Genomic DNA, 542,015 nt, shown 5'->3' on the forward strand with positions numbered 1-542,015 from the left:
GTTGCACCTTGTAAATATGGATCTGGGCAACAAGTTCTGTTCCGTTACACTCAGAGTGTCTCACATGTAATTCACCACATCTCATTCATGAGCAAGTGTTTAGTGAGTCAACACAGAATGCACTATGCCATTGTATCATGTGGGTGTTGCCTTTGTCTTGTGATTTGCATTTAAATAGCTAAAGATTCAAACTATTTTTCTGTTTGGGTAAAAGATTAGTTTTCCATTTAATGTTTGTATAGTTCCAAAGGAGGACAGTTGGAAAAATAAATAATTAATAGGAAAGTTTTACCACCAGCAACTTTCTTTTGTGGGAAAAATACTGAGTGATATTATTACAGTACGGTTATTTCTTATGAGCATGAAAACTGTTACTATCCAGCAGCACAAAGACACAGGGGCTTATTGGGAAACAGCAGCTGCCTGTACTACAAGACAAGTTCAACATATTCAGAATATCTGTTCATTATCTTGTTTCACTGAACCTTACATTGTATTCTGAAGCTGGTTGTCATCTGTCTCAGTTCATTTTACCCTGTGTTTTCTTATTCAGCTACGAGCACGTTCATGTGGAAGAGGCGGAGTCGCGTGAATAGATTATGAGAGGATTGTTGGTGTCAGACGGGCTGGTTGGAGAAATGTTTTGAAACTGCTCATCTCCTGAGATTTTTAAACAAAACAGTCTGGAGCGAGTAACGAAACATCCAGTGAGCCGACTAGAACAGCAAAAGACGATCAGAGTGTGAATGATGTGTGATAGAGCATTTGGGCATATAGAAGGGCTGTGTGAATGATTGGGGTTATGAGTAAATGTGATTTGTAGTGTAAAGCCAAGTTCACACTAGTTTACAGCAGGTTGGAATGAGCCTGTGGTGCATCTGAGTCTCTGAGCATCTCTAATGACTTTCTGAAGAGTTCCCAAAGAGCGACTGGCGACTACCTTCTCTCTCTCTCCTGCACTGACAATCAGACGTGCACACAGACTGACCTGCTACAGTTTAAAGGTTAATTTATTTGTAATCACCGCCACAATATCAACACTGATCACCACATAATGATCAATGCTTTTCTTAAATTTGTAAAGTCTTTCTGCTTAGCTGTGCATTCATTCATCTATTCAGCTCCTCCTGACTCCGCTCGCTCTCTTCCCCTCTCTCTCATGCCAACACACAGACGCATACCGACACACACGCTCACACACACACACACACCGTGTCATCAGAAACATCTGTAAACTCAGACGGGATAAAAACAACGTGTTTTTCTCTTCACCAACACATGTCATGTTTTGCACACAGACCAGTGAAGTGAGATCTGATCTCAAAGTGCAAGAAAGTTTTGGTTGGTCTTGATGGTCACGATAATCCCGCCCCCAGCCTCTGACTGAGGCGGTACTTTCTTCTTGACCAGCAACTAGTTGGTGCCACCCTGGAACCAGTTTTTCTGACTAAGAGCAAGTTCTTTGGTTGCTGAAACACAAAGAACTGCCGACAGAACAGGCATTGGCTCCGAATTCTTTTGTGCCACGGCAAGAGACACAGGCATGCAATCCAGTGCGGTGGCATTGACTATATGTGAAACAGCAGCGAGGAGTCCCTGATGCACTGTTACTCTGCATGAAAGGAGCTGACCTCCCACCAGCCACCACTGGCACCAGCTCACATCTCTGGAGCCTCAGGCATACTGAAATGATCTGCAAATTATTTTGTCCATTTACATCACAAAATAGTTTAAAAGCAATAAATGTGTATTTTATGGACTAAATAAGTCTGTAGGACATGACAATACATTTGCCATGAGGCCGTGCTTAACGGGCTGAGCTGCATGCAAACCAGAGCCCGATGCAGGGAGTTAAGTTGGGGATAAATTTATGAGCTTTATAAATATTAGTTGACGATCCAGAACCCTGGGCACTTTCCCATTTCATGCAGTGAGATTTCTCTTGATCTTTATTGTAACACACTTTATAATGTGGCCCAGTGCAGAAAACTCCAATGGTACCATGGGGATAGCTAAATGACTCAGAGCTTTTTCAGAGGTTAGGTAAAAAGTAGTCTGTTCTGTTTTCTCATACATATGCTCGTTCTGGGCACTCCTTCTGTATTTTCATCCCGCTCACAACTTTCCCATGTCTCGACTCTGCTTACAAAACCCATTACCTTCAATTCCATTATTTATCTTTTACACTGAACACGATTTATTCCAATAATTACGCTGCAGAGATGATGTCTGGGTCTTGACCAGAGTCTGGAATCACCTCCATCATGAAGCGATTTGGGAGAGCTTTTTTTTTAGAGTTAATGAACTCTGAACTTCTATTTGAGCAGTTTAGTTTCAAATTTTTCACAAATAAGTCACAACACATGCTTTCTGATCTGGTGCCTGTGTCGACTGGGCGACATTGTCACTGGCTTTAAAATCAAATGTCAACTGCTCTGATCAAGGTTGTGTTCTGTTAGATCCAAACCCAACTTGTTCAGAAAAGATCATGGTACTTTGTCATCGTGATTAAAATGTTGACAGCTTGGTCCTGACTGTGCAAGTATTGGGTGACAAAACCAGTTCAGTTCAGTTGTTTAAAACAGGAAGCAGCAAACAAATGAGTTCCTTTAGTGATTAATTACAAATTACTGGATGGAACTGTCGCCTCGCTGTCTGAGCTAAATGCTAATGCTCTGTAGTTATATAGCGCTCTTCTAGTCTTGCTGACCACTCAAAGCGCTTTACAGTACAGTTTATTGCCATTCACCCTTTCACACATATATTCATACACTGCATCTTTGGGCAGCACTTTTACTATGAGGGGCAGGTCGGGGTTCAGTATCTTGCCCAAGGGCACTCCGACATGCGGATGGAAAAGACTGGGACTGCTCTACCCCCTCGATCTAAATGACAAAAGTAATGTTGTGTTTCTAACACATGACGCTAGTCCACTGGTCAATAATATTACAGCACAGGAAGTAAAAAGTAACGCTGTTGACAATCTCACCTCACACTCAAAATAGATTAAATAACAAAACATTGTTTTATAATTTTAATTTAGAAATGATATTTCACAAAAAATAACACAGTATACCACATATTACAAAATGTTATAGTCAGCAGTTTATATAAAATATTTTTCAATAGTTAGCAAATAGGAACATAGGAATGACTCCATTTTCAAACTCAGAGATATACAACCAAGTCCCACATTGTCTTTTTACAACTGAGCAAACTAAATCTATGAAATGGCTTTATGTATTATAGTTGACAGCTAGCAAGTGGAAAGTGATTTGGGAATTCAGTGGTGACTGTAAGAAACAGGACGTTTAACATTTCTCCCATGTCCAACTCGTGTTCTTTCTTGAGTCACCCATCCACCCTGTCCACCTCCATACAAGGTTTTGAGGCTCAACTTTTGAGGGATGTGTGTGTGTGTGTGTCTGTGTGTTTGCGTCTATGCTTGTTATTTTGGAATACAATCTAATTTTGGAAAGGATATCATTCAAACATCTATGGACAGTATATGCAAGGCGTTGGATCCACAATAAGTCTTTCCTTGAACTCCTGCTGCAGCCAGAGCCAGTAAGTATGAACGGGGCTGACCATGTGAACTCTTCTGAGAAATAAAAGTCATATCTAATTCAGATGACGACTTGCAAGAGCCAGTTTCAACAAATGAACCAGTCCAGCGTGCTGGCAGTGGTGAAGGTGGACATTTTGTGATACTTATGTAACATAAAGTACTTTTGGTTCATTCTAGCCAAATCAAAATGGCTTCAATGGATTTCACTTGGACACATGATATCCCTGCACAAGGGCAATCTTTTCATTAGGTCTAAATAGTTTAACGCCACTTAACACAGGACCTATAGTTGGTTTGTCCATCCAACAGGGGATGAATCCATGTGATTTTGATCACCTTATGACTTTTACTATTGCACCGCCAAAAGAAAAAAACTAAAGTGTGCACGAATAAACAGTCAGCCAAGAAATTCACAGAGTACGTTTGTGACCTCCAGGAATCACTCTTTTTTTAGAGATTGGGCCAATTTCTGAAGTTTGCTCAAGTGAAAACTGTCAAATTTAAACAGACAATCCAAACTCCAAACAAGATCGAGTTCAGGTTTGCTGACAGGGTTGTTAAAATGTTTAAACTCATTCCCATTGTATTTAAACAACCATGTCATATGACAGCATCACATCTGACACGTTATACTGTCAAGATTTGTTTCAGTGTCTTGAATACAATACAATAAATTAATTACACATTAAAAGTACACACGTTTAATTACTGCCATGCACCTATACTACTACAATTCATTATTCACCTGTCTAGATGTAGCACCAGTTGTCCGTCTACAGTTGGTACAGACTGCAGCAGTAAGACTTACAAGCACCATACGTAGAGAACACATCACGCCAGGCCTAGTCAAACTACACTGGCTCCTCGTCCACTACAGATTTCAGTTTAAGATTCTATCACTACATGGTCTGTAGTTTTTTATATTTTACTTTATCGTTTCAATCTTCTTTTATTGTTGTCTGCATGAGTATGATTAGGTTTTGCTAACTTTGCACTTTAATTTTGTGAAGCACCTTGTAACTCTGGTTTTAAAAGGTGCTATAGAAATAAAGTTTGAGTGAATATTAACACGTCTGATTAAATGGTTGTGGTGGTCATAGCCACAGTAACCAAGGTGACACCGATATTATACTACAATATTGTAAAATGAGGGCCCTCACATGGGTTACATCGTATGGTTAAAGGTCCAGTGTGTAGGATTTAGGTGAAATGGATTTATTGGCAAAATCTAATATAAAATAAACCTAGTGATGTTTTCACTTGTACAAACTGTTGTTTTTTTACTCTAGAGTGGGCCCTTTACATTAATTACTTTATATTTACAGTATATCAGGAGTGGGTCCTCTCTACGGAGGCTGCCATGCTTTTTACAGTAGCCCAGACTGGACAAACTAAACACCTTTTGAGTTTCTATGACAACTGAAGGCTACCACAGGTTCTCTTTCATGTTCGGAAGGCAGGGTGAGGTGAGGGGTATTCAGCTGCAACATACAACTTCACCACTAGATGTCCCTAAATGTTACACACTGAACCTTTAAGTCATCCGAGTAATTAAATAATCCTGACTCTGCATGACAAGTCCTCCCACTGAATAACGTATTTAGGGCAGATAATCTGCATCATGCCTGCATGCTCCAATGGAAACGTCAAACTTCCAATCATCCAATACTACTAAAATATTGGAATAAATGACATGAGCATCGAATGTTGCTGCAAAAGTGTAAATTAGAATGAATTGAAAACACTGCATGTCAATATTTAGACACCAGTGGGTTTGAGAAACACGTTGGTATTTTACAACCTGGTAATATACAAGAGATATTCAAGGGCAATGTGAAAACGTGGTTAATCAGGCTAACATGACGGGTACAAACACCACATTGTCTTGACAGACAACTTCCGATTGTGAAGTATAGAGGGTTTAGATGGTGTGCTGTCGCTACTATCATTACTTATATTTATTATAAGTCTAAGCTAAAAATGTACTTTTTTGGAAGGCATATTTACTATGGGTGCTGGTTTATTATTGTTATTTTATATCTATTATTATTGTTATTAACATTATTATATGTGTACTCACTTCTGTATTTGTACCATTTGTTTTATTGTTGTGCTGCAGTTTGTGTTAAAAAGTGCTGTATGAATTAAGTTATTATTACTGTCCATGTGGTGGATTCAGGTCTGTGTGGTATTCTCTGTGCGGAGATTTGAGTGTGCCTGGGTCTTACAGTTCATGAAAAGGTGGCCTGGGTATGTATCTGTACACAGCTCAAGGAAGGAAGCTGTTGCAGAACCTGGTAATGGAGGCCCTGATGGTCTGGCACTTCCTTCCAGATGGAGTGAAGAGACATTGGCTGGGGTTGATGGGGTCCTTCAGGAGCATTGTGCTTCAGAGCTGGGTTCCACTTGTCCAGGTCAACGAGGTCCCCATTAGAAACTGCCTCTTTGAAAAAGCTCAAATCAGATTTTTCAAAAACTGGTGAGGATCTGACATTACCAACCCCACTGATCCCTGGGTAACAGATACATTGCTAACATGTTAAGATGTTGCTGTTGTATCATTGTCATTATCACTTATTCAATCCAAAAGTGGTTGCCACGGCCCCCAGTAGAGACAGCTGTTACAAGTTTGAACCAGCTACGAAACAGCTATGCACCAGCACTAGCACTCTGTTCACTTTGGTGAAAGGAGGAATATGAGCCATCATGGCTGTGTAACCTTACTGTAGTAGGGTGAAGAGGCCATCAACCACGTGGAAGTGATTTTCATCAAGACCTGGCTTCACCTTCCTGGCCTGCTCTGATCCTGCTCTATAATTGTTAGATGGTAGGGAGGGGGACTTTTCCTCCCTCACTGGAGGAAGCCTGGGGGGGAACCACAGGTCCCTGTCGGCTCTGTATCTGTCAGTTCACTGTGCGTCCATCCTGCCACCCTCCGACTCACCCTGCCGGTTGGAAACAATAAATGTGTCAGTGGCCCAGAGGAACGTCTACTGTGTGAATCCCAGCCTTACCCGCTTCATGCACTCTGCCAGCCCTTCCTAAATCATTCAGTTAGGACAGTAGCAGTGAATGACATTTCCCCCAGGCCCAGCCCAGAGGACAAAGAGGTAAAGCCAAGGCCAGGGGGGAAAGTCATTCCCCTCACTGTTCTGATAGCTAATACAGTAAACAGCCACTCCAGTGGTAGGTACTTGCTATAGTTCATCCAGTGTATGTGGAGAAAATGTGGAAATTGTCTTCTTTTTAAATTCAAACTAAATCACAACAGTGGTTTGCAATGTGTTCGGCCAGTGGTGGTAAAACCACTCATTAGCTCAATGTCATAATTCAAATGGCTCTTCTCTACCAGTAATAAATAGGGTGCTATGCTGATAGAACACAAGTCACAACCAATGACTGTAAATAAAGATGGAGCTCCACCTAAATATCCCACAAACGGGCATTGCCATCTTGTATTGTGGCGTCATTTGTAGCCAGAGTCTGAACTTCAGTGATTGTGGAGTGGAGCTGCGATATTGAGGTCCTGCTGATACACACGCCCGACCAACTGCGAGTCAGTCTCATCAGCTCGTTTTATGGCATCAAATAACAGCTGTGTTCTGTGGCAGTAATGAGGGTGCACGTGCACGTGCACGTATACAAAGGTCACACAACAAATTCAGAGGGAAGGACAAGTTAAGAGAAGTGCATTGCATGCTACTTGCAGGTACATGCACCACTGCAGCTAAAAGTCTGAGGTCTGACAGTCTGCGAGGACAGTGTAAATGGGTTAGGGGGTTAGGGTTAGGGTTAGGGTCCACAGGGCAAATGAAACGAAAGAGCCGAGCCATACATGTGCAAGACCCAGACAAAGATGTCAAGAGAGTTTGTGGTGATACAAAACCATGTGATCTCTGCAGCAGAATTGATACGTTGCATCCTCCCTCGGCCCGCTGCACCATCCCTCACCCGAATCCTGCAGAGGTTTGTTGTTGCTGTGAACGCATCTGAGCGGAGAATCTCCCGCTTTGTTGTTCATGTGTGAAAAGAAAACTGCGGAGAAAGTATGTATGAGCATGCTGCTGTGGCTGTTCATTATTTTAAAACACACACGTGGCATCAACACAGTCAATCAAATAATCACACTTATTGATTTCATATCGACTTTGTGTTGTCTGCAGATTAATATTTAGAAAGGATAATGATGCATTATCACGTGAGTGTCCTGCACTCTTGTGGAATGAAAGATGCTCAACACCCAACACTCTGAACACTTGATTTAGGGTTCTAGACGCTGAGTACAGCAAAGAAAGTAACACTCAAACCCCCCGGCACCAGTGTTCACACATACACACACAAAGGGGCAGGTTGTCTCTTGTTGTGTTTGTGCTCAGCACATAATTTACATACTCAGCTAAACTCTGTTATTTTGTCACGTTGTCTAGAAATCAACAAACTTCTTTTTGTCTTTTGTTCTAATTCAAATCCCAGTTGTCAACTTCCCCACATCACACCGCTCTGCAGCAGTGGAGGTGCGGTGTCTCCTCCGTGGCCCTGACACGTTGTTGTACTTCTCCAAAATCATCCCACCCACGTTACACAGCAGTCAGCCAGGAGGTGTGAAAGTAAAGACAGGATTTCAACTTGTGTTTCATTTGTTATACAAATACTTTTTTCTTGTACAACTGAGAGCAACAGCATTCATTTCTACAGAGCATGACCTTAAGTGTTCTCTATAATTGTATGTGTGTAGTTTATTACGTCTCCCCACATGGTTGGATGATACTTCAGATCAAGCCTGTAGGGACTTAAAAGGAGAGATTCACATTTTCCTGAATAGGCCTTAAAACAACACTCATGGTGCCGTATACACACAATGCAGGTCACAACCTTTCTTGGAGCAATTTTACTGTAGACAATTCACAGTCCTGTGAACTTTGAAGTTCAGTCAACACTGATTCGAGGCTTCGGCTGTCCAAGTGAGTCAAGTGGAAATCTTTAAATATCACAGTCTCTTTCAAACTTAAGTCCCTCTTTGTATTACTACTACACAAAAAAGGAACTTTGTGCTAAAAGGATGTAATAATGGAGTTTATCTGACAAACTTAAGCTGTTTTCACATATAAACTCAGAAGAATCTGGCCCAAACGTTGTTGCTCTCATGCTCTACATGCAGCACATAACGTGTGAGACGTTTTCTTGCCTACTGAAAATGTTTCCTTTTGTTTTAGGAGAGGGGTACTGCCTGTGTTTTCTGGGAAATCCACAGACAACGACAGGTTAGGACATCACGTGGACTTGGCACCAGGGAGCTGCCATTTATTGTTCACTTCCGCTGATTCACGTACACACCTCCGGGTGATGTGATGTCTTCAGAGTTGCAGTGCATGTATGGAAAGAGAAACACACACAGGCGCATGTGAGTATTGTCATAAGACAGACTTAATAAAGAGTGAACATATCCCTCCAAATAATTATGACAGATTTACTGTTTGCATTGCATGTGTGTGTGTGTGTGTGTGTGTGTGTGTGTGTGTGTGTGTGTGTGTGGGTGTGGGTGTGGGTGTGTGTGTGTGTATGTGTGCTTTACCCCCGAAAAACTAAAATATACCTACACTTGCTTAGTCCGAGGTCCATGCATTTAAATGAGTGAGCTGTTGCCCACCCGGCGCTTTGGCTTCTGCAGACTGAAGGAGAACTCCATACTTGTTCTACCGGTGTGTGGTAGCAGTGCTTTTGTTACTTACTGTTTCCATACTGTAGTTTAACTCTGTAATCTTGCCAACTGCCCGAGGACAGGAGGCCAAGGAGCAGGAGTAGCATCCCCTCTGCCACAAACTGGACAAGACTTATGTCACGTACACCATCTCAAGCTGCCCAGCTGTGTTTGTGTGTGTGTGTGTGTGTGTGTGTAGGTGTGTTTGTGTGTGTGTGTGTGTGTGTGTGTATATGGCCCTGGCTGCTCAGAGAGTTGATGACAGACTGATGAGTTCCTGACTATAAGAGAAACGGTGAACAACAGGCCGACCATCCGCTCAGCTCTCCTTCTTCCCCTGGACCAGAAGCCTTCTTCCTGCATGATGCACTAAAATTGCCAACACACTCGCACACACACACACACACACACACACACACACACACACACACACACACACACACACACACACACACACACACACACACACACACGTGTACATTTCCGCTTTCATTAAATGAGCATTGGCTCGTAGGAAAGATGAGACAACCTTTTCTTAAAATCTCTAAGTCCACCTGTACTGTGAGTGTAAATAAGAAATGAGATGCTGTAGATTCTCAGAAACCACAAACTGTTATTACCTCTGCCAAGAAGGTTATGCTTGTGTTTCAGTTTGTTTGTCTGTTAGTGAGCAGGGCTATGCAAACAATTGATTGAGAATGGATTACCACAACACTTGGGGAGAAGATGTGGTGTCAGTCAAAAAATAACCCATTAACGTTGGGTGAGGATCCAGATCAGGGGGCAGATCTTTTTTTTTTGGTACTTTCTTTATTGCAAGATAAGGTGTTTTTAAAAAAATGTTATTGATTTCTCTGAGAGTAATTCATTATCTGTCCAAGCTTCAAGGACTGACTTGTTTGTACACTCAGATACAAGAGACATAAGACAGAATTGATGCACAACATCACTGAGATGTGTTTGATATCTCCTGTCTTAGCTTCTGTAAAATTCATAATAGAATTCAATATCCTGCTCCTCACATACAGTACAAAGCCCTTAACTTACAGCCCTTCACTAACAGACAACCATTCACTGACATTTGCAGTATTTTGAAAAAATAAAGTGCACATGGAAAGAAAAGAGGGGGTGACGTTCGACCTGTCTAATATAAACATATCAACGGAGAGACACAATCTTTCTTCAACTTGCAAATCAGCAGCATGTACAGACCCTCCACTCTGATCAGAGCTTGTGTTGTAGGCATGAAAAGAGTTGGTTTCCATGTGACAGGAGTGGGGTGGGGAAATATATCTAAAATAACAGGGATTTGATGTGCCACATTGCATTGTACCAAATGGTAGTTGTTTGTTTAGGAGGGATACTTGTTCAGTTTCTGACATGAAGCTCATTCAAGTTTGGGGGCTCTTTTACTTTATTTCTGAACATCCCAAATACAAAACATGTGTTTGTTTTACTTCACTTTATGTGTGTGTGGATATGATTAGATTAAATATCTTTTAAGGTTTCTTCCTCAAAATTAGCTTGTTCTCTTATTCTGAGTCAGAGATCTGCACTTCCCTATCACTTGTATACACAGCACCTTCCAGTGTTATTTGTGTCTCTGAAGGATTTTACTGGAGGGTTCGTTCATACGTCATCCACAGCCTGTTTTTTAGAACATTTTATTTCTAACAACGTGGTAAAAAAAAACTCTGATATTCCATAGAAATTATGCAAATTCAGTCACCATTAGTGGAGCTTTGATGCAGCAGCATGACTTTGTGGTTACAGTGTCGGCTGGTCAGTCCACCTCTTTAGTCCAGAGTCAAAAACCTCAACATCCATTTGATAGATTGACATCCACAGCACCCAGAGAATCCTACAGACTCAGGTGAACCCCTGACTTTACATCTAGCACCACCATGAGGTTGACATCTTTATTGAAAAATCTCAGCAACCATTGCATGGTTTGCTGTGAAGTTGTGAAATAATTGTCTCCTTCTGGTCAGAATTTGAATTCATCCAATTCTTTGGGTTATGTCCAAGTGCCTGATTAAATCAGCTTCAGTTGTAATTAGTGCTAATTAAAAAATGTTAGCATGATTACACACTAAAATAAAAAAGGGAGTATTTTACCTGCTAACGCATGCAAATGTAATCATTGTAAGTATGTTAGCATGCTAATGTTAGCATTTAGCCTAAGTGCTTCATTCTTCCCTTAAAATATTGAAATCTTATTGAGATTCAACAAGTGGAAAAAAAAGTTTCAATTTAGATTTAAAAGTTAGTGAAGAATAAGTGGTCTTTTTACCTCATCACGCAGATCCTCCTCATCGGCACTACTTTGCTCATGATGAGTTTTAACTGAAATTGTGTGGTGACTGATGACCACCTGATGTACATTTTGACCTCATGTGATAAACCTTCACTCAGACAAACCAGTTACAGTAAAATATTTTATTTAGAAATGATTATTCATTCTGAAAATAAGTTTAAGAAATCCAGTGATATATGTAAATAATCAATAATCAGGTTAAAGTGCAAAAATACATTTTGATATAATGCATCTGTACAAAAATATCATTGGAATGTGATATTGAAAAGGATGAAAATGTGTCTATACGAACATGGCTTTGATCATTCTCAGTTTTTGTAAAAAAAAATTACATGAGAGTTGTGTCCCTTTTTTATAAAGTCTTTGGATTATAAGCTTCTGAGCAAATTATTTGCACTGAGCAGCCACAGGTTTTTTTTCAGGTCGATTTCACATTCCACACATCCACTGGGTTCTCTGCCAAGTCAGGCTTTGATAACTAAGCATACACTTATCCACAAAGGCTTATTGCAGTATTATGTCTTTAAGAATTGTCTGGTAAAATATTTCATCCTTGACGAGTGTGAACACAGAAGCCGAGGGATCTCTTTCTACTGCTGAAAGTAAAAAAAAGTCTTTGGTTGTTCTTTGCCTGTTGTCGTCTTTGGTCATGGTTTTTCCAGTGTCCCTGTCCTTCCCCTGCTGGCAGAGTCGATCACTTGATCTTGGCTGGCTTCAGTTCCTTGACCTGCATGTGTAATGTTTTGTGGACAGCCAGAGTCCTGGACTGACAGAAGCCCTTCCCGCACTCCTGACATTTGAAGGGCTTTTCTTTGGAATGAATGTACCTGCGAACGAGAACACAACAGAGCAGCTCATATTAATACCTAGAGCATATCCGATTTCAGAGCGTCATCATTTGTACAGAATTGGCAAACATTTGTCAAGATTTATGATCCTCCCAAACCAAACAATAAGCACATGATTTCAGAGGCAATTGGAATGAGCATGTCCGCTTTGATACTAATGTGTGGTTAGGTTCGGGAACAAACACTATTTGACAAATCCAAGAGGACTTTTGAGTATTCATGTTGGGGGTAGGTTCTGTTGGAGCGTTATCTAACCTCTTGCTGTGAGAGATTAACATACTCCAGACCTCATTAAAAACAAAACAAACATTACTAAACATTCTTGATCATTGTCTCTGCCATCGTTCAGTTTCCTATCCCTTGTTTTATACTTTTCTGTGCAGTCAGCGGCTATAGCACACGTTTCAATCGTGGTTTATTTTGTAAGTTACTATTGATCTAACACACAAGCGGGCACAAATTAAAAAAAAGTGCTTGCCATGCGTCTTAGCTATGTGATGAGGCTGAGCACAAGGACATGTTTCCATAGACATATAGAGTGTGCTCATGATTGCCTACAATTAACATCTGTACAGCTGCTGGTTGTTTGGGACAAATCACAAACTGCACATGAAAGCAAATAATGTGGAGCAAAAACTTTCTTGCATTCACCTTTAAACCGTTTTCAGCTTTCAATGCAAGAGATAACATCCCAACTCTCCCTGCAATATTCTTGTTGATCTTTTGTTTTTGGTCAATTAGTAATTCTAATATTTTCTACACCATCTGAAGACAGTTTAAAAAGCTGCAGTACCAAATATTTGGTAACGTTAAGGCAATGACTAGTGCCAGTTTTAAAGACTTGAAATCACTACATAGATTCATGTTGGTGGACTGCTAAACTATCTGTCACCCACACTACACACTTCATGTGTGGCTGCACAGTCACATGGAAACATTTGACATCGCGTATCCTCTTGTTAGACTGACAGAATTTAATGGAAAGACCCAAAGTAGCAAACTCCTACATGTAAAATATGTAGCTCCTTACTAACCCTGTCACACCCTAAAAAAGAACCACTCAAATCAATTCATCATCTTCTGGAGAGTGACATCATCCAGTGTGTACATGGTTTTCTGTCTGGATGCTGAATCTTTATTATTTACAATAATAGTTTAATGTCACAACTTAACCTGTCTCCATTAAGACTGACAGCTTGTCCACACAGGAGGTGTTTCAGCAGCGTCTTTCAGTTGTCGGACTTGTGTGCCTCTGACCCAATAAGCATGTAGTGTATTTTAAACAGGCTGTTAACAGCCTGAGGAATGGCTCACTTTTCGCTAAACATGAATCAGAGCCTATTTTTGCACTTCAACTCTGTTTCCTTCCAATTTCAGTTACTGCAATGACGTGTGTGATGGGCATTGCTAAAGACAAAATGACCTGCACTCTGTACCGTGCCGGAACGCATCCTGCACACAACCAGGCAGAGAACTACAGCCACTCCTCACACTTTGCTTCCTGTGCAGACATGGTGTCACATGTTTGAAGAACACAAATAAAGTCTTGAGTTCAGTTAGAAACAATATATGCAAGCTAAATTGCTAAGTATCCTTCAAAAGTTAGCGCTGGAAATTTGGATGAAACGTTGAGTGTTGGGGAGCACACTTTTAGACCGTTTCTCCTGGATGGCTGCACCATGGTGCTACATTCAGATAAATCATGACTCTGTGTATGAAAGTAGTTGTATGGAAACTGAAAGAGAGAGGAGGAACTCTCCCCCTAGCACACCTAGCTAATCGCTAGGGAGCATGCTTGTCAGATTGACAATTTCAGAAAGTAATGTAGCAAATACAATGTTCTGTTCTGTAATTTATTGGACATAATGACCATGGTTCTCACCTGTGGTCCCGAAGGTGGTCCTGTCTTCTGAAGGCCTTGTGGCAGATATCACAGGTATATGGTCTCTCGTCCGTGTGCGTCCTCTCGTGGATCAAAAGATTGTAGGATTTGGTAAAATGGCGGCCGCAGAACTTGCAGACAAATTCTTTCTTGGTCTTGGAGGGCAGTCGGCCTCGGCTGGACTTGCGTTCCGGTGAGGAGAGTTTGGTCACATCCAGGAGGCATCCAAGGCCAACTGAGGTCGCGTGGTGAGGTGACGCCTGTGCTGCTGCAGAAGCACCCGTCATGCTCAGGTCCTCTGCCTTCAGATGGTCGTCCTGGGTGGCTGCTGCCGCCAGGTTGGCAAAGTCAAAGCGGGGCTTGTTCTTGGAGCTCTGCAGCAGCCCTGCGGCACCCTGCTTGGGTTGCAAGAGGTGGGGGAATATGGGGATGGAGGCCATGGAGGAAAACTGAGCTGGCAGCTTGGAAATGGTGCAGCGGGGCAGATTCAAAGGCGGGTAGCCGAGGGTCCACTGATGGAGATGGATGGCGTGTAAGGCACTGAAGCTGTAGATGCTGTGAAAATGGTCTGCTGGCAGCTGGAGGCCGGTGGAGCTCTGGAGGAGGGAGTAGTTGGCCAGCTGGAGGGATGGGTGGAGAGGCACGGGTGCTGGCAGAGTCTTGCTGCCCATGGCTGCTACACAAAGTCCAGCAGGTCTTCTGGTAGAGACAAAACATTAGAAGATGAAAATATGCAACAATGTTCAACATTCAATGTGACTTCTTATAATTTTATAAAATCTTCGAATGTTTACAACGAGACAATTATTTGGAGACTAACACGTGAGAAAACCTCCTGGTCATCACTGACTCCAGCCCTGGAGTAAATATTCATAATATCATCTCACCAGCACATGGACTACATACTTTGTGAAAGTAATACTTAATAACTTAAATACTGATAGCATCATTGTTGATATCTATGTATTTTTTATACATAAATGGAAAACATGAAACCGAATGCTGGCGACAGCAGGATAGGTTGTATACAGTTGTATATAGATTTTTTTGGCTGAGAGGTCTCAGGTGTTTTGAAGGTCGGTGCTTCTTGGTTATTTGGTGAGAAAACTTTGATTTAGTTTTTTTGTCTGATGTGAAGCGACTGAAGTTATATTCAGGTAAAATATTTTTCATCAAACGATGAAATCCATTAACCTCTTTGATATGTTAATTACTGGTGCAACCCACTCACCACCCCCATCTACACAGAACCCCAGTGCTTCACCACACCCCATACAACAACACACACACTTCTGTCAGGAGTCAATACACATCCAGTCTGGCTGATAAAGCTGATGAAGGGGGGGCTGATTGTCGGCTTATTGAGGCTGTGCATGTGAAAGGCCCTTGCTGTTGGATCCACACTGTCGAAAGCTTTTAGAGTTATAGGAAGTCTTTGTCCAATGCCAATTTATACTATCACTTTGTAAAATATATAAAGTATGGTTATGAGTTTATAATAATTGATTTGGTTTGAAAAGAGTTTATTTGAAAACGGAGCCTCTGGTATGATCCTTTAAAGTTGTTGTTAATTGTCGTATGAGAAAAGGGATTATAATTACAGTGGGGGTGGAGATTAGAGATCTAACCACTGCTGATGGTCCCCATATAAAGACTAATGTGTGAATGTGTGGCAAATGTGTACACAAACAACTGGCTGCATCAACACATGCTAGAAGACGGGTTAGACAAAGTGTGTGTGTGTGTGTGTGTGTGTGTGTGTGTGTGTGTGGGGGGGAGGGGGGGTTCCTGTTCCTCAGAAACATAACATGCCCAGGGCTGTTGAGGGCAGAGACACAGAACGACAGTGTTCAGCCAGAGAAATACCTGTGAGCTGTTAAATCAGGTTTGATAAGCCGGAATAACAATAGACAATAATGTATCTTTGTCTGAGGCAGACGCTGATGGACAGGGGCCACGGCAGCTCCATGTCCCACAGGCCACTCCTCATCATCTCCCACAGCAGACCTCTCTACTCACCCTGCACCGCAGCACACTCACACACAACTGTTACTCAGGTGCTGCATTTCAGAACAGTTTGGATTTTCACTTTTCATTCTTCGAAAAAAGTTACCGTGACAGATTTCCATTTGAAATGACTTCATTATTTTCTCTACTACAGTTTTACAGTGTATGAATCTGATAAAATACTAGAATATTTAATATAATAATGTATTATTTTATATTAGAAAATAAAACAAAAAATGATGCATTGTTCCAGATTAAACTGCCAGTTCAACAACATCAATATGCCGCTGACTTATTATTGCAGCAGTAAATCCAGTAATATGATATTTGGTAATTTAACAGTTTTGGTTCAACTCTACTGCACATGGCTATTTTTAGCTTTAATCCTTTAACATTGCTGTTTTATGTCTTCTACCACTGTGGCTATTGTTTCAGATGAGGACTGACAAATGAGGGGAAAATATGAAATTCTAAGATTCAAAACATATGACAAACTTGTGGTAAAACAAGTGGTATGTGTGACCCCAAAATACTGTTCACATGCCAAGTATCAGTTCTAATGTCACATAAACATGTCATTGTTTAATTTGTGTACATACATTTACTTTAAGTCCGAACTTTATCTATTTATCACTTTTTTTTAAATTAATTTAGCCTTTTTTTTCTCACTGTGGCGTTTCTGGGAAAGGACGTCATTGTTTCTTCCACCGTGTAGTTACAGCGCAACTCAGTCAAACAAACACATCTGTAATCGTAACCTGGGAAAACACAGATACATTTTTCCTCCGTTTTTTTGACTCACTTGTTACCAGATCCATAATTTATGATAATGGCCTTATGAGTTGTGACAAGTTAAAACCATTTACTGAGCATGTGTCAGGCTTCTTTTTTGTTTTTGTTAAAATGAAAATACACCTCTTCACACTTTTTAACCCGTGGAGCCGACACCGTACAAGCTCACATTGTTCAGACACCTATCCCTGCTTGTTTTGGTAATAATAGTAATAATAACGATAATATTGCATTGACTTAACTAGTAGCTGGGGGGGGAAATTAGTATCTCCCAAGCATATCACAACCTAAAAAAACTACAAGTTGTTTTAAGTTTAAGCGGAATGCTTAACGTTGTAAATCCCTTCTCAACTGTACGCATCAAATAGCTGTGGTTTCATTACCACCTGTACAGCACGGGACAGTGCTGCTCAAACAGAGACAATAAATGGAATTCAAGTCAGGTGAGGGTGCTTTGTAGTGATTTCGTCTTTGCAGTAGGTTGTTATAATGTCGTCCTGCAGTGAGGGATCATCTGCATCTGATTATAATACAGGCACAGAGCGCAGAGTTTACATTTTTGTAGCTTTATACATGCTGTAATAAATGTAGTAAATGGGGGAATTAGAAAGGCCTTAACCTCGAGCCTGAGGCCACGCGGCTCGTCCAATAAACTCCAGCGAAGTAGTTGTAATGAGGAGCACTGGAGCTCAAACAGCCCCCTGTGGTCTGTTCCTTTCTGATCATGACGCAGAAGTAATTGACTTTTACTTAGGAGGTCATTAGAGGAGATAAGTGGTGTGCTGCTGAGCCTCTCCTCACCTTTAACCCTTTGAAGTCTGCATACCACGGACCTCCAGAGCCAAGCAGCCATGTGGGGCTCTGCTCCGGTCCAGACTGAGATCTGTATTGTGAAGAGTGAGCTGCTGCTTCTCACCTCCATGTCAACGTAATCAGGCTGGGTGTAGTACACACACAGACCCAGAAATTATTAATGCTAATCGCTAAAACTATGGAAAACACTGAGGTCACCTGACATGTCCCCAAATCTCTTCTATATGCTTTTGGATATGTTGGGTTATAGCAACCGTACCCACACTGACACAGGGTGGGCGTTGTGTAATCTGATTCCAGTAATTTGATATATTAAAATTTTACCCAAATGCTGCAGTGACATTGAACAAATAGCAGAATGATACCAGTTGTCCACCACTATTTTTTCCCAGTAAAGATTTACGAGTAGTAAAATATAAATAGTAGAAATCTTATAATATAACGTCTCATGGCTAAATCCAGTAGTTAACTGCCTTTTGCACTTGTCATGGCCTTGTGGATGTGAGTTGTGAGCAGGTCGACCAGAGTGAATGTCTCCCACTCAGATTGTTTGAGTTGACAGACTAAATCAAATAATTCAGTCTTTCACAAAAAAAGAAAGAAAAACAAGAATTAAAGAAAGTCAGAAAAATGAATTGGCAGCAGTAAGTATATGTGACGTGAGCTTTTTTTTTTTCTCTAAAAATTGTTGGCACTGTTTTATCTCAGGAGCCCTCAGGACCACTGCTGTGACCATGGTTTTATAAGCATAACAGAATAATAAATTACTAATAACTATCAAATGAAACAGTAGATGTCTAAAGTCATGAGAAGTGCCCACGCCTTAGGTACAGGAATAATCAAACATACGAAGGATTATTAAGGTCAACAAAGTTCAGTTTTGTGGCAAAATCGGTTCTTCATTATCAATTTTAAAATTTGACTTTCACATGAATCTTGCTGATTTCTGCTCGATCTGTGTTACCCCTAAAAAAACGACACCAAGTCAAGCACGTTCCGGGCGCCTCCGGCTGAGCCACACCTCGCCGCCTGTTTCTATTTTATTTGGACAAACAGTAAATGTTCACTTATTTATATCTGCGGCTGTTTAGAAAAAAAACAGGCGGGATGTAGTTAGAAATCCTGGGCCTTTTGACAGCAGCCTCTTTGAGGCCTTAAACATTCAACACGTACAGTCTCAGATTGTTCTTGTCTCATGTAGGAGCATTACATTATTTACACAACGTGTGAGCCAACAACGCCAGATCATTTTTTTTATCAATTCAATAAAGATATATCAAGTCATGGAAAGCATCACCATCCTGATTTGTCACTTCAAAATACTGCCTATACTCATGTCCCACATTTATACCTAAAATAACACAAATTCCCTGACATCTGAAAAGTTTGATTTCTATTGTAAAGGAGCTGAGTGCAGCTGTTTTTATCTGAGTGAAACATCTGGATACCTGTTTCACATTGACTAACATTGTGGCAGGAGATGATGATGATGATGCCCCCCACCCTCATCTCTGTCCTCACTGACACTTCAACCATGACCTGATCTCCATGATCTGAGGTGTCGAGGCCTTTGACCCCGACCCCCTCAGACCCACACCTGCCTCTCGGCCCTCTTGTGATGCATATGCGCTGCGTTTGATCCGAGGCTTCATCCAGCGGAGCAGCATCATTCATTAAAGGTGAAACACGGAGAGACAGCGTGGAGGTGTCAGAGAGCAGAGGCTGGTGTTGTTTGGACGATGTTTACTCAGACTGCTGCATTTAGCTGTTAAAGTCTTATTTGAAACGCTTGTGTGCAGATGAGGATGAATGAGCCACATGAGATGAATATGCATCTGGATTAAAGGTGCAGTTTTATCAGACTGTTTTCTGTAGAGAGACGATCAGAGGCCTAATGTGCCACTAACAACAAAGTGCTGTTAATTGTGTTTGGAGTCTTGCTTGTGTGCACCGAAAGAGCAGAGCAGCTTCTAAACTATATTTTCCCTGAGCGACCTGAGATCTCACATTTACACATCTGCTGAGAAATAAATAAAAACTTTGCTTTGTTTTTTTTTTTTACTAAACTTAGATACAAACAATGAGGTTTTAGTGGATAAAGTGATGTGTTTTAGCTAAAACATCACTGTTGTCTCTTTACTTATCTGCCATGTGATTCAAAATATAAATCTAAATTTTGCCATTAAGTACGATTGAACGCAAATTTAAAAAATCTATATTAATATTGATTTATGGTAATCATTTGAAAGAATTGAATGTCACCTGCTGCTCAATCCCTTACTGCTTATAGGTTGAAGTCATAATTAAAATACTTACATTTGATTGTTACGTTGACAACTATTTCATACTTGAAAAAGGTGTAAAACTTTCTTAGGTACAACTTTGTTTGTCTTCGAGGATTTTGTTGGAGTTTAGGAAATTAAAGTGAAGACTTACCCGATATAAAATATATATATATATGTTCAAATGCTCCCTCTGCAGCGCGGAGGTCCTGCCGGGGGATCGAGGTGTGTGGGTCCGCAGAGCAGCCTTCTGGCGGTGGGATGAGTCAATGGGACGGCCGGAGCGGCAGCATGTTCCCGCTGCTGCTGCTGCTGCGTCTTCCCTGCGAGGTGAGGCTGAGCTGCTCCGGCTCTGCGCTGGTGTGTGCTGCTGGTGTGTGCTGGTGGTGTGTGCTGTTGGTGTGTGCTGGTGGTGTGTGCTGTTGGTGTGTGCTGGTGCCGCAGCTGTACGCCTCTCCTCTCCAATGGTATGCGCTCCCAGCTGCCGCCGCCTCTTTATTGCAGCGCAGAGTCCGACTCCTACTGGCGCGTCATTCAGCCAACCCATATACTAAAGAAAATAACACAACAGGACACAGAACATCTTTCTGCTGTGTGATCCAATGGCGTCCGGCAGGAACAAAACTCTGGTTATGTGTTAATGTTTCATTCGGCTCCGTGGAGCACGCTCGACAGGAGTGGCGATATGGAGCGGTGCGCACACGCGCCTGGGAACCAAACAGAAAATGTATCCAAATAGAATTTATATAGACATTTTGTATTAAACAGTAAAGAGGAATAGCCAAGAATTTGTCTTGACACTTAACTGTAAACGAGTAAATTAAAGAGCGCACGGAGGCCATGTCTGCGCGTCTCTAACTGTGCGTGTTAACGTGCCGCATGTCTGATATTTGATGATTACAATTCTGGTTTAGAACGTTTGTCTGGCAAAAATCCAGAGTCAGTCAGAGGAGGTGAGAGTTTGTGACTTCACAGCACCGCGCGTAAAACCTCTCTCTGCTCCCGCAGCCTGCGCGCTGCCTTCACAGGGACGCTCTCCTGCTGGGGATGACATTTATAGACTGCTGCTGTTAATGCTGAGAGACCTAATGGACTCATGTGGGTCAGAGCGTGTGATGCTGCCCATGGGCACTGAAACCTGCGGGCCTCAGAAACCAGTGAGACAGTGAGGGAGAGAGTGAAGACGGTCACCGACCCATCACCTTATTCAATGGATCTTATCTTGTCCCAACAAGGATTTATGTCGAATATTGATTGCACAAATTCACTTTTCATTTTAAGGTACAAGTTAGATATGAATTTAAAGCAGAATAATTATATAGTCTGTGTAAAACTGAACTATAAGCTCATTTACCACACAGCAGTCCTGTGGTGATGGCCACCATTCGACTTTACTTGACTGCTGTGATATCGGTACAGAAAAGCACATGGATCCATCAAGTGCCAAGCACATGTGTGAGCTTCGTGTGACAAATATGAATTATAACAATCCTTTTTAATCACATTGTTTTAGAAAGAGGTCATCTAAAGAAATAATGGAATTCAGTACCCACCGGTTAAACACGACCAGACTCTTGTTAAATCTAGGACACACTCAGTTGTATTAAGTTTGTATTGGTTAGGGTTATTATAAATTCACTTTCAGAAAAAAAAGGATGTGAACCACGTGTACAGCAGTGCTACTTTAACAAATTCAACAAACTGAACTCAAGTCAGCCACGAGCATTTTCAGGTTAACAAATAGGTTGTTGTACATTCTAGGTTGTTACAGTGGGATTTGCTTGACCTTGATGCAAAAATGGGGCTCGAATCTTAGTTATTAATTTCCCGCCGTTAACTGTCAAATTAATAATAATTTTAATTTAAATAATATTATTTATTATACTTTACTAACAAATAATAACCTGTTCATTATCGACCCTAACACAATAACCCGCTGTGTGTGTGTGAGTGTGTGTGTGAGAGTGTGTGTGTGTGTGTGTGTGTGTGTGTGTGTGTGTGTGTGTGTGTGTGTGTGTGTGTGTGTGTGTGTGTGCGCGTGTGTGCGTGCGTGCGTGTGCAGGCTAGGAAACATTCATATAAAGACAAGTGTGTCAGTGTGAAGGATCGTTCTGACACTCCAAGTGTGTGTGGGGTAGTTACTGGCGTCATAGCGCTGTCGAAGTGAAGCAGCCTCTAGTGAAGAAAATCTGCCACCTGCTGGACAATCTGCGACTTCATCTTGACTCCTGATCCATGTGCTTCGGTCCTAACACTTACTGCTGAAGCATTGTGTCTCACCGTGCTCCACAAAGCAAACTCCACTGTGTGTGTGAGAAGGATGAAGGAAACCAACTTGACCGAAAATGGATTATTTTGGCTTCATGTGCCCTGCTGATATTTTAAGAGAAACCTGGCAGGACTGGTTCATATTGCATACCAGTGCCAAGTTTACGAGTGCAACCATAGCAATCAATCAGAGGTGGTGGCACAGGAGCCTCGCTCACCTTCCATCTATGAGCAATGAAACACAGTGGCCAGACATCATTCACATTGCGTGAGGCAGCAGAGGAATACAAACTGTAAAGAACGGCCCTGGTGTAAGTGTCCACAGTGGGGTGGGATACTTTAACTGAGCAGAAACACACAGCATGCACATGCACACAGAGCAGCTCATCAAGGCTCACTGACCCTCCTACAGATCACATACACATACATACACATGTTTCAGATGAAATCCAAACACTGCAGGCAAAAGAAATGGCTAAAATCACTCAAAATACACCCGACCCTCAGCTCCCATAGGTCTAACAGTATAAGTGTGTTTTTGGAAAATATTCTGTATTTTAAGTTTATACTAAAATGTGCAGGGTAAACAATCATTTTCAATTTCTTTCTTTCATTTCTTCTATTGTTTGATGCACATGGAGTTCATGAGGAGTATAAACAGTAAAACAAAACATGCACCATCCACTAATGAAGACTGTGAGCTACAGTTAAAAGTTTCCCTTACGCTGAACAGACAGAATATTAAAACAGGTCACAGCTTTTGATGTCCTACATTAATCTTCTATACATTATTCTCTTTTTTGGGGGGGGGGGGGGTCCCTTAAGGCCGATGCAGTACATCTCAAGCCACTGTACAGTTGTCTGCAAAAATGTGTACAAGCTTGACAGAGCACCATCATATTTAATACTGAAAACTAAATGAGGCTGTCCGGGTGTTTCAATCAGTGGTCGTGACGTGTTCCTCAGACGTTTGCCGTTCTTTTGATACTTCAGTGCTGCGGGACAAAGTGGATTAAACCCGTCACTCCCACGCAGCTCACCGGTTTCAACACGTTTCACATCAACCAACGTGATTTGCCAGAGATAAAGGGGGCGAGCAACTGCCAGATTAGGCTTCAGTGGCCAGGAATATGGCGGAGACAGCAATGTAGCTGTTAGTCTATCTAAATTAAGAAGTTTTACTTTGGAAGTGGAGGGATTTGTTTGAATTCAACTGTGTTTGTGTAATTACTCTCACTGGCAGAAAGGGGAGTCAACAGTTCCATACTTAAAGAAGAAGAAGCCACTGTCCTTCTCCTGTTATCACCTTAGCCAAGGAGGTTACATTTTTGTTTTGTCAGTCTGTCTGTGAAGCGTTTTTCCGACATGCACGGAGCCACCTGGCCCCTTCGCGTGAAGTCTGCTGAAAGTGCGTAGGAGACAATGTGCGAAAACAGCAGGAGATCCTCTGCAGGATTCACCTGGAGTGAATGGGTGAGTTAATGAGGCTTCTAACACGCGTCAGACGCACAAATCAAAAACAAAAAAACGAAAGAAAAACACATTTTCTCAGAATGAAAAAGAGCTGCCATACACGTAGAAGACAATGTGTCAATGTGCTGTAAACAAAAACACATAACCTCCGCAGTGGAATTAATAGGTTACATTCTGCCTGCTGCACCATCCCTCGAGTCCTGCAGAGGATTTGTTGCTGTTGTATAAACGTCTGAGCAGAGAACGTCATGCAAGAAAGTCCGGACCCAACTCTTTGGTTCCTCTGGAGGCCATGTCTGCACAGAGCTTTGGTTAACAGGATAACACAAAAGCTACCGGACAGATTACCTTGAAACTGCATGGGTCAGGACAGAAGGTACACAGACTAAAGAGAGAAAGACAAGATCTCACACAAGTGAACGGCACAACTGCTGCTGAAACTGTGAAGTCTGCCGTCTGTATGGACGCTAGTGCTGCACACAGCTGTACAATATAATGGAGCAAAACACAAAGTTAGAGATATCTTTTGTTATCATGAGTGTAAAGGTGTAAAAAAAATGTATTCTTTATCAAACTGTGGCAGAACAAATACAAACACTGTTTTGACATGGTTAGATAGAGCATTAGCATTGGTGGAGTCCATGTGCTCTCAGAGTGCCCTTAGTTACTTAAAACATCTTAAACTCCCCCCCCCCCCCCCCCCCCCCCCCCCCCCCCCCCCCCCCCCCCCCCCCCCCCCCCCCCCCCCCCCCCCCCCCCCGACCTGCTAGAGTGGTCCAGTCACCATAAACTTGCATCTTGCAACACACAGATTTCATCTTTAAAGACTGGTCCAGATTTTATTGTCTATTTTAACACAATACTCACGTATTCATATATGCCAATAAGGAGTTATTGGTGTGTGTAGTAATTCCTTCCCTCCATAATGGGTGTGAAGTCATCCCGTCCCAACATGACCACACTGGGAGAAGGGGGACATGATCCAATCTGTTCTGTTGGAAAAAAGCACTGGAAGGTTATCCTAAGGTTTATGAGGCTTCAGCTGCCTGAGCTTCACAAAGCAAACGTGTATCTTCCACAGTTAGTCGATCGGAAACGGGAGTGTTTTGATCTGTTTTTGTTCAGCAGCAGCAGCAGCAGAGGGACATTGAAGATCACATATTATGACACACAGAGTGTTCTGTCATAAAACTTTGGTCGACACCCACATGTCTCCAACATACTGTTGAAACCTCATGAGAGCTTCAGCTAAACTAGAAAAATAAAATGTGTGGCTTTTGCCCTCATTTCATTCACTAGAGTTAACAGGGTCACCAAGTGTGGACATAAGTTCAGGCTGCTACTCTACACTCAGTGTTACTGATACTGAGAGCTGGGGTGCTGTGGCTAAAGTTGTGTTTAACCAGATCACTATAATGATATGACTATAATGCTTTTCATCCTCAAATTCTGTCAGGTTGGGGAAGGTCTGAAATTCACGTGGTGCATTCAATTTAAGGTGGAATGTAAAAGACAAACGATTTTTATTGTTGGTTTACTCTTTGAGTATTTATACATTTCATCTTTATTGCCTCCGTCAAGGAGGTCATGTTTTCATCTGCAATTGTTTGTTTTGTTTGTTACCTAGCAAAGGCTACCAGACGGATTACCACAAAACTTAGTGGAACGATGCGGTATGGGTCAGGAAAGATTTTGGTGCGGATCTGGTTGAGGGGGTGGGTCAGGGATTTTGTTTTCACTTGCTTTTCCATTGGGAGATGGGGTGTTTTTGAACATTGATATGTTACTTTCTCAGAAAGAATTCATGGGTCGTGATGACAAAAAACAGGAATGTTTATGGGACTGATACTTATGAGTGTGTGCAATTTGGTGCAGATCCAAATATAAATCCAGATCTGGTGTCTAGACCAGTCTCATTTGTGACTTAGACTCAGTTGTGTATTTGAGCAGCTTCTGCAGCACTGATAATCCACAATCAACATTATCAGCTTCGCAAGTTTCTTTGTCCCTCCATGTTTTACCTTAGTCATCATCTTAACCACCTTAGGAACATATCCATTTCACTAATATGACGGGGACTCTATTTTTGAAAAATAGTCTCTTCAGTGCCTGGACAGTCACTGGCTGCGCTGGTGTTTCAACCAAAATGACATGTCATTTTAATCTTAGGGGAATAATGCAGGAAATACACCGGCATTAACTGATACAGAAACACTGCAATAATGGAAAGTGTAATATAGATTTCAGCTCATCACGTTCAGCACGTTCATCAAACTTGTGACAAACATTCATTTAAACAGATTCAAGTTAATCAAAGAACAAATATACAAATATCAGTCAGTAGTAATATTGTCAGAAAACCCATCATAGCATAAAATACAGTTTAAAACATCATTTTACTATGAAGTCCGAGTGATGACAAATGAGAAAAGAGTAGTAGAAAATCAACTTCTGCCCAACTCCACATTATTCAACACCCGGTCAATATGAAAACAGAAAAGAAACCACGATCAGCAGATTAAAACCTTGAAAGAGTTCATCCAATGGGCTGTTTTAATTTCAGTCACATTACTTGAACCTATCCCTGGGAAATATAAGTCACACTGAATTGTGCCAATATGTGTTTCATGCGTGCGTTTTCAGACTTGACTGAGTTATGACTTCATGCAGTATCTTTGCCTCGTGTCTTTCCCTCCGCGGCTCTCCGTCAACTCTCACACGCCCCCCTGGGGTGGTTTCTGGCCTCTCTCTCTCTTCATCTCTTGGCTTTGTCCTGTGGAATGTCCTTGTCCATTACAGACCCTATCCTGTAATTTCCTGATGGTTAAAGTGCCATCTGGAGTGACGAGTTAAATTAGTGAGGAGCACGCTGGATATTCATTCCACACCTCCACCTGTAATGGTAATCCCGACGGAATGGGGCTTTATTTATATTGCAAGTGTTTTCTTTTCATTGCCATTAAAATTCTGCTGTTGCAGTGACTCAGTGTAGCCACAGGCGTCAATTAAATTTTATCTCATCTAATCTTATTTGTTGTTTGGGGTCCTAGTTAGTTTGAGCTAAGCTAAAACAGCAGGACATGATTAGAGTTGAGCAGAGAGCGAACGCAGTGAGGCCAGAGCTCTCTCTCTCTCTCCCTCTCTCTGTCTCTCTCTCTCTCCCTCTCTCTGTCTCTCTCTCTCTCCCCATCTGTCTCTCTCTCTCTCTCTCTCTCCATCTGTCTCTTTCCCTCCTACTGATTATTTCTTTTGTTTTCCACGCTAAGTGCATGTAATGCTCTTCACCTCCTGACAATATACTTGATGTATTTTAGCACTTGCATCTGGGACAGGGCTGGTGGACTATAAAGGAATATGTAATTTTATTATCATATGAAACCACAGAGGGTGGTTGTTCGCAGAAACCATCACACTGTTGACTCATACTGGAACTATTTGAGGTTGGAGCTGTTTTTGATTTAGACAAATTTAGGACTATGTGCAGGTGCGCTACATGTGCACAGTAACGCACGAACACCACACACACACACACACACACACACACACACACACACACACACACACACACACACACACACACCACACTTCACTTAATGCATAAACTGCAGCTACCATTGGCTCCAGTTATAAGCCTCTATGACTTCAGCATTCCTGTCCTAACTGCTGCTGCTGCAGAGGTTTGCTTCAAAACAAGTTTACATTGTTGTCTGTATTACAGCGTTGACTGAAGAACCCATATCAAACTCTAGTCCAGAGCTACAGATTCGACAGCAATTGCCGAGATCTCTGTGAATCTGCTGTTTTTGGCGATTATTAATGCAGTCGTCATTGTCTCAGTGAAAGTCACTGGGCCTTGCCTTACACTAAAGCCATTTCCGGAGATGCACTCCAGAGAATGTCTGGACTAGTGGGTTCGCCTTTAACACATGAACAAAGCTGCATGAGATTCTCGGGTCAGACGTGTTCACAACAGCAAAGAAATCTGGAGTCCGTACAGGCGAAGGCCGGGGCACCAGGCAGGGGAAGTCTGCAGAGATCCCCTGTTTCTGTTTACAGCGCATCTACACCGTCGGCAGCTCATATCAACAAAAGCTCTCTTGACAACATCGTCTGTGTCTTCTACGTGCATGGAACTGCTTTTTCATCCTGAGACATTTGGATTCCTTTTTGTTTTGTGTCTGTCTCTTGTTAGAAACGTCTTCGACACACGCTTGCTCACACAATCCTCCGGGGTATCTCCTGCTGTGTTCTCACATGGACTCGCTCTGACATTATCTGGAGTTCTTACTCTGGGGCTGGCAGAAGAAAGGCTGGAGAGAGTCTGCAGCCTCTCCGGAAGATCTCCAGAGTTCAGAGCATGTCTGAAAAGCAGTTTATAGATCGCCAAGTGTGATGGAAGTGTCTTTGCTAGTTGCGGTTACAGTTGTCATTTTCCCGTCAAGCACCTATGTTGTTTAGATAGCAACCAATGTGAGCATCTTTGGGCAAACTGGGTCTAAAAATGAGGTGCAGTCAGACACAGTGTTGCTAGGAGGTTAGGGTTAGTGATTGTACTTTTGACAAACAAAAGCCTGGTCTTAAGTCAGCAGTTATTTTACGAGCACATTATCAAGATAGCTGTTTTGAGCTTAGACTCAGATTGCCACACACACACAGATGTTTGTGCTGTTGTGCTTTATCTCCACTCACTCACAATAATTGTTCCGTCTTCCTTAATACCCAATTATAAAAAAGAATAAGAAAATGGGAAAGAGCTGTTCTGTGGAATTGAAGCCATCTTTTAAGACTATTCAGAGATTAAGAAAAAAGAAACTAGTGGACCACCACAATTCACAACAACAGCTGGAATCCAGGCACTGAAACTCAGGTATGTGGAAATTTTGGATACAATTATAATTTTAGTTACTCTATATCCTGTGCTGACCTCCCATCAAATACATTTTAAGCATCCTTCAAAATTCTGTGTACCTATAAGGCCTGTGATACACGGGTTGTTTTCTTTTTGGCAGCCCTGTTAGCAGGTTAGCTCGATCACACTGCCTGTGTGTAAGGCACATTTCAAGAAACTCCCTTTCAACCTTAGACTAAAAAACAGTGTGGGGGAAGAGTCCACATGAAGCCCCACATTCGAAATGATCATCTGCAGAGCCCCAGAGTGGCCATCAAGAGAAACTAATACATTGAGTTTTATTACGTCAAGTGATATTTATGCTTTCATTATCCCACTTCTTGATGAATTCATTCCCATGTTTTGGTTCACTTGTGCACACAAGATTAATTGTACACAGAGAGTCAGCACAATAGACCAGCCTTTCTCCCAGAGGCTTTGTGGTCGAGCAGCCGCCCCTAAACTTGGAGTGCACCCATATTCTGACCTCTCCGATGAATGCACTGAAAAGGAACAGAGTGACGTGACATGCGCGGTTGGTGACTTCATTGTGTCACTTTTCTCACTTTCCAGAGAAACGGGCTGCAGTATGAAAGTTAGAAAGCAATGAAATCTTAGTTTAGTAGCGTAAGGATAAGCAACATATTCCATAGAGAGTATGAAGACTAAAGACTTTGACTAGGCGTCTCACTGATCTTTAAAAGGCAACATCACATCACCCCGATCCTTGCTTCTCTCCATTGGCTCCTGTCCATTTGAGAACTGATTTTAAGATTTCACTCATCATCATTAAAGCACGCTAGGGTCTGGCCCCAAGCTACATCACAGAATTGTTGACCTCTTACGTATCTGCACGCAGCCTTAGATCCTCAGGTGGAGCCCTGCTGGCTGTTCCAAAGTCAAGGTTGAAAACTACAGGTGACCGTGCTTTTGCCATCAGGGCCCGTCGGCTTTGGAACGGCCTACCTGAGGAGATAATCACTTCTTAAAACCTATTTTTATAGACTTGGCTTCATGTGGTGTGTTTTTAGAGTGTTTTTATCGTTTTCTTTTCACCTTCTATTTTATTTGTTAATTTATCTCTATTGTCATATAAGTGCTTTTTTGTGTAGAAGTTTTCACGTGACACAGCTCTATATTTATTTATTTAATTTGAGCACCAGCCTGTTTCCGACCACCTAAATGTGGTTGTCTGGCCTCCTTGTCACATTCTGCTGATTTTTATTTCTCTTGTATTTACTTTTCTTGCTTTGCCGTCAAAGCACTTTGTTATCTCTTTTTAAAAAGTGCTATATAAATAAAGTTTATTATTATTATTATTGTCCTCCTGTCATACTGTTACTCAGCTGTGCAACTTTAGCTTCAAATCTTCTCTTCGGAATAGTAGAATTTACTATACACAATAGAGTACAACAGAATAAGACAATAGTATTTCAGTATTAAGTATAAGTTATTAAAGGAGTAAGTAAAAGCGGTAATATTGCACATGATATTATGCTTAACATTAACATTAACACATGTGGAAAAAGTAAAGTAATATTGCACTTAGTGTTGTTATTATAATTTTTCTCAGGTTATCAGAGGTTTTATGAGAGGTTCTATAATTCCCCAGCCCCATCCTTTATATCAGCTAACAACAACTTTGAAACTTAATAATATACTAATCTTAATGAAAAAATTATACTTTTGCTGACTCTGGGTAGCACATGACTTTCACATCTGATTCAGGGGCCTGGTTGTCATTGGTCAGCACCAAACCTGGAAGCAGTTATCCTGGCACATCTCTATGTGAATACATCCTCATGAAGCCTGCTCCTTCTTCTGTTCAGCGTACTTACACTGAGCATCTGTGATCAACAAATCCTCAAAGACCTAATCACATTTGTCAAGTAGTTTACGGCAGGTCAAACCAACATTCTCAGCTTCATAAAGCTGCCCTAATGGTGCAGGGTAGCCATCCTTCAAAGCCATATGGACAAAGTCTTGTTCTTATCCAGACGGTGTGGAATTTCATGTTCTGTAGGTTGAGGTGTAGCATCACAGGGGCCGGATTCACTGACCACATTCTTATTCACTGGATTCAAAACCTTTCTACTCTGCATTGTGGGAAAGGTCCTATCTATAGAAGACATTCAGAGCATCACGTTATTTTTGTTTGTGTTGGCTAAAGCCACTGACATTGAAATTAATCGCATGATGTCATCGCACATCCTCACTCCGTACATAACTGCAAACACCTGTTGAATGGGTTAGGGTTAGGTACTTCTTTCTTTTACTCTGACAACGTCCACTATCACAGGCAGCCATAATACAGTATGTGCTACTTTTAGACATCAACTCTGGAAAATGTCCGGACACTGGGGTCTGGAGTTTGCCTTTTATACATGAGGAATGTAGCAGGACATTCTCCGGCAGGCACATTCACAACAACAGAAAACCCCCTGGAGTGTTATTGCAATGGGTGGCACAGCATGCAGAACATAACATAGTAATTCTGCTGTGGAAATCACATGGTATTGTTTACAGCACATCAACGTCGCCGTCACCAAAAGGAAGAGTCTCTTCTATCTCAGGATCATGTCTTCTGCTTTCTCTTAAGAGATTAGTATTCTTTTTTTTTTAAGTTTTGCATCTGTCGTGTGTTAGAAACATCATTAATGCAATGACTTGTTCGCAGTGAATCCTACATGGGCTCTTTTGGAGATTATCCAAAGTTTTTAACGGAGGCTGGGAGGGAAATCTCTTTAGATTGTCCAGAATCTCTGACTAAGACATTGTGTTCAATTCAATTCACATCTGATCCTACATCATTTCCAGACTGTGCTGACAAAATGTGACTGGTCATCCCTGACCAGGTTCTCAAACAAAAGTTTTTTGTGTCTTTATCACTATTTAAAATGTTTACACAAACTTTTAAAATAGATTTTTGCCTTTGGTCAATCAAAATTGAAATTGTGCTAAGACAAAAAAAAAACAACCATGTACTGTATGTAATATTAAGCTTTCATGCTGAGGAAGACTTAAATCTGTTGTTTGTGCATTACCCTCTAAGTGTTCTCACTACATTTCATGTAAGCCTGATACCCCAAACATACATACATACATACATACATACATACATACATACATACATACATACATACATACATACATACATGCACAATCCCTCAGACACACATCACACAGTGTAAAAACCCACATAAAAAGCTCTGAAATCCTTATGAGTAATGCCTGAAGATGTACTGTACATGATCAAATGAATTGTGTAGACACCACGTGAAAGTACTTTCGCACAGAGGCAGAATAATAAATGAACACTGTTTGGCTGGAGCAGGCCTTATAAATCAAGCGCTGGGATGAACCGTGTCTTGTTACCAGAGCACAAGTATGGATTTCAGTGATACATCAAATTTGACCAGGAGCCGGTCTTCAAGCTTCAATTGCCCACCTTCCTCCAATGCAGGACGCTCCCCCTCCCTCTGAATGCCCAGCATGGAGGCTGCAGTATAATTTACCAAAGAGAAAATCTGGCTTTGATGGAGAATGTGTAGTACCTGTGTATCACAGTCATATTTCCAGTACAGTAATTAGAGCCATATGGAGGGAGGACTGTAGCCTGCAGTAGCCAGGCCTGTGTCGGGACACCTAACATGCTCCAGCAATAACGTAGACTAATTACAGTGAATGTGGGTGTCATATGTGTGTGTGTGTGTAGCTCATATCCATGTGTGTAGTTGTGTTTGTATGTAAAATGTGTCAGTGTTGATCTATTAACATAACTTCACTGTCTATCACTTTCTGTAATGCACTGATTTGTCACTACAACATGGCATAATGCTTAATGGCCTGTGTTTATGTGTTGCTTTTATAGTCTTGATGACCACTCAAAGCACTTCACAGCACAGCGTAATCACCAATAGCTCAAAAAAGAAAATGAAAGTTAAACCGACACCTATTCAGCACTTTGGTCAGTGGTGGTTGCTGCGAAACCTGATCAGTTCTGTCCAGTTTACAGCCTTGTCCTAATTCAGCCCTTAACCTTAAGGGCCCGACCCCTTTGTTCTGTGCGTGGCCGTGAAGGGTTAGTGTTTCTCCATGGGATCTAGGGGTGGTGGCCATCTAGCCCTTAAAACATTCATGCAACAGTAGTGTATTAAGGACCCCCCTAAAACGAAGGGGTAACCCGAATGCTTTAAGAACGGACAAAGCGAATCAAGATGGTGAACTTCCCCACTCATGTTATTTTTCGTTTTCAGTGCGGGGAAGAAGTTTCTATGGACAGGACTAATGTTACATTGATATAACAGATGTAAACACGCTGACTGACTGTGTATTGATCAATAGATCAATCTGTCCCGTCTATCCTGCAGTTGTCAGATGTGTCAATATTATAATGGTTGTTAATATAATAAAGTTAGTTATTGGTTTTTTTATGTATTTTTTGGGGGGGGTGGGTTGGAGAGGACATAGAGCAAGCTGTGAAGGGGGGCAGACAGAGAGGGGGGAAGACATGCAGCTCCACCAGGTGAGCCATATGCCACGCCCACATTGATATTGTTTGTCACTGTAGTAACATTGGTTGGCTGCTGATGACATAGCAAGGTATTCTAGTCCTCCCCCTTGTGGCTCTGTTTAGAAGGGGACACTAAAAGCAAAGGGCACTTCATATCTTATTTTTATATTAATTCTTTAGTTTTTTATGTTATATATTTTTATTTAGTTTTTATTTTATATATTTTTATTTAGTTTTTATATTCTATTTTTTATTTTATTTTAGTTTGCTGGTGTAATATTTTTTAGCACAGACTGCTGTATGTAATTTAAATGAGAAATAAAGTCTTGAATCTCCAAGGGAGAGGAATTGGACAGGGCGTAATTCTGCAGTATTAGCTACATATCTAAATGCATTCATACGATATTATGTGCTCTAAAATGGTCCAGCTGACATCCTGGTCCCACCCTGACTACTCTGGTGGAAGACGTACTTCAGTATTTAGGTTCATTGTCCAGCTGCATCACCCAGCTTATACCGCGCTTCAGCTGACGGGGCAGTCACCACGACATCATCCTGTGAAGTGGTTTAATAGACGCACACAACCGAGAGCTGGTCCACGTGAGATGTGTTCTCACCTGCTGGAAATACTGCCAGTGGTTGAGGCGAGGGCCGAGGCCTGGAAGCCCACCTGGGAGGCAGGATAGAAAACGTCACCTGAGCACCCACTGTGAATTCTCTGGAATATTACCTGCTCGATTCACACAGGGGCTCAATCTGACATCACAGGGGCATCACGTGAAAGGAGCAGGCGGAGTAAAGCCCGTTTAATGTCCGCTTCAACAGAATCAGACATTCGTGTTCACACAAACAGAAAGGTTCAGGGACGTAGTGCATGTGTGAAAGTAGCTTTAGATCACATGATAAATGTCACACTCTGCCTCGCCTGCAGTCGCTCTCCCTGTGTGTGTGTGTGTGTGTGATTGTCTGAGTGGAGACAGGTGTGCTGGAGTCAGAGCAGAGCCCCACCAGCAGCATTCCATCCTGTAATCAAGACTCGTGCAGATGCCCAGCTCCGCCACCACCACGCTGCCAGGTCCTGGTTCCTTCTCCGTCTGCACTTCAAACCATTTGAAGATATTTTTGGCGTGTTGTCTAACCTGTTCTACTCCTCCTGCAGTCCTGTCTCCTCAGCTCGGCTCAGCGACTCCCTGGACTCCAGGGTTAGCCTGCTTGGCTCAGCCCCCCCCTTCCCCCCTCTGACCGCCAGCCCAGTACCCCACACTCACAGCCATCCCCTCTGGTCTGTTTCCTTCTGGGTCATATCCATCCGTTAACCAGTGGTGGAGGAAGTACTCAAGTACACATAAATCCACAAAACTGTACTCAAGTAAAAGTTAAAGTACCACACTAACCTTTAAACTTGAGCAAAAGTAAATACAATACTTCCTTTCAAATATGCTTAGAGGGAGAGTATTAAAAGTACTTGCAGAGTGTAGTCTATTACAAATACTACAGGATCTCGGCAGTGTTTCTTCAACAGTGATGCTGCTGCAGACACCGCTTTGCTTTGGTTGTTGGAGGCGGGGGACCAATTCCTCTGTCGTTATTGATTACTTTTAAGAAAGTGCAGATATTTGCTGATATATGAAATGGAGTATACCTGCAAATGAATCAACTTCCATGATAAATGTACTTAAGCTCATTGACTAAGTGAATGTACTTTGTTACATTGCACCACTGCCCTAAACATCTATTCAACTCCAGTCTTCTCAACACCTTTGCAACTGGTTCACTTGCTTAGGCTCAACTACACACTAAATTATGGCAAGTTTAAGTTTCCCAGGTCCTACGGCAGCAGAGTAGCTCCAGATAATGATGTTCCCTCCACTCTGCAGTGATCTTGTTCCGTAATGCAGCATGTTCATCCTAAACAATTTAGAAATGAGTTTAATTAGTCCACAAAATATTTTACCATCCCATGAAGTTTGTCACCTGCAAACTCCAGGTGCTAAATTAAAAATATAGTCATAAAGAGATATCTAAAAAGTAAATTAACTAGAATAAAATAAAAACAAGGTGTAAGTAGCATCGACTATAAGTTAATTAAATAACTATGGAGACACATCCCACAAATAGACCTCAGCCATAAGCCAGAGACATCACTTCAACTCCAGGAGAGAGTGGAGGTCTACTTCCAGAATCAAAGTGCAGCAGGAGCAGAATCAGCCACATGAAATGAGAAACATTCTTCACTGGAGTTTAAAAATGGCTACATTTGGAACATATCTGAGGTCTTCTGTCCAAATGTATGCAGCATAACAACTAAATGTGGCTGCACCATGTTTAGTTTGGACTCTGCACTAGCTGACCTGATTCCATTAATCTGAGAACCCTACTTGGTTTGCATTCTTTGAGCACGTCAAAGATGTATTCTGGGCCTAAACCATTTGGTGATGAATAGACAAGTAGCACTTTAACATCTATTCTGTAACCAACTGGGAGAAGTTCAAAGATTTCAGAAGTGTAGTAATGTGTTCAGTTTTCTTGGTCCAGCATTGGGAATGAGCAGCAGCTGTTTAGTGAGAAGACCATTACAGTAGTTCTGCCTTCTGGGAATAAAAGCATGGATTAAGGCTGCTGCACACTAGAGGATAATCAGGCTGATTTTAGACCTGATTTGCCCCTTCCAACAATGGCGGGGGGGGCGTTCCAGACTGGAGGTCACTTGGTGACGATTATCTGCCCAAATAAGAAGTGTGGGGGGTTTACAAAATAATCTTAATGCTACCAATGGAGTCGGAGCCTCCCCGATCTCGATTCGTAAATATCAAACGTGTTCTCAGATATGACTACATCCAAAATTATTATTATTTTCGCTGCAAAACAGAACACACTGGTTTTTCTTCTGAAGTTCAGAAAGTGGCGGTAGTGAGCCTAAAAGTATTTTGCCAACCACCAAGAAGAAGAAGAAGAAGAAGAAGAAGAAGAAGAACGTAGAAAAGTAAAAACGCTTTGAGTGGTCATTAAGACTAGAAAAGCTCTATAGTAATGCAGACAGGAAATACAGACACAAAGATTATAAAATAAAAAATCAAATCTGTCATTATGTCTGTGGTCTCCCACGTTTTAAAAAGAGTTGAACATCCTCTAATGTGCAGCAACCCATTCCAGTTGTTGTAATTCAAATATTTTTAGTGATTGCTTTCATATACTTATACATGGTCAAAGTAAGACTTGAGTCTATTAAACTGCAGCAACTTCCCACTTTCCACATTTTCTCTGATTTCACAGAGAATAATTCATGGATAAGGATGAAAAAAATCTGATATATTTATGGACCCGAGCTTCCAGCTTCCAGTCATTCAAGTGAATAAAGGCAGCAAGGAGTCCAAGGGCACAGATAACAGAAACAAAGTTAGGAACAAAACAGGAAATCCAATGCAGACGGGAAATCCACAGGGAAATGACAGGGAACTAATACAGTCGAGCTGACAGGGAGTGAAGGGAACACAGAGAGTTATAGTAAATACACAAGGGAGGGAGGGTAGAGTGGGAACAGGTGAAACATATCAGGGCGGGGCAGAGAAGCGGAGGAGCGGGGGAAACAAACCCAGGGAGTCGGCATGAACAAGAGACACAGTGTAGTAATTTCAAAGTAAAACAGGAAAGTCAAGAGTCCATATACAGTAGAGATGTGACACTAGCGCTGCATGTACCTGTCTCACTGGTCCTGTTCCCCTGTGTGTTTGTGACACAGCAGAAAGACGTGTTCGCTATGGGAGAGGATTCAAAAGTCAGAAATAGAGACAGAATGTGGGTGGAGGCTCCTCTGGACCCATTAGTTTTATCCAGTGATGCGTTGCTCCTCAGGAATGTGTTCAGTATGAATATGGTCCTCCTGGGCTGCTGCATAAACCAAGAATGTCTCCACGCATTTTTGGAGCCATCTGTCATCACTTGAGGGCCTGAGTAGGATCACACTGTTAGTGAGCAGCTACTTATTGCCCTGGAATTACAAGTGAATTTCACTTCACACGCAGTAAATAATGGTCCTGTGAGGTTCTTATCGTTTTCATGTTTCTGGACATCCAGCGCACACTGTCACCAGAGGAGTAAGTATGGAAATAAAGAGAGTTGAATCTGAAGACCTACACCCGGGTATTGAAGGCATCAAGATATATTAACGTTTATTCTACGTAGTTCGACAGTCGTAACTTTAAATGAGATGTTTTGTTAAAGGTGTTGAAAAGGTCATTTATATTCATTCTACATTAACAGGGGTGATGTATCTACATGGGAATACATGTTATGTTAACAGGAACTTAACAGGAGCTGTGCAATAACATTACAGAGTCAAAAGCAGTAGAAGATTGAGAGCTCTTAATAAGGTCCTGTTGACTGTCCCTGGGTAAAGCTGAAGACCAAGGGTGACAGGGCCTTTGCTGTCAGGGCCCCAAACCTCTGGAATACATTACCTGATGAACTCAGACGAAAAACGTCACTGTCTGTTTTTAAATTGTCCCTCAAAACTCACTTTCACCTACATCTGGATTCAGGTCTGGTGACTAGAGAGGCCACTGAAGTTCACTGAACTGTTCATGGAATCTTGTTGAGATGACTTCAGGTTTGTGAGGAGGTGCATCTAAATGTGTGACATGACCAGTGGGGGCCAGTTGGTAAATTAAAATATAACCAAATCCTGTCATCAGAACAGCAAACACATCTTTCAAACTACAAACGCTCTAGATGAACTTCTTTGTTCTTCTTTTAGAGAAAATACAGTTTGTTTAAGATTAAACAGCCTTCTGCACAATGGCAGCAGCCATCTCTGTTGTTAACGGAACTGCTTCAGCGGAGATCATCTTAAACCACCCCATTTGAGATAAATGGTTGTGACACATGGTTGTGAGACCTGTCTCAGGATGGAAATCTGTCTGAGCGTGGGGGTCAGACCCATCTGAGAGAGTGCAGGAGCACGAGCTCGCTGATTGGTCTGGCCCTTTAATATATATGTGTGTGTGTGTGTGTGTGTGTGTGTGTGTGTGTGTGTGTGTGTGTGTGTGTGTGTGTGTGTGGTGTGTGTGTGTGTGTGTGTGTGTGTGTGTGTGTGTAGAGAGAGAGAGCGAGAGAGAGAGAGAGACAGACGGTAGCTCACCAACACGAATGAGTGAATAATGGCAGTTCTTTAAATTATTCCATTAATTAACTCCATCCTTTGGGCTTGGAAACCAAACCATCTGACAAACAAGCAGCTCTTACTAAATGTTAACTTTGCCCTCTGCCTCCACATTGATCCCATTTTGGGCTAAACTAGGACTGCTTTGAATCACAATGATGAAGGGAATAAGATATTTTCAAATGTTCTTTTTGGTGTTTCTATTGTTTCATGACAAACAGGCTTACTTATCAAGAGGAACTGCTGAACGGCATCAGGGACTTCAGGGTGGCTTCAGGCTTCTCTTTCTGCCAAAGGGAAACAAAGGGGCCACAGATGAAGAAAACACATTTTTATGCATCGGTGCAAGCAGTGCTGCCAGTGGGTGACATGAAATGTTTTTGGTAATTACACAACAATGTTATCGGGCAGGCAATTTGAAAAGTTCCCACAGCTGTAGAAAATGTTTTATTTTAGTTGCACAACACCACTTGTCAAATTCTGTGCCCTTGCCCTTTTTTCTGGCATCACACCTGAGGAAATAATTCATGAGCAAGATGAACGGTTGAATTTACAATTCCATAATCTAAACCTTCTTTCACTCCACATCTTCACTGTCAGCCACAGGAGCCTTGAAACACATGCTTCTGACCCATTGTTCAACAAGCATCTGCTCCATGGCAACAGGTTTAATCAGCAAAAAATCTACAGTTCACCTTTCTTGCACAAACTTAAACTTAACAACAGTGTTTACAAGAGGGATCTGTGGTCAAGTCTACTGACTCAACTGACTAAAAACAAAACGAAAAAAAGTTGATGGCTCCACAAAATGAAGCCTAAGCCTCTCTATCACCACCTGGTGGCTGGCTGCAGTATAGGTCATAAACCTGCCTCCCATATGTTAATAGGTGGGACATAGACCAAAATAAAAAGTCAATGTACATGTCAAACTAAATTTTCTCAACGATAGTTTCTGTCATTGCAGTAGCTCTTATAAAGCTGATGTATGTTTAAATTAAAAAAAATTCAAACACCATGATTGACAGCTCAGACTTGCGGTCAAGTCTGTGTTTTGACGGGACATCGCTACCATGGCTCCGTCCCCCTGATCCAAGTGCACAAGTTGGCAGTGTTTGCATCAGAGATACATTATCTTCAGTGGATAGTGGGCGGAAGTGTCTGTTCTCAGTGTAAATGTCTAAAACACATTTCCACCAAAATACCACGAACTTTGCCTCATGTGAATGAACCTCCCACTTGTTGGTGCCTCTGCTCCCACCTGTGGACCGTATTTCAGGGTCAGGAAAATACCCAACTGTCAGAGAGCTGCTTGTGTTGGTTGTAGTTTGATCTGCCTGAACAGGAATGTAATGTATCTTACAGGGATTTATAAGTAACTGATCTACAATGCAAACAACTAACATCAGTTTGCTTCTATTTAATGGGCTCCAGCCTTCCTCCATCCCCACAAACACACACACACACACACACACACACACACACACACACACACACACGCACACGCACACGCGCGCACACACACACACACACATTCTAGAGCTGTGTTGACGATTATCTCCCTGGCCTGCATTGCATTTTTTTTGCTCTTCCATAACATGTGTTAGGGTCCATAACTGTTTTCTAAGGCCAAGTCTTGTAATATCATCTTGACATGGGAAAAGCTGGGGACTCAGAGGTTCACCGCATGATTCATATTTGTTTTTCTTTTTTTGTAAAAACAAAATGGCAAAAAGATGAAGATGTGTATTTCTGGTGGGAAAAGAGAAAGATGGAATTCATTTTTCATTGCTATTCTTGTCCAGCACTTTTTTTGGAGGAATTTCTGTCACTCCCTTTACTTCTGTTCTCTCGACATAGAGCTGCTCTTAAGCAACAGGTCATTCAATGTTTGACTTTTGTCAAACCACACGAATCAATTGCAGCTTCAGATCTGAGAGTAATGTTTTTTTCTGTGAGAGAAGACAGATTTTTGACTAGTAAATACCAAATGAGCAGCAGCCGTTCCAGGTTATGGCTGCCTTATACCGCCAAAAAAAAAAGCTCTGTTTAGACCTGGCATTAACATCTGTGATCCAATCATAAGTGGACAGATCTATGTGCAGGTGTGAACAGCTGGAGGACTGGGATACATGTTCACTGTGTGAATACAAACGTGTCCTGAGTATTCAATTCAATTTGCTTTGTATAGCACCAAATTACAACATGCATCATCTCAAGGCACTTTACATAAAGTCAGGACCTAACCATATTATAGAGACGCACCAGTTCCCATAACAAGCATGGCATGCTCTTTCAGAGCAATGTTGTTATAATGAAAAGTAGAATTACCGCACTGCGGTTGTATTTATCCACCAACCAGTGAAGTTTCTGTGTACTTGTTTTTATCCAGATTCATATAAGGTCACTGACCTTTGACCACTGAAATGTAATCACTTTATCTTTGAGTCCAAGTGACAACTAATGACGGCGTTTCAGAAATATCACCTTCACAAGGTAAATAATGTGCTTTGTGTGGTCACCATGACCTTGACCTTTGACCACCAAAATCGGTTAATCCTTATGTCCAAATGAATATCTCGACCAAATTTGGCACAATTCCCTTCACAAGAATGGGATGGACGAACAACCTGAAAATATAATGCCTCCGGTCACTGGCCGTCACTGGCGCAGAGGAATCATCAAGTGATACTTACAGATGTAATGATGTTATTAATGATAGCAGCACCAGTTAATAATAATAATAATAATAATAATAATAATAGTGTCAGATCTGGATCCTGCAGCTGTAGAGTCAGAGATAGGATACCTGCAGAAAGAGGTGTCATTCAGTTGGACTTTTACCTACTTGAAATGAGTTACTGTTTAGGTGTGAGAAGGTCTCAGCTTTAGTCCTTTTGGCTACTGTATGTCCTGGAGACAGTACATAGTACTTAGCTAGATAATACAAGAGGCAATTGTGAATATGATTTAGGTGAAGTGACCCTTTACACAATGCAAGTATTGGGTTGCACTTAACACATGACAAGTTTAACAAATGCTTTAAGGATCTGGGGTGTATGTAGAACATATTTCAAAAAGTAGTTGTTTCTTTATTTATGAGCCTATCTTGGTGGATCCATATGTTTTCAGTTGCACTTGGCACAGAAGTGGTGGAATCCTCTGGTAATGGAAATTACAGTACCATGGCTTATGTAAACCAAATTTTGTGGAATGGACTGGTTTAGTTTATTTTTATATTAGGTAGAAAATGGGGGAGGCAGGCGTGGAGTGACCGGGTGGAGTGCAGCGGGATTCATCCTCTAGGGACCATGAATATGATCAGTGAATTTCAACACCATCTGCCCATTCTCACGTGTCCTACTCTACCATTATTACAGAGTTCACTTTCTTTACATGGACTTTCTTACTTTTTTTTTTATATGAGAAAATAAATAAAATAAAATATAATGTCCACGTTGGCATTTTTTAAGGGGTTAGCGGTGTGACATTGTTACAGTCAATCATTCAGGCTTCAGCCATCAACATTTAAGCCTAACAAATTAGAAATGTTTTTTCATTATGGTATTTTACTGGATAGTAGATTTTAACTTTCAGGGTTACTTTATTTTTTTACATTCGGACATGAAAATTGTCACATTTACCTCAAACAGGATTTTCATTTTACATTTCACTTGACAATAATTGTACTGATATCCCTTAAATATCAACCCTCATTTCCTTTTACATATGAAGGACAAAAAAATCCTACTAACTTTAAATAATTGCATAAATAATTAATCAAATGCATTAATGAAAAATAAATCCAATTTGGTGATGATAAAGACATTTCAGTATTTCTGTGTTCATTTGTTTATTTATTTGTTTCAGTATTCCAACATTTATTTATTGATGCATTTATTTCTTTGTTTCTACCTTTAAGAAATCATTTTAAATGTATTTCTATATTAATTCATTCATTTTTTGCAGAATTTAAAACATTAGCTTTCAAATGTGCTGTTTCAGAACGGTCTCTTATTTAGACAAAGCTCGTTGACCGGGTCGTTTTTACATTCAAATACTCTCAGATTGCTATTTTGTCCCATTCATATTGACTACATTATTTAATGCATCAATTTAATACATCATTTTATGCATCTGATGTTGGAAAAACCTGTTGAAATTTTGAATGTGCAATAAAGGTATTTATGAGGCTTGACCTGAGTTTGTTGATGTTAATGGAGCAAATCTGGTATGAACTTTAACAGCAGCAACATGCACAGCATTGCAATCATATAGAAACGCATTGAGGGAGGTGTTGCCAGAATTAAGTACAAGTATGTTTTTATTTTAGCATTAATAAACCACAGAAATAATAAACATTTTTACCGTATATGTACTTGAACATTGAGAATGAACGATCAAACCATTTTTTTACTAATTGTTATTACTATTTTACTTCATTTTTCTGACTTGGTACTGTTAAATCATGATCGCTTTATTTTAAAATTCAGTATAACAGTGAAAAATAATGATCCAAATTACAAAAGGTACATTGAACATGTTACATAAAATATAGTTACCAATAAAACTAATGTACATGAGCTGTACACCACTGATAACAACTTTTATGGTGAGTAATTTATGGTAATTCATCTATTACAAGTGCTAACACCACATTGCGACACACTAGCCAAGTGTGCTCGGATTAGTTCTACACAGATTGCACAGTCTGCATCGGTGGTTATTGGATCCCAGCTAACTTTGTCTGCCACATTTAAGCTGAGGCTTCTATGACCATGATGTGACAGATGCCTTTAATCATGTTGATTTCATGTCGGGATCATTACGTCTTTGCTAACTGAGCAACCGCAAAATCTTTGTGTAGCAAAATTATAAGAAACTTACAAAACTTACATTAACTTCAGGAAATTACCTGGTCCCATACTCAACATGTTATTTTGCGTCATATTGTAAAAATTCATTATACAGAGTATTGACTCCACTCATGAAATTGTTATGAACAAAGAAAGACCACCGGCACAATTCCCAGCTTCCACTCCTTGTTGACCCCTTGAACCTAAAGTTTATTGAACCTTTCTCCACGTCAGTGAACTTAACTGTTTTACAGGTAGTTTTACATCTTCAAAACTACGTTCAAATAACTACAAGCTTGTGTTCACTCCACTAGATCATTCAATATAATACTGAACTGTGATTAAATTGCATAAACTAAAGGAATTAAGTACAGCTGAATTAATAGCGTATTTGACTAAAGAGGTTTCTTTTTAAGAATAGGGTTAGGTAACATAACCTAAACTTCATTCATCCATTCAGTCTTGCAGCCCTGACCCTGACTGAAAACAAATATCTTCTTTTACAGCAGTGACTCTATCATTTAGACACACTGGTGGGTACCTCTCAGCAGTTCTACATCCACAGACCGAACTGAGTGTCAGTTTCCTTCAAATGATGAGTACTGGTTGTCTCGCGGCAGTATCCGATTTCACTGTGTTCAACTGAGTGACTTAGCACTGCACCCTATGTCACATTTCATTTACCAGATGAGTGCAGTCTCCTCCTCTGGGCTCCAGCTCCTGTGCTCTTTACCGTGTGAGCCAGGTGTCTAAGCTAACATTTGATTCCAACGGGTAATTTCCCGCATTACTGTAATCAATGAGCTAATAATTGACATGGGCATAGAGATTTGTTCCTCCTCTGAATAACTTTAATCACTGACAGCAGCTCAATTTAGCACAATTAGACATATTGTCCTAAGTTGAGGCAGATGGGGATAGGCTCAGATGACAGAGGCCACTTTCTCACTGAGGGGATGGAAGACTTTTTTTTGTGGAAACAAGCCAGAGCTGTCAATCCACTCTCGAAAATAAATTACACAGTATCCTAAGGTAATGGAGGAATTCATGTAGTTTGTGAATCTATTTCAGGAACATACTAGAGTATTTATTTATTAATTTAACAGAATAATAACACACCAAGTGTTGTGGCAACAGCTGTATTTTTCCTCCTCATGCAGTGATCCACCCGGGTAGAAAAAGTCACCAGGGGAAGCTATTTACAAAAGAGAAACACAATGTCTTGTTTCATGATGCTACGCCATCAACAGTTGAAATGATTTACCTACACCTCCTGGTTCTTTGACAGCTCTGGTCCACGAGTACACAGACAGAGGTATCTGAGACCTTCAAAAACATGTTTTTGGTTGTTTTGACTAACAAAGGAAAAAAGAGAGAGGGGAAAGAAGACACACGTGTGGAACTCGGAGACAATATGACATAGGTATCTGAGGTATCATTCTCTGTAGCTCAGTCAACTGTTGACTCTACATGCAGTAGTCTCCTTGGTTCATGCATCTGCTTTCCTGGTGCAGCTCTCTCACCAGCCCCTTCAGCTTCATTTTCATTCTGCCCACCAGCTTTTTCACTCCTGGTCTCATAATTCTGGATGTGGTAAGCTGATTGAAACTCTCCACTCATTGATTTTCGGTGATCTTTGATGACCAGCTATCCTTCTCTAACTATGTTGCATCTGTCTCCCATTCTTGCCGCTTTCCACTATACAACATAAGGAAAACCAGTGCTTACCTGATCTAGCATGCCACCCCATGATACAGGCTGTTATGTCTCGCCTGGATGATGATGCAATGGCGTGGAAACCTTACAGATGGTCCAGAATGTGGCAGCACGTCTGGTCTTCAATCAGCCTAAAATGACACATGTCACGACACTGCTCATTGACCTCCATGGACGCCCACCCAATGATACTTGTCTGCTGAGAGACTTCTGGTTCTGCACCCAAATGCCTGAACTCAATCATACGGGTTCATGCTCCTTCTCAGCAGCACCATTCCTCCAAGTAATGTCATCTGGCCATGCCATTCCTGCACACAAGGCAATCACAGTCCAGACTTTTCTCATTTGTTGTTCTCCCCCGGTAGAAAAATCTACCAAACGCCATCATAGCAGGGGCGTCCCTCTCTATCTTCAAGAACCTTGTGATGGCCTAACTCTTCTGAGAGCACCAATAATCCATCTGTCCATTATCTATACCACTTATCCTTTGAGGGACACAGGGGGAGTTGAAGCCAATCCCAGCAGACATTGAGTATCACAGGGCAAACATACAGAGACAAACAACCATTCACAACAGTATGGAGTCTCCAATTAACCTAACCCTGCATCTATTTGGGAGGAAGCTGAAGTCCCTGCAGAAAACCCATGCAGATGGGGAGAACATGTAAAGTCCATACAGAAAGACCCCAGACGAACCAGGATTCTAAGCATCTTGCTGTGAGGTAACCACTGTCCCTTCTGAGAGCACCTTGTCTCCTAGCTCCTCTAACACCTTCACTTGACTAACCAGCACTTACCGTGCACTACTGGTACACTTATGTACCCGATCTCCTACTCTTTGTCTTATTTAACAGATGTAGCACTTTGTACAGAGCTAGAGCTTTAGCTTAAAACGTACTTTGTTTGGTCTGTACCTTCTGGCTTTTCAGTTTAGTCTGAACCAAAGATAACCAGTATAAAAGAGGACGTGGGCCAAAATCCAAATGCAGTCCAACCAAAAGAGGTGGTCTAAGTGTGAAAAGAGTGTTGAGACAGCATCAAACAATAGGAAAAGAAATGGCTTGTAGGACTGTTTGTAGTCGTAGTAGACGTAGTAGACGTAGTAGATGTAGATGATGACAACATATCGTACATAAATCTTTATTGCGCTCCCTAAAGTACAGTATGAAACCTAAACTAACCAGATCAAATCTTAACAGTGTAACAAAGAAATGAACCTTGTTTCGGACCATGGTCAGGTGTGACCACGTCCTTAGACATCTCCCTCAGTTGTAAGTTATTTTGGTAGCTGAACTGAGAGGCAGCTTTTTTCCTCCTAAATCCCAACGTAATTCCAAATGCTCTGTGGATACATCATGTGACTAATATGACAAAAGTCTACTGCAATTTCTTTCCTGGTTTACACCATTTGATCGGAGTGGAACCACTGGGATGGGGGGGGGGGGGGGGGGGGTATGATGGGCTGAGCAGGCCAGGGAGTAGAAACCAGATCCCATTTTACAGCCATTCGCAAAAAAAACGTCTCTTTATAATATAATGCAGTGTTGATCAGAACCCCACTGAGCCAGCAAGCTACAGAGGCATTTTTAATTGTTGCAGGTGGTCTGGCTCAGGGAACATAGCTGTGATACTCAGGGATCTGCAAATAAAACTCCAAAGCGTGCATGTGTGAACGGGTACACAAACAAGAGAGCTGCGTCCAAGACAGCTGTGTCTGGGATCGCTGTGCTAAGGTTCAAGGCCTGAGGTAACAACATGGCCTCATTTTGCCTCATGTCACTGGTTCAGTCTGTTGCATTACCATTAGGTCTTTTGAGATTCCACAGGAGGGTTCTTCATTGTTTTGACTCACAGTGTTAGGATTTTAAGAAGTTTTCTATAAACATTTAACATATTTTTTTCCTGTCTTTCTCTGAAATTGCCTAATTGAGAAATTGATAATGTTTCTTTAAGTAAAAGACTGTCACTCTTCGTCAACACAGTAGCCTTATTTAAAGAGATTGAATATATACGTGCAGCTGTAATGTTTTTGAAACTTTGCGGTTTGATTAAAACAAGACTGTAAACTCTTCAAGTGGCCCTTGGAGACGGCAGTGTTCATAAAACCCCACAACAGAGACGTTTCATTATTAGCTTGCCATGAGGTCATTCAAGTCTAAAAGGATTATTTGCTTGTGAGCATGAGTATGCTCCATAAATGTCAGCACTAAGACAACTGAAAGAGTTTTTTTTATAAAAACATGTTACTCACTAGGTAGACTTCCTTGCAAGCTATTATCCATATCTCAGTGCCTTCATTAGTGGATGGCGTTTACCCATGCATCATGTTATCTGGCAATTTAGGTACGGAACTTGGAAATTGTATGTCACGATGCCCTGGAGGAGAGAGGGGGAAGAAGACATTTTAGAATGGTGATTCAAACACCTTGTGAACTCTTAAAGGTCTTGTTTGGGTTGTATTAGTCTTGGGTTGTATTACTATGTAAAGTGCCTTGAGATAATGTATGTTATGATCTGGCGCTACAATTTTAAGTTTAGGTTTTTGATGTGAAGATTGAAATATAGTATTCAATCTGGTAAGTGTGATCACTAGAATTTTTAGTAGCTTTTGAAATATGTATTGAAGAAAACAATGGCTCGACCCACAGAGAGATGTTTATATATCGATATATATACCTGAATTGAAAATGTTCAACTTCTTCTTCAAACGAAACATATTATACCTCTCTTCCACAATTTGACATAGTTTCTGTGATATCCTTTGGATAAAATGCCAAAAGGATGAGGTACCACAACAGGGTTTTGAGGGTGAGTTTCCTGTGTGAAGTAGGACTCAGGTCGTGACAGTGGGGATTTGGCAGTGCCTTTGTCTGCTCTTCAACCAGATGATGAGGCACTCCTCCCGCTGATGAAGACACCTCGTCACTTGGCTGAAGAGCAGACAAAGGGACTCCCACATGTCCACACACCATCAGATCTTTCCAGACTGTAACTCTTGTGTCCTCTGAGGCTCGATGTAAAGATGCATAGTCCTCTGTGCAGCAAAGAACATCGGAGCATTTTCTTCTCTTCATTTTCTTGAGGAAAGAAGCTGATAGTTGGCAAAGATAGTTCTGGATTTGTGGGCGGAGCCTTGGATTCTGAGATAAGTGGCGCTCTAATTCAATAAAATCCACTATGTGACATCATTTGGTTCTCCAAATCTTAACAGCTCACTGGTTCACATGCTTTCAGATGTAGGTAGCCACTAAACAAAGGGACCTGCTGTGACGTTTTGGCCTTTCGGCTTTGGTAGCCACATCAGAGAACCAAATTTAAAAGTAGCTACTGCAAATTCACATTTTCATAATCTGTTTCCTTTAACCGCGAGGATGGCACAAAATCAGCAGCATGAAGTTAAAACATTTAACAGCGGTTAGACCGTGAAACTACATTTCATTATTCTGACAGATGACATTTGATCATCATCATTTTAGCATAACATATTTTTTCTATGCTTCTTCCTGAATTGTTCTCCCATACTTACTATATGCTTGAACAATGCTTTTGTACATGTAGTGTAGACTGAATTAATGCATACTCATTTGTACTGTGCTTTGAGAACAGATTAGCCCGTGCAGTATCATCAGGAGAGCTCATTTCTGTGACAATTCATTCAAACACTTTTTTTAAATGGGCGCACACATGAAAGCATTTGTTGTGAATGTTGTGTTGTGTGTGCTGATGTAAAAAATAGAATTAAGTTGAAAATGTTAAACTTTAATAATAATCTAAATTCACATGTGACATTTATTGTGGTCTCTGAATGTAGCACACTTCCCAGAGTGCATGAGGGATGTGGCTTTTTTTTTCTTGACAACACACTGCATGGAAATCATTTGAAAGAGCTTAACCAAATGGATTAGTTCCACTGTGCATGTCCCATACTGATGCTACAAACTCACATGTGCATAAGAGCTCAACATGTCAACAGATTCTTCTCTGTGAAAGGGGGAGAAAAATAGTGTTTCCACTCTATATAGATTCCGTGTCTATCCAAACACTAACCAGTGAAACAAATTCATCATTTTCAGGATGTGTGTTCACTATTTTCAACCCTAAAAACACAAACTGGCTGAAGGACTGAATTCTGTTTGGACATTTAGCAGGATTTAGATCAAAACTTCACAACATTTGTTGTATCATATAGGTAGGTGACATAGGTAGTTTCTGGGGGTGCATCAGAATAACAAACTGAACTGGTCAGACAACACTGAGGCCCTCAGAGCAGGAAGTTCTTTCTGAAGAGGCTCAGGTCTTTTAACATGTGCAGAAGGCTGTTACGGATATTTTACCAGTCTGTAGTGGCCAGTGTCATCTTCTTTGCTGTGGTGTGCTGGGGAGGTGGCATAGGGGGCAGTGGCACCAACAAACTGAACAAGCTGGAGAGGAAGGCCAGCTCTGTGGTGGAGATGGAACTGGACAGTGTTGAGGCTGAGAAGAGGAAGAGAGGGAAACTACAAGTCATTATGGAGAACCCCTCTCATCCTCTCTGCTGAACTGAGGCTGCTCAGGAGCACATTTAGTCACAGACTCATCCAGCCATGTGTCTCAAACTGCTTGTGGGGCTCCTTTGTGCCATCAGCCATTAAACTACACAACGCACAGCACCTACAGTCAAACACTGAAAACTATATCTCAGGGAAGAACATTTTGTACTCAGTATATGACAAAGAATGGACAAATTGAACATGAACACAACTCTATATTGTGTATGAATAGCATTATTTTCCCTTTTTTGTTTATAATAATTCCACTTTTATTCTTACTATCTTTTCCCTTTTCACTGCTACTTTCTGGTGCTGCTGTGTCATTTTGTGATCTTATCTTATCTTAAACTAACATGTGCTCCTACATGCTTTTCCTCATGTTGGGCACGGGGACGATCATGTCACCTACCTTGGTGCAGGCCCATAAGCAGTCATCAACCTGCTGCTTTCTAACCCTAAACTTGCACTGGCTCACCCTCTAGTCCCACCTTCCCTCCACATCACCACCTCCTACAAGCATTCCCATAAGTGCGGAACAGATTCTATTGCGCTAACAAATGGAATGCAGAAATGTACTTGCTAAACAACAAAATCCTTCTCAACTTCAATGCAAAAAGAAGCCATTTTAAGCTCAATGAAAGGATTCTTCAGGCCCTGTGTATAAGACAAGAAAAGCACTATTTTGCCACTTGTCATTTAGGTGAGGTTCAAGGGTCTGGCCTGCAGTAGGAGCATGGCGGCTATTGCTGGTGAAATGCATGCTGCGTGATGAACAACTTCCCTTTCCTGCCGTTCTGCAGCTGTAGCAGGGCCCGCAGCCTTCAGGGCTGTAAATCAGAGCCTTTGTACTCCAGAAGGATCCTATCAGCCACAGGTGTGGGCTCTGCCTGGGGAGTAGACAGCCCAGCGCTGGAAATACTAAAAACTGGAGAGCACCAGCTATAGCCCCCGCCAAACACAGGAGGAGAGGAGGATAGTGAGACAACTGAGGAAAGAGTGCAAAATGCAACGGAAGAAAAGTGCCAAGTATGTTCGGCAGACTGGTGTGATAGTTACACAAACAGTTCTCAGAGACAGAGTGCTCAGGAGACAAACAAAACCCTGTTCACTTTGTATGGAACCAACGAACAACTGATTTTATTACTGTGGTCAAACAAGGTCTTTTACCAAAACAATAAAACAGGTTGTCAGTTTGTGAATGATGGGGAAAAAAGACCAGATTTTTTTCCGTTCATTCTCTAAAACTACTTAGGGGACGATCGCTGTCATGGTGAGTCATTGTGAGTTTCATGTTCATGTTCTGTTTAACTGGGAAATGTACTGTATTGTATGTAGTAGTGCTACTACATGCCATGCTTCCTCTATCACTCACACCAGCATACTTCAATATCTTGGCCAAGGACACTTTTGCATGCGGACTGGAGGAGCCGGGGATTGAACCACGAGCCTTGAGTGGACAACCTGCTCATACCCCTGAGCCACAAGCAAAAGGAAAGAAAAATAGTGCTAACATCATGTATCTTTGATGGACAGCAGAAACAACATGATACACAGTATACTGGTACTATCAGACTGGTTAAAGTGATTTCAGTAACCTTAAATTATTCATTTTTTTAAATTAAAGGTAAATTGTGCATCCAATTTTATGTATTATTTTCAGTTGCACTGTTGCATTAAGTGGAAAAACAGTAAGCAAATGCATCACGAGAGCTCAGGATGAACTCAGGATCATCGTGGCATCATCCACTGGGAAGAGGTCACTGATGAGGAGCCAGTAGACGGCCAGAGAGAGAGCAAAGAGGACACCAGACCATGACCTTTGCTGGTGATGTTAAGTGGTTAAGAATCTTCATCCTCAGGTCAGGTGATGACAATTCTATTTCTGATGGAGACTGTGCGATGCAGTTTTAAAAACCCTTGCCTATATGGACCTTGAGATTAGAAACTAAACTAATGTTCCCAAGTTCAAGAATTCCCTTAAGGCAGAAAAAAAGAAAATTTCATTAGAATGGTCATATTCGTCATTTTTGAAGGTATTGACACACAAAACGATTGTTGCGATTTGTTGCATTGTTCTCGATATTTTACTTATGAGGACACACACCTAGAAACCCCCGCGTAACACCACTCTCCCACGCAGATGCACATGCACACGCACACAGCAAATTCTGACGAGGCCCCTCACCTTTGTTTAACGATCTTAATATGCTGTTTTATGATGTGGGGAGGCTGTTGCTTAACCTGATACCACCAAGGTAACATGAATTGCAGAGCTTTGTAGAGATTTAATGCTGGATTAGCTATTGTTGAAATGGAAAATAAAATGTTATTGGCAGTTATGGTCTTTAATGTTTTGAGAAGTGTTAGCGATTATAATACAAGTCGAAAAAACAAACCTGTTTATAAGGACACGGCAAGTCTCTACTGAGGTTTAACACATGAACATATACCATTATATCTGCCAACAAAGCAGCCCCACCACCAACAAATGTTAAAGTAAAATTTGAATCTGCACAGCATACAGTGAGGGGATGGTGAGGGTCTGAAGCAGGGTGGGGGTTTCAGGGACCATGCGTAGCCAAGCCTTCTTTTTGGACACCAGCGAGGGGAAAATTCACTGATGAAATGTGGCACAGGCCCATGGAATGCAATTTCAAGCTTCCACATCTGCAGGAAAGATGAAACCAGGTTCCTAATTTTACAATGATGATGTCAGTGAGAATACATGACAGCACTGGGTCAGGGTGCCAAGTCTCCCTCCTCATGTTCCCTCCCTCTATTTTCCTTTTTTCCCCCCAATATATTTATGTATGTATTCGACCAAGAGCGGTTGCTGGGGAAATATTACAACATGCAATATTTTCTATCTCTTGAGTGAAAGAGCAGCAATAATAACAGATAGGATTATATCCAATTAGTAAATCTTGGATCTTGCTACATCTGTATTGGAAAAAAAACTTTCAGCTAATACCATGTTTTCTTTTGTTTCTTTTAACATATATTAAAAGAACCAATAGCAAGACACAGTATATGCAGTGTTAATATACGTGGATGTGTTAACAAATGTTATCACCCAGGGAAAGATATGTTTTCTCTTGCATCCTCTGTATTGATGGTCTCCATGGTGATGATGTTTTGTTACCACTAACAATGTGGGTAGTGTAATGAGTCTTGTGCGATGCCGCCCTTCTAAAAACAGACATCTTTGTCTGTTTGTAACATTATTTGTTTAACACCATCATGAGGTTCAAAATTATCAAACGCAGATACATAATATGATATACATATAATTTGTAGGATTCAAAATTGGAATGAATTTAGTAATGAGACGTGGACCTTGACAGTACTTAAGCTAGCTCTCAACCGTGTCTTTACTGCAGCCATTGGAACACCCACTCCAACACTTGTGGCTTTGAAGTTGTTTCCCATAACAGTTTTATCCTCTTTTGAAAAACTGAGCACGATGCACAACAGCTGCTGTGTCATCATAGTTTCTATTTTTATGGCTGGATGTGGCTCAGGAAGTAGAGGGGTCTACTAACCAGAAGGTCGGCGGTTCGATCCCTGTCTCCCATGTTCTGCATGCCATGAGTCCCTGGACAAGACGCTGAACCCCAAATTGCCCCTGACAGTAACATGATGTGTGATAAAGAAAGTTCTGCACATAGATGCACTGTTTGAATGTGAGTGTTAACGGGGGAATGGCAAAACTGTAATGTAAAGAGCTTTGAGTGGTTATGAAGACTAGAGAAGCTCTATATTAATACACACCATTAACCATTTCCTTATACAAAAAGGGAGGAAAGTTACAATTTCAGATCCAGTTTATATTAATTATGGTTGAAAAGCTTCTTCACTGATGATGTGAAAGTGAATGACTGTATTTCAAACTCCTTGTTCTCTGACCGGCAGTTTAAACATATCCACTCTGATTTGTGTAATAATATAAAATATAAAAGATTCCTTTGGACAAATCACACTAATCTGAGTGAACATTCCATAGCTTTCGTGGAGGAATCAGCATGTTTCCATTTTACCAGCTGTGACGGAGGGACTTGTCTTAATTTCACTTTGTGAATTTGTGTGTGTGCATCCATGCATGTGTAATGTGGTGAATATGTGGTCCTGTACTTTGGCAAGAGTTATGTCTGTCTGATTGTGGATATGTGTGTAGCTGAGATCAAAATGAAGGCTGAGTTTCAACCCATACATCAACGTACATTGAGGGGGGTGTTACGGCAGGTGTGAACCTATTGCAAGATGGTCTCTAGTTTCCCCCCTTGGGTGTGTCACTCAGCATTTTTGCTTTATTAAGATCAGCTTGTCCTTGATCAAATATAATTTTCAACCAAGAGGAATGAACCAATTGACTGGTGCTGTACACAACTGCTATTTGTCCTATTATCGTGCTAAATGCAGGTGACTGGGGCAAGAGGGAAAGTCCGATGATGTCTGGTGGATGGCTGAGGAGTGGCAGTTGATACATCTCCCATATAACCCAGAGGCCTGAGGGAGTGACTCCGTGGATCACAGGGAGTGAACTGGGTGTCTGATAGAAAAGGACAGTGCTAATGCTTAAATAAACAGAGGACAGTGGCTCCTCCTGTAGAATGAACAGATGATTTATTAATAATAATGATTATAATAATAACTTTATTTGTATAGCACGTCACAAAAATCCATGGCAGAAAGATGAATGAACTAAAATAAATGGTATTTAATTCAGTTCATTTTTAAGTGCCAAATCATCTCTTATTTTCCATTTGAACTAAAACAAGTCGTTCTTTGGCAATGATACAAAGTAACAAAAGATGATGGAACAATCGATTTTAACGCCTACCTTTGATTTTGACTTTGACACAGGACATAGAAACATGCAACCAATGCTGCATATTTGTGTGGCTGCAGGTTTCTGGTTTCTTCTCTAGCCTCAGGTTGAGAGCACTGTGACTGATTTGTTTTACTGTTGTGATTTTGTGCAACACACGTTTAAAAATAATTATTTTGGCTTTTCATTAAAAGCTTAATACTTAGTGATTGGTTTGTTGTGTTCATAAAACTCCTTGGTGATGGTATGCTTGAAAATCTGCACTGAAAATCAGATCATCATTTTGAGCCATATGGTATTTCTAAGTCTGTAAACCTGCATATATGAAATGTCTTCATATGGTGCAATATACTCACCTTCAGCACCACTTGTGTTATTTATCTCACTCACTTCCAATGTGGTCTGGCTCATGTTGACAAAACAGTTTTGTACACTTCCATTAACAGACATCACAGCGAAAATCAGCACTGGTAATGAACACAGTCCAATCCACCCAGCAAGCAGCTGGGCCATGCCATCAGCACTCCGAGGTCTATTGGCATAGGTAAAGTGAAATGTCTTCGAGATTGAGTAATATTGAGAAAAGACATACTCAAATATGATAAATGATAGATTTATACATTAAATGTGATGTCATTTAAATTGTGAATTTTACATAAACTGAAGCCAAATTACTTTGCAGTCAGGAGCATTGAGTTTTATTTTATTTTATTTAGGTTCAATACAGGTGGTGGCATGTGGCTCAGAGCATAGAGAGGGTCATTCACAAACCCGAAGGTTCGATCCCCAGTTCCTGCAGTCTGCATTGGAAAGTGTCCTCGGGTAACTTACTGAACCGTTCATACCAGTGTAAATGGTATTTAGGAAAAAGAGCTGCATTTAGAAGCGTTGCATTAAAGTGTGCGTGAATGAGACTTGCGAAGCGCTTTAAGTAGTCGATATGACCGGAAAAGTGCTATAAAAATACAGTCCACTATTTTGGGAGAAAAAAATTCAATGTTTCCATGGAGAAGATCCTTTTAGATTATTTCCTTTGTTTTTGTATATTTTATCAAGTTGAAATCAATTATAGATTTCTTTAAAGAGCTAGATTACATTGCACATACTGTACCATGCCCTTTTCTAGGTGTTTTTACCATTCATTGAGAGCATCGGAGTTTTCTCTTTAAATTTTAATAGAATAAGGCAATAAAACCACCAAGCACATATGGTGAGAAGCTCCGAGATGACTGCATTGTTGTTCCATGGTGTATCATTACACACAACAAATTAGAACAAGATGGCCAACAACAATCTATAACAATACAACACAGAGGCAAATGAGTCATAGCTCGAGCAAACAAACAGGTGTGATACCATAAAATCTCTTCTTGAATACAAACAGCAGCAGGACCACAAGCCGAGACCTTCAGTGAAGTTAGACCATGACCTCAGACAAAGAAACGTTTCACACACTGAGTCACCTCACTGCTATGTCGATGCTATAGACACAAACACAGGGTTCGAGTAGACAAACCACATGTTTACCATGGAGTTAGTTATCCAAGAAGTGAGGAATTATCCATGATGTCACTAATTAGGTTGTTTTACAACAAAAATAAAATACTGGTCTTTGTAATTATTACAGTATTTGGTTCTGGTAACTTAATTATGGCCCCAATAAGGCTGTCACATTAAAATATATGAAAAAAGCAGATTTAAACAATAGCTGCCCCCCAAGGACAACACACATACAAGTGTGAAAGCAAAAAAATATTATAGATTTTGTGGAGAATACACTCCAAATCCAATTCCAACTAATACCAAACCGCATATAAATAGGTATAGCACATCTGTCATTACATTTACTTATGTGTCCATGATGCTTTTTTGTACTACAAGTGCTACATGTAAGTGCCATGTAAGTGCAACTAAAGTAAATTTATTATACATTTATTTATTTTATATATAAACACCAGAGTTGACAGTGGTTTATTCGACATCATCTTCTTAACCAAGTTTAGTCGAAAGAGATTGTGTCTTTAGTCTGCGGCAGAAGATGTGTAGACTTTCTGCTGTCCTGGTGGGGGGAGCTCGTCCCACCATCCAGTTGGGTGTCATTTGCGTAGCTGTGGTAGGAAAAGCCATGTGAGTGAATGACAGAGCCGATAGAGTTGGTGTACAGAGAGAAGAGGAGGGGACCCAGGACAGAACCTTGAGGGACCCCAGTAGTGAGAGGACAAGGTTCAGACACAGATCCTCTCCAAGTTACCCGGTAAGTGCGGCCGTTGAGGTAGGATGAGAGCAGGGAGAGAGCAGATGCTCCTTTCTGATGCTCGCATAGTGGCTCTGTCGGCGCTTACCGAGTCAACCACGGAGCTGGGGGGGACTTGCGGACCTGTCATGGACTAGATGAAGGGAGGGCTGATAAAACAGAAGAGGCCAGAGAGGAGGGAGAGAGGGAGAAAATGTTGCGATGGACAGGTACAGAGTCTGTTGATGTGGTAGGGTTGTCAGATTGAGAGAGTGGGAGAGAGTAAGAGAAAAAGAAGTGGTCAGAGACATGAAGTGGGGTTACAGTGAGGTTAGATGTAGAGCAGTTTCTGGTGAAAATAAGGTCAAGGTGGTTACCAGCTTTTTGAGTAGGAGGGGAGGGACTGAGTGAGAGAGCAAAGGAAGAAAGTAAAAGTAGTAGGTCAGATGACTTCTCTGTCTGGATGTTGAAGTCACCCAGAAGGACAAGTGGAGGGCCATTTTCTGGGATGTTCGAGAGGAGGACGTCTAATTCCTCCAAGAAAGTAACTATTTAGGTTTTAAGTATGTGGTCATTTCATCAAAAATAATGCCTTCTTATAAATTTACTCTGAATAGTGGGACAGAGTGAAGAGTCTTATTTCAGTCTTACATGTAAATGCATTGAAGTGCAATCACCAGAGCCTGGCCAGTGAACACAACACCAGAGCTATTTACATCTCGGACTAAATTAGAGACGTGGGCAGCCATTCAGAAGTCTGAAACTAAGGAAATACTGTCAGAGTTGTTGCTTTTTTTTGACCAAGTACTACTTGGAGTCAGCACCAGTCAAACATTTTCAGTTATAGTTGTCAGCTCTGAAGTTTCACATCTGGATGTGCAGCACAATCCATCAAGGGTCAAAGCTTTGTAAGCTCCAACTCTACATTCGACCTGCCCTAGAGCACTGAACGAGTCACAGAATATTTGGCCTCATCCAACTTTAAGAGGTAGTGTTTTTTTCTATAGTCTTTCTGTTTATACCACTTGTACATGGAGTTAGTAGAAATCCCCCCTGTGTTTGCTACCCCATAAAGCATTCCTCCCTCTCACTGTTCGTTACCACCACATGACTTGAAAACAGATGCAGTCATAAAGGCATTTATTAGGGAGGCCTTGGTCTCTCTTTAATGTGAAGGTTGCACCTGCTAGCCTAATATGATCCCTGCTCTGCTTGGCAGGAGAGGGCTCCTGGTGTTTTAACACCTTCTGGGAGTCCCAGGTGCATGCTCCAGCACTTTGCCCAATTTTTTCCTTCAAACTTATTTTTCTCTTTCATTTGAAAACTGCAAATAATAACAAGAGAGTGGTGGAGTGAAAGAAACAGCTACATGAACACAGGTCCTATGTTAGAAAATGACAAAATGCTTCTCAGTTGTCATAACGTTTTTGTTCCTTTACTACAAGATGGTAAATGCAGTATGCCTGAGTACATTACATGCATTTGTTTCATCTTCAACACTCCAGAAACCTTTTTAAAACAGCAATGTTCATGAAAAACAAAAAAATAAAAAAGAATAACTTAAACTCCAAGTATGAAATAGATCAGAGCAAAAACACACAATGGATTTCATTTTTCTTGGAACCCAAATGATGTTGGAACTAAACATGTAAAGTATGCCAGTGTGGAATAAGAGTTTGGTTTATAGAGTGTTCAAATCAGTGGAGTTCATCCCCTGGGGATCACAACTAATCACCACATTTCATAACAATCTCAATTTTGAGTGTAAATATCTGTCCATTGGTGGTGTTAAGGGAAACCAAGTCTGTAAGTGACATATACTGAACCCCTGGGTGTAGTTATGAGACATTGTTGGAATTTGTGTCCCCATGACATTTCAAAAATGGTTGTATGCATAGTTGGCACATGTGACAAAGTCAACTAAATTTTGGCTGTGGCTGAGGGGTAGAGCGGTCGTTCTCCAACCAGAAGGTCGGCAGTTTGATGCCAGTCTTCCCCATCTGCAAGCCGAAGTGTCCTTGGGCAAGATACTGAACCCCTAAAATGCCCCCTCATAGATGTTGAATGCACTAATTGTAAGTCGCTTTGGATAAAAAAGAGTCGTATGTAATGTAAAAAACGTTTTTCTTTTTGTTACAAAAGGTATGTTTCAACCCATTTAACTATTTTATTGCTTTACTAACCTGCTCTCACCACATTTCTTGAACTGATTAAAAAAGTTAAGGAAATATCTAGGTGACATATATATGTTAAAATATGTAGAAGAACTGAAGAAGAACTGATAACAGAAGATGTTGCTGATAATGCAAAGATTTTCCCTTCACTGTTTTTGTTTCTTAGGTTTTGTGCACTATGTACATGTGTTCTACATCAGCCAGTTTCCTCCACTTTACTACAGTTGCTCAGTTTTCTAGGGGCCTCCAGACTTATTTATTTTTATTCAGTTTGCACATTTTTCAGTTGTACAAGAAATCTGGTAAACAATTTGGATGTTAAAACTAACCAGTAAAGTTATCATTTTGATGTTGTTGTGAAAATGCAATTAAAAAAACAAATCTGTCACTAAACATAAAACTGTCAAGCAAAGTTATCATCATAATAAAATATGTACACTGCTCATAAAAATTAAAGGAACATTTAAATCACACATAGGATCTCAATGAACAAAATGTTCATGTTGAAAATCTTAACTGATGTACATTGTGTAATTCATTGAGAACAAAATAAGGTAAGAAGGGTCAATGGAAAGCAAAAACATGAACCCCTTGATGGCTGTATTCAAAATCACACCGAAATGAAAGTGAAAATCACAGAAATCACAGGCTGATCCAACTTGTGGGAATTTTCATCACAGCAACTAATAATGTGACTCAGCAGTCTGTATGGCCTCCACATGCCTGTATGCAATCCCAACATTGTCTGGGCATGATCCTGATGAGACAGCGGATGGTGTCCTGGGGGATCTCCTCCAGGACCTGGATCAGGGCATCAGCGAGCTCCTGGACAGTCTGTGGTGGTACTTGGCGGCGAAGGATACACGATACATAATGTCCCATACATTCTCAATCGGATTCAGGTATCAATGGCTTCGTCATCCAGGAATTGTCTACACACTGGCCACATGAAGCTGGGCATTGTCCTGCACCAGGAGGAACCTAGGGCCCACTACACCACTGCAAAGTCTGACAATCACTCTCAGGATTTCATTCCGGCACCTAACAGCAGTCAGGGTACCGATGACTATGACATGGAGGTCTGTGCGACCCTCCAAGGATATGCCACCCCAGACCATCAATGACCCACCGCCAAACCAGTCATGCTGGATGATGTCGCAGGCAGCATAACATTCACCACAGCGTCTCCAGACTCTTTCACGTCTATCACATGTGGTCAGTGAGAACCTGACAATTCAAGTGTTCTCTGCCTATCGAGCCACACCGTGCTGGGCTGTGACCACAGGTCCCACTTCCACTCATGGAGTCTGTTTCTGAGTTTGGTCAGAAACATGCACACCAGTAGCCTTTTGGAGGTCATTTTGTAGGGCTTGAGTCTTCCCTTAATTGTAGTGTATATGGTTACTATAAATCCCTAATGCGACTTGCAAATGTAAATGCAAATGTGTTCCACGTGGTCCATTTGGTCACACTATTGTCCTTTAAGGAGAAATGGTCTGTGAGGGTCATTCCATCTGTTTTCTACCACATGGATCGCTGTGCTACCAGGCTTAGCAAACTACATGAGGAATCCCTGTCTCTAGCAGCTTTGTCCAGCTCATCCAGGGGGATGCCAAGGCAAACCCAGGCCAGATGAGATATATAATTTGTCCCACGTTCTCTAGACCTGCCTCAGGGTCTCTTTACAGTTGGAAGTGCTCCAGTGCCCCTACTTCCAAATCTCCAAAACATATATATTAGCTCCTTTAATGAGCAGTTGTATTCCAACCTTGTCCAAAATTCCCAAACTCTTCATACTGGCTTTTAGGTTGATCCAATATACCCTGCCAAGAAAAATCATGCTAGGAGAAAGTTCACCACTGATGAGAAAAAGTACCTACATCTATTGGTAATCAAGAGCTTTGCCTTGATCCTCTATTAATTAGATGCTGACGAAAATGTGCCAGAAGCTAAAAGAGCTAGCACAGAATATTGGGATCACTACTGAGTGTCCCTCTGTGGGTCACAGAACGTATGTTGTTATGTCAAGTGCTCTGTGGGTACAAAAGTAAATGGACTGAACTTTTCTAGTCCTAAATCAACACTGTGCAACTTTCTTTTACCTTAAAACATTAGCTTCATTAAAATGAGTTTGATGGTTCACTTACTTGGAATAATAAGAATTGAGCATCTTTCATTCTCACTCTGAACACTGTTCTTGCTCTATGTTACTTTGGTGAGCGAGTACGATCTCCTGTGACAAGTGTGGAACTGACTGATAGTCACAGCTTCAACTGTCAGAATTAGGTCTAGCAAGTTCAAGAGTAATGCTGAATTGTAAGTCAGTTAAAAAAAACATCAAAAATCAATACTGAGCCAGAAAACTTCATAATATTAAGATTTGATGTATTTGGTGTACACAGTCTGAGCTGCACTTTTCAAATTGATAGGCTTTGTTTTTTTTCTCTTGATGAAAACCACTTCATTGCTCGAATACAGAGTCCAGAATTAATCAACATGTGTGGCTGCAGAGGGCGCTGTTGCTCAGTAAATGTTACATAGTGTTCCTTTCATGACCATTCAAACTGCTTTGCATTACAGTTCACATTCACCCTTTCACACACACACACACACACACACACACACACACACACACACACACACACACACACACACACACACACACACACACACACACACACACACACACACACACACACACACACATACGTTAAGAGCAATTTCAGAGTATTGCCCAAGGACACTTCAACATGCAGACTGAAGGACCACTGACCTTCTGATTAGTGGACGACACACTCAACCTCCAGAGCTTCAACCTCCGACAGGGGTCAACTGGATCGAATTTAACAATGCAGAGAGAACCTGATGCCTACTGGGCTACCCAGTCACATATGAGCAACGTTGTGGCATTCTAATCCCGTATCACCACATCAGTGTCCATTTCCACACGAAAGTGCTTTATGGGTATTATAATGATGTGCACCGTGCCTGATGAATGGGCAGAGAAACCAAACAAGCAAGCAAGCAGGAGAAAGGGTGTTAGATAAGAATTTAATAGCAACTGATATAGTGGAAACTAGCGGCTCTTGGCTATGGTTTAAGGACGGTATTTAGTCCTCTCACACCTGTTTCCTGCAACGTAAACAATGCTGTTTCCATTTTATGAGGCTGACTCATAGCTAACTTGAAAAGCTTTCACTGCACATAAATTCATAACTTTATCAGGGGCCATCTGGGGTGATTTGATGCTCATCATCTTTTAAATGGTGACAGACAGTACACTTTCCTGTGGTGCAAAGAGGCAAACTGGGAAACACTTCTTGTACAACATTAAAGAGACAATTAGTGAATGGGAGGAATATGTGAAAGCATAGAAAGCAAATCTGGTTGATGTTGACAGATCTGTCAAATGGACATTGATGCTGCAAATGAACAATTGTGCCACTTTTTTTTTTAGCTCTAAGTACGCTAAACGGATTGACATGAATATGTGAAACTTTTGCTTTGACATTGTGCATTATCATACTGGACATGGCTAAGAGAGAGTGTTAAAGTGTGGCCATAAGGAGAGTCACATGATCAGCAAAAATACAAAGACCAAACCATTGTTAATTGGTATTCAGGGCCCAAAGGGTGTCATGAAAACATTCCCCACACCACTAACAGCAGCATGGAGCCAACATGCTCTTTGGGTCCATGGATTTGTGTTGCTGACACCAAATTGTGACTCTGCCTTCTGCAGCCTCAGTAGAAAAGAGGATCCATAATAATAATAATAATAGCTTGAACTTATATAGCGCCTTTCAAGAGACCCAAGGATGCTTTACATTTGTCCGTGGGGACAAAAGAGAAAAAAGAAAAATGTAAATAGCACAGAACAGCATAGAAATAAAAAGCACTAATGGCAGGTTGGTTCATCCGACCAGGCTACATTTTCTGAGTCCAATGCAGCCTCATACGTTCCCCTCTGACAGGAGTGGAACCTGATGTGGTATTGTAGCCCCCCCCAAGGCTTGATGTTTGTTCTGAGATGTCTTCTTGCTCACTACCGGTGTTAGGAGTGTTTATCTGAGTTACCATCTAGCCTTTGTGTCAGATTCAACAACAACTGGCTATTCTCCTCTGACCTCTCTCAATAACAAAACATTTGATGTTTGTTCGTAGAAATGCTGGATGTTTTGGTTTTTCACACCATTTAGTGACGGTTGTGCATGTAAAAATGAAAAACAGAGATCAGCAGTTTGCTGTACACGTGATCCTAATACAGTGCTTGGTGAGTGTAGGTTTGCCATATAAGGGACTGTACAATATTTACTATAAGGAGGGGACTACATAAGGACTCGGGATTTACCTAAAAATAAATATTGCCCTCCCCAGCATCATATTTTATTCCCTTTAATCCCTTCCACTGAGCTGCAGAGAGCTGTGTGTACAGCATACACTCAACAGTGCTATCACTTGTCCTGGTCACAGTTCAACTAACTGGAGGAACTGTGTGTTGCTTGCTTGCAGAAGAACTCAATCATTCCAGGCATTACATATGCTCCAAACTGTCCAAGCTTTAGACACAGTGAACATGTCAATTCAACAATTAATAAAACAAGTTGTCGCCACAGTAATTACCTAGTTCAGGCATTCAAGTCAGAGAAGTCCACATAACACACTCCCACTGAAGTATAAACTGTTTCCATTACAGTGTTTTATCAAAATAATTAACTTATGAGTTTAGTACTCTACTCACTGGCTGTCATACCTGACGCCACACAACATTTCTGGAGGCTTTACTTTCTTTTACTGCTGTTGCTGCTGCTATGGCCAATATTAATGCAGCCTTTTAAGCCTCACGTCAGAGTGACAATATACAGATTGTGCATAGTTACACAAATACTTTAAATCTGCTGCTTAATATCAAGCACAGCTCTCTTTTTAATTTGATTCCCATCGTCATGAGGAGTTCTCCTCTGAATGTCCATATTACATTTTATGGTAATATGATGCCACCTAGTGAGAAAGATGAAGTAATGCATCCCCCACTGACAGCCTCACTGGTAACTTTGTCCCAGGTCTTTACCAAATGTGGCTTTTGAAGATTATATAGTCAGGAATATTTGTTAATGGCAGTAAATCGTAAACAAATATTCCCAATTGTTTGGCACTAAACACATATCTTTATATAATTGCAGAATATGCTCATTAAGAAAGTTTTACCAGTTCATCATTTTACTTCAATTCATCATCATAAGCTGCTCTTGATGAACAATATATTGTCCACGTGCTCACATTGAGCAGCAGTATTGGGATGTAACTAGGTACAATAAACCCATGAACTAAGAAATTGGAGATTTGGGTCCAATTCAGAGGTCTGGGGCAGGCGATGTTTAATCCCATGTTTATATAGAATAACTAAAGCAGCATTGTATTAAGTAGTTTAAATGAACTCCACTTTGTCTGAATACAATATTAAAATGCTGCGTACAAAGCCATAACAGCCAAATATGATTATTGATTGTATAGTATTGAAAGATACTATTCTGTTAAAGTATGGATACTTATAATTTTGATGTTTTAAAGTAATCTTTGGTGGTAGTAGTGGTACTTTAAGTAGTACTCAAATTGTTTGAAGTACTTAAAGAAGTATAGGAAGTAGTAGTAGGAGGAGGACAGGTTTAAGCACTAGTAGTTGTAACAGCAGCGGTAGTAGATATTGTACTAGTAGTAGCAGGGTTCACAGACGGGCACATTTAGTTCAGAAAAATGCAACTTGAATTTTTTCCCTTTATGATGAATTTCTTGTTTCGCCATTATATCTGAAGTCTGTTTTTGCTGACATTTATAAAGATGCCCAAAGAATCCTGCAGTGATAGTTAAAAGACACAACTGATCCAGTCAGAACAGGAGTTTGTTGGTCGACCAAGACAAAAGTTAAAGTATTGTTGTTTAAATTGACATACAATAACACACGTGATAAAATGTAGACTTAGACCCATCATGCTATCTGATTCTTTGTTTCAGCCGAAACACCGTGTACAGTACAGTCATGATGTTGAGCACTTAGGTTTAAAAGAAAAAAGATAATTTTTGCTACAAGGTATCTACAATTCGTTTGTTAATTTGTTTTTAATTTTAGCCGCAGCCCTTTAGGCTTTGGGCCTCACTGGCTCCTTAAATGGAGATAAATAAGAAAAGCTGTTTAATGGGAACAGATTGACCGGTCTCAGTCCAATTTGTACTCGATCGGAGACAGGGGTGAGGTCCACACAGTGGGTGGGCGTTGATTAAAGTTCTTTCAGAGCTGAACGGTCACGCAAGGGATATATCATTAGCGATAGCCTTAAAGGGCTGCGACTATACATATAGAATCTGGAGTTAAAATACGGAACTATCGTTTTACAGCATAAGTCTCTACCTGGTATGTTCAGTTGCTTGATTTAGGCTGTAGGTTGCACTTAACCATAAACCGTTACGCTTGTTAGCACAACCACTGGGTTTCCATTGCGTTTGTGTGTGTGAGTGTTTAGAGGTTTCTAAGAGGAGGTGGAAAGTTCTCAGGGACATTAACCTCAAGGAGAGGAAGTAGGAGATGGAGAGAGGGAGTGGGGAGAGCCAAATGGTGGAAGTATTCTGCAGTCCTGTCTTTCCTCGACCCCTCCCATGTCACTGAGGAGGACTAACTCCCTTTTAGGAAAATCTCTCTTATAAAAACATCAGGTTTAGTATAATTATAGAATCATAAATTGTAGCTTGAGTCGATTTGCCTTATATAAGTAAGTATGCTATAATGAGTGTAATCATTGATACAATTTTCAGGATACATCTGATGATACATTGTTAACATTGCATGTCTGTCAAGCTCATCCAAGAAAATCTGTTTCTGCTGACACCAAAACACTGTGCTTCACATAACATTGTCCTCCCAAACTACTGGGAAAAACTCAGCACCATATTCACATGTCCATGGCATATGAAGCTGTTGACTCTGCTGATATTGCCTCATAATTTGGACTTCAATTGTCCTATTGCTGTTATTAAAGTTTCCCAGTATTCCATTAAAACAACACTCAACACTTTTATCCAAAGCGACTTACAATAAGTGCATTTAACTATGAGGTTACAAACCCAGAACAGCAAGAATCATGTAATTACATTAACTTAACACCAGAAAGAATAAACTGGTCCTCAGTCACATACTCATCCTATATAAATGTAAAGTACAATTTAAAAACTGTTATAACCGCTGCTTCAAAAGTGAAAAGGTCATATGTGAAGTTTTACTCTGACAACTAGGGTTGCAAAGGGCCGGAAATTTCCCCTAGTTGTCAAACCTTTCCATGTGAAGTTAAGCTCAGGAATTTTTGAAATTTTGACACTCTTTGCAAAAGTTAGCCTATAACAGGGAACTTAAATGTAGTTGAAAACGAGACTCTATGGAAAGTGCCATCAAGAGAATCCTGCTGGACAAAGAAGAAATCCAATCCTTGCCCACTTCCCTGGGGGAATGAAAGAATCCATTAAAGTTCTACTCACAAATGGATTAAGTCAAAAATATCATTTTTAAAATTTGTATTAGAAATGTTTGCATGCATGTCTGCTTATGACAAAACAAAATGTTTATATTTATGTCTGTATATGACAAGGTAAATACAGTTAGTATAAATTAGCCCCAAATTTCCAGTTTATTCCCATTAATTGGAAAGTTTCCAACTTTGAATATTCCCAGAATTTTGCAACCCTACTGACAACATCACACTCAGCTCGTGAATTCGTCCATTCCTGAAGATGCCACGTCAGTCGTTAACGTCATCACATTAGAGGGCTCGTCCAATCACAGCCTCGTGAATGAAGCGTTCATTAGATCATTTTTCGGTTACATGTATAGTTGTATGTTGTCATTGAACTGTGCTGATTGTACTGATTGTGTTTACAGCTGATTGAAGCGGGACAGATGACATGGATCCATCCTTCCACAGCCAGGAGCTCACCGACCTGTGTGCCACACTTCAAATAAGACTAGAAGCTACACTGAATCTCACAGCTACACAACATAGACGTCTACACACTTGAGCAGATTCGGACAGAGTCCCACAAAGAACTTATGACCCAGAGGCTTCACCTGATTAGTTTTTCACTGGCTAGGCCAGTTGTGTTTTTACAATATTTGTGCTGTATGTAAAGCATCTATCGCACTCCTGTCCATCCTGGGAGAGGGATTCCTCACATGTGGCTCTCTCTGAGGTTTCTACGTTTTTTCCCCGTTAAAAAGGGTTTTTAGTAGTTTTTCCTCACTCTTGTTGAGGGTTAAGGGAAGAGGATGTCACACCATGTTAAGCCCTATGAGACAAATCGTGTTTTGTGAATATGGGTTATACAAGCAAAAAATGTGATTGAATAATATGTATGTGCTTTGCTGCCTAATGCTATTGTCAGAGATGGGCAGTATTTCTATTACTTGTATTTGAAATACGTATTTCAATTACTTTTGAGTATTTTGTAATTTGTATTTGATAGGGCCGATAAAAAATCTAACGTAATTTGTAACAAAATTTTGTATTTAAAATACTCAAAATACTTTCTCCACGAATCAAAAAACAGTTCACGAGTTCAGTCTTCAGATCTTCAAGTTCAACGGATTGTCTGTCAAGGTAAATATTTTATCTGAGTGTGACAGATGTCAACTAGCTTGATGTATAATTTATGTCTGGGTCTGGCTACATAGCCTATTGTATATACATGGTGATAATATCAAGCTAGCGATCGATGCTAACATGCTAATGACGCTAGCATGCTGTCTAGGCTAGTGCATAGCCAGTGTTTAGCAAGTTAACTTATCAGTCGAGTAGCTAGCTATAGGAAGAGGGAGATTGGGAGCTTGTATGTTCATGATAACCTTATCAAGAGACGTCTGACCATCTAATCTTGCACTGTATTACAAGTTTTGCTGTATCTTCTCAATGTGAATGTCATAATGCCATATCAATTACTGGCAGATAATATAGTTCACAGTTAGCCAGGCTATGACAGTTGATGTCCATTTGTTAAAAAAAAACAAAAAAAAAAACATTAAATATCCAATTTATTTTATTTAAAAGGCATATTATGAAAGTATTCTTAGTTTTATTATTTCATACATTCTACAGTTGGCCAGGTGGACAACATGTCTCAGCAAGATGATGTTCAAGAAGGACCATCAACAAGCACAGATGGAACCACAGATGGAACCAAGCCTGTGTCTGCAATCTTGGATGGGAAGTTCTTCAGTATTGTCTCTCAAACACCAGATGTGAAGGTCCAGGCGGAGTGTAAACTCTGCACCAAAAAGAAAGCAGTAATATCTGGAACTCTTTTAGCTACATCAAATTTCAAAACTCACCTGAAGAGACTTCACCCTGACAGTCTTGATGATTTTGAAAAGCACAAGACAGTGTAGGCCTAATTATAGTGGCAAAAAGACAAACACCCCCTATAGGCAGACCCGCCTTTTTGAACACACAGGGTAAACTTGATTCTCTCATTACTTCGTACATAGTGAAGGGAATGCATCCTTTGTCTACAGTTGAACAAACTGAATTTGTTGAATTGATTCATGGATTAAACCCCAATCTGACAGTGATTTCCAGACATACACTGCCAAGGAAAATAGAAGCAGATTTCAATGCCAAAAAAAGTGATCTGAAAGAGAAACTGAAGACGGTGCAATATGTTTGCACCACTGCTGACATCTGGTCCACTAGTAAGACGAGCTTCATGGGCGTAACAGCTCACTGGATCAAGCCAGATTCAACTGAACGTGAATCAGTCGTTCTCGCATGCAGACATTTCCCAAGTCCACACAACTACAACCGCATTGCTGAGATATTGGAGGAAATCCACTCAGAATTTGGCCTGTCAAATGAAAACATCATTGCAACAGTGACTGACAATGGGTCAAATTTTGTAAAGGCCTTTAAGGAGTTCAACATATCTGTTGTTGCAGATGAAGACGAGAATGATGACACAGAAGAGGATGGACTATCCTTTGTAACCATCAATGCTTCAGAAGAAGAAGTGTCTGAAGGTGCAATCATCCTACCACCTCATGTGAGATGTGCCACTCATACACTGAGCTTAGTGTGTACCACTGATGCGAAGCAGGCGATGAAGGACTCTCCCACACTCTCCCGTCTGAACCACACAGCCATGGGAAAGTGCTCAGCTTTGTGGAATGCATCAAAAAGACCCAAGACGGCAGAGCTCCTGTCAGAAGTGACAAAAGAACAGTTGAAAACACCATGCCCAACACGTTGGAATTCTATGTATGACAGTTTGAATCAGCTGGCCACTTTAAGAGACAAACTACCTGAAATGATGGAAAAACTTCAGCTCCCTCCATTCAAAGAGGTGGAGCGTGACTACCTGGCAGAGTACTGCAAAATCCTGAGACCTATTGCAGTAGCCATAGATCGGTTACAGGGTCAGATATCCTGCTACTATGGTGAACCTATCCCTACCCTTTTTGCTGTGCAATCCAAACTCCATGACCTACAAGCCTCCAACCTAAGGCACACTTCTCCCCTTTTACATCTTGGTAGGTTTTGAGAAAAGGTTCAGTAGTTATCTGGAGTTGAAGACGGATGTGAACGAAGCCATCTTGGCAACAGTCACTCACCCATTCTTCAAAATGCGCTGGCTACCACCACGATTGTCAGGAGAAAGGAGGCGAATCCACCAGCTTATGCTCCACTCAGCTGAAGATCTTGGCCTGGTGGCAGAGAGTGAAACGGCTTCCTCCAACCTCCAAGATGATGAGGAAGATGACTTCTTTGTTTTCTCAGCTGAAGAAACTCAAGTCCAGGAAAGACAGGAGATCACAAGCCACAGCAAAGCTGAGTTAGAGACCCTTCGTTTTCTGGAGGACACCAGAAAAGACCTGCTTTCTCTTCAGCAGTACCCACTTATCAAGCTCCTTTTTGTTCGATTTAACACAACCCTCCCCTCTTCAGCTCCGGTTGAGAGACTGTTCTCGTTTGCAGGAATAATATTCCATCCGCACAGGAGGCGGTTAACACCAGAAATATTTGAAAAGTTAGTTGTTCTTAAAGGCAACTAAACTGGCTACTTAGTGGTTGGGTCTCAAGAACCAAAATGGAAGGATTATTATGTCATAAAGATGTCAGTGTGAACCTGTATGAGACACTTAACACTGTAATATAGAACTATGTGGCCTACCATGCCACTGGCCAATGTAAGAGAGAAATAAGTAGGCTACCATGCCAGTGGCCAATGTGTAGTGGTCAAAAGTTTAGTGCGACAGTTGAATGCCAATCGGGTTCACCACATATATCCAGAATAAACGGGACGGGAGGCTGATGATTCCAGAAATAGACAATTTATTCAAGTTGGACAAAGGATTTAAAAAGACTGATCAAACAGCACAGGATCATGTGCAATGTAGGGAGTACTGGCCTATACTTGATATAAATAACAGATTAACAAGAGAGAAGTTAAAGGCTCCAGACCCAATTTAACAAAGCTAAAATATCATGCATAAAACAAACACAGCACACTTTAAGAATCCCAACACTGTTGTGATTGCACCAGTGGATTATCACTGCAAGCGATATTATACACTGAAATAACAGAAGAGGGTCTCTAGTTTACGGAGCCAATAACTCACCAATATTCAAGCCATTAAACCAGGATTGCACAGTACCCGTCAACCATATTGCACATTACCCATAGAACAAAGAACAAAATAAAATGAACAAAGAAACCAGAAATCAAACCAATTAATCAGAAAGAAACTAAATCTAAACAAGGCCAAATAATCTAAATGAAATCTAAATGTGGGAAAAAACAGTGACGTAAATATTCTGCCTGAAGGCAGCCCTATGAAACAAACATGTCATATTAGGTCACACAATTATTAAACAAGTTTATCAAAATGTTTAAAAACATTTACAAATATAAAACACATCGTTATGCCATACCTTCAATTCATTAAAATAAAGCAGAGACCCACGCCGTCCTTATTGTCTTGATGACAAGTACTAAAACAGGAAAGGACAATTACACTTAATGTCACAGACACAATAGTATAGACTCTGGATAAATGTTCCAGCGCATTACTTACAAGTATCGTTCCCATTAGTTTGTGTGTACACGCTGACTGGAGATTATTACAGCGTGCCTGTATGGCGACGCTGATGCCGTCTCTCACACACACGGGCGCGCGCACACACACACACACACAGCTGTACGCTGGGCTCGCAACAAACAATTGGCGTCCACACCTGCTGCGCCCACGCTACACTTCCTCACAGGACCGGCAGTGCAGAGAGAGGGAGAGGGAGACTACGGGGTCCCTAAATAAACTTCGCCAACTCCCCTCATCCTATAGGCATCGCCGTCCTGTCAGGTTAATTAGAGCTGTGATTTTATATCTACAATGACATGTAAGCATAACTGGTAAAGTAACACTGCTAAAACTATCCTGTTTTAGCTAAAGCTTTTTATTAAGGATTGACCCCATTACAAATGTAAGAGAGAAATAAGTAGGCGCCCATGCCACTGGCCAAGGTACAGTAAAAGAGAAGTAAGTAGTGTAGTATAGCAATGCTCTGCTATACCAAATTGTGAGAAAATGGAAAATCCAGAAAAAGTATTTCCTATATTTTAAATACAAAATACATGTATTGTATTTTGTTACATTTTCTGGCACCAGTATTTTGTATTTTATTTTAATACATTTATTTGAGGGGTATTTTGTATCAAAATACATTTTGATGTATTTTTGCCCATCTCTGGCTATTGTTGCATATCAGGTGGTTTGCTGGGTTTAAAGTGTTAAATTTTGATCTGGGTTTATTTGTTGCCCATGTGCTCGCACTGCGGCGGTGAATGGCGCCCACATAGCAGTCTCAATAGGTAGCATATTCTCCTGCAGGCCACTGCGCCTACAGAGCCTGATTAAGTCGGAGCCTAGATGCCAAACACTAGCCTTTTCTACTGTTGCAATAAACGCTTGAACGTGAGTTGTCTGACTGAAATGGAGCAGCGGCTGCGAGCTAGTTCAGGCAGCCAACTTGATCTACCTCACTCTCCACAATCATATATAATACACATCCACCTTATTAGGGGGTCTATTTAAGCAGAGAAAATGTCCCATCACCCCCTTTGCTTTTCCCGCTGCTGCGTCAGTATTGATGCCAGTTGCTGCAGACCCTCCACCACCCCAGCATCCACCTGTAGGCAGGGACATGCAGACATTTTGGGGGGCAGGGGCTCAAGTGAGAAAAAGGGCACTTCTCATAATAATTTATAAAAAAAATGTTTTAAAACAAATAGTTGAATATAGTAGAACTTCTGCCTTATATACAATTGTTTTATTACCCTCACACTCACGCAATTGTTAAATACTCACGCCAGTTCACACAGAGAAAATGGTCTTCTTTGGTATTCACTAGGTTTATCACAAGAGCATCAACAACAAAGGAAACAACAATGCATCTTGATGTATTTCAGTGTATCACATCCACAATTTCCTATATTACTGCACATGACTGCTTTTTCATCAGTTAATAACAGTTAATAAAATCGTAAAACTTGTTTAATGGTTGGGGTTAGCACATTTTAATGTTGGGAAAGTTGTAGTTAAGGTTAGAGTAAGTCACCTAGAAATGAATGCAAGTCAAAGATATCCTCATAATGATCATCTGAAGTCATAGAGACGCTACTGTGTGTGTGTGTGTGTGTGTGTGTGTGGAGGGGGTTTTCAAGGTCACATGCGTTTGCCAAATACTCAGCAGACGTTGTGTGTGTGTGTGTCATGTTACTTTGGCACTTCCAGAAGAGATCAGGCAGACAGACAGCAGCAGATGTTGTAAGCAATTGACATCACTGCCAGAGAGCCTTTCCATACAAAAAACAGTTGTCTCAAATTGTTCTTGTGTTTGTTAGGGCTGTAAATATGCCTCCATGCAGGCGACAGCCAGTTGCAGAGGCAGTATGTTTTGGGGTTGACCATCTGTTCCTCCCAGTATGTGTTACTGTTCTCGTGAACAGGATATCTCAACAACACCGAGAGGGAATTTCTTCAAATCTGGTACAAATATTCACTTGGACACAAAGATGGATTGATTCGATTTTTCTCCCCTCCGTTTTCCAGAAACGTATGGTTGCTTTTTAAGTTGAGGTTACTGAAGAGGCTTGGTTGGTTTTGTAGGTGGACTACAAACAGGGGTGTTTGGTTTACATTGAGGATGGAGAAACAACAGCCCCCAAGAATATTTGATCTGACCCTTAAAACAAAGTTGATTAATGCTTGTACTGACTGCATATCATCACTGTAAAGTCTCATGGTGACTGTAAAGAGAAGAAATGTATGCAGACGCTGAGTTAAACTTAACGACAGTGCAGAGTTGACCCGCCACCACATCTTCTAATGAGTTATTTCCAGGTTGTAATAAATATGCGTTTATAGTAATGAAGGAACATGTCAACAACTGCAACAGTGAGGCTCAATGTCATGTTTAAAAGTTCTTGGACATCAATGGAACTTTATGGCACAGAGGAATTAGATATAGTAGGCTGTGATTCATACACAATTCTTATTAGGATACACTTGGTTTTGGTCTTTTAGCAGCAATTGTTAAGAAGGCAAACTGCTGAGAAAGTCCGGACTCATTTCTCTGGAGATCCTCCACAGGACATTTCTGAAAAGGGCTTTTGACACTATTCTATGGTAACATTCATCCTCCCCGCTGTGATTTTCAGTGGATTGTTAGAACATGTAGTGGAAAAGTAGGGTTTCAGATTTCCACTCCACTGCTTTTTAAAACGATAGATCAGGGTGTTGTCGTTGGCATCAGAGAAAGTGAGACACCCTCTCTCCCAGTCAAGCTGAACTCTGACTCTGCGTGGCCTTCTTCTCAGCTTGAGTGGGGTGCTGTGGCCAGGGGAGGCCCAGTACTCCCCAGAGGAGAGGGACACAGTCCACAGGCCGCGACCTGGGTCTGTGTCTGAGTCGAAGGCAGGACTGGGGTTTAGAGCAGAGTTGGACCAGTCTTTTCTTTGGACTGTCTCTCTGGCCACGCCCAGAGCCCAGTGGCTGTTATCTCCCACCTCCACCTCCCAGTTGTGCCTCCCTGAGCTGAAGACTTCCGAGCCCAGGATGCTCTGTCGGCTCACAAACCTCTCTGGATTGTCTGGAAGAGGCTGCTCCTCACACACAAACACACTGGAAAGGTCAGGAGACACACTTAAACACACCGAGCCTGTGTTAGGGTCCATGGTCACTGGAACTGAGGAATAGAATGTGTCAGTGAAACACAAAGAAAAAGGCACATATCAATACTAAAAGTCAACACACTGCATACACTCAATGTACAGAAACACTCACAATTTTACCATGTTCACAATTTTCTTTATTTCTATAACCTATAGCCCATATGTACCAATTGACATGTATAAAATCACAACCCATTCAGCAATTGTGTGACAGTTAGTGCTCTCTACACACAATCAGCTGTATGATATATGAAGCATCGTGTTAGTTCATGCAGGAGACAGAGTCCTGTGCTCAGCTGTCACAAGCTGTCAGCTACTGATCATGGGTGCTCGTCAGTCACTCACCAATCACAGCCCATCCTCTCAACAAAGGAGGCCATTTAAATATGACCTTCTCCTCACTGATCCCTACTCAGCTACACTGTCACTCATGCTCTGCTGCCGAAAACTTGCTTCCACCACCCCAGCCTCCACCTTTTAGCACTGAGTCCAAACATGGTTGTGGTAAATGGTATTTGTCTTGAACAAATGTATCTTGCCTGCTACCCCAACTAGGGGGCTTTGCATGTGTTCCCTGCTTCATCTTAGCATGCGGCTTGGCTAATCCAATGAACATCCAAATGACGCCATCAGAGCCAAGCAAAACTGTTTTCCCATTTGTGGTAGATAAATAGTTAATTCATGACTAAGTGTTCCTGACTGAAATGTATTTGCTACAACATGGGGCTGCGATGCACTGGCTGCCTGTCCAGGATGTACCTCGCCTCTCACCCCATGTCTGCTGGGATTGACTCAACTCCCCCGAAGACCCTTAAAGAATCATCAGTATAGATAATTGATGGGGTGCCAGATTGGGTGTAGAGCCCAGTGCCCAGAGAATGTACGGACTGGGACTAAAAAACAGCCCTAAAACGTAACCCCAGTTTGTGCTTCTCTTATGTAATTATTGTTTTATTTTGTGCATACATGAGCAACACATACTGGGACTAGGTTGAAAGGGAGCAACCTGATGTTGTGTTGACTGTGTTCCATACAGTATTTACCACTTGCCCTGTACTTTCCTGTGGAACGTCCACCAGCTCAGCTCTCTAACCCTCACATAGGTCCCTCACCATCGTGAAAGGTGACCATAGCAGGCTTTGGCTGCACATTCGCTTCTTCACTCAAATGGTGCTGCTGGACTTTATGTATACTACTGTAACTGCTGCTAATTCACAACATTTCAACGCATCACTCTCAAGGGATTCAAGCCTTCTCTTGCTTACATTTTCCACCCCACCCTTTTCTTTCTGTTTTCTTTGATTTTATCCATAATGTTTACTCTGGCACTGTCTCATTAATTGTAACCATGGTAACTGATGTCAACTGTTTCCATCCGAAGCTCACACTGCTCACACTCATGCTTTGTATTTCTGGTCTTACTTCTTCTTGGGTGTTAACTTGGCATGCAATAACCAAATGTTTGCATTAGAGCCCTCTGTTGCATATGTGCAACTATCTGAAATTATGATGTTAAAAAAACAACAACAAATACCTATTCTCCAGAATGTGCAGATGGCCAGTCCACCCCTTGGTGCCGAGCCAAGTGCAGCATAGGTTAATGCAAGCATACCAGTAAGAAAACCAACACCAAATAATGATCCTAGCAAACATAGCTTTTGAAAAATGCATTTAAGCCTTACAACTAAATAAAAGCATTGGCAAATATTCCCCTTGTCAGAAAAGAGCACAGCCCAACAATTAAGAATGAGGCTGAAGGAAACACAAGTGCCAATAATACACATTACACTTTGATTCACCTCTTGTAGAATTTACAACAAAGGGGTTGCGGTATTTTGGGTTTTGGTAAGCTGTCCTTCTAATGTGTTTATGATAACTAAATCTAAGTGGCGTGCAACAAGAAGCACTGTCAGCAGATTCAGCATCATCACTCCCTCCATAGGAAAACATGAGATACATGTAGTTCTACTGCTGATAATGTGTAGGAGGATAAAAAGCAACACAAACCAGTGGCAGTGTAATTCCACAGTGTGTTGACAAGCATATTTACAAGATAACATTCTTCAGCACATCAGGATGCCACTGCCCGGTTTCCAAATACACTCTCTTGGAAGTAGCAGATTTTTTTCCAATGACAGTCACATTATGGCAACTGTTGGCGGACAACCTTTGTCCGAAGAGTGCTACATGCACCTTACATGATATGGTTAATGTCGTTGCATAAAACCTATGTTTGGAACTTCAAATTATCTTACAGGAGGGTAATCCCCTCATTAAAAACAGTAACACTGGTTGCATCAGTGGAACAGGTGAAATGCACTGAATCACTGTTGGTGCCATGCAACACAAGGTTCACAGAAACATGCAATCTTATTAGCATTAGCCAGCCAACCAAGAAGGCTCGACAAAAAATTAGCTGGTCAAGGGGCAGACACCAAAAAGAGGAGAGCAGAGATAAAGACAAACAATAGTGAGCGACATTCTGTTGAGATTGTGAAGGACAATAATTAGCATTCATCCCTGAGATATTTTGGTTGAGTTTCCCAATGGTTCACTTGTTAACTTGTTAATGAAGCAACAACAGATCCAGTGCATTGCTGTCTACACTGGAAAGGATTGGGGAGGGGGCAATCGTGTAAAGAGTGGAAGCTTGTCAAGTTCACCATGGTTCAGGTGAGGTGTGTATCCTTTTTTATTACTGGTATCGAATGACATTTAGCATATGGTCATGAGAGGTTCAACTGAAAGGTGGTAGGTGGTAAATAATTAGTGGTAATTAAAAAATGCTCAATATTTTTTACCAGTTTTATCTAGTTCATGACACCAGTGAGTCAATTATAGCAGAATATGCTCACAGTACTGGATGATCTTTAGCATCTTGTCCCAGACACGGTGCTGCACACAGCCCTGGTGTTTGGCCACATCAAGCAGAGCTTCTGATTCTTCCTCTGGCTCTGGCTCCTCTACACTGCACCGAGCCCTGGGACAAACAGTGCAGATGAGCTACCATACTACAACATCTGCATGGTCTGCATTGTGTGTGTGCAACATTTGCAGGTCTGCATGGCTTTTGTTAAGTACGTGGTGGGTAGGGATGCCACAGTGTAGACATTTTTCTACTGGGTAACAGAGGTGTTTCGATATCCCGGTATTGATGAGAAATGTAACATTTAAAAAAGGCATTATTGATATCATGTTAATAATTTTATTAAGATTCTTTGGGCCACAATATTTTATGAATGAAAATTTTGTGAATCGCTGCACTTTGCACAGCTCTGCTTTTAAATAAGATTTAACCCATTTGAAAAAGAATCTGAAACACTCAGAAGTGTAAAAATAAGTAGGTTCTTTATGAAACTGCAGGTCAGAAGATGTTCTTTAATGTGGCCCAGGACAAGTTGACACTGCTAAGAGAATGTGACCAACTGCATCTAACATCACCTCCAAATGGGGTCTGACTGATCATGTGTGAAATACATCCTCTATGTATCTTGTGCTCACACAAATACTTAGATCTGTTGACAAGTGGACAGTTCTAGAAGTGGGATAGAAAGTGAGAGAGAGGCCCTTATGATCGGATCACCCAAGATGCTTGTTACCAGGTCTGAACAGGACTTCTGTCTCTCCATAGTTTATCTAGCCATTGGTAGCACTGTGAAAAGTCCCCTAAACAGTTTAACTGTTCTTAGCAGGTAGACAGACCCCAACATAACACCTGTCCTCTCAGTGTACCTGCGTCCAGAAGCTGCCACCTTCATCAAAGTTTGCAGATTGTCTCATTAATATTATGGAGTTTTAAATTATTAAAATGTGATATATATATATATGTATATTTATGTACAATAAAAGTAATTTAGTCTAGTTTAATTTTTAAGAAAACTGCCTTTTTATTAGCATGAGGGGCTTACCTTTCAGAGCTCTTCTTATAATTCTGTGGGGACAAAACATTTTAAGTTTCAGGGTTTTTTGTCATTTCATCACATGCTTGACATTAAAATAAAATAACTCCAGAGAGCCCTAGTTCTGTGGATTGAAACACGTTGCTGATGAGAGAGGCCAGGGGATAATGGTCAGATCAGTTGGAGCTGACAGAAATACTAGAGTGACTCAGATAACCACTGAAAACTGTGGTTACCATCGAAGAATCCGAGTGAACAGCACCTCGTACATAAGGTTCCACTCTTGTCAGCCAAGAACAGAAATGTGCATGAGTCAAAACTACCTAATACCAGGATGCTGCTGCTGGTGGTTTAATGGTGTGAGGAAGGTTTTCTTGACACCCCTGGGGCCCTTCATACCAATCATGGTTTGAATGAGCCAGTCTGAGAATTGTCGCGGACCATGTTCATCCCTTTATGTCCACAGTTGACCATATACTAATGAATACTTCCAGCAGGGTAAGGTTCCATGTCATGAACCGAAAGTCGTCTCAAACCGGTTCCATAAGTATAACAGTATTTTCAATGAACCTCAATGTCCTCCCTGTCATCAGTTGTAAATCCAGTCGAAAATCTTGTGTAATTCGTGCCTCAAAGAAAGAGGCTGTATTGAGAGCAAACCAAGAGCATACTCATGGTATATAGTGTTTGATAATGTAGTGTGTGAGTGTTTAAATGCAAATAATATCTGTGAGGATAGACAACCAGAAACTACTTCCTGTAGAAACTACCTTAAGAAAGAGGAGGTTGTCGAAGCCCATGGCGTCTTCTGTCTCTCCCATACTGTTGGTCAACACTTGTATGTCATCGTTGATCCTGTCAATCTTTTCTTTCATCCTGTGACTCTTTTCCTCTTCCTCTTGGTTCAGCTGTGACATCAGAGTAGCCTCCTCATCATGGAGGTACTGGTGCATCTTCTCAAACTCATCCCTCAAAATCTGGGCTGTTTTTACTGATTGACTCTGACAATGGGGTAATAAGACATCATGTTAGAAGATTTGTTCGAAACACTTTATATTCAAATAAATTCCTCACTTGTCATTACAAAGCACTTATTAATGTTGTATACTACATGACCATGTTATACAACCACTAGTCCATTAACTATGGCTGCTGTCACCCCTGAAAGTGCCTCTCTCCCCCTCTCTATCTTTTCCACCTAGCTCTCCTGTCCTCCTCATTTTCTCTCTCACCCCAACCGGTTGAGGCAGATGGTTCTAGAGGCTTCTCCCAGTTAATGAGGGAGTTTTTTCTCTCCACAGTCACCAAAGTGCCGGACATTGTGGGAACCGCTGGGTTTCTGAATCATTTTTAAGGTCTTGACCTTATATGTAAAGTGCCTTGAGATAATGTATATTATGATTTGGCGCTATACAAATAAAATCGAATTTAAAGTCCGAACTAGGATTTACATTGTTGTGACATTTGACATTGGGCGTGCATCTGATGTTGGCATGTTATCAATTCAGCTATTGCATTCACTAATCTTTTTGAATAAAGTGCATAGAAAAGAGTATTCTTTCCATTTGAGTGGAGAAAATGTATGAGCCGGTTTATTTAATTAATTTCATTGCCACTGTAATATGATTGTGGTATTACTCCCAGCCATAGGAACATCTTCATCATTGAAACATATCATTGGAGGTAAAGACTACATGCAATCCTGTGAGCCACTTCTGTCTCTTTTTCTTCCTCTATGATTTAATGCTATCGCTATTGGTCCGAACTATCCATGTTAATAACAATAATGTTATCACACTACAAACAAACCTAACCACCTTTACACCTGTTATTTTGATCCAGACTAAACTGAAAAGTCAGAAGGTCTGGACCAAACAAGGTAAGTGTAAGAGCCCACGAGTTTTCCCTCAATAATATTCGTATTACTGCTTATTGGTAGTAAGTGAGGAAGTTGTTGTACATGTTTTTCAATCTCCATATGCTTTGCTCAATGTGGGCCTTATAAGGTATTAGTACCACAAAAATATTCTATTTCCCTTAATAAATATGGTATATTCTTCTTTAACACAACACAAAAAAATGTGTACATTACTAACACATGAATAATAAAGTTTAAATAATATAACAATATGTTATTTCCTTGCTTGTAGCTTGGCTTAGTTCAGGAGCCAAACTACTTATTTGTAAAGTACGTTAGCAGTATGAATCACACTTCTTCTGTCAAACAGCTGTAATTTCCTTATAACGATTTTTCATGCATCCTTTATGCAGTACCTCGATATGAGTGGCAGTATCCTTCCAGGTTTGTCTGATGGAGGTTAATCTGTCCAGCTGCACCTGGAGGCTTCTGATAGCAGATCGCAACTCTCTCTACAGACAGAATATCAAACATTAATCTACACAACTGGTCAGTTCCAGAACTGAAGAAGATGAGAGGGGACAACTCTTCAAGAAACACAAGCAAGTTCAGTTGCCTATGAACAACTTCTGAAGATACCATGACCTGGATAACTGAGAATCTTAACAGACACATTACATAGAGTACTGTTAAAATGTATTTAAAATAAACCACTGTTAGAATTAAATGAAATAAAACACTTACATTTTAAATGAACCATAAAATACATTCAAATAAACCACTGTTGTAATTGTAGAGTAGGGTTCGGGTTCATTATCTGTACACTTATCCTTTGAGGGTCACATCTTCGCCATACACAGACGAAGATGTGAAGTGAGTTTTTGTTGATGAGAGCCAATGCTGTCAATGTGATGTAAACAAAAACACGTGACCTCTGCAGCAGAATTAATATGTTACATCCTGCCTCTGCTGGCTGCACCAAGTTCACCTGAATCATGTAGAGGATTTATTGTTGTGAATGAGTCTGAACAGAGAATCTCCTGGTGAGTTGTTCATGTTGTTTATGTGTGAAAGGAAAGCTCTGGAGAAAGTCCAGACCCAATTCTCAGGAGTTCCTCCGGAGGTCGTGTCTGAAAACGGCTTATGACATTATCATGGATATTTCATCTCAACAAAGCTTCCACAGTAGGTATCATATAACTGTTTTCACATTCTGAGCAGCACTTCTCTTAGTAAACTGATCTTAATGTGTGAAATAGGCGCAGGATCCCTTTAATACTTGTTGTTGCAACACGACCCAACTATTCAGGTCAGTGAAGTTTGTGTGCTGTCTCTGTGTTCTTGTGTCTGACCTTACAGTTGTGAACAGCCTCCTGAATAGAGCAGCACTGGTGCTCTTCATGCCCCTCTGTCTGACACTGCTGGCAGAGCAGCTTCTCCTCTTGCAGACAAAACACAGTGAGCGTTTCACCATGCTGACCACACAGCTCTTCTTTCTCTACCACGTTATATCCATCCTCTGCTCCTCTGACACTGTCCTCTGCAGCTCCAGGCACGACTCCGTGTCTCCTGGGCAGATCATGAAACAGGGCTTCCAGCAAAGTGTGGAGGACCGAGTCCATCAGCTGTGATCTGTAGCAGATCGTGCAGCCGTCCGGGCCCAGCTCTCCCTGACTCAGCTCGATACACGAGGGACACAGTTTGTGGCCACAGGGCAATGTCAGGACGCCCAGTGACTGGCAGCCTGGACACTCGTACTCTTCTTCAGGTTGGGTTGGAAGCTGATCCTCAGATTCTCTGTCCCCAACAGTGGTGGTGTCTTCATTTTGATTACCAGGAGTGTCTATATCTCTGTCTTGTACCAACCTCTCTCCTTCTTCTTGGTCAGCCATGACAGTGCGACAGACAGCTGTTTAATTTTAGCACAGTGTAACTGCTATTTAGCTGAACAAGATTTAGATGTTGCCCCTGACTGTGCCTCCCAAAGTCTGAGCTTTGCAACAGGTTGCAAAATCATTTATGCTCTCTGTCACTATAAACTCCTCCCCTCAGCTGCTATACGCCCCCTCCCTGCTGAGAGATGGGAGCCAAATAATGACATGTTAAAAATACTTTGTTAAAAACAAGTTGCGTCATTCAAAAAGTGATGCACAGAAGAAATGAGGCCTGTACTACGAAGCAAGTTCAACAAAATCAACTCCAACATTGACCTACAAAGGTGGTTATTAGCCGTTTCTTATCCAGCTTCAAGTGAAGAAGAGACAGAATTGTTAATTACAATCAACATCATCAGCAACTATATATAATATACTGCTATTTAGTATACTACACAAATTAATACCCATTTATTTATGTATATATATATATATATATATATATATATATATATGGATATTTCTATTTCAAACAATATTTCATATTAAAAGGGGGATATTATATTCAACATTTTTTGTATGTTTTGTTTCATTTTGTTCTATCGCCTTTTTCATTCTCTTGTCTGTCAGATTTTGTGGAAGCAGGTGCACCCAAAAATGCAGTGCAAAAAGGTAGTGAAACAAAAGGTGCCCTTTAATGAAAGGCAAAGTTCTTACAGAGAAAAAACTAAATCCAAAAATCCATGAACTCAAAGAGGGTAACAGCAAAAACAAGTTAAACACTAGGAGACACTAGAAATACAAATACAACCCTAAACACAGGAAAAGACCATGAACAAAAGAGTCCACAAACTGAAACAAAACAACAAAATACTAAATAGTCAGAGTCCAGAGCCATGACAATGTCTACCTCATTCGGACTTGTATGCTGCTGTAACAAGTGAATATCCCCAGTATGGGATCAATAAGTTTTATCTTATCTTAGCATTTCTTATCTTATCCTAGAACCTTATCTGAAATGAGAAGAAACATCCAGAAGAAGTACAAAAGTTGAAATAATTGAGGAAAAATTGGGCCGATGTGATTAGAAAATAATTTAACAAATTAAAAAACGCACACATTTCCCTCATTGGACCTTAAAGGGATAGTTCATCCAAAAATGAAAATTCACTCTACTCACATAGGCATAAGGATGAGTGTCTACTCATCTGTCGACGACTTAATTAATTGAATTCATTATTTGTGATTGGTTTTCTTTTGATGCCTCGGCCTACCAGAGTCTTTTTCCCTTATGTTTGTGCGTTTATTCTACAAAGGAACTGCAATACAACAAGAGATTCCATTTGATATCTATGAAAATGACTACAGAGCTGCTGTACAGAGCATCACACAGACCTGGGGCCTAATTAATGAAACAGTGCGCAGGATTCATTCTAAAAGTGTATGTGCGCACAAAAGCTAAAAATGGCCAACACAAAAAACTAAATCAGATTTATTTTGCGCATGCACACCTGAACGCAATTTCCCCTAAATAAATCACAGTCCACCTGGAAACATGCGTACTCGGAGCACAAGAAGCGGAGGCAGGTGGATGCCTCCGCTGATGTTGCCGGAGACAGTTTCTCCGCTCCGGGGTACTATCGCCTGGACGAGGCGATACATTTTATTCAACAAACATGGACCGGAGTCTGACGACTTCGCTCCAGCTGCTCGAGACTCTGCGGACGACGGCCTACAGGCTACTCGAGCCAGATGATCACAAGACTGTTGGACCATTCACATCAGTGTGCCGTCTATTCTTCAGCAGCACCATGGCCATAGAACCGGACCTCCTGCCGCCCGACCGAGCGGAGGAGTTAGCAAAGGCCTCCAGCACGCTGCTATCCCTGAGCGTGTCATGGTTTTATCTTCGGACTGTTTATTTTTCGTGTCTTTATGAAGAGTGTTTTCAGTTTGATTATTACCTCCTTTTCATGTGTTTCATGTATATCCCTGTGTTTATGTTTGTATATGACCTGTTCCTGTGTCTCATGTTTTGCTCTCCCTGTGTTGTTTCCTGTTTTGTTTTGTAGTTTCTGCTCCTTGGGTGTTTTCTATCTTCACTTCCTGTCTTTGTCCTGTTTCCCGCCCTTGTGATTGTCTGCACGAGTCCTCATGTGTTCCACCTGTGTTCAATTGCCCCTGCCTTCCCTGTGTATGTAAGTCTCTGTGCTTCCCCTTGTCGGTTTGTTGTCATTCATGCCTCGTCTCTTGTGCTTGTCGTCCTCTGCATCATCTCCGTCTCTTGTAAGTTCCTAGTGTTTGCGCCTGTGTGCTCTTTGTTTTTTCAGTTTAGACTTTTTGAGTTCTCTCTGTTAGACTGTTAGACTAATTTTTCCATTAAAAGGAAACCTCTGCCTCTGCATCTTGGGTCCACCTGCTCAACAAAACCCTGACAGAGCGCCTCCATCGCTGTCGCCTCTGCCTGCGTTACCGCCTGGCAGACTATGATCCACAGGAGCATCTGGCTGGGTCTCTCTTCCTTGTCAGACTCACTCAGGTAAGAGCTGCTGGAAGCCCCCATCAGCCCTGACGGACTGTTCGGGCCCGTCTTCAGACGGCATTGGACCACATGCAAATCACTGCAGATGAGGCGGACAAGATCCGAAGCCACATGTCCCGGTCCCCAACGACTACAGGATCACCGGCGAGACCGCCGGGATCCTCAGCAACAGCGAGCGAGACGTCCCGCGACAGCGGCTCGCCCTCCAGCTTCCTTCCCTCCTCCTCATCAGTCTTTGCTCCCGACTGCATGGCAGGCACTGCGAATCAAAGCCCTAAGTCAGTACATCTCCTCTGTCACACATGCAGTGTGTCCCTCCTCACGTGTTTCTGTCGACAACAAGTGTGATCATGTGCCCACTGTAATGGTTGTCTTTTGAGTGTTTATTTTCCGCCTCTTTATGAAGAGTGTTTTCAGTTTAATTATTACCTCCTTGTGTTTATGTTTGTATATGAGTTGTTTCTGTGTCTCATGTTTTCCCACTCCGTGTTCTGTTTCCTGTTTTATTTTGTAGGCTCTGTTCCTAGTGTTTTCTTTCTTTACTTCCTGTCTTTGATTGTCTGCACCAGTCCTCATGTGTTCCACCTGTGTTCAATTGCCCCTGCCTTCCCTGTGTGTGTGTGTATATAAGTCTCTGTGCTTCCCTTTGTCCTGGTTGGTTCGTTGTCGTCAATACCTTGTCTCCTGTCCTGTCGTAAATGCCTTGTCTCCTGTGCTCTTAATTGTTTTTCAGATTTGACTTTTTGAGATTCCTCTATTTGCTGTTTTTCTCTGTTGGACATTTTTCCATTAAAAGGACACCTTTTGTTTAAAGCTCTGCTTCTGGGTCCACCTGCTTAACCCAACCCTGACACCCACGAGAGCCATCACTACGCAGTGTTTCCCCTACCATTATATTAGGGGGGCGCCGCACCCCCCCTGGGAGGTCAAGTTAATTTTTTTTTTTTAATATAGCGCCAGATCTCAACATAAGTCATTTAAGGTTACCTTTCCTATAAAACAGGTCTATAGCTTGCTGTTTTATTAAACAAACTAAATGGCCTTATGTTATTTATCTTATTTACACGACGGCATGTCATTTCTGTCTCTACATGGTCGCGCGTTTAGATTTCTCCTCTGCTCTGTGTACCGCGCACGGCGGAGTTCCATCCCGATGCGCACACACACGTGCGCGCACACACACACACACACACACACTGACACGTGCACGCACACACAGGTGAGCACACTCCCACCAGCGGACAGAGAGCATCCATCGGAAAACATGTCGCATCAACCACCTGAAAAGCAGATAAAAATATCCACGTTTTTTAAAGGCTCCCAGGGTGGTGAAGATGGCAACACTCACTCTCCTGCGAGTAGCAGCCGGAGTGGCTCTCCTGCTCCGGGTCCAAGTACAGAAAAGAGCCCAAGTCTTGCACGCCCTGCCCCAGACAAGCATCAGTCCAGTCACCACCGGATGACAGGTTTTGACCCAGCTTGGCTGTCAGAGGGGAAATACTCCCCCTGGCTGTACAAGACTGATCTTGGTAAGTAAGTAAGGGCCCGTCCACACGTAACCTGGATTGCCTGAATCTGGAAAGAAATGTTGTCGGATCTGCCTTCCCTCCACACGAACCCGCCAGCGGATCCGTGTTCGCACATTTTCTAACCCGATGACGTGAACGCACCACGCCTCGCCTCGCAACCTCAGCCTGAACCCTTATTAACCCCGCTGCGTCACTTCATAACAGCAACAACATAAACCAAATCGATCTTGTTAAGAAGCTGGTTAGGAAAGGGATGACATTACCAAGCAACACTTTAATCTATCACTGTTTAATCTATTTTCATCGGACCATTGTTCAAAACCGGCCAATCTGACGTGAAAAGATTTTTATTACAGACGGAAGTTTCAAAACGGTAACTTAACACAAACGAGGGTTATGGCGAAGTGCGTGATTCTAACTAGTCCTGTTTGATTGCTGTGGTAACAGTGATTTCCGGTGGTAGAGAAGTCGTTAAGCAATGGGAAGATTGCTAGTAGGATCTCGACTTTTGTCTTCTTTCACTTTATGCGCATGCTCCATAACGTCTTTACAGCGATTTCAACCACTCCGCTCCAGCATTTCCGTGTTTTCTTGACAGGGCTTCGTGTAGACGGATAAACAAAAGTACCGGATCCAAAAATGTTTCCAGATTCAGGCAATCCAGGTTAGGTATGGAAGTCAGTAAATACATACATTACATACATACATACATAGATAGATAGATCGATAAAATACAGTTCATAGAGAATGAATAGGGGATTATTTCAGTTTTCTTTTTGGTTTTAGGAATGTTCTGTCGAATATGTAGACAGCATAAACAGGCAGTTGTGAGAGGAAACCAGACCTGGCCATTTATAGAGTCTCCCTGCCAGTCCTACAGAAAGGACAAACTGAACAAACACATGACGTCTGAGCATCACTGAATAGCCTGTCAGCGCCAGTCACGTTTGACAGCAGGTAAAAATGGTTTATTCTATTATGATTTGATCAATAACATGTTTGGCTCTTCAATGCTGATGATGCATGTCATTTCAGGCAACACTGTCCTTGCATCATTTGAGCCCACAGTTGTCCTGGAGCATGAGGCTGTGGTGGGGGCATTCAAGTGCTTGTACTGGCTAATAAAGCATGAAATAGCCCACCACACCAACTATTCAGCCTTGCTGCAACTAGCTCATCTTTTGGGCTGCACCTATTTTGACTAGCTCAATGTAAGCTTCTTTTGTAAAGGTTTACCATATTTTTGTTTTGTCTTATGCGATGGCTATATTGACAATGAATTGGATTATTCTTGCATAAAATTAAAGAATTCATATACTGCATTTAATTGTCAAGCGTCTTTGAATGTTAACCTTTCCAACATTTTTTTAGAATGTTCTCCTTTGCACTTGTGTCCGTCCTGGGAGAGGGATCCCTCACATGTGGCTCTCTCTGAGGTTTCTACCTTCTTTTTACCCTGTTAAAGGTTTTTTTAGTAGTTTGTCCTTACTCTTGTTGAGGGTTAAGGGCAGAGGATGTCACACCTTGTTAAAGCCCTATGAGACAAATTGTTACTTGTGAATATGGGCTATACAAATAAAATTTGATTGAGTAATTTAGTTCAAAATTTAAATTAACTATGAACTTGAACTAGTTCATCTTCACTTGCATGAACTGAACTTTGAACTAGTTCATTTTAAGTGTGAACTGGCACAACATTGGGTTGCGGCTGGGATTGTAGGGAGTCAAGAACTGCGAAATGAAAACTTTGGCTCAACTTTGGCCACAACATAAAGTAAAGATGCCAACCGAGCACTTAGTTTCAACAAAAGGACACATTACATTAAAAAAATTGGAAAAGTAATCTACCAAAACTATAGGAGTCTGGAGGTCTGGCCGAAAATAACAACAGATGAGGAAGTCTGGGCCAGCCCACAGGGACCGTAGGACCCAGAGCTTCCTCCCCTAAACTACTACACCCAAAAGTCTGCCTAAACTAGAAATAAAGCCTGAAAACTAGTATTGTACCAGACCTCCATCCTCAAACAGTAAGAAACCCAAAGAACCAGAACCACATTCTCTAACATCATCAAGCTGCTGCTGCTGTCGCTGCTACTGCTGCAAGAGTGAGTGAACCTCTTTTGCACCCTCCCTTAAATACTGGGCAGGGCCACAATCAGCTGATCCGTCACACCTGTGAGGAGAGACAAGCAGAGCAAAGGGGGGAGGGGAAACACAGGAAGGTGGGAGCGCATAACAGAGCCCATGTTGAGCTTTGAAAGTTATGAAAATAATCTTAAAATCAATCCAGAATTTAATTGGCAACCAGTGAATGAGATGGTGTGATATGAGACCTACGGTTTGTTTTAGTTAAAATACGAGCAGCAGCATTTTGAACAACCTGCAAACGAGTTAGTAAGGTTTGACTAAGGCATGTATACAGTGCATTGCAATAGTCCAGACATGAAAAGTAAGGCATGTATTAGCTTTTCTAGGTCAGGGAGAGATAGAACTGATTTAATTTAGGAAATATTTCAGAGATGGAAGTAGCAGGATTTAGTGATTTCATTAACGTGTGTTTTGAAATTCAGATTAGAATATAATATGACACCTAGATTTTTAGCTGTTGTTTTAATGTTGGTTGCCAGGGGACCGAGAAATTATAAGAGTTTGCCTGCTAGATGGTTGGGAGTGAGGGTTATTATTTCAGTTTTGTTTGAATTTAGCTGAAGGCAGTTAAGTGACATCCATTCCTTAATGGCAGTTACGCCGGGTTTACACCGGACGTGGAAGCGCAGCACCATTCTTAAGCGCGCAGCCGCTTGGCTGTTCACACCAGAAGCGCATTTCTCCGCGCCGGTCATCCTGCGATTCCGCTCCGTACTTTATAACCTGGATAACCACTGTAGTAAATGTATGTCCACTTCTTTACAGTAGAGATATTACAACCGTAGTAATGTTTGTTTTATTTCCTAATTCGATTTGTAGAAAGGAGAGCCCTTGCTCTTTTTCTCTTGCTCCGACGGCAGAGAAGAATGTGGGTCCACCCAATCAATCAGAGAAGAAAAGAACATGGTGTCTTTTATCATCTTGTTGCTGAATTACTCCTCGACAGAGATCGCCATATGAAGTACTTCAGAATGGAAGCTGAGAAGATGGAGAAGCCATCGAACCAAAACAACGGCTTGCTGTAACACTGAGGTAATTTTTATTACTTATTCTCAAACACAAAACCAGGACACTGTTATTAGCATAGTGTATTGAAGCAAACATGTATTAACTATGAAGTAATAAACAAAATGTTGATATTTACAATCACACACTTAAAATATGAATTAAATATAAAGCTGTAATAACAAAATAAGCAATACAGAAATACACAGAAATATAAAATAGACAGCAATACAGGTATATATACATATGTTGGTGACCTTTTTACTTTGTTTTTTTATCAATCAACATGAAAGAATGTTGTTGGAGAAGAGGGGTCCTCCAGCTCTTCAAGTATGGACCTGGGCCTTTTCACACCTCCAAGCTGTTGTTGTGGCATTGGGGGATGGGCTTGTCCTTGCTGGGGTTGGTGTATTGTTGGGGGTTGTGAAGGACCTTGATATGTTGTCAGGGGTGGAGTGTGACCTTGTTGGTTGTGTGAAAAAGACGGATAGGCCTGAAAAGCTGAAGTTTGTGGCTGGCTTGTATTATGTTGCTGCCAATGTTGGGTTGCTGATGAATAAGTAGAAGGTGGATTTTGGGTGCGTTGGTCCTCTTTTTCTGCTAATTCTGTGAGGTACTGGAGGATATGTATTTGTGCCCGTGCCTGGGTCCTAACAGGCAATCGTTTCAGCTTTGGGAACAGGCTGAGGGCGAAAAAGTACATTTCCTCCTCATCGTTAGGTACATGGGGTGGCAAAGGGACTTTTTCTGCAGTATGTCTATGAGCTGCTGCTCAGTAGCCACGGCAGATGAAGATCCCCGCCTTTTCTCCCTTCTGCTAGGCTGACTGGTGTTAGTGGCTGACCCCGATGACAAGGCTTGCACTCGGGGGTGATGTGGGGTGGAAGCAGTCATCTGCTCAACCTCTGTGAGATACGGAGAGGAGGGTCGGGATATCAGTGTGGGGGTGAGTGGTGTGGCAGGCCTTGATGCCAGTGTTGATGGTCCTGCCTCCTCCTCATCTTCCTCACAGCCGAAGTCCAGGGGGCTGTCTTGCCGAGTCTGGAGACTACTTCTTGAGCTAAAAATAAATATAAAATGATCGCAGTTATATAAACATATAAATGCATACCTAAACATTTTGAATAACAGCATTAAGTACAGATGTTTTTAATATGGAATTGTGATTGTTGAAAAGCTATATGTTGCATTGTTATTTTCAACTCCATATATAACAATGAACATGCTAGACAAAGGTGTTCCTTTACAAAAATAACAACTAACCTTCTGGACTGCAAGTGTTGATGTTAAAATGACATAATAGTCATATACTTCCATTCCCGGACTGTCCCACCGGCGGAGCCACTTGGGACATTTTTATTTTTCACGTAGCTGTCCCACAATTGCTTCCACCTCCTCTTGCAATCTTCCACTGTGACAGAGTCATTAACACAGAGTACAATTAACAATTTTGTTCCTTATTTCCACAGATTCCTTGACACAGGAGAAACCTTTGCCAGCCTGGCATTCCAGTATCGACTAGGAAGGAGCACTGTATCCCAGTCGGTACACATGACTTGCCGGGCTATAGAGAGGCGGATGATGGCAACACAGTTCCCCACGCCAACAGAGCAAATGTGGAGAGACACAGCATCAGCTTTCTGGAGCAAGTGGAATTTCCCAAACTGCCTAGGGGCCATTGACGGGAAGCATGTTACGATAACAGCACCACACAAGTCTGGCAGTTTGTTTGTGCTGGAGTACTTTCCACACCGTGAGGAGCTCCAGCGCATTGATGTGGAGGGACATGTGAGCTGGCCACTGTTCTCCCACCACTTGTGACAGACACGTTCCTCCCCATCCCGAGAGAGGTGCGTCTGTGAACACTGAAATGTGTGATGCAACTCTGCCCAGCGGCACTCCCGCTGACAGTGTGCGGGGATTCTTCCAGTAGACTAGATCTGCGTCCACTGAGAGAGGAACGGCAACCATGCGTCTTTGCTGACGCACAGGATCGACGTGCAGATGAATGAACCATCTTTGCAGACGTCTCATGTATTGCCATTTTTCTCAAAAGTTCCTGTAGCTCTGATTGGAGAGCGAGAGAGTGTTCCAGAGAAGACAGGATTGTTTCCACTATCCCGTTGAACCGCGGGGGGGAAGCAAACTGCAGAGTGTAACCTCGGTTGATAATCCTGTCCATCCATTTGTCCATCAAACATACGCACTGCCACTCTGAGTAATGCTATCGACACACATATCCCCCCCCACAAGTCATTGGCGTCTTCCCTGCTTCTTTGGGGGTTCCTCCGGGGGTTGGACCAGGAGCAGGCCACCCGCCGACTCTTATTTCCCCATCGCGGTGCCTGCCGTGCAGCCGGGAGCGAAGGTTGATGAAGAGGATGGAGTTGAGCAGGAGGAGCAGGGGGATGATACGCTGACGCAGGACGTCTCGTCCACTGATGCTGAGGATCCCGGCAGTCTCGCCGGTGATCCTGTGATCGGTTGGACCGGGAGATGTGCCTCCTGATCTTGTCCGCCTCATCCACAGTCTTCTGCATATGCTCCAATGCAGTCTGGAGACAAGGCCCGAACAGTCCGTGAGGACTAATAGGGGCTTGCAGCAGCTCCTTCCGTAGTGACTTCGTCAGGTTGGAGAGGCTCAGCCAGATGCTCCTGTGGATCATTGTCTGCCAGGCGGTAATGCGGGCAGACGCGACAGCGACGGAGGCACTCAGTGATAACAGTGTGCTGGAGTTCCTTTGCCAGCTCCTCTGCTCAATCTGGCAGGAGGTCAGGCTCGATGGCCATCGAGTTCATCCAGTGGGCTAGAAGCGCCACGTTGTTTGCCGCTGCTGAGGACTGGACGGCACGCTGATGCGAGCGGTCTGCCAGCCTCGCGATCATCTGGCTCGAGGGGGAGGGCTGTGTAGGCCGCCGTCCCCCGAGGGGGTTCACCCTGACACCGAACACGGAAGCCAGGCTTGGCTCCAGCGGAGGTACTGGAGGGAGACCACGATCCACAGTAGGTGGGCGTGGACTAAAGTTTTCAGTGCTGCGCATGCACGTGAGGGATAAACCCACTAGCGATAGCATTATACGATATAGAATTTGGTTTATTAGACCCCTTAGTGATGTCATCAGGATTAAGAGGGGGTGGATCAGAACGTAGTTCAGGAATTCCCCCCAAAAAAAGAAAAGGGGAAGAAAGTGGATGACTTTGGAGAAGTGAAATTTATAAATGATTCTTACCTTGTAAATGTAGTATTCTAGGTAATGACACAATAAATACTTCATACATTAGTAAGAATAGACAATAATTAGAACTCAATGGAATATACATATTTATCAGATGGATGTATTGAGGCGATATAGCTCTTGTTAGAAAGCAGCTGCAGCCCAAGTGATACAGAAGACATACAAGATAAAGGTCTGGGAAACCAAATGAAGTTGAGATCAAAATTGTAAGAAATTGAGGTGAGCAGAGAACTAAACAAAGGTGTTTGCAAACAGAATAGGTGCATGAGTGATATGGGGTCTAAAATGTAGAACATAACAAAAGGTCAGCAAAGACTAAACTAAAATTAAAGGTTATTTGACTGAACGCATATTAAGGTCCGACGATCAAATCATGTAAAATGCCAACAGAAATTATAAATTGGTATAGCGACCGCAACAGAAATTAAGTCTGCTTGACAAACCGAAATTACCGTGCTGAGCGCAAGATCTAAATGTAGAAATTAATAAAAGGTCAGCAAGGAGCGAACTTAAATAAAAGGTCAATAGACTGAACAGAAATTATGGTCCAAGACCTAATAACATAGAATGCCAACAGAAATTATAAAATGGTACAGCGACCACAACAGAAATTAAGTCAGCTCGACGAACAGAAATTAGGGTCCTTACGACCGAAAGTAAAATACCATATGAAACACATATGTCGCGAAGACTGTATGGGGTCTGAAGACCAAGCAAGGTCACAAAGACCGTGTATGCAATGAGTGAGGGGAGTGACCAAGTGGGAAGTTCTGAAGAAAGAAAATGAGAAGTTGCTATCATTGCTAACACAACCAAACCAGTGAGTGATATAGTGCAAGTTGAATGAGGGATGTATAATGTAGAAAGAATTAAAAGGTCAGGAAGGGACCAAACTTAAACTCAGTAACATGGTGGTAACCTTTCTTAATTCCTAATTTGCTTAGTTTGTTTCTCTTTGCACACCCACCCACATCACAGATAAATAACTGGACACATAGATTTTGGGTTAATCAAGTTTTCTTTGAGTTACCAGTTCCTTGGGGTTGCTGCTGGAGTCATCTGGCCATTCATCCAAAGGAGGCCCAGCTGCAGCAGACAACCTTAAATGGCTTTGAGCATTAATTGGACTGCACCATGTCCCTTGTAATCATGGGGAGGGATATTGTTTCCTTATTTTGATTTTTTGTTGTTAATCTTTGACTACTTTTTGATATTTATGTTTAATTATTGTTCCTAAGTTAATATTATACGGCCTTATACTGGGGTGTTATGTTGTGGCTGTAGTTTGTTTTCAATATTATTATGTCTAATTCTACCCCCCTTTTGTGTTTTGAGTGGCTTGATCAGCCACTATATATGTTCCCCTGTGTAAGTTGAGAGGCAGTTTTGTGGTGATGTTAACTTGGCTTCACTGGGTACCGGAGGCTAGTTTGGTTGGTTGACCTTTTGCTGGCCCAGATTTGTGAAGTTTGACCGTTTGCATTTTTGTTAATGAAAACCAAATTAAAATACTATTTTTTCAAAGAAAACTATCTGTGACTCTCTGGTCTTCATGCTCGGTCCCTGACAGGGTCCAAAGATCATGGGGTCGTGAAGACTTTGCACTGCACAAAAAGCAGAATTTCCGTGCCTGCAAACTCCCCTAATTCCTGGCAGTTAGTGCCTGTTTACAGACTGTGAAGTCCACGTTTGCACGTGATATAAATTGACGGAAATGTACTCCTGGTAGCGCAGTGGGGGGGCTGGGGAGGGGGGAGTGCTGCAGGGGAGTCGCGGAGCGAAGGTGCAATCTAATTAGCATATGAATCGCATATTCATATTCAAAAAACATTTACAAGCTACATGTTGAGTCAAAGCTTTATTTACATACAGAACAAATATTGTAAAAACACAACTGGCCTAGCCAGTGAAAAACTAATCAGGTGAAGCTTGAAATGTCTCTTTGCTGCCTCTGGGTCATAAGTTCTTGGTGAAAACACAATGATGAAATGGATCAGACAAAGTACACTTAGAAAATGTATTTTATACAGCACAGCGCATCTCTTTAATCTTACCCTTGCTACGGTTCATGGCGCCTGCTATTTGCCTCAGAGGTATGAAGACGATGGACAGTTTCCTATAAATCGGACAAAAAGTCATGTTTATGAAAAAACTTAACGAAAACAAACTTAAGTTTAAGAAGTTCGTACATATTTAAACATGCACTAATTCTGCTCAAGCACTAGATGCTCTCTTCTTCTTTTAGCAACTTTCTCGCTAATCCCACAGTTGTTAACACGCTATTCAGATCTAAGAGATACTTAGTTAGCTTAGCAGTTAGCAATGGCTTCTCTCTTTAGCTTAGCTCTTACCGTAATTTTGGGATTGTGCGGCCGTCTTTTCCGCTTCGACTCCTCCACACTGGGCCCGCGGCTTTACTTTCCAACACAGTCATCCTCTCCTCCAGGGAAAACAGTGTGGTGTTGACTTCAGCAAGTTTTTTACACCGAAATCAGTCACTCATCGAACCACGCAAAACAACAGCCAGGAGTTTCTTGTTTGTGGGAGACAGACGCTTCATTCACGAGGCTGTGATTGGACGAGCCCTCTAACGGTTATGATGTTAACGACTGACGTGGTATCTTCAGGAAAGGACGTATTCACGAGCTGAGTGTGATGTTTTCAGAGTAAAATCATGTAATAACATGATTCTTGCTGTTCTGGGTTTGTACCCTCATAGTTGAATGCACTTATTGTAAGTCGCTTTGGATAAAAGTGTTGAGGTTTTTAATGGAATACTGGGAAACTTTAATAACATCAATAGGACAATTGAAGTCCAAATTATGAGGCAATTTCAGTCAACAGCTTAGTATGCCATGGACATGTGAATATGGTGCTGAGTTTTTCCCAGTAGTTTGGGAGGACAAATGTTTGGGACTTTGTCATGCGATGACACAGCTGATATGCTTTATGTGAAGCACAGTGTTTTGGTGTCAGCAGAAAGACTTCTCTTAGAAAACTGTACAGTGGTGCCACTCTCTCCATTCCAACAGATTTTCTTGGATGAGCTTGACAGACATGCAATGTTAACAATGTATCATCAGATGTACCCTGAAAATTGTATCAATGATTACACTCATTATAGCATACTTACTTATATACGGCAAATCGATTCAAGCTACATTTTATGATTCTATAATTATACTAAGCCTGATGTATTTATAGGAGAGATTTTCTTAAAAGGGAGTTAGTACCTTTTGGAAAAGGGTGTAACCTCTGCACCACTGAGTGAAACTATCCTGATTCGCATTTGTAAAGATCACAGTTTTGTCATTTACATGTGCAAGCCTCCCCCTAGACCAGGAGCAGGGGGGTCAACTGCCAAGCTTCTCAGGCTTGTAAAACTGCCTGAAACTGGAACCCCACGTCAATTCCCGACAGTTTTATGTGCTGCCTGCAGATTCCTGTGAACTGTCGTTAACCTGAACTTCCACAGAAATCTACAGGGGCATTAACTGACAAAAATTATTCTTTTCATGCAGTGGTGTATGCAACCAGTGTAGAAAATAACCAAAGTGAAAATCTGAAGAAGTGCATTTTTGGAAAGTGTAAAAGTTCCTTATATTACTAGCACTACCAGAGCCAGTGAGCAGATAATATAGTAAACCACCACCAGTTATATGCATGACTCAGGGTTTCAGAAATCTTTGATTTGAGCGGACAGTGTTAATGTTGGGGGCATATAGGAGGTGAAGACGGAAGAAATTCATAAACCAATACTGACACTGCATCGGGGAGAGGATGCTATTTCAGAGAACTGATAATTTAACTGCCGGATTGGAATATAAACTGGGGCACAGACTGTTTATGTGAATGGGTTTTTTAAGAGGTGTTTAAATAGAGTAAGTGTGCTCCAGGCAAATCATGGTTTTTTTGAGTACAAGCTGATAATCCTTTCCTCATGTAAGCCCTGGCTGATTCAAATATTTAATCGGGGCTAGAGCATGGAAAGGAGGAACTGGATCTATAGGGGGCAGGCTTAAGGACAGATGTGTTGAAATGCCTGGAAATTAAAATGGCTCAGCTAGAGTGTTGTAATGCCTTGGCATTTGACGCGCTATAATAATGAAGTTGTGAGTAATGCTGACCAGGTTATGCTTGTCATGAACGGCATGGTAGTCCTCACATGAGAACACTCCTTATTAATGATATTAACTACAGCTTGGATGTTGCAAAGGACAGAGAGCGTTCGCTTTTCCGGTGCTGGCCCCAGACATAGCATGACACGCGATGAGATGATATCGAACAGAGCCAGTTGCAACTTTGGAATAGGGGGGCCAGCGGCTTGCGAGCCATTGTCCTTGACAAAAAACTCCAAAACTCACAGATGCAGCAGCATCCGTAAATCACTGTCCGGGAATAACAGACTGTCCGGGATTGACCTTCTTGTGGCTTTTAAAGAACTGGTAGTTAGTATGTACGCGCTTTCAGGTTAAAATTATTTCAAATTGGAAGCAGGATTGATGCACCTGGCGACCTGTGGGTGCGCTGAGGACACAGAGAGGGGATCTGGTTTGAGACCTGAATTGAATTTAGGGACCGAGATATGTGATCTGCCGCAGGAATTACAGGAGATGGTTTGAGAGCCTCCGCGATCATCGCAAGTAATTCAGGTTAATTCAGGTGTGTATTGAATTGTGCTATATACGGAGCAGCTTTGCTCGAAAAGGCTTTGTGATACTAATAGAATACGTTTCTTCCAATTCTCAGATTTAGATCGCCGATAGTGTCCAGTTCTTGTGTTCTTTTGGGGTACACGATGCAAATTGTGTCAGAGTTAATGCTGTAGCAGCGAGGAACTGCCGATCTATGGTCTCTGTTTGGACCTGGATCTGCAGATCTGAGCGCGGCAGTGATGAAATCGCGTAGTGATACTTTATCACACTCGGGGATGGCAGAATGAGACTGACTAGATTAATGTAGATCTGCCTCCAAATCCGCCCTCCACAAGCCCACTTTCAACCACAAATGGTCAATGCAAAGCACGGCATGAATGCTGAAGCATATAAATTAACCTGCTGATCGATGGATTTGTACGGAGAATCATGGAGGGTAAAGTATTACAGAGAAAAACTAAGAAACGCAATTTTACTGACGCTGAAATAGAGATGCTTGTGAGTGAGGTGGAGGTACGAAAATACATTTTGTTTGGAAGCCACAGCACCGGTATCACTAACAAAAGAAAAAGCACAGAGTGGCACTGTGTAACTGCTCCGGTAAATGCAGTTAGTTCCACGGACAGGACGGTGGCTGAAATAAAAAAAAATTGGTCTGACTTGAAAGTGGAGACAAAGCGGAGAATCGCTTCACACCGCCTGAGTGTGACTGCTACTGGTGGGGGCCAGGGCACACCCGAGCTTTCACCGGTGGAGCTAAGGATGGCCTCGATTCTCGGGGAAACCAGTTTGAGTGGCATTGTGTCAGAAAAGGAGGGTGACACCGACATGGCTGAGATCTCAGACAACACAGGTAAAGCACAATTCGATTTTTGTATTAAATGAGGAATTACACTTGTGTTAAAGTACGATAATTATGTTTCTGTTCCTCCAGAGTCGATGGGGGCAGTAGGTGGAGAGGATGCCCTCAGCTTGGAAGCCCCCAGGGAGGAGGCAGCTGCAGAGCGGCAGCCAGTCCCCGGCAACAGTGCGTCCCGTGCGCATGGCAGCTCTGGGCGCGTGCTGACCGATGCTGTGCTGCAGACACAGAGAGAGACCATTAATGCAATTAATTGTGTAACAGACGAGCTGAAAGAGATCAAAATGGTGTTGTGTGACATTTCAACATTAAAAGAACTTGTAAAAAAGTGAACCTTTGCATTTGTTTGTATTTTCACAAACGCCGCATCACATCCTCTCGTATCCTCGCTCCCAAGTGGTAGGCTTCCTGTCGGGGAGGGGGCAGTGGGACAGGGTCATCATTTGGTGGGGGGGGGGGGGGGTGAGGTCAGGAGTAAGGGGAGGACCAACTATTTTGGATATGTTGTGCAGAACTGCACATGCCCTGATTATGTTGCACAGTTTGGGGGGGGGGGTGCCACCTGAGGCATCAAGGCACCGCCATCGGCACTTCAGGAGTCCGATGGCACGCGCCACAACTGAATGCGCTCGCGTGTGTGCCTCATTGTAGGGCGTTTCCTCTGCGCTCTGAGGATTTTGAAAGGGAGTGAGGAGCCAGCGCCTGAGGGGATAGCCACTGTCACCTGCAGGTAATAGTTGAGAATCATTATACAACAGGGTTAAAAGGTAACATTTAATACAAAACGTTGTTAACTTACCAAGAAGCCAGCCATCACGCATGTGCGTATGTGCCAGGATAAATGAATCATGTGTAGAGCCAAACCATCGTGCCACCACATTCATCAGGACCAAGTTTGAGTCACATATCATTTGAATGCTTATTGTGTGCACGTGTTTTCTGTTAACATACACATACTCGTTCTCTGATGGAGCCCTTATAGCAATATGAGTGCAGTCAATTGCGCCGATTACATTTGGGAAACCGGACAGTGCTGTAAATTGCCTTTTAATGTTTGCCTGTTCTCCCACAGTGTAAGGGAACTTGATGTATTGAGCAGTTCATTTAATAATGCCATCCAAAACTGCAGACATCACAACACTCAGGGATGACTGTGATATCCCCGACCTATAGAATTTAACATAATTATATTATTCTCAAAAGGGGCTTTGGCGGAAAGGAAAATATTATATATTTTCTATCATATCAAACACATACCTGTCGGCTAATTCCCGCTGATAAGAGCCGGTTGCCAGAAACCCCAGAGTGGTTAATAGTTGCGTTGGCACCGGGATAGCACGGTTACGTCGGGTCGGTCTCTCTAATGCTGGACCCAGCTCAGCACATAGATCCAAGAGCACAGCTCTCGGGAATCTAAATCGGTTGATTAGCCAGTCATCATCTTGGGCCAAGAGATCTGTGTGGTCCCTAAACACACGTTCCCTCCTAATTCGCCTGTTAGCATAGTCCTCCAATAGAGCCAGTGCATCCATCATCCATCATCACGCACGACTGTGACTGCAGTATTTATAGGTTTACAACAATCTGACAAATTGATCACACCTTGCCAAGTTCGTCTGTGCGCTCCGTGCGCCTGAGAAAACAGCCATGTTCACTTCAGCGATTTTATACACAAAAAAATATTAGTTTTTATAAATCCCAACGTTTGCGTGAGAAGTGGCGTACGCACGTTTCAGGCCCCGTTTTGTCTGTACGCAACGGTTATAAATGAGACCCCTGGGTCGGCTGAGGTACTTGTGCCTGGCTAGTTGCATATAGGAGGCTGATTATTGCTGGGCATGAAGTGGAGGCTGCAGCGTTTTCAAGTTTTTAGACGAGTGTCAATGTTCTGCATGGTGAGGACCAAGGACTGCAGAGTGGTCATCAGAATATTATCTAAAGCTGAAGTGAGTGCAGGGGTACTGGAGAGGGACGATCTGTTACTTATCTTTGGTGGGGGCTTTGGAGAAGCTGCTTTGTTGGTCCTTTGCGGCCGCGAACAGACGCAGTGGGGGAGCCGGCTGGGGTCGCTGAATGACGGCTGACTGCGGAAGAGAAGAGAAGGGATTTAAAGTTTGACAGCAGCCGCATGATTGGCTAGAAGAGACTGTGTCAAAATCTGATTGGCCACTGTGGTGTATTTAGTTAACATGGATCATTTTGACACGTGTGTAAAACATAATGACAGGTTTAAAGCTAGCGGCGCCTGATTTCTGGACTCTCAGACTTCCTAAGTATTATTACATATGTTACTTGTTAGTTCTCTCCTTCTGAGAATGCTCTTTGACCTGTTAGATGGAGAGGTTCCCATCTTCAAGTAGGAAGCATGTTTTGAATTAGATGCCCCTATGTGTGATGTCATTTTATCTCAAGTTTTGGGCGTAAACAAGTTCCCTATATGAAGGCTTGTCCGACACCGGCGACTCAGACTTCTGAATTGGCCGAGAACGTCTCCGGGTGTGCCGGTACCCGTCCTGACCTGTAACTTCTGTGTAATAAACCTTATTATACAAGCAAGAACGGTGTCCGCGGAGATTCCTTTATCATCATCTTCAACATCACTGCTGCTTAAATATACGACACCACCATTTAGAAACGCCCACAATCAGCTGATCAATGAGCCGTCAAAGTTTTCCTGACTGAATTTACGCTGAATAATAGTCATTACTATTACCACCTTGTTTTTAGCCAGTTAAGACAACAAATTGAATTACACGGTGCAGATGTGTTATTATAAGACAGTTAAGATATAATTATAATATCGTGCTCGCTTGTGGACCTCATTGTACCGTGTTTCCTCGGAGGGTTTGGAAACGGGGTGAGGAGCCAGCACCTGGGGGGATAGCCACTATACATCAGGGTTGAATGGCCATCATACCACCACATTCATCAGGACCAAGCAATATGAGTGATTTCAATTTGGGAAACAGAGCTGCAAATTGCCTTTTGATGTTGGCCTGCTATCCCACAGTGTAAGGGACCTCTTTGATATGCTCGACCTGTAGAATTTAACATAATTATATTATTGATAAAAGGGGCTTTCAGGCAGAAAGGAAAATATCATATATTTTTAGTCATATCAAAAACATACCTGTTGGCTAATTCCCACTGGTAAGAACCGGTTGCCAGAAACCCCAGAGTGGTTATAAATTGTGTCGGCACCGGGATGGCACGGTTACGTCGGGTCGGTCTCTGTAATACTGGACCCAGTTCAGCACATAGATCCAAGAGCACACCTTTCAGGAATCTAAATCGGCTGATTAGCCAGTCTTCATCATGGGCCAGGAGATCTGCGTGGTCCCTGAACACCTGTTCTCTCCTAATTCGCCTATTGGCAAAGTCCTCTAACAGCGCCAATGCGTCCATCATTCATCATTACGCACGACTGTCACTGCAGTATTTATAGGTTTATAGGTTCACCTTGCCAAGTTCGTCAGTGCACTCTGTGCACCCGAGAGCAGTCATGTTCACTTCAGCGGTTTTGTATCCAAAATATATGAAACTACAATCCTACTAAACCAGTGTTGTCAAACTCGATCACAGAGAGGGCCAAAATTAAAAACTGGGAATACGCCGAGGGCCAAACAGGGTCAACATTTATTAAACAGGATAGATAGGATATTGGATAAAGTTCAAAAAGAAAACCTATTTAAGTAGGCTACATTCTTCTTTTATGTACATGTGCCAGAGCCAGATGTTTGGCATCTTTTCTTGGCTGCCAGTTCATTAATGTTTGGGGTTAGGCTCTGTGCTGTGGAAACGCTCACGATGGAGTGAAGGTGTGCATCAGTGAGACGACTCCTGTGTGGGTTTGTGTTCATCCTCATCACAGAGAAAAGCTCCTCACACAGGTATTCATTTTTGTGCAAGTTCACACTTAAAACTAGTTCACGTTCATAGTTCCTTTTTTTTAATTTTGAACTAAGTTCACGGTTCCAAAAATGAACTAGTTCACATTAATTTGTTCCATTTTTTATTCAGATGACTTAGATGACAAACTTACGATCATGTGTTTAGTTATGAATCGATGGTGTCGGATCATGTATGTGTAAGCTATTTTATATAGTTGCTTTATTGTGGAAGGTTTGTGTGTGTTTCCTGTTATAAGCAGTGTGGCTGTTGGGACTTTTGCTGTGAAGGGTTTCTAACAGAAGTGGTTCAGTGCTGCGTGGTGGTTTGTTGACGAGTGGAGGAAATTAAATGGGCGAGTTGTCCCGAGTTAATACCACATCTTCCGTGTCTTTCTTCTACTGATACCTTGCAGTATAAGCGAAGTAAACCTTCGGCTACATATGCGTGTCGCCCCAGTCACTTTAACACTGACTAGTGAGTCCTGACTGTGCGTCACGTCTCATGTTGTACTGAGCACAAAATGTTGACGAGTCATTTTTCATGATGTTTGTGCGCACGTACACTTTTAGTATGAATCCTACGCACTGTTTTATAAATGAGACCCCTGATCAATGGACCACTCAGTTAGAAAATGGCTAACTCTGGGATGAGATAACACCTATGGATGTGTTGGGGATCTGTTCAGAGACACCAGATGGCAGAATAGGAGCAGTTTCTCTTTCAGACACTGGGATCTGGAGTTATTGGAAGAAATTAGTTAGTAGCACTTACATGTAGCAGTTTGTAGTTTGGCTTTTTTGAAGCTAATGTACTTACATGATTCTTGCTGTTCTGGGTTTGTACCCTCATGGTAGAATGCACTTATTATAAGTCACTTTGGGTAAAAGTGTCAGCTAAATGATATGTAATGTGATGCTAAAGAGAACAAGGAATATGCTCTGACTTTGCTAAATAACAAACATTTTTTATATAATAATTCAAACCCTTCTGCTGTGAGGGCGAGCTTCACAAAGATCTGACTTGACTGTTTTGGAGTGACAGCTGGAAGATCTGATCTGTGTTTGATGAATAAATTATTGATTGTAGTAAATATTTATAAAGTAAATAAATTATTTGTTTAATTTGTTCAGTTACTTTTTTATGGATGTACATACTGTGTGTTGAATTATTGTTAAAAATATCCTAATTGCTGATGATGGGGATCAGTGTGAGGCTATTGCGTAGCTTTACATTAGTTATTAGTGCCAAGGTGGACTGTCACACAAGCTGTTTCAGTATTTATGGCACAAATTGCATAAGCTGTGAATCAGCATAGAATTCATAATATCAGAATGGAAACCCTCACTGGGGTCTGTTGTTGGCAGAACACAACTGAACACACTGTGACCTGGAAGAGGCCTCGAATTACAGCAAAGAGAACCACCATGACCTTCACATCACCGATAGGTGCAAGAGGGAGACACAGACAACATCTGGCTGAGGCTGAGTTACATCTGCACTGTGGATTTGCGGTTTTGGGTCAGTGGTGAACAAGTCTGTTATGACAACTGGGCCCCAGAGCCAAATGCTGAGGGGTGTTACACAGCTGTAGCCATGGACACTGGAGGGTAACATATGTGCCGCAAAAAATAATAATGAGATGAAAAAGAAGATTTAAAACCCACCCTAGTACAGTGGGGACACATTTTATGTATTTTCTTGTCTGCACTTTGACACAACTACATATGTAGAATCTGCTTTAGTGAACAGCAACATGACAGATGTAGAAATACATCTTAAAAAAAAATTTAAAAAATTTAAAAAACAGACTGGTTAACAAGTTAAGAATGTAAATCTTCACTGTTTTGCTTATGTTAAAAAAATATATAATTTATGGTAAACATCTGGTGATTGTGATAACATATGAATTTCAATATTTTTTTCTGTTAACATCTCTGGAGTTTAATGTCGGTTAATAAAGATTTTTGTAAAGTTGTGTTTAAGCATTACCTTCCCTTTCCTTGGCTTGATGGCAATTTAACATTTACATGAGTGGTGCTCCCTCTGACAGATAAAACATACCATACACATCATAATGTGCAAAAGGATTTATTTTAATATCTAAATATTATATGGAATTTAACAATCAAGTTAGTTATTTACTGCTTATCCAAACATCTTTGATTATACTGATATAAAGCAATTTATTGTTTTTAAATGCAAATAGATGAAACTGACTGTTTTGTGGCCATTTGGGTTTTATTTAGAAGTCTTTTTTTATTTTCTTGGTGACGTGATACCAATCAGCACTACCGTTATGTGTGCTATGAAAGGCGTTCATCATAATATGTCCTGAAATACATTTCAATATGAACGTTCTTTACTCTGAATAGAAAGAAGATCACTTCAGTTAATTATGACTGTAGGTGTGTAAACAGTGGTATAAAAAGTACTCACTACTTCAGTAAAGAAAATTATATTTAATATTAGGGTCTTATATAATTACGCTGATAATGATGTTATTAACTAATTATGCTATTTGATATTAATGATAATAATAATGCATTTTACTGTTGCATCTACAGTAATAAAAGCAAATTCTATCATTTAAAAAAAATCAAGCTTAGTAAAGTGCAATTAATGAAAAGTGCTGTCATACATGTAAAGGTGTATCTTGTAGAATATTCAACTGTTTTACTATTTGGACATGTTTAGATTACTGCTAGTTTCTACTGAGATCATGCAATCATTTGACAACCCAAACAGAAAGAATAGCCTGCAAAGTAAAGAAATATTAAAGTCTAGACAGCACAATCTCGAAATTGTGAGAGCAGAATTCAAGCAGTCTAACAATAGTGAAGGAGGTCATGGAGTGAGTACAGCAGTTACAAAATAAGAAGCATCGGAGGGACGTTCTGTTTGACGTCCTGCAATGTGCAAAAATTACATTTCACAAAGTATCTGTTTCTTATATATGTATTTGTTGATATTGGTGTTTGACCAATCAGCTCCAAAGTAGATACCCTCCCAAGTGATATGATGTCTGTCCATGTTTTGTTGAATAATGTTGTCCATACACACACACACACACATCTTACTGTAGCAGGTATAAGCATGGTAACGATAACAGATTTTTAAAGTGGCGTAAATAAAATGTTTAATAAAAACATGAATTACTTGTTTTCCTTTTAGGGTCCATTTTGAAATGTATGAATTTCTCAAAGTGTCTATTAAGATAGCTTATTCCCTAACAAACTCATAAAAATAGAAACCCTTGACTTCCTCATCCTGATCTACGTCTGACAGTGAATACCTTTGTCTTCAGCTCCTCAACGTGATACTGAAACGATGGGAGAAGGAATCCTGCACTGTGCTGCTTTCTGAGCCCAAACGGTTCCACATGAAATCTGCATGTGGACCCCTCAGATAGTCTCTTCACAGTTTGTGCTAATGGACATTTGGGCTTCCTGGCAAGCCCCTTGAGTTTGAACGACACAATTTCATATTTCAAAGCACTGAATGAGTCCAGAACACTTCTGACATCCTGTGCAAGATGCAAGAGTTGGTGCATATTGTATGAGAGGCACAGTGGCACATGACACAGTTTTCCACACACAGGCCCTCCTGTGCCCACTGCCCACAGTTTTGATAATGTCGGAGTGATACATACAGCGAATAAACACGCTACTGTATTAACACGTGGACTCAATGAGGTCGTCGATTTATGGTGTTTTCAGTTGGACTGACTGGTCTGACTCCAAGAAGCTCATCACACTGCAGGTATGAAAAATACCACAAGATGGTGATATAATAGTCAAATTAAAGAGGGTGACGATACAGGTGACTGGTTGTGGCTTGATTGTGAATATTATTCTGCACAATGCTTTGTATATGTTGATCAAATGTGTGTGAAGTGTTTCGACATCTGTCTGATCCTGATGATGGTGTTATCAGAAAACAGTGGGAATAATGCTGCGTTGAGTTAAATAGAACTATGCTTAAATGTGGAGCGCTAAAAATGACATGTTGTTATGATATAAAATAAAATAAAGCTGTTGCTCATTTCAAATAAACATGATGGAGCTGTTGTGTATATAAACTGATAAAACCACCAGAGAAACTGAAATGGGGAACAGTTGCTTCATGCCTGTATTTTTACCTTGTCTCCTAGTGGTCTCCGTCCTGCCCAGTTTATCATCACACTGACAGCCAGGAAAGGTTGAATATGTCCCATCTCATGTTATTTTAATTATAGTTTTTGGCCAGACAACCCTTTTAAAAGCTTTCATTTCCGAGTGTAGAAGTTTGAGAGCAAAGTTGATGAGAAAATATTTTATAATTTCATATTTTTTCTCGATATTTGATTTCATTCAGTGTATTTTTTGTGATGCATAAATGAAGAATGTATATAGCATGAGGCAAAGACTGAAATTATCATTTGTTTAAGTGGTGGTAGCAGTGGTTTTGATATGTCAGATCAGAAAAGTAATTAAAATTAGGATGAATTGCCCTAAAGCAAATTTGACTGTCTGTTGTAGTGTAACATGTTCCAAAACTGGTTTGTTGTTTCAAATGAATACGAAAGTCATGAATTGTGTGCTGCTGCACTGCATTAAATATGACAGAATATCTCAACAACTCAAATCTGACTGACTCCAAGAATGAGTCTCACAACATACTGTAAAGAGTCTTGATTTAACAAATGTGTCTGTTGTTTAGTCAAACTAAGAAGAACCTGCTTTGACAGTTAATGCCGCAGTTATTCAAAAAGTAACAGTCAACTACATTTCATACACTAAAGCACATGATGATCATGTATTAGACCTGGAATGAGGAAATATGAGGTTTTAATTATAAATAAGCTCTTATGATGTCACAGTATAAATTAATTATTTGTTCTAGCACTAAGTAAGCAGGTTGTATGTTCAGTGACGTCATATTACTGGAGTGGAAAAACATAATCATAGCACATAGCACACTTTATTACTTGCCAGAGTCACGTTTGCATTCAGCTTTTATTATTAAAACAACATTTGTATTTCAAAGTAAATGCTAGAATTTTCCAAATACACAATATTCAGCATACAGTGGAATGAACTGTTTATACAATAAAAGCATATTCTATCTTCAAAAAACTCAAGTTAATTGATAGTTGTTTTGATTAGTGTAATCATTTGAGATTGACAGAACGTGCGTAATGAAAAGAGCTATCGCAAACTTTTCATGAAAGGTGAGAAAGAGCCAGGCATAAATAGTTGGATTTTACCTACTTTATTAAACTCAATTCTTCATAGCCAATGTGTTCTTGTGATTTTTGCAAGCAAAGTAACTTCCTCCAGTTATTTTTAACAAAATATTCACTGTGAAGCCTGAAATGAAAACGCAGAGGATCTTAAATGGCTCTCTGCTGGCCGCAGTGTGCCGTTCTCACAGCACATTGAAATCAAGAGTGAGCGAGAAAGAATGAAGTGGCAGTGAAAAGTACATCTGGAGGAGCAGGAGGCACAGAGGAGAAATGATTGGGCTGCTCCATTAAACGTGTGCGTCATGATGGGGTCTAAAGTGCAACACAGGGGGTACACAAATACAACTTCAAGCTGTATAGTTTGTGTGATGATTCATTAGCTATCAGGTTGACCACATCATAAAAGCTAATAAAAAGGTTTTCTCCATTGAAGATTGACAAACCTGGCTGACACATGACTCATCAAGGTGCGCTGAGGCCTCAGTTTGATATTTTCCTTATAATACAGAAAAACGAGCTGTATCACCTCTGTACTAAACATTTTAATGTTGGTTGTAGGTGCTGCCCTCATCCTGTGTTTCTGTGTTTTATAGCTTTGTGTTATGCCATTCAGGATGTGGGAACGCTTTAACGGGATTGGCTCCAGCTGCTGGAGGTGTGACCTGACCACATTACCACTTCCTGTCTAAAGGATCCTGAGCAGGGCAGCAACCGGGCGCAGCCCTCCATCATGCATAGGCTCACTAGCGTGTCTCGTGTTTTACCAAAGGCCACTTTTCCCCTTTAGTTAACCTCATTTCTTTGTTTGAATAAATGTATCGGATTTCTTTAAAATAAATAAGTTTCGTTTTAGCAGAAACATCTGGTTTGATGTCGCCTCCCTTTTCCCCTTATGGGCTTTATATACAACCAAAAGAACAGTGGAAATTCCTGCTACATTCATTAAGATTCTTTGAATTATGTAACTGTAGGACTCTACAAAAGTGATCAGGTATCTGTAAATACTATATGTATGGCAAATACACAAAGTCATCACATTACTTTTAATGAAAGACAGATGTTTTCACACGATGTCAGAGGTGATGCTGTTTCCAATGTAAGTCAGACGAATGTTCCTCTATTTTGGCAGTGTCGTTTCTATTTCTTTTTTTTAAATATGCTTTAAAATGTCAGCTGCAGGTTGTATGCGGTGGTCTGTTTTTTATCAAAGTGGGGAGTTGAATGGATTCCATCTGGAGAGTGAAGGCATGCCGGTACTTATCAGAAGGAGTGGCTGCTGTAACTACCTCCAGTTTCCAATTTAAAGCAGTTGTAAACGAAAAGAGAATACGTCTACTGCTCAGGAAATGATCTGCCATCAAAACAAGTCTTACCATTTCACCATGGTAACCTCAGAAACTATACTAGGGCAAAAAGGAAAGGTGCAAACTTTAATGGCTCTCTTCAGCAGCAATGGATTACCATGAAGAGAAATGGCTTGGAACATGGGGAAAGTGGATGTCTGAAGCCTGTGGTGTGAGGCACTGGAAATGTGTTAGAGCCCCTTTTCCATTTCTCAAAAGAAACACTAAAATCTGCCTAATGTCAGCGATGGGAATTGATACAGCTATTATTGACTTTCCCAGCTCTAAACGACTGTAGTACAAACTACTATTTATAGTAAATAGACATTACATTTGTATTTTTCATTCCTTTTTATTTGTCCTTTTATTCACTTTATAGTCACTGGTAGGACAAAAAATAGGTAGTGTTAGTATTATCTCCTCTAATTACTAATTGTGCTGGTGGGCTGTAAACTAACCAAATCAGTCATTACTAAATCTTTTACAAATATGGACAAATAAAACAAAATGATGAGTACATGCTAGTGTTAGGTCTTGTGATGATATTGTAATGTAATGAAACTGCTGTAACATGAACGGCAGCAAAGGGCACATCATTCAATTTGATACAATAAGACAAAGCCTAGTTTTTATTGGCCCCGGCTCCAACCACCTTGTCTTGTTAAAGGGGACATAGCATGCCCATTTTACCACAAGTTGATATGGTTCCTTGGGGTCTTAATGAAATGTCTGTAACATACTTTGGTCAAAATACCACAAGGATCATATAAAACAGCACCCTTTTTACCCTGTATAAAACAGCCCTCCACAGAGTGACCTGTTTTGAGTGCCTGTTCCTTTAAATGCTAATGAGCCAGCTCCCCCCTCCCCCCTCTCCCCCCATGATTTTAAACGATATAAATTACATATTTTATATGATATAAATTATCAAATATGCATCCCATACTTTGTATTCCCCTTCTGTTGTCCTGGAGTTTTAATTTTCCCAATCACATAATTAAATGTCCCCCTCTGCCCATCCACTACAAGCACACAAGCAGACAGACAGAGAGAGAAAGAGAGGTGGGGGGGGGGCTATGAAGACCATCATTTACCCCCGAACCCCGACATTCAACGGGTACAACAACAAGCGGAGAAAGCAGAATCGCGGGCTGACCTTATATATACAGTCTATGGGGCTGACCAGCGGAGAAATGCTCGTCCCGTGTGAACAGCCAGGCGGCTGCGTGCTGGAGAACGGCGCTGCGCTGCCTCGCAGCGGCGCTTCCGCGTCCGGTGTACCCCGGCGTAACTACTGTAACCCGGCGTAACTACTGTAACCCGGCGTAACTACTGTAACCCGGCGTACAGTAGAGCTGAACACTGCGGAAGTCTTCCACACAGCTGGCAGTGTGGAAGACCGCTGCGAGGCAGCGCAGCGCCGTTCTCAAGCGCGCAGCCGCCTGGCTGTTCACACGGGACGAGCATTTCTCCGAGCTGGTCAGCCCCATAGACTGTATATATAAGGTCAGCCCGCGATTCTGCTTTCTCCGCTTGTTGTTGTACCCGTTGAATGTCGGGGTTCGGGGGTTACAGTAGCGCTGAACACTGCGGGACACTGCAAGACCATGTAGGGAGACTTCCAGTTCCTTGTTACGACACAAAACCCAGGAAGCGCAATCGAGTCGCTCAAGCATGACGTTTCTGACTTAGAGGAACTATAACAAAACGCGCGATTGTTTTTTCCCCAGAGTTTTTGGGTTGGTAGACATGCCAGATACCCACATTAACCTGTAGAAGCACTAACAAAGTGGAATTTGCATGCTATGTCCCCTTTAAGTCACCTTGTTTCACTAATAAAAAATAAATTAAAAAAAGAGAGCCAAGCTTACAATGTAATATACAGTATGTATGTATATGTATACATATGCAGCTCTATTGGTTAACTCAGAGAACCAAGGTTACAACGTAACTGGGCATTTTAGAGCATCTTCACAATTTTAAGATCAGACACAGAGAATAGAAATGACTGGGCTACATTTTCCTCTACTGTTGTTCAGTCACTGTAAAACTGTAACTGACACCAGTATCAAGAGCACGGACGTGCACTATGCTGTTTAGTTTGACAGTGTGAACATTTGTCACTTCAGAGCAAGTGAAAACTAAAATTTGTGTCAGAACCAGGAACTAAAAGTCTCATTATCTCCTCTGTTTGACAAGGTCACTGGCAGAGAGTATGAAAGGAGTATTGACCTGTCTGAAAGGACAGACAGACAGCAAACATCCAAATAAACACAGGGACCAGGCAGATCTACTGCAGACAGGAAATCAGCGGGATAGATAAATCCAGTTATTTATTTTGTGTGAATGAAATTTATTTGATTTAAAGTCTGGTCACTTTGTCCTTCCAAGGTTATCTTTTGCAATGGCCTGCTGTGCCGGCCCAGTGACGGGCAAATACGGCCAAAATATCAAGGAATGTTGTGTGCATGTGCCTTTTTGTCGTAATGCAAAATAATGAAATGCACAAAATCATGTTTTTTGTATTTTTTGTATTTGGCAAAATAAAACTGGAATGTTTCTATTACCCTTAAGGGATCGTATTCAAGGAGATTCATCAAGATTAATTCAGGATTAGTACCCATAATAGAATGTAGCATTCCACACACATTTGTGTTTTCTTAATAAATGACTTTGGAGGCCAAGACAAAGCATGTACCCTACAATGTGTGTGTATGGTCTGCTGGTTTGAACCACAGATGTTATCTTCACCTCTAGTATCCCTGGTGGTCATGAAACTGGTGGAGCCATACATCGTAAAAACATGAGAAATGTCACCACGGACGACTTTTTCATGTACCATATTGTCGCCAATAACCTGCAGAAGAAGTACACCAGCCTGGTTGGCAACATCAACAAGACCTGACCGGAGCTTCCTCCTTCAGACCGGCAGCACAGAGGGGAGCTGTTCCCCACTAAGGTGCTGAAGCATCAGCCAGCCACTCTTACAGGTTACCAGTGCAAACTAAGAAAAGGCCTTGCACTCCTCCACACAGGTCATCTGACTGTATCCACTGGGAGTGACCAGCTGAGAAAGCCACTGCCACCAAGGTACACCTTATGATGGTTTTATTATAGGAATCATTATTTTTGACATGCAGAGGTGGTAGTAAGTCACAAAAGTACAAACCTCAAGAAAGTCTCCAGTCGTAACCCTCAAGTCTCAAGCAAGGCCCAAGTCACTACTAAGAATATCGAGGAAGAAGCCTCCTTTGGAATCACTGAGTTAATAGTAAATAGACATTACATTTGTATTTTTCATTCCTTTTTATTTGTCCTTTTATTCACTTTATAGTCACTGGTAGGACTAAAAATAGCTAGTGTTAGTATTATCTCCTCTAATTACTAATTGTGCTGGTGGGCTGTAAACTAACCAAATCAGACATTACTAAATATTTTACAAATATGGACAAATAAAACAAAATGATGAGTACATGCTAGTGTTAGGTCTTGTGATGATACTGTAATGTAATGATACTGCTGTAGCATCAACGGCAGCAAAGGGCACATCATTCAATTTGATACAATAAGACAAAGCCTAGTTACTTATTTTACAGGAGTGATATAATAGTGCACCCTCAGAAGTCGCCATCTTGTATTCTCTTTATACAATTACTCTCCATGTACAACGTCTCAACTAGAACTTGTTCTACAACAGCGCCACTTCGCTGTTAGCTTAGAATTAGCATATATAAGAATGTCAGAACACAACAATGGTGTCATAAAAAGACACACACACACACACACCAGGAGAGAAGGAGCTACCATGTCAAGAGAAGGCTAAAGTTACACCTGTAACCACTTAATCTTTTCATGAACATGCAGCTGTGCAGGCTAGTAACGTATCCACTAGTGATGCGCGGATTGAAATTATACTCACAAACTCACGGTGGATCCGCAGGTCAGGTTGGTAGGGTCGTAAAATGTTAATTTCTGATTAATAGAGGAGAGGTTTGGGTGAAATAGGCCATTGAAAGAGTCATCAGAGGACAATATGCTTTCTTTTTGGGAGAAACAAGGCGGCTCATTCCCACGGCTGCAGCACCTTGCAAAGCAAATCTTGTGCATTATTAACAACAATAATAATAATAATAATAATAATACATTTAATTTAATGTCGCCTTTCATGACACTCAAGGTCACCTTACATTGGATAACATCAACAGCAATAAATCATACAATCAACAGTAAAATGTATTAAACAAATAACAGTGCAAAAGAGCAGAAGTTGGACATAAATTTAAATCCATATTTGTAGCAAACAGAAATATAAACAAGGTGCATTGAAAAGGAGTTAGAGTCAGCACATAAGTTAAAACAGATTTTTGGTAATGGAGTCCAGTGTGCAGATGTGGTGGGGAAGGGAGTTCCAGAGTTTGGGTGCAGCATGAGAGAAGGCCAAGGCACCCATTGTGCTGAGGTTAACGGTTGTAACCGTCAATAGATCTACTGATGAAGACGGGAGGGGACGAGAAGGAGTGTAAGTGTGTAGGAGGTCTGTGAGGTAAACGGGTGATAAATTATGAGGAGCTATAAAAGAGAACAAAAGGATTTTGAAGTTGATGCGTCGTGATACAGGGAGCCAGTGTAACTGAATAAGCAGAGAAGTGACATGTTCAGTGGATCTTGTACGTGTAGGTGGCGGTGAGGTCAAGAAGGATGAGGAGGGCGAGTTGACCAGAATCAGCTGCACAGATGAGGTCGTTGGTGATCTTAACCAGGGCAGTTCCAATGCTTTGTATTAGAGACACAATTATTGATTCAGCACTTGAATCAGTTCCAACCCAAAGAGAGACTTGTTCCCACAGTCCAAAGACATGCAGCTTAGTTTAATTGGAGACTCTAAATTGAACGTAGGTGTGAATGTGAGTGTGAATGGTTGTTTGTGTCTAAATGTCACCCCTATGATAGACAGGTAACCTTCAGCTGTGATTTGCTCCAGTCCCTATGCAAACCTCGAAGAATAAGGATAGCTAACGGATGGTTGAAAGATGCAAAGGAACTGTGAGCAGATCACATGTCCGCCAAGGCCAGTCTGTCGGTACACATGGAGCCACAACCAGTTAAATGTCAAAAGCCACTGCAAACAAAACAAGACCTTGATTTCCTCTGAGAGATATGCAACATAGAGACCTTTTAGGCCTAAACTGAAATATATTACATAATATATCACATTCAAACAGTGGTGGCCAGTTATATGTCCAACATTTATGCACAATTCCTCATTCAGCAGGGTTCTTTTTTAAGTCATTCCTTGTTTACTGTCCACTCTTAGCTCTTTGTGCAAAGCCACACATCATTAAATATATCATTTATTCAAGCAAAGTATGGACTTCCAAAAATCTTAGAAAATAAAATTTGTCATATTTATCTTGAGTACTTTTACTAGGTGTCAAGTTTATTAAATAATAAAAGACTACTGAAAGGACAGGGGCATTTAAGAGACCAGTCAGATTTCATCTGGGGCCCGTGACTCCTTGGACCCACCCCTGGATCAGCCCCTATGTTCAAAATGGGCAGACACCAGCAGCATTAACCTTTTTTTTCCCTTAAAACACACAATATAAACTGTATAGTTGGCTGGTTAGTTAGTTGTATTTTAGCATTGCAAACCAAATTGGTCCATTGAGATGGGAGCAACAGTTAATACCTTTTGTGAAACATTAAGTTACATGTTAAACCAAAATGGTATAAAGCAGAGGAAGTTCCCAGTCAGCAACTTGAATTATGACCCTGACCCTATTTTGTCTTTACAAAATATTTCAGCCATTCATGCCATGACACTTATACTGCCACTGTAACCATTGAGTATGACTGCAGGATGCTACCCAAGGCAAACGCTACGATCTAGGAACATGGCAATGGGGCAACAAACACTAGCAGCCGGATGACCAGAAAACAAACCCCAAGGTTAGTCCTATTTACTTTGAAGAGAAGAAAAAGGCAAATTGAAAATGACGATACAAACCCTCTGTTGTAAACCACACCAGATAGACGTCCGAGTTACTTCGTCTTTAAACTGGACCCTCCCATTGATGTGTTTTATACACTCATTATTTTCTTGGGCACTAAAGGGATATAACACGCAATTTATAATCTTTTCTTTTTATAATCTTTTTACCTTTACTTGCCATTGGTATTTCAATTTCAGAAAAAATGCTCACAAAAACAAACTGTCTCAGTCAAAGTTTAGCCGATGAGTGTATTTGAGGACATAGATGGGACAATACAAATGGAAGCTGTTTCAAACTTATTAGAATGTCTATGCTTGTTTGACTGAGCTGGAGGTTCTGCACATAATATGCAGTAACTTTGTATAACAGTGCAGTCAAATCTCTGAGAGACAATACACTGCTAAGGCCAAACTGCAACCAAACACACTGCAGCCCTCACACAGATGAACTCTTTCAATCCTCTTTCGTAACATTATATAAGGTTATGCCATCTGCACAGACTTACTCGTTGTTACATATTTGCCCAGCGGAGGGTTAGGGTGATGGGGGTGGTAATAGAGTCCAACACACTGTGTCACATTTATTGATTCTGTCTCTTCCAAGTACAACCCCCTATATACACATGGACACTCTGCCCCTCGTCCCACATGCCTTCCTGTTGTGCAGTGAACAAAACAACAGAAATAATATTTAGTGATTTGCCATGCGATAAAATGTCACATTTAATTAATATAAACTGTATACATTGCTAATATATATATATATGTACTGGAACACTTTCACACGAAATGAGTCAGATTCAACTTCATGGTAGTTTTTAGTGGTGGGTTTGATAAAACTACATTCTGAACTAAATATATTCAAATTGAAACAATTTAATACAATTTTAAGTGAAAATTATCTTTAAAAATGATTGGATTGAATCAACACGTCTTGGTGTTCAAGGATAACTTCATCTAACATTGCATATTTACACTCTGTCAACAACCTCACTCCACATCAGTTCACTTGCCATGTTTCGCTCGATTTCTGCAAGGCCTGTGCAATCTCTATTATGTAATTTGATCCCATCAACACAGTAGATTAAATATAGTTTATAGTTGCTGTTTGTGCATATTTCAGACTGCAACTTCTCTATCTCACACATTCAGGTTTTTCTATAGTTTGGAGCCCCCCTGAGGAAGGACCACCTCCAACTTTGAAAACCTCTGCCATAAACCCATTGCTTTACAAAATGTTACAAAGGAAACATTTTTCACAATATGTGAACTCATGGTGCTCAGAGTAAAAGTCGGTTAAGATGTTGGCACGCTGTGCTAATCTTCTTGGTGATGGCACCTGATACATCAGCACACTGAGCCGGTGTCTGTTTTTGGACTGATATGACATGTTTACTGAGTACACATCTGGGATTCGTATGGAAGCTTGTGCTGTGGAACTTTCCAGTAAATACATCCACAGAATATATGGCATACTGGGAAGTTGAGCCATACCTGGAATGGAAAATTGGCACAAAATAAAAGGATTTTCATCTTTGATATGGGGTGAATTCAAGAACATGCTACGAGCAGGAGTTCATGACGGTGGTCTGTGACTTTAAGGTTTGATTCCTAAAATACTTCTGGGAAAGATTCATAGGTGGAATCTTATCTTCCTTTGTAGCTGCGAAGCTGAAGTTTATATCAATACAAATAAAATGCCACGAGAAGTAAAGTCCAGAGTCTGAGTTTAAATATCAGATACATTGAAGTGCCAATTTCTTTGTCAAGTCTCAGCTTTATTCAGATTATGATAAAATCAGCAAAGAAGGAGCTGTATTCGAGATATAGCCCTTTCAACACACAGTGCTCAAAGTTCAGGGGCTTAAAAGTAATCAGACTTACACACACAAAGTCAAACAAACCCAGTATATGTTATTGGTATTAGTTTGGCAATCTCTAAGTTGCTGTTCAGTTGGCCTAAAAACAGGACTGACACGGCCATTCGAGGATATCCATCCTCTTCACCCTGAAAGCTCTTTGGCTGTTTGGGTCGTATTTATGTTTTGGGTCGTTGTCCTGCATTTGGCTGAATCTGAGGACACAGACCGCTAATGTATACATCTACCTTCATGCTGTTGATTCTGTCAGCAGTGAAATCATCAATAAGTACCAGAGTGTCAGTTCCACTGGTAGCCAGACGTGTCCAAGCCACAACAGAACCAGCTTGGACACATAAAGTGGTGGCTTCAACAGCTTTGAGCTGTTTGCTCATATTTTATACACACTGTACTCTATTTCATCAAACCTTTGTTTCCTTGTGTGTGTTTTTGTGAACTGCAGCCTGGCCCTTATGTTTTTGAGGTTTACCCGTAGATTGTTTCTCGAGGTGAGTCCTCTGAGGTTCTGGTCATGAGTTCTTCTCTTTATCATTGACGAGGAAACATGTCAGCCAACATCATGAAGAGCATTTTTGACTTCTTTAAATTTTCTTTAATAGCAATTTTTTCCCCATCTACAAGAATTGTCCTCCACGGCCTCCTGTACACACTTGCTTTTTTGATAATGTGCCCAACTGTTGAACTGGATTTACAGCTGGTTTTCACTTGTTTGGTAACTCTTTTACTCTTAGACATATTTACTATAACTTCAATTCAATTGGAATCCCAAAACCCTGTCCTGCTTCTGACCTCAATTTTGCATGACATAACAAAGAAACTTATTGTCTGTACTGTATATTAGAACACAATAATTGGCAGATATGGTAAAAAAAATCAAAAAAACTATCAGCAGGTTCTAGCAGCCTGGGATGATGTGAAGTCTCAATAGTGGCAAATCATAAAGTATAATGTTAGTTGCATATTTTTTGCGAAACATTACTCCTGGTTTATTGTCAAGACAACAGCAGTATATACATCTGAAGGAAATATTCACATAACTTATATTTAGTCTGAAAGGGTTTATAGATTGTTAGTCCATTGTATTTGTGAAGCTTCAAAAACAGATCTCAGAAGTATTTTTGATTTGACTTTGACTGCCAAATAAATGCATGTGAGAGTCTACATTACCAGTTTGTAACACAGGCTTCCTGCTATGTTAGGTATCTTTTCTCAGAATCAACAAAGTTATCAGTCTGCTTCTATTGAGTCTGGAGGAAAGGCTGAGTAGTGTAAACTGAAGGACAACTAAACTCCACTGAGCATAGCTGGTGGATAGTTCAAGGCTTAGAGAAGAAATAATGTTTGAGAGATTCATATACTTTTTAAACATTTAATATTCATTTCATTTCATTTTTTTTTTTGCTGACGCTTTTATCCAAAGCAACTTACAGTAAGTGCATTCAACCATGAGGGTGCAAACCCAGAACAACAAGAATCAAGAAAGTACAATTTTTTTCAAGAAAGCCAAACTACAAAATGCTATAGGTAAGTTTATTTTATTTTATTTTATTTTTTTATTTTTTTATTTACGGTATAGTCAGAAGAGATGTGCTTTTAGTTTGCGGCGGAAGATGTGCAGACTTTCTGCTGTCCTGATGACGTTGGGGAGCTCGTTCCACCGTTTAGGAGCCAGGACAACAAACAGTAGTGATTTTGTTGAGTGTTTAGCTCGCAGTGAGGGAGCAACAAGCTGATTGGCAGAGGCAGAGCAGAGTAAACATATCATTAACTTACTTTCAAGTCATCCATCTCATGTAAATGAAGGACTGCTTCTATTTTAATTGATACAACACCTCCTGTATAGACTCTGCTGCAGCTGTTCTGCCTTAGTTCACTATATATATATATATATATATATATATATATATATATATATATATTAATGGATTCTGACACTGCTATTGAATGTTATTTTCTTATTTCTCTTAGGGTTAAACATGTGCGTCCTTTTCCATCATTATAGTTGAGGCCTTCACCTTAAGTCCGTTTTTTACATCACATGGATCTTCAACATTTGACCCTGACAGAGTCAGTTTTCATTGGTCAGTAGCAGTTTCTGTTTGCACTATAACCATCGATGTACAGACGACTCTTGATTACCTTTGATACTAAAGAAAACTGAAGAGCAATGACCACAAGGGCAGATCACATTGACAAATGTCACTGCACACGTCCCAGAGGTGCAGCGGCCTGGTTGGTAACCAGTTTATTCCAGTAAGTTTCTACATTTGAAACAGAGATAATATCCTGAAATAATACTACGGTGCTCATTGTTCGGTTATGCAGAAAAACAGTGAACATAACGGATAATGAAGAGTTACTATTGATTAAATCTTTTAACCATCATATTTAGACTATATATTATATATAATATATATATATATATTATATATTATATATACTATATACTGTAAATCACATGAAAATGGAAAAAACATATTCTCTCAATTGTTACTTTGAATTTCACAGATTTTTTTGGTCTAAAAGATCATGTCTGTCAACAGTGTAATTTAACCAAGTTGTTCACATCATCATCATGCTTAGACAAAACAGAGGTTGTGGTAATGTTGGTGCAAAACAATTCTTACTGTTCACCAAGGTCAGCAGAAATGTGACGCTCCATTTTAGCACTGGACAAATTGGATTGGACAGAAGTTTACAGACTGATAGGATTATGCGATGTTAGCAGAGCCTCATGTAGATTTGCTTTAGCTCATTTGCTGAAATACAGAAATGCTAACTCAATGCATATGTTTTTCTACGTTTCTGTACATTTACTCATCAGCTCAGCTCATCAGACAGTTTACAGTCAGCCTGTATCAGTGTTCATAGAATCTAAACTTGTGCATATGATGCCCCAAAGCGACATTTAGCAACCTTATTTACACTTCAGGCCTCAGAAGTAAACCTGAAAAGACCGTAATTAAATGAACAAGTTCCATATGTTGAGAGTAAAGGATGTTTACCACTTATATTGTATGTAATAGCAAGCCAAGAAAGTCTGTGGCACATCTGTAACCAATCAGATGTATCTACCTGGCCAACAGTGAGATAACACAACATGCTAGCTAGTAAACACTGCATGATCAAAGATTTAGAGCGAACCGGCCCCAAATGTTCACTCTGAATTACTATCAGAGCAAACTAGTAAATAATACAGTTTACTGTGCTCATTTTAAGGACTGCCTGTAAGTGTTGGCAGGACTACTTAGTGCAGGACTGTTTCTGAGGGGACTCATTACGGAAACGGCAGCAGCAAGAACACACAGATATTCCCTTTTAGAAATAATCAGTAATATACAATAGATGAGCAAATGTAGGAAGCAAAGAGGGGAGCAGCTAGACGATTATAAGATGTCAGAAATTGAAAACACCAACAATATTATGCACACAGTAAAGGAAAGTGGGAAAGTGGACTGAGCACATTGACTCAGTACAGCAGCAATGTTGCCTGGAATACTCAAAACTGTCTCAATTTAAATTGTTTCTAAACTAAACAGACTCAGTATCCTACAACCCAATATGCACTTTCCGAGGACTACACTACCACACAGAAGAGTTTTGTGGACCCTCAGTCTCCCTTGCTGTGGACTGCTCACTGGGACCTACAGCAGTCTATTGTAAGGCTACATTCGTTCTACTAGAAATGCATCAGCTCTCCTACGGATACACCTGGCGTCAACACGACACTAAAGCCATTAAAACAGAGAAGTTTGGAAATGCTGCTGTCCCCCTGTAGTTTGGAGATGCATGGAAATGATAACAAAGACACTCACAACTGCTTGCTCATTGGGTCTTTTTTGTCACAATGTAGCCGTTGCTGATTCAGAGGAGGCGAGAAGCCTTCACCTTCATATAAGACATCTGTCTTATCCCCTTCTCCCAGCAAGGCATTTTTTTAAGAGATGAGGTTACACTTCTAAATTCTCTATAATGAACCGGTCTACTAAGTTTGTAATTCAAAGTTACTGTATCATAAACATTCATTTACATGTGCATTTAAATGTATCCCAGTGGTGGACATGGCCTATAATGGAAAGTGTCATAATTTATCTTGGTTGCTTCATTTCCTTACAGGATCTTCAGATCACAGAAGTATGTGAAAGTGTTGTATATGTATGACGGCAGAGTGCCAGCGGTGGGGTGTTCAGTCAGTGTAACAGATGGGTTCATGTGGAGGAGGGATTACATCAAGGACTGGATCTGAGCCTGTTTGGTATTTTCATGGAAGAGATTAAAAGGTTAGTGGACAAGATGAGACAGGAATATCTGTGGACTATGATGTTCACACATGACATAGTGATCTATGGAAAGAGTGAGGAGCAGGTTTAAGAGAATGGAGAGTTGGAGATACACACTGGAGGGAAGAGGAATGAAAGGAGAACAATGGAATACATGTGTGTCTGAATGCTGAAATGATGGAAAGACAGAATATTCCTTCAGAGGTTTTGGATTTAAAAAGAAGATGCCCAGATGGATGTAAAGTTGTCTTGCAAGACTGCAGGAGGCTCATATTTTTTTACTTTGTGTTGTTACTTGAAAATTCTTACAGATAACACATCACATTCCACATACTGTCCATTGCTGCAGCTCGTCTTTAAGCCTCTGTCGGAAATGCATATGTGATGTCAAGTGACATCAATTATTTCCAGACGACCAAAGAGGCGTTTCAGGACCTTCAGGAGCAGTGTTTTCTGTGGGGGTCGGAGTTCCTTTAACTGTGTTCTTCGGGCTTTTTAAATATGCAGATCTTTTACTTACACATAAAACCTACATAGTACATTAGTCAAAAGAAAACATTAAAAAGCATTTTATGTCTCCTTTAAATCATGGACATATGTAACAAGTCCAAATATCTATCTAACACTCTGCAACAGTCACAACTGAATAAGCAAATGAAGACTCACTGAAGTGTGTGAGCTGGCCCAAGAGATAGCAGCGTACACTACTGTGATGTCTTGTAACAATGCCTGGGAAGTAACAAGTAATTCTGGTGCAGTTTGAGTCCGGTCGACACATTTTGATAGGGCTTTGAGAGAACAGAAAACTAAATATTCAACCTCTCTAATTTTCTAACTGAAAAAGTGGAGGGCAAGTGTTCAGTGACGATAGACTTAAATCTGGCTGTAATAATATTAGTTTGAAAATCAGGATTTGGCCTCAGTTGCTCAATCAGGATTGGTGCATTGACAAAGCTGCCAAATTTCAGACTTGCTTTCCTATAACTAGTGCCACAATATGGCTGTTTTTAGTGATATCCATGAAAGGAAATAATGAGCGATTGAGAGTGTGCAACTAGCAAACACCTTACTAATAACCCTGATGAAACTGAAGTGAACACAGTGCAAGTGCATTTAGGGTGCGTCCAATCAACTATTGCTACTTTGAAAGAAAAGGAAATGGTGCTGTGCCAGACGCACAGTTCAAAAGCTTTGTACTCAAGGGTGTGTTTTGGGAGTACCATGCAGTAAACCAGAGTGCCAGCTCCCATTCCTGTATAACAGTCAGGTAAAGTTGACCTTTAGCAGATTATAAGGTTTGTATTTGCCAGGTAGGGAGTCACTCTCATGGCCAAGTCTAGACTTGGCCATAACAGGAAGGGGCAGAAAGGGCAACTGCTTTAACCCTAACCCTTTCAGTGGTGTTGCCTGGAGGCAGAAAAAGGCACTGGCACAAACTCAAATTTGGAAATAAAGTAAAACTGAAAAGCTTTCATGACAATATTCCATTCACTTTTGAGATGGTTTTTAACTTCAGTTCAGTGTGAGGTAAAAATAACATCATCATTCAAGATTTATCCTTCGCTGCACGACAGATCTATTATTGAGTAAACCTTGTAGAATATCTGACTTCAAACATCTGTGCCTCCGCCTTTTTTGCCTTTCAAAAACTTATTACACTCACATGAATTAATTCAGACCTAAAAAAAATGCAGCCAGAATTCTGCTGTACATCATAGTGAAACTAAATTAAATTTTTAAATTTGAATAAAAAATTTATAATGGTAATGGCTTTTGCCAAAAAAGATGGAGAGAAGGACGGAAAGCCCCCTGCTGTTTCCCACTTTAGTCTGGTGTTGTTTTTGGAGAAGGACAGAAGAGAGTAAGACACACAGACAGACTGATAATATGAAGAGAGAGAAATGGTGTTTTAAAGATTGCTGCTTAGTTGTATTTGAATAAGTTTATGTGTGCAGTGGTACAGACAACTGTATAGTTATTTTACATTTGATTATTGTGCATCATAGAGGATCACCATGCAAGCACAGTGCCATTTTCAAATAATGAGTGGCAGATGGAACCCAAGTCTTTCCTTCTGTCTTTTGATTTTAATAAACTGTATGTAAAACATTGAATGCAAGTGCATTAGTTGCTATAAGAATCACTCGTTAATCCTTTTAGTTTTTTCTGTGTAATCCTGGATGATCGAGTTTTTTATAATAGTTTGACATCATTCAGCATTATTTTGAATGAATGGCTATCATACAATCAAGTGGGTATCACACGTGAGTGGTTTATTGACATTGTTTTCCTCTGGCAAACATCAGAATGTTATCTGAGGGACTTTGTAGCATGACTGTTGGTTTGAGTATGTCGGAAACTAATGATCTCCTGTGATTTTACAAAAACATCTAATGAGTTCTTGATGAGAGAGGTCAGAGGAGAATGGCCTCAGCTGTCAGAATTGAGAGGAAGACTACAGTAACTCGGATAACCACTCTTTACAAGTGTGTTGAGCAGCATCTGAGAATGTACACCTTGTGGTGGATTGTGTTACAACAGCAGAGACTACGTCAGAGTCCAGCTCCTGTCAGGCAAGAACAGAAATTGGATTGTGCAGTGACACAGACTCATCGACACTGACCGATGAAAACTGAAAAACTGATGGATCTCAGTTTTTGCTGAGGCACACATATGGTATGTAAGGTTTAGAATTGTATGTCTCCTTGACACTTGGGTTCCCTTAATGCTGGGTTGACTGAATGTCATTAGGAATCAAGAGCTAACACCCTCCGACCCCATATGAGAGTCAACCCACACCTATGAAAATATACTTTATCCATCGGCCCGTATCCAACCAGACCTACAATCCACCAGCTTTCTATCTCTCTCTCTCTCTTTCACTCCAACCTCACCTCTCAAATACCTCCACACAGTGATCTATAATGTCCTTGTTAGCCTGGCCTAATGCATCATTAACTAGAATAGCACCCAGTTGAACACATTATCCCGCCAAACAGGCTCAACAGTCCCCTTAAATTCAACCAAGCTCCTGAAAATGTCACACACTCATAGATATAAATTCCCTGAATGGGCCTGATTTTTCTTATTAAGATCCATAAATTATTCCCTGGAAAATCGACCAAATCCGTTGTTTATGTGTGATCTTGCTTACAAATTGTAAAATTGCGTACAGAAAGATGATTGATGGATGTTGGTAACTTTTTTATTGTCATCATATCCTGGTGCCTTTATAACCACAATTCACACATCCCCAGGGGGGTTGGGTTCCGTAATCTGGTGCCATTCAGGTTCTGATATATGGCCGATACCTAAGGGACAGAATCACAACGCAGACTTCGGTGCCGGAGCTACAGACTGAAATAGTTGCTCTGATACATACAGCATAGACATCACTGCATGTGTCTAATTACCATTATACTTAACTCTGGTGGCAAAGCACTCTCTACATGGCTCTGGCAGCACAATACATTAGCCTACAGTTTGCCAGCAGCAACCTCGAACCCAAGTCGTAACAACAACAAAATGGTCAAAAGTACGCAGAAGTATTCCAACACCAGGACATGCAGCAAATGTCCGAGCAATAGCTGAGAGCAGGGAGCCAAGCGCTGGGACCAGCTGCTGCTGCTGCTGCCGCCGAGCCCCCGGAGCAACAGCTCGTAGCGTTAGTGGCGATATGCACCTTGTTGTTAGTGATGCTCCAATAAACCACAAGAAGAAAAAGAAGGAAGGTATAGGAACATGACACATTTAATGAAGCACAGGGGTGCTCTGTGTTTGACTGCTAACGTGACTCCATGACAAGCACATCAGTCGGCTGTGTGGGGGTCCCTGACGCCAGCCGTGAGGAGACAATTAATGATGAGTTAGAAGCTGCAACACTTTGCGGTATTAAGCATTGTGACTCCTATTTAATATTGACGTACTGTAGTTGGGTTAGGTTTTATTTTTTACGTGGTCTTCTTATGTAAATTTGAGTTTGGCACTTATTATATATTTAAATGAAGTATTCCTGAATCTGTTAAAATGTTAAGGTGTTACATTTCTACTTCCAATTTCCAAGTTCTCTGTCATTTTCTGCTTTTTTAAAGAAAAAACGTTCTGTCAAAGTTTAGGTACTAGAACCTTTAAAAAAATAGTGTTATGGCACTGGTATTGGAAAAACCCCAAACGATACTCAACCCTTGTTTCCAGTCCCAGATGTGAAAGCAGAGGAACACCTGTGGGATGTGGTGGAACAAGAGATGGCAGCCTCATGACTCATGTCAACATGGAGCAGAGTCCCAGAGGTAAGTTTCCAATATCGTGTCACAAATCATTGAAGCTGTTTTGATATCAATTTACTCTTCAACATATTTCTGTTACAGGGAGTAGGAGGGAATCAGGGAGTGATTTCAGACTTAGTCTCAACATGCTGTATATGCACTGTATGTCAATGAGGTGTGTGCTGTGAATCACCCAAATACTTCTAATTATCAAACAAGCAGAACACATGTTGATTGGATGCTTCTGGTAGATCCTAATGCAACATTTAGAACAAAAGCAGATACATTATTCTGGGGAAATGAGGGGGATGCTTATTCCATTGTCTCAAATAGAATCACCTCAGCCCTGCCCTCTTATAGAGTTTGTTTGTTTTAGGTTAATTAACATGAGTCATATCCAGTAGCAGTTCATAGCAGTGTCTTCAGACCACTTGACTTCTGCACACGTTGTACTTGGTAGAAGCTCCTTTGGCAGCAATTACACCTCCAGTCTTTTGGGGCAGGCCTATACAGGCACTGCACACCTGGAATTTGGCGGTTCATCTCATTATTCCTGGCGGATCCTCTCAGGCTCTGTCAGACTGGATGGGAAGTCTCTATGAACTGCCAGGTCTCCCTGCAGCTGTTATATCAGGTTTAATTCTGGACTTTGGCTGATTCGCTCAAGGACATCAGTGTTTTCTTGACTGCCTGCTTCAGGTCATTGTTATGCAGAAAAACGTAGCCCCTGAGTATTTGGCGCTGTTCAGACCTAGTATAAACATCATCTCTAAGAGAGAGAGGGAGAGAGAGAAGGGTTGAGGGAATGTGCCAAACGCAGCTTTACAATCAGTCAGGTGATTAGCCTGTTGTTTTGTGGAGTTTAAATTTGTGTCTGATCAAATAAAGTTTTTCCTCGTGCTCTCTGTTCTATTAATGTCATCTGACAAATTCCAAGCAGGCTGTCATATGCCTTTTTCCCCTTCTTGCCCAGTTCTTGCCAAAACTGATCAAAACTACACCACTCTCTAATATTTGTAAAAATAAAACAATCCACTGTTTTCATGCTCTGCCATGTTTTGTATAATACTCTCCCCTTGATGATCTGGTTTGTCTTATTTTAACATGAGCTGTGAAATCAAATGGTTTCAGGGGTGGAGCAGACTCATAGTATCTTATGAACAGACACAGGTTGGTCTTAAATAAAACCTTTTCAGTGTTCAATACATTGTATTTTTAAATAATATTGCAACAGTGGTATGAGCAACATTGTGCCTCTCTGTAGATTCATTCATTGAACATTTCCATATTTGATGTAAAAAAATGATTTATATATTTTGGTTGGTGTATTTTTTATTATTTTTCAAATCAAGTGAATCAGACATTTGGCAATTGTAATTGGGTTGTTGATTGAACTGTATTTTTATTTTTATTTTTACTTTGACCATGTCTCAAGTACAGTATACAGTCAGTAAAATACATTTAAACACTATAACACTATAAAGACATGGGACTGACACCTGTAAAACATGACAAGAAAAACTGGTTCTTTCCAAGTGCTCTGGAACACTTTGATGCTCTAGAAACCTTCTGATTCCCCCTGAAGAACCCTGCATTTTTTGGTTGGGGAATTAAATTTAAAAAAAATTGTTTTTCAAGACACAGAACTTTGAATAACCTTTTGGAACCATTTCTCAAACGTTTATTTTTAAGAGTGTCAGCTATTATCTGCTGCAGATCATAACATGTCTAACGCGCATGAATCTATAGGACCAGGCTAAATCATGGTGTTTTTCTGTCATTCTTACCTCAGAATAATTCAATGAAAAATACGTGATAGAACTGAAAAAGAAGGAGGGAAAAGAAGAGGGTGGTGGGGGAGTCACTGAGCACGGGGCTGGGGGAGGAGAGGGGGGAGGAAGGAGGGGACACAGGCGCTGCTCCACATCTGACGTCAGGGTCTTGCTCCAAAGATAAAGCTTCATATGAAGTACAATGTTCGGTCGAGAAGAGCGGCGGACCTGGAGCGGTCCGGCGGCGCTGAGCACCTGAGGACGCACCTGATCCTCCTCCGTCTCCCGCACAAACTCTGGAACAGCCGGCGGAGCGCAGAGGGAACCATGGGCGCAGCGTGCCTATAAACACGGAGTTTCTCTCGGGGGGAGATAGAGGGGAAAAATGGGAATGGCGAGTGAGGATCTGCTCGTGACTCTGCAGATACTACCTGGTTTCTTTTCGAACTGTCTCTTCCTCGTCCTGTACGACTCCGTGGTGCTGGTGAAGCGCGTCGTGGCGCTGCTCAGCAGCTCCAGGTCCGGCGGCTCCGGAGAGTGGCGCCGCATGTTGACCTCCGCGGGACTCCGCTCCATCTGGAACAGCTTCCTCCTGGACGCATACAAGCAGGTGAGCTTGTGTCTGTTGTTAATGCTGCTCACTGTGACTTTATATAACCTCACGTCTGAGCTCCCGTCGGTATGACCTTACGACCTTTAGGACCACGTCTTCAGGAAAGCCGTGCTTCTAGTTGTTTGGAGAACTCCAGGTTTATTTGTTTCTGCGCATAAATTCTATAAAGACCAGCAGTCACGAGGTTGGTTTTATCTACTTCAGATATATTGTGCCAGATGTCCAAAATAATATTATATAAATTGACCCCCCCTAGCTCACACACACTTAAAGAGTCTGACCTCAGGAAGTTGACTGTGACATCATAGTTCATCCGTCGGTGTCTCTGTGATGTCACTGTGTCTGAGTTGCTCTAGCTGCTGACATTCAAGGACTCACAATTGCTGATATTCCCAAACAAGCTGTGGTTACTTTGCTGTATAAATATTGCAGTAATACCTCAGCTCTTGATCCACTGATTACATTACATTACATGTCATCTGGCAGACGCTTTTATCCAAAGCGACTTAGATTTAGTGCATTGAAGGGGGAAAGGAGGCATATACAAAATAAATATATATTTGAAAGAAAACCAATGTTTGGATAGATGACAGATCACCAGCTAAGCACAGATCTTACTTTCACCTCATTCCCTCTTTAAAAAGGACCTGATGTCTGGGAGGTATTTTTATTAAATTACATCACATTACATATCATTTAGCTGACGCTTTTATCCAAAGCGACTTCCAATAAGTGCATTCAACCATGAGGGTACAAACACTTCAAAAAACTACAAAGTGCTACATGTAAGTGCTACATATACAGTAAGTGCAACTTGACTTAGACCATCTTCTTAGCCAAGGTGTAGTCGAGTATTCTCACCACAAATTGTTAAATATTTATAGTTCAACAGTTTCTAATGTCACATCATTGAAAAGATCCTTTCTAGACAAACTTAATACCTCCAAAATTTAGATTTTGGAAGTATTAAGTTTGTAAAATTTTGTATCCAAAATTTAGATTTTGGAAGTATTAAGTTTGTCTAGAAAGGATCTTTTCAATGATGTGACATTAGAAACTGTTGAACTATAAATATTTAACATTTCAGATCCACCACCATTCATCACCTGCTCCTCCACTACACCATGTATGGTGTAGTCTGATGTTAAGGGTTGCCAGATCCTAGTTCAGTATCCCCCTCTCTTAATCAGGATATCCAGCATTTTGCAGAAATCAAATGGAAAATATATTGGTATTGGAACAATTAAAAAAAACCTTGATATTAACATTGGTTCTGACAAATCTATGCCCATGATCACAAACATCCTCAGACAACAACAAAAACAGCTTTATGTGTTATGTCAGTTTTTCGTTCACCCAGTTTCCTCATCAGTATTTTTGTCTCCTGTATGTCCCTTGTGAGGCTCCAGGAAATAAAAGTCTTACTGGTAAATCATCGGTTGCACTTATCTGGCTTGGCACTTGGCAACTAGTATTAAACAATGGTGGCAACATGCCAGCATCTTTATGCATGAGATACTGAATCATTCAACTGTTGCCAAGTTTGAAGTCATAAATTGAAATACTTGAAACAATGAGGATATAGCTGCATTGCTTTGGCAGGAAGCGCAAGTTCTTCGTCAGACATATTGATTTTAATGTTTTAAACTGAATAAATCAAGAGTAAAGTTACACTTTCAAAGTGCAAATTTATTTTAGTTAAAATGCCCTGACTTACTTTTCCTTATCACCTCTGTCAGTTCAGTTGAAGTGAGTTCCTTTTATGATTCTGATAAGCTGATGGAGTTTGGCGCTGTCAGTCCCAGCCACCAGTTGGGAAGAATAGAAAAAAAATGTTGTGTTCATACATCCTTCCAAGATGGTAGCTCCACTGCTAACCTTGTAGCTGTGCTCCTTTTTAATGAGTTAAATCACCTTGTGTTAATATTGGATTTTTTTGGGGGGGGATGAAACTGTATTATTGAGTAGGCTGAAAAAGACTGGCCCAATCTACTTCAAAAGGAGGCTAAAGGGCATTGGCCTTGGCTCCTCAGTCCCTCTACAGGTGTGTGGTGGCTGCAGGGAGGGACACGATTTTGGGGCCTTCTTGTTTGCATTGTCTTTTTAATTGTATCTGCTTTATATCCATATAACTGTTAGTAGAGATTAGCCAAAGTCTTGCTTGGATCTAAAACAACTTCAAAAAAGTCTTACAGAGTGTGCTTTGTGTGGAGAATCGTTTGACTTGTGTCTTATCTCTCCATTTCAACTGCATGTCTCATGTTGCTAGTCAGACTGAATGGCAAACGGATGCGTCTTGGCCTGGATATCCGCTGTCTACACCAGAATTCCCCAAATTATTGGCCATTGCCCCCAGAGGCTTATTCTTTGTCAGATGATAGCCAACAACCCCTTGATGCTATGACACTGGACTTTCTCCATCTCACTGAACAGTTAGCTGCAATGATTGCTTTTGTTTCGTATCAGGGCATTGCCACAACTTCGGCCAACTTGGCTTCCTTTTTTATCATTCAGATATGTGCAGTCGTATTCTTATCACTACACCCTGGTCACGTACACATTTGTCTAATAATTAACTTTGTTAATTGTGCTTTAATGTGGTTTTTTGATTGTATTATTGCTATTGACATGAACCAGAGCTGAGAACCAAATTTTGTTCCCTGTCACTTATCCATGTTCTGGAATGACAATATAAACATCCTTGTCTGAAATAACTTTATCCATCAATATCCTTAGATCTGCTTGATGTGTGCATTGTGTGAGGTAACATTAATTCCAATATATGTCTCTATAGGTGAAACTTGGCTGCGAGGCACCAAACTCCAAGGTGGTGAAGGTGCCAGATGGCCTTCGGTGTAGCAACATCAGTAATGTGACCAATGTGCCAACTGGTGCCAGGATGCGAAAGGGGGACGACTGCCGCCTTCTGGATTTTGGCTCATCAGATCGCCCTCTGGTGGTCAACTTTGGCTCAGCCACCTGACCCCCCTTCATCAGTCACCTGCCAGCTTTTCGACAGTTGGTGGAGGACTTTAGTGATGTGGCGGACTTCCTGTTGGTGTACATTGACGAAGCTCACCCATCTGATGGCTGGGTGGCCCCTCCTATGGGCTCCCCCTCTTTCAATGTACGGAAGCACCAGAACTTGGAGGAGAGACTTGGAGCAGCGCGCAATCTCACTGAGCACTTCTCACTGCCACCACAGTGTCACCTGGTGGCAGACTGCATGGACAATAATGCTAATGAGGCTTACGGTGTGTCCAATGAACGAGTGTGCATAGTGCAACAGAGAAAGATTGCCTACTTGGGTGGTAAGGGGCCTTTTTTTTACAATCTGAAGGATGTGCGGCAATGGCTGGAACAGAGCTATGGTAAACGGTAGGTGTAACCAAGGACAAGTACAGACGAGGATATTTCCCTTTTTTTGAGTTGGGAAATAAGATGTCATTCGGTTTTATCCAAGCACAAAAAGGCTTGAATTTGCCTTTTTTTTTACTTTTGAAATAAGGCCAACTTTTCCCACACCAGTTTGTTCAAACTGATATGAACGTGTTAAAACTTGTGCCACCTTGCATTGAACTAGGGAGCGTATTGATTGGAAGCCTCATGAGAAGATGCTTCATCTGTATTTATGCCTGCTTTTGTTGGTTAATCATATTTTACATGATTTTCACTGGAAGTATAAACCAAATAACTGAAGTAGGGAAGAACTCAAAGTTCATATTTTATAAATATGCTTGTCAAAAGAATAGGTTTTTAATTAATTGATGGATGTTTTAATATTTGAATATCTTTTTCGCTGTGGTCTATGTTCTTATGCACTATTTCAACATCTTAATTGTATGTCTAATCTTTATCTAACCTCCTTACTCTCTGGATAAATGTTAATTCATACAGTATGACTTGTCCATCTGACAGCTCTTTTTTTATAGTGCCTATAAAAAGTGTTTGCCCCACAGAGGTTTTTATTTGTGCAATACTGAATCATTGTTGATTAAATGTGCTTTTTGTGATACAAAAAACAGATAAAACGTGAAAATGGATCAATTCAATTTAAAGCAAGTATTCACACTCTCTATGTCTAGCTATTGGTAGGCTCAGTCTCACTGGACACTGCTCAAGCTCTGTCAGTTTGTATGAGATCACTTGAAAGCAGTCCTGTTTCAAGTCAAGCTACAAAGTCCCAGCTGCTTTGAGATTTGGTTTAGCACTGCCCGCTCACAGCAAAGAGGTGCCCAGCTCCAATGGTTTGGCCAGGGGCATTCCTGTCATGATTTCCCCATGTCGACATAGGTTTCGCTGGGTATTCCGGCTTCCTCCCACAGTCTAAACACATGCAGAATGGAGTTAGGTTGATAGGAGACTGAATGGTTTGTCTCTGTATGTTGGCCCTCAAGAGGATTAGCAATATACAGGAGATAATAAATAGATGAAAGTTATTCTCTGTGTAGGTTTGTGAACATGCTTGGGTGTTATTGACTGCAAGCAAAGAAAAGTTTAACTTTTCTGTAGGCTGCATCAGGTTTTCCTCTAGACCTGAACGCTCTGGATTTTTAAAGCAAGCATGTGCTGGCTACTGTCCTGCCTCCTCTTCTCTTTCTACATTTCTCAATGATTTGGTCCTAGATGTGGTCTCTCTCTCTCTCTCTCTCTCTCTCTCTCTCTCTCTCTCTCTCTCTCTCTCTCTCTCTCTCTATATCTATCTATCTATCTATCTATCTATCTATCTATCTATCTATCTATATATATATCTCTCTCTCTCTCTCTCTCTCTCTCTCTCTCTCTCTCTCTCTCTCTCCCCCCCCCCCCCCCCCCCCCCCCCCCCCCCCCCCCCCCATCCTCCATCCTCCCCAGTGTTTGACTAACCAGAATTTGGTTGTAGTAAGTAAGGTAAAACCCCCTGACTATATTCAGTTGATTCCATTTCTCTGATTCTGTAGCTTCTAAAACCAGTAGGCTGCACCTCTCATGTTTTAGTTATGTCCTATTAAAGAGTATGAATACTTGTATGTATGTATTTTGGTTTTTCTTTCATTGTAATTAATTCAGATAATTTTTTGATGGTTTTTTCTGTGCCACCTCAGTCAGTGTCAAAAAAGTCACATTAAACCTACTATGATTCAGTGTTGTGAAACAATAAAACAAAAACCCTATAAAGTATTCTTCCCAGGCACACTGAATTAGTCCACACTAATGTTTGGTAACATCATGTCCCGAACATTGAAGTGAAGAAATCCTTTTACTTTGCATGTAATGATGGAAGACTTTACCTTCATGTATTGACTGAATTGGATTTAGAAGTTAACACTTTTTCTGCCTGGTTTGTTTTCTGGAAAACTCTTTTCCAGCCCAGGAAGTTTTCCTGTCTGGTCCAGCAAAGACGTGGTAGGAAGGACTGACACCAGTCAACAGGGTTTCATTCTGCGTGTGGTTAGGTTAAGGTTGCGAGACGCTTTGGTTAAGGTGAGGGAAAGATGATGATTTTGTTTAAATATTGAGAAAACAATCTCCATCAAACCGGCATTGACCCTCCCCACCAGAAATTTCCCCCCAAAAAAGCATAATTCACAATAATTGATCAGCACTGTCAGCTGCTTGTCGATCCACCACAGACACATGTCCAAACTCTACTTGAACCGACCCGGCACACATATATTTTCCAAGCTTCACCCAAGCCAACATGGGCCGTTCTGTATCATGAAACTGGTTATCAACTGGCTCTGTTATCGTGACAACCGAAAGTGATATTCAACAAGGTGAAATGACTAGAATAGCATTAGAGGCTTTAGAGGCTTTAGAAAACCGATAAATAAATGCAAAAATTTATGGTTGCATGTCTGTAACATAATGTGAGTCGAATGATGGAGGAGATTTATCTTGATATGTGATGCGAGAGGCTTGACCGTTATTCACTGGAAATATACAGTGTGCATACTATTTTCCTCACAAAAGACAACAGAGGGTTTTGTTTCCATTTGTCATCTGTTTCCTTGCCTTGGTCTGAGCTGCTGTGATAGAATAAGAAAGTAAAAGCATCAACACTGTCAGGGAATCTGTGAGGTGTGAAAGAGTCTTTGCACAATTAAAATGAAGCTATAATCATTATTTCATAGTTATTCAATTGGGTAAACTGTCCGTCCATTTGTTACAAGCTCAATTTTAAAACCACAGTGGACTCAGAAAGCCTAGAACAGCAAAACAATTACACTGCTCTATGAACACGTCTAATGCTCTTTCTCACTGTCACTTTACTGGTAACTCTTTTGTCCCTGTCAGGACCCTGTAGTAAAGGTGACTGGGGTTTTTTCTGGTTTGGATCTGACTGGACCATAGTTGGGCTGTGAACAGGTTTTGATCTGAGCCTCTGAAGTTGCTGCTCCACAGTAGATTAGCAGTGCAGCACAGGTTACCATGGTGATTCACAGTCAAAAGCAGCTTCGTGATACTGGAAAATCCAGAGATTAGAAGAGTAGCCCAGAGAGGGATAACCTTAATCCTGCTTTGTGATGCAGGCCCCTAGTCCAAAAATGACTTAAGCACAAATATAGACAGAAGGCAAATTCGGGTGGTAGCTTGATGGTTCAACAATTGAGAGTTGAAATGTAAAATGATGTTGTAGAAACTCATCTTAAAAATAATTAAGTAGAATTTCATCACATGGGCAAAGATCACCTCAATTTTGTATTCACTTCACTGTCTGAACTTGCCTTAGAGACACACAGATCAGGACCCCGAGCTGGTTACTATGTTGTTAGAAACTGAGTGGACCTGTCAACACCTGTATGATACACTTTCAAATGTCTTTTATGTCTTAAAACTGAACAAACGTTTTATGTGGTCTTCTGCACAGATTTGAATTATTTGGATTTTGATGACATCAAAGCGCTTCATGTTCTTAAATATTGAAATATTCTCAACATGTTAAGATTGACTGTTGGAGGTCTGTTAAGTGTGCGTGGTTATGTATGGTTGAGATGGGTACAGAATGTGTGAAGCTCTGTCAGTCAGTGTGTAGCATTGAAGCTCCATTGGAAGCACAGATGCTTTGTTCTGGTCTCAGAGACAAAGGTGTGCAAATGAAAACCTTTGGCGAAAGAGTCGACGACTCAGCCTCTGGTCGGATGTGAACTGCACCTGGTCAATGAGACACAGAACCATTACATCTGCTTTCACTGTCAGTGCGCTACAGTATAGACCTACATCTCTGTAAGTGATACACACAGAACTGAAAACTTCTGTTCTTTTGGGCTTTTTTCATTCCTGCTTAGTGCAATGTTTTGTTTTTTCTAGAATGTCAAAGGAGAGAAATAAAAGGAGAGTGTTTGCTGCCAAAACGGTTTCATATGTTGTCTTTTTATACAAAAGAGATCTTACATGTCAGAAGCAAACGGAGAAGCTTCCAGGGCAAAATTGAGAAAACATTTCTCCAGCAAATCATAAAAGTTTTTAGTGGCCACATATGAGTTTTTTATCATAGTGCAAGGAACCAAGGATGCTTCACATATTTAAGGGACATTGACATATCTAAGACGAAGGCAAGGTAGTGCACAAAAGTGTAGTGTTTTTAGAAGGATTGCATTCATTCAGGTCATATGCAGTTTTAAAAAGATGAGTTTTGAGTAGTTTTATGAATTTCCAGATGGATGTGGAATTGCAAATCTCTGTGGGCAGAGCATTCCAGCGGGTGGGGGCTGCCGCACTGGAAGCTCTATCCCCAGAAGTCCACAATCTGGTGTTGGAGTTAGTGAGCAGACTCCGTTCAGAGGATCGTAGATTCCTGGACGGGGTGTAAGGTTAAACGAAATAGGTTGAACATAAGCATAACCAAGGGAGATATCACTACCTTAGCGTTGGATGCACGTCCCCTTCCCTTTTCTTTATCCTGTACTTATAAAGTTCCAATGCCCCTGATCATTGTATAGCATTACTGTCCTTTCACCATGTACCAGTCAAGAGATGATAAAGTTGTGAATATTTCCTTCTGAATCTCCTTCAGTTATGATCCATGCACTCAATGTTATGAGTTTAAGCAGCAGGGAGGAATTTGCAGACTTATTTGAGCGTCTACGCACAGTCTGACCTTTTTTCTCTCCTAAAATATATTTGAACAGAACATCAAAATGATACAGTAAAGCAGAGAGCCCTTTGTAGTTTTTTTTGTACAGTACCTTTATTGTGGAAAGTATTATAGCCCAGTAACCAGAAGTATTTGGACATTTTTTTGTTGTTTATGGTCTGGGATTCAGCATACATATATACTACACTTTACTACACTAAAGTGCCAAGTCTCAGCTTTAGGTTTGCATCAGTATTGAAATAACTATGTGGGAAATATAGAACTGTAAAGACAGCCTACAAATAGAAGTGATCAGAGTTTATTAATTCTAAAGTAACTCAACAGAAATTGAATTTGATTTATTTGTCCCAAAAATGCAGACTCTCTTCTGATTCATGATCAATAAGAATTTTTCAATATCTGACTTGCCACTGCAAAAAATATGATATGTGTGGACAGAAAAACCTCCCTCCTATCAGGAATACCTGCCCACCTTCGGTTCCACTGCCCCTGAGCAGTCATATTTATCGTGGTGAACATAGTGGTCTGCTGGTGAAAATGAAATCCTGTCTGGCACTGTCACCTGGTACCAAATCCCCATGGTATTTTGGCTGATTATGGATCGGGTATATAGTTTTGCACTCGGTTGCTACGGAGGTTCTGAGGAGGTGGCATAGGGGGCAGTGGCGCCAACAGACTGAAAAAGCGGGAGAGGAAGGCCAGCTCTGTGGTGGAGATGGAACTGGACAGTGTTGAGGCTGAAAAGAGGCAGAGAGGGAAACTACAAGTCATTATGGAAAACCCACCTCGTCCCCTCTCTGCTGAACTGAGGCTGCTCAGGAGCACGTTTAGCCACAGACTCGTCCAGCCATGTGTCTCAAAGCGTTTGGGTGCTCTTTTGTGCCATCAGCCATTAAACTGCACAACTCCACAGCAACCCACCGTTGAACACTAAATCTATATTTCAAGAAAGAACTGCTGCACATCTTGTACAATGTATACTTCAGGAATGGCCAGTTTCGCAAAATAACACAACCTTGATCCCTATCTCTACATTGCACTTTTTTGAAAAACATTTTTGTTCTATAGTATTTATATTCCTACAATATTCTTCCCTTGCACTGCTGTGTTATCTGTTAATTTCCTCTACAGAGGATCAATAAAAGTACATCTTATCTTTCTTACCTAGCTTTACTTAAGAGTATAGTCTTTCATTTTAAGAGCAGGATTTATTTCCCCTAAAGGTTTCCCCTTAAAGCCTTCTCCCTATTATAGGCCCTGGTCATGCGTAAATTTACTCTGCTCCTGCTCTAAACTCTGTGTCCTCTCTCAGATTTACTGCTGCTGCTGCTGCACAAATGTCCCGTGCCTCTGTCTCCTCAGGCTTGCTCTGTGCACTCGCCAGACTTCTGCTCTCAGATTCCTCTTGTCTTGCTGTTAGATTGTTGTGAAATAACCTGGTCAGGATTTCCCAACCAATAGATTGCCTGCTGTGACGCTGACACTGCCTTATTGAGGGTGTGCTGGATTGAGTTGAGTATATGTCTTGTTTGGTCAGGTTCACCTCATAGAATTGATTGCCAAAGTCAAGCACCTAAAACAAGTATTTAAATAGTGCTATTGCTTTTTTTTTCTTTTCTTTTTTAATTGGTTGAGTCATATTAGCAGCATGATAATACTTTGATGATAATATGCTTCACCTTCAAGATAAAATTACACCCGTAGGGGCCATATCTCACATCCAACAGACAGTGGCGGTTGGTGTCTCTGCTAGTCCAACCATTCAGTATTTATACCGCTTTTCCTTTAAGGGTGGTAGGCCCTGGAGCCCATTCCAGCTGACATTAGCTGAGAGGCGAGGTGCACCCTGGACAGGTCACCAGCGTATACCCAGAGAAAACCTACGAAGACATGGGGAGAACATGTAAACTAAAGCGGGGTTTCAACAAGAATCTTCTTCCATCCAGCACCTATGTTGTCTAATGCTGTGTTCAAATCAAAACATGAAGCAAATGTTTGTGTTGCATTGTGTTACGCACGTGATTCTCGCTGCAGGATGATTTGTGTTGTGTTGCGCTACCAGTGCGAGTAACACAATTAAACTGAATAATCGCCTTCTCTTTATGAGAAAGAGAAGAGGATGACCACTGCCTCAAGTGACTACAGTTGCTGTGATGTAGCTGTTGTGGAGAAGCCAGAGAAGCCAACGTAGTTGTGTGTGTTCACATGACCATCTGTAGGCACACACAGCTCAGGGAATTTCACCATCTTCTCCAAGAGCTGCATGTGGCCAACTGGTGTTTCCACCGCTATCTGAGGCTGAGCAGTGGCAAGATTGATGATCTGCTAGCTTGGGTCAGTACCATAGATGGGAAGGACAAAACATTTCGCATTTCTCGCGTAGCACCATTCACGTTGCATGGCATGAGAGACATAAAATTCTTGTCTTTGCATTGACTTTGTACGTAATATCATAACATTTAGTTTGAACACAGCATAAGAAATGTGTTGGTCTTATATGAGGTTTGGTCAGGCACATGCAATGGTGCTTTTGACCAACACAAATCTGGTCTGTTATTCTTAGGCCACACTCTTGTGGTAGTAACATGCGCCTACACATGTGGGTCCACAAAACAAATACACTGTCTTTGTTACACACAGAGATGGTCTGCTCTCTGCGTTTCACTCCTTGCAGAGAGGAGTTTTCTCTCTCTATCAAACAAGCGCACCTAGCTTTTAAAACAAGTGGGAGGTGGCACTTTTAATGGTTTATTGCATGTTACTCTCAAACCACACCAGGATCAAGTTGAGAATTTTGGAGAATTTGAACCGTGCACTTGGCACAGTGACCATTTTCCTGCTGTTAAACTAACATAAGTGGATTTGAATGTGCCCTAAATGCACTTGCACCATGGGCTTAGAATAGAGTTAAAATAGAGCTGGTGATGTCACAGGAGGGGGAGGATGACATGCCACTGAGATACCACCATAATCCTGCTCTTGAGAGGCAAACCTGTTACGGCCCATAGAGAAATCTATGTAAATATCATCAAGTAGACCTGAGCTAAAGTGGTCTCCTTTGTATGTGATGTGTATTTTATTCATTTATCACAGGTACCTCTCTTTCTCCATGACCATTTACAAACCCTTATTTTAATCAAAAACACATTATTACATTTTATTAAAAGCCTCATTTATTGTGACCTAACATCTAAAAACCAGGGTAATAATTTACAGAGCAGAGATTAAGATATCACATGAAAAATGGAAGTTAGTGCCTTCACTCTACATAGATTCAGTTTTCATTTCAATATTATTTGTATCGTATATTATTTCAAGGCACTTTCCATAGTTAACTAATGGAAAGCAATATTGCAAAGGGTTGAATTAACCTGTTCAAATGCAGTGAATTGTGTTTCTCTGGTTCACGTTTAGCAGTCATTTCAACTAGGTCTTCTCCAAGGTAAAAGAAGAGCCCACACTGCTCCTCTATGGAGTCTCTGCCTTGGCTTCCAGTCAGTCAGAGCATATATTTTATGATCCTAATATTTCTTTATGTCATGCACTTTCCCCCAGGCTTTGTAGTTGGTATGCTGCCAAGATATATTTCATATGTTTCTCATATAGAGACTTGCTGCTCACCATGACAACACATGCTTATAATAAATGGAGAAATCTTTCTTTCTCTGCTCATATTGTATCCGTCACTCATTCGATCAACTTTAAACTTCTTGTGTGTATTGTTGTGGACCCAAACAGGTGCAGCATTTTACTACGTTTTCTTATAACGTTAGCAGTTCTTTTAAAACACAAACCCGGCATTAACAAGCTTCAGCTACAAAACAGTGCACAGGATCATCGTTTCGTTTAACTGCCATGTATGATTGAGAAAATGCATTCAACTAACATAAGTCTGCTGTTGCAGTCTGTAAATTGTTTCTAAAATGTTCTTCCATTATACTCAACAACTGCAAGTAATCCTCCTTTAGTAGAGGATTAAAATGAGGATTAAAATGTTCAGTTTTTATGAATTTGAGTTAAAGGATGTTTATTTGTTTTAATATTCATGTTGACTGAATTCTCCTGGGTTATACTAAGATGTGTTCCTCATTTTTCATCAACTCTAATTCATAGAAAATGGGAAATATAAAAGTACAAGGAACACCTCTCTGTATAAGTCTGTAAGTATCCCTTTAACATCTCAAATCATTTTCCATATAACTGTTGTATCATTATAACTGAAAGTTGTAGTCAGGCGCTCATTACCCCCCACACTTACTGAACCACCTCTGGGAGATGTGCGATCTGCAACGCACAGATACTGACGCTTGGGTTTTCCGGTTTTATATATACTGAAACTCTTCTATCAGTGTTTCACTCTTTTACATTAACAGCTGCAGCAACAGCTGTGTTTTTATGAGAAGCCAAGCACTTGAGAGTGAAAAGCTGAAGATGCCATAGATGACTCCACAGAGGAGTTGGACTCTGACCAGTTTTCATGTCTACATTGCACGCATGTGTTCAGGAGATTTAAACCAAAACAAAAAAACTTCAGTTGAAGCAGAGATAACATAACTTTGAAACTGCACCATAATGTGTATTAATGTAAGACATGCCACTCCAAAACTGAACATGAATTTCAAATGCAACTTTAACTTCACTGTTGTTGTGAGAAAGAACATGAAAACCTTTCCTCATATATGCTCGGAGATACAGTTGAATGTAAATCTGCCATATGATGCCATCTCTAACTATGTTTCACATGATTCATTGTTTTGAACAAGTTGAGTAATCTAATGTTCTAGAAAACGTGGGAGGCGTTTCACTTTCATGCTGTCGTCGTGCTGAGATTGCAAATGTCGCTGCAAACTGCTTGTTGAACCTCCAGCACATTGGATCACTGGTTCACAGAGCACACATAGTTCCATGCTGAGCTGTTGGCAGACAGTATGGTGTAGGCTCAATACATTGGCTAACTAAAGCAATTTTCACATCTGGTCTTTATATGCAGTGGGAAAGGGTACAATTGGCATTCATTCCAGTCACATATATTTTTTGGCTCCAGCTCTGCTCGGCACATATTGAAACATGACACCCAGGTATAGTTTTTCCCACACTCCTGAAATAAGTTTTAATGACACACCTTCACTAACCCAAACATCTCACATGGAGGCTGACAGGAGCACCAACCTGTGATTGTCCTTTGATGTCCCATGTAATAATATAAACACATTCGAAAATTCCAGTAATGGAATTCTGATAACTGTTTTGTTTTGTGTGTCAAGAATAAGCAAGGATTTCATATAAATCAAATTCAATTGTTCCTTCTGAATGTAGCCATGGAAGTTTTTGCATCTTTGGTAGAATTACATATTTGTAGGTAGTGGTGCCTTTATGCTTCCCTCTGAAAGGTTGTGTAATTGTTATACAATTACAGGTCAAAATATACAAACATCTGCCCCACCCTACAGAACCAAAGTGAACTCAGTGGCAGGGTTCAGTCATAACCTTGCATCTGTACCTGAGCCAAATGAATGGGGCAGACTTCAAACAGTTTGTCAGGATGTTGATTGATCTGCATAATACCATAATCAGGAGCTTTAAAGCAGACAGATGTTGTGCAACATGCTATTGTCTATTGACCTGCATACAATGTTTGGGAGTAATAGTGTTAGGTACAGGTAAAACCTCTGCACAAAAAGCTTTCACTCAACCCTGCTCAAATTAAAAACCACAGACCAGTCTTGTCACTTCTATTTTAATTCAAAGCCATCGATAAGATGGTTTTCAATAGGTCACAGAATTCCTCTCAGAACACCCTCCTTGATCTGAAACTTTGGGCTTAAAGAGCTGCCACCCACGGCTCTGCTATCTGTGATAGGAACCCTAAGGGTAGCAGAGCTGCTGCCCAGTCTTTAGTTATTTGCTTAGACTCTGTTAATTGTTTGTGCTTGTCTTCAGTTCAGAGCATGCAAGGTTTGTGGCTTTATCAGAATCAAATGTTCCCAACAAGGCAGTTGAATGGAGTTCTAATTTATTAGGTTACTGTGGAAGACCTAATCCTCTACCAATGCATTACTATTCTGCACCATGCTTCCCAAATTGGGTGTTTTCCTAGGAACCTCTTCAGTGGTGAGCAGTATTTCAGGAATGGATCAATAAAATATTTCCTTTTCTAACTGGTGATCAATCAGTAATATTAATCCCCCAAGGAAGAGCATGGGGGTTTTTGATTGTTTGCATGAGAGATTTGATTTGTTAAATCAAAGTAATGGACTTCCGTTCCAACAAATCTAGTTCCAACAAATGTGTGTGAAGTGAATGTTGGATGCAATGTTTTTGAGGAATTGAACAAGAGACACTTTATTTGGCGAGCCAGCCAGCAGGGGGACAGTACAAGTGCTGGTTTCCACAGGCAGAGCGTGAGAATGCAGCACAAGTGAAGCCAAATTCATACCAAGGCAAGCAGAAACTTTTGGTTAACTTACTGTAACTCATTATACACTGCAGCATCTATCTGGCTCATCCTTCAGTGCCAATGATGATGCCCTAGAGCAAATTCAAACCTAGACACGTACAAACATTTAAAAACCCAAATGGTGATCAGCTGTGGAATTGCTGGAGTCCTCTTAGTATTGTATAGTATATAACTATAAATCTGAAAATATCTTATAGATCGGTTCCATTACTATTTCTGCTTGTGGGCTTGTGAGTTTTATGTTGTATAATGCTGCCAAGAGCATGGGAAGGCATGAATACTTTGTAGATGTCGTAAAAGGGCCGAAGGGGTTTGACAATTAAATCTTCTCTTGTGATGGGAAGTCTGCCAAAAGAGAGCACCCATGTGTTTAGATGTCCTTGAAGAGGAGAAGGGTCCACGGCCCAAACACGCTGTGGGTCCTGAATTGAATATTTAACATCCTTTTAGTTAGTTTAGTTAATCCTTTTGTTTGACTCTTAATTGGAATTCTGTGTTGGCTGATGATGTGTTATACATTTGCTGGGGGGGTTGATACATTTAACCTTAATATATATTAGTTTACATTTAATTTAGCAAATTTAAGAAAATCATAGGACTCAGTTGAGAAAAAGATAAGGAGGGGGAGACAGACTGAGAGAAACAGGATCCAAATGAATAATTTATTGACAATAAAAAGGCTTAGTCGAAGGAAAGGGATGAGTAAGTGGGAAAAGAGAATGAGACAATGAAGGTGGTTTGTTAGAGTGACCATGTCCTTTGAATAGTAATGTGTATTTTGAGCTTGTGTTTTAGGAGTGAATGTGATGTGGATTAATAAATCAAAGGGAAGGACAGAGGAGAGCATATGTCTGCAGTTAGCATGGCCATTTTTTGAGGGACAGGTTTACAGTGGATTCTGAAGAATGAGATACTCTATATCACTTTGGACGACATACATGGAAGGTTGTGGAGTGAAAAGGTGTTTGTGAACTTATATGAAGGTTACCCTGATGTATTATCTGGTCCTCTATCAAGCAAAGTAATCAAAGCAATCAGATAAAATGAAAAACACAAAGTTACATTTGATTTTGTTATACATGAGCTATGAGCATACATTGCCTGGCAGACTATAACGATTCAGAAACTGCTGAAAGCTTTTTACATTTTCCACAGCCCTTGTGGGGAAGATGTCCAGCCACTATATAGACTGACATCATAGCTCAGAGACTATAAAAAGGCCCCCCGAGCTATTAGAACAAGTGAAAATTCCCCTGTACTCACCCCACGTACCTCTGGCCACAGCATAAAGATGGTGAATAAAGATTACCATGAAATATACTTTATTGTTGTAATAATGATAATTTTCCTATTTTTGCATTTATGTTTAATAATATTCTGTCTTTACAGAGATTTGTTTGAAAAAAATTCAATTCAATTGTATTTGTATAGCTCCAAGTCATAATATAAATGATATATTGGCACTGAGCTCTTATTGAGTTCACTTTTTAAGGTCTTGACCTCAATAAGAGCTCAGTGCCACCCGGCTGCATACATATAAAGGCTACCCAAACCTTTTTACAAGTACACTGACATAATTTTGAAATGGTGTGGTCAAAATATGAATCTCTCGCTGGAGAACACAAACACACAAACAAACACACACACACACAGTTTGAAACAGTTTAAGTTAATAACAACGGTCCGTGCATTACATTTTTTTCGATTGCATAAACACTAAAATTAAAAGTATGACACAATTATCAAAACCTTACACTCAAGGAGCAAAACATTGGCCCAGATTTGCACCACTATGAGCACAATGTCAGCCTCACACTTTTTGCAAAACAATTGTTGGACAATTGATACATTAAACGTGACACCAATAAATGGTGTGCATTTCGGCATTTAATAAATTTGGTTATCAGAACAAATATTGAATATTCATATTAAAAATATGAATATTAAATAATAACTTTAATTGATTAAAGTTACCTTGGGGCACCACCCTTCAAAGGAAGGGAAAAGATAGCCAATTTATGAATAAAGTCTCATGAAAGTACTAACTACAAATTTGTAACTCTGATTAACAATTAAATTAATAACCATAACCAAAATTACCATATAGATAGTTAGCAAAGTTGAAGGATATAGAGTGCTTGACAGTGTAGAGGTTGGCAAAATTCACACTTATGCAACATTAATGAAAACATTTGTGAAAGAAAAACATTTATTATGAAGATAATAAAGTATAAAAACACCACCTGTAAAGCCTTTAACATTCACCCAAAGTTGCAAATTAAGTAGTCAAATAAATGATTTGAGGAATATATAATTATACACATGCATGAATCCCCATTGTGACTAACTCAGTCTTCCATTGTTCACGCTCATTGGCAATTTACTCAATGAGTTGTGGGAAAAGAGTCAGAAATAGAATTATATTTTATCATTGTATGTTCATTATTGTGGCCATGGGTTTATTTAGTTTAGGTTTAGTTTAAATTGCCTGCTGCAGCCAACTCACCTCACAACCTGAAACTTACTTTAAAGTCCAGCTGTCTCTCTTTCAGTCTCTCAATTTCCTTGTTAAATTTTCCTTGTTCAAGTTGTAGAATGAAGCATGCTGACTCTGTGTTGCATTGGATGTGCAATATCCCACTAAAGTGACATTTTTCAGTATACAACATGGACATATATTTTTACAGGGACCCACAAATCAACACAAGGACACACATGTATGTTACTGCCATGAATTGTCATTTGGATTTGGTATTTTGGTAAGTATTCAAATGCATGCATTTCAGTACCTTAGGAAATGAACAGCAATAGCCAACATGTGACATGTGCCTATGCCCATAATTTATGCCTATGGTGCTTAAAGTCAGCAAATTATAGCTTCACTTGTTCCAACTGTTTCACAAGACATAAATAGAACAGGTAATTGTACATCCACAGTTTAACTGAGGAAACTCCATGAAACACACATTTAGTAAAAAGGCCACAAACATGAGCCTCATTTTTTAACTATTGTCCATTTTGGCCTGGAGAATGTATTGATATGTTTTAAAGACAATGTATTCTCAATGTTTAGGTGAACAACAGTTTTCAACACTTTTACCAAAGTCTTTCAAATCAATTTCTTGAATGCCACAATCAAGAGGTTTCCAATTTCATGAATAAATTGAAACGATTACGGCACAGTTTTGTTGAAATGTGTTGGAAATAACAAACAGCTCGGTTCCAACAACGTTCCTCCATCTAACTACCGGCTACAAACCTCTGCACAACATGGAAGCTCCTTTCAGGCTTCATAGCGAGTAAGATAAGTAGGCACATGTCTGTATACAAGAGCTGGGCCTAAAAAAGGTGTTGGCGCTTACATCATAAGGGTAGGAATCCCAGGCCCATCTACACTTATTACATGGAGGAAAAAACTCACACATTCATCATTTGTGTTTACTTGAACCGGAAGAGATCCTCTTTATTGTGCATGCTCAATAGTCTTTAACATTAAAGGTATTGACTTCAGTGCAGGAGCACACACTAACAAAGGCTTATCTTATAACTTAACACCCCCACTTGCTCTTATACTGTACATGTTACAGTCAACACAACTTAATGAATACTTTGTGCACTTACACAATAACACATTCACAGTGTTAAAAGGTCTTTGGTTCTTCACATTCCAAACATATAACTCCTAAATTTCCCCCCCATTGAACTTTGTTGAAGGCTTAGTCAAAATATCTGCAACCATATCCCATGTTGGACAATGTTGATGGTGCAATTGCACCCTGGTTATCCTCAAAGATTTGCAATGGTGCATATTGGCACTCACTATCCATACCTTCCATTAACTGTACCAGATACAAACTTTCTTGTGTAGTTGCAGCTAGTGCCATGTATTCTGCTTCACATGTGGACAACGCTACAGTTTGTTGTTTCTTGTACTTCCATGAAATAACAGGTCCATCGTTAGTCAGACTAAAACAGTACCCTGTTAAGCTACGTCTGTCACTTTGATCTGCTGCCCAGTCAGCATCACTGTATGCTACAAGTTTTAGTTTTTGTTGATGACTATTGTAACAAAACTCCTTGTTCATTGTACCTTTTAAGTACTTTAGGCATGTTCGGTAGTGATCCAGTGTTGTTCTTTTGGCTCTGATACTGTGACAGTTTGCTGACCACCCAACTCAGATCTGGTCACGTACATGTTCTTACATATATCAAGCTGCCTACCACTTCGCGATATCTTGTTGGATCAGCAGGTTCACCATCAAAGTTTTTTTTCTGCTAACATTGGGGACGACCTTGGTTTACAGTCAGACTTCATCTTGAATTTTGTACTTAACATTTCTTTCACACCATTGATTGAGTCATTATGATTTTGTTTCAGTGTGGGCCTCCTGTGTCTCTTTTGGACTTGGATCCGTCACCTTATCTTTTGGCATGGGGGATGCAAATCGCTTCCCATGAAGATCATCATCACTTGTCTGCAGATCTGTCTGAGTCTGTCGCTTGTCTACACCTTTTCTAACAAACTTCATCAGCCTTTGTTTCAGAACTCTCCCTGTGTCTTGATTGTAGACTAGGTATGACCGACTGTTTTTGTTATAATCCACAAAAATCCCCTTTTCACACCATGAGTCTAACTGTTTCTTGTTCTGTTTGTATGTATAACATACAGAGCCAAATATCTTTATCTTTGAAAAATTAGGCTTTGTCCCTGTCAGCATGTAATGTGGAGTCTGTCCACACGTCTGTTAGAGCATCTGTTGCGTAGTACAATGTCAAATTTGGTACAATTCTTTTGTATGAGCTGGTTACATCCTTGATGAAATTACACTGCAGCTCCTTTAGCTGTCGCCGCTTTGACAGAGAAAATGTCTTGTGGATATGATGCTATGTAGAGCGGCTCGTTCTCGTTCCGTCAGCCAACTCCACAAAGTGTTCTTTCAGCTGGAAAGTCTCATCAAACTTCTTAAACTTCTCAATGTCCGTGATTATGTGTGACGTTGCTCCAGTGTCTATCTTCAGCCCTTTCTTTGTAACTCCACGTGCCGGACAGTTTCATATTTTGTACGCAAATGTGTGGTCAAATCAAATCGAATCAAATCAAATATACTTTATTGTCCCTATGGGGAAATTTGTCTTGGGCCAAGATGCTACAGCAGCTGCAGAGCAGTACATTGTACAACAACAAAGAAAAAACTGTACACAAGGACATATCATGTAAGACCCAGAATGCAGAATAAAAGTTAGTTGAATATTGCACCTGCCCTGAAAACCCTTAATATGATAAAACACTAAAATGATATAACTGATTAAGATAAAAATAAAAAAAAAACTGGAAGTAAAACTTAAAAAACAAATTGTAAAATGTGCCAGACAAAGTGCAAGGGTTATTAAGATACATGGCCGAAGCAAGATGTTTAGTTTTTTGTAGTGTGATAGACGTTCCGATGAATGAGAGCTTGAGGCAGTTGGTCTTACACTTATAGGCTCTGTAACGTCTGCCTAAAGGTAAGCGGTCAAATTCAGAGAGCAGTATGTGTGATGGGTCATTAAGGATCCTGGGTGCAAGTCTGACCACAGAACCTTCGTATATGGTCTGAAGGAAAGGATAGTCCTTTTTGCCCATCACCTTCATAGCCGTTTTTACTATGTTCTAAATTGTTGATTTTAGCTGGACTGTGAGAGTGCCAAACCATCAATCAATCAATCAATCAAATTTTATTTGTATAGCCCATATTCACAAATCACAATTTGTCTCATAGGGCTTTAACAAGGTGTGACATCCTCTGCCCTTAACCCTCAACAAGAGTAAGGAAAAACTACTTAAAAACCCTTTTAACAGGGTAAAAAGAAGGTAGAAACCTCAGAGAGAGCCACATGTGAGGGATCCCTCTCCCAGGACGGACAGAAGTGCAATGGATGTCAAGTGTAAAGGAGAACATCAAGATAAAGGTTTTAGCAACATTGATAAGGGTAAACATTTTGAAGTATAACTGAAGGTCAGTGAATTGGTGGATTAATGTCATTAATGGTCAAGTGTCTGAGGAGAAATACTATGTATCGAGCAGTCCTGCTGCAATCATAGTCCATGGTCAGCAGCCAGCAAGATCATGATCCACCATCAAGATCGGATGCCACTATAGTCCACAGTCATTGTCCACTGCCGCCATTAGGATCCATCATCAGCTGCCACCTCGGTCGTGGTCCACCACCATTATCCGATGCCAACACGATACAGGATCTGCCTTGCTGCCATTCTGTATCTAGTTATGCTTTCTGGCACAGCAGCGTAAAATGTTGGCATGATGTCGGTGCTCACACAGAACAGTCTAAGTCTGCGTAGTAAGTGCAGCCTTTGAGCTAACTTCCCACACAGAAAGTCTACATGGGCACTCCATTTCAGATTGCAGTCTAGCTGTATGTCACTGATTACCACTGGGTCATGGACTCTCACCTCTCTGTGGAAGAATATCATCTCCTTCGTCTTTTTAATGTTAAAAATTAGATGATGATTGTCACACCAGTCTTTAAAGGTGTTAATCTCATCCAGGTACATTGTTGGACAGTCATCCCTGTGCAACAAGCTTAAAGTCCCTGTATCATCAGAACATTTGATGATGTAATTATTAGTCTACAGCATTTAGAGGAAAGGAGAGCTCACACAGCCTTGTTGGTTAATAAAGAATTAAACCAATTAATGATAAAATGAATTACATGCATGTCGTTTAACATCTGGACCAGTAGGTATGGTTGGATAGTGTTAAAAGCTGAAGAGAAATCTACAAATATGACCTGAGCGTAAGGGTTAGGGTTCTCTAGATGCTTGCTGATTAGATGTGTCACACTTGCGACCACATCTTCTGTACTTGGCCCCTGTCTATAGGCATATCGGGGAGGGGGGTCCAATCTTGAATCCAGCCACCTTTCCCCTTTACAGCGTAATGTTCCCTCAATATCTTGAGACTATATAAGACTTTTCTCCCGTTGTCTACTGTCTCTCTTATTATCAGAGAAAGACTTTTATCATCCAAAAACTGTATCAACTCGGCGTAAGCCTCTTTGTTTTTCTCAGCATCATCGCTACCTTCGTCTTCCTCACCTGACTCATCTAAGATGGCTGCTTTTAGTCCTAGTAGCCGCAGGTGGCCTAAAAAAAGTTCCCTCCTGGGCCCATAACCTGTTGGCTCTGACATCATAAGGGTAGGAAAACCACACACACTCATCATCGCTCTTTACTTGAACCGGAAGAGATTCTCTTTATTGCACATGCCCAATAGTCTTTCACATTATTGACTCCAGTGTAAGAGCACTTAACAAAGGGTATTTGTAGTAACTCTCTCTCTCTCATATTCTGCAGATATCTCTGACTGCAGGGCTGCAGGATCCAGAACTGACACTACTCAATTATTATTATGAATAATCAGTGTTGTGCCACTTCACACTTAAAATGAACTTGTTCAAACAAACACTAAGTAAGCTTCATGTACTGATCAGGTCCTAATAACTTGTCATGAGTGTTGTTGTTTATTATTGGTAGTGAGTGCAGGTCAGCAGGAGAGTACAGGAAGGACACAGGAAACTCCAGCATGGTACAAGCCAACCTTCTGATCACATTAACGGGCTCTTGTACTCTTATCTCACTGTGTGTGTCGCTCTATATGAGTGAGTGGGGGGCAAAGCCCAAGGGCCTGTGTGTCCGCTCGCTCCAGGTATTTCACGTGATGATTCAAATAAAATGGTCTAATTTTAATAATTTGTAGTATTAACTGGTGCTGCTATCATTAATGACATCTTTACATCTATAAATATCACATTTATTATTTTCATTGTAACAACCAGTCTGACTGAGCTTAAATATGACAGTTACCTAACTGTACCTCTCTCTCTCTTCCCTCCCGTCTTTTCCACCCATCTCTCCTCTCTTCCCAATTTGTCCCCGCTCACCCCAAGCGGTGGAGGCACATTGAGTCTGGTTCAGTTAGAGGTTTCTTCCTGTTAATTAGGGAGTTTAGGGCTCATTGTGGGAACTGTATATATTTAAAGTCTCGACCATACTATGTCTAGTGCCTTGAGATGATGTATGAAATGATTTGGCGCTATAGAAATACAATTGAATTGAATTAAAAACGAGGAATGTTAAGACAGTTTGCTTTGAGATCAAGAAGTCGAATGAAAGCCTTTATTAAATGGGCTTAGTGCCTAAGATTTTCAACAGACAGTCTCCATCAGGGCATGTAAAAACAAGTGGCAGCCCACAAGTAAAGCTGGTGTCAGTTATCAGGTAATCAGAGTAGCACCAGCTGCAGTCAGGAAAGTGCGTAAGTGTATCATAAGGTGAATTCCAACAAGGTATTGATATCTTAGAGGTTAGCAGTGTCATCACTTACAATCAGGAACCTAAGATGTACACCAATAGACGTATAGGAAAAATTACAAAAAACAACATATCACTCTAACGTAAAATACAATCCCTCAACAAATTTCCTCATGGAAGAGAATTGCAACAAGTAGTGGTGCTTATACTGAGGAATTACCGATATATATTCTTTGTATTAGGGTTAACAAATTTGCTAACGTTAAAGGGATTGATGCTCCTTGACAACTGCAATGCCCTCATGTTAAGCACAGTGCAACCCCATAAACCAGAATGTAGCAGTGCATCTGGTTTTCAATCAGCCTGAAAAAGCACATTAGTCCGCTGCGCATCAATCTCCCCTAGCTACCCATGGCTGATTGAATCAAATTCACGCTACTAATGCTTACTTACAGAGTGACGTCAGGGTCTGCACCTCCGTAATTGAATACCACCATGGGCTCACACTCCCTTGCAACCACTGCGTTGCTCCAAGGATCGCTGTCTGGCATTGCCATCACTGCACCCAAGGCAATCAAAGTCCAGTTCACGTTTATTCTTGCCTAATGGTGGCAAATGTGCTTTAGTTTGCACAGGCAGAAACAGACCTGCACTCACTCACATCTGCTTGCTCGGAAACTTGACTAACAGGGTTGTATGCAATGCACTGCTAACTCTTACTGTCAGTGACAGTTCCACTTTGGCCACAAAATAATACAGCCAAAAAGTTCAAGACAGTGGTTGAGGGGAAATGATAAGAGTGTCACCGATCTGTCGTGCAGTGTGCAGTCCACTAAGATTTTTTGAAAGTAAGTGAAGTGACTTAGGTAACTGACTGAAATGTTATCACGTGAGCAGTACAGCCCAGCCCTGCGTGCTGTCAGTGGCTTGTTCTGGAATATAATGTTAAAAGACATTGACACTGGGTTTGCAGACTTGTTAAATACTCTAATGGAGATTGGAACTTCAGAAAAAAACACACTTCCTCTCTGCACCTCGGGTTTTGTAAGGACATGGAAGCCTCAGGGCTCATGTGAAGTAGAAGCCTTCCAAAGTCTGCCCTGGCTGACCCTGTTCATCTAGGCTGGACCTTTGTTCACTCAGATTTACCGATTAATCCAAGGAGAAAAAGCATGGCTGAAGGAGGACAAAGGTTAGTAAAGAACACATAAAAGGAAGGAAGGAAGAGGGATGAGTGCATTTGGTACACATGCCTCTGCTTTTCACACAACCATCTCCTCCCTGTATCAGGGATGTGCACGTATATTTTGTGGGGCTGTTGCTGTCATCTGAAAATAGGGCACCAACGCTTTAATGTTCATGAATGTTGCAAACCATTGTCCACAGTATTTTCCACTCAAAGCTGCTTGGGCATGGTTGTACTACTTAAAATAGAAAGTACCTTGTATATACTTTGTATGTTCAACATATCCTACACAGCAAAATCACGATACCCAATTTGATTTCAACTTTTTCGAATTGTCTATATAGGTCCACAGCACAAAGTGTTAATTTAACTCTTTCTGAACAGTTAGTACTGTAACACTAATTAAGTGTAATTATTGACTCTTTTTGGAGTTAAAATTTAACATTTCTTCATTCTAACCAGAGTTAGTTTTTTTCCAACACTCGTATGTAGTGTTAGACGTTAACTCCCTCATGGGATCATTGTTAACGACACGACAGTGTTGCCCCCACATTAAGTCTCATAGGTGTAAAGATAGTTTTTCTTAATTACTAAAATTAATGGAAAAATTAAGTTTGCTAAAATAAAGAGGCCATGTTCTAACCGAACATGGCCTCGAGCAAACACGTTTATTTTTTAAACATGCACCAAATTGACATTTTAAAACATGATTTAGAACATATAACAATAAGGAACAATATATGAACATAAACATATATATATATACATATATATATATATATATATGTATATATATATATATGTATTTTTGGACTACATACACATACACCAGCATTTTCTGTGAAAAGATGAGTGAGGTTAGCTTTCTGTACAATTTATCTTTACAAGTACTAAATTAAGAAATAATCAGATCCAATATCAAGTAATGCTCCTGCAAATATTTCACAATAAAAAAAACGTTTTAAACAAAAGAATGGATACGGTCAACAGAAACGCTGGAGTGCTTTTATTTTGAAATGCCTACAGAAAGTGACATGAATCAGATACACATTCAAACTCAGGTGAAAGATAATTTGTACTGTTTATTCTGCAGTGAACCACAATATTTATTTGTCTCAGTCACTAACGTATTAACAACACTTCCCGAACCCGTTTCAAAGTAAAAACACTCCAGTGTTTCACTTTCTGAATCCATTCATTTGTTCTAACGGGTCTTTGATTGTTATCACAAGACCGGAAGATGCTCGTCTTCATACAGTAGAGTCCCGGTATATAGTTTAGTACATAGTCCGAATTGTATTCAAGCAAATGCAGTAGATAAACCAGCAGCTCCACCGCCAGTAGCGGACACACAGCCTGTCTGAACAACAGATACACAGCTGATGGGGGCGGGATTCATTTACTGAAATTCGCTCCTGAGGTGTCACAGACAGGTTCAGAGTTTAGAGTGGAAAGTAAAGAGTTTATACATTTACACTTACAGATTTGATTTAAAGACACTTCATTTTGACACCAACTATTTGCCAACTGAGAGTTAACTAAAGTATTTGCTGTGTACAACCTAACATTGACCGGATAATAATAATAATAATAACATATTTGTATTGCACTTTTCAATACAATTAACAAGCTCTTTACAACAAAAAATATAAAATTCGAAAATAGAGTTAAAAAAAACAAGAATAAAGATGCAGATCATAAAAATCATAGACATCATGCGATAAAAGGTTTTTTATAGAGATGTGTCTTTAAAAGAGAGATGAAACAGGCAACTGATTCTGCTTGTCTAATCTCTTGTCAGATTGTTCCAAAGTGTAGGGACCCTCACGGCAAAGGCTCTATCTCCTTTGGTTTTCAGCCTAGATTTTGGAATGGCTACCAGAGGATAATCTCGACTACAAAGCTGGTCATCAACTGTCTCACTTAACCCTGGGTTTTCTTACATGGCTAGGAGCAAGTTCAAGAGGCTGAGTTGTTCATAACAAGCAACGTTGTTAGAACCATGAATACATAACTTAATATATGGGAAGAAATACTGATATCTTCTGGTAGGGTTGGAATTAGCGTCATCCAAAACTTACAGTCATTCATTGCTGTGACAGTATTGCTGCCAGTTGCTTCAGCATCCCAGTGTTGTTGCTGATCGTTGTGCCTTCTGGCTCCGCAGGTCGCAGGTCACTCACTCCGAGTATGAATCAGACGTCCAGCGTCTGTGCCATAGTCATTTCTGGAAGAGCTGTGCACCCGCATCATTCATTTATTGGATCTTAACCATGAGGAACTCTTCAATTATTTGAATTCAAACACTAGTAACAGCGTTACCGACAGGGCTCCTGAAACTGAAGCTCTGTCAAGGAAGCACTCACTGCTTCACTAACTTCTCCCATACCTGCAGATATTGTCCCCTCAAAAACAATTTGACAAAACTCTATCAATACTGGCTCAACCAGAATTATATAGTGTGCTATAGAAAAATAGAACAACAACAAAAAATGCAGCACTACAAGGTTTTTGTTTTGACATTTAAGCTAGTATTTAGTGCTGGACAATAAAACACATGAGGATGAACAGATCTCATGAAAAGAATAATGCAATGCGTTATAACATTCTTGGTTGTCTCTTTGTAGAGGTTCTGGCATTTAGTGCCACATATCCACGCAAGTCCTTAACATTTTAACACAACAGTTTATTAATGTACCTGCCCAAAGAGTCAACCACCACACTGAAGGAAACCAGGGAGGGGATGGGGCAACCATGCTGGGATGACTCTGGGATCCATCTTGTGGTACCTGAAATGTAAAGACAAAGAGGCACAGCTTGAGGTTATTTTAGCATGGCTCAAATACATGAAAAATACATATATGTAACAATTCTTTTTTTTTTTACTATCAATTATGTTGTTTTAAAAGTTGATTTTTTTTTCTGACAGACCATAACTCTAGCAGACACTCAAACACCATAACTTAATTCTTAGTCTCTCCACACAGCCACCAGAGTAACATTTGGTGCCAAAAGGTCAAGCTAAACCCCTTTAAAGTAGAATTTTAGCGAAATTCTGAGCCAACTCCAAAAATAACGTTAAAAAACGTTTTGTATTTACCATCTTTCTCCTCATTAACAAAGCCCTGTACACTGACGCTGCCTCACAAAACATGTATTTTATGATTTATTAAATCACACAATACAGTTATTAAGTATTTTAGCAGGCTAACCAGCATTAGCAAGCTCAAGGCTATAATGTTAGATTACGTTAGCTGCCTCGCTATATTTCCTCACTCTAAAATAATCATTGGCTCTATAAATGTTGAAAAGCTGTAAGGTTATTTTTACCAATTGTCTTATGAAAAGTTGAAGCTATGTTTCTAATCAGCACAACATAATTATGCTGAACAGCAATTAAGAAAGGAGAAAACGTTGAAAAGAAGGCCACTTCGGGGTCACAGCAGCACAAAAATGGCATTGTTTACCTTACAAGTGATGAAGATCCAACAAAATGCAAAAAAAGTGAGCAGTCCTCTTCATTAGAGGAGCTCCTAAAGTGGTCAGAAGAAAAAATTGCTTATTGGATGTATGTGGATTTCAACCTCTTGCTTTTAACAGTGCTTCACCTCCCGCTACTGCCACTCATTAAATCAAATCCTTATAACAACAGTAGAACTACTGCCAATATTTTAACATTAAATTACCACAATTTCAAAAATTACAGTTAGATACTGTATTTTGCATAGCATTATGCAAAATACAGTATCTAACTGTGTAGTGGTTTTACGGTTGATGGTGTTATTTTATTGTAAAAAAATACAGCAGAGACTAACGGTGTAGGATTGCAACATGGCAACATGAGGATATCTGTGCTCATTGGTATTCCACCATGCAAGGGGCTTGGAATCCAGTGAGGTGGAGTCCGCTACCCTGTATAAAGTTACTTCCTTCATTCACCAGCTGCAAAGATGGTCTGTTTCCCATCTCAGTCGTGAAGAGCTCACCAAACAGTTCTGCCATGGCTGACTTCTTGACAGGAGGAGATGCTGTGGAACCAGTTATTGAGGAGTTGAAAATAGTTAATAAGATCCTTTAGAAGGTGTAAGTACATGGTTAACAAACTATTTACTTCTACATTTGTACTTGCATTTATACATGTAATGAGTTAGACATGCACCAATGATTAGTGAGTTTGTTAATAGATCTTTTGTAAATACTTGTTAATACTGTAGTTCGTGATTAATTCAGGTTGGTTACTAGTTGTTAGTTAAGTATTTTGTATGACCTCATCTGAAGTGATGACTATCTAGGCCTTAGATAGCATTTACACTCACAAAAGTCTCAGTTATCTTCTCAAAAGAAAAAGGAAACAGACAATAGAAAGTGATATAGAACATATACCTATTTATTATAATACGCAATATTTGACACAGAAAAATGACATACACTCAACAAAAAAATGAAACAGAGGTTTTACAAAATACTTAACTAACAACTAGTAACCACCTGAATTAATAATTATTTACAAAAGATCTATTTATGAACTCACTAATCATTTGTGCATGTCTAACTCATTACCTTTATAAATGCATGTTAAAATGTAGAAGGAAATAATTTCTTGATAATAATAACTTTATTAGTATAGCACTATATAACACAAGGTTACAAAGTGCTTCAAACAAAAAATCCATGGCAAAATGAGGAATGAAATATAATAAAAGGTATTCAGTTCAGTTCAATTTTAAGGGCCATATCATAACATAATAAGGTCAAGACCTTAAAGTTATAGAGAAAACCAATAGTTCCCACAATGAGCAGCACTTTGGTGACTGTGGAGAGAAAAAACTCCCCTCATTAACTGGAAGTAACCTCTAGAACCAGACTCAGTGTGGGCGGCCATCTGCCTCGAGCGGTTGGGGTGAGCGGAGAAAAATGGGGAGGAGAGTGTTTATGAATTACTTACTCCTGTCTACTAATGTAGGAACAGTGCTTTATAAATGATGAATTCACTAGTTACTAATACTTAACTAATGCTTCATAGTGTGCAGTTATTATAAAGTGCTACCATAAATATTGACCAAGCTCACCCATTTTCATATGCCCCAGGCCAGTCATAAATGAAATGGAATGGCAGCCACAGTTTTCTCCATCCCACAATGGCCTCCATACTCACTCAGAATTCAGTGTTCTCCAGTCTACATTGTACACAAAGGTGTATGACCATTTCCGTGGCCTCACTGGCCTGAATTTGCTTTTGCAGATTTTTGCAAAAACAAGTATGTCATTGTGCTCCTCTGTAAGAATTTCCCTTCTTGGGTTGCAAATGAGCCCTGGTGTACTAAGCACAAGGTGAGCTTAGGTGTTCTCATTTGGCTTCCACTATGTTAGAGGGTACGGTTCAGCACTCGGCTCAGGCATGGTTTCATACAATGTCAACTCATTCCTGATCTTGTGTTCTGGATCCTCACCTATTGGTGCTGGTATTTCATGTTGTTTCTTTCTGTTCCCCTGAATGTTTAACAACAGTCCCTTTAGATCCAGTCTTGTTTTCTTTGCAGAGTGGTTTATACACAAAGTGTTTGCTGACTTGGGACTCTTGTTTGTAACAAAACTATCCTTTAAACAGGGGTCAAGAAAAGTGGCTGTCTTCAATACCAGCTGCATGTGCCTGTCCTTTTTTTTTATTTCTCCTGTCGTTTTAGGTTGCTGTCATTGTCCTCAACTGTTAAAGCTGAATATATCTTCCGGGTTAGGGGTTGGACAGAGGAGAGAGTGGTATGCTTTTCTCCACTAAGAACATCAGTGAATGAGCTTACTGGGCTCACTACCTCTTTTACGGTCTCAACAATAATAATGTTGAAATCTTTTGGCATGAAGTGCCATTTCTTTCTATCATCTGCTAAAACTGCACAGACTGCTTGTTGTTGTTGTTCGAAAAACATTTCCCCCATTTTAAAAGCTGAGTCCCAGCGTGTAGGCTCATCATGGAAAAGTCTGTGTCCTGCCAACTGCAATTCTTAAAATGTTTTCTTTAGATGTCGGATCATCTTTGTTGACCTGCTGAAAGCTGCCACTGTCTTTCTTAATCAAGATCATGCTCCAGAGACACAGTCTATATCCAGACCCTTGTTAATGGCCAAATGCAGGTTGTGACCAAAGCAGGGGACCCATGTGAAATCCTGATCAATTGCTTTCTTATTATTTAAGCATTGTCTGTAGCAATGCCTGCCATATTGTTTATGCCCAGCTTCCATGTTTCCTGTCAAATCTCATCTAAAGCCTCCCTCAAGCTGTCCCTGTATGCTCAGAGTGGATCCCAACACAGGCCAAACACCAGGTCTGCATGTCCCACGACTCAGTTATAAATTGCAGGGTTACTGCCATGAAAGGGGGCGGCTGTGGCTGAGGGGTAGAGCGGTCGTCCTCCAACCTGAAGGTCGGCAGTTCGATCCCCAGTCTTCCCCATCTGCATGCCGAAGTGTCCTTGGGCAAGATGCTGAACCCCGAATTGCCCCTCATAGAACAACGAAGTGCTGCTTATAGATGCACTGTATGAATGTGTGTGTGAATGGGTGAATGTAAAACTGTACTGTAAAGAGCTTTGAGTGGTCATCAAGAATAGAAAAGCGCTAGATAAATACGAAACCAAAGAAGCCGTGCCTCTACTGGTCCAAAGGTCAGTGATGCATGAGAAGTAAGATTTCCTTCCAAGCTGCTCCATGATTGTTTGTTTTGTTGTGTTGTATAGAGCAGGGATTGTGGTGTACATAAAGGAAGGTCATACCTTGGATTCACTGGTTGAATAAGTTGTCAGAAGCCAGGTTTCTCCACAGTGTAAACAGGGATCTGGTCCATGTAAATGTTTTCAGCTACAGCCCTGCTTATTTCCTGTGCTTCTGGTGACTTGGCACCATATTTTCGTTTAATTGACACAAACAATTGTTTAATCCTGTTAAATGAACCCCGCCTATTAACGTTACAGACTGGCAGGACTGATAATGGTTGCTGCCTAGCTCCCACATTAAAGTTAATCATTAAAGTTTTAGAAATAAAACTTTCTCCAAAATGTCTGGAAGAGGCAAAACAGGCGGGAAGGCCAGAGCGAAGGCAAAGACTCGCTCGTCCCGCGCTGGGCTCCAGTTCCCTGTCGGTCGAGTTCACAGGCTGCTGCGTAAAGGCAACTACGCCTTTACGCAACGCGCTGTGGTGGTGATGTAAATAACGTGCAGGGGAGAACAAAGTAAGATGAGCCTCATTTAAAATTTGATGATAATACTGCAAAACAGAAGTGTATTTTTTTTCCAAACAGTAACAATAATACCTACTGCTGTAAGAAGTGATGGAGGAACGTTACGCACTGGAACAGTCCAGCAAAGACGGAGTATGAAAAACTCAAGGAGCTCTCCACAGACCGACAGATGGGAAGGGGAGTGCAGTACAGAGACATCCAAAAATCCATCACTCTGACAAAAGTACAGACTCAGTACAGAGTGAGTCATGGACAAACGGGAAACATCCCGCAGATAAAAACGGATGAAAGAGCAGGGGGAGGACCAGGAGGCTGCAGTGCAGATGTCCTCCACTGTCATTCGTCTGTGCAGAGCTGCAGAGGAAGACATTCCTCTGGTGGAATGTGCTCTGATGCTCTGTGGGGGGTCCATCCCTGAGGGGAGATAAACCTGTGAAACAGCCTCACAGAGCCAGTGAGACAGGCGCTCTGCAGACAGGGGAAGCCCCTGAGGATGTTTTCTGTAGTGCACAAACAGGCTCTGTGAACGTTGCAGGACAATTCGCGCACTGGGCAGAGGAGATGACATGTGGCCTCTTCCTCTGAGTTATGAGGAGGGGGGGAAAACTCCTCCAAGGTGATCACTCTCGATCTGAAAGAGCTTGTAAAAGCCGGATTAGGGCGTAAAATAGCCGAGCTGCCATCTCCTTGGATCTGGAGACATGAAGGAGCCACAGAGAGAGCAGACAAATCACTGACTCTCTTTGCAGATGTCAGAACCAACAGCAGAGGTTTTTTGACTGACAGAAACTTAAGTGGGATCTGATCCAATGGTTCAAAAGGAGCTTTCACCAGTGTGTGTAAAACCAGCGCAAAGCGTAAAGGAGCCGATGCGCTAACGCGTCCAGTGGAGGCAAACAGATCCACAAATCTGGGTCACCAATTCGGGATGGAGGCTCCAGTCCCCATGACGAGGACCTCCATTCGACATAATGTCCGCTCCCATGTTCAACACGCCGGGAATATACACTGCTCGGACTCATCCCTGGCGATTTATGTAGGCTACTGTCACCTTGTTGTCTGTGCGGATCAAAATGTGCAGAGAAGTAAAATGCTGGAGTACTTTCCACACCGCGAGGTGGCCACTGTCCTCCCAAAACCTGTGACAGACACGTTCCTCCCCATCCCGAGAGAGATGCGTCTGTGAACACTGATATGTGTGATGCAACTCTGCCCAGCGGCACTCCCACTGACAGCATGCAGGGATTCTTCCAGTAGGCTAGATCTGCGCATACTGAGGGAGAAATGGAAACCATGCGTCTCCGCTGACGCACAGGATCGACATGCAGACGAATGAACCATCTCTGCAGACGTCTCATGTGTAACAGGCCCAGGGGCACTACCACGTGACCTGCTGACATCATGCCCAGCAGCTGCATGACAGAGAGAGCTGTCACCACATTGGGGGGCGTGACGCAGGGGAGAAGAGCTGTCAAAGCCTCCACTCTCTGCTGTGAGAGCGGCGCTCTCATGCTGACTGAGTCTAGCTCCACTCCCAGATAAGTCACGATCTTAAGCCCAGGCTCGACAGATGAGAGACCAGTGTTTTTGTCTGTAACGCAGCTTCCTCCCTGGAGCGAGCTAATAATAGCAGATCGTCCAGGTAGAATAGCACTCTCAACCCCGTCCTGAGTAACGGCTCCAGAGCCGTTTTCACACACTTGGAAAAAGTGCATGGAGCCAGAGAATAACCGAACGGCAGGCGGTTGTACTGATATTGTATCCCCTGGATTGAGAAGTGCAGGAATTTCCTGTGTTTCGGGATGATGGACACGTGGAAATATGCGTCCTTCAGATCTATGGAGGTGAACCAGTCTCCCTGGTGAACACACACCAACACTTGTCTGATCGTGAGCATGTGAAAATGTCTCTCCATAATCGATTTGTTGAACAGAGACAAATCGAGGATGGGTCTCACTCCCTGGTTCTCCTCTCCCTGAGGAAATTTTTAAATTGTATTTTTCCTTGAACAGTTCCTGGAGCTCTGTTGAGCCGCAGGGGGGTAAGCAAACTGCAGAGTGTATCCTCTGTCAATTATCCTGTCCATCCATTTGTCCATCAAACATACACGCTGCCACTCTTAGTAATGCTCTGAGAGTGGGCGCACATTCATTTGACGCGCTGTGGTTGTCATGGTGACGAGCCAAGCCGGAGCCCTGACCGCTGTTGTTCGTATCGGAGCACTCTCCGGAACAACCCATGGGGGGCTCGGGCCTAAAGGGCAGGACAGATGCCCCCCGGAGAAAGCACTACGCACGGGCTCGCAGCCGGGTGCTGATGCCAGGACGACACGCGATGATCGGAGGAATCAACGTCAGGAAGTCGCTGTTTAGGATGCCTTTTCTTTGGAGAAGGCCCCTGAACGTGACTTTTATGAGTGGTCAAACTCTCACTCTTCGAAAAAAGGGGGAGGGAGATGCTAAGCGGAGACAGAGGAGTGTGTGCGCTGTCCACACAAGGCGTAATGACGGCTGTCATGGGCTCATGATCATACTTGTTGTCGACAGAAACGTGTGTGGAGGGACACTCTGCATGTGTGACAGAGGAGATGTACTGACTTAGTGCCGTGAGTCTGTGCTGCTGGTTAACTGAGAGGTTAACGGCTGCTGGTTCACACGGTGTGGGGGATGTGTGTAACAGTTGCAGCAGTCAGCAGACTTGGGGACAGACAGTTTTTTAAGGGATAACCTGATGTACAGGCACATAAACTGTCACATAATAAGGAGTCCCATTAAACAAATCACAGCCGGCTTTTCAGTACTTCTACCGTTGAAAGCCACATGTTCACCTCTTTAGCCCCATTAATACGGGCTGTTGATCGTTCCATATAAACAACATCGAGAAAAGTTAAAATCCACTGCTTGATTTTCAAATTATGTGGAGGCTCCCAGCGCACTGCCACCATTTTCTTAGTGGCTGTTAGACCAGCAAGCACCATCCATTTTTGACATTTAGGGATCTGAAGTGACGAAACATCATTCAACAGCAGAACTGGTATGGTCGCGGGTACTATCTCGGACACGAATGCTGTCAGCTCTAAGGCAACACTCCGCCAGAACTGTGCAACAGGGTGGCACCCCCAGAACATGTGAAGGAACGTGCCTGGGGTCCTTAATGAACAAAGGGTACAACTGGCATCACCAATAACACTCATAAAGTACAATCTGTGAGGAGTCAGGTAAGTCCTGTGAACAAAATTATAATGAATTTGTTGGTGGTCAGGATTTCTAGAGGCCAATTTAATATTCATCCACACCTTGCTCCAATCAAAACCAGGGACGAGTCCCGGGAAATCCCCCCTCCACACCCGGTCCAGCAGGAGTGTTTTGTAGGAGGCTTCCATAATATATTGATATAGGGTGGACCTTCGAATCTCCTTTAGTCATGAACAGCTCGTGAAGCGGATGTGTAGGCAATGGGTGATGCCAAGGTACGCCGTGTGCTTTAATAGCTGCTCTAAACTGAAGATAGAAGAAAAAAGATGTGCCTGGCAAATTAAATTCGTGCATGATGTCCTGAAAAGAGCGCAATTCATGTCGATCAACGATATCGCCTAAGAAATGAATACCTCCCCTGTCCCACTGAGAGAAGGTAATTGGTCTACCTCCTATCAACAATTCTTTATTATTGAAAATAGGAGATTGAAGATGCCATCTGCAGGAAGAATTACAATACTTTTCTACTGAGCGCTATACCTGAAACAAGTGGGATACAATCAGACCAAATTGTAGTTGACATTGCCTCACAGAGGTGTTCGAAAATAGCACATCTGTCAAAGACCAAGGTGGCACCATTCCCTCTTCCATTGCTCGCCAAGAAACTGCTGCCTGTAACCAGGGGTCGAAAGGTGAAAGACCAGTAGTACACTCTAAAGTTGGGTACTGCTAAGCCCCCATCTAGTTTGCCGCACTGAGCAGTGGAAGCTTTCAAGCGGGGACATTTCCCAATCCAAATTAATTTGGAAACAGCTGCATGAAGCGTATCCCATGAGCCAACAGGGGGAGAAAGAGGGATCATGGAACTGACCAAATTTATTCTGGGCAACACATTCATTTTAATAATTGAAATTCGTGCTTGTGAATTAGGTAAACTCGACCATCTTTCTAGATCAGTGGTTCCCGAAGTGGGAGACACAGAGGGGGGGGTTGCGAGATGCTGTCCAAAAAACAAATACAACTTCTAAATAATTTAGATGGCATATTTAACACATTATTGGTGAAATATATACATAAATATGAGTTGAAATTACAATAAAATTGAACAAATAAAAACATTTCCATCTGTTTTTTCCTTTTTTTTTTGTTGACCCATGAGGTTATTACGACAAGGATTAGCGACAGCATCTGGTCAATTTACAGCAGCACAGGTCACACAGCGGCATTTGCACGAAGGCAGCTGGCTATACTCTTCTGCAAACCAGCTGAAAAGTTAGCTATTGAAAGTCACAATGAAACGTTGGTTAATACCAACCAAAGTGAGGAGGCCACCAGAACAGGACAGGCTAGCGGAGCAGGAGAGGCTACCTGAGCAGGAGAAGCTAGCGGAGCAGGAGAGGTTACCTGAGCTTGAGAGCAGGCAAGCATCACCGTCAGCAAGTGCGTCGACCTCCGGTAGAGGTGGAGACCTCTGTGGTAGCATCCATCACCAGTCTGAGCAGCACGCCAAGGGTCGAAAATATCGAGAGGAATTTATCCAGTATGGATTTGCATGTGTCATTGTCAACGAACGTCAACATCCCCAATGTGTGATATGCACTGAGGTACTTGCACATGAGAGCCTCAAGCCTACAAAAATGCTCCGACACTTGAACACTAAGCATCCCTCTCTCGCTGCTAAACCATTCGATTTTTTCCGCAGAAAGGAGTGAGAGTTGCAAGGCCTAAAGAAAGTCCTTACTAACCAAACAACAATCCCAGCCAAAGCTCAAAGGGCATGATATGAGGTGGCATATTTAATTGCACAGGCAAAAAAGCCACACACATGGTATGTGTGGTATACTGTACCATCAAACCCAGGCGATTTGCCCCTCTGCATGCTAAGAACAGCAGCCTTGAGCTCTTCAAGTGAGATAGGTCTGGCTAAATCGTCATCTTCCGCAAGACCGGGCATATTTAATTGGGCCAATAGGTCATCACATTTACTCTTGTCAAAAGAAACATCCAACTTGTAAAGGTTGGTGTTAAAACTACGAAAAGTGTCACTAATCTGTGCAGAGTCAGTAGTAATAGCTCCGGTCTGTAAGGGGCGGCGGCTGTGGCTAAGGGTAGAGCGATCGTCCTCCAACCTGAAGGTCGGCAGTTCGATCCCCAGTCTTCCCCATCTGCATGCCGAAGTGTCCTTGGGCAAGATGCTGAACCCTGAATTGCCCCTCATAGAACAGCAAAGTGCTGCTAATAGATGCACTGTGTGAATGTGTGTGTGAATGGGTGAATGTAAAACTGTACTGTAAAGAGCTTTGAGTGGTCATCAAGACTAGAAAAGCTCTATATAAATACAAAACCATTTACCATTTAATCAAGGAAATGTCTGGAAAATGTTCATTTGATCTAATTTTCATGGCTTAAAGGTGGCTGGGTCTTGATCCATGAAAATAATATCATTGCCTAGTCCTGTGAATCAAAAACTCAGAAGTTGCTTGAGAATGATGTTGATTTCTTTTTTGACCACTGTCTTCCGAGTAATTGGCAGATAAAGTGGATTCTAAATTGGCAAAAGTGTTTTCTAGTTCTTGTAATTTAGATTGTCGTGCTTTATGCTGATTGGAAGCAAATAATGTAGTATTACACCTAATGAAACCCTTAATTGAATCCCAAAGTATTCTAGGATCATCAACCGAACCGACATTTAAATCCCAAAACTCTCTGAGTTTTTCCACAAACTGTATCTTAAATTCCTCCTGCTTCAGCAGAGTGACATTGAAACGCCACCTCTGCGCTCGTGAGGAAATACTGTTAAACACCATCGCGCAGAGCACCCCTTTATGATCTGAAAGAGCAATGGGAAGCAAAGCAACATCGAGTAATTCTCGGAAAAATTTTGGGGATGCAAATATATAATCAATTCTACAAGAGCACTTGTGTCTGGCGGAGAAAAAGGAATAGTCTTTCACAGATGGATTAGTCACAAATCTGTGGGCCCCGTACCATTTGCCCAAGCCCGTAAAACTGCGGACGTTAGAACCTGATCCCTAGTCTCAGACCTGCTAGTCCTTTCATAGTGTGGCCGGTAGTTCAGCCATTAGAAAATCCTGTGCGCCCACATGATCTCCAGGTGTTTTCGATCCGGAGAGACGAGAGCCACTTGGATAGTGACTTTGTTAAATATTGCACAGCATTCGACACCTCGGCCCCCTCCTTCAGTCCGATAACATGGATGTTGCAGCGTCTGTTGCGATGTCCGCAATCTTAAGTTCCAGGTTCTTCAAAGCCTCTGCATGGTCATCAACAGCCCTCGAGTTGTCCTCTACAGTGTCCCTTAAAGTCGACATTTCAACTTTGATTAGACCAATACTACCTGAGAGTGATGCTAATTCAGTCTGAATGGCCTCTAGCTTGTTTTCCGTGCAATTGCCCATCTCGTATTATTTTCAGATTGACCACCAGATCCCTGATAAGAAGGAGGATATCTAGCGAATGAGACCATAATCCCTGGTGGGAATTTTTTTTTTACAGAGTATTTCATTGGAGAAATTTACGTTTTTGAATGGCAGTCTATGGAGCCAGAGTTTTCTTGGAGCCAGTTGAGCCAGCCCGGCTATGCAGAGTGTAACCTTCCAGCTGACTATCCTGTCCATCCAGCTGTCCATCAAACATACGCACTGCCACTCTGAGTAATGCTCTGATAGTGTGGTTATACATAATGATGATTTACCCCAGTAATAAGTGAATCAGATTCACAGGACTGAAATCCCCAGAGTTGTACCTGAAGTTACCTCGATAACCACAAATCCTACTTTGTAGTATAGTCCACTGCAGCTCTCACACAATGATAGCTAGTGTCACATGTCACGTGATGCAGGGCATTACTTTTTGTCAGGTCATCTTTCTGGCCTCCCCAATCTCTGTTACTTTTATATTTGCTATCATAGCTGAATATACAACAATTTTGATTATTTTACTCTAGTGGGCAGTTTAGCCAGAGAAGCAGCTGAGGCAACTTTAGCCTGGCCTTGTGCACGTCCTGGCCCTGTGTCTGTACATTTTTTCATGTAACCAATTCTCATCCACCACCTGTAAATTCCTCTCTTGGAATTTCAACTTCCTTCTCTCATTTTGTCCAATCGACACACACATTCACCCATTTCTTGTTTTTTGGCAACAAATGAACAGTTCATTTAGCCTTTTACATCATGTGACACTTTCGAGGTACAATCTAGCCAATCAAACAGTGTCATAGTGTTTGTAAAAAGAAATTCACCCTGTGCACTTTTTAAGCATAAGCGGACACATGAATACACAGACACTTAGTAATGCTGAAGAGTGCAACAGTATACAAAGCTGGACGGGAAAGGACCAATTGGCTACACATGTTCAGGTGCCAAAGAGAAGAAAAGAGGAGCTGCTTTGTGTGTGTGGAAGAAAAAAAAGAGAGTCATAAAGGGGAACCCTTTTCTCATGTACTTAGAGCTTCCTTTGCCTTGCAATGACCTAATTTAACTCGAACACACATGCTCTGATGAGAAATGAACTGAAAGGAAGTTTTCAGTCTAGTAAAATGAATGGTGCAGAAATCTCACCACTTCAAAGGATCATCAAAACATCCAAGGTTTTAGCATCCTCTGCAGGCAGACCAAACTCAGCACAATACCACGACAGGTAAGCAGTCACTATAGTGCTTATGAGAGTAAAATATTGTCCACTTGACAATTACAATAATTACCATTATAAATGTGTCAGGCCTACAGTCCTCAGCATAGCAGACGGCTTTTATTTTATTTTTTATTTTTTTCAGAAACAGCAACATGTGGTTATGATGGTGGCAGATAGTACCGATGTACCAAGGGTAATATCAAGTATATATCACGATCATGAAATTTCTACACCTCTACTTTGAGAACCTCAGTTGTATAGTGAAAGATTGTGTCAGCAGGGTGCATGGGGACAAGTAGACACTTTTTTTTTTTTTTATCCCAACTGCTTTATTTTTTCTTTATTATTATCTGAAGAACCTTCATGAAATACCAGGAGCGGGCGAGTGAGTGTGTGTGTGTGTGTGTGTGCTCCCAGATAGCGCACACACACACACACAGGCCCCGGGGCTCCCCCTCCCACACAGTGAGATCAGAGCTTGTTCACTTGAAGCAACCGGCTGCTTCTTAACAGTGGAAACAGTGAAAACACAGAGTTTCTCTGGTCACAGCTGCTCAGAGATCAGCGCCGCAGCTTCTTGATCAGAGTAGAACCTGCAGTTGGTTTGTAAGAGTTTGGTGTTTTCCTTTGTTGTAAAAATAGCAATAAAATGTCAACAGTTTTCTGTATTGTTGTTCTATAATTTCATAAATGCAACAAACTATAGTTTTTATATATATATATATATATATTTATAAAACTTTATAAGCTGAGTTATCCAATATGTTTTTATATTTTATTTGGGGGAAGAGGGGGCAAAATGGCTCTTTTGATAATAAAGGTTGCCTACCCATGTCCTAAATGGAGCTGAGAAAAGCAGGACGTTTTCAGTCATTTGACCTTCTCATGGTCCATTCATGCTCAAGTGTGACACTTTGGCTGTGCTACAAAGGAATGGGGTTCAACTGTTTTCATTTGTTCTCTGGATGGCCAATTCCTTTGCAATCTGATTCAGTCCGCTTTACGTTTTGCCTCTCAGACTTTCTATTCTTTCTTTGTGCTTTCAGAATTTTTCAGATTCCCTTTTGTCAGCTTCAACTTTATTTATATTTTGTGCATTTTCCTGCACAACTTTGCTGTCTCTCTGTCATTTATTGTCATTGCTTGCTTCTCTGTTTAATGTTAAGGATGCTCTGCGTTGCCTTACATTTACACTGACAATCTTATCAGCACCAATTTTGGGAGGGTTAGGTTGAAGCTGTGCTAGGAGTTCTATGGGAGTTGTGTCCATTGACTCAGATTAGAAATTCTACGTTTTTTCTGTGGTTCTTACCCTTTGGCTGTGCTCTCTCTGATCTTGCTTCCACTGTTGCCTCACTTTTTCCTTTCTTTTCTGGACAGCTGCGGCTTTCACATTTGTTCCGTCTCTCTCCCTCCTCTGATAACTATGAAACATGAGAACTAATAAACTGGCATATTCCCATTTAAAAATCTCAAAGGTCTGACTGCTATGTGAAAGTAATAAGCCTCTCAGCAAGATAAACTTGTCCAGACTTGCAGTGAATCAAAATACATTACATTCTTTTCATTTTTGCAAGATATGCTTCTCTTCCAGCTCTATCCTTTTTAATTTTCCTTCAATCTATAGTAGTATCTAAAATAAAAATACAAAAATGCTGAAATTTTGTACCTTTTTTCTAACCTAAAACTGGTCAACTTAAAATAACATTATTTATTTCATATAGTGACATTCCTTGCAGTTGCTTCTCCTGAAATACTTTTTCATCCACACAACTAATTCTTATTAGGCTAAGATGCTACCATTAGTTTACATTACAAAATACATTATATTTTTAAATAGAAAACAGAATTTTATAATAAAATTATATTTTATTATAAAATTCTGTTTTACATTAGTTGTACCACCTTATATGCAGCAGCAGCAGAGTTTGGTCAGTGGATGTCGTCAAAAGTTATTTAGGTTTTCCCCTGGGAGCAGATTTTCTGCAAAGGTCATATAATAACAAGTAATTGGCGTCCTGAACTCATTGGACTTCAGACACTGGTTGATGTCGTTACCAAGGACAATCTTTGATAAGGTGATGGCTGTAATAAGGCTTGAGGAAGTGATACTCTCAGGTACAGTGAGCTGACACTGCTGCAGAATGCGATTGTGGAGGACGGTAGGAACAGGAGGAAGATTGCTTCAACACATTCTAACACATTCTAGCGGCCCATTGCATAGGTGACATAAGCGGTTACCAAGGGTGCAAAATTCAGGGGGCATTGCATGATAGGCCAAAGTTTGCCGTTTTTTTTGGCTTTCTTTTGTTTTTGTCACAAGCGTATCCTGCCATGAGCAAAATGTTATAAGTCATGGTCACAGTAACAACATTATCAACAAAACAGCCCTCTGATTACAATAATAAACTTACAATACCCCCTAAACGGTCAGGTTTATCGAAATGGATTGAAAAGCACGAAGGGCAAATGCATACCCTGCATGCATGTTATATGTACACTATAGGCCATATCATAGTATGATATATATGGTGAAACCTTTGTGTGAACAATAGGTATAAAGAATTTCGTTACTGACCTGCACCACCAAAGCTCAGAACCGGACCCAACCCACAATTATCTCCAAGTCAAATCCGGGCTCGCTCAGAACCATTTATGTATGACTCGCAACCCGACCCTTCATCTGTGAATAAACAGACATTCTAAATACATTGTCACTCAATTCTGTTCTTGGAAAAATATCTATCAGGTTTTGCAGCACCCGTGTTCCTGCTGCTTCAATGTGTTTTGAGAGTAACAACATGCCTAGCTTGCAGCTATAAAAAGATTCATTGGCACCTTTTAAAGAAGGAAAGCCACTGTATTCACCACTTGCTATTTATGTCTGTATGTGATCCATTTTGATGTACTAGCTAGTTCAGTGTCGGTTGTGGCAGGTATTTGAGCAGAAGTGAAAGGGTCAAAGGCTTTCACAATAAAACAAAAATAAGCTGATTTAGATATTAGAAATTCTGCTCTGTCATTTTTTCAGACTTCAATTCTCACACACCATCCCTCTGTGTTTAATAATGTTTTCCCCGTAACCATGACTTTAAATATATTTCTTTGTTAACACAACTTATTTGCAGATACCCTCTAGTCATTTCTGTTTATTTGGTCGTAAATCTAAACATACTGCAGGACGCACTTCTGTCCGCCCTGGGAGAGGGATCCCTCACATGTGGCTCTCTCTGAGGTTTCTACCTTCTTTTTACCCTGTTAAAAGGGTTTTTAGTAGTTCTCCCTTACTCTTGTTGAGGGTTAAGGGCAGAGGATGTCACACCTTGTTAAAGCCCTATGAGACAAATTGTGATTTGTGAATATGGGCTATACAAATAAAATTTGATTGATTGATTGATTGATGTATTTGTCACTTTATGGCAGATTTGTGGAAATTGGTTGATGGTTTAGTTAAATTGATCAGTCTCAGATAATAAAGCTGTGAATTCAGATTCAATGGATCTCAATTCTCTATTTCAAAGGAGCACACAGGCAATAATTAGGTCAGAATAAAGTCAATCATAATACTCATGCATTACTCGCAGGCTCTACCTTTTACACAATATGTTTTTTTTGTTGATGCTGCCTAAAGTAAAGAAAGTTATTCAAAATATGCTGTGAATGAAAAGAATAAAGGACACAGACAACACAAAGTCATTCTGGAGCGACACCTAAAGGTTCAGTGTGTAGAGTTTAGTGACATCTAGTGGTGAAGTTGCATGTTGCAGCTGAATACCCCTCACCTCACCCTCCCCTTCAAACATGAAAGAGAACCTGTGGTAGCCTTCAGTTGTCATAAAAACTCAAAAGGTTTAGTTTGTCCAGTTTGGGCTACTGTAAAAAACATGGTGGCCTCCGTAGAGATGACCCGCCCCTGATGTAAATATAAAGTATTGATTATAAAGGGCCATTCTGTATCATTTACAAATCCTTAATGTAGCAGCTGAATGGTTAATCAGGATAATGAACAATGCTTAAGACTATCAGTGAATGATGAGGAGTTGCCAGTGAAGTAAAGAAAAAACTCAACTTAGAGTATCTGACATCTATCTTCTTATGTGAAGAAGGTTTTATAGTGATTAGAGGGCAGGTGATAGCTATGACCTCGCAATTTGTCTTTCATATTTCCAGAGGCCTTAAATGTCCAATTATTTACAAAGAGCTGAGGAGTGATGCTGTCTTTCTCACAGACTGGTTGAACATTAGTGTCACGTTGTTGTTTATTGTGAAGAAGAGCGACGGATTGCTATGCACTGTAATTCCAAGCATCAGTGAAGTGTCCACCCACTGGATAGTGAGAGGGGAGGAATGTAATGTTGAAGTCCTGTGCTCCATAGTGTGACCGGAAGGATTCCCAATATAGTAATAATTGCTATTTACCCATGGGATTTCCCCTGGAGGCTGTAGCAACATTAATGAGAGAGGAGCCTTACTTTGTCATTGACTTTAGTTTGAGTTTTGAGGGTAGCTGCCATTTCACGAATCCCTTGCTTAGTCATATATCTTTCTTGACATGTCAAAGGGATGTCCACCTCTCAGTTGAGGGTGTCAGAGAGGTGTGGAACCAGACTCCTGGGATGCAGGAGACACCTGTTATACAGCTGGATGATGACGATGATGATGATGATGATGTTAATGATAAAAGGAATCAAATGGAATTGATTATGAATTGATCCGTAGATATAGGATCTTCAGTTTTCATACTTTAGAAAGGGTGCATAATTTGATTATTTGATTTGAATTTACTGATTAATTTGAATATTAATTGTAGTCAGTGTAATGCACTAGACGTTGTTAGCATGATATCAATGTTAACATAATGTAAATAATATTAGGTTATGGTAGTGCAATGTTTGGAACATGTGGAATTTTCCTGCAGATTGATGGCAACTGCATCTGCACATCTGGTTAGACATTTACATCAGCTCCTTCCTGTAGACATTATTAGAGTTGTTGCATTTGAACATTATGGTCAGCTACGACAACAACGTTAGGAAGGATACACTCCTGTGTCATATAATGTGCGTTGCATAATCTGCAATTTCATTGTTTTAATCAATTCAACCCTTCACCCCCATATTACTCCATCTGAGTATTGTGTATATGTATAACTGTATTATGTAGTACAGTACAAGAACCACAAGATGGTGCTAGCAACATTTGAAGTACAGCAGTGGACCAGTGCAGGTCACTTTAATAATATACCTCACAATAAAACCCCTATTAAGAAATAAAGGGATTATGTTACCTGATGTGCTTTTAATTAGAAATCGATACAGAAAGATTTAATAGTTAATGGACATATAAGACTAATTACAATATTACAGGTCAAACAGGAACAGATATTAAAGCAAGGAGGCCTTGTACCTTAATATAATCAAATATACTGATCAAAGGTGGGAACTAGAAATAAAGGCCTGGCACTAATATACGCCTGCTTCAAAATAAATGTCTGACTTGAGAGAGACTATGATTATAAGAACAAATACAAAGCAAATCAAACACCTACAACAGGTCATGATGAGCTTCAGCCACACAAATCTGAAATCAATGCAGACAGATGAAAGCTGACAGTAAATGTTTCAACCTGATGAAAATCTCCATTAATGGTAAAATCTAGCCTTGGTAAATGTTGATAGATAACATCATGTTCTTATGAGCATTTTTGTGATGTCATATCGCCTTATTTGCAATCTGCCTTGTGTCAAAAGGTCTCAGCCTCTTACGTCTTTGGTTTTTGAATACAGCTGAATTCACTACAAACCAGGTCTCAGTTACATGTTTTTAAGTGTCTGTTGTCAGACAATGGGAAGAGTGATGTTCAGTTTACAGTCAGGGTTGATTTGGCCTAACCCTTCCCCCTAGTGGATAACTTAATCCTCGAAATACAGATGTCATTTCTTAAGATTTAAAAGTGTACAATCAACATTTCCACAACAATGTTGACACTGCAGTTGCAGGTGAATGCAGTGGCACTGATATCAACTTAAAAGTCTCTCAACAAGGCCTCTTATGGGTTAATGCTGCATCCCGGGGTTTGCTTTCACCTCAGCCCAGAATGCCATGATGTTTGTTGTTTCCTACAACTTCTGATGCACAGCAGACCTCTGCTGATGAATCATTTTGTCAACTGCGGCTGGACAACATCCTATAAGGCTTGTACGTACCAGGCTCTCCCCCACATCTAGCACATCTCCTTCGTACGCAGTCGTCCTCAGGAGAGACGTTCAGCTGTGGTGCCTTCGACTCAAGTGTGGAGAATAGTTGAGGTATGACTTGGGAGAGATGTGTCCGTCTATTGGCTCTTAAAAAACGCATCCATTTTTGCCCTTGGGTTAATGACTCTGTCGCAGACAGACTTTATAAGCCTCATTAAACAGTCAAGCAGCTTGAGCGGATCCATCTGTTCCCTCTCAAAAGCCTTAACAGCAGACTGCACCTCGCTAATTATAGATTTTTAAAAAGTGATGAGGAGGTTCTGCGGGTCACTGTACATGGAATGTTCAACCTCTGCCATGAAGCAATGTTCACTCGCTATGATGAAGCTTGAACGTAATTTTAATTCCACCCACTGATCTAGGATTCTGGAGTCGGCAGACTACAGAAACTCACGGTGAGGCACAGAACTTAGTTATGGTCAAAGGCATCCAACAATTCATTGTCTCCTAGACAACTTCCTATTTCTCCCTGCAATGATATAGTGAATCAATTATAGGTTTCTCTAACAAGGAAGTCCCAAATACAAGTGTGGTGCCTCTAGTTTTAACCAATGGGAGTAACCAAGATGCTGACATCTACCTGGTCTTCAATGAAACATCAGAGTAGTTAAAATGACAACATGAATCCATGGAGCCTACCTCCCTTGTGTCAACAGTCCAGGCTGCTGTTGGTGTAATGATTCAATTCAATTTTAGTTGTATAGCATCAGATCATAACATACATTATCTCAAGGCACTCTGTATGGTCAGGTCACCACCTTCAAAATAAGAGTGAAACCCTACAGTTCCCGGGGGGCTGCTATCAATTCATAATATAATATAAGTTAATATAATAATAATAATATACTACTACTACTGATTATAATACTAATTATTAAGTAGAGTCAAATCTGGATCCTACAGAGATACCTGCAGAGAGAGAGAGAGACTAAATGATGTGAGTAATGTTTTTGACGCATTTTGGGCCCATTAATAACAATCACTCATGGTTTGAGTTGCATATCCACACTCCATTGATGAAGCATTGATTGTGATCAGACAGCTGCTAACAGGGCCAGACTCCCATCGTCATGTAAAGACAAATTGTTTGAGCAAGGTTACAGACATGGGGTCACACCTGTTCACCATTGTAACCCACTAGAAGGAATATTTTGTACACAGACTTAATAAGGCAATCTAGCATGTTGATCATTGCTTCATCATTAATAATTAAAGTTATAGAGAAATTGGGCTTTAAATGGTAAAAGTGGCTTTAAATCTGCCTCATTTTCTCTCTCCTCCTCATAAGCTGTGTCTTAATTTATTCATTTTAAGACAAATTGTGTCACAGTGGTACAACTACACTGTTGCATTTCGAAGGCTCCTTCAAATGCAGCAGACATAAGTGTCCCTCCATCCCCGAGAAACGAACGGTGGATCCTTCCCAGGCCAACCTATCCCAGGATACATTCTGCTGTGGTGACGAACCAAAAAACCAAGTTGCATTAACATTTTCCCGTCATGTCTACCTGCAGCTCTGTTGCTAGACGACAGCAGTAAAGGCAGGACCAGCTGGTGACACCAATCAAGGAAATCCTCTGTAGACCAGATTGTCTAAGCCTAAAAATATTGATTGCCCCCTAGTGGCTGGCTGCAGTATTAGTCATATATTAGTCATTTACAGGTAAAACAGGGTGAAGTGTCATGACTGACATCTGACATCTGACACTGACCTGTGATTTATTGAGTGCACGTATCACGCTACACCGCAGCTCCACTTCACAATCCCTACTGCGCAGACTCTGGCTCCAAATGATATCAGCGGGGCAAGATGGCAGCGCCCATATCCGAGATATTTTGGCTTCACTTTTGTTACGTTGTTGGAAGTTGACACACATCTTCCAGCTTTATATACAGTCTTTATGATTCTGTGTGGGAATCAGGGCAAATGTCAAAGTGGCAGTGTATCGCCATGAGGAACCACAGATTTCAGATTATCCAAGGACTACCGTGTGATTTATGAGAAAAAAAGAATGTTTTATTTGCTATGAAACTGATGAAAAAAGGGTTATGGAATGTAACAATTGTAACATAAAAATGTAAATCCCTGACAAAAGGCTCACACTCACATCTTTTAATGAAAATGGCTTAAAATGGAAACAGAAAGGGGCGATAGAAATGTGTCAAAACAAGATGTTGCGATAAAGAAGTGACAAGACAATGATTTGAGGTGAGCAGTCACACCTAAAAGACACCATTTTAGCTTTTTATTAAAAAGAATTGTAAAGCCCCATCCATTATAGCCTCTGTCTCTCTGTCTTTGTCATAACTCTGACTTTATTCTTTATTCAAAAATAAATGACACTAGTGGAACCCAGAACAAGAAAGCCATAATACAGAAGGAAGGGCACCTTGTATTTGTTGGACAACTGCAAGTAGTTAAATATTCATGCAACTTTAGAAACATCTCTGGTTAGATCTCTAGGCTAACAATACATTTTTATTCTTTATGAATATCAATATGATTCTCCACATTCTGATTAAAGTCTTTCTCCATGTAAAGTAACAGTTAATAGATTTCATCATGTCAAATACGCTGATAAACCATATGTTCAGTCTGTACAATAGAGGTACTAAAAAATTACAACTGTCATGGTATATGTACAATTTCCTACCTACAAAGTACAACAGCTAGTGTGTAATAAAATATGTAAACAAATTTCTTGTGTTTTTTTGACACAGCTGACTGTGACAGCAGATAGAGTTCACACTTTCAACATTAGATTTATTTTTGTATACACATCTGTTAACAGTTGTTGTAGTACTGCATTTGTCTTCCTCCTGACACCTCCATAGAAAAACGATATAGGCAATGAACCAACATACAATTTGTCAAAAAGATAAAACTACCACTTGGTTGTGCACCAATAATAGACCTTTTCTTTAAGAGATGTTTTTTTTTCTTTTTTCATGGTTAGCAGTTTGAAGGGTTCTGAAAGAGGGGAATTGGGCTGAGAGCTCTGATTTGATGACAAAGTGTTTTGGCATTAAAGAGAATGTGGTCCAAGTCGAACACTGTATACTGGACTTTTACCATACTGTACTTTACTTTAGAAGTAGGATGGCATGCATCTCACAATAACTTGCTTTTTACCAACAGAACTTTCCACTTCTCTCCACAGAGCTGACAGTCGCTCTGTCCGGCAGACAATGAGAATAGTTGTGGTGAATCAGATGCCAGAGCAGAACAGATTCTGAGTTCTGCCCACGGCAATTTACTCACTTGGTTTCATTTTATACACAGAAACAGGTTTTTTTCCTTGTTGTTCTTTTTGTCATTTTTTCCATTTTGCTTGAAGCAAAAAATAAGTAAGACACCACACTTGTATTATGTATAAACCATATAAATTTGTCATATTCTGGTACAGCAGTCCTTTTTTTTACTTTTACAGTGATCATGTGCCTGACCCCTCGTTTTAAAGCACTACATGTTGCTTACATGCTGAAAATGTAGAAGATTATGAGCCTTTTGCCATTAAGAATTTTACAAAAAGGTTTTTTTTGTTTAATGCCAAGGATCACATAGCTCTAAAAGTCACTTAGGAGAATGGTGTAGCTGTGAAATATTTCTATACTGACAACGTCTCTGACCAGATAGAAGTATGAGATCTCTAAAGTTGCTATTTAGCCTTGTCGTTATGCTTACAATAGTAAGTGTGCTTTATATTACAGTACATTTCATCAGTTCATCTACTCAGCACAGTATAAGTTTATTCAAGTTCCATGTTAATACCATCATTTGTCATAGCTCCTCACAAGGAAACTGATAAGTAAATGTTCTCTTAGTGCTTTCTTCCTTCATTCTCTTGTGTTCATCAAAGTCTCACAGTCACACATAATACTCCTTATCCTTATTTTTCTGTTTCTTGTTGCTGCCTTTCAAGCTCTGCTGTTTGTCCTTCATCACAGCGCCATTGCTTTGTACAGCTGAGTTGGTTATGTAGTTCCTGCTCTCGTCCACCTGGTAGGAGCCTTCATCCCTGTTCCTGTACTTATACATGGCATACAGGAGGATGAGGATGCACAGGGCAGCGGCCGCCACTATTCCGATGACCATCCCGGTGGTGCTGCTAGATTCACGGACCACTTCCGAGGGCCCTGGAACTCGCCTGACGCCCGGCTCTGTGGGGTGTGCTGTGGGTATATTACGGAACATTGGGGAGGTTATTAATGGGCCCCTCAGCTTGGTGCTGTCTACCTCAAAGGATGTGGGCAATGGAAGCAACACTAGGTCGGGCTGGGGTTTTAGCTCGCGGTTATTCATTTTGCCGGCCGGCTGTTTGGCCGGAGCATTGTGGAGGGTTGCGGTGGAGGCAGATGTGGCGGTGGTGCGGCTCTGGTCGGCGGTTAGTAGTATGGCGGTAGAGGTAGTCCTACTGCGTCTGGAGACTGAAGGTTTGTTAGGTCTAAAAGTCTTGGGTGTGTGAGCTTTGTAGCCACCTTCAAAGCCTGACGTGGACAAGGTCTTATCTGTTACCAAGGAGAAGGTCGAGTAAAAATCTTCATCATCAGTAGGGGGCAGGTTAGACTTGAATGCTTCCCCAGAGCCATACCCCGATATCACCAAGCCATCATCATCACAATCATCGCTGCCTCGGTCCGACAAGCAAGGTACCCCCGCCTCAGTGGCCTTGGACAGGGACTCTTTGGTGGTCTCAATAATGGTGAGGAGTGGGTGGTGGGTTGAGGGTGTGGGAATGAAGGGTGCACGAGGAGCTACAGAGGGTTGCGCTAATGGATCCTCAAGTACTGGGATGACTAACTCAGCTCCTAAGGTTAGAGACAGACAGGTTAGAAGGCAGCATGGGAGTTTTGTGAAATATGCAATATTAGACGTATCTGGACAAAAAAACAAAACAGGCAACGACTAAAACAAAAATCAAGTCAAAAAACTTTGACTTGATATATCAAAAGTAAAGTGACATATTTCTAGTATAAATTTCAAAAGGTTTAAGAGTTCTGCGAGGATGAGCCAGAAAGACAGAGCAAAGTTTTCTTTATGGTCAACAGGCTCACTCTGGTTATATCTCATTCTTTCTCTGGTATATGTTCACAACAATATGTTTTCATTTAAAAGAGTGTTCTATATCAGAAATGATCTCTGTCTACACTATGACATGCCTGTCATATCACATGACCATTCATGTACACTAGACATGTATGTAAACAGGAAGCAGGTTGTTAATTCTGCTGTAGGTTGCTTATTTACAGGAAATATTTAAGCTAAACTCAAAGGGTTTAAAAAGTGTCCAGAGTGGTTTTAGTCAATAGATAGTGTTGTCAATGCTATTTCCCATCATTTAATAATGAAATAAAAAGCAAGGACTAATATTAAGAAAAAACTCTCATTTGAAAGAATGATCTACACCACTAATTTAGATCAATGTATTGTTAAAACAGATATGAGTTATATCATAATAGAAATGACAGACTCAGCAGTGTCACTTCTCAGTGGCTCTCACATCATCTTAAACCTTTTGTTTTTTCCACAGGTCAGACCACTGCAGTTATAGTTCAACAAACATTTCTCAGATACAGAGCTGTTCTTTGGTTGTGTGGCCACCTCACCTCAGATTGTATGTGAAAAAAAGGTAACCCCTGCATCTTGATACAGATCTCTGATTTCATTTGGGGCTGATTTAAAAAAGGGATGCACATCATTAAATAAATTAAGCACCCAATGATTATATACAGAGTCAACAGCCCTTATAGCCATGTGCAAATTATCTGAATTTAGAAATGAAAACAAATTATTCATAATCATGACCTAAAATTCACCACAAAACACAATTCTGCATAATAGTTTAATTGTAAGTCAGTTTCAAATCTGCAAATTTCAGGAATCTGGCCATATTAGTTCATGTACGCATCATTCCAGATGGTGAAAGGTCAATGAACTAGCTAACGGAACACTGGTCATCACATATTCTGGTTTCATCCTTTCTCCTCAGTTGCTTTTTTCACTAAGAGCAGCTCTGTGACCAAGAAAAACCTGTTTAACTATAACTTTACCTTTAGGTTTAGAGTACGTCACCTGAATGCTCACTCCTTATGAACTACTGGACTTACAGTTAGAAGATCAAATTACCTTAAAAATCAATTTCAAATATGTACCTGCACTTACTTCATACTACATGTTTTTTCAGTTCAAAAATATGAAATCATAAATATTGAAACTTGAATCTGAACTCTACAATGTGTCTGCGACAGTGGCGGTCTCCTTAGATCCGACTACAGAGCAACCAACCTGACAGTTCAAAGTCTGATGAAAATCTCTTTGTGCTCACATTACATCTAAATTGCAGGATTTTGGACATCACAACTACTTTAGAAGCCAATCCTGGTCAAATAAGGGAATTACACAATAGTGATGTGGAAAATGGAAGCCTGCATTGTATGTACAGTGCATTGTTGGTAATTTCTAACAAATAGCAATTGTCCACCCAATTGGTGCGTTGGTATTTGTAACTTAATTAAATTACAGCAGCGTGTAAAATAAATGAACTGAATTACTCAGTACTCTTGCTTCATGTGGTCACTGTGGCAAAGCTAATTACTTCTAGTATATAGATTGACTTCATGCTAAATAATGATTGATCATTGTCTTCTATGAAAACCACATGATGGCTCATCAGGCGTGGCTGCTACAAAGTGGTCAGAATGGACTAATACCTTCAATCGTGGCTTTATAAATCAGCAACAACAAAAAGTCTTGAAAAGACCAACATTTTAACACTGTAATTAAGTTGCACTGTAACACTGCATATTTTTTTGATTCCATTTAGCAGTGATCCATTTTTCTCCTCAGTCTTTGCAGATCTTGTATTAAGTGTTGAATGTGCAAATAGTGTGTTTTCTTTGACCACAGCATGGCTACGTTCAGTGCCAGCTGGGTGCAACTCTTGTTTCCAACGTGACACAAGGATTAAAAGACACTGAAACCCATGTTGAAGTGAAACGTTTGATTGACTTATCACGGAGGTGCCATTGGAGTGAACATTCATTTTAACATTGACAAGAAAAATATCTACTGCCATCAAGCATGTGCATACTGAATCTTTGATGCACATTTCAAACTCCATGCCAACAAAAGGAATATTTAACTAACATATTATCACACAAAGACAACACATACATTCACAAGCACACAAATCTGTAGATAAAACAAATGCCATTTTATTCTATAATTTCAAACAATAAAACACAATGTAAGATTCAGTTGTCAGTGTTCACAGCTTGATCGCAGATGCAGTTTGAAATATCAGAAAATCCTGTAATTGTACCACAGGATTTCATTGAGTGGAATCATATGTTAGAATTTGTTTTGCTGATTTTAAATATGAGGAAGAGTTAGTTTGCAGGATGAGTAACCGTAACAACCGTGGCTGAGGGCAACTTCAAAATAAAAAAATAGATAAGTGACTTGATGAATCAATCAATGTGTCATTAAATATAATTACAAATACATACTTCTGTAATTATTTATTATTTACCTTTATTAAGTCCCTGAAATAATGACTTTAACATTCAATCTTCCATTTTTATAAACATAAAGAAATAAATACGTTTAAAAAAGAATTAACTGTATTTAAAAAAAAAAAATTCAATGGGAAAGTTAATAAATAGGGTTTTGATACAAAAGTAGTTTTTGTGCATTTAATGCCATAGTAATTTATTCATTAAGTGGTTTGTTCAATTCTTAAATTTATTTCTGTATAGCAGTCTATACAGTGTCCATTACACACTTGGCTTTAAGTGTGAGATACATGAGAATGAACATTTAGATTTTCTCCCACTTCTCACAATTTACAAACTGCATCTTTAAAACAAAGTAAAAAACAACAACAATTAAACAAGAAGAGAAACATATGTACTGTAGATTTTCAACTTACATCAACAAATTGCCCGCATGATTTAGGCATGAAGAAAAGAATTTACAAAGGAAAGGTTGTGTAAGACTGTTGGATAGCCACTTGGTACCGTTAAATATCATTTTTATCCATTGTAGAGTGTGTTCTATCTTAAAACATGACGGTACAGGGAGGCAACAACACATACATCCACACCACATAACATAAAAAATAAACACCATAATTCTGTTTTTTTTTCTGTGTTTTTCTTTTTCCTGGTAAATAATTTCCTTTTACAAAAAAATGTGTATCTACATTTTTTTTCCATTGCAATAGACTTCAATATTATCTAAAATCTATTCATGTTACAGTTTTTGCTTAAATTGTCATTTGTTCTTTAGTGTAGAATGGATAGATGACTTTCATATTTTCATATCTCTAAAGACAAGGGAGAAGGTGAAGAAGGGGTGGGACCTATGAACACACTACATAGGAAATGAGGGTGATGAGGGTGACAGTGTAAGTCAGTTGCCATGTCCATGTAAAGGCAGTACGAAGCGGTCGGGCGGCATTAGAGCTTTTGGCTGTAAGGAAGGGATGGGGATATACAAACAATGAGCAATATACATGCCCATCTACAGAAAAGAACAGAAGAAATCTAACACTGACAAGTCTGACAAACCCTAAACTGCAACTTCTTAGCCATGCAATTCATTTGTTTTTTGTCTTACAGTCAAAATATTATTCAGCAAAGATTAATTTGTTTCGTAAAGATAGATTAAAAAAATCTGAAAGAAATGGAAGGTATGTGAGAAGTAGATCTGGAACTGCTTCATATACCAATTTGTGGGCTTGGGCTTACAATTAAAAAAACAGCAGTGGTTGAGATGACAGCGCATATGTTTGACCTTTTCCTATTTTTTTTTAATTCAATATTTGCCAAGAAATAATACTGAAGGGAATAAAACACACAAGTTAGTCACTGAAGTAGTTCCAAATCACAAAGTCAAATTATATCAAAAAATATTCCACACTGTCATTTGAATATTATCTGATTGACAAAAAAACAAACCAAACATACTTAATAAGCCAAAAACCATAATCAGAACCAAAATGCCAGCGATCAATTGGATAAATGCAAAAGGTATGACCAGTTAAAACTACTAAATGATATGTGTTAAGATGAAAGAACAAAGCCATTTAAAATTTTGCACACACTACAACCAGATGCACACAATAGGAAACAGACACGGTGAGAGAGGCACTCGACTCGAGGACGGGCTCCTCTCTCATGCCTTTCTGGAGGACAAATCTGTAATGTTAGTCTTTAAACATGAACCGGCCGTGCAGTCTGGGTGTACATTAGAGGGAGACGGTACTGGCTGAGAATGGGTTACCATTATTCATTTTTGGTTTCGTTTTAGTCGTACTGCAGGATGTTGATGCATGCTTAAAGTAAGTTGCATTTAGGGAGAGTAGAAAAGAAACAACACAGCAAACTGAGGGCAGGTAAGGCAGACTGATGTTAGAAAAATAGGAGACGGACACTGTGTCCCAATCCCAATACTATGAAAACCAATTGATCACTGAGGTCATGTGAAAGTTTGAACTGGCAAGAACTGTCATGTGATTCAACATGCATGCAGGCTGTCCAACTGCAACTTTGTGAAGCTACGGTCAGTATTCTACTTGGACACTATAGTATCCATTATCACTGCACTTGTTATGTGAATCCAGTTTGTTACTGTACCAGTGTGAACGCACTGCTTACCCAAACCCCCCCCACCCAGAAAACCCAAGTCAAATTTTAAGTGCAGTATGCAATTGGGACACAGCTCAGGATTAACTCATAGCAGTGGGGTAAACTGAAGAGAAAAAAAACACAAAACAAACATATATTGGTAATACTGTGTTATGTACTAGATGTGGAATGCAGTTTCTTCAGGATTCGAAGTAGGATTAAAGAGTCAAACGACAAGCTTAATGCTGATATCCATAAACACTGTGCAGCAGTGGAGGGCGTGCTCCAAACGTGGCAGCTTGTAGTTTATCAGAACCTGCCAAAGCTAAAACCTGTTCCCACCAGGGAACCTGGTTCCAAATCAGGGAGTTGATGGGAGTGTTGATTTGATGCATGAAAATACAAACACTGAACATGTAGTGCTTCAATTACTGCCATCCTCCAACCATGAAAGGTGAGAAGCAACATGTCAGTTCATGACTATTTCTGAATAGCAGTTTATAGTTGGTCCAACTTTTTACCAAGTGAGGTAGCCAGAAGTAGGGTATTGTTTTCACTCTGCTGTGTGTGTTTGTACAAAATAGTTTAACAATTTAGGGACAGATTATTACCAAACTTGGTGGGAATGTTACTGTGGAGGGTATCTACAGATTAGGTTTTGGAGCTAATCAGTTAGAGGTCAAAGTACAAGGACAAAAAAAATAACATGGTCTAACAACACATTCTTCAAGATACACTATATGGACAAAGGTATTGGGACTCCTACACATTACACCTACAGCATCTTTTATGACATCCCATTCTAAATCCATAGGCATTAATATGGAGTTGGTCGCCCCTTTGCAGCAATAACAGCTTCCACTCTTCTGGGAAGGCTTTCTGCAAGATTTTGGGGAATGTTAGTGGGAATTTTTGCCCATTCATCCAGAAGATTATTTGTGAGGTCAGACACTGATGTTGGACATGAGGACATAGCTCGCAATCTCCGTTCTAGTTCCTCCCAAATGTGTTTGATGGGGTTGAGTTCAGGGCTCTGTGCGGGCCACTCAGGTTCTTCCACAGCAAACTCACCCAACCATGCTTTTATGGACCTTGCTTTGTGCACTGAGTACAGGCATGCTGGAACAGAAAAGGGCCTTCCCCAATCTGTTCCCACAAAGTTGGAAGCATCGAATTGTTCAAAATGTCTTTGTAAGCTGAAGCATTAAAATCTCCCTTCACTGGAACTAAGGGGCCCAGTCCAACCAATGGCAATGTAACTGAATGAAACCCCTGAATTTGATGATTAAGAGGTGTGTCCCAATACTTTTGTCCATAAAGTGTATCTCTGCAAACATAGATCTAGGGAGGCAATCTAAAGCCTTTATCATTATATGATTATATGATCAGTAAATCATTCCCTGTCCCATATGTTGGTGTCATGAAAAAGTCACAAAGAAGTCAAAATAGGACATTATGGAAATATCTAAAGCTCTTTATGCAGGTACGTCTGCATACAATAGGATTAAACACGACCAAGACTTTAGACAGGTCATGATGATGTCATTATATAATGGCATTTTTACAACATAGAAAATATATAAAGCACATGCAGAGGGCATGGAAACACTGCACGGATGTACCATCAGAAGAACAGTAAACCAGTATCAGAGCAGCAGCACTCCTCTGGGACAATCAGCACTCGCGGTTTGTTCAGTGGTTTAGTTTAAGGATTACTACACAATTTAGAAAGATACATAAACATTCATTGAAGAATATTATGGATACCAGCTTAAACTTCTATAGTGTCCTTTGACATATAATTTAAATATTTTGTCAAATGCAACCTACATGTGTTTTTTCCACGTAGGTAGAAATGAGAATCAGAGAGGAATTCCATAAGATGGCACATGTCTGACACCTCTATGCTCAAGTGAAAACGAGTAGAGTCTAGTGATGGAACAGTAGGCAGGAAATGTATTAAAAGCCTTGTGGTGGGTTTTAGGGAATGGTCAGTACTTGTGGATGTCTCACTTGTGATTTATTAATAGAACCGGTTCACCAACACAATTTGTGTCCAAGACAGATTCTATTGCTATTAAGTGGGTAATTAAATGATTGATTAATGAACTACTAAGAAAACCACTTGCTATTGATAAAGGTGCTTTCAGTTGTCTGTTCATGAATGACTCGTTTGTCATCGTTGTCAATGTTGCTGGTTCAAGGTAAGTGGTCTGTATTTATATACTGTACTGTATTTATATGCAAAGTAGGCCCTTCACTACCAAACAGGTACTGTAGGGCAGGCCTGTAGGAATGAGCTGTTTGCTTGTCCTGTGGTAGCTACTTCAGAATCATTCCTTGTCATTACTGAGTCCTCCTCAAACTCACTTTTTTATTGTCTCTATGCTTGTCGTTGTTTGCTGAACTTTTTGTATACAGTCTATGTTGCAGAGTGAAGTTAGAAGCTGCTGTTATTTTTTCATACGATACATGTAAGCTATTTCATCGGTCTGTTAAGCAATCTTCAGACCCAAGCTCTGTAGTTCAGCTCATTGTAAAGCACAGCAGCAACAAAACGAGTGTGTTCCTCATACAGACAGACAGATGTTTGTGGAATTAGTAGGTCGATGTTCCTCACTGTAATGAACTCATTGGCCTGATATTTACCTGAGGTAACACAATGTCTTGGATGCTAAGGGACTCAAGACTGAGTTAGAGTGACTGTGCCACTGATAACGAAACACTTTATTTTGTAATGACATTGGCAGAGAAGCTGTAATAAATGTCTAAGCTATCTAATTGTATTTCATGGCCTTATCATGGTAATAAGGTCATAATACTGATCCACTGTGTGTGCACCTTATCACAATCAGTCATTATGTTGCATTATTATTAATTTAGCGTTGTGTTTGTGGTCCGCCTGATAAATAGAAAACCAATATTCAGTCTATTTTATCGCAGTGTTTGGTCTCAGTGCATACTCCTGACAGAACTACCTGGCTCTTTAACTGCTAACGCTCCAGTGTCTGTTCCTGCCTCTAGGGGAGCCGAGGGAAGCTCAGTGATAATCCACTGCAGGGTCCTCACTATGAGTGTGTGGCTGTAGTGTTACCTCTCTGTTGTTTTGGTCTTACTGAAAATATTGTCTTCACGTATTGGCTGGGAATATTAAAATTTTATTCGAGGTGAATGGGGGATCAAAAGCAAATATAATCTGAATATAATCCCTGATGAGGTTGATTATAACTAAGAGGGCACCCTATACATAGCACAGTGGTTTTATTTCTGTTAACATAGGTCTAAAGTAGGTGTCTTTTTTTATTGCTCCGATTTTTTTTTGCGCAAACAAAAATTGTTTGTTATCACAATTATTGTTGCTAAAAAATGAAGTGAAAAGGTTAAACTGTAGTTTCAGGCATTACCTGAAGATGCACACTTTTGGGATCGAACATTTTTGCTCCTGCTTTTTAAAGCATTTCCGTTCTTTTAGAGAAATCATCGAAAGGGAATTATAGACACACTTTTATAATTTATCAGGTTTAGTGCAGACATAATGTTAGGATTTGTGAATATGTTTTATTTGAAACTGCATTTTAAAACAGTATCTTATTAAATAGGTTTGTTATATTTGTCAGTGACTGTTTGAGCATGTGTTTGTTATTGGCCATGGGGTGTTTCTCTACTGAGGTCATGTTGTATGAATTTGAACCAGTATACTTGTTCGTCATTCAAACAGTTTAGGGTTCAGTGCCATCTTATGAAATAAATTGAGAGAAGACGACAGATTCACAACAGAGCACAGAATCACTTGATAACTTCTCCAAACAGACGACAGCCACACGGACTAAATAAAGAAAGTGTGGGTGAGACAACATTCCAAGACATTCGATGACGCTACGACCGCCCCAAAAAAAAAGAAAAAGGAAAAAAAATATTTCCAACTTAAACACGAGCGCAGACAAAGCAACCAAGTTTGTCTAAATGTTAGGGGGTGGGGGTGTGCAGGGGTGACTAGGTGGTGTCAAGCCTCAAACAGCATGCAAAGAAGTGACCCTTAAGAAAGTGATCTTAAGAGTTCACAAAATCATAGTACCAATGAAAATTTAAGTGGAAAGACAAGAATTTGTGGCAAAAATAATCTTTTTTTGCCATCCACATTGGAATATGCTCAAATGAAGTAAAAGAGAGTAAGTTAGGGAGGGATTAAAGAATTAGGAGCGTACATCACTTTTCATCTATAGCTGTTTGTCATTTAGGAAGTTTTCATGTTCCAGACAAAAAACGTTGATGGCAAGAAAACATTTTTTTGCGTTTTTATTTGCTTTGGAAAAAAAAGATGTTATTATTAAAAGCTGCATGGTACAAAGCCACATGGTACTCCAGAGTATATGTGGAAACAGATAACACCCACCAAAACATCATGCCACACATGATGAGGCCAAAATACACAAATGTGTTTCTGGATGAGTGGCGAATAGACGGCAATCATGTCTCAAAAAAAAAAAAAAGAGAGAGAAATAGAAAACCTAAACAGGATATAGCAGTGACTCCCAAAAAGAACAAAGGAAACTTGAAATCAAAGCATGCCACTGTCAACGTCAACGTGATGTTAGGTGTTAGAATGGTGTGAATTTCTGTGTAAACACATGACTGGATGACTGGGGCCCTGTCTTTGTCTTTCTTCACAAATCCCAGTGTGAATCTCAGGCTACACAGCACAGCTCTGAATCCGTCGACACCACAACCTTTGAGCGCTTTGAAAAAATTTGGGAATGGCCTTCGTCAACGAGAACCGAGCAAACAGCACTAAGACTCTCAGCCAGTAGGGGTCAAAATGTTATGATTAAGAATTGAGACGAATACTTTCAGGGAAATAACAATCTGACATTGATCCCTAAAATAAAGCAAACATTCTTCTTTACCTGTGGAGTGTCATGGAGGGGCATTCCCTCACACTTATTCCATCTAGCTTTGTTAACACAGGTCAATCAAATTAAAAGAAAAATATTCCTGAGCTAAATGTCTGAGAAATAGAATGTACTATTATAATTTTATATGATATTAAATCTGTGTCCTTTACTGTTTTAATTGTGATTTGACATATTACTAGAGAGACTGACAAAATCTTGACACTTGGTGCATGGTTGAGTTAAACTACCCAGGTGGATTTTATGTAAAAAACTTACGAGAGCAATCAAATAATTTTTTTTTCTTAAAACTATGTTTGTTTGTTTTAAAACAGGCTTTCAAAGTAAAACATGTAGAAAGAAAGAACATATCTTTTTTAAATTATTATTATTCGGTATGGAAGTGACAACATGGCTGTTTGCTGTTTCCTACTGTAATTAAATTTACTAAAATATGGAAATTCCCAAATTCTTTCAAATTGTTTGAGGTATCATAATTCTGGAACGTTTTAGAATTTTCCTCAAATATTTTGATACAAAAAAGACAGAATAACAAGTACACCTAAAAAAGCAAAAGTATGACCCGAAAAGAAAGGAAGCTTGTACACAGAAATTCAATGATATCTGTTCTCTATTACATGTACCAACACAAGCCTCTTAATATGGAAAAAAAACACAAATGAAAATGAAAAGTAAAAATGTATCAATGTGGTCGAGACAACACGCTGAATATTTAGCTGAAAAGGATTTTAGATTTTTAAAGACACTGTCAAATGTGTGTTATTTTAAAGATGAACGTTTGCAGAGCAGTGAATGGACTCAAACACGTGTTGCAGCATCAGTGCAGAGAACATGGTTCACCATCATTCAGATTTTGCACTTTAATGATGACATGTGCTAACCCTCATTATTCCTCTTAGCAGACAAAATCTGTATGTGCACTGGTGACCATGTTAACTACTTTGGAAGACCCCATGTGCAAGTGTAGCTCATGATATTAATTAATTACCTTCTCTGTTACTTACTCAACTAGCAACATATTAACTGGACTGTTATTTGAATTTGCACCTTGCATTCAATCATCCAGCTTTCCTTGGATTAGTTAAGGTACAGTGCAGCTTTCTTACCAATGCTTACGATTACCACACTGGCTGTTTTGATGAAGTTACACTTTGTCTAACCATGGGGGTTTGATGCTTCTGAGGATGTCTTCATCCTCTGGTGCAGAGATGAGTGAAAGCACAAAGAAAGCAAGCAAATGCAAACTAACCTAGCCCACCTGCATGGCTAGTTTCGCACTCCTCCAGGTCTTCGTCATCGCTCGAACACTCTGCGGATGACACTATGTCATCTGATGGGTGCTTCGCGGCCACAACATAGGTCGTCAAGAGGTCACAGCCGCAGCAAAGATACCCAAACACAAAGAGCAAACAAAAAGGAGACACGGAAAGACGAGGGGAAATGTACAAGGGAAGTTAGAAGGTGAGAAGGACTTTGACCTTGGAAACAATTGTGTGACAAAAAGATCTTAACTCAAGGTTCACTTTTTTTCTCTTAACTGTTCCCCTTAGTTTATATGGGTTTGTTCAGTTGCCATGGAGATGGCTCATATGATATCACATGACCTTAATGGGGCCATATAAGAGGAAGGTACCCTATATCTATCTGTCAAAAGTATCTGTAGGTGACGCTTGACTTTTTATTAGAAACACTGAAGAGAGCAGACGGAAACCAATATTAATGTTGCCTACAAATTCACAGCACCTCACAGATACATTAGCTTACTTTTTTAATGTCTTTGTGCTGCCTGCATGCTTTCATAAATTGTCTCAATTGTTTTGTTGCTTCCTCTCATTGAATTCTCAGTAGATGAATATAATCCATCTGTTTATTCCAAGGACAGGCAGCATCCTATAACATTACTGACAGACACAGGACTTTGGGAGGTGTTTGCTATTAACAGCAGAGCAACATGTCAAGCAGCTGAATCATCTTCTGGACAACAGAGGGAAACTGTTTGAAGAATCAGGAGCTAGAGTGACTCAATGGTTGCCGGCTGTTGAATAAGACTTTGGGTTAAAACAAGTCCCTCACACGATCCTTCAGCTTTTGATCCTTTGAGAAATATTTTATAAATGTTGTCATATTTCTTGTTTTCGTCATAGTTCTCTTGTGACACCTCTGTGACTTCCAGATACTAACAATAACGTTAGCAGAATAGCGTCTACTGGCTTTGCCTAATGGTGCTTGAGTTTACCTCTTGAATGCCAAGCGACATGTATATGACTTTCCATTTTGTAAACAAGAGCTCCACGTGAAGGCAACAATAGCAACAACACACATGGCTGATTGCTGTTCATTGGTCAAAGTCAACTTGAAGCATGCTGAGAATGTCTCCTGTCATATGTCTGATCCCTTTTTGCAAAGTTATAATATGAACGTTTGCCAATACCTGTACAGTTGAGGAGGACCTGTGTTTCCGTGTGGTCGTGGTTGACATCATGGTAGTTGTCTCAATGAAGGTTGTGGACATCTCTGGGGGCACGGCCGTGGTCCTGGCTGAGCCTGCCCCACTGGGCACATCACCTACCAACCTCACGCTGCCGTTGATCTTGATGTTAGGGTTACCCTCAGCAGCCATGTTCAACACCTTGAGGCCATTATAGTAAAGGCCAGACAGTTGACCCTGAAAGGGCCGGCCGCGGTCACTACCTCCAATTGCGACTGATGCTTGAGTGTTGAAAATTGTCAACTGCCGCCCTACAGGAGAAATCCACATGTAATATGTATTCAACTGAGGAAATACAATTTTAATATACCTTTTTGTAGTTACACAGTTCATTTGCAACAAGACTAATAGGCTTTATTTTCATGGAGGCAGCAGTGCTCTGCAGCAGTATTTTTCTGAACTTTGAACTAATTGTCTCTGTCTGTGTGGAAGATGGATGTAAATATGCATATAAAATGTTACTTAATTTTATTAAAGCATTCTGCATTGGTTTGCTGACTCATATGGGCGATTATTACAATGTCCATTGTCCACAGCTATGTAAAGATGGCAGGACAGATACAATGGTAAAGCTAAGAAGTGCCAAAGTGCTGTGACATCCAGTCCACAGTATTAACTGTGATTAAATCACCAGGCTGCTACAAAATAACATATGTACCTGTGGTCATACCAGGATGCTTAGTTACAACTCAGTAGCCTGTTGTAACAGTTGTTTTGTGTATTTCTGTTTTGTCACATCATCAGCAATTACGTATTTTTGTGATAACTCAATGAATCAGTGATGTCATACTTCACTGTGATTGGCTCAGATGTTTCAATTATAAAACCACACATTTAGCCTTTGTGCACTTGGCATTCTTGGATATACGTGAACCATGTTGGCAGCTTAGTGTTAAGATGCCCACACAGTGTGTAGCCAGGACCTACCACCTTGCACTGGTTGTTGCACTTACACAATAAGAGTCCGACTTTGTGAGAGATTTCTTCTCAATTTGTTTTTAAAATGGATTCATTTCTATTACATAATGAGTTATTTTACAATTTATTCATTCATTGATTTACACTTATTTAGTATCTTAGTTAGATATGTAAATATCCGCCCACAGGATTCCCATTTCCATTTAAACAATTAAACTAAGTTTAATAGTATTTTGTTTGTATGAAGTCATAAGTTCCATCGATGTGGCATCTTCTGTGTTGAAGTGAGCATCACAAAACAACTCAAATCAAACATTATATAAGTGCAGATGATATTTTCAACATTATACCAGTATCGTAACACATAAATAAAAATACATATTTGTTTGAAATTACCTTTCTCTTGTAGCCACTCTTCTACTGGTCTGGCGTATTTGAAAGGAATTTTCTTATTGGCCATTTGATAGCGTTCAATGTCGCTGTTCCCTTCAAAGTTTAAGAAGAAATTTATAAAAACATTTATTGATCATCAGAATTATGTCACCATGTCACTTTCCCCTCTAACATTTACAAAATGTTTAAACAATTTTATCCGAGGATTATTTTTTTTAATAAGCTTGCTTTAGTTACAGTATGGATCTTTAGGCAAATTTCATTTAACAGATCAGGGGAAGAAGGATCCCTGAGCTGAACGTTTATAAAAATGTAAAAAGAAAATAACACAATATAAAAAAACTATCAGACAAAAGGATTTGCTATTGTACTGTAGTTTGCATGCAACACAAGAGTTAATCATCAACCACATTTTTCTGGGCCTTGATTATCATGATATGGCAGAGGCATAAAAGGACATGTCACCATACAATGCCCCTCACATGAGGGTATAATGTAAGTTACATGTCACTGGACAGCATATGCATTCATGGACCTGACTGATGATATGTTTGATAAGTGAGTACTAACAGCAGTGCCTTAAACAGGGAATTGGTCATTTACCTATGAAAAGAAAATTGCTACAGCAGGTGGAGGACCAGTTGAAGTTTGATGCGAAAGTAAAGTCAATTTTAGAATCAGAATCTCTCTTGATTTCTAACAGATGCTGCAGTGTGTGTATGTGTGCTGGAATATTTTCCTAGGGTGACGTGCAGGAAGACCCGCCACAGATTTCGGGAGACAGGTAAACAGACATAAGAGTAAGAGATACGTTTTTCTTTGAGAGACTGCATGGCACAACTGCAGCTGAAACGGTCTGACTGTCTTCATGTAAAAAAAACACGTTAGCTCAGATTAAAGTGAGCATGTGGCAACCATGGTTGGATGTTGGCATGGTCTCTCTATACTATTCAAATGTGTGAATACTGCCTATTCACACATTTGGCTTCTTCTTAAACAGTCTGTTGGAGCATCAGCAGTGCTTTTTTGTTACTCCTGTAGCATTGAAGACTACAGTGATGCTTTTTTTAAAGAAGTTTAATTTGCTGGCTCAGCAACATGTCTTTTAAGATGTAATATTTTGGTCACTAGAGGTCTGGAGTTGAGAAGCCGATGTCAAAACTTTACTTCTCTAGAGGACCTGACCTTGCTTATAGGCTTGAGATTGGATTGATGAAACTTCAGGTAAAGTTTCCACAAGGCCTTGTTAATGGAAAATAAAGAATTGTGGGACAGCAATTGAAAAGTCGAAAATTTATATGAAATGGGTCTTTCTAATTTGTTTTTACAGAGTGATAGGAAGGAAGAGTGATGGTAGAGAACATAAAACAAGGATATAAATAGAGATAGTAAACGAAAACTGTAGGGAAGACTGAGTAACATTTCACTTGGGCATAAAGACCCTGCACAGTGAGCAGGGATTTACTGCACCACCCAATACCCCAAAAGGACAAATACAATTACCACTATCAGACACAATCTTGAAGACATATTAAACCTTTGGGGAGTTGTGGCTCAGCGCTGTGTGTGTGAGGGAGGCTGATAAGAAGCTCACTGAGACTTTGCCATCTAATCCCACGCGATTAAATGAAAACACTGTCGCTAGTTTACTACAGTCATATTTCCATCATGCTGACACAGCACAGACCCCTCCCAGTGTCAGTGGGAAAGAGAGTGTAGACAGAAGAAAAGAGGGGGAAACAGGAGGGCATGTCCTTGAACCACGATGATAATCCAACAGTATTGAGACACTGGCTGATGTGTGTTAAAATTAAGTCATTTAAAGTCTATGAGCAGCGGTTGCAGGGTTTTCAGCAGCTCCATCCTGCCAGTTTCACAAGACTCATTTTATTACAATGAGGATTTAAGATTATCCCATGTGTTAAGGAAATCTATCTATCACAATTATTACTTATTAAAGGACGATCTCTTCCCTCAAGTTCTGCATGTTCCTCTGTGTGTTTAACGTTTGCTTTATACTTAGGATCTAGTTCTCTCCATCACTTCAACTAACCCACACTTTCAAATCTTTCCAATCACAATACTGTCATCACCATGATTGACTGATGTTCTTCAAGCCAATCAGTCACTGGATAATATCTTTGCAATTCTGCCTGTGTTACAGACCTAATATTGCACAATTGTGCTATAGCACAAACATCATTGTTTTCTGTCATCACCTTTGCAGTTGTTTCCACTTTTGACAGTGTTTTGTGGATGACACAGTGATCACTGAGGGAGATCCAGTTTATTTATGTATTGACAGCAGGTATCTACAGGCAAAGCTGTTACATTGCCCTTCGACAACTCTGGAAGGTCATGTTGTTTATTGGTAGGTAAGGTATCTTGTAAAAAAAACTATAGTAACTATTGAGAAACAACTATTTACTCTAGACTGCAACATTTGTAAATTTAGATTCTCTGTAAAGGTCTGAAGCATCAGTCATTGTGAGTTCAGACTGACGACAGTAGGTCACACACTACACAATCTTTCACCAGGAGAAATCCCCAACTAGTATGTCTGTTCTCCAACTACATTTGGTCACAGAATCTAAAGTGAGAAGAGACACGGTGAGTCTCAGAGATCTTTCCTATCATCCTGTTCTCAGAATGACACATCAGGCTGGAGGAGAAGTGAAATGCTTCAGTGGACATCACAGTAGTTTGGAGTCGAGCACGATCAGGCTGAATGTTTCCTGTCAGAACCTGCCCAAGCCCAAGAGAAAACCAACTAAGCCCAACCCAGACCCAACAGCTTTTTCTGTCCCTGAGTTTGTTGCTAAAAATGTGTAATTATGAGATTTTATGCCAACTTAAAAAGGAGCCTACATCAACAACCTGTGCTGACAGTGCCAAATGAGTAATATGACAATATGATTTATATTATATATTGTGTAGTTTGTTTATAAAGAGACCAAGAACGTCAATAGGGTCTGATGCCAATTACTGACTGAGGTTGGCATCATCAGGGAGATCATATTTCAATAGAGGGAGGGGAGAAGAGGCACACAGTGGAGAAAGTTCCTTGATATTGTGGCGCGGACGAGAGGAGACATGGCTGACTTAGTCCCAGAGAAAAATGTAACTGTGCCAACACAGCAACATTTCAGTTGAATGGTCGTTGTGAGAATTAAATCACAATGCATCATTGCAGTGCCAATTCACTCTCTAAACACATTGGCAGTCAGCTTAAAGGGGCATTACTGCCAACCAGTGGACTGCAGTCTCTATGCTCTCATTGATTAGTTCTAAGTCTCATAATGTTTCACTTGGGAGCATTTGCTGTCTCAAGTGAGACACCTAGATGCAACATTTGATATACCAGTCTAGTCCACTGGTCCAATTCTAGTTAAAACATTTGATCTTGATAAAAGCTCAGTTATTTGCTTCCTTTTTATTTTTTAAGCCACAATTGGACAATATACTTATTTTTACTGATTACAGTGAAGAATTTGTTGTATGAAATTGTATGTATAGCAGGCTATTTTGAATAATGACTTCCCTGCTATGAGTAACGTGTCTCATAGCACAGAAAAAGAAGAGTGACTGTACAACAGAGTTTGGGCCACTGACAGATATACTCCATCAGGTGCTCACACAAAGTAGATGCTCATGCACAAGTTAAATACAAGATAAGGACAAAAACAGTTGAATTATGTTGTGGATGCACATCCTGTCCAGTGACCTTCTCAACTAACTCATAATGACATGATCCTGTTGCCATATCAAATCTTGTTGATAGTAATCATTATAATTTAGTTTTCATCATTAACTGACACTCTTTTGTATATATTTACTTAGGTGCTTAGTTTTAGATTAGTTTGATGAATTAGTGTTATACCTGTTGGAAAGTGTTCATTGATGGACCAGTTGTCCACCTGCAGCGTAGCATTCCCACCATTCCTGGTAAAACGGACAACATGATACTTCCCATCATTCACCGGGGTACTGCTTTCTTGCACACTGATATCCACGGTGCCAATGTTGAACGTCACTCCAATTTTCCCTTGTTGCTGAAATGGCAAAACACAATTGTTTATTTTAAACAGTGAAACATGTGTGTAAGGTTTTGGGGTGTAGGGTTATTTATTCCTCATCACTAGTAATCATCCTAGACATAAATTTGACACACAATTTGATATGTGTTCTCTGAGAACGATGGAAAAATGAAAATGCCCAACTGCGAGTGGTCACAAAAACACGTGGAACACAGTTCTGAAGATATTCCAAAGAAAAGCCAAACTTAATGGCTAACACCCACTGCCTTCTCTGTTCCTTGACCACTTGGTTCATCCTAATAAGGCAATCTGCATCTGCTTCAGTCCTGTGGCCACATTCTAACATGTGCAACTCTACAAAACACACCCCCAGATCTCAAACACAAAGTGATTAGTACAGGGCTCCCTAAATAAAACGTTTATTTTTTGTTTTTTAAACTAGCTTAGTCGAGGGGATGATTTCCTTATCCCTCACGCTATATTTTATAGTTTTTTTTTCTTGTGAAATAATACTTAATAACTGCTGCACCCAGCATATTTCACATCTGTACATATTGGCTGTGATTGCGTTTAGACAACTGAATAAGAGGAGCTGGAGATGCTGACTGTATGAGCTATTCCTCCATGGAAACAACAACATCAACATAATGCAAGGACACAGTCAGTGTGTTTGAGGCCTCATTGCTGGAACAAGCAAGATCCAATTTACATGTTAACTTCCCAGTCAGACACACTGGCCCATTAATATTCATATCACTTTCCCTGGTTGAAGAACCGGCAGGGTGTCGTTATTTTATTATTCAACACAGATCATCACATAGAACACCAGAGGTCATCATCTAGTTAGATGCCAGCAAAGGCATCAAAAGAATGTGCAACAAGCTGAACTGGACTGTTGTGTACAATCTGTATTCATACAGAAATGTATGTATAAAAGTATTGATTAATTAACACATTTCTCTGGAATTAGCAGGGTGTTTATAACTGATGTGTTTGGTCAGTCATATTATATTTGTGTTACAAAACGTCTTATTTCAAGCTCTTTCTTTCTTTTTTGAAGTTTTAAAATATGTCATGAATTGTTTTTTTACTTGAACACAGATCATGTCAAAGTTGAATTCTATTAAATTTGCCCCTCAGGCAGTGCCAGCACAAGGGTGAATTCCGTTTGAAATAAATTATGTCCTGGCACCAAAGAAAAGTGTTCTATCAGTGTGAGCACTGAACAGCACAACGTCTCAAAATGATCCATCCTATATGTACCAAACAAGATGTTGGTATAAATGTTTTAAATACATGAGAGGTCACTTTTTTAATCTCAGGGCCAGAATAATTTATAGGTCCAGTTTGCAAATCTGGACGAGCAGCAGACCAGCAAAACTCAACCCGAGCAGATTTTTTGTTTAATCTGCTGCAGTTTTTTCTAAATCAATACTGGACCATTTCTAAAGAACCCTAACTAACTGAATATACTGTAGGTGTAGAGCTGCGACTGGACTGTGAAGGCAAAAGGACCAAACCGAAGCTGCAAATCACTGCACGACAGTAACAGGCCACCGATGATAAATAAAAACGCACTAATAGAAAGAAAAACATCACATTCACTTAAGTGTATTTGTTTTCCCTCTGCTCAGAACCAACTCCAAGGCACAGACGCACAATCACATCTCTTCAAAGTCCTGCTTACTTTAGGCAGTGTAAGCGCAGCATAGACACCCTCATGAATTATTTATACTGAGAGTCTGTTTTACTTTTTCTGTTGAATAAGTAACACACTTTGAAAAAATAAATGTTTTCATGTCTATTGGACAAGAAGAAGAAAAACAACTGCAAGTATAAATTAATTGGCCTGTAGCTTAAAGGTTTGCTCGATTATCCCTTAACGCCTATATTCCTGCTGCATTAGTATTCATAAATTTGGGCAATATTTACAAATATCTGGGGTGTTATGTTTTATTATTATTTGTCTTCAGGGACCATTGCTACAAACCAAGATTTGTGATTATCCAGGTAACTTCAGGTTTTGAGGGTCATGACGGTGAATAACTTCTCACTGGGCTACGTTGTCATGGTAACCCTGCACTCCTAACCTAATCTGGAGCTTATGATGATTATTTAATCTATTTAGATCTGAACATAGCCAACTGTACATGCATTGGCTTGTACAGGCTACCCGCCAATAGCTCTTTTAGAATTTCACTTTAAGCATGCAAGGGACTTGACCAGCTCAGCCCGCTCCCACGACTGCTCAGCTCCAGTACCAGCGGATAAGAACACCACCATTCCATGGTCCTGCTCTGTCCAGACAGAGCAGGGCAGCCCCCCTAAACCTCTGGGGGCCGACCCTGATCAGGCTACTGATCACTGGATCGTCTTGGGAATTAAACCCAAGGCCTCAGCCAGCTCTACTCCGCGTGTTGAGCCCACTGAAGGTTGGTCGGTGGTGTGCAGGAGTAAGCACAGCAGCCGGCGGGTTTGCAGCTCAAAACAGCATCTGGAAATCCAACTCGAAAATAAATTTGACCTCCTGGATTTTCAGGAATTCCCCCCTTTGGCCTGTCAGTCCCCCGTAACCACGCAAGACGTGCTGGTAGTGCATCGCCGCCCGGTGGACGTCTTCTCTCCTTCATCTCCGCACCTGAGGCCAGATCCCTCCTACACCATCCACCTTAGGAGGGGGGCTACTCTGCCAACTGCACCCTGGCTCCAGCTCTACCGCGAGCAGAGACGCTACCGGCTGCAGGTCAAGCTCCTCCTCTGGCAGCGGTGCTCCTGGCTTAGGCCCTGGTGATGCAGCTCCCTCGCGGAGTCGGGGAAAACAGTCAGTGGGGACCCAGGTACAAAATACCAGGCTGTTGCAAATGACACTCCTTCGCAACACCCCCATAAGCCTCCCACGACTTTGATAATCGGTGACTCCCTATTTAGAAATGCAAGGGTCTTACTCTCTGTTTCCCCGGTGCCAAAGTGTGTGATATCAAAAACAAAGTTCCAGAAGTAATAAAATCCCACCCCAGAGTTATCGTTCATGTCATCACAAATGACATTCCCAAGCAGCAATCTGAACTCTTAAAACGGGACTTTGTCCACCTGTTTAATATCCTCAGTTCCCTAAAACGTAAGATCCTCATCTCTGGACCGATTCCCACACATGGCCGGGGATTGGGGCGTTTCAGCAGACTGATTAGCCTGAACACCTGGCTGTCCTTTGCCTGTGATGCTCGTGGTGTGCCTCTCGTGGACAATTTGAATTCCTGGAAACGGGTGGAACTTTTTGGTCCAGATGGTCTTCATCCAAACAGAGCGGGAGCTCGGATGCTGTCTGCTAATTTGGCAAATGGACTCATCTGCTTGAACACACCACATGGAATTACAAGATCATGCCACCTCTCAACTGTAGTGACCGGAAATGACCAGATGTCCATCAGGTCCCTGTCCCTATCTGATTAGATCCACATTGAATATAGGTAACTTTTCTTCTGGACATGGACCAAACAGATAAATCAAAAATTCCCGTAATAATCTCTGCTAGCTGCCAAAGGGACTTTGATATAAAACAAAATCTGATCTCTATTAATACACTCCCTTCAACTCTTATAATCACCATCATTACCCCTCACAGACCCCCTGCAGCACACTCACAATCACAGCCCTCTGGTGCAATTCATAACAATTTCAAGTACCTTGACAACATCTTTTACCCCCCTCTTTTAGTTCCACCAATTTGGTCTTTTAAATATCACATCCCTTAATATGCCATGATTAACTTTTAATAATTTAGACTTTTTTTATCATCACAGAAACTTGGCTTTCCCAAGGACACTACAGTCCTGTTATTGAAGCAATCCTCCTGATTTTACACACCTCCATCAACCCTGGCTGTCAGGCAGAGGAGGAGGAGATGCCTTGCTTGCTAAAAGTCAACAATAAATAAACAGCAACAGCTGTTGCTATAAAATTTCATATGTCATTTTTTTATGTAATCCCATTTTTCAAAAACCCAGCACTAATTTTAATATCCATAGACCGTCCAAGCCTGACAGTGTTTTTATTGAAGAGTTTGCGGAGCTTTTATCCTCATCTTGGGCGATTTTAACATACAGGTCTGCTGTCCTTAGAGTTTTATTACAGATTTTATAGTGACACTGGAATCATTTAACCTCACTCATTCAAAGGGTCACACTCTTGATCTTGTCCTTTTTAACGGTCTCAGCCCTAAGAACATTGAAATTAAGGATATCTGTGTGTCTGACCACAAAGCAGATTTATTTAATGTGGTTTTATCCCATTTACCTTTCAATCATGATGCACCTGTTCACTGACACATTTTTTATCCTAAATGTGTTAGTACGTTTTGTGAGCTTTTTACTTCTGCCTCTTTAACTGCTTCTAATACAAATTTCAACACAGAGGAGCTGGCTTCCCTTTTTATCACACCTGCCAGACAGTCCTGGACTCTGTAGCCCTATACTGTGATAAAAAAAAATCCAAGAATGCACCCCCGCCCTGGCTAAATGAAACCACCGAAGCATAAGAGACTGTAGGAGAAAGGAAAGAAAATGGAAAAAACTGGTTGACATGTATCCTATGACATCTGGAAAGCTGAAATGATAACCTAGCAAACAGCAGTTAAAGATGCAAAAGCATCCTTCTTTTCTAACATTTTAATGAATTACACTAATCCCGGAATTTTATTTAAGGTAATAGATTTTGTTTTTATTAGTAATCATAACCCACATGAAACCAACTACATGCAGCCTTGATATCATTCCCACTAAATTTCTTAAAGAGGTTATTGACACAGTTGGGCCCAGTATTTTAATGATTCTTGATAGATCCCTAACAGAGGAAATATTTCCTTCCATTTATAAACATGCTGCAGTCCAACCTCTTTAAAGAAACCTAACCTTGATCCCTCTGTTCTTAACAATTTTAGGCCGATCTCTAAACTTTCATTTTTATCAAATGTTTTGGCTAAATCATTCAATGTCACAACGTCTCCTTCCACTGCAGATGACACACAGATATGGATGGCGCAAAACTACTTGCAACTCAACAACTCAAAGTCAGAAATAATACCACTCAATCCACCTAACCCCATCACTCAGATTGAACGTAGCCTTGGTACCTGGTCCATTAATGTCAAGGCCGTTGCCAGAAACGTAGAAGTTCTGTTTGAACAAACACTCACTTTCAAACCACAAATAAAAAAGTAGTCCAGTCCTGCTTCCTACAAATCAGAACTATCTCCAAAATGAAACCCGTACTTTCACACCCAGACTTGCAAATAGTAATTCATACACTCTTCTCTAGACTTGACTACTGTAACTCCCTTCTCTCTGGCATAAGCCCAAAATCACTCTCCCGCCTGCAACTAGTTCAGAACCCAGCAGCTAGGCTTCACACTGGTCTTAAAAGGCATCATCACATCACCACTTTTCTCTGCTGCTGTTTAGAATGGCTGACACTCCATCTTCTCAGTTTAACACAGCAAATGCCTTGCAGGGCATGGAGTCCCCCCCCCCCCCCCCCCCCCCCCCTGCACACACACTAGGTGCACCAAACAGTAACAGGACAGAAGTTGGAAAATAAAACAAAGGAAAGGTGAGAGTGCCAGACACAAATGATACAAGCAGAATGTGTGAGAACTTACTATGTGCAGCATGAGATAATCCCCCAGACCAGGAGCGCTGTCAATCCGAACCAGGATGCCGTCTTTCAGGGAGCTGCTGAATCCAACAGTCAGCCTGTCGGTCCTGGTGCTCGGTCTCTCATTGGCCGGCCACCTGAATGTAATGAGGCCTCCTCCTTTGCCGAAGATGTACGTTGTCCCAGCTGAACAGAAAAAAAAGAGGAGGACGTGTGGATTTTAAAACAAAGAAAACTCAACTCAACTGAGTGCACAGTACACACGACACAGCTAGCAAGGCAAGTCACTGTGATGATGCATGGACTGGTTTTGAGCTTCCACAGGTTAAATAAAATATTAGGAACAAACAGGTTCATGACATTGTAACAATGATAATAATAACTAGACTTACAAGTTAGTGTAAAAGTGTCTGAGCACATAAATTACTGATCATCTAATGATTGGTTGTTGAGCTGCAAAAATAAATAGAGCTGCCTGTCTCCCAATCACATTATTGGAGGACCAAGTAAAAACGATGTTAGGTTTGTTTGTACAACATACACAGAAATAATAAAAAATAAACACCGTTTTCCAATTACAAAATCCCAGACACATACATTACAACAGAGTGGTAATGGATTAGTCATTTAAAGTAAAGATAAAGTTAAAGAATTTTTTTTTTTTTAAAGTCACCATAGTAGAGCTTAAATAATGTCTTTGCTTTGATCTTTGGGTAGAATTCAAAGACACCACCTGAGGTTCTGGGAAATATTAATAGGTATTTTTCTATACCCTTTTTTCTTTTATGGATAGATGGATTGGCAAAGTGATCAGTAATGAAAACAATTGGTAGTTGCAGACCTACATCTTTAAAAAGGCACACAAACGGTTGAATGCTTGTAAAACACATACAAACTGTGCCCTGCATTGATGATAAATAAAGACGGAGTTAATGTGAACCTTTTGTCTGAATTAACCCAGTTTAGTAGGGGCCTAAATATCACTATTAAAAAGTTCCATAGACACTGTAGATATGGCAGGTGAATATTACAAGGTGTCATGTTGGTTTGGCTGAAACAAACAACAATCTGTGAACATTATGCTGATACTCATTATCAAAGGAGTTGCAACCTGCCAAAATATGTGATTTCACAACATAACCTCATTAATGTTGATGGAAAACATGATCTGGTCACATCTATGAAGTGTTTTCGCTGTTGCAGTTCAGTTTTACAGAAGCTTCCTTTTTAGAGACAGTGCTGCTGCCACCCACACACCTTTCAGTCTGAAGCAGTATCAACATGACTCCCCATATGGGAACAACAGGACACTGTGGTAACAGGACCCAGCTCTGCACCACAACAATATTTGCTTCTGCCTGTTTCAGTCCATCGACCCGGATCAGCAGCAGAAAGCAGAGTGGAAATGTTTCTAGTATTTTGTACAGCTTTGAATGAGAATATGGTGTCAGGACCGTTACCGAGTTATTGACAATTATTGGTAATAGAAATGATGAGCGTGGACATCCGCTGAACTTCGCAGGAGAGGACATTTATTCTGTTCACCTGTCTCTATGGGTTATTTAAACTCTATCTCATACAGAAAATACACAACAATAAAACACTATAATTTCCACTTAAAGTTATTATTATACACATGATGCTACACTATTTGTGGTCTGATATTAATGTTAATAACCCCCTGTATTAAAGAAGTGTGTTTGCTACATTGTTTGAGTATTTCTTGGGACTTACTTCAGATAATTAACTTTTAGAGGTGATGAGAGAAACAAGCTACATTTTGTATTGATCAGAGAATGATTCTCCATCACTCGATGTCATATGATAAGTGACGTCATGAGGACGTCTCACAGAAGTCTGAAAATGTTCAAAAATGCTTCTGTTTAGCTCATCCAGTATCCTTTAAGACTTGACATTAACTAAAGAATACATAAAATGAAAAATAAATCATGATCGAGCGGTAGGGATTACAACATTTTGACATCACTGTGAAGTCTGAATAGGATGTCATATTGTGTTGTAATGCATTAAATTTGGCCAGTAAGGCACAATCCACAGCTTATTTAGATTAAACAACCATTTATCAACTTATGGTATAAATAACGTTACTATGAAACTGCACTTTTACTCAATAAAATTGCTGATTGGGTAAATAGAGCAAGAACAGGGTGAGTGTCGTCCCTCTGACGCTTTTCATTTGGAAGTCTCTTTCAGTCTCTCACACCGAAGTGGAGAGATATTTAAGAAAAGTATTTTTATTTTTAGATTGGCCCCGTCCAACAATTGCAGGGACTGGAAGCCAGTCGGTGCCGATTATCTGCCCAAATAATCCTGAGGTGTGAGGATTTTACAAAATAATCTTAATAGTACTGTTTGAGTCGGAGCCTCCCTGAACTCCCTGAAGCATCACCGACCTGATGTTGCGTCCTTGCGCAGCTGCGACCAAACACTACCTTTTCAACTCACCTCCAGCTTGCGCTGCAAAATGCATAAGCCAATTCTGCTAACCACCATTAAAAAACAGAAGAAGAAGAATCGTGCAATTTCTGTGAGATCCAAAGTCTCTGGAATCACCACTGCCGCTTACAAACAGGAAGTGTGTGGTCTTATATTCTGGCCAAATCATTTAGTGTGTATATTCTACATTATGAAATCTGTCACTCTGTCTGTGGTCTGTCACGTTTTTAAAATCAGTTAAGAGTTGAAAATCCTCTAGTGTACACCAGGGGTTAAATGAAATGTCTTTTAACCTCAGTTGCATGTCGAGTTTGATGCTTCTGTGTTTGCATTTGAACATTAAATGATGAATTCTCCACATATTCATAATTGGGCATATTTATTACAAATTATTAGTTTTGTTCGTCCTTCCACAGAATAAAACGGAATGTGTGTCTTTGCCTGTTTCCACTGAACGTGACTTTGGACCAACCAGACCCACATGATATGTATGTATTCTGCACAGTCTATTGTTTGTATAAAAATCAAGTTTTTGATATGAATTTCTGTAATGCATATATTTAATAAAGCAAAGCAAGTGTTTATTTAGGAAACAAGTGCATTCAAATATATCATCACATATATGTTATTAGCTTGTATTTCATCTTTCCGCTGATAAAAAGTGTATGAGAGGACTATTTATTATATGTTAAATGTATAACCCTATTAAATATATTAAATTACAATAATAAAACACGTTTTTATTTGTAGACCTTCACACATCGCAGCAAATTCAAAAGAAAAATCAAGTTACAGAGCACCGCAACATTGTAACACAAATTCACAAGATTAAGGAAAAAAAGAAACTTTAATTGACAGCTATAGGCTAAAAATCTTACGCCATATTCATGTTATGCTTGTCAACCAGCTGATTATGTCATTGCTGCCAGTCAGAGAAAATGTTGATTATTGATTGATAATTATTCTATATAGCGCAGGCCTTTCTTTTTCTCTGAGGACTGAGTCTGGACGTGAGAGTAATAATAAAAAATGTCCCGATAAAGGGAGTTCAGGTTTCCATAGAACACCCACAAATGATATTACAGTTAAACCTGGAATGTGTGAGTAATAGATTTCCACTTTAATGCATGTAAAAAGACTTCAACATACATTAACTAATGCAAATATGTTTGGTGTTCTGCTTTGGCCTGTAGTACAACAGAGGCCAAAATGTGGACATGTTGTATAACACGTTTATTTAACCATTTATTTAAGTGAAATACTTCAATGCTTCATTTCCACACAGGGCTGAGTGAGTGTATCATTCTGTATTTTGGACACAACATGTTTTCTGTCTTGCCATATGCTGCCCCATATGACTGCTGCTACGCTGGGAGGCAGCGAGTGTGTGTGTGTGTGGATGTGCAAGTATGTGTGTTGGGGTACATGTGAGTGTGCGTTGTTATACTGTACCTCCCATGATTTCACCAGAAGCCCACGCAACCAGTGCTTGTGCACAAACACACACACACACACACACACACACACACACACACACACACACACACACAGACAAGCTAATGCTAATAAGCAGGCCCTGGCGGATGTCCACGCTGTTTTCTGCGGGCAGATAACACCAGGCACAATGGCACTCAGTTTCCTCTTTACACCAAGCTGCTTTAGCCTGTACAAATTAGGGCCTTTATGAAAACATAGCATCCCCCTTGTGACTGCTGGAAAACTGTTTACACATCTCTACAATATGCTAATACTGCGTGGGCGTAACAGTTTTTGTTGCATGCTCCAAAACTCGCCCACCCCTCCAACTGTTCTCCATGTGGCTAACAGCATGCAAAAGCAGAAAGATAAACGTGGACGTCAGCTGATGACTCTGCCCCTTCGGAAGTGGAGTACGATGCAGAACTGTGTGTCGTGATTGTGTTGTCGTACTGCAGTCAGGGTCTGACGTCACGTTGTAAATGCAGCGGATGTGATGCTCATCAGAACCACAGTGGCAAGGTCAGTGGTACAGGTTGCTCTGCACACTGAGCTACACTCTCTGTTTAAACAGAGATGCTGAAAGTGTGAATGGATCCACTGAGCTGGAAGAGAGCAGGATCAAGGGTTTGCTTGTGATGCAGAGTTTTTAACAAAAGATTCCCAGCAACTATTTGTTTAAATTCTATCTCTTCAACATACACAGTTTACGTAGACACATCGTCCACATCTTGAGGGGAGGGATTCCATATGGTTCTTCCTTTTATTAAACTATTGTAGCTCTGTGATCAGGTCCATCATGCTATGACATTTGTATTTTATTGGGTCACTCTGTCTGTGCACCCATAATTTCTATCTATCTTCTATCTGGCCCCAAACATAGATGGGAGATACCCACTCTTTCACTATTATTCTGAACTCAGGTGCACCGCAAGGAGGATGCCTTGGTCCTCTGTTTTCATGATGTTGTCACTTGTGAACCTTCTATGTTTCCTATTTGATTTTAAAACCCATTTCTGTTTCTCCTTAGTGTAGCTCCCAGAGTATTTGCTTTCGGTGGTGTTTCCTCTTTTGTGTTGCCAGAACCAAATATTTGTCTTTACTCTTCAGAGTGTTAACATGTGTTTCATGTTAAGGCTATTGCAAGTTGCCTACAAAAATGTTTTCTTCCATCGCCATTTCTTTTACTAGGTTGTTTAAAGTTCCAGCATCACTCCATAGTTTAGGATTTAGGTGTTGGTGCCTGCTTTGGAGATGTTGGGCCTCCATTGCCTGTAAGGGTTTTCACTGAAGGGCCATTCAAAACGTTTGAAGGGAGGGGTAACGTCAGCTCTATGTCCACATAAACTGATACAATCTACAAAATATCCACAACAACTTCAACAAAAAAAATGTCAGTTAGTGTATACAACTAATGCTCAGTGGTACTTTGTGCAAAGATTTTAACTGCAGCACTGTGACAGGGGTGATGGTGCCGACGCACACTTGTTGCCCCATAATTAATCAAATTCTAATATTTTCTGGAGGGACCACAGTAGCTAACAAAGGACAGACAGGGCAGTCAAATACAGTAACACACACCGACACAGCGACAGGTTGTCAGTGAAACCAAAGAAGCTTAACTTCGTGTATATACAGCCTGGACATTTTAACAGCTTGTGGATTTCATTTCTTGGTAAATTGGTGGTTGTTTCACTGCAAACTTCAAAGTCTGCGAGAAGGAGAGCCAGCCATCTGTCCCTCTCCTCTCTCCCGCCAGCAGTCCTGTATGTTTTCTATAGACTGCTGTTGCAACAGCATATAACAATGTCAAGCCACGATCACAGAGCTTCCCTCTACTTCAAAGCACAGTATTTTAAAATTTAAATTCAGTGATAGAAGCAATGTGCAGCTGTGTTTTGCCCATTAACGCTGTGGTAATGAATGTTACTGAGGGAGAATCAAAACTATGTTACTGCTGGAGAGACAAAGCGGCCACTGTAATGATTATAACTATATAACTGTGGTAAAACAGCATGCTGTTTGAATACAGTGATTAAATATAGTTTTCCTCAACATTTCAGCTGCGCACTTGGTCATTTACACAACATTTTGAATCTGCAATGAAGTGTACTGTGCAGTGCAGCAGAATATGACATCACAACCCTTGCCAGAGAGTGCATTAGCCGCTTTACCTGTGTGTATTACTAACATAGCTACTGACATACTGTATGTGATATAACACATTATCCATGGATGTACCACAAACTGCAATCACAGCAAAGGTGAGGCTCTCTCAGGTGTTACGTGTGATGTCATTTGAGTGGGTGGAGTCCCTGCTGAGCAGGCTCAGAAACACACACAAACACACACACACACACACACACACACACACACACACACACACAGTATTGCTTAGATGGGTGTGAGAGACTCTTGGGAGGCCACACAGACTGAACAGTCACCATTTACATTGTATAATAAAGTGAAAAATACATATAAGCCAACTGTTGAGTAGCTATGATAAAATATATAACCCAACATAGGGTGGCTGTGAGTAAGAGGTAGTCGTCAATAACCTTTGAGTGGTCATCAAGAAAGGCTCTATATAAAATACAGACCATTTACATTATAAATTAAACAAAAGGCAAGAAATATGGGAGCGCATGAAAATATGATGATATTGAATGAACACTCCATGTGTTCCAAGTCGCTGTATGAACATGAATATTCTGAACTTGAAATAATTAACTTGTAAAAAATGGGGTCCAGATTTTTTTCTCTTGACCCTTTTTTTATGTCTCGTGAAACATAAGCTATTCATAGGTAAAATGAAACATTTCCCTATGACACATGCACACACAAACAGGAGTACTAAAAGAACAGCATGTGCAATTCTGAGTACATTTCTCACCCCCCATTCACACATACCTGACCAGTCTACCAGCTGTTGTCTGGAAAACAATTATGGCTACAAAGATTACATCAATAGGTGTCCCATTAAAATCACCGACACATAAACATAAAAGGCAGAACGAAAGCAGATAAAACACTCAGCACTAGAAAACCAACCAGAGACATTTCCAATCCATTCCAAACTGGCCAGATATTGGTTGAAACCCTCATTCTGTGATGTTTGCCAAAATGAGAATGAGTTTGGGCAGGACAGCATGAAAAATCCTCCCAGCAAATAGATAAAAAGGCCCTTTAGGTAGATAAAACCGGTTTCAAACGTTTAGAAAGAGTTGGACTGTGACCACAAGCATAATAAGCTTAAAATCACTACAACACCCAAACAAAATCAGTAGAAAAAAATCTAAATCTACTACTTCACATTAGCTGCAATGATTCCCCAGCGACCTTTCAACAATCATCTATCAGATCTGTCAATAATTTCCGTGCTGTAACACTGTATAAAGGACATCGGTTGCCTCCATTGCAACTCCATTGACACCACGTGGTTAATTGGATGTAGGGAGCATCCTGCTGTATTGTGTAAGATGTACAAGCCCATAGTCGTATCAAACTGATGGTTTAGTTGGGCCAATTGTATCATCATCACTAATTATCTTTACTATCACATCATTTACATGTAGTCTGGGATGCAGACAACTGGATGGTGTTGGCCTGTCGCAGGTCCGATCCCTGTCATAAACACCCTTCATGACAGAATCTATTCTTCGCGGGATTGGCAGATGTGTGCAGATGAAACTGAACTGCACTGCTCATGTCTCAGAAGTGGTTCAGCTTCTGAGGCAGATGGAGGGGGAACATATGATGCTGTTACCCAAGATATTTGCGCATGCAACGTTTGTCCACAAGGTTTGATGGTGGAGCAGAGCCAGGTTCAATGAATGAATCATCTGTGACAAGTGGCAAGTGAATGCCCGTCCAAGGTTCAGATTGTATCAACCTCCGTCTTTGCCTTCTTTGCCTCCTTTGCCTCCTCTGACAATGGAGCTCTTCTTCTTTTTTCAGGTAGCGTTTCTATAATTACAGTTAATCCACCATTTCTGAAACCTGGGGAAAGCAACCAATAGCTTCTGTGGAGCACAATCGCACTAAACTCAGACCCACTTCTTTTGTGGAGATTGCCCAGTGGCAGACAGAACGACTTCCTCTCAACACTGATGATGTCATCAGTGCAATCAATGTTTGTGAACTGAAGGCAAAAAACTTGTCTATTGACACTTTAAAATGAAAATCTTTGACACTGTGGCTTTATCTATTCAATAAAAGCATGTGTCCTGCAGCAGCCCAGGCAGCATGTAATTATATCTCAAAAAAACATCTAAAGCCAATGTTATAATTTCCTGTAACATTGTTATCCATGTGTTAGACTTGAAACACAGAGAGAGAATTTTCAAGCTTCACATATCTGTAAACTTAAAGGGTGCTCAGACCACTTTAGTTTACCCCTTGAGACTACACATTTGTTGGTCTGAATTTCCTTGATTGTCCACCCTGGGCCAATGTAACCGCAAGTACCATAGACTGTATGATGAACGACACATCTCCACTTTATCCCACAATCAAGAAATGAAGTTATCTTACACATTTGGATCCATAGTCTGTGCAGTAGCAATTTGAGGTTTCCTGTCATTTCCACACAGATGATGTACATACAGGGAAACAAGTGGATGTATTAGAAGAGTATTGTATTTTATGTCTTGCTACGTTATCAAACAGCTAATCATGGGTTTTTAACATTAGTAGCAGGCTTCACTATGATACTCTTCATGAGGTGTCCCCCCCCCCCCCCCACCCACCTCCATAAAAAAAAAAACCCAAAAAGAAACATGAATAGATGGGACAGGATTGGAGCTTCCTTTTGACACTGTCATTTATTCACTGCAGTTCCAAGGTGGACATTGCCAGGTATGGTGTTGACTGCTTATTTTTGTCATGATATGTCTTATATCACATTAAAACGCAATATGGACATGTAAGGGAGACAAAAGTTATTTGTTGGCTATGTGATATCATATGTAAAAAGAAATTCACTTTATCATGTATTATGGTCTCTAGATAAACGGAGAGGCTCTAAACGATGTACTACAGCTGCTTGCAGCCATTCACCTACTTCAAAATTAAAAAACATGCACAATGTGAAACTTTAATCTAAATTCATGAACAAATCCTCTAAAATCATACATGAACTTGATGTATTTCTATTTTCCAGATCCTGGCTTGAGTTAATGTATTAGTGCTGAGACCTTCTGCCACCTCATCCAGCTCACCATTCACTCTCATTGAATACATACAGTATACCCCTTCACTTCCCTGGTGGGATACAGCTATTTTACTGTCAGGAACATAATTTGCTTTGAAAAAGAAAATTGCACAATTAAACACAATTAACATTGGTGAACAAATTAAACAGGACAAAAATAAAAGTGAGCTGGCAAAAGAATGAATGCATGTATTCCCCACCTCTCTCTCAAACTGTTAGTTTATTAATTGGAGCAGAGAGCTTGAAAAATCGACCTGAAACTCACCATGACCACTCTTTAGTGACGCCGAAGGCCTGTACATGGAGATGGGTGGCGAGGAGCGGTGCCTCATCACATGCAGGTGATGTGGCTCAGCACGAGCATACGAAGCTGCTGCCACCCGTGATCTGCTGGTCACAGAGTTCTCTGACCTCCACGACAGGGACACGCCCTGCTTTGCAGACATGGCAATACATCCCAGAATCAGCCATACCACCCAGGTTTTCTGATAGAGGGCAATGGAACCAGGGGCTTGGCAGCCAGGGGTCCCTTTCATGGGACCCCGTAAATGTAGAGCACCCATGGGGCGCATGGCAGAAGGCAGAGCAATTCAAACAGACACGGAGTACAACAAAGTGTTCTACAGACCAACGGCCTCATGATTGAGATAACCCCATAATAATAAAGACCAGCAGCCAGTCAGCACCTGGTGTTTCCAGACATGTCAATCTCACACCACTCAGAGAGGCGGCAAACTGAGTTTAGACAACCACAGACAAAGAAAGAAAAACTGACCACGAGAGAAAATCTCACAATTGTCTAACATACATTCTTTCCTGAAGATGACTAGAACTACAGAGAGAGGGTGAATGGGCACCTCTTGCCTGCTGCTCTGCATAGGACATATGGCTCAGCCTTTGCATCCATTTGTTAGCTCACTGCTGTCCCTCATGCACTCCACTCTACTCACAGTCCTACATCTCTGCCTATCATCACTTCTCCGATTCTCTCATCAAATCTCTCCGGGCAATTTCACGAAACACGATGAGAGCCACAGAGAGAGGACGAAATCCTCACTGTCTGATCCCTGCGCAAGTTGCAAAGTGACTTTACATAGAGAAAAGTCGCGAAACAGAGTAATCCACCTCTCCGTCCACTTCGGAATGCTCCACTTGTTTGTCTTTCAACTTCACTTTCTGAAGACTTTACAGGCATCCATTAAAAAAATCACGGTTTGTCAGGAGTAAGAGATGAAAAAAAAAATGTCTTTGCTTTGCCTTTGGTGTCCGAGACTTCTTTTGAAGTATACGCTCAATCTCGCCACACGCACTTCAACAGTGAAACGACAGACGATCTGGAAGCCAGAAGAGCTGCAGCAAGAGTGAGGGAGCAAGAGAGAGAGAGAGAGAGGGAGAGAGAGAGGGAGAGGGAGGGACAGCACTGGTGGTGGGGACAGGGGAATGTTGAGGCAAATAGAAATTGAGAAGTGAGCAGTCTGATGCAAATGTTGACAGAGACAGTAAAGATAGAGAACAGGATACAGAGATGACTTAAATGAGGGGAGACACAATACTCCAAAATGCAGTGCATCATCGAGAGGAAGAATATAAATGAGAGACAAAAATAAAATAAGAGTGAAAGGGGGACCACACAGAGGATAGAGAGAGAGTTCATATATGCAGGCAGTATCTCAGCACTATGAGCGACCAGAAGCTGAGAGACGAACTAAATACAGACTGAACAACAACAGTCTGAGGCTTCTGAAATCAGTGGACACACAACCCGTGAGAAACACACAACTCGTAGCTTAAGCTGTTTACAGGCATGTACTCCAGATAAATGTCCTTATAATTGTGTCCGGACTTTCTCCAGAATTTGCCTTTCACACAGGAGCAATGCAGCAGGACATTCTCCATTCATACGTGTTCACAGCAACAACAAAAAAGTCTCCAGAGCGTTCAGCCGAGGGGTAGCACAGCACGCAGGGGCAGGATGCAATGTATGAATTCCGCTGCAGGGATCATTGTTTCACAGCGCATTGACAGCGGAGTTGGTCTGTATCACCAAAAGGTCTCGAATTTCGTTGTCGTTCTGAGTTGACATCTTCCTCTGTGTCTGACACCTCTTTTTCATCCTTTTTAGTTTTGTGTCTGCCGCGTGTTTGAAACATCATCAACTCGCCCACTCGCTCACGGCGAATCCTCTGGAGGATCACCTGATGTATTCTCATATTGTTGAGGGATTTTTTTGACCATCCTCACACATTTCTGTATCTGCCACTGTATATAGTGTATATAACATTATATCTGTACACCATTAAGAGAATAGTGTCTGTTAAATACTCCCTTCTCTCTCTAAGCAGTACCCAAGGTCAGGTTATAGATAAAGGGCCAACCAACAGTACATTGTAGTGTCTATGCTGAGGGACTTTCATATCTAACTCAGATGCACCAGACAGAGAGGCACCATCTCTAACTCTTTTGCGTATTTCACCAGTGGCAAGCAACAGGACACAACGTGACTTAGGAATGCATACTGGAGAGTTAACTATCCAATAGGATGCAAACACCTACACCTCTGTTTGTATATTGTTCCACCTTCTGGTCTCCTTGGTGCATCAAGTCTACATTAAAACCTTCTGCATAAGACATCAGCTGCTGCCTGAGTTCTCCTTTCACCAGCTTCCAGGAAACTTCCATAACACATATGACAGGAGAACCTCCGGAGAATGACTCAGACATTTGCTTTCTCACTTGCAACCCTTGTGGATAATTTCAGGAGATTATCCAGAGTTAAGTGCATGTCTGAAAGCAGCTTTAAAGTTATAGACAACACCTACTGCAACCACGTAGAAAGCCATTCAGGTATTGAATTAATCAAAATATAATACCAGGAATTTTAATCCAGATGTGCTCAAGCTTTCTAATGAAGACGTGAAGTGATATTTTCTTCCAGTGGTCATTTCCTGGTAAAGAATTTGTCTAAGGGCTGTTTCAGACTGTGTTAGTATAAACAAGAACAAGTCAAATGGCAACTGAATGTAGACAGCCTACTTTGCGAAAGCTAGTAAATTTAATTTTCAATTTGAAATTGACAAGTACGTAGAGATGAGAGAGGTGAACATGGAAATGATCTGATGAAAGTAAGAGAAATCAGCTAACAGTGACATCCAGGGACAAAAGGAGCAGCAGGGAAACGACAGCAGAATGACGGGACAGGAACGCCCTTTGTTTCTGCTGCTTTTACTGAAGTCTACCTGCCATCACAGCAGTCAAATCATGTTGTGCCTGTGGACACCAACTAATGTCTCAGAGCCTCCCAAAATAGTAAATTACCAAAGCTAAGAAGCCTGAGGGCTGTTGATACTCATGCCAGTAATAGAATAATGGCTGAAAATTAAATCAGGCCAGTGTTCCTGTTGCTATTTCGAGTAAAGCTTGTGCACAGTAACTCTTACCAGCAGGAGAGCAGCCACCACAAAATCAGGCAGAGAAGAATTAATGGTCCTTTCAGTTCGGAAATATTCAACCATGATGTGTTATTCAAAGTCGGCGTTCTCTGATTTTGTGCTTGTGATTACATACTATTATTTTTTAGGAAAAAAACATACTGACTGATTATAGAGTGGATGTGTGATTAGTCTGTGTTTTAATGGATCAGTGACATGTATCTATTTTTCCCCCACATTCAGAATTGCCAGGTGAAGTATCACAGTTCAGGTAGGCAGATGTTTTTCTTCCCTGCCATTAATTCTGATGATAAGAATAATGTATGCAGTTCCACAACATGAGGACAGGGAGAAGCAAAGAATAGGTACCATTTCAAAAAGAGTGGAAAGCCAATAACTTTTGAAGTTAAGTATCTTGAAAACAACCCAGCAGAGTGAGACAAGTTCATGTTCTTTATTAAAACACTGGGATTCTGACACAGAGGGCTCTGCTCTGCAGTATAAAGATCAAATGAAATCATTTATTTAAGTCTAGTTACAAAATTTGTTCCAATGAAAAAATATACATTATTATGAAGCTAAGCCAAAGTTCAGTCAGGACGGCTCGTCTTGCACATGCCCTCTAAGTCACATGCACAGTTCCTGCTTATAGCCTTCACCGGCTCATTCTCTCTTTTCATCCAATCACAGCCTGACACTGGCCCTGAGCCAATCACCTGTAAGCTTTTAAAGTTGAAAATGTTCTCTCCTCCTGCTTCATCAGACGTCCCATCTCCACGCTCCATTCATCATCTAATCAGCCCCTAATCAGTAGGAAGCTTCAGTCGTGTCCTACTTCCTGCTGGGGTCCAAGTGCCAACGACTATATGTCAGTTTATGATCAATTTGATTTTATACAAACTTACTCACTCTCATTTGTTTCTGTTTAAGCCTCTCCTCTTTGAAATGTGATATCAGATCATCTGATTCACTCATGTGCATTAACCATAGACTCTGTATGGTTGCTGCCATTTTGGTCTAGTGACATCCTCTGGAGCCAGAGTTTGTGCAGCAGTGAACGTGGAGTGAAGCTGCGGTATCGAGGTCCTCCCATTACATGTGCTTGACCAATCCTGAGTCAGTCCCAACGTACATCAGTGTGGTTCGAACTACCTAAACTGAAAACATATTTGGAATAAATGTATTTAGCCTTCACTTTGACTGTTTAGTTTGGTCCATGTCCCATCTGGAATGAAGACCATGATTTCTGATTTATATTCTCACTGGTCTTTTTTTAGTATCCATGTTGATATGTAACTTTAATAATGTTGTCACTATTCCATCAGCTCACAGTACACTTTGACGACAGTGTACTGCAGCAGCAGCCCACAGTACTTTCACAATGTCTACGCAGTGGATAACATTGACCTTCACCTTTGACCTTCACATGGAGGTATAATCCCGTCAGTGATGTGACCCCACAGCTAAATCCATTATGACTACTGTGGTGGGGGAGAATTTTGAATTTCAACAGTATTGGCTCCAGCTTGTGCTCTTCTTCAGGTCGTTAGGGTAAAGTGTATAGTGTCAACACCAATTAGCCATGATGCTCCTAACCCAGGGAACCAAAACGCAGAGAGACTTAAAGACTATGAAGACAGGCCGCAACTTTACTGGGAAATGATGTCAGTGCTAGAGTAATCCTATTAGCCCTCTTCGTATTGTTGCTCAGTCACTGGATTTACTACTTTGCCCTTGAAAAAAATCATTCTCCTCCAGAACAGAACCACCCGGATACAAGTCTTCCATGTTGCAGTTTTTGCCTTATCATTATTGTGTGATTTATTAACATATTTAATTTGAATGTTGGGAGTTCTATGGTTTCTTTTGTTGGACTGCAAGGCACAGTCTTTACAGCTTTATTTTTCATCATTTGGGTGAATCCTTTAGGGTCCTCCACAGGGCACGGCTGCAGGCAGGGAATTTGAATAAAGGTAACATATACAAACAAAAAAGGATTGAGAGTGAATGTGCCACAGAACATATTAAACATGAACATGAGAAGGACTTTGTCCAGCCAAGACAAAAAGACCTTGTACCTAAAGAGGAGCTTTCTGTTGCATGGATGTAGACTGGATATAAACACTAGGACACAGACCATAAAACTGTAGATTGACTGGTCCCCAAAACACCAATAACCTCTTTCACTGCTGATGCAATAAACATCAAACTGTATGGCGAGAGGCACTAAAGTACAGTGGAGCAGTTCAAAACAAACCCCTGATTCAGATGTTACAAGAAGCTTTTGTAAAAAACTATTTAAAACTAGTTCTTCTATAATTCTTGATATGGAACTATTCAAACCTATTAACCAATTTCATATTTTATGTTGTAACTTTATACAAAAGATTATATATTTTCTCCGGTCTATACACTCATTTATATACACTTATTTACCCCATAATGACAAAAGTATTTCAGAAATGGAAAAATCTGAAATATCGCAGTATGAATGTGTATGTTTATTTACAAAAACGGTGATGTACAATATGATGTAGCTTTACGGTGAACGGGCACTTAAAAACATCACAGTTCCAATCTTTAAAAATATAATGGAATACCATGTAAAATCTCACCTGTATACAAGTGGGCTCTTCAGTTTTGTGAAGGATTCTTAAGCAGACCTCAAGAAGCTAAATTCCATCCACTATAATTAAGGTCTTAGTTAAAGGGAATGTAAATGTTAAGTCACAACAAAGCATAATCAACTTTTAAGTATGAGCGTCAAACTAGTAATGTGAACAGTTTGTTAAACTGCTTTTGCATTAACTGTGTCCGAGATCAACAACCGACTGAGACACCACGATGCCAATGTGTCCCACAGTCCAGACTGGGTCACTCAAACAAGACAAACCACCCTACTCCTATCCCACAGTGCAGATTCCATCTCATCAAGATGAATAAAATGCAATCACTAACATCTTCTTCTGAAGCAGAGAGTGTTGTATTTCTCTGCTCTTGGTGCCTTCACAGTACCCACATGTGCTGTGCTGAGAATCTCTCAATTCATCACCACAGTTTCTCTGGCAATCAGAGGCTGCAGAGAAGCACAGGGTTATCCAGGCAAGTGCTGCGGAAAATCGATCGGGCCACTGAACCGTGGAGGCCTGCCTCTGCCTCTGGCTCTGCCTCGCTGTGAGCCCGGGGAGTAGAGTGGAGTGATTCAAGATAAAACCTCCGAGCAGAAGACTAACTGCATTAAGACTGTGTTGCTCAAAAGACCACAGAAGAGTCAGTGAAGTTGTCTGCTTTGTGCTCTGTATTAAGAATTCCCTCAATGCTCACTTGCTCACAACTTTTTAAAGTTTAAGTGAGTGACAGGGGGAAAATAAGGGAGTTGGAATACAGGAGGTTTTATATGGTTGAGACAGATCCACAGGGCGGAGGGTGGAAGTAACTAACATTCACTTTACAGAAAGGAAAAACAGCAGCAAATCCTCACGCTATTCAGCTTTTTAGAAAATAAACACTTATTATCAAACTATTGAAACATTTTCTGTCAATTAACTTATTGACTAATTGATTAATTTCCCACTAAATCTAAAAAAAACATTGTACAGCCAGAGGAGGAGGCGGCTACTCAGGACAACACAGAACACTGACATTTCAGCCATGAAATAAAGAGAGGCATGAGGAAAGATTTGGTTTCTTTGCCACTTGTGTCAATTTAAGGGTAAATGTGCACTGGGAGCTATATCAGCCTCATGGCCCAATGTACAATGCTTCAAGTCCCCATCTCAGGCGCTTTTCATCTTTTGAGGGGTTCAAGTGGTTGGCTGGGCATCTGGGCTTGAAAGAAAGTTCGGGCTTTCAGGGGAACAAGTGCAAACTGTGATATAATCAGTTCAGTAAAATTATGAAAAATTAAGAAAAGATTGATTTTAAAAACTACACCTGGTGAGAACAAACCTGGTACATTGAGCTGGCTTCTAATTACAGTAGTTTTTGTCAGGGACCTAGTACAACCAAAAATATGCATCTCATGCAAACTACACCAGATTCAGCTACCAGCTCATTCCAATCTGTAGCCCCTGGGCAGGTAGAATAATTCAGTTTCCTGTTTTCATTGCAGTGAAAAAGGGATTCTTGAAAAAAGAGGGCAAAATCCCACCTTTGCTGTCAAAACTCTTCCACATGTTGAGACTACACTCTTTGTCTTTGAGGATCAAAGTAGGCTCCTGTGGAATGTCCTTGGTTTTGTCTCCACCCGTAAGAAATAATCAGAGGACGTCCTCTTGCTATAAAAAACAAGTTAATTCAGGACGGGTCTAAATCTCTCAGGTGGCTGTTGATACCAACACAACAGTTCCATTAAAGTAAAATTAAGTGCCACAAAGACGGTGCCTCAGCAGAAATATACAGCGAAGCCTGTCACATTAACATAAAGCATGCCCTTCAGAAATTATTATACTTCCTAATCTCAGGAACGCTCAAATGCAGCAGAGCACAAATGACCTGTCCAGTGTGATGCATGGATGTTTTTTTTCCACCCACTGACGAATTCCAGCTTCCCCTGTCCTCCCCTCTTACTCTTTATTTCTTGCTCTCCTCCTTCTTCGTCTCTTGTGGAAGAACAGTGAGGTGTGAAGCCAAGGCAGCAGCCAAGGCAAATGAAGGTCACCAAACCCATAATCCTGCAGTTATCAAAAGTGAAATAACATGCAGACGTTCCTCCTCTTCTTACACTTCAAAGAGAAAAAACAGAGCACATCAGCCTCTCCGTTTCTAACCTCACCTTTCTGCACCATCCAGGGAGGGGGTGGGAAACACACCAAGAACAATATAATGACACAAAGCTTCATCTCTAGCCTGTTATCAAACTACTGCCATGCTGCCACCCTGAGACCCTTCCCATTACAAACTGCCAGGGTGGATTGAGAGCTAGTCCAGGATTAAAGTTGCGTGCACATAGCTATGACATACGCTTGCACTGCAAAAACTGTATTTGAAAGAACACATCTGTCAGGGACCTCCAGTATGTCTTCACACTGGACTCTGACACTTATTCCACATTTTAGTATTGTGATTATCTTATGACAAAGTTTTAATGTATAGACTTTTGTTTTTACTCTTTCCAATTTGTTCTTCAATTTTCTATTCAATACGATACAAATCTTGTTGTCAATCTACTGTTCACTTAGATCAGGGGTCGGCAACCTTTTTGACAATAAGTGCCAATGTGAAATTTTCTTGTTAATTAGTATGCCATATTATTGACATTATTGAACCACATTAATATTTCCAACAGACATGTAATTTTATTCCATCCATATTGGCTATATATAGAACAACACTTTAAAGAAACATGTTTATCTCATTATGATTGCAATAATAAGTTTGTCATTAACCCCACCAACCACACTCATATTCAGAATTGCGAAAGCTTGCTTCAGTCGCATGGTTTTTGGCAGTGGCAAAGACTTTGAGAGAGTTGTGGCGCTTAACACTGGACGTTCGGCACACAACATTTTCAAAACATAACGTTCACACAGCACGGTCCTTATGAAAAACAAAGCCACAGTCTTCTGCCCATGAGGGCTGAAATGCCCGTGCCTTCGGTTTTTAAACTAGCAGGGTTGCCATCATCAATACACCTGAGCGGCTGCACCTCACGGAGATTCATGTGGGAAAATGCGAGCAGCGCCGGCTGAAAGGCTTCTTATTATTATTATTTAATGGCGATCAGCATCCAGCCTATAGATGCATTACTGGCACCTAGTGGCTGGGTGGTGTTAACATCAATCAAGCTAAATAATACAGGCTGCGTGACGTCAAAACCTTTGAACATTTCTTTAATAAGAAATTGCCTGAGTGCCAATGATTATGGCGCCGCGTGCCGACCCCTGACTTAGATAAGGTATTACAACTGAAAAAATCATGCAGACACAAGATTTGAAGTAATTCCATCATTAAAATGACATTATCCATTGTTATTAAATTCATAGTTTACAGCTATGCAAGTGGTTCTGTGAGCCTGTACAGTAGGCTAGTGCTTAACATGCTACATATCAATAGCACTTCACAAACATTCTAATGAATGCTGAAGAGCAAATTTGGAAATTTGGTATTTGTTCTTAAACTTAAATGTTGGACACATACATGTTATGACATGATGACGGCTCAAGATTAAAAACAATAGGCTTAGTTATGATTAAGTTATTATTATAATTACTATTAATTTTGATTGGATTATAATTGGAAATGTGTCCCAGTCCTTCTAGTAGATGACATGTTACCAAATAAGTAAATAACATCTGGTGGCACTAGGCTTAGGGTATGGTAAAGGTCATTAAGATTGTCTGTACCAAATTTTAACCCAATGCAGACATTGACTATGTTCACATAGACAGCAATATTCCAATAAAAACTGTAAACAGTAGCAGCGTTTTCTGATTACCATAACCTAAATATGGTCATACTCGGAATAAGCAATAATACTATATTAATTCAGTGTTCAATTTAGTGACATCTAGTGGTGAAGTTGCATGTTGCAGCTGAATGCCCCTCACCCCACCCTCCCCTTCCAAACATGAAAGAGAACCTGTGGTAACCTTCAGTTGTCATAAAAACTCAAAAGGTGTTAAAGCTAACACAGGAAAAGTCAACAGTTTATTAAAGTAATTAAGATTCATCATTTGCTGAACACGAGTATGTTCACACAATTTCATAGCTATCGATGCAACGGTGAGTGAAACACTAAACACATCAAAATCATCAACCTCATGGTGGCAGGGATCATCAAAGTCAGAGCCATCTTCTGGGGACCATGAATGTACAGTATGTGGAAAATTACATGACAGAAACAATAGCATAGTTGGTGAGATATTATTGAGGAAAACTAAATTAGTGGACACACTGACATTGCTATCACTAGAGACACAGTACCAGTCATTAGCATGAAATAAAGTTAAGTTTTGTTATCTACAACCGCCGTAATTTAATTTAAAGCCATTTGATCTAGATTGTTGGACATCCTGACTCCTTTTCAGAAATTCAAAGTAAAAAAAGCAAACATGAACATTGCTTAAATCCTTGGCATCCCAATGAGCTGTTTTGCTCTTCAAAGCCCATATCGGAATTGTTTTCACTTAAATTTGATAGGGTATGTTTACAGTGCAGTGCTGATGGTCAGGGTAAGGATGTGGAGACTGTTGGATCGATTGGAATGATCTAGCACAGAGCCGGACAATTATAAAGACCAGTGAAAGGGAAAATAGACTCCCTGTCATCCTGCTGATTGCTGTTATCGTCTGCCAGACCACTCGCTTGTGACCAGCCCACCCCAATCAATGCCCAGCGAAGAAAATCCGGAAAGACCCCCGCCCCCGCCCCCGTCTCACTCACACACACACACACACACACACACACACACACACACACACACACACACACCTACCACGCCAAATGTTCATACCAACACTGAATTCCAGCAAAGATAGTATTTGATGGAATTCACTTGTAAAGATGTCAAGGATTGGTGTGATGAGTGATCTGGTTAACAGCTATAGTGCAAAACTAATTTCAGCTGTTTTGTGTGACAAAAGCTACTTGATATTCAAGATTTGATTCTTCTACCAATGCCTGGAATTTAGGGCTGGTAGCTTTTTTGTTACTTTACACTCTCTAAGGAGGGACACTTTATGTTGCTGTTGCTGTCACAACTTCACTGCCTGCATCATTCATACTGTAATATTTCCATGTAAGTAGTTTGAAATTCTTGTACTTTTGGTTCCAAACCAGTGTTTAAGACATACTAAAATATTGGTAGAATCTTGGATGCAGTCACTGGCTGAATGATGGCTGATGGTGGTAAAAATGCAAAGCTAATGACAGTACCATTAATAACACTTCAATACCCTGTTCATATCTTGTAAATATGAATAGTGAAAGAAAATACTTTCAGTAATACTTTCATACGAATGCATCGGTACGAGTGATGTAGAGACATCTCATGGTTAAACGCCGAAATGGGCAGAAAATTGGGCAAATGTATTTTCTACTCTATTATTTATTGGCAATGGTTGTTGTGGCCTGAGAGGATAAAATATATTTAATATGGGCATATAAATAACTGCAAAACATATTCCCACATGCTCTTTCCACATCTCACTCGCTCTATCTTTGTTTTTAACTCTGGCAGCCTCCATTTAACGGGGGTACATTGAACAAACAGAAACTGAAAAAAAGTTCCATAAATTGAAAGATTCTGATTTGCATTTTTTTAATTTGGGTGAGTCCATTACTATCTCTACAAATCAGATAGCTTGTTGTTGTCCCTTGAACCTGTTGCTGTCTATTAGTTGTAAGTGGGTACTAAGTCAAAGTTGTATTAAAAAAACCTGGCTACATACATCATGTCACACCTCAAAGATATGGATATGGACTGAAAGATCAAATGTAATTTTTTTTAATTAAAAATGATTTATCTTTTAGGCTACATACAGCAGTTAAACTGTATGTTCTATTCATTTTGACGTATAGGTTGCATGGGTCTAAAAGATGTGGGAGATTCCCTGAAGACCGTTCTCAGCGTTCACTTTTTAATAATGTTTACTGAGTGAAACTACTAGTTAGTAAAATCAAAGTGCCATGAATAGACAATGGACATTTTATCCTGTGTCCATTTGCAATGATATAAACTGATAAGAAGGGACATAATGGATGATACACAGTAGACATGTTAGTCATGGAGCAATATATGTTTTCTTCCTGAATAACAACAAGTAATTTTGGGGAGAAGGAATTTGCTTCCATTACATTATCTGTGCTTTTGCAGGTAGCAGATTTGGATCAAGGTGCATCCCTTATAGACACGCAAATGTAACACACACTACTGCATTGACAGAGAGGGCTCTAGAGTAAATCCAAATAAACAGAAATGCTGACCATGTCTTTTCATCAACATTGAGAGAATTCCTGCAACTGATATATGTGCACTGATGTAAAGACTGCATCCACAGTTAGTTTGGACGTGCTTAATGGGACATCTGCAGACACATCTGTTTCTACTAAGCTACTTCAAACATTATCTGTAGGATGGTGTTTACCTGCATCATCATCATCACTACACTGACTGTCTTCACTGACTAAGTCAGGTACTGCACACACTTTATGGTTCTTTCCCCAGTGCACACAGTGCTTACTTTCCCCCTGCCTCAGTATTTTAATTGAATTTAATTGAATTCAGTCATATAAATCAATTGGGCCATAAATCTCGATTGGCAATACCTCTTTCCCCCTGCATATCCATGATTGATCCTCCCATTCACTTTCTGTTCAGAAAGACCAACACAAAAAATAATAAACGATTTCATTCTAGTCCCACGTGACTGCGCCCCACAACACTCTTAGCTGAGTTCACCCTGCTGTATTTCCTGTGCTGCGTTCACATCCATATTTCAGCGGCTGCTGGTCTGACCTGGGAGGTCGTTTACTCTCTTATTGCACCTCTTCATCTTTTGTCAAACTCCTCATCATAAGCTCTGCGACAGACTTATGATGGATGGAAGCTCCAGCTCCAAGAGGTGTCCACCTCAGGTGGATCATGTTGCATGCATTATTCACAGAAGAAAAGGTCAGCCACACTGACCAGAGTCGCACACACAAGATTCAATGTATTTCTTATATCATTCATTGCAGTGTTAGGAATGCTAATGGTTATTTACCCGTTTTCTGAGACCACAACTAACTCAAAAACTTTTGGTGCTTCTATGGGAGGTCCAGTCCCTTTTAATGGAGCATGCCTGTCTGCAGTGCATCTTGGTTTTCTCCCTCAAACATAAGAATCCCTCCTGCTCTATATGTCCCACAACATCAGCATTAAAGTACAACTTTTGTTTGCACTTAGTGGGCCATGAGTGAGGCATCCTGACAAACCACAGACACTACAACCAGCAGCCTAGACTGAACAGAACATCCATCTTCAAACAAGTTTATGCTGGACAGGGAATTTTTCTCCTGACCCCTGTCCTGCACTAATCCAGATACCCTCAACAAAGCTTGGTATCAGAACCAACCATTTACATTAAATAGTGAGAACACCAAACTAATGTAGTCCACTGATTTTATTGTAAAGAAAAAAGGTTCAAGGCTTGTAGAATGATGAGACTGGCAAGATTTGGAACCAGAGAAAGCAGTCCAAACCAGCAATCGAATCGAGTCCAAAGTCCAGAAAACAGGCCAAAGAGTCAAAAACACAGGTAGAGCACAGTGAAGCTGTGTCTCAATTCAGCGGCGACATCCTGTGGAGGACCCAGTCTATGCAGCCGATGTCGGCTGCATCAATCAGATTGATGTATGTAGGACTGAGATGTATTAGCATTCATTTGGACTGCTACTGTACAGGCTTTATATTTGATTTAACCACTCACATTTACATTTAGCATAATAGTCATAATTAATTTGTGTGCTATGTGGAATAAAAGAGACTGTCCTCCGGTAAAAAAATTACCCCTATAGATCGTCTGTGAGAGCAAAGTATTACAATGCTTACTTAGATTTTATTGTTAGGTGACTTTTAATGACTTTAGTGAATAAAATGGGAGCAAAGGAGGAAGTCAGGTGAAGAAATATAAAGTGCACCAAAATTTATTTGGAGGATGCTTGGAATGGAGGGATGAGTTGCCAAAAACAGGGGAGATCAGTGTTATAATTTTGGCTTTTCCTAAACCTAGCCAAGTAGTTCTTGTAGCTAAAAAGGCTTCACGATCGTGATCAAATATGTTTACCTTGTTACCATGATAACAAAGGTCTGGTACACCTATTGCCCATATAGTTCTGATTCTGACCCTGTTTAGAAGACATTCAGTTCACAATAGGGCTGTCACTTTTTATTCAAAATTTAAACATTCAACAGAATATGAGGGGAAAAGTTTGTATTCTACCTGTAATGACCCATTCAAATTCAAACTATAAAGTCTAGAAGAGCATCAGACCCTCTGAAGCAGTTTGTCTCCGGATCCAGTAGAGGGCGGTTACTGTCGGCTTCGCCTATTTCATTCCCTCTTGATCTACCAGGAAAGTACGTCAGTAGTGTTACATTGTTTTGTTATGAAAAAAAAACAAGCAAAACTGTCCTGAGCAGAAAATCAACGTTTGTCGACTTTTTCACAAACTGCCTTATTACAAATCTGTGGGCTCACATGTTAGCAGCAGTAGAGGAGGCACCACACACGAGCAGAGCAACGTCAAGTGTTCAACCTTATCTGACTCCATGTGCAGAGGAGTTTGATCACATTCCACCACAATAGCTATGCTCTCTGCCTTTATTCTAGCTGATCTCTAATGTTTCCAATGAAATAACTAATACTTTGTTTCCCTGCACCCAGGATCTCCATGCCAGTCACAATGCACTGCAGCCTGCTCACCAGTTCCCTACAGCCACCAGCCACCAGCCATTCACTCTGCACTGCACTGACCTGCCTGCTCCCCTGCTCTGTCTGCCTCCCTTCACCTGATAAACATGGTAACCCAGCCAGAGTATGTCTGTGTCTGCTCCTGGGTCCACTATAAAAAACTTGAACGTAACATCATCTTCACTGAGTTAACGACCTTTGGTTTTTACAAAAGTTATCAAATCAATATGTTCAAATTGTCCCATTTTCTTCATGTGACTACTTGCGGGCAGGTGGCTGTAGGTTTATCAGATCTGTATCCACCTGCTGCTCCTGGAATGATATGACCACTGAGACTTAACCGTCCTGTAAAAGTGCTCTGTTCAAAACCATGAGCTAAAACCAACCACTTCTACGGCTGACATCAAGAGAGTGTGAGGGGACATTTTCTATTTTCCTGACTGTTGAACAGACTGTCTTTTCCCCAGCCTCTTTAAATATCCTGCATTCATCTGAAGTGAGATCATTGACCCGGCAATGGGCCTGCTAATGAGACATTTATTGGTATAGTTAATCAAGTAACCCAGGATGGTGTTAGTTTACTGAAGAGGCTGAGACACAGTGCTGCTTTTCAGATGTATCTCAGTTGGTAGAACACTGTCACTGCTGCTGCCAAGGTCGAATGCTCAACAGCTGAAGGCTGATATTTACAACACTGTGGCCTTAGTGGAAATACAGTTCACTGTTCAGGAAGTGGATGAGAAGGCAAAATGAGTAAACCTGAAACACTTTAAAAACTGAAATCAATTTCGGTTCTGCAGTCTATAGGAGGTTTTGGAAGGATTGATGCATGCCTTGTGGCAGTAACACAACGCATGTATTCCAGACACACACACACACACACACACACACACACACACACACACACACACACACACACACACACACACACACACACACACACACACACACACACACACACACACACACACACACACACACACACACACACACACACACAGAGACAGACCCACTTAGATCTCCCTTTGAAACAGGCAGCTGTCTGTTGACACAGGGTTTCATCATTGCTGTGGCCCAGATGGCGTGTGTGTGTGTGTGTGTGTGTGTGTGTGTGTGTGTGTGTGTGTGTGTGTGTGTGTGTGTGTGTGTGTGTGTGTGTGTGTGTGTGTGTGTGTGTGTGTGTGTGTGTGTGAGAGTATACAGGGTGTATGTGTGTGTGTGTGTGTGTGTGAGAGTATACAGGGTGTATGTGTGTGTGTGTGTGTGTGTCTTGCAGAACCTTTGGCCAAGAAAAAGTTGATCTTCAAGTCAATTTACAGAAACGTGACTGCTCTGTGGATGGCTGTGATAGTTTCATCCCAACCACTCAAAGCCTTCACATACATTGATGACCTATTGGTAGTTAACCTGAGGGCTAATCACATGTTTCAAGAAATAGAAACTTCCTAACATCACCTAACCATCCTGTGATATTTAATATGGCAACAAGAGGTCGCCTAACAGTAAAACATATGTACAGGTCATAAAAAGCTGCTGTGTTGACGACCTACAGGTTTGTTCTTTACAGAGGACAGTGTTGATTAACTGGATACAGGCTAAAAACTTCTCACAACTACTTTTACAAACATCAATTTACTGTATTCCTACATGCCCACAGTTATTTGCAAAGTGTGGCCCTCACATTTTATGTGCACCTACAACCAACTCACCCAGTCACCAGTTCCTCATGGGAAGAAAGTAGAGCTACAGCTGCTTCAGGTGGATGTGTGTTTGAGATGCTGGTGCAGGTCTTGGGGACTAATGGTATGAGATCAGGGGCTCAGAGCTGAATCTTTAAAGCCCTTTGGATGGACCAAAGCTTTAAACAATTACTTTTTTATAATGGTACAGACTCTACTCCAACATTTTCAACCTAAAATCCAGACTCTACCTGAAAAAATAGGCATAAATAGAAGAAATATGTGTACACGCATTATGCATTTTCCTTGGGTTTTCGATGAAACAGGGTGCAAGTCCTCAGCATTGTCACTCTGCAGTAACTATAACTGTCACTATAATGCTTTTTATATTGGACGAATACACACAGTGTGGAATCAGTTTTATCAACAAACGTGCAATAGGCCTTATTTAACATTAGTTCAGTCAGACAACTCACGTTTGAATGTTTGTTTATTCAACAGTAGAACAGGTTTAGTGTTTGGCGTCTAGGCTCCGACTTAATCACTCCCCCATATGATACACAGGAATGATGGGAGTGATGAGCAAATACTGTAACCCCCGTCGGAGCCTACAGGTGGATGCTGGGGTGGTGGAGGGGCTGAGACAATTGTCTGTGATACTGCGTAGTAGTTAGGAAGCAGAGAGAGGGATGGGAATTCCCTCTGCTTAAATAGACCGCCTAATGAGGTGGATGAGTACTGTAGATGGTAGTGGTGAGTGAAGTATGTCACATGATGTATGTCACATGATGTATGTCACATGAAGTGTGTCACATGATGTATGTCACATGAAGTGTGTCACACGATTGAAACAGTGCAGCTCGAGTTGCCTGCCAGAACTAGCTCGCCGGCGTCGCTCCATTTGTGTGATGCTTATAATGTCCAGTTACCGTTTGTGCTCATAGAAGTATTATGCTTTAGCTTGTGGTGCTATTTTATTTATGCATCATCACAATATACAATAAAATGTGTTCATCATAATTATGTTTTCTTTTGTCCAAACTATTTTCTCAATTGTTATGTGGGTCAAAGTATAGCACTTGGCACAGGCCCACAGTCAGTCAGTCTGCACAGCACAGTGCACAATGCACAGAGATAGGCCACATGAGGAGGAAACTAGACAACACCATCCCATCTCCTTTTGTCAGTTGTGCTGATGTGACTTTATGGTGATTTTTCAATTTTCAGCACATTTTTAAATGACATGGAGACAGAGATGTGAGAGCAGAAGAAGCCGAGTTTTAACATGACTTCAGGATGATACTGAGAAAGTGCATATATACACCTGCATCAGTAGAATAATACTCTGTGTTTGAAAGCCCACTTTTCCAGTAAAAATGGTAAATTGTCTGTATTTATGTTTTACTTTTCCAGTCTCGATGACGACTCAAAGTGCTTTACAGTACAGTTTTGTCTATGGGCGGCAATTATTTTCTATGAGGGGCCATTCAGGCTTCAGTATCTTGCCCAAGGACACTTCGGAATGCAGATGAGGAAGACTGGGATCAAGCCGCCGACCTTCTGGTCAGAGGACAACCGCTCTACCCCTAAGCCAAAGCCACCAGTTTAAAGACTACATCCATGATAATGTATGACCAGTCCAGAAGAGGATCCAAATGAAATAGTCTCAATTAATAATAAAAAATAGCAACACTGCCAGCCCGAATACACAACTATGTAGAGTTCCAAGAATCTTTTTTATTTTTTCTCTGATACAGAACAAGGGGTCTCTTCCTCATAGGATAGAACATGTGCAGTTAATCAACACATAGTGTATCTGTCTATGTTAACATTGACAGCAATATTCTGACAATTGGCCTTATTCTGAATGAGACTTTATTTTGATTAGGATACTTACATGAGCTACGACCTTATAATCCAAGCAACATGCATATATGTCTGCATATTGCGACTGAAGTCAAAATACTCCACATTTCTTCATTCCACTATTGCTTATTCCAAGTATGACCTTATTTGAGTTAAACATTTACATTTACATGGCAGTGTCTGTCAGACTATTGTCTTAATTGGATTAACATCAGAATATTGATGTCCATGTGAACATGTCTTCTGACCGCCAATCATGACAGCAGATGGATTTGATTGGCACGGGTGTGTCAGGCACTATCCAATCCATCGTAATGCTGCTAAGGTTCAATCTGATGTACGACATGATGACCACAACCACGGTCTCTGCCAAAAGAAGCATCAAGGAAACGGAAAGAAGGAGTCGAGATTCAGATGTAATTAGAGTAACTGTTACAAATATCCTTTTTTAATTCACAGGTGAATATTATATTTACCAATGTGGTTCAGAAGCCATTAGGCTGCGGCTGAACCTTAAAACTAACATGTCAATGTGACACACAGTAGCTGCTTCCAAAGCATTCAAACACACAGTTGTTCTGTGTTTTTTTGTAGTGACAGAGAAGTGTGTGTGTCTGCATGCATGTTTGCTTTTAAAAATGTTTGAGAAAGGTGTGTGTGTGTGTTTGCGTGTATGTGAGTATTTGTGTGCATCTGTGTGTGCGTTCATCAGATGTGGGTACCGCACTTTGACCTGGCTCCAATTTGTTAATGCTGTTTTTATAAAGAGGAAATGACAAGTGCTCTCCCCAACATGAGAGTTTACAATGTAATGTCCTCAGAATCCAACTCACACTGAGGACTGTAGGTGTGGTCATGAATGCACAATGACACTGCTCCTTAGCAGCAGGATGAGAGAAATAAAGTGAACAGAGCAGCCACACAAGCAGCCGTTAAAGACGCTTTAAGAAACTCCTTCATAACAAACTCCTTCATAACAAACTCTCTCCCCAGACACTTGGATCGTTTCCTTACTTCTTCTTTCGCCTCTCTTACACACACTCACAGATACACACACTCTCTCAAAAACAGTCAGATAGAAAGCTTTAAGGAAACCAGGAGACTGCCAAGTTTTTAAAGATGAATTTTTCCACCATTTTTTAAAGATGTTTTGAAATGTTTTTATTTTCCTCTTATCTTTCGCCGTAAATTTTGACATTATGTTTTGGATTTAATTTTGCCACATAGAAATCTGATCACAGCATTGCAGCTAATGTAGTGTCTAACTGGAATCTTTTGTTATTATTTGTCTCATTTGGCCACATCTTTCTCATATATTATATTTAGGTATTTACAGGATATTGTTGTGTCTGGCATTTAAAGGACACTGGAAACGTCTTTATTAGTATATGTAATATAGTTTACAGTTTTTTAGCTCCAGGCACATTAAGCAGGGGCCTAAAAGAAAATATATCAGGGCCACCATTTGTGCAGAACCCTGGTAGAATAAATATATTAAAAAAGTGCTAATTCTGGTGCAATTTAGACATGTGATACGTTCAATATTTATAAAAATGTAGTAAACAGGCGACCTGGTTCAGTTGTGTGATGTGTGGACATATGTCAGGTCTAGTGTTTCTGTCCGTCACACAGTGAGAGAAAACATCACAAACCTAGACTCTGCACACGAGAAGAAAAAAGATCTAACTGACTGACCATGTTGTCACCAGGAAAGAATTATTGTTATTCAAAACGTCTTTAAACTACATTTTCTGAATGAATCCAAGCAGCTATGATTAGTGTGTGACTAGAAGCTAGTTTTTCAAAAAGAAACTCTGTGAAGTATAATCAATGTTTGACTGCAGGAACTTTAATATATTAATAGATTTAATACAGACAAGGGTAATACTCTCTGTGACAAGGTGCTACTAGTGTTAGCTAACATTGTTTGAGATTCATTTCCTGGTTGTGTCAAATATGGTTTCACAATCAGTTCATTTCCTCCCAGCTCACTGTGGGTGTCTTGAATTTCAACTGTGCATGAAGCTGTCGGCGTACAGGCGAACACACACACAGGGCAGGCCACAGAAGAGAATCAAGTCGTTGACACGTTTAATGCAAAGTGACTTTTTGTCATGTTGAATTTGTGCATGCTGGAGTGGTTGTGCGGTCTGTGTGCCTTTGCATCTGTAGCTATACTCCTGGGTGTGGTGTCAGCAACTCAAGCACACATGTGTCACTACTTACGATCGTTGCACTGTGTGCCAGTGTAGGAGGTCATGGAGCAGTCACAGGTGTAGTTCTCCCACTGCTGGATACAAATGCCCATGTTGGCACAGGAGTCCTCCTGACAGGTGGTGCTGGGACCTGTGGGAGTCCAGCCATCGCCACAACCACACAACACAAACACACACAGATCTGGTTATAATATTTTACAAATTACCTGGAGGGTTAACTATAATAAGTGCATCAGTAAAGCCAGCTCAGAGACGTTGCGTTAAAACTCTTACTAGCTCTTGTTTTGGCCCTGCCAACCATATCTGACACATTCATAGTCAAAAATCGAAATAAAACATAACATTAGTGCTTTGACCTAGCGACTGTGAGGTTAGCATGGATTTGCAAAAAAAAATGTTCAGCCAAATATATGAATGTGTTCAAAGCTACGCATCTTCTCTTGTTGCTGGTTGTGTCTAATCATACAAACAGTTGGGGCTTTCATTAAATCACCACTTTGAATTAAAGTGTCAGTTTTTTTTTACTTTCCTTTTTTCTCCATTTGTCGTTTGTGAAAAAATGGGTCTTCACACAGGATTTGTTTTTCACTGCTATTCATCTGTTCATCTCTGCTTTAAACCTCTAGAACAAGCCTCAAGCCTCGTCTTTGGAAACTTTGTTCAAATGCTTGTGAAGCTGAGATTACTATGACAAATATACTGTTTTCAACTATTATCTTGGCTAAAATGTCACAGCTTGGCCAGACTGAAAAGTAAGGCAGGGCTGGGGAGATTAATGGTTATTATTGATTATTGTGAATATTGTGTTGATAGTGTCATATTTTTTATATTATTTTATAATATTATATTATCTTTAAAAAATGTACTTCTCCGTTATACATAATATAATATATAACTGTAGCTTTCAACCTAAGGTGTGTTTTTTGTGTAGTGTCTCTTCAGGACGCTATGATACCAGGATAATATATTGATATTTGAATGATACAAAATGAGGAATTTCCCTTCTAAATTGTACATAGATCAATCTACCTGGCTCATCTAACTTAAATCAGGTAAATGTGTGAAGTGGAGACTTACCTGGTGATATGAGGCAAGCTGCTATGTGAAAGGAGCAGTTCATGTGATCTGATGATGAGTTGGAGGAAGGAATGGAGTTGCAGAACTTACAGTGACAAATTAAAATGTTGGAATATCTCCGTCATTATTGGCAACTCGTATTTTTTGGGATTGAATTCACTGATCTGAAATAGGAGCAGCAAGGCAGTATCACCACCTAGTGGTGAAGAAATGTATTGCCACAACCTGAGCTGCAGACTCAGTAATCAATAATGGGCTTTGATTGGGCGAAATGTAAATCGATTCTATTTGATGAAAGTTCTGTCATTAAATACAGGCAGTGCATAGCAATACAGCTTTAATGAATAATCAACTGATCATGATACACAGTGGAAAAAGACACACAAAAAAGCAAAGGAACACATGAGACATTAGAATGCTATGGACAACAACAAACTGATTGATGAAATTTTATTTTGAAAATTAAATGAATCAACCATTACTTTCTTGTAGTACATACAGTAGAGGGAATAACATTGTTATCAACCCCATTCAGATTGTCACAGCGAGGACGACATACAGTAGATAAGAGCTTATCTTCTGTTGTGATTAAAATGAAATGTCAGCACATTCATTTGTCTAACATGGGGCTCTTTATGTTATTGATAAAACAAAATTCAAAGCATACAATAAAGTCAATGCCCAACTGAATGATATGGCAGACATATGAACAAAAAAACACAACTACACAGAAAATGACTTCCATGCAAACAAGAGCAGGTTGTGGAAGCTGAACCTGAACCTTAAAAAGATGACAGAAAATAAAAATGCATGACTCCCACAGGAGGATATGACACAACAGGGACACCTGCTGATCATAAGGAATGTTTCACCAGCCCGTTTTGATGAAGTTTCATAAAATGCATGAACAACTGGAAATTTGGCAAGTGTTGCTTTGAGAACAAACCGTTTGGTCTGGAGTTCAGGTATGGACTGATACAGACTTCTAATGCAGCTGTGATGTACTGGCTTTTTTTCACAGCTGCCATTTTGATAGGAAACAGTAAGTAAACACAGGTAGTACTAATTAAAACTCCCTAATACAACAAAACCTTCATTGATGTGATCAGCAACTGTTTCATTTCAAAATGGCTGCCGTGAGGTAGGTCTCTTCATAGACCTTTTAAATTATGCTTTATACATATACATATATATATTTATATACAGAGTGCCTGGCTCAATGACCACTAGAATATATTTTATTTTATCTTTGTGCACCTGTATTTGACCATTTTCTAAACCCCAACCCTAAATAGCGATAGCTTAACATAAGTAAGCACAGCTTTCCGCGTGACAGGTCAGCTCAGGTATATAGACATTGTGTTAGCTAGCTACATTATTTTGTGGGATTAAAGGGTCATGTTGGAAAAAGATGGTTCAGAATTGACACATCCACCAAATGAAAGGCGGTGTAAAACCAGGCAGTCCCTGATGAAAACAAATCAGAGTTTAGGCTAACATTAGCAGCTAAGTCCTACTGGGGTCGAGGAAGTTTACCTGAGACTTACAGGTGAGTCCTCTTCTACAAACTCTTCTGATATGTCAGTGTGAAACATACTGCCTCAAAATTCTTGATGTATCAAACTAAAGTAAGCAGTTATGTAAGCAAACTGGCAGCGGCCAGAGGTTCCATCGCATGTCTTCATGTCTTCCCCGTTCTCTCAGTACATTTCACCCCTACACTTTTCTGTCAATAAAGGGCAGAAGCCCAAAAATATCTTAAGAAATGTAGTGCAACTGTAAACATCAAAATATTCAAGATTTGAATCTTTAATTTCAAAATGATCCAATATTTCCATGTCATCATAAATCACTAACTGGTGAAGATGCAGGAAGGACATTCCTAAAATCTGCCACTGACAGGTGTCATTTGACCAGAAAAACTTGTATAAATGTATTTCCCGGCTCAATGACTCTGAATATGAACTTAATGCACTACATGCTCCCAGCTGTGGAAGCATTGGTATACTTGTCCTTAAGGTTAGACATATGTATATATTTTTTGTAAGTTGTATGTATTTTATTCTTTGTTGGGTTGTATTTTATCTTGAACCTGAGTCTGAATGATAAACATTAAAATAGTCAGTCGAAATAAAAAGCTGTTGATATCTACCCCTGGCGAGGATCCACTGTTTCTAAATTCACAACAAATCTCTGGTGCCAACGTTATCACTGTGAACTATATATGCACAGTGCTAGAGTGGAAACTTGACAGGCAAAGCAACCATTACTAAGGGGGCAGGGCTTAGTCAAGAGTCAAGTACATATGCCATAGATTTGCCATAAAAGGATTTTTAAAGTGCAAAATCTCGCTCTTAATGTTTATATATCTTTGTACAATCAATTGAATTCACATATCTTTGTATCAACACACCTGAACTTGTCAGAAGCTCTGCAGTAGATTCTGAAATTATAATATTATTTAAGGATCTAAAAATTCACAAAATTCTGAAAAAAAAGAGACAAAACTGCACAAAGCATGAGAAATAAAAATGAAGCACTTGGCAGTATTTAATGTTACTACACTGGCAAAAACTGCTCTGTTGTTGGGTGTGACGGCACTGTTAGCAGGCGACCAATGTGGCCGATAACGTGTGGTGGTGTGGGTGAGGAGGTATTTGATATTTGGCCTGACTCTAACAGTGGGTAAGTGAAGCAACAAGCACAGTTAATAGGAGGGAGGGACTTCCGTATGGATGCAGGGCTGTGGAGCTACTGTTTGCATTGAGCAAGAAGAAAGGGCTGCCGGAGCTTGAGTTGCCATTTGTGTAGTAGTAGTCTAAATCAGGCTGCGATTTGAGGGACGGTGTACCTTCGCATCCACGCTCAATCTGCCCGCTGCGGAACAAGGCGTCACTGAGGAGGTCCGGCAGGCGACCGTTGAGGTCCACTGATGCCAAACAGCCCTGGAAGCCTTCTCTGGAGGCCACAAGTTTGGGCAGGCTGCCGTACATGCCTGGACCCAGTCCTGCGATGAACAGATCACCTGGGGCAAAAGACAGATTATAGAGATATCTTATATTAATGTCAATGTTATACATTGTTTCTGTAAGTGTCAATGTCTTACAGATCTGTGCAGTTTTTATTTGTCAGGGTAAAATACATTTTGATGTATTTCTTTGAGTAAATTGTAAATGTATTTAGATATGTGAAATAACTGTAACTCCCACTTCTTGAACAAATTATTTGTGAATAATAATCATCAAATGTTGGAAGTTACACAGTAAAATGTAAGACAATTGCAGAACAATATATTTGTGATTTACGTATATTAACAGCATTTATCATTATGTTTATAAAAAACAAACCTTTCGCAATTACTTTGCTGTTGCAGTTTAGTTGCATATAATATTTAAGTCCAACAGGCTTTTCTCATACTCAAGAAAGAAGAAATTCTGAAATGACCTAAATTTTTGCAATTAAACAACTTAAACCAATGTGGCTGATTGAAAGCAGTGCATATAGTGAGATATAAACATGTGGACGGTTTAATGGCCTTTGATACCTTTGAGGTCCAGGTTCTTGGCCCCATTGATGCTTTGACTCGTGGCTGTAGCATCTACTTTCAGTGTGTGGGTGTTGCTGTTGTCTCGGGTAATAGCCACATTGTGCCACTGGTTGTCGTTCAGTGCCCTGTCACTCTTGCCCTTGATGAGGTTCGGCCCGTTTCCGAGGTCAAAGACATAGTGGATGTATCTGCAAAACAGAAAAGTTGTTGAGTTGTTATATTTGCTGTGTAAAAAAACGTCCAGCCTTCTAACTTCTTACTTGTGATGTTCATAAACCTGCAGCCCTGGAATTGTGTTTGATCCTGGGGGATGCACTGGCCACATGTGATTTCACATCATATAAACTTTTCATAAATGTTGTAACTTAGAATAGTCAGTAACAGCATGTAACAGATATTATGCAGAACACTGGCATGACTAAGCTCAAGCAGTGCTCATTGTGATGGTACTCTTAGAATAGAGCACCTAAAAACATCATCCATTTATTATTATTTATTATTCCTTTTGACCACATGGGGGCAGTAGAAACAAGTTGATATCGTGAACTTATTTACTCATCCAGCAGTTACAGAGCGACATTATCATTCACTTGGAGTTTCTCTGTCCACAAGATGAATGTAAGTCCAATATTCACTCTCTGTTCCCACTGCTGTAGTCTTTCTAATGTGTCTACTGTGGCTTGAACAAAGGGATTGGGCTGGAAAGCTGAGCGTAAACGTACAAAAAAAAGCTCTGCTAAGTTTATGGCAGCTGCTGCTTCAATTCTAGGTTTTCTCTTACTTCAACACTACAAATGATTCCTTTTATACAGTCATTTTGTTTTTAAATTATCACTTCATACATTGTAATAAAAATACTGGAGATAGACACTTTAAGACAATAAATCAAGTATATCAAAATTTCAACAGACAAAAGCTTAAATAGTTCAAAAGTAAAATGTAAACTTACCCTTTAACCAGTTCTACAGCGATAAAATCATTGCCATCTCCAGAGTTGAAAATAATGAAGCCGTCTGGCGAGGTCGTTTTGAACTGGAAGAAGAGATGCATGGACGTGTAGGCCTGCAGGGTGGCCAGGCTCAGGTAGCTGCTCTTGGATTTGAAGGTGACAGGGTCAGCAATAATGGAACGAACCCCAAAGCGGGCGTTGAGCTCGCAATAATCGATGTCACCATTCTTGCATAGGTCGATGTAGAGCATGCCGTTAAATCTGTGGAAAGGAAAGGAACAGGTTTAAAATTACTCTCCTATATATAAGGTTCTAAAGATCTTGTTCATGGATAATAGAAAGTAAAGAAATGTTTGGATAAGGACCCTTTGGTAAGATACTCTCCACAGAGTCTTTGAGCCATTTGGGGCCAGAAGAGTTCCACACCAAGCTAGCAAACACACTGCCTAATGCATCATATGTCTGTCAAATGTTATGTTCAATAAATGTTTAAACATTTGACTTTACATATTCAGGAGGCATAGTGCAACATTAGTATTCATCTTGTATGAATGCACGTTCACTATTAACTCTGCACTCTGGTTTCCCCATTAACTAAGAAAAAATATATATATTATTTTCTTATTTTCTACATCAGCTACTCAATAAATGTGTCTTCTGTTCATAGACAGAATTCTGGGACTGGACCAAAGAGCAAATGTGCTGTAAAACCAAAAAGATTACCCAAAAGGGGCAAAAGAATCCTGGAGAGCAACACAATGTGGGTGGCAGTTCTCTGTGGATTTGTTAGCTTGTCATCTAATTGCAATCAGAATCATTAATTGTAAAACTTAAGAACGTACCTGAGGCTCTGCAGGTGACCAATGAAGCTGGATGGGATGCTGGAAACAAATCGACGCTCTGTCATGATGCCCGTTTCAATGTTGTGGAACTCCAGACGAGTGTGGTCGCCCACCATTTGGCCTGGAGACGGGGAGGGTGAAGGGGATGGGTTGAAAAGAAAGACAAAAAAACGAAAAGAAAAGAGAACACTGTCTGACACTAACACAAAAGGGCTGATTCAAGGAAAAGATTACATTGGCAGAATTAGATGGATGCAAACTGTCACTAATGGCTACATATAGAGCCCAACTGATGTGGATCTATCCATCTATCTATCTATCTATCTATCTATCTATCTATCTATCTATCTATCTCTATCTATCTATCTATCTATCTATCTATCTATCTATCTATCTATCTATCTATCTATCTATCTATCTATCCATCCATCCATCCATCCATCCTTCCCTGTCTGTCTGTCTCTCTCTCTATCTATCTATTGTTTGATGTGTATGTGTGTGTGTGCATGTAAAAAATGTCTACAGATTCAGAAGATGTTTTTGGCTTGGTATTCTATTGTTTAACCATACACATTTTATAAATATGAACAGAAATAACAACTGAATATAAATTAATTAATAAAATAAAATAAAATAAATATTTGGAATCTAAAATGTAAACATAAGTGCACATCTTTTCTGCTTATTCCTTGAAAAAAGGATTTCATATTGGCAAACGTATCTGTGAAGATTCTCAGCCATCCACGTCATGGTAACTTCAGGAGTTCAACAAGTGTACGTAGGCAACTAGACTTTCTTGCCTGGTTTCCAATTTACACTTGCACAACTCCTGAAGATACCGATATGTCTGTGAAAGGCTCATATCAGCTGACTTTTATGGACAAATTCACAAATCGGTCGGGCTCTAGTTACATGTCTACATGTTTTCCTTGTAGCAGTTACATACTAATACTGGCGGTCTCTAGGGCAACACACCACAGTATGATGCAATACCTATTTGAAAGAAAAAAATAAGTACAATTCGTCAAGCACAATCCGAGTTGATGTAGTTAAGTACCTTCTGCTACATCATCGTCAACCATTAGCTTGTAGGTTTTTCCGCGTCGCACCACACGCACTGTATGCCATTCATTATCATTGAGCTTTTGCCCGGCATACAGGGTCTCCGGTCCCTTGCCTGAGAACAATGGTCAATCACAGAGTTAAAGACACAGGACATGAGGCTAAAACCAAACCTTTGTTTCCTCACCAGTCAGCCTGGAATCAATGGCAGAATTTAAACACCCAGCTTTTTAGATTTGCAAACTAGTTTTCTAACTAGTTCTTACGCCTTCAGGAAACAGAGGTTTGGTTTAGTCAGTGAAATATACAGTTAAAATATACAAACTACTTGACACCCCTGACATAAAGTCATTCTCATAAAATAAACCTGACCACTACGCTGCAGAACAGAGTAATGGCTCTTTAATAGTTTGAAAGGAAAGGTAGGAAAAATTACATTTACTTATGAAAGACTTTATTTTAATGTTACTTCCCTTCCTTCCATCTTTTTTTCTCGTTATATTAAATGTAGCCACTCAGACACATGCTCAATTTTTAAATCTTTTAGTCTTAGCCATTCCCAAATGTTTTTGATCTATTATCTAATGTTACCTTAAATAGGTTTGCTGACAGGAAATACAGAAATGTGTAGATTGTTTAAAAAGCCCTCAGGTTAGATACTAGCTACTAAATAACCATTTTTCAGTGTTTCAAAATCCTGATTGATTTGGAAAGACTTTTCACTAATCTCATTTTTAGTGTTTCCTAATGAGAAGTTCAGTTGGCAGGAGGATATGTTTGTCGAGCCTTTCAAATCCATTACAAATAACCATTTCAAAAAACGATATGAAAGTTTCTGGTGTTGGATTTGTTGCCATTGGGGCCAATTATACAGCCACTTTTTGCCTCTTTCACATTGTTCTACAATTTCACAAGTATTACAAACCTGATTGTATTGTCTGTCAAATATCGGCATTAATAAATGCAGAAACTATAATGATTCTAATGTGAGTCTTTCCAATTGTCTTTCACTTGCTGAATGTAATCCGTAAAAAAGGTTCAGTAATCCTTTTCTTTCCTTTGACTGTAGGCACCACACAGCAATAGGGACAATTTAGATAAGTGATGTGCACATGTCTGCACAGATGGAACAGCATTGTTGACTGAAATCTCTTGACTTTTTCCCTACAAAGCTCACATGTAACTACATTAGGATTGTAAGTTTATCCAATCGAAATGTTGGGGTTTCTTTGTTTCACTACATGTACTGCATCATACATAAGAATCCTTGTCATTTCTGTGTATGAGAGTTCATATTATGAACTAAACTGTGTAATCCTTTGATCTCTTCTACTCTAGATCCACAAGGTTGTATTGATTGTACGTGCATTTCAAGTGGTAAAATTAACTAAATTACTCTTATATATCAACTGAAAGTTTCAGCCTCTTGATCTGTAATTACTGATTATTTATTATTAAAATTAAAATTAAAAGGTGCAGTGTGTAGAATTTAGTGACATCTAGTGTTGAAGTGTCAGGTTGCAGCTGAACACCCCTCACCTAACCCTCCTCTTGCAAACATGAAAGACAATCTGTGGTAACCTTCCGTTGTAAAAAAAACTCAAAAGGTGTTTAGTTTGTCCAGTTTGGGCTACTGTAAAAAACATGGTGGCCTCCATAGAGAGGACCCGCTCCTGATGTAAATCTAAAGTATTTAAATATAAAGGGCCCATTCTAGGGTAAAGAAAACAACAATTTGTACAATTTAGATGAAACACACTATTGAAAACATTACTACTAAATCTTACACACTGGACCTTTAGGAGTAAAAAAAAGTGTGATTATTTGGATGAGTTTTTGGTCTGAGAATATGAATGCACATATCTGGTGTGCATCATCTCTTAATCATCCAATGTTTTATCTCTTAAACAATTAAGTTTACCTTGAGTTTCTAACTGTATGAGATTCCTACATGTGTGATGTCTTATTGCATAAGACACATTAAGTACACTGATAGTTTAAATTGTATTCATCAAGGGGGAAATGCTGTACTGTTTGCTCCTATGTGCTTTGGCTAAGTTGGTAAAGTTTATAACAAATATCTTTCAATTATTACCCTCATTCTGGACTGCTGTTTTACCAGATTTTTTTTAAAACTGTATGTCACCTTTTCATCTTTAGTCTTCTAAACAAATACTGCTCCATGCTGATGTAGATGTTTTGGGCTCTTGAAACATAACAAAGTAGCGTCTCATCTACTTATTACTGGTGCATTAAAATAATTTATACTAATTATTAATGAACTATAACCGACATTAATAGGTAGAAGGACACTAGTACTAAAATCGTCAATACACTATTCAAATTAAGTGTCTCAGATATTGGCACCAAATGTATTAGAGTAGCAAAGACATACAATGCCATTTTCTCTCTAAATATCATTGAATTAAACAATTTGCAAAAACCTGCTTCTCAGATTTGAATCACTTAATGTCATCTCGTGTAAATACAATTGATTTCCTTGAGCAAAATAAAATATATAGTGTATTTTGTTACTATACAGTGCATAATGATGTAAGAATGGCTCTGTTTTTTTTAGAATAAATAGTAAATGGGACATCAGAACTATTGGTAGAAAATAAAGTGCCTGATTTTAAAAGAAAGACGTCAAGATACAACTAATTATTAAAGTAAGTCACCATTCCTTCCATTTGACTGAGGCTTTTTCTGCTAACGGTACTCAAACCAACTCATACTCATCCTCCACACGATAGGCTTAAGAGAAGGTAGAGAGTGGTGACTCACATTTCAAGAAAAAAAAAGAAAAGAAACAAAAAACACATATTTCCTTCGTAAAAAAACATCAACAGATCATAAACATAGAAAGCAAAATGAAACTTGAGTGTTAACTTACTGGAGTTACAGTTTATCCTGATACAGTCTAGATGGGGAAGAATAAATGACAGATGAAATTGCATCCTTCAAGGTTACTGCTGCAGACATCCAAAAACAAAAAGTCCACCCTTCCGGGGACGTACACATGCAGAAAGGTGGCCATTTTGATACGTATATTTAAATCAATGCCATATTATTATGAAATAGATTGTACATATTACATTTTCCAAAACAAGCATTTAATAGTGCATACAATAATTGCTGGATTTGTCATAGAATTGTGCTAGATGCTTTTTTAGAGCTTGTACCAGACTTCAAATGTATGAATTGTTTAGGGACAGTATTTACACTAAAATGGCCACTTGTAGTACCAGCTACATGAATTTTCCAACCCAGCACTGACTGTTGGATTTAGTTTTTAAATATTTGGCTCCAAAGCCTCTGCACCAACAAGGTGGCAGCCGCAATTCTTTTTAGACCCATGGATCTTTGATTAGCAAATCCAAATCATATTAGTAAATCTTTCAGCAACAATTTGAATTTGTAAGACAATAGTGTGACCATGACATATTTGGGCCAGAATAACAGCTGTATGTAGCTATAATGACAGTGAGGGTTGGTCGCCATGTGGCTGGTGGTTTCATGTGTCGTCAACCGCAACAGAAAAGTGGGAGCAAACAGCCACGATCCAATCAGCACCAGCACCATGCAGAGGCACAGGAACCCCAACCACTGCATCTGGAGTACTATGCTATGCTAACAAGTGTAACCCTATGGATGGATCAGAGGCTAAATCTGTGTTTACACATTAAGAAGGTTGTTTAGAACATCACGCAGATTAACCTTGGCTAAGAAATTATAAAGGCACAGACCAATTTGAGCTGCAAACACTTTGAATTAATCTAGGGTATGATTTACATGAATTAATATAGTCAGATTAGAATTTATCTAGCCATGTTTTGGCAAACAAGCTAACGTCTGCTAACATCGGTATCATTCTTACATTTTGTGATATTTACTGGATATATTTTTTACACAAAATATAAAGTAACTACATTTTCATTGTATTATTCTTTACATATTATGACTGGAAGTATTTGGGGTCACAGCCAGCTGTAGGTTTTGCTGGGCTCTGTTCTCGGGCTGTTCACCTGACGGGCCGCAGGCTTAAGGCCTTTGAAGGGGTGAATACCATCTTTTGACAAAGCATGATGGAAAATGAAGTTCGCAGGGGGAAAACGTAAAAACATAACACTGGAAAAAAAAAGCATAGACTTTCATAATAGACACCATTGCCAGCAAAGAAAACAACCACCCAGAAAAAACAGGAGGATGAAAGAGAAATTACTTCATGTCAGACTGAAAAATGAGGTTAGTGAGAAAGACAAGAATGGTTTCTCCAAATGTCCTGTAGAATGATGGACTGAAGACCAGAGGGCATACTTGGTGGAGGTCACCTCTTAGAAAGTCTCAGCACACTTTGTTCTTTGAAAAGACTTTATTAGAGATTAGACTTTAAAGCCCATTATCTCTACATCACAACATGTATTCTGATTATTGTGCTGTGACTGTCTCAAAAGTTCTGTAAATAAGAACATGGATATGACTATGGTTTGTCTTTTTCAAAGATGGGCCATACTTGTTAACCACTGAAATAATATAAGTTATGATGGTATAGCCCAAGCTGTTGTCCAGTATATAGTTGTATTCAGGAAGCAGTCCGTGGTTATCTGTGAGCACAAAACGCATTAACACCCATGCAATAGATAAAAACTCTCTTATCTATGTTCTAAAGCTGGTAGGAACCTTTAAGGGAACATAGGGATGAATAAGTGATGAAAAGACGAGATAGAAGATAGACAGAAAGAGAGTGAGAGGAGTGAAAGGACAGAGAGGTCACTGCTCAACAGTAGACCATCTCATGGTGAAGGATGTGGGTGTGGAGGCAGATGGTTTGGGTGGGGTGGGGGTCATACGATACCTAGGTTGACCGTGAGTTTGACGCGACCCCCATCCAACTCCAGCCTGAGTGTGTCGGCTGAGTCTTGGGAGTTGGTGGCCATGAGAAGGCCATAGGCTCGCTGGGAACGAAAACGCATGGAGACGTCCTCCGCCTCGGTGTGCATGATGATTGGCATCACCACCTTCATGTACATGCTGCCATCATAGGAGAGGATGGAAGCCTCTGTGGAAGAAATCCCGGTGCATAAAGAGATGTTAGCCATATTTCAAGTAAGGTTAAAGTCAGTCCCTGTGACAACATGATACTTTGTGCCAATATTCATATATCAGTCATGCCAGCGGTCTCAAGGCTGGCAACGTGGATAGCTTCGTCCACTGCTTTGGTACAGACCATGACTGGATTAACCTGCCGAGGCTCCAGGGGCACTCTGCAATGAGTAGAGCTTTACTTATGTTGGGATACCTTGTCCTAGGTTTAGCTTGCAATTTAGACACTTAATTGAGGAATATGCAACACATGAGCACAAAACTGAGAAATGTAAAAAAAATTCAAGTCTAGACCTCATTGAATAATTCCAACAAATGTTCAATTATATGAGCATAAACCATCTTGAGAGCCTGGAGCTGTCCTTTCTAGACAAAAATATACTGACTTTGAGGGAGGAATTATTGGTGTTGCGTGCAATGGCACTACCAAAGGTTTATTTAAGGAATCATTGTCATCCCTATCATCTGACATCAGTCACCTCACCAAAGAGAAGCAGATAAAGCAATTGGATCAGGGCTTGGTGTGATATATGAGTTAGATAATTTTGTGTGGCTCTTGAAGGATGTTCTAAAAATGTTGATGACCAATGAGAGAGAAAAAGTCCCCAATCTCTGACACTTGGCATTATTTACATTTTATGATATTTTTGATATGAATTACTATAATAAAGGACTAATTGGTTCGCTGCTGTGATCATGTCTGGTGAGACTACTTCTACATCTACAGATGACAAACACAAAGTGAAAGAAGGAAAAGGTTCGATAAAAACGTCAGTCTTACTCTAAATATTCATAACAAATGTGCAAATGAAGCGAACCCTGCGAGCTAGTTCAGGCAGCCAACTCGAGCTGCGCTGCTCTAATCATGTGACATACATCATGTGACATACCTCACTCTCCACAATCATCTATTATACCATCACCCCCTTTGCTCGCACTGCTGCTGGAGTATTGCTACCAGTTGCTTCAGCCCCTCCACCACCCCAGCATCCACCTGTAGGCTCCGACGGGGGGTTACAAGTATTTGCTCATCACTCCCATCATATCTGTGTTATCATATCGGGGGGGGGGGGTGATTAAGTCGTAGCCTAGACGCCAAACACTAAACCTGTTCTACTGTTGCAATAAACGTTTGAACGTGAGTTGTCTGACTGTAATGTTTCAACCGGAACTAGTCTTAACTAAAAACATTAAAAACATTCCAGTGTGGCAGGTCAATGTTAAAGGTACCCTGAAGGTACCATGGAGCAGTGTACTTATATGAGTGGGTATAGGTTTTGTTTGTCTCAAGCTTGTGCATAAGGACTGATCAACAGGTGGAGGTAACAGGCAGCAACATACCAACAATGGCAAGGGAGAAGAAGACATGAGGGAACATGGATGCTAAACACCAGTGATTTAAACCAGGAAGTTGATTCCAAAGAGGCGATTTGGTGTGTAACACTCACTGTGAGCAGAATTTTCATTGCTTACAAAAAACTCCAAAGGCCACCTTTAATGAAATAATGGGATGGAGAGGATATTAGGAGTGGGGTTACACGAGGAAGTAGAACATATAGCTATTTGCAACACACATATAAACACACACACACACACACACACACACACACACACACACACACTGTTTAATTGATTAACTGATGCTTGTGAACGTAATTCCTTTTCAACAAACTCCCATTGGATCCTTTTTTAACGTCTCTGTATATATAAATATAAATATATATATAATAATATATATTATTATGTACAATGACATGGTTTCACATGTTACACATCCTCTCCCTGCCCCCTGGCTAAAGTTCAGAAGATTCTTCCAGAGTCTGCATGTCAGACTGAAGGGCTGTGCAAGTCCTTGTCACTGTAGTACAGCACAGACAGGAAGAAGGACACTAGTCCAAAAATCCTTGAAGCTTAACCAATTTTGGTATACATGTATTCTTGAGATTTATTATTCTCAATATCACCATTGTCTGATGCGTTGATCACTGAGTACTTGGGAGCTCAGACACCGATAGATAATATAGCACCCACCCAGGGAAATCATATTGCATGTGACCTTTCTGGATAAATTGACATTGAAGATAATAAAAAAAATGAAGATTAACCAATCCAAGCCACTATGTGTCACTCAACTGAGCCAAACCTGTGTCATTCCTCTATTTCCCCTATTTGATTGCCTCAAACTGTCCGTGGTACTACCAACCACACAGTGGATACACACAGTGACACCTGAGAGCCAAATGCTTGACCTAAACAGCCCCACAACAAATGAGTATAACAACTGTTAACAACCACACCCTTGTGCCGGAATGTCAGCTTACGGCAGCAGACCCAGAAAGTTGTTGAATCTATGGTACATTTTTTGATTATTTTGTCGCTTCAATGCTTTTAATTGTTTTGCTGTTGTCAAGGTCAGTGCTCTGTTTTTGTGATGCTGCTACATTGGAATCCAGCAGACTGGTGTTTTCCTGAGATCCACCTTGGCCGTCTGAGGTGTTACAGAGCTCACAGTGGTCACAAATGGCAACTGTGACCATGACAATACAGATTGTACATGTTATCTGACCAATTACTTCACCCTCTGTGGATACAACAACAACAGTCACAGCTACCGCCACCCCTAACCCTAACCCAGTAAAGACTGAAATGAATTTGTTGTCTTATGTTGAGAACAAGCTGTTTTAATAATTAAGCCAATAGATATTACTGTCACTTGGGCTCGTTGCAGTTAGCCATGTTGATTCCTTGTCTTACAGTGTGTAGACTCATGAAAACAAGCCTCTTTTCTCCCTTATCCCATCTCCCAGCCCCCTTTTCATCTTGGTCTTTCATATCCAGTGGCTGCATTTTGTTTGTTCACAGAACTTTTGGCTTTTCAAGTTTTCAAGTGCAATGAGAACACAGCTTAAATCTGTATCTGCTGCTATTTTAAGACTTTATTCCTCACCAGCAGAGAAGAGGAAGTAGAACGAGGCGGGGAAAAACCCCAATGTGTTTCGGCAACTTTAAGCTCTCTTTTTCTTTAATGAAAGCTCACAGCCAGGATCCAACAGAATCAGCAGCTAGACACCACAGGCTGGTGTTTTTATTGCTGTTATTTCCCTGTTACTGCCCACTCTCTGTTCCACTTCATCTTACATTCATCCAAGCAGTGCTGGTTGCTGTTTTCCTGCACTCAACTGGCATCAATCTGAGGCGATTATTTGTCCTGTCACATTAACTTAATATGATAAATGAACCAATAATATGCTGAGACATTACGTGTCCTCTAAACGCCCTTTGTTCAATTTTGCTGCATGACGAGAAGGATGAAGTTTCATCAAGTGGCCAGAGGGTGGAGACACAGTCCGTCTATCTGCCTGGAAATTCTGCAGCCAGCAAAGCAGGAGGGGAAGAAAATAGGAGGTGAGGAAGTAGAAATGATGGATGGAACCCAGAGTAGGAGAAAATAAAAACAAGCTATCACTTGACTAGTGATGAGCCTAATAACTGACATATTGAAAATGGAGGTTTATAGAAACAAGAGATCTGAGAAAGACAGGGGAAAATGGAGAGTGAAAAACAAAAAGTGCCAGTACATGGACTTCAAGGACATAAACATGCAGAAAAGGGTGAAGATTAAACTATACCAGGGAGTGATATAGTTTAACTTCAAACGTCTGGAGCGTGCATTTAGAATAACAGCTTAAATAGTTTTGTTATGAGCAAATTTAAAGGTGCTATAAACTGACAATTCAAATTGTCATGTATAGTGCATTCATAACAACTATAACATTACATTTGCCTGTTAATAATTTTATTACCTTATGCTGTCTGAAGTTCTCTCAATACAACAAAACAAAATACACGACAACATTTCACGAAATGGAAAAGGATGATACATCCATGGTCAGTACATCTGATGGACTTTACTCCTAGATAGTATTACTGACCAAGGTTAGTTCAATTAAATTGACTTGACTTAATCAACAAACATAATGTTTTCTTGTGTTTTTTAAACAAAAAAAAAGTTGTGTTGTTGGGTTGTTGATGTGTAATCTAACATGTAGATAGGGAAAGATATGCAAAGATATGTTCCTGTTAGATGTCTTAAACCCTGTGAGAACCCATGAGTCTTCTTGTCATATTTGTGTCATAATTTAGGAATCTCCACTTAGAATTCCTTTTGTATGGTCTAACATGTCAAACTTCAAACATATAGTGACAGATGTATACTGTCTATACTATATGTTTACCTACTTTTTAGACTGTCACAACTTTGGCACCACACTAGGGGTTGAGTGAAAATTGGAACTTTGATGAGCTCAGAAACCTGACAGGCTCAGTAGGGTCTGCTGTACAGTTGTAACTCATTTTCTGGACAGACAGGCCCAGAATAAACCAACACACACACAGAAATACACAGATCTAAAATGCATCCCTGCATATGGATATGTAAACACTGACTGCCGACTGTAGTGAGGATTCTCAGGCCTGCAGACAGTTCCACAGCAGGAAACATCTGGACCAGCTCTTCAAAACTGGCTGCAGGCTCATTAATGAAACAGCATATTTCTGTATTGACTTTCCTATTACAGCTTGACAACATTGTCACAGGCTTCCAAATTGTTGGTTAACATTAGCGAACGTTTATGGTTATGATTTAAAATGTATGGAAAATGAACAGTGGTCTTCATGTGTCTAAATGACAAATAAACCTCTTTCCAAACAGGGCTAATTTACTGTAAGAGAGTATAAGTCAAAGTGCCAGATATCACTTTGTTGTAGTTCTGTTCTCTGTAAAGTCGCTGTCGTCTGCAGAGTTCGCTTCATAATGTGGACAGTCTGTCAAAGTCCAAACCTGCTGGTGGACTGAACACACACATGTAAGGCCCACTCAACTGAGGCGGACATTCATTGGTCCTTCTGCTGAGGTTTCCTTTTTACTGCAACTTCATTATGCTTAAATGCCCCGACTGTATATACCTTTGGAAGCATTGTGCCACTGCTAACTGTTGCATTGCCCTACATTTCTTTTAGATATGTTGTTAAACACAAACTGTAAAGGATATTTAACTGAAGACAGCCTTCAAAGGTATAAAGGGAAATCATTTAATGGTTATTATTTTTGGGCCTTTTACTTAACTGTACTATCAGGGTATCACTTACATTGTGGATATAAAGTTTGTATAACTACAGAAGAATGATGGCAGTTGTGCAGATGTTATTTGGTGGCAACCCCAGTAAAGGGGAGCTGATAAGTAGATGAAGTATCTATAGCAGACAAAAACTGCATCATACAGAATCATATGAACCACATTGCAAGATTATTTTGATATTTCATGTTCATACCTTTATCCTAAGGTTAGAGATAACAAGCTCTCCCTGAGTGATTATTTTTGTTCAGCCAGACAGAAATAAACACAGCATCAAATCAACAGCAATCATATTTTTTGATACTACGGTACTGTAGTGTTTTGGCTTGTATATAATTTTGTCCTCATGCTGTGTTTTTTTGCTCATGCAAAATAAAAAGGAATACATATCTTTTGGTCTTAACTGGTTGTAAATGTACCTTAAAATCTTCATATGAACAATGAGGTGATGATAAATATCACTCTGCTCTCTGTTCACCTGTTTGTTCACATGTACGTGTGCCCGGGTTCATCCTCAACTGCACACGAAATTAATGGCCATGTTTGGACACACGGACATCTGGGAGTGATGTCTGTTTGACAAGGTGTCAGATGATGGCCCAGTGTAATATATACAATTTAATTCTCATTACAGCTCTGAGCCGAGCTGTCAGATTAACTCTGACATGTCATATTTCTTGGTTGTTATTTTGCGTGTGTGTGTGTGTTTGTGCGTGTGTCTGTAATGACGTGCATGTGCGATGTCCCTATAGAGTGTGACCAACGGATTGATACACTTTTAACTGACTGACCTTGACCAGCTAAACCCAATGACCATTTAATACATGTGAGTTGTACAGAGGGTGAGATATATGAGGAAACTGTTGTCATAAAACCTGTGCTGCTTGGTCCTTATGAACCAAAAACTGAATGAGTCTCAGCTCACTAACGTTGCTGAGAAGAGTTAGGCCTGGTGCACACTAGAGGATTTTCAACTAGGCTCTTATAATCGTCATAACGCACACACTGGACGATTTGGCCAGAATTTAAGACCGGACATTGTTGTTTGGAGGAAACAATTTCACTGAAGGGATTCCAGAGATCTTGCAAAAAATTGCATTATAAAACGAGATTTCAGAGGAAAGGCAAACATGGAGGGTCGATGTTGTCAGCTTGCTGCACTTGCATGTGTTCTGTTTTGCAGTGAAAAACAAAAAAGAGAATGAAATCTATGGATGAAGTCATGGCTGAGAGGGTGGAATAAGCTTTTGTAGCGGGAGCTAGAGGTGAGTTGGAAATGCTTTGTTGTTTTTAGTCGTAGCTGTACAAGTACGCAACATAGGTAACACTTCCCGGTCAGCTCGCTCTTAGTGGCAATTGTGCGTATGCTCGGTATTTCGTTGGAGCAGATTGTTGTAAATATCAAACATGTTTGATATTTACAACAATCTGCTTTGATATTTACATGTTTGATATTTACAGTTTGAGATCATGAAGGCTCTGACAGAATCAGTAGCATTAAGATTATTTTGTAAACCCCTCACACTTTCGGATTATTAGTGCAGATAATTTGCTCCAACTGGCTTATAATCGGTTCCTAACACATAGTCGAATCGGGTCTAATCGGGTCTATAATCTGCCCAATTACCCTCAAGTGTGCATCATCCTTTAAGGAAACATAGCAAGTAGCTGAAGGGACAAATTTTGATAAAGGCTTACCAGCTGAGTGAGACCTGGGCTGTGTCCGAAATCACTCACTAATCACCATATAGTCCACTATTTCTCCATTTTGTAGTGCCATTGACATTTTTATATCCGATATAGTGCATATTGTTTCCCACAATGCTTTGTTAAAATAGTGTACAACTAAATGCATTTCTTCTAAGTATAAAATAAACATTCAAAGTTAATTGTTGTCCGTCATGATCCTGCAAAAATGACATAATTACCGGCGCAGTGAAAATGAGCCGAGAAGGGTCCGAAAATGTTTTTTTATTTTGTTGATGAGTTCGCTATATAATCCTCTACATAGGAGACCCTGTATAGTTAAGTAGGGGTTTGTGAATGAGTGGGTAATTTCATCTGCTCTAGTTTTGATTAGTTGTAAATTCAAACTCAACACTTCCTCCATGATTACCTGCTGTCTCACAAAAAACCTCAGCATTGTGTACATTTTCACAGCACTGATTGCATCAGTACAGTGACAGAGATATGTTGCATTCATCACTCTGATGCTGGGTTAATTTAATTTCCGTAATTAGCTCTATTTTGCTGTTTTTGTATTCGGTGTGAAGCTTCTGTCAATCATACTCAACGCTTCCTGCACAGATGTTTCAGATTAAAAGACCTTCGGCAGTTCTGGGGGCATGATTTTCTGTCAAAAAAAAGAAACAAAAGATGACATGAATTCACTCTGATATGCATCGTGATGGATGAATGTAATGATCATGTGATTTATGTGTAGTAACCATCGTTTTTCACCCAGCCTTTATTTAACATAGTTCTTCATATGTTGGTGATCATAAATCACACTGACACAACCATTCTTTGGAACCTTCTACAGACTGAAATACATGATCAGATCAGAATAGCATAATCTTTTAGCGTCACCCAGCTGAATCCCCTCGCTCAGGTGTGTAAACATTCTCATTTACAAGCACCTGCAAACTCTTCTCTTACTGGTCCCTTCGTGGTTCTGTTACATGCGTCACAAGCGTCTATTGCACTTCTGTCTGTCCTTGGAGAGGGATCCCTCACATGTGGCTCTCTCTGAGGTTCCTATGTTTTTCTTGGTGTTTTTTCCTTACTCATGTCGAGGGTTAAGGCCAGAGGATGTTGCACCTTGATGTTGTTTTGTATATATTTCGAAATACAATTTGATTAATTAATTGATGGTGGAACCAGTTTTCCGAGATCAACCGAAGTCCAATGTCTTCAGAGTCTACCTCACTCTCTCTATCAATCAGTCTCTTGAAAAAACATGCCACACACTTAAATGTTACACTACATTATCCACCAAGCCTTGTTTCAGCCTGGTTTTTCTCAAGACTCTTTGATCTACTGTGCCTTTGATTGAATCACATTTGCACATCACTTTGCGCAAAAGCTTCTGCCAAATGAATAAATGTCAAAGTCTGTAGTTCAACAGCGGCAGTCAGTCCACTTGAAAGTGCCATGTAAATATCAAACTAAAGATAAGGGAAACTTATACCACACAGGAAATTAAAGCTCTCCACTGAAAATTGTTACTTGTTGTCACGACACGTCCTTGACCTTGATCTATGGTATCATTAGGATTCCTACCTGTACAGATTTCTTAACACCTCTGTTGTTTGAGCCAAAGATGTGTTAGCATTTATAAGAAATCCATAATCTTCTGATTAAACTAATGTTAATTAGACCAAGATGTGCCTCTGCCCAAGAGTAAGAGCTGTGATGTATTATATATATAATAAATCCAGTGGATGATATAATGTTTTCATTTGGATACTGTTAAAAGAATGACCTAAATATATCATAATAGAACGATGTTCATACATGAATATCTATTAGAGGTGATAGTGTTAATAAAAAAGACATAATGAAATCTTCGGCTCCTGGTAATCATATTGCAATATTTCAATAAAATCTCTTGCAAAATGATTTAAGTCGAAATATCAGATTGATCCACTGATGCCCCATAACTTTTCCTTTCAAGAATAAAATGAGATTCAGGGGAAATAATTATCCAGCAGCCCACTGGATGAAGAGAGAGAAAAACCTGCTATAGGTAGAGAGATATGATCGGAAAGCAGTTATTTGATATGCTAAAAAGCAACAGGAGCAATTTGTGTGGGCTGGGGATGTGTTAATTAGTTTTCAACTCTGACCAGTCTTTATTAAAGTCTGGATGCTGTGGCAGAAAAGGGACGTATAAGGATACTGGTGAGTTTTAAAAACCACTGTGGGGTCCTTAGGCCTAAAACAATACAGTCCTAATACTGATGCTGTCAAGACAATAACCAATATTGATTCTTAAATATATGATGAAACATCAGTTTTGAGACGTAACAGTCAGATGCAATATTGTTTTAAAATTGTTTTACTGTCATGTAAACTGTCTGCTTGTCTGGACCTTGACCATAATGAATATGCAATGAAGCGAATGATGGGAAGAAGGACAGGCTTCAACAGTGGGTGGAGATTCGGCACTAGTCTTGAAATCTTTGAATATATACAGTAGTATTAAAAACTACATGGATAAACTATTATTACTAAGTACTTTAAAAAACCCTGTTAACCATTAAAAGCACAGCTTTTGCCCTTTGACACACATCACTATGGTAGACATACGGAATTGTTCCGATGCAACAGAACTGCCAGAGATTGTATTATTGAGATCTTAGTTAGCTGTGGTCTTGTCATAGACTACATTATATTGAAATGTCTTTTGGATTTTTTTGCCCCCTAGTGTGAGTTAATGGAGTCAGCATCATTGCAAAAACCTCTTAGTATAATTAAGTCCAGTTCACCACTAATGCATAGCTGAACATCATCATCTTTTTTAAAAGGTAAAATTAACCATAGAGCTGCCGTATTGTTCTGCATTCGATGTTGTGTATATGGAACTAAGTAAAACAATGCTGCTATGTATTCTAAATGGTGCATAACAAACTCACTGTAATGTGACTAAAATGTATTTTTATTTGACTTTTGTAAAATACTTAGGGTGGTGTACTTTATGGAACAATAAATTCAATAGAGAAAATGCTTCATGCCGTTTTGAGCAAATACTCCGGTCACTTTTAAGTTAGAGCTAATAAATGAATGGCTATAACAAGCTGCAACTGAGTAAACAAACTGGTTCAGACTTTTGTTATAGAGTTGCACCAGCATGTTGATAGGGATCCAGGGGTTGGATGGGGGGATTCAGGTGGTCAGCAGGTTGGAGTCAAACAGGACAGAGTGTTTGTGGCTGGCAGCAACTTTAGCACTTCTGTATCATCATTCTCATCATCAGGGACAAGGCAGTGTCTGTTGCTTTGTTCAGCTGTTTTATAAGCTGTTTGCTTGCTCTTTGAGTGTTCATGTTCCTACACAGTGCGTTGCCAACTGCAGTACCATACTGAGCACTTTTTAAACCTTTAACAACTTGGCCATGTTCATTTAACTTACTGTAACTTGTCAGCCTGACTGTCGAGACTTATAAGCTGACTACTGGGAACTCTACTGGTTGTTTCTCCCAACACCAGTATTGGCTCTTCACTCCAAACATTCAGTTTAAAAGACACTGGGTCCTAAGTGCCATGAGTTATATGATCTTGGTTAAGTAAAAAAGCCATGCACACTGCCTTCCAAACAAAATAAGAAGTCAGTTTACCTTAGGAGGTTTTCAGAGATTAAAACCGTGGACTTGCAGTAACTCTGGGTTCTAGATTCAACTCGTCTTCAGTTGTCATCAGAATGAGTAAATTCTTACATCACATTGAAAGCATCTTACATACGAAGACAATTGCGTCTCTGTTTGATTGGGGCACAGTGGCTGCCTCATCTCTTGACTACTCTTAAAGTCTCACCACTCAAGACTGTGCTCCTGTCTAAATGAATTGAGAAAGACCAACACCTGCACTTTCAATAGTCACAATGAGATCAAATCTACATGACACAACAATTTTTTTTCCCGCTAACAGGCTGAATGCTGAGGTTTAAAATGTTTACATGATATTGTTAACTTAAGTCTCATTTATGCTAAAAGTTGGACACATTTACAGAAACGGACAAGGCCTTCTGTCTACGCTCATTTTGTCTGTATTTGTGCATGTTTTCTAAAAGCTACGGAAGAGACAAACGAAAAAGAGCAGTGCCATGGGATATCATGGGGTGAAGTGCAGCTAACAGTTGAAACAAGAGACTTTGTGTGTTGGTAAGAAACAACTTACCTTGGGCACAAGGACAAACAACCACTTTTACCTTTTTCTAATGCTAGTTAGACGTTCCAGACCTTTGCTGAAGGAAATGTTCTCTGTCCGGATCTCTCCGAATCAGTGAATAACGAACAAAACACACCCTGATAGATCTTTTTTTCATTATTGGTGACGTCGGTCATGTGGATTTGGTTAATTTGCAACATTAGATACATTTACATGAGATGTGTGGGTTTTTTGTAGGTCTATAATTTGCTATAAGGTCAACGAGTAAAAAGATTTGTGAAGCTCTTTGTTCTTTGAAGCATTCTAGCTTTGGGGATATATATATTCCATAATAATCAATGTAAGACATTAACAGCTATTTACTGCATATGAAATGTATGTGTGAAAATAAATCATGCATATAAGCACGAATTAGAAGTTGTTTTCAAGGTCAATCACTGTGAGATGAGCAGTAAACACACAGCCTGCAGTTATACAAAGAAAGAGGTGGGATAATATTATGTCACTAAATCTAAAATGTTCTGTTTATATGTCACAACTCTATAGTGTATCAGTTATTTTCTATTAATATTTGTAACCTGGTTTTATAATGAACATGCTGGTCTGACCCACGATATGAAACATTCAGGACCAGTCACTCAAGAACTATCTCACAATGTTATTTGACATGCTCCCTTGGTTGTTTAGTTTTGTCTTATTGAGCATTCGCTACAAAAAACTAATCTGCAGGTATGCTCGAGCCAAGTTCTAGTCCTGGCTGGTGGTCACAATAGTAATTGTTGAGCAGAGTTTTTTTTCTTATTGACCTATATTTGCTCTTCCAAATAAACACTGCCAACCTGGTTTATTTACAGCCTGACTCTTCATGCTGCTTACCCAGATATATTTCCATCAGTGATGTCATCCACATTGTGCTCAGCAATCAACTTGCTGAGTACAATGTTGTCATTACTGTTGGGAAGGATGGCCAACATTATACTATAAGACCAAGATTGGATCAAACCAAAATTTATATACTGATATTTTATACTGATAAATACTTTTATAATCCTTGTTTACTTTGAAGGTATAGATGGAATAAATTGACCATTTAAGTGGAATACCACACCTACTTGTAATCTCACAGGAAATGACAATGTCCCATGTGAATCCAACTAAAAGGTCAAAACCCACAACTCAAACCCAAATAAAACAACAGACACATACAGCTACATTTAGCTGTTAAGATAGAAGCTGTGTTCATTTGCATGGTAGACCACTGTTCCTGGTCTCTCTCTCCTCTCTCTCTCCCTCTCCTCCTCCTGCTCCCTATATCTCTCTCTTCTCTCCCATCTTTTCCATCCATCTCTCCTCTCTTCCCCATTTTCCTCTGCTCCCCCCAACCGGTCGAGGCAGATGACGAGCAGTCTGGTTCTAGAGGTTTCTTCCAGTGTTTTCTCTCCACAGACGCCAAAGTGTTGCTCATTGTGGGAACTGTTTTAGTTTTTAAGGTCTTGACCTTCTATTTAAAGTGCCTTGAGATAATGTATATTATGATTTGGCACTATACAAATAAAATCGAATTGAAATGAAAAAATTGAAGGCAACCAAATATGGTTGAGGGAAGAGGCCTATGCCTTTCTTAATCTGGAAGACACTAATACTATGTTCTAAAAAAACCTCTCTTAGCATTACATAATCTACAGCATGCCAGCTGTTTATTTGTTTCTCCCTTTTGTGTTGCGCTCACAATGACATGAGAATAAGGTTCAGCCTATTAACCCATCTTCTTTAAAGAAACCTATTCTTTCAGTGGGTCACAGTTTTAATCTGTCTTCTATTACAGCATTCGATAAAGCCTTTGATCAAGACTTCTTTTATAAAAGTTACAATGACAGGTCAAATCTGTTTTTGCAGCATTAGGGCACCATTGCATCGTCTCAGAAGTGTGTTCTTAAAATGATGTAAGAGAACTTGACATGCAAACGTTTACCTCTCTCACAGGTGCGTGACCAGAAGCCAGTCCCAGTGCAGTCACAAATGAATCGGTTCCAGCCTTCCTTGCAGACGCCTCGGTTCTTGCACGGGTAGCTCTCACACTGCTTGCCTGGCTGCTTGATGCATGACGGTTTAATGCCAGCACCATTTTGTGCCTCAGCTATTTGACGGATGTCCTTACTTCGACCGTCAATGAAAAGGTCGCGTATACAGCCAACATAGCCATAGTTGAGCATCGCCGTCCAGAGCTCAGTGGGCAGTATGAGGTTGGTGCGATCGTTGGGAAGCCCCCCTAAATACATATCGCCCTCCAGGTCTAGAATCTCACTCTCACCGCTGGCTGTGAATGGGGTCCTTCTGCTGTTTACAGAAATTGTACCTGTGGTAGGTATGGAGGGAGATTAGATTAGTGACAGTGCAGGAGGCACTGATGTCAACCGTGGTACAAGATTGAACCGTGATTTCAGGAAGAAATCATTCTACAAACATTAAGGGGAAAATTTAACAGTATCAAGATCATATCACAAAAAAACATTTGGTGCAATTTTTATTAGACAAGGAACCATTCACTCACATTTCCACCTGCGGAGTCTCCAATCAACCTAACCCCAATCTGCATGTCTTTCGACTGTGTGTTTACATTTTTCTATTTCAACAATAGAGCCCAACTAATTTGCAACCACTTTTCCATTCATGTGAATTGGAAAAACAGTTTGATTTAATTTTTAAAAAGCTATTTTCAAAAACAAATCTGGTCCTGAATTATATGGAAAATTCATTAATTCACCGACTTCGCCATCACAACTGACCTGAGCGTCCATCTCTCTGGATGTCCACGTGATACCAGGCACCATCATTGACCTTTGTCTGGGTGGCCTTCACTTTGATAGTCCCAGAGCCCATGTCCAACAGCAGGTATAGGCTGCCATCCAGCAGCTCTACAGCAAAGAAATCCACCTGGACAAAGGCAAAAGAAATCATGATCAGAGTTTACCTCTCAGTCCCAATAATACCATTACATTTTGCTAAGCCCCAAACACAAATTGTTTATCTTGATTGCAGCACATAAATACAATATATTTATGTGAATATTTATTAAAAGTATTCAAATATAAACTGAGGGAGGAACATTGGAAACATCCTTGGTTTAAATGCTTATAAGTCATAGATGTATGCAACCTGTTATGAAGTGTAATGAGTAAACATTTCTTCACTTCAATTGGCCAAAATGTTATATATGATCTCTGTGATTCTTGGTCTTCCATGTTATATATAGTTTTTAGGTAAAATGCAACTGGCTTTGCTGTTTTGTCTGAAGCCCATTTTACCAGTCGTCAAGAGGATTCATAAGTCCCTCTGCCTGAATATTGGCACATATGTTTAAGATGGTATTTCTTTGAGCAGAAGGGAAATCAAACATCAATGAAATCTTGATGACTATGGTCTGACCTTGGTGTTCTTCTGGCTGCGGGCAGCATCTTTGCGCTCCTGGGGTTTGCCGTGGGTGAAGAGGATTAGGCCATTGGGCTCAGTCGTGCGGAAATCGAAAGATATGGATCCCATCCGCTTGGTGTTCCACTTGGGGAGGCTGATGTAGGCCTCGGGAGTCTCAAAAGAAATGGGGTCCAAGGTGGCCACATTCTCACACTTGTAGGACACCTCACCCTGGATTTTCATCTTAGGGTCCACGATTCGAGCCAGGCGGGACAACTCGAGTCGGATGTCATTGTTCTTATATACCACCTGTGATAGAGAAATGATAGCATTACAATCACACATCTGCTTAGGTGTGTTCAAACATGGATATTGAAACTTGGATTAATCAACCAAGTACTTAATGGTAAAATTCCAATAATTAACATTGTCAATAAAGCAAGCTGCAATTTTTCTTGTTAAACCTGAAAATAACATAAAGGTGATCAGTTATTGGAATCCAGAGTGGGCAGAAAGCTTGTGGTAGCCTCTGCAGGTCTACTAGCTGCTCCCAGCTCACTCACATTCTCTCCGTAAGTGATTCCTCCACACAAATTATAGAAACAGGCGTAAAAGAGATGTGCATCTTTTTCCTTATAATATTAGAGGCACCATGGTCTAATAAAGGCTCTTTCTTTCCCTCCCTGAGGCTATTATAAGTTCTGACAGGTTTTACATTGAAAACACCAAAACACTGATGTGACCGAAGAATAAGCTTCCACTGAACTTTAATCAAACCTTCATGTGTATGCAGGCTATGCTTTCTGATCCATACCCTACTCCGCCCACTCTAAAGTGAAGAGAACCTTCCAGTATCCCCGTCTTCACACAAAATGTGTTCACCAGCTCATCACAAAATGTGCCCATCTGCTGTTTGGTGCTGAGCATATACTGAGTGCACAGTTTCTGAAAACAGCCGCCTGCTGTAGCAGAAAATGAAACTCACCATAGTGTTCATATAAAGCTCTACATGTTGATCAGTGTGAGACACATCTTTCATATTGTTACATTGTTTTCATCAAATTGATCAAATTTACAAATAAACAACAAATGAGCTGAACTGCTCTATATTGGAAACTGGGGTCAAGATTACACCCTTAAATCCTGACCTTTATTCAATTGAAGATCCTGCATCCTGAAATGCAATATTATGAATGTCCCACCCGTAGACTGTATATAAAGATAGACAGTATGACATCCCCCCAAAAGTGAATCCAAATCATCTTGATCACACATTGGTAGCTGGCTGCAGAAAAGTAAACCCCTTCTCATCTTCTCCCATGCCTGGGATGTTTTAGCTTCATGTTTGCACAAGGGGAGACACGTCTTTACATCAGTGGTCCTCATCAAAAAGATGAACCACCCTGTGTTAATATGCTTCAAGTGAATACCAACATAAGAGGAGACTGGGAAGTGATTCTTTGTCACATGACATGGTCTGCTCTGCCTCACACTGACTAATGACTTGACAAAAGAAACAATCTCTCTCTCTCTCTCTCACACTCATTCACACACACGCACACACACACACACACACACACACACACACACACACACACACACACACACACACACACACACACACACACAGACTCAGCTGATGCGTGGCTTCCCTCAGCTAATTCAAGAGCCTGACTTGAGGCTCTGGCAAAAGATCTGTCAACCATAATGTGTACACACACACACACACACACACACACACGCACACACACGCACACACACACACACACACACACACACACACACACACACACACACACACACACTCAGTCACTTTAGCAGTTGTGCAATAGTGCTACAGAGCACAACTCACCAGTAGGGTGCATTATTCTCACCCATCAATGGGTAAAATGACTATACTTATCTGAAAAACATAATAAATGTTTATGATTTGCTTGTGGATAACCAGTGGTATAGCAGAAGAACCAGTAAAGTATATTGCCAACTACATGATATTTACTCATGCACATTTATTACCCTGTCTACATAAAAAATAGATTTAACAAAACATCTTATCTGGTACTTGAGGGGCAGAGCTGCATTCATATTGGGAGAGCAGCAAGGGAGGGGGGGGCATGTGAAAAGGGTGGACATTGATGCAGGACTAAAGCAGTGGCTGCCCAGCCTCCACCAGCTGTTCCTGAAGATGAAGATAAAGTACGGCAATAAAAATCCCAATAACACTCACTAAAGTCCTGAAAATGATAGTAAACAGCTGTCTGCCCTTTACATATGTATCTTTTGTAATTTGCGATATTCAAATGGTATTATGCTTCTGAGGGAGAATTATAAAAAAATTGTTCAGCTGTTTGGAATTAAGAGTGTTATTTATCATAATTATGATTTTTATTTAATGGAAGTAGTTATTGTTTGTGAGGTACAGATCTTTTTAAGATTAAATTATTCAAGCACAAGAAAACACAAGTGTACTTTTAGATACATTCATCTTCTAATGTTACTCTCCCCCTTTCAGAGAGCCAATCACAACCATTTATCTACAGCGTCTGATATGACAGAGTTGCGCCGCTGAAGCATTTTCGTAAACTAACATTATGGCTAGTGCAGATGTGGACAAGTTCAATTCACTATCGTAAATTGGACGTTTCATTACTGTTACTGATCTATCCAAATGCATCCAGGGGCATTTTAGTCTGCGACCTTTGATAACGCCCCCTGGATTTTGATTCTGGAATTAAACAGAGAAAGCAAGCGGGATCTCAGATCATCCTTCAGCCTGTAGCACTGTGAAACAGACAGATGTGTTAATACCAAAAGGAACACATTGATAACAGCTTTTGATGACATGCGACGACCAGTTCCAGAAATCTGCTGCTGACACCATGAAGTACAGTGCTGTGCAGGATAATGCCCTTTTGAGATAGTTTACAAATAATCAAAAAGTCCTCAAACTTAATTTTGCATGACCAACTGAAACTATATTGATTGATTAACAAAGTGGTGATTATTTATCTTCTGTTGACTAATTGAGTTGCATTAGCAAAAAATTTAAGAAGTGTTAAGGTTGCATTTACAGAGCAGATTAGAAAATATTTAGGGATTTTTGTTATAAACAAAATGTTAACATAAGCCTGCTTCTAGTAATGCCCGGATGTCTTTGCAGTCTATTAGGAGTACAAAAAATTGTAGAAAATGAAAAATCTGCATCAGTGATTTGTAGTGCACAGTACCAGCCTCCACCTTCATGCTCACACAGTTCACACTGAATTAACCCCACAGACAAGCTACAGACCCTCCTGTGCTGCATTCGTACCCAGACACACGGTTTACGTTGCTCGCCATGAAGCTCATTTTTAACCCATACAGCTTCCTGTATGAGCAAGTGTCTTTTCAATGATGGAAAGTTAATGAAAAACACTAAGTGGCCAATCTTTTATCACAGCAGCACTAAATGATGTCAATAACAACGGGAGGATGCTGTCACGGAAGGGGTTGTGTGCGTAAATTGAAATCTGCTCAAGTAGAAAATTGAGGGCCTTTTTTCCCTCTAATTCTCTAGGCAGAGAAACACCCTCTGTCTGGCTATATTTTGGGGCACATACATACACAAAACAAACACAGCCTCTTTTCCATTTCCCTCTCTTTTATATTAATGTCTCTGCTCCTGCTCTTCGCCCAGGGTTCTCTCGAAAAGAGGCCAGCGATGGCTGAGTGGGTAGATTGAGGGGATTGGCTGAGATTATCGATATTCCACCGCAGATTTGACAGTAAATCAACTTATCCCTTAAGGTGCTTGGGGACTGGATGGAAGATTGTCTTTTTCCTCTTCTCTCCTCACTTTATTGCCTTTCCTTCTCTTTCTGTTCCATCCATTCTGCTCTCTCTCCTTCCAGATCCATCTATCTCATTCCCCCACCTCCCTACAAGAAACGACCATTATGTCTGCTGCTCTGACTGAACATAAGTAACCTGAGCCCCTTCAGCGGCTCCATCGCTTTCTCTTCCAAAACAAAAGCCTAAATAAGAATGACAGTCTCTTCAGACCCACCGCCAGCACAGAAGGGATAGCAAACAACCGGCTTAGTAGAGAACATTAATAATAATAGAATCCACATTTCTGTCTCTATTGTTAACTGCTATGATGTTATAATAGTGAGTTATGATGTATTTGTTGTGCTCATCTTTACTCTATAAAGATCTGCATCTGGATTCTGCAGCACCAAGGATCCATACTCTCTGCCAATAAATTCCACAGATATTTTGACACCGATTTCCACAACAACCAGTAGCAAGGAAATCTGCATCATGTACAAATGGCAGATAAAAGGTAAAAGGGCTTCTGTCCATAAGGATAATGCAAAGCTCCAACCTGCAACCACTGCTTCTGCAGCTGGGGTGAACCTGGGTTATGGATGGTACTCTGAACCTGCTCATTTTATCAAAATGTGACAGAGGGGTTTCAAAAAGCTATTAAAGAGCAGTGAATTTAGCTGCCCCTCAGGACATAATACAGGTTGAAATGAATCTTCAGGATAACCCTCCTCATGGTAAGATGTGAAGCTGCCAGAGATTCAGGAGAATTTTTTTACAGAGATTGGTGAAATCTGCTTGTGTACATTTATAAGGATTTTAGGGTGCAACATCATCGTGACAATAAAATGTCATCATGAGAGTAATGCAGCTTCAACATGTCAACCTCGATGTCCGAGCGACACTGGCTGCATGAGCGTCGCATGTGCGAAGCAGAACGTCTCACTTTTCATTGTAGTGATCATACCAGCAGACACGCTGCCTGTGCAGACAACAGAGGCCTGCGACACGCTGCAGGTCAGGGCTTAGCCGTCATACACTGCTCATACAGCCAGTGGCGTGGGCGTTAGGGTATAGAGGTTTAAGATGTGCATCCAGCCTCTTACCTGTTAAGGAGGAACATTCTGAAACATTCAGACATTATGTGGTTAATTTTCATTTTTACAAAGGGGGAGGCTACTAAAATATGTAATTTGGAAGCAATGTTAGTGACACCCATGAGACATAATTCCTCTTCTACCTAATCAGTTGAATTCTCAGATCCGCCCATAAGAAGAAGTTGGAATTATTGAGACTCAGCACTAAAATGTGCACTTTACTTAACCTGGACCATTGTGGACATTGATGGAATTTCTGGCCATTCGTCTCTATAAAAGAGTCCTGCAGATAATTGGTTCTTTGTTGTTCCCTGTGAATAGTAAAGTCCTCAGACTGAGTAGCAAAGGACTGTCTGATTAACCAATCTCACAGAGTCACATTTGCAATTTTTTCTATGGCAGCAAATCGAGCATGTCCAAACCATCAGGGTTAGCAATTGTTAAAAAAAGCATTATTAAGATTCAAGTAATTTTTTTACCAGCCATGAAATATAAAAAAATCAATGAGCTGTCTGTAGTATGACGTACTTCCCATTTCCGCAATGCCCGTCGGTTACCTTCCTGTCGACGCCAGACTGTTACTCTGGCAACTAACTTGATCTCCACACAGTGTTTCTCGTGCTTCGATATTTTTGTCACTCTCACAGTTAACTTTGTATATATTGTAAATAGTATCTACTATTCGTTTTTTGTATATAGAGTTCGATGTGAGCATTTTTGTTAGTTTTTTTGTGTGTCCAAAAGCATCCTGTCTGTGTTGAAAACACTCTGAGAGCATCTGAGTCATGTCAGATGTCTGTCTGAGTCACTGTCATCCAGTGACAAGCTGAGGGGAGATGACAACTATTGATCTGTGAAGCCAACGTTTCTTTGTTGTGGCTTGTAAGTGTTTTATAGTTCAAAAATAGCCAGTAGGGTGTTTGAAAGAGCTCAAAATGGAATGCACGAGAATCCAGAAATCTCTCTCTGTCTGTCTGTTCTTCACATTTCCACCAATCGAGTTGAAACTATAGGCGGGGGAAATTCTGACAAGCCTGAGGGAGGTGCAGTGTCGACTGAAGTGTTTTGGATGAGCGGTTATTGAGGCAACACTTACGGTGATGTCACTGTGATATCGCCCCACTGTCATAAGCTGCTCTCAGACATGCACTGAACTCTGGAGACCCTTCGGACTTTCTCCACAGGGGCTGTATGTGTTCCTGTGTTCCCTCCAAAAACGTGGGATCTTCGCAGCACAATCAATAAATGACATCCTGCCTCTGCCCGGCTGCACCACCCTCACCCGAATCCTTTGGAGGATTTGTTGCTGTTGTGAAGGTGTCTGAGCGGAGAATCTCCTGCTGCGTTGTTCATGTGTGAAAGGCAAACTCTGGAGAAAGTCTGGACCCATTTCTCTGGAGATCCTCTAGTGGTCATGTCGGAAAACGGCTTCATAGTCTCTTAGGTCTTGATCTACTTAAGGTTTGCGCGTGTAAAAACGCGTGCAAACTTGATTTCACGCGCAAAAAAAATATGAAAGCTGATCTACTTACGGTGCACACGAAGGATTGCGTGCAGAATAACACGAGTAGATGCTAATAATTTAATTTAGCACACGCATTGTGATTTACAAAGCCTGAAAATAATTGCGGTGATCAAGCACAGCGTTGTTCACAGATGGCTGCAGTTATTGTGGTGAGGAGGAGACGGCAGGAAGAAGACGGAGAGAACAGGATTTTTCAGAAAGTGAACTGCACCTGCTGCTCAATATTGGTCAGAGGCATCTCTTCCACCGGCCCCCCCATCTGTTTTATTTGCAGATGTTTTATTATGAGCTATTTTTTCTTTTGTTCTTCTTCTTATGTCCTGCCAGCTTCTCTTAATTTCGGAGGTTGTTCTTTTTGTTTTACCCACAGCATTTACTTTCTCGCAGATACTCTCCCATATTGTGTTTCTTTGCATCATATTAATATTTCAAACAACATGTCTGTTTGCCTCTTCCACTAACACCTCCAATTCCATGGCATTAAATTTCACTTTGCTCTTGCGGTCACTCTGCTCTCCGTAATGCTCCATGGCGGAAACCATTTAAATACTACTGCCTCTACCATGTTTGCACCTGTTATCATTTACGCAATTATTTCTAGTAGATTACCCCCAAAATGCCCACAAGCCAAATGTGCAATCTGTTATAATGCACACGCAATTTAGCACTCTTTATTTGGGACCTCAGTAGATCAGGCCCTTAGACTTCAATCCTTAATATGTCAGAACATTGAAACCTTTTCTCCATGGTTCTGCATCACAGCTTCCTGTAATTATGCATAGTTAGCACCATACTATCTGATCCCAAATGTTTTAATTAATTAATATGGATGACAGTATGTAAGGCTTATGAGCACAATATATGAATGCTTGATTGGGAAATTATAAATGCATCTATCATATATATATATATATCAGAGTGAATTATCCTTACACACAAAAGCCGAGCCTATCAAGAAGCAGAGGCTACAGAGCTAGACAGAGGCATGCAGAATATACAATTTTCAGAATGTTATGACAAATGCAGAATGTGCAAAAGGTGGTGTGTCAGCAACAATCTTATAATGTTAATGTGCATTTGTGCATTTTATGTTTGATGGTTTACATCCTGCAGAACAATGATACATATCACAAAACATCTGTTATATTATGATGACTCCTGGGAACATGTGTTACTTAGCTATATGAGGGGAGGCTACATGCACAATGCCTTAAGCCTGCATGAACTACATTCAACTGGTAATAACTACAATCCCTAAAGAACTCTAATGGCACCTCAACACAAAATGATCGTACAACGGCCGCATAAAGGACAACAAAAGACAGGATGCAGGCAGTCGATTGTGTACAGATCCTGTCTGCACATAGAACAGAAGCTATAGAAATATGTCACCTCAGCAAACATGAGATCTGCAGCTGAGTTCAAAAGGGAGGAAACACAATACTACTATCACTGGCTGAAATGTCAAATCAATTTAGATGACTGTATTTAGACATTTGTAAAGAGAAATGTAAAATACTGACATTAGTTTGAGTTGGCATGAGTTGTTCAGCTTGTTCATGGATTGGACAAGACATTTGTGATTACTATAAATCACTCACATCTCAGACACTCATATCTTGGTTTTATTTGTGGAACATGAAGCACAACGTTGTCTTCGATTCTGAAAATGTTTCCTCGCATGACAAGGATTTTATAAATGTAGTCTTGTCACCAAGTTCAGGATGGTTCTCTTGCTCTCTCTCTCTCTCTCTCTCCCTCTCTCTCACACACACAAACACGCACGCACACACACACACGCACGCACGCACGCACGCACGCACGCACGCACGCGCGCACACACACACACACACACACACACACACACACACACACACACACACACACACACACACACACACACACACACACACATTTCCCCCTGTTACCCTGCTTGCTGATAAAATACACCATAATTCATATAAAATGTGGCTCTGGACTAGAGGGGGAAGGAGGGTATAGGAGGAGGGAATGGAGGGTGTAGCTGACAATTTGACAAGTCACTTTAAGGTCCCTGCCACCGCTAAACAATCATAGCAAAGGGGCCTTTCAACATGCAAAGGGAGCTTTATCAGCACGCTGCAGATGCAGGCTGCAGGTTAACATGAGAATAAGGTATTAACAGAGACTGATAGCAGACTGAGGGATATCCAACACACACACACACACACACACACACACACACACACACACACACACACACACACACACACACACAAACAGACACGCACCTACACAACATACAGTTAGTATACATATATGCAAACAAATATAATAAAAATATGTACAGTATAATATACCCAAATACTATATACTCAACAGGCACTTAACCTGGAACACCTGTACACCTACTCAATCATGCATTTATATTAAGTGCGATGCATTAAATCCTGCAGACACTATAATAATGGATGGAGCCAGAGTGGTGTAGTGGTTAGCAGTTCTACGACCTTCCTCCAACAGTCCAAGGACAGTCAGGTGAACTGGCAACTCCATATTTTCTGTAGCTGTGAAAAACACACGTTCACAGTCATAGTCTCTATATGTTGCCCCTGTGAAAGAATGGCCTCCTGCACAGTTTTAACCGATCTCAGTGGCTTTGACTGTGGTGTGAGTTTAGGTTCCAGTTATTGCCAATTTCTTGGTAAAAGGATGTCTTGCCAACATCTAAACAAAGCATGTTTGTAAATACTAAACACCATTAAAAAATGCATAATGTTTCAAACAAATGCACAAGAATATTCTAATACATTATGATTTTGATAGAAAATCAACAGGACGACAATAATTTGGCACAATCACTCCACCATGATTGTGCTGAGTAGTTACGCTCAAATGACTTGATTAAGTTGCCCTCCATGACAGCAGGTGGTGCTGTAAATAGATTTATTAAGTGTTGATTTATTTATACTGTACTTATATATTGTATATTGTTGTAAGTACAGAGAGACTATGTTTGTTTGTACAGAGAGAGAGAAGTATGTTTGTACAGAGAGAGAGAGAGAGAGAGAGAGAGAGAGAGAGAGAGAGAGAGAGAGAGAGAGAGTCAGAGTTTGGTGCAACAGAAAGCTATTGAAAATGTCTGACAATGGCCAAATGATAGAAATCCATCATGCATTATCTTTTGCAGCAGACCTCCACACACACAAACACACACACACACACACATACACACACACACACACACACACACACACACACACACACACACACACACACACACACACACACTTTTTCAGTGTGTGAAAATATAATATTATTCTTAATAATAATATAATAATAATAGTAACATTAATAATAATATAATAATAATAACCTGCATTATCTGCACTTATCCACACAAGGTTACTAAATGCCTTACAAAATACGTGGCATCTTCTTCTTTGTCTGGTTTATTAACGGGTGGCAACCAACGTCAAGGTGCATTACCGCCATCTACTACTTTATTTCTCTTTGCCAGATCGCCCCTAGATCAGACATCTTGATCAGAGTCAAAAGCTGTCCCATTTAAGAAACTACATCAAATGCAGTTGCAATAAAAGTAAGATGAAAAGGAATAAAGGGAGTTAAAACAATAGCACCAGAATTACAAATTGCATGTTAAAAATGCTTTCCTATAAAATTTTATTTTGAGCAGTGATATAGCTAGATAGTTAGTCAGTTGGGAGTTCCAGAGCTTCAGGGCCCTGAAAGAGAAAGCCAGGACACCCTGAGTAGCCAGCCCTGAGTGGCTGATCTCAGGTTTATAGGGAATGTAGGGAGTCAAAAGCTCCGAAATGCAAATAGTTGAAAGTTATTAAAAGAATCTTAAATCAAGTTTAACTGGCAACAAGTGTAGGGATGCAAGGATTGGCGTGATATGAGACCTACAGATTGTTTAAGTTAAAATACAAGCAGCAGCATTTTGAACAAGCTGCAAATTAGTTACTGAAGTTTGACTAAGGCATGTATAAAGGGCATTGCAATAGTCCAGACGGGAAAAGACAAAGGCCTGTAGGAGCTTTTCTAAGTCAGGGAGAGATAGAACTGATTGAATTTTGGATATATTTTGTAGATGGAAGTAGCAGGATTTTTTTTCATTGACATGTGTTTTAAAATTCAGTTGGGAAATTGAATGTGACACATAGATTTTTAGCTACTGTTTTTATATTGGTTGCCAGGGGAACTGTAACTCTGTTAGGAAACTCACACGGCTGACGTTGTCTGGCTTGAAAGACAAGTAGATTTGGTTGTCATCAGCAAAGGAATGATAGGATATCCCATTAAAATACCTGATGATGGTTCCTAATGGCAGCATGTACAGGGAAAATATGATGGGACCAAGAATAGAACCTTGTGGTCCCCCCTGCACATCAGTGGAGCCAAGGATGAGACATTATTTCCAATAGAAACAGAAAATTATCTGTCTCAGAGATAAGACTGGAACTATCTGAGGGCAGTTCCGCATATACCAACACACTGTTTTAGTCTATTGATGACAATGTTATAATTGATGGTGTCAAATGCGGCACTCAGGTCAAGTAGCAGTAAGACAGAGCCATCACCATAGACTGGCCATCACCAGCATCAACAGACATCAATAAATCATTTTTACTCTTAAGGAGAGCTGTTTCGGTATTGTGTCATGTGCAAAATCTAGACTGGAAGATATCAAAATAGTATCATTGCCACACACAGCTAAAACACCAGCTGAACAAGGGTTGTATTCAATTTTGTAGATTGCAGCCAAAGCAACATTTCATTGTTAGCATCCAAAACTTCCACAAGAGAGAAAGAAACTGATGTGGCCACATACAATAAAGCATGGGACATCAAACCTTACAAGTACAATGGCTGTAATGCAAAATACAGGGGAAGGTTTTATAATGATCTGCCTTTGAATATCAGTGTTTATGTTGGGATTGTGCCTGGAGCTGACATTTTGTCCTGAGGCTAGTGTTTGACTAAAGATTATGAGAGAGTTATAGGAGGGCTTCCTCTCAAACACAATTTCTCACCGTGTTCTGCCTCACTGGATTTTGATACATTTCTTGTGATTTTCAGAGTAGCGATTCCACCACACAGTTTGTGTGAAGCATTTAATTAGGAGATTAATAAACAACACATTCTCAACAGTGAATTTGTTTTGAAGATAATGTAATGATAACTTAATTCTGTCTTTTAGTGAAAGAATACAAAATCTGGCATGTGGCAAGTCCCTTTTTTATGGTTTTGTATAGTCATTGGTTCTTCTCAGTACGGATTAGGGAAATACATTAGCTTGATTTTTCCATAACCTTAACCAAAGTGCTTCGGTTTTCTAAACCCGACCACAGACAAGTCTGAGGTTGTGAGCTCCAGTCTCATGTGTGCGTTGCTCCACCTTGACCACCTCCACCCACACCATGTGTATGATTCTGGTGTGGTACATGAATGTAGCGCTTCATTCACTCACAAGACCATTGCCTCTGAGCATCAATACAGCCAGTGATTACACTGTACTGCACAATGAAAAGTACATAAAAAGAATGTACAGGAGACACGGTAGGAATACAGGGCATCGTAATCCTGCCTCTTCTGCATCCCACAACAACAGAGAAAAGGGGGGTGGCTCTCTCAGTCAGACACAAGGAACAGCGTCCATCACCATCTCAGTCTCCTGCTGCATCCAAAAACATCACACAACTCTAATATAAAGTGTGCATTTACCTCTGCATCATGCGTAATTTTTGTACTACCATTTAGCATGAATCCTACAATCCTGCTATAACGGGTAAGTCAACATCATACACAAGAGATAGAGAGAGGGATGTCTGTGTTTGTGTGTGTGTGAGAGCACTGGGAGACAGAAACATTTATCATCCCCATATGTCTGCGGCTGCCTTGCCCATGAATCCCCTCCCTACTGACAGCGTGTAGCGTGTGTGGCACATGTGTATGTGTTGCACATACGGCTCTGCAGAAATGACAATTGCCCAGGTCACAAAGAACTACCCGCTAACTTCTCAACATTATACAAGAATGCCATCAGCTGCCACTAACACCACATACTGTGTGTGTGCAAGTGGGAGTTTTCAATTTACTCTGTCAGTGCACGTGTATATTTCATGCATGTAATAAGAAGAGATTTTTAATTCAATAAAGTAGAAGGCTGGTAATAGTGCTATAGAAAAAAATGTCTTATCCTACATATACATGTTGCTGTAGCCTCATGTAGACACACCAGCAAAAAGCACTTAACATTCAGTGTTAGTACTGTAGTATTATCAGTCACATGGTCTCGCCATGAGTGTTTTGCCAGATCAGAGCTTTTGCAGTATGTGGTATTGCCCACAGGGTGGCATCATTTCCTTTGCTGAGCATCCAATCTGAGCTGGATCCTCCTTAGTCTGATGAAATATAGAAATAGATCCTCAGACTGTGGCTGGTGGTGCTTTTATACATTGGTTTGATTCATTAGATGAAGTCAAACCTTTCTTACCACTTCAGGACATCTTCAAGCATAAACCCTGACCTTTTCTGGATCAGTTGACTTAATGAGGACCAAAGCTGGCTCCTAATGAGGCAAAATGTAATTTAGTTGAGGCTAGGGTCAAGTTACGTAAAGGTTTGGGTTAGGCATGAATTGGTCATGGGTAAGGTTAGGGATAAGGTTTTGGGCTTTCCACAATGAATGAAGTCAATGCAAAATCCCCAAAGGATAGCTTCGCAAATATGTGTGGGTGTGTGTGCTTGCAGTTGGAGGGTATTTTGGAGAAAAACATATTTATGACAATGACTTCATAGTTATTGGCCTATGTATGAAGGAAATGAACCATTGAAAATTAATTATAAAGTACGGATATTCAGGCCCAGTCTTATAATTTTATTTCCATATAATCTTTTAAATACACCAAGTCGTCCAAGCTGAATGATCATATAGGTCGTCTGTCCCTTCTGATACAACCTATGGGGGCAGGCATACAACCGTCTTCATGGTAACAATAATAAAAACATGGTTTAGGTTGTGGAACAATCATGGGTTAAAGAAACAACACAGATTATTGGTTTCACAAAGGAAACCAACATACTGTATCTCCTTGAAATGGCCCACACAGGGTCCAAAGAACCAATCTAGCACACAGACAAATTAAAAGGCTTCCTTTTCAACATAATGGAGCATTATGCAGCTGAAGAGCCACATGTTTTTCTTCAGGATTTGGTGGAAACCAAACCAATGCTTAAATAGTGACATTTGCATTGAAGACTGTAATGAACAAATGTTGCTCTCTATCTTTGTCCACAGGAATGTTGGTCAGCAGTGGTCAGCACTGTCACCTCGCAGCAAGAAGGTTCTCAGTCTGAATGCCAGCTCAGTCAAGGCTTGTCTGTGTCAAGCTTGGATGTTCTCCCCAAGTTTCCATGGGTTTTCTCCCACAGTCCACCCTGGGGTAGGGTTAAAATAACAATCGACCATAGCTCATGTAGCAGCCCTCTCCCCCAATGTTAAAGGATAAGCGGAAAAGATAAGGGATGGATCTCAGGGTTTTGAAAGTGCCAAGTGGAAAAGAAGCAAATTCAATAATGTAGTTTTTAGTAAAACTGCATAAGAACTGACATATCAGAAGTAAACCTACTCATTATGCAGCAGAATGACCCTTGTTTTGTGTTATTATGAGTCATGACTGTGTGCACAGCTTTTAACCTTGTGGTTAATATTACACATGATTGAACAAAATCAAATGATGTGTATTTTTGACATTATTAAAATGTAAATTTATATTGAAAGTGTAAATTAAAACATACAAAGATTTACTATAGCTGTAAAATAAATACAGTGGTGTACTGTCACACTCACCTGAACGCGTTGGAAGCTTCAACAGAAATGATTCTAATTCATTCTATTGCTTCGCTTTGTTTTGCGTTGCGTTGTGTTGTAAAGGTGAAGCTGAGAAAAGCTCAACTCTTGAGATGCAGGGGCAGCTGGGACACCAAGCTAACCTTGCCACAAAGTCGGCCATGAAAGACACATTTCTACAGACGGCTGTGTTGCAGTCGTACATATGTGTTCTGTAAGAAGTACATTGAATAGAAATATAGAGCAAGAACCAAGTACAGTACTTGAGTAAATTACCAGTATTTGGTTAAATTCCACCACTGTTTGTTTGGTTCCACAGGGATATGAGTAAAACATCTGTGACTCCCTCTTGACAATATGGAGAACTAAACTTAATAACAGGTCATGACACTGAACTGCTTTTGGTCTAATTTAGTTTTGTTTTTAAATCTCATTTTGCCAAAATGTTTTTAATGCAGTAGAGTAATATACTTAAGAGTGGTCAAAATGCTATGAAAATATTTTTTATTACAGTAGCAAGCTCTGTTACTACAGGAAGAAAGTGAGAATAACAGTCGTTGTGTTTGCTCATCCTTCGTGCACTGTCTGTGAACCAGTCCTTTGTGCTTCTTTGCTGGCTACAGTATACAGGCACAGTCAGAGGCCTCCATGTGAGTGGATGATGGAGGTGTAATGACAATGACAATTATAGCAATTATGTGTTATTGTAGGCCATTATGTATTTTGTAGGTTTGGAGATGTAGGCTTTCTCTGTAATTGCTGGCTTATGAAAGGCATAACAATCATGCGCCAGCCAACCACAGGGGCTACCAAGGGCGACCAGTACCTGGTGCCATGGTAACAAAACATTTATCCATAATGCCGCTCTGTGATGGCGAGGACAAGAGCATTGGCAGCAGGCAAATTAGCCTTAATGGCAAGGAGTGGAGGACGCGAGGGTGCTGGACAGCAGAGGCAGAGCTGGTGGGTTCTGCAGATGTGTGGGTGAGTAGCATGTGTGCGACTGTATAAGAGAGAGGGTATGAGGACAATCTTTCAGACAGGGTGTGTTTGTGTGTGAGACCATTGAGCATAGATTCATGTGAGTTATAGTGTAACATCTGATGCCATGCAGGAGAACAATAGTTCTCATTAGTAGTCTTAATAGTTTCATCTAACTAACTGTCCATTGGACGTCTGATGAATGTGATGGGAGTGAAATTCTAATTTCTTGGAATTTAACTGCTGGTTGCTGATGTCTTTAGATTGACTAAATTTATAATTATTGCTCATGACAACAAACATCACCTGTGATAACTGATTAATCACTTAAGTCATTTGTGGTGAGAAAACGTATTTTCAATCACGTATGAATCTTTTTCCTTTATTTTTACACACTTACACTATTGTACATATGTAGCAAATATACTGTAAGTGAAAGGCTGGTACTGAAAAATATAAACCCACAAACACACATTATGATTTGAAGATAGTAGTAAACAGTGTGTGATCAGAAATTTATGAATTTGTGTGTGATTTATGATGTTGCACTGTTTTCATATCCCTGTTTCATAAATCAACACTGAAACACAAGTGTGATGCTCATGCACAGTTTTTAGGTTGGATATTACTGAATATATGAGTGTGTGTGTGTGTCCGCACCAGCCCACATGAAAAGGTCTTTGTGTCTCATAATTGTAAAGTGACAACAACATTATCCTTGTGAGAACTCAAACCTAATGGGCATGTTTGGGTGTTCGTGTCTCTATTTGCATGTGGACGTGTGTGTGTGTGTGTGTGTGTGTGTGTGTGTGTGTGTGTGTGTGTGTGTGTGTGTGTGTGTGTGTGTGTGTGAGGGGTGGGGGGTACAGAGAATTGCAAACCTGCCCAGCATGGCACAGAGCAGGAAGTAGGCCAGAGGGGGATTAAAGGGCTACTGCACCATGTCCTCCCTCTCCCTGCAGCATGTATGACGCTGTGTACTCTGTGTGTGTGTGTGTGTGTGTATACATGTGTGTTTGTACGTGTGTGTGTACGTGTGTGTGTGACGGAGAAAGCTGGGTCCCTGCTGCCATGCTGCAGCAACTGGCTCCAGTCAAGTACTATGGTATGACATCATCAGCTTGAGAGAACAATATATTTGTGTGTGTGTGTGTGTTTGTGTGCATGTGGCCTACGTGTGTGTGTTTTTGGTTTAGCTCAGTGTGGTAACTGTTAGTATAACACAAGCAACTTCAACATAACTTTCATCAGGCCCAGTGCTGCTGAGACTCCACTGACATTTAAACGGTAAATGTATTTATTTATGTATTTATATAGCACTCTTTCTAGTCTTGATGACAACTCAAACTGCTTTAAAGTACAGTTTATTTCCATTCACCCATACATTCATACAGTGCATCCATGGTGCATTTACAGTGCATTTACTATGAGGGGCAAATCAGGGTTCAGTATCTTGCCCAAGGACACTTCGGCATGCAGACGGGGAGGACTGGGAATTGAACTGCCAACCTTCTGGTTAGAGGTCGACCGCCTTATACCAGTATTTCTATATGTAAAACTTAATAAAACTTTGCAAATTACAAAAAATCTTGTCAACCTTTATCCGTTCTCAGTTTTCTGTCTTTTCTGCAAACTGTTATTTTTAGCTGCAATATGTGCACATTTTATGTAAGTTTATAGTAGAGGTCTTACATGTAGAAATTTGAATTCTAATATTGAAATGTCCTTTCTGAAGATAGTTTAATTGGGAATGTCTTGTTTGTGTCTGAAGAATGAATTGGAGCAGTTGAACAACCGATTCAATTTGAACGCTGAAGAGAGAGTCCGTTCAGCTGAAAACAGCTGAAGTGTCATTTGAAGTTTTAGTGACGAATAAGATGTAAGTACTGAAAACAGATAAGGTGTGAGCACTGGAGGCAGCTGAAATGTCAATTGGGATGTGAGCACCGATCCCGGTTGAACTCACTCAGCTGGAGTGTCAGAAGAACAAGATCTGGAAGTTTAAGTTTAATTCACACAGATATTTAACTCATAACCATTTTTGAAGTTTTATGAAAGATTTAGATATATTTCTAGAGGGAAAAACCCATTGTATCTCGATAACAGCATGACCCAGTAGATGTGTGTGTATTTATCTGCGCAGACCCTGTCCTTTGTCTGTACTTTCTTATTTTCCACTTATTGTTCAGGAAATTTCTACAACACAAATGTTGTGGGTGTGTAGCCACCAACCAATAACAGGGTACAGGGTCTTAGGAGGTGGGACGACATCACTCTCTCTCTCTCGCTCTGCTTTGCTATGATGTGTAAAGAGCTTCAGGTCTGTGCCTTCACCTTAGACTGTATATACAGACATACATATTGACCGCCCCCTAGTGTCGGGCTGCAGTATAGGTCATAAACTTTGCCCCCTTGATTTTTTAACAGACGGGCCATGAAAATACATGCAATACTTCTTTTTTCCAAAGATGATTTCTTTCATGTAAGGCACCAGTGCAGTGGCCGCCCTAAACATGTCTGTTTGGAATGGGCTGTTCTCTTGGCCTGTGGTTATGCACCGGAGCTACTTCAGAACTATTCTTTGACATTTGAGAGTCCTCCTCAAACAGTCCCACGACACACTTGTTTGCTGGACGTTGTGTGCTTAGCTTTTTATATCCAGTCTATGGTGCAGAGTGAAGAAATAAAACATTGTTTCCTACCTGGTTTATCTGCAGTGAAGACTTTCAATGTTTTGAAATGAAACTGTGAATGATTTACTGAACTGCTGTTATTTTTCCATACATTGCATGTCAGATATTTCAGAGGTTTGTTGAGCAGTTGACATTCAGACCCAAGTTCTCTACTTTTCAAAATAAAAGCTTATACTTTAAAGTTAAAGCGATTAAATAATGATGCTGCAATGAAAGAGAGAAGGCTACCAGTTGCCGACCAGTGCTGTAGTTTATCCAAAGACGTAGAAGAAGACATGTTGAACTCGGTCCACAGACTGTTACCATTTGAATGGTCCGTTGTGTAGGATTTTGGTGGATCAACTGTCAGAAATGTAATATATTGTTCATAGTTGTGTCGTGTATAAACACCTCAAACTAAGAATTTAGTTTTCATCATCCTCACAATGAAGTATCAAGGATTGGGTCATCTTCCACAGAGTCAGCCATGTTGCACGGTCATGTTTCTTCAGTAGCCCTGAACAGACAAACTAAACGCTCTTGGGGGCCTTTTGATTGTTTGCCTTTATTACTTGGAACGTGTGGCAACAGGTTTTCAGTTGCTCTGTATCTTTAAGGTCTGCACCACGTTTTAAATGAACGCGCTGACTCTAGCCTATAGGAACTGTTTCAAAAGAGCTAACACAGCACAATATGTTTGAACTGAAACAAACAGATTGAAGTTGAAAGCCTCCTTACATTTAACAGAAAGGCTACAGATTTAGAAACACTATTGTTCTTTAGAACACAGTGATTGGCTCAGTATGATACACTTTAGAAGCATGGTCATTTTCACTGCAGCCACAGCAGGGAATAATTGCACTGGACCTATAGCTCAGTCCTACATGGCATGCTCACAAAGAGTTACTGTCTAACTCTTCACGTCTGCAGGGTCTTAAGGCCACTTCTATCGCACTGTTCTGGTTTTATGGCACTTAGGGTATTATATGGTTGAATCCTCATACCACTTCCATTTTTAAGATCTGATAAACCCACAGAACACAACCAGCCCAGCACCAAACAGCTGACAGGCTAAGTTAGACTCGAATGAAAAGGTATATTTTAAACAGAAAAAGACAATGTTCAGATTGACTACAACAACTTTTATCCAGTGAACTGAAGCAAAACACCAGTATGAAGATAATTACTCTCAGTATGTTTCTCTTTCTTTTCCCAATTTGTAATTTAAAGCCTCTTTGTCCCAGTTTCCAAATCCAGCCTGAAAAGTAATACTAAAAATTTATAATACATTTAAAAGATATACAACAAAACAGCTCTCACTACACCAGCATCACGTTCACTCCCACAAACAAAATATCAGGTACTTTACCTCCTTGAGACAGCCCATGAAGTTGTTGCTGACTGGAGAACCGGGCAGGTCAGCGGTGCTGGGGCTTCCACCCACATAAAAGAAGTCATCTGATCCCAGCATGGTGTAGTCCTCCTGGGTGTAACCTGTGGTCGTCAGAATCCCGTCCACTGATATTGTCACCTGATAATGAGGAGTGAACAGTGAGGGTGGAAATACAAGTTTTTTTCCCCCCATTTGACTGTAAGGATAGATATAATCACTCTGAGCTATGCGAATTTTAAATCTCAGACACTGTGATGTTTTATCTCTGTTACGGATCGAACGCTGCCAGGCCAAAATAGTTTTTTGGCGAATTAGTCTAAGTTAAAACTCTTGATGGGCATGCAAGGTTAGTAAAACAAAACAAAACGTTGACTGGGTAAACTTAGCTTTAGACACTGACAAACATGGATTCATATTTATCTTCATTCCACAAACCATGTGGTGTTTATCATTCTATGTGAACTTCTTTTGTGTCTGAATATAAGTGAGGGAGAAAAGAAACCAAGAAAGACACTGACATGCAGGAAAAAAAAACACAAAAAAGACAAACCATTAAAGGAGGGGGGAGTTAGTGTCACAGCACATAAAACCAAACACAAACATGCAGGACAGGACACAGAGAATGGAATATGTGACAATATTTCTGCCATAACCGAACGTCTGACCAGCAGATGTGGAAGGAAGCTCAGCAGTTCATCACCTGAGGAATTCATGTTGTTCTTCTGTATAGTTTATTAGTTCACCGCTATATCTATATGACAGCTACATTTACCATTTACAGGTTGAGACTTCAAAACATAGGCTATGAGTAGTTTATGAGCTGTAACATATTGTTATAGTTAAACTACCATTGTATATAAAGCATTGAAAGTTTCTTCAAAGTCAATTAGACTCAACGATTAAATGTTGCTTACATAACAGTAATAATAACACTCCAATATTGTATAACACATTCACATTTAGTCCATTCTGCATAAAAACAAAGTAACTTTCAACACTAGGCCTATTTATAAGTTAACTCCTAGCTGAACATGCTTTCTTGCTTTGAGCAGGTGGTGGTGATGGTCACTCGCCAAGCGCTTGAGCCATCGTTGTGTTTACAAGACAAGACCTTATAATGCTCCCCCTGAGCAGTAGATATATTATTAAGTGACAGTTTTCATCGACAGAAACATTTGCTTTGAAAGATAAATCTGTGATCCTACAGTTATGCTTTGTTAGCATCCGCTTTCATATTCTCCTAGAATGTTGAATCCATTTATACGCCAGCCAAAATGCTTATAGTGTTAGTAGTATTGGTAGTTAATCAGTTTTCTCCAACAGTATTGGTTGCCACATATTTTCAGGAGCATGAATGAAGATGAAAGTCAAGTGTGAGGAGGATTTGGTCCATGCACTTGTGTTGTACAGTTCCAGTGATTGTTTCTCTCTTTTGGTACTTCTGACAGCTTAGACAATAATATCGCCCCAAAAACATTTACCAGCAGAATCTGGAATGAAACAAATTCCGTAAAACCCTCGAGGGTAAAACCCAAGCAAACACCTAGAAGAAAAAGTGATGGGTGACCGAAAAAAGGAAACGATTAAAAACAGAAAGGTACAAAAACAATGTGAGAGGATGAACCAGGTAAAGGACGGAGGGACAAGGAAAGTAAAGTAATCATGAAAACACATTAGGGAATAATTTCTTGATGTAGAGAAGACTAATAAAGCAAAGGAAAAAGTACACAGCAAACCAAAAGATGACAATAAGAATGATATCTACCATACAGTGGAGTTTGTTTACCATAGCGTATCCAATGCCTGTTTGCTTTGCAGGAAGGTGGGGTAGGCAAGTGTGTTAATACATAAAAACAAATCAAATGAAAAATGTATGATGAAAAATGAGAGTTATTACAAGTGTTAGTACAAAAATGGTTAATTTCACCAAGTGCATTAAAGGGGAGCTGTATCAGGACAGACTTTAACAGAAGTGAGAGTGAAAAGACTGGAAAAGAAATCGGGGCCTTGTTTCCCAAAAGGTAAAGATGTGTCTAAACTGTCATCTACAGTTCTTACATTTGTGGTGTCTTTCTTAAAAGCATTTGGTAGAACAGTACCAAGTCAATCGAGGCATGTTTAATGGATTTGTGTAAAAACTCAACAAATTTAAAGGATTGGGGCCATCTATAGTCAGGTGATATTCTATATTTGATCTTATTGTCAATACATTCAAAAGCCTAATCAACAATGAATGTATACTACGAACAAGTATTGTTTGTTTATCCAAAGTCAGATATATCCTTTTTATTGTTTGAAAGACCTTCAAAAGCTCACATCATTGAGCCACATGAACCTACACATTGACTGTTAAACAGGCTGAGTTCAATATTCTTAAGATTGTAATACAGCTGATTGCCCTTAATATCCTGAAAGCTGATGTACTGGAAATAACAATTTAAGTTTAATACGCTTAAAGCAAAATCAAACATTTAAGTTGAGAGGACTCAAAGTGTCTTGTTCATTATTAATACTAAATCAATAGGCATTTGGTTGGCTAGGAAACAATTTTAAAAAGCTTCTCTCAGAAGCCATCATTAATCAAGACTTTCCCTGAAAAGGAGCGGAATCCAAAAGTCAAAAGTGGCTACACGTTAATGGCAATTCTAAAATATGTTGACATTAACTGTGAAATGGCTCATATTAAAATTCACAAACATTTATATTTTCTAGCTACATCTTAATTCTGTCAACTATTTGAAGCGATATAGAAGCCTCCAACTTTTTTGCAGTCAGTGATCAAACTGGTTCATACTCGTCCAGTGATGGTGAAAAAAACCCCCAAATGGCCGTGTGTTTGACTGCGGATTACTCAAACGTATCCACAGCTGAGGAGAGGGCATCTTTATGAGTCACAGGCCGACCGTGTCACAAACGGTGGTGAGAAGGTGGCGTGTTGTTGTCGTTAAATGAGCCCTGATCGTGCCCAGACAAGGTGAGTGAATTAGACGATTAGAAGCTGGCAAAGTGCTGCAGTGCTGATGAGGGGGGTGTGGTCCAGGCTGAAAACTGATGCATTGACATCTGTTCGGCTCAAAAACACACGCACACAAAACAATGACCCCTTCTTATTATAACAATATTCCGAGTATGATTAAGTAATGAAATCTGTATTTTTAAATAATATCAACTTAAATTAGTAAATTGTCCTAGTACAATCTACTTCACGTTAACAGCATTGTTTGGTTAGGTCTGGTTTATTTAAGGGTCCCGATTAGAAGCACATGGGTATGCCTCTAGTAGCATTGTAGTCATGTCTTCACAGTCAGTAGATAAGTTTGAGTAATGACAAAAATGCTCAGCTATTTTAGAAAGTTCTGAATGGTTTTTGAAACAATATACTGTATATGTGAGCTGTTTTAAAAGATTTACATCTTGGTTAGGAATGAATTAACTTGGGGCTGGCTCAGTGCCAAAGACAGGGTGGAGGTATCATGATGTATTTAGAGATGGGCATTGTTGAGTTCCGTCTTTTTACAGGATTTGTTGACAATAAGAAAGCAGTCCTGTTCTTCTGAGAAATGTAGTTTAAAAATTGAAATTGTGTTCTTGGCACTATTTATGGTTGCCAACTTTTATACAAGTCATTTGATTATTTACATTTTCAAATTACATGGCTGCTTTACAGTTGTAGAGTGTAATTCTTTGCAGGACTGAAACTGTCCACCTAAAGTTGGAGGATTGACAAGAAACAGTACGTAATCCACTATTCCTTTCTGGAATTTGATCTCACTGAAATTAGGACCATATTAGAGCTGGATTCAGCTATTTCTCATGCAAACCGACAGTCCCTACTGCTCGACTGTTTCACATTAAAAGCACTCACCTAGCAATACATAGGGTGGCTTTTATTGTGAAACAGTCACATATGTCATAGTGCGGACAACAATCATGATTTGTCAGTAAATCAGTTTGAAATATCGCTGGGAGCACAGGCCTTATGGAAGACGCAGGGTACACTCAGTGAGCTGTTAGATGAAGAAGCGCAGGCAACAAAGCTGCTTGCCTCCACATAAAAAACCTTCGCATTATGCACAGCATGTAGTCAGGCTTTAGTTGCAATTATTTTTCAAAAATGTATTTTTTTTAAACAAGGTGGGTTTCCTTGGATACACTGTGAACCGATACACCAGTAGGTCCTCTGTTGTATTCCTGTCAAATTAGTTGCGACTCTGTCTGAGTCTATTTACATATTAAGACATACAGCCTGGAAAGTTTTATTAATGATTGCAGATCAGTTTTGGATAATCAGTCTTGGGTGACTACATCCTATCTCCCTGATCACCCCACAGATAGATAAGACGAAAGAAATAAGGAGGAAGGAAGAGAGAATGGAAGGAAATGGAGGCCGGAACCTGTGCTCTAAAACTATGAAATGTGAATTGGATGTATGGATGTATGGATGCAGAGGTGAGAGTGGTGGAAGGACAGATGGATTGATGGATAGATGGATATACTGATGGGTTGTGTGGTATGTAGGTAAGTAGGTAGTTTGGTAGGTTGGTAGATAGATAGAACTCAAATGCTAACTACTCGTATCAATAATAAGATGTGTTTTAAGGAAGCTTCTAACCTAATTACGACATACACATTTTCAAATTATGCACCAACTCTGGGCCTTACCTGTCTGAGGTTGCGGGTCACTTTGACATCATGCCACGAGTTGTCATTGAACTTCCCATGGACGGGCTCCACGATGGCCTCAAAGGCTCCAGAGCCGAGGTTGATAACAAGGGAGACCGCGCCGTCCTTCAGAGCCAGGTTGACGTAGTCAGCTGACTTGCCGGTGTGAAGGATAAGGCCATTGCGCTGCCACGTCTTGAAGGAAAGAGTGATCTCATCGCTGCTGCTCTGGATGGGGTTCTGGGAGAGATCGTAGCAGAAGTACTCTGAGCCACGGAAAGTGGCCACATTCTCTTCCCTTGCTGTGGTGAGAAGAAAAAAGAGTGAAGAGGTTGAGAATAGTATATTTTCAGTCCTCAGATGAAGGTTTGCATTGTGCAGCCAGCGTTGGTTAACTGTTCAACAATATTAATTTGGTAGAGTGATAAAAAATAGCTTTTTCAAGACTATTTTCAAACTTGTCCTCAGCATCATGGATTTATTAAAATGCAGAAACCAAATCTCTTTTCAAAGCCTATTGCTGCAGGTCCAGATGACTTAAATCCTGTCACAGCAAGTCTCAAAACAAGTCTCAAATCCTTAAGGAAAGGTCAAAGTCAAGTTACAAGTCTTTTAAAACTGTGAATGCTTGACAATATATATTTAAACAGTTCAAATTAGTCATTTCAGTCTATAGGCATAATAATTGAATAATAAATAACATAATATTAAAATTATTATTATTATTTTTTTTTTATTGTTCTTGAATTGTATTAAGTAATCAAAGTATATTGAAACAATTATAGCACTAATAGTGTGCAGTTGTTATCATGACAAAAAACATTGTTCAGGTGGTGCTGAGTTCCATGTATTCACCACCATCACCCCTCCATCTCCATTCACACGAGGGACCAAACACTACTTCTTGTAGGTTGTTCCCTTGTTCCATTTATGTGATGGACTGCTGACCTCTCCACCCCATCCTTTCTATGTGGGAGAGTCTCCAGCAGCTCATCAAGCATCAATAGGATAATTGGTATACATAAAGCACGTGTCTGGACAACATCTGGTGATCCGATCACAAGTGGACAGCTCTGAGTTTAACTGTTTACATCTGGCATTCAAGTGCATCTCCAAAATATAGAAAATCTAAATGTTGCAGTCAGTTTAAACATATATCAATCAACGTGTGCAAAACTGAGAAAAGTAAAATACTTGAAGTTCATTATGAAACTGTAGCGGGTCAGTTTGCATCTACACTGCTAAAAGAATGGGGCCACATGTGCCTCAAACCACCTCCTAATGTGGTCTGAGTGATTAGTGTGGGATCCAGTAACAGCAGACAAAAATTAAATCACACAAAAATATCTTATTATATTAAAAGGACCTTGTAGAAATGAGAAAAATGTCTCATTATAACTGAGAAAGCGGATTTTTTTTTGTTATGACAGCAATACCCCTGTCTGCTGTATAGTGTCATTTCTTTTTCGAAATTTGAAGCTATTGTGTAGCTTCAAAGAAAATAATAAATTAGGTTTGTAAGGTTAAATCTGACCAATTACCATTATAACCTTTAATATGTACTTTTAGGCAACTAAAAATGAGCAACAATTAAATAATAATCACCGTATAATTAAAATCCTTCCTGACTGACTAATAGACAGAGTCACCTAGTCCAGAAAAAAATAACCTTCAGAAATGCTAGACACGTGTCAGAGAGGGATGCAGACAATGGGACAAGTACAGGGAGACTGCAGATGCCTATCATCTGACAACATCAAAGGCCTCACCTTCCCACTAAAATTGGCATTTCCTGTCAAACAGATTGCTTGTGACACAGTGGTTATGCCTGTGATCAGACAGAGAGAAGCAAAGATGGGAGGGAAGCCACATAGAAAAGCCAGCGTAGTGTGCACTGACTGTATTTGTGGCAGTGGCAGAAGAAAGAGAGGGAAAAACACTGAAAGAGATCGGAAAGGGCATCGGAGAGCGGAGGGATAACAAAGAAAAATGGTCCAGTCAGGAGTCGTTATCTGTGAGATCATCTTCAATTAGCTCGCAGTCGTTTAAGCAAAAAATACTGGATTGTGGGCCCGGCCGCGGCACTAGCACAATCTAGCAGCCGCCAAGACACTGTGAGGATCTGCTTGAGCTCTGCAACTAAACCTCGACTGAAAAAAGGAGAAAAACACTGTGAAACAAAATACAAAATGGCCACAGCTTTCATCTCCTTAACACAGACACCTCAGGCACCGCTTCCACAGAGAAGACTCATCTACACACAATGCTCTTGCACAATGTGGTGAGAGAAAGCAGTGCAGGCTTCACTGAGTCATTTGAACATCTCTGAAAGATAGAGTTGAACATGAATCCATGATTATTTCTGTAAGACCTAATTAGAGTCAGAGCGCTTACCTGCACTGCCCCTTTCATTTTATTACTCACATTGATTGCATATAAGCAAAAGAAAGTAAAAGTGTAACCTATGTGGTGGAAATATTTAATCAGGATCAGAAATACGAAATTACTCCCAGGGTACAATAGGTGGCCATGGTCATGGAGGTCTAAAGCTACTGCCAAGTTCAGTCCAAAGCTTCTGGTAAAACTACTAAAGCCTTCCCAAGCTGCATTTTGGGATTTACCTTGATTAAACAGTTGTATACAAAATGTAGATTTCGATCACAAGCCATAAAGTGTTATTATGTAAATAGCTTAAAAGCCTTGAGCATCTGAGTGGCATTAGTTGGGTAACAGCCAAGAGTTGGCCGTCAGCTTTGGAGGTAAGCTACTGGTGGAGAAAGACATGGTACATCGGCTATGTATGTTGATACAGACGTTTTGTCCTGTTTCTCATCAAATCCATGTAGCAATAAAGCTCTCCACAACTAGCGACAAAACTGTCCTTCTACAGCATTCAATGAGTGGAGGTCTTACCATGCTGGTCATTTCACATTCAGTTCAGAAAGTGGGCAATTACTGTGGACACAGTGTTGTGTTTGTCACATGGTATAGAAAAGAAGATTTTTTTGTGAGCTTGAATCAATATCTAGTGCTAAGCGGGAATGTTTTCAATGGCTAAAAAATAAATGTTGTCTAAAACTATAGATTTGCTAGTAACAGAGTAGGAGCTGTGGAATTTTTCCAACTGGCAACCAACACCCAATCTACTATTTAACTTTATGTTGCCATTCTTTGGTTCCAGATGTGGTGATGCAAATGGCCAGACTGGGTACTTAAATAGAGTCATTTAAAACCATTGACACACATTTGTGATTGGTGATTGTGGCTTATATGAATGTGTTGCGGTCACAGATGGGGTGTAGCAACAGGAATAAATCTGGCTCTTTGGAGAGCAGAAATAATACATTGTAGGGTCATATTGAGAATTCACATCCACTGCATCATACGATATAAATATATATATGCTGCAGAAAAGGAAATGCATGTTTCCCTTATCCAAGTAAAGTATTCCAGTTTCCTCTCATCTACCTTTTGGGCTGGCAAAGTCAAACTGCATTTCATCTCCAACATCGCTCCCCAAAGGTGAGAGAGCATCCCTGCCTCTTTCTCCATCTACAACCCACTGCGAGGGGGAGAACAGCTTTATCTGAGTACAAGAGGAACCATGCTAGTTTAGCCATGAGGACTTGTACCTGCAGGGTTGGAATAAGAACAGTGGCCTGCTTCATATTGCAGACATGCAAAAAAAAAAAAAAGAAGATCAGTGGCACAAAAAACTGATCAATATTGTCAAGTTACAAAAATGCCTTTGTTATGCTCTGTAAACTGCAAGATCTAAGTATACCATATGTGCACAATACTTGTGTTTTCTGGTAACTGGTGAGATATGAGAAATTTATCAGCCCGAGGTAGTGATAGCCATCTTGCTGCAATATAAAATACTAATGAACTGAGAACGCACAGAGCTTCCTTCTCACCGAAATGAGGGTGACGTGAGGAAATTGTTATCAGCTCGTAATGGTTTTAATGGCATCCGTACGCAGTTCCATTCGGAGGCTTCATTTGATGGATGAGCTTGTTTGAGTCCTGCGAGGGGTCATCCATAAAAATGTCAGAGGGAGGGGTGGCAGAAGGAAAAAATATGGCCACAGTAAATTTCCCTCATATTTAGGAAGGATGCTCTGGGTGGCAAAGAACTGAATTCGAGCCTGTTTTGGTGTTAGGGTTACTTTTCAGCAGCATGTGCTATAAATTATCACGTAATGTTTGCTCAACACTTTGCAATTGTTATTTATATTTTATTTTATCTTAATATTCCCATAGAGTCTTTTCATGGTGTCCTGTCAGTGACTAATGACACTTTATTGGCAGATCGGTGACTTCGTGCTATTTGAAATAATAAATCTAAATCAGCTCAGATATTAGTATGAAGTCAGAGCCACATGTGTTTGGACTCTGACCACTTTAAGTGACTGCTAAGTATATGGCTGAGATAAATAACTGAAAAGCACTGATAAATGAATAATGTGGATTGTTTTCTGTGAATCATTAATGTTACAACTTGTCTCAGTGGCACCGGGGTAATGAATCAAATAAATCTGTCTCTCATTCATAATTGAGTGATATCATGATTTATGATGTGTGTGTGTGTTTTCCTGCATATTCCGCATGACTGGCCGTGACAAATCAGTGTGTGGAGAGGCCATTTTGTATCTCTAATGTTGTAGATTAGTGAATCCCTGCTCACAGTGCGACAGGCGGGTGAATACAAGTTTTAGAAAGAAGAATGGAGCAACTTAGATCCAAAAAATGTATTACTTTGGACATGGAGAAATGACAGTGGCATTCTGGGTACAAAATTATCCACTGATAGTCTGTGGTTAGTAAACCTAAAATTAAATTACTCTCATGGCCGACAATGATTGAATTAAGCTTAATAACATTCATGTGAGTATTGAAGTTACATTATGTTACGTTCATTTTATATAATCTAATTATATATATACATATACATATACATATACATATACATATACATATATTTAAATATATATAAACTACTGCTAATGATATTTCTTTCTTTCATAAAACCAAATCCATCCATTATCTATCTATTATCTCCATTCACTCTGAGGGTCGTGGGGGGAGCTGGAGACAATCCCAGCTGATATTGGATACCCTGGACAGGTAGCAGCATATCACAGGGCCAACATATAGAGAGAAGTCCCCCATTAAACTCGAACTGTATGTCTTGAGACTGTGGGAGGAAGCCAACGTACCCGAAGAAAACCAAACCCAACACAGGGAGAACAAACTCCACACAGAAAGACCCCACAGAACTGCGATTCAAACCAAAATGCCGATGAGATATATATTTAAAATCGGTAATCCTGCTAATTTACTAACAAACGCAGATGAAAACATAACCTCCTTGGCGGAGGTAATAACAAGGCTTTAAGAGTTTTTAAGAACTTAAATAACATCAAGCTCAATGCCACAGTATGAACACAACTTCAGTTTTTCTTCAAACAGATAAGGATTCCATCTAGATGTCCAGATATCCCAATCATTAATGAATAATGATCTCAAAATCATTACCAAGGATTTAACAATCAGGCCTGAGACTGTGATTTCATCAATAATCCATCACGGCCAAACCAGTTTTATCTGAGAAACACCTCCATCAAATAATATGCACAGATTATTTAGTCTCATCAAGCCCCACATGCTAAACAGAGAGTTATAACCATCATACACACTGTAGATGCACAGACGATGAGTCAAGTGGAAATTTCTATTTAGGACATTTGGCTTTCAGCCACGGCCACAGTCTCACGAATGTTGGGCCATGACAAAATGTCCCTCTAGACATTAGTGAAAGACAGAATACCCACTCTCTCTCTATTTAAAGTTTCCACCCTACAATGAGCTTAGAAGCCCAGGTGTGGGTTGTCACATATCACTGCTGCAGGCTAACTTTTAAATTAGTCTAGAATCTAGGCTCAGGTGAAAGATAATTTTCTTTCTGCTGTGAACAACAATGTGTATCTGTCTATGTCACAAATGTACTGTACGCATTTCCAACACTTATCAACACTAATCCCTTTCAAAGTAAAAGCACTCCAGCGTTTCACTTTCTGAATCCATCGCATTAGCTAACTTGGTTGTGAGTGGTCAGTGAGCCTAGACCCACAACATGCCAAAGCACGCTGACATGCAGTTTTATGGACAGTCTACCAGCCTCACACTGATCAGCAATGAACTGTTTATCTCCTACTTCTCCAAACATACTCTTCATGACCCATGTTCAGTCCTTAAAGCTGTGTGTACCATTGTAGCTCCTGAAACTTGAGATGAGAAATCAGATTTGTCTTCAGACTTGAGAGAGAGCTGTACCCCCCCCTTGCCTGGTCTTTTTCTGCTGAGGTGTTTTCACTGACCAGTTCATGTTTGGACCCACTGGCTGACTGATCAACCAACACTGCCCATTCTAAAACTACCATGTATGTTCTTATTCATCCAGTTCAATTTATAACTGCACCTCTTTCTATCCAACTCTTTTCTAAAATGGCGTCCAGTGGACGTGGATCTGAAAATGGTGGCTTGGTGTTTCACTATGAAAAAGTTAAACCTATACTTTCCATAAGAATTACCTATGTGAACTTAGTGCCTCACACAATATTTCTGTGATTATACATATTAAATGCTAGTATATCCAAACAGACAGCAGAGTGTTTCTCATCAATCTGGTTCTCATGATGACTTTGCTAGACGTTGTTGCGATCGTAATATTTTATCACTGCAGTGAAGCAGGGTTTGCAATAGTGTTTATGGGCTGTGATTAAATCACTGTTTCATATAGTTCAATCGTCTGACAAGAAAAATAGAAAAGCATATAAGAACAATTACAATTTAATTTGGCTTCGTTGGAACATAGGTGTCAACAGAGGGCGGGAGGACACTGAACTGAGCTGTAACAGGCTGGAGTAACCATTCATGTGTGTGTGTGTGTGTGTGTGTGTCGCGTAAATGTAACTGTGTGACAGCAAAGTTAAGAACTCTGTCATAATTTGTTTGATTTATAATTTTGTGATCATGTGTTTTAAACGTTGATATAAATGATCTCACAGCTGAGTTTTTCATTAATCTGTATTTGTGTTGATTTCGTTTGACAACATCTTGATGTGAACAAATACTGATGTGGTTGTAATGTGCAGTTTATATATTTATATATTTGATATGGACTGATACTACGTATTTAGAAAAAGTGTTTCTGGCAGATGCTAATTTACAGCACATGTCCCTAGAAGGGCTTTAATGAAAAGATTAGAGTAAACAGAGAGATAAAAGATAGAGAGAGATAAAACAGGGAAATAAAAAGGTGACAATATGCAATAAAGCACACATACAAACATTACATATTTGACATGGGTAGAAGTTTGTTGCTGAATTAGCCAGGATTTGGTGCCAAAGTGAAAAAGAGTGGCATAGAGATAAAACAATTGATGATTTTTTATCAACCATCAATTTTTTTTCTCTATGTCCCTTCCCAGGCTCTGTAATTTGGTGAAGTGGTGAAGATTGCATTACATTTGAAGTGATCAGGACTTTGCTCATTTCACTTCAGACATTACTTTCCCGGAAGCAGCATGGGTCATTTGTTCAAGCAGGGGATGACCTGAGTTTCTCCTTGTGTTGTCCATTACCTCTCCATCTTTCCTTCTCTGAGCCACTCACCCCTCATTAGACAGTCTACCGCTCACTGAGCTTGACCGCTCAAGACACCTCTTCATCTCCACCCACTCGTCTTCAACATTAGCAACGGAAAAAACAACGTTATGTTTCATCACTATATGTTAGGAAATATGTGTATAGCATATTCTGAATCATCTTTACTGTGGACCACAGTTCTTTTTAATTTGTATTAAGAAAACTCTCAAGTAAAGAATTTTTTAAAAAAGGTCACATTATGGTTCACTGTACAGACCACTGCCAACATTAAGCTCCACTCAAACATTGCACAGCATCTTGACAGGATCATTGATTGTATTTATCTATTTATCTATGCAGTCAGCAGGAATTCAATAAAGCTTCAGTTTAATAATTTACAGGTTATAAATATGTTTCATCTCCAGACTAATGTGAAGAAGACACAAGAACGTAGAGAGAGTAAAGCTATAGTGACAGGACATAAGGTCAAAGGAAGCAGGAAACGGGTCAATAAACTAAGATGGGTGTTTACAGCAAATAATTTTAACTGTCAGACTGTGTTATGATGTAACCATGTTCTCAGATCTCAGCTATCTTCGTGATGTGCATGAGGTTACAATACAAGATGAGAATAATGGTAAGGCTACCAAAACTGGACTCAAGGTCCATTAAACCAAGTTCAAACTTTGAAAGTTGTCATATCGCTGTGCAGGTCAAACTACATACTACAACTTGCTGTCTTGTGAGCGGGAGTCCGCAAATTGTTGTTGTTGAATATAAGTTTTAATTAATATGCACTGTTCCATTAAAATAAACACATTTGAATTATCCCCAAAGTCCTAAATATGACAAGTTTAAAAATGTTTAAGAAGCATGAAGGTGCATACAATGGCCTTTACAATCTTCTCATACACTTGACATTGTCATATAAATGTAAACCACTGAAAATGCTCTCTATAATACGATTCTTGGATTCTCCCTCTTAGGGTGGAGACTGTTTATCAGAATTGAGTGAGACACGTGGGGGTGGGGGCAAAGTGAAACAGCATGTATGCCCTTGGCTGCACATCACCAGCATATCCAATAGAGGGGTTCGCCCACACCATCAGAGGAGAGTGGGCTCAAGTATAAGTGGTGGACACAGTAGAAAAGGCACAAAATGGCTGCTTTGTCCAATCATTTATGGCTCACATTGGTTGCATAAACACATATGAGGAAGATTTTTACATTGAAATTAAATGAGCTTTCAATTCGAGGTTGATGTCTCTACCTAGAGCAGGGGTCTTCAACGTTTTTCAGGCCAAGGACCCCCAAACTGATGGAGAGATGGAGCAGGGACCCCCTACTATATATATTGAATAAAATTGTGTTTTATATTAAACTGGGCCTAGTGCCATGTATAAACATAGCTACCCTGTTATTGTGCATTCAATACTAAGCTATTCAAATAATACACAGGTTCATATATTCATGTTTTTATTATTGTGTGTCGCTGAATGTGTGCATTGCTGAATGAAAGATAACGTCTTCTGCCTCCATTTATCCCTTCGCTACAATATGTTGGATTCATGTTAATGTGTATTTAAAAACATTTAAATTTGTGGAAAAAAAATTGGTTGGGAAATAAAATTAAAAATTAAAAAAATATAAAAAATTGTCTAATCAACCCAAAACAGCGGAACCCCTGTTGAAGACCTCTGACCTAGAGAACCACACTGTGTTTCTAAAATACTGTTCATAAAACACAAAAAAGCAGTACGACTCAGGCTGGGAAAACAGTTGGAGTATTGTCACTGGGCCCTGGCACTGTAGCTTGTGCTGCGGACACATCTACAGGAAGCTAGTATCTATGAACAGATTCTCAGAGTGAATATGCAGAATCTGTAGGCAGGGGACTAAATATTAGGGCCAGAAGCCTTCTGGTTTCCATTTACAGTTTGACATTCATTTTTGAACATATACAAAGAGACTGTTTCAGAATGGAATAACCATTACACATCTTGATACCTGTGTGACATGTTTCCTATATTTTTCTTTCCCTCAAGATGATATCAGATGAAAAAATCAATAATGGATTAGTCCATCTTTCAGTCCTTTCTCACAACAATGTTGTCTGTGGCGTTGGGCTCCAAACCCATTGGTTCCTATGCTGTATAGCTTCCTGCTCACTGTAGTTTTTACCAGAAATAACTCAAACAGGAAGAAATCCAGGAAGGAGGAAGCGCTCCCAGACTCTAACTCTCTCTACTCAGATAAAAATTATTAGAGTGACGCCACCAAACCCTCAGAAGCCGGCTGAGTTTGTGCCAAGCAGCTGCCCTGTTGAGGCATTTTCATAGCCAGCTAATAAAAATTTGCCAGATCTTTTTTATCTCTTGGCATTGGAAGCATTTTGTTCATTGACACATCTTTTCAATTATAGTTTCAAGACTACAGTGAAGGGGGAGGTAAGGGTAAGAGAGCATAAGACTAATATGGATCCCCTAAATAACCCTCTAAGTATCAGCAGTGATGTTGCACATATACTAAATTTGACCTCTATGTAACTGCTATGTGATGACCCCTGCCCGTTTTCCTGTCATCCTGCTTCTGTCTGCATTTCAGGTGTCCAATGGGTTGGGCAGGGATCATCTGAACCAACTGGTAACACCATGGCCCTGTGTGCTCTTGGTATAAGACTTTGCAGATAGTCTCTCTCTACCACGCATCCACCATAGTCCACAATCATGATCCACTGACGCCATCAGGATCCACCATCAGCTGCCACCTCAATCGTGGTCCACCAACAGATCAGATGCCAACACGATACAGGATCCGCCATTATTATCACGATCAGCCAGCTAGATACAGGATCCGCCATTACGATCACGATATCTGATTCGCGATCCACCATCATAATCCGCGATTTGGCTGCAGCCGCAGTTCATTCTAGGATTTTATTCATGGATTTCTCTTCTGCTTTAAATATTGTACATACAAACACCCTGCTGCACTACTTCTCTTCAGGTCCACCCCACACTGATTTAATGGATAGACCACAACAGGTGTTTTTAAAGGGTTTTAAATCCAATATGTTGGTTCCACTAGGGTTGTGTTTTAACGCAGATTCTCTTCAGTCTGTCTACACTAATAACATCTCCTGTAGCAGTGAAGGAATGTCACTTTTTAAGTATGCAGATGACATGGCACTGGTGGCTGACCGGATTGACACCCATGTCTACAACCATGGTCCAAACATTTTGTGAAACCTCAGTGGAGCTTAATATCACGAAAACCAAGGAGTTGTGCTGTGGGGGCAGAGAAAAAAAACCATCACCTCTGTTCCAGCCGCTCACTATCCAGGGTCAGCTAGTAGAGAAGGTCCAGTCTTTTAAACACCAGAGAAAGACACCTGCCTGTCCTTTACACAACACACTGTGCAAAAAATCACAACAGCGCCTTCACCAGCTGAGCAAAGTTTTAATGTCAGCAAGGGCATTTTAATTGTAGTTTACCGCTCACTCATCAAATCCCTCCTCACCTTCAATATTACTCGCCGTCAAACAAAAAACTAAACTTTCATGTATAACAAACAGGCCTGCAAAATAATCTGTTCACTTCAAACTCAGCTATTTGATCTGTATAGCAGATCTGTATAGAGGAGCCCTCTCACCCCCTCCACCACTGCCATCAGGCAGACGCTACAAAGTCCTTCAGGCCCGCAGAAACATCTACAAGAAATCATTCATTCCATCCGCAAAAAGACATCCTGAATAAACTGATATAGACACAGCACTCTAACCTGTTTTCCTATCTTTGATCTTTAACAGTCCTTCTCATGTGTCAGTACTATGTGGTTTTTATGTGTTTTAAATGTGAATTGTGTATGTTGAGCCCTGTTGAACCCTAACCCTTTCTGTCACTGATAGGACAGATGATAAACATTATCTATCTGTCTATCTATCTATTATTTACTGCATATAGTTTTCATGCACTCACAACATTTGCATATACAAGTCCACTCTCATGCGCATTTGACACAATTTTGTTGTGAATTTAAATATTTCAGTTTGATTGATACATTTCCTTTTAAATGCCGAAAATGTTATGCTGCCTATGACATGGCCTTACTGTTATGGATGTTTTCTGGAAGCTGGTGAAAGGAGAACTCAGGCAGCAGCTGATGTCTTATGCAGAAGATTGTAATGTAGACTTGATGCATCAAGGAGACCAGAAGGTGGAACAATATACAAACGCTAACACAGTAACATGAGCAGTTGTCACCCCCAAGTCTGAAGATGTCTTCCACAGCATCCCCATAATTCCTCTACTTGCGTCACCCATTCTAACAGCACATCCATGAATGGCTAGAACTGCTGTCACGCTCTATGTTACACGTGGGTGTTTGCATCCTATTGGATAGTTAAGCCTAAAGTATGCATAACTAAATCACATTGTGTCCTTACGTCTTGCCACTGTAATACGCAGTATAGAGTTGGAGTTGGTGTCTCTCTGTCTGGGGCATCTGAGTTAGATAAGTACCTGAGCATAGACACTACAATGTACTGTTCGTTGGCCCTTTCTCTATAACCTGACCTTGGGCACTGCGAAGAGAGAGAAGGGAGTATCTGTGGAACTAACCAGGCCCCATTCCCCCAATGGTGTACAGAAGTAATATACACTGTATACATAATATATAGTGGCATATATTTGTGTGGATGGTCAAAAATTCCTCAATGCTTAAAAGTCAGGTTTGTGACAACTTGAAGAAGAAACCTGTTTGAAGAAAGCTTGTTACATTTTTTTCTCCATCCATATATGTCTATCCTTCCACAAAAGTATGGAATTACATTTTTCAAGTTTATCTCAATAGAATATTCACATGTCGCAAGTTCAAGATGCCCTCATACCAAGACACCAATGTAAGAGCCTGTTTTGTGTGAGAACACAATCAAAAGTTCAGCTGAAGCTGACATTGGACAAAATTAGACAAATCAATAGAGTATCTCCCAAAGCCACAAGGCCAGATTTACTAAAGCATTATTAAGAATGACCCGAAGGTCGTCTGCGCCACCAGCTTAGAATACAGCCCATCATTTTTTCTTTTTTTTCTTTTTTTAACAACAAATTCTGTGCAGACAGGAGGTCAGAGTGGATTGATGGGTTGGACTCATGAGACTGTTCCCTATTCAAATCTGTAGCCATGATTGTTTCTTCTTTCCATGACCCTTTCAGAACCTTTAACGCTTGATGTTGGGCGTGTCTGATACTTGTTAAGACCTATGAGACTAACTGTGATTTGTGAATATGGGCTATTGAGAGACGGATGGACAACTTGAAAATATAATACCTAATAATGACACAGCGGGTGCTGGAGTGGAGGCACAACTGCATTAGGTAATATTGGTGTAGATAAAAGCAGTCATGTAGCCTAAATTATGCACACACACACACACACACACACACACACACACACACACACACACACATAAACACATGCAGAGGCAGGGACACACAAAAAAGAAGTCATTACACACCCCAGTGAGTGCATTATGATCTCACACCTACTAAATGATAGCTTCTGGTGCTCAGATGGCCACAAAGAAAAGGAGCCACCAAGCAGGAGATGAAGAAGATTTCTGCAGGCGCCAAATTAAACCTGGGATGTCAACATATAGACATTGGTGCCTCATATGAAACATTACTTGGATTATAACATATATATGGTGTGAAACTTGAAAATCTCTTCATATGTTTTTTTTTCAGTCTGATTATTATTTTTTTTATTTGTGTGTGAGTGCCATTAACTTGAGCCATGCTAAAACGGCTGTTTCTGCACACTTTGGTGCCCTGGGCCAGGCGTCCGCCAGCACCAGGAGATTCATCAGAACATTTTATGCCTTTTTTAAATGAAACTTTTATTATTATTCAACTTCTGTTCTGTGTAATGCCATCAACATCATTTGTCAGTTAGTATCTGTCTTTACACAAACCCTGCTCCATTTTCATATCACAAACTGAGCTGCAGGCATCATCACTGACCCCTCGTTTTATTACCCGCTATTTATTTCAACTGTATTTTTTTCCCCTTTATGACACACAATGCACACTTTGGGCTTGCATTAAAAGTGATAGAGCAATCTAGATGTTTTACAGCTGACTAGCTCACATTAAAAGAAAACATTGTGCTGGTTTCCTACAATATATTGTAAAATGTCCCATAAAGCCCACAAAGAGAGGATGCCAGTGTGGATCTGTGGCAGGAGTGGCTGGTGTATTGGAAGTGGTGTGTGTATTGGAAGGGCCTTGATACTGTGGCTCCTCTCCATGATCATGGCTGTGCAGTTATGTCATCACCTCAAGATGGTAGCACCCAAATCTGAGATATTTTCTCATTTAATAAAAAATACCTAAGATATATTTACTTTATCCCAGTTGTAAGCAATATAGACAGCTATATGGCTAGATCACATTTATGATTGGAAGTGCGATTTATTACTTTAAACTTAATTCGAAATTGAACACACTCATCATCAGTCTGCATAACACATCAGCCTCATTGAACACATAGACTATTCAATGCCTATACAACACATGTAGAGCAGAGTTTTACTATGCGTATAGTTTTTACATATGTATTTCTTGCACTTGATGCATGTATACTGAGTCTCCCTGTCCATCTTGGGTCCACACACATCGCAGTGATTCTTTTTGTTGCTACATGGATTGGTCCATTTCCTTCCACCTCTCTCTAAATCTACACTGCCCCTCTAAATTAATCCAATCCAGAATGATTTTCTGCATGGCATGGGGGATGAAGAGTTCAAGAGAAGACTTGATGTCTTGCACATGAGTAACCGCCATCCGTGTTGGCCCTGCGTACATCTTATCACATTGGCAGCCATGGGGGGTGGCTTGTTCCTTAGACAAAAAGACCATTCAATTTCACCATTTTTTGACACCCATATTTTGCCACTGGCTGGCTGTTTTGCCTGTGGATGGCTGCTGACAGACTGGTCCTGTGGCTGGCTGCTTTCTTTTGGAGCTGACTGATGTCAATCTCATCCTCTTCCTCAAGCTCACTGTCAGACTCTGAATTGACAAAAATGGGATCCTCATATTCTGAAAACTCTTCCTCTTCATCACCTTCCAAATCTTCCAAAGCTTCTCTCTCTTCAAAAATCATTTCTAAGGCCCTCTGAGCAGAGAATCTTTTCGCTTGATCGATTGTGATAAGGAGCCACACAGGTAAAGCTATGTAATAGTTGTATCCCGCCCCCTGCTGGGATAGAGTGTCAGAAAATATAGAAGGTTCCCGTAAGACTGAGGGTAAAATGTGCAGGAATGTGCAGAGCAGAGAGGTGTAGGTGCTTAAAATGTAACAATGTTCCAACCTTGTACGGCAAAATACATGCACATTCACACACACACACACACACACACACACACACACACACACACACACACACACACACACACACACACACACACACTAACATCAGGCCCAGGTAGGAGGAGGACAGAATAAAAAAACTACAATTCCCCACTTGTAGGGTTTTATTGACCCTTTGTCCATTGGACCTGAACACCACATATGTAATATAAATGTATGTGAGGTGTACAGTGTGCGGTCATTAAAATTATGTTCTATCTTCTGTTCTTCACAGAAAATGATCCAAGGCCAATGAGTCTGAGTTGGAAATATTTATTAGTTGCATAATTTTTCCTTGAGCAAACGGGTCTAACAGACGTGAACACCACACAAGGGTTAGCTCTGCTCGCATTGTTCACTGCTGCTGCTGTCATTTCATTAACTGACCAATCTTTGTAGGTATTCTACGGCCCTGCCTCCACCCGCTGTACTTTCAGTGTTTTGAGTTATTGTGAATTCTTGACAGCTGCCATTCAGGAAGCAAACATCTGGACTTATTGACTACTAGACAACACCAGCATCTCTAGAGTGTTAGACTAACATATGTTATCCTGGTGTGGATTTCGCCTGGATCCTAACTAACCTGGTCTCTCACAGTATGTGATTCTCATGCAGCATGGTGAGCAAATGGACACCAGCAGTATGACACTCATCATATCAGCCACAACATCTGCTTTACTAACATCTGCTGCTCTTTGGATGAGACTCTCCTTACCAGAGAGGTTTTGTCACTCATCATTTGATTCAAATACCAAATAAAATAAATGCTCTTTGGAAGACTGAAAAAACCTCAAGAAGCACCCCCTGTCACTATCATCTCTACCACCCTAACAAACATAACTAACTCTTACTGGGCACTTGTGCACTTAAGTTGTTACCTTCAGGTCTCCTGCTGGACTGAAGCTCTATGTTGTCCCTCAGATGAAAATGTCTGAGTAAATGTAAATGCCAATGATGAATGGATTTCTGCTGAGGCTGCAGATGATATGCTCACAATTTGGAGTCAACAGCAGGAATCCATGCAGCCAACCTGCCTTGTGTCAACAGTCCAGAATGCTGCTGTTGTTCATGGTGATGATAGAACAGGAGATTGTCAGCATGAATGTGCAGCTGACAAATTCGCAGAAATTATGTGATGCAGTTATGTCAAGATTGGAAAAAGTGCTACATAAATCCAAACCATTTACTCTTTACAAATGACAATTTGTGTCACTTACTTTGGTGTGTGTGTGTTACTATTTTAGCTCAATGCTGATGATGCTCTTAAAGTAGGAAAATCGGAAATGTTCCCATTGTTACGTGGGGCTGGTGGCGGGCTCTACGCTTCAAGCAGGCCACACCTAAATTAGTACTGTACATGATTTGGTAAGATTTTTGGTGGTAAAGACCGTGTTTCTCCATCATGAATCAACATTATATCTCATCCATTTTACAGCATCTGTATAGACGATAAATGGGGAGAGGGATATGAAGGAATGAAAAAAATTAAAGCGAAAGTAAATCCTCAGCCCCCTGTGCACTGAAAAGGCTGGTTGGTGGAGGATGGCTGATGGAGACAGCAGCACAAGAGAAGAGGCTGGAGGGAGGGAGTAAGTAAAGACGCGGGTGGTGGTAATGGGGGGTGAGAAGGATAACCATCAGTAATTTCAGCAGGCTGGCGGATTTCCATTTGTTCGGTTGCTTGACCAATGGTGCGTTGGGATGTGTGCACCAAACGGCGGTGTGGAACTGAAACAAAGAGCAACGGGAAGGGGGATGGAGCCACTGAAGCATTACCTCTGAGCAAGAGAAGAAAGAGGTGCTGCCATTTTGATGGCATCCAGAGAGCGGCGGCTGAGCTCACTGTGAGAGAAGGCCCCGTCCTGCTCAGCAAAAACATCAACAATGACACCGTCATTTCACTCAGCGGAGATGATCCCATATAGAAAAATGTGAAGAAAAAAAGAATGACCGGCAAAGGCTACTGATTCACAATGTGGATTTACACACGCGGCAGGAATCACTGCATCTGTACCGAAGAATAGACTGACAGTTGTCTCCTCGACTCAGACAACAACAGGGAGCTTTCCTGCACCTCAGTGAGCAAGCACACTGCCTGATTCTCAGCAGCTCTGGACAGACTGGGAGATTTTTCCTCGAAACAAAACAGCAGACTCTGGCGTTGTTGGATTATGATTCATTTTTCAGCTGTTTTTAATAGTTGTTAATGAGGACTTTGTTCTGTCATCATCAAAATCATGAGGTCACAGAAAAGCACTTAAAAGATTCCAAAAGATTATAAAGCAGCAGCGTCAGTGGCATCACATGCAGCACGTTTGGCTACACTTTGTTCACAATAACTAAGGCATAAAGGACCAATTTGTCTAGTCAAAAATAAATAAAAGTAAACTTTACAGTTCTATCCAGAGCATGTATGAACTAAAGATTTCAGAAGATTGAGTATAAATCTAGCCCAGCATTCCTCAGACAGACCTATTACTTGTATTACGTGTATACGCAGTGTACATATATATGTATATAACCCCCCCATTTTTTCTCCTCTTCTCCTCTACAATGGTTTCATCCTATGTGTGTGTGTGTGTGTGTGTGTGTGTGTGTGTGTGTGTGTGTGACAGAACGTGTGAGTGCGTGCATATGAACGAGGCATCCATGTGTACATGTATGTATGTACACATGTGGGCATCTTCCCACCTATACAGAAGCAAAGGCTCACTCTATCTCTTCTCCCTCTCTCTCTCTCTCACACACACACACACACACACACACACACACACACACACACACACACACACACACACACACACACACACACACACACACACGCACACACAGACATAACTCTCTGAAGCATGAAAACAAGGTTGACTTAGTCCCAGGGGGCTTTTCATTTACTACCCAACATAATGCCACATCCCCAAACCCCCGCTCCCAATCACACACACACACACCTACACTCCTCCTTATTGGCTATTATCTGGGCTGTCGGAGCCAGTGTTGATACCTAATGAAGGGCCACGGTTGCCATTTCTCAGCTGACTGTCACCATGGTTACAGAACAGAGAGGAAGGAGGAGGAAATTGGGGAGGACCGGGGGGGGGGGGTCACTCTGATGGGGAGAATAAGAGATGAGGAGAAGTGGCTGAATGCAGAATCGTATTTGATGTATTTGTTTTTACTGCTTGTTCTAGAAAACAGATTTTTCCTTAAGTGAAAAATACTTCTAAGATGCACATCACTGACTGATCTTAACTGGTCTCCACAACTATATCTCTTTTACACTTAAATTAATACAAGGTATATGCAGGCTTTTTAAATGTGGATAAACCAGTTAAGAAAAGGCGAATGACTACTTTAAGAGTTATGTTCGATGTCAAAAATGCACCGGAAACTGAGAAGCTCTCTCACCTCAGTGTCTTGCAGTGTTGAAGTTGCACGTTGTTCCCAAGATGTAAAATACTACACAAACATGGTACACAAACATTCACTGCTACATATGCGCCAACGCAAGTGAATGCATTGGCCATTATAACATCATGTAGAAAGAGTGGACCATCAGCATCTAGACTCCCAAAATAAATTGTGAGAAGAAATTAGCCGGGGTGTCATGTTTCCACCACTGCTGATCGGATTCAGAGCCGAATAAAACCTGTGTCAACTGCAGAGTCATTTGAGTGAATGTGGACTGTGTCCTTTCCCTTTGAGGACAAAAGCCAGTGAGTGTTGGTGGGATTTTTGACTAGTGGAAAAGGAGCTTGAGAGAGAGACAAGGCGCCACACGAGCTGTTCCTCCACTGACAGTCACCATTTCTGTCTGAGTTGTAATCAGGCTCAGCTGATGGACAGTTTGTCCTTTACCCAAAAGACGTAATTGCATTTTGAGAGAGACAGATGACATGCAGGCCACATTAATCACAACTCTAAACTAATTTCTGAAGGACAGTTGTAAGGTGCTGGGCAACAATTCCACACAGTGTCTCCACGCAGGAGCGTTCGTCTCCAGCAATGAGATGTGGCAGGCTTAATACTGCATGCTCACTGTGGCCTAATGAGAAGAGGCTCAGGTCAGGATGATGAGACGCCTGTCAGCCTCCCGTGGACAGCAAAAGGCTTTGTGTGCATGTGATTTTGCGTGTGTGTGTGTGTGTGTGTGTGTGTGTGTGTGTGTGTGTGTGGGTGTGTGTGTGTGTGTGTGTGTGTGTGTGTGTGTGTGTGTGTGTGTGCATGTTCCTATTTGTCTATGCTGTGTCTAGGGGTATTTTGGCTGGTCCTCATAAATTTCAAGTTGTTCTACAGTTATGTTAGAAATTAATTGGGTTAAATTTGGGGTTAGACATTTAGTTGTAATGTTTAGGGCATGCATTATTTAGCGGATGGAAGGCACTTATTTATTCGGCTAGCAGGGAACGTTACTATAACATTTCCTAACATTTCCTAAAAGCTCTAATCGTGTTTTAAATAAAGTGTTTTAATTTAATGTTCAAGGTACATTTAAAATTCCATGGTATAATAATCCAACCATCATCCCTGTAATGGACTGGTGAGCTGTTATCGCTAAAATAAAATATAAATAATAAACATATTTCTAAGATATTGCATGGAAACTTTTCTCATAAAAGTTTTCAGAACAACACACAGCCCTGTTCAGATTTGGTCTCAATATATTTCCTGAGAGATCCGATCACAAGTAGACAGCTTAAAGTCTATTCACACAGGGCATGAAAATGAATTGTCAATGTGTCTCCTGTGACCACTTGAGGTCGGTTCGCACTTCTCGGCTCAGTGTGGAAGCTAGAATGGCACATCCCTCTGCCAAGGCCCAACAGTCACATTATGAAAACACATTTAAATTCACTAGGTCCATTTTTATTATGATCTGATCCAAATTGCACACACTTATTAAATATCACCCTAAACATGTCTGCTTTTTTAAAGTCAAGATCCATGTATTATTCTTTGAGAAATCAACGAAAACATTGGAAAATGCTCCATCTCGCAGTGTTAGAGAAATTGGAAAAAAATCCCGGATCGTTCCCCTGATCCGGATCCGCACCAAAATCGTATGAGTTCTTTTCTGCCCAACTTGACATACAGTACCTCATCCTTCAACCAAGGCTCGTGGTTATAATCCTGTGGACAAACAAAGACTGCTCGGGACCAGCCCTTAATGATAAGTGTTTCAGGGTTTGAAAAACAGCTGTAATTTGTAATTGTTAGGAATATTTTGAAGTAACATAATACTTAAAAAGCTTAAGAATGTCGAAAATAAAGAAAATAACAGGGCATCCAACATACTGAAACTGAGAGTTAAATTGTGTGACTTCTAAAATCTGCTTTTGTGGATATTTCATTTAGTCAAAGTAACAATCACACATCATGTGTTTTCACATTGAACATTTTAGTTGCATCTACTGCAAATCTACTGATTCACAATAGATTATTTACAAAATAATGGTAAATTGTTTTATGATCTAGTTCTATTCATCAAAAATACAACTCCATTGTGAACATTTGTCTTTTTTTAACCTTGTTTCTCTTCACACGTGCACACAACGTGAAGCTGACAGGGGCAGGGGAGTGTGATGGGTTGAGGAAAATAATAAGTGATTTTGGATTGCAGAAGGAGCCCATCACAAACACACACAGACACACACGCACACACACACACACACACACACACACACACACACACACACACACACACACACACACACACACACACACACACACACTTGCAAGCTGCGCACACACACAATAGGCCTCAGCAAGCCTTCCTGGGGCTAAGTGGCGTTAACCTCTTTCTCTCATGGGGCCCAGACAAAAGCCCCAGAGGAGCGCTAATAATCACCTCTCTCTCCGCCCCCTCCCCCTCCACCACAACACACCAGCTTCGGCCCTCATGTCTGGCCTTTACTGCATCACACGGGGAAATCTACCCACAAAAATGTCATCAAAACGCAAAATGATCTGATGCTTTGTGAAAAACGCATTACTTATGAAAATAATTGCTGTCAAATAAAATATGTGAGAACAGTGTCCCTCCTTCAAATATGGTTAAAACAGATGGATTAAGGTTTGCATTACAGCTCAAGCATTTAAATGAACTTAATCTAAAATGTTGTTTGACATAAATGTAACTCTTTGGTGAATTATATTAAGAAGACTTTAGCTACGATTAAAATAGAAAATCTATAGATAAAAGGTGCATCCCTATACAAGTGCCAGTGGTGCTGGGGCTGTGTTGTTGAAGGATCATAATTTCAGAATTGTCCCAAGAAAGGGACAGAAAATGTGTTAGCTTATACACTTCTTTTTCTTGCCTCCAGCTTGATAACTTAACATTATAGGGTAAGTATTGGACTTTGAAAGGGGGCTGTTAGGGCCCAGCCTGTATTTCCGAACCTGTGTGCCTGTGTCTGTGTGAGAGTATATTCTTTTTCTGGACTCGTGGGTTCAGTTTTGGGGGAGTGCCTGCTGCTGATTGGTTCCAACATAACATTGTGCCTTTTTAAAATGCATGGGTTTCCAGCAGACCAGCGGCAGCTGTCTGACGGCAGCACCTCCTACTCTTCTGTACTTCCTCTGTGTGGTTCTTGGATCACTGTCATTCTGGGAGATCATGTAAGCCCAAGTTCCCCAGTGTGTATAAAAAACAAAACTGGATGATTTTGTATGATGCCTATACAATGAGATTGTGTGTTTTAAAGCATTCATGCGTGTGTGTGTGTGTGTGTGTGTGTGTGTGTGTGTGTGTGTGTGTGTGTGTGTGTGTGGCTGTAAAAGGGTATAGTGATCAGTCAGGGGTGGGGGCGGTATTGAAGCTGGAGTCACTGGTGTGTATCGGCACACATGCTCCACCTTGATTGCACATCCAGCTCTAGACCAACACAGCAAACAGTATCATTTATGTTTATTATTTTACATTATTCATGGTAATTAAATGAAATATAATTCCAGTGTGTATCATTGCAGCATACAGGGACTTTTAAAATGGGTTATATTAAATATTACGAGTATTCTATTTTATGGGTTAACCTTATATTATCTTTAAATCTGTACATAATTAAAACACCGAGCCAGATCGATGGTAAAGTTATCCAGCATTTACAAAGATAAAAGTGGGAAGAGAAAAGGAAGGAAGCCCTGTGAAGGGGCAGTGGGTGTGTGTGTGTGTGTGTGTGTGTGTGTGTGTGTGTGTGTGTGTGTGTGTGTGTGTGTGTGTGTGTGTGTGTGTGTGTGTGTGTGTTGGGGGAGGGGGGTGGACGTGTAGGATCTGGAGGGAAAGAGATAACAGCGCTCCCACTTTCTGCGTTGTCATGTGAGTGGCGTGTCACAGTGAGCAACTGGCCGACAGAGATAAGGCCCGGGCCCCACCGCAGTAATCTGCTCTACAAACACACACACACACATGCACTCAAATCCAGAAAAAAAACACCCTATCAATGATCAGATTTACTCAGGCGAGGTGTTCATCAAAACCTGGCGCGCTCAGTAAACCTTCACTATTAATTCAACAAAGCACCGTTTGAGAAACCCACCATGTACCTGTACACGTGTGCATCTGTATGTGTGGAGGAAAATGGCTGCAGGAAAATGGACTTCACTGCACATAGAGACATTTTATCTAATATTTATACATTTTTAGACAACATCTTTTACATTAATATCCACACTGATGCCTGGCAGATACATTTAGACTGTGGACTGTGGACCTGTGGACCTGCAGGTACCTGCGGAGAACACTGGGGCCCATTCAGACCACAGAATAAGGGTAAAAACACAATGATTCACCCCTGTCTCCAGTTACATGTTACATGTTTACCAGCTAAACAATTTAAGGCTGCTCGGGATTAACAATGAAGTGCAAATTGCCATAAGTAGAGCCGGCAGAATGCAGACAGGTTACCTCAGCACTGAGCATAAAGCACTGATGCTGTTTCTAAAGTATGTTGTTTTATAAATTGCATGCATCATGTAAATTTTCCCATCTCTCCACCAAACATTTGTAGCAAATCAGCAGAATATATGCTCAATGGTCAATAGTAGTAGAGGAAATTTGTAGCTTTTTTTAAGTACACTCAACAGTTTCATGTCTGTGTCCTCATGGTATAGACTGTATATTCAGGTTTTCCTAGTTTTTCTGCTTTGCTAATGTTGTTCGTTTCTTTCTTCTCCTTTCTCTTTCTTTTATAATTCATTTCCTAGTGAGTATGTGTATATGTCATCATATTAGGGCCGACTACTTTCCCTGCCTCGTGAGATTGCTGTGAGTGATATGGTGCTTTCCCTGCCTTGTGAAAATAACTACTAAATAATAATCATAAATCATGTTTTGGAAAAATAAAGACAAAGGGCTTTTTAATAAATCAGATTTTACTGATGCATGTTAAAAAAGATGCATCCTGAGTTCATCACAATTTGAATCTGATGTACACTTTTCACCATCCCTAATATTCATTGCAATATGTTGTGACATTTCACAGCAACAGTGATAATTATTGTTGGCAAACTACCAATCCATTAGACACAGTTTAAAGCATCTATCTTTGAAATGCACACACAGCTACATCGTTGACTGTGTGTTGTGTCTGTCAGACTGTCACTGCAGCAGGGAAATGAACTCGCTGTGTAATGTAATGAACCAAGGCTGAGCTGCTGTTTGGATGATGAACAACTAAAGGCAGACATCAGGCCGGGCTCGACCACACTACAGTAAAGTAGAATAGATTGGATCTAAATAGAGTGCTGTGTGGCTCCTAGTGCCGAGCAGTGACAGTAATGAAGTCAGACCCGGATCAATGGACTTCCTTAAAATGACTGAGGACACCGCTGCTGCCCTACATTTGGGAACGCCCCCCCAAACACACACACACACACACACACACACACACACACACACACACACACACACACACACACACACATACAGAGCTTCATCAGTGTCATAATTGTATCAGTCTAGGAGAGGGGATAGAGCACTGATTACTGATTGCCCTCTGCAATTGGACTAATTTTGCTCCTTGGACTATGTGCTCTAATCAGTGTCAGCAACACACACACACACACACACACACACACACACACACACACACACACACACACACACACACACACACACACACACACACACACACACAACCTAGTCTGTCCCCATAGGATGACAACAGAAACACAACCTAAACACGGACAAGAGGCACGAGTAGCCCTAGATACACACACAAACACACACACACACACACACACACACACACACACACAAACACAACCCACTCACCCACAGCATCATGTCTCAAAGATAATGTCTGGACAGGGTCTGCCCCTGCCACTGCTCTCACTAGGGGCCTCGACACTAGATGAAGCCACTGATACAGCCCACAGAGGCCCCACTCCAAACAGCATAATGTGACAACTGCTGCCACTGCACAAGTCTGTCATACACTAAAGAAAATTTGCAGAGACGATAAATAAAACTGAGAAGTTCAGCAAAAATTTGAAATACTAATAATAATAAATGAAAACAAAAGAGACTAATTAGGCAATTACATTTTAAGAACAGGGTCAAACAGAACAATGAACAAAAGCAAAAATAATGAACAAAAGTAAGTATTTGTTTTCTGTGTGTTTTTTTCATTTCATGTTCATTACATTTTCCTTTCATTCAGTAGAACAGCATGTCAAACTGCCAAATTCGCACATGTCATGCTTCTGTTATATTTCAAAGATCCCCTCTGTTACTGTGTTGAATACCTGACAAAACCTGTGGCTCCTCAGCAGCTCACTGCTGAACAGCTGTTGGTGAAGACAGTGGCATATATAGGATTTTTCTATCAGGGGCCAATTCAATTCAACTGTATTTATCCCAAATGGGCAATTTAGTTTTACAGTCTACTAATCCCCCCAAAAAATTACATCGTACACCACACGTATGAGCTAAGAATGCATCAAGGTAAAGCACAGCAATGAATACAGAACCACGTGACCATGACTCCAGGGAAAATAATAAATTAATAAATGATAAGTTTACAAAACCTGGCCTACGTACCAGCTAATTTCTGCTGTCAACAGCATTTAAAAGCCTAATGGCAGAAGGAATAAAGGAATTTGAGTATCTGGGGCAACATAAAGCCATCCCGAGGGCATCAAAGAGAATTCACTTGAAAGAACGTTTTCAGATTGGGTCGTGATTGGTTTAGCTTACTGGACCACCTGCTTCTTCCAGAGGGAGCTCAAGTCTGTCAGCTGGACTCCAATGATCTAGGGGCAGACTTTCACACTGTTACTCAGGTTGTTCTTGTCCTTCATAGACAACCCATGCATGGGTGCCATGAAGGCCAATTATATGCCCAAGAAAAATTATATAGATGCATATTTAAGTCATTTCCTTTCCTTTACTCTTAGCTCTGTAGTCTTGAGCAAAGCCACACATCATTCGATATATTTTGGAAACTGTCCTGTGTTCAATAACATTCTGTACCTATGTTTTAACAATTTGTCAAATTTATTGTTAGTATTGTAAATAAGTGACATTTAATTAAAGAAAGACTAGTGACAGGACAGGGGCACTTCAGAGGCCAATCAGATTTGGCCCCATCTCTCTATCCGCCCCTGAGTGAAGAGTTTGTGATCTGGAACATTTTGTACATGACACTGTGACAACATGGTTTCTTCATACTCTTTATGATGTTGAACTTTTACATAAAATATGCATTGTGTGTGAATTAAGTCAAGTGGAAACTATTGTTGCTTGGCAAACTACAATATCTCACAGGTTTTATATGTACTGTTTTACTGGAGAGAATGAACCAGTGTCAGTGTCTGTACTTCACTTTCAGCCCGGGTGCATGTTGTCTGCATATACAACATGACATGTGTCAGAGGCACACACACACACACACACACACACAAAGTGCAGTCGGTCGGATGCAGTGGTGAGCCACCTCCACACAGATGCAGAAATATGAAGCCATCCTGCCCCTGAGCTGCTGCAGGCTCTACAAGGTGACTTCCACAAGAGAATCCCGGAAATAATAGTCTGAATGTGCAGTTGTTGTCTCTGGCCTAGCCCTCACCTGCAGCCTCACTTTGTGTCATGTCAGCGTGAAAATCGCCTGAAATAGCAGCTAACCAGGAAGTGAAAGATTTGTTCTTCCAAACAGGGGGTCAAGCAGGGGTCACGATCAGGTTTGAGACGTTTTCAGTCAGGACCTCTGGATAGATAGGTCTGGACTTTCTGCAGAGGTTGCCTTTCACAGATCCACGTATCAGCATATGAAAATATATATGCAGTAGATAAATATATATACAGATAATGAGCAGTTAAGGTGAATACTGGTGATGAGAATAGTTTATAGAAAAAAGCCAATTTTCTATGTGATTGTCTCATTTGCTGTTGTGGGTCATAAAGAGGCAGCAATATTAAAAAAGGATCGTTTCATAACCAGTTAAAAACTCCTTGTAGGGGCTTTAAGATGCTTTTTTCTAATTCTTTTAGAAAAGTTTGTGATATCCATGAAAGATGGTCCACATGGTCTTTTTGTCTTCCGGCAGGACTTCTCAAAAGTTAATAAATATGGATTAAATTGCAGGGTTGGTCACAAGGTACAAAAAATATGATAATACTAATTTATAATAATAATAAAAAAGGTAGGTAAAGACCTGGGTTCTTATTCAAGGGTATAGAACTTTCAAATTACTTTCACAGACACAGGAATTGCATTTTGGTTAGGGTGCGTAGGGAGGAGTAGTAGTATACACTTTAAGCAGCAGGTCTCCAGTACGACTCCCAGGCGAGCAGACCATGTACTGTAGTACTCTACTCCACCTGTTTCCAAAGGCAAAAATGTACCTCCATAAAAAAAATTATATTTTATGATGATATGGGCAGAGATACATTATCTCAGACTCAGGTCTCTATCACCAGAACCAAATATAATTTTCAGGGATAGTGCATTGATTATACAAATTTGTCAGTCACAACAGACAAGAGTAATTTGAATTAATAACATTTAGATAAGATTTTTTTTAAAGCCCAGGCTCAATGAATTCAAAGTTTTAAGCACAGAACAACTTGGCTTTTCATTTTGGTCTGATTATATACTGATTTAGTGGTATTGCTTTTGATGAACAATTTAATAATTCAGCAAGGACTAATACACTTATATAAAATTAATAAGTGTATTTGAAGTATTTCACGGTAAAATTATTGTCAGTATTTTACTTAATGTACACACACACCCACACACACGCACACAAACCTTCAGCAGCAAAATCAATCACTGTATTAAATTAATTTTGCTCGCTCTTCTGTTTCCATCGAGTCAGTGGAATAAACCACTAAGAAACAACTGAATGATAAAATGCAATAAAAAAACAGCCAAAGGTTGGTATTATTAACACTGGCAGAGCTGGGGGGTGGCCAGGGGTGGCCGTGGCCACCTCACGCTGAATCTTGGCCACCCTATTGTGCGGAACCTTCCTGCACTGGCACAGGCACACTGCCGGACACTTAAGCCGTGCGCACATCCTGTGAGTCGGTCTGGATGTGAGTGGATGTGTTTCAGCAAGCGTGCGTTGACTTTTCGCCTGGCAAGTCTAACCAGTAGTTACAGGTAAGCTATAATATCAAAACAGAGATTGCATTTCGACACTTTTAGTAACGTTAATTAACGCTAATAACTTTAATCAGTAGCGCTAGTAGCTAGTAGCTACAGGCCCTACATACAATATGAATAAAACCATCAGCAACAATCAAGCAATGCATCTCTACTCACAAAGTTTAAAAACAATATGAATATATAAATAATATAATAAATAATCTGTTAATCGGAAGATAGTCTGTATATTGCACTACATTTGTACATTTGTATAGTATAATAGTATAAGCTTTGCCTTTTTATAGCCCCGTATTTTCTACTGAAACGCATTTTTATGTTCATGTAATAGTGATTTTTATGCTGCCCCCCCCCCCCCCCCCCCCCAAAATTATCACAGGCCACCCCACTGAAAAATGTCTGGTTATTAATTCACTACAAAACATCGCAGATATCAGTCAAGAAGGGGCCGCACTCTTGCTGAGGTTCCAAAAGGGACACAGACACTAATTGTGTGTGTGTTTGTGTGTGTGCATGTGTGCGTGCATATTGCCGCGCATGTTAGCGTGTAGTTTTGGAAAGGGTTCCAGGCTTGGCCAGCTCCAATTCTCATGTTCACGCCGCTTTACCACATCAACCGTGACACACACCCACAGCAGAGGAGCTGAGGCCAAAGCAGTGCAGCTTGCTATCATCCCCACACAAACAACAAAACGAAACGAACATTGTGCTTTTACTTTAAGGACAAATTGCCAAACAGTGATTCTATGAATATTGTTGCCATGACGGACATCAGCTCTTAAATGTCTGTGTCAGTCTGATATTGTAAAATAAAACAAAGAAATTATCAAAATGATCTGGCAGCGATTTTTGACCCAAGGTTTGTCACAGCTGACAACCACGGATGTAGTTTATTGGACAACGTTGAAGACAACATGTTCGCCCGCTAAAGGCACATATCCCCACCTCCACTGACTGCTGCAGAGCACTGGTTGCCTGTTTATTAAATTGTTAATATTGAACGTGTAACATGTACAAATCGCACACAAAATTGGCACTGCACTTTCAAGGGTAATCCGCTCTTTCCTTAAGATGCCAACACACCTGGCAGGCCCTTTATAATCCTGAGTGATGACTACAATCTGTGTGATTATGGATGGGAAGCTTAAACAGGCAGAATTCACCTCCGACAGTCATAGCATGGGAGGAGGAAACAATGTATGTGGATGTTGGAAACACGTGTTAAAAGACAAATAGTAAATGGTCATGTACCTTAGCGTCATCAAGTGTTTTGGCCTTGTAATCAACGATACAGGCCGAACTTGAGGGTACGCTGAGGCTAAAGGTAAATCTGAATGGCTACTGGCTTGTGTGGCAGGACTATGAAAACTATGAGGCCCGCTCAGTAGATCAGACATCATTTCCTCTATGCTTTTTTAAACTAAACACTTTCCCTTTTTGAACATAGGACAAGATGGAGAATATCCCTTGAATGTCGTACCGCACTAATTAATGCCTACCACCAGTTGATGTTATCGGATGTTAGGGACCACAAGCGGATGTTAGAGACTTGTCTTCAGTTGTATATACAATACATTATATGGACAAAAGTATTGGGATACACCTCTTATTCATCAAATTCAGGGGATTCATTCAGTTACATTGTCATTGGTTGGACTGGGCCCATTAATTCCAGTTAAATTTTAATGCTTAAGCTTACAAAGACATTTTGAACAATTCAATGCTTCCAACTTTGTGGGAACAGATTGGGGAAGGCCCTTTTCTGTTCCAGCATGCCTGTACTCAGTGCACAAAGCAAGGTCCATAAAAGCATGGTTGGGTGAGTTTGCTGTGGAAGAACCTGAGTGGCCCGCACAGAGCCCTGATCTCAACCCCATCAAACACATTTGGGAGGAACTAGAACGGAGATTGCGAGCTATGTCCTCATGTCCAACATCAGTGTCTGACCTCACAAATAATCTTCTGGATGAATGGGCAAAGATTTACACTAAGAAATCTTGCAGAAAGCCTTCCCAGAAGAGTGGAAGCTGTTATTGCTGCAAAGGGGCGACCAACTCCATATTAATGCCTATGGATTTAGAATGGGATGTCATAAAAGCTCCTGTAGGTGTAATGTGTAGGAGTCCCAATACCTTTGTCCATAAAATGTAGCTGTCTTTGTGGGTTGATCATTGTGTTGCTCACAGTGATCAACCCACAGAGAATTATTAATATCTTAAGCTGTTAAAAGGATTAAACAAATGACTTTTGCTGTAGGAACGTTAAACAGTATACAGTATTGTAAAATATGTGAGAAGTTTTGTCCAAGACAGAGGACACAGAGACAAAGATTAACAACTGTGCAGTTCACCAGAGTGCAGTACTTGAAAGATTCTGACTTTACAAGAAGTAGCCAAATAATTACACACATAAACCATATAACAACACAGGATCCATATCTCCATGAATTATGGAAAAAGAAAATATAATCCCATCACATCTGGGGCAAGAGTTTGTTTATATATATATATATATAGTATATTGTCACCGGCAAACTTAAGTACATGCAGCTTAATATCTTATGATTGCTTTGGCGCTCTGGCACTGCTACAGTATTTTAGCATTTTTCATCTAACCACTCTGGTTTTAGTCGAGCCTTATCAGTCTCGCTTCGAGAAGCAGCAGACAGCTTCAGTGAAAACGCTCTGCTCAGCCCACTACCTGAGACCATTCTTTTCAAAGGTGGGGAATTTTTACAGGTGGAGACAAAAACAGCTAAAAGGAAAGCAAATTCTGGATGTACATTCATTGGTTGTCCAGGAACACAACTTCAAATCAATGCTAATGTTTCTCTGTGTGTGCTGGATGTGTCACCAGGCAGCAGTTGGCTAACACATTAAGTGGTAACTGCTACGAGTGTAGATGTTCACTGTAAAAGGTGTTGTGTCGATATGTCAAACTACTGAGTGAGGACACTATTCACTCATAGTTTCAAATATTGAATAAATTACTAATGCTGTCATGTATAAAGGTAGGAACGTATTAATATACAGTTTCATACAGTTTTATACAGTCTTGCTAAATATGTGAGAAGTTGTCTCCAAGACAGAGGACACAGACACAATCACTCTCTGATTCCACGCTGACCTCTGAGAAAGTACGCTTTCGCAGATTCTGAGGCATCAAAGCCAGTGTCTGACTGTAATGAGCATTCTGCATGAGACATAATGGACTCCCCTTATCTGAGCCTATAAATGTTCAAAAGCTTAGTGGGCCCTGAGCCCCGAGGTCATAAAAAAGCCATCTCATTTCCAATAACAGTACACAGTGGAAATGTTTTTTCTTTCTTCTTCTTCTCTCACTCATCTTCCTCTCAGGGAATTTGCATTAAATCCAATGCTAAAGGGAATATTTTTGCTACATTTAGCTGACGGGGAATTATATAAGACGAGGGTAACCTAGCAGCGAGATCAATCAGTGATAGGCGTTCACCTCCTATGTATGTTCAGCCAGCCTGATGTGGTGTGCATATCCGCTTAGCCCTCTTCCATCTGATAGCACTAATGTTTTAATTTGCTGAGCCATAATGCTGAAGGATCAGAGGTCACCTTCAACACTGGTACACTGCTTCTCCAGTTTTTTTTCTTCATTTCCACCAGACCCCAATCCTGTGAAGCCAGAAGCCAGACACCAGCTCTACATTAATGATTAGGCTTAAATTATTATCAGAATTAATATTAATAATCAGGGCTGTTACTATCAATAACATGATTACACCTGGTACCATCTAGTGATAGAACGTGTAATAAGTATCACTATTATACACTAGATAGCTGTTAGGAGGAAGTGTAACAGAAATTTCAAAAAAGCTTTTTATTTATAAATAAATAAGTGAACAATAAACCTATAAATAAATAAATGTGTTTACAAAATATCACAAATTTATAAATACCTAGATGAAGCAAGTAATTTATCAGACATTTTTGTGGGCAAGGAGAAATTAAAATAAACTATTATGAAGCAGCATAAAACAGTCATTGAGTTCAGCATTGAAAAAACATCAATGAGGTCATTAATAAAAAGTGGAATTTAAAATGCAGTTTAAAAGGACAACTCAATAACAGAGTTACCAATTGAACTAATAATGAAGATTTTAATCAAGCATTTAAAATGTCAATTTCCTTTCACATTTGCTTTTCCTCTTCCCTGCTGCTCTTCCTTTTCCTAATAGCCATTAGATTATCTTAATAATGTGCCTACTCCTTTGAGCCTTTCTCTGATACTTTGGGCCTTATGCTTTTAAAAAGCAGGTAAAACACTTCAAATTAAACACATGATAGAACAACTTCTCTGATTGGCCATCACTTGGCATGTCATATGGAGATGTACAACACGGGATAGATGTATGATGTATAACGTGGGAAGAAGACGATCAGTCTGTCTCCAAACTGAGGATCGGCGCTCCATTTCACCGGCAATGTCCCTTCAAATTCTGAATGTATCAGTGTTGGACACGAGCACAAACACTTACGTTGCCTTCAGAGTCTTTTCAGCCAGGAAGACAAGCTATGAGGCGGGTGCAGCTAATTTACATTGTTTTACCATGTTTACCAGCACAAGGCCACTTTGTCACAGAAAGGCTAATGGAGAGGCTAAATGATTCAGCTAATAAAATGGCTAAAGTTATTGCAATTTACAAACTATATTCAAATAGATATTCAAATTCAATTATTTATGAATTCATTCATGAACTTACTGAATGTTTTATGCTTTTTAAATTTTAACAATTTATTGATAAATTAATATTCCATTTGTATTTATTAATAATTCATCTTTTACCATCACAATATCACATAGGGAATTTCTTGATAATTTAGTTTATTTATATATTTAGAAACAAAAAAAATGTCCTGGTCTGTCTCCCCATTTGTCTCTTCACTCCCCCGTCTCCCTATCCAGTAGAGGCAGATGGCTGCCCACCCTGACTCCGGTTCCATCAGAGGTTCCTTTCCTTTTTCTCTCCACTGTCGCCAAGTCCTTGCACATGGTGGGAACTGTTGTGCTTCTCAATATTATACTGTTCAGTCTCAACCTGTCTATGCAAAGTGCCTTGAGATAATGCATGTTGAGATGTGTATAACTAAACTTGTATTGAATTGAAATTGAATCTCTCACTTTTTTTAAAGGACCGGGGTCAAATGTCTTTGACAGCGGACAGATGAGCTTTAAGATTTATCCAGGAGCGGGACAACACCAAAGCATTTCTCTCTCCAATAAGGCCAGTCATAACTGTATGAATGCTGCAGTTATAGTCGAGTGAAAGCGATCAGATGATCATTGGAACTCAGTCAAGCAGAACCATGCCAAAACCAAAAAGATAGGGAAGGCACACACTGACTGTCAAGTATTGAGCACAGAAAATGTATGCAAACCTTATTTTGGTGCAGTAGCAGTGAGCGCGGCAGATTTCACTCTCTGCTGACCACACCCTGAAAGGAAATTAACTACAGCTGAAGAGCATCGACAAATGTTCCCTTTTCACTCCCAGTGACAACCTAAGACACTCCAAGAATTGATTCAGTCCTTCATCCCTTTACTGATACAATCATCATCTCCTGAATAACATATTCATAGATCTCTGCCAAGACAGCTCCAGCAGCCATATTTAAAATAGAAGGGTCTGTTATGAACTGGTGAATACACTGGGGCACATTTTGTGCAGCACTCATCACGCCGGGGAGTGTAATGCAATTCCACACTCGAGCCTCCTGGCAGATACGTAATAGATGCAGGGAAAATATGTGGATGAACTATGCAACGATAATGAATCCATTTCTTGGAGCAAATCAAAGCTTTTCCAAGTGGAGCTGCTGTAGCCAGCAGACACACAAGAACACATGTGAATACACACGAAGGGGAGGAGGCGTGCACTGCACAAAGGACGTAGCAGGGTGGATAGAGTGGACATGCAAAGAATAGGAAATGGTAGTGAACAGAAAAGTGAAAACACACCATCTTCTGGTTTAAGTAACTTTGGCAAAAGCCGAGTGGAAGTTAAAAGGCTGCGAATTAGCAGGAGGTCCGTCAGGTCTGTGAAGGCAAACTACAATTCAGGCTTCATCTGTTGTGGAACCCAAATGTCTGTAAAACATTCATCAGTATTTCTGTTAAACCAAAGGGGTAGACAGAGTGACATTGTCATCCCCAAAGCCCCAAGCTATGTCTATCAATCAATAATTGATTTGAAATCCAGTCATGCTTTAAGGCAACAGGTTCTCAACAGCATTCAGTGGAACGTTTGACCCAAAGCTTCATGCCTTTTTTTATTAAACTTGCCAGACATACAAAATGTTGAGACACACAGACAGACAGACGGACATGAAGCATTGGCTTCAGGCAGTTTCCCAGTGGGCACTTCATTTGTTCATAGCTGCTCCCTTAACACTCATAAAAGTTAATTTCTTTCAAGTGTGACCGGTTTGAACAGGATCCAGTGCTGTGTGCCCCTCGCTGACTGGATCCCATTAAAAGCCCATTAAAACACCATTTTATTGCATAAAATACACTGGCTATATATAGACACAAAATCATACAAGCAAACATTAAGTTAGGTGTGTGTGTGAACAACTACACACAGTAAAATGATAATACACACACGAATGAAAATGCACATGAAAGCCCTGGATGTTCTAAGCAATGCAGTTGTCTGTTATTCAATTTGTCTCTAAAAGTATGAAGGATCACACGTCATGAATTCATAAGAGAAAGAACAAACACACACACATACACAGAGAGGACTACAGCATCTGTGACACAGAGCACAGGTTTCTGAGGACAGGTGTCTTGATCCCACAAGGTGATGGCCCGATGTAGACTGAGTCCCATTTGGATTACTCAAAGATACTTTTGTTGTGCAGACTGTGGGAAACTCACGCAGCTCTGGTGCTGGCCCTTCAGGGATTCATTATGTGTGTGATTTGGGTTTAGGAATCGTTGAGAAATTATTTGTATTTTTCTTTTTCAGAAGAGGTTGGCTCCATATTGAGCACAGAGCAGTGAAATGACCCACTGGGCTGACAGGGCTCAGCAGGTGCAGTGGGTCATTTGTCCGTGGTCTTAGTGTCCTTGAGCGCCTTGAAACTGGACCACAAAGATTTCAGATTGTTTGGCTGTACTTTGAACGGTAGCTTGCTGCCATCTGTGTGTGTGAATGAGAGGAACGTTTTGGACCACATTATAAATGCAATGTATTTACCTTCACTTTAGATCATTTTTCCTGTTTATGAAACTATTTTTTTGTGTTTGATTGACCTCATGACAGTGGCATCCAGAATTTGCAAATGTTTGGTGAAAGCAGAATATTTCCACCCTAATACTTATCATCAACTTTCTTTTTTCCTCCAAGCACAAACAAATTGTGCACTGCACTTGTCTCCAAACTAAATATTGCTTTGCACAATTTATGCACTTAAATAGTAGAAATACAGCCTTAAAAATGATGATGAAGCTGAATCAACAAGAACAGAATCCTATAACCTTCATGAAGGTAGAGTTTATTGCAGGGCTGTTGTGTTACACTGCATGTTGTGTTACACTGCATGAATACTGCAGCTTTACTCAGGTATACTTAATAACCGTGCAACTGCGTGCATAATTGGTAATAATCATATTTATTGTCAGTCAAGCACGGTCACTGTGTAAAATAGGATAATAAGAGATGAAGAGAAAAAATATTGGAAAGTAAAACATAGTGTAAAACATAATTAACCATGTCTGAAGGTAGACTGAGAGATGAAGGGATAAAGGAGTGAGAAAAAAAGGGAGTGAGAGCGAGAGAGAGAGAGAGAGAGAGAGAGAGAGAGAGAGAGAGAGAGAGAGAGAGAGAGAGAGAGAGGGGCAGTCCGAACAGGGAAAGATGAATGATGGGGTCTAAATGAAATGTCATTCCCAGTAATGGGAAAAAGCCTCTGCCAGAAAGCAGGTCACATAAATTGCAAAAGATATACTTAAGCAGTGTTGCCTGCAGCACAGTGCGCTTGACATAACTGTTAACATTAACTTTCGCAAAATCAAAAGGGCCCTCCCTTTTTGATTGTAGGCCAGAAGGGGAGGAAAGGACGGAAAATAAAAATGCATTGGCTTTTTTTTTTTTTCTTTTGTGACCTGTGCAGCCTGGATGCTGTGACTTGGATGGTATCAGCACTGGCAAATAGAATGCTCAGGGGTGAGACACACATGCATGAACACACAAACACACACACACACACAAGACCGTGTCCATATAATCAGACACCTTTGCAAATAAATGCTACTCTCCCCCTCTCTCATGCATCATCCTGTGTCATCTGTTCCTAAAAATGTCAGTGCAGCAGAAAGGCAGGACCCAAATTGCGTCTGGCAGCTGTACATTGTTTCTTGGAGCTCTGCTTTGATGTTGCTTTCAATGACTATGTGAATAGTTTGTTGACTGCAATAGTCGCGTCGGCCATGAGTAAAGAATAGAGTCTTTAAACCAGCCTCATGGTGCAGACTTTCCCTTTGAAATACACACATTGCCCCTGGCAAAAATCAATAGGAGGAGGACAAAATGCACTTCCATTTAATTAAGATAACCAGCACAATCCTTCTCATAATCTCTCTCTCCTCCTCCATTGCTCTCTCCCTCCATCTTTCTTTCTGTGCCGCTACCCATGTCATTCCCCTCTGGGGGGGTGAGAAATGTTGTCAGTAGGAATCTGGATTTAATCGTTTCACAGATCGACGCCATGTTTTTCTTCCCCTGAAGCGTGTTCTCGCTCCCCCCACCCCCATAACCTCCTCTCTGAAATGTCGTCTAGGGAGCATTCTGCAGCCAAAATGTGTTTGCTGGGGGGCAATTGGACTATTGGGGTTCAGCTCTTCAGCTGAGCGGGTTGCAATCCATTGTGCAGGTCTGTGTGACAATGCAGTGCTGCTTTGGCTTCATGAGACCAGAGAGAGTGAAATAATCTGCATAAGAAAAACATACACTCCCTGATTTTCATACCCCAGGTTTATAAAGGTTTATCAAATACAACCATCAGCTGACGCTTTGGGGGTTTTGTCTTAAGATGAAGATGGAGAATTATTTGAGTTTTATTGGTATTATTATAATGGTACTGGTATTAATTCCCCATTTTTAATACAACATGTAATAATATTATTTCGCAGATAATATGAATAATGATAAATATATATTTCTGCATTCAAAATGTCTTAACCCTGGGCAATAGTAACATTGTGAGCTTAATTGGCCAAAGAGTGTTTCTCTCTGTGACCTTTTTTACTGTCATTTACACCTGACATTAAAATGCATTTTGGATATTAAGATTGAAATCAGATTCAGGATGGCTTGTGATCCAATTGTTCATTAAACACAAGTATAAATGCAAATACATTGTCAACCTACACACATCTACTATATGAGCATAAATATGTCATAGCATGTGACTGTTCCAACGCTAAGCAGCCATTAGCCTGTAAACACAGGGAGCAGTTCTCTCCTCAGTTCTCACATGTGGAGACTCAAGACAAATTTTAATACCGCATGTAAATGTAATCAGGATATAATCATGTTCTGTTACAAATGTCTGTGCTGTTTCCTGTCATAGATTTTAGAAAAAAAGATGTGACTGTTCATAGTCTTATTGTTTTCTAATGTAAGGAAATGTGCAACGATCATGTTGCCCGATATGTAACCACTGTGCTGTATTTGTATGCCAGTGCTTAAATGAGCCTGCTCTCAGCTGAGTAAAATCCAGAGATAGTAGAGTCTTTAATAAAACTCTGAGGCTCCACAGCAGCTTTGGCTCAGAGACGCCTTCCTCAGCAGAATTAGTCCCGTCTAGTTTCACAAACAAGGTTTCTCTTGTAAAATGACAACGCTCCTCCGAGAGATACTCAAAACCTGTGTCCCAGTGCCCTGCTTACTTCAGGATGAATAACTATCTCTCTGTGGACTGACTGCTGGCTGAGAAACTCAATGGTCGGGGAGTTTTAGGTTCACGTGGTGACTCATAAAGTGGACGGATAATGTACCCAGGGGTTTCATGGGCTCCAGTTTCATTGAGTGCATAAGAGCAGGCCTACAGTAAATGCGAAAAGCTGACTATCTTTATTAATAGATAACAAATTAATATGTTTGTAACTGGATTTTTAAAAGAAAGTTTAGGTGTTAAGTTGTTATGGTGTTAGTGCACATGAGCCTATATACAGATCTGTTGTGGCAGCAATGTGAACTTTAAAGTCCCATATTGAGCTCTATCATTACAGCCTCAGTCCTAGAATATAATTGTTTCATAGAGTTACTAATGTGGCTAAAAAATGTTTGAAGAATGTTAGAAAAATCATTTGCTTTCAGAGGACACAACTAAAATAATAGCAAACTTCATCCTGGTGGACTTTTTGTAGAGATACTATCTATGCTTTGGTTTGGCCTCCAAAGCCTCCTGAGATTTTAGCCATGAGATGTGGCTGGACCTTCCTTTCACATGACCACTTTCTTCACTGATAATACAGAAAATTTGGATTATAGGACCTTTAAAGATTTAAGAACCATTTAGGAGATCTGACATACTCTGTGTACAGTATTGTGGTAACAAAACAAACAATATGCTTTTACTTTGAATACAAATTTCCAAACAGGAAGTGATTCTGTGAATGTTGTTGCCATGACGGTGATTAGCACCCGTTGCAGGTCAGTCCTTGTGTGTTTGTGTCTGTCCAATATGATAAAGACATCAAAATGATTTTGACCTGAAGTTTGACCGCTGCTGTTGTTAAACCGAGGACGTAGAAGAAGACATGCTTAACTTGAGACTGGAGGAACACTGCCCCGCCCCACTGACTGCTACAGAGCGCTGGTCACCTGTTTATTCAATTTGGATTAATTTACTGGACATAAGAACAATTCTGTGACACTGTGTCTGCAGCGCCCTTTACTGCTCCCTTGGATATGGTGGCATATAAATAGATTTTTCCTATCTACTCCCATCTATAGATAAACGCATTTTTATCCTGTTTTAAATTTACAATAAAGGTTGAGGATGTTGTTCACTATGGAGTTGAAAAACATTTCGTCAGTGTCCACAAGTAGCATAGTCTATTGCTGAAATTGATGAAGTTCCCTTTTCTATTTTATGTACAATATGCAAGGTTTTGAAAAAACAAATTCTCAGGTCAAAATATATTTTAGAACATTCACATGTAAGTTGTATCTGTTTTATCTTAATAAAATGAAGATTGTTGAATCATCAGAAGGCACTGAGGGTTAATTGAATGCTTAACTGCGATCACAGTTATGTGGGGGGAAAAAAACTGATTTAAATTGTATTACATAGACACACGTGTAAGTGTCACATGAATATCTGACTGTCTGACTGAATGTCTGGGAAAACATTTTCATGTCAGGCAGAAGATGTAACAATTATCAAATGAACCCTTCAACCCAATGAACTGTCTTTGCTTTCCTAATATAACAAAAGTTGTTTTCTTTCCAGAATGAACACTAGTGCACATTAATCAAAAAATGTATATTATTTTTTTAAATAAAGCAAGCGGTATAATATTATTATTGTCTTACAACTCCACGTGACAAGTGAGACAGAGGTATGAATGAACAGAGACATGGCTCAGAAACGCAGATCTGAATCAAACATGGATTCCGAGAATGGTTATAACCATTAAAAAGGCAATTGGTGGCTTTGTCTCCTGTTGTGTTCCTCTTTGTGGTTTTTATTGTAGGTTGTGGTATTTCTGGTTAAAGAGATGGAGTGGACTGCCAGAGCTGAAAAGGCGTTTTGAATGAGAACTGAAACATCTTTAAGAACCTCAACTTATTTGGATCTCACTTTCCAATTTTGAACATCGGCCGCTTGCATTGTGAGAAAAGATTTATCTAACTAAGCATGAAGCGTTTCGAAGGCTCTTATAATCCAGACAAGTTTTAAAACAGAGAAAGACAAGTTTTACTGTTAGCAGTTATTCTCAAGAACATAGAATAATGATATGTTCTGCTTCACAATATTATCAACACTGTCTGTTCAGCAGAGATAACATTATATAGTGCTTGCTCGCTCTCTCACACACACATACAAAGGGTGTCTCTCTCTCCTCATTCAGTCATAGAGACATTTGCTCCCTCACTCTCACCTGTGACTTCTGCACATCTCTTTGTTTTCTGTGTGGTTTCGGTCACATTTCCTCTCCAGTTTCTCTGTAACTGACATTAATGAAGTCCTCTATGCAACCTTTCTTTCCGCTTCCTGCCTAAAGCTGACGTGGACGAACAGATTCATGCAAATATGATGCACGATAATTACATATCTGTGGCTCTCACTGAGAAACTCTTCTTGGGCTGTTGTCAAGAGTTACACACATAACTCCAGCTCTGAGTTCTTTGGATATATTATCTTTGGTATGGCTAGCACTATATGATTACGTTGATCATACTACATTTGGCGTTAATGGCTTATCAGAGATATATGAGTGTCAGGGTGAATGACGATGTAATTGATAATTTATTGTTATCCTTTAGCATCTCATATTCAAAAAATCCTTTTTAATTTGAGCATTCCTTTTGTAAAATATTTCCTTATGTAAAATGGGTTTTTTTTAAAACTCTTGTCCAATAATTCTATATTCAATCTTGACCATGAATGACTCCATGCATCCAACTTTTCAGTGTAAGACAACTCGACGACAGACAAAGCTAATCAAGGGGGAGGTGTGTGTTTAATGGAGTTTCTATTCTCTGTGAGCGAGGGTTTTAAATTACACACACAGCCGCGTTATCACTGCCACCCATCTGAGGTGAGGTGCTGAGGTGTTCATGGTTAGAGGCAGAGAATCCCCAGCGCTCATCAACTCCTGATTATCAGTGTCTCCTCAAGGTGAGCAAGAGTACACACCTCTCTAAAGCAATCAAACCTGATTAGCTGATTACCATACTACTTCCATATTGTCAGCACAATTCATTACCTATTCAGTGAGTTCATTGTCGCTCTCCAAGAAACATTGATCCTCCACAGACACAGACACACACACACACACACACACACACGCGGTCACTCTGGCTTTGATAACCATTTTTAAGGGCACAAAGGCTTAACACCAGGGCTACAAGGCCATGAAATGAAACTATGATATAACCATGGAAATAATACATTTATAATATAAACATAATGATTTATTTATTTCCTCTATCCATAACATTATATGTTAAGTTTGTTGGTTTTGTATATGTTTGCTAACATCATTGCTCACTGCTTTGTGGCACTGTCACATCCCGATGAGTGTCCTGGTCGTCTGGTGCTAGATCTGTGTAAAACTATTTAATATCCTGGATTTCCACATTTTCCTATACCAGGCTACAATTTTAACTCAGTAGTGGAGCGCTAGTCAAGGTAATCATTTCCCAAACCAGCCAGACCCATTCTGAGAGCAAACCAGCACCATGTGACCCACAAAAAATGACCCAACCCGCCATTACCCTTGTAAGTATTATTTTAGTTTATAAGTGTAATTACTGCAGGACCTGGTTTTTATGAGTTGACCTGCTCATAATTATAAGCCAGCCCTGACATCTACAGCGTTTCACTTGATGTTTTCCAATAACAATTTGTAATCTCAAAAATAAAAGACACTGGTGTAGAAATTATTAAAAAGTACAGACAGGAAAGAGGCAGGGGAGAAAATGGCAAAATCAGCTGGGGCAGTACGGGCGGGACATCAAGGCCAATGTTGCCATTTTTTGAGCACCAAAAGGCCAAAATAAGGGGTTCACAGCTGTTGTGGCCCCTTCTGAAATCCCTGCCCTGCTCATAATATTGTCTCATATTAAACTACAGAAAGAAGATGGAAGATACTGAAGAGAACAAACACTAAACCAATGAACACAATTTTACAGTGAATCCATTTTACTGAGGATGTGGAACCTTTCAGAGGAAACCAACAGCAGAGACCATATAGGGCCATACACATTTCCCTTATCAAGGCCTTATCATCATGCTTTTGAAAAGTAATATTTGAATATTTCAACTATTCCTCCTTAAAGTGTTGTTTTTTTTTTTTAGATTAACATGACTCTTGTCAGATGTATAATGTATTTTTGTCCCCCAAAGATGATCAACTATAATCAATTGAATAAGCCTAAGGAGCATCAGCCATCAAAGACCTCATTAGTTAAATTCTACAACAGGACCAAAACCTAATATTCTTCTATAATAAAAATAAAATAGGGAAGCAGAAAGTTGTCGGTTGTTTGTGTTGCTGTTGCTGCTTGTTGGCATATGATCAGCACAGTTTGACTCTGCATGAACAGTTTGATTATATAATGAGTACAGAGAATTATATGTGTACAATGCAAGTATATTTGTATGATCGCTCATGTCCATTACAGATACATAGCTACACTATATTCATTCATTGTACACATGCAGGATACACTGGCACAGAGCTCCATTTTCATCAGCTTATGATGATTACTTTGACCATGACAACATCCTGTAACCTTAAAGTAGTGCTTATGTGAACCCATACCAATCTTTTCCAAAACTTAACCAAGTAGTTTTTGTGACTAATTAACCAATAGCCAACCTGTGAATGCTCCATGAGCTCAGCCACATGTTCTGTTACCATGGTGGTGAATGTCTGGCACGTATGATGTAATAGGGGCATTGTTTGAGGAGACACCAAACACATTATTTGTTTATGAATAGATACGAGAAGCATCCGGATCTTTGCACTGAGGATTTTACTCTACTTTTCACTTTTACTTCTCTTCATATATCTGCAAATATTTGCTAGTTCTACTCCACTACATTTTTACAATACAACATGTTTACATCGTTTTTACATATTTCTTAAAATGCTATAATAATTACAGTGGAATTGGTCCACTGATCCAATAAGAGTGGGCGGGTAACATCAGACCCCTCCTCCTGCAGCAGCAGCATCACTGGTGAAGAAACACTTCAAATGGATTCAGAAGACGCTGCTGCCAGACAGAGTCTCTACTAAAAAAAGTTGGCACAGGTAGTGATGTAGATGTACATTAGGGAACAGGCTACATTTGGTGGGTACTTTAACTTTTAATGTGGTAATGTGGTACTTTTACTTTACTTAAGTTATATGTTTGACTACTTCCTCCACCAATTCACTTATCATACATCATAAACACCTTACTACAATTAGTCCTGGCATATAAGATAGACTTCTGTAAATCAGTTTAGAATCATAAGTAGGGACTCCTTAACCTTCATCACAACTTGTATCCTAATCACCAGATCCAGACTTTTCCCTCAGTATCACAATAAGTCAGCAGGCATTTATGTCTGTTGAATATTCAGTCGTCGAGCGCCGTTCTTCCTCAGTCATTGTTGATCATGAGAGAGCAGGATAGAATAGGATGAGTTTAGAGCAGGATTAATTCTGACTGATATTTCACACGTCTTATTTTCACCTCTTGATCCCATATTGAAGACTGACATTGTGTGAGACTTGACAGGAGAGGGAAAGTGAGGACATAAAGTTAGGGACCATGCATCTCAATGGAGCATGTCATTGGGTCGAAGATTGTTTTCTCAGTTTTAAAAAGTAATTTCTGTTCACAGTTTTTTTTTTTATCTGAACCTAATCCCATTGTATGCACAATGCACACTTCATGCCCTCTAGACACAACAATGTACCCACCCCCCACTGTCAGGGATGCTGGGCTATCCCCCCGCTCTCCATGTCTGGCTCGTTCCACTACTCAGTCAAGCGCAAAAAACACAACTGTCCATGCAACGCCACCACCATCCACCCCCACCCTCTTCTTACCAGTGACCACCCCCCCCCCCCCCCCCCCCCCCCAACATGTCTGTCCTTCTGTCCTTCTGTATTAAACATCACTGATCCAGTCATGAACAGGTTTATGGAAGGAACCTTTCAGAGGATTCAAATCATACCGGTGATTTCTAACTGAACTAGAATGGCATACCTCTGCCAGCCCCAACAGTCCACCATGAAACCACATTTAATCCACTAGATACAGATTTTATTTGGATCTGCACTAACTCATAAACACCCCCCATTTTTTTCATTAAGATCCATGAATTATTATCTGAGAAATCAACAAACATAATTGAAATATGCAATGTTAAAGAATAGGAAAAAACAAAAAACTCCTGGATAAGCCCCCTGATCTGGATGCGCACCAAAATTTACTACTACACAAAATGTCATGGAAATTGTTTGCATAATTTTTTTAACGTAACCTTGCTGGAGGTAATTAGGAGGATTTTAGTAGAGGATCTGCCAGGGTCAAATTTACCTTATTATTGAACCGCACTCAAAATTATCAAGAGCCCTCTCTCTCCGGCTCACATGCTCCTTTACCCCCACTCAAACAAATAAGTGTCTTTTTTGTTCAAGAAAGACCAGCGGATGTCAAATGTATTACCACACGAAGTTCTATCATAAAGTTCAAAAACCTTATCAAAGCATGGATATGTAAAAAACATTCAACACTGTTTAATATTAGTACTGATCACACGACTCACTGATGGGGGGTTTTATGTGTAATCTCTTCAGTGCAAGCACTTTAAGTTTATAGTTACTAAGGAAATACACTTTTAGGCCATAATTTAGTCTTTGATGTGGTCATGAGAGATGGAAAGTTAAGCATCTACATTTCCATGACAACTGCTGATGTAGATCATATATGATTGAAAGCTCCAAACTATAGCTAATATACTGTATTACGTTGTTTTAAGAACTTGTTGCACTAAAAATACCAATCCCTGAGATTGTAGCTCAAATGTTGATCATTCCTGGATTCAAAAAGTATATGATGGGAAATTTTTTACTTTTGCTGGAGCCACGTTCGCGCGCACACCGCACAAGCCTGCGTCTCTATGCTCTTGCCCCAGGGGCATGTGACGACATCAGCGATACTCAGCAGTAACTGCAGCTATGCAGCGATGCTACCGGATCTAGTGATGCTACCGCGCACCCCACACGCGAATGTGAACGCGGCTGCGGAGGAGGATAAGAGTGGACATTTAGGCTAAATACATGGTGTAAACTACGCTATTTGGAGTCCTTTTACATTTGAATGTCAGGGCTTATGGACACTTGGATGACGCCACAGGAGCAGTATGGAGGCATGTTGTGTTTTTTTTTCGTTTGAAGAATTGATCACCATTCACTTTAATTGTATTGGATTTGGTTCCAACGCTGTTTACTCCTGAGACTCCAAATGTGTAACACTTCACCCACCCCTCCATTGGCATAGTGGTGAGTAGAATAACAAAATTTCTGTGAACTACCCTTTAATACCTGGAGTGTTACCTAGATACAACAGAGCCTCTTCAGGTGGCGTCATGTTTGTCACAGGTTGGTAGAATAGTGCACCTCCTCCGGACCAGACGCATGTCTCTGAGCACCTCTTTTGCCCCTCAACGGGGCAGAGTGACGAGTTTCGAGTAGCTGTATTTTATTCACTGATGAGATCGTAGCCGAACAACCAGGCTTGGTAGGGTTGATGTGTAGCTTCTGTTGATAAAGGGCCAACATGTGGAAACACCAGCACCTGTGTGACTGAGTGTTTGGTTAATGTCTTCAGCTAAGCTATCTCCACCACGAGACACAGACCCAAACCATTACAGTGTTCTGTCAAAACACTGCATTTGGAAGGATTTTTCAACAAAGTCAGCACAGCAACAATGATTTTAACTTGATTATCAGCAGCTAAACAACAAAAAAGTGCCATTCATGTGACAACATCATGTAAGGGGACTTCAGATTTGCACATAATTGATTGGCCTGTGCAGGGCATTGCTGAGTAATGTCGCATTGCGTTGCAGTGCACGTTGAGCCACATTCAGTGACCTTGCCCCCCTTTTCTTGCCCAAGCCCTCTGTGCTGGAACTGCTGCTGTGGTATGAATCACAGGTGTATTTAAAGTAAAGAGGTAGGTGGAGAACACTGCATTAAGACAGTGGGCATGAACAAAGAGTAGGCTACAGCTAAAATGGACAAGAAGGGAAACTGTTACTGATTTCAGAAATAGGAGAGAGACAAGGTAAAAAATATGGAAAGAGGAATTATGTCGTAAATGAGGCAGCAGGTGAGGGGGATGTTTATCACGAAAATATCAAAGAAGAGAAAAAATAAGTCTGAAAATCTAAAATCTAAAAAAATAAATAATGAAAATGGGTAGTGAAGCACACGTTTGAGCCCATGACAGTAAGATATGACTCCTCCATGGCTAAGACACAGTTTTCTATTTCCCCCCGTCTCTCTCTATCTGCTTCCCCGCGACCCGAGCGCTGACATGCAAATAGAGCCAGAATGGAGCCTCTCGTCTGCCTAACAGGAGGCGACAGGGAGCCTGATGCCTAATAATGTCTACCATCTCGCTCGGGGATTAGACACAGCAAAATCTAGCAGAGACAGGTGGTGAGGGGGACAGGAAACTCTGAGAGCTGCTGAGAGATTTGTGCTGTGAATGGGGGAAGTCATTACAGGTGCACACATGCAGCACACTGCAGCCAATCACAGCCAATCTCAAGGCAAACACTGAAACACAGGCAGTCTTTCTATATTGGAGCTCTGTACTGACACTAAACAGAGCCTATGAATGCCACTTTTTTTTATGCTTACATAATTGGAGTTCATGGCTCCACATTCCAATTCAACACCATCACTTTTTCTTCTAATACACATTAATTCACATGTGAAAGGTAGATTTCCTTTAGATTTAAGACGTTATCAAACATGATCCCCAGAGGATGTCCGGAGAATTGGGTCTGGACTTTCTCCAGAGTTTGATTTTCACAAATGCACAATACGGCGGGAGATTCTCCGCTCAGACGCATTCACAACAACACAGGGTATTCAGGATGTGACATACTAATTCCACTGCGGAGATAACATATTTTTGTTTTCAGCACATTGTCACCGGTGTCTGCGCATATCACCAAAAGCTCCCAACAGTTTTTCCGGTGTCTTCTACAAGTAGGCCCATGTCTCCTCTTTTTCATGCTAAAAAGTTCCTTTTCCTTTTTCCTTTTTAATTTTTGTGTCTATCGCATGTTTGAAATGTCATCAACACACCTCTCTCTTGTAGTGAATCCTGCGGAGGATCCCCTGCTGTATTTTCAGATCAGCTCCTCCAGACTTTCTGCAGACTATATAATGTGGGGCTGGCCGGACAAAGACTACAAAAAGTCTGGAGGCTCTCACTCGGACATTTGCGTTCACACATACAGCCCCTGCAGAGAAAGTCTGGAGGATCTCCTGAGTGCAGCATTGTCATTGAGTGATCAAGAAGCTTTTATGAAAATAAAAAAAGCTATAATGTAATTATTGTACTGTTTTATTTATTTAATTACAATCACATTTCTATGTTATATTAAATTTAAAAATGTGTAATTATATCTTTTGATGTGGTGAGATATACATTTGTAATTGTGATTGTAGATGTTTATACATATTATATTTGTATTTATGTTAATCTTGCAAAACATGTTTTGATGGTGGATTATGTGAGTAGTAAAACAACAATTGTATCAATTAAAAATAAAATCCCCAAATAAATAATGTGTGCAAAAGATGACCGTTTTCTGAAGCCACTCTGCACTTTGGGCACATACGTTTAAATCATTTGATTTAGAGACACAAGTTTCCCTGCTGTCTTAAAAAATGTGAGTTAACTGAATTTAGACTTAAACGTTTGTTCAATATCATTTAATTAGTTTTGAAAATATAAATCTATCTGAGTGAGGGTAACTTGAGAAAACAAGTCTAAATATTGTTATTATGTTAATAGAATTGGCAGTCCTTCAAATTATATGTGCTGTTGTAGGAAAGTCATTTCTTTGAGACAGAAATACTTGAAACAAAATAATTCACTTTTTTTTGGAGTGAACATGGCCTCAGTCAGTGAATTACAGAGTGTGATAGTTCTCTAGCCATGAAGAAACCCAGGAATGCCACTGCATCCATCAGCCAATCCTGCGAATGAATTATAATTGACTGAAAAAGAGTGTGAAGCAGGTTGTTCTTATGAAAACTGATCCACAGTGACTGTTGCTCACTCATAAAACTGTCTCCCAGTGTCCCTGCATGCACTGTATAGCCTTCTAACAAATTACAAAACATACACACTGTAGGGAAAAAAAGAGCAACACACTCCCTCCTTCTCCTTTAAATAAGGTTAGCTTAATTACTTGCTTAATCCTAGCACTCTTAGTGAGAAACCATAACAGAGAGACACTGAACAAAGACAAGCAAACACATGAGAGCATCAAACACATTGCACTGCAGCACTCTCAAACACTCACAGAGCAAGCGTCGCTTTTCATTGAGATGGAAAAGGAAAGATTTCGAAAAAGCTGTACCTTTGCTTTTAGCTAGAAGAGCAGGAGGAGGCGCAGACAGAACAGAAGATCCACAGCCGAGAGAGCCCCGACGGGGAGGGAGAAGAAGAGGAGACTTAAGTTCAGATTCTGGCAAACACCACACCAAAAATATCTATGTATATATGAATACATGTAGTGAGGATAAATCAATGTACGGTGGCAACTGTACATCACAAAACGCTTGAAACATGCAACCACATCAGGTATTAAATGATGTCAGAATAATAAAATCACACTATCGCACTATGTATACAACCATCATATACAAGCATATTACGCACCATCACCAAAACATGCAGTTCCACTCACACACACAAGACAAAGACATGATTTAGAAGAGGCAAAGAGAGGTTTACCTTGTTCTGCCATCATATGTGCAAGGCCTTGAGACGGAAACGAAGGGATAAAAGAAAGGGAAGAGAAAGAGTGAAGAGCTATTAGAGAAAAGAGAACACTTAGTTTCAATACAATTACGTATTGTGACGATACATATTTCCCCTGGAGGGAAAACATGACATCAGAACACACACGTCACAAAGCTTCCTGTGGTTGAAAAGGAGGCTTCCTCATGAGAAATAGCAGCATGCTAGTGTATGTTATACTCTGATTTAACACATTTAACCTAGCTGGACCTTTAGCTGCTATAGCTCTGCTAAAGTCACAGCTGGTCGCTAACTCTCTCTCTCTCTGTATGTGTGTGTGTGTGTGTGTGTGTGTGTGTGTGTGTGTATGTGTCTTTTCTAAAAACAACTTAAAACGCTGTGACAATGGCAAAAATTAACCAAGGACATTATTCTAAAGTTCCATGAAGCTGAGGGGAGCTGAAAACTCAGGTGATAGCTCTCTGTCGGTCAATCACTTAGAACAAACCCTTGCATGACTTGCAGAAACTGTAACAATGATCTTTCTTGAGGTGATTTAGTGATAAATGTTACATCTCAATCAGCTGTACCACATGTTAAAAGTGACTGCATGTGGTTTTCAGTGAAATTGAATAAGCAGTTAAAGACCAGTGAACTGTAGCTTTATCCTAAAGTGACAGAATAGAACCTATTGTCCAGTCTCAAACCTCATGCTGCTGGTTTGGGATGAACTGGTTAGAGGGCTTGAAGTAAGCAACATATCTGTGTGTGAATTGGATTTCGATTCTAGACAAAAAAATATATATTTTCTCATAATTTATTGATCTATTTATTTGAATTAATCAGATAAAACATTAAGTGGCCTACAATATTCTTAAAAATTTTGAGACATTCAATTCGAAAGACAGTTTCCAATCTTTGATTTGATATTGTGCAAATAACCTGAATGTCAAGAAGTAAGGAAATCTATATAGAACAGCATTAAAACACAGTTTTTAATAATTATACAATCCTGGTTTATCTTCTATTTTCCTTTTTTTCACTGTACTTTTAGGCAGCTTTTTACAATGATGCTCATTGTGTTGGACCATGATCTTTGTGTTACCCCCGCCTGTCTCTAAATCTACAACTATACAAACAATGGGTTGTCATGTATTTACATTTGACATTGTGTTCACTCACCTGGCATATTACTGATGACCTCTGGAACAGAAGGAGACAGAAAACAAGCAAACAAAGACAGAATTAGAAACACTAATATTGCTTGCATGTTGACTGTCATGCAAATGATAATACTCTTCATCGTCCATACAGAGAGCTGGCAGTGGGCACAGCCATGTGTATGTCTGTTGAAATGTAGAAGGTTTGAGCAAGTGGGAGATAAAGCAGCAACATTTGGTTTCAGACCATCACTCAGTGACAGGTGAATTTGCGAGAGACAAATGTCCAGAGTGAAGAAAAAGTTCCTTCACAGACACACACACTTAGCTTTTCTGTTACCTTCCAGTGCAGACACATCACCATATCTAATCAGTATTCACAGGTGCTGTTTTACGAATTTACAAAAGGCAATAAAAACCCAGATAACAAAATGTTTATCCTGTAAAGTGACCTGTGGCCTTTGTTGACAATGCCTTAGCTCTGACAGAACCATCCTTCAGGTTTAAACCTCCTCCACACAGAGTGGTTCATACAGGCTGCAACGAGTGTGCAAGTGTTGAAAAAAATGAAAGGATGGTAAAATAATCTCACAAAGACGGCTCCTTGTCAGGAAAACAGGAAAATCAACCAAACCTAGTCTTTTTGATTTTTTTGTTTATTTATTTGATTCCCTTTAGCTGTCTACACAAATTAATAATCAAAGAAACAAATTGTTAATATAAGATAATAAATAAATTAATATTATGATTAAACTAGCCAAACTCATGAAACCACATTTAAATTCACTAAATCCTGATTTTTGTTTGGAAACATGCCGGATTTTCTGTCATCAAGATCAATGAATTCTTCTCTGAGAAAATCAATGAAATGTTGAAAACCACCCTTTGCCCTCACAATGTTGAATAAAGTGAAAGAAAAGAGACCTCGACCCACCCATGATCCGGCTCCACAACAAAAGGTTATTAATTCTTCTTTGGGTCATGCCCCACCACCACACACACATTTATGGAAATCAGTTGAGTAGATTTTGAGTAATCCTACTAACCAACAAAAAACTAAATAAATGAACACATCCCATCCATGGCAGAGGTAATGACTAACATCTCCATTTAAGATACAACACAGAACGTAACCAAATTCAATACTAAATAGTTGATAACAGAGTACCATATGCAGATTTGTAATAATGATTAAGAATCATAAACACACCAAACATTGGTTAAAAGAGGCAGAATCAGACATGTAGATAGTGGTATCATCCACATGATACACATGTGTGTGCCATACACCTACTAATAAAGCTCTAGGATCTCTAATAACCCACTGACAAATGTGTAAAGTTATGTAATAATACAGTTTTACGACAGGACTTTCATGTCAGGTGTCATGGGATTCTCCATAAGATGTAGTGTATGCGTTAGGGAATCATCATCATAATATATCCAGTGCTGTACTGAGCATCTTATTACTATGATATTGAAATCGTTACTGACTTTTTAGATAATAACTATATTAGACACAAACATTTGTCCTCTTATTGGGGTTGAATTTAGAATTTTTGATATTCTGCTCAACACAAGAGCAGGGCAGAAAACTGTCAATGTTCCTTGAAACCACCGCCTTTCTGTGATTATTGAAATATACAAGGCTTTATTTGGTTAGGCCACTCTGAAATGAAGTCGCTGGAAAATGAAGTAAAAGGTAATTGACTTGAGACGCATTAAATGTTCTTAGCGAGGACTAATTGGGCATGTTAGGGTATTAATGTGAACACAAGCAGATGGAAGTCAATCAGATATGCATTAGATATTAATTCAGTTTCAACTGAGGACTTGTGTCCGCTGTGCTCCAACATGGAAAGAGTTGACCAAATTGTCTCTCTCTGTGTGTGTGTGTGTGTGTGTGTGTGTGTGTGTGTGTGTGTGTGTGTGTGTGTGTGTGTGTGTGTGTGTGTGTGTGTGTTGGGATAATCTTGCTAAAGCTTCAATATCTTTGTGTGCTTTCTGAACGGGTTCATTTGAGATTACCATATTACTGAAGTCCACATTCAAATACCAACAGAAGAGGAACACTCTTGACAGGGTAGAGTCAAGCGGATTAACTGTGTATGTGTGCACACACACCCACCCACACACACACACACACACACACACACACACACACACACACACACACACACACACACACACACACACACACACACACACACACACAAAGGGTATGGAAACAGAGAGTGACATGAGGGAGTATTTGTAGTCTCCTTGTTTTTTTTGTGCCATTGACCTCTGTCATTCTGTCACTGTTTTATTATAAGAGAATACGCCTAAATGTCCACTATTCCATTTCAATTCAAGCATTATTAATGTGGATTTCTGATCGTGTACAACTCACGACTGTGTTTCTTTGGATGCAAAATTCTGTTGCTGCCACCTCTATTGTTATAGTCTGGTTCTGTTTTATTCAATGCTTGTATAGCACATTTCTTAACCATGTTACAAAGTGCTTTGCAAAAAATAAATTAAAACAGACAATGCAGATAAAATTAAAATAACACAAAAGAACAAAGAAACACGACCAGTGAAAAATAGAAACAATGGCCTACATAAGATCAGATAAATGGATTAGTCAGTATAAATAAGAGCTATTGTTAACCATTTGTAAAAGCTTTTACAAAAAGAAAAAATGTAAAAAGGGATTTAAAAGAAGCTAGAGACTAGGCCTGTTTAAGTTCAATGGGCTGTGAATTCCTTAATGTGGAGGCTTTACTAGCAAAAGCATGGTCACCCTTTGGAAAGAGATCCGCAAATCTTAGCAGTCGAGAGGGCACATACCAGGTCAATACATCAGGAAAGTACTTGGGAGCTAGGCTTTCTAAAGCCGTTTTCAGACATGAACTCCTGAGGATGTCTGCAGAAAAGGGTCCGGACTTTCTCTGGGATTTGCCTTTCACACAACACAGTGGGAGATTCTCTGCTCAGACATGTTCACAACAACACAGGAATCTCCTGTACGTTCAGGCCAGGGGTGGTGCACCTTCAGGAGGCAGAATGTAACGTATAAATTGCGCTGCATTAATGTGATTTGAAAAGATGAACTTTTTTACAACTTCTAGCAACGTAACTGAAATACAAGGCCATTCGGCAATTCATTACTTCATGCGAATCAAATTCCTGATTCAGTTACGTGCACATTTAAGTCATTCATTATTCACTGTTAGCTCTAAAGCTTTGGACAAAATAACACGTCATTGGATATATTTTGAAAATTGTCCCTTGTTCAAGCACATTATTCTTCAAAAAGCTTCTAAAATAAAATTTCTTGACAAACTGTTAGTATTGTTAGACTACTGACAGGACAGAGGCACTTCAGGGGCCCATCAGATTTAATCAGCTGGGGCCAGGGGCCCCTTTGCCCCTGCCCATGGACCCGCCACTGCTGTCGGAGGTTTTGGAGGACTACAACAATACACATTACTTCTGCTTTGTTCTGGAGAGACTCTAACTCACACAACCCAATGTTTTTCATCAGAAAAAATAACAGTTTAGTATATGACCATACAACCAATGACAGATTTTTTTTCTGTAGAGGTAAGGCGTGTATGTGCAGTGAGTAAACGTCCTATGATGGAATGACAAGGGATGCTTCCAACCAACTGAGGACAGAGCAGATAAAAGACCTAACAACAGGGAGAAAACAGATTAACAGATTCATCTTTCAGTTTTTTCTCCCACTTTTGTTTGACTTTCTGACTAATCCATCATCCGAAGCTCATCCTCTCTCTGCCTTTCTCCTGATGATCAGCTGTATTCTCTCGCCCTCCCTCCTGCTCTATCATTATTTTGTTCTCTATCTTGACCTACTTCCTTTGGCAGTTTACTTTCCCTGTATTGTGCCTCTGTTCCCATCAGGTTTTAGTGAGTATATGTGCACTAGTGCGTGTGCGTGGACAGATAGCCATGCAAATACATAAATATTTAATAAGGTACCAGTCAACAAACCAATCAAACACTCACAGGTACAATTTCCAGTGGCAGGTTTACCAGCATTTAATTTACAATTACTGCAGCAGAGAGGTACAAACCATTTCCCCTGTATTATGAATTTAAGAAATCCTCCAGGTCTCTTCATAGATTCATTCTAAAAAAGGAAGTCTAAACACATCACCATTCTTTGGGGTGACTCACTGGCGCTTTGACAAATTTATTTATTCATCAGTGGACACATAATCTAGGTTAGGCTATGACTCGTGTTTAATTCAATACCCAAAAGGTGAGGCAAGGATAGCGGGGGATTAGAGCTCAAAGTGGATTACTTAAAGGGATGGATTATTTAAAGGGATGATTCATGATGTGTTGGATAAAGTGGGAGAGCACTGTTATTAATGAGGTGTGCCAAATTTTGATTCCTTTCATCACTGCTGGCTTAACTGATTGTTCTCTGCATGTTATATAAATGGAAGGTAAACCAGAACAGGGAAGGTATGCTGGAGCAGTGAAAAAGCTACATACACACACACACACACAGAAAGAATTATACCTCTATCTTGACTCGTTAACATAATGCATAACCCCTTACCCTAACCTAATCAATTACAACTACTTGCCTAACGTCAACCCCTAACCTAACCCTTAAAGGGATGGTTCACTGAAAAATGAAAATCCACTCATTATCTACTCACCACTATGCCGATGGAGGGATGGGTGAAGTGTTTGAGTCCAAGAAACACTTCTGGAGTCTAAGAAGTAAACTTTGTAGCAGCCGAATCTGATACAATTGAAGTAAATGGTGACGGAAACTTCAGACGTAATTAAACAACGGAAAAAACATAATATGCCTCCATACTGCTCGTGTGGTGTCATCCAAGTGTCCGCAATTCCCGACATTTATATCCGACTCGAAACAAGGTAATTTACAACGTGATTTAAGCCTAAAATTCCTGCAGAAGTGGTTAAGCTAGCGGACTTAGCTACACGATGTGTCGTAGGGTCCATAGGAAGATATCAGTGGACATCTAGGCTTAAGACACGAATGACGCCGTTTCGAGTTGAATATGAATGTCGGGGCTTGCATGCACTTGGAAGACCCCACACGAGCATGTTAGGTTTTTTCTGTTGTTTTATTACTTCTGACATCTCGGTCACCAGTTACTTCAATTGTATCGGTTTCCGCTGCTACAAAGTTTACTTCTGAGACTCCAGAAGTGTTTTGTGGACTCAAATAGTGGTAGTAGATTATGAGTGAATTTTCGTTTTTCAGTGAACTCTCCCTTTAACCAAACCTTCTGCAGTGCATGTCTCTCCGGTTTGTGAAGACCCAGGTTATGAGCAATTTGCAGTTAGGCAGGGTGCAGGCAGGCAGGTAAATCAGCGATGACAACTTTATTTATGGATGGCTCTCAGAATGTGAAAATGATTTAAACAAATAAGATAAATAGTGTTTCAGAAACCAATTACCAACCCTACCTTTAACCTAAAACCAGTCCCTTGAAGGAATACCAGAAAGTGAGGACCAGCCAAAATGTCCTCACTCTGTAAGGCCAAATGGTTATATTGGTCCTCAGAAAGACAGAAGTAAATCCATACACACAAGCACAGATACACTAGTCCCAAAGGACAAAGGATCATGTCAGTACAGTGCCTAAGGTTGGATTATTATTGGATTCATCATCATCATTGTAGAAACAATAATCTCCTCATTGATTTCACCAGCAGCAGCCATGTTTTATGTTGATATGAACACATGGACAGCTGGGGGAACAGCCAGGGAGGCCTGCACAGGCCATCTGCTCCTGTTGGGGTAACGGTGGCACACAGATACTAGACCTTTGGCTGAATGACGGCAGCACAGACTGAAAGAGGTTGTGTTTTCTAGGTAATACTCAGAAGAAGGGAAGGCTGAGAAAATTACTGAGACAAAGGTTTTGGATCTGATTGAAAGTTAGTGAATCCTTTACTCATTGATATCATGTATTATAATTCTACAATGTGTATTCCTAGTAACTAACAATGTATTTTACCTGAAGTACATAGTATATGTAGATCATATTATAAAGTTATTGTTTTGTAACTCTCACTCTTGCCAATGTTAGACACAGAAGACGGAATAAGAGAGCAATCCACTAAGAGCCTCCAGGAAGTGTTCATGTGCCAAGATGTAAGTATAATCCAGGGAGGTACCACAGAGCCTCTTCATCCAATCTATCCCTCTAAGTATCTGCTCCGGTCAGGGAAAATGCGCAGAAGGTGACCCAGACTGCGCAGTTGTCTCTGTCTTGTGAGGATAGATGCTGAGTTTGATCGGTCTGGGCAAGTATGGTGTCATTTTGGATAAGGTTGCATCAGGCAACATTTTACAGGCAGCGGAGTGAGTCCAAGTCAAACACATCAAGCCTGCAAGTTTGACTCTTGGTGAGAGGCCATGGCTCAGCACCCCAGAGGAAGACAGAGATGACAAGGGTATGAAACATCCTTATATTTGTGTGACATGAAATGCTTTTCCTCTTTCAGAGAAAGCCGACTATATCTTCTTTATGCTCCAGCTGAGATATTGGAGCCAGTTTACCATGAATGAGCAAGAGCCACCAGTGGGGGGCCTCAAGGGGAAATGTCTTCCGCATAGTCTGTGTCTCTCAGCATCCCGTCAACCAGGGGGATATCCAGCTAGGGTCCTGCTTTGGCAGCAGGGCACGATTTTTTGTCAAATGTGTGATGGAAAGTACTTCTCCTTCTAATTTTGAGTTGACAGAAGGTAAGGTTACTAAGATAACCACTGTTTACCACTATGGTGAGCAGAGAAGCATCTCAGAATGAACAAAATGTTGATCCCTGAGGTGTATGTATTACAACTGCAGAGACCACATCAGGTTCCTTTCCTGTCAGCCACAAACAGAAATCTGAGGCTACATTGGACACTGACTCACCAACACTGGACAGTTGAAAACTGGAACATGTAGCCTAGTCTGATACATCTGGATTTCTCCTGAGGCTGCAGATGGTTGGATCAGAATCCAGAGACAACCTGCCTTGAGTCAATGGTCCTATAGCAGGGGAACTTTTTTTTCACTTCGGTTCAGTGGAAACTGAAGTTTTGTGAAATAGTGGCTGGCGCAATCATTTACCTCAAGTTCAGATTTTATTTCTATATATTTCAGAGTGTATTTAAAAATGAATAGAAGTTGGTCCATATCTGTAACTATACAAACTCAAATACAGATTCTTGCAGTCCAAATCAGGTGTAGGCTGATTCTACAGATTATATCAATGCATTATGTCCAACCATTAAAGGGATCTTCAAACAACCCCAAAAAACTTTCTTTTGGATTCTGTTAGACTGAAGCACTTCCTCCATGTTTACCAGAATGTCATTTATTTTTTGTTTCCAGTCACTTATTATTTCCAATAGCTTATTTTTTCCTTTCAGCAGCTCAAAGGGCAGAAACAGAAATTCAGAGTGAAAACTGTTTTCTGAACTGAACTAAGACAACACAATGGCTGCATTGGTGAGGCGGCTGCTTATTTCCTGCTGGTATGATTAAGTATGATCCAATAATCCGTTTAAGAGCTTATCAGATACCAGAACACTGCATAATGGTTTGGAATACTCATAGCCCATTTTTTTACATTTTGCTGGGACAATCATGAGGTAAACAATAGAAATATGCCAAGTTCAAGTTACAAGGAAAACTACCAGGTATGTGTTAGCATGTGTATGATTGGCCAATGCACCTTGTTGGATGACATGTCATTGCTATAGCAGAGCCATCTGTGTGAGCAGCCCCACTGCTCTGACTGGACAGGCTGCAGTCACGAGAAAGACAGGGCTGCTTTTTCTTTTTCTGGCAGGGCTCAGGTCAGTCTGAATACAGCGTCCTTCCTCCTGTTCCTCTTAGTACTCATATTCCAAAAGTGAAGGCCACCAAAAATGGCAAACTTACTGGAATGAATGAATGAATGAAAAGTAAGAAGAAGATAAGAATGAGATCAGAGGTTTGAGTATAATACAGCTCTGTACATGTCTTAGAGGGACTTTATTTTTCCGTTTATTGCTATTTTTTTTAATTTACTGTAAATAATGCATACACTTTATTAGAATTCAGATAGAATACTGTATAGAGTACTGGGTAGCATTTGTTCCGCCTTGTGATTTTTGTTTTGTTTGCATTTATGTGATTTTACACAACTGTTGGCTTCTATATGACATGCTTAAGCCCAATCCCGTTTCACCCCTTGGCCCTAGCCCTTAGCCCTTCCCCTTCATTTTGCGCGTACACTTGTAGGGTGTGCTGTCCCAATACCTCTTGGGATGAAGTGTTAGGGCTCTATAGCCCTCAAAACGAAGATTTTCTGACCCACACTTCAAACCATGGGGTACCCAGAAAGCTGGGAGAGACCCACAAATGTAGTATTTTTAGTATTGAAGGATTTAAAATTTATGATAATGATTGTAATATCTTAGTTTAATATCGTTTCAATGTATTATGGTCTTCTTCTTTTTCTTTGATTGCGAGCATGCTAGCGTTAGTAACTTCAAACAATACCATTGGTTTATTTAAGATCTCAACAATGTTATCACAATGACATCCCCGCCAAAACTTTGTGTCTCGTCTGTTTACATCGACGACTACTGGTGACGTTTCGGGTTTTCGCGACGACTACTGATGATGTAACAGCTTCTTGAAGGGCTGTCCCAATTCGTAGGGGAAGATTTCAACACTAGCCCTTGTGACTCCGTTTCAAGGGGCAAGATAACCCTCGAAAACAAGGGGTAGGGATAGGGCCAAGGGGTGAAATGGGATTGGGCCTTAGTGCCTCAGAGCCCATCAGTCAAACGCTATGTACTGTGTAAAATACACAGCCATACGTTCATGTTTTGACTTTCAGTCATGTCATATTCTTCCTCTAATGTATTCAAAAAGCAGGCACAACCAACCTACCTCAGCCAGCCTCATTAAGCATCTTATTTATCCCTCAACAATCAACAATCCAAATTCTCCCAGAGCTGCTTGACTTCCCCGCTTCCACTCACCTATCAGTGCCTGGCAGGAGGCGGCCATGCGGCCAGGCGGGAGAGGGAGTCAGATGTAAATCAACGCTGGGAACGGTTCCCATTGTGGAGGCTGTAAATCAAGGTTGGAAAAAAGTGGCCTAGCAACCATAGTCACCAGTGCTCTCACACTGATGCCTCACTGAGTCACCCAACACAGCGCTTAGGGGCAGGGGGTGGTGAGGTGGTAGCGGTGTGTTTGTTTTGGAGCAAGAACTGTACGAGTGAGTCATGAGAGGCTAAAAAGAGGATACCTTCAGATACTTACAGCACGACAGAAGAGAGAACATTATATTCACATATCTCTCACTTGAATAAATCCAAATAGTTCCACTGTGCTAAATGTCTGTGGAAAAATACATGGAATGCAACGATTCTGTTATTTTAACTTTTATAATAATATAACAATTTTATTTGTATAGCACTTATCTAAACAAGGAAAGAGACCAGGACCAGTTGTGTAACCATCATATTTAAGGTTTGTCAGACTGGTTGTTGTAATGAAAATATTTTTCTTCGATTGTACCCTGGCGTCATCAGGTGTTTCGGCCTTTTAATCGCAAGAACGTTAAAAGCCGAAACTGAGGGTATGCTGACGCTAAAGGTAAATCTCTGTGGTTTTGCTGTTTTATTAACTTATTAGATCAGTGTATTTGCTGTGGATATTCATGGCCCCCAGAGGATGATTCATATGGACTTAAATGGCCCTTGTCTAGAAATTCCATTGACCTACACTGACAACATGAAATATTTTATAGCCCTGTTATTCTACTGTGTATAATGTCAGACTTCTGAAGTGTCAGTTAAAAAGCAGCAGTGGCACTACATGTAGTCGAAAAGGACAAGTGTGCCAACTGCTTCCTGGGGGAAAACCCTGGTTTCATCATAATGGATGATTCCCAGGATCCCCATAGAATAAATTCTATGCTTTTAGTTACTCCCTTCGCTGTAAAACTGTAATTTATATGGGACAAAGACAAATCAATGGGCAATTATTAAAGGTGAGCATTACGAAGCACATTTATGCTTCCCAGAGGACAGGGCCTATGAGTCTTCCATCATTTGTGTTCCTTGAGTTAAAATTTAAAACATAAGATGATCTAACAAGGAAATTGCCATAGCATGTACTAAGCACATTCATATCATCGTCAAACACTTCAGAACATGTACATTTTTGATTTGAATCCTTAAGTGCCACCCTCAGCATAGATTTTACATTTTAGCCCCACTGTTGTTAGGACCACGCAAAGAACAATCCTCAGTATGTTGCTCTGTCAAACACACACTCGTAAAGTGGAGGGTAATGAACTCTGCAGCCTCCAGGATCTTCTTATAGGCTTTTAATTTCACAGCAGTGTGTGCTGGCAGGAGGACCAGGGGCTGTATTCTGCAACGCAAGCGGTAACAAGACCGAAAATGTGGAGCTAATTAAAAAGTAATAATTATCTTTGTGAGTTGTCCCTCTGTTCCTGCCATCTCAGCTACTGATATCATCAGGTTTATCCTCGAGTTCAGCCTCTAGACCAACTAGTGTTTACGTCCAGCTGCTGACACACATCTGAGGACAAACACTCCCTCAGCTGGGAATAAGGAAAAGTGTCCACTACGGTTGGTTCGTATCTCTCTTAGTACCTTGTGTGCACAAGAATAACAGGCCTAAATATAAACTTTGTGATGGATTATATTAAAGGAGAAGTAGTAGAGGATGTGATATAACATTCAGAAGGAATGTGTGGGAAAGCAGCATCAACTCATCATTTCAAGCCAAACACTATTTCTACAGTAAATGCATTTACATGCACCCTGGTTTCCTGGTTATTATCAGTTTTTTTAAGTATCCTGTTTTTGTATTTAAGCATGTAAACGCCATATCCCGATTTCAGTATCCTGGATAAGCCCTTATCCTGCTCTTGAAAAACTTGATTTAATTATCTGATTGTTGGTAACAACCTGCGCCAGCAGGGCTTCAGACGTTTCCATGAACGGTTCAACTATGACACACAGCCGGTAGAAGGATACTACACTACTCATAAAAAATGTGTCTCTCCATTCGGTGCCATTGAACTCCATAATGACTGTTGAGGAATTTTTGACTATTCTCAAATATTACTGTATATGCCACTATATATAATCTATATTATATCTGTACAGGAGAATAGTGTCTGTCTAAATTCCACAGTTACTCCCTTCTCTCTTTAAGCAGTACCCAAGGTCAGGTTATAGATAAAGGGCCAACCAACAGTACATTGTAGTGTCTACGTTTAGGGACTTTCATATCTAACTCAGATGCACCAGACAGAGAAGCAACGACTCCAATTCTTTTGCGTATTTCACCAGTGGCAAGACGTAAGGACACAATGTGATTTAGTTATGCATACTTTAGGCTTAACTATCCAATAGGATGCAAACACCCACGTGTAACATAGAGAGTGACAGCAATTCTAGCCATTCATGGATGTGCTGTTAGAATGGGTGACGCAAGTAGAGGGAGATATATGGAGATGCTGTGGAAGGCATCTTCAGACTTGGGGGTGACAACTGCTCATGTTACTCTGTCAGCGTTTGTATATTGTTCCACCTTCTGGTCTCCTTGATGCATCAAGTCTACGTTAAAATCTTCTGCATAAGACATCAGCTGCTGCCTGAGTTCTCCTTTCACCAGTTTACAGGAAACTTCCATAACAATGACGACCCAATCCCACCAGTGACAGCAATCTTAATCCACTGCGTTGTGGTTCTGTGCAATGGCATTGACAGCAAGACACCGGCCAACATGAAGGACATGTTCAATAGTTGCTGTCGCTCTCGTGTCTGACTGCTGACAATAAGGTGCATAAGCCAAATCGGTAACACGATGTTGACATTTAATAGAGCTAACCCTGCTCTAAGCTAAAGTGGCTTCATTTTCAATAGCCACCATATTGTGGGTAGGCTCTTGTTGTAGCCATACATATCTAAACCAGGATTAGCCTCATAACTGGGATACTAAAATGGTTTGTATATTTTATATAGTGCTTTTCTTGTGTTGATGACCACTTTACAGTACAGTTTGCCATTCACCCAGTGCATTTATTAGCAGCACTTTATTTTTCTATGAGGGGTAATTTGGGGTTCAGCATCTTGCCCAAGGACACTTCGACGGGGGGGGGGGGGACTGGGATTGAACTGCCGACCTTCAGGTTGGAGGACGACCGCTCTACCCCTCTGCCACAGCCGCCTGATACACAGGCGATACTAGTGCACATGTAAACACAGTAACAGACTTAGAACACATTTCATCTTCTATGATTAGTAATTTAAATACTTTTATGCTATTTCTACATTGATATAGTATTCATGAGTAATTTGAATAATATTTATCTCAGCAGTACTCAAACATCATACATTCTAATTTAATTATCTTAATTTATTATATAGAGACATACGTTCTGTTGTAGCATGGAGTGGGTGAGCTTATAAAACATCCTTTCTATATCAGCCAAAGTACACAGTTGGTTAAATGTTACAGTGTATACTGTATTTATAGCGTCAGTATGTGCACCCTTCCCAGAAGCTCATCACCATGCCCAGCTACTGGAACAGGCCGCTGTATGCAGAAGAACACATACTGCCATAAAAGTAGAGGTCTTAGGCCTACACCACACTTACTGTTCAACCACGCATACAAGAAGGCAACCAGCTGCGTTGTGAACGTTTTGTTCACGAATTTGCTTCGATGCTACTTACGGAATTGTGTGCGGCAAACATAAACAAAGATGGCGACACTTGGTGTTGACGGTGTGTCAGACCCCTAAATCAGACACATGAGTAATTCCGGACCTGGGGCCTCATTTAAAACCGTTGCGTACGCACAAAATGGGGCCTGAAACTTGAGTACACCACTTCTCACGCAAACGTTGGGATTTATAAAAACAAACTTGACGGGAGAATGTGCGCTTACTCTGACCCACGTGTACGAACATGCCGATGTGAGGTGAGGATTATTGATCCGCTTCATTATTACCATTAAAACCAACAGCTTTATTTGTGCTCGCACGACATAACTGTTCCATACGAACCTTCAATTGAAAAAAGATCTAAAACAACTTACAGCAAATTACATTCAGATTCCATTAAACATCGGAGATACAGAGCCGAGTCATTAATAGTTGAATGTGTGCATTGCTGATTGAAAGATAACGTCTTCTGCCTCCATTTATCCGTTCGCTACAATATGTTGGATTCATGTTAATGTGTATTTAAAGAAATTTTAATTTGTGGAAAAAAATTGGTTGGAAATTTTTTTTTATTACAAAAATATAAAAAATTGATGCCGTGGCTCTGTCATGACTCGCGGTGGAAACCCATTGGTCAGCAGCCTAATTTAATATTCATGAGGTGCTTTGCATTGAACATTTATGGTTGAATGTGGGCGTGTAGAGAGCAGGATATAAGGCGAATCCAAGTACAAAGTTTCCAGGTGGACTGTGATTTATAAAGTGAACAATGCGTTCAGGTGTGCGTGCGCACGGTTTTATAAATCAAATTTTTCGGCTTTTGTGGGCACGTACACTGTTCTATAAATGAGGCCCCTGGTCACACAGCTTGTCTTCAAAAATCTCTGCCACTTCTGTTTGTTGACCTGCCCGCGATGAAGTGCCCACTGACCCTGTCAAGGACTCGCTAGTGCCCCGATCTCTATGTGGATATCGCATCTTGTATAATCTTGCGTTACGTTAATTTCTGAGGATGTGCACAGCCTACGCACCAAACGCACGCAGGAGTATATCACCTTAGTCCTGCTTTGGTGTTAACAGATCATCAGAGAGCACAGAAACAAACACAGAATCAAGCTAACACACACAAAAGCAATTAAGTTCAATAATACAGCATGCAAAAATTTTAAACATGCGATTTCTCCTCTCAGTGCAAGTCAGAAGCTGCAGCCAGACCCCGTGCTGCCTGACGTCGTGACAAAAGCACTGGCTGAGCTTGCAGATTTTAATTAATTATTTTTACACACCATCTACGATCCTGCTGTTCTCATGTGTCTGCACTGAAAGACGACTAAACCAACGGACAAACAGTTCTGCCCTCAGAGCCCTGCCATCAATTTAATCAGCTGAGCGAAAGCAAAGCAGCTCAGCCACCACCCAGACACAGGGAAGAGGTAAAGCCCCGACACCATCACCATCACCCTGCCCCCGCCCTGCATTCTCATTTATTTCAAACACTGGCAGAGAAAGATAAAAAACAACTAATCTTTAAATTCCAGATTCCCTGGCCTTTTTATGTAGCAGGGATTTGGCATCAACCCAAATGGGATGTAATTTCCATATTTGCAAAAGGTTCAGCGTTAGAAATTCAAAGATGGAGGAAAAAATAGCGTAACAAATATGTTAAAAGAAATTACCTGTGATCTAAATTAATTCATTGGATAAATTCATTAGAGTTCAGCAGATTTCTTATTTAAGTGGCGTTGATTATCTTATTGGGAGGCAATATTATTATTTACTCCTCAGTTGCTGCAAAACCTGGTATTGATTGTGAATAATTAAGTTCATGTTGAGAGTTTTTTGCAGAGCAGAGGTGCCTGGATCCATTTCATGCAGCAAGTGCACATTCACTGATTTACACAACCAAACAGGCATTATCACAGAGAGTTCTGTGCTCAGGATTGATCAAATTACAGGAAATCCAAGTTCCTACATAAAGCAGGTGAAAGTGCCTTTTATTTGGCCTGCAGGGAGGAAATACATGGGGGAAAAGAGTAAAGGGCTTTCTTTTAATAGACATCAATTTTGGGGAGGGTGAAGCCAGCTGTAGAGCCACTGAAACACAGCTCGGGAAAAATTCTCTACACAAAAGGATTTTATATAAAACACCTGCCATCTTGTGATTGGGTGAAGAAAGGGGGCTCAGGAGGCCTCATTCTCTCTAAAGGCGTCCTTATCACCGCCTGCAGGAGCGACGCCATTAACCTGCGCCTCACTGACTAACCATGCTTAGATTAGCTTTTTGATTTTACAGTCTCAGTCTCTCTCTCGCTCTCTCACACACACACACACACACACACACACACACACACACACACACACACACACACACACACACACACACACACACATACCTCGCATCCACCAATAAATATAGGGATAATATTATTATTATATTATATAGAGAGAGCCAAGAAAGCCCAAAAACCTCTTTGAGCCCATGAAACCAGGAGCGATAACAGAAACTAATCCATTGACTAGAGAGATAAAAAGGCAAGTGTTTGAAGTCATGACATTGATCTTTAACATTCATATACTGTAACATGACAAATACATTTACGTTGGACAGTCTGACAGGTGAAATCAGCTGCATCATTGCACAGGTATGGATTGACATTATAAATAGCTTGTTTCACTCATGATTATATATGATGCAGGTCTCCAAATGTGAAAGGACCTTCAGCAAATTCAGAGTTCTTCATTTTGAAAAATTGTTGGGATGATATTGTTGGATGACCTTTTGACTAATTTTGGTCCCAGACTTTTGAATTACTGGCCATATGTCTGATTTGTTTAGCGATTCAAATTAAGCCTCCAGGAACAGCAGTGGACTGTGAGGCAATATTTGTATAATGATCTCTTGGAAATAAATCACAATTTACAATTGTTGGAGATGAAAAAAATGAGATAAATTCAAAGTTGAAGTGAGTGTTTCACAGTTGGAGTGCTGCTTAAGTATATCAGAGGGAAAGGTGTGAGTTACCTTCATTGCAGAAGCGGCCCCTGTACTCGGTTTTGGAGCAGTCGCAGCTGGGCTCTCCATCCACCACAGAGCAGGTACCACCATTCTCACATGGGTTCACAGTGCACCATCCTTCTGACTCCAGGGGCACCTTAAGGCTTCCCAGAAACAGGGGCTGCGAGATGCCATATTTGAGGTCTGTAATTGTGCCCTGGAAGGGCTGCATGTTTCGCGCTGTGGGCAGAGTGAGTGCACCGTTGCGGATATCCTGAGGCACTCCACCCAGGAACAGGTCGCTGACTATTTTCATGAACTGTCGCTGTGGCCGCACCTCATCAGCTGTGGCCTGGCCATCCAGTACCAGCACTGTACGCAGGTTATACCTGCTCAGAGTGGCAAAGTGCCAGCTGCCGTCGTCCACCCGTCTGTCTGACACAACTGTGGTCTCGGCACAGTCGATGCTGAAGCGCAGCTGCAGCCGGCCCTCTGCCACTGACAGCTGCAGAAAGTCACAGTAGCCTCCGTCATCGAAATACAGCATCAGTGCCTCTGAGGCCTCTGTCTTGAATTGGAAGCTGAGGTCACCGCGGGTGCTGGCGTCCCAGCGGAGGTAGCGTGCCCACTGACCTGGAGTGCCTAAAAATTCCAGTCCCAGACATGTGCTGAGGAACATTTGCAGCCTGATAGAAAAACCTACAAGATCCATAGCTGCGAAGAATCTATTCATCCAAAAAAAGTATCTGAGGGGATTTCAATCAGATTGAAATCTTAGGGTAGTTAGACTGAGTTACAGGGATCCACAGCTTTATCAACAGTATGTGCACTATATATATATATATATAAAGGGAAAAGGGCAGTAGCAGGAGAACAGTCGTTGAAGTTAACAGTCGTAAGGTCAGTTACATCTGTGAATTGTCCAGTAGTTGCAGGGTGGTCGTGTGAAGGAATTGTTGTTTTCCTCTGTAGGGTAAATGAAAGGAGCGGGAGAGGGGAGGAGGTGGTGATGTTTTAATATATTTTTTTACTCTTCAAAAGAGATGTTATCAACACTCATGGTGTAAGGTCTGATGGGATGGACCTCTCTGTCTATCAGGGCGAGTGGAATTTCCTCCTTCATGTTGTCTGCTGGGAAATTGAGCTCACAAGGGATCCGCTGGCCTCTCTCAATTCCATCACTGTCAGAAAAAGAGGGACAGAGAGTTACAATGGCTTCATCAGCATCCATTCCACTGATAATATGAATATTAACAACAGTAATAATAATAGAGAACACATCCTGGATGCTTTCTTGCATCTAAACCCCATGATGGTAGTATAATCCAAACAAAAAGTTACATATGTGTGTACATGGGATTTAATGTACTATACTCATTTTTAAACATATTATAATAATAATAAATAAGAACCCTTATGTATATTATACAATTTCAATTTTAATGCCACTTCACATTTGTAGTCTACAACATTTGTTCATTTATTTTATATTATTGTACTAACACAAAGAACAGTTAATTGATATAGACCAAACAACCTGAGCAGCTATAGATTTATGTGAAATACAAAGATGTAAAAATGTAAACACTCTGCCATAACAGTAAATGCCCTCAGAGTTAATTATTATTGTTTATAATAATGGGTCACATTGTATCAGGTCAAGGTGGCGCTAGCTTGAACTACTGAGAAAATTCAGTGCCATTCAAACAAGTGAATTGAGTTCTTTCAAATTAAAGTTGGCAATTGTGAGAATACAACTTTATAAATTGAACAAGTATTTTTTTTTAAGTTGATCCAACAATATTCATTTTTGGAATGAATGGAATATTAAGTATCAAAGCTACTGTACCTCCATCAACCAGTCAAATATTAGTTGTTCTATCTCACTTAAAATAATGTACCACTCACAGCAGCAGTAGCGATTTTACATTAAATCTTCTTATTTGAATTCCTATGTTTGCATTATTTGCTCCAGCAAAGGAACTGGATATTTCCTCACACCACTGACTGCATCTTCCACATTGATTAAGAGCACTTTAAATTGTTGACAAGAACAACAGCTTGAGGTGGCATCTGCCTGCCAATCAGCTATGGGCATTTTCCACCGGCATTGGAGCTAAGCATGATTTAGATAAATCACATCCAAGAGATTTGATTTGTCAAATGATTAATGATGAAATTGCAACAATTCTTTATTTCCCAACAGGAATTTCCCTGATGTGCTAAAAAAAACTGACATGTAGTTGTGTTATAAGGTGTGTAACATTGACTTTTCAGGTAATAGGAAAACTTAATTTAAGAAGGACAGGAATCTCATATATGCAAAAAACTATCTGTGAACAGCATCACCACACACGGTCAAGAATAAAACTGGTGGGAAGTAACGGCTATTGTTTTTATTTGTTTATTGGACTTATAGCAGGGCAAACACATATTGTAATCAGGACATTAAATATCCATCCGTGTAAAATGTAAACTCCCTGAGGGTCCCCAACTCCTAAAATCTCTGAAAAAAAGACAAAGTTCTAAGATCTCAGTGTCTTGATGGACGGTACAAGTAGCCCATACATGCATGACTCTGCTGTCAGGAAACCAATGGGTGTTTTATAACACACTCTTACAAATAGAATCAGTGCAGTGGACTGTTCACAGCTAACATGCAGTCTACTGTACTGTTGGCAGCCACCAATCCTAATTAAAAGTGTGTGTGATGGTGCTGCATTTTTCTCTACCCTCCACAAAGGTTGTGGAGTTATCGGTCATCTGCTGGGTAAATTAGTCTCATTATTCTCATGGCAGTGCATGACTATCAGTCAGCCAGGCAGACTGGCTTTATCTGATGACCAGCCAGGAGAGACGGCTCTCTCCTCCATCCTGGTGAATACTAAGAGGCACAGAAAAACGCCAGTAAGTACTGATGCAATATCAAGTTTATATTTTGTTTACATGAAATCTACCTTGATATGATTATATGATATGATATTGATATGATGGGAAAAAAATGTTTTTAAACCTTGTGTCCTGAAGTACTCTAAATGTATCATTTAAACTGTCAAAACACAACCCAAAAGGTTTGGCACCCATGCAACAATTCCATAGTTTATTGATGTTTTAGTGAAAAGAAGTAGATACAACTCATGTATCAAACACATAAACAATGATTGTTTCTTCAAATGTTCATAGTGAAAAAATAACAATCATGGCAAGTGCAAAAAGTAACGTCAGCCTTCTATTCTTGTATTCTTGATACAGGAACTTGAACTTACTCAGATGTCATTGAGTGTGTGTGTGTGCAGTACATTGTATTCAAGATCTATCCGCAGAAGTTCCATACAATATCAGAACTGATTTCAGAACAGTGGAACCTGAGGCAGCTTGATAAAAACACCTGTTATTAGCTAGCTATAAGTGGTTAGCCATCACAGATCCCAGGTTTGATCCTTAATGTCCAAAACATGCCATTCTCCCCCCCCCAATTGGAAAGCCTCAGACTTTGTCTACATGACACAGTCAAACCCACAAAATGTCAGACACGATGAGTCACATTAGTTACTAGTCAAGCTAGCCTCCAGAGACAAAGGCCTTCTACAACCACAAGTGGGGGGTAATATACATGATGGATGCAAACAGGCAATATTAGATCCTTTATGGGAACAAATGTTCAGATATCAAATGTAAAGAGAGATAACAGTTCTTCAGTAACACTTCTCTTTGGTTCTGATCTATGTCTACATTAAACTCTTAGTCTTGCAAAATGTAAACACTTAATCGTTACTGTTCAACCTGCATCTCAATCAGTGTTTCAAAAAATAACCTGATACATATTATACAAATGTTAGTTATAGCTGCTTTAAGATCCTGGGTTCAGGTGAGGCCATCATTCCTTTTTGTGGTCACTAATAAAGATGTTCAGTTTATGTTGTGGTTTATGTGAGTTGCTGGTACAGTCAAAAGACTTTATGGAAAATAATTCCCCTAGGTCAGACAGCTCTACTTTTGCAATTAAACAATTGTGTATCTTTTGATATTTTATCTAATCTAATGTTTTGTGTTGCTTTCTTTATTGAAGTCTTAAAATCATCTGATATTGTTGAAGATAAAAACCCTACTCTAACTGCAGTGTTTAGGGCTAAATGCTGTCCTTGTGGTTTAGTCCCTACCTGAGAAAAGAACCCAGGACTGTTGTGGCTGGTGGTGCTGAGTCAAACCATCAGTGCTTTAACATCCCTGTTTATGCAGATGATTAAATCCGCCTTTAATGCTTTACAATTATTTCCTCTCAATCATATCATTGTTTTACATATAGATAACAAAAAATTAAAAATCAATCCAGTCTTTCTGCATAGAGTCAAAGGCTGTCTGAAAACTACTGTTCAGTTGACTTTAATGTCTGCACTTGTTCACAGATATATTCCATACTGTTCCACTGCCCTATCATTCATTCAGCAGTTAAACCCTGCTTATCATAGTGCATTACACTTTATCACAAATGAAAAAGTTCATACTCATCATTGCTCACTTTGTATCACAAAGTTGGACAGACTTCCTTACTGAGAAGAAGGAATTATCTATAAAGCTTTACAATTCAAACTTCCATCTTTTCTTTGAACTGCAAACAGCCCTCAAGCTGGGTATCTTCATTCTCTATTACCAATTTATATGAAGCTTATAGAAAACTTTATTATCTGGTAATTATTTATGAGGCTAGCAATTGTTCTTATTCGTGTTGTTTTATCAGCTGCTTGTATGGTTGTCTGATTCTGAATCTTTCTTTTCAGGTCTTTCTTTTAAAACTTCAATCTCAAAGAGGCTTCCTGATCAAACAGTACATAATGTTTTAAAACAATATCTTCTTCCAGTTGAATGCAACTATACAGTGTACAGTTTGGTCCGCATTGTCCTTCGGGAAAATGCATAAGTCTGAGAGCTGATCAGCCAAGACTTATTGGAGCAGACAGACATCAGAAATGGATCAAGATCTACGCTACACTATTTTGTAGAAACCCTCGAAAACCCTGAAAACCATCGGTGAATATACTTGGAACATCTTTGAAAACTGGAATTACTCTAGCTCCCCTCTCATTCACCTATTCATTCTACAAATGTCTTTCTGTATGTGGAACGTATATATCACACTTGCCTTGCGTATTGTTATTGACCCAGTGAAGTGTAGTGTTAAATTTGTTGTAACTTCCCAGCGTAATATTTTCCATTTTAATAAGTTTTGTATAAACAGGCAACCAGTGCTCTGTATCAGTCAGTGTGGGTGGGGCAGTGTGCCTACAATCTGTGGACCGAGTTGAACGCCGGTTGTGGTTAAATTTTTCCCTTGCCTAATTCTTAAGTAGTCTTCATATTATTACCACAGGCCAAGTAATCTGGTCAGGTGATCAGATCCTGTTCATAGTGCCTGACTTCCAGCCTCCTACTAATATTGATTAATAAGACCAGATGTTAGGAGAGCAGGACACTCAATTCAGAGGGAAATAATGAGACAAAGGTCCTCATGATGGAGAAAGCATAACAACAAGTGCTTTACTGGGTGCTGCTTAGCACTGGGGTACAATGTTGCCCTGCAACTATGCAAGAGCATTTAGTATGGATGTAGATAAAAACAGAATGAGAGACAATTAATTACCAGAGGATCACAATGCTGGTCTGATACAGTTCCGTGACAACAAGGCAACACATCCAAGTACCTCCATTGATTAAGACTGGTACTGAAGTGTGTGATTAATGGAATGTGCCGTATCCTAGACATCAAGACAGGTGTGCCCTCTGCAAGCAGCTGATATTCAAGGCTTCGAGACATTAGGGTTCTTTATTGTCTCATGCACTTGCCTCAAATAAAAAATGAAAAACCGTTCCTCCCATACCATGAGTTTTACATGAATAAAAGAGAATACAACTACGGGAAGAGTTACAAAATATCTCTGTACAGTGCAAGATACGGAATGCAACATGGTTCACTAAGTAAGAGTTTGTCATTGTGTTGTAAATAGGGTTTGTACTGTATCATTTCCTTGTGACATCATGGGGGGAATTGCAGCATGTGTTGTAGTTTTGGTAGTAGGAGAGGCCACCTTGAGCGTTGGTCGCGCTGTCATTAAAACCCAGAAACACTGTCTCCTCAGCAGATTTACCCTTGACAGAGGTACTGAGGTACATTAGAAATTCTAATTAGCATCTTTATTCAGAAATAATGTTAGCCCACTATCAATGAGACAAACATTACTTTTAACCTCATGACGCGTTAAGGACACAGGGCTCGCAACAGGGTATAATCATCCTGACCTGTGACACTGTGGCCCTGCATGGAAACAGAGCCAACAGGCACCAACCTTAAACACCTCATCTTGCAACCAAAGCTGAGTGAGGCCACAATGCCTTTGCTAACGTGTTGTATCGAAAAACCATGTGAGAGATTTACCTACACCTGCTCACAGCACAGCACAGTAGAGAGCAACTGCTGGTCAAGGAATGTGAATCACAGTCATGTGCGAGAATCATTAGACCACATGTTTAAGACAGCTTTGAGATATTTTAAGGGGATATTTATGCAAGTTTATGTTTTGAGCTACAATTTTACTTTTACAGCAAAACTCTCCAGGTGTTGTTGGCTCCATCTCATCATTGAGGGGAACTATGCTTAATTTTGATTTAGCAAATCTGGTTAAGAGCCTTTTATCACTCCAGGTATGTTACCGGTAGGTAGTGTGTCTGGAACGATGAAGTGATGAACCTTTATACTGCAAATGTCGGGATGACAGTAATTCACTGTTTGAAGAAGACTTCGAAATTAAATGTTGCATTCAGTCCAAAGTTGTGCTCTCTGGACAATATTAAAACAAGGAAGATTTTCGTCTTTTTCCATCATATCAGACCCTAAACCCACTTAACACCTTTTTTAACCAATGAACAAAGCACATTGTGATAAAGTGCCGTGTGGTAATTTTACTGTATTTTAATCATCACATATAATCTGTTGTGCCATTTATATTTGAAACAAAATAGAAAAGCACATGTTACATGTGAAACACTTCACATGTTATAAATTCACATGACACAGGGACATGCGGTTTTCCGATTGTACACGTCAAACCTAAATTTCACATGACCTGATTTTGTTTTACTATTACTAATAAACACTTGATTCCATCACAGTAAGACTGAGATGGTCACTAAGCAACACTGACATGAGGAGTTGACAACCAATCAGATAAAACTTCAGCCATGCAAGTGCTTTGGATGACTATCACCTACAAAAATGAGTCGGTCACATGTTTCATCATCATAAACCTGAATCTCCAGTATAAAGCCCTGGTGGTTGTTCAATGGGGTATAATTTAAAGTGTTATTAGATGAATGGCCAATTTATTGCAATCAAAGTAAAATTTATTTGATAATACTTTTTCTCAGCCCTACTGAGATGAAATTGAAACATTGTTATGTCAGTCCACATGAACTGGGTAATTTTGGAAATGTCATGTTCCCAATATTATCCATTAATTGTCAACTTTTAATGAAAAGAAATTATACAAAAGAAATTAAACCTGTATTTCTGTAGTGTGTAGCACTGATGTATAATTATTTTCAATCTATCCAGATTTATATATTAGAAATATATGTTGCTCTGCCAACCATGAGATTTATTTTTATTTATTCAGAGCTGTTATCAAACCTGAGCAGAGCCTCCCTCCCACTGCCTGAGGTTTCAATCTATACATGTGAAGCTGCTTATCAAGCCTCTATAAAGGGAAATATATCAGCCAATAAGTGCTCTCCAGCTCTGACATCACATTTTCCTCCTACATTGAATCATTTGGATTATATTGTAGGATTATCAGAATCAGTACAATTCATTACCATATGTTAAAACAATGTTTTTTTTGTATTCATTGTATGCCATTTATTACAGACTGACCATTAGCAGCAACTTTTTACCTGACAAATGTTTAAAATCTGGCTTTAATTAAAATTATAAACTCAGCATAGCTGAATTAATTATTATTTAAAATAAATTATTGTTTTCTTTGAAACATATTTTTATTTACATTTTGGTTTTCGTAAATAATGTATTAATCTGCTTATTTAATGTGCATTAGAATAGTCAGTAGTCAATAGTGTGTTGAAAACTGTCTCCAGCCTCTGTCCTATTTAAATCATATAATTGGCCTTAATTGGAGTCAAAGTTGAGCTGTCTGTTCTCTCAACAAATTATTTTGACATTTACAAAATAACATAATTTTCCTTTTATGTTAAGTAGCAGCAGTTTCCCCCCCACATTACATATCTTAACTCGGCCTCCTTCAGGTCTACTCTGCTGATTGCTATCAGATAAATCTGAGATGGTTGATACACACTCTGCATTTAAAGCATGTAAATACTGGACACTAGTGTTTGAAAGACTTGTTCAGGCATCACTTTCAGCTTGCCTCAGCGTGTGTGTGTGTCTGCGTGCACGTCTTTTGTAGAGCATCGGGGGTTAAAAGGCTAAACGGCATGAATCATTGTTCTCAGTGAAAGGCGCCTTTGACAAACCCCACAGGGACGAGTCCACATACACACACTGACAAAAGGCAGTGGCACTCTGGATCCTATTAACAACCACGCGACCTGGGATGGAGAGTTTTGTGTGTGTGTGTGTGCGTGTGCTTGTGTGGGTGTGTGTGTGTGTGTGTGTGTGTGTGTAAATGCAAATAAAGCATCCCACTGGTAGGCCTCTCGTGTTTAAATGGATGCCACTTGCCAGTAATTTTACAGCAGGTGCCCTGATCTCTTTCTCTCTTTCTCTCAAACACACACACATGGACGCATCCGGATGCAGTGACAAAATGTCCTCCAGGCCTTCAAAATATGACACTCTGGTTTACATCTTACAGTAGACTCAAAGAGGTCTGCGATGCTGCAGCGGTCGACAAAAGGATTTGAGCAGGACATGCAGTCTGACAGCAGAGGAAAGAGGGAGAGACAGCAGAGAAAAGATGAGTGAAAACAGAGAGAGGGAGAGGGGGAGAGACAGAGACAGAAGGAGGGATGTTCCACCTCATCCACTCCCACTCATGCATCTCATGAAACAGCCCTGCCCCACGTTACTCGTCCTCTTCGTTCTTCATCACGTTGCAAACACACACTTCAAGTCAGCCACAAACGTCTGTGGGCACACAGAGCAGCATTGAGCGACCATCTTAGGCCGATATCCATCTGTTTGGTCTCATTACATTGATTTTAAGTAATAAACCGAGGGATGAGTGTTGAATCACAATCTCTATCATTGTACATTGTTCGTAATTTTGTATCACCTTGACAATATGTTGTGTATGGATTGTGATAGAGTAAAGACAGTGGAAATGCTGTTGAGGCTGATTATGGATAAATGACAAACAACAAGAAGACTGTTTTTGGCCTAATCAAATAATTAAAATGTACACAGATGCAAGGAAATATATATAATTAACAATTACTGTCATCAGAGAATCCTGTTCAGTGGCCTAATAAACCCAGAGATTATAGAAAATCTATAGGAGACTCTTAAAAAGAACATCACATAACATTTAGTCAGTCAGAATGACCACACCAAGTAAAATCATCAACTGAAATACATACGCTTCTATTTAGACTCTGCTGCAAAAAAGGGAAAATAAGACGATGCAAAATTAATAGCTGACTAAAATATCCTCAGTTTATCATCAGCCGTTTTTAAGAAAATGGATAAAGTGAACAGTCACCACATTTCAGGAAGAGAGATAAGGAAAGGATGTCCCCCACCTTCTTACACATGCCCTAAATTTCAAAAGACATGACGACATTGATCAGCAGGTCGACAGTGATACAATAGAAACTGATTTTTTCAATTAGAAATCAAGCAGCTGATCCTTGAGTGAAATCTTAATAAGGGAATTATGTATCGTTTATCCACTTTTTGGTATCTATCACTATAGTGGGGACCAATGTATCTTAATGTGTTCTGCCTCTGCTGCTCATTTTATACAGACAGGGATAAAATAAAAAAAAACAGACCAGTAAAAGGATGGTACATGTAAAATGGGAAGATGCGTGGAAGTGAGGGATGGAGGGTTGTGTGGTTGTGGGTGGGGAGGTGTTATTTTGGCTGTGTATGGAGAGTGGGCACCGTGTTGTTATCCAGCTACTCTGCAGGCAGGACACGCCTTCTCTGGGCTCTGTGGTTCTGCTGCAGCACCCTTCACGGCATTACATCACCCAGTTAGAGAGCACCCAGCACCCCACAAACGCCTGCATACACACACACACACTCACACACACACACACACACACATGCCTGCACCATACTGACATCTGCATATACACCACACCATATATAAGTGACACATACCACAAAAATCGAATTATACACACCACATTTATAAGTGCACGCACATGCACAAAATGACTGCAGACACAAAAAATAACCAAACACGTGGACATACACTTCTACATCAGCTGCATACACTTCTACACACACACACACACTCTTATTGTTACACACACTCACAAATCACTACACACTCCACCAGTGAACACACCCACAAATACCTCGCCTTTTTCCTTACAACCACCAGCGGTTTATATAACATCACACTGCCACTCACTTTTTTTTCTCTTTCATCAAACAATCGTTTTTCATGCGATTTGTTTTATTTTTCATCGTCTTTGCATCTTACAATTCTCCGTTTGGCCCATCAGCAGACATTTAAAAGATATAATGCTATGCATTTTTAGAGGAATAATCAGCATTTCAATGTCGTTTAAATGTTTTATATTTTCATATGTATTAAAATAAAAGGAATTAATAAAATCGGTATAGGTGGTAGGTTTTTTTTTCAGATACAGACATTTATGGCCTAGCAAATGCACATATTACACCTTTAGAAAAGAAGGACATTAAAAAGAGAACGTGTGTGTGTTTTCTGGGGGGGGGTAAAAGAAATAAAAGAAAGGAGCATTCTCCAAAAATCCTGCGTAATATTTGACGCTCCCCGCCCAGAGGGATTAGTGTTACCTTGAGAGCCCTTGGCTTTTTGCGCCTGATTTGTCAGCGCAGTTAATCGGCTGCCAACCAGGAGAAAAAAAAGGGGAACAGCCAAATTACCCAAAACAGCCCCCATCCCACCCCCCATCTTAAAAATACAGGGGGGAGAGGGTGAGGGTGGAGGGAGGAGGCAAATTAAATATGGTGGTTTCAGATTTTTGCAGAAAACGAGCACCGTACATGTTAGCACGTTACGCTCAGAAATGACTTCGATATAAAATAGCTTCGTCTGTATCAATATCATGGTCTATATGATCTATAATCATGTGTTTATCATATTTCATACAAGGAAATGTATTGGATTTCATTCTCAGCAATGCAGCAAAAATATTTTTCTTTTTTTAAGGGTACATTAATATGGTTTGGATAATATAACAAAAAGACAAATGTTTGTTTCCTCGACACATGAGACATACAATGAAACCGTCTCTGTAAGAATATTTTCGTTTTACAGAAGCAGGTGATCGAGCACCTTTGGGCCCTGTGCAGGAGGTAGACGAAGAAGAAGAAGACGCATTCTGTGGCTGGGTCACACCCATTCTGAATCCACTTTTTTTTTTTTTTTTGGATTAGGAGCCTGATTAGGAATTCCCTCTGCATAAACGCACAGAAACGCACGAGAACCATCTAATCCTATTAACTCTTCACATCGAAATGTGCTGCAGCGATTAATAAAAATCGAATTGTCATCCTCTCGCAGCGTGAATTTGCATCAGCTAAGAGTGGAGGTGCTGAACATCTCTGTGGACGGGAAGAGAAAAGGCGTAGCCGAGGCGCAGAGAGCACCGAGGCCTGGACGTGTCACTGCTTATTTTGCGGCAAAGTATAGTGGATGATTCTATGGCGCAACGCACGAGGCCTCTGATTCTCCTGCAATGACAATAATGTATGTATTAATGGACATGCTGCATTCGACGCAATGCAAATGGGAAATTGTGCAAAAAATAGCAGTGCGCTGATTTAAATGAGATATATATCGAAGGCTGGTGCACACAGCAGGCCACACTGAGGCTGTACAGGTGTGGGCGAAAAACAAATAAGTTGTGCGGCTGAAACGTGCAGCACGAGATGCAGATTGCTGAGAGCAGAGCATCGAACCTCCCTGAGGACGCCATTTGATCCTCCAGGGGACCGAAATTATCCAAATCATTATGATTGGTTTTAATTTATTAAATAGAAAGAATAATGAAAATCGTATAATAATTATAGCATCAGGTTTTTAAAAATAATCACAGGTTGGTTACATTTATTTCGATATTTCCGGCGACTTTTAACATAAAATCAATGTTTAGACGGTTCAATTTAAAAGCGTTGCAATGCCATGGATTTTTTTCAAATGTAAAAAAAACATGTGACATTCGTTTGATGAACGTGGTAAATGTATGAAAACTGCAGCAGCATGTTTTGGTTCATATCTATGCAAACGGAGAGGAAGAGGGATAATGGAGGAATGTGGTGGTTGTAGCGCGGCGCGCAGCCTCCGCTCGTACCCGCGGTCCATCTCCGTGAACACAGAAGGTCATGTATCAGACTGCATGTCAGAAGTACTGAAAGATCACGTTACACATCAAATACACCATCTATATTTAAAGAGGGCATTAGCCGTGCGCGCCGGGCGGACGAGTGAAGCGTGCGCGCCGTGTCAGGGTGCGTTTGTTTGGCTTTTTAAAATGAGGCTGCAGACGAGGACAATGCGCGGACACTGGACACCTGGCGTTCACCTTATTTATTATTCATCCACCTAAAAACAAGGTGGAGGAGGTCCGGCAGGTCGCTGCTTCACTCCACTCATTTCTGGGCTGGTGCTTTATATTTCACACACAGGAGGCTTCAAACGCTGCATGGGCGCATTTGCAAAAATATGATAAACACAATTTTAAAATAAAATGGATGATTCAAACAGGCCTTTCAATTAAAACAGTACGAAAATGAAAGCCATCGCCTCAGGGGAGCGGAGAGGACGTGTGTAATGCTACACCCGCCTGTCAGGTTGACTCTCCTGCACAGGGAGACTTCAGAGGCCAACATGGCAGAAATTCTCCTCCTCTCCTCTCTCTTCCTTCAAGGAGACTCGCACCTGCGTCCATTCGTTCCCGATCCTCTCAAACTGGGAGGGGGAAAAAAAGTCCGGACAAAGTGGCAAGTTCCGCGACACCTGCGCACCAGGAGCGGACAAGTCGAGCCCCTTCCTGCCGCATATTCCCTCTAGAAGCTGCTTATGTATTAATATTATTATTATCATTATCATTATCATTATCATTATTATTATTATTATTATTCTATTTGCCCCGTAACATTACACAGTGAGGCTTTCTCTACGCGCACAAGCGACGTGAACAGGTTGAGATAAGACGACGCTACTGACCTTACCTCCACAGACCACCGAGAGTATCCAAGTGCTAAAATCCAGCTGTAAACTCCACAGAGGCGTAGTTTGGTAAAATCCAGACTGGTGTGTTTGAGATGCTCACGGTGCTGGAGCGGCGGCGGCGGAGGAGGAGGAGGAGGAGGAGGAGGAGGAAGAGGGGGACCAGGCAGTACCGGGCTGGGTTTATTGTGCGCACAGGTGCGTCGACCACGGTGCATCATACGCACAAAAGCCACCGTCAGCTCCGTGCGACTTGCAGCGGAGGCAAGCGAGAGGCGCACGCGCGCGCACACGCACATACAAACACATGCACACGCACGCGGGCTACTAGGGTCCGCCCTCTACTCAGCGCCAGCGTACGCCATTTAAAGGCGCACAGGCGCTCGTGAGCGGGGCCGACAGACGCACGACCGCACGCACACGCATATGGCTATATGTATGCTTCAGCTCACTCCAGGCTCTCATTAAATACAAGGAGCGTCCATGATTGGTCGGTGGGTTTGACAGTTGAGCACTTGAGTTTATCCCAGAGGCTCAGTTACAGAGAGTTTGCAGGCTTCACTCAGTGAAATGTCCACATGTGACACTGGCAGCAGATGAAGGGCTGTAGTCTGCTGCATGTCATGTATGACAAAACCATTCAGTTACTCCCATGTACAGCCTGAACACTAACCACCAATATACTGTAGGAGCAGTTGATAAAATAATAATCAACAGACTTTAGTCACTCTAAATCTGCTTTTTAACGATGAGTGTGACCTGTGTATAATATAGGACACATTTCTTCTATAATGTAATTGATTCACAGTAACAAGATTCAATTTGACATTTAATGGGACTTAAAAGATGCCTTGAAAAGACAAATTGTAATAAGAGAAGGACAACAATGGACAGTATTAAACAACAGCTACATCAAGTTTAGTCCAATTCTAGACACTGGAGGTGTCTGGCAGCTTATCTATATATTCAGAGAATCATAACCCAGTCATATTGTTATGTAAAGAAAGGACGACAAAGTTTTTTATATGGCAAGCAAGTCTCTCTCTCCTCTCTCTGTATATTGTGAATTGGCGCTATACAAATAATATTGAATTGAATTGAATTGAAAAATATGATCTCATTGATGTGACCAGAAGTCACTGACTTCAGCTTTAATCAATTGTATCTCTTTTACACCAAAATTAGCAGGTATATGCAGGTTTTTTAAACACAGGTAAACCCACCAAAAATAGGTGATTGACTCCTTTCCCAATTGCAGTTAGAAGAAGAAGAAGAAGAAGAAGAAGAAGAAGAAGAAGAAGAAGAAGAAGAAGAAGAAGAAGAAGAAGAAGAAGAAATTAACGCATTCACCTGGGTGTCATTTTTCCATTCATCAGAGCCAGAGCCAATAAAAACCTTTGTCTACTGCAGACTGTAAAAGAGAACTGGGAGTGAATGCCGAACGTATTCATTCCCATTGCAGACAAAAGCCAGATGTTAGTGGGTGATACTGGGGGTTTTGACCAGTGGAGAGGGGATTTTATTATCATACATATTTCATCCACTTGCAGTACATGTTATATCTGGTGTTTTTTTGATAGATACAGTGAAGGAGAGACAGGAAATGGGGTGAGAGAGTAGGATGAGACATTAAAGTAAATAAATCCAGCCAGACAGAGTCTGAGTTGCATTCAAAAACAACAACTGTTCTCTGGTCATACACCCTTATCGGTTGGTCTCTGACATTTTGGGTAGTTCTACTTTATTGATCACCGGAGGGAAATAAATCACACTGATGTATATTCAAGTTCAAATTTGTCCAGCATGTTTGGTTTCAGTTAGCTAGTTTATGATATAAAAACGTAGGTGTCAGGTCCCGATTGACAGCTGCGACTGACTCACAATTAGTTAAACTCATGTATAGGAGGAACTTTGATATCATGACTTCATCTCCTGTTCGCTACTGGATACACTCTGGGTCCAAATGACGTTAAAAACACAAAATGGCGGTACGCAGCACAACCGCGGTATTTTGGCTCAATTTGTGCTCAACAGGAGATGTGGACAGGAGGCTACAGTCTATGGTAAAACAAAATGCTGAAATGCTCCTAACTTCATGGCTCTGCACTACAGCAGAGAGCATATTGTGTACACACTGAAGTGTCCAATTTGAGAAACAGCAAGATTCAGGTGCACTATGATAGAAGTGGCTAATGTATCCTCAAATAGCAAACTTAAAGGAAAGATGAGGAGCCGGCCTCAGAACTCCTTTTTTCTTCAAACTTGTGGACTTCATATCGAAGTTTCTGTATACATTCATTTCCACATCCTGGAAACAGACTTTGTTCCCGTGAAAGGTTTGGTGAAGTTTGATAAACTAAAATAGCTTGATTATAGCTGGGGATAAACATATATACAAGAAACCATTAAATACACAGTGTCTTTAAAGGAAGCATAGCTGAATGAGTACATTAGCAGTGCCACAGCAGCTTCAGTCCTCCATGTGTAGCTACACTGGATGTGTTCAGATGCTTTGGGCCACATCTGTTCTGTCAGAAGTGTGCAAGATAGACGCCAGTGTCTGTAGAAGATTAGATGTGACTAGTGCTCAGTCAGACACTTTGTATGACCAGTGATTGACCTGCTCTGTATGAGAACTTTGGCAGTACAGACAGTACAGCAGTTTAAAATGATGTTCTAAACAGCTGTTGACAGATGAAAACCTATTCTATTAAGTTGGTTGTAAAGATGTTATATAAAAAGCAACAATATCACTGCAAAAGATAATACTCTTGTTAACAGGGCTGAATCCCCCCTGCCTCCTCTATGTTAGCTGATGGAACATGGACCAAACTACTAAGTCAAAGTACATGTTACATTTTTCCAAAGTAAAAGTTCTTATCTCACTGAAAAGTGGTAATTTTCTGATATATTAATTATAAATGATGGTAAATTAGTTATTTGGTGCAATAAGAATTGTATAAGAAGTCATGATTGACAGCTGAGACTGACTTGCGATTGATCTAGCTCACGTCTCGGCTGGGCCTTCATAACGGTACACCAGTCAACGATCACTACTTCAAAGACTCTAGCTCCAAATGACATCAGCACCACAAGGTGGCAGCTCCCGTATCTCTGGATATTTTGGCTTCATTTTGGTACAGTGGAGGCATGTCTTTATATGCAGTCTATGGATTTAACAGATGACATGCACATTTGTTTTAGCTTCCTTCTTCATCTACTTTACCTCCACCTTCACAGGAGATTTCATTTCAATGGCACACCTGTTGTCGTCAGGTGTACAGTTACTGTGATATCTTATTCTGTCGGGAGAACACATGCTGTGCAGTGTGTTGTCTTGAAACCAAGGCAGTATTACACCTTGAGGTGTGCACTATACTCTGCATTTCTAATCTGTCTGATTTATAGTATGTTGCCACATGTACTTTCTTTCTTGAAAATGTAAGGGTCATTTCATTTCTGTTGAACACAGCTATCAGTTGCTTTTCAACAAACTGCTGACAACAACATATCCACATTTCCACAGTAACTTTGTGTGGCCATGAGCAAGAAGTAGCATTGATATTCACTCTCCCATTACAGAACATCTTTTTGATCCTAACCCGAACCCCTAAAAGATACAAAATTACTTCAGACACAATTTTTTTTGCATTTAACTAGGACCACAATATTTCTCAAAAGTATATCTATAAGATCATGAAATAAATAAAAAAATGTTTACAAAGTTCTACAAAAAACGCTTAACAAATACACAGCTGTTGCACCTGTACAGTACAGTTTTGTGCATGTGTGTTTGAAACAACGCTGCTTGTTTGTGTGTACTGTGATATTAGGGTGGTGACAAATGATTCTAAATGGTAGTTGGATTATTCTCTTGTGTGTGTACAAACCTTGTAATGCCTTCCAAACAATCCCTTCTTTCCCAAATGCGTTGAGCTAGCTAGTTCAGACAGAGACGTTACAACTTGGTGATTGAACTTTAATGAAGGAAAATGAAGATATGTTTTCATGTCATCAATCAAACATAAAGCAAACACAATATCCATGTATATTTTTGATGATATGAATTTAAAGTGAGTTTGACTGTTGATTTAACGTATTGATGTTTTTGTAGAGTTGTAATGTCCGTGCAACACAGACAACATTTATCTGAAAACATTACTTGTTAACGTTTGGTATCTGTTTGCCTTAAATGCAACAAGTCATTGCTTGTCACATACCTGTATAAGATCGCGATATTGCCATTGCACAAGATGGTGCTCTTCAAGAGTTTCACTAAAAAGGTACAAATTAGACTTCTTATGACAACCCTCTTCAAAGTCCTTTCTGTGTTGGTGATCTGAAGCCATGCTGGTTTAAGGAGAGCTGCCCTGAAATACAGAAGAGCCACATTATTTTAGGGACACTTCCTGTTCCTATACTTCATATAAGGTTTTCCTGAGGACTCAGGCTTCTCGGTGACAGTGACACCCTCTAGTGTTTGATGTTTTGTGAAGTAAATATTCAGATATTCTAATTTCACCCTCTGTTTCAGTTTGGCAGTAGGGTCTCTGTGTTCTTGGGTCATCTCTTAAGGAGACTGCAGAACCAGGCCCCACAGGATGTGTCCAGAGAGACATAAGAGGTCTACTAATGGCAGTTTACCTGAACCAGTTCAGACACCATGTGAAGGCTTGAAGCAGCATAAACACCACATGCTACAGGATTCACACTCAAACAGTCCAGTGTACACACCTCTGAATTGATAGAGATTGAAGGTCATTGACCAAGAGTCAATGGATGGCCGGAGATATAAGCTATTGCATGCATCAAAAAGGACATTCACATCTACATTACATTACATTTAGCTGACGCTTTTATCCAAAGCAACTTACAATAAGTGCATTCAACCATGAGGGTACAAACCCAGAACAACAAGAATCAAGTAAGTACAATTTGCTTCAAGAAAGCCAAACTACAAAGTGCTACATGTAAGTGCCATATAAGTGCTACTAAATATATAGATATATTTTATATATTTTTTATTTTTATCCAAGGTGTAGTTGGAAGAGATGTGTCTTTAGTCTGCAGTTGAAGATGTGTAGACTTTCTTCTGTCATGATGTCCATGGGGAGCTCATTCCACCATTTAGGAGCCAGGACAGCAAACAGTCGTGATTTTGATGAGTGTTTAGCTCGCAGTGAGGGAGCAACAAGCCGATTGGTTGATGCAGAGCGGAGTGGACGGGCTGGGGTGTAAGGTTTGACCATGTCCTGGATGTAGACTGGGCCCGATCCGTTCACAGCACAGTAAGCAAGTACTAATGTTTTGAAATGGATGCGGGCAGCCACTGGTAACCAGTGAAGGGAGCGGAGGAGCAGAGTAGTGTGAGTGAACTTAGGTTGGATAAAGACCAGTCGAGCTGCTGCATTCTGGATGAGCTGCAGAGGTCGGATGGCACTAGCAGGTAGACCTGCCAGGAGGGAGTTGCAGTAGTCTAGGCGTGAGATGACCAGAGCCTGGACCAGAACCTGTGCTGCCTTCTGAGTGAGAAGGGGACGTATTCTCCTGATGTTGTGCAGCGTGTATCTACAGGAACGTGTTGTTACAGTAATGTTGGCAGTAAGGGAGAGTTGACTGTCGAGTGCCATCTACCACCAGAGACCACCTTTGAACAGGTGTCACAACCAACACCTGCTGGCAGTAAAAAACCCTGCACCTCTGCTAACCTGTGTACCATTTCAGATTATTCACTGGACTGCTAAAATTTTATTAAAAATGGAAAGTTTTTGATGATACACTGTTTTTTATTAACTTACACAACAAATTACTGATCTTATCACAAAAGAAAGTGGAAAATACAATAAGACGCATTCCATTCAAATTTGTTAAATAATGTCTTTTCTACACATACTGTACCTCAGACACATGCACACATCTCTCCATCAAATCCACATATATCTCATGTCTTGTGTGATTAACTCATTATTTGTTCTGTCACCATGAGTGTACTGCAGCATTCCAGTGAGCGATGTCTCCTGTTATCTTCCCAGCTGATACACCTGCTAATAAGCTTGTTGTGGCACTTCCTCTCTGCCTTGATGGCATTTATCTCTCCTCAAACACCTCCAGATTTCTCACACTCCTTTCACTGGCTCATTTTTTAAAGCTTTGGCATGTAATCCTGTCTGCCTCAAAGATTGCCTTCTGTTTACTATACTTATATAGTGTTTTTTATCAAAGTAACTTCCATCTATTCATTTGTATTTCATTCTTTATCTAAGGGTTTTGAAGGCAAATGCCAATGCTTAAACTCTGTGAGCACTAATGTTGGTGGATTGGCCGAAAATCTGGTTCAATAAACCGGGTTACTTCCCTCAGCTGGCGGAATCGGATGGGAACAGCAAATAAATTATATGTTGTCAAATTGATGTTTTCTTTCATTGTCTTTGGAATGTAATACATACAGCAACACATGGCCTATGCCTAGTACAGTCTTGGCAGAGAGATAATTTGATCTGTGGTTTTTACAGTCTCCTCGTCCTTTAACTCTACCAATGGCTTTGGCAGCGCAACACACTACCTTAAGTACAACTCTTAAATAAACCATTACTTAATTTACACCCGCATTCAAATTTCTACCTGATTATATTTACATCGTGTATTTATTTGTGTCTGCAGTTTCCACATTGGAATCTTTGTAAATCTAATCATATGTTACAGCTCAACATTCTAACTCTCATTTGTACAGGTCCAGGGAAATAAGACACAGCAAAAAATTATAGTTAGAAAAAGGATAAAGGAAGATGGAAGCCATCCATATTGCAACATTATTGTATTTTTTTGCTTTTCTGAATATGATTGATTTATAAATGACCACACAACTAAGTCAGTGGAATTCCTTTTCAGTACAGCACTGGAAAAATCTCATCTTATCATGCAATATAACATACACATTGACATAGGCCGTAGTGACACCGATGAGTACAAGGTTGGATAGGACAATATCACATACAGTTATATAGTAGTGTTTAGAGTGTTTAAAGTGCATGTACATCATGATAGTTGCAGAGAGTTCAGGGTTGTTACGGCTGTGGGGAAATAACTGCTTGTGAAAAAGGATGATTTGGTCTATGCAGCGCCTCTTACAGGGTAAAAGTTGAAACAGATGGGAGGGGTCATAGATCATTTTCTGTGCCCTTGTAATAGTGCGTTTGTGGTACAGTGATTCAACAGATGGGAGGGGGGTGCCAGTTATCTTTGATAATTTGTGGACTATGCATTGTACTTAACGTGATTGAGTGTTGGAGCTTCTGTACCAAACTATTACAAAAAAGTGGGTATGCTTTCAATGATGCTGTGTAGCGCTGGGGGAGGAGGTTATGTTTTCGATTCGTCTTCACTTCATCCACAGCTGTCTTGTATAATGTGGGGACTGAGGAGAGGACTGTGGTCACTGGTTTGGAACAGTCACGTGTGTTAATTACTTCCACCTACATAGTTGTTTTAATGATAGTGCATTTACACATTTCAATGCTTTCACAATACATTCCTGAGCACTTCCAGAGGTGGTTTGGCCAATTGGAATGCAGTCCATCCTCAGTGCATCTACACCTTTACTCTCATGGTCAACTCTATATCGATTATTAAAATGTTATTTGTATCTCAGGTTTATTTGGGCTTGCAAGAGCCATCCACAAGAGTCAAGACAAAAAGAGGCAGTGACTATATTAGCTCACTTGCTGAAATGCAGATACCAGCTGGTTTAGAACTGATACCTTGTAATGTTTTAGAAAATGATGTTCATGAATTATGTTCTGCTCATAGTTTCATAATGAAACTAGTTACTGATTGAGCTACATTGGGATAGGTTACTCACTTGAGAAAAATATTATCATGCAGTTCTCAGTTCTTGGTTTGCATCATCAATCGATCCCATAAGCCATTGGTAACGTTTAGTGCATATAATAGCTTTGAAGACTTAAAAGACCTGTGGTGAAAAACTGTGTAAATTAGTGAAGCAAAAGTACTACAGTACTACTTAATTTACACAAATAATGACACTGACACATTTTCTGTGGGTAGATTTGTGAATTAATTATATCCATGTACACATACGCTAGTGGCACAGGAGCGTGTCCAGGTGACTCAGTACTCGCTGGTCAACCGTGATGTTTTGAAGCACATAAAATCGACCAATCCGATAAGCCAATGCAATAAGAGTCCCATCAGGTTGTAAGTGAGTGAAAGACTCACAAGCTACTTAGATGCAGAATGTGTTGTGACAGTCCTCAGTAGGTTTGAGTAATCACCAAGCCCATGAGCCATTGCAAATTTTGCATGAGTGCAGCCATAGACAGTATTCAAAGACGGACAACATCTCCCAAACAGTGAAGCTAAAGCATCTCGATTACCCCCTAGTGGCTGGCTGCAGTATAGTTAATAAGTCCTGCCTCCTCTATTAGTGGGTGGGACATGGACCAAATTAAGATGTCAAACTACTCATCAAATACATTTTTCTCAAAGATGGTTTCTGTCATTTAAGGTAATTCTTATCACATTGATGTTTGTCCAAATGTTTTTCCGGGAAGTCTATCATGAGAACACAAAATTTATTTTCAGTGCCAAAGTCAAACAAAACATCCTATTAAACCAGAAAATGCATGTCATCTTTAATGCCTCAGACAGCAACATTGCACATTTACGGGATAAAAGAGTAGGTCCACTGCTACTCAGGCAATCAAGCATAAAGACAAGGCATGACCCAGCTGGACAAATAACTCATGATTCTCCAGAAAGAAATGCTGGAATACACCCTGACTAAAGATATTTTAAAAAATATGTTTCATGAAAATTTGACATTTTTCTGTCCCAGGAGTCAAAACAGTCTGAAACAATACTAAATGCAAAAAAGAGGAATATGCACCAACCCAACCTGGTGGTTCAGTGAACATTGAATTATTAAGTGATATCGATAATTATTCAAGAAAACGAATAAAATTGATGTTAATAGACTTTATAATGAACATAACAAACTTCACATGCACCTGAAATATGAAGATCATGACCACCATCCGTCCGAGATGTATTTCGCCATGAAATTAACACAGAATCATTGATGTAATGAAGTAGACAAATAAGGCATTTGATATTGGCAGCATGTGAGTTAGCTGTAAATGTAAAATGTAAAATGTGTGCTACTGGATTGACAGCTGTCAAAATCCCCCACTAGCTTTGAGAGCAAGTGACCTACTGAGCAACATCATCTAAAAAAGTGTATAAAATAGCAGTTTAAGTTATATAACAGCAACAGAGAATGAATTGAGTGAGCAGTTGTTTTGCATGTAATTCAGGTAAAGTCACTTCTACAGTGCTGTTCTTGGTTTGACATTTAACGCTGAGGTTAATGACACCTTCTTGCACAGAAGATTGACATTTTTCTCTTGGTAAAGACATAACGTATGATGTCTAGAGACAGTCCTTTGTGTAATCTGAAAGTACTGAATAGTGTTTCATAACACATACAACCATTAGACTGATAACAGGCTAGCCAAGAGAGAACCATCTGGAACATTATTATTCCTTTTTATTTTACTTTTATTGCAACCACATTTTATGCAGTTTATTAAATAGGACAGCTTTTGACTCGGCTGCATATGAAGATGTTTAGTTTAAAAAAAGCGTAGAGGTAATGATGTCTGATCTACTGATCATACCACTGCCATACAAGCCAGTAGCCAGTCAGATTTACCTTCAGCCTCAGCGTACCCTCAGGTTTGGGTTTTAATGCTACTGTGCTGAAACACCTGATGACAACAAGGTACAACTGAAGATTATTATGATTTTCATTATAACACCCTGTCTGACAGATCTTAAATGTCATGGTTACACAACTGTTTCTGGTCTCTAACTATTGCAGCAGCTCTGGTGTTTGTCACTCAGATGTTGTTTTGGGGCATTTGCTGAAAAGACTGTTGCTATTCATTTTCTTGGAAGTTGAGTTTTAGAAAAAGAGTATGTGACTGGAACTGGAATTGTTAAAAGATCACTACACATATAAATGTAACATTAACATGATCCAGCAGTCAGAAAAAATGTACTGTACATGTTATCACTGTATTCCAAAAAATAAGAGCTTACTTATTACAAACAAAAAGTCAAATTTATTTAGTTTCACAATATTACATTTAAAAAAACAGACAGTTGGCACAGATGATCCTTCCTATCCAAAGTGCTGCTCAGAACATGTGACATACATTTGTGGTACTCAACGTCTGTAATGGAACTTCGCTCTGCTAAATCTATTCCTGGTTGTATTTAAGTGGTTGCCACACACACATGCACGCACACACACAAACACACGCAATGATTATTTTGTCACTGGAGGGAGGAAACCAATGATGCTCACACTCCTTTGAGTACATGCATCTCAAGAGCCATTTGCATCTATTGGGTCTAAAGCATTATGACTTTCCTAACACCTGTAGAAAGCAGTCAAGATGAAGTGAAGTAGGATTTCAATGTGCAAAAATGTACAGGTTTTCTATGACCTCATAGCAGTGTGATACTGAGAGGTTACAGAAAAACTGTCAATTTTTGCACATTGAACATAGAAACATATATATATATATATATATATTTATTGGGAAAGAGAGAGAGAGAGAGAGAGAGAGAGAGAGAGAGAGAGAGAGAGAGAGAGAGAGAGAGAGAGATTGTATTGCTTCTTCAACATCTGCAAATTACTTTCTGTAAATGTTTTTCAAGCACAAATTCCTTCAGAATATGTGTGGCAACTTGATTATAATCACTCCCAGACTACTAGATAAGATGACAATAATTACTATCTAAAATAATAAAATAGTGTAATCACTCACTACTAATTATAATATGTAATAACCTCCTTCGCACAACATTTTGAAAATGAACTTAACTACTAATTTAGGGTGGCACCTTATATCTATTATTTTAGGAGAAAGGGGCTGCAGGTTAGATGCTTTATTGATTTCACCAATGTAAATAACAGGGTAACACAATTTCAAAGAGGATTTTTATACGGCAAGACTAATGACAACTAAGCTGTAGCTAACAGCTTGTGTAACCTGGCCCAACAACAGACTGCAGTTGAAATGGGGTGCGCAAATCGAGTTATAAAATCAGCTGACCAATCAAACAGAATCACCTTTGAGGCCCTGCACCTGAAATAGCAGGAAGAGAAGTTAGTTGGGTGCAGTCAATCAGATGACAGGCGAGGGTACTGGTAGGATATGGAATGTCGCCTCCCCAGTGAGGTTTGGATGGAACTGTCGAACTGGTGCCACATCAGTGGTACATATCACAATTGTGCCAGACCACTTAACTGTCTTCAATCCCTTATCTATGGTAATGACCACTTGGTATTTACCAAACTTATCATGTATGCAAGACACCCCGATTAATTGACACGACCGAACTACTTTTTCTTCCAGGGAAAGGCTCTCCCAACCATGACCTTACTATCACCATAGACAACTTCGTGGTAGCCCCCACCCAGACTGCTAGGAGCCTGGGTGTGACACTTGACAGTCAACTCTCCCTTACTGCCAACATTGCTGCAACAACCCGCTTGTGTAGATACATGCTGCACAACATCAGGAGAATACGTCCCCTTCTCACTCAGAAGGCAGCACAGGTTCTGGTCCAGGCTCTGGTCATCTCACGCCTAGACTATTGCAACTCCCTCCTGGCAGGTCTACCTGCTAGTGCCATCCGACCTCTGCAGCTCATCCAGAATGCAGCAGCTCGACTGGTCTTTATCCAACCTAAGTTCAATCACACTACACCGCTCCTCCGCTCCCTTCACTGGTTACCAGTGGCTGCCCGCATCCGTTTCAAAACACTAGTACTTGTGTACCATGCTGTGAACGGATCAGGCCCAGTCTACATCAAGGACATGGTCAAACCTTACACCATAGCCCGTCCAATCCGCTCTGCATCTACCAATGGGCTTGCTGCTCCCTCACTGCGGGGGACACCTGGCCACTCAACAAAATCACGACTGTTTGCTGTTCTGGCTCCTAAATGGTGGAACGAGCTCCCCATGGACATCAGGACAGAAGAAAGTCTACACATCTTCCACCGCAGACTAAAAACACATCTCTTCCAACTACACCTTGGATAAGAAGATGATGTCTAATTTTGTTAATTTTTAATAATAAAGTTTAATTGCACTTATTTATTGCACTTACATGTAGCACTTTGTAGTTTGGCTTTTTTGAAGAAAATTGTACTCTGGGTTTGTACCCTCATGGTTGAATGCACTTATTCTAAGTCACAGTGGATAAAAGCGTCAGCTAAATGAAATGTAATGTAATTCATTTTGTTTTGAAGGGTACTGGGTTCAGTCTTAGAAATATGATAGGTGACATTATGAAGATCAGAGTTGAAGCAGTGCCCCTTTGTGTTGAAAAAAGTGGTTAAGGCTTCCTGAATGCCTCAATTTAGATGTTCTTAAGATCTACCATAATGGGAAGAGACTTTGGGTCAGCCTCAGAACATGCTGCAGGAATCAAATATCCCATCTCTATAGCTCTTATAATCCCCAAGAGAAGCTTGAGGGTGTAAATTGACATTGAGTTGGTCCGTTGTCTTCTGGTAAAAAAGTTTATAGATTACATTTGCTTCGAGACACGGGGCATTAACGTGTTGGTTAATGAGGATTAACCCATTGGAAGATGGTAAACTGTGGCTATAAAGGTATAAACATGGTCAGAAACAATACTCAGATAGACTCTGGCTTTAAACCCATGATTGATTGATATTCGGGGCCCAAGAGAAAACTCTCTACAACACCACACCACCTGTTGAGACTCCATATTTGGACTCTACCATCTGCAGCCTCAGCAGAAATCTGTCCAAGCTATGTTTTGTAGTCTTAAACTGTCCAGTGTTAGTGAGTCTGTGTCACTGCAGCCCAAACATTTCTGGTCCTGAGTGTCTCAAGCAGTCTGCCAGTTTACCCATGAAATTTGCTGAACACATTCATGACCCCAACGAAGATTTGAATTTAATGACCGCATGCATCACCTTGGTAAGGCTCTAAAATAGCAAAACTGTTAGAAGTACAGATGGTTACTGCGTTTGTCTCTTGTTGGATTGACAGTCTATGGTCGTTGCATTTTGTGAGTTACATTAATCATGACAGGAGATAAGGCCATTGGAGAAATGGATGGATCATTGATAAAGGATTCAGTCTGCTGTCGATATTCTGCTCTTGTGCAAATCCTGAAATTGATTGAATTTACTATTGTGAAAATATCTTCACAATAGATTTTTCTCCCCGTCACCCTCTTTCCAGTCTCATCTAATATTTCAGTTATTAAACCACATTCTGTTCATATAGATGCTGATTCGTCTATAGCCACAAACTGAACTGTTACATAAACTCAAAGCTCTGAGTGGATCTTTTTGAGGATGGAAACATCTTCTTTGCAAAGAATAGCTCCTGGAGAGACAGATATTTTACAGCAGTGAGCACTCAGGGACAGAGATGGTAATAAAGATAAGGTGAAATAAAGTGAGAGGAAGAGAGAGGTTGAATCCATGAGGATTTTACTGCCCTCAAACAATATATATCCTAAGGGCATGGGGACAGGGAGTGGTTGCCACCAAAGTGCTATTGATCACATCACTGTGTTATCTTCCTCACGTCAGAGTATATAAGTCATGTCAGCCTGCAAGGAATATTGGTGTTTGTGTGTTTGTTTAGATGTGTGTCTGTTACAATGGATATCAGCAGCGTGTGTGTGGGTGAAGCACGTATTGACAGAAGCCGCCTGACATGCCAGTGACCTGCAGTATCAAGTTATTGAGCTGGTCCATAATACAGAGTGATTACGCAGCAATGTTAATTCACTCGAGCAAGTCCAATACCAACAGTGTCACCCTGGACACACACACACACACACACACACACACATACACACACACACTCACACTCACACACACACACACACACACACACACACACACACTCACACTCTCTCACACACACACACACACACACACACACACACACAGAACAAACACATCACTCCGTAGATACCCAGTCTAGAAATAACAACAACAGCAGTCAGTGAATCTAAAGTTGCCAAAGTTATATGACACAGGAATATTCCATGTAAAAATAGTTACTAATTATCGTCTGATCATAGCGTAATAGTTTTCCAGCAGTACTTAAATGCAACATCCACTAACAAAAGTAACACAAATGAGATCTGTGCAAACACATTTAATATTTGCAAAGCTGTAAATATATGTAAGGGAACTTCAGGAAGCTAATTTGATTGGATCTATAAACCTGAAGTTGAATGAGTGGTCAAGTTGTGGTGAATTCATTTATAAAGTATAGTTAAATATTTTTTAACATAAATTACCCACAACTCCTCACAGATAGCCAGTAGCGGGGTATTGCTTTCGTCACTGTGTGTGTGTGTGTGAGAGAGAGAGAGAGAGAGAGAGAGAGAGAGAGAGAGAGAGAGAGAGAGAGAGAGAGAGAGTGTACAAAATAGCTCAATAACTCCTAAAAAAACATTTTCAAGATATCTCTGTAAATAATATGGGTAAGTGACATCATGAAGATGTCACTAAGTAACTGTAGGATTACAAATGTGACCAAAAGCTTATATAGATCAAAAAATCATTATGGACATCATGAAATTATTTCAATTTTGACATTAATTATGTCAAAAGGTATAGTGATAGACTTACTTTGGCAACCTATAGAGACACGATCTAGGCCTTATTTTGATCAACCAATCATTCTACATCATATGGTGTAAATGGCATCACAATTATGTCATTATGAAATGTCAATATTTCAATATAAAAAAGGTAGCATTGCCTGTTTAGGATATAAACAGTTTGTGTAGGGTATGCATCATCCTTTCATGCTTTTCATTGATAATAAAACGTGCATTTGTCATCATTGACACTAATTTCTCTCCATGGTACAAACACTTACAGTGGCATCACAAATGCATGATCGACCATTCTCTATCACAGATATCTGTTAGCAAATCATTAAATAATTATGATCATTTACCCATAGTGGGCTGATGATTAACTCATTTGGTTACAATACATAGGCTAAACATAACTTATGGGTTTGGCTTATGTTATGTCCTCATACATATATATATATGTCATATTATATGATTTGTATTATAATTTTAGTTTTCTTGCAAATCTCATCTTTCTCTCCTAAATGTTTAATATTATTGGGCTTTTTGAGTTTGTGGTGGATCCAAGCTTAAGCTTACAAACATGAACAAATTGTCAAATTTGTTCATGTTTGTGTTAAGTGTTTACAAACTACTTGCCAGTGATGGAAAGAAACGGCTGATGACAAAATGTTCATGTGTTGCAGTGACAGTAGGACATTTTTAATAAATAAAAGAAAACATAACATTGCCTCATTTTCATAGAGTATGTATAAAGACAAGCGGTTCTCTGTTTAGCAGAGTGCTGCAATCAGATTAATGATACATTGATTTCACTGTAAATCTGAAGCCAATGAAGACAATTTCTGGATATGGCCAACATTATTATATTTACTAAAGATGAAGAAAATAAAAAAGATGATTGAGAAAGAATGAGAGAATAGAGTTAAGGTTCAATGTCACACCATTATCTTTTGTCCCCTTCTGTCAGTCTCTGTGCCAAAAGCTCTTCCTCAGCATATCGATGAAACATTGTCTACACTGCAGTAAAAGCAGAGATTGTCTGTGAGAGGCCACAAAGCCAAAAAATCAACGATCTGCAGTCAAAGTCAAAGAGGTGATCAAGAACAATGGCACAGTGAAAAATAAAGTTCACATAACGGACTGAGAAGATAGTCATCAATAATAATACACCATATTATAGTTTATATCATTCACTGGGGTGAAGAGTAAGTTTTATAGGTGTTTGCACCCATACCTCATGTTAGCTTGTCCACAGGTAATGGATGATAGATGGACCCATAAGTCTCTATCTCAAAAAATCAAAGAGTCAGGTCTGTATTTTCTCAATCTTTGGAAATTATGTAGAAAACAAAAAGATTTCAGGAGAGAAGAGTTCCAACTGTTCATCACCTCTGAGCTGACCAACCACAACATGAATGTCACATCATCAGTTTAGTTTCAGAAGGACAAAGATCATTAAACAAAAGTGTCCGTGTGGGAAAAGGTGTGTGTTTCCTCCCTCCCAACCAGCAGATTCAGATGAAACATCCTGGCAGCTTGAGACTGAGTAGCTAATATTGCTATAAACACATGCAGACACAAAATCGCACGCACGCACACACACACACACACACACACACACACACACACACACACACACACACACACGCACACGCACACTTCTCCTCGCCACAGTATGAGGCTGTGTGGCCACCGACTGTCAGCTGTGAAATTATATCAACCACCCTCCACAGATATGATGGCTAACAGGAAATGCAGCGAGGCACTTTGACAGACACACGGCCGCAGGAGAATGAAATGCGTACAAGAGCCTCATTTGTTGCCCAGTTGCTACTTTGACTCTAATTCTTATTGAATCAGTGTTTGAATGACAAATGAGGAAGAGAGGAATACACATCCAAAAGAAAAGCAGACAGGAAGCAAAGCAAATGTCAGAAGAAAGGCGAGGAGACAACACAATATGAGCTATGTGGTTGGGTTTGGAAGCATGTTTTAGTTATACATTCCAAGTAAGAATAACTGTGTAGTATTTCATTTATTTTTTATTTATATTTAGTTAAATCAAAGTTTTTCTCCTTGGGACAAAACTATCCCCTCTCATTGTTATTCATTTTAATCCATCCTCAACAATGGAATCATGAATGTTGTACATATAATGCACAGTGTATCTAGGAATTATTATGTCCATGTCTTTTTCTGTCTTTTGTCTTTTTTTCTTGTGTATGCATCTGTTGACCTGCATGGTGAGCTGCTGCATACAGCTGCTATACATTACAGAGATAAATAATGGTTTATTGAACTGAATTGGATGATTTTATAATTGTGTCAGTGGCAAGAGAACAAGCGTTAAGCAGTTTGATATGAGAGAAAGTATATACTTTAAACTAAGAGTCAGATGCAGGGACATTGGCATGTATTTTGAGGGGCTGTTGCTCTAATCTGAAAAAGGCAAACATGTCTACATGGACCTGAATGTTTACAAGTATGGTTTTTACATAGGTTCTTATGGTGCTATATGTTTATATACGTGTTGTTTCTTACTTTCTGCCTGTATATGCTGCAGTTTCATGATGTAGCTTTAAGAACACAGTATCATTGTATCCGACTGTTAGAAGAATGGTCTTTTTATATGGTCTGTATTTATATATATAGAAACTCTCTCTCACTCGGTCATCACGACCCTCACATGTCCCTGTCTGATTTGTTTCCTGATGCTCAGCATGCTTTCCCTCGCTCTCCGGTCTGGAACCTACTGTTGGTGCTGCATCTTAAATGGAATTATTAGAATCAGAATAAAGTACATTGTCCACTGCATTTTCCACTCAACTGCTTGGGCTCAGTAGAAGTACTTCTTAAAATGAACTTACTAGTGTCTACTTGGTTTGTTCAATATTTCTAATCATCAACTTTTGTGAGTCACTGGGAAAAAAAAGGGAATAAAACAACTGAATTCATCATGAAGTGCAGACCCTATCTGTAGGGTCGACTTTTAACTGTGATGACTCATCATGCTTCTCTTCTGTGGGTGTTTATGACCACCAAACCCAGCACCCAGCTCATCAGGTGGGCACACAGGCTCCAGGAGTTCACCTTCACTGTGGAGCACAGAAAAGGAAAGTACAACACTGCACCAGATGCCGTATCTTAAGCCCCAACAGAAGATTAGCCAACGATACCTGTGTGTGCTACCATCATTTCTGCTTCTCCGAAACCCTCAAAAGAGCTTCCCATCTCCATCGGACTGCCAGACCCTGTACCAAAGGTTTCTGAAAATGGAAAAGGTGTCATCAACTCAAACATCTCCTTCACAATATTGGAGGATCTCATCTACCGTGTTGTTACCGTCCCACACAAAACCATCTACCAACTCTGCTGTTGGGACCTGGTATTTGTGAACTACAGTTCAGCCTACATTTGTAGTCAAAGCCTTGACCACAGGTTTTTTCTTTGTTCTGGAGAAAAACCAGAGCCTCCAGAACTCAGTCAGGGGGGGCGTTATCTTTGGAGTGGCCAGCCGCCATTTTGGAAGCACGCTCACTCACACAGACACACAGACACACACACGCATACTCACATACACATCTTTATATAGTAAGTACACCGTTAGTAATTTGTGTTTTTATACTTTATTATCTTCATAATAAATGTTTTTCTTTCACAAATGTTTTTTCATTAATGTTGCATAAGTGTGAATTTTGCCAACCTCTACACTGTCAAGAACTCTATATCCTTCAACTTAGCTAACTATCTATATGGTAATTTGGGTTATAGTTATTAATTTAATTGTTAATCAGAGTTCCAAATTTGTAGTTAGAACCTTTATGAGACTTTTTCAATAAATTGGCTATCTTTTCCCTTCCTTTGAAGGGTGGTGCCCCGAGGTAACTTTAATCAATTAAAGTTATTATTTAATATTCATATTTTTAATATTAATATTCAAAATTTTATTTTGATAACCAAATTTATTGAATGCCGAAAGGCACACGATTTAATGGTATCACATTTAATGCATTATTGCACAACATTGCATACCTATCTGCTTCAGGATGCAGCTTCTTGACTACTTCAAGACCCCCTCTCTGGTCATCTTGTGCCTTACAAGACCTTCTGAAGACTGCAGCACCTGGTCGACTTGCTGAAGCTGAGCTAGGATTTCCAACAGCATATACTCAACCGTCTAATATTTTTAAATTTTACAAACCAGAAAACAGGTGGGAAAACTTCATCAAACCATGGTCCAACACCCCTGGGAAATGCTTGGGTTAGATCTGATGGGCCCATTTCCCAAGAGCTCTAAACAAAATGTCTACTTACTGGTTTCCATGGACTACTAATACCATGAACTACTCCCCTTGAGAAATGCCACTGCAGAGCCATCTCTCAAGTTCTAGTGAATGACATCTTGACCCGGTGGGGCATACCAGACTTCATACTCTCCAATGGTTGGACACAGTTAATCTCTTCTGTCTTCCTAACCATGTGTGGAACCTGAAAGGTTGGTCACAAATTGACATCCGCCTATTACCCCCAGACCAACCTCAGAGAGAGAGTGAACTGGACATTGTACGGCCACTAGGCCACATCCGGCACTTTGGCTGTCCCTGACCGGCCCGCGTGAGGTCAATGGGAAATGAGGTCAAACGTAAATAAGTTTACATCATGTACAGAATACAACTACATTGCTTTTATTTTGAAGGCAACTTTTAACCTTACGTACATTCTGAATTCACGTGAGCGCATGTGTGTTGGCAAAATTTGTTTAGGAGAGATGCAAGTTAGCTGTAAGTCCTCGAAAATGTCAGCTCACAAAAAGAATGATTGATACAGAATGTAGAGTTTTTAACAAGACATGGACTTTTAAGTATTTATTTATTGAAGTCAAAGGGAAAGCTGTGTGCTTAGTTTGTGGAGAACAGATCGCTGTGTTCAAGGATTACAATTTGAATCGCCATTACGAGACAAAACACGGAGAGAAATACAAAAGCTTGACTGATGAAGAGTGTGCATGGACATCTGAATCTTTGCTAGCTAAGCTGCAAAAGCAACAAGGACTTTTTACCAAGCTTTCCAAATCCAGGGATGGAGCTGTCAAGACCAGCTTTGTGATATTCCACAAAATCGCAAAAAATAGTAAGCTATTCTCTGATGGGGAGTTTATCAAAGAGTGTTTGGTGGACTCTGCTGCACCAATATGCCCTGAGAAAAAAGAAGCATTTGAGAATGTGCGCCTCTCCAGATGAACCTTAATGAGAAGGATCGAGGACATCGCGGGAAATTTCTTTACAGTTTTTGTAAATGTTGATTAAATAGTGATATAATGTTGGTCTTATTACTATGCCTGCTTCACTTTTTCATTGCCTAATCATAACATTTACTCTTACCAGTAGAAGCTTATCAAAATTGACTTCAGATTAAATGAATATGAGCAGAATTGAGTTCAGCCTATTGGTCCGGCCCTCCACAACTGTCCCTGTTTCCCATGTGGCCCCTTGGGAAATTGAATTGCCCACACCTGACCTAAAGGTTCTCTGGAGGCTTGAGGCTAAGACTTGAAAGTTGTCAACATTTCTAGCTTGAGCCTAAGGCTCAAGACCCACAGGAGCAGGAGCACCAACATCCCCTGGAAATCTTCTAGGATGACTCTGATGAGGAGAAATTTTAGGGCTTCTCGGACTGTCTGTTCTGCTACCAGTGTCACATTGACAAAAGCATCTGCAGGAGGACAAGAGGATGATCATTCTGACAGATCATCTGACTCACACAAGTCCACCGTTAAACCCAACTCACATCAATACCTGAAATAATACGGACACAGACACTTAAAGGGCCCATATTGTTTAAAATACATTTTCTGGGCTTTTACTATCCATAATGACTTGAAGGGGGTCAGTAGGGACCCTCAAAGTATGAAAACAGTCACTCCGCTGACGTTTTCACTCAGTCCATTCTGAGAAATATGTTATTGAAATGGCTCATTTCGTACTTCCTCCCCCGTATGAGTCAGATGGGTTCGCACTCATAACTCAGCCCCACCCGGCCGGTACCAGTCCAGCCTCCGAACCCATCACCCCCGCCCCCCACCACCACCCCTCCACACCGAACGCGACACCAAGCAGACTTGTTCGAAGAGAATGTGTCCGTGCACATTTTTTCTCCACATTTTGTGATTGTTTATTTGCCTGTGGAGTTTTCCTGGAGCTAACGACGTATGCCTGACTGAAAACTTGACTGACCATCAATGGTACCGTGAGTGACCTGTACATATATTGTATATAGTAACGCTGTTGTATTTTACTGTGACCCGGACAATTGTCTTTCTGTTTCATTTCCTGAGTTGGGCCCACGCACGCACACACACCATCACCTCTTTCCTATTCTTTGGTTGTTGTTTACTTTGGGTAATTACACTTTTGAAAACTGATTGGAGATGTGGTTTTATTTTTGCATTGCTGTATTTACATAAATATTTATTACTGCTTATTTGCTCGTTGTTTGTGTATGGTTTGACAAATTGCTTTTCTTTCTATTTTGCACAGCTTGAGAAAAAGATTGACTCATTACATCAAATATGACAGACACAGATTTGTATACATGGGGCTTCAAATGTTGAAGCTCCTGCCAATGACTTGGCTGACACGCTCCCATGGGTGAGGATCCCAGGACTTATTGTGACGTTGCCCGCAACTTTAGATCATCACACAAGGCCCAAAACATCAACTCCAACCAGGGCTAAGTTTGAGGTTGTCTGCCGCAAGAGCAAACAGAAGGGCTCCAACCCTCACTCAAACAACAGGTATACAATAGGTATGAACCGCTGTTTCAAGATGACGTGTGTGAAAACTCTAACCGAGAAGGCTAACCACAGCAGAAAAGCAGATCAGACCAGGCAAAGAAGCCCTAAAATCACTGGTAGATTGAGAGCCAGAAGAAACAACCTGAAAGTCACTCCTGAAACATGCACTCTTTTGATTGGTGATGCCATAACCAAGCATGTCAAAATGTCAAAGGCTGAACATTTGTGCTTGGATAACTGAGCTAACGGGGCTACTCGACATTCTCCTTACAACGCGGCCAACACATCTGAGGGTGATTGTCCAAGGTGGGTCCTTCTACATCCATCCAGCCCAGCCCCATGCCATTTCTTCCAACATACCAATTATCTCAGGCAGCCAGTGGCATGATTCAAAATTAGATAATGTGTCAGCTTCACAACCTGTCTTCAAATCACAACAGCTGAAGTTAGCTCTTTTTTATGTCAGATCTTTGGCCAACAAATCATTTCCAGTCAACAGTCTGATAAATGATAACAATTTGGACTGTATGTTCCTGGTTGAAACATGGCTGAACAGCACTGATGGGCAACTGTCCTCCAAACTATGAGTTTTATCAAACTAATTTCTTCTGGATGATTTGTGTGATACATTTTTAACAATGGATGTAATTTTTCAATTATTAGTCTTAAAATATTTCAGTTTAATATTTTTATTACACATTTCCATCGAGTCACGGTTGGTCCCCTGTATGGTCGTATCAGACAGGCTTGTCCAGCTGCGCTCTAATGCAGATGATACAGATCGCAACCACTTGAGTGATGAATGTGTTTGCGTCAATGTATCACTTGTTCCTCCTCGTGATGTCTTTGACACTGACTGATAAAGATCTGTGTTAGATCAAAACATTGCTCAGTTACCTGGGATTTGCTTGGAGCTATCAGTGTAGTATGCAGCTCCTTCGTCTGTGCGTGCCCTACACCCTGTTTGTCTGTAGCCACCATATCTAGCTGTGATCACTGCTGCCAACACCCTCAAGGTGGGTGCAGCGTGTTTCTTTTCAAACAGACATGCAGAAACAAACATATTCTACACAAGACAGGTCAATGGCACTGCCCTTGTACCTTCTGTAAACAAATGCCAGAGTGGTATGCACGTTCTGGAACTGGAGGATGTTCGTGCATTAATGTTAAGCCATTGTGGCAGAGAGGCCTGTGCAGATCAGCTCTTCCCTCTCAGCCACCACAATGAGACACTGTTCCACGACACAGCGAGGTTGACTGAACCACCAAGGCTGTTCCATATTGCTGCCATCTGACTCAGGCCTGGGTTCCACATAGTATTATCATTAAGATTTTAACAATTCTACTACTTTCACAATTCCTGCTTATAGATACGATGATTTAATCCTTTCTCATTTTTTCACTTAAAATTCTTAAAGGGGACATAGCATGCAAATTCCACTTTGTTAGTGCTTCTACAGGTTAATGTGGGTATCTGGGTCTACCAACCCAAAAACTCTGGGGAAAAAACACTTGCGCGTTTTGTTATGGTTCCTCTAAGTCAGAAACGTCATGCTTGAGCGACTCGATTGAGCTTCCTGGGTTTTGTGTCGTAACAAGGCACTGGAAGTCTCACTACATGGTCTTGGCCCACCCCCCCACCTCATCCCCCCCCTCATTTGTCTGGATCGTTGGGACTGGGAGGCTGCAGCAGCTGCTCGGGCGCGACCGCTCGCTCTCCCATGCGTGAGCTGGAATTTGTGTCAGCGCCACACAGCCAGCAGTGTGGAAGACTTCCGCAGTGTTCAGCGCTACTGTACGCCGGGTTACAGTAGTTACGCCGGGGTACAGTAGTTACGCCGGGGTACAGTAGTTCCGCCCGGTTACAGTAGTTACGCCGGGGTACACCGGACGCGGAAGCGCTGCTGCGAGGCAGCGCAGCGCCGTTCTCCAGCACGCAGCCGCCTGGCTGTTCACACGGGACGAGCATTTCTCCGCTGGTCAGCCCCATAGACTGTATATATAAGGTCAGCCTGCGATTCTGCTTTCTCCGCTTGTTGTTGTACCCGTTGAATGTCGGGGTTCGGGGGTAAATGATGGTCTTCATAGCCCCCCCCACCCCTCTCTTTCTCTCTCTGTCTATCTGCTTGTGTGCTTGTAGTGGATGGGCAGAGGGGGACAGTTAATTATGTGATTGGGAAAATTAAAACTCCAGGACAACAAGGGGAATACAAAGTATGGGATGCATATTTGATAATTTATATCATATAAAATATGTAATTTATATCGTTTAAAATCATGGGGGGAGAGGGGGAGGGGGGAGCTGGCTCATTAGCATTTAAAGGAACAGGCACTCAAAACAGGTCACTCTGTGGAGGGCTGTTTTATACAGGGTAAAAAGGAGCTGTTTTATATGATCCTTGTGGTATTTTGACCAAAGTATGTTACAGACATTTCATTAAGACCCCAAGGAACCATATCAACTTGTGGTAAAATGGGCATGCTATGTCCCCTTTAAGAAAAAAATGAAAAATACAGCAACAGGACACATTTATGAATTCAATATGGCCATTTGATCTCTGAGTATCACAGATGCTAAATATATATATATATATATATATATAGGCTACGCTGTATATCATTAAGTGATATATAGCGTAGCAGATATGCATTTAAAAGGCGACCAAAATGAAATGTCCTGTTCCCTTGAATAAAATTGTTGATTTATCGTTGAAAAGGTTTTGTTTAATGTAAGAATACAAGTCAACACAGGTCAAGTTATTTTTTGACATTTTAATTAAGAATTGCTACATATTATATTCATGATTTATGAAAAAATAACTGTAGATGAAAGTTACTCATATCTGTCTCCATCTGTCAAGCACATCCTATTGCCTTGACCGGGCCACTGTTCGGTCTGGATCTCATGAATTTTGAAGGAATGCATATACACACTGGCAACACATTGCACAGTCCTGCTGACAGTTTCACAATATTTTTCCCAGACAGCTGGTGCCGCTAATATGCCATGAAAATAGCTGTGCACCAAAAATGACAGAGAGGAAGATGACTCCTGGCAAGCAAACATGTAAACTTCAAACATTTAGCTCATGTTAGTTTTTAAAGATATGTGCAGTTTTTGGGTGAAACCCTGGGCATTCACTTCTCTTATCTGTTTACACATCTCCCTGTGTCACTTTAACAGCTTTTTGTCACTATAGGTACAGAGTCACGCTGCTTGTCAGTGTCAAACTCAGACTGAACCGCCCCAGGCACACTGGGACGTTTTGGCTGACACAGTCTGCCTAAGAGTTATAAACAGTTTTCACACCCCAAGGTTTAACATTCACAACAACCAGTTCATAAAATGCGATGCATGCGAGAGTTTAAAGTCGTCAGCACTATATGAGGCTGTTGAAGGAGCTCTGCTTTTTAGAGATGTGGTCATATAGGATTTGGTTTATGTTCATCTGCAGTTATAGAGCTCAACAGACACTCCACACTGCAGGGTGCAACATGATGATATGGAGAATTCTTATCTACAGGTTAAGGGATGACGGGTCTTTTATATGCAAATTTGTGGCAACATGATTTTTTGTGTGAATGAACAGTGACATAGTACATTAATTACAGGTGGGAGAAGAGGCATGCACAGGTGGGTGAATAATTCAAATGAGGCAGCACACACCGGTTTCTGGTGTAAAGTCACTCTGCTGCCAATTTGGTGATTTTAGCAACAAGACCAAACTAAATACTAAAAAAAAAATAATGATAATTTTGATTAAATACTCTCCACCCAATAGATGCACTGAAACTGGCATAAAAATCAAACTGTTAATGTGGTTGAAGCAGGTGTAGGTGATTCATTTAATCCCTGCAGGCTAAAAGCTCTGATTATAAGTGCTGCATTAGAGCAAACAAAAAAGAACAGAAAAAAAAAACTGTCTAGCTGTTATTCTTGATATTCTGACTTTACAAAACAGAAATCAGATTAAGGGGTTTATTTTAATTTCCATCTTAAGGAGGAATGAGGTGGCAGCAGGCAAAGGGAGGTAGGGTCCTTCATTTAGGACAGAAAGTCACTGCCAACCCAGAGGCAGTAACCCCAGAGAGCAATGGCCTCAGACTCTCGTCCTTACCACTTCACACTCAGCTGCACACCGCCTCAATGTACACAAAGTCTAATGAAGCACACGGAATCACATCATCTGCAAAGAGCAGGGAAAGATTTTCAGGTCCCCAAACTGGACACTCTCTTCCCCCTGGCTGAGATCCTATCCATGACGAACACAAACAGAATCACAGAAATGGGTGTGACGTCCTGCTGGGGATACGGACACACAAACATAGCTCTCACTCTGGTCATACAAGGATAGAATGGCTCATAGCTACATCACGGTACCTCACACTCCCACAGCACCCCCCCAAAAAATACCTTAGTGGCTCCAAAAAACACATGTTGACTGGATGGGCAAAATCCCATGACCTGTCCAACCACTCTGCATTAGTGAAAAAATTATCCCCTGTTCCAAAGCCAGAGCACAATCGCCAGCAGGACATTTTCAGCACATTGTATAGTGACTTTTCCCTTTGATGCAGTTTTTGATGCTGTTTATTTCCATGTTATATCAAAGTTTCATGAGTTATTTAATGAAAATGCAGGACTTTTATTGTAAATGCATATGATCATAAATCATAAGTCTAAACATACCTGGTTGTACCTATCTTTCTGAAACTGTAAAAGTGACCTGCAGTAATGGGGGGGCAGTAAGTAAAGACTGAAAGTCAGACTCAGTCCTCAGAACCCTGAAGCTGCGCCACCGCTGCTGCCAAAAGAGCTGGTCACCTGTTTATTCAAAGTCCAGTGACTCTCGTCTCAGTACAGAGAACCCTGAACTGCAGTTGTTGTTGCTGATGTCATGAACGCGTCTTCGTCTTGACTAAAACAAGTGTTTTAACCAAATGTAGAGATGTAGGGAGATGTCGTAAAAACACATCACATTTAGATTTATTAAGTAAGTAAAAGGAAATGTGAGATTATCTGCAAATATATATTGAAAGAATTTCACTTTTTAGTTTATTTTAACTGAAAAGTGCTGAATTGAAAGGGTGGACAAGTCAGCTAAGATATTAAGATTTAGGAATCGCAGGCTTTGGCTCTGAGGGACCTTTTTAGATAACAATGTGTAGATGAGGAGCAATTTCTAACCTGAGCCAGGGAAAGATGAGGTCAGTGAACCCCACATCCATTCTCTGGGCTAGACAAATTTCCTCACAAAATAACACTTCTATTTGGCCAGTAGTTGTCAAAACATCTTGCTGTGGACCAAACTGTTGGACAGACAGAGACACTGGGAGGGACCATCACGGCCATTAGACCTGCTGCTTGCATGGAGAACAGTACTAAGCCCTGAGGAAAGGTTTTTATTTCTTTTTTATGGGAGGACATAAGTGAGCAAAAAAGAGGATTTGGAATCAATTCATCTGGCCTCGTCCGACAGACAGCAAGTGCACTATCGATTAATCCCACTATAAATTTCTAATCAAACAAACTGCATCACATCGATCATGCTGTGGGCGGGCCACAGTGACTGGCATATTGGATTTTTAATAAGAGAAAAATATCAAGCTCACTGTAACTAAGAAACCATCATCCAGAGGCCTCGCTGAGTGAACTTTACTGTCAGGAGAATAAAAAAGGATAGAGTCGGGGGGCGAGAGACAAAGGGGGGGATATAAGAAAAAAAAAAGAAACATTTAACCGTGCACTTACCTCAGCAGTGAGTTAGGCAGAGTGTGGTTTGTGCTGTGTTGTGAACAGCGTGGGCCAATCGACTGTGACACCTCATTTATTACCCAGAACACACTGGAACAGACAATGACACTGCCATCGCCCACACTGCAGCACAGGCCAGCGGCATCTTTCTCCAACACGCATGGTGTAACCACATTTACTCGCTGTGTTACCTGCGCGTCAATGAAGAATGATTCAACGTTGGTTTTACTGACAGATTTTACAACTGAAACAGAGACTGTGTAGTTTTGTCAACGGCTCTGCCCACAGCCGTTTATTTTTATTCTTACAACATGTTGATCTACTGACGTGAAGAAAAAAGTAAAAAAGATGCACAAAGATGTATAAAATGAAGAAATATAACAGTGTGGGCTGTGGTTGAAGTCGTCATCTTGGATAGCTTTCGTCATGCAATAATACAGCTCAACAGTGTGGTTCTGGATGTAAAAATCCAATAAAGTAGTACTAATAAGTAATAGTATTTTAACCCTCCAATGTAGACTCAGCACCAGGTGTAACAATTTTAAATACTCCTGCAGAAGCCAAAAGTCTGTATGATATCAACTGCGTTTTCAGAAAATGATTTGCAATGTCAAGGAGAAGTATTCAGGTGTAATGGCGACCTCTGTGATTGGTGAAGATTACTGTTACCATGGAGATTGTGGCAATTGACGATGCCACTGGTGTCTCCCACACACAGCCAGAGACAAAGGAGTTGCTATTCAGCATTTTATTTCTTCCTCAAACGCAGCAATCATAAATTAAACTCAACTTAAAGTTGCCAGATATTTCTGCTGGCGCCTCGGCTTTACAGCTCAGCCTGGCTCGGGCTCTTTCAGTCTCTCCCCCATGTGTCTCTCCCGAGTGTCTCCCCCTGGCAGCTCTGCGGCTGCCTTTTGTACAAGAGGATCGATCAGCTAACAGCCCTCAGCTGCAGAGTAATCCTCTGGTGCAGGTGGAGTTGCTCTCCGAGCCACCTCCATGCCCACAGAGGTGTTTACCACATCCGTGAAAATCATCAATTGGCTCTGATTGGCTGCGATGAGCTACAATCAGATCATTTAGCGTTACTACACTAGTATTACATCCCAAGCTTCTCGGCTCCTAAGGCGGCCCCTGATATCATGCTAGCATCTGTGGCTAAGCCTTGGCTCCTTGATGGTAACAGTAAAACAGTGCGGCCCAACTCGGAAGTCTAGAACTAGGCAGATTATTGCAGAACTGGGGCGAACAGACAGAGCCTCATCCCTCAGTTCTCAGGCCTCAGGCCTCTGCATCCCCTACGCCACACAGGTTTGGAATTGCTTATAGCTGGTGCAAGTTCAATGTATGCCTATTTCACCGTGGGAGCTCCTATGAGAAGCAATGATATCATGGACACAGAGTTTTCACTTATACTGTTTACTGAGGTTGAAGTAACGATATGGTTTCTGCAAAACAAGCGTGACCAAGAAGTAGAAATGAAATATACAGCCATCAATGTAATAGCACATATTAATCATGCTTTCCATGAACCTTCCAGCCACTTTAGGGAAATTACTATGAGCAATCAAGTACTACAGTTTAACAGCTTCCAATAAACATGATACTTAAATAATCCGAATTGAGTGGTTAATGTTGCCAAACAAACATAATAACACTATGATGTCTGTATGCCAGAAAGAAAGGTAAAGGAAAAGTTAGCATCCCACAACATGACCCCTAATCCTAAACATGTGCTCTAGCTTGCTAGTTAGCTCAATTACCCTTTTGTCAATTAAGGAAATGTCTGCAAATATACATTACAAATAACATACTAAACGTTCTAAACTTGAAGTGCAATGCTGTGTACAAGCCCAACAACAAGTTGACAATCTGAACATTTAACAACACTCAGACTCAACTCAGAGGGAAACTGCTGCCAAATGCCTGTAACACAGCTGAGGACCCAAAGAAAGACACCACGGCAGTGTGGACTGCCCTTACTGTGCCTGATTAGGGAATTCTGTACAGAGCCCATCAGTAGAGAACGAAGTGGAGCTGTTGTTCGGTTTGAACATAAGGGTCCAGCTGGATTTTGTTCTAGCAGTGTTTGTAATGTTGGTGCTGACGTCAGCCTAAAATACTTGAACATTACAGTTATAGACTTGACCCTTGGGATTAGTCTCTGTAACACAACAGTCCTTCAAGCTTTTCAGAAGGTTTCAACTGCATCTCATAGCCTTCTTCACAAAACATTGCATGCATTTTAAGGGATAATTCCAGGTTATACAGCTAGGCTTGTATTCTTTAAATAGTTTAGCACATTTTTGTCCAAACTGGCTGTAGGGTCCAGAGCATATTGATATGCACCTGGTCTTGTAAGACCTAAATAACCATACACCCTTTTACTTGCGATACTTTGCCTTGAACATGTGAGTGTTTGACCTTTCATCATCCTCCAGACCACTTCCACAGAGGGAGTGAAGGTGAAATGAGGGAGGGAGGGTCAAGGTGTTTGCTCTTTTTTTCTTTCTTTGAAAGGAGTGAGGAGAAAGCTGTTCTTATTAGCTATGGCAGGCCTGGGTGGTTCTGTGTGATAGAGATGGATGCTCTTGCGGTGGCTCGATTGCGGGCGCGCGCACACACACAATAAGATCACATTCTGTGAGTGCGTGTGTGTGTGTGTGGGTTCTGTCACAGCCCAGTTGTAGGAAACGTGTCCCTGACATGCAGAGGATATGCCAACAAAAGTGAAACTAATTTCAATTCACCCGACGGGCATTGCAAATAAGCACAGCCACTATCCTGTTAAAATACCTATTACACTGGCTTGGATGTGCAACTTGCAGACAAGGAATACTTCTCCCCTCCTCTTGGATGTTTTTGCAATTATGCACTTTAGCTGGATGAAGTGCACAGAGAGGCAAATTATCAGCAGGCTGACGAGTGAGTGTGTCCGTGAGTTTGGCTGCTGCAGGGATTAAAGCATGTGAGGCAGCAAATGTGGGGCTGATATTCAGGGCCTGAGCAGGATTTCAGGAGGAAAAAGAGAGAATACAAGATTATTTATTTCATCTTGTCTGTGTTTTGTTACTAGAAGGAGACTGGTTTCACGTGCTGCCTCAGCCAATCACTACAAACAGACAAAGTTTGGGAAATGGTGACTGTGGGTTGGTCCTGCATTTGGGTTCAAAACTTGAATGGGATTCCAATAAATATGGTCCAGTCAGACACAGACACACACACACACACACACACACACAATTCAAATTACTGGAAACATTTAAAATTATGTATAAATACACAACTCAACAAAACATTTGTAACATTTTTTAGACATTTTATTGTGGGGAATTTACATACTATCATTTTTAATAATTAAATAAATAAATCAAACACTGGTTATTGATTTTACTCAACAAACCAAATCATTTTCAACACGAAAAAAACAAAACCCATAGTCTGAACTAACATTATCAATGTTCAATAACCTTCATACAAAACAGGACATGACAATAATGATCCCTGTGGTTTATGGAATTAAATGGAAAGGAGATTAAAAAGAAAGTTGAATGAAGAATTTGGATGTTTATTTTTTTCACCACCCTAAAACTTTTTATCCACCTCTTTTCTGTTTTGTTCTTTCCTCCTCTTCCACAGTTGTCTTTTGTACCTTTCCTTCTAAGCTTTTGAGGCTCGTCTGCTTTTTGTTATTTGGGATTGTTCTCTCCTCTTACATCCTAAAAAGTCTACAATATGTATTTTAGGATTCTGTTGTGGGAGTTAGAATGGAAGACGGTGTGTATAATAAACAGGTTGTTCCCCCCTTCGTTTGCAGTATAGTTTGCTTTCAGAATTTCAAAACATCATCTGAGCAGCCTCTGACTATCTGAATATGTCAGCAGAAGTGTTTAGCAAAGTAAACCAGGGGAGCAATAAATGACACCACACCCTTGAATTCTGTCCTGTTAGTTAATCTATTATTCTATAATGAAACATCCCACCATTTGTTTTTACATGCTGATTCCAATTCACACAGAGACGGGATCTTCCAACAAGTGCACTTTCTGTTCTTGGCAGTGACTGTATGTAAAGATGGATGGCACATCTCCACTTCTTAAGTGAATATATCCTGGATCCGGGTCTGCATGGCACATACATCAGTGTGAACTACCTAAAATGACAGAAACCATCTCAGGTGTGCCGGTGCTGCTCTTCTAGATATTTGGAGAATAGCAGAATATACATTGAAAATGATCTTTTACCCCAGTTTCGATGTTTGTTTGTCGAATATGTCCAGCATTTCTGTTCCTGTGGCCCAGGAGGGAGGGGGTGGGGAATTAGACTATACTGCAGCCATCCACCAGGGGGTGATGGAGAGGATTTGGCTTCAGTTTAAGAAGCCCTCGTGTTGTTGATCGTTATACACAGTCTATGGTTCTTTGTACACAAATGTAGCTAATGTGGAGAGAAAAATGAATACAGAGAGAAGAAGAAGTTGATGTAGTAATGAAGAGGAGGTGTGTCATTTGTCACATCCTAGGTGATATGCTAAAACTGACACTGGTCATATATCTGAAGGGGCTCCCTTCTCGATCTCCTACATAATTAATAACCAGCTTATCACTGTAACTCATTTTGCATCATCAGTGACAAGTACAGTTGACTATACAAGTCCCAAGTTTTAGTCTGGACAACCAGAAACATAAATGTTTGGAATCTCTTAAGGAGACACACAAAACCATTTGCTGATTGAGTCCTTTCGGTCACAACGTAGCAGTGTAAAACGCAACATGGATAATCAATTAACAAGCGTTGCTGACCCTGTTGTCTTTGTAACAGCTGTGCAGTTAAATTCTGTATTTTACAATGATACAACTGCTTACATGTGTAGGAGATGAGCTACTATTTGAGTAACAATACTGCAACTAACAACCAAATGTTTACTGTGTACATCGACAGGCACATGCCCAGTGTACGTGAGCGGTCATGTGATTTTCGTTTTCAGGCGTGTTACTATGGACGGGGATAAAAATTGATAAGGATCCAAAATGCTTGTGTGGACAGAGATTGACAGAGAAAGCGCTGTTTTCAAAACAAAACTCAGTCCAATGGATGTAGCCTTAGAATTGTGACAAAGTTAGTGAACTTAGATCCTGCAGCAAATCCTTCTGACATGACTCTGAACTCTTTACAGCACTGTTCCTGAATGAGACAAACGTGATACGACAGGTAGGCCCACAGATCATCTGCAGTTGTGACACAGTGGCTCATGCACAAAATATGTTTTGGGGGGAAAAAAACTGCTTTTTGGACAGTAACATAGTGTTTTTACTTTGTGATGCTCTATTTGTATGTTTTCATCCCCATATGAAAACTGCATAACTGTAACCAAGCAACAGACTTTCAACAACTGGTATGAAGTCAACAATACAGCTTGAATGTTTTCAAGAGCTGCCGACTATGACTGTGACTGACTTTCATAACAACAAAGCACAGGTCGTAAGTTTGGTGTGACATTATGACATTATTTAGCCTGAAAACGTACGAAATAACCGACGGTGATCTTTTCTTCACTGATTAGAAAACAAGAGCTCACAAGGTATATATGAGAAAAAGATGGGACAAGAAAAAAAAACGATGGTCAGAGAAGAGAGACTTTTGTGGACAGCTACGCAATAAGTCATGTTGTATATTAAACCGACCAACGGCAATCACATCAACGCTTCTCAGTGACAGGAAGAGAGATGTCTCACTGTCAGTGACCACAATTCAGTGCACGACACTGAAACCAATAGTAATACAAACTGGTGTGGAATGAGTGTACAGTATTTAACCAAGAAACAACAGTAACATTGAAACAGTAAACATGACCCGTTATTATATAATGACAATAAAAAAGGTGTTACCTGTAAAAGATGCAACTTGACACAAACTGCATTCTGAGGTATTTAGTTAAGGAGTGCGTATGAATCAGTGGTCCAGCTTCTTCCAGAGGGAACATTATTATATATTATATTTTCTAAGAATCAAAGTGATAGTTGAAGATTTTGGAAAACTTGTGGAACTGTTTTTCTGAAACTGAGATGAGGAGATGGATGATAATCTCATGTCAGTGTATGGAGCTGGAGTCAGGAACGAGTCTGTGGCTTCAGTAATGTGCTGGAACTTACTTAACTTATTACTTGACAAACTGCAGTTAACCCACACACACATTACTTCCTCGAGCACTATTTATGGCTGATTTTGGTCTCATGCACAATAAATATTGTACATAAGATACATTTAAGAGAGAAATAATTATCTGACAGTATATTCTGAACTTAAATAAGAGTAAAACAAATAAAACAAAAATTTACTTATCTTAAATAAAAGAAACACAATTATGACATAATCATGAGAAAACGACATCAGCACGTTGTACAAGTTGTGATCTTGACAGTCCTGATGTTAAAAAACCTCAGCATGTATTGGCCGTGTGTGTGTGTGTTTGGGCACATATTTAAATGGTTTTATTATACAATGTATTACAAACCAGCCAGTAGTCATCTTTTGCGATGTGTTGCTGATGTTCCAGTCTGAAGTCCATGTGTGTCAGCGCAGAAATGGCAGCAGAGCAGTGAGCCAGTGTACTGACATGAAGCTCTTCACCCACAGAAACAGTTCATAGAGAGTGAGTCTCCCCAGGCTGAGAGATTCAGCCAGCTTTATCTGCAGACGCCTCCTGCTGGACTGAGCCTTACTCTTCTTGTGCCTGTCGACAAGATCAGCAGAAGGACCGGGAACAGGTTAGACATAGTTTGAAGAGACTGGGTTTCTTAAAAGATGCTCTCTATTTCAGTGAGTGACGTTCAGACGGTTGTGTGCAACATTAGTACATTTTAAATTACTTGCTTTGTACTTTTATCTGAGTTAATTTAGGGTAAGGACGTTTTCTCAATTGAAAGTCCAGACCATGGTCTGAACCCAGGTTCATGTCTTTTTTATATTGTACATATCGTACCACTTGATTTGATTAGTTTTGGTTTCACATTGTAATTTAGGGAGCGCACAAAAGGTTTTCGTATAACATACATACGCCCTTCAATCAACACCTATGAGGGCTGCGTCTACCTGTACTTGATATTAATTGGTTTGTTGACGGACATGCATCTGACGTCGGCGTGTCGTCAATTCAGCTAAAGTGCATAGAAGAAAATAGTTTTTTTCATTTGAATGGAGAAAATGACTGAGCTTGTTCACTTTGTTACTTTTGTTGTCACTGCAATATCATCATGGTATTACTACCAGCAAAATGAACATCCTGATCGTTTAAACATTATATTGTAAGAGACAAAGACTACAGGCGACCCTGCGAGACAATTATTTTTGTTCTTCTATTGTTTAATGCTTTCTCAACTTCCCCAATTTGATCCGAAAGTCCAAACTATCCCCCCAAATATTTCAGACTACAAATGATCGAAATCATGGTTTGTATGATACGGACCAAAACTACCTCTTTTGTCCAGCCTAAATTGTGGTCAGTTGGTCCACACTGTGGGCCAAGGCACCTTTCACACCTGTTATTGTGGTTCAAAACTTAAAGATCCGGACCACACAAGGTAGGTGTGAAAGCCCCCTAAGTGATTTTATTTCTCCTTGATGGAGATTTCAAATACTTGAGTACAAATTTCCAGGACTCTCTCCATCTATTTAGTTGTTATCATGTGTGAAACACGCAGTGTTGACAAGTGATAACCTATTGATACAGTTTTATACTGTACACAGAGCAGATCATCTGATGACCAAAAAAAAACACACATACCTCAACCTACAACCTATAGAAGGAAACCTGAGCAGGCACTGGAGCCTCTCACCCATCAACAAGAAACAGGCTCCTTTTTGAGTCGTGCCCATGATTCTTAAGTGTTTGGGGCAGTTCAACTAAAAATAAATTGTTATCAGAACCAGAATAGTTGGTTCCAAGATACACCAGAAAACATCAGGTTTTCAAGTGGGAACTGTGGCAACATCAGTGGGTGTGTCATATTCTACAGATTTTAACGAGCTTTATTGTGAATTGTGCAACCGTCTCTGTTGATGACACATCTTTAATTACAGGGGTTCTGCTCAAAAAAGAGCAATGGGGAAAGAGCTATGGGAGGCCATGTGAAGTCCACACACAGGCCCCGACTGGCAGGAAGATAAACACATTCATCTACTTTGTCTTCCATTTTGAATGGTCATGAACAGAGGAAAGTAAAGGTGCGACACACACCTGAGAGAGGTGAGCACATGAACACAGGATTAGTTGTCAAAACGGAAACAGAGCAGCAGATTGTACAGATTGCTGGAGATGAGGTGGCACCACAGTATCCCCTGGTGCCTGTATTACATTACTACCCATGGCACTACAATTGGTTAATATTTTATAAGATGTGCTTATTCAAACAAGCTCTACCACTGTCAGCAGAACCGCACCAGGCAAGAGACCGTCTGAGAGTGTGTGTGTGTGTGTGTGTGTGTGTGTGTGTGTGTGTGTGTGTGTGTATGTGTGTGTGTGTGTGTGTGTGTGTGTGTGTGTGTGTGTGTGTGTGTGTGTGTGTGTCCACAGCCCTGTCCCTCAGCCTTCAGCTGTGAGCTGAAGTGACAGCCCACATCCCTCCTCTCCCAGCCTGTAGTGGCAAATTTCAATTTCTCTTCCAAAGCCACTCACTTGTCAGCTTAGTTTGTCTTTAGTTGTGACACATTTCCAATTTCACCATTTCACTATGAACACATGTATAAGTCTCACAAACTGATGAGTCTTGATGTTTCACTACAGCCTTCAGTTTGTGAGCTGGAAAATTATGAAATGTCCCTATAACTGTAGAAGAATAATCACCTAACAATGGTCAAACAACTACTGACTTTATTCCTGTTTGTGAGTGTTCAATTTGATATGAGTATGGTGTAAAAAGTTGGAAAAGTTTCAATTTTAATCAGAATGAAGCAGAAAACGACAGACAAAATACAAACACAGATGAAAACAGGCTGAAAAGGAAAAAAAGCTATAAACTTCCTGACCTGGCCAAGGCACGTATGCAGCAGCGGGACATGTTGATGAAGGACGAGGACGAGGCTCTGGTCTGTAAGGTGGTCTCAATGCCCCTCAGCAGGTCATTGGTCTTCAGCAGCAACAGCATCTGACGGGGCACTCGATTCAAGAGCTCGCTGATCTGGGGCAGGTACAGAGCTGCGTTGGTCCGAATCTCAACATCCTACCAAAGGAGAGAGACACAGAGCCAAGCTTTGTCTTTACTGGTTACATTATGTATAATCATATAAAGGCCATGCATTCGCACACTCATTGATCTCATGTTTTCTCTGATTATGTCTGACTAGATGTCCTCTGGGTGAATCCACAGGCCCATCTGTCTTGATTCCTCTGGGTCCATCAGGGCTAGAAAAAATACTGATCACCATTATGTACTAAACCAATCAGTAGTGAGGCTTGTTGCTTCCTTCGGTATGGCTTGAAAACGCTGATATTTGTTTAGTTTTTTTCCCTACTGGTGAAACGGGTATCAATGAGCACACAACACATCTGAATCATTAAACAAATCAGAAATGTTGGCACCAGACCAAAATGATGCTGAAAAATATGTGCTATGTAACGTTTTAAAAACATAACTTGATACTGTTGTGGTTAGCAGTATTCAGATTTAACATCTACAACAAACACAAACTGACTGGAAAGAAACATTTTATTATGTTTCCAGGTTTCAAGTAGGAATTAGTTGCCTTGTCTATCAATTACAGAATAATTAAACAAAGAGTAATGAGCCAATCACGTAACTTATGTATGAAACTAGAAATTATCTTTCCACTGGTGTATTAGACTCAAGCAGCTGAATGACAGAAAAACAAGAGAAGTGGTCAGCTGCAGGTGAAACGCAGTGTAGAGGACAGAACTCCACCTCCATCCATGTCAACTGTCAACAGCTGACCATTGTTCTTCCTAACAAAAACTAAATTATAAGTCCAACCTGAGCATAGACATCACATGCTTATTTCTCAACATATGGTAGCACAAACCTCCTCAACCACACTTCACACTTTAAAAATGAAACAGGATCCGCTCTGGCAGGAGTGTTTTCCCTTCAGCCCCAGCACCCATAAGTGAAATAGCTTGTAATGCGATATAATGTGTATAAATGCTTAATGTAAGTCTCTGAAGGCGACACATATATGTAGATATATACCAACGCCAATCACAGCAACTCATCAATTATATATATAATTTCTGTAGGGTTTTTATGATACATATTTTGATGCTATTAGTTTGTCATCATTTCTAGTTGGTCAGACTATTACCCCCTCCATTGAGATTATGTTTTCTTTTTTTTGTCTGTTTTCAAGTTTAGCAAGGACAACAAGGAGAGTCTGACAGATGATATCTGCCTCCATGATGGCTATTTGTTCCTTTCGATTCTGAAGATGGCTGCTTAGGTCTCCATGTGAATGTCCCTCTCCCGCTCTGTACTCACTTGAAAGTCCTCTATCAACAGGTCTAAATTACACCATCAGTCATGCAACAAGAACAAGGTGAAGGCTACAGGAGCAGGAATGAGTGGTGATGTTATGATAAAAGGAAAGGAAATAATTTCACTGGTCTGAATTGTTTACAGTACACACTGGGGACACAGAGGTCCTCACATTGTAATGCCTCTTTAGAATATCTACTTGACTGTGGTCGAGTATGCAATACTAAATTACTAAATACTAATATATATATATATATATATATATATACACTGACATTATGAATCAAATGAGAAGTAGGGTCATTTTCTGACAGACACAGAAGAAATAATGTGTTTCATACTTATCCGACAGTATCTGGTTGTAGCAACTAAAGCACGTATGATCCCATTTAGGCAACTCCAAAAACGTAATTAAGATTCAGGAAAGTTGATGGTCTTATATAAAATATTTAAAAGGTCAAAGGTGACTTGAAACATCAGAGGGGACCAACAGAGTTTATATTAAATCAAACACCATATGGAGCTCTGGACATCAACCTGGGTTCCTACTGTCAAAGTGCTGTGACATCCCTATCATGTGATACACAGGTAGTATCTGCAGGTTTCTATAGTGACATGGGATACTACCTGAATAAGAGATTTCAGCAACAGAAGAGATCAATAATTTTTTAGGAAAAATAAATAATTTACACAAGACTATACATTTTTTGGACACAGCAGAATGGTTACAGCACACGCCACATAACCACTTCCACTATCATATTGCAGCCTGTTTTGCAAACATTAAGTAAATACAAGGACCATCAAAACTTTTTCATAGGCTTGTTGTATATGTATTTATCCATTGTGTGTGTGTGTGTGTGTGTGTGTGTGTGTGTGTGTGTGTGTGTGTGTGTGTGTGTGTGTGTGTGTGTGTGTGTGTGTGTGCGCGCGTGAGACAAACTGTCAGAGCTGTCATTGCAGATACACAGAGAGTTGACAGGCACAGAGAGAGACAGACAGCAAGTCAACATCCTGACACAGATAAACTCTGTCTCTGCTCTCTGTCTGTCTGCCTTTGTCTCATGCCCACAGGAAGTGATGTGAATGAACAACACTGACGCAGCAAACAACATCTGATTCAACGGCATTATCCTCTACCTACAGACACAAACACAAGTCCCAAGAGGGCTGCATTGTGATTTGATGTCTGACAGACACAAAGGAGACACACAAATACAGTACTTACTTGTGCACTTGTTAACGTGAGAATAGAAATGGCTCCATGACTGTACTTTTTGATATGATTTCAATATCTAATGGTTCAGATGTATTAGAAATTCTCTGTCTTTGTATCAATGCCTGTTTTATAGAGTAGTCAACAACTGCCCATAACTACTTCACTTATGAGCCACACCAACATCAACATTAACTATACTTGGCTCTGAATCAGTTGTGACTTTGTTAATTTGGAGCATTTTACCCTTGGTTCAGTTTCTTTTTACACTCAGACAAAAATCTCAGTGAACTGACAAACTCCAGAGAATGTTGACTGCATATTGGTCTGATGTGTCTGGGGCAGGAGCAGGGGAGCAGGGGAGCAGGTACAGGAGGGTGGTACCTCATTCCTCATTGCTAGTCCAAACAATACCATGGTTCATTCTCTGTCTAGCTGCAATTACCTCTACAAAATTGCCACAGTTTATTTGCGCCTGATTAAACTGGGCTAAAATATCCAGGTCTGAAAACGCTTGTTGCCATCTAAAAATTATAACTTGGTTTTCCTGTGACCATGATGTGTCCAGGCCTTCTGTCTCCATTCACACTGAAATTTAGACAGGATGCAAATGATACATTTGATAAAATGGCAAACAGAATTACTGAAACACATTTACATTTTCTGGACTTCTGCATGAATCAGAATTGAGGTATTGTCACCATCCATTGGCATATGGAATTGTACAATTCTACTTTTATAGAGAACAAAAAAAGAGAAGACTTGAAGAAAAGTCAGCAAATAACTAGAACTCTGATGATTCATCCTTATCGGACAGCTCTAAGTACAGGTATGAATGCATCCAAGAAATATTGAGATCTGATCACTCAGACCACATTCAGCAGCCACATTCTTTAAGCAGTGTGTGCTAATGTGTTCAAGGCCACATTGAAGGACCGCCTACTCAACTGACTTCGTCTGCAAAAGAACACAAATATGTACTCGCTTACGTTCACATATAGCTGAAGCTGTCTTTGTCCACAACATCTGAAAATTTCGAAAAAGCACATGAAGGTAAATGACAAGGGCGACGGCCACCTTAGGCAGATCCATTTGCTTGGAACGCGCCATGGAATAGATGTAGTCTATGTTGATTTGATTTCTTCTTCTTTTTTTTATTTTCCAGTAGACTAAGCATGGGACTGTACCTTCTGCATCGCATTTGGTCTTCACAAAGAAAATGATGTATGATTATTTACACATAGAGCAGGGAAGTGAACGCCGATCACAAGTGGTCACCCGAGTCTTACATTAATGCCATGTATAGTGGGCCCAAGTTTTTTTATTTACCATAACTAAAAAAAACAAAGAAAAAAAAACGAGCTACCAGGCTTAAGACATACACATACAACATAATACCCCATCACAAACACCCAGCCCCCACCCCATCCAAGTCCAAATAACAGGGGGCTGGGTGTTCTGAAGAGCTCTGCTGAGTCCTGCTTGGGGAATAACAATTACTAGCAATTATAGGAGGTTGGTTAGCAGCCCTCACAGCTGTCAGCAGGACACAGAGAAGGCGACAGTGCTCTCATTTGCATCTGAAAGCTTCAATAAGGACATATTGTATTGCGAGTGATGCGATAATAGGCTGCGCAAAAGGCAACGCAAATGCAGTTGGGGGGAGGAGGAATCTGTGCCGGTGATTTTTCTTTTCTCCCCAGTGTAGCAGAGAGTTGGCAGAATGATTTCATTCAGCCGCCAGCAGATATTAGAAAACTGTGGGCAGAGACAGAGGGAAGAATATCAGAATCTACAGTACGATCAGCTGTAACCAATGGCATTCTGAGTGGGAAAATGCAACCGTGCTCAGGGCAGTAAATTAATTGCACTAAAGAAATGCAAATCTTCACTAGTACGTGGTCAATTTTTAGGTTTTTCTTCACAATGTCAAAGGTGTAATTACTCAAAATTTCTTGTTGACTTGAATAGTAATGTTTCATGAGTTGAGGATGTTTGGCCCCATAAATGGTGAGGCAACTAAAAACAAACTTTGCCTCTACCCAGACATTTCCAACATTGGTGTTGAGTCTGAAGCTGAAATCTCTCATGTCTTTTGGACCTGTCAAGGCTGAGGGTGATGTAAGGCTAATAATATTTTGTGCATGATATATGCAGCATTATTTGTTTTTAATTACCTTGCATGGCAGATTATTATTGACATGAAACACCCTTGTTTGTTTACTTTTGTTGAACTATAGGAATTAGTCTTGTGGAATATGGAAAAAATGCTGAGTTTAGAATCAAAATTGGAGAGCTGCTTTCAGACATGCACTGAACTCCAAATAATGTCCTGAAATTATCTGGAGGAGCTGTATGTGAGAACGCAAATGTCTGAGTCAGTTGCTGTGGATATTCTCCGGAGTTCCTCCTGCCAGACCCAGAGTAAAAACTCAGTGAAATCACAATGTCCAAAAGCCGATGGAAGAATAGTAGATTATATATAGATTATCCAGAGGATGCACCGCATGCAAGTGGGCACGTAGAAAAAAAAAAAGAATACAAATATGTTGGAATAAAAAAGAGGAAACATATAGAAGACACCAACAAAAGTGTCAACTTGGAAAGACACAGATATTCGAAAGCTTTTGGTGATAAGAGCCAATGCCAATGCCAGTGTGACCCCCCCCCCTCCGTTTGAACACTTCGGAGATTTTGATATTGTGTATGCATTCGACTAGATAATCTCCTGCTGCGTTCCCGATAGCTACTTTGAGATATGCACTGAACTCCGGAGATGGATGCGTGAACGCAAATATCTACAATATATCATGTGTGAATACAGCAGGAGACCGGTCACCTGAATCCTGCCCAGGAATTGTTGTTGTTGTGAACGAGTCTGAGCAGAGAATCTCCTGCTGCATTGTGAATGTGTGAAAGAAAACCTCTGGAGCATGTCCGGACCCAATTCTCCAGAGTTCGACTTATGTGTGAAAGGCAAACTCTCAAGAAAGTCCCCGTTGTGCGGACATTCTCTGGAGCTCATATCTGAAAAACGGCTAAGGAAACCACAAATAGTGACAAAATTAGAGGTATATCAAATTAATTAGATTTATCTTATTTTGCACTTTTGCACAGTTACACACAAATCCCATTACAGTTTGCACAACAAAGTTAATTTAAAAAGTAACAGCAATACAATAGTAACCAGCTGCATTGGTTGTCCTGAAAAAACATTCTCCACACTGCACTCTTAGTTTGAGTTTAGTAACGACTTATCAAAACACCAGAGTCCAGAGAATATAACAGAGATTCTACTTCGCTCAGTCTCTCCCTACCTGCCAGATATCAGACAGTGCTGTTAGCTGTTTGCAGATCAGACTGATGCCCAGTTACAATAAACAAACAGCAGAAACAGATGAGTTAGGGTGCAGACATTTCTACTCGATCTGTGGTGACTTTTGAGTTGAGTGATTAGGCTCTGTTTAATTTTAGTTAAGCATTTGCTAATTTATTATGCATGATGGCAGTTTTGCAAGAGGTTCCGGTCTGTTCTTTTTCACTTGTAATGCACATGGAGTTCTAAAAGGATGTTTCACACAAGATGTAGTCTTGCAGATGAAAATCAATTAAAATCATGAATTGGCCCTAAATTTGAGAAAAACCACCTGGTTCTATTTTGGACAAATCTTTCTGTTTTCAGTGACTGGAAGAGAAACATTCATTAAAATAATAAATGTTCCTGCATATGAAAGAAAGGCAGGAAAAAGCCAGAGCTCTAAAAGCACTCAACATTTTCTGCATGTGACTGCATTAACACTAATGGAATGCATCCCTCACTTGATGAAGCAGGAGTTAAAAATGATCCATGCATTAAGTGGATAGAGAGGACACAATGAAAAGAGGCAACATAACGAAGAAAGGAAACAGCACATGGAAAAAGAGGAGAAGTCAGAAGAGATGAAAAAGACAAAGCAAAGAAGATGAGTGGTTGGGGCAACAGAAATGTCTTAAAATGTCTTCTTTGCTCTAGAGTGCTGGACAATCAACAAGTATGTGCAAGAAGAAGGCACTTGAGTGGATTCTGCCTAATGGTGTGTGTGTGTGTGTGTGTGTGTGTGTGTGTGTGTGTGTGTGTGTGTGTGTGTGTGTGTGTGTGTGTGTGTGTGTGTGTGTGCGTCTAAAAACCGGGGACATAAATGACAAAGATGGCCTACATTGATGGAAGTGCTTTCATGTCAGCTAAAGAGGAAGACAGAGGGAGGGAGAAAAATACACCTTACACACATTCTCACACTGGAATACTATTACGCTGATGAGTGCATACAATTCCAACATGATGGATATTTCCCCCCCTGAAGCCACCTTCTAAAGCTGTTTGTCCTCTTATAGCCTTTATCGTGTTGTGCTGCATAAATCCATGAACACAGTTTAATGACTTTAGTGTCTCATTTGTTGACCTGCACACCACTTACAATCATCAAGATAATCAACCTTGCTATTTCGTCCATACCATGATTTGCATTACATAGCATTTTGCTGCATCAATCCACATCCACACAATCAATTTATAACACTAGTAAATCTGATCTACTAATTCCTCAGACTGCTCCATACAGTCCATTAACCCATTGTATATTTGGCCACTTGATTCTTTTGTTATTACCCAGGGATTAATCACAAGTAAAGGAGGGTAGAGCTGGTAGCTCATGGAGAGCGTTACCTTCGACCTTTGCTCCTACTTCACTATGACAATCTGGTCCAATGCCTGAATCTGAATAGCCATAATTCAGTCAAAAAACCAGAGCAATTATGCCAAGCTACTGCATGCAGTAACTAACAGCTAACATACTGGTACAGGTTAACTCACAAGTTACTCATATTTACTTACTAATATTCAGACCAAACTACACAACACAACTGTTTGTCAACATGATCCAGTGCGACATATACAATGCCACTGTTATGTTGCACAAATCAAACTGACATCTCTACTCTTAAATTAGGGTTAGACCTTGATTGTCATGATTAAAAATAATAACCATTTGTCTCAAGTTGGGAATGGCTACAATCACAAATAAAAGAAGATAACCTTCTGCAAATTTTCAAGCTCTAAAACATCATATTATTGATTTTAGGACTTGAACGCAAATGCATCTCATTTGTGGGCATTTGCTGAAACGCCTGTAATCCAGCCCAAGATTTCCATCTCCTCTGAGACAGATCAGGCCAATCACAACCATTTATCTAAAATGGGGCAGGTTTGATTTGATGACTGACAGGGGAGCCTCGCTGAGGCATTCTATTGAACAACAGAGATGGTTGATGTGGACAGGTCGGATGAATCTGCTAATTGGATGGTATATTTTCTCTAAAAGAAGAAAAATCAAATGCACTGAAATTGTTTGTTGATACACTACATCAGATGTTTCATTGCTGTAATTAGTTGTAGGTCTGTCCAATTGCATCCAGAAGCATCTTGGTCTGCGACTGTTGATAACACCCCCCTGAAAATTAACTGAAAGGATCCATTTGTACATATAAATGGATGTAATGATGCCAGGTCAGAACTGATAGATCTGTTGAATTTCTTGAGAGGACAATCTATGACATGAACAAATTTTGCCTCTAAGTATCACAGATAATACAAATGCTAATATGCAACCAGTCACATATTATTAATAACCATAACAAAATTGCGTTTTGGTCAACATCAAAAGACAATAAAATGTAATTTGAAAGAAAAACGGTTTTATTTTTATTGTTCTGCCAATTTCATAAAACATCACCGTTTGATGTGCCCTACATCATCACAAATTAAATAAAAAAAGTTTAATTTATAACAGAAGTTTTCCTCAATGTCAATACGGGCTGAGGTGGTGAATAGAGAGCGTATGGAGAAAATCAGGAGGACCAAGGGAGAAATTAAAGAGCAGTAAGCAGTGGAGACAAAGCAGACAGGAAATTAAGAAAAAAAGTCAAATCACTGAGCTGTGAGGAAAATGAAGGAACTACACATGAAATCACAATGCCCACACACACACGCACACACACAGTATTCAGTAAATGTTGCTTATTTTACTATGTGGGGCAGTAAAATATCAAAGTGGGGGCAAAATGTCAACTCTGAATTATGTCATAGGAGGATGGACATGAAATGTGCTGATCATTTTCCTGCTCATCAGAGGAGGTATATGATTTTGATGTGAGGAATTTATATTTTAATCATAGCACCAGCCACAGTAGAAACTTCACTTTTAGCCCCAAAGCTTTAATTCAATATGAATCATTTCGGGATTGTCCCAGTTTACCACTTAGCCCTACCACTTGGCCCTACTCCTTCGTTTTGATCGTGGCCGTGGAGTATTGTTGTCCCATTTCTCTATGTAATCTAGGGGTACAGGCCATCTAGCCTCTCAATCACCGTAGTGTATTCAGGACCACCCTTACAACAAAGGGTTGGTGGAAATTCTCGAACGCGTTACGAACGGAGGAAGCAAATCAACCGCTGCGGGTAAAATGCTCATATCTTAGTTTAATCCAGTAGCAAATGAAAATGTAATTGAATCGCTGTGAGAAGCATTTCAGGAAAATCGCTATTCATAACGTCAAAACAAGCATGTAAACAGTCTGAGTGAGACAAAACAATTCATGTGCAATAAAATAGATACAAATATTTTTTAATGATATGATTAAAAAGAGCTTGTTTCATCAAAAGAAAAACTTAATAATATCTCATATCAGAGCAAAGTTGATCTTCAACTCTATCAGGGTTTAGTTGAGGGAAGATAGGGCTTAGACACTCATAATGGTGAAGGTACATAGACACACTTTATAGGTCTATAGCATAATGTGAGTGAAAATGTATTTGTGTTTTTGGTGTCTGATGGTGTTGACACAAAATAAGTGATGGCAAAGCAAAAAGCACATTTTGTTAAAAAAGAGAAATGTTGGGAGTTTGTATCAAAGCATACCTCAGTAGGGTAGTAGATGGTAGTAGATGGTAGACATGCCTTTTACTGGCATGTCTAATTTTCCAAACATATCCATTTCCTTTTCAGAAATACCAAAGAAGACATGAGGAGTTATTCGTGCACTGGCCCCTGCCCAGTTCTGCCTTGCCCTGCCCATCATGTTAGAGGGGGTGGCACATTGTAGCAGACTGTTGTGTAGTGCTTTTGTCAGCTTCAACATGTTGCATAAGAGAGGTATAAATAAACTCGCTCTTGAGAACAGATGGCGTTGTGGAACCCCTGTGGGTAAAGGGATACTGAGACACACAAACAAGTTTATTTTGCTGGTGGATTCTAAAAACAATCTTATCTAGAAAAACTTAGGAACTCCAATCCTAGTCATAAACACTTATGTTGTAATAATGTTTAGTGTCGATGTCTGGTCCACTTTGTGCTGGAAATATTTGCACAACATGGGCATTGACAGGCTGCTGTAACAGCCTCCACTCATCAGATGCTTAACTTTGCTCCAAGGATTTACTCCTATTCAGCCACAGGAACATTAATGTGGTCCACACTGATGGCTGATAAGGTCTGGCCCACAATTGGCTTTCCAGTTAATCCAATGTGTGTGGAGCAGCTGTGGATGTCAATCAAGACAAGGCTCCTTTTCCAGTGATTGTTTTACGGATGCTTTATGGGTCAATGTTCATCACAAAGAAGAACAGTTGAAATGGTGAAGTAGGTGTGGGGCCACTATGCCACTTTACAGCACAGCTCAGCTTTGCTGTTGATGGTTTGGTCCTTAACCATCAAAAACAGCCTCAAACTCAAAGGACACTAAAGGATGTGGATAGAAATGTGTTTGTAGTTGAGGTCTATGTTAAAAACTCCAAACCTTACCACAAATTATTTACTTGGTCATGTAATTGAGGAATTCATCCAAGTCATTGCATGTATCTTACACCTGATGGAGCCTGGTGCAGCTAGTTTCTTTGATACCTTAAATGAACTTGTCGATACATTCATGCATTTATTTACACCCACAATTGACGTTAAATTTAATATTTAATAGTACTATGTTTGTTATTAATGATGTTTAATTGTACAAACAGAAAAAAAAACTTTAAAGTTTGTTTCTTAATAATATTTCTCCTCTAAAGTCTGTGACGCTAGATAATTTTTTTAATCATTTTCAATGGCATTGTTTTTCAAAGTTGGCAAGAATACCTCCATCATATGATTTCAACATTAGATGTAGTCTTGTCCAATTTTCTATTATTATTGCTGCTTTTTTGTTAAATTATTTTGTAGAGTCTGATTTGCTTTATGAATCTCTGTAAAATACTGTCTAATATATGTGAACATAATCTTTTAAATAAATACTGCATTCACGTTCATGTTAGTGTGTTAGATCATACCTCAGAGTTTGTGACAGGCACAGAGCTGATGCCAGCATTGACTGCGGTCCAAGAGCGAGCAGTAAGGACGCAGGCAAAAAGCGGGTACAGATCTCCAGCTCCCAGTCTGCGGCTGTAACGCTCCACCTTGGACATGTCGCTGTTAATCAGAGCCTGCCACAGCCGACAGTAGTCCAACCTGAAGTCTGGTTTCAGGATCTGGAAAGAGGGGAGGATGGATGAGTTGCTGTTTTTTCTAATTAGAATTGTATCTACTTTACTAATAATAATCATTGGTACTTTAAGCTGTAAACAACAAAGTATTTAGAGTATTTCTATCTGTTTATGATTGCATTATCTTTTCTGCTGTATTTTCCATTCAAGTTTCTAAGCATCTGAGCTAACACGTTTACTTGTGGCTATGAGAATGAACACAACTGGTGATGTTTGCTGATGGCAAACCTGCAGGGTTTTTCTTCTTGTCTGTGCACTAGTCACTCTTGTTGGTTGGTCATAGCTCCTGCACAGTGGCGGTTGGTAGGATTTTTGTTAAAGTCACACCCTCCTGATCAGTGGCTAATATGTCTTTTGCTGCCTTTATTGCCATGCTCCCATTGGCAGTTCCACCAGGATATAAACCACGACATTAGCAGGACCCATCCATAAAAGCATTGCCCTATAGCCCCTCCTGTGGTCAGATAGTAGAGTAACCTGCCTGTCTTTGTTACTTAAAGTATTTCCATTTTAATTATGTTGTGAGTTTACATTTTATTTGTCATAAATTCAACATCTTAGGGTACGTTTCTGCTTTCGATATGTTGACAACAAAGAACATTAACAATCATTATGATAAAAACTGTTTTAATAAAGTATAACTATATATATTAATAAGCATTAATTTCTTCATTATGCATGTGTCAATATTAACATTTACATTATATTCAAATGTGCTGCTTTGCTGCTTTGTTTTTACACACAATTCATCTACCAGCTCAGAATCCTGTGCCACTTCCAACACATACACAACGTGTAGTTCCCTACTGCTAATATTACAGGAAATGTATGTGTGTAAGTGTGTGTGTATGCGTGTGTGTGTGTGTGTGTGTGTGTGTGTGTGTGTGTGTGTGTGTGTGTGTGTGTGTGTGTGTGTGTGTGTGTGTGTGTTTCTATTTGAAGAGTGGATTAAAATTCTACTCCAAAATGACAGCTGAAATTTGAAGTCATTAGGGAATAAATTGGTGCCATTATGGTCGAAGGGAGATCGTTGTGTGTGTGCGTATTTTGTCTGTATTGTGTGTCTCAAAGATTATTTATCACTACATTCTCTTCATTAATACAGGAACAAGCAATAAACAAACTCATGTCAGACCTGTGGGTGTTTGTAAAAGCAAGTGTGTTGACAATCAAAAAGCATATGTGTGTGGGTGAGTGTGTGTGTGTGTGTGTGTGTGTGTGTGTGTGTGTGTGTGTGTGTGTGTGTGTGTGTGTGTGTGTGTGTACACAACATGAGAGCACACATACAGTATGTGCCATTATAATTAAGGCTGTGGTGAACCAATCCAAACACAGCACACTGCACTCTGCTAAGAACAACATCAAATGGGCTGTTTATCAAAAAGCTTTTATTCTGCTGCAGCGCTAATAAAAGTGTGTGTCTGCCTGTGAGCGTGTGTGTGCTGTTCATTTTTTTCATGTGCATCTCCACTGTTTGTTTGCAGTTCAACCTATACACTCAAGGCCTCAGGCAGCAGCATGAAAAATGGATTGCAATATTCGAACAAATTGTATTTTCTTTATGTCTGGGCAGCCTGGAGATCTCCCACCTGATAAAGGCCGTGATCAAGCAGGACAATCTCTGTCTTCTTGTTCTGGGGACACTTTCGGACCAACACGTTGCCTGGATGCGGGTCACAGTGAACAAAGCCGTGGACGAAGATCATCTCACTGTACATCTTACCCAGGCTCTCTGAGATCTGTAGGTCATAAAGTGAAAAAGTGGAACATTAAGTCCAAAGAGACATATTCTGCACAGAGGCTGTACGCCTTCACTAGCCAATCAAGTTGCAGTTTACATATCTGTCCCAACTCATGTCATTATTAAATAAAAGGTATAAATTGCATTTTGAGTTATGGCCAACATTGTGTGTTCTGAAGTGACAGTGACCTTTGACCATCAAAATGTAGTCACACAAGTCAACGTTTCATCCAAATTTGAAGAAAGTTTCTGGAGGCGTTTAGGGGACACTGTGCTTATGAGGGGTCACAGTGACCATGGCCTTCGACCAAATTCTAATCAGTTCATCCTTGAGTCTAAGTTAATATCTGTAACAGATGCAATGACATTCCCTCCAGACATTGCTGGTAAATCATTTTCACAAAACGTGAGGTCATAGTGACCTTGCCCTGTGACCTTGGACCATCAAAATCAATTCAGTTTAATCTCATCAGTTCAATGAATGTTTGGTCTAAATTACAAGAAATTCCCTCACAGCATTTAACAGACATTAAGTTCATAAGGTTGGGTTGAACGGACAGATGGATGCGCAACCAGAAATATATGTTTCTGTCGACAGCTGTGGTGGATGTGGAGACATAAAAGATGGATCAATAAAAAAAATTGCATGAAATAAATGAACAGCTGGTACTGTACTTTTAGTAAGTGTAAACAGATTGGATTAACATCATTATTGTTATAATCATTTCTGAAAACTGTTTTTTAAGCGTGTTATTCAGCTCCCATCCATCCCAACAAACAGGCTTGATATTTTAAAGAAATGTCAATACAGATTGACCTATATTTTTTTTGTTTTTGAATAGACAGTGGTTCAAAATATTTCAAAACATCTGATGTCAAGGTTGAGAACATATTGACAATAAATGCTGTCACCATTTATTCAATATCACAAAAGTTTGATCATGAGAAAACTAGAAACAAATACATTACAATTCAATGTAAAAGTTTAGTGTACGAATAAAGTACTTTTAGTGCTTTTACATTGACCTATTGTACACCATATTAACCTATCAGTAATACTGGGAAGGATTTTTTGTTAAAAGTGGTGGAAACTTGTGAGCTATGCAGAACGGAAAGTCACACTAAAGCATCTAAGAAGAAATATGAGGAAATTAAGTATTTTAAATTGAGCGTCATAAATGGAAATATCAAAATTCCCCCCCTAACACAAATCTTATTATGAAAACAAATCAGACTCAGCTGTTGTCAGTCAGTGAGGCAGCAGAGGCACCAAACTGCAACTTACAGATCCAGGATTCATATGTGTGGTTGGTGCTGAGGGCGGCAGTTCCAACGAGAGTTTAACCGTCTCTTTTCTTTGCAGAGTCAACAAATAAAAACAACAGGTTTTTTTTCTTATTTACATTCCAAGAAGTCTACTGACAATTATTCTGTCCACTGAACATGTCAGTACCATTGATAGTATTTCTGACAGTGGAAGCTCTGCTGAGGATTCAGTGGCTGGCACCCGCTGCTGTCTTTTCACAAACTTGGCTGTTTCCTCATTGATCTTTCATTAAAAAGAATCTACGTGTCAATGCCTACCCTCCACCAAACCTTACTATGGTACAACTACAGGAGGGGGGTGGCATGAGACACACTATGCAAAGTGTAACACAAAACACAACTGCTGGATGGAGGTTGGAGTCAGTTTGGATTGAGTCTGGGAAAAATAGAGAGAGAAGGAGAGAGAAAGGGAAAGTAGGAAGTAGGAAGTAGAAGGAAAGAGAGGACGAAACTAAGGGACATTACAATACTATACTGGGGATTTCATGGTTGAACTGGTTGAAACATTTTTTTGTTGTAAATGTCTATTCGGTAAATATATACATCTTCCTCTTTCTCACATGACTCAAATGTCAAAATGATGGTTTTATAATTTTCCAGCTATAGACTTAGTCAGAAGACTAAGAGTGCCTGTCCCTTCCTCCTTCGACACTAATGTTGAAAAACGAGGTCAAACAACGTATTTTCTCCTGTCAAAATGAAATTAAACCACAATATTTCTCTGTAACCAGACATATTAAACAAAGTTAAATTTAGGTGGTTCCCCCTTACATGGTGAAGAAATCTTGACAGTAATGCGAAGCGAAGATGTGCATTTTACATATTTTCCTGTGCGCATAATCTGTATCAGCTTCTTTCTTCTCTAGTAATAATGGCTATGATTCTGTGACTCCTTCGGTGACTCCTTCATGATCTTTTTATTAGAAAGCCACAAAACAGTGGTCAAGAGAGAGAGCAAATCCTCACAACAACTGAATATAGAAAAAAGCTTGTCGACCTGCTCTGACCAGTTGGACACAGACCACACAAGACATCATCAGCACACTGCAGGAACAGAGGTGGGGGACTCGAGGCAGTCTCAGACATGAGATTTACTCCATTAATGTTTATAAATGACTTTGACTTGGTATTTATTTGAGACAGACTTTACTTCTTCATCTAATATTAAACATTTGTTCTAGAATTAATGGTTTTATTGCTCGGTTATATTATCGAGTGTCACATTACTTATTTATCTTTGACAGCTATCACAAATTTTTACTAAATGATGGATATGAAAAATAAGTAACTTTCCTAACATAAATCAGTGTAGTATCAGTGTCCTGTAGTCACACAGGTGCAAAATCTGGTTACAAAATGAGTCATTACAGCAAGATTGCATTTTCCTTTTTGTTAATTTTAGCGTAGCTGAACACTGGAAATAGGTTAGACTATGTATATACAGTCCATCTCTCACACACACACACACACACACACACACACACACACACACACACACACACACACACACACACACACACACACACACACACACACACACACACACACACACACACGTTTAGCAAGAAAGCAGAGAGCTGACAAATTATCTCACAGAGGAATGGGTAGACACTAATGACCATTAATTAGTGCTCATCAGATTGTCACTGGAGAGGAGCGATGTACACACACACACACACACACACACACACACACACACACACACACACACACACACACACACGTACGATGATCATGATTTAACTGCTGGATTGTGAACACAGGGATGAGTGAGATGCACTGTTTCCAACTTTACCATTTGGCCTGCAATATCCTGTTTTGTCTCCCTCACAAAACGTCTGAGGCTGTCTCATCTTCAGTTATACAAGCTGTTTCTCATCTGGGTCTGGAAACTTTGTTTTAGCACAAACTTATTTTGTCCAAAGCGATGTGACGCAGCATTTGGCAATATTTAAGGTCAGGCACACATCATTTTGTTTAAATGAAATACTGAGCACAAAAATGAACAAACGTATCTTTTCGATTGTTTGTGAAAATATGTGACATGTTTTTAGATCTGCAACGGATCTATTCCAAGGGACAGAAACACTTGATCCCGAACACTGCAGTCCTACTCTGAATGTCTTACTTACGGGCTCCCTAAACTTTTAACTCATACACACGCATAATGGCCCACTAACAAAAACAGATGGAAATATCAGTGTTCAGCACTCTTCCTTAATTGTGTGAAGAGATTGATGCTACAAAAATCATTACAGAGCATAACTCCAATGTACTTACTTTGATTTACACTAAGAGCCAAAGGTTTAAGCTCTCAAAATTGTTTTTTATTTTAGGTTTCTTTTTGCTATAGAGTTGAGAAATTAAGTATTCAGGGAACATCTGTTTTTTTCTGAAAACCCCAGATTGCAGGAGGTTGTTACAAACAATGCTCAGGTTTTAAAATACTTTTTAGAGAATAACTTAGGTCTTAATGGAGCAATAAAAAACAGCTGTACAACTATTTAGAAATTGTACATAACACAGTAAATGTTTTTATGAAGATTTGTTTAATCCTCACGTGTGTGATATGAAATGCAAAATTGATCATTGAAAGTATCTAACAAAAATCTGTGCCATTGTCATGTATCACTTGTCTTCATCCTTGTATTTCGCCTTCACCTCAGCTCTGAGGTCTTAAAGGGACGATTTTGCGTAAAATACATTTTCTGGGCTTTTACTATCCGTAATTTCTTGAAGGGGGTCAGTAGGGACCCTCAAAGTATGAAAACAGTCACTCCGCGGACTTTTTCACTCAGTCCATTCGAAGAAATATGTTATCAAAACATCTTGGTTCGTACTTCCTATCCGTATGATGTCATTCGGGATCGCACTCGTCTCTCAGCCCCACCCAGCTGGTACCAGTCCAGCCTCCGAACCCACCACCCCCGCTCCCCGTCACCTCCACCACCTCCACCCCCTCCACACCAAACGCGAAACCAAGCAGACATGTTGCTGAGCCAGCAGCTTGTTAGCCACCACAGGCTAGCCACAACAAACAACACTGAAGAAACACTGCAGCGTGGAGGGATGCAAGGAAGAGAATGTGTCCGTGCACCTTCCTCCTCAGAACGTTGCTGTTCGAGACCAGTGGTTACGCTTTATTTCTTCTGACGTGCCGTGTCGCTGTGCTCAGTACGGAGTAACGTAGAGGTTACTCGTTACCCGGGACTGAAACTCCGGTGTGAAACTCTGTACTGTAACTCGGGACGTTACTCCTATATTGGCCGACTGTCCTGCTAAAACTTGAACAAACATGAGGACGGTGTAACTTCAAGTTCAGAAACATCCTGTTGTAACCAACTGTAAATATGTGGCTGATCTTCTATAGCTGCAAACATAACAACGTGACTTTCAGCTCTGTTTACCATCGTAAATGTGCCAGAATGAGACCGATGATAGGCCCGGTCGCGTGTCACTCAAAGTGCAGTCAGCCAATCAGAGGGGCTCAAGAGGCAGGCGAAAGCAGCCTGTTCAGTCTGCAGCTCCAGAGAGAGGCAGAAGAGAGGACATGGAAATATACATTGCAGTAGGTTTTTCGACTTTAAACCACTGATATATCATCTTAGGGGTACCAATACCTCAAATTAAATCCCAGAAAGGTGTAAAATATGGGCCCTTTACTCCATTTGTCTACAGTCCAAAAACCACTACTTATTATGTACTTCATACTGGGCCTGGATTTGTTGCTCCAATCGGTTCTCTCCGTTATCCTGTAGATACCCACCCTCTTCTAGCCAGTCTAATGTGATTTCTAACACTCCAGGTCAACTACAGTGAAAGCAGTGACATTTGCTTATCATTGTGACATTGGCAGTCCAACAGTCGTAAGAAAGTTGGTATATTGGCAAATTCATTGAGATAAGATGAGAAATTCCATCCAGCCTGAAATATGTCAAAAGTCTTCACTGAAACACTAGCAACAATGTGATTAATGATTAAAATCCATTCAGTGTTTACAGCCATAGGGAGAAGGGAAATAAATGGAGCAAAGCATCAGCCTGTTCTGGTTACATCAAGGGGCCAAGTTCAGAGGAAGTCTGGGCCATTGTCCATCTTGTGATTCCACACACAGACACATGGACCAGCATGCACCACTGCCACCTAATTATTCTATCTATCCTGTCACTCTGTGTTTCAACATATCTCCCCTGCTGATTCTGAATGATTATTGTGAATGCTGGGATTATTAAATGGAAATAAGTAATAATTTGTTTGTGGTGAGAGTTTTGTTGTTTTGTTTGTTTCACCATTGTGCTCTAGACACAGATGCATTCCACGACCGGTGCAGTTTCCGTGAACATATTTCTACATTAAAAACAAATTTCTGATTCATAAGGTCCCTGTGACCTTTGACCACTGAAATGTAATCACTGAATCTTTGAGTCCAAGGGAAATCTGATCAAAAGTTGAAGAAATTCCCTCAAGCAGTGTTGAGATATCACATTCAAGAGGCCAAAAACATGTATTTTGAGGGCACAGTGACCTTGACCTTTGAGCACCGAAATCCACTCAGTCAAGTCCAAGCGAATGTACAAGATGTAATGAAATTCCGTACGGGCAGTCCTATCACATTCCAAGGACGTGAGGTAAAAAAAAACATAAACATAGTTTGTGAGGCCTTTGTGTCCTTGACCTTTGACATTTGTCTACCAAGATCAAGGGAATTAATCCTCGAGTCCAAGTGAATGTTTGTGCCAAATATGATATGAAGGATTTCTTGAGATGGTAAAGAGATATCACCTTCACAAGACAAACCATTTGCTTTGTGAGGCCACCGTGACCTTACCTATGAACTATCCCTTTAACCACCACCAAAATCTAGTCAGTTCATCCTTGAGTCCAAGTGAATATTTGTACCAAACTTGAAGAAATTCCCTCAAGGCATTCTTGAGATATCCTGTTCACGAGAATGGGACAAACGGACGAACAGACAGACAACCGGAAACATAATGCCGCCAGCCACTGGCTGTGAGCAGCGCAAAGGCATATAGACGAAGTTTTACAAAAATGTTTTTTTGTTTGTTAGAGGAACAGTTGGTGCAGCAATCAAAGGTGTAGTGCAATTTAGTGCAACACATTTAGCAAATAGATTATGACAAACAGAAACCATATGCTCAAGGTGAGGTGAAAAATGGCTGCAGATGAGTGTGTGGAGCTATGAGATTTTATTTTCTTTGAATTAACACAAGAAACAAACACGGAGTATTCACTGTTACCAAGCTGTCCATCATGTTAATACATTCATGATTATTCATTTGCTTCCATTAAACTTTGATTGTTGCTCTTTTGATATAATTTAATTGTCATCTTGTTGGACCCTCTACTGCAACCTATGACTGCAACAGATGGTGCCTAACTGAAGAATGAGCCACCTACAGCTAATTATTATTTCATGAATCAACTTGTTACATTTGCATAAGAGTAGTGGATGATAACAAACACAATAATTTCTTCTTTTTTTGTTGTTGATTTACTGAAAATATGGTTCAAATTAACGACACATTTGGATGGAAACTCGACTATGGACAGAGGACTGATGCTGCTGCTCTGTTGACATCCAGCAATGTGTATGTCTGTGTGTCTAACAATCCGTATTTCCGGTCAATAATCTATTTGTTTGCTTAACCTGTGCACATACACGCTGCCTTACAGGTAGAAGGCAGAGCAGCAGGCAGTACCTCATTGACGTTGATGCCGTGTTTCTTCATGTAGTCTTTGTCGTTGACCTGGCCGCCCTCAGCAAAGTCCATGGTCAGGATCCTCTTTGTTGACAGATCCCAGTGGATCATGGGAACCTTTGGATAGAAAGGTAGGGAGGAGGGGGAGATGTTTTTCAAACTATTTCTTTTAATTTTGATAAATTGTATTTGTGAGATGGTGAGAACAGAAAGTAACATACAAGATAGATAAGACACAAAGATATATGTACATGATGAAAGGACATACAGACAGAACATAATGCAGTTAAAGGGGTGGTTCACAGAAAAATAATCATTATCTACTGGGGGTGGGTGAAGTGTTTGAGTCCACAAAACACTTTAGGAGTCTCAGGGGTAAACAGTGTTGCAGCCAAAGTGACCCCTTCTACAGACGTAATGAAACAGAAAAAAAATATAACATGCCTCCTTACTGCTCGTGTGGTGTCATCCAAGTTTCCGCAAGCCCCAATATTCATATTCTACTCAAAACAAGGTCATTTACACCATGTTTTAAGCCTAAAAGTATACTACAGGAAGTGGCGATGCTAGCGGACGTAGCCACAGGAATGCGCACCCAGCACGTGCCCTTTGGCGATAGTGTGCGCGCCTCCGGGGAGGATATCAGAGGACATTTAGGCTTAAAACACAATGTAAATGTAACAACGTTTTGAATCGAATTTGAATGTTGGGGCTTATGAACACTTGGATGACACCACACAAGCAGTATGGAGGCATGTTATGTTTTTTCTGTTGTTTTATTACATCTGAAGAAGAGGTTACCAATTATTTCAATTGTATTGGATTCACGCTTTTTACTCCTGAGACTCCAGAAGTGTTGTGTGGACTCAAACACTTTACCCACCCCTCCATCGGCAAAGTGGTGAGTAGATGTGCGAATTTCATTTTTCGCTGAAATATCCCTTTAAAGTGATCTGTATGATAATGTAATGATGAAATAGGGGTTTCTGGAGTAGAGATGAAATAGGGTGTGTGTGTGTCCGTGTGTGCTATTACAACATTATCGCTATTACCGTTATTGTATATATTTTACCAAAACAACAAGTAAACAAAAAAATGTATAAACGCTTTAATAGAGTATAATATAATATAACATATAACAATAATATATGATATAATCAAAAACATCATAATAATTAATAGTTGCTAGTCAATAATTAAATTTCCTTTTTTTATTACACACATTGGTTAAGATATGTTTCATTTTTGATGCACATCAATGATGGTAAAACTACAGGGTTGATCAAGCTCACTAATCTCTATCAAAGGTTCAATAGCAAAGAGTAGGCTAATGCACAAACTTTCCGGTGGCTATTTCATGAAATAGCAAATATATGTAATATATTTTGAAAAAGCTTAATATCAGAAGCATGTGATATTAAAGCCCCTACAAGGAACTTTTAACTGGTTATGAAACGGTATTATTTCAATATTGATGCCTCTTTATGACCTACAACAGCAAATGAGACAATCAGGGAGAAAATGGACTTTTACAATAAACTTTTCACATTAAATTTCTTAATGTCTATGGTCCGGGTCGGATTACCTGCGAGGTCAGAGCAATGATTTTCGACAGTCAGGCTGGAAAAGCCTATGTTTAGCAAGCTGGGCTACGTGCTAGGCTAACCCATACAGACGAGCGCTCCTTAGTCTGTTCCTCGCAAACTCTGTGTCTCTTACAAAAAAGATGGATGAGATCAGAATGAGAATTAAGTTACATTGTCTCATCGCTATGCATCCTGCAAACAGTTGTGTGTAATGTGTGGTTTGATACTCAGACCAACGTTAAGCCCCTATACTGCTTCTTTTGGTTTATTGGCGGGTGGCAACCAACGTCAAGGTGCTTTACTGCCATCCACTGTGTTTCAATATCCTACTTTTCTTTCACCATTCGATGACTGTATCTCTTATTATCCTTGATATTTGATAGCTTCTCCTTCTTCTTCGTTCGGTCTAGTGGCGGGTGGCAACCTACTGTATTGGAGTGTAAATCAGAGTTTTCTCATTCTCTAACATACTGTTTAAATAGAGGAGTCAGTGAAACATCCTCTATTTGGCAACAATTGCATAAACCTGTAGGATGTCTGTTTATTAAGTGCAGTGTATTATTGAGTCTGGTATGTCCTATCCTCAGCCTGTCTTTGGTGCTCTTTTTTGCTGTCCGCACTGTGCTCACTTCCTGCTGTACTGCATAAAGGTGTCTCCCTGAGCTATGTTATTAAAAAATATAACATTAATAATGATAACAATGAAATATTTATGTTTTCTTCAAATAGAAAGCCGGACTTAAGGCCTGTCAAAACTTTGGAAATTCAACAGTTTAATTAATTTTTTTATAAAAAAATTGAGTTTTACTGGGTGTACAAGAAGGCATTTGGACAATTTGTCTGTCATTGTGCCAAGTAATACGTCTCTCTCACATACCACTTATGGAGCTGAATAAAAAAAGCAACAAAAAAAAACTAAATAAGTTTTAACTGTCTGGATTTGAACGTGGAACAAAGAAAGGCAGCTGGAAAGAGAAATCTATGTCACATTCAGCAGAGCTAATAAAATTCTCAAAGAGACGTATTAAGAAAAAGCACACAAGGAAATTAAATGATAATGGACATAAAGTCCAACTCTGCCTAGTAAAGGAAGCATGATTTGTGTTGTTCTGCTAACCCTGCTATTACAATTCAGGATGAGCCGACAGGCGGTACAGAGGATCCTGTCATACACAGTCAAAAAGTATGACCTCTATTAACTGCACTGAGTAACTGCACTGAGTACAATTCTGAATAGTCAGGCCCTAAATTAAAACAGACTGTCTCAGATTATTACCCACTGTTTACTAGCATGTCTGCAGAGATAATGCCAAACAGGTCAAAAATAGAATGTCATGAACTCTAAAGGCTTTTCGATAGAAAAAGAAGCCTAGCAGAAAAAAACACATTCTGATAAGTTATTGTATGTGTTTACCTTGAGGAAGGGGTAGTGGGCCAGCATTCTGGCCACCCTCTCTGCATTGTGTCCCTCATTAAGGAAGTCCAGCTCCAGTGGCATGTTCTTCTTGGCCTCTTCCACCAACCACATGAAGGCAAAGTCAGGGAAGACCTTATGGACTGCCCTCAACAATACCTTCAAATTACAAAATATTAGAAGCAGTCATGCTGTCAAGTAAAAATAGAAGAGGCACTTTATTAGGAACATCACACTAATACTGGCATTGGTTCCACAACATGTTGGAAACTTTGCTCTAATGATTTTCTCCATGTTGAAATTACTGTATCACATTATTTCTGTAGATTAGTCAGTTGCACCTTCAAGCTCCCAATCTCCTGTTCTACCACATCCCAGAGGTTCTACGGGATTCATATCTGCTGACTGTGGAGGACACTAAACTTCCCTGAACTCGTCTTTATGAATTTTCTGCATTTCACTGATACATTATTTTTTGTATGAATAAGCTGGTGCAGGTATTCGTAATAAAGGGCTCAGTGAGTTCACAGTGCTATCCTGCTAACAGCTACCAGTTTATAACAGTATTACTGGCTAAGTCAAGTTCGAATACAGAAGCTGCTGTAAAAACAGCTCAACACTAGATAGTTGTAAACAGACCAAAAGGGTGTCTTTACATTTTAGTTTTTCAATTTTCTTTACCCACTTAATGTAATTTTGTACTGGGTTATGAGCAATGCCAAACATGGGTGACCTACACTCAATTGCATCCCACGTAGAGACCAAAAAAGGACTGAAGTTGCTGCTGCTGCTGCTTTGCTAAAGTGCAACTACTTTAAAATTTTAACTTTGAACATCTCAACCCATTAGGATGTCTATACTTCTTTTTTTATGATTTCATTTTTTTCTTGCTTTTGCGTAGAGCAACACGTATCAGCGGTTTAAGGTCAGTATATCACTAGTCTGTGTCTCAGAACTCTGAGCAGAGTGGCTCAGAACTCTGAGCCACAGAAACACTTCTTCACTTATTTCAAAGAGGTTTAACAGAAACGTCCTCACCTCCATCACCACTATGTCCTTGGAGCTTTGTCTCTGGACTTTGGGGTGTTGGACCTTGACAGCCACTGTCCTCCCATCATGAAGCACTGCCTTGTGGACCTGAGCTAAGGAGGCTGCACCCTGAGGCTTCTCCTCAAAGGAGACAAATAACTCGGACAGCTGCAGGACAGAGATAGGGATGGGGAAGAAAGGAGTGGGAGAGAGCAGAGGATAAATGAGGTACAGATAATGATAAAGAAGACAGGAGAAAAAGGGAGGCTTGGGAGTGGGAGAAGAATGTGATCATCAATCTGATCATCTCCATTTACAAGCTACTGTATAAATTACAACTGAAGGAGGCAGAACACATTTAAAGAAGAGATGTGTATATGTAGATATACAGTAAATTAGATTAATTCTCTTTTTTGCGTTGACAAAGTATAGATTTTTTATGTCATGGTGACAACACAACAAACCCAGGAGGAAGTAAATGCAATGTGCAATGACGTTATCCTGATGGTTGGTATTATGCTTGTGTTTGACACTATTGAACTGAAACCAAACTAAGACTGAGACCAAGAGGAGGCAGATAATGTGAGGTAGAGGACTGAAATAGAGTCACAACAATGATGGATGGAGAGATGAATGTTAACTGACAAGTGAATTCTCAAATACTGACTTTATTTACCTCAACTTCAGAGAGAAACAGAAAACAAGGTGTTTGTCTGAATCATATAATCTATAATCTGGTTAGAGTTGTCGCTGACACCTCTAGTCAGCTCCAGCCAATCAGAGGGCGGGATGGGGTGTAGGTGGTGAAAGTATATGTAGTGGTAAGGTGACCCCTGATATTTTTTACTCTGTACATGTCTGTAATCGGGGAAATCCACATGTGTCAAGGACAGGGTTAACTGCATCAGGCTCTGGTACAAAAAAACCAGAATGCCTGTTGGGTTCAGGCTTGGCTTGGTTGGTTTCCTCTTCGACTCGGGTCATGTTCTGTCTGTCCGTCATTTTCAATAGTGATTAAACATAATTTGGGGACCAATTGGGAGGTTTCTCCTCCATGGTGAAAGATGGTGTACTGTATTAATCTCCCTAGTTAACAGCCATTTTATTACTGACAGCAAAGGATATTGTAAATGTGGCGTCTCTTTTTACACATCAAAATAGAGCCACTTTTGTAATTTAACAGCATTGGTGCAGTAAGATTATTTTCCCCTTTTTATATATTTTTATAATTTTCTGGGGCATTGTCAATACATAGTGTGAAGTGAAAAATCAATGACAATATGCTTTAAAACAAACTAGAGAGGTCAAAGAGCAATTTTATTTAATTTATCTGTTTTGCCTTGTTAGAGGTATGCTCTCTACTGAGTGCCATTCTAGTTTTATCTGTTGCAAATCGGTAAGATTTGAGGAGTGAAAAACTCAAATGTCTTCCTTAGTGGAAGGAGACTTTTTTTCCAGTGTGACCTCTCCGTTGAATGCAATCTGGGTAGGCAGCAGTCAGATAGCAGTAAAGCAATTTTGGTGACAGAGGAGGAGGTTAAGGCGGTTTCAAAGATCATTAAGCTGAGAGAGGCTGAGGCTCCCGATGGGATCAAAGGAGTAATTTTAAGTGTCAGGATCAATGGAGTCCTGTGTTGATGTGTCATTACATACAAGCTCAACACCACGAAGAACATCTCTTACAGCATCTGAACACCAATTAAATGGTAAATCGAGCAATACTTTTTTATTTTCTTATACTACTATCAAGTTTGGTTTGTGTAAAAAGCATGGTGTTCATCTGTGCCATGGAACACATAATTAAACCACACTGTTGCACTGGGTTACATGTTCCTTTAGGACCATTACACATGCACAGTAGCTGATTTTGAACAAGTCCCATGTATGCTCACAAACTGCCAGAAATACTCACTATAGAGCACCAAATGTGGATTGATGAAAATAGTTCCCAACAAATACTCATTAATAAAATACAGCAGACAGTTGCTTTAGGATTTTAAATAACATTTTATTTATGACTTTTATAGCCACCTCTGGTGGACTTTTAGGCTTGTGTGGTTTCATCCAAGTATCTGCAAGCCCCGACATTCATATTCGACTCGAAACGAGGTCATTTCCACCGTGTTTTCGCCTAAAAGTCCACCAGAAGTGGCTAAGCTAGCAGACGTTAGCATTTCTGATGGCCCTTGAATGCACCTCGTCGGAAGATATCAGCGGACATTAATGCTTTAAAACATGTTGGAAATGACCTTGTTTCGAGTCGAATATGAATGTCGGGGCTTGTGGACACTCGGATGACACCACAGGAGCAGTAAGGAGGCATGTTCTTTTTTTTTCTGCTGTTTTGTAACGTCTGAAGAAAAGTCCCCAATATCTTCAGTTTACCCCTGAAACTCCAGCAGTGTTTTGTGGACTCAAACACTTCACCCACCCTCCATCGGCATAGTGGTGAGTAGATAATGAGTGAATTTTCATTTTTTCGGTGAACTATCTCTTTAAGGTTGCTTGATTTATTCTTTAAAAAGTCTCTCATTTCTTAAACTGAACAGGAGGCTTGCAGGAAACTGTAGTGATCACAATATAATCTGCTGATAAATTTGCTTAATTCAGGAGGAAGTAATAACAGAGGGCAGACCAATGAGTTATTTCTGTGGATTAAGAGTAATTTCCTTGAACACAATATTAGCAAATTAATGAAATGGTAATTGACTTTGGGGCCAGCCAAAACAAACCCATGACATTGTATATACAGTGAGAGTTACAACAACAGTATACTTGGGAACAGTGGGAAACGAATAACAAATAACAAGGACCACTAAAGTCACTTCTTTAATACGATCAGTTGTGATAGTGACTGTTGTTGTACAGAGATGGGCGCAGATGCCGTTTCTGTTTTGCCTCTTGATATAATCTCCCCCACGCCCTTTTTACAAATCTCTAAAACACTGCTTAACATTTAGCATCTCGTAGTGTGCCCCTTGAGCAGAGGTAGTCCCTCATTAGCTTCCACTTAGCCCTGTGGACACAGAACACGCACACACATTAATTAGTGTGTGGGTTTGAAGGTTAAAGAGGCTTCCCAAGGGACCTGGAGTCATTACAAGAGACTTATTGTATGCTCTGGAACCTCCACAGCAGCCTGAGGCGGCCCTGCCTCATGGATATAAACCTGTTAACTGAAAAAAAGGTGGTGTGCAGCTTAAAGAGCACCGCTTCTACTTAGAACCACATATCTTTATGCACTTTAAGTATTTATTGTTATTCTCAGACCCAACGATGCTTTAACCAGACAAACCTGCACAGACACATCTGACTCATTATTACCCACTAATGTTTCAATCCCAGGAGCAACGCCAGGAAAACGTCAGTGAGGACGCTGAACTATGCTACACATTTAGCAGTCCGGCAAGGGTGACGTTTTTGAGTTTTTATGTAACCAACTGGAATATTCAGGTCCAGGTGAAAGTTCTAGGAAGCTGTCCTCACCACAAAGTGACTTTACTCATACAAGGGTCAATTGGTCAGTTTTGGATGCTTTCACAAACCTTTTGCTTTCAGCCAACAATACAGAATCGGCCTGTCTTGAATAGTTTGTTAAAAGCCAAAGTATTTAAAACTGGTAAATGTCATTAATTAAATTTGTATTGTATTGAATAAAAAAGTTTGCTCTCATAAAAGACACCAGTTCATATTGACTGGTATCTATAGAATTCAGGCCCTCTGGGAATTGTCTACAAGCAAACACAAATTAAACAGATTCCTATGATATTTGAAGGCTTGTTATTGATGTTCAATATTTTCTACAAAGGCTAAACAAAGAACATTTACTTATCAGTGGCCTTTCAGCATCTGTTCAAGCTGAAATTGTTAGAACCTCTCTAACACAAGATTGAAATGTTGATCATCAAAGATATGCCAGTCATATCATGATATATAAATGCAGGTTCTACCACAAGCAGTCTCTCAATCAAAATGATAATAAATTATGTGATTTTGTGAAGTAGCCTGAGATCATGGGAGTTCTCCTCGTCACTATTGCCATCATTGCAGTCTGCTCCCCCGGTTAGGATTCCTTTAGTGTTTATGGTTCTGAAGGTTTGTATAAGGAGCTGAATTATCCTCAGAAGACTCCAAAACAAACAGACACGTGAGCACATTTAAAAAGCAATTCTACATAAAAAATCCATGTTTCTTTGACAGTATTGGAAGATTCGAAGACAATTAAGATCCAGTGATGTTTTCACCAGTGTGTTTCATCTAAATTGTACAAATTGTTGTTTTCTTTACCCTAGAATGGGCCCTTTATATTTAAATACTTTATATTTACATCAGGAGTGGGTCCTCTCTTCGGAGGCCACCATGTTTCTTGGAGTAGCCAAAACTGGACAAACTAAACTTCTTTTGAGTTTTTATGACAACTGAAGGCTACCACAGGTTCTCTTCCATGTTTGGAAGGGGAGGTTGAGGTGAGGGGTATTGACCTGCAATATGCAACTTCACCACTAGGTGTCACTAAATTGAACAATGAACCTTTAAGAACATCCAAGATCTAATAGGTGCATTGTTAAAAAATGACTTAAAACTCCACTTTGACTCTTCTAGTAGAAAACCACAAAGCTGATGTGTGAGTTAAAGGGATTTAACGTCATTGAGAGGTAACCGAATGTAGCGGACCGTTACCTTCAATAAAAACTCTGCCGGTTTAAAATTTACTGTAAACATTCAGAATTATTTACATATTAAACAAAATGTATAACAATCTGTAAGGTCTGGTTGTCTTTAGACAGTCAAATCTAAAACGTAACATATACCATAAGACTATGGCCTCAATGGCATCACTCTTCTTCATCTACAACAGTCAAATATTTAACATTTTCAGCTTGTGCTGGCTTTGTCTTGTTGAAAGACTGTATATCTTAATTCATATTCATACTTCAAACTGTACCAGTGGGGGGAATTCCCCTGTTGTTAGTACCTGGTGAATCATGAAAAAGAGGCTAATTTGAACATGATGTTGGCCCGTCAGGTAAAGGCTGAACATGAGCCCTCTTGAAGATGCCATCAGATCATAAATTATGCAAGTGGCACAGGATCCTGTGTGGGAACAGCTGAGTTATTCATTTAGCAAATATGCTAAATGGAATGAAATGGTCGACACCCACCAGTGTCCTCCCTCTATGACGATGAGCACCCAATGGGACCTGACATGCAGGGTGTACTTTCATGGGTTAAGGAAAGGTGTTATTTCTCAGATGGACCTGTCACTTTAAGCAACATTGAGAATCTGAGAAATCACACTGAAATGTTTGGATAATTTTTGCATAATATTTTCTTTAAATGTTGGCACTAACAGCCCAACTTCTTGTCATGCAGCGTTTGTGATTGTAGTTGTGTAAACAGTGCCTGGCCTGTAGCCTCTGGTTCAAAGCTACCACCCAGTCACTGCTTATGTTAATCTCAGCTGTGTGAGTTAATAAACATGGTAATGTATGCGTGTGGGCCCCAGTCCCAGAGGGGAGACCCACAGTGACATACGTTCCCTGAAATGAGTTATGGCACAAATAAAGTGGCCCCTGAGGCATCACAGTTGGATGGCAACACATCGGTGTCTGTGGCAAGGTGGCCACTTTGGATGCGGGCGGCCGACAGCAGCCCCAGCTGAAAAAACATAAATCAGTACAACACAGACAACAAGCAATGAGAGAGATTACTTTACTGATGAGAGGAAATCAAAGTCTCAACTCCAAAATCCCTATTGTCCCTATCCAAGTGTTCCACTGTGAGACTCAGGGTCTGAAAGAAGGAATCTGTAGAAATACATACTGCAAACTGTCACATGGGTCCATTTACTTCAACTAGGCCTGCAGTTGAGTTTACTAGCTAAACACCTATTATTTAATTTAAATGTTTGATTTAATGTACTGTTTGCTTGTGCCTGCAGTGTAGTTGAATTAAGCATTCTTTTGTATCTTGAAAGGTTTCCTAAAAGTAAAATGTATTATCATCATAATACTGTTAGTTGAATACACATTTTTATTGGAAAATAGTACAATTAATGATTAATATTTTTTTCTTTGTATAGTATGCTGCAATTTATACTAACTGGTGAATAGTGATAACTATGGAAAGGAAATCAGGACTGCATACATTTTACTCAAAATGTTCCTTTATACAAAGCAAAATTGTGGGTTAACATATGAACTCCAAATTATACCAAACTGCCAAATAATTTCTATATTGTACTGAACTTTGTTATGGGTAGTGTTATTTTCTTAATATCTTGCACTGAAGTTCAGATTTACTTAATGCTATATACGTAGGGCTGTCATGATTTACGATTTTCAATCCACAATTATTGTGGCCAAAATAATTCATGATAACAATGTTATCACAATATACATAGAAAATGTGAAAAACAGCAATGCTATTAGTGAAATTAACTTTTGACTGTTTATTGTGTGTTTTGTCTTTATTTAACATTGTTCAATTACTTCTAATATATCATCATATGTGTATTATTAATATATACATATGTAGTTTTTAATAACATGATTATTGTCATAATCTAAGTATTGCGACGCCTGTAGTGCTGTGTCGTTGGTATAGAATGGTTTGATGGCATTAAAGCTGCTTTCAGACATGCAGTGAGCTCTGGACACTGACATTTGCATTTTCATACAGCCCTATGAGAACGTTAATGTCCCAGTGAAAGGCTCTGGACTTTCTATGGAGTTTCTCCTGCCAGCCTCCTAGTCAAAACCGAGCCCATGTGAGAAACTAGCAGGAGATCCTCAGGATGGTTCACCACGAGCAAGTGTGCGTGCTGATGAGGTTTCTAACTTGCGACAAACATAATACTAAAAAGAAGAAAAAAAGGGAAGAATTTGAATATCTCAGGATCAAAAAGTGGTAAAACACATGACGACACTGTCAAAGATGTCCTGCCCTTGCATGCTGTGCCACCCCCTCATCTGATTGCTATATAAATTCCTATGTTGTTGTTGCTGAGAGGAGAATCGTGTGCTGCATTCTTCACTTGTGAAAGGCAAACTCTGGATTAAGTCCAGACCCCAACTGTATGGATATTCTCTGGAGTTAATGGGCCTCATTCACTACCATGCACAGAAATGTTCTTACTCTCCGCACAAAATAAATGCATACGCAAAATCACCGCAGGATTCATGACATGTGCGCACAAGCCGATTTTGTTCTCACCACCTTGCGTATGTTTGTGAATCAGAATCATTCTAAATTGAAAGGCGCATGTCCGATATCTGCATTAGCAGACTGCCACGCCTCTATTTCTCCATATAAGGACATCCGTTTGACATGAAGAGAGCGGTGCAAAGAACATAGAAGTTGAACAGCAGAAATTGAAACAATTGTGTCGGAGGTGGACGTCAAAACACACTGTTGGGTAGCGTGTCCTCTGGACTGACTATGTTAAAAAAAAAAAATGAAGCCTGGGCTGCAATAACTGAGGCATTGAATGCTGTGTCCTGCACAGTGCTGACCACTAGAGCTGTGGACATTTCTCTTAGATTCATCGCAACTCCGACGTGGACACCGCTGAATAATTATAACCAGCGCTGCATCAGGATCAGGACAGACTCACATTAAGGGTCCAGTCATCCTGTATGAGTCAGAGTCTCTGTTGGAGTCGGCTTCCTCCTCACTCCCCCTCTCACTTTACCCATAAACACCATCACTGATCACAAGTTATTAGGACACAAACAGTGCTGATGTTTACTTTGTGTTGGTTTGATTCTCTAGAGTTTATTAGAAACATGTTTAAACCTGGGGCACCTCCCAGCTCCTGTCCCAGTTGTGGTGGTTTTCCTTCACTTGACTAAGGACTAAGCTACCAGGGCCTCCAGCTAATTAGCCAAAATCACAAAAACAAATATAGTTAACACATGAGCTACTTGCTAATGTAATAAGTTAGGTCATAAAGGCTAATGTATTGTACGTAAGGGGACTACAGGCAAATACAGTCAAATCTGTGTCTAATAATGTCATTACAATCGCCATCTTGATATGCAAATTAGGTGTTAACTAATTAAAATGCACTAATTTCTATACATTTGCCAATTGACACTGCAGGTGAATAGGATTATTTTTTTTACAAGAACAAAAATATATTACCACAAAACTTTGCATAGCAGAAATGTATTGTAGCACACCTCTTGAGGGGTTTGAGGGTTGGCAAGTTACACTAAATATATATATATACATATACATATATAATTTTAAAAGCTTTCATATCTGATTTTCTTTTTGCTCTTTTTCATGGCACTAGAAATTGTTGGGAGTGACCGATCAATTAGAGGCCAATAAACAATTTAATGAAAGCCCAAACTGTTACATTTCAATATGAACACTCTCATACACTCTATTGTAAACTAAGTAAACTCTCAACTGGTATAGTTAAAGATTTTATTTATGACAATAAATGACGAGGATGAAAGGGCTTCAGATTTATGGCTATTTAATACATTTGGTCAATGCATTAGTAAATGTAATTATTGTTGTCTATGAAATCCTTTTTTATTTAAATAAATGGAGTTTTAATATACTACATGCGCATGGTCTGAGGACGTTCTATATTTGTTCGCAGAGTATACATTTTTTTTAGGTAAGAACATATTAGTGAATCCCATATTTGTGCGTCACCTTGCCAAGTAGTTTTCAGACATTGGGATGAAAACTGCTTGGCAGGGAAGCACCTCTTGAGGTTGTTTGCCATGCAGTCACTGCCACTTCCTAAAGCTCAGCATCCACAGACACTCGTACCACACTGCCTTGTCAAGACGCCAACTACCCATGATGCTCCTCTTCTGTTGTGGCTCATCCCCAGCGAAGTGTGATATTCAACCTGGATACAGATTCTGTTTGGTAAAAACGACATATTGCACATGCTGGCCTTTCGGCATTTTTACTACAGAGGGGATATGATAGCCAGAGCAAAGGGGAGGCCATCCAAATCATACACAGCAGGAATGCATATGTCACCACAAATGGTGCCGAAAACAGCACGGCACCAAATGCTACTCTCTACTCGAGAAAATGCATACATGTGTTCAGAAAGATGCATGTGAAGTCAAACGGAAATGACGCTGAGGCTGTTTTCCCATCTCCAGAGCTGCCTGGCACTGCTCATCAGTGTCACTTCTTCTCCTCACTCCAAAAAGGGAGGAGGGCTCATTCATTCTGCATCCCTCTTTGTTCACAGAGAAGCTATACCACAGTTTTTTTCAGGGATCATGACGTCTCATACAGATACAGGAAGAACTTAAAACTGAAAACACATCTAATTAAAAAAACATGAAAGAGAAGAAGAAAATACATCTGTATTAATTACAGAGTAGCAATATCGGTTCACTGTGATTTGAGCTCATATTCATCCTATAAGCACGTAACACTGGTTTCTAAATGTTTTCCTGGATGTAAAAGTCTGGATAATAATGAATGTTGCTTAGGTCAATGTGCCCTTTTGCTATAGGAATCTCTTTCGAATAGTGTCCTGTCATGGTTGAGGTGTTGTTCTTTCTTTCAAGTTAATATTCTATGTCAGCAAATTCCATGATGAAAAGATATAGTAACATTAAACATTGCGGTAAATCCACATTAGCTATTATTAGTAATCAGTGCAAGTAAATCTGGAGACAGGATGTTTTTCTCTTTAAATATTGAAATCCTGAAGTATCAGATATTGAGACTCGGAGGCTGTCGGCAGACAGAACAGCTGAGTAACCAACAATCAGAGACCTCAAAGGCTCTGATTACACATTCATGTTGTACACTGAGTTGAATGATATCAGAGAATATAGTGACACTGATATGACGCATACTACAGTTTTTGTAAAAGCAAAAATTAAAAAGCTTCAGGTGGCAAATAATGATGAGGCTCTGGTTGCTGGGATGGACAAGTGCAAGCCATGTGTTTGTGAGTAGTAACATTCTCACCTTTCTCTTTGTGTTCAGTCATTTTATGAGTAAATTTATGTTCATATCCATTAAGTGACTCAAAAATGTACCGTAAGGGCTTTAACTGAGTCTACACCTCTCTTGTATTTGGAACTCAAACAAAAGTCTGAATGCGTTTCTTCTGTTTTTGCTATTTTATTTCTACACTGATATGGACCTATGTGTCTGAGGTCGTCTCTTGTGTGAACATTAATCAGTATCTATATTTTCTACAGGCTATTCCACACTATAAAGGGACAGTCAATGCTACACATCAATTTTACCTGAACAGATACTTTACTATTTAGTTGATGTGATGAATTGTCAGATAAACAGAATAGAGTCATATAAATAAGTAAACATGATTTATCATTACATTATAATAATTATAATAGACTCATTTTGGAAAAACACCAGTAATTTTGATGAAAGGTTGTTTGAACGAGTCGTTTGCGGCAGAGGGAGAAGACTAATGTACTTTATCTGAGAATAACAGAACAATTGCCTTCCAACCGGCAGCCTCTAAAAGGCTGTCATAACAACTAGTTTGAGAGTAGACTCCGCACTCTGTGCTAACAGCAGCATTAACAGCTACATCAGGAGTATGGCTTTTGGTTATGAAATGAAATGAGGACAGAGCGTCTGACATATCCACTTCTGCTTAATAAGTCCTTTTTTCTGCTTCTTGCAGTTCCTACCCTTACAGCATTAGTCAGGCAGTAAAATTAAACTGTAACCTCAAGAAATACAAAGATACGTGATTCACATAAATATAAAAGAGAAAGAATATGTTTTGTCCTACCTATACATCAATAATCCATGAGTGCTTGGACATTAACTTACTTATACACAACAGGTTAAATAAATCTATAATAATGGCTTAACACAAACAGCTGTGGAGGGTTTTTTCCCAAAATACTGGATAAATTAACCAAAGATCCAGACCTTTTCTGCAGACACAATGCAGCAGTCAGTCAAAATTCAAATTTGGTTCTGAACAAATGTGAGCACTTAAAGATGTAAAGTACACTTTACATCTACACATCTACACACCTTGCAATTAGAAGCTTAGTGCTCAGATCTGGACAGACCCAGTTGGAACATCTACTTTTCATTGAATGAGAAGACTAATAAATAAATGGTTTTCTCTTCTTTAGCGATACATTTTCCCAATCTGCCCTGATTCCACCACCAACTCATTATGAGATGGGACCTTCTGATACCAGTAGAAATATCAAAAAGTGACAGGGCTGGGCACACACATGTGGGACGTTCATTCTTTTCTCCAGTTTTCCGTGGCACTGTTACCCTGACAGGGCTAACAGTTGTTGAATGTGTGTCAATACATAAAACTTGCATAATGTTCATCCCCAGCAGGAGAAAGCATTAAGATTAGGGCTGGGGCAACGCGTTCACGTAATCTACGTCATCAACATCATCGATTACGTAAATACGTCGACTCGCAGAACGCGTGTCGACGCATCGTATGGTAGGTGGTTGCGCAGAGTCAAAGAGTTAATTCAACCAGAAGAGCAACCTGAAGTGAAATCTAGCATAGGTCAGCAATAGTCGGACCGCGGTCGGGACCGGATCCAGAAGACGCTCTGTATGGACACAGACGCTGTTATTAGATTGTGACGGAGCGTTTAACCTGCACACTTTTTCTCGCACGGTAGTCTTATTTTAACCAACTTATTCCGTCTTAACGGTAGTAAATCCTGACAGCACACGGTAGAGTTTACTTTTCTCACTGAACAAGGAACAAAGAGAAAAGGTGTTAAAGCTGTTTAGTTGTTTATGTTTGTTGAGATTGTTTATATGTGAAATGTAGTTATATATTAACAAAAAAGAAGAAAGGGGGAAACTCAAACTACATCCTTTTATATTTTTTTCTAAAATTAAGCACTTTATTTTAAGATGCCTTTTCAAAAGCTCTTTATTTTGTTTTTAAATGCAAACCTTATTTTAGTTGAAACGAGAAAAGAACGTTTATTATATTATTAGAGTACAGTTCAGTGTGAAAATTATTTATAAAAATGTTGAAATATTATTGAATTATACTTACTTTATTTTATTTGTTAGTTTGTCAGTTTTTGACTTCATACAGACAATGATACAACTAGTAGGCTACTTCAAGATTCATTTTTTGATAGACTGCTAAACTTGAATTTACACAGTATTTTAATATTGATATGAAGTTGCTTGAATTGGTTTACTTTGGTTTTCATTTATTTTGTTGTTAGACAGCATACTGTAGATTGATATATTCCTTTTACTTGATTGGAACAAGCTCTTGCACAAATTGTATTTTGGAGAGATTTTGTATGGGACCGTAAAAGGCAGATTAGCAGTTAAGACTGGGCTATTTTTTGTTGTGGAATAATGCCTTGTAGTGCAAACTTTTTTCTGTCAGATTTTTTTGAATTTAAGAGAAGATGTACGTTTTTTAAATTTTAGTTTTGATAAGTTCATTATTATATTAATTGAGTAATAAAAAATAATCGTGAGATATATCAAAAAAATAATTGTTAGATTAATCGAAAAGATGATCGTTAGAAGAATCGATTAATCAAAAAAATGATCATTTGATTAATCGATAAGAAAATAGTCAATAGGTGCAGCCCTAATTTAGATAGATCATCAGTTTAATTAATAAAGAAAAAACTATGTTGGATTTGGTCTGTGCCTTCCTGAATAATAACAGAATCCAGGTCCAGTCTACTGACACTTACCTCCTTACCGAGGTCTTCTCTGATGACCTGCTGGATCTGCTCCATGCTGCTCTGAGGAGCTCGACTGTGAAGCACCTTCAGTGTGGATGTGTACTCCTCAGGCAGCAGGTAGTCCAGAGCACCAAGGTGCTGGCCTACCTTGATGAAAGTGCCACGATTGGCACAGCACAAATCTAGGAGACGCTCTGCTGACCGCCGGTGAACCTGCAGGCGATGGAACAGAGAAAAAACCAACACACCGTTTATAAAATGGCACAGGGATGGTTAGGAAAGGCTTGAGGGTCACTGAAATCAAAAGGTATTGTTTCCTTGGAAGAATGAGTGCACAAAACAATGTTCATGGCATTCTGACATGAGATATCATGTGCACAGTAGTTTGGCTTATATGAAAACAATTGTTTCCCTTATTCGAAAAAGACAACATCATACATGAACATGAAGCAAATAGTTTTATGTGCCGAACCTAAAACACACACTCATCCACCATAAATGAGCTAATTTACTCAGTTACAAACCACAGATTATTTGTCACATTTGGGCTACTCGATTATCATAATCACGATTTGTTTGGTCAATATTGTAATCATGATTATTTAACACGTTTACTCATTGACTTTGGAAACATCATGTATTTATTGAACTTCTCCGAAAAATACATCATTTCGTCACCCATGTTAACAGATAAGAGTGTCTACACTGCCTGAGTGAGCAGAGAAGAACTTCTCTCCTGTCTGCAGGAGTGTGTGTGAGTGCTTTTGCGCTTCACAAAAACTGACGATCACTTAAGTTATTGGTCGATGATGTTGGATGATGAACCTGCATCGTTCCGGTCACTTTAATCCTGATGTCCTGGCTGTGCGTGTCACGTTACCTCTCGTGTTGTGTGTGGCAGGTGAACTGCGTGCGCGAGAGCATCATTGCAAAATAAAAGGAAGGATAATAATCGTTTTCTGCTGATTACTTTGTTTTCATAATCGTTGGAAGCAATAATCGTAATTGAAATTCAATTAATTACCCAGCCCCAGTGCACATGAAATGGTAACTGTAAATTAGGAAGGATGTAAATTCTTTGGGAGCTGATGATTTTATGTCACTTAAGAAAGTTAAGGACGAAAAGTTGTCTCTAATTGGACATTGTTGTAAGGCCACACTCTATGTTGGCATTCTCAGTCATCTGATGAAGAGTCGGTCTTCTGTTTTTCCTTACATATGCAAAAGCATCATGATCACAAATATGTGTCGCCACAATTACCACAACTTCTCAACCTGCTTATTGATGGTTTTCCCATTAATGTAAATGCACGTCACTTAAGTCACTGTTGTTAAGTAGCCAGTTGAGCAGTGTTTTATATATATATATATATATATATAGTCTTAGAAGAGCATTTCAGAATTTTCACTTCCCAGCTGGTTTATATCGGACATACGGAACAAGAGCCACACATACATATGTGTTTTTGTAGCTCTGTACCCAATGCTCACTTACATACAATATATATCCATAACCAAATGAGGGTAATAATCAGATGAGACTGTGTCTGAGGTGATGGTGTGTGATGGTCCTGTCCCGTCTGCTCTACTTGAACCAGCTGGAAGTGATAATGCTTAGAGAGCTCCTCTCCTGAGACCAGTGGAAATAAAAAGCCGTGAAATTAGCTCCCCTTAACCTCTGTAACCCCACTACACACACACAAACACACACACAAACTCCCATAGGACATTTTGACATGAGTGTCATCTGGGCACTGATGACAATGCAACGACAGAAACAAGTCGCCAGAGATTACCAGATGAGCCTTTTCTCGAGGAAAACCCATTTAAGCCACCTCCTCTGTGTTGAACCATATGGAGCACTATACGCAAATGCTTTGACTCGCACGAAACTTAAATGATTGCTGAGGCAGTTATTTATACAAAAAATATTTTTGTATTTAAACTTGGACTCCTACCCAACTTCCATTATAAAAAAGACTTTATACATCAACAAATCTAAAAAACAAAATAACAAACTTAACAACGAAACAATAAAGAAGACTATTTTAAATCAAGTCAATTTGACTCTTTGAGGCATGGTTAATTAAAATAATAAATGTTTTCATAACGGCCTCATACGGGAAAAATAACTTCTGAGATTAACCGTTTTCAAAATTGATCTCACAATGCTGGTGATTTTATTAAAACAAGTGTCAGAATCAACTTAATTGAGATAATTCTAACTTGAATCTTGAAGTTATTGGGATTAATATAATGCAAAATCTTTCTCATATATTTTGTTGTTTGAACTGGAAAAACACACATTAAACACTAAAACACACACTGAAAACCTTAACTTTAAACCTCACTGACACAATGCAGTCATAATTGTGATTAAAACCAACATAATGGTGACATTATTAATGCTGTGTTTTAAATGTACAACTGCAAAACATTTTTATTGCAAATTAGCAAGTGTTCTTTTGTATGTGTATGTGTCTCTGTGTCTGCGTTTTTCTGTGCACAGTTACAAGATGTACTCACTCGAGTCTAAGAGTTTACAAACTTGGGTAAATAATAATCATTATTATTATTATATTATTATTATACATTTTTACACAGCAGTGGGGACATTAACTTGCAGTGTTACAGTAATTATACGTCTGATCCTTTTTCTGCCCGGTGAACATTTTGTTTTTAACTGCAGAGAAATGTTGCATTTCTTGGCATATTTCCTCTGTCGTGCAGATTAAGTTGTGTCTGTTCAGTAAAATATATCACTGACAAAAGAGAAAAATAAACTCATCAATTATTGTGTCTTGACTGTGTTGTATAATTTCTCAGTCCAATTAACAAATCAATGATTTGAACTAAGCACAGCCTCTGCCTCCAGACAGCCACATCACCTGAAGTCACGTCAGATCTATTTCTGGCAGACTGTGTATGTGAGCTGATTAGAGGCTCTGATCAGAATGAAAATCTGGCATCAGTTTGCCCACGGCTTGTAGCCTAATCATCAGATTCATCATCACTGCTCTCTCTCCCCTCTCCTTCAGTAATCAGTATGCTTTGTCCAATGGAGGTGGGCTCACAGCTTGAGGATGACATCACCATGGCAATGCTGCTCACTGACAGCCTGAGAGGGACTGCTGCTCTGGGATAGGCTGACGCTGGCCACCACCCACCATCTCCACACACGCGGCATCCAATCAAATGGACCGTTAGTGAATTAGACACGGGGGTTAATTTGTGGTACATCACAGAGACACAGGAGCTCAGTGCAGAATGCCTCTGGGTATCTCTCCACTCATCCTCTTCACACAGTTGGCAAGGACGGTAAATAGAAGGCTGGAGGTGTGTGTGTGTGTGTGTGTGTGTGTGTGTGTGTGTGTGTGTGTGTGTGTGTGTGTGTGTGTGTGTGTGTGTGTGTCTGTGTGTGTGTGTGTGTGTGTGTATGGTTTGGAGGGTGGTGTGTAATGGATGCTAGAGGGTGGAAGAACGAGGGAATGTTGGCTAGAAAGAGGAGACAGTCGGATAGAGCAAGGTGGAAGGGGAGAAGGAAAGGAAAGAAGGAAACCTTGAAATGCTGTTATTATACGAATGTAAGTAGTTAAACTTTGCAGTTATCTATCTATCAAAATGATGATCATGCCCATTCAATGGTCTGATAACAGAGAAATCTGCTCCGTCACATTGTAGCCTCTGGACTACATTATGGATCAGAAATTATCTTGATGATGGTCATTGTCTAAATAAATAACAGAGAGATAAGAATGTCAGTCTTCTGCCTCCATGAGAAAACAAATGAAAAGTTGTTCTCTGGTGTGGTGTCAGCAAAGAGAAACCATAACATAATTAACAAAACAAAAATACTTTTTGGAATCTGTGGATGGACACAGAGTCGTACTTTATAAATGGTAAGATTACCATTAGAACACTGACTCATTTTGACGAATATCTACTTTGAAATCAAAGGCTGACTCATACATTATGAGCCAGTGGGTCAGTGCAAACACCCCCATCAGAGCTTTTAACTGTATTAAGTAACAAGGTTCTTCAGAGGAATCAGATTACACAGATAATAAACAACAGAAAACAAGGCTTTACTTATTCTGATCTCTACAGGCCATTTTGTGCAAGTTTCAGTTTTAGTAGGACTAGGTGGACTTATTAAAAACTAAATGTAATAATTTCTCCTTTCATCCAGCTGCTTCACTCTCGTTCTTTCTCATGAAAAACAATGACCTTTATTCAGAAGAAACCTGTTAAATTAGGTTTTGTTAATCCTCTACCCTGATCATGGAAACCAGGTGTCTTCCATGACAGTTAACGAATCAGTTTATTAAACACTGTAACATGGTTACTTTAAGGCAGGCCATGTTTACTGTGGTGAAAAACATCTCAAATCAAACTCTTTAATCCATCTCTGGCCTAATTTACTATACTTACACAATTCTAGAAAAAAAACAGTGAAGAACTAGCCCTATAAATAAGCCTAATTCACTACACACTCTCAAAGGCCTTTATGGTCATCAACATTAGGGAGACCGGGCATCTTGTCACATGGGTAAGTTGTCACATTGTTGACATATTAACCTCTGGAGGGCGATACTTAAAAGTAGAATACTAGATTTGTGTATCTGCTTGGTCTGATGTCATATCCGGTCTGGGAAAAGCAAGGCACACTTGGCCTGTGCACACCTGGCATTAACATGTGGTTTTTGTGACCCGATCACAAGTGGACAGCTCTAAGTACAGGTGTGAACACATTCAGATCATATAAAGATCTGATCAAGCCAGACCACATTCGGAGGTGGTCTAGCCACATGTGACCTAATTCCTTTAGCAGTGTGAACGCACATGCCCCTACACGTCCTCTGACCTGCTGTAGTTTCACTATGATTGAATATATTTGTTCTTTTCTTATAGTTTTTTTTGTGACCACCGACATCCAATATCAACACTGATCACCACATAATTATCGATACTTGATTTAAATTGGTAAAATCTTTTTTCACAGCTGCAGATGAGATTCATTTAAACTCTCCTGACTTGGCCATAGTTCACTGAGGGGACAACGATTTACCATTTTTCACATTCAAAAGTAAAAAACACTTCACTTGACACCTTTTGTTATAATCTCCTTAAAATGTTTAACGGATATTAATTTGTACTTGGTAAAGGAGAGAATGAAGTATCTTGGTATACCTTTGCTAAAGTCTTGCTTCAAGCTAATTTTAAGATATAGCTAACATGAGCAAACATGGCAGTTTGGGGCAACTTGTCTCAATGATTTTGGGGTAAGTTGTCACATGATCCCAGCACCAACTCTGCCTTTCTAGGCCCCAGCCCTGCCCATTAGCAGCAACTCACATAGAAATGTTAGTTCCACCCGCCAATAAACTCCTGAGGAAATTTGACGACAACCAAAAGCTGGTCCAAGAAAATCAACTTGACACAAACAAAGACATTTTTTTAACTTCTACTCTCACTGACACACCAGTGAAGGTGGCAGTTATGGCTGAAATTCAGGTACATGGCAAATATTTTGCAAAAAGTAAGTGAGGGAACAAAATCTTGAACAAAATCTAGTAGTTGTTAAGTATTATTATTTGCAACTGATTTAAAGGCTACATTCCAGAATCGGTTCAAGTTTGGGAATTAATAAACCTTTTAGTTGGTGGCTGATTTAAATTTTTAATTCGAATTCCAAAAATGACCCACCAAAGCACTGGGCAAAATCCATTGTGACCTCTTACCCCACATAGTGCAACAACTTGCTGACTGATGGGCAATATATAATTTGCACACTGACTATTTAAATGACTATAACGCTGTACTGAAATAAGATATAGAAATGCAATTAATACACAATATTTGCTTGAGATTTTGTTCTTTCATTTGATATGCAATGTTTAACAATTGGATGTAGTCATTTAAAGATAAATGAGAGAGTATAAAAAGTGTGACAAGATGCTCAGTCCCCCATAACAAACACAGACCTGTCATTCTCTTCAGTGAGGCCACTGTGGCACTGTGGAAGAGCCAACACATAGGACTCTGGGTACAGGGTTGCCTGGCAGAAAAGACTGAGCATGGCTCAACTTCTACTTCTCATTCTCATTTCAAGTATCTCCTATCTGTATAACGTCATTAAGATTTAAGACGCTTTGATTTAAACCCAGTGTTATATGATTTTGCATCACCAGTCTAATAAATATACTCTGCTGATATGAGGGGAAAAGATGGGTGCGACGGTCGTCTCTTCTTGCTTCAGTGGTTCATCATCAGATTGATAGTCACAGTGAAATAATCACATTTCCCAATAAATAAAAACACAAGCTGTCAAAATGTCCAGGCTGTAATACACAAAGTAAAGCTCGTCCCCCCCCTACCGATAGCTTTGTTGATGTGATCGTGTGTGTTACTGTCTGTGCTCTAGTCTGTGCTGTTGCATTTCTTGGATTGGTGCATGGTCGCCCCACATGATGCTTTGTTTAGTGCCCAGTCAAAGGGCCTGGTCCGTCTTGGGTTATCTGATCACAAGAGGGCTGCTTTAAGTTTGTCACTTCCCACCTGGCATGAGAATGTGACCACTTGTGATCATATCTAATTTCTTCAGTCTGTATGCAAATACACACGTACATTATTCACCCAAGGACAGATTCACTGCTTTTTTTTCTAGTTATGTTTTCAGTCATGTCTGGAGTGCTTGTTTATATTATGAGATAAAGCATAACAGTGCAGCCTGTAGATGATGAGTCTGGAGCACTATATACTGCAATTGAAAATGGGTATTTTTCAGGTCTTCTACTGCAGAAATCTGAATGAAGAAACTATTTGGCCCATTGTTCACAGCTTCAATCCGTAAATATCCTTCTCAGTTTTGAAAAAGTGCTACTGTTTAGTGAAAAACTGTTTCAAAGTTCACCGCTTTGAAACAGTTTTGTGCTCTTGTTTTTTGTTTCTCTGTAACTCACTCTGTCTTTATGTATGTAATTAAAGCATTGGCCCTGGGGCCAATTCCCTGCGGTGCAGGTCGGTGGACAGCCTTCCGATGCCATTAAGCACAGATGGCAAATTGTTTTCTAGGAATCGCTCCTCCTCTCCCTTTGTGCTCTCTGATTGTGTGCAAGTGTTGCAGGGAGAGGCAGAGACATAAAGCCAGCAGAGTCCACACAATTCTGAAATCAATTCCACTGATTCTCACTGTAGACAGAAAGACAGACAGAGAGGCAGGCAGACAGGTTCAATGAACTCAACCAAACTGCTAATAAAATACTTTTTTCCAGACAAATAAATTATGGTGAATTGTTTTTATGCTATTGCAGTATTGTAAATATGTCTGTGTGATCAATAGATAAGTCCAATTGTGACTGACTTATGTGTGTCTATAAAATGAATATAATATAATTATTGTTATTGTCATTATGTTTTTGTTTTACACCTTTGTCTATAAAGCACTTTACATAAGCATGCTGTGACACGTTTTTGAGGAGGGGTGGGGGGGTTAGGACCACTTTTATTAAATTCAATATGTATTTAAATAGGTTCATTGGGTCAGGGGACTTACAAGAGAGGGAGTAAAAGAAATCAACATCTGTGTAGGCTGTGATATTCTGACTTAAGCTATATGGACAAAAGTATTGGGACACACCTCTTAATCATAAAATTCAGGGGTTTCATTCAGTTACATTGCCATTGGTTGGACTGGGCCCCTTAGTTCCAGTGACGGGAGATTTTAATGCTTCAGCTTACAAAGACATTTTGAACAATTCGATGCTTCCAACTTTGTGGGAACAGATTGGGGAAGGCCCTTTTCTGTTCCAGCATGCCTGTACTCAGTGCACAAAGCAAGGTCCATAAAAGCATGGTTGGGTGAGTTTGCTGTGGAAGAACCTGAGTGGCCCGCACAGAGCCCTGATCTCAACCCCATCAAACACATTTGGGAGGAACTAGAACGGAGATTGCGAGCTATGTCCTCATGTCCAACATCAGTGTCTGACCTCACAAATAATCTTCTGGATGAATGGGCAAAAATTCCCACTAACATTCCCCAAAATCTTGCAGAAAGCCTTCCCAGAAGAGTGGAAGCTGTTATTGGTGAGAGGTTTATAAATACTGTAGGTTGGCCTCCATTATATTTGGGTTAAATGTGAACAATGTGCCAGACTTAAACTGATCTGGGGCTCCAATATTTGTTAATGTTTTCAGGCACTTTCCTTTTATTAAAGGAACAATCCAACACTTAATACAATATGCACTGGGAGAGAAGATCAACACCACCCCTGTGTGCAATATGTAGGAAAGGAATTCAGCGAGCGTTATCACCTTAAGTTTGTCTTATAAATCTTTAGTGCTTTTTTGTATATGCTTTAATTATGTATCCTCTTCTGTCTAGTATCATTATATAGTCATAATGTATGGCGTCCTTGTCTTGTGGAAAATGCATATTTCTTTAGATAATTGATATTATGAATGCTAAGCAATATACAACAGTAGCTTTATAATTGTGTCTCATTGTGTAGCGGGTCAAAGGTGGGAGTGTGTTGTGTGCAGCTGGACAGCAGAGCAGAGAGCAGGGCCCTATACTGGGAGCCCAGCTGCAGTAATTGATTCTGCTGCCACACCACTGCTAAATGACTGGGATTAGTGGACTATGAACAAGGACTATTTATTATTGGGCTGCTCATGATTAGCTCGTTACTCAGCTCACTGAGGCTCATCTTGCCGCCTGTCACGGGGGGGGGGGGGCTATATGTGGATGTGCATGTTTGTGAGCAGATTTAAGCCTGTGTTGTCAAGAGGCCTCGTCTACAAGTATTAAAGCAACGAAGCTTGAGGTGTTAGCAAAGGCATTCACAAAAAAAATCCTTCAGCGTTTAATAAAATGATACTGAATGTATCTCATAGTTCTGCCGTGCCGTGTTTTAAATATGTCATTTATTTTAACAAAGGCCAACAGCAATACAACAAGGTGGGGAAAATACCAGCTATTCGTTATCGCTTACAGCCGGCAGTAGGCGCAGGCCCTTACTGTGCTTCTGAGAAGCTGCTGTTTTCTCTCACTATGATGTGAAAAGCATAGCAAGGATGTGGGACTCAGTCTCAAATGTGGTAATAAGTGAAAGAAATGAAGAACGGACGAGAGAGTGAGAGGTGGTGGTGTTGGGTGGTGATGTTTCACTGCAAGCCTCAGTTCATTTCATTCTCTGCATTTTATTATCATGCTTCAGTAATTGTGTCTTAGTGCCACGTGAACAGAAACGTTCTCTGCCACGACCAGGTGGATACTGTGACTCAGTGAGGATCAGCGAGACTGTCCTCCTCTACAAAATGCCCACGTCGTCCGTGCCAGTTGCTTATTATGACTTATCTTTATGTTTTGTCATTAGACGACGAAATTTTGTAAAAGAGTGGGGCATGACCCAGGGAAGAACACATCCAGGATTTCTCAGACAATAATTCATGAATCATGATGAAAAAAGTCTGTCATATTTAGAGAGAAACTGATATTTATGAGTGTGTGAAATTTGCTGCAGATCAAAATTAAAGTCCAGGGGCCTCATTTATAAAACAGTGCGTAGGATTCATACTAAAAGTGCACATGCGCACAAAAGCCGAAAATGGCGTACAAGCAAAGGCCAAACTACAGTGAGTTATGAATGTGTTTCAGCAGGAGAAACAGCATTTTAAGGTGGGTGTACTACATCCCCATCGCATTTTGAAACTTAAAAAAAACTATGCAAAATATATCAAAAGCTAACACGTGTTTGCAAATGGCCGACTGATAGATATAGTACTTAGGGTATTTGGTTTTAAATAAGCTTTAACTATTTACTTGCTCAGACAAATTGCAGATTCAAGTTGTCTCATCCATGATGTGTTTAGCTGCACCTGGTTTGCACCAATGGCTGTGGTCACTGTCATGAGTGTTTGCACCTTTTCTTGCGTAATTGTGCCATGTTGCAGAAACTTGTGATTCTTTCAAACAGTGTGAGATGCTTGTCTCACTTTTTTACACTACGGATATACACCTGCTGCAGCTCCATCACAGTGGACACTTTCTGACAGTCATTTGATTTTGAAGAAACTGATTCAATTTAGTATGGCCGATGGAGGACTTTTGTTGTTCTAATGTTTTTGCATATGTGTCTAGAATTCTTTCAGACACTACACTTCCATCTACATTTACAGCTGTGGAAGAAGGTGTAGTGCAAAAGTATGAAACAGAGCAGAGCAAACCCTCACATTTGAAGTAGAAGCAACCAACATTTGGTAATAGTGGGAATGGTTTACTGTTTGGTAAAAATGGCTTAATAATATATATTTCAAGTTAAAAAAACTAACTAATTTAGCTCTTTGAGCACAGCAACAATTAATCCATGGATATTGTACTGGAACCTGCTGAGGTTGTGATGCTTCCAAAAAAATGTGTCCTCTGACAGCAGATAATTTGGCCTAGTTTTCACTACGAAAAGCCTTAACAAATGTAAATCTGATAATTTCACTAAACTTTGAAATTGAAAAAGCCACCCTGAGGTCTACTTTGTCATGAATTTGGAATAATTATATGAAAACCTTTTAATCCCCTATCCCCCAAAAATGTGGTCTCTCTATATTCAACACAAAGTTTATTTCATTTTCATTTTCATTGCATTGAGACTAAAAACATATGAGCCTCGCAATCAGCCCAATTCCTTTTCTGAACATCAGTGTTTTATTTTGGTACAAGTTTTACAAATTTAGAGGAAATGTATCATATCCCACCCCTGATGCAGCTGTTGTTGAATTCCTGAGGAGGATCATGTCTGCAGACTGATCTAACTGAGCATGTAAGAAAGTTTGCTCACATGCTACAGCTGTAACATTCAGTACCTGTTTTGGAGAGGACACAGTTGCTGACAAAGCTAAAATGATTAATAGGCTGAAATGAATAGATGACTTTATGACAAATGATTTGTGTGGTTTCACTGAGTAAAACAAGCTGGGATAAGTATATTTTACAGTGTGCTCAGTTTGTCTTATTACACGAAAACTAACATATAGTTGTTCTCTCTGAGCAGTTTAGTGCAGATTAAACAAGTTGTGGGTTCAAATGTAGGATGTCAGTCACCTGCATCAGTAACTAGAAGTGAAAACAAAATGATACACTGACCAGTAGCTGTCACATTAAGGACAGAATACATGTTGTATTGCTGTTATACTATTACACTACACAACAGTTCTGCAGCACCACAAACTGTAGCCTCCAGAATGATCATAGAGTTGAGTCCACTTCTAAAAAACGAATCATTACAACCTTCAAGAAGAGAGCCTTTATTGCATGGGTCTTGTATTAGACTGCATTGATTAAATGAACTAACAACTTAGAGTATATTTTCATCAGTGTAATATTATTGTGACTGTCAGTTTGTGTGTCTGATCTGAGGCTAAAGGGAAGAATTTGACGGCCAATTTTCTGTAGCAGTCAAAGTTGAAAGGAGTAGGGTAAATATTCATCAACCCACACCACGAGCATCGCACCCAGACCAGTGCGGTGTATCGGTACAAACAGAGGAACACACACTACCCCACTAAGGCAAGAAAAGCTATTACCCAGTTCACCACAATAACACTAGAGGATGGAAATACTAGTAACACAGTCAGAAACTATGGTGATGTAGATAGTTCCAAGCTGATAGTAGGAGATTTGGGAGATTTTAATAAAGTGCACAACATGATAATGTAGCTAAAGGTGCTTGCATAAAACGCACAGACACATTAAATCTAGATATCTAGTACATATTGCAGATCCACTCCAATGATAACACCACATGTTTAACTATATTGGCACAATAGTGGAGCAAAGAGAGGAACACAACAGATGTTGAATGGCTGTTCACTAACACAAGGGGATGACACTTTTTTATGAAATCCATAATTAATGATCAATTATTCTGTTTCTTCCTTGTTAAGAAACGTGACAACAAAAACAGTGAAAATGCAAATGAGAATACTATGTATAATTAATTCTGCTGCATTAAAAAACAAAGTCTGGATGACCACAGTGTACCTGGCTTCCAACTGCTCTTATCTGAGCTTTCAGTTCAGCAGCCTGTCAGTTCTTTTTTGCATTGTAGAAAAGTATCCCTAAATTTGTAATGGTACAACTATGGCCGAGAAAAGGTATCAGTAACTAGGAACGATCTGGATCATTATCTGCATATAAACTCTTTCAGCATGATATTTTGGCCCAGCCCCAGCAGAGTTGATTTGGGTGATCTGGAAGGCCTTTAGAATACCTCTGCAATTAAACAATGATTGGATTAGAACTTGATTTCTGAGTTGTTGTTTTTTTCGGGGATGGTGACCAAAATGTTCCCACATTGCTCGAGGGGTCTGCAATCATAGGGTTGTTTTCTATCTTGACCTAATTAAACATTTACTGCAGGCATCATCACTCCATCATAACTGGACCAAAATAGTCTTGTGACAAATGTAGATGGAAGACAACAGAATAGGCGTGATTAATAATATTTACAAAATATACAACTTGAACCAACTTTTTGGGGGATTTTTGGGTTGCAGTATTGCTGTCCCATCATCCTGTGTCAGGACCAGATGCAATATTGTGAATGTTTGTATAAAGGTTTTGGTCTCTGTTTCAGAATCTTTACTCCACTAGTTTGGTCTACATAAGCTCTATCAATAATACTTCTAACCTTATCAGATTGTTGACTATTGAGATTTTGAACAGTCTTGCTTTTGGTCAAAGAAAATTCCAAAAAGTATTTTTTTAAGACATGCAACATTTGTTCGCTATTTATAGCAAAGACATTTTGTCTTACATTACATTTCAGAAGTTATTTCTAATGTAAACACAGGCTACAGACCAACTCAAGCATGTGCTATTGGCACTGTTTGCCCAAATCTGTGCAAAACATGTTGAAAAATAGTAAAATTGTGTTTACAAGATGAAAAATGCTAGATGTTCGCTATTTTTTTTATTAATGACAAATCATGTTTGAGTGTACACTGCTTGAAAAACATACAGCATTTAAACCTCATGCTCTGAGGTGCTGTACCAGCTGCTGTTTGACTCCTTTGCCCTGGGTGGCACAGAGACAACACCAGTGAGTATTTGTGCTGCTGTTGCTGCTGCTGGGGCTGGAGATCAGCTTGTCAGCAGTGATCTGACTACAGCAGACAGCTGGGAAGCAAATGTTAAACGTTCCCCCTTCTTCATACCCCTTCAGGATTTTACCACCTCAGACTCGTTTTGCTGATAAGCTGCTGCCATGAGCTCATCAAGGTCAACAATTCTCTAGCTCCACCCTAGTATTTTCATAGTGTGTCCCTCAGAAGAGCCAGAAGTTGACGAGTGGCATTTGGCAATTATCTGAGCGGAACATTGTCCCTTTTCTCCTAAGGGAAGACAGCAGTAGTGATAAACTGAGGGATGCAGTCAGTGCTGACATCTGCTGGTGGAAAGATTTAGTGCATTCCAGTCCTACATCAGATTCAGAAGAATGGTTGCCTTAGTGCAAATTGATGCTCATTACAGATGAAAAATAAGCACTTTTACAATTACGAAGACACCACATAGTTGTAACATGATTAAAATGAATCTGAATAAGAAACCATCCCATTCAAGTTTTGCAATATTGCCACTATAGGCAATATTTAAGTTAGAACTGAAAATGAATAATATGAAGACTGATCAGTTACCCCAATCTTTCCTGTAATGCTGGCAACAAGAAAAAAAAAAACCAGTTGTACTGAATCTGACAATTTGCCATTTTATGTACTGAGAACCATCTTTCTCCTGAGAGGGCGAACACTGTTACCCCACCCTAAAGGCCCAAATGCCAACGTTGTACATTACATACCCCAACTGTTACTATTAGAAAAGAAAATACTTGCTTGAGGTTGTGCTCTGAGAATCATCAGTCAATATGGTGTGCACTACTTTAGTTCATAGGTTGCAACAAACACTGCAGCCTCCAGGCGTGGACACATTTAAGGAGAAACACTCACAATACATCCCGAGGTCTCTGTTTTTTAGCTGCTGTAGCCCCAATGAGGAAGTGGGTGTTAACTCTGGCTACATGCATCATGCTGCACCGTAATTCTACAAAAATAAAAATCCAGCTTCAGACTGTACTTTTAATGCAATTATCTTTAATAATGGAGCAGGCTGTGGAAATGATTTATAGTTTTAGTGAATAAATATTAAAATTAGCTTTTATTGATCTGGTAATACACCCTCAACTCAAAGTCTTGGAGAAAATAAATGAACCGTTGATGCTTAAATATTATACTCATCATCATGATCCTTTGTCCTGGGGCACTGTGGATGTCAATGCAGAGTAGATCAAATTAACATTTCCACTCAAAGTTATTGCATCTCTTTGCAAAGTTGTTATGAGTGAGCTCAAGGAATTAACCCAAAAGAACAAGAGCCTCTCTAGTACTTGACACATGATCAATCCCAAATTGTAACAGCTATCCATAGTGTCTAAAGTCTAAGTCAGTGGAAGTTGCAGGGCTCAAGAGATATACTGTATATGGAAATATTACAGACATGGCAGATTGATACAGGATTAGGCTCATAGACAACCTGTGCAATTATTACAAATCAAATCAAACTAGTATAAGGACCAGGAGAAGAACTATATAGTATGGGATTCCAGTTATTTTTCCAAAATAAAATGTAAAATTAAGACCAAGGATGGTCAAATATAGTTTGAAAAAAACTTAGATGCCAGGAACCTGACTCTGGTGGACCCCAAGAGACCCAATAGAGTTAGAAAACAAACACTGACAGCAGCATGATGCCACATCATTTAACCATCAAATATTGAGACTATAGAGTATATAAAGACCTTACTGAATCAAACTTCGAATATAATTTGGATCCGTTCAAACTCAGATGATAGTTCAGATCTCAGTTACTAGGAACCAAATGGATCTGAAGACCACTTATCTAGGGCAGGTACATGGTGGCAGCATGAAAAGTAGGGTAGTCCAGAGACATCTTTTAGCTCATCCTAAAGAGGTCCATCAGCCAGATGAGACATAAAACCTCTCCAAAGTTTGGAACCCAGGATCTCCTCCCAGTTGGAATACCCAGAAAACCTCTAAAGGGTGTGTCTAGGAGTCCGATATTTTTAAACCTTCTTTTAGGTACGAAGAAGCAACAAGCTCTTTTTAGATGTCTGCTCCTACAGAGGTAACTAATTCCGTCAACTTTCTAATTATTTTGTTCACTAGACAGTGCTCATGATAGGTGAATGTTGAAACATAGATGAACTGACAAATTAAGGGTGCTTCAAGTGCTTTAAGGGTTCTTCATGCTAGACTTCCTCTACACCACAACGAACCAGTATAACCCCTGCATTATTGCGGACACTATCTACCTCTCCATATCACGCTCCATTTTACCCTCACCAATGAAAAAGACTGCAAGACACTTGAACTCCTTTCACTTGGGGCTGCAACTCACTCCCAAGGAAGCTGGACCATTTTACAACAGTGAACCACTTGGATATGCGGACTGTTTCCCAAAGCTTTACACTCGGCTGCAAACGACAGTAAATGCTGAAGGTCACACTCTGCATAAGGCAAAGATTATTCTGAGGCCCCCAAACTAGAACACTGAAACTGATTTGTTTCAAGAAAGGACCACAAGTGGGACACCTGAAAAAGTATTCATACAGATTAACAATATGTCTGTGAAGATTCTCAGTCATCCAGGTCATGGTATCTTCAGAAGTTGTACAAGTGTACGTAGGCAATTGGACTTGCTTGTGTTTTGCTTCTCATCCAAGAGGCTTCTTCTGTTCTAAATGACTAATGGGAGGTTTCAGGTATTCAACCTCTGGTCTGTACCTGTATTGAGTCATTACAGATAGATAGATAGATAGATAGATAGATGTACTTTATTGATCCCAAATTGGGAATTTGTGTTACAGAAGCATGTCAAGGGCATTGCACATAGAGCGAAGAACAAGAGACTAGTTACGATGACAAACTATAAATTAGAGACAAGCGTGCAAAATTGCAGTAGTTGTTTGCAAATGTGTATGACTAAAATAAATTCTGAATATAAGATGTGCTCAAAAATATTAATAATAGTAAAATACTATTATCATAAAAGTTATTGCAGGAGAGATTTCCAACATCTTGCTGCACACTTTGAAAGATCTCAACTTCCTCAGGAAATAGAGTCTGCTCATCCCTTTCTTATACACCGTGTCAGTGTTGGTCTTCCAATTCAGTCAACATCCTCTCTCAGAATACGCAGTGGCTGTGAAAACGTCCTCTTCCTCCTGAAGTTGATCACCATCTCTCTGGTCTTGGCCACATTCAGAAGCAGATGATCTCTACCAGCCCACTCTGTACTCATCCTCCCTCCCATCACTTATACAGTACATCCAACCACTGCAGAGTCATCAGAGAACTTCTGCAAGTGGCTTGACTCGGAGTTGTACTGAAAGAGGTGTACAATGTGAAGAGGAAGAGTACAGTCCCCTGTGGAGCTCCTGAAGCACTCACAAACATTTCAGACAGAACACTGCCCAGACGGACAAACTGAGGTGTGCCTGTCAGATAGTCACTAATCCAGGAGATGGTGGATGTGTCTACCCCAACTGCTTGCAGTTTCTCCCTTATAAGCACTTGGTCGATGGTATTGAACGCACTGGAAAAATCAAAGAATGTGATTCTCACAGTGCGACTAGTTTGATCCAGATGTGAGTGGGCTCGCTGCAGCAGGTAGATAATTGCATCATCCACTCCCGGATAAGGCTGTTAGGCGAACTCTAGAGGATCCAGCGATGATTTCACCTGTGGTCTGAGGTGGGCCAGGACCATCCTCTACAGTACCTTCATCAAATGAGATGTGATGGCAACAGGTCGATGGTCGAGGCCAGATGGAGTCATCTTCTTGGGGACCGGAACCAGGCAGAACGTTTTACACAGCCCGGTATCTTCTCCTGATGAAGGCTCCGGTTGAAGAGATGCTGAAAAATAGCAGCTCGCTGGCTGGTACTGGTCCTCAGAACCCTGGAGCTGATACCGTCTGGTCCCAGTGTCTTGCGTTGGTGAATTCTCTCCAGATGTCTCCTCACCTGGGCAGTTGTCACAGACAAGGGAAGGTGTTAATCACTTCAGTGGAGGAGCAGCACTTTGAAGGTGGGGGGGTTATGCCCAAGGAGCACACCAGAGGGGGTAGAGTGGGGGAGGGCAAAAGCATTGGGGGCAGTGAGGGTCTGTGGAAGTCTGTATGTGCTGTGGTTTGATGTGTGGAAGGGGGGACAGATGAGGGCTGTGCACTAAACCTGTTGAACAAATTTTGCTCATTTGCCCTCTTCAGGCTGCCTCCTGGCTCTCTGTCTCTCACCTTTAACCCAGATATGTTTCTCATTACAGTCCACACATCACACAAACGATCTATTAACAGAGGAGGTGTTCTATGACACAGACTTTCAGCCACTTACAATGATGTCCAAAATTCTCTCCCAAAGAAACACCCAACCAAACCCCAACTCCAGAGACCCTAATGACGCAAACAATAGCAGGGTGGCTCCACAACTTAAGCCCAATTCATGCTTCTGCATCAAAGCTAAGCTGCAGCCTACGTGTGGACGTGTACCCTACAGACCCAGAGGTTAAATACCTGAAACCTCCTATTAGTCAGTTAGAAATGAAGAAGCCTCTTGGATGAGAGGTGAAACGTCTTCAAGAAACACAAGCAAGTCCAGTTGCCTACGTACACTTGTACAACTTCTGAAGCCAGATTAACAATAAGTATCATGATGATGTTGCAACTTATAGATAGGTGAACATTTTACAATCATGAAACTGGGTGACCTGAGGTCTGAGAACAGTAAAAAAGAAGAATTCCGACTGTTACATTTTTTCACAAGGAAATCAGCTAAATGATGGATATTGAAAATGAAAATGTAGAACTCAGTCACATTACCTGACACTGGGAAGATTTTTCCTCTAGTGAGTAGTCACTAATCAGGCAGAGACTTTGATTTTCTCCCCCGCTGTGCTTTCATATTACTACGACAACCTCAGACACATTCACGAAAATAGGGGTAAAAGACAACTCTTTATCTCTAACCTTGGGGTGGTGCTGAAAGATAATTGTATGATACTGTGCAGATGTGCCGAGTGAATCAGCGTTTTGTTCTCCCTTTCTTCTCAGCCATAAAAAGCCACCTTCAAAATGGCTGCTTCCCCAAATCAGCTCCACGCTCCTGCCTTCTTCTCATGCAGCTGAGAAAGCAAGGCGATCATTAGACATCAGTATCTGTTTGTGCTTGCTGTCGCCATTTCATAATCTTTCCCTTCTCCTCCTCTTATCCTCCTCTTTTCACCCCGATCTGTAAAATAACCTTGTGACTTGTAGTGTACCGGTATCTCCTAATGAGGCTGCTTTCAATCTGCCTCACAAACAAAGACAAAATCTATTTCTTTGTATGCCATCGTCAAATACAGCATTGAGAAAGCATTTCACCTTAATTTATTCAACAATTAATACAAACAGAAACACCAACAGAAATACCAAATTCAAACAAAAATCTAATATTTGATCATATTTATGGAACTTAATACAGCAAATACATCTTATGTCATATCTAAAGTAACAACCCTTGCTTTTTAGCTAATATAAAATTCATGCATTTAAACATTACATCTTTTATATTACAAATGACTTCATAACCAGAATCCGAACCATGCAGGGCACAAAAGGCGACAGCCACAGAGGGTTTTTGAGTAAATTATGTGAGTCTGCAAGATGTAGAGCACAGATATAACTAACTATGACCACATTTGAGTGTGAATGATGGCTGACTCACACATTCTGCATGCATTGGTATAGCAGAAAGTACGTGTATGGAAGATGCGATATATGCATATGGAGGTGGGGGCAGCTGGAGACAGATATGCACCATTATAGAAGTCGACATGGAAACCTGATTGGGAACAGTGCAGATGGCATGTTTTGTCAATCAGTCATCAATTGCCTGAGCACACAATTGAATTTTGTTCATCACTTCGACTGAGACCAACTTTGCATAAAATAATACACAAATCGCAATGTTTAGCATGCATTTTACAAGCATGCTTTTTAATAGAAAGCATTATAGAGCCACTCATCATACCCAAGTCCAAAAAAAGTACTGCTTTGTGGCAGGGAAATGGGATGGGTTCTGTCTAAAGACAGAAGTTCTGTCTAGGAGACATACCCATTACTGAATTTCGATATTTAGAGTTAATATATCAAGTTCATCTCTAGGGTATATCTTTCCTTTCAACCTTGCCCATAAGCCTCTTCTGGGGCCATCATGCATTATTCAAATAAGCTAAGTAAGCTACATTTAATTTCCCAGTCATCTGTTGGCATGTCTTGTAATGAGATACTAAAAGTTGAGAAGCCTGAACCTAAGAGGGGAAAGAGAAAGAGGCATTTAGAATTGCATAATCAGTCCAGAGATAAGGACCCATCTCCATCGCCCACAGCTCTGTCATGTTTTTGGTTTCTGTTGGTTCGGTTTTAATTCCTCTCAATCCTTTGTCTTTTAATCTGCCTCATCAGTGTGGGACTGAAGAGTGTGTCTGCAAAGAAAAAAGAGAAAAAAAATAAAAATAAAAATAAATAAAAAAGAATTAATTTTGGGGGCCTCAGAACAAAGTAGAATTTTTGAGTTAGTAATAAACAGTGTAAACAGGATGTATGAAAATGTCCATTAGAGGGAATATGTCTGTTTGTTTGTGACAGTAGGAACTGAAATCGTAGGAATGCTATATTTAATACTTTTTTGTGTGACTCATGAGTATGCAGACAACGGTTTCACAGAGCCGCATTGTTGTGCTCTGTGGAAATGAAAAACTACAGTTATCAGTGGTTTCATCTCCACTGCATGATTCTAAAGCAAATATCCAGCAAGAACAATATATGCTGTTCACTTGAGTGCCAGAAGCTGCATGAGAACTGTACAATATTGTACCTCCTCAAATACCTGATATTTAATTGTGATTTAAAAGTATGTATAAGTTCATATCATGCTTGTTTAGTTTTGTTGTCCCAAAGCTTGTGAAATTACTGGATAAAGTAAACATTTTGAGGTTTGGATAAGGCCATTATGCTTCTATCTGTAAAATGCCATCTTTTAAGTATGGCTTGGTGGATGTTTTTTCACACTGGTCAGATATTGTCTGCCACTAAGGATCAACATCAACACTTTTGCATCTTTCACTTTTAAAATGAGATGATGCATTCTATAGCTCAATTCAATTTACCTCCAAGGATCTGATAGCTTGTCAGTCTTTTTTCTGTGACAAGTCCTTCTCTCCATATAAAGGAGATATGGATTAAGAACATGTGCGGAGGTTTTGGATGAGGTATGGGTGTAAGAATGGGATCTAGGTATTTCCAATCAGTGCTGGACTGATGTTAGTTTCACCCACCAGCCGTAATTTTGCGGGACCAAAAAATGTAGAATTGTTCCTTTTGTCTCTGCTCCCTGTAATAAGTGTAAGTCGAGTGACGAGACATTGGGTCATGTTTTCTGGTCTTCCCCCAAGCTCAGGAGTATTTGGGATGACATTTTCAATTTGTAAAGTGGCATATGCTGCAGACAGCTAATCCCTGACAGGCTCTGTGATATAGGCTTGCTCCAACTACTTGAGGATGCTTCCCCTGAATTACAACTAACCCCCATGTTTGGTACTGTCCTGGCAAAAAAGGGTTATCCAGAGCGAGTGCAGAGTTTCTCCTCCCTTTAAAAATGGCTAAATCACATAGTGTCTTGTCTATACAAGATCACATTGCTCTTGCTAAACTCTGACTAGTATTAAATCCAGATAAGACCAATTACATGCTCTTCACCAGATCCCAAATCAAACCCCCCATGATTTTAAATATCAGTTGAAAAACTGGGGTTGAAATTAAAAGAGTTCAAAATTATAAATATCTGGGTATCTGGCTGGAAGACAAACTATCTTTTAAAACTCACATTAATGAACTATCGAAGAAGCCGAAATCTAAATTGGGTTTCTTTTATAGAAATAGGCAGTGTTTTGCATTCACAAATAGATTGTGCAGGCAACATTTGTATCAGTGCGAGACTACGCAGATGTGATTTACATGCATGATGCTACACATACTCTCAAACCACTGGATGCTTTATATCACAGTTCCCTAAGGTTTATTACAGGTGACAGTTATCGGACCCATCATTGTACCTTGTACCAGAAAGTAGCGTGGCCTTCACTTGCCACACGCAGTGAACAACACAGTCTTGTTTTTATTTACAAAGCTATGCTTAATAAGCTACCATTTTATTTATCTTCCCTTTAAAAGTTAGAAATATGGATCACCACACTTGTTCTCAACAACACATCACCCTTGACAAACCCTACATGCACACGGAACTTGGTAAAACTGCATTCAGATACCACGCTCCTCATAGTTGGAATAAACTTCAGGACTCATAGTTCAATCAATAGTTTTTTAACCATAGAACAGTTTGAGTTTTTGTTACGGGAAGTTTTAGTTGATGAATGCTCCTGTTTTTCTTGATGTGGCTATCTTATCCCTTTTTTAAAAAAATGTTACTCCTCTGTATTGTAATTTTTACTTGTTTATGTAAATGCAGGGCACCATTGTCAACGAGAGCTCTGCTCTCAATTGGTGTATACCCTCTCTAAATAAAGGTTATCTATCTATCTATCTATCTATACCTTGAAAACAGTTAGTACACTGCCTAATGAGCACCTTCTTCTGTGTCTTAAGGTCTGGGGTCCTTTATTCAGTAAATTAAGAAGGGTAGGTGTCAACTGGGAAACTAATGACAGGAGACTATTGTGCTTTGATATGATCTTAGTACTTGAGTCTTTATATTGGTTCTTCCTCAACTTCATTTGGGCTTTATTCTTCTATCTTTATTAAAGCATGTGGTCTTTCAGTTTGATGGCAGGAATTAATTATCTCACGTTCAGATTTTGTAATTCTGTCATTAGAAACCCTGCACTCACACTCAAATATACCAAATTTGTGCTTAGATTTCCTGCATTCCAGCTTCAGCTCTTCTTCTTGCGCTCATGCTGCTGCAGTGCACAAATCTGTTCACTGATTTCTCCTCTGCTCTCACATTTTTTCTTCTGCTCTTGAATTTTCTTGTGTAACTAGTGTGTCAAATTTCTAAAACAATAGCATGCCTGATGTAGTGTTGACAAATGAAAATGTCCTGCCCTCGTTGTGGGTGTGTTAGCTTTATGTTCTTGAGAGTCCCATACCAGGTTCATGCACTCCCACGCTCCATGGCTTACACTAGCTTCCCATCATTGTGCTTTTAAAGAAAAAACAATGACAACATCAAAGAGCGTGAGTTCAACATATTGCTGGTCAACATGAGCAGCAAATTCAAGTTTTTTATGCTATGGGAACACTTTTGCTAGCAACTATATAAAACAAAATAGAAGCCGTCCTCTATTTTATCAGATCACTACCAACAGCAAAAGCAACAAAAATCCATCAATCCAGTTGTGAACATTACAGTCTGTTTGACCATTTCTAAACATTTTCACATTTCTTAAAGCTGCAGTGTGTAGAATTTAGGGACATAAAGTGGTGAAGTTGCATGTTGCAGCTGAATACCCGTCACCTCAACCTCCCCTTCTAAACATGAAAGAGAACCTGTGGTAACCTTCAGTTTTCATAAAAACTCAAAGGGTGTTTACTTTGTCCAGTTTGGGCTACAACAAGAAACATGGCGGCCTCCATAGAGAGGAACCCCCCCCCCCCGATGTAAATATAAAGTATTTCAATAGAAAGGGCCCATTCTAGGGTAAATAAAAACAATTTGTATAATTTAGATGAAACACACTCGTGAAAACATCACTAGGATTATTTTATATTAAATTTCTGTCAAAAGATCCTTTTTATCTAAATCTTACACACTGGAACTTTAAACAAACTATTGCCAATTGTATTGCATTTGGATGAGCAGTTGTTTCATCATAAAAATGACCGCTATTAACACGATACAACCAGTAGTACAGTAGTAACACAAAAGAGGACATTAATGTGATACAATATAATTTCATTATATTAAATTGTTTTTGTACTTGAAAAATATATAGTATTGCAGAATAATCACTGTTTGAGTAAAACAGTAGTGTAAAAATATAAATAAATAGTGGGTGATTTGGGGTGTGATTTACTACATGTTAAATCTGATTTATTAATCTTCTTTCAAACTAAATAAATTGTTCTTTTTATTAGAAGAAGTACCAACAATTATGTTGTTTCACAACATCGATCTGCAAGAAAGTTGTCAGTTATCTCCTTCAGCTGGAAGGAAAGGCTTAAGCAGAGCTCAAAATCCCTCAGCAAAAATGTATCAATGAGTCAACAACAATAGGGTTCCGGACTCAACATGACTGCTGGAATGTTGGCCCTGCACAAGACATTTCTCAGGTCCTGAGGGGAGAAAAGGGGACAAGGCCCTTGGTGCTATCACGGCATAAACAACGAGATGCCAGACTTCCAATTTCATTTATGCTCATTATTTCCATGCTCAATAAAATTGTAGTTTATCTGTTAAGTGTTGTCTTGTTTGTTTAAAATTTGGATCATTGTAAAGATCAAGATCACAACTTGCTAACGTTAATACACAACGTCTTATTATAGATGTACATGTGACATCTGCTGCAGTGAGAGAGCTCTCCAGGGAGGCACTGCAGGTTCACCTGCATGGAGTGGAAGCAAAGCGTTGCACACAGGAAATATAGGGCTCATATTCAAACACGAACAGCGGTGCTCTTCATTCTCACCCTCACACTTCCTGTAGGATAACCTTTCAAAATAAGAGCACTCCAGCATTTCTGTTGACTGAATTCGTTCATTTGTTTTTAAAGGTTTTTATTGTGAAATATTTGCAGGAGCGGAAGATGCACGTCTTCACACTGTATAGTACTGGTATTTATTTGAGTACATAGGACTACTTTTAAACAAGGAAATACTGTAGTTAGAAACCCCACAAAGGCTGTAGTTATACTAAAAGGTAACGTGATGGGCAGTAGTCTCTCTCTGTCTTTCTCACACACACTCACTCATTTATGGTCATTTTCAGCATAAACCCTGTGTAAAAACAGCTCTGGCAGTAGCAGCTCTGCTGCAGAACCGAGGCTGATCAGCAGCCGGTGTGAACAACCGACAGCCATGACACGCAGCTGTTCCACGGAGCAGATGTTCCACTGACGTTCCGCAGCCGGTGTGCCCCCGATTCTAATAAAATTAGGTATTGTAACGTTTTTAATGGGTGAGTATTGCGATACCGTGCAACACTGCACCAAACTATCAAAACCACTGGGGTCAACCACTCACTGCTATATATCAAGATCACACCACTGATGGCCTGCACACAAGTCAGTAAACAAAAAGTAATTAGCAAAGACGGAACAGTTGAAGTTCACAAGGAAATGTCGACACTGAATCACGATGAAGAAAAGATGACAATTACACTTTTCTAAATAATGTCTGTTGTACCAGTACAGATGAGCAAATAAAACAGCAGACACAGACACTACATCACCGGATCAACAAGAATAGATGACAGCTGCTGGTGTAAGTAAGCACTCCACGACAGAGTGCCCCTGCTTCCCTGAATGGGACATTTTGTAACTGCTGCTGGAGGAGGAACTCTGGCGTAACCAATACACTCCATCATTCTCAATTATTTTGACTTAAAATATGAACAGACAATTCCAAAAGACACAGGCTAACATTGAGGCTTCCAGAGCGGAGTGAAAACATAGTGGAAAACCTGAATAGCTAAGATTTTAAAACAGGAAACTGTAAAACATACATCAGATCAGCTGAAAGTGTTTGCTCTTGCACAGATTACAAAAGGGGGTTTGGTGTATTGTGCAGCCACGGTGTGTTTCTGAGGCTGAGGGGGACAAAAAGATGTCCATCTGTTCTCTCATTGCAGGTCATGTTCCTCTGCTCATTTGGCAGACTTCAGACTTCTCCCGTGCTTGTTCTGTGATACACTCTAATTGGCTGTGAATGGCCCCTCAGTTCTCTCTGGGCAGCCTTTGATGAGCCTGGAAGAGTGGCTGCCTAAGTGGCCTTTGAGTGAAGCTTTTCATGAGAGTCTGAAAGCAGCTTGGCTGCACCGCTACGAGACGAACACGGGGTGACACACGCATAAAACAAGGACGATGAGATGCGGAAACAAGAGCTCATTAACTGTGCAGTCATATGTGTCCCTCAGGACAAGAAACAAACACACAGCTGGAGGTTGAAGGGCACTGACACGATGACTTCATTTGACACAAAGGCTTTTCATATTATGTAATTTAAAGCCTGCAGTCAAAACCTAGTATAATTTAATATAATCCAACAGCCGTGTAATAAATCCAACCCTCATCAAGGTTCTAATGTTTGTGTCAGTTTTTATTGACAATGTTTTATAGAGGTGGTTATTATACACATGAAGACACTCCAGATCTCAAAATTGTTACAAATAGTGTGTCTGCACTGGAAGGCTCATCAGTAATTAGTTACAAAACAAATGTGCCTTCCAACCACTCCAAAGCCATAACACCCACGCATCAGATCCTTAGTATTTAACATGTACAAATAGAAACAGCAAAATATTGAAAAATGTTTCAGCCAGCCCAAATATTTACATTTTGTGTTTGTTCACAATCATCCGCTCTGCATGCAGCATCCCACACAGGTCCGTTCCTCACAGTGAAGCCAACTTCTAACATGATACAGGTGAATCCCAGAGCAAAGTCTTCTCAACCAGACTGCAGTCCATTCGGCCACTACTTCCGCTGACAGCAATCAGCCAGGAGAGCAGCTTTACACTATGTTAGGATTATTTCCTAACAACGAACAGGGCCCACAATTCCACTTACTTTGACTGTGTGGAAATTGTATGCTTTCACATCGTAAATGATGATTAAAAGGATGAAAGCGTGAGTCATACAGGTAAAATGTTATGGACATCGGCTCTTATTTGGTCATTTCATAATGAATCAAGTCTAGATTTAGCTTTAACCATTTCAGTAAATGGTCTGTCAGTGACCTTTTGTCTCTCTTTACAGACAGAAAAATCATGCTGCAGGAAAAATCTGCAGCATAAAGAAGCTAAACACGTGTGGAGCCGCTGTACTGTCGCCTCACCTCTATGACTTCATAATAATTAGGTGGCATGCCTCCTCTCTGTATTAAATCAGCAGCATGCATTAATTCTAATCAGCATGTGTAGCCAGGCTTGACCAGCGGGGCCCGAGGGGCTGAACAGGGTGTCTGTTCACACACACACACACACACACACACGCACACGCACACACACGCACACGCTGAACCATGCTCTTCAAGGTTCGCTGCAGCAGGAGCACTTTTTGTCAGAGCAGGTGGTCTCTGACCTTTGCAGTAGCGGTCTCCAGAGTGAACCTGACTGAGCTGTGGCCTTTAAACAAACACCAGCACAAATCACTCAATGTACATCAACTGGCATTTACTGTTATTACCTTTTCCCCTACGAGGAGGATTTCTCATTCAAATATGATCCTGTTAAGTGAATTTGCAGTCATTTTCAAGGCAAACAAACTCTTTCACCTTGTAGTGCTTTGTGAATCACGTCATTAATGGTTGCATCTTCTCTCTGCTTTGATTTAGTTCACTATGGAAAAACATTGTGTTTATCTACCTTGGACTTGAGCGCCCAGTATTCCTCTGTGCCGTGTTCCACATGTTCGAAAGCAGTCAGGTAGTCGTAGCTGATAACCACCGTCTGCAAAAAAACCACAACATGTAGAGAACATCATAAAATGTGGAATGCTACAGAAATTATCAGCTGCATGCTTAGGATACGAATGGGGTATGTTCTATGCGCGACAGTATACAGAATTGGGGGCAGTGTTACAGTATTGTGCACCGAGATATCCAGTCACCTATCTGAAGCTAGTTTCAACTCTACGCTGATTCCAGTGGCAATTGTGAAAACATTTAAAAATCACAAACACAATGTTACGAAGTCACAAAGTTACGTATAATGCAAAGAACATTAAAAAAAATTATGAATATCTATCACACCCAGGGCCTCTATCATGAAGCAAATTCTAGTGAGACTAACTCTTAGGATACTTGCTTAGGATACTTGCTTCAGTTGGCCCAACACTATTGTGTCCTCTTTTTTCTGAATAACTGGTATCATGAGGCTGGTTATAAGGGAAAACAAAGCTTTCTTTAGCACTAAGTCACTGTGAGGTGTGGTGCAGCAGGCAGAGGCAGAACAGAAAGTATTAATTCTGCTGCGGAAATCACATTCTTGTTTACAGCACATCGATACCTGCAACGACCCTTATCACCAAAAGCTCTCCTGACATTTTTTGTCTGTGTCTTCTACGTGTATGGCACCACTTTTTCATCCTGAGATATTTGTATTGTTTTTTCAGTCTTGCGTCTGTCCCGTGTTAGAAATGTCATCAACACACCCACTTGCTTATGGTAAATTGCCCAGAGGATCTCCTGCTGCTGTCTCACATGGGGTCGTTCACACATTATCCTGACTTTTTACTAAGGGGACTAGCCAGAGAGCCTTCAGAGAAGCCTCTCACTTGTACAACTGCCTTCTCACATACTATGGAGAATGTCCAGATATTATGCAGAGTTCAGTTTATGTCTGAAAGTATCTTTATACAACAAAAACTTACATAATTGTCTATTTGGACAATCCTCCACACACCTGTTAAGTTTAGGGAGTCTGCAGCTTGTGGTGAAAACCTGGACATTTGGATTCAGCTTAAATCTGAGACCACGATGAAACAGCTACACCACCCAACTGGTCTTACTGCTTTTAATATGCTTATTTTGTTCAACGAAGCTTGTATAATAAAACGGAACAATTTTAAACATGTACTAAGGCAGATTGATATACGCATTCCATATTTAAGACGAGCACAAAGAGTAATGCACACGGCCTGGATTAGGGCAGCCACATGATTTTTGCCATGATGAAGTGAGACAATTAATACTTCCTGCCGCCATACTTCTACTTGGAAAGGTCAATCCTATGTTGAGTTCTCCACTTCAAGCGGAACTTCCATATTAGATTACAGTGGCAAGAAAAAATGATTTATTGCAAGGTTAAACATCCAACCCATCCATTAGCAATACCATTTATCCTTTGCAGGGGGGGCTGGAGCCAATCCCAAGCAACATTGGGCGAGAGGCGGGATACACCTTGGATAGGTCGTCAGGCTTAAGACAGTGCTGCCATGAAGACAAACAACCATTCACACCACATGCAATATTGGAGTCACCAATTAACCTGTTTGTCATTGGACTGTGGGAGGAAGCCGTAGTGAGGTTAAACTCCTAAATGTAAACAGAGCAAGAAGCTAGAAACAGTCAACATTAAAATATCCAAATAATAAACTAAATGCTACAATAAGTGTTAGAATCATTATTGGCCTCTTTAAATATGGTCAACATTTTCTGTAGTTCATCATGAAATTCAAAATAAATACAGCTGAAATTACCCGCCAACATGTCAAGTTGAAGTGTATCCCGAGAAGTCACAGAGAAGCTGATCTTTCACCTTTTGGATTAAAATGTCATTACCTCATCATAGGGCTGGGTGATAAAACGATATCGATAATTATCGCGATATAACTTTTCCTCGATAGAAATTTAAGACATGTCGATATAACGTCGATAGAACTCATTCCATCCATGTTTTGACCGACAATACAAACAGCCAATGATAATGAGCATAGCGCCACACTGAATCAATCATGTGGCTGGATTGAGTTACACCCACATCAAGTTAGGTTGACGCCCCACAGCACAGAGCGTAGGAGGAGCAGCACATGTGTTAAAGTTCTGCACCTGCATAGAGGTGGACGACTCTGCATCGATGCAGTGACTGAACATAATCAGGTTTTCAGCTACGTTCATTGTTTAGTTTCCACCGCTGAATAATTATAACACTGCTGCTTCAGTGAAGACGCTCATTAAAAGTCCGGTCGTCCTGTGTCAGAGTCTCTCGGAGTCTGCTTCCTCCTCCTCACTCCTACTCTGACCAGCGCTCACTTTACACTTTAACAATAAACACTGATCACAAGTTATTATGACTCGTACAGGACTGCCTTTTTTTTGTTTTTGATTCTCTCCAGAGTATATGAGACATGTTTAAACCTGCTACACAACACGAGATGTAACGTGATGCGAACAGTCAGGACATCATGGGTAAAGTGACTGGAATGATCCGGAGTCATGATCCGACATCATCGATTAATAACCATTTTAGAATATAGGACTTGATGGTGAATATCCCAAGTGATTATCAGTTTATGTGTGAAGAGGGACAGATACTAGCAGGGACACACACAGATACACACACAAGTTCCTCCCGCAGATTACGACATAACGCAGTGTTTTAACTTCATTGATGCAGAAGAAGTGACGACCTGTTTATCCAGGAACAGAGTCTCTGGTTGACCTGCGGAGTATTGCGGCTCCGTGCAGTGATGCTCATTTAAGATATGATAAAACTTTATAGATCCACACACCAGCAAAATTCACTTGTTACAGCAGCAGAGAGGTCAGAAAAAGGTAGACACTAGAATAAAGAAATAGAAAAATTAAATGAAGAAATGCTGAGTATGTACATTGTATACGACTTTTCACTGTAATGGTTTGTATGAAATGTTATAAGTAAAGTGCAGTGGCACAGGATGATTGTACGAGCAAGTAAAATCAGTTTTGTTTATAAGAAAAAAAGTCTGTACATAAGAACATTCTACATAAACACAAATTTGCAAAATAATCATTTCTGGTTATTTGATTTATATTACGATATATATCGATATCGACTGATTTGAAAAAAAATATTGTAATAAAAATTCCATATCTCCCAGCTCTACGTCATCATTTTATTCTGTCAAACATTTGTGGGAAGTTTTGTCATATTTAGCATATGGAATTAGTTCAAGGAGGTCACAGTGACCTTGACCTTTAACATCTGGCCTCAGTACATCATAGGTCAATAGGTGCATTTGAGATGGACTTGGTCCGACTACAGCTAACTTAATTCGACACGTGATCTACCAGTGGGTGCGGGGTGTTTAAACAGACAGACATCAAATCGACACTTTCTACTTTTCATAGCGTCAGTGAGACGACGGCAAAACCTTTTCACATCTCAATTAAATCAAAGTTTCATGCAAACACACATCACACATGTAATATACACTCACCGGCCACTTTATTAGGCACACCTGTTCAATGGCTTGTTAACACAAATAGCTAATCAGCCAATCACATGGCAGCAACTCAATGCATTTGGGCATCTAGACGTGGTGAAGGCGACTTGCTGAAGTTCAAACCGAGCATCAGAATGGGGAAGAAAGGGGATTTAAGTGACTTTGAACGTGGCATGGTTGTTGGTACCAGACGGGCTGGTCTGAGTATTTCAAAAACTGCTGATCTACTGGGATTTTCACACAGAACCATCTCTAGGGTTTACAGAGAATGGTTCGAAAAAGAGAAAATATCCAGTGAGCGGTAGTTGTGTGGACGAAATGCCTTGTTGATGTCAGAGGTCAGAGGAGAATGGTCAGAGTGGTTCGAGATGATAGAAAGGCAACAGTAACTTAAATAACTACTCGTTACAACCAAGATATGCAGAATACCATCCCTGAACGCACAACACGTCGAACCTTGAAGCAGATGGGCTACAGCAGCAGAAGACCACACCGGGTGCCACTCCTGTCAGCTAAGAACAGGAAACTGAGGCTACAATTCGCACAGGCTCATCAAAATTGGACAATAGAAGATTGGAAAAATGTTGCCTGGTCTGATGAGTCTCGATTTCAGCTGCGACATTCAGATGGTAGGGTCAGAATTTGGCATAAACAACATGAAAGCATTGATCCATCCTGCCTTGTATCAACGGTTCAGGCTGGTGGTGGTGGTGTAATGGTGTGGGGGATATTTTCTTGGCACACTTTGGGCCCCTTAGTACCAATTGAGCATCGTTTAAACGCCACGCCCTGTTGAATCTATGCTACGGAGAATTAAGGCAGTTCTGAAGGCAAAAGGGGGTCCAACCCGGTAATAGCAAGGTGTACCTAATAAAGTGGCCGGTGAGTGTATGTGAGAGACACACTGTTAGAGAAAACATGTTTATTTCTGTTTCTTGAGAGTACTGAACAATACTACAAATACAAATAAATCAAATCAATATTTTTCATTTCTGGCTGTTTTTATTAACATAATAATAATAAAAGCAGTTACATGTTAAGACAGAGTGTTTCTTCTGCAAATCATAGAAGCAAATAAAACACATTCTGTGTGAGAAAGGTCTAAAGACAAAAGTTAAATAGGCCTATCTTTCCAAAATGCTGCATTCATTTTCCAAGTAACAGTAAAGCTCAAATAATGTGAAAATATTCAGACCAGGTATCAATATCTGTCCTGAGCGATCCAATCACAAGTGGTCAGCACTTAGTACAGGTGTGAACACACCTAAATGCATCCTGCGATCCCATAACTCAAACTTCATTCGGTGGTGGTCTGGAACGTATGTGGCCACATTATTTTGCTGTGTGAACACAAATGTGTCCTGGGCCACATATGAAGAACCACCTTCTCAGCTGACGCAACAGTTTCACAATGAATTAAAAGGTTTTATTCACTCTTGACAGTGACCATACACTAATTTGTTTTGTGGCCACCATCTCAATATCGACACTGATTACCATATTATGATTGATATTTTTCTTGGATTGGTAAAAATCTTTCTTCACAGTACAGCTGAATGAGATTCATTTAGCCCCTCTCTACCTCTCTCTCTTGCTCGCTCATCAACAAACACAAACAGTGACATCGGACACATCAGTAAGCTCAGTCTGGCTTAATTTGTGCTTAGCAAACAGAAATGACAATGTTTGTTTGTATATAGAGCAGGGATGTGAGATCTGATCACAAGTAGTCACAAGAGACACATTCAGCACACATTTTAAATACCAGGTGTAAACAGACCAACTTAATGCTGACCATTTATGATCGGATCTCTCAGGACAGATGTTAATACCCAAGTCTGATCAGGGCCTAAATTCACAAGTCATTGTTCTGTGGGTGTGGTTAACTTTCCATTGTGTTAATAATCTCTACCTAAAGTCCGACAGGACACATCAATGTGTGTTCACTCTGCATTATCGTCGCTGTCAACAGGTAAGGTAATGGTAGGTAAGTAATTCTTATCTATAAAAAAACTTTTCTTCACTGAAATCTTTTGTCTCTCAGGAGGATCCTATAGTATTTTCTGATCTGGTGGTCAGGCTGTTGACAGGTTTTGATCTGATCCTCTGAAATTAACTTGATCCTTAGCAGGTTAGTTATGCAGTGCAGATTACATTTCATGATACCTGAAAACCTGAGTTAAGGCCAATAATAGCTAAATAACTGGCTAATCCGTTACTCTTGCTTCATGATACAGGTCCCTGGGTGGTAAAATTCATATCAAGCATCAAGGCAAACACATTAAGCATCTAAACTGTGGAAGTGCATCAAATCCAAAATCTCCAAATCAAGACAGTTGGGGCAGAGGTGTGAAATTACTCACAGTGGCAGCGGCTCGTCCAAAGCGGATAATACTCAGGTCATTGAGGTCCAGCTGTCTGCTATACAGATAAAACCCAGACGAGGCAAATGCCACAGTAGCCAGAGAGGAGACTTTGAGGAGTCGACCAGCCATCAGAGGCTCTGCAGGGAAAACAACAAGAGTCTGGCAAGTTCACAAAGTGTTTAAAAGTTTATAATGCAATGTTTCATGTGTAGAAAACGTGTAAAGCAAAGGAGAGTGACGTTTCAGTAAATTATAAATGATGACTATTTCCCCCTGTGGTGGTCAAGCATTCAGACCTCTACTGTTTTCTTGGTTTATGACAAATTCCTCTGCTAATGTTCAGTGTTACGTCAACACCAAAAGACACAGGATGGATGCGGAACTCATTCGTCACATTGATTTGAGTGTAAACCAGCAACAGTGAACACAACTTTCGTGCAAATTTTTGGCCATGCGGTTCCTCTCACCAGCACACACTTTGTGGTGCACACAGCCCTTACCCCACTTCTACTGAGGATCCAATATGCAGCTGCCGGTTAAAGACATACTGCTCAAAATAGAGAGAAATACTGATTGTGTCATTGTTTTTTTAAATGTGGATAGAAATCTAGTGATGGCACAGCCTCATTTCCCAGATGTGAAACAATGACTATTTATGGACGCATCCTTCAAGGAATCGACTATTATTGCTGTCACTAATGCCATGACATATCTCCCAATGAAATATCTGCATTTGTTGACCTGTTTAAAGCCTCCTGGATCTTGTATCAGAGCCATTGGTTACCTGTTCCTATCAGAAAACTTTCTGACTTTAGTTTGGAAGACTGTCATCGTTTGGCTTCACATTGTTGCAGTGAGACAGTCCACAGCTCTGCTTTGATATCTGTAAGGCCGCGTGACTAGAGACATTAGTCCAGTCTTGGTGTTCATAGCTGTATGTGTGAGGGAAGTTCCAGACTGAAAGTGCCAATCAAGATAAATCAAATCATTTACAGTTTTCAAATGTTAAAAAGGAAGAGTATGAAAACAATGTTCCCCACCTACACTGCTATGTAGCTATTGTAGTTGACTGCTTAATCATAGTTCACTTAAATGTATTTTCCCACATGCACCATAAACAATTAATTATTATTATTATTATTATTATTATTAACTGGTACTGCTGTTGTTAACTGTCATATATGAAGAACAAGGGTTGCAAATGGAGATTGGGCAGTAGGGTTTGTGGAAAACATCATGTGCATTGTCTGATGCTATGCTAGCACATGTTACTTTATGTACTTTATGTGTTCTGTTTCTGTTTGTGATCACAGCACATTTGTAATAATGCTGAAAACATTTAGAGGCTGAAAACCTTCCTGATGTCGTCGTTTGGATGATGCGACAGCGCTCTCATGATGATTACTAAACCAATATAGAATTGCTTTTTTCCCCTACAAAGTTGAGAAACAAACTTATGTGGTGATGAAACTAATATCCTAACTTTTATTACAGCGATTACCTCATTTTCCATAATTCTTCACTGGCAGCTACCCGTCTCCAGTTCATAAAATACAGTCTCCAAACCCAAACTGAGGAGCTGCCATCACTGACACAACACCACGCTTAATTGTATTATTGCCCAGCAAACTGAACTTGGTAATTGGAGGAATGTCCCTTCAAACAAGCCGACTATGTTATTATATCTGACAGTAGGCTTTTTACAAAGCAGCCATATTGACATGAAACAGGAGGTGAACACTGGTGTAACTGGTCTCTGTTCTATTTAGACACAGCCTTAATTCATGTGGTTAGTACCACCTCTGTTTACCTGCTGTTTCATGTCAAAATGGCTGCTGGGAAAGGTTCTGTTTGGGCAGATACACGTGTAATGTTATTATATTACACAATAATACATAGTGGACATCACCAAAGCCACTTTTCAAGTCGACAGTTACAAACCCAGAGTAACTTCTCCTGTCACTCTCTTATGTGACAACCGCGTTCCTGCAGAACTCAGGGAGGATAAGGTCGTTTAAGAGCTGCTTCACGGTTTGAGAGTCTCACGTTAAAGCTAATTTGAACACTCCTCCTGTGTTATACAACCAGACGCAGCCTTTTGTAATATACGACACATGTCACAGGAAACACACACGTCTCGATACAGACAGAAAGCTAACTCACCAGTGTCTACACCACACGCGGTGCCTGTCTTTCTCTAGCCGGTTTTGTTTCGACCTTTTCGTCAGTTTTCGACGTGAAAGCGAAGGATTCTGGGTAACGTAGTTCCACGGGGGACGAATGCCGTTCTGTTAACATGAACCACCACACCCACTAAATACGCTGATAGACATGGAGACAACCTTCACGGTGCCCGTCACTGAGGTCAGGGTTTAGTTATCACAGCGCGAACGTGCTCTTTGTTTGTCTCCGTTTATCACAGACTAAAAACTAGAGAGCTGGCGAAAACGATGACGTATTTAACACGCGCCACACGGTGATCAGCTGTTCTTCGAAGAGACTATTTACGGCCGACTCTCTAAACTAAAGCGATAGTAAAAAAAAAAAATAATGTAACTTTGATAAAAGTCCAAGAAAATAAATTACATTATAAATAAATAGGTTTAAAAAATGAATAGTATCAAAAAATAAATAAATGTAAAATATTCACCTATATGCATTCCTTTCTGCTATGCTCAAACTTTAGATATTAAAAGAGGCATCATGAGTCGTAAAACGAGTCAGGAGACCCATAAATGTTTCCGATGCATGGATTGACCACACATCAAGAAGATTAAGTAATTTCCCTTTACATTATTCTTCTCAGCAGCAGCATGAACTGAGGAGTAAATAGGAACAATTGTATTCAACAGTTTGATATTCATTTTTACTCATGTCAGTAAAAGCCTCATACGTTTCTTGAAAGTCCCAATTAACACCCAGGTCAGCGGACAACAACGGAGGACATAAACTGCTAAAACTGACAGGATGATTTGATCCGCCAGGGACTTTCACCTGTTTTCACCAGCCCACACAATGCAACTCCATTAGCAGTTTTAGAGGCATTACTCAGACAAGATAAAATACTGAATTACAAATACAAACATATAACAAAGAACAAAACACGCAATGGAGTATAACACTTTTTATTGCCATACAGTGGAATGATGTATAACCTCAGCAGCTACCACCAACCAGCGACTGTTGACAATAACATGACTGAGAATAAATAAAGTCAATACTACTGGAAAACCTATTAAAACAATGACAACAAAGCTAAGGCCCAAATTTACTGAGGGTGTAATACAGAGACTTTGAAATAGAAAATAAACACAACAATGCTGGTGTACTGCTTTAAGTCTTCCCTTAGTGCCTGAATAGAATTGTACAGTTTTTGAAAACAGAGAAAAACAATAACACATCTTTGTCTCTTTGACGCAGTAACACCAGAGAGCTTCATTCAAGTTCACTGCCTTTGTTTGATTTCTGCCCTGCAAATGGTCGTCTGTTCCTCTGAACCTGGAGCTGGAAACAAACAAAAGAACAAATCAATTAGGATATAGAGCATACAGAACATCAACTTTCGCATATATTTGACTCATATTTCTTATTTTTATTATTGCTTCTTTCATTTTAACGCAACATTTCCTGTCCCTATTTTCAAATGAGCATAAACAAATAACATATCTTTGGCTGAGGGTGCTTTAAATTAATAACATTTGAACTTATTTAAAAGAGTCATAAGTTTAGCAATTTGTGAAAAACAGAAAATAGTAGAATGAATATTAATATAAGATAAATAAAAGATACAGGTAGCTACATATTTAACAAAAACATAAAACTATACAAATGTACAAGAATATATAAAAGCTTTGTTCTATAAAATGTAGACATGACAGTGACATGAAAAGGACCCTGTTCACACTTGTTATTAACATCCATCCTGAGTAATTTGATCGCAAGTGGGCAGCTCTAAGTACAAGTCTGAACGAACTCAGACTCAATGCGTCTTCAGATCTGGTCATTCAGGCCACATGTAGAGGACAGAGACACATGTGACCACATTCTCTGTAGTAGCAGTGCGAACGTGAATATCTCTTGGGTCACATATGAAGAAACACTAACACCTGAGGCCACACTGGATGTGTGAGAAGCGCCTGTCTTTCACAGAATGTCTTGCTTTTCATCTTGGCAAACACTACCTGCGTGAGCTGTGCTACTCTTCTGGAGAGTGTGGGTTACGCCTATTTTCACCACGTACCGCACATTATTCACCATATATGTAACACTTCCTTTACCGTTTCAAAGTAAAACCACTCTAGTGTTCCTGTGGACTGAATCCATTAATTTGTTTTCAGAAGGTTTTTAATTGTGAAATATTTGCAGGACCGATGAGAAGATGCACGGCTTCATAAAGCAGAGTCCTGACGTACAGTTGAGTACATAGACTTTTATTCAATGAAATGCAGTAGTTATACCAGAAACCTCACGTAGCAGCTCCACAGCAGATACGCTCCCAGTGTAAAGAATAGGAGCGCAAGAGACGCAGCAGATAACAAGGCAGCCGTCATGTGCTGCAAACGCACCCAGTGCAGCTCAGGCATTACTCAGTTTTTGAACTTCTCAGTGCAAATGCGTTCATGTGTTTAATATCAATACTGACCAGGGCATAAGGATTTCTACGTTTTTTCTTTGATTGGTAAAATCTTATTCAATAGTAGAGCTGCTTACAGTACATCATTCAATCAGCTCCCACTGACTCGACTCCCTTCCTCTCTCTGGGTAAAAACAACATAGTGTAAAACGTAGTTTTCACAAACAGAAATGATGTACGTGTTGATTTGTAGGGGGAGTAAAAATCAATCACAAGTGGTCACACGAGACATTCTAATGTCAAGTGTGAACAACCAAATGTGATTGGATCTCTCAGAAAGGATGTTAATACCAGGTCTTAACAGGGCCAAGAACAAAGACGATGCTGGGTGATGATGTTTTTACTTGTACCTTGGCTCCCTCCAGAATATGTGGGTCTTTCTCAATTGCATTGTTCAGTCCCTCCTCTGTCGAGAATCCAACCCAGCAGAAGCCTCTGTGGAAGCCTGTTTCTTTATCCTGGTACCACACACAGTACAACACAAGTGTAAGAATTAAACCACATATTAAATTCATTAGGATAAATCACTCAAGTCTGCAAGTTACTTTTGTATAGAAAGTGGCTGCCAGGAAGGAAAAACACTGTTCACAAAATCGGGACATGAGCATTTGAGTAGGAATTAATAAATAGAAAATTAAGTATTATACACTATTAATCACCCTAATGCTGTGAAAACTTACAAATGGTAGAAGGCACTTCTTCACTGAGCCAAACTGCCCAAAGTACTCTCTCATCTCCTCTGAAAAAAGAACACACACGTCATGTAATCAAGCATAAATTCAGTTTTACTGCACTTCTTCTCAAACAAATGTACCTGAACATATGTCACTCATGCACCGATGTTACAGTGTGTGAGAGCACAAACCCAGCTAAGATTAATGTTGTGTTATACAACACATCCTACATTTGTTACAGCTTTTAATGGAGTTTTATTATAAATGTGTACAACACAAACTGAAGATAAGGTTGAATCAACACCTCTAAAACACAACACAGTACAACATTTTAACCTTCATGAGAGACCCTTGAATTGCATCCCATCAGTTTTAGCTGGGTGTGGTGGATAAACTGGAAAATGAGTGCACAGTATTTTAGAGGCAAATGACAGGCGGCTCTGTGATTCAATTGTAAAACATCACCCTCCTCGCATGCTGGAGCTGATAGCTGACGATACACCACAGCAGCACAATATAAAACGACAACTACAGACACATGCATCGCTTCAAATAAATATGAAAGACAAAACGCTGAATTAACTCACTGCTGGCTACGGTCCAAGGTATTTTAGAAACGAAGACCTCGAAAACTTTCTTAGCTGGCGCCGCCATGTTGCGTCCTTCAAATTCCCCTCTGACCTATGACGTGAAATCACGTGACAAAAACGTATACGTCATGCAACCACTGACTCTAAATAAAAAAATATTATTATTATTATTATTAGACTGTTTAGCTTTAATAGCAAACATTAGATGGCAGCACTGCGCCATTGAAGCGACTAATCTTTTAATCCGAAGAAGAAGACTCGCGTTGAAAGCATAGGGTTGAGAGGCGAGTTACGTCATCATGGCCAAGATGGCAGCCTCCATGGTGGAGAGTGGAGAAGACGCATTTCGTAAAATATTCAAGTTCTACAAGAGAAGAAACCCTCCGCCAGATTTCAGCGACGTCATCGACTTCTCAAGAGGTGTACCGAGTGACAAGGTGAGCGGAATGTTACGAGAAGCTGACTCCGAGTGACAGGTTGTGTTTGTTCAACGTGCACATTAAAGTTTGTAGACACATCTCCAGTGGTGTTATTTATAACTAATAGCAGCCACTGGACGTTACTCCAGTTCTGCGAGTGTGTGTGTAACCATCAGAATGAAAGTGAAGGCGAGGCATTATAAGTGATCAGAGTTAATAACCTAACCAGTCTCACCATGAAACTCCCCCAGGTCATAACTAACCTGAAGACGAACATTACTTGTACTACAAAAAGCATTATCTTATAAAACTGTACTGGGTTCACACGGATATCCTCTACAGAACATTGGATAAAGTAAAATTCAGACGTCTTGTTTCATTATGTTGACATATTCGAGCCAAAGGTTTTTACTGAAGGGGGTTTGTATGTGTCCCTGTTAATTAGTTAATACTGTCTACAGCTTTTAAATATCTTTCACTATTTTGTAGTTATAACATTTCTATGAGATTTGGTTGTGAGTGATGTATGAACAAAGCCCTCGTAAAAAACAACCTCTAGAATAAAGACAGGAACTAGAATGGCACTCAGTAGAGTGTACACAAGTCCCCTTAAATCCAATCAACTTGTACCAAATTATGCACACTTATAGATATTCATTCCCTATGTTTGCATGATTATTCTCATCAAGATCCAGGCATGATTCCCTGGGAAACCTGTGAAAATGTTGAAAATATCACCATCTCTCAATGTTAAATTAAGTGAAAAATTCCTGGATCTGCTACAAAACGTAATGAATTATACCGCATCCTTCCACCAAGTTTAATGGAAGTCCGTTTAGTTTTTGTGTAATATTGCTCACAAATGGACAGGAGTGAAAACAGAACATCCTTGGCGAAGGTAATGAAACTGGAAGGTTTGCTGACTGTAACAATGATACTGTTATAGTGAAGATTTCTGACTCAGGATATTAGACTAATTTCATTATTGTAGTAGTATTTCAATTTAATGACTCAAACAGAGGTATTGAAGTTTGATTACCACCTGTTCTCTTTTCACTGGACTGAAATAAGAGATGTTGTGGAAACAAAATAGCCCAAACTCAAAGTTGGTCTCAGTGGGAGAAGTACTCTCATCCATTAATAACCCAACGTAGAAGCAGAATGAGTTGTCTGCCATTATACCTCAAGTACAACATAACTGTAGTAACAAACGTTTTTATCTTGGAGGCTAGCAGAACCATGGGACATAGATTACTAATGTAACACAGTATCGTGCGTGCGTGCGCGCTTGATTGATTGATTGATTGATTGATTGATAGGTTATTCCAGCGAAACTGGACCTTGTTGCAGTGAGTGATACGGAGGCTGCCAGGGTTGGATTACAGCCCGTCAGAGATTGGAGAGCCTTCAGCCTGCAGGGCTACCCAGGTAAAAACAAATGGAGAGACATAAAACATGCAGTTCTTGACATAAACCAAATGCCAAGAGGGTGACACACTCTCAGACACAAACTTAATCCAGTGCTTACTGGTGAGAAAATGTACATGGAGCAAAATACAGATGGATGACAAATGAAAGGAAAATACAAGTTTGTCTGTTGGGGGACCTATGACAAGGAGCACAGAAGCTGACCAGGGCCCTGTATTACGAAGCCAAATTTGCCTATATCGGGGTAATTTCAGGGTAAATTCTGCGTTTCCGGTCATATGAAGCTCATTCACTTCTTATCGGTGGAAACCACCATGGCTAATCTGCTCCGGAGCGTTCTTAGAGGATCCCGTGGAGCTGCGTGTGAATTGTTAGTCTCTTAAAATTCTTTGACCTACTCTGATGAGTATCTTTATGATAGATATAGATTCTCATCAGAGGGAATGATAAACCTTTGTCAGCTGCTGGAGCTGAACATCCAACCTGACACGTAGGAGCAATGTGCTCACAGTACCACAGACTGTCTGCATTGATGTATTTTTCTTTACTTAAATTAATGATAATAATGAACCGGGTGTGTTAGCGGCAGAATGACCACACATAGTTTAATACTTTTATCCTTCCCTTTAAGTAGCATTATCCTATGAAATTAAATATTTATTTGGAATGGGGGATAGATAGTTTACAGATGCGCTCTCTCTCTCTCACTCACTCACTCACTCACTCACTCACTCACTCACTCAACTGTTGCGCGATGCACACTCTCCTTATGGATAAAGGAAGTTTAAAACAATGTTGGTTGGTTGGTTATTATCCCCGCCGCAAACACACACAGTACATCTCAATCGCTCCCTGTTTCCAGATGTCCCCTAGATGCCAAATGCGCACAGTCACATTCTGTGCGCCATGGTGTATGATATTAGGTTAATTTGTGTTTATTGACTAGTAATTGCAAAGGTTTCCACTTCAGTGTGTCCTCAGAGTCTGTGCAGAAATTGTGTCAAACTAAAGCTCATTATAGATCATCATGTGATTTAGAGAAGCGTTTCATCGCTCATCAAGAGGCGTCTTCTCTTCAGTTCCACAGGTCTTGTTAGTAAAGAACAGATTCATAGCCCGTGGCCCTGAGTTATTTATTTCGTTCCCACACATTATTCTATTAATGTTTTACCAGCTGTTCTTCCTGCATTTAGCAGCTGTAACTGTGTTTGTCTTAGTCTGGATAATGTGTATGTTCTCCTCCTATTTTCTAATATAACAGTTTGATCCTCCTTGTGAAATATGCTGTCATTTCACTTGTCCATGTCTGCGATTGGTCATACGAAGTAGATACGCCCCTTTCATGTGCCTGCGCTCAGATCTTGATGAGGAAAACCTGGGTTGACTTAACATGTTGATAACCAGCTTCCTGTGACTGCTTAACCTGACTGCGATTGTTAGGTTAAGTTCAGCTTGATCTCGGAAAGATATCCAGGGTATGTTGAACTCGCTTCGTAGTACAGGGCCCTGGAGGATCCTCAAAGAATAACATGTTACTGGGTTCTCTCTAATAGAGGGAAGGAACGCATTATTCCAAAACCTAATAATAACAACTTTATTTTAATAGCCCTTTTCAAAACAACGTGCTTTAGAGATTAAAATCTGAGCACACAGACAATATACAACAACATAACATGAAAAATTGTCAAAATAGAAACCGCAAAACATGTAGAAACAACATGGCAGATCACAGCATGTAAAACACACTGAGGTGAAGAAGATGGACACCATATTCACTATAAACAGTCTTCCTGTAAAAGTAGGTTGTGAGGAGTGATTTAAAATACAACACTAACTTTGCTAAAGTTCCTCTGGCAGGAAGTTCCACAGATACGGGGCTTTGACGGAAAACACACAATTACCTTTTATAACAAGACGGGCTGTGAGAGCAGTTAGGCAGGTCCTGCTTGAGGAGCGTAGGCAGCAGCTAGGCTCATTGGGTGCGAGACGTTTTATGATGTAGGGAAGAGCAAGGCCATGTATGGCTTTAAAAGTAATAAGAAAAAGTTTTAAATCAATTCTGAATTAAACATGTAGCCAATGTAGTGTGGTGAGGATAAGAGTTGCTGTATATGATCTTGTCTCTTGTGACCTAGAATAGAAGGAATGTTACTAACCCAACAAATTATTCCTGAATTGGAGAAAGCATGATTGCATTACCTTGGTGATTTCTGGGTCAAAATAAAGAGGGCAAACCTCTGGATATTTGACAAAAGTTCTGCAATATTTTTTGCACAAATCACCAGTCACACGTCAGCTTTGGGGGGGCAGTTAAAATGACCTCAGATATGGAATCATTGAGCCAGAGGAATATGTACAAATAATTTTTTGGATATTATTAGATATTCTCTAGCTTGTTGTTTTGATGATGATTGTACAAAGCACTGTCCAACACGTCACCTCAAACCATTTTGTAAAAGTATTTTCAATCATAACTGTATACTAATGGTCATCAGTCAATGGTCATTTCCAAACTTTCAAATTAATACGGGGCCAGCAGCATTTCCAAACTCCATTTTAGCGTCTCTAAAACTCTGGAGTAGCGTGGGCGCCAGGCGTGTCCATAGCACAGTTGTATAACTATGGTTCAATGTTATGGAGCTTGTTTCACTTCCCGATACTGTGTTCCATTACTCTAATATTCTGTGTTTTTCAGGGTTCATCTTCATCTCCAACCCGTTCCTGCTGGGCTCGCAACCCTTCTGGGTACGACAGTGTTTGAAGACGTATCCTCAGAAACCAAATGTCTGCAACCTGGACATGCACATGTCTTCATCTGACACCCAGGACATCTGGGGCAAGAGCATACATGGCCTCAGGTGAGACTGCCCTGAGCCAGTTCAGCGTTTTTTTGTCAAGCAGAAGGAAACTGCTGGATGAGCAGTGCTCCCAGTTTATTTGTTAAACTAGTTTCAGCTCACCACAGATCTTCTTGTGTAGGAAGAAAACAAGCATATTTCCCAAATTGCTGACTGCTCCTTCTAGGGCTGCACGATATTAGGACGATTTGCGATAAATAAACAAACAGTCTCTGGCGCACAGCCCAGTCACAGCGCCACCAAGTTGGGTGCAGACACAGGGAGCCATATATAGCTCCACTAAGTCCACTTACAGTGTTAATTTGGGTCTTTTCATACAATTTTGGACTGTGAAAAGTAAATCTTTTCACAGTTTTTTTTAGTGTCTCTGTCTGTAATTTACTGCTCCTTTTGGGTCTCTGTCATTTGCGCTGCCGACACCTCCTCCAGCTCCATACTTTAACTAAGTGTATAAAGTTTATAAAGGTTTATAAAGGAAGAGAGAGAGAGAGAGGTTCCACAGTAGAATTTAGTCGGAGGAGGCGGAGCGAGACTGTTTTCAAATTCTCTGTTTTCCTGAGTCATCATTTATTGCAGTTGTTGCCGTCTTTTGCGATACGTCGATCGCGCACGTTGATTTCGCGATGACGATAGATTTTCGAGTTGGATTGTGGGTAATGTAGCCACCAGGCTTTGACTGGGAAGAAGTATTTGAAAGAAGAATGTGTGGAATAGAGGGAATTATATCTGTTGTCCTGCTGTAACACTGACAAGGAGTGCAACGCTTAATCAGTGCACAACTCTTGCTCATTTAGATTTAAGCTTCTTGTTAGAAGCTTGGTTTGCTTAGTGACAGTGTACCAGTCCTGATTTTAGCAGCTTGCCTCTGTAAGTGTGCTCTGTGTTTGATTCCCTCCACAGCTGTCCTCCCTCTGGAAAGAGAGAACCAAAGACTCTACTGGAGAGGCTGCGCTGGGTTACTCTGGGATATCATTACAACTGGGATACCAAGGTTGGTGATACACCCTTCTTTTTCTCAGGTTAATTCCATCCATACTAATTTGATGTTGTTTGATAATGCATTAAATTACCTATGTTTATTGGAGACGTCAAGTGCTGCTTGCCCTTTTGTAGTTGTAGACACAGACACCCATGTTCACTTCCTGATTAGGTCTAATCAGTCACGATGTATCCTTCCCTGATTTATAACACTCCTATCACTTGACCCTTTTTCAGAAGAAAGCAAATGGCATTAGCCTCGGCTACCAGTGGAGAAAGCGACATTGATTACTGTTGTGATTATTATACCTTAAGCGTGACACCATTAAATGGTGTGCCTTTGGGTATTCAATAAATTTGGCCATCAGAAAAATATTGAATATTTATATAAAAAATATTAAATATTAAATAACTAATTGATTAAAGTTACCTCGGGGCACCACCCTTCAAAGGAAGGGAAAAGATAGCCAATTTATTGATTAAGTCTCATTAAAGTACTAACTACAAATTTGGAACTCTGATTTATAATTAAATTAATAACTATAACCAAAATTACCACATAAGTAGTTAGCAAAGTTGAAGGATATGGAGTTCTTGACAGTGTAGAGGTTGGCAAAATTCATACTTATGCAACATTAATGAAGACAACATTTGTATTAAAGAAAAACATTTATTGTGAAAATGATAAAAGTATAAACACACAAACTAACTAAGTGTACTTACTAAATACGTGTGTGTGTGTGTGTGTGTGTGTGTGTGTGTGTGTGTGTGTGTGTGTGTGTGTGTGTGTGTGTGTGTGTGTGTGTGTGTGTGTGTGTGTGTGTGTGTGTGTGTGTGTGTGTGTGTGCGTGTGTGTGTGTGTGCGTGTGTGTGCTTTCAAAATGGCTGCTGGCCACGATGAAGACAAAAGACCCCTGGAGTGTTGGGGTCATGTGGCTGAGATCACATGTATGTGTTAAGTTTGGGGAGAGGAGTGTGTGAGGTGTTGGTGCCAGGTTAGAGAAAGTAGTTAGTTGCATGCAAAGAAAGAATCTGATTCTATGAAGAGCAAAACAGAACTAACATTTGCTTTCAAATAACGTAATACCAAATATCACATCACAAATCAAACTTATAAAACAACACTTGAATAGAATTCAACAGTCCTGTGCATAGCCTAATGTAATTATTAAGCCCAGTTGTGTTACCAGTCCATGAAAAGGGGGAAAAGGTTAATGTGCGGTTTGAAGTCCAGTGAAGTGGTCTTGCTGGTTTGTGGCTTCTGTTGTTGTAGTTCTGCTGGCAAGACGTTTTGTCGATGCAGCTCTCTGAAGTTCTTAGGCAGGCTCTCGCGTCGCTGCCTTTCTGAAGGTTTTAGCAGTCTGCTCCAGGCAGGTGGAAGTGTTTGGTTAGGGAGAGTTTCTCCCTGGCTGGGTGAGCAGGAGATTTACACCTCTCCTCCAGGAGAAGTGAGTAGAAAGAGGGAGAAAAGAGAGGGAACTAGGCTTATATCGGCCTGGTGACCTCAATACTAGTCCCAACTCTACAAACACTTGACTTTGGTAGCAGTGATTTTATAAAACTACAACTGCCTACATGTGCAGGAGGCAAAATAATAATGAGGTTTTCAGCTAAAACCCTTGTTTGGACGGAGATCGTTTTAGTTTTAAAAATGAAAATGTATTGGTGTGGATGTTGCCTTAGAACATCCTCACCACGTTCATTCATATCTACAGAGTATGTACAGTATAGCTGGGTAACGTCATGTCAAAGGTTCTCGACATTAATTTAATCTGAAAACAAAGATTACATTACATTACATTTAGCTGACGCTTTTATCCAAAGCGACTTACAATAAGTGCATTCAACCATGAGGGTACAAACCCAGAACAACAAGAATCGAGAAAGTACAATTTCTTCAAAAAAACTACAAAGTGCTATAAGTAAGTGCCATTTAAGTGCTACTAAATTGTTAGTTTAAAATTTTTATTCAAGGTATAGTCGGAAGAGGTGTGTTTTTAGTTTGCAGCGGAAGATGTGTAAACTTTCTGATGTCCGGATGTCCATGGGGAGCTCATTCCACCATTTAGGAGCCAGGACAGCAAACAGTCGTGATTTTGATGAGTGTTTAGCTCGCAGTGAGGGAGCAACAAGCGATTGGCCGAAACAGATCGGAGTGAACGGGCTCGGGTGTAACGTTTGACCATGTCCTGGATGTAGACTGGGCCCGATCCGTTCGCAGCACGGTATGTTGGCAGTAAGGGAGAGTTGGCTGTCGAGTGTCACACCCAGGTTCCTAGCAGTCTGAGTGGGGGTTAACACAGAGTTGTCAAAGTTAATAGTCAGGTCATGGGTGGGAGAGTCTTTCCCTGGAAGGAAAAGTAGTTCAGTCTTGTCAAGGTTAATTTTCAGGTGGTGTGCAGACATCCACTGAGAGATGTCAGTCAGACAGGCAGAGATTTGTGCTGCTACCTGTGTTTCAGATTGGGGAAAAGAGAGGATTAGTTGGGTGTCATCAGCATAGCTATGGTAGGAAAAGCCATGTGAGTGAATGACAGAGCCGAGAGAGTTGGTGTACAGAGAGAAGAGGAGGGGACCCAGGACGGAACCTTGAGGGACCCCAGTAGTGAGAGGACAAGGTTCAGACACAGATCCTCTCCAAGTTACCCGATAAATGCGGTCATTGAGGTAGGATGAGAGCAGGGAGAGAGCAGAGCCTGAGATAAAAGTAATAATAATAAAAAGTAAGCATTATTCACAAATACAGAAATCATGAAATCCCAAAAAGTTCAAAAGGCTAAACATGACAATCCACTGATTAAAGAAGATTAAATGAGATAAAAGTTTGTGTGTGTTAGTTAAGTGTAATTGTGTGCACATGTGACTGAGTCTGTATATTTACATTTTACATTCAGTACAGCAGCGTTGTCCACTTTATAATTCCTCTTTTATTCTTGCACAGTTTATGAGATGAGGGCCAGAAGGAATATCCAGACATCCAGACCGAAATTGAGTAAATAATTTACTAGTTCATTTTTTAGTCTATTTAAAATCTTGTTTTGAGTACCTTTGGTTATCTGGGAACAAGTTAGTATACAGACGATGAAAGAAAACACTTATAGCAACATATCTCCTCACATTGCTTTGCTTCTGTAATGGACCAAGTGTTTCTTTTATTGTTCCATTCACAGACTTACTCTGCAAACCATTACACTCCTTTCCCAGCTGAGCTGAACCTGCTGTCCTTCCAAATAACAGCCGCCTGTGGGTTTCCAGGATTTAACGCAGAGGCTGGAATCCTCAACTACTACAGATCAGATTCCTCTCTGGGAATCCACGTGGATGAATCTGAACTGGATCACAGCCGGCCGCTGCTGTCATTCAGGTGAGAGGGGCGAAAAGTCAGCTGAGAGGATGGAATTCTTCTACCCTTGTAGAGTTTTAGAATCCTGATGCCGTTGTTTTATTGCACCAGTAATCCAGACTGCAGTTTGGTCAACCACAGAAAAATATTGCCACCCCTTAACTATACATCTTGTTTTGTTTTTTAATAGTTTTGGGCAATCAGCCATCTTCCTCCTGGGAGGTACATGCAGACATGACCCCCCCACTGCTATGTACATGCACAGTGGGGATGTGATGGTAATGTCGGGAGAGAGCCGCCTCCTTTACCATGCTGTCCCGTGCATCATCCCAGCGCCACAGGGACATACTGCTTTAGAGATGGAAGACTGCAGCCTGGCCTCATCCCTGCGGGACAGCACTGTGGTGGAGCAGATGTCAGAGCAGGACTGGGCAGTGTGTTCCAGGTACATCCAGAGCTCCAGAGTGAATGTGACCATCAGACAGGTGCTGGGGCCCGGACAGAGCTTTCCAGAAACACCCTCTCATCACCACAGGACTGATGCAGGCCAGACAGACGGGTACCATGAAGGATCAGTGGACGGAGAGAGGTCGAAGAGAATGAGGAGTAGTAGCTGTGACTTTGTTGATATTGGAAAGACATGAAACAGACCAAGGATTAATTTCATTATTTACATTTTACATTACACGCCTTTGATAAAGTTAATGCTCAGCTGAGTTTGTCTAACAAGCAGCTTCCACAAGACCACATTTTGACAGAGACAATGTTACAGAGGAATATTTTGTTTTAACTGAGCTAGTGGCTAAGAAGCGGAACCCTTATTCAGCAGGACAATTTGTGAAGTAGCCGTGTTGCTGCTGTTGGACCGCCAAAACCAGACGAAGTAAAATTGTTCAAAACTGTCAGTTTGTGTCAAAAAACCACTGAAAGATATTGGCTGAAACCAGCTTCGAGTAGCGTCATCATCTGAATTCAAATACCTAATATAATAAGTCAAAATACTATAATATTCACTTTTTTGTGAAATACGATTGGTTAATATAATGGAAACTATACCAGCATTGAAAGAATACATAGGTGGCCATATTTGGTGTCAATTCACCATATCCTACTGTACATTTCTAAATATTGGTTTCCCTTTTATTTAGATGTGTTTTATTAAAGCCTCTTAAAGTCAATGCACTTTCTTGACTCTTCTTCCCAGTCTTTTCAAATTTAAGTTTTCAGCTGACAGAAGGCAACTTAGATTTCCTGCTCAGTCCCATGCCAGTTTATGTTGTAGTCTGGTCTTTAGACTAAATGTTTAAACTAGTCTCTATTCCAACAACTAGAGATAAGTTAAACTTTTTAGATCTCCATTTTACAGGCTTGAACACTCTAGAGTGGTGTGGAAATCAGACGTAAACATAGGTTAAGCTATTCATTTTCAAACAAAATCATATTCGTATGGATGGTGTGTTGTATCCCATTCATAACTAGTCAATCTACAGTAGCACAGCTTCTCCCTGGATAGATTTAAATCCCATTCATTAATAAAGACCACTAAACATGATGTCTACAGTCTGCAAACATTATGAGCCAAAACCACAGAGAGATGAGACACAGTGCTCATCTTAAGTACCAGATATAAAGCATGTTTTTCCAATCTACAGTAAATGCGACATATTCTGTTTCTTCTGTCAGAAAACAAATGTAACATTTGTTAAATATTCAGATGTTACTTGAATCAAACCAGCATTGTTCAGAGGTGGATGTGCAAATTAATTTGGCAAGAGTGAGGATTTATGAGTGTGGAGGGAACATCAATCAATCACATTTTATTTGTATAGCCCATATTCACAAATCACTATGACATTTGTTCCATAGGGCTTTAACAAGGTGTGACATCATCTGCCCTTAACCCTTAACAAGAGTAAGGAAAAAAAAAAAAAAACTTTCAACAGGGTAAAAAGAAGGTAGAAACCTCAGAGAGAGCCACATGTGAGGGATCCCTCTCCCAGGACGGACAGAAGTGCAATAGATGCCACGTGTAAAGGAGAACATCAGAAAGATAAGGGTATTTGCAGCATTGATTAGAATAAACACTTTGTAGCATAATGGAAGGTAAATGAATTGATGGATTATTGTCAGTAATGGTCGAGTATCTGAGGAGACATATTGTATATCAAGCAGTCTTGTTGTAATCATAGTCCATGGTCAGCTGCCACCACGATCATGATCCACCATCAAGATCGGATGCCACTATAGTCCAGTTATTGTCCACTGCCGCCATCATGATCCACCATCAGCTGCCACCTCAATCGTGGTCCACCACCATTATTAGATGCCAACATGATACAGGATCCGCCATGCTAAACTGTTAGGATACAGACCTCTCATGAGTATCAAGTATTTCCAGTAATGAGTGTTGTGTATCTTTCAGGACACAAGAGGGCAGAATACACTAACATAATTCGCTGGTAGTGTGGAGGTAAAACAATATGCTTCATTATCCTCAAAATATTAAGCTGTTGTAATCACACAGAGTTGATAAAAGTATCAAGCAGATATATGAAAACACTTGGTGACACTAAAAGTGAACTGCAGCAGTTATGTCTCTCTAAAGTCTGCAGACAACAGCAAACAGCAATAATAATAAATTCATGGTGACAAATCAAGCATCCAGTCTCATACCCGTGCTGGGTAGTCTCTCCCTTTGCTCTCTCTGGAACTCTCCCTGCCGAAATACGCAAAGCTGAATCCCTCGACATCTTCAAAAAAATCCTCAAGCACCACCTCTTCACTAAGGCCTTGGGCCTCAGTTAATGCCCCACCCAGCTGTTTATTTCTATCTTGTTTTGTACAATTACTTTTTTCTTATTTCTTCTGTTTTGTATTCACCGACATATGTAAAGCGCCCTTGGGTCCGATGAAAGGCGCTACATAAATGCATATTATTTTTAAAACAGCCACAGTTCTTTGTGACATTGATTCAACAAGATGCTGGAAATCTTCATCTGATATTCTGCTCCATGTTGACATAACTTGATCAAAACATTTTTGCAGATTTATCAGCTGCACATTCATGCTGCCATTCATGTTCTACCACATTCCAGAGGTTCTACTGGGTTTGCACCTGGTAAGGAAGCTGAAGTTCACTGAACTCACATAGAGGCAGTAGTGACCTAATTTTACTGTTCTACTTAATTATGCATGGTAACAGGGTGGCTACATAGTTACAGGGTATGTTTTAGTGGAGATCAATTGTCAATTATTTACAATTTTATCAATTATAAAAAAAATCAATTCATTACAACTTTATAATGCATATATTTAATATATACATTTAAAAGAGGTGCTAAAATACTATCCCTTTGTCAGAAAAAAGTTTGAATTCAGTGTATATGTGTGAAAACATATGCTTGAATCGAGCTTGCAGCTAGGATTGTTCTGATAATTGTAACTTTCACTGCGGTTGTCCCACATACCAATCGTTTTATTTTTCAGGAACATCTCGGCAAAGGTTTTGTCAGTGGATTGGTGGTGATGTGTGTTTTATCTCTTGTGGTGTTTGTCTCTTGAGCTGATGAATTCAGCTCTGCCTATGTAGGACTTATCCGTCCATCCTCCTCCCCAGGCAGAATCCACATAATCCTTCATGGCCTGCATTTCCAGGGTTGAAAGAGAGTACAATCGTCCCTCGGGGGTGTAGGCGCCTGGTAAGAAGTTTATCGCACAATCACAATCATGATGACATGGTAATGAGGTTGCCTCAGTCTTGTTAGAAAACTTCCATAAGATTATTATAAGACTGGGGAACTTTAGACATATCAGAATCCGCTGTGTTTGTAATGGGAGAATCTGAATGTGGTTCGACAGGGGGGGATGTTGTGGAAACAGCAAGAAATAATAAAATAGTAAGTTCACAGGTAGACAGGCAGCGAAGCAAATAATCCAAATGGGGCGAGAATGAGGCAGAGTCAAAAGACACAGGCAGGATGATCACTAGAAAAATGCTGGAACGCTAGACACTGGGGGTACAGAGACGAACTGGGGTCTAACAGGGAGCAGACTGTATACACTGTGATCTGTACTTTATTATTATGATACGGCTCTTGTTTTTGTCTCCAGCCAGCTCCAGGATCTCAGCGGTCAGGTACTCCAGCACAGCTGGCAGGTAGAAGGGTTTGCCAGCACCAACGCCCTGTGGGTAGTTGCCTTTACGCAGCAGCCTGTGAACATGACCAATGGGCTCGTCCCGCGCTGGAGCGGGTCTTTGCTTTCGCTCTGGCCTTCCCGTCTGTTTTACCTCTTCCAGACATTTTGGATGAAGTTTGATTTCTGAATCACGTCTCAGAAAAACTGCGGTTACAAGCTCGAAGCCTCCCTTATATGTCCGCGGATCGAGCGGGACGGTTGATGCCAGACCAACCAGAAAAGAAGCCTCCAGCAGAGCACCAGAGGTCGGCCTGCACTTCTCTCCAATAAGCATCGGGGACTCAGACGGTGGGTCGCTCTTTTGGGCGTTGCTGAGCTCCAGGAGGAGCCTCTCACCAATCAGGACTCAGGGATCTGAAGCAGCGTCACCATTTCACGGCTGGCTTCATAGTTTAAAAGCAGAGTGTCGCTTCTCTGCTCTATATCATATAGGCTTCGCCCTTTAAGGCTATTGCTAGTGGGTTTATCCCTTGCGCGCATGCGCAGCACTGAAAAAACTTTAGGCCAACCCTCCTGCTGTGGACCCAACCCCGAGTCTCACCTTGAGTATAAATTGGACTGAGACCGGTTCCCATTTTTCTTCAGCTGGAATTGAGAAAGCACAAGAGAAACACTACGACGATGTCATCCAGCAGCAGCAGCAGCATCTGCATCAGCCTGGCCTGCGAGATGGGCTATATTTTGTCTTTCGACCTTCATGCCCGCTGTGAGTCATGCCTGGGACCAGAGCATGCTGGCGTGGCACTGATTCCCCAGGCAGGCTGCCCGTACGTTTTTCCTGTCCTAGACCACTATCGCCTGGACGAGACGATACATTTTTTCATTCAACACAGGTCGGAATCGGTCGACTCCCCCCCAGTCAACCTTGATTCATCGGACGGTCCGCTCCCTGCTCTCCCCCTCTCACCTGAGAGGCTGGATTTCACGGACACCTTGCCGTCCACTACTTACTTGTCGGCTATTGGTGCACTCGTCTGAGAGCTGCCAAGCATTATCGAGATGGCGGCTGCTTTCAAGGAACCTGGGGGTGCCCCTGACACAAGCTCCAGCTCCACCAGACGACATGACGGAACTTTTCGCCCAGGCCCAGACGGCCCCACTTCCCCTCCATCAAGGGTTGTGGTTGTAGCTGGCAGTTGCTGGTTATACAGGTTCACCTGCTGCTGTTTTGCTTGGTGCCATTTTGCTTGGTTCTGTTTTGTTTGCTTTTGCTTTGGTTAAAACTGTTAACGTTTTATTCCTCTTTGGCAGCATTTTCTTTATTGTTAGTTTGTTTAAAGTATTGGGTTACATCATTATTGTTTATTGTTGTTAATAAAATATTATTTTTGATAAAGACACACGTCTCTGCCTCGTATCAGTAAGAACTTGTGTAACTGATTGGTGTCCAGAGAAGGATATTGAAACTATCTATCCTGGGGTGCCAATCCCCCAGGTGGTGTTGTTGGGCAAACAAAATTAACCCATTTAGTGCTCTCGCCACAGAAGAGAGAGAGAAGAGAGAGGTCATGCTCAGATGAGCTCCTGAAACTTTTGTAGTAAATCTAGAAAAAATACCAAATATAGTGGTATAAACCTGGATATTTTTACAAGGACCTAAAGAGGATTGTACCAACTTTCACATATTTCCACCATACATCAAAAACCTGGAGTTAAAAACTTGTTTTTGCACACAATTACCTGAAAGGATACTATGAACCAAGAATTCACAAAGGAACCAACTCAAGGACCCACTGGAGAAGCTGAACTGACACCTGGGATTTAACGCTGAACTTGAGTGAGTACTGCTAGCCTGTGGTAACTTGTAATCCAAAAAAGTGAACAAAAAGTAAAGAATACCAAAGTTATCCTTCAATATCTACATCTTTGGAACTTGGACACTAAAGTAGGATGGATACCAAGCATTCTAGGACAATAGACTTGGCTGCAACCTCAAGTAACCCTGAGGTGTGAAGAGAAGAGTCGTGAAAGCACTTGAACCCGAACGATGGAAGCAGAGCTTCACACACACCTCCACATATGTAAATGCTCCTAATGCCTCCCTGGGCTCCACACACCTCCACACAGAAGCCATCAAAGTACTGTTTCCAGAATAATTCACAAACGACTCTGCAAGGAAAAGTACAAAGAGGAGCTGTTGAAGAACAGTCCAGAGACATTATTTTTTGACTGTCTGAAAAATGGAAATAAATCAAACCTCATTTTCCACACTGACAATCCCCAGGCATGGCACAGTGCCATAAGAGATCACTACCCCTCCATTAAGAAAGAGGGTTTTAGTGGAGGGTGGACACTAGCGTACAGCGAACAAACAACTTTACATCTCTACAGGAAAGGTACAGTGATGATCCAGGGCAACATGAGTCCCTTCGAGGAAGACTTATCCAGAATCAGAGAGAGGGCACAGAATAAGAAAGCCCAGTCTGGTGAGGACACCCACACCACAGGCCAACTTCACATCCCACCTTCAGCTGACAATGACACAGAAGAACCCCAGTTAGAGTGTCCACCCACCACCACGGAGCCCTACTCCTTCGTTGAATTGAGACAGATTCACACAGTTGGAGATAAGGCAAGTAGAGATGGAGCACACAATCAACACACTCCAAACTGGACAGACAACAGTCCAGAACAAAATCAACCCCTCACTCAGACTCAGCAATACAGAGGGGACGACAGACCTGTTGGCTCTCTGGACTGCAGTGAAAAGACTCCAAGACAATGAGGAGATTTTACAACAGTATAACAGGCAGCTCCGGGAAGAGGTGCGAAAGCTCTAGGACATGGTGAGGAAGCTGACCAGTGAACGGCCTGTGAGACTGCTGCCCACCCCTCCACAGGAGACAGCTGTACAAGAGAATCCAAACGAAAGACCCAACCAATCAACAGCACCACTAAGTCAAGAGCCACGAACCCAAGAAACCCCTCCTCCAACAAACCCCACCACACGACCTCCAGAAAGCAACCGACACAAAATCCACAAATTGTTGTCCTCATGGACTTAAATGGGAGGTATGTGGAAGAGAAAAAACTTTTCCCAAACCATAGAGTTGCTAAACTCAAGTGCCTGAATACTAGTAATGCTATGGAGCTGCTGACAGAGGAACAACTGGAGTCCCCTAGCCACATTATCATCCACACCAGCACAAACGACCTCAGAACACAGGGAGAAGAAGTGACTAAATCTGTCAAGGGAGTGATAGACAAAGCCTCCAATAAAGTACCTCTCCACATTCCCCAACACAATGGTAGTCATCTCTACTCGGCTACCCAGATGGGAATTCCACCCTGCTTTCATCCAAAGGGAAAATGCACAAAACTCCAGAGAGTGTGCAATGAAGCCAAATGTTTACTTGGTGCCCCACCCCACCCTGGACCAGCACAGCCTGTACGACCAAGTGCACATTCTCAAGGCAACAGTCCCAACGTTTGCAAGGACTCTGAAGGATGTCGCACTCAACCTCAGATCGAGCACATCCTACAGGAGTTACAGAGAGATGAACACCCCACCTAGACCAACATCCAGAGGGCCTGCACCCAGAGGAAAACCCGCCGTTAAACCAAGAGAAACAATTTACAGAGAATATATTTGAACACAAACAGAGTGACAATGTAACTATTTGGCCAAATAGGGACAGAATTCTCAAAGCCACTGCAGGCTTCAAGAATCTGACAAATTGGCTCATATGATGAGCCGGCTTTTATGCACAGATCGAGGGGCTCCACGTCATCCTTCGATATCAGCCAGACAGGACGTGTCCAGCGCTCAGACATCAGCAGAGAATGGGTCAAATGTCCCCCCCTCTCCTGAGTGTATAGACACTGGGCAGAAAAACAAATAGTCACAGGGACGTTTAGGTCCAAAGTAGAGAACATCTCTTGGTATCAGACAGATGCAAACATTAAGTAGAATTATACAATGATGTTTCAGGTCAATCCAACTGAACTTTGAGCATAGTCATGTCAGGACAGTTAGATTCAGTAAATTTCCATGACAATCTTCACCCTCAGCACCATAATTGACAACCAAATAAACAAAAGCAAAAGCAAATTATTCTCCTGCTTTGTTGACTTCAAAAAAGCATTCGATACAATTTGGCACAAGGGTCTGCTGTATAAACTGTTAGAAAATGGTGTTGGAGGAAAAACATATGATATTTTAAATCATTGTACACAAACAACAATTGCGCTGTTAAGTTTGGCAAAAAAACACAGACTTTTTCCCCCAAAGCCGGTGGGTCGGACGAGGATGCAGCTTGAGTCCGACACTCTTCAACATCTACATCAATGAATTGGCAAGGGCGTTACAACAGTCTGCAGCGCCGGGCATCAGCCTAGCTGACACAGAAGTCAAATGCCTCCTTTTTGCAGATGATCTGGTGTTGCTGTCTCCAACCAAAGAAGGGCTACAACAGCACCCTAACCTTCTGCACCAACAAAGATAAAAATTATGATATTCCCAAAAAGACCCCGCCTCCAACACCACAAATACAAATTCTTTCTAGATACTATTGCTCTAGATAACTTCAACAAAGCTGTGAATGACAGATAATCACCCTTACACACTCCATCACAAAAGCCCTCAACTATAGTGAGACCCAAGAGAGAAGCCCCCTCAACCAGCTGGTCCTGGGAATCTATTCATAAACACAAACAGAGCCCCCAGACAGAAACCCAATTAGACTAAACCAAATTATAAGAAAAAAAAAAAGAAAACTAATTGACACATTGGAAAGAATCAGCCAAAAACCAGAGCAAACTGGAATGCTATGTGGCCCTAAACAGAGAATACTCAGTAGCAGATAACCTGACCACTGTGACCGATCCAAAACTAAGGAAATCCTTGACCATGTACAGACTCAGAGAGCACAGCCTGGCCGTGGAGAGAGGCCGCCACAGACCTGGCTCCCCAGAGAAGAAAGACTGTGCACCCACTGCACACAGCAGGAGGTGGCAACCGAGCTGCACTTTTTGGCCACCTGCCAACTGTACCAAGACATCAGAGACAGATACTACCCACAGATTACAGCCTACCAAAAGGACTTTGAAAACATGGCAGACAACAAAAAACCTCCATATCTGCTGTGTGAAATACAGCAATGTGCAAACACAGCAGCAAAATTTGTGAGCTGTTTTTGACCAGAAAAGGGCATCTGTGTATTCTCTGACCATTTGCACTTTGCCGATATCTGTACATAGACACACTCGCTGTACATACAGAACAAATATTTGTAAACACATTTATTTATTTTTAAAAATTTAAGTTATACTGCTTATATAATTTGGACTTGTATTTACAGTTGTATATTCTTAACAGTAAATCAAAAAATTTCTATCATATTTTAAGCTATTTTTACTTATATGTATATATTTCTAACAGCACAGTCAGAATTCTTCCATGTACATTTTTGTTGTTTTTACACTTGCTTTGGCCAGGTAATTGTGTTTTTTACTGTGGATCTTCTTACTGTGAATTAGCGAGGCTATTTCCGTTTATTAATAATATACTCATATTACTCATGTTGTTTTCCAGCTGCATGTAAGACGTACTATGAGACAGTATGAAGGAACTTCCAGTACAGCCAACTGGACCATGCAGCTCAGGCCGCAGCATTGAAAAGTTCAGCCCAAAGTCGACAGAAAAGGAAAAGGGTAAGATTAGAGTCATTAGATCATTTTTCTGTTACATTTGTTGGTGTATTGTGTCATTGATTTCTGATTGTTCTGATGGTGTTTACAGCTGATTTAAGCAAGGCAGAGTGTGCTGGTGGCAGATGACGTGGATCCATCCTTCCACAGCCAGGAGCTCGAGACCCGTGTGCCACACTTCAAATGAGCCTAGAAGCTACACTGAAGTACACAGCTACACACCATAGACATCTACACACTGGAGCAGATTCGGACAGAGTGATTATTAATTATTATCATCATTAATATTATTATGTGGGAGGGGTTTACTCGAGTCTGTATTATAATGGACCAGGGTGACCAATAGCAACAGATCTACCAGCCAATCACGAGTGACTTTTCGTTTCAAAGGTCTGTGGTTTCATCCAATGGTGAAGTGAGATAAGTTCTCACCAGAGGTTTCACTGCGATTCCCCCCCCCCGAGAAGGATCTCTCTCAGAGCCACGGTACCGGGCCTATAAAGGTGAGGCTTCTCCGCCGGTGGCCGGGGCGCTCTTACGCGCAGCCTTGGTGGCAGGCTGCGTTCTAGGGGGTTTTCCTCCAGGAGATTTACAAGCGGTCTGCTTGGTTCTTGACATTTTTTTAATTTTCTCCCGATTGGGGGAAAATGTGAATCAGAGAAGCAATACTCAGATTTTAAACTACAAAGCCAGCTGTGAAATGGTGACGCTGCTTCAGATCCTCGGGTCCTGATTGGTGAGAGGTTCCTCCTGGAGCTCAGCGCCGCCCAAAGGAGCGACCCACTGCTGAGTCACCGCTGCTTATTGGAGAAAAAGTGCAGGCCGTCCTCTGCTGCTCTGCTGGAGGCTTCTTTTCTGGTTGGTCTGGCATGAACCGTCCTAGTTGATACACGGACATATAAAGGAGTCTGGCCCCGCTTCCCCGACATCAAAACATACCAGTCGGGAACAGTGGCGGAGTCCGGGAAGTTGAAGGCGCCGGTCTCCACCTACTCGCTATCACCAAGGTGGAGGATTCCATGGCTTCCCTCCGGTACCTCTCCTGGAACTGAGCCTGTCCGCAGTGTTTGGGGTCAGAGGCAACACGCTCAGAGGATGGCAACCTACTCCACCCTCCGCAGCAGACCAAATGACGGGGAAATTCGCGGACCGTTTCCCATCAGTGTGCGTTCCAGGCATTGGAACAATATCACTATGCTAGCGTATTCCCTCACTAAGCTAGCAATTGAGCCTTTGCTCATCCCACTTTCCGTCTGTTTAAACAAATTTTTAATGAAATTTTAGGTCTTGAACAGCGCACTTATATTCTAAGAAATAAGTTCGACCTATTTCTGAGAACATGGGAACCACGATCTAGCCCGCTGAACTTGTGTGTATACTGTGTACTTGATTTGATTCCACTGTATGAAAAGGAAACATATGCTTTGTGACCATAGCTGATCTTTGGAGTTTTTCATTTTTATTTATATATTTTACTATTATTTTTATTCATTCATTTATTTATTATCTTTCTTATTTATATACATATTTTTTTGTATACATTTAAATGTTTAATTGTTAAAAGTTGAAAAATAATAATGAGATAATTGACCTCGGGAGGGCAGTGCAGTCTTTGCTTACGGAGGTGGGGGGGTTAGAGATCTGTTGATGGTGATAGTGGGGGGTAAGGGAATGGTGCAGTCCATAGAAGGGAGGGGAGAGTTCAGTCCCCTAACAGCTACAATACTGGTGGATTTGCGGGCTAGGCGGGTGTTGAAGATATACAGTATCAGCTGCTTTCAAGATGCGCTGGAGGCTCCTGCGGTTAGCGGCTGTGCAGCTCCCAAACCACAAAGTTATTGGTGATGGTGCTCTTGCTCTCTTCAGCGTAAGAAGGACGTAGAGGCGCTGCTGAGCTTTCTTAGCCAGTGATGAGGTGTTGTTCTTCTAGGAGAGGCTCTCTGAGATGTTCACCCGCAGGAATTTGGTACTGACACATTCCACAGTGGTGCCATTGATGGTCAGCAAGGGGGGTTGTTGAGTGTGGGCCTTACTGTAGTCGATAACAATCTCTTTTTTTTTTCTGCATTCAGGAAAAGGTTGTTATCCTTGCACCACATGGCAGCTGGTCCACTTCACTCCTGTAATTGGATTTGTATTCTTGCTGATGAGGTTGTGTCATCAGCAAATTTGACAAAGTGGTTGGTGCTGTAGGTTGGTGCACAGTCGTGGGTCATCAGGGTGAAGAGCAGGTTTACGTCAATATAGAAAGAACTGTGTGAGAGATATAACATGGGGGGCCCCTATGCTCAGTGTGATGGTGCCCGGTGTCTTATTGACGATCCTCACATACTGTGTGAGTTCTAGAAATGCTTTAAAGAGTTTATTAACATTAGAGACATGAGCACTCTGCTATCAATTAGAACTTGGCACGGATGTCGCTTAGTAACCCACACTGCCTGTGGCTCTGTGCGCTCTGGCCAGGCCTTGGGCACTCTGGCTCAGTTAGTGGAGCCTGTGCACGCTGCTTGGGTCTGTGGCCAGTCTCCATGGGTACAAGCACGGGCAGAGATCCGGGCAGCACACACACACAAACAGACACACACACAAACCCAAAAGAGTGAGACAGACATAATTAATGTTCGAAAACATGAATTTCACTTTGGAGTGTATCTATTGCCTGACTACCAATAGGTCCTGCCAGAGGGTCCACATCCTGGAGTTGTTGCATCTGAGCCTGGCTTGGTTGGATTTTGTTAGAAGGAACCATGACTACATTTGGCAATAAAGAGCCGGAATTGCAGCAGGTGCTCCTTGTTTGGCAGCCAAGGGTCCAAACATTTCTGCCATGGCAGTGAGTGGTTGTGCTTGCCTTTGAAGACATTCTTGAACAAAGATCTGAGAAGGTGTGAGGTGACAGTGCGCAAGCCATTGTTGTTCCACTGTTCGCTGAAAACATTCAGGTCATGGTTTATCCGTGGCAGGTAAACATAATGGAGTGCCCAAATGTGTTGCTGGTTTTATAAAGTCAATGATTCCCTCATTCTCAAGAAAGAAGAAGCGCTGGTGGTACACATTAGTCACACCCCTTCAAAGATCTCCCCAAAGCCTCTCTATCCACTGATTATGGACAGTTTTGCCTCGAATGTTGCTTCCTCTTTCTGATCCACGATAAATGTTTATGAACCAGCTAACACCATTGTTTTCTCCTCCGTGGTCACACCTTACTCTAGATGGTACCACACAGAGCAATGGCTTGAAAAAACTGGTCAAACACTTCTGTTGTTGTCTGAAACCTGCTGAATCCACAGATTCCATCATGGATCACTATTCTCCGACTAAAAATGAAAGACACAGCTGTGTGGTGGCAATTTCTGTGAAACAAGCACAAAGTCAAACAGTTGTCTTTCTGTAAATTTAATCCAACATCTACAGATGGACTCACAATATCACCTGAATGACATGTACAAATGAGTGAAGAATAGAGGAGAAATCGGTGTACTTAGAACTCAAAGCCCCCTCCCATTGGGGCTTATCAGGGTGGGAGACATCCTGCCATCATGTCTCTGTGGAAGACCCCTGGAGTGAGACCCCAGATGTGAGATCCCAACCATTTGCAGAGAGACACCATAAAGTTAAGGCTTCAAGAGGCCATAAACTAAAAGTCTCTGAGCGATAATCATAAACCTAGAGTTGCCCTTTTAGATAAACAATCTGGTCAATCTTCCACATACACATCTGTTCATGCAATCATCACATACACAAATGAAAGATTTTCATTATAATTCCCCCCTTTGAGCATTTTATGCTCACTATTCATCCTGGAACAGAAGATTCCATTCTAGATGTGAGTCAGGAAGTTGAACATATTGTCCAACTGTATACTTGATTAAGGAAGTAACCATAGCCTTAACACAAGGGACAATACGACAGGCCAACAACACTAGTACACAAATGAAATCAGAATAGGTGTCAAAAACTTCAATAACACATTTTTCAATCGTTCAAAGTTAACCATGACCATCAGTTCCACCCTTCAGGAATCTGAGTGTCCTTGTTCACCTATTGTCCTTGGACGACAATCAAAAATGTCCACTGTGTATGTGCAGCAATCATCCTGATTATGTGACAAACACCTCCTTGGCTGGCGAGCATCATGTCCAAAGCCATCCTATTTTGCAGAGCCACATTCCTGAGGCCCTGGACACTGGGAGAAGAGTTGAGAACCCAGCCCCCACTAAAGATGTTAATCTTCCAACTCCAGAGCAATCTCATCTATTTGTGTGCGTTGAACACAGTTCCCCGCCATGGGAAGAGCCCTCCAAATCCTTTCTTCTGTGGAGACACTCTAACTGTGGAACTCTTATCTCTTCATGGCACATAATAATGAGTATAATCTGTTTGGAAGTACATGAGCTTGAGTCTCTCATTGGTGATCCTCCTCTCAGTTGTCATCATGGCTCTATACCATGCATTGTCTTCAGGCTTTGTCAGTTCATCAGGGAGGTTGAACAAAAGTTATCTTTTTGTTCTGCCTTTGATGCTCAGGTTAGTTTGGTGTTGTTCTTCCTGCCAAGGTTTCACGTGCCATAGCATCGGTGGCAGGACGACGATGACGGTGGGCAAGAACAGGGAACACATCTTTTCCCTCGAACTGCATCCCAGTCGTCCCATCAGGTGTCACTGTTTGTCCGTCGGCGCCATTGTCTATCAGCAGTGTCATCCTCGCCAACCCCCTAAGCAAAGTGTCGCCTCTTCTTCAGATTAGAGACGTGTGGCCCTACAGGTTTTCACACCCCTCCTTGCTCGCGAGCACAAAGCAGTTGAAGGCTGAAGGCTCACTCACTGACATCAACGCATGCTCTGTCCTGAAGAATCCACTCCTGGCTCAGGAAACCTTCCTGCAATGGCTTGCATGTATCCAGGTTGCCCTTTCTGCGACCTTAACTGCCGTCTCTGTGGATTTTGGTAGGGTCCTTCACCTGTTTGCGGATATCAGAAAGCACAGGGGACAGGTTGCACAATAATACATTTCTCTAAACAGTACCTTCGCCCCTGCTGATGAGTCCTGCTTAGATGTGGGGAAAGCTTCTACTCGCTTAGAAAACATGTCAACAACAACAAGACAGTATTTCTTTCCCTCACTTTCTCAAGTCAATAAAATCTATATCGAATCCCTCTATGAATGATTAAACAGTTTGTTTGGTGGTGGATGTGCACTTTGTGGAATCTGGATCCTCTACCTATGTTATTTGTAACACAAATTACACAACTCTGATAAAAAAAAATATTTTATTGAGTAATCTGAGAATCCTTTTGTAAACCATCTCATTTCTGCTGCTCACCGCACCCTATTCTTCCACTGGGTGTGCCTATGTTTGTTTCTCATTTTCAGTACGCCTCTGAGTTACCATAGCAACTGTTGAGAATAAACCTGGGAGAAAATAAAGCTCAGCAACCTGTAATGGAAACTTTTACTGTCTACTATATCTTGTATGTAATGTTCTACTTCATGAACTTTCCTTTACCTTTTGTGCATGAACCTTCCTTGGCCTGTAAGAAATAAAGATGCTAATGCAACCAACAGAACTGGCACTGATCCAGTACTGACTGCGCAAATGGGAGTACTGATTGCGTTAACAGAAGAATCATTGTTCAAAGTGTTTCCTCTGTCTGACGAAAGTTGTATGACTAGAATATCCTAAATATTCGAAGTAGTGAACTCCTCTTTGTCAGACTTCTGGATCACATTGTGGTGTTAAGAACTCTGTTTTATTCAGCTGAATATAGACTGATATATTCTGATAGATAATAATCTTGATTATATTATTAGATCCATTCACTGTACATATTCTGACACATAATATATTTCTTTACACTGTATATACCGGTTTAATTACATTTATATTTTTCCTATATATTGTTGTATATTTCTATTTCTTTATATTCCCTCACCTGAGTACTGCATGCTACTTATGTGATGTCTTTCTGCTGCTGTAACATTGCCAATTTCCCCATTGCGGGACTAATAAAGGACTTCTTAATCTTAATCTTAGATATATTCTTTTTTTATATTTATTGTTGCATTCTCTGTTGGATTTCCTGCTTCAATAAATTCACAAAAGACAGTTCTGAGAATTGTTGTTAAATTTCTCTCACCAAGAATTTCCACCACAAAACTAGCGACGAGGATGAGATTGGATCTGGACTCCAAGGAAAGGACAGAAGGGCCCACTTAGAAAATTGTATTCCTCCCAACGGGTGAGGAGCTGTCATCCAACGGAGCCCAGATTGCGATCTAATCCAAGGGGAAAGGAAAGAAACCATGCAGTGAGAACATTTTTTATTTAATCTGAAGAATATAGCAGAGTCTAGGAATAAAGATTGGAAATCTCAAAAACAGAGCTAAATTGCTGACAGACGTGTCTTAGTTGTTTTTGTCGTGTTGTCTAGTACTGTTGTCTGCAGCATTTTTAGGCGTAGTGTCGTACGAGGAAAGAAACACAGTAGAACAAAAAGCTAGACATGGGTAAAGGCCTGAAAAGATGAACGCTGACGGCGTGACCCCAATTCTGCCACATTTATTAAAACAAATGAATGAAACCTATCCAGGAAGCCTCAGTCAAATGACAAAAGGAAGTTGTAGTAAAAGACAACTTGAGCAGTTAAAAGAGAAATTGAAAGAGAGAGAGAAAAACAGCGGATTGCAACTGTGTCCAAAAGACAACTTAAAAAATGTAAAACCATTTCAAGCAGATTGGAAAGCTTACAGTATGTGGGTGCAGGAGGCAGAGAAAAGGGAAAGACAGAGAACGAGACGACAACAAACATCGATAACACAAGACAATCAAAAAGTACATACACAGCAGTCTACTAATACACTGTATCCATGTCTTTCTGAGTAATAATGATAACTTTATTTGTATAGCACTTATCTAAACAAGGTTATAAAGTGCTTCACACAAAAAATCCATGGAAAAATTATGAATAAATTATAATAAAAGCTATTTAATTCAGTTCAATTTTAAGAACCAGATCATAACATAAAAGGTCAAGACCTTATATTCATAGAGAAATGCAACAGCTCCCACAATGAGCAAGCACTTTGGCGACTGTGGAGAGAAAAAACTCCCTGATTAACTGGGAGAAACCTCTAGCAGAACCAGACTCGGTGTAGGCGGCCATCTGCCTCGACCGGTTGGGGTGAGTGGAGAAAAATGGGGAAGAGAGAAGAGGTGGGTGGCAAAGAGGGAGTAGAAAAGGGAGAGAGATACGTTGGTGGGTGTTGTGGAAAATCGGCAGATCAATGGTCAACTCATCAGTGAAGAAAGCACTTAGGAGCCCTTTCACGTCTTATGCTGAAATATTGATTGAAGCTTGGCCAAGGAGAAAATCTGAATTCATCAATACAACAACTGTGCATGATGTCCTCTCATATTCTCAAGTCTGCTTTCCTGCAGTCACACTTTAAACCCCTACAGATCATTTAGTCTATGGGTCTGCTAGTTCCTAAACAATCAAATGTATTTTCTAGTTCTGGAGACAGTTTTGCCTGCTTACGCAGTCTCATATCTGTGGTGTCTAGGGAGTGAAGCCTTTGACCTTCGCCAAGCTCTCGCATTTCCCCAAACACACACAGCCAGCTGCACTATGCCCAAGAAAGGGGACAGGAGACAGTGTCTCTGAAAATTCCATAAACGTGGGAGGGTGGGAGAGATGTCAGGAATATGACTTTTGTACATAATCTTCCGATGTAACTTGCCATCATCAGTACAAGAACAAAGAAAAATTTAAGGTGAATCTGGACTCTGCTCCTCCTCCTCCTCCCTACGCTCCAGTACCAGTGCAACAACAACATCAACCCTCCACCAGATAAAGGAGGACAGCCATCAGTCCGCCCCACCTCCAAAACCATCTCGCGAAGTGGAAGGACACGCAAGCGATGATGAGCCGGACAAGCGAGGTGCTGTAGGAGGACCACACCCTAAATCTACCACAGGCAGTAGAATGAAGACAAGAAGCATGATGACTGGTAAACAAGTGACCGGTACTTTACCTATGGTAAAAGTAGCTGGTGCACAAGGCCCAATGATGGTATTCAGACCATGGTCAGTCCCACAATGGTAAAAATTAGGCGAATGTTGCAGAGACAACTAAAAAAATATTTCCATAGGATATAGCACATATCTCGTGCTCACAGACGAGGTGATGACAAGATGACAGAAAGATGTAAATTATACCAGCCAAAACAATGTTAGCTACAGAACCACGATTAACAATTTAATTGATGCTACAAAAGCTGACTGTCATATTTGCAGAGACTTTGCATCTTTTGACCTGCACAGTGGACTCACACGTCCAGCTAATATGGGAGTATCCCCATTGTCTGTCTATGAGGTCCACTTAAATGTACACTTCTTTTAAGTGGATCTTAAAAGAAGTGTTTGCATTCTTTTCTGTTCAAGTTGAAAAAGAAAGCCAATTTTGGTTTGCTTTCTCCTACAGTGGGCGTGGCTACACATGGACTCGCTGTCCCCAGGGATATAGCGAGAGTCCAGGTGTATTTCACACCACACTACAGGAGAATTTATAAAGCTTACATCTGCCAGCTGGCTCAGCATTATTGCAGTATGTTGAAGATTTGATGATCTGTAGTCCATCAGAAAAGGCCTGTAAAACAGACACCATTGTACTACTTAAATTTCTTTCAGAGAATGGGCAGAAAGCCAGTTTACCTTAATTGCAATTTGCTAAACAGGAAGTGACTTATCTGGGACATGTGATCACAGCCGAGGGCAGATCCCTCACTCCCAAACGTGTTGAAGCAGATGATGAGTTTCTTAGGTATGACATCATTCTGTCAACAGTGGATTCCAAATTATTCAGAAAGAGAAGCTTCTCTCTCAGCCATGGACAAAAAATTTGCGCTTATGACAGACTGACTAGGACTCCTGCACCAGAAATGGCATTTGAAGATTTAAAAGGTTTATTAAATCAAGCTCCTACACTTGGTTTGCCTAGACCTGATTTACCATTCACACAGTTTGTTGATCAAAAAGGAAGTTTTATGACATCTGTGCTTTTTCAACCTCATGGAGGCAAACTGAGACCAGTCGCTTATTTTTCCACCAAGCTTGATCCTGTAGGGCTCTCTATCTGTCTAAGAGCAGTGGCAGCAGCAGAGAAAGCAGTGCTTGCCTCCAGAGAACATTTTCAATATCTTGGTTTTACTATAAAACATCACTGTTCTTATCACCCCCGGTCTGCAGGTGCAGTGGAATGAGAGAATGGTGCGATCAAAGAAAAACTTGCAGGCGAATCAGAGATAAACATGGCCTAAGTCCATTTGAGATTGTCTTTGGTAGGCCTCCATGTACAGACACTGAACCAGCAAAAACTGCCATAACCACAGATAACTACAAATATGAGCATAACAAATACAAGCATCCACCATTGCCCCAAAAGGCAATGGCAGAGAAAGCAAGAATGGCAGGAAGGGAAAATTGTTTTCACTGCCCTGCCAGTCAATGTGATGTGAATAGCTGTTCAGTTTATACTATACACCATGATGCGCTGGTTAGACTTGAAAACAGCTCTTTCAAATCACTTGTGATGCAAGAGCAAGGACCAAGAGTGTATGCACAGTATGAACATACAAAATGCTTAATTCAAATGTAGACTTTGCATTTTGGGGCTGGAAACCACAGTCGTGCCAAGAGATCCCCACCTATGTTGGCAACAGCAATTGGAGATAGATGTGCCGAGAGGCACACCAGCACCAAATCAATCAGATACAGGCTTCAACAGCACCACCCGAGGTCATTGAAAAGATAAGTGGCCCACAACCTTTGAGCACTAATGAGCAGGTGGGACACCTCAGACGAGTGATTTGGAAACCTGGGGATACCTGTTTTAAATGCCCCAAAACACAATGCAAAAACAATGATTGTCCAGTCTATACAGTAAGGTTTAAATTACAATATAATGCTTGGACAGTATTAAATCCAAAATTTATTCCGATTCAGTGCGACAGGGGTGACACAGGTTTGGTGACTCTACATGCCGACTTTAATTCAGATTGGAAACATCCACACTGGTGTGACAAACCTGCTAGCTGTGAGACAGCACCTGCTTATCAGGGTTCAGTAAACTGGCAGCAGGCGTGTAGAGCCAACCAAGAGCAGAGTAACCAACCCTCCCATATATATCACCTTATCAAGATAACAACATTGCATATGACTGAATTTGCTCAAAGAATAAATCTTTCAAATTGTTGGAAATGTCAACACATACCCATTTTGTCTACTGCTCCCTTGCTTGTTCCTGTGCCTTTCACAAAAGCAGATTAAACGAGTGATAATGAAGACTGCTACACACCCCCATCACACACTGCAATGATTATGGAGGTGATAAAAGGAGTATCATAAATTTTGCAATGAGTTCCCTTAATCGTAGATACAGACCTACAGATACTAATTGGTCAGCTCTGTTTAGATTAACTTATTATAAGAAATATGTTCAACAGGGATTGCGATATCAAATGCAACTAACACTTGCTGAAACTAATTGTAAGACAGAAAAAGATTGGCTTAATTCTGTATGTAGTCTGATACCAAATACCAAATTGTGAAAAGTCAAAGAGCTGTCTAGGTCAGAAATCAAGCGCCACAAAGGAGAGCTTGGGCGGAGGTGATAAGCAGCAGCCATTGTTATGCACACCTACGAAAGGGGTACCACAACAAGTGAGATTTGGGCCAAAAGCTTGTCATATCTGATATGTCCTCTATATGAGGACTACATATTAAGCAGATTTTTGGCATGAGGGGTAGAAAAACTCTGTTCTTACCTTGTAGAAAACCAAACAATTGTCGAGTATCAAAAGTGAATTCTACACTGGGTCAATGAAACTGAGGTAATGGCCTGGCAGAGTTTGACAAGTGTGTGAAACCGCTCTGATGGCTCACTGCTTTGTGACGTGACCATTGTTGTGCAATAGTAGGTAGACTGGATGTTGGCTAATTTTCAATAATCATAAAATACGATTATTAAAATGAATAAAATTATTTAATTAAAATAATAAAATAATTAATTAAAGATGATAGAGTTATCAATTAAGAATAATGAAATAATTAATGAAAAACAATAAAATTATCACTTAAGAATAATAAAAGTTATAATTATAATTCATCAAAGACGGGGCACCACCCTGGAATCAGGGACCAACAATCAGTCAATAAAGATCAGTCTCATAATCTGAAAAGTTCAATTAGAAATCTCAATATTTCCTATTAATGATTATATAATGAACAGTGAAGGTTTTAAGTTCGAGCACAGGCAGTCATAATCCAGCTGTATTCACATATATATATGCACAAAGAATCACAAAAATACCGGTACTTTAAATATAAAAGGGGATTTATTTAAGATAATGACATCAATGTAACTCAATGACTATTATCACAGCAAACCCACTATATCAAAGATAAAACACCACAAGCATCTATTACAATCGTAACACATATGTAATGTCTCCAATGTGTCTACCCGGAGGCGAGTATGTGTGTGTGCGTGTGTGTCTGTGTGTGTGGGTGGGTGTGTGTGTGTATATGTACGGGGAAGATGGAGACAAGATGGCGTCTAAAGCCGTGGTGTCGGGTTACGAAATCAAAAATGGCGTACAAGTTACACGTGGTGTCGGGTTACGAAATCCAAAATGGCGTACAAATTACACGTGGTGTCGGGTTACAAAATGGCGGTGCACCATGTGGTTTGACCACAAGGGAATGGTGGACAAAGGTTACTTGATCTATCTCGTGGTTCAAAGCGCCGAATGGCGTCGAGATGCGATCGCACTATCTAGATTCTAGAATGTATATAAGACGTGAAGTGCGGGGATGCAGTTCGGACGTGCGTGCAGGCGGATTTAGGAGAGAAGAGAGAGAGGAAGGAAAAGTTATACACTAATTTATCAGAGGAGATCTCAAACACCGCCAGAGACAGCTTTGCGGGGACTCTACCACTCGGTACCCAAGCGAACGAACTAAGATCCGTTCCGCTGTGTACCGATCTTTTAATAGGTTAGAATCTCCGTAAAGTCGGTCTGACGGTAACACAACGCGGTGACGTAGCCGGAAATGCCGAATACGTCACGACGCGCGGGCACAGTGTGGATAAAAGTAGACACGGCGGTCTCACACAAATGTACGCTCAAATAGTAACACACTAATAATTAAACTAGTCTCTGCCCAGACATAAGCCTCTTACTTGTCGATGTTCCGCGGTTGGTTCGTGCGCGAGCGGCGCGTTCCGGGAAGACGAGTGGATTTGGTTCGTGGCCGTCGGAAACAGTGATCAGCTGCTTCGTGTGATGGCAGCGGGGCAAAGCTGCGGCCGGAAAGTGGAGAGAAATCGGTCTCGTTCTCCGTGGCGAAAAGTCTCAATGCCTTGGCGAATATAAACTTGCTCTTCTGCAGGGATGAATAGCGGCGGAGCAGCTATGATTTGTGGGAGCGGAGGAAAAGTCTGTGGATAACTCGGCCGGCGAGTATTCGACTTTTGCTGCGGTCCTTTCAGAGTAAAGTTCAAGTGAAAAATTAAAAGAGGTTGAATGAACTTTAAAGGAGAAAAAAATATAAAAACTACAAACGTTTGTGGTTGCTCCCTTAAGTGTCTGGATCATCTGGAGGGAACCTGGAGAGGTTCTGGTCCTATCTTCAGTGCACGGGGAATGAGCCCTGATTTGGGGGAGCTCTCGGTATTTATTACCTGCGAAGTGTCCGGCCTCCCTCCTGGAGAGGGCCGGGGGTCTTGTTGGCTCTCGGCCAATAGAAGGCCCAAGTTGACCTCAGGCCCCGGTCAAGACAACATGGCTGCTCTGTCAAAACCCTGGAGGTTTGTCTCCTGGCAGAGAGCAAAACTCTAGACAGGCTTTGAAAAGCACACGCGGGCCTCGTTTACGATCCTTTGTCTAAGCTCGATCCCCAACACCATGCACAGGGTCAAAATGAGCTTGAACTGGATTCCAAATTGAGTTAGAATCGTTTGTCAAGAATGGAAACTTGTTTTCACTCAAGACCTTCTGGGAGACTTGGTGAGAAACCAGAGTCAGCATTTTGGAGCGAATGTAAGTGGTTCAGGGATGTATTGCTTAGGCAGGCTTAGAAGCCAATCAAAGTAGTCAGGGCAGGAGGTAATAAAGACAATTTTGGTTGGCAGATGGGGGCGGGTTGGGAATGTTGCATACTGGGATCTGACATGCGGAAAGCAAAGAGAGGCCTACCGTGAAGGTGGTGACTGTGACCGAGAGGCTCCTCTGCTGCTCTCCAACAGAGGGCCATGCTGACTCTGGTTTCTCTTCATAACGCACAAGTCTTTCGCCTTTTACTAAAGACTTCCGTGGAGAGGAACAAACATGAGTTGAATATATTTTTGGCAGGCTTTGCTGTATGGCTGAGCCTTATGAAATTGTGAAAAGTCAAAGAGCTGTCTAGGTCAGAAATCAAGCGCCACAAAGGAGAGCTTGGGCGGAGGTGATAAGCAGCAGCCATTGTTATGCACACCTACGAACGGGGTACCACAACAAGTGAGATTTGTGCCAAGAGCTTGGCGTGGACATCCAACACTTGGGGCTTATCGCTTCTCGGCCTTTTGGCTAAGATCAAGTGTAGTATCTGTTCTTATCAGTTTAATATCTGATATGTCCTCTATATGAGGACTACATATTAAGCAGATTTTTGGCATGAGGGGCAGAAATTTGGAGCTTGCTCCTTTCTCTCCACGCATCGACCTAGCATTGCAGTGCTGCTGGTAACGGTGCACTCTGTACTTACCTTGTAGAAAACCAAACACTCAAACAATTGTCGCGTATCAAAAGTGAATTCTACACTGGCTCAATGAAAGTGAGGTAACGGCCTGGCACACACAAGTGTGTGAAACCGCTCTGATGGCTCACTGCTTTGTGACGTGACCATGCACGGGGTCACAATGAGCTTGAACTGGATTCCAAATTGAGTTAGAAGCGTTTGTCAAGAATGGAAACTTGCTTTCACTCAAGACCTTCTGGGAGACTTGGTGAGAAACCAGAGTCAGCATTTTGGAGCGAATGTAAGTGGTTCAGGGATGTATTGCTTAGGCAGGCTTAAAAGCCAATCACAGTAGTCAGGGCAGGAGGTAATAAAGACGTGTATAATTTTGGTTGGCAGATGGGGGCGGGTTGGGAATGTTGCATACTGGGATCTGACATGCGGAAAGCAAAGAGAGGCCTACCGTGAAGGTGGTGACTGTGACCGAGAGGCTCCTCTGCTGCTGTCCAACAGAGGGCCCTGCTGACTCTGGTTTCTCTTCATAACGCACAAGTCTTTCGCCTTTTACTAAAGACTTCCGTGGAGAGGAACAAACATGAGTTGGATATATTTTTGGCAGGCTTTGCTGTATGGCTGAGCCTTATGAAATTGTGAAAAGTCAAAGAGCTGTCTAGGTCAGAAATCAAGCGCCACAAAGGAGAGCTTTGGGCGGAGGTGATAAGCAGCAGCCATTGTTATGCACACCTACGAACGGGGTACCACAACAAGTGAGATTTGTGCCAAGAGCTTGGCGTGGACATCCAACACTTGGGGCTTATCGCTTCTCGGCCTTTTGGCTAAGATCAAGTGTAGTATCTGTTCTTATCAGTTTAATATCTGATATGTCCTCTATATGAGGACTACATATTAAGCAGATTTTTGGCATGAGGGGCAGAAATTTGGAGCTTGCTCCTTTCTCTCCACGCATCGACCTAGCATTGCAGTGCCGCTGGGAACGGTGCACTCTGTTCTTACCTTGTAGAAAACCAAACACTCAAACAATTGTCGCGTATCAAAAGTGAATTCTACACTGGCTCAATGAAAGTGAGGTAACGGCCTGGCACACACAAGTGTGTGAAACCGCTCTGATGGCTCACTGCTTTGTGACGTGACCATGCACGGGGTCACAATGAGCTTGAACTGGATTCCAAATTGAGTTAGAAGCGTTTGTCAAGAATGGAAACTTGCTTTCACTCAAGACCTTCTGGGAGACTTGGTGAGAAACCAGAGTCAGCATTTTGGAGCGAATGTAAGTGGTTCAGGGATGTATTGCTTAGGCAGGCTTAAAAGCCAATCACAGTAGTCAGGGCAGGAGGTAATAAAGACGTGTATAATTTTGGTTGGCAGATGGGGGCGGGTTGGGAATGTTGCATACTGGGATCTGACATGCGGAAAGCAAAGAGAGGCCTACCGTGAAGGTGGTGACTGTGACCGAGAGGCTCCTCTGCTGCTCTCCAACAGAGGGCCATGCTGACTCTGGTTTCTCTTCATAACGCACAAGTCTTTCGCCTTTTACTAAAGACTTCCGTGGAGAGGAACAAACATGAGTTGAATATATTTTTGGCAGGCTTTGCTGTATGGCTGAGCCTTATGAAATTGTGAAAAGTCAAAGAGCTGTCTAGGTCAGAAATCAAGCGCCACAAAGGAGAGCTTGGGCGGAGGTGATAAGCAGCAGCCATTGTTATGCACACCTACGAACGGGGTACCACAACAAGTGAGATTTGTGCCAAGAGCTTGGCGTGGACATCCAACACTTGGGGCTTATCGCTTCTCGGCCTTTTGGCTAAGATCAAGTGTAGTATCTGCTCTTATCAGTTTAATATCTGATATGTCCTCTATATGAGGACTACATATTAAGCAGATTTTTGGCATGAGGAGCAGAAATTTGGAGCTTGCTCCTTTCTCGCCACGCATCGACCTAGCATTGCAGTGCCGCTGGGAACGGTGCACTCTGTTCTTACCTTGTAGAAAACTAAACACTCAAACAATTGTCGCGTATCAAAAGTGAATTCTACACTGGCTCAATGAAAGTGAGGTAACGGCCTGGCACACACAAGTGTGTGAAACCGCTCTGATGGCTCACTGCTTTGTGACGTGACCATGCACGGGGTCACAATGAGCTTGAACTGGATTCCAAATTGAGTTAGAAGCGTTTGTCAAGAATGGAAACTTGCTTTCACTCAAGACCTTCTGGGAGACTTGGTGAGAAACCAGAGTCAGCATTTTGGAGCGAATGTAAGTGGTTCAGGGATGTATTGCTTAGGCAGGCTTAAAAGCCAATCACAGTAGTCAGGGCAGGAGGTAATAAAGACGTGTATAATTTTGGTTGGCAGATGGGGGCGGGTTGGGAATGTTGCATACTGGGATCTGACATGCGGAAAGCAAAGAGAGGCCTACCGTGAAGGTGGTGACTGTGACCGAGAGGCTCCTCTGCTGCTCTCCAACAGAGGGCCATGCTGACTCTGGTTTCTCTTCATAACGCACAAGTCTTTCGCCTTTTACTAAAGACTTCCGTGGAGAGGAACAAACATGAGTTGAATATATTTTTGGCAGGCTTTGCTGTATGGCTGAGCCTTATGAAATTGTGAAAAGTCAAAGAGCTGTCTAGGTCAGAAATCAAGCGCCACAAAGGAGAGCTTGGGCGGAGGTGATAAGCAGCAGCCGTTGTTATGCACACCTACGAACGGGGTACCACAACAAGTGAGATTTGTGCCAAGAGCTTGGCGTGGACATCCAACACTTGGGGCTTATCGCTTCTCGGCCTTTTGGCTAAGATCAGTTTAATATCTGATATGTCCTCTATATGAGGACTACATATTAAGCAGATTTTTGGCATGAGGGGCAGAAATTTGGAGCTTGCTCCTTTCTCTCCACGCATCGACCTAGCATTGCAGTGCCGCTGGGAACGGTGCACTCTGTTCTTACCTTGTAGAAAACCAAACACTCAAACAATTGTCGCGTATCAAAAGTGAATTCTACACTGGCTCGATGAAAGTGAGGTAACGGCCTGGCACACACAAGTGTGTGAAACCGCTCTGATGGCTCACTGCTTTGTGACGTGACCATGCACGGGGTCACAATGAGCTTGAACTGGATTCCAAATTGAGTTAGAAGCGTTTGTCAAGAATGGAAACTTGCTTTCACTCAAGACCTTCTGGGAGACTTGGTGAGAAACCAGAGTCAGCATTTTGGAGCGAATGTAAGTGGTTCAGGGATGTATTGCTTAGGCAGGCTTAAAAGCCAATCACAGTAGTCAGGGCAGGAGGTAATAAAGACGTGTATAATTTTGGTTGGCAGATGGGGGCGGGTTGGGAATGTTGCATACTGGGATCTGACATGCGGAAAGCAAAGAGAGGCCTACCGTGAAGGTGGTGACTGTGACCGAGAGGCTCCTCTGCTGCTCTCCAACAGAGGGCCATGCTGACTCTGGTTTCTCTTCATAACGCACAAGTCTTTCGCCTTTTACTAAAGACTTCCGTGGAGAGGAACAATCATGAGTTGAATATATTTTTGGCAGGCTTTGCTGTATGGCTGAGCCTTATGAAATTGTGAAAAGTCAAAGAGCTGTCTAGGTCAGAAATCAGGCGCCACAAAGGAGAGCTTGGGCGGAGGTGATAAGCAGCAGCCATTGTTATGCACACCTACGAACGGGGTACCACAACAAGTGAGATTTGTGCCAAGAGCTTGGCGTGGACATCCAATACTTGGGGCTTATCGCTTCTCGGCCTTTTGGCTAAGATCAAGTGTAGTATCTGTTCTTATCAGTTTAATATCTGATATGTCCTCTATATGAGGACTACATATTAAGCAGATTTTTGGCATGAGGGGCAGAAATTTGGAGCTTGCTCCTTTCTCTCCACGCATCGACCTAGCATTGCAGTGCCGCTGGGAACGGTGCACTCTGTTCTTACCTTGTAGAAAACCAAACACTCAAACAATTGTCGCGTATCAAAAGTGAATTCTACACTGGCTCAATGAAAGTGAGGTAACGGCCTGGCACACACAAGTGTGTGAAACCGCTCTGATGGCTCACTGCTTTGTGACGTGACCATGCACGGGGTCACAATGAGCTTGAACTGGATTCCAAATTGAGTTAGAAGCGTTTGTCAAGAATGGAAACTTGCTTTCACTCAAGACCTTCTGGGAGACTTGGTGAGAAACCAGAGTCAGCATTTTGGAGCGAATGTAAGTGGTTCAGGGATGTATTGCTTAGGCAGGCTTAAAAGCCAATCACAGTAGTCAGGGCAGGAGGTAATAAAGACGTGTATAATTTTGGTTGGCAGATGGGGGCGGGTTGGGAATGTTGCATACTGGGATCTGACATGCGGAAAGCAAAGAGAGGCCTACCGTGAAGGTGGTGAACTGTGACCGAGAGGCTCCTCTGCTGCTCTCCAACAGAGGGCCATGCTGACTCTGGTTTCTCTTCATAACGCACAAGTCTTTCGCCTTTTACTAAAGACTTCCGTGGAGAGGAACAAACATGAGTTGAATATATTTTTGGCAGGCTTTGCTGTATGGCTGAGCCTTATGAAATTGTGAAAAGTCAAAGAGCTGTCTAGGTCAGAAATCAAGCGCCACAAAGGAGAGCTTGGGCGGAGGTGATAAGCAGCAGCCATTGTTATGCACACCTACGAACGGGGTACCACAACAAGTGAGATTTGTGCCAAGAGCTTGGCGTGGACATCCAACACTTGGGGCTTATCGCTTCTCGGCCTTTTGGCTAAGATCAAGTGTAGTATCTGTTCTTATCAGTTTAATATCTGATATGTCCTCTATATGAGGACTACATATTAAGCAGATTTTTGGCATGAGGGGCAGAAATTTGGAGCTTGCTCCTTTCTCTCCACGCATCGACCTAGCATTGCAGTGCCGCTGGGAACGGTGCACTCTGTTCTTACCTTGTAGAAAACCAAACACTCAAACAATTGTCGCGTATCAAAAGTGAATTCTACACTGGCTCAATGAAAGTGAGGTAACGGCCTGGCACACACAAGTGTGTGAAACCGCTCTGATGGCTCACTGCTTTGTGACGTGACCATGCACGGGGTCACAATGAGCTTGAACTGGATTCCAAATTGAGTTAGAAGCGTTTGTCAAGAATGGAAACTTGCTTTCACTCAAGACCTTCTGGGAGACTTGGTGAGAAACCAGAGTCAGCATTTTGGAGCGAATGTAAGTGGTTCAGGGATGTATTGCTTAGGCAGGCTTAAAAGCCAATCACAGTAGTCAGGGCAGGAGGTAATAAAGACGTGTATAATTTTGGTTGGCAGATGGGGGTGGGTTGGGAATGTTGCATACTGGGATCTGACATGCGGAAAGCAAAGAGAGGCCTACCGTGAAGGTGGTGACTGTGACCGAGAGGCTCCTCTGCTGCTCTCCAACAGAGGGCCATGCTGACTCTGGTTTCTCTTCATAACGCACAAGTCTTTCGCCTTTTACTAAAGACTTCCGTGGAGAGGAACAAACATGAGTTGAATATATTTTTGGCAGGCTTTGCTGTATGGCTGAGCCTTATGAAACTGTGAAAAGTCAAAGAGCTGTCTAGGTCAGAAATCAAGCGCCACAAAGGAGAGCTTGGGCGGAGGTGATAAGCAGCAGCCATTGTTATGCACACCTACGAACGGGGTACCACAACAAGTGAGATTTGTGCCAAGAGCTTGGCGTGGACATCCAACACTTGGGGCTTATCGCTTCTCGGCCTTTTGGCTAAGATCAAGTGTAGTATCTGTTCTTATCAGTTTAATATCTGATATGTCCTCTATATGAGGACTACATATTAAGCAGATTTTTGGCATGAGGGGCAGAAATTTGGAGCTTGCTCCTTTCTCTCCACGCATCGACCTAGCATTGCAGTGCCGCTGGGAACGGTGCACTCTGTTCTTACCTTGTAGAAAACCAAACACTCAAACAATTGTCGCGTATCAAAAGTGAATTCTACACTGGCTCAATGAAAGTGAGGTAACGGCCTGGCACACACAAGTGTGTGAAACCGCTCTGATGGCTCACTGCTTTGTGACGTGACCATGCACGGGGTCACAATGAGCTTGAACTGGATTCCAAATTGAGTTAGAAGCGTTTGTCAAGAATGGAAACTTGCTTTCACTCAAGACCTTCTGGGAGACTTGGTGAGAAACCAGAGTCAGCATTTTGGAGCGAATGTAAGTGGTTCAGGGATGTATTGCTTAGGCAGGCTTAAAAGCCAATCACAGTAGTCAGGGCAGGAGGTAATAAAGACGTGTATAATTTTGGTTGGCAGATGGGGGCGGGTTGGGAATGTTGCATACTGGGATCTGACATGCGGAAAGCAAAGAGAGGCCTACCGTGAAGGTGGTGACTGTGACCGAGAGGCTCCTCTGCTGCTCTCCAACAGAGGGCCATGCTGACTCTGGTTTCTCTTCATAACGCACAAGTCTTTCGCCTTTTACTAAAGACTTCCGTGGAGAGGAACAAACATGAGTTGAATATATTTTTGGCAGGCTTTGCTGTATGGCTGAGCCTTATGAAATTGTGAAAAGTCAAAGAGCTGTCTAGGTCAGAAATCAAGCGCCACAAAGGAGAGCTTGGGCGGAGGTGATAAGCAGCAGCCATTGTTATGCACACCTACGAACGGGGTACCACAACAAGTGAGATTTGTGCCAAGAGCTTGGCGTGGACATCCAACACTTGGGGCTTATCGCTTCTCGGCCTTTTGGCTAAGATCAAGTGTAGTATCTGTTCTTATCAGTTTAATATCTGATATGTCCTCTATATGAGGACTACATATTAAGCAGATTTTTGGCATGAGGGGCAGAAATTTGGAGCTTGCTCCTTTCTCTCCACGCATCGACCTAGCATTGCAGTGCCGCTGGGAACGGTGCACTCTGTTCTTACCTTGTAGAAAACCAAACACTCAAACAATTGTCGCGTATCAAAAGTGAATTCTACACTGGCTCAATGAAAGTGAGGTAACGGCCTGGCACACACAAGTGTGTGAAACCGCTCTGATGGCTCACTGCTTTGTGACGTGACCATGCACGGGGTCACAATGAGCTTGAACTGGATTCCAAATTGAGTTAGAAGCGTTTGTCAAGAATGGAAACTTGCTTTCACTCAAGACCTTCTGGGAGACTTGGTGAGAAACCAGAGTCAGCATTTTGGAGCGAATGTAAGTGGTTCAGGGATGTATTGCTTAGGCAGGCTTAAAAGCCAATCACAGTAGTCAGGGCAGGAGGTAATAAAGACGTGTATAATTTTGGTTGGCAGATGGGGGCGGGTTGGGAATGTTGCATACTGGGATCTGACATGCGGAAAGCAAAGAGAGGCCTACCGTGAAGGTGGTGACTGTGACCGAGAGGCTCCTCTGCTGCTCTCCAACAGAGGGCCATGCTGACTCTGGTTTCTCTTCATAACGCACAAGTCTTTCGCCTTTTACTAAAGACTTCCGTGGAGAGGAACAAACATGAGTTGAATATATTTTTGGCAGGCTTTGCCGTATGGCTGAGCCTTATGAAATTGTGAAAAGTCAAAGAGCTGTCTAGGTCAGAAATCAAGCGCCACAAAGGAGAGCTTGGGCGGAGGTGATAAGCAGCAGCCGTTGTTATGCACACCTACGAACGGGGTACCACAACAAGTGAGATTTGTGCCAAGAGCTTGGCGTGGACATCCAACACTTGGGGCTTATCGCTTCTCGGCCTTTTGGCTAAGATCAAGTGTAGTATCTGTTCTTATCAGTTTAATATCTGATATGTCCTCTATATGAGGACTACATATTAAGCAGATTTTTGGCATGAGGGGCAGAAATTTGGAGCTTGCTCCTTTCTCTCCACGCATCGACCTAGCATTGCAGTGCCGCTGGGAACGGTGCACTCTGTTCTTACCTTGTAGAAAACCAAACACTCAAACAATTGTCGCGTATCAAAAGTGAATTCTACACTGGCTCAATGAAAGTGAGGTAACGGCCTGGCACACACAAGTGTGTGAAACCGCTCTGATGGCTCACTGCTTTGTGACGTGACCATGCACGGGGTCACAATGAGCTTGAACTGGATTCCAAATTGAGTTAGAAGCGTTTGTCAAGAATGGAAACTTGCTTTCACTCAAGACCTTCTGGGAGACTTGGTGAGAAACCAGAGTCAGCATTTTGGAGCGAATGTAAGTGGTTCAGGGATGTATTGCTTAGGCAGGCTTAAAAGCCAATCACAGTAGTCAGGGCAGGAGGTAATAAAGACGTGTATAATTTTGGTTGGCAGATGGGGGCGGGTTGGGAATGTTGCATACTGGGATCTGACATGCGGAAAGCAAAGAGAGGCCTACCGTGAAGGTGGTGACTGTGACCGAGAGGCTCCTCTGCTGCTCTCCAACAGAGGGCCATGCTGACTCTGGTTTCTCTTCATAACGCACAAGTCTTTCGCCTTTTACTAAAGACTTCCGTGGAGAGGAACAAACATGAGTTGAATATATTTTTGGCAGGCTTTGCTGTATGGCTGAGCCTTATGAAATTGTGAAAAGTCAAAGAGCTGTCTAGGTCAGAAATCAAGCGCCACAAAGGAGAGCTTGGGCGGAGGTGATAAGCAGCAGCCATTGTTATGCACACCTACGAACGGGGTACCACAACAAGTGAGATTTGTGCCAAGAGCTTGGCGTGGACATCCAACACTTGGGGCTTATCGCTTCTCGGCCTTTTGGCTAAGATCAAGTGTAGTATCTGTTCTTATCAGTTTAATATCTGATATGTCCTCTATATGAGGACTACATATTAAGCAGATTTTTGGCATGAGGGGCAGAAATTTGGAGCTTGCTCCTTTCTCTCCACGCATCGACCTAGCATTGCAGTGCCGCTGGGAACGGTGCACTCTGTTCTTACCTTGTAGAAAACCAAACACTCAAACAATTGTCGCGTATCAAAAGTGAATTCTACACTGGCTCAATGAAAGTGAGGTAACGGCCTGGCACACACAAGTGTGTGAAACCGCTCTGATGGCTCACTGCTTTGTGACGTGACCATGCACGGGGTCACAATGAGCTTGAACTGGATTCCAAATTGAGTTAGAAGCGTTTGTCAAGAATGGAAACTTGCTTTCACTCAAGACCTTCTGGGAGACTTGGTGAGAAACCAGAGTCAGCATTTTGGAGCGAATGTAAGTGGTTCAGGGATGTATTGCTTAGGCAGGCTTAAAAGCCAATCACAGTAGTCAGGGCAGGAGGTAATAAAGACGTGTATAATTTTGGTTGGCAGATGGGGGCGGGTTGGGAATGTTGCATACTGGGATCTGACATGCGGAAAGCAAAGAGAGGCCTACCGTGAAGGTGGTGACTGTGACCGAGAGGCTCCTCTGCTGCTCTCCAACAGAGGGCCATGCTGACTCTGGTTTCTCTTCATAACGCACAAGTCTTTCGCCTTTTACTAAAGATTTCCGTGGAGAGGAACAAACATGAGTTGAATATATTTTTGGCAGGCTTTGCTGTATGGCTGAGCCTTATGAAATTGTGAAAAGTCAAAGAGCTGTCTAGGTCAGAAATCAAGCGCCACAAAGGAGAGCTTGGGCGGAGGTGATAAGCAGCAGCCATTGTTATGCACACCTACGAACGGGGTACCACAACAAGTGAGATTTGTGCCAAGAGCTTGGCGTGGACATCCAACACTTGGGGCTTATCGCTTCTCGGCCTTTTGGCTAAGATCAAGTGTAGTATCTGTTCTTATCAGTTTAATATCTGATATGTCCTCTATATGAGGACTACATATTAAGCAGATTTTTGGCATGAGGGGCAGAAATTTGGAGCTTGCTCCTTTCTCTCCACGCATCGACCTAGCATTGCAGTGCCGCTGGGAACGGTGCACTCTGTTCTTACCTTGTAGAAAACCAAACACTCAAACAATTGTCGCGTATCAAAAGTGAATTCTACACTGGCTCAATGAAAGTGAGGTAACGGCCTGGCACACACAAGTGTGTGAAACCGCTCTGATGGCTCACTGCTTTGTGACGTGACCATGCACGGGGTCACAATGAGCTTGAACTGGATTCCAAATTGAGTTAGAAGCGTTTGTCAAGAATGGAAACTTGCTTTCACTCAAGACCTTCTGGGAGACTTGGTGAGAAACCAGAGTCAGCATTTTGGAGCGAATGTAAGTGGTTCAGGGATGTATTGCTTAGGCAGGCTTAAAAGCCAATCACAGTAGTCAGGGCAGGAGGTAATAAAGACGTGTATAATTTTGGTTGGCAGATGGGGGCGGGTTGGGAATGTTGCATACTGGGATCTGACATGCGGAAAGCAAAGAGAGGCCTACCGTGAAGGTGGTGACTGTGACCGAGAGGCTCCTCTGCTGCTCTCCAACAGAGGGCCATGCTGACTCTGGTTTCTCTTCATAACGCACAAGTCTTTCGCCTTTTACTAAAGACTTCCGTGGAGAGGAACAAACATGAGTTGAATATATTTTTGGCAGGCTTTGCTGTATGGCTGAGCCTTATGAAACTGTGAAAAGTCAAAGAGCTGTCTAGGTCAGAAATCAAGCGCCACAAAGGAGAGCTTGGGCGGAGGTGATAAGCAGCAGCCATTGTTATGCACACCTACGAACGGGGTACCACAACAAGTGAGATTTGTGCCAAGAGCTTGGCGTGGACATCCAACACTTGGGGCTTATCGCTTCTCGGCCTTTTGGCTAAGATCAAGTGTAGTATCTGTTCTTATCAGTTTAATATCTGATATGTCCTCTATATGAGGACTACATATTAAGCAGATTTTTGGCATGAGGGGCAGAAATTTGGAGCTTGCTCCTTTCTCTCCACGCATCGACCTAGCATTGCAGTGCCGCTGGGAACGGTGCACTCTGTTCTTACCTTGTAGAAAACCAAACACTCAAACAATTGTCGCGTATCAAAAGTGAATTCTACACTGGCTCAATGAAAGTGAGGTAACGGCCTGGCACACACAAGTGTGTGAAACCGCTCTGATGGCTCACTGCTTTGTGACGTGACCATGCACGGGGTCACAATGAGCTTGAACTGGATTCCAAATTGAGTTAGAAGCGTTTGTCAAGAATGGAAACTTGCTTTCACTCAAGACCTTCTGGGAGACTTGGTGAGAAACCAGAGTCAGCATTTTGGAGCGAATGTAAGTGGTTCAGGGATGTATTGCTTAGGCAGGCTTAAAAGCCAATCACAGTAGTCAGGGCAGGAGGTAATAAAGACGTGTATAATTTTGGTTGGCAGATGGGGGCGGGTTGGGAATGTTGCATACTGGGATCTGACATGCGGAAAGCAAAGAGAGGCCTACCGTGAAGGTGGTGACTGTGACCGAGAGGCTCCTCTGCTGCTCTCCAACAGAGGGCCATGCTGACTCTGGTTTCTCTTCATAACGCACAAGTCTTTCGCCTTTTACTAAAGACTTCCGTGGAGAGGAACAAACATGAGTTGAATATATTTTTGGCAGGCTTTGCTGTATGGCTGAGCCTTATGAAATTGTGAAAAGTCAAAGAGCTGTCTAGGTCAGAAATCAAGCGCCACAAAGGAGAGCTTGGGCGGAGGTGATAAGCAGCAGCCATTGTTATGCACACCTACGAACGGGGTACCACAACAAGTGAGATTTGTGCCAAGAGCTTGGCGTGGACATCCAACACTTGGGGCTTATCGCTTCTCGGCCTTTTGGCTAAGATCAAGTGTAGTATCTGTTCTTATCAGTTTAATATCTGATATGTCCTCTATATGAGGACTACATATTAAGCAGATTTTTGGCATGAGGGGCAGAAATTTGGAGCTTGCTCCTTTCTCTCCACGCATCGACCTAGCATTGCAGTGCCGCTGGGAACGGTGCACTCTGTTCTTACCTTGTAGAAAACCAAACACTCAAACAATTGTCGCGTATCAAAAGTGAATTCTACACTGGCTCAATGAAAGTGAGGTAACGGCCTGGCACACACAAGTGTGTGAAACCGCTCTGATGGCTCACTGCTTTGTGACGTGACCATGCACGGGGTCACAATGAGCTTGAACTGGATTCCAAATTGAGTTAGAAGCGTTTGTCAAGAATGGAAACTTGCTTTCACTCAAGACCTTCTGGGAGACTTGGTGAGAAACCAGAGTCAGCATTTTGGAGCGAATGTAAGTGGTTCAGGGATGTATTGCTTAGGCAGGCTTAAAAGCCAATCACAGTAGTCAGGGCAGGAGGTAATAAAGACGTGTATAATTTTGGTTGGCAGATGGGGGCGGGTTGGGAATGTTGCATACTGGGATCTGACATGCGGAAAGCAAAGAGAGGCCTACCGTGAAGGTGGTGACTGTGACCGAGAGGCTCCTCTGCTGCTCTCCAACAGAGGGCCATGCTGACTCTGGTTTCTCTTCATAACGCACAAGTCTTTCGCCTTTTACTAAAGACTTCCGTGGAGAGGAACAAACATGAGTTGAATATATTTTTGGCAGGCTTTGCTGTATGGCTGAGCCTTATGAAATTGTGAAAAGTCAAAGAGCTGTCTAGGTCAGAAATCAAGCGCCACAAAGGAGAGCTTGGGCGGAGGTGATAAGCAGCAGCCATTGTTATGCACACCTACGAACGGGGTACCACAACAAGTGAGATTTGTGCCAAGAGCTTGGCGTGGACATCCAACACTTGGGGCTTATCGCTTCTCGGCCTTTTGGCTAAGATCAAGTGTAGTATCTGTTCTTATCAGTTTAATATCTGATATGTCCTCTATATGAGGACTACATATTAAGCAGATTTTTGGCATGAGGGGCAGAAATTTGGAGCTTGCTCCTTTCTCTCCACGCATCGACCTAGCATTGCAGTGCCGCTGGGAACGGTGCACTCTGTTCTTACCTTGTAGAAAACCAAACACTCAAACAATTGTCGCGTATCAAAAGTGAATTCTACACTGGCTCAATGAAAGTGAGGTAACGGCCTGGCACACACAAGTGTGTGAAACCGCTCTGATGGCTCACTGCTTTGTGACGTGACCATGCACGGGGTCACAATGAGCTTGAACTGGATTCCAAATTGAGTTAGAAGCGTTTGTCAAGAATGGAAACTTGCTTTCACTCAAGACCTTCTGGGAGACTTGGTGAGAAACCAGAGTCAGCATTTTGGAGCGAATGTAAGTGGTTCAGGGATGTATTGCTTAGGCAGGCTTAAAAGCCAATCACAGTAGTCAGGGCAGGAGGTAATAAAGACGTGTATAATTTTGGTTGGCAGATGGGGGCGGGTTGGGAATGTTGCATACTGGGATCTGACATGCGGAAAGCAAAGAGAGGCCTACCGTGAAGGTGGTGACTGTGACCGAGAGGCTCCTCTGCTGCTCTCCAACAGAGGGCCATGCTGACTCTGGTTTCTCTTCATAACGCACAAGTCTTTCGCCTTTTACTAAAGACTTCCGTGGAGAGGAACAAACATGAGTTGAATATATTTTTGGCAGGCTTTGCTGTATGGCTGAGCCTTATGAAATTGTGAAAAGTCAAAGAGCTGTCTAGGTCAGAAATCAAGCGCCACAAAGGAGAGCTTGGGCGGAGGTGATAAGCAGCAGCCATTGTTATGCACACCTACGAACGGGGTACCACAACAAGTGAGATTTGTGCCAAGAGCTTGGCGTGGACATCCAACACTTGGGGCTTATCGCTTCTCGGCCTTTTGGCTAAGATTGATTGGAGAGACGGAGACAAAGCTTAACAAAGAAGGAACACAATCGACACAAAGATGACCAAGGACCAGACAAGCCCAAAGGTTGGGGTGAGGTACACGATACGCTTCCAGGTGGAACCAGTGGAGGAACTTCTGATGTCGAGAGACTGGTTCTGCAAAAATGTCATCATGGAACAACTGAGTCTGAAGGTAGAAGATGTGTACTGTATCCAGTGGAACCAGCCAGAAAAAGCCTTCGACGTTACCCTGGTAAGCGAGGACGTGTATTCAAGAGTGGCTGAAGCCTGTAGAAAGGAGGCTGGGAAAAGATTCATGGCCGGTTACAAGATCCTGAACCTGGACAGACCAAATTTCAGAACGGTCACGGTGCACACTTACAACCCCTTCGTCACCGACCGAGCACTAGCTGCTTTTTTGGGACAGCACGGAGAAGTGGTGACTAGTGCTAGGTATCTAAAAGACACGAGGGGATTCTGGACAGGAAGAAGGCAGTTTCAGGTGCTGCTGAACCCTGACCCAGAAGGTCCTGGAGGACTGAAGCATCCACCCGCTCTTTTCAGCCTTGGTGGGGATCGCGGTTACCTGTTTTACGCCCGGCAACCAGCTTTCTGTCGGCGTTGCAGGCAGTCTGGCCATACAGAGGCAGGCTGTTCCGGAGCCTGCTGCCGTACCTGTGGCCAAGGGGGCCATGAGGCCAAAGACTGCACGGGGCCCAAGGCCTGTCATGGATGTGGGGGACTGGGCCATCTGTACCGCAACTGCCCTAGCCGAAGGAGGACCTTCGCGGAAGTGGCCAAGTCCACTGGAGAGCCGGAAAAAGCCAAGGATCCAGGAATGGGACCCGTGCCTGCAGGGAATGGCTCAAGCACACCAATACAGGCAGAGCCAGCAACGGATCTTTCTAAGGGGGGAACAGAGGAAGCCCCCCTGGAGAAAGGAACAACCGGAAGGGCCACTGGGGATAGCGAAGCCCAGGTGCCCCGTGACAACGCAGGGGGGGATTTCCCTCCCATCAACCCAGGTCCACCCACCTCCAAGGTCAAGAAGGGGGCACGGAAAGGATCGCAGGCTTTCGGAGCGGGGAAGACAATTAGAAGCGGAGAGAGTAAGGAGGGGGGCCATAGTAAAAAATCAAAGGGGGAAGGCAACGGGGCAGAGGGACAGGACCAAGAGAAGGGAGCTGATGGTGGGATGGATGGGGGGGTAGGGCAGCAAAGAAGGGCTGCAGAGGAGGGAGGACATCAGGAGCGGGAAGGGGGCAACACAGGGCTAGGTGAGGGTGGAGAGGCTACGGAGCAGAGCGGAGGAGATCCAGGTGATCTGCTCGCCGTAGGTTTGGGGTTGGAGCTGGAGTTACCTCCAGACCTGCTCAATATACCATCCCCTTTGGGGGAGGATGCATATGAGGGACCCAACAGGCCATCAACATCGCCTAATCCAGTGCCCTTTTCCTGGGGGGAACAGATGGACAGTGAGGACCTCTTCTTGCTGTAGGGAGCTTTTTTTTTTGTGGGGTGTTTTGGTACGGTAAAGACTTTAAAAATACAAATTATAATGGCTGCAGTTAAAATTCTTTCATTAAATGTAAGAGGAATGAGGGACGCGGTTAAAAGAAGGGTTGTTTATGATTTTGTGGACCAGCTGCATGTTCAAATTTGTTTATTGCAGGAGGTTCATTTACGGGACATGGGGGATGTTGCAAAATTCTCAAGGGAGTGGACGAAAGGGGACTCAATCTGGAGTGTGGGGGGGGGTCCACTCTACAGGTGTCGGGATTTTGTTTGGTGTTAAAGAGATTAGGGTGGAGGATGTTTTCATAATTGTTCAAGGGAGGATAATGGGTGCTGACATCACATGGGGGACAAGCAAGCTGAGGGTTTTTGTGGTGTATGGACCACAAACTCAGAGGGAACGACGAGAAATGTTTGAGTTAGTAGAGCCACACCTGGCCACCAATAGGCAGGTAATTGTAGGGGGGGATTTCAATGTGCAGTTAGGTAAGGAGGGGGACACCAGCGATAGTTATATCTCCCACCTGATGGCCAGACACGGGCTAGTAGATGGGGGGAGGATGGTCAGGCCACTGGTAGACGGTCCCACATGGCGTAACTCACGTGGAACGTTTAGACGTCTGGACTACGTGTTTGTAGAAAAGTCTTTGAGTCTGGTGTCAGGTCGACGGCTCCCTGTGTTCTTCTCTGACCATGATGGGCTGCTGTTTGAGGTGCGCCTGTGCCTGCCTGTTTTCGGGCGGGGGTACTGGCGCCTCAATATTAGTGTATTAGAGGAAGACAAGTTCAAACAAGGTTTCGTACTGTTTTTCAAAAACCTTCTAGGACTGAGACCAATGTGTCCTGGGGTGATGGAGTGGTGGGAAGTAGCCAAGAAACGGATAAAAATGTTTTGCGATAAGTACTGTAAAAGGAAGGTGAGGTTGGCCAAGAGGGAGGTGTTTCGCTTACAGCGCCTCCTCGAGCTCGAGTACAGCAAAGGAAACTGCGGCAGCACTGTAAATCAGCGGGCTTGTGACTTCCTCAAAGTAAAGCTTAAGGAGGTCTTTGAGGGCAGGGCCCGGGCCTACCTGTTGCAGGCACGCCGAAGTTTCCTGGAGAAGCACGAGACATGTTCCGCCGCTTTCTTCGGCTCAATACGGGCTGACAGGAAAAGACAGGTACAGACCGGGATCAGGGACATGCAGGGAAGGGTGGTGTCGGAAGCAGGTGAGATGGTGAGTGCCGCTACTGACCACTACCGCACAAGCTTCCAGGAGAAAGAGGTAGATGTAGGGGGAGGGGGGACTTTCCTGGACTTACTGACCAAGCAGGTGCCGTCGGACATAGCGCAGGCGTTGGAGGCCCCGCTCACCCTCAAAGAGCTCGAGGGTGCCCTCTGTAAAATGAACAAGCGGAAGGTGCCGGGCATCGACGGACTGCCGGTGGAGTTTTATCTCAAGTTCTGGGAGATTCTCGGGCCGGTAGTGTTGGAGGTGTTGTCCGCAGTACTTCTCACAGGTGTAATGGGAGGGACTATGGCTACAGGAGTGATCTCCCTTCTGTTTAAAAAGGGGGACGGCACCGACCTCGGCAACTGGCGGCCACTGACCATGCTGTGTGTGGATTATAAGCTTCTGGCAAAGGTCCTAGCCGATCGTCTAGGCACAGCCCTTCCACACGTGGTCCATGTGGACCAAACATGCGGGGTGGCGGGGCGCTCGGTGAGATGGAATCTCCAGCTCATACGAGACGCTGCCGCTTGGGCGAAAGACAGACACCTGCCACTTATGGTGGTTGGTCTCGACCAGGCAAAGGCCTTTGACAGGGTTCACTGGGGCTTTATGTTTAGGGTATTGGAAAGGCTAGGCTTTAACAAGGGGTTTGTCGGATGGTTGCGCACATTATACACAGGTGTGGGGAGCACAGTGTCAGTCAACGGTCACTTAGGGGAAGTTTTCAGGTTGCACTCAGGGGTAAGACAGGGGTGCCCACTCTCACCGCTGCTCTACATCCTCTATATAGAGCCCCTGGCGGCAGCCATTCGGGCTGACCCAGGGGTGAAAGGTTTCCTGGTTCCCGGCAGCAGAGGCCTACGGGTCAAGCTGTCACAGTATGCGGATGACACCACACTGCTGCTGGACAGTGATGCATGCCTGATCCGATCTTTGGAGATTTTCCAGGATTTTGGTCGGGGGTCTGGAGCACAACTGAATCGTGCCAAGTCCTCGGTCAAGTTCTTTGGGCGCTGGAAAGAAAGGATGGACGTACCGGGAGGGCTGTCGCTCTGCACAGGACCACTGAAATTACTAGGGGTCAGCTTTGAGACAGCCCACAGTGCCACAATCAACTGGACCGGGCGTATTTCAGCAGTCCAGAAGAAGCTTGCGCTCTGGAAGAGCAGGTGCCTGACTTTAATAGGGAAGGTACTTGTACTGAAGGTAGACGTTCTGCCATCCCTCCTATATCTGGCATACATATACCCACTGCCAGTCAGCATGAGGAGACCTCTCATGCGCCTCGTGTTCGGATTCCTATGGGGTGGTAGATATGAATATGTGGCGAGGTTTCGCATGCTGGCTGGTATAGAAGCAGGAGGGAGGGATGTGCCACACCTCCCGCTGAAGCTGGACTGCATTTTTGTTTCATCCTTGTGCAGAGAACTATCCTTGCCGATAGAGCACCCCTCAGGCTACTTCCTGAGGCTCTATTTCGCATACCAAGCTAGGGGGTTGATGGTCTGGAGCAACTTGGCACCCAGGGTGGAGCAGCAGCCATGGCATTTCAACCATGCAGCCAGGTGGCTGCGGGCTCATCCTGAGGCCTCCGACACAGCCATAAAAATAAATCACAGAGCCCTCTACAGAGAGGTCAGTCAGGGAGTAGTTGCACCTCCAGTGGTGGGGACCCCGTCAAAGATTTGGAGGGGGATACAGCCACGGGGGCTTGACAACGGGCTCAAAGACCTAAATTGGTTATGCCTGCACAAATGCCTGCCAGTGCGGGAAACCATGTACCGGCATGGGTTGGCAAGATCCCCAGCGTGCCCTCGGACAACCTGTTCAGGGGAGGAAACGGTCAGGCATGTCATGTGGGACTGTCCAGTGGCAAGGGTAGTATGGGGTAAAGTGGGGGAACGGCTAGGGCAGGTAGTCACAGGATTTTATCTGACCTGGACCAGGGTTGAAAGAGGTTTAGGCACAGGGAATGGTCCTTTTAATGTCCCAATATGGAAGATTATAAGTATAACAAAGAGGAGTATCTGGTCGGCCAGGCAAGACCTGATAAAGACAGATAAAGACAGTGGGGTGGAAGGGATAATGAGGAGGGTGGAAGCAGATGTAAAGGGGAACATCAAAAGGGACATTGAGAAGTGGGGGAAACATGCAGCCCTAGAGAGGTGGAAAGGAGGGTTTGGGTGGATATGGTGAAAAAAGAGAGGGAAGGCACAAGGAGTTCTTTGGACTGTTTTTATTTTTTCACCTTTTAGTTTTGCAACATGGAATGGGTAGGTTTGGAAAAATTTACATTCTATACCTGCAAAGGAGCACATTTGGGGATGAAGGTTGTATTAAGGGATGATCATACATGATGTTTGATTTGTATTGATTTGTATTTAACTGACGAAAGTTTTTTGTAATAATAAAAAAAAAAAAAAAAATCTGTTCTTATCAGTTTAATATCTGATATGTCCTCTATATGAGGACTACATATTAAGCAGATTTTTGGCATGAGGGGCAGAAATTTGGAGCTTGCTCCTTTCTCTCCACGCATCGACCTAGCATTGCAGTGCCGCTGGGAACGGTGCACTCTGTTCTTACCTTGTAGAAAACCAAACACTCAAACAATTGTCGCGTATCAAAAGTGAATTCTACACTGGCTCAATGAAAGTGAGGTAACGGCCTGGCACACACAAGTGTGTGAAACCGCTCTGATGGCTCACTGCTTTGTGACGTGACCATGCACGGGGTCACAATGAGCTTGAACTGGATTCCAAATTGAGTTAGAAGCGTTTGTCAAGAATGGAAACTTGCTTTCACTCAAGACCTTCTGGGAGACTTGGTGAGAAACCAGAGTCAGCATTTTGGAGCGAATGTAAGTGGTTCAGGGATGTATTGCTTAGGCAGGCTTAAAAGCCAATCACAGTAGTCAGGGCAGGAGGTAATAAAGACGTGTATAATTTTGGTTGGCAGATGGGGGCGGGTTGGGAATGTTGCATACTGGGATCTGACATGCGGAAAGCAAAGAGAGGCCTACCGTGAAGGTGGTGACTGTGACCGAGAGGCTCCTCTGCTGCTCTCCAACAGAGGGCCATGCTGACTCTGGTTTCTCTTCATAACGCACAAGTCTTTCGCCTTTTACTAAAGACTTCCGTGGAGAGGAACAAACATGAGTTGAATATATTTTTGGCAGGCTTTGCTGTATGGCTGAGCCTTATGAAATTGTGAAAAGTCAAAGAGCTGTCTAGGTCAGAAATCAAGCGCCACAAAGGAGAGCTTGGGCGGAGGTGATAAGCAGCAGCCATTGTTATGCACACCTACGAACGGGGTACCACAACAAGTGAGATTTGTGCCAAGAGCTTGGCGTGGACATCCAACACTTGGGGCTTATCGCTTCTCGGCCTTTTGGCTAAGATCAAGTGTAGTATCTGTTCTTATCAGTTTAATATCTGATATGTCCTCTATATGAGGACTACATATTAAGCAGATTTTTGGCATGAGGGGCAGAAATTTGGAGCTTGCTCCTTTCTCTCCACGCATCGACCTAGCATTGCAGTGCCGCTGGGAACGGTGCACTCTGTTCTTACCTTGTAGAAAACCAAACACTCAAACAATTGTCGCGTATCAAAAGTGAATTCTACACTGGCTCAATGAAAGTGAGGTAACGGCCTGGCACACACAAGTGTGTGAAACCGCTCTGATGGCTCACTGCTTTGTGACGTGACCATGCACGGGGTCACAATGAGCTTGAACTGGATTCCAAATTGAGTTAGAAGCGTTTGTCAAGAATGGAAACTTGCTTTCACTCAAGACCTTCTGGGAGACTTGGTGAGAAACCAGAGTCAGCATTTTGGAGCGAATGTAAGTGGTTCAGGGATGTATTGCTTAGGCAGGCTTAAAAGCCAATCACAGTAGTCAGGGCAGGAGGTAATAAAGACGTGTATAATTTTGGTTGGCAGATGGGGGCGGGTTGGGAATGTTGCATACTGGGATCTGACATGCGGAAAGCAAAGAGAGGCCTACCGTGAAGGTGGTGACTGTGACCGAGAGGCTCCTCTGCTGCTCTCCAACAGAGGGCCATGCTGACTCTGGTTTCTCTTCATAACGCACAAGTCTTTCGCCTTTTACTAAAGACTTCCGTGGAGAGGAACAAACATGAGTTGAATATATTTTTGGCAGGCTTTGCTGTATGGCTGAGCCTTATGAAATTGTGAAAAGTCAAAGAGCTGTCTAGGTCAGAAATCAAGCGCCACAAAGGAGAGCTTGGGCGGAGGTGATAAGCAGCAGCCATTGTTATGCACACCTACGAACGGGGTACCACAACAAGTGAGATTTGTGCCAAGAGCTTGGCGTGGACATCCAACACTTGGGGCTTATCGCTTCTCGGCCTTTTGGCTAAGATCAAGTGTAGTATCTGTTCTTATCAGTTTAATATCTGATATGTCCTCTATATGAGGACTACATATTAAGCAGATTTTTGGCATGAGGGGCAGAAATTTGGAGCTTGCTCCTTTCTCTCCACGCATCGACCTAGCATTGCAGTGCCGCTGGGAACGGTGCACTCTGTTCTTACCTTGTAGAAAACCAAACACTCAAACAATTGTCGCGTATCAAAAGTGAATTCTACACTGGCTCAATGAAAGTGAGGTAACGGCCTGGCACACACAAGTGTGTGAAACCGCTCTGATGGCTCACTGCTTTGTGACGTGACCATGCACGGGGTCACAATGAGCTTGAACTGGATTCCAAATTGAGTTAGAAGCGTTTGTCAAGAATGGAAACTTGCTTTCACTCAAGACCTTCTGGGAGACTTGGTGAGAAACCAGAGTCAGCATTTTGGAGCGAATGTAAGTGGTTCAGGGATGTATTGCTTAGGCAGGCTTAAAAGCCAATCACAGTAGTCAGGGCAGGAGGTAATAAAGACGTGTATAATTTTGGTTGGCAGATGGGGGCGGGTTGGGAATGTTGCATACTGGGATCTGACATGCGGAAAGCAAAGAGAGGCCTACCGTGAAGGTGGTGACTGTGACCGAGAGGCTCCTCTGCTGCTCTCCAACAGAGGGCCATGCTGACTCTGGTTTCTCTTCATAACGCACAAGTCTTTCGCCTTTTACTAAAGACTTCCGTGGAGAGGAACAAACATGAGTTGAATATATTTTTGGCAGGCTTTGCTGTATGGCTGAGCCTTATGAAATTGTGAAAAGTCAAAGAGCTGTCTAGGTCAGAAATCAAGCGCCACAAAGGAGAGCTTGGGCGGAGGTGATAAGCAGCAGCCATTGTTATGCACACCTACGAACGGGGTACCACAACAAGTGAGATTTGTGCCAAGAGCTTGGCGTGGACATCCAACACTTGGGGCTTATCGCTTCTCGGCCTTTTGGCTAAGATCAAGTGTAGTATCTGTTCTTATCAGTTTAATATCTGATATGTCCTCTATATGAGGACTACATATTAAGCAGATTTTTGGCATGAGGGGCAGAAATTTGGAGCTTGCTCCTTTCTCTCCACGCATCGACCTAGCATTGCAGTGCCGCTGGGAACGGTGCACTCTGTTCTTACCTTGTAGAAAACCAAACACTCAAACAATTGTCGCGTATCAAAAGTGAATTCTACACTGGCTCAATGAAAGTGAGGTAACGGCCTGGCACACACAAGTGTGTGAAACCGCTCTGATGGCTCACTGCTTTGTGACGTGACCATGCACGGGGTCACAATGAGCTTGAACTGGATTCCAAATTGAGTTAGAAGCGTTTGTCAAGAATGGAAACTTGCTTTCACTCAAGACCTTCTGGGAGACTTGGTGAGAAACCAGAGTCAGCATTTTGGAGCGAATGTAAGTGGTTCAGGGATGTATTGCTTAGGCAGGCTTAAAAGCCAATCACAGTAGTCAGGGCAGGAGGTAATAAAGACGTGTATAATTTTGGTTGGCAGATGGGGGCGGGTTGGGAATGTTGCATACTGGGATCTGACATGCGGAAAGCAAAGAGAGGCCTACCGTGAAGGTGGTGACTGTGACCGAGAGGCTCCTCTGCTGCTCTCCAACAGAGGGCCATGCTGACTCTGGTTTCTCTTCATAACGCACAAGTCTTTCGCCTTTTACTAAAGACTTCCGTGGAGAGGAACAAACATGAGTTGAATATATTTTTGGCAGGCTTTGCTGTATGGCTGAGCCTTATGAAATTGTGAAAAGTCAAAGAGCTGTCTAGGTCAGAAATCAAGCGCCACAAAGGAGAGCTTGGGCGGAGGTGATAAGCAGCAGCCATTGTTATGCACACCTACGAACGGGGTACCACAACAAGTGAGATTTGTGCCAAGAGCTTGGCGTGGACATCCAACACTTGGGGCTTATCGCTTCTCGGCCTTTTGGCTAAGATCAAGTGTAGTATCTGTTCTTATCAGTTTAATATCTGATATGTCCTCTATATGAGGACTACATATTAAGCAGATTTTTGGCATGAGGGGCAGAAATTTGGAGCTTGCTCCTTTCTCTCCACGCATCGACCTAGCATTGCAGTGCCGCTGGGAACGGTGCACTCTGTTCTTACCTTGTAGAAAACCAAACACTCAAACAATTGTCGCGTATCAAAAGTGAATTCTACACTGGCTCAATGAAAGTGAGGTAACGGCCTGGCACACACAAGTGTGTGAAACCGCTCTGATGGCTCACTGCTTTGTGACGTGACCATGCACGGGGTCACAATGAGCTTGAACTGGATTCCAAATTGAGTTAGAAGCGTTTGTCAAGAATGGAAACTTGCTTTCACTCAAGACCTTCTGGGAGACTTGGTGAGAAACCAGAGTCAGCATTTTGGAGCGAATGTAAGTGGTTCAGGGATGTATTGCTTAGGCAGGCTTAAAAGCCAATCACAGTAGTCAGGGCAGGAGGTAATAAAGACGTGTATAATTTTGGTTGGCAGATGGGGGCGGGTTGGGAATGTTGCATACTGGGATCTGACATGCGGAAAGCAAAGAGAGGCCTACCGTGAAGGTGGTGACTGTGACCGAGAGGCTCCTCTGCTGCTCTCCAACAGAGGGCCATGCTGACTCTGGTTTCTCTTCATAACGCACAAGTCTTTCGCCTTTTACTAAAGACTTCCGTGGAGAGGAACAAACATGAGTTGAATATATTTTTGGCAGGCTTTGCTGTATGGCTGAGCCTTATGAAATTGTGAAAAGTCAAAGAGCTGTCTAGGTCAGAAATCAAGCGCCACAAAGGAGAGCTTGGGCGGAGGTGATAAGCAGCAGCCATTGTTATGCACACCTACGAACGGGGTACCACAACAAGTGAGATTTGTGCCAAGAGCTTGGCGTGGACATCCAACACTTGGGGCTTATCGCTTCTCGGCCTTTTGGCTAAGATCAAGTGTAGTATCTGTTCTTATCAGTTTAATATCTGATATGTCCTCTATATGAGGACTACATATTAAGCAGATTTTTGGCATGAGGGGCAGAAATTTGGAGCTTGCTCCTTTCTCTCCACGCATCGACCTAGCATTGCAGTGCCGCTGGGAACGGTGCACTCTGTTCTTACCTTGTAGAAAACCAAACACTCAAACAATTGTCGCGTATCAAAAGTGAATTCTACACTGGCTCAATGAAAGTGAGGTAACGGCCTGGCACACACAAGTGTGTGAAACCGCTCTGATGGCTCACTGCTTTGTGACGTGACCATGCACGGGGTCACAATGAGCTTGAACTGGATTCCAAATTGAGTTAGAAGCGTTTGTCAAGAATGGAAACTTGCTTTCACTCAAGACCTTCTGGGAGACTTGGTGAGAAACCAGAGTCAGCATTTTGGAGCGAATGTAAGTGGTTCAGGGATGTATTGCTTAGGCAGGCTTAAAAGCCAATCACAGTAGTCAGGGCAGGAGGTAATAAAGACGTGTATAATTTTGGTTGGCAGATGGGGGCGGGTTGGGAATGTTGCATACTGGGATCTGACATGCGGAAAGCAAAGAGAGGCCTACCGTGAAGGTGGTGACTGTGACCGAGAGGCTCCTCTGCTGCTCTCCAACAGAGGGCCATGCTGACTCTGGTTTCTCTTCATAACGCACAAGTCTTTCGCCTTTTACTAAAGACTTCCGTGGAGAGGAACAAACATGAGTTGAATATATTTTTGGCAGGCTTTGCTGTATGGCTGAGCCTTATGAAATTGTGAAAAGTCAAAGAGCTGTCTAGGTCAGAAATCAAGCGCCACAAAGGAGAGCTTGGGCGGAGGTGATAAGCAGCAGCCATTGTTATGCACACCTACGAACGGGGTACCACAACAAGTGAGATTTGTGCCAAGAGCCTGGCGTGGACATCCAACACTTGGGGCTTATCGCTTCTCGGCCTTTTGGCTAAGATCAAGTGTAGTATCTGTTCTTATCAGTTTAATATCTGATATGTCCTCTATATGAGGACTACATATTAAGCAGATTTTTGGCATGAGGGGCAGAAATTTGGAGCTTGCTCCTTTCTCTCCACGCATCGACCTAGCATTGCAGTGCCGCTGGGAACGGTGCACTCTGTTCTTACCTTGTAGAAAACCAAACACTCAAACAATTGTCGCGTATCAAAAGTGAATTCTACACTGGCTCAATGAAAGTGAGGTAACGGCCTGGCACACACAAGTGTGTGAAACCGCTCTGATGGCTCACTGCTTTGTGACGTGACCATGCACGGGGTCACAATGAGCTTGAACTGGATTCCAAATTGAGTTAGAAGCGTTTGTCAAGAATGGAAACTTGCTTTCACTCAAGACCTTCTGGGAGACTTGGTGAGAAACCAGAGTCAGCATTTTGGAGCGAATGTAAGTGGTTCAGGGATGTATTGCTTAGGCAGGCTTAAAAGCCAATCACAGTAGTCAGGGCAGGAGGTAATAAAGACGTGTATAATTTTGGTTGGCAGATGGGGGCGGGTTGGGAATGTTGCATACTGGGATCTGACATGCGGAAAGCAAAGAGAGGCCTACCGTGAAGGTGGTGACTGTGACCGAGAGGCTCCTCTGCTGCTCTCCAACAGAGGGCCATGCTGACTCTGGTTTCTCTTCATAACGCACAAGTCTTTCGCCTTTTACTAAAGACTTCCGTGGAGAGGAACAAACATGAGTTGAATATATTTTTGGCAGGCTTTGCTGTATGGCTGAGCCTTATGAAATTGTGAAAAGTCAAAGAGCTGTCTAGGTCAGAAATCAAGCGCCACAAAGGAGAGCTTGGGCGGAGGTGATAAGCAGCAGCCATTGTTATGCACACCTACGAACGGGGTACCACAACAAGTGAGATTTGTGCCAAGAGCTTGGCGTGGACATCCAACACTTGGGGCTTATCGCTTCTCGGCCTTTTGGCTAAGATCAAGTGTAGTATCTGTTCTTATCAGTTTAATATCTGATATGTCCTCTATATGAGGACTACATATTAAGCAGATTTTTGGCATGAGGGGCAGAAATTTGGAGCTTGCTCCTTTCTCTCCACGCATCGACCTAGCATTGCAGTGCCGCTGGGAACGGTGCACTCTGTTCTTACCTTGTAGAAAACCAAACACTCAAACAATTGTCGCGTATCAAAAGTGAATTCTACACTGGCTCAATGAAAGTGAGGTAACGGCCTGGCACACACAAGTGTGTGAAACCGCTCTGATGGCTCACTGCTTTGTGACGTGACCATGCACGGGGTCACAATGAGCTTGAACTGGATTCCAAATTGAGTTAGAAGCGTTTGTCAAGAATGGAAACTTGCTTTCACTCAAGACCTTCTGGGAGACTTGGTGAGAAACCAGAGTCAGCATTTTGGAGCGAATGTAAGTGGTTCAGGGATGTATTGCTTAGGCAGGCTTAAAAGCCAATCACAGTAGTCAGGGCAGGAGGTAATAAAGACGTGTATAATTTTGGTTGGCAGATGGGGGCGGGTTGGGAATGTTGCATACTGGGATCTGACATGCGGAAAGCAAAGAGAGGCCTACCGTGAAGGTGGTGACTGTGACCGAGAGGCTCCTCTGCTGCTCTCCAACAGAGGGCCATGCTGACTCTGGTTTCTCTTCATAACGCACAAGTCTTTCGCCTTTTACTAAAGACTTCCGTGGAGAGGAACAAACATGAGTTGAATATATTTTTGGCAGGCTTTGCTGTATGGCTGAGCCTTATGAAATTGTGAAAAGTCAAAGAGCTGTCTAGGTCAGAAATCAAGCGCCACAAAGGAGAGCTTGGGCGGAGGTGATAAGCAGCAGCCATTGTTATGCACACCTACGAACGGGGTACCACAACAAGTGAGATTTGTGCCAAGAGCTTGGCGTGGACATCCAACACTTGGGGCTTATCGCTTCTCGGCCTTTTGGCTAAGATCAAGTGTAGTATCTGTTCTTATCAGTTTAATATCTGATATGTCCTCTATATGAGGACTACATATTAAGCAGATTTTTGGCATGAGGGGCAGAAATTTGGAGCTTGCTCCTTTCTCTCCACGCATCGACCTAGCATTGCAGTGCCGCTGGGAACGGTGCACTCTGTTCTTACCTTGTAGAAAACCAAACACTCAAACAATTGTCGCGTATCAAAAGTGAATTCTACACTGGCTCAATGAAAGTGAGGTAACGGCCTGGCACACACAAGTGTGTGAAACCGCTCTGATGGCTCACTGCTTTGTGACGTGACCATGCACGGGGTCACAATGAGCTTGAACTGGATTCCAAATTGAGTTAGAAGCGTTTGTCAAGAATGGAAACTTGCTTTCACTCAAGACCTTCTGGGAGACTTGGTGAGAAACCAGAGTCAGCATTTTGGAGCGAATGTAAGTGGTTCAGGGATGTATTGCTTAGGCAGGCTTAAAAGCCAATCACAGTAGTCAGGGCAGGAGGTAATAAAGACGTGTATAATTTTGGTTGGCAGATGGGGGCGGGTTGGGAATGTTGCATACTGGGATCTGACATGCGGAAAGCAAAGAGAGGCCTACCGTGAAGGTGGTGACTGTGACCGAGAGGCTCCTCTGCTGCTCTCCAACAGAGGGCCATGCTGACTCTGGTTTCTCTTCATAACGCACAAGTCTTTCGCCTTTTACTAAAGACTTCCGTGGAGAGGAACAAACATGAGTTGAATATATTTTTGGCAGGCTTTGCTGTATGGCTGAGCCTTATGAAATTGTGAAAAGTCAAAGAGCTGTCTAGGTCAGAAATCAAGCGCCACAAAGGAGAGCTTGGGCGGAGGTGATAAGCAGCAGCCATTGTTATGCACACCTACGAACGGGGTACCACAACAAGTGAGATTTGTGCCAAGAGCTTGGCGTGGACATCCAACACTTGGGGCTTATCGCTTCTCGGCCTTTTGGCTAAGATCAAGTGTAGTATCTGTTCTTATCAGTTTAATATCTGATATGTCCTCTATATGAGGACTACATATTAAGCAGATTTTTGGCATGAGGGGCAGAAATTTGGAGCTTGCTCCTTTCTCTCCACGCATCGACCTAGCATTGCAGTGCCGCTGGGAACGGTGCACTCTGTTCTTACCTTGTAGAAAACCAAACACTCAAACAATTGTCGCGTATCAAAAGTGAATTCTACACTGGCTCAATGAAAGTGAGGTAACGGCCTGGCACACACAAGTGTGTGAAACCGCTCTGATGGCTCACTGCTTTGTGACGTGACCATGCACGGGGTCACAATGAGCTTGAACTGGATTCCAAATTGAGTTAGAAGCGTTTGTCAAGAATGGAAACTTGCTTTCACTCAAGACCTTCTGGGAGACTTGGTGAGAAACCAGAGTCAGCATTTTGGAGCGAATGTAAGTGGTTCAGGGATGTATTGCTTAGGCAGGCTTAAAAGCCAATCACAGTAGTCAGGGCAGGAGGTAATAAAGACGTGTATAATTTTGGTTGGCAGATGGGGGCGGGTTGGGAATGTTGCATACTGGGATCTGACATGCGGAAAGCAAAGAGAGGCCTACCGTGAAGGTGGTGACTGTGACCGAGAGGCTCCTCTGCTGCTCTCCAACAGAGGGCCATGCTGACTCTGGTTTCTCTTCATAACGCACAAGTCTTTCGCCTTTTACTAAAGACTTCCGTGGAGAGGAACAAACATGAGTTGAATATATTTTTGGCAGGCTTTGCTGTATGGCTGAGCCTTATGAAATTGTGAAAAGTCAAAGAGCTGTCTAGGTCAGAAATCAAGCGCCACAAAGGAGAGCTTGGGCGGAGGTGATAAGCAGCAGCCATTGTTATGCACACCTACGAACGGGGTACCACAACAAGTGAGATTTGTGCCAAGAGCTTGGCGTGGACATCCAACACTTGGGGCTTATCGCTTCTCGGCCTTTTGGCTAAGATCAAGTGTAGTATCTGTTCTTATCAGTTTAATATCTGATATGTCCTCTATATGAGGACTACATATTAAGCAGATTTTTGGCATGAGGGGCAGAAATTTGGAGCTTGCTCCTTTCTCTCCACGCATCGACCTAGCATTGCAGTGCCGCTGGGAACGGTGCACTCTGTTCTTACCTTGTAGAAAACCAAACACTCAAACAATTGTCGCGTATCAAAAGTGAATTCTACACTGGCTCAATGAAAGTGAGGTAACGGCCTGGCACACACAAGTGTGTGAAACCGCTCTGATGGCTCACTGCTTTGTGACGTGACCATGCACGGGGTCACAATGAGCTTGAACTGGATTCCAAATTGAGTTAGAAGCGTTTGTCAAGAATGGAAACTTGCTTTCACTCAAGACCTTCTGGGAGACTTGGTGAGAAACCAGAGTCAGCATTTTGGAGCGAATGTAAGTGGTTCAGGGATGTATTGCTTAGGCAGGCTTAAAAGCCAATCACAGTAGTCAGGGCAGGAGGTAATAAAGACGTGTATAATTTTGGTTGGCAGATGGGGGCGGGTTGGGAATGTTGCATACTGGGATCTGACATGCGGAAAGCAAAGAGAGGCCTACCGTGAAGGTGGTGACTGTGACCGAGAGGCTCCTCTGCTGCTCTCCAGCAGAGGGCCATGCTGACTCTGGTTTCTCTTCATAACGCACAAGTCTTTCGCCTTTTACTAAAGACTTCCGTGGAGAGGAACAAACATGAGTTGAATATATTTTTGGCAGGCTTTGCTGTATGGCTGAGCCTTATGAAATTGTGAAAAGTCAAAGAGCTGTCTAGGTCAGAAATCAAGCGCCACAAAGGAGAGCTTGGGCGGAGGTGATAAGCAGCAGCCATTGTTATGCACACCTACGAACGGGGTACCACAACAAGTGAGATTTGTGCCAAGAGCTTGGCGTGGACATCCAACACTTGGGGCTTATCGCTTCTCGGCCTTTTGGCTAAGATCAAGTGTAGTATCTGTTCTTATCAGTTTAATATCTGATATGTCCTCTATATGAGGACTACATATTAAGCAGATTTTTGGCATGAGGGGCAGAAATTTGGAGCTTGCTCCTTTCTCTCCACGCATCGACCTAGCATTGCAGTGCCGCTGGGAACGGTGCACTCTGTTCTTACCTTGTAGAAAACCAAACACTCAAACAATTGTCGCGTATCAAAAGTGAATTCTACACTGGCTCAATGAAAGTGAGGTAACGGCCTGGCACACACAAGTGTGTGAAACCGCTCTGATGGCTCACTGCTTTGTGACGTGACCATGCACGGGGTCACAATGAGCTTGAACTGGATTCCAAATTGAGTTAGAAGCGTTTGTCAAGAATGGAAACTTGCTTTCACTCAAGACCTTCTGGGAGACTTGGTGAGAAACCAGAGTCAGCATTTTGGAGCGAATGTAAGTGGTTCAGGGATGTATTGCTTAGGCAGGCTTAAAAGCCAATCACAGTAGTCAGGGCAGGAGGTAATAAAGACGTGTATAATTTTGGTTGGCAGATGGGGGCGGGTTGGGAATGTTGCATACTGGGATCTGACATGCGGAAAGCAAAGAGAGGCCTACCGTGAAGGTGGTGACTGTGACCGAGAGGCTCCTCTGCTGCTCTCCAGCAGAGGGCCATGCTGACTCTGGTTTCTCTTCATAACGCACAAGTCTTTCGCCTTTTACTAAAGACTTCCGTGGAGAGGAACAAACATGAGTTGAATATATTTTTGGCAGGCTTTGCCGTATGGCTGAGCCTTATGAAATTGTGAAAAGTCAAAGAGCTGTCTAGGTCAGAAATCAAGCGCCACAAAGGAGAGCTTGGGCGGAGGTGATAAGCAGCAGCCATTGTTATGCACACCTACGAACGGGGTACCACAACAAGTGAGATTTGTGCCAAGAGCTTGGCGTGGACATCCAACACTTGGGGCTTATCGCTTCTCGGCCTTTTGGCTAAGATCAAGTGTAGTATCTGTTCTTATCAGTTTAATATCTGATATGTCCTCTATATGAGGACTACATATTAAGCAGATTTTTGGCATGAGGGGCAGAAATTTGGAGCTTGCTCCTTTCTCTCCACGCATCGACCTAGCATTGCAGTGCCGCTGGGAACGGTGCACTCTGTTCTTACCTTGTAGAAAACCAAACACTCAAACAATTGTCGCGTATCAAAAGTGAATTCTACACTGGCTCAATGAAAGTGAGGTAACGGCCTGGCACACACAAGTGTGTGAAACCGCTCTGATGGCTCACTGCTTTGTGACGTGACCATGCACGGGGTCACAATGAGCTTGAACTGGATTCCAAATTGAGTTAGAAGCGTTTGTCAAGAATGGAAACTTGCTTTCACTCAAGACCTTCTGGGAGACTTGGTGAGAAACCAGAGTCAGCATTTTGGAGCGAATGTAAGTGGTTCAGGGATGTATTGCTTAGGCAGGCTTAAAAGCCAATCACAGTAGTCAGGGCAGGAGGTAATAAAGACGTGTATAATTTTGGTTGGCAGATGGGGGCGGGTTGGGAATGTTGCATACTGGGATCTGACATGCGGAAAGCAAAGAGAGGCCTACCGTGAAGGTGGTGACTGTGACCGAGAGGCTCCTCTGCTGCTCTCCAGCAGAGGGCCATGCTGACTCTGGTTTCTCTTCATAACGCACAAGTCTTTCGCCTTTTACTAAAGACTTCCGTGGAGAGGAACAAACATGAGTTGAATATATTTTTGGCAGGCTTTGCTGTATGGCTGAGCCTTATGAAATTGTGAAAAGTCAAAGAGCTGTCTAGGTCAGAAATCAAGCGCCACAAAGGAGAGCTTGGGCGGAGGTGATAAGCAGCAGCCATTGTTATGCACACCTACGAACGGGGTACCACAACAAGTGAGATTTGTGCCAAGAGCTTGGCGTGGACATCCAACACTTGGGGCTTATCGCTTCTCGGCCTTTTGGCTAAGATCAAGTGTAGTATCTGTTCTTATCAGTTTAATATCTGATATGTCCTCTATATGAGGACTACATATTAAGCAGATTTTTGGCATGAGGGGCAGAAATTTGGAGCTTGCTCCTTTCTCTCCACGCATCGACCTAGCATTGCAGTGCCGCTGGGAACGGTGCACTCTGTTCTTACCTTGTAGAAAACCAAACACTCAAACAATTGTCGCGTATCAAAAGTGAATTCTACACTGGCTCAATGAAAGTGAGGTAACGGCCTGGCACACACAAGTGTGTGAAACCGCTCTGATGGCTCACTGCTTTGTGACGTGACCATGCACGGGGTCACAATGAGCTTGAACTGGATTCCAAATTGAGTTAGAAGCGTTTGTCAAGAATGGAAACTTGCTTTCACTCAAGACCTTCTGGGAGACTTGGTGAGAAACCAGAGTCAGCATTTTGGAGCGAATGTAAGTGGTTCAGGGATGTATTGCTTAGGCAGGCTTAAAAGCCAATCACAGTAGTCAGGGCAGGAGGTAATAAAGACGTGTATAATTTTGGTTGGCAGATGGGGGCGGGTTGGGAATGTTGCATACTGGGATCTGACATGCGGAAAGCAAAGAGAGGCCTACCGTGAAGGTGGTGACTGTGACCGAGAGGCTCCTCTGCTGCTCTCCAACAGAGGGCCATGCTGACTCTGGTTTCTCTTCATAACGCACAAGTCTTTCGCCTTTTACTAAAGACTTCCGTGGAGAGGAACAAACATGAGTTGAATATATTTTTGGCAGGCTTTGCTGTATGGCTGAGCCTTATGAAATTGTGAAAAGTCAAAGAGCTGTCTAGGTCAGAAATCAAGCGCCACAAAGGAGAGCTTGGGCGGAGGTGATAAGCAGCAGCCATTGTTATGCACACCTACGAACGGGGTACCACAACAAGTGAGATTTGTGCCAAGAGCTTGGCGTGGACATCCAACACTTGGGGCTTATCGCTTCTCGGCCTTTTGGCTAAGATCAAGTGTAGTATCTGTTCTTATCAGTTTAATATCTGATATGTCCTCTATATGAGGACTACATATTAAGCAGATTTTTGGCATGAGGGGCAGAAATTTGGAGCTTGCTCCTTTCTCTCCACGCATCGACCTAGCATTGCAGTGCCGCTGGGAACGGTGCACTCTGTTCTTACCTTGTAGAAAACCAAACACTCAAACAATTGTCGCGTATCAAAAGTGAATTCTACACTGGCTCAATGAAAGTGAGGTAACGGCCTGGCACACACAAGTGTGTGAAACCGCTCTGATGGCTCACTGCTTTGTGACGTGACCATGCACGGGGTCACAATGAGCTTGAACTGGATTCCAAATTGAGTTAGAAGCGTTTGTCAAGAATGGAAACTTGCTTTCACTCAAGACCTTCTGGGAGACTTGGTGAGAAACCAGAGTCAGCATTTTGGAGCGAATGTAAGTGGTTCAGGGATGTATTGCTTAGGCAGGCTTAAAAGCCAATCACAGTAGTCAGGGCAGGAGGTAATAAAGACGTGTATAATTTTGGTTGGCAGATGGGGGCGGGTTGGGAATGTTGCATACTGGGATCTGACATGCGGAAAGCAAAGAGAGGCCTACCGTGAAGGTGGTGACTGTGACCGAGAGGCTCCTCTGCTGCTCTCCAACAGAGGGCCATGCTGACTCTGGTTTCTCTTCATAACGCACAAGTCTTTCGCCTTTTACTAAAGACTTCCGTGGAGAGGAACAAACATGAGTTGAATATATTTTTGGCAGGCTTTGCTGTATGGCTGAGCCTTATGAAATTGTGAAAAGTCAAAGAGCTGTCTAGGTCAGAAATCAAGCGCCACAAAGGAGAGCTTGGGCGGAGGTGATAAGCAGCAGCCATTGTTATGCACACCTACGAACGGGGTACCACAACAAGTGAGATTTGTGCCAAGAGCTTGGCGTGGACATCCAACACTTGGGGCTTATCGCTTCTCGGCCTTTTGGCTAAGATCAAGTGTAGTATCTGTTCTTATCAGTTTAATATCTGATATGTCCTCTATATGAGGACTACATATTAAGCAGATTTTTGGCATGAGGGGCAGAAATTTGGAGCTTGCTCCTTTCTCTCCACGCATCGACCTAGCATTGCAGTGCCGCTGGGAACGGTGCACTCTGTTCTTACCTTGTAGAAAACCAAACACTCAAACAATTGTCGCGTATCAAAAGTGAATTCTACACTGGCTCAATGAAAGTGAGGTAACGGCCTGGCACACACAAGTGTGTGAAACCGCTCTGATGGCTCACTGCTTTGTGACGTGACCATGCACGGGGTCACAATGAGCTTGAACTGGATTCCAAATTGAGTTAGAAGCGTTTGTCAAGAATGGAAACTTGCTTTCACTCAAGACCTTCTGGGAGACTTGGTGAGAAACCAGAGTCAGCATTTTGGAGCGAATGTAAGTGGTTCAGGGATGTATTGCTTAGGCAGGCTTAAAAGCCAATCACAGTAGTCAGGGCAGGAGGTAATAAAGACGTGTATAATTTTGGTTGGCAGATGGGGGCGGGTTGGGAATGTTGCATACTGGGATCTGACATGCGGAAAGCAAAGAGAGGCCTACCGTGAAGGTGGTGACTGTGACCGAGAGGCTCCTCTGCTGCTCTCCAACAGAGGGCCATGCTGACTCTGGTTTCTCTTCATAACGCACAAGTCTTTCGCCTTTTACTAAAGACTTCCGTGGAGAGGAACAAACATGAGTTGAATATATTTTTGGCAGGCTTTGCTGTATGGCTGAGCCTTATGAAATTGTGAAAAGTCAAAGAGCTGTCTAGGTCAGAAATCAAGCGCCACAAAGGAGAGCTTGGGCGGAGGTGATAAGCAGCAGCCATTGTTATGCACACCTACGAACGGGGTACCACAACAAGTGAGATTTGTGCCAAGAGCTTGGCGTGGACATCCAACACTTGGGGCTTATCGCTTCTCGGCCTTTTGGCTAAGATCAAGTGTAGTATCTGTTCTTATCAGTTTAATATCTGATATGTCCTCTATATGAGGACTACATATTAAGCAGATTTTTGGCATGAGGGGCAGAAATTTGGAGCTTGCTCCTTTCTCTCCACGCATCGACCTAGCATTGCAGTGCCGCTGGGAACGGTGCACTCTGTTCTTACCTTGTAGAAAACCAAACACTCAAACAATTGTCGCGTATCAAAAGTGAATTCTACACTGGCTCAATGAAAGTGAGGTAACGGCCTGGCACACACAAGTGTGTGAAACCGCTCTGATGGCTCACTGCTTTGTGACGTGACCATGCACGGGGTCACAATGAGCTTGAACTGGATTCCAAATTGAGTTAGAAGCGTTTGTCAAGAATGGAAACTTGCTTTCACTCAAGACCTTCTGGGAGACTTGGTGAGAAACCAGAGTCAGCATTTTGGAGCGAATGTAAGTGGTTCAGGGATGTATTGCTTAGGCAGGCTTAAAAGCCAATCACAGTAGTCAGGGCAGGAGGTAATAAAGACGTGTATAATTTTGGTTGGCAGATGGGGGCGGGTTGGGAATGTTGCATACTGGGATCTGACATGCGGAAAGCAAAGAGAGGCCTACCGTGAAGGTGGTGACTGTGACCGAGAGGCTCCTCTGCTGCTCTCCAACAGAGGGCCATGCTGACTCTGGTTTCTCTTCATAACGCACAAGTCTTTCGCCTTTTACTAAAGACTTCCGTGGAGAGGAACAAACATGAGTTGAATATATTTTTGGCAGGCTTTGCTGTATGGCTGAGCCTTATGAAATTGTGAAAAGTCAAAGAGCTGTCTAGGTCAGAAATCAAGCGCCACAAAGGAGAGCTTGGGCGGAGGTGATAAGCAGCAGCCATTGTTATGCACACCTACGAACGGGGTACCACAACAAGTGAGATTTGTGCCAAGAGCTTGGCGTGGACATCCAACACTTGGGGCTTATCGCTTCTCGGCCTTTTGGCTAAGATCAAGTGTAGTATCTGTTCTTATCAGTTTAATATCTGATATGTCCTCTATATGAGGACTACATATTAAGCAGATTTTTGGCATGAGGGGCAGAAATTTGGAGCTTGCTCCTTTCTCTCCACGCATCGACCTAGCATTGCAGTGCCGCTGGGAACGGTGCACTCTGTTCTTACCTTGTAGAAAACCAAACACTCAAACAATTGTCGCGTATCAAAAGTGAATTCTACACTGGCTCAATGAAAGTGAGGTAACGGCCTGGCACACACAAGTGTGTGAAACCGCTCTGATGGCTCACTGCTTTGTGACGTGACCATGCACGGGGTCACAATGAGCTTGAACTGGATTCCAAATTGAGTTAGAAGCGTTTGTCAAGAATGGAAACTTGCTTTCACTCAAGACCTTCTGGGAGACTTGGTGAGAAACCAGAGTCAGCATTTTGGAGCGAATGTAAGTGGTTCAGGGATGTATTGCTTAGGCAGGCTTAAAAGCCAATCACAGTAGTCAGGGCAGGAGGTAATAAAGACGTGTATAATTTTGGTTGGCAGATGGGGGCGGGTTGGGAATGTTGCATACTGGGATCTGACATGCGGAAAGCAAAGAGAGGCCTACCGTGAAGGTGGTGACTGTGACCGAGAGGCTCCTCTGCTGCTCTCCAGCAGAGGGCCATGCTGACTCTGGTTTCTCTTCATAACGCACAAGTCTTTCGCCTTTTACTAAAGACTTCCGTGGAGAGGAACAAACATGAGTTGAATATATTTTTGGCAGGCTTTGCCGTATGGCTGAGCCTTATGAAATTGTGAAAAGTCAAAGAGCTGTCTAGGTCAGAAATCAAGCGCCACAAAGGAGAGCTTGGGCGGAGGTGATAAGCAGCAGCCATTGTTATGCACACCTACGAACGGGGTACCACAACAAGTGAGATTTGTGCCAAGAGCTTGGCGTGGACATCCAACACTTGGGGCTTATCGCTTCTCGGCCTTTTGGCTAAGATCAAGTGTAGTATCTGTTCTTATCAGTTTAATATCTGATATGTCCTCTATATGAGGACTACATATTAAGCAGATTTTTGGCATGAGGGGCAGAAATTTGGAGCTTGCTCCTTTCTCTCCACGCATCGACCTAGCATTGCAGTGCCGCTGGGAACGGTGCACTCTGTTCTTACCTTGTAGAAAACCAAACACTCAAACAATTGTCGCGTATCAAAAGTGAATTCTACACTGGCTCAATGAAAGTGAGGTAACGGCCTGGCACACACAAGTGTGTGAAACCGCTCTGATGGCTCACTGCTTTGTGACGTGACCATGCACGGGGTCACAATGAGCTTGAACTGGATTCCAAATTGAGTTAGAAGCGTTTGTCAAGAATGGAAACTTGCTTTCACTCAAGACCTTCTGGGAGACTTGGTGAGAAACCAGAGTCAGCATTTTGGAGCGAATGTAAGTGGTTCAGGGATGTATTGCTTAGGCAGGCTTAAAAGCCAATCACAGTAGTCAGGGCAGGAGGTAATAAAGACGTGTATAATTTTGGTTGGCAGATGGGGGCGGGTTGGGAATGTTGCATACTGGGATCTGACATGCGGAAAGCAAAGAGAGGCCTACCGTGAAGGTGGTGACTGTGACCGAGAGGCTCCTCTGCTGCTCTCCAACAGAGGGCCATGCTGACTCTGGTTTCTCTTCATAACGCACAAGTCTTTCGCCTTTTACTAAAGACTTCCGTGGAGAGGAACAAACATGAGTTGAATATATTTTTGGCAGGCTTTGCTGTATGGCTGAGCCTTATGAAATTGTGAAAAGTCAAAGAGCTGTCTAGGTCAGAAATCAAGCGCCACAAAGGAGAGCTTGGGCGGAGGTGATAAGCAGCAGCCATTGTTATGCACACCTACGAACGGGGTACCACAACAAGTGAGATTTGTGCCAAGAGCTTGGCGTGGACATCCAACACTTGGGGCTTATCGCTTCTCGGCCTTTTGGCTAAGATCAAGTGTAGTATCTGTTCTTATCAGTTTAATATCTGATATGTCCTCTATATGAGGACTACATATTAAGCAGATTTTTGGCATGAGGGGCAGAAATTTGGAGCTTGCTCCTTTCTCTCCACGCATCGACCTAGCATTGCAGTGCCGCTGGGAACGGTGCACTCTGTTCTTACCTTGTAGAAAACCAAACACTCAAACAATTGTCACGTATCAAAAGTGAATTCTACACTGGCTCAATGAAAGTGAGGTAACGGCCTGGCACACACAAGTGTGTGAAACCGCTCTGATGGCTCACTGCTTTGTGACGTGACCATGCACGGGGTCACAATGAGCTTGAACTGGATTCCAAATTGAGTTAGAAGCGTTTGTCAAGAATGGAAACTTGCTTTCACTCAAGACCTTCTGGGAGACTTGGTGAGAAACCAGAGTCAGCATTTTGGAG

General features: G+C 40.9%; 7 protein-coding genes, 3 long non-coding RNA genes, 67 other non-coding genes and 1 pseudogene across 91 annotated transcripts; 73 read left to right on the forward strand and 5 right to left on the reverse strand.

The window, feature by feature from the left end:
- Positions 1-11,686: 11,686 nt before the first annotated feature.
- Positions 11,687-20,594, reverse strand: osr1 (odd-skipped related transcription factor 1). Of its 3 annotated transcripts, XM_034575875.1 has the most exons (4): positions 20,362-20,594; positions 17,914-18,049; positions 14,314-15,012; positions 11,687-12,410 (listed from the first exon to the last, which is right to left on the reverse strand). In XM_034575875.1, the coding sequence occupies exons 3-4, from the start codon at positions 14,982-14,984 to the stop codon at positions 12,278-12,280; spliced, it is 804 nt and encodes a 267-aa protein (XP_034431766.1). In that variant the 5' UTR covers positions 14,985-15,012; positions 17,914-18,049; positions 20,362-20,594; the 3' UTR covers positions 11,687-12,277. The 3 variants fall into 3 exon arrangements, with proteins under 3 accessions (XP_034431766.1, XP_034431765.1, XP_034431764.1); XM_034575874.1 differs by lacking the exon at positions 17,914-18,049 and having other exon boundaries at positions 14,314-15,015; positions 20,367-20,594; XM_034575873.1 differs by lacking the exon at positions 17,914-18,049.
- Positions 20,595-67,178: 46,584 nt separating this feature from the next.
- On the reverse strand, positions 67,179-81,957 carry LOC117755778 (tripartite motif-containing protein 35). 3 transcript variants are annotated; one of them, XM_034575860.1, is made up of 7 exons: positions 81,211-81,957; positions 80,275-80,370; positions 78,771-79,001; positions 78,010-78,032; positions 76,957-77,081; positions 73,498-74,115; positions 67,179-67,224 (listed from the first exon to the last, which is right to left on the reverse strand). In XM_034575860.1, the coding sequence occupies exons 1-6, from the start codon at positions 81,748-81,750 to the stop codon at positions 73,547-73,549; spliced, it is 1,584 nt and encodes a 527-aa protein (XP_034431751.1). In that variant the 5' UTR covers positions 81,751-81,957; the 3' UTR covers positions 67,179-67,224; positions 73,498-73,546. The 3 variants fall into 3 exon arrangements, with proteins under 3 accessions (XP_034431751.1, XP_034431749.1, XP_034431752.1); XM_034575858.1 differs by lacking the exon at positions 67,179-67,224 and having other exon boundaries at positions 73,446-74,115; XM_034575861.1 differs by lacking the exons at positions 67,179-67,224; positions 80,275-80,370 and having other exon boundaries at positions 73,446-74,115.
- An 11,258-nt stretch (positions 81,958-93,215) lies between these two features.
- LOC117755792 lies at positions 93,216-111,243 on the forward strand. Its single transcript, XR_004612663.1, has 4 exons — positions 93,216-93,476; positions 101,490-101,494; positions 107,416-107,421; positions 111,233-111,243. It is a non-coding gene; the product is annotated as an uncharacterized LOC117755792 (long non-coding RNA).
- Positions 111,244-126,459: 15,216 nt separating this feature from the next.
- On the forward strand, positions 126,460-130,923 carry dio2 (iodothyronine deiodinase 2). The gene is made up of 2 exons (XM_034575872.1): positions 126,460-126,964; positions 129,762-130,923. Exons 1-2 carry the CDS (start codon positions 126,740-126,742, stop codon positions 130,347-130,349), a joined length of 813 nt encoding a protein of 270 aa, XP_034431763.1. The 5' UTR covers positions 126,460-126,739; the 3' UTR covers positions 130,350-130,923.
- Positions 130,924-131,804: 881 nt separating this feature from the next.
- LOC117755789 lies at positions 131,805-134,301 on the forward strand. The gene is made up of 2 exons (XR_004612660.1): positions 131,805-132,430; positions 133,316-134,301. It is a non-coding gene; the product is annotated as an uncharacterized LOC117755789 (long non-coding RNA).
- Positions 134,302-166,531: 32,230 nt separating this feature from the next.
- On the forward strand, positions 166,532-170,813 carry LOC117755788. Its single transcript, XR_004612659.1, has 3 exons — positions 166,532-166,682; positions 168,195-168,199; positions 170,802-170,813. It is a non-coding gene; the product is annotated as an uncharacterized LOC117755788 (long non-coding RNA).
- A 4,468-nt stretch (positions 170,814-175,281) lies between these two features.
- On the reverse strand, positions 175,282-360,145 carry nrxn3a (neurexin 3a). 9 transcript variants are annotated; one of them, XR_004612656.1, is made up of 25 exons: positions 359,859-360,145; positions 346,466-347,619; positions 330,707-330,727; positions 329,519-329,545; positions 329,142-329,153; positions 281,092-281,393; positions 276,406-276,567; positions 257,115-257,408; positions 256,475-256,622; positions 255,661-256,044; positions 242,418-242,621; positions 240,456-240,482; positions 237,558-237,677; positions 236,501-236,621; positions 235,659-235,919; positions 234,707-234,897; positions 234,014-234,187; positions 230,096-230,215; positions 200,363-200,544; positions 194,553-194,724; positions 190,676-190,765; positions 189,305-189,612; positions 188,132-188,213; positions 180,265-180,806; positions 175,282-177,142 (listed from the first exon to the last, which is right to left on the reverse strand). XR_004612656.1 is itself a non-coding variant. In XM_034575844.1 (24 exons), the coding sequence occupies exons 2-24, from the start codon at positions 347,169-347,171 to the stop codon at positions 176,202-176,204; spliced, it is 4,413 nt and encodes a 1,470-aa protein (XP_034431735.1). In that variant the 5' UTR covers positions 347,172-347,619; positions 359,859-360,144; the 3' UTR covers positions 175,282-176,201. The 9 variants fall into 9 exon arrangements, 7 of the variants coding, with proteins under 7 accessions (XP_034431735.1, XP_034431734.1, XP_034431736.1 ...); XR_004612655.1 differs by having other exon boundaries at positions 188,123-188,213; XM_034575844.1 differs by lacking the exon at positions 180,265-180,806 and having other exon boundaries at positions 175,282-176,506; positions 359,859-360,144.
- A 31,982-nt stretch (positions 360,146-392,127) lies between these two features.
- adck1 (aarF domain containing kinase 1) lies at positions 392,128-467,904 on the reverse strand. 2 transcript variants are annotated; one of them, XM_034575862.1, is made up of 11 exons: positions 467,674-467,904; positions 465,508-465,647; positions 459,586-459,669; positions 432,884-433,087; positions 420,195-420,353; positions 419,157-419,315; positions 416,157-416,273; positions 408,959-409,108; positions 407,157-407,354; positions 396,128-396,321; positions 392,128-393,836 (listed from the first exon to the last, which is right to left on the reverse strand). In XM_034575862.1, the coding sequence occupies exons 2-11, from the start codon at positions 465,637-465,639 to the stop codon at positions 393,677-393,679; spliced, it is 1,557 nt and encodes a 518-aa protein (XP_034431753.1). In that variant the 5' UTR covers positions 465,640-465,647; positions 467,674-467,904; the 3' UTR covers positions 392,128-393,676. The 2 variants fall into 2 exon arrangements, with proteins under 2 accessions (XP_034431753.1, XP_034431754.1); XM_034575863.1 differs by lacking the exon at positions 467,674-467,904 and adding an exon at positions 441,894-441,924 and having other exon boundaries at positions 393,158-393,836; positions 465,508-465,645.
- Positions 467,905-468,619: 715 nt separating this feature from the next.
- Positions 468,620-471,552, reverse strand: slirp (SRA stem-loop interacting RNA binding protein). 2 transcript variants are annotated; one of them, XR_004612658.1, is made up of 5 exons: positions 471,405-471,552; positions 470,824-470,882; positions 470,494-470,601; positions 468,863-469,014; positions 468,620-468,831 (listed from the first exon to the last, which is right to left on the reverse strand). XR_004612658.1 is itself a non-coding variant. In XM_034575876.1 (4 exons), the coding sequence occupies exons 1-4, from the start codon at positions 471,469-471,471 to the stop codon at positions 468,946-468,948; spliced, it is 303 nt and encodes a 100-aa protein (XP_034431767.1). In that variant the 5' UTR covers positions 471,472-471,552; the 3' UTR covers positions 468,620-468,945. The 2 variants fall into 2 exon arrangements, 1 of the variants encoding a protein (XP_034431767.1); XM_034575876.1 differs by having other exon boundaries at positions 468,620-469,014.
- A 38-nt stretch (positions 471,553-471,590) lies between these two features.
- On the forward strand, positions 471,591-481,611 carry alkbh1 (alkB homolog 1, histone H2A dioxygenase). Its single transcript, XM_034575866.1, has 6 exons — positions 471,591-471,844; positions 473,146-473,254; positions 475,950-476,112; positions 477,013-477,103; positions 480,261-480,454; positions 480,624-481,611. The coding sequence occupies exons 1-6, from the start codon at positions 471,707-471,709 to the stop codon at positions 481,075-481,077; spliced, it is 1,149 nt and encodes a 382-aa protein (XP_034431757.1). The 5' UTR covers positions 471,591-471,706; the 3' UTR covers positions 481,078-481,611.
- A 21,986-nt stretch (positions 481,612-503,597) lies between these two features.
- Positions 503,598-503,710, forward strand: LOC117756824. The gene has a single exon (XR_004612889.1). It is a non-coding gene; the product is annotated as a U5 spliceosomal RNA (small nuclear RNA).
- A 179-nt stretch (positions 503,711-503,889) lies between these two features.
- On the forward strand, positions 503,890-504,081 carry LOC117756807. Its single transcript, XR_004612877.1, has one exon. It is a non-coding gene; the product is annotated as a U2 spliceosomal RNA (small nuclear RNA).
- A 502-nt stretch (positions 504,082-504,583) lies between these two features.
- On the forward strand, positions 504,584-504,696 carry LOC117756862. Its single transcript, XR_004612926.1, has one exon. It is a non-coding gene; the product is annotated as a U5 spliceosomal RNA (small nuclear RNA).
- A 180-nt stretch (positions 504,697-504,876) lies between these two features.
- LOC117756933 lies at positions 504,877-505,068 on the forward strand. Its single transcript, XR_004612997.1, has one exon. It is a non-coding gene; the product is annotated as a U2 spliceosomal RNA (small nuclear RNA).
- A 502-nt stretch (positions 505,069-505,570) lies between these two features.
- Positions 505,571-505,683, forward strand: LOC117756825. The gene has a single exon (XR_004612890.1). It is a non-coding gene; the product is annotated as a U5 spliceosomal RNA (small nuclear RNA).
- Positions 505,684-505,862: 179 nt separating this feature from the next.
- Positions 505,863-506,054, forward strand: LOC117756808. The gene has a single exon (XR_004612878.1). It is a non-coding gene; the product is annotated as a U2 spliceosomal RNA (small nuclear RNA).
- A 502-nt stretch (positions 506,055-506,556) lies between these two features.
- Positions 506,557-506,669, forward strand: LOC117756827. The gene has a single exon (XR_004612892.1). It is a non-coding gene; the product is annotated as a U5 spliceosomal RNA (small nuclear RNA).
- A 179-nt stretch (positions 506,670-506,848) lies between these two features.
- Positions 506,849-507,018, forward strand: LOC117756812 (annotated as a pseudogene).
- Positions 507,019-507,520: 502 nt separating this feature from the next.
- Positions 507,521-507,633, forward strand: LOC117756823. The gene has a single exon (XR_004612888.1). It is a non-coding gene; the product is annotated as a U5 spliceosomal RNA (small nuclear RNA).
- Positions 507,634-507,812: 179 nt separating this feature from the next.
- Positions 507,813-508,004, forward strand: LOC117756934. Its single transcript, XR_004612998.1, has one exon. It is a non-coding gene; the product is annotated as a U2 spliceosomal RNA (small nuclear RNA).
- A 503-nt stretch (positions 508,005-508,507) lies between these two features.
- LOC117756828 lies at positions 508,508-508,620 on the forward strand. Its single transcript, XR_004612893.1, has one exon. It is a non-coding gene; the product is annotated as a U5 spliceosomal RNA (small nuclear RNA).
- A 179-nt stretch (positions 508,621-508,799) lies between these two features.
- On the forward strand, positions 508,800-508,991 carry LOC117756935. The gene has a single exon (XR_004612999.1). It is a non-coding gene; the product is annotated as a U2 spliceosomal RNA (small nuclear RNA).
- A 502-nt stretch (positions 508,992-509,493) lies between these two features.
- LOC117756829 lies at positions 509,494-509,606 on the forward strand. Its single transcript, XR_004612894.1, has one exon. It is a non-coding gene; the product is annotated as a U5 spliceosomal RNA (small nuclear RNA).
- Positions 509,607-509,785: 179 nt separating this feature from the next.
- Positions 509,786-509,977, forward strand: LOC117756936. The gene has a single exon (XR_004613000.1). It is a non-coding gene; the product is annotated as a U2 spliceosomal RNA (small nuclear RNA).
- Positions 509,978-510,479: 502 nt separating this feature from the next.
- Positions 510,480-510,592, forward strand: LOC117756830. The gene has a single exon (XR_004612895.1). It is a non-coding gene; the product is annotated as a U5 spliceosomal RNA (small nuclear RNA).
- Positions 510,593-510,771: 179 nt separating this feature from the next.
- On the forward strand, positions 510,772-510,963 carry LOC117756937. The gene has a single exon (XR_004613001.1). It is a non-coding gene; the product is annotated as a U2 spliceosomal RNA (small nuclear RNA).
- A 502-nt stretch (positions 510,964-511,465) lies between these two features.
- On the forward strand, positions 511,466-511,578 carry LOC117756858. The gene has a single exon (XR_004612922.1). It is a non-coding gene; the product is annotated as a U5 spliceosomal RNA (small nuclear RNA).
- Positions 511,579-511,757: 179 nt separating this feature from the next.
- LOC117756938 lies at positions 511,758-511,949 on the forward strand. Its single transcript, XR_004613002.1, has one exon. It is a non-coding gene; the product is annotated as a U2 spliceosomal RNA (small nuclear RNA).
- A 502-nt stretch (positions 511,950-512,451) lies between these two features.
- Positions 512,452-512,564, forward strand: LOC117756831. Its single transcript, XR_004612896.1, has one exon. It is a non-coding gene; the product is annotated as a U5 spliceosomal RNA (small nuclear RNA).
- Positions 512,565-512,743: 179 nt separating this feature from the next.
- LOC117756939 lies at positions 512,744-512,935 on the forward strand. The gene has a single exon (XR_004613003.1). It is a non-coding gene; the product is annotated as a U2 spliceosomal RNA (small nuclear RNA).
- Positions 512,936-513,437: 502 nt separating this feature from the next.
- Positions 513,438-513,550, forward strand: LOC117756863. Its single transcript, XR_004612927.1, has one exon. It is a non-coding gene; the product is annotated as a U5 spliceosomal RNA (small nuclear RNA).
- Positions 513,551-513,729: 179 nt separating this feature from the next.
- LOC117756941 lies at positions 513,730-513,921 on the forward strand. Its single transcript, XR_004613005.1, has one exon. It is a non-coding gene; the product is annotated as a U2 spliceosomal RNA (small nuclear RNA).
- A 502-nt stretch (positions 513,922-514,423) lies between these two features.
- LOC117756832 lies at positions 514,424-514,536 on the forward strand. Its single transcript, XR_004612897.1, has one exon. It is a non-coding gene; the product is annotated as a U5 spliceosomal RNA (small nuclear RNA).
- Positions 514,537-514,715: 179 nt separating this feature from the next.
- Positions 514,716-514,907, forward strand: LOC117756942. Its single transcript, XR_004613006.1, has one exon. It is a non-coding gene; the product is annotated as a U2 spliceosomal RNA (small nuclear RNA).
- A 502-nt stretch (positions 514,908-515,409) lies between these two features.
- LOC117756833 lies at positions 515,410-515,522 on the forward strand. Its single transcript, XR_004612898.1, has one exon. It is a non-coding gene; the product is annotated as a U5 spliceosomal RNA (small nuclear RNA).
- Positions 515,523-515,701: 179 nt separating this feature from the next.
- On the forward strand, positions 515,702-515,893 carry LOC117756944. The gene has a single exon (XR_004613007.1). It is a non-coding gene; the product is annotated as a U2 spliceosomal RNA (small nuclear RNA).
- A 502-nt stretch (positions 515,894-516,395) lies between these two features.
- LOC117756834 lies at positions 516,396-516,508 on the forward strand. The gene has a single exon (XR_004612899.1). It is a non-coding gene; the product is annotated as a U5 spliceosomal RNA (small nuclear RNA).
- A 179-nt stretch (positions 516,509-516,687) lies between these two features.
- Positions 516,688-516,879, forward strand: LOC117756945. The gene has a single exon (XR_004613008.1). It is a non-coding gene; the product is annotated as a U2 spliceosomal RNA (small nuclear RNA).
- Positions 516,880-517,381: 502 nt separating this feature from the next.
- Positions 517,382-517,494, forward strand: LOC117756835. The gene has a single exon (XR_004612900.1). It is a non-coding gene; the product is annotated as a U5 spliceosomal RNA (small nuclear RNA).
- Positions 517,495-522,817: 5,323 nt separating this feature from the next.
- LOC117756810 lies at positions 522,818-523,006 on the forward strand. The gene has a single exon (XR_004612880.1). It is a non-coding gene; the product is annotated as a U2 spliceosomal RNA (small nuclear RNA).
- Positions 523,007-523,508: 502 nt separating this feature from the next.
- Positions 523,509-523,621, forward strand: LOC117756836. Its single transcript, XR_004612901.1, has one exon. It is a non-coding gene; the product is annotated as a U5 spliceosomal RNA (small nuclear RNA).
- Positions 523,622-523,800: 179 nt separating this feature from the next.
- Positions 523,801-523,992, forward strand: LOC117756946. The gene has a single exon (XR_004613009.1). It is a non-coding gene; the product is annotated as a U2 spliceosomal RNA (small nuclear RNA).
- Positions 523,993-524,494: 502 nt separating this feature from the next.
- On the forward strand, positions 524,495-524,607 carry LOC117756839. Its single transcript, XR_004612903.1, has one exon. It is a non-coding gene; the product is annotated as a U5 spliceosomal RNA (small nuclear RNA).
- A 179-nt stretch (positions 524,608-524,786) lies between these two features.
- On the forward strand, positions 524,787-524,978 carry LOC117756787. Its single transcript, XR_004612856.1, has one exon. It is a non-coding gene; the product is annotated as a U2 spliceosomal RNA (small nuclear RNA).
- Positions 524,979-525,480: 502 nt separating this feature from the next.
- On the forward strand, positions 525,481-525,593 carry LOC117756840. The gene has a single exon (XR_004612904.1). It is a non-coding gene; the product is annotated as a U5 spliceosomal RNA (small nuclear RNA).
- Positions 525,594-525,772: 179 nt separating this feature from the next.
- On the forward strand, positions 525,773-525,964 carry LOC117756788. Its single transcript, XR_004612857.1, has one exon. It is a non-coding gene; the product is annotated as a U2 spliceosomal RNA (small nuclear RNA).
- Positions 525,965-526,466: 502 nt separating this feature from the next.
- LOC117756841 lies at positions 526,467-526,579 on the forward strand. Its single transcript, XR_004612905.1, has one exon. It is a non-coding gene; the product is annotated as a U5 spliceosomal RNA (small nuclear RNA).
- Positions 526,580-526,758: 179 nt separating this feature from the next.
- On the forward strand, positions 526,759-526,950 carry LOC117756789. Its single transcript, XR_004612858.1, has one exon. It is a non-coding gene; the product is annotated as a U2 spliceosomal RNA (small nuclear RNA).
- Positions 526,951-527,452: 502 nt separating this feature from the next.
- LOC117756842 lies at positions 527,453-527,565 on the forward strand. Its single transcript, XR_004612906.1, has one exon. It is a non-coding gene; the product is annotated as a U5 spliceosomal RNA (small nuclear RNA).
- A 179-nt stretch (positions 527,566-527,744) lies between these two features.
- LOC117756790 lies at positions 527,745-527,936 on the forward strand. Its single transcript, XR_004612859.1, has one exon. It is a non-coding gene; the product is annotated as a U2 spliceosomal RNA (small nuclear RNA).
- A 502-nt stretch (positions 527,937-528,438) lies between these two features.
- LOC117756843 lies at positions 528,439-528,551 on the forward strand. Its single transcript, XR_004612907.1, has one exon. It is a non-coding gene; the product is annotated as a U5 spliceosomal RNA (small nuclear RNA).
- A 179-nt stretch (positions 528,552-528,730) lies between these two features.
- On the forward strand, positions 528,731-528,922 carry LOC117756791. Its single transcript, XR_004612860.1, has one exon. It is a non-coding gene; the product is annotated as a U2 spliceosomal RNA (small nuclear RNA).
- A 502-nt stretch (positions 528,923-529,424) lies between these two features.
- Positions 529,425-529,537, forward strand: LOC117756844. The gene has a single exon (XR_004612908.1). It is a non-coding gene; the product is annotated as a U5 spliceosomal RNA (small nuclear RNA).
- Positions 529,538-529,716: 179 nt separating this feature from the next.
- On the forward strand, positions 529,717-529,908 carry LOC117756793. Its single transcript, XR_004612862.1, has one exon. It is a non-coding gene; the product is annotated as a U2 spliceosomal RNA (small nuclear RNA).
- Positions 529,909-530,410: 502 nt separating this feature from the next.
- On the forward strand, positions 530,411-530,523 carry LOC117756845. The gene has a single exon (XR_004612909.1). It is a non-coding gene; the product is annotated as a U5 spliceosomal RNA (small nuclear RNA).
- Positions 530,524-530,702: 179 nt separating this feature from the next.
- LOC117756794 lies at positions 530,703-530,894 on the forward strand. The gene has a single exon (XR_004612863.1). It is a non-coding gene; the product is annotated as a U2 spliceosomal RNA (small nuclear RNA).
- Positions 530,895-531,396: 502 nt separating this feature from the next.
- On the forward strand, positions 531,397-531,509 carry LOC117756846. Its single transcript, XR_004612910.1, has one exon. It is a non-coding gene; the product is annotated as a U5 spliceosomal RNA (small nuclear RNA).
- A 179-nt stretch (positions 531,510-531,688) lies between these two features.
- LOC117756795 lies at positions 531,689-531,880 on the forward strand. Its single transcript, XR_004612864.1, has one exon. It is a non-coding gene; the product is annotated as a U2 spliceosomal RNA (small nuclear RNA).
- A 502-nt stretch (positions 531,881-532,382) lies between these two features.
- On the forward strand, positions 532,383-532,495 carry LOC117756847. The gene has a single exon (XR_004612911.1). It is a non-coding gene; the product is annotated as a U5 spliceosomal RNA (small nuclear RNA).
- Positions 532,496-532,674: 179 nt separating this feature from the next.
- Positions 532,675-532,866, forward strand: LOC117756796. The gene has a single exon (XR_004612865.1). It is a non-coding gene; the product is annotated as a U2 spliceosomal RNA (small nuclear RNA).
- A 502-nt stretch (positions 532,867-533,368) lies between these two features.
- On the forward strand, positions 533,369-533,481 carry LOC117756848. The gene has a single exon (XR_004612912.1). It is a non-coding gene; the product is annotated as a U5 spliceosomal RNA (small nuclear RNA).
- A 179-nt stretch (positions 533,482-533,660) lies between these two features.
- LOC117756797 lies at positions 533,661-533,852 on the forward strand. Its single transcript, XR_004612866.1, has one exon. It is a non-coding gene; the product is annotated as a U2 spliceosomal RNA (small nuclear RNA).
- A 502-nt stretch (positions 533,853-534,354) lies between these two features.
- Positions 534,355-534,467, forward strand: LOC117756859. The gene has a single exon (XR_004612923.1). It is a non-coding gene; the product is annotated as a U5 spliceosomal RNA (small nuclear RNA).
- A 179-nt stretch (positions 534,468-534,646) lies between these two features.
- Positions 534,647-534,838, forward strand: LOC117756798. The gene has a single exon (XR_004612867.1). It is a non-coding gene; the product is annotated as a U2 spliceosomal RNA (small nuclear RNA).
- A 502-nt stretch (positions 534,839-535,340) lies between these two features.
- Positions 535,341-535,453, forward strand: LOC117756850. Its single transcript, XR_004612914.1, has one exon. It is a non-coding gene; the product is annotated as a U5 spliceosomal RNA (small nuclear RNA).
- A 179-nt stretch (positions 535,454-535,632) lies between these two features.
- Positions 535,633-535,824, forward strand: LOC117756799. Its single transcript, XR_004612868.1, has one exon. It is a non-coding gene; the product is annotated as a U2 spliceosomal RNA (small nuclear RNA).
- Positions 535,825-536,326: 502 nt separating this feature from the next.
- On the forward strand, positions 536,327-536,439 carry LOC117756851. The gene has a single exon (XR_004612915.1). It is a non-coding gene; the product is annotated as a U5 spliceosomal RNA (small nuclear RNA).
- A 179-nt stretch (positions 536,440-536,618) lies between these two features.
- On the forward strand, positions 536,619-536,810 carry LOC117756800. The gene has a single exon (XR_004612869.1). It is a non-coding gene; the product is annotated as a U2 spliceosomal RNA (small nuclear RNA).
- A 502-nt stretch (positions 536,811-537,312) lies between these two features.
- LOC117756852 lies at positions 537,313-537,425 on the forward strand. The gene has a single exon (XR_004612916.1). It is a non-coding gene; the product is annotated as a U5 spliceosomal RNA (small nuclear RNA).
- A 179-nt stretch (positions 537,426-537,604) lies between these two features.
- On the forward strand, positions 537,605-537,796 carry LOC117756801. Its single transcript, XR_004612870.1, has one exon. It is a non-coding gene; the product is annotated as a U2 spliceosomal RNA (small nuclear RNA).
- Positions 537,797-538,298: 502 nt separating this feature from the next.
- On the forward strand, positions 538,299-538,411 carry LOC117756853. Its single transcript, XR_004612917.1, has one exon. It is a non-coding gene; the product is annotated as a U5 spliceosomal RNA (small nuclear RNA).
- Positions 538,412-538,590: 179 nt separating this feature from the next.
- Positions 538,591-538,782, forward strand: LOC117756802. Its single transcript, XR_004612871.1, has one exon. It is a non-coding gene; the product is annotated as a U2 spliceosomal RNA (small nuclear RNA).
- A 502-nt stretch (positions 538,783-539,284) lies between these two features.
- Positions 539,285-539,397, forward strand: LOC117756854. The gene has a single exon (XR_004612918.1). It is a non-coding gene; the product is annotated as a U5 spliceosomal RNA (small nuclear RNA).
- Positions 539,398-539,576: 179 nt separating this feature from the next.
- On the forward strand, positions 539,577-539,768 carry LOC117756804. The gene has a single exon (XR_004612873.1). It is a non-coding gene; the product is annotated as a U2 spliceosomal RNA (small nuclear RNA).
- A 502-nt stretch (positions 539,769-540,270) lies between these two features.
- Positions 540,271-540,383, forward strand: LOC117756861. The gene has a single exon (XR_004612925.1). It is a non-coding gene; the product is annotated as a U5 spliceosomal RNA (small nuclear RNA).
- A 179-nt stretch (positions 540,384-540,562) lies between these two features.
- On the forward strand, positions 540,563-540,754 carry LOC117756805. Its single transcript, XR_004612874.1, has one exon. It is a non-coding gene; the product is annotated as a U2 spliceosomal RNA (small nuclear RNA).
- A 502-nt stretch (positions 540,755-541,256) lies between these two features.
- Positions 541,257-541,369, forward strand: LOC117756855. Its single transcript, XR_004612919.1, has one exon. It is a non-coding gene; the product is annotated as a U5 spliceosomal RNA (small nuclear RNA).
- A 179-nt stretch (positions 541,370-541,548) lies between these two features.
- On the forward strand, positions 541,549-541,740 carry LOC117756806. The gene has a single exon (XR_004612876.1). It is a non-coding gene; the product is annotated as a U2 spliceosomal RNA (small nuclear RNA).
- The last annotated feature ends 275 nt before the right edge of the window (positions 541,741-542,015 follow it).

This window comes from Hippoglossus hippoglossus, chromosome 22 (assembly GCF_009819705.1).
Source record: "Hippoglossus hippoglossus isolate fHipHip1 chromosome 22, fHipHip1.pri, whole genome shotgun sequence".
In the NCBI taxonomy this organism is placed as follows: domain Eukaryota; kingdom Metazoa; phylum Chordata; class Actinopteri; order Pleuronectiformes; family Pleuronectidae; genus Hippoglossus; species Hippoglossus hippoglossus.

Excerpts from the sequence above, each read along its gene's own strand:
- nrxn3a (XM_034575843.1), bottom strand. The coding sequence starts at position 347,171 with ATGAATAGATTCTTCGCAGCTATGGATCTTGTAGGTTTTTCTATCAGG. Across the intron at positions 276,568-281,091 it reads TGACCCGCAACCTCAGACAG|GTGACAATATCAGTGGACGG; the intron begins GTAAGGCCCAGA and ends CCTCATTATCAG. Across the intron at positions 237,678-240,455 it reads CAGGATAAACTGTAACTCCA|GCAAGGGACCGGAGACCCTG; the intron begins GTAAGTTAACAC and ends CATTGTTCTCAG.
- osr1 (XM_034575874.1), bottom strand. The coding sequence starts at position 14,984 with ATGGGCAGCAAGACTCTGCCAGCACCCGTGCCTCTCCACCCATCCCTC. Across the intron at positions 12,411-14,313 it reads GACCACCTTCGGGACCACAG|GTACATTCATTCCAAAGAAA; the intron begins GTGAGAACCATG and ends TCTCGTTCGCAG.
- LOC117755778 (XM_034575860.1), bottom strand. The coding sequence starts at position 81,750 with ATGGCTGACCAAGAAGAAGGAGAGAGGTTGGTACAAGACAGAGATATA. Across the intron at positions 80,371-81,210 it reads AGGCTGTTCACAACTGTAAG|AGAGAGTTGCGATCTGCTAT; the intron begins GTCAGACACAAG and ends TTCTGTCTGTAG. Across the intron at positions 74,116-76,956 it reads GCTAAAGATCATCCAGTACT|TTCCAGTGACCATGGACCCT; the intron begins GTGAGCATATTC and ends TCTATTCCTCAG.
- alkbh1 (XM_034575866.1), top strand. The coding sequence starts at position 471,707 with ATGGCCAAGATGGCAGCCTCCATGGTGGAGAGTGGAGAAGACGCATTT. Across the intron at positions 471,845-473,145 it reads GAGGTGTACCGAGTGACAAG|GTTATTCCAGCGAAACTGGA; the intron begins GTGAGCGGAATG and ends ATTGATTGATAG. Across the intron at positions 477,104-480,260 it reads ATTACAACTGGGATACCAAG|ACTTACTCTGCAAACCATTA; the intron begins GTTGGTGATACA and ends TTCCATTCACAG.
- slirp (XM_034575876.1), bottom strand. The coding sequence starts at position 471,471 with ATGGCGGCGCCAGCTAAGAAAGTTTTCGAGGTCTTCGTTTCTAAAATA. Across the intron at positions 470,883-471,404 it reads ACCTTGGACCGTAGCCAGCA|AGGAGATGAGAGAGTACTTT; the intron begins GTGAGTTAATTC and ends TTCTTTTTTCAG. Across the intron at positions 469,015-470,493 it reads ATATTCTGGAGGGAGCCAAG|CTCCAGGTTCAGAGGAACAG; the intron begins GTACAAGTAAAA and ends GTTTGTTTCCAG.
- adck1 (XM_034575862.1), bottom strand. The coding sequence starts at position 465,639 with ATGGCTGGTCGACTCCTCAAAGTCTCCTCTCTGGCTACTGTGGCATTT. Across the intron at positions 433,088-459,585 it reads ACTGGGCGCTCAAGTCCAAG|GTTCACCGGCGGTCAGCAGA; the intron begins GTAGATAAACAC and ends CATCGCCTGCAG. Across the intron at positions 396,322-407,156 it reads TGCCTGTCACAAACTCTGAG|GATGTTGAGATTCGGACCAA; the intron begins GTATGATCTAAC and ends CTCCTTTGGTAG.